At 40.2% G+C, this 576716-nt stretch overlaps 2 protein-coding genes, 2 long non-coding RNA genes and 1 other non-coding gene across 16 annotated transcripts; 3 read left to right on the top strand and 2 right to left on the bottom strand.

Annotated features, from left to right (window-relative positions):
- The first annotated feature begins 95087 nt into the window (after positions 1-95087).
- On the top strand, positions 95088-95191 carry LOC115935101 (U6 spliceosomal RNA). Its single transcript, XR_004070811.2, has one exon. It is a non-coding gene; the product is annotated as a U6 spliceosomal RNA (small nuclear RNA).
- Positions 95192-151501: 56310 nt separating this feature from the next.
- Positions 151502-484026, top strand: PDE10A (phosphodiesterase 10A). 5 transcript variants are annotated; one of them, XM_055391784.2, is made up of 23 exons: positions 152691-152800; positions 238004-238131; positions 275323-275451; positions 336416-336444; positions 368541-368661; positions 369931-369980; positions 383525-383665; positions 385455-385610; positions 387101-387151; positions 388228-388286; positions 389871-389922; positions 399784-399926; positions 402279-402371; positions 404891-405077; positions 420178-420320; positions 421377-421460; positions 423838-423988; positions 428168-428323; positions 437235-437407; positions 473091-473202; positions 477067-477147; positions 479884-479972; positions 482879-484026. In XM_055391784.2, exons 2-23 carry the CDS (start codon positions 238095-238097, stop codon positions 482979-482981), a joined length of 2340 nt encoding a protein of 779 aa, XP_055247759.1. In that variant the 5' UTR covers positions 152691-152800; positions 238004-238094; the 3' UTR covers positions 482982-484026. The 5 variants fall into 5 exon arrangements, with proteins under 5 accessions (XP_030868377.2, XP_055247759.1, XP_055247758.1 ...); XM_031012518.3 differs by lacking the exon at positions 152691-152800 and adding an exon at positions 211503-214788; XM_031012517.3 differs by lacking the exon at positions 238004-238131 and having other exon boundaries at positions 151502-152800.
- On the bottom strand, positions 216003-230878 carry LOC134758793 (uncharacterized). The gene is made up of 3 exons (XR_010134416.1): positions 230772-230878; positions 226352-226390; positions 216003-216213 (listed from the first exon to the last, which is right to left on the bottom strand). It is a non-coding gene; the product is annotated as an uncharacterized lncRNA (long non-coding RNA).
- A 15289-nt stretch (positions 484027-499315) lies between the features above and the next one.
- Positions 499316-502937, bottom strand: LOC109027284 (uncharacterized). Its single transcript, XR_002006405.4, has 3 exons — positions 502730-502937; positions 501747-501881; positions 499316-499750 (listed from the first exon to the last, which is right to left on the bottom strand). It is a non-coding gene; the product is annotated as an uncharacterized lncRNA (long non-coding RNA).
- Positions 502851-557117, top strand: C5H6orf118 (chromosome 5 C6orf118 homolog). 8 transcript variants are annotated; one of them, XM_055390768.2, is made up of 11 exons: positions 502876-502919; positions 506908-506940; positions 506983-507635; positions 508610-508732; positions 509595-509654; positions 510995-511119; positions 515605-515663; positions 519003-519184; positions 527381-527434; positions 527538-527593; positions 528971-529132. In XM_055390768.2, the coding sequence occupies exons 1-11, from the start codon at positions 502895-502897 to the stop codon at positions 529062-529064; spliced, it is 1464 nt and encodes a 487-aa protein (XP_055246743.1). In that variant the 5' UTR covers positions 502876-502894; the 3' UTR covers positions 529065-529132. The 8 variants fall into 8 exon arrangements, with proteins under 8 accessions (XP_055246742.1, XP_018884473.3, XP_055246743.1 ...); XM_055390765.2 differs by lacking the exon at positions 502876-502919 and adding exons at positions 503681-503914; positions 556936-557117 and having other exon boundaries at positions 506908-507635; positions 528971-529071; XM_055390767.2 differs by having other exon boundaries at positions 502851-502919; positions 506908-507635.
- The last annotated feature ends 19599 nt before the right edge of the window (positions 557118-576716 follow it).

Here is a 576716-nt window from a genome sequence, read left to right as displayed (position 1 = left end):
CATTTGGTGCCTACTGCAGATGTAATACAATATCTGAGTGGATAGACAGTAAGAAGATGGCAGGAGTGTGACATACGTCTACCTTCCTACTTTCTGAAAGAACATGAGGTGGTTTATTATAAAGACACTGGCTTGGCTAGGTGGGTGGCTCACGCCTGTAATCCCAACATTTTGGGAGGCCGAGGTGGGCAGATCATGAGGTCAGGAGATCAAGACCATCCTGGCCAATATGGTGAAACCCCATCTCTATTAAAAATACAAATAATTAACCGGGCGTGGTGGCGTGTGCCTGTAATCCCAGCTACTCGGGAGGCTAGGTGGGAGAACTGCTTGAATCCGGGAAGCGGAGGTTGCAGTGAGCTGAGATCGCACCACTGCACTCCAGCCTTGGGGACAGGGCAAGACTCCGTCTCAAAAAAATAAAAAAATAAAAAATAAAAGACACTGGCTTGTGGAGAGCAAACACACCGTCAGCATAAGACAAAATTAAAATAAATGAGTCAACGGAAGTGGTGAGGGAGTGATACACCAGATCATTTCAACTCAGGACAAACTTAGCAGCTAAGACAGGACAGAGCCCCCCTCCTGGCCTCAGGAGCAGGAGCTAAGCAGAGCCGGTTGGTGAGCCGCTACCTCACTGCTCAGCTGCACACTCTCTCACAGGGAGGCCGGAGTCTGTCTTATCCTCCTGGAGTCCAACAGGACCCAGACGGGAAATAGAAACCGCCAGGGAGCAGGAGAGCAGCAGAAATGAGTGGCCCAGGGAAGGGACAGAAAGGACATAAGAAGCAGAATGGGCTTTCTAGAATAATGCTGTTTATTCAGGGGAAAGGGAGAAGGGTGGGGAGCATAGCTCAGGCGAGGGCCTAGGGACAGAACCCATATTTCCTGAGGCTCTGCAGAGGCTAGCTTGGCCTGCATGAAGACTGATGAAGAAAGGTGGAAGGGAGAGCTGCAGAGATGATGTAACTATCAGTATCTTCAATGCCAGGCTAAGCTGTTCAGATGCTAGCTTCTAGGAAGTGCTTTTTTTGTGTGTTTATTTTTGTGTTTGTTTTTTTTTGAGACGGAGTCTTGCTTTGTCACCCAGGCTGGAGTGCCGTGGTGCAATCTTGGCTCACTGCATCCTCTGCCTCCTGGGTTCAAGCAATTCTCCTGCCTCAGCCTCCCAAGTAGCAGGGACTACAGGCACGTGGACCACGCCCAGCTAATTTTTGTATTTTTAGTAGAGATGGGGTTTCACCATGTTGGCCAGGCTGGTCTTGAACTCCTAACCTTGTGATCCACCAGCCTTGGCCTCCCAAAGTGCTGGGATTACAGGTGTGAGCCACCACGTCCAGCCTGTTTTCTTTTTTTAACTAGAAAAATGGAAAATACTAAATGAAGAAAACACCTTAGAAAGATTAACCTAGTAGCAGTTCCCAAAGTGGCGTTAGGAAAGACAGACTTGAGCAGAAAGACCAACAGCCATCCCACAGTAATTAGAGTCCACAAGGTAAAGCCCAACGAAAACAGGGAAGGGGTGGGGGTTTACAGTAAGAGAACTTCCAGAGGGAAGAGACTGAGCGAGCAGAACACCAGGGCCTCATCCTGGGGAGAGGAAGGTAGGGGAAGAGGAGGCTTGTAGGGTAGGCTGAACCTCTGCCAAGTGACTGAAAGGAAGAAGGGAGTTTGCTGCCAGAGATGTTCAACCGTCCAGCAGAATCCTGCAGAGAGCATAAGTCGCTGGGGACATGGCACATGGCATAAGTCTATGTTAGGAATTATGGACAGGGATGTTACAGTTGGCCCATGAAGCTGAGTGCTCTGAGGATGTGATGGTGAAGTGAATTAAGCAGGGTGAATGCCAGGCTTCCAGAGCATGGCTAACCCAGGAGGAGGAAGAACCAGTGAGGAGGGGAGCCTAGTTCTGTTTTCCTCCTGCAGAAGAGAGGCCACATTTGTGGAATACTCAGAAAGTTACCACACCCCACCATTCAACAGATCGGATTCTACTTTGGACATTTTCTTCAAAGATGAAAGCAGCCCAGTCGGGATGATGACTCCAGACAGCGAGGGCAGACCGAGGGTGGTGCTCTCTCCTCCCTGGCCAGAATGCAGTTTTCTTGAAACACAGAGCTCACGGGGGATCAACACCAGTTCACCTCTCCTGAACCACCTGGCTTGCCAAGTCTTAGTCTCAGAAATGTTGATGTGGAAATCCTCATCTTTGGGGCGGTGGTGGTGATGGATACCCCTGGGTCCCAGAGAGAGGATCCTCCTGAGAGCTGGGAGGAAGGCCTGCCTGCCAAGCACTCTGCATATTCTGCCAGCATATTCCATCACATTGCACAGAGCAAATTTATCATACAAGGAAAGATAGTCAGGTCTGGGCTTTGGGGTTTTCTGTGTTTTGGAAGTGTTTGTGAGCTTTCAGCTAACATGGGAAATTCATTGCATAGGCTGTGCATTGTGTTGCGATCCCTGATGCCGCCTGTTCCAGGGCTGATGCTAATATGCCTTCCATGTGCCTTTCACCCACTAGGAGGGCTGGGAAGGGACCAGGCAGTGTGACTTTCTTTTCCTACAAATGTTAACAAGTGGACCTGAAGCATCATTTTTTACTGATTAGGTTTGCTCACTAAGCACTCACTAGGCTTTTTGGAGCCAGAAGTGGAGTGAGGCTCTGCACTGGCCAGTCAGAAAACTCATGGCACCCACCTCCAGGAGTTGGCAGGCTAGAGGCAAATGGGCAATCAAGCCATCCTTGCAGTGTGGGTATGGGGGTCACCAAGAAGCAGATGTGCACAGGCCACTAGGGGTGCCTCAGAGGACACAGCACAGGGCTCCAAAGCATGCTGAGTGGAGGGAAAACAAAGGAGAAGTGTGAGGAGGATGCAAAGCCCAGCAAGGAAGAGCCTTGCTTCCAAATCTTGGGGATTTGAACTTGACCCTGAAGGAGAGTGACATGGTCAAGTTGCAGCAGGGAGGAGGACTGACTGTAGAGGGCAGGGACAGGGAACTACCAGAGCCAGGGCAGCCAGGGCTGCACCCAGCTTAGTCTGGGACTGCAGAGGATGAAGGGGGGCACCAGTGTTTCTGCCTCTTAGGGAAGAACAAGCTTAATTTTCTCACTAGCATCGCAGGTCCTAGGGCCTCAGAGAACGTGGTTCTCTGCTACCTGAGCTGTGTACACTTACATTTTAGTCCTGGAGGAAATAATTCATAGGCTGAAACAATGTGTTTCAAAAGTCTGTATGTGTTCAAACTCAGGACAATCTACAGACAGGGGTTATTTACCTCCTTAATGGTGCCCAACAGGAGCAAAATGTTTGATGTAGAATGCTCTGATTATATTTACTGTCCACATTGTCAGTAACATGTCAAAAAATAATTAGCAAGGAAAGATCTCTTTTACTTCACATGAGAGAAAAATTCCACCCTGCTATTTTAATACACAGCCTTCATCATTTTAAATTGAGAAGAGCATTTTCAGAGGGATTCAAGGTTATGTTCCATTTTGACCCATGCATATGCCATAGAATAAGTCAACTGACTTAAATGATGGCTTCATGTTTGGATTGCCTTTGACAAGTAAACATTAAACACTCTCTGCTCTGCCAGGGAGTTTGAGTTGTGCAGAATAGCAAGTACCAAAAAATGTAAGCTATGAGATGTGACACGGATAATTCCTCTCCCGCCACAGAGCATAATTCCAGCAAGAGAGAAAACAGGATAGAATCACAAGCTGGAAATGAGAGATCATCTCATCTAACTTTTTGCATTTTCCAGAGAAGACAGCTGGGGCTTAGGACATGGAAAAGACCTCTCTAGAGCTGCCCAGTTAGGGCAGAATTAGGGCTGGTTCCAGGTCACCACGCTCCCTGGCCACCACTCCTCCTGCGACATCACCAGCTGTCTGTGTGAATCGCTTCACTCCTTGACTTGTTGAACCAGGGGAGCAGAGAGCCAGTTCAGCAGATGGATGTGACTTCTGGGAGGAGGACCAGAGGGACTGGCAACTATTAAAGACATAACTCATCACATTAAAGATCACATGCTCGCAAGCTGTGTCCTCGCTCAGGACTGACCCTCAGCAAATTGTCCAGGGTGATCTAAGATGAATACTTTCTGAAGGTTTTCCCAGAAAGCATGACTAGAAAGGGAGTCTGGAACAGTCCCATGATGCAACTCCAAAGGAAGGAGGAGAAAGAGAAAACAGAAGCAGAGCACGTGAGGCCATAGAAATTCGGCTGCACACTGCAAGACCCCCGTGCCTTCACTGAAAGGCTTCCCAAAGGGATTCTGAAATAGGAATCCTTTTCTTTTCATACTGTGTGCTTCTTCCTCTCTATCTAATTGCAGAAAGTCTCAGTTGTCCACACACTAGCACACTGGATTTCGTAGTAGAAGAAAACAGATTGTAGCTTTATAGACACATATGGAAACAGGCACAAGGCGTACCTAACTCCAAAAACAATCAAACTCAGGCCAAACTGAAAAAGTTATCGTTGCTGACTTCCAGAGCCCAAGGGTGGTGACCTTTCCGTTAGGTGAACCACTGCCGCCGGCAAGCCAATTTCTTTGGCGTCTTCAGCTTGAATTTGAATTTCTAAGAGGACTTGTGGGAGTTAAAGCATGTTCTTTTCAAATGTTTCTAAAGCTCTAGATAAACAGGAGGTTGACGTTGAACTTGTCCTTTTCTTCTTTCCAATTTATGGTCAACATTTCCATTAGCCACAATTCTCACTTAACCCCACGCCATCCTGGCCCCCAGGCTCTCAACCTTCCCTTTCTACTGCAGGACAAACCTGCTGTCCTCACTGCTTTCCTGTGGGAGCTCGGGTTGTAATCCTGGTGTGCTGTGCTGTGGGCGGGGCAGAAAGGCTGAACTCAGAGTGATGCCTGGAGCCCTGCATCTGTTTATTGAGGAGTTGACATCTTAGCTTCATGGAAACAAAAGTGATTGCCTTCTACTTAATGTAGTGAAGATCCCAACAGAGGAATCATCTCCTGATACCATCAACGAGCATTCTACTAGTATCTAAAAAGGAAAACATGCAGGCGTGTCCACATCTGCGTATCTGACTTATGAATACTGTGGAGTATTTTTCTCTTTGAGAAAGAGAATCAAAAGCACAAGTTAAAAAATTAGTAGTCCACTGAAGGAATGTCCACTCAGCTCTCCATCTCAGGTTTTCTCTCACGTGTAGAGAGAGAAATGACTTAAGAAGCAAAATCATACGCTGGTCCAAAAGAACTCCATGTGATGAAGATTGAGAACTTGCACAATATGACATTACCCCCGTTTCTGGCCATTTGAGAATGGGCCCCACAACAGCCTATGGCACCACACAGATGTACTCACTGAGTGAAAAAACATAACATGGTAAGGGTATAAGTTAAGCACTTCAATGTTAAAGATTCCTGCTACTTTATGACCAACCTCCCTTTCAAATTGACTAAATGAACCCCAATACCTGAAGTGGCTGATTCTGGTTCTCCAGATGATTTCTCCTCAGTGTGTGAGGTCCTTGACATCTGTGTTCACACTATTTAAAGAAAGGTCCCTGGTTCCCTTGAGAGATTAGGGGAGCAACTCACATTGGCTGCACTGAAGGGGACCTCATCAAAGTCTAAAGAAGAGCCTGGCGGGGGCGCTCAGCAGAGCCATGTAGCATGTCCAGGAAGTAGCTGAAGAGGCGCAATAGGAGAGTCCGTGCACAGGAAGCTCCCAGAATAGCACATCCCATGAGTGAGGCCAGTTCACCAAAGGCAAAAGGAGCCAGAAGCTCAGAAACTGTGGAGACAGGGCACAGGCTGCGCAGCACAGCGTGAAATAGTTGAGGATGGGGAGCTTCAAACAGGGGCCACCAAGGCTAGGAGAGGGCCAGGTCCCATTCCTATCTGGTGGCAAAACTAGGGTGAGTCACCTACCCCGATGGAGCAGCCAGCCCTACATGATGGAGGACGCGGAGCCTTGGACAAACGTGTCACATGAATAGACAGTGACAGGCGGGTCCCATGTGGAAGTCATTCTCTGTCGGGGGTTTCCATATTTACACACCCAAGATGAAGAGTTTGCCTTACACAAAAGAGCACAGCCACGCTGACTGACTCCTGTAGACGTGTGGCTGTGTCTCTGAGGTGGTTTAGAAAACTGCCTGAGTACCCTCTGGTCCGGAATGTATAGATAGAGGATGAGGCCCAGAAAAAGATGTTCTTAGCTGTTTGATCTTTTTTTTTTTTTTATTTAAATAATCAAGCAACTACAAATCATTTTGCCAGGACTTTGCCTACAAAGCAGGGACTGAGGAAGCAGGCGCTTTCTCATTCGCCTCTTTAAGGAGGCTGAGATACACAAGAGGATTCTTCCTTACAGGTTGGAACTGGCTCGGGGAGATGGCGTCGTGTGCACTCTGTGGGGTTCCCAGGAACGGGGCCAGAGCAACCACCCAGATCCATCAGCCCGGCTCCTCCTAGAGCATGTCCTCATCCACCAGCTTTCTGGCCCCGAACTCGGTATGAATCATAGAAAGGCAGCAGTTCTTTTACCTCTGAGAGTTCATCTTGATGAACTAAAGACCAGCCAGTGAATTGGGGAGATCCAGAGGGGTCCCTGACTCAGCGTCTATCTCCGGCCACTGAGGGCCCATTCTCTCCCCTCTCGCCTTGCAAAACGTTTTAAATATACCTGTACATAGAGTTGAAGGAGGCCGAGGGTCGGGGAAGTGGCTGGGGTAAATAATGTCGAAGATGGGGTGGGTCTGGAAACGGGGGCTCTTGGTGGAGAAAGGGACATCTGGCCCGTGGCGCGGCTGGGAGAGGCCCCTTTGTCCTCCACTGGGGGCTTTCCCACTTTCAAACATCACTGACTTTCATTTGGATTTGGTTTTGGTTTTTTATCCTTCGCACCTGCGCCTTCTTCCGCCTCCCTCCGGAGCCCTGGGAGAGAAGTGACGCCCCGGATCTGCCAGCCCGCAGGTGCAGGCGGGGACCCTGAGGAAAGCGGCCGTTCCTTCCGGCGTCCCTCGGAGCCGCTGCCTCCAGGGTAGGCTTCGTCCGGGTCGCACAGTGGGTGCCCTGCGACCCGAGGCCTCTCCAACTTCGCGAGGAAGAACCGCGCGTCCCACGCCCCGCCGCCCCTCCGCGCGCCCCACGTCCCTCCATGCTCCCCTCCATGCGCCCCTCTGCTCGACCCCAGGCCCCGCTGCCCCTCCGTGCGCCCCATGTCCCTCCATGCTCCTCTCCGTGCGCCCCTGTGCTCGCCCCACGCCCAGCTGCCCCTCTGTGCGCCCCTATGCTCGCTCCAGGCCCTGCCGTCCCTCCGTGCGCCCCCACGTCTCTCCATGCTCCCCACGTCCCTCCATGCTCCCCTCCGTGCGCCCCTCTGCTTGCCCCACGCCCCACTCCCCTCCGCGCGCTGGCGCGTGACTCCACGCTGGGAGCTTCGGAGCTGCAGCTGTCGCCGCCCACGCCTGTCAGTCTCCGCCCGCGGCCCGGCCCCGGGGCCGTCGCCCAGTCCCCCGCCGCCGCTCCCCGACCCCGCGCTCACCCCTCACCCGGACACCCTCCCACCTGCAGCCGAGCCAGTGCCTCTGCTCTTCCCCTTCGCGACCACGCGCTCTGATCCCACCAGCCCCGCCTGCAGGCCAAGGCCCCCGGGTTTCCAGGGCCCCAGGTTTCCAAACTCCGGCGCTCCTTGGCTGCTCGGAGGAAACTAACCTGCAGCCACTTCACCACGACCTCTTCTTCCTGGCCTCCTTTCTGTGGTTCGCGCCAAACATTTGATTCCCCTTCTAATTGGTCTCTCTCCCCACCGCCCAATACAAGGACGTGAACATTCTTGTTTTCTCAGCCAGCATAGGGCCAAAAACAAAACAAAACAAAACAAACGAAGCAAACGAATGCTCGAAAGTGGAAAAATTATAATATCGCAATGGAATTTGAAGCACATTCCTGTAGCAGCTGTCAACATTTTAACGTGGATTTGGAAGAAAATACTACAATTTGAGGATCTTTGAATATAAGATGAGTCATTGTTTTGATAAAATATTTTTCCTTGAATCTTCCCTATCAATCTGCCCATCAGCCCACCCCCCAAATACACCTATTTCCATGATGTCTTAGTATTTAACATTTTAAACCGATGTGTTGTTCACTTATAAAGTGAAATTAAATTGACTAGATCTTGGTTAAGGACGGGTTCCTTCCCCTCTTTCATTCATTAGTTCCTTCTTCAAAAGCATCCAGCTTGCAATTTGTGCTGTCAAAAACGATGGCTCGCTCATTAAGAAAAATAGAGGCCACCAGACTGGTTCCATGGCAGGCAGATTCAGATACCCTGAGAAGGCCCAGATGAGCTGGGGTGGGGGAGATGGGGAGGGAGGCAGATGATGAGACCAACTTAAAGCACACCTTGTCCCTCCTACACAAAGTAGTTTCCAGGTGGGAAGATGGAAGATTCTGTGAGTTCACTAACTGTGCCTGCATGTATGGAAAAGTATACAAGGAGGGTTGGGTACACATCTCCTCCACAGACATCTTGTGAATGAAACATGGCAAAGTGTATGGCCAAAGAAGACTTTATGTGATTGTCCTAAATACCATATTTATTTTTAGCAATTCACTATAGGAACTATCTCAGAGACATCACTTGTTCACCCAGTCACTCAGATTTACTAAATTCCCACCTTGTTCCAGGCTAGGTTACAAGCTGGGCACAGAAAGATGAACAGGACTCATTTCTACCTGCAAGGAGCCTATCATTTAATACTGGAACATAGACGCGAACATGGTTTGCATTTGTCTCTTAAGTTTTTTCTTTCCCACCAGTGCCCTCCTGTATTTAGTCGTGGGTGCATTTTAAGTACAGGCTCCTTGGGGACATGGAGACACAAAAGCATAGCTAAATATGTAAGCTAGGAGCTCAGGGGAAAGTTCTGGGCCAGAAATATACATTTGAGGGTCCTCGACACAGATAAACAAGTTGAAAACATGAGAGGAATGGAAACCATTCAGGGAGCATATCTAGAATGAAAGGAGCAAGGACGTAATTCCAGAGAATCCAAATGGTGAATTTGGGAAGGGTACAAGTTTATATTCAGAGATGACTTATCTGGTAAGACCAGAGGCACAATAAAAATTATGCCCCTTGGTGTTACCAAGCATTGGTTTCAAAGGATGGAATTGTCAAGTTAAATCATTCCTTCCATCTATGACTCAAGCAAGATTTAATTATCGGCAATGTATCAATATTATGTCAGACACCACGGTATCTGGATCATAAAACAAAGCCCTGACATCTGGGAACTCGTAATTTATTTGCCAAAATAAATCTAACCGGAAACAACTGAAAAAGTGTGCAAGTTGCTGTATGTGGTATGTGATCACTAACAGTGCTACAGCAAGGCACTTAAGAGGGGCCTAAGTGAAAACCATGCGATCAGGAATGAATTTGTGAAGAAATTGAGGCAAATAGGTCCAGTTGGTAGAATTTGGAAAGGGAGAGGGGATTCAAGGTACAACATATCGAACCAAATGCTTTTGACTGAAAGTAAGGAGACAGAGGTAGATATCAAAGACATCCACCTTGCAGACCCCATATGTGTGGAACGGACCAGGTTGTCCAGGAAGCTGATAAAGTCTGAGCTTTAGGGCTGCACATTTACCTTCATAATTTGGTAACATTTTTCTTCAGGAGGGCCCCCGTGGTTGCATAAGCTTCAGGCCACACGCAGCCTGGCTCTGCTCCACCACTTTGCGGTAGCTCTTCCCAAGGCAAATTGTAGTTCCTGTGTTTCCTTGCTTGCATCTCCCTGGAGGCAGAGTGTTTCACTTCATCATCTTCATAGCCACATGAAGACATGGTATGGGAGTTCAGCTAGTGGTTATTTCAGTCCAGTGACTACAGAGGTGTGACAAACTTGGGAAGTGTTGAAGAATGCCAGGGGATATTCGTGCAGCCTTGGGTTGGGATCAGGTCTGATGGATGAAGCATGGGAGGGCCATTCCCAGCTGCTGAGTGTAGAGCGGAAGTCATGTGGGAAGAAAGTGAACCTCACTGGAGTGTGCAAATGGATAAAAGGAAGAGAGACCAAAGGCAGGGAACTGGCTGGATGGCTGTTTATCAAAGCCAGGGAGAGAGGAGAGGACACTCAACCCAAGCCTCATCATCCTGTAGCCCTTGTCACTGTTTGTGACTTTTGGACTCAGGTCACACAAATCTTTCTGCTCAGTTATGGGTGGCTATGAAAATCAGCTGCATCCATCTCTCCTCACTTTACGACAGAAGTTCCAGGCCTTTACATTTTTCCTCTTAAAAACACGTGGCTGCCTGTTGTCTGTGTGCCCATCTCCATTGCTGGTCCCTGAGCATCCACCTTTGGCATATAATGAGTCTCCTGTGGGAGCAGTGGTCTTATTTCATGCAGTCATTGGTAGGCTGCTGGAACCAACAACCTCTTTCTCTCCTGTACCACTCTCTCAATCCTGATAGGCTTTCATTTTGATGTTTAATAAGGAAAACATGAAAAGCTCAAAGCCTCAATCTTAGAACCAATTGTCCATATAGCTCTACAGAAAAACACATACGGAGAATTAACTAGAAACATGGTGTTGATTTAGCTTGAAAAGGGTTTAAATGTGGTGTTGCTTGGATCTTTGACTTGAGACAATTAACATGTCCTAATAATTTAGCAAGTCCGTTATGGCAAGATAAAATGTTGATCTGTGGATAATTTTTTTTTCTTGACACACAGTCTCATGCTGTCACCCAGGCTGGAGTGCAGTGGCACAATCTTGGCTCACCACAACCTCTGCCTCCTGAGTTCAAATGATTCTCGTGCCTCAGCCTCCCAAGTAGCTGGAATTACAGGCATGTACCACCATGCCTTGCTAATTTTTGTGTTTTTAGCAGAGATGGGGTTTAGCCATGTTGGGCAGGCTGGTCTCAAACTCCTGTCCTCAAATGATCCACCCGCCTCAGCCTCCCAAAGTGTTGGGTTTACAGGCGTGAGCCACCACCCCTGGCCTGATCTGTGAATTCTTAAGCCAAGGCAAAGTGAACTAGTGCATGGGAAGAGAGGGTGATGCCTTTGCAATGCTGTTCATGACAATGATGTGGATGTAGATGGGTCTCTATTATGGACACTGACATGGACAAGCTCGCTGCAGATGGAAACATCTGGTTACAGGATTTCAGAGAACAATTCAGGAAGCACTGATGATCCCAAGTAGTTTATAAGATCTAAGCAGACCAGCTGACTACTAAGAATGAACGCCTTCATAATCAGCCTTTTATCTGGGGTGGGATCTCTAGCTCCAGACCAGGAGCCAGGTGATGGAGATCCTAGTCCAAGCTCTGTTTCGAGAGGAATTTCAACTCTCAGAGTGCAGTGGCCTCCTTATTACCATAAGAGCAATAGTGTCTCCTCCGTGCCCTCTCTGGCTGGACGCTGCCCTCTAAATGGATTTTAAATGGTAATACAGTCTTCAGACGTGGAGAATCATTATTACTAACCATTTCCATGCTCTAGCGGCACCAAATGGGCTCTGCGTTGTAGTCGTACCTTGCCCATCAATTGATGGTTTGTCCATGGACGAGGTGCTTCACTTCGCTGAATTATGTTACGCTAGACACCATGTGTCCAGATCATAAATCACAACCGTAAAGTCGGGGGGTGGGACTTTGGGTTTCCAAGGGCCCTCAGGCTCTGTAGGTCTATCATCACTGTAACCAGATTCTGGAAAGGCACTGAGCCTCGCTGACCGCACTGGATGGCATTTCCTGTGGCACTCGGCCTGATGTACTGGGGCCAGAGGGACGCTCACACCTCTGCAAAGCTGGCCGCAGTTCCAGCCGATGCTCCCTGACCCTCCAGCTGCCCTTCCTGTCTGTGTGCACATCTCACATGGAGGCCTTTCTAACACAGTATAAAAATTCCCAATTTCCTTACACCTTTACAGGCGGACAGTCCCAGGGTCCTGAGACATAACATGGCCCATTAGTAGAATGAGACTTTCTCAGCCTCCAACAATCATCATGAGAAGAACACCTAAGCTCTCTTTTTTCCTGCTGTTGTTCAGGGCTCAGCAGAATGACACCTCCTTGCTTGGGGAATTGCATGAGTATCTTCGCTTTTAGAAAATGTTCCTTAACCTAGTTTTATGAAACTGTAAATCCTCTGTTCTGAGAACTTCAGCTCAGAAAGAAGGTGCCACGGGTCTCACTGTCAAACAAGGAGAGACTGAAATGTACTTCTGGGGAAATGTAAAATTCCAGGGCTTCCACTATTTATCTTTAATATGTGCTCATAAGAAAGAAAACAGGAATTGCCTGACAGACGTCCCAGGGGAGCTGCAGGCCCACGCTATCCAGATGACCTGGTTAACTGCAGAAAGCGAGGGCCAAGCAGAGCAGTAGGAAAAGCATGCTGATTTTAGGGTTTCACACACAAAGAATTTCAGTGTGTATGTTCCCCAGAGTTACGATGGTCCACTTGGTAAGAATGATAATATCTGCAAAAGAGGGAGGAAGGTGATCCGGCCCAGGAGAGTTCACTGAACTTATTTGTTATAAGTCTAAAAAATTTCTGAAGACGGTTAAAGTTTAAGTAGACAGTGTCTACTTAAGAAGACGATTGGAAACTGTGAAAATCTGGTGTGATACTGTGCACGTAGAAGCTTGATGCCTATTCATTAAATGGCTGAACTAATTCACAGTGGATGAAACAGTGCCTTATGGCCTGAGATACAATCGATTCCATACAGTAGCCAATCCAAAACAGAAAATGCATTTGCAAGCTCTTCTAGGGAAAATCCCTCCGTAGTGAAAGAACTTTATTGTTACTTGCTTTTTAGGTGAGGGGCAAATAATAAGATGAAGTAAGCTGTTACCAAGAAGCAGGACAAAAAAAATGCCCTTCAAAATTGATTTTAAAAATTGTAAAAAAGAAAAATGACCTCTAATCTCTGCTCCTCTAGCAAAAGAAGAGGTAAAAACCAGTGGGGTACATAGACCTGCCCTCTTCCTCCATCTGTTTTTCTCATTCGCTGGTTTTTCTTTCACTGGTTTTCATTCACTCCGGAAGCCAGATGTGAGCTCCACATCAGGGGTGGGCTTTGCTGGCCACCATGAGAATCCCGGCTTTGGAGTGTTGTTGCTGTTGCTGCTTAGCCAGAATTTAAATTGGAGTGGCTGATGTTTCCATGGAGCCTGTTGTCTTCAATTTTTATCATTAATAATCGCATCTTCATTTGGATTAAATACCTCTTAGTATTTGACTGGGGCCGGGTACAGTGACTCACGCCTATAATCCCAGCACTTTGGGAGGCCAAAGCAGGCGGATCACTTGAGGTCAGGAGTTCCAGACCAGCCTGGCCAACATGGTGAAACTCCATTTCTACAAAAAAACACCAAAATTAGCCTGGCGTGGTGGCACGTGCCTGTAATCCCAGCTACTCAGGAAGCTGAGGCACGAGAATCGCCTGAACCTGGGATGTTGCAGTGAGCCGAGATCATGCCACTGCACTCCAGTCTGGGTAACAGAGTGAGACTGTCTAAATGTGTGTGTGTGTGTGTGTGTGTGTGTGTGTGTGTGTGTGATTGGTTTAAATTTAACCTCGATGATTAATATCATTAAAACATTATCTTTTCATGTGAAGATTTCCAGATTTTTCTATTAAATATGAGGCAGTTTCCCTCTTGGTGGGACATTCAAGATTCTTCTCTCCCCAACCATACTCCTGCCTTTAGGTACCGTTTTCGGAGTTAAATGCTATTTTAAAACTTTGGACAATGGTGGAAGGTTCTGTGGACCTAAAAATGTTTGAATTCTGTCTTTCTGTGAGGTCTGGGATGAGCACAGTGGCCACATACTGACAGAAGGACAGAATGACTTAGCACTGGGACCCAGTGGGTCTTGCAACGGGAGCACAGCAAACCTTCAGAAGGCCCTGCTGAGTTCCTATCCTTTTTCCCCGTAATGCCTCTGTTACACTTTTCATCTCAATTTTCTCTCAGAAGGGCCAAATTTTACAAAATTTACCTTTATTCATTTCTCATTAAAGCAAATAGGCAGAATACAATTAGGACCTTTCATGTGTATTTACAATTGGTCTTGATGGTGATATTATTTTTGAGAAATGTGGTGTTAGTAAGATCTTAAGCATTAAAAGCTAATATGATTTGCCAACCAAGTATCCTGATTTATTAAATATATTCAAGTATGTTTTAAAGAGTAGCACATTGCAGCCCTTCAATAAACATTTCTTTAATTGAATGAAAACAAACGGCAAAATTACTAACTTTATAAACCTTTAACTTAGAAAGTGACCTGAATTGGCCAACTCTGTTGTTCTGTCTAATCTGTTATATTCTCAGAATAATTATGTTCTATCAAAGTAGAGGAAAAAAACAACAAAAAAACTCATAATGAATGAATCTAGCCATGGTCCTTTTAGGACATTTCTGTTCTCTGCTTAGAAACAAGAGACATTTGCTGTGTACGTGTAAGGTTTGCCTTCCGTCATTTCAAGACAAAGATTAGGAATATATTATAAATATAACTACTTTCATTTTAAAACTGATTATAATGCTTTCATCATTTCCTAAATTTTCAGGCTATAGTATACCTAAACTTATGACCATATTAAAAATTTGCTTGCCATCAAAAATAATAATGACTAGAAATAATTGTAAAATATTGAACAAATACTCTTGAGACAATAGTATTATAATACTAAGAGGAGATAAACCTCTTTGCTCCACTATTTGAAATGACGATTATTTCAAGTCCTAGTTCTGAATATTGTGAATTAAAGAGAAGAATTGATTCTGTCTTTTAGGAGGAACTGAAGTTTACCTTGGATAATAAGGGAAAGCTTTTTATTATGAAAAAATCCACACTTATATATGTAGAATAAATGATAGCTTTAGAAAAATAATCATTTTTTAGCCTCCAAGTAAATAATAGATTTTACAAGGATTACCAGTGGATTCTAAACCTCTTGTTGATTGCAAATGACAAAACCATACCTATACAATAGAGAGATTGAAGGATCGCCAGTAGCCAGTTAATCAAACTTAGCATCACAGTAGTATGTCTGGTTGGAGACACTGTGGGCCACACAGAAACACTGTGGAGTGTCCTTGCTCAACACGTCATCTGAACTCCATCACCTGAATGTGACTAAGCCATTAAACCAAGGGTCACTTGCACCCATTTGCTAGGATAGTCCTTCTTTTTACCTGTTATTTGGGTACAATTATTGGTAAGACTCCATTCACTCTCAAAGTATTCCAGTGCGGATCAAGTATAGGGTTATTCTATTTATACCTAACTTCCAGGATACACGAAATACAGGAGATAGAAGAATAAGTTAAGTGGTACCATGAGGAAAGAAATAATCAGTAAATCCAGAAAGTGGAACATCCCACAGAATTGCCCTGCTGTCTTCCCATTGTCAATGTCTTGAAAATGAGGGGGAAAGTGGGGCTGGGGCTGGTGTGAGGCTTTATAGACCATTTGAAACCCAAGGCACATAGCAGCTAAAATGCAGTGCATGCACCTGGATTGGGTCTTGGTTTGAAATAACAAAAAATAAAAGCTTGAATAATAGATACATGGGAATCATTGAGGAGAGTTGATTGTAGATGTCATTGTAGAATTATTATTATTTTGTGAAATGGATGTGAAAGGAAGAAAATATTATTTATTATTGACCTCTGTAGTGGTAATTCCCTAACTGATGCTTACACATAACCATATTGATTTATATACATCCCCCAAATGTTACTCTGGGCAGGACAGCTGTCTCTGTCTTGGCTCTGCCATTTTGGGGAAACCAAAATAAGATCAAGATAAGAAACAAATGACTGAGAAGATGTAAGGAAATGTCTTTTCCCAGTGACTGATTGAGAAAAGATGTGCAGGCCGGGTGCGGTGGCTCACGCCTATAACCCCAGCACTTTAGGAGGCTGAGGCGGGTGGATCATGAGGTCAGGAGATAGAGACCATCCTGGCTAACACGGTGAAACCCCGTCTCTACTAAAATATACAAAAAATTAGCTGGGCGTGGTGGCAGGCGCCTGTAGTCCCGGCTACTCGGGAGGCTGAGGCAGGAGAATGGCGTGAACCCAGGAGGCAGAGCTGGCAGTGAGCCCAGATTGCGCCACTGCACTCAGGCCTGGGTGACAGAGCGAGACTCTGTCTCAAAAAAAAAAAAGAAAAAAGAAAAAAGAAAAAAAGAAAAAAAAGGAAAGATGTGCAAATGCATTCTAGCTACAAAATCTTCCTGTGTTGAATTCAGAGACTTTTCATGAGCAAAGACTTCAGATGAGCATTGAGAAAAGAAAAGCTTTTAAAAAACCCAACCATAGTGCATATTATAACTGCAGTTCTAATCCACAGAACAGTCTGAGGAGGTATGGAGGGTGGAGAGGACTGTAAGGTGGTATTCTTTTTGACCTCATCTGTATACCAAGGTCACTGCCAGTAAGAATGTCTTCAGGGGTAGGAGAGTGATGAACAAATTAGACTCAGGCCACTACATTAAGTTGAGAGCCTTGACTTTTTTTTTGAGATGGAGTTTTTCTCTTGTTGCCCAGGCTGGATCTTGCAGTAGCGCGATCTTGGCTCACTGCAGCCTCCACCTCCCGAGTTCAAGCGATTCTTCTGCCTCAGCCTCCCGAGTAGCTGGAATTACAGCACCCACCACCACGTCTGCTGGTTTGTTTGTTTGTTTGTTTGTTTTTGTATTTTTAGTAGAGACCGGGTTTCACCATGTTGGCCAGGCTGATCTTGAGTTCCTGACCTCAGGTGATCTGCCCACCTCAGCCTCCCAAATTGCTGGGACTACAGGTGTGAGCCACCGCGCCCAGCCCTTGACCCATTTTTATGCCAGTCACAGGTGATGTGCTATAAAGACCTGCGTGTAGCTCCCGTCACTCAGGCTGGGCACCACGATGGTGGGTGAGGGTCTCAGCCGCAAAGTCATTGCTAGAAAGGAAAACCCTTGCAGACAGCTTGATGGCCAACTGACTAAACAGAGCAGGAAATGTTAGGGAATTTCCAGGAGGAAGAACACAGAAAAGTAGAGAAGAGAGAAAGGGAAGGAAAAAGATATGTGCAAGTTTCCCTCCAGAGGTGATGCTTGTTCTAGTCTCTTCAGAGCCACCTCCAGAAAAGTCAGTTCAGGTCCCTGAAGATGACAGGAGCCATTGCCGGGAAGAGTGGGGTAGGTAGATGCAGAAAATTCACTCCCTTTTTTGACATTAAAGTGACAGCTCTGTTTTGACAGAGCCCTAAAATAAGCCCATGTCATATAAGGTTTTCTTTTATAATAGAGTATCTATATAATTTGAATATTTTTCTATAATAGGATTGTGTGCAGCACAAAACAATAGGCACATTCATGTTTATTCATGAACAGTCCTGTGGATCTTTCTCATCAGTACTGTAAGTTCCTATTCAAGAAAGTTTTACTTACGCCCAACTATTTATAAAATTAAACGATAAAGTCATCCCTTCACGTAAGACCTGCCTTTTAAAGTACGATTGTGTCAAGGAGACATCAATTCTCAGGGAATCTCATTGTTTCAAAACTATTGGTTTTTTTGTGTGGGAGAAATGAGAAAATATTCCTGTGAGTGTGTGAGTTATTGAGTGTGTGAATGTGAGTGTGGGTCGTGTGAGATACATGTGTATGTGAGTGTATGAGTGTGTGAGTGAATATGTGTGTTTGATGAGTGTGTGAAGGAATGTGTGAGTGTGTAAGTAGCCTTGTGGGTGTGTAATGAGTGTGTGTGAGGGTGTGCGAGTGTATGAGTGAGCGTGTGAGTGTGTAGTGAGTGTGTGTAATGAGTGTGTGTGTGCATGCATGCATGGGTATGTGAGTGTGTGAGTATAAGTGAGAGTGTGTGAGTGTATGAGTGTGTGATGAGTGTGAGCGTGTGTGAGTGTGGGGGAGTGTATGAGTGTGTGTGAGCATCTGTGAGTGAGTGTGTGAGTCTGGGAGTTTATGAGTGTGTGATGAGTATGTGTGAGCGTGTGTGAGTGTGGGAGGGAGTAAATGAGTGTGTGATGAGTGTGTATGTGAGTGTGAGCATGTGTGAGTGTGGGAGGGAGTGTATGATTGTGTGATAAGTGTGTGTGAGCGTGACTGCGTGAGTGTGGGAGGGAGTGTATGAGTGTGCAGTGAGTGTGTGTGAGTGTGAGTGTGTGTGTGTGTATGCCTGCATAGAACCATGTTGCATCACAATAAACAGGAGGCTGGAGCATTCAGTCAAACGGCTCGACTTTTGAATCCTGTCTCTCTCTGCTTGCTACTAGCTTTGAGACTGGACTGGCATTAATTTTTGTGAGGCTGGTTTTAGGGCTGTAAAAGAAACATACCTATTTTACAGAATTTTTGTGAAGATTAAACCAGATAATTTGGGTGAAGTGCCAATCCCAGTACCTGGCCCATTATAAGCATCTAACAAATGCAAGTTACTGTCACTGTGTGCACATTTCCTTGTCCTCAGATGAATTTTGATGCAGAAATCTTTGTAAGATGGTCTATATTCATTTTGAATATCAGAGAACTACAAGCCGAAGGCAAAGTGGCAATGCCAGCCCCTGTGTGTTTATCTAAATGCCACCACTTGGCCGAGGCACTCCATAAGGTCACAGCGACAGGGCTTTGTGGGGAGACCCCCAGCGGTGCAGCAGAGGCCAGTGTGAGCCCCGATCGCTTGCTCTGCTGTGAGTCTTGTCATGGAAAGCTGGGGGTGTGGAGAGCACGGGTTGTGTCAGGTGGGATTGCAGGGAGGTTTCAGGGAGCGCACTGTCAGGTGTGCAGTTGCGCCCCACCCCACCCCCCCCCCCCAGCCCCAGGTCTCAGGCGGCTGGGAGAGGACTCGCAGGCTCTCCCACTGTCCAGAATGCCCTCTGCTTGGCAAAACAACTTCTGCTAATAAGAGCTTGCATTATGTATTTTTTTTCTGATGACAGGATTTTGGAATCTGTAAATCGAATTTTATCTTCATCATATTGAATTATTTCTTTTCTTATAAGGCCGAGGACTTCTTACAATTAAGATACAAAAAAGAAAAATAAAAAGAATGGGAGCAGATAGAGAGAAGGCTTGTGGTAGTTTGGCTCATGCATTTGGTAATAATTCTCAGCCCGAACCTCAGTGCCTTTGGTGATTAACTTCCACATAAAGCCCAGTTTCAATGCTTGGCCTGAGACAGTCTTCAGAGTCTGTTGTATGAAACAGTGTGAAGGCTTCATTTCTGTCTTTTCATACACATTGTGTTATTTTTGAGCATTTGAATCTGCATTATGAAATGGAGAGCTAATTCTTAAGGGGACTGAAGGGAACTGAGAACAGCCACCCCCCACCCCAGCACCACTGTGCCTGCCGGCTTTGACCCCACCAGACAGGAAAGGCTGGGAGACATTTCACTCCATGAGAGTCCCAGCAGAGAAAATAGAAGAAACACTTAAAACCTCTAAGTATGTATTTGTCAGTAAAATCTATTGAATACTGGATGACACAACAATCACCTACAAACCTTTTAACCGTGTTAGGTCGGATAGGGGTGTTGGACATCCCATTGGAAATGGGGTGAGTCTTTGGGTACTGGAGTCTGGACTTGAAGAGAGGACTGGGCTGGAGACATAACCTGGGTGTGGTCAGCATCGGGACCGCATTCAAGGCACAGCACTGGAGGAGTCACCCAGGACTGAACCCGGCGGAATCTGGGGCAAGGAGAGGAATCCTACAGCGGAGACTGGGGAGACTGGAAAGAAAAAAGGTGCCAGCCAAACAGAGTGGCATCCTGGAGACAAACAAAAGCATTAGAAGGAGAGAGTGAGCTAGGGAACCAAGTGCCCTGAGAAGAGAAGCCCGGTGAGACCCGAGGTGACTAGCAGCTTTGGCTACCCCGGGCCCTCTGGCGGCGACAGAGCACCTGCCCGGGGCGGCAGCGGTGAGGCTGATCAACTTTGTTCCTTCCCGCTCCCTTACAGGAGATGCTCTGGCCCTCTGCAGCCTGCGTCCTGCTCCATCCAGAGGACATCGTTAGCGATGGCCTTCTGCTCGACGGTGACTCATCTTAGGGATGAAAACCCGGCCTGGTTGGTAGTTGTTTGCTCAAGTTTCACATTTGCCTTTGGTGGATGAGGGCAAGTGGGTCAGGGGAGAACATTGCAGGCCCGAGAAGCAGCAGGTGCGGAAATGCGGGTGCATGACTGAGTGTGCCTCCTTCCAGACACTGAAGAACCACGACGTCGGGCAGGAGCCATGACCGGCAGGCAGGCTGGGCTGCGTGCGGGGGCCTGATGCAGGACCAGCAGATCGATTCCATCTGCCACAGCAGTACATCATCGTGGTTTCACAGCCGATGCTGAGAGTCTTGTATGTGTGTTGCACAGAGCTGACTTCAGACCCCAAGGCAAGTAGACAGTCAGGATTATGTGGGTTTCAAGGAAGTCCCTAAAAATGTGTATCATTGGAGTGTGATTGCAGAGATTCTTCTCACGTTAGGAAGTTGCTAACTTCCCTACAAGTTAGCAAAGCCCAAGAAACGCTTTTCCTAAATAGTAAGTTTGAACTGGGAATGGAACCTCAAGCTGACCTGGCCGGAGACTCTTGGTAAGGCAGCACGAACCACTGCAGAGCTGGGAGGGTGAAGGCCACGGAGCTGTGAGACTGCGCTGATCTTCGTCCTTCCCTAGAAACGAGCAGTGTCTCCTAAGCCAGGGGGCAGCTTGTGACATCAAAAGACCCAGCAGTGTCACTTCAGGTGTCTCAGAAAGTGTGGACAGAAATCGGGGAGGTTGGAAAACACAGGGGCATTTACCATGGAAAATAAACATTAAAATAAGTCGGAGGACCGTGGCAGCGCCGTTCACAATAGCCAAGATGCAGAGACAACCCAAATATCCATCAACAGGTAGATAAAGAAATTGTGGCATATTTACATGCCACGGTCTGTGGTTCAGCCTTAAGAAGAAGGACATTCTGCAATATGTGGCAGCGTAGGTGAACCTGGAGGACACAGAAAGACAAATTCTGTGTGGTCTCACTGGTGTGATAAATCTAAAACAGTCAGATTCATAGAATCAAAAAACCTCAAGCTGTCCTCCCACCTTGCCCTTCCAATGCTTCAGGAGGCCAAGGTGGGAGGATAGCTTGAGAAGAGGAGTTTGAGACCAGCCTGGACAACATAGTGAGACCCCCATCTCTGCAAAAAATTTTAAAAAAATTAGCTGGGCATGGTGGTATGCACCTGTAGTTTCAGCTACTTAGGAAGCTGAGGCGGGAGGATTGCTTGAGCCCAGGAGTTGGCTGCTGGGGTTAAGGGGTGGGAGAAATAAGGAGTTACTGATCAGTGGGCATAAAATTTCAGTTATGCAAGAGTAAGCTCCGCAGGCCTGCTGTACAACTGTGCAGGTATAGTCAACGGTAATGCATTGTATTCTTAAAATGTTAAGAGGGTAGATCGCACATTAAGTACTCCCGTCAATCAAATAAAAACGTTAGGAAAAGTTGTAAATGCTAGTAGGGTGCAAGACACATAACAGGACACAGTGTGCTCAATCCACACACTTTCCAGCCAAGAATGACCCCACGTGACCTTCTTGGGACGTGAGAAAAGCAGGCCTCCACAGTGAATGACAGCAAGAACTCCCACGGGCTGAGACGGCTGACGGGGTCTCAACACAGCCCATTAGGAAACATCCCCAGAGCCATCTGATAAACCGTCCAGTGTCAGAATGAGCCATGTCTCTGGGCAACTTACCCCTGCCCACTGCCGAGAAGATAAGAATTCACCCCTGCCGCACATAGAATTTATTGCTTTTAATGACAAAATGCTATGGGTGCTGCTTATTGGCTTATTACAATTTTATATTTATCCAAACTTTCTTAGATTAACTCAGGAACAATCTAAAAAGAGACTTCCTCCCCCAGAGAAGTGTGCAAACAGAGCACCGCTGTTTTCAGGGCATATTCCATGTAGTAGTCAGAAATCTTTTCTGACGTGTATTTCCTTTCTACCTCCTCTCTTTCTCCTGAATCTTATTGAGCATGAAACTAGAGAAAACACCTATAAATATAATTATGAAAATCAATATTGTGCTTCCAACACTGGATGAATACGATGCCTTCCTTACTTCTTCCCATTAAAGAAAGACATGTTTAGCCACAAAGTATTTTACTAGAAGTTAGAAAAGTCTCTGAATATTTATAGAAATATGCAAGAATTACATTTTAACAATGTGGTAATAAAAGTACTGACATAGCGACCCTGGAAATTAGTTTGCATATCTTCAGAGCGTGCCTTCCTCTTTGCCAGTAGATTATACAGTTTGAAAATCGACAGTTCCCCAAATGTGGCCTTTCTCTTTCTCTCCCTCTCCCTCCCTCTCCACACCATCACGTCTCTTTCTTATCCACAAACATTAACAATTTGATTATCAGTTTAAATTACCAGGGTCAAATTATCAAAATTATAGTGACCATGAGTAAACCATATATATTTTTTCCATATATGCAAAAAAAGTGCCTGAGAACCTAAAGGAGAAAAGTAAGATAAAGCATGTCTTTGGCAAGTAATAAAAGAACTGAGAGTTAACATTTTCAACGACTGAAAGCAAAGGCAAACTCTAGTGACCGCACGGCATATGTTATCACGGGAATTCATTCTGGTGTGGGAAAACCCATTCTTCTGGATGTTGCTGGATTAACATATTCCAGAGAACAATCCATGCAATTAGTATTTGCTGTTTTCTTATGTAATTATTATTTTAACCAAAGTAATATATCTTGATTAAAATCACTAGTGGCCAGGAATAAAATAATATATAAAATAATATAAACTTTTTCATTGTACATTCAGGCCCCCAGGAACAATTAACAAATTTATTCATGTATAGGCTTCACAGATGGTTTTAAGGCTAAATGTGAGTTAAAATTATGCTTGATGAATTGATCAAAAGTGCTCCCATATTAAAATAGTTGCTAAGTTTGGCCATCTCTGGCAAAGTTTAAGACTTGTGAAGTTCTAATATGTTTGTACAAATCTGACTACATTTTTATTTACTGGAGGATTATTATGAAACAGAATGTGTTGAACAAATTCTATATTTTAAATTTAAATGTAAAAAAATTATTAACTTCTGCCTGTAGTGGTCCACCAGCATTTGTCTGTGATGTGGTACTTGGCACTACCTCAACCCTGAACTCCAGACCCTACAGTCTCAGCCTCTGTGTCAGGGTCATTTCCACATGGCCATCTTCACCTCCAGCCCCCGCAGAGGATGCTCTGCCCCTCCCTCGGCCTCCTTCCACTCAGCCAGAAGAGCAGCCTTGTGGCCACCACCAGGAGCTGTCCCATCATTGCCTTTTCCACCACCTCCCTCCCTCTTCCAGCCTCCTCTCCTGGGGATGGTGCACACACTGGGGGTGGTGCACGCACTTGGCTTCCATTTGTCCTGCTTGTCTCCACTGAATACCTAAGGCATCTACCTTAGGTTTTCTCCCTCATTCAAACCTGCAAAAATGGCTGCATACAAAGTAACAGTCTAAATGATAGATTATGGAATAAAAAATAAAACTTTTAAATAACCATCCTGCTTTAATTTGGAAAAACTGACTTATTTCTTCTAGAATTAGCAATAGTTCTGAATTCTTTCTTCAAGGGTGAGGACAGGATAATGAGATGAATTTCAGGATTGTTAGATTAAATATCCCCTGAAAGCTAACAGAAGCTGAGGAAATAGAATACCTACTTAGGAAAGAAGTATACTTTTTTTTTTCTTTTTCTTTCTTTCTTTTTTTTTTTTTTTTGAGACAGAGTTTCCTTCTTGTTGCTCAGGCTGGAGTGCAATGGTGTGATCTCGGCTCATAGCAAACCTCCGCCTCCTGGGTTCAAGCGATTATCCTGCCTCAGCCTCCCAAGTAGCTGGGATTACAGGTGCTCACCACCATGCCCAGCTAATTTTGTATTTTTAGTAGAGATGAGGTTTCTCCACGTTGGTCAGGGTGGCCTCCAACTCCCGACCTCAGGTGATCCGCCCGCCTCGGCCTCCCAAAGTGCTGGGATTATAGGTGTGAGCCACCGTACCTGGCCAGAAGTATACTCTTGAAAGGGTTACGTAACCTCACCACACAAAGGTTACATTTTATTCTACACATAATATATGTAGATATATGCTATACATGTTGCATGTGGCTACCAAAACATGGAATAATCCATAGCTATAACCTGCATTTTCAGTTAATATGGCAAGGATGGCTTTCCATCTTAGTAAAGACAGATTGTGTAATATTAATAAATACAGATTTAAATGAATGTCTATACATCACACTCTCATTGAGGAACATGAAGGTGGTCTCTTATTTATGCTAGATTGTGCTATAATATAGCAAACAAGTTATAGAACTTCTGGGTCAAGAAGCGTTGAAAGAGCTTTCAAAATATTTATTCCTATGGTTTCAGATCAGAAAACTGATTCTCAGATGATTTTACTCCTGATCTCCAATGTTCCAGATTGACTTTGCAGTGGAGTGGATGGTAAACTGTTAGCCGCTCTTCTGATTAATAAACCTTCTCTCCAAATAGGATACCTGAAGGTTGCCTGGCACACAGGATAAGTTCAATGAGTTTTACTGAATGGATGAATTACTGAATAAGAAAAAAATGATGGTTAAAGGTAGTTAGATAACTAACTTTGCTGAGTAATCACTCCTACGAAGTAGCATTCTGTAAAACTCTAATTCTGTATGTCTCCTAATACTGTTACAGACAGCTATGCTTGTCTCTTATTTGGGGGACTTTTTATGGCTTCTGGCATAAAGGAGAGATGGTGAAAATGATGCTCTGTCCCCATCCAATTGCTTATCCATCCCTTCCATCATTTATTCATGCCTTCAGTAATTTGGGTGCATTTTCTACATGCTCACCAGGCCAGAGCATCAGGACGGGCCCTCACCCGGGCTGGAACACCATCATCACTAGTATCCAATCCCTAGTTCTTCATGCTGGAAAACATTATCATTTCATTTCTTGTAAAGCATTCACTATTCATTAACACTCAGGAACTTGTGGGTCTTTTCTCTCTAGAAATTCTCTTGTTTTTATATAGGTTTTTTTAATGGCTGTTTATCAGTAACTTAATGATCATTTTAACCTATAGTACTTCTACTTGGGGGATTTATTAAATTTTATCTCGCTTCTTTAAGAGAGAGCTTACATTTTATTCACGTTTGTAATTTTTATGCCATCAACTGTGAGGTCTTATTCATTAAATCGAATTTGAAAATACCCACTGAGAATAATTTGCCGCTAAAGAATATATTTAATTACTCACTTATACTTTCTAGAATGAAGCAAAGAAATGTTAATAAACACTAATTTAAACTATAGAATAATTACTAATATAGTTGCCATTATTGTTATATGTGAAGATTTGAAATTAGCAACCTAATTTTAAATAAGAAAATCATTAGTATATATCAAAAAATATTCAAAAAGGAAAGATATCTATAAATGTCCAGTTTTATAATCAAGTTTTTATGACTCACAAGTTCATCCATTTAGAGTTGCTCTAGTATTCTCATTTCGGGAATAGAGAAGTTCCTGCATCTCTTTTTTTCTGATAACAGGAACTCTGATATCAGTTTCATAGGACATCGTGGAAATCAGGGAACACCAAGTTGCAGTGCCATGTGGTGAGATTCATCAGCCTCATTAATGCAAAACAGCCCATGTGTCATCTTTGTATTATAAAAGCTGCAGGAAGATGACCTCCCAGTTTTCCCATAAACAGTCATGTGGAAAGTAAGTCTTCTTTCTGTGAAGGAGAAATGCTTCTTTACCCCTCACAGGTACATTTAAATTATTTTGATACTAACCCAAGTTAAGTTTACTTTATCTTCAAAATGAGTTAGTGATGTTTTGGAAAAGAATGTTGGTGTGTCCACAAACTGAATTTGCATTTGCTAATTACTCTTTTCGTACAGCGCTTAGTGGGTTTAAAAGCACAGCCAACCGTGTGCTATGCCAGGTCTCCCTCCACCTGGGGTCACCCCTCCTTTGAACTTCTGGGACACTCCCAGTGTACACTGTCTGATTTAGACTGTATCAGGGGCTTTTCTCTATGTGTGAAATTGTCAGTCCCATCAGATGTGCACTCTGTTAAATGCTGAGATTAGGTCTTAAATAATCTGTTTCCTCCATGCAACAGACTCAATAAATCGATTATGTAGCTAAAACGTTATTCTGGAATACATCGTTCAGGTCTGTATTTTAGGAAGTCGCAACTCATTGTGAATATTGTTGAATGACATTAATGAGGAATATGGTGACCACTAATTTGAGTTACTAAAGCAGTTTCAAAACAAATTACGGAAGTATAAACATTTGAATGAGAAACCCATTATTTTAAAGATACTTGTTCTGAACTCTATCACAGGCCTTCAAACCTCTTTGCACATTGGAATCACCTTGTTGAAATACAGAATCTGGGTTGAGGTGTGTGAAAATATGATTAAGAATCCGTTTCTGAAAGTTCCCAGGCGATGCTAACATGCAGCTCCATTTGGGAACCACTGACTAGAAGTCTCACTTCATCTTTAATTCTCTTTTATCCCCCTAATAAAAAGAACTGTTTTTGGAAGACATCTGAATTTCTTTGATTTAGCATCAAGACTATTTTACAAGGTGCAGAAATTTGATAAAAGGCTATTATTTTTTCATAGGACAATGGATTTAGAGGCTGTTAAATTTTGATAATGCCAAGTGGATAAGAATTTGGTTTAACACATAAAAGCATAACAATAACAACAACAATAATAGTATTTTCTTAGCACTGAGACTTTTTCAGTTAAGTCTAATTGTCTTTCTGAGGATATCTATGATGCTAATCAAGCACCCTCTTGAGTTAAAATCTAAGCTTTATTTTACCAGCCAGATAAAACTATTGACTCAAAGAGCATTCAGATATTAGTCCCTGCTTTTTCAGAAATTCTGTCCATAGTCTAGAAAAGGAGTATATGGGGAAAAATGAGAATAACTACTAGTATTTACTGAGTAGCTAGGACATGTCAAGCATTAGGTTAGGCACTTCATGTGAATAATCTGTCCCCAGTGATCACAGAAACACCAGGAGGCAAGGACCCTAAGTCCGTTTTCTAGATCAGGAGACTGAGGCTCTTCGAGGTGCACACCTTGTCCAGTGCCCTGTGACTTGTAAAAGGCAAAGCAGTGATGAAAGAATTCATGTCTTTGAAACTCCCAAGAAATTCTCCCACAGAGTTTTAATTCTCCAATCCATGATGATCTATCCTTCTTTTAGCTCTAGGACCTTACGATAGAAGAGAACCTTTGACACTTTGCAGGATAAAGGACAGCATTGGTTCCTGGTCTTCTCTGTGAAAACCAGTTCCCCAGGAGCTCTCTCAGTACTGAAAAGTCTCAGCTCCAACTCCCCCTTACCAGTCTGATCCTGTCTTAATGGAACTGGACCAACTAAGTGATTCCATCCCCACAGTAGCCTCCACCTGTCTTCATCCCAGCTTGAATATACAGTTTCCCATGCAAACCCTATTACGGATGCCACTGAATTCCATCTAGCTTGTCTCAGTGTCTCTGGCTGTGCCAATACCCATAGTTTTCCCACACTCTGACCAGCGAATGTGACCTGCATGGAAATGGAGAAAATAAAAGCAAAAGTGATCAGAGACGCCGGCTGTCCATCAGAAGGGTGCTGTTCGGATGATAATTTTTGAGTGTGCATTTAAATAAGCAATTTGGCATTACTTGCTATTGTTTACATTTAACTGCTCTTAAAATAGAAACAATATGAGTAGTCTGTTATTCTACCTTCTACCATATTCAAGTTTTGAAATGTAACATTCAAATTTCTTCAATTGTCCTAAGGTCCCTTAGTAGAAAGAGGGCTAAGCTGAGCAAACAAGCAGGAAGTTAGTCAGAAACGTGGAAAAGACCAGGTAAATACCAAGGAGGTGCTCATGGGAGGCGATGGTTGAGGTTAGGATGGCTGAAGTGGGTGGATGCTACACGTCCAGTGAGTTAAAGGCAGACACCTTTTCTTTTTCTTTCTTTCTTTTTTTTTTTTTGAGATGGAGTCTCACATTGTTGTTGCCTGGGCTGGTGTGTGGTGGTGTCATCTTGGCTCACTGCAACCTCCCCGCCTCCCAGGTTCAAGTGATTCTCCTGCCTCAGCCTCCCGAGTAGCTGGGACTACAGGTGCATGCAACAACGCCCAGCTAATTTTTTTTATTTTTAGTAGAGACAGGGTTTCACCATGATGGCCAGGCTGGTCTTGAACTCCTGATCTTGTGATCCACCTGCCTTGGCCTCCCAAAGTGCTGAGATTACAGGCATGAGCCACCGCGCCCAGCCAAGGCAGACAACTTTTCATAGCCACTTCTCACTTTCTTCTTGAACACCAGTCCATTTATTTCTCAAACCTAGGTTTCTCCTGGCTTTCAAGCTACCTTGCACTAGGAACATGGCAAGCCACGTAACCTCACTTGTTCTAGTCTCCTCTTCTCTGGAATGAATGGTGTTGACATAGATGGGCTCTATCGCTTGCTCCTAGATCTCAGTCTTTGTCACAGTTCTTACACAGCGCTAGTAATGGCTGGTAAGGGTTTGTAAAGGACTCATTCTGTGACACCTTAGCTCTGAATGTGAGATTTCTCTAAACCGATGATACTACAGGTGTTGATGTTTTCATTCTGTGTTTGTGACTCGTTTCCTTTCATAAGAAAACATCCTCTCTTCTGTGAACAATGTCCACCACTACTTTAATAAAAACGGAATCATCAAATAGATAAAAGTTCCCAATCTCAAGAAGTGGCCTCTTTTTGAGTGTACTCATTTCTGTTTCTTAATTTTATTCATTCCTTCTATAGAAATGATATGAATGGGTAAATGCCACCTTACATGCTACGGTGGGGGATAAAAATCTAAAAGACCTGGTCCTAACCTTTAAAAGACTGTATCTTAGTAGAACTGATAAGACACATATGCCAAAACTATGACTAAAATGGTGATGGTGACTGTAATCGTCATTCGTATTCTGTAACAGCTAGCTGGCTGTGCAACTTGACAAGTGTGATGAGGTACCCCCTGTTATTACTTTAGCAGCCCCTAGTAAGGGGCTTCAGGCATAGCATCTACTCAATAAACACTTAGGAACTGAGTAAAATATTTTCAACACTATTTTAGATGGCTAAGTAGCCAAAAAATGTTACTGCCTTCACAGACCACATAATTCTACAGAGTATGTGAGTCACATACTCATGAATTTATAAGCGAGGAAGTGTATGTAGAGCATCAGAACGGACCACAAAGCAAGTGTTAGGAAGCCGTGGTCATGTGAAAACACCACACAAACATCTGTATTTGTGCATAGGTGGCTTTTCTTCTTTCCTTCATACGCAGCAGCATTTAAAAAATCACACACGGTTCCCATACAGAAATGGAACTGGAGTTTTGAAATCTGATTGTACAATTTCCTGCTCCCCACATCCCGTACCCATTAAGTCACCATGCATCTGCAAGGGCTTGTCTGCTGGATGGGTAAGTACGTCCCTGGGTAAACGATAAGACGTAGTTCTTGATGTTCTTTGGAATAGGCATCTTAGTTTTAGAATTAGTTTATGATGAATACTACGTTATACATGGACCCAGGGGAAATACAACAGATTGTGTTAACAGAGTTCGAAGTTCCAGAGGAAATGTCAGGGGAGGGTTGGATAATTGAGTCCAATGTTCATTTCTGAAGGTCAAATGAAAAATAGTGAAACCACACTGATCTCTAACTCTGGATGTAGCCCTCATACACATCAGAACTGCCATGCACTCAGCCGATTTTGTAGGCAGTTGGTGATGCAGGTAAACAGGTTTCCCATGCCTTGGCCCTGCTGTGGACTCTGACCAGGTTTGAGAGTGATTTACGGTGAAGATGGCCCAATAAATGCCTGTAAACTGAAGTAAGGGAGGAGACTCGTCTACAGCAACGCCTGTGAGCAGACTTAAATCAGCAATTCTATTTCTCTGAAGCAATAAATCAAATTCCTGAGGAGGATGACAGTAAAATCCCAGAGGACAATTAACTTGTCAGCAGTTCACATGACTTCGTCCTTTTACTGAGCTGCACGCTAACTTTGTGATTAGATTTTGAACTATTAAGAAACTTTTGATTTAAGGAATTCAAGGTGAACATACTTTAATTAGAACTTCCAGATTACACTTAGGCAGTAAATCAACTACATTCATTCTCATATTCTTGGGTACTTTTCCCTTCTTTGGACTTTTTTACCTTACTATCTGGGTCATTGTCTTACTTTGCTGTGGCTGATGTCACAACCAAAAATGTTGTAACCTAAAACAATGTAAATTCATTATTTTACAGTTCTCTAAGTTAGAAGAACAACACAAGTCTCACTGGGCTAACCTCGAGGTATCGGCAGGGCTGGCTCCTTCTGGAGGCTTCAGGGAAGCATCCATCTCCCCACTTCTCCAGCTTCTTGAGGCCATCCGCACTCCTGGGCTTGTGGTCCTGCTCCATCTTCCAAGCCAGCAACAGCAGATTGAGTTCCTCTCACTTAGCATCACCCTGAACTTCCTCTACTGTAGACAAGTCTTCCTCTTCCTCCCTCTGCTGTCTCCACCTTTGTGATTACCTTGGGCCCCCAAGATCATCCAGGGTAGCCTCCCATCTCTAGATCCCTAAGTGAATCAATCACATCTGCAAAGTCTCTTCTGCCACGTGAGGTAACCTAGTCATAGGTTCCAGAGATTTGGATGTGAACATTTTTGTTGGGGCATCATTCTGCCCAACCACAAGCATGTACCCGGCACTCACCACGTGTGGCAGTTAGTTGGTGTGTACTTTCTCTACCTGTAAAACCCTGGATGGAGAACATGACTTTTTCTCTCTACATCTCTTTGCATTTCATCTGGTTCACTTAACCTGATCCCCAGTGTCTTAGTCTGTACAGTGTGGCCGTAACAGAATACCTGAGACGGGGTATTTATTTAAAAAAAAAAATAGGTGGGTTTAAGTCACAGTTCTGCAGTCTGGGCAGCTCAAGGCTGTGGCCCTTGGTTCTGGCAAGGCAAGGGCTTTTGTGGTGCTGCGTCATAACATGGCAGAGAAGGTCAAAGCGTAAGTGGACACGAGCAAAGAGAAGACCAGAGGGGCCTCCTGGCTTTGTAACAAACCACTCTCATGGGACTATTCCATTCCCTGGAGAACTAATTCGGTCTTTCCAGAGTGAGACCTCACTACCATGAGAACAGCACCAGGCCGTTCATGAGGGATCTGCATCAGTGATTCCAACACCTCCCACTAGGCCCCACCACCCAACACTACCACACTGGGGACCAAATTTCATCATGGGCTTGGTGGGGAAAAGCCAACCATACCCACACCATAGCACCAGCCTGGGACCGAAATGCACCAAAGAAGGGAATGAGAAAGCCTAGAACTGAACCATCCAGCAGTCAGATACCAAAGAGATCCAAAAAGTTAAACAATCATGAAGAAAAAGCGTTGAGAGGGTCAGACCTCAGGCAAGTTCAAGGCCAACAGCTGGCACCAATGTGGGAAGATGAAGCCTTGCATAAACATAAGGCCAATCGTTATTTCTCGTGTAAGGACTTGGTAATTAGAAAAAGTACAAAGATGGCCCAAACCTCCTAGATGATGCTTTCTAGCAGGGTGAACTTTGGTAAACACTGGGGGATGGAGGAGAGAGGAATCTGCCTTCCAGGCTTGTCAGGTTTGCTCTTAATCATCCTGAGAACACAGGGTCTAATGGAGCATCTGTTGGTCGTCTGCATGGCTGTGATATTTTACTTTATCATTTCCACCTACCACTTTTATAAGTATCTTTATTCTCCATAAAACAGGGTTTTAAGAGCATTTACAAATTAATCACATTAAAGACTTATTATCTGTTCTCTTATGATACACCTATTTTGATATGGTGTGAAGATAATTGTTATAATCTCTATTAATTACATACTGGCATTCATTAAATATGAAAATGTTCAATTTGAAAGAAAATGGCCTTTTTGAACATTAAAGAGTATTCTGTTTTATTGCATTTTTACACTAAATGATTAGGCAAAAAGTTTTTACTAGACATTAGTATTTTTATTTATTAAATTTCAGTCCCCTTAGAAGAACTCAAGGTATTAGCCAATTGAATTCAAACTTGTACCACTTAAAGATACAAATGTAAATAATCTGAGAAGGGAAAAACTAAGTATAGAGGGGGAGAGTAGAGAAAAGGCAGTAACACATTTAGACTTGAGGCAAGAACAGGTGTTTTTGTCTTAAGACACCAGCAGGGCTAGGCACTCAATAGATGCTCTCCAACCATTCATGGCCCAGCGGAGTGAATTGAAGAGTGGGTTGGCAGTGTCGGGCGGGAGAGCAGCAAAGGTTCCTTCCCTGGCAAACCTGAGGAGGAGGAAGAGGAGAAGCAGCTGCCATGGCCACGTGGGAAGAAGAGTCAGGGACAGGCAGAGGGAGGTGCAGGGAGCCCCTGGGAGACAGGAGCTGCATCACAGCAGTCAAACACGAATTCAGCTCTGCCAGGGGCCCAGAACCCTGTCTGCTAGTTTGCCTGAGATCAAGAATGTGTGCAGAAAATTCCAGAAAATGCAAGCAAAAAATTAAACAGAATCAACTTTGTAGCCACCACCCCAAATAATTAAACAATATTTTAAAAGCAAGTAACATTTTATGACTTTTAAAAGGCATTAAATTACATTTGTTGGAAGGGGGATTAATTGCAGCAGAGTAGGGCCGCTTTGCAATGACAAATGAAAACCCCACGTAGGGCTTGATGCAGAGTAGATCTAATAGGAAGCTGCTGAAGTGATGTGACTTTGGGGATGCGGGGAAATCCCCTTTACTTAGAAAAAAGTGACCTTTATTTATACACACATGTGCAAGTGTGAACACACAATCATTCACTACACAATGATTTTCCATTATTTTAAACTAAACAATGGCTTATTTTTCTGTTGAAGTGAAAAGGCCCCTTGCATGTCACCTGGAAAAGAAGGAGGGCATTCAAGGAAGGTTTGGGGAACTTTGTTACGCGTAGGGAAAAAAACAAAAATTTGTATCACTACCTCACACCATCAATTCCTAATAGTTTGTGTGGAAGGCAATATATTAAAACTCCAAAACGATAAGTGAATACCTTTATGATTCTGGGAATGAAATAACATCTTAAGGACTAAAAGCATTACCCACAAAAGAAATTATCGTTAAACTTGACCCTATTACAATTAAGAACTTCTGCTCATTAAATAATAGCATTAAAAAGGTGAAATTGCAAGACAAATATTGGGAAAAGACACTTGCAACACCAATAACCAACAAGGGATTTGGACCTAGAATACATAAAGGACTCTTAAAATCAATTTCTAAAAAAGACAATCTAATTTAAAAAAAATTTAATAAAAAAAAATTGAGCAACAAATACAAGCAAGAATTTCATAGAGGAAAAAACTCCAGTGGTCAGTGGAAATATGAAAAGATGCTTAACCTCCTTAAAAACATAAGTTTAAACTACAGTGATACAATTTAAAAGTTGGTGAGGATATAGATAATGGAAATCCTTACCCGTTATTGATGGCAAAGTAAATTGCCTCAACAGCTTTGGAGAACAATCAGGCACTGTGTATTCAGTAAAGCAAAACACTTGTATAGCCCAGGGGCAGCAACTCCACTCTTAGGCGTGTTCATTATAGAAACTTGCATGCATCTGGGAACCAGGAACTGTGCTCCGGGAAGTCCAGAGCAGCTTTGGAGACAGCCCAGAAGTCATTATAGAGAAAAATGGAATATTATACAGAAGTGAAGATGGCTGTGCCTACATGCTATAGAGCATGGATGAATTTTAGAAACAAAATACTGAATGAAAATAAACATGTAGGCCAGGCGCGGTGGCTCACGCCTGTAATCCCAGCACTTTGGGAGGCTGAGACGGGTGGATCACGAGGTCAGGAGATCGAGACCATCCTGGCTAACATGGTGAAACCCCGTCTCTACTAAAAATACAAAAAATTAGCCAGGCGTGATGGTGGGCACCTGTAGTCCCAGCTACTCGGGAGAGGCAGGAGAACAGCGTGAACCTGGGAGGCAGAGATTGTAGTAAACTGAGATTGTGCCACTGCACTCCAGCCTGGGTGACAGAGTGAGACTCCGTCTCAAAAAATAATAATAAAAATTAAAAATTGAAAATAAACATGTAGCAAAAATGAAAAAAAAAGTAGCCTTTTTAATTTAAACCCCAAACCAAGCAAAGCTAAGTAATGTATCATTCTTGAGATAGACACATATATATGTGCTAAAACTATTTTTTTAAAGGAGGTAATGATTAACCCAAAATTTCAGTGATGGAGGCCCTCTAGGGGGCAGAGGCAGGAGGCAGTGTTGGGAAGAGCAGGCCAGCAGACACCATGGTGTCGGTAGGTAACCTTCCAATTCCGGACTTGATGACTGGCTCACGAGTGATCCGTTATGATGCTTTATGATGTACCTCTGTGTGTTAGATGTAGATTGTTTTGTATGTTTTAAATATTCCATAATTAACAATTAAATGTAAATACCCTGGGGGAGATCAGCCGCCGATCTTATCTGTCCATTTGGCTTCAGAGTGGTTTTGCTCAGCCGGCATTTTCCCCCCAAGAGGGTTTGAAGCCACAGGAGAGACGTTCATATATTTAACAGGGTTCACCATTTGACCATCTTGCTTAGGATAACTCAGAGTCTGTCTGTCCGTCCTAGAGATGGGCCACTACTGACTGCAAAGACGAGATTCCCTCTGTTTTCACATGTGTGGAATCATCAGGGTTTTTGTTGAGTGCCCTTGTTAGGGCCAGTTCCTTGGAAAAGGGTCCTATAGGAAAACCTAACCACGACCAAAGCGGAGAAGAATCATTCACCTCGCCCCTCAGAGCGCTCAGCCCACTGCACCCCGATGCTCCCGTGATCTTTGTCTGTTCTCCCTCAAAGCCACCTCAAATAAACATTCTAGAAAAGAAGCATTCTTGCCACCCAAATGCAACTTCAAATCCACTTTCCATCCAGGTGACTGCCCCATCTCCTCTTCCCAGCTACTCTGCCCCGCCCCTGTCAATGCCAGCCCCGCAGAGCAAAGCTGAGATTCGTCCGGGATGCTGTTCTCAGTAGACAAGCATGGAGTGCCAGGTATTAATACTGGCTTTGCAGATCACAGGGAAGCAGGGCCAGATTCTCCTCGCCCTCACTTTACAATTCCCTCCTCCTCAGTTTTAAAGTGAAGAGAAAGAGGGACATGACACAACAAACATGCATGTGTAATTTTGTTGCACGTGTCTGTGCAATTTCCAGGAAGAGAAAAGCTTCCTGGAAAGCAGGCAGGCGATTTCAGTCCTGAGGCTGATGTGGTCTCACTTAGGCAACGGTTTCACCCTCCCTGGCCTCAGTTGCACCATCTCTAAAACAGAATGGCATTTGCCTTGCCACCCTCCTCTCTGCTCTGTGGCCCTCACTGAGCTTCTCAAGGGTCAAGGACCAGACCTCCTTGATTTCTGTCAGGGCTGAATGCAGTGCCCAGGAGGGATGGAAAGAGAAAAGAGGAACGAAGAGAAGGAGAGAGGAGAGGGTGGGAGGCGGTTCAGTTGCAGCACTGTGTTGAAGAGCATAATACACGAGAAACTTTTGTGAACTTTGGAGAGTGTTCTACAAATTTAAGTGATGAATACCATTATTAAGGTCATTTACTGTTAATGATCGGCATATGCATATCAAAAACAGCTCCCAGCTCTGTAAGGCATTAGAGTGAAAGCAAGCAATTTTTTAATGAAACATTTGCCTTCTTTTACTGCAGTGCTTTGATTTAATCGAAATAAGCAAAAATGGCCAATGATTGTATCAACTTCTGAACTTGTTGAATCTACTTGGATGTTACTGTAACCCCCTAGGAGAAAAGGGAAGCAGAAATACTATGTATTAATGTTCTTAAATTTTCTTACACTTGTAACCCTTTTTTACTTTAGAAAAGTTTAAATGTGTGTTATACATATGCATAATTAATAAGGAAAAGCTGCTTGATTTATATAATTAACCACAGTCAATCTAAAAATAAGTTTATTTAAATTAGTGTGAACTTCATAGCTAAAAATATTTGTGAAGAAACAGTTTGGCTATTTTTTTTTCTCATCAAATGGGATGTTTGAAAATAATAAATAAAAGCAGCTCAATACTATTGGTTACTTTCTCCTATTTCTTCTTGAACATACCAATCGAATAAAATCACTTGAAAACTCTGGCAATGTTGAAGCTGATTAAATTTATTATTCAAGTTGAATTCCATAAGAATACGAAACAATCTGTTTCTGGAAGTAATTCAGTTACTGGCCATTTTTTCTCACTGAAAATTAAGTATAAGTTTTGAGCTCTAATACAAGTTCCAAATTTAATATCAATTAATTGTGTATTTTTGCTACCTATGAGCTTTATAGGTGTACTTTAATAACTGGCTTTAAAAGATAAACCAAAAAAGATTAATTGCTTAAGCAAAATGGTTTGTTTTCAATTAGTGTCATCCTTTCTGTTCATTGGAGACAGGTTAATAAAACATGGGTCAGTAACACTACGACTTTTTTCCCCCAACATCCCCGAAATAAAATTTATTGTTCCATTAGGAAAATGTAAGCGGTGCATTATCTTTTCCTCAAGTGCTTAAGCATTATGTCCTGTGATGGATGGGTACGACAGGCGGTGGCGGGGTGGGCAAAGGAAGTGGGCAGGATTGTTTCCAGCTGATGACCTTTGAAAAGTTCACGACCAGCAAATGTTCATCCTGCTGCCAAAATAGCGGATGATTTCAAAGTCACGGTGTTAAGCGGGTTGCTAAGGAAGTGTTACGGTGGAGGCTATTGTGTAGCTGAAGTGGTTGTTATGGCCACTCTGCATGTTAGAAAAATGTCGATTATTCTGAAGAGGTTGGCAATGCTACCTGGCATCCGCTCCACAGTGGTGATTATGATATCACCGTTCTTATTGTAGCAACAAGCCAGTCTCTGAAATGTTTTCCAGAGGTTTGCATTTGTTGACTCCATTGACTATTTTCTTGATAATGTAGCTGGGATAAACTAGAAAACAAGTTTCCCCATGGTCAGCTGGAAACACTCATATTGCACTTGGACGGAGCAGATTGTTTCTGAAGAGGGCCAGTGATGAGCACCAGTTCCCTCCTTGCCCAGGACAACAGCGTTTCACAGGACCCCTGGGCTCGTCCTGATGGTTCTCGTCCAAACGATGATCTAGAAAGATGCCCTGTGTCAAGTTGCTTGCCTTTCGAAGGTCTTCAAATCATTGTTCCTCCATATCATATTCAGAGCTAGTGCTTTCATGCTGGTGAGCTCTTGGGGGATTTTTTTAGGACTATGAAAGAAACAAAAAACTAAAAAAAAAAAAAGAAAAAAAGTAATAAAAATTAGAGCTATATTCCAGCCACCCAGAATGAGGAACTATAATTTTGTCACATTAGCTGCCACTCTGAGTAAAGAAAATAATCTTGGTAACACCAGAGATCTGATTCAGCATCCCAGCCCTTCCTCCCTCTCCAGAAGCAGTAACTATCAGCTAGCAAATTTGGTAGTTCTTTTCCAGGTCATTTATTTTATATATATTATATACTTTTATATACTATATACATATAGTATATAAAATAATATGCATATGTTATGTTTTATATATTTGTATATAAATTATATATAATATGTAATATATAAATATATAGGTAATAAATATCTATACATATTTTTATATATTATATATACATGTTTATTTTATATTTTTATTATATATACATATATTCAAGAGCAATATTCAGTACTTTCATGCATTTTTAAAATACACATAAAATACATATTTATTTCTACATGTCCCTGCAATTTGTTTTCTCCTGTCAAAATTATCTTGAAAAGTAATTTCTATTATTGCAAATCTATTCCTAGCAGTCTTGTTATTTAATAGTCATTTTCAGAATGGAATTAAAATGAAAAGAAGGCACAAATGTTAAGATAATCACTTTCAAGTCGCATTCATTTTATCTTCCCATTTTTAGAAGTTCTTTCACTTTACATTGACTTTTTATTTTACTTTTTTTCCTATTTGGCTTTCAGAGGGAGCTAGTGTTTTAATGTGAAAGGCTTGTAATCACTGGGGCTTCTTAAAGAGGGTAGTGTCACACGTAAGTGAATTTTCCAGACAATTGAAATGTCAGATCTTTTTTAAATTGAAAAGTTTTGATGTAAGTCTTTCTGAAATAATGTTTTAAAAGCATCTCAGCTTTAGAAAAAAAAAGTTGAAATACTTGTTTGAATCATATGATAGTTGTAATACACGTTACTTTTACGATTTTCAGGGTTCAGGGCTATTTTTCACTATTGTAAATGATACCCTAAGGTTTTGAGTTCTTATGTCTAGATTTTACAGTTTTTCTGTCTGTTTACTTTTCATCACACTGACAGTCATTTTTTTCCCCTTTCATCAGTGGTAGAGACTCAGGAAACTCTCTCTTTCCTAATTCTTAATAGACTGTTATCTGGAAATTTTGACAATAAACTAATTAGCCCAAACTAATATTTTATCAATAGTGAATTCGTTTATTGCATGCGCTTGAGTCAGGGGCCTTGTTTCTCTTTATTTTTTGTTCTTGGCCATATCTTGGTCAAAATAACTGAACTCAAAGATCTGGACTTTTCTGAAATTTGTTTTGTGGAAAGAAAAATTAAGTATTTGTAAATTATATATTTTTAAGCTTATACTTTTATTGGAGAATATGGAAAAATATGAAGAAATAGGGTTCAAGTTGTTAACATGAGATATAGAGCAACATTTCAAATATAGCCTGTATAGCAAATTCATTGTTTAAGCGAGTTCCGTTAAGAATACAAAACAAGCCCTTTCTGGAAGTAAAATAGTTATTGGCCATATTTTCAGGAAAACTTTCTGTTGAACATTATTTCAGATGTGGAAACATCTAAGAGGACTCATAATGTCAACATGCATTTCCCCAATAAGTAAACAAGAGAAATGACACTGACAAGAACAAGAAATGATTATTTCTTCTGCCAAAGTTGGAAGCGACCAGATACGGATGTGCGTATTTTAAGATCATGGTTTGTGCTGTTGGAGTAGGAATAAGTAAAAGCTCTTTAATTTGAATCTGAATAGAAAATGAAAATTCAAAGGGATCCTTGCTTCACAGATCATTTCGGCAATCTATTTTTTAAAAATAATTCAGCATAAGGAAATGGTAAAAATGAGTTTGTTGAAAGAATCAATTATCTACGGATTATATTTTAAACACTCACTGGTAACTGATTTCTACGAAAAGGATGCCCAGCCAGGAGTCTCTGCATTTTGCAGGGAGTGGAGGCTGTTAGTCCATTTCCTAATGTGTACTTCCAAATGCTACATTGTTGCTGCTTCTACACTATTCTGTCTTTCAGATTTTTCACTCTCTCTCTTCCTTGCTCCCCCACCCCGCCCCCAAATCAACGGGCATAAACTTTCCTCACTTCCGCCCCAAAATTTGTTTTCTCAGCTAGATTTATTTGGAAAATAAAGTACTAATTAAAATATACAATGACAATAATCATCATCGTGGGACCATAGAGTTCGGAAGGGCCCCGGAGGTCACGCAGGCCTCATTTTTACAGATGAAGAGATAGCCCAGGTTGGGCAACTGGCCCTGGGAGCTGATAATGACCCCATGGCAACGCGGGCCCTGGACACAGGAGAGGAGAGAAGGCCACAGCGCGGAGGCCCTAGGACGCCGCATAGAGAACATTGGAGGTGATGTCTACAACAGGCACTAGGAAACAATGGGGCTTGGAAGGAGGGAAAGTGTCAGGATTTCTCCTTCAATGTTTTAGGACTTTATAAGCCCTAAGAATTTAGGGCTTTACTCTCTCATATAGTAAAAATCTAGCATTTAGCCTGTTGCATTTAATAACTGACATGCATCCCATTTCAACACTGAAAATAATCCCCATAATGTTCAGTTTTTGTCAATACTGTAGTTTCCTTGTCAGGCTTTCTTCAAAAACACAATGCTTTATTCTTTGTACTTGCCGGTGGGGCTAAAAACACTTTGTATTGTTTAAATAAGGTATTATCAGAGTTAAACACTATTTTAGTTTCACGGAAATACGAATTTTTTAAGGTGAATCTTTTAAAGAAGCATTTCAAACACAGCAAAAGACAGGGCTGTGAAAAGATTGACCTTCAGGTAGGGCAGCAAGGAGGTTAAGTGCTGATGAGCCTGCCAAGGGAAGACCAACCCCCACCCCAGCCAGAGCCTTCTGGTGCCCCGGTCTCTCTGGCCTGTCTTCCCCTCATGCAGCCAGCTGTGCATCATACCACGTAGGCCAGGGTGGCTCATCCGCCCCACAGGCCACTTAGCATTCATCCAAAATGTCGCTGTGGTTAGTTCTTGTGTAGGCAGAGGTGAGATAGTCCCCAAACTTCCCAATCCTGCCATCCAGCTTCCAACCTAAAGCCTGAATGACTTGAAGACATAGCAGGGCTTTTCATTTTTGCTTTTTGTTTTGCATGCTTTTTTTTTTTTTTTTTAAATCTTGTTAAACTGGAGATTTGACAGAGGTGAAATAAGGATTTTGGAGTGGATTTTTCTGGCCATTTTTGCAAATGTGTTATTTATTTTACTTAGAGAATTGTTGAGGAATGTGCGCTTTGAGGAAAGAAGTTTGATTTTCTGTGTCCTTCCCAGGTGTCTTCTCTTTGGGTCTTGCCTCCAAATCAGAACCCGGTTGTTGGCCATGTGAGCTCTGGGTGACTCTGGTTATACTGGAACAATGCAAATGTCTGTAGGGCTCATGTGAGCAGGAGCCCCGAGCTGGAAGGACATTTCACAGGGCAGTGTCTCTGTGTGGTTGAGAGGTTGATACCCTGTGTCATTAGGTACAGTCCAACCAGATGTTGTTTCTGGGCCCCCAGGGTTCTACATAAGGAAACAAAATGAAGTCAGTCCAGATTTCACTTTTTAAAAAACTATATAATTCCATAGCGCCCACGGTAGGCTCTCTGCATCTCTTTATGATTTAATAAACAGAGGCAGAGACTATTTGGTGCCCTTTCAGCCATTGGTTGCTCAAGGCACAACACATAAAAATATGAACAAAACATGGGCTCTGCCCTGAAAGCCTCATTCTCTAAATCCAGTCCTGCAATGGCAGTAACTGTCACTGTGGGCAAAGAGGGATGGAGCTCCGTCCCACCAGGGAATGGTGGCTGGGAGCCAGAGGGACAGGAGGGGTCGCAGAAAAGATACCGTTTACAGGATGAATGGGGGGACGATGGCCGGGTGGAGGCGCAGTGTGCTCACGTGCAAGGTGGCCCCGGGAGCACCTGGGGACAGGCCAGCGAGGCCTCCAAGTGCTCTTTTCTCTTGTAGGTGAAGTCTTGACCTCAAATGGTTCGAGAGTGAAATGACACACCTGTGTTTTAGAGACCTCACTGGGTTTAGAGACCAGCTTGAAGGTTAATGCCCATTTTTAGAGCAGAGATGATGAGGCTTGAGCCTGGCAGATGACTCTCCCGGGAGGAGGGAGGCGTTCTTGAGTCGCTCCCCAGGCAGAATGGAGGGCTGCGGGCTGATGCAAAGGAAGGCAAGTAGCAGTCCAGGCTGGCTCCAGTGTTTCTGGGATGGAATTTCAGGGCATGTCTCCAAGATCTTACAATTTACATCACTTCTTGAATAAAAGATTACCTCCTATACATAAAAGACTGTATATAGGGAACATCCTGGAAGGATCTAAAGAAAAATGTTTTATTTATGAAGTGGATATGGAGGTTGGAAGTCAGGAGGGAGATTTTTAGTTTCCATTTAACACCTTTCTGCTTATCTGATTTCTCTTTCCTTCTTTCCTTCTTTCTTTCTTTCTTTCTCTTTCTTTTTCTTTTTTTTAAAAAAGATGTTATTCTACAATTCCTAAGTTGCAGAGTACTGGGAAATGTGACATCATTTGATTTGATGCTTTTTGATTCACTGTAAGAGAAACTTCATGGAACTCATATGTAGTCCTGAGAAGACCTAACTCCTTTTTTTTTTTTTTTTTGCCCTTTTGCATTAGATTTACTTTCGTTTGTTTGTTTTCATTTGGTAATATTTGCACTTCTGCACTTAGGACTAGAGACGGAAGCTAGATCTTGCCAGGACTTTTCTTAGAGCAGAGCATCTGTTTTCTTGAGATGTTAGTACATCTATCTTAAGACGTTAATACTTTCTTTTTCAGGAATTACATTATAAAAGAAAATGAAAATTACTTAATGGATTAAGGGTGGTATTTATAGCTGTAAGGTACTTATATCTAAGAGTATCTTCCAAGTCTTTAGATATTATATTGTATAATTTATTTTATTTGTATTGTACACAGAAAGTCACTAAGGCTAACTTGCCAGGTAAGTGGGCAGCTTAGTTCTCAAAACGGAGCACCAATGCCCTCTCTCTGCTCTATTCCATGTTGTAAAATGCCTAATAACTTTGGTTTAGATGTCAGACGCTGTGCCTTTGTTCGCGGGCAATTTTGCTAATGTTTTCCATTTCTATCTGCATGTCATTTCCATGATTTTGTGCTTTCCAAGATTTTCACAGGGTAGAAAAAAACTATTAGCAATTAAACTTTTGTTGAATTTTAGTTCCGTGCTTGGCAGAGTGTAGGATGTGTGCAGCCAGAAGTCTGCATACATTCTTTTCTTTGGCAGACAAAAAGGAAGTGATTCTAGCCATATGCATCACTGTTTAAATTCACCAATACAAATTGCCCCAAGAGCTGTACCCCAACTTTTCACTATTTTTCAAAATAGGTTATAATTTCAATAGACTACCTACTCTATAGTTCCTGTTGTTATTGTCATTGTTTTAAGCAAATTACTGGCTACCAGATAACACAGAGTCACTATAAAGCTGTGCTGTCCACCACAGCAGCCACCAGCTACATGTGGTTATTTAACTTAATTAAAATTAGACGACATGAAAAATTTAGTTCCTCAGCTGTTCCAGCCACGCAGCAAGTACTCAATGGCTCTGTGTGGCTAATGACCACTGTTCTGGACAGCACCATACTAGAACATTCCATCCCCACAGGAAATTCTAATGGACAGTGTTGGTCTAGAATATGCATATTTCATAAGCAGAGTTGAAATGGAAAAGCTTCTGATACACTTTGTAAAGTGTAATAAGAGCAAAGATGCAGTTTCATGGATGTTCTCTGTAGAATAGAATATAGACTCGTCATAAAAACTTCACATTTTGAAAGTAGGCACGTTTTACCATTTTCACTTTAAAGTGTAAATAATTGACTTTGCGGAGCTCGATGCTCTGGTCCATTTTGCTTGGCTTTCTTTTAGACAAAGAGAGGAAAGTTAGATAATAACAAAGATGATTACGATCACCAAGTTCCTCTTATTTAATACTGCAAGATTTGACTCAAATTTAGGGGCAGTGCTGCTTTGGGTGGAGTTACAAAGTTAAATGCCCTTAAATGACATTCAGGGAAAAGTGATTTAAGAGGCCAATCTTGATTTCCTGCCTTTCTTCCTAGTATTCTTTGAATTTCCAACCCTAGATTATCCTAATTTTTTAAAAAATATATGATACATTAAACTTCAAAAGTGCTTAGAAATACCATATGATAGGATTCTTCCTGTAGGTGTTCAAACGTTATTAAAAATATTGGATAATCTTTGATTTCCCTATAAATGCGAAAAATTCTAAGGAGCATTTATTTTAAGTGAAGGACACTTAAAATAAATTACTACCTTACGTTTTACACAAAAGTTACTCAAAATAGATCAAAGGCCTAAATGTAAAATCTAAAAGTAAAACTCTTAGAAGAAAACCTATGTGTGTATCTTCAGGACCTCAGATTGCCCAGTGGTTTCTTAGATATGACACTTAAAGCACAAGGAACAACAGAAAAGAAAAAATAGACAAACTGGACTTCATCAAAATTAAAAGCCAAGGATGCTATCAAGAAAGTGAAAAAGCAACCCACGGGATGGGAGAAAATACTTGCAAATCATCTATCTGATATGGGTCTAGTGTACAAAATATATAAAGAGCTTTTACAACTCAACAATAAAAAGGCAAATAACGCAATTTACAAAAAAATGTGCAAAGGATCTGAATAGACATTTCTCTAAAGAAGACGTACAAATGGCCAATAGGCACATGAAAAAATGCTCCACATCATCAGTCTTTAGGGAAATACAAATCAAAACCACAATTAGGTCCCACTCTACCACCACTAGGATGGTTTTTAAAAAAACACAAAAAACGCAGACAACAAGGTGTGCTGGCAACGATGTGGAGAAATTAGAACCCTCATGCATTGTAGTGAGAATGTAAAAATGGTGCAGCCACTTTGGAAAACAGTTTTGCAATTCCTCAAAAAATTAAACAGATAGAGAGTGAATGACCCAGCAATTCCACTACTAGATATATCCAGAAAGATACATTCACACAGACACGAGAAGATATATTCACACAGACACGAGGATTTGAATGTTCGTAGCGGCATTACTAATAATAGTCCAAAGTGGAAAAAAATCCAAATGTCTATCAAATAATGAGTAGATAAACAAAATATATCCATAGAATGGAATACTATTCCAACATAAAAAGGAATGCAATTCTGACACATGCCACAGCATCGATGACTCTTGAGAACATTATGCTAAGAGAGAGAAGCCAGTCAAAGAGGTCCACATATTGCTTGATTCTACTTATATGAAGTGCATGGAATATGAAGGCAAACTATAGAGACAGAAAGGAGGCTAGTGGTTGCCAGGGACAGGGTGCAGGAGGAATGGAGAGTGGCTGCTAACGGATGTGGAGTTCCCCTTGGGGGTTATGAAAATGTTCTTGAATTACAGAGTGGTGACGATTGCACAACCTTGTGAAGATATACTAAAAACCCCTGAACTGTGTAATTTTAAAGGATGAATTTTTTATGGTATATGTATTAAATCTCAATGAAATATTTTTAAAACAAGTATACACTTACATAAACAACTCTTGGTTGCTCTCTTTAGTCCCCTAGTCTAACAATAAGTACTTTTTTTCAGTGCCACCTGACCCCGTCTTTTAGGGAACTTAAGGTAAAGCAAAAAACAAAAATCTGATAGAACAAGTGTCCAAGTGAAAGGACAGTAGCAAAATCCAAAAGCCCGTTTTTTAATATAGAAGCACAAGAAAGCATCTCTGTTCATTTTAGCTAAAGGTATAAATGAGAAGTCAAGCCTGTTATTTGTGGGCCAGAAAATTCAATTATAAAACAATGGAAAGTTTGAAAGACTCAAGTAGTTAGCATCTCTTTTTGTCAAAATCTTCTGTTATATAATCTTCAAATGGCTATTGATATAAAAAAGCTCTGTGCCACCTAGGATTTTCATGCCTCCAAAGTTTTACATAAATGGAATGGTTCTAAGTACATGGCAAACTACTAAACACATTTATTACAATTTCTTTGTCACTGTCTTTGCATTTTTCTTTAAATACCTCCGAAGTGCCTGCTTCTCTCAGGAAGGAGAGGTTGAATCACTGCTGAGCCTGCAGGTCTGCTGACTTCATTTCCTGACTTATACAAAATCCAAGCCTGCAGACACCGCCTGAACGTGTGTTTTCCACATAACTAATAAACAATAAAAGCGAGGGCATTAAAAACAAAGGAACTTGACCAGTTTGCAAAAGCAAAACAATCCCATGGAAGATTGACCTTAATTTGTAAAAGGCTTCAGATTCTCTGATAGGGTTTCCAGTTCATTGTCTAAACTTTGTAGGGAGGTTTTCACTTAGGCACTAAACCTTGGCTTCTGTGCCAAATTAACAGTGAGGATAAGACATATCAAACTTTAAAATGAATAGAATTACTGCTAGCGCCTTATAAGCAATATGTAACTACATGAGATAATCATATAAAAGGCTGAATCTTTTGTGATCGAAAGCTTCCTCTTTCTAGCCTAAACGCTTAATTTCAAGTAAATGTGACAAATGCCCTACAATACACAGGATGTGCAAAAGCAGCTAGAAATAACCCTATTCTCATGGTTCTGATCATCCTACCCTGTGGGTTACGTCTTTCTCACACCGACAGTCACTTGACACTTGCCCAGAGCATTCTCATGAAGCAGGGGCTGAGGGGCGGCGGGGCTAACAAGCTGAGAAGAGTTAGGAACTAAGAGGCCTTCGCTGTGCTGTTCTCTACCTGTTTGTATTTTACTGACTCTGTCCTTAAAAATATATTCTCAGGGTTTTAGAGGACGTGTTTTAGGGGGGAAAAAAGCACTAGATTTTTTAGAAGCTAGAAATGGAAAGTTTTCAACCAGTTGCTTCACTGTTTAAAAGTAATTGCAATGGAATATGACAAAGCCTACATCTAAACTTTTGTAGATCTTACCAGTGAGAGGTGACAGCGGGCTGGCAGTCCTCACAGCCCTCGCTCACTCTCGGCGCCTCCTCTGCCTGGGCTCCCACTTTGGCGGCACTTGAGGAGCCCTTCAGCCCACCGCTGCACTGTGGGAGCCCCTTTCTGGGCTGGGCAAGGCGGGAGCCCACTCCCTCGGCTTGCAGGGAGGTGGGGAGGGAGAGGCGCAAGCAGGAACCGGGGCTGCCTGCGGCGCTTTCGGGCCAGCTGGAGTTCCGGGTGGCCGTGGGCTTGGCGGGCCCCGCACTCGGAGCAGCCAGCCGGCCCTGCCGGCCCCAGGCAATGAAGGACTTAGCACCCGGGCCAGCGGCTGCGGAGGGTGTACTGGGTCCCCCAGCAGTGCCAGCCCACCGGCGCTGCGCTCGATTTCTCGCCGGGCCTTAGCTGCCTTCCCGCGGGGCAGGCCTCGGGACTGCAGCCCGCCATGCCTGAGCCTTCCCCCGCCTCCGAGGGCTCCTGTGCAGCCCGAGCCTCCCCGAGGAGCGCCGCCCCCTGCTCTACAGGGCCCAGTCCCATCCATCACCCAAGGGCTGAGGAGTGAGAGCGCATGGCGCAGGACTGGCAGGCAGCTCCACCTGCAGCCCCCGTGCGGGATCCACTGGGTGAAGCCAGCTGGGCTCCTGAGTCTGGTGGGGACTTGGAGAACCTTTATGTCTAGCTCAGGGATTGTAAATACACCAGTCGTCACTCTGTATCTAGCTCAAGGTTTGTAAACACACCAATCAGCACTCTGTGTCTAGCTCAGGGTTTGTGAGTGCACCAGTGGACACTCTGTATCTAGCTACTCTGGTGGGGCCTTGGAGAACCTTTATGTCTAGCTCAGGGATTGTAAATACACCAATCGTCACTCTGTATCTAGCTCAAGGTTTGTAAACACACCAATCAGCACCCTGTGTCTAGCTCAGGGTTTGTGAATGCACCAATCCACACTCTGTATCTAGCTGAGTCTGGTGGGGCCTTGGAGAACCTTTATGTCTAGCTCAGGGATTGTAAATACACCAATCGTCACTCTGTATCTAGCTCAAGGTTTGTAAACACACCAATCAGCACTCTGTGTCTAGCTCAGGGTTTGTGAGTGCACCAGTCCACACTCTGTATCTAGCTGCTCTGGTGGGGCCTTGGAGAACCTTTGTGTCCACACTCTGTATCTAACTAATCTGATGGGGATGTGGAGAACCTTTGTATCTAGCTCAGGGATTGTAAACGCACCAATCAGCACCCTGTCAAAACAGAGCACTCGGCTCTACCAATCAGCAGGACGTGGGTGGGGCCAGATAAGAGAATAAAAGCAGGCTGCCCGAGCCAGCAGTGGCAACCTGCTCGGGTCCCTTTCCACACTCTGTGGAAGTTTTGTTCTTTCATGCTTTGCAATAAATCTTGCTACTGCTCACTCTTTGGGTCCACACTGCCTTTATGAGCTGTAACACTCACCGGGAAGGTCTGCAGCTTCACTCCTGAGCCGGCGGGACCATAAGACTGCCAGGAGGAAGGAACAACTCCAGACGCGTCGCCTTAAGAGCTGTAACACTCACTGGGAAGGTCTGCAGCTTCACTCCTGAGCCAGCGAGACCACAAACCCACCAGAAGGAAGAAACTCCGAACATATCCGAGCATCAGAAGGAACAAACTTCAGGCGCACCACCTTAAGAGTTGTAACACTCACTGCGAGGGTCCACGGCTTCATTCTTGAAGTCAGTGAGACCAAGAACCCACGAATTCCAGACACACCAATAGGGAGAATAATCACGGAGTATTGCTCTATCTATGCTGTTTGATTTTTTGCAAACAGATTTTTAACAATAGGATATATTAAAAACCAGTGTCATTTTCTAAATAGGTTTATAATAATAGCTCTCATTTCTGGAGTGCATATGAGGAAAGCACTAATATTATCCTTACTGTCCAGATGGTAAAACTGAGATTCAAGGTGATGAGTAACACACCCAAGAGCAATAGCCAAGTGTCAGAGCGTGGACTCAGGCCCCAGGTCTGTCCAGGCAGAGCCAAGAGCCTCATCCGTCTACTGCATTGCTGTTACCAGGAGTGGAGCTTGGGATTCTCCTGGTGCTCACCCTGCCATCTCTACTGAATTGAATTTTGTGATGTAAAGGCAGTGTTTTGTGTCAAGCCTGCTACTCATTCCACCACTTCCCAGCTCAGGGATCTCAAACCCGTTTCTTCATGTGTAAAGTGAGAAATAACAAAATGGGGATAATAATAACTTATGCCATATGATTGTTGTCAAGATTAAATGAATTACTCTAAGTGCATTGCTGAGAACACACCTGGAACCCAGTAAGCATTCAATATGAGGTAGCAATTACTCTGTACAAAAAGCTTCCTATGCTGGTTGCTCACAGGCTAAATAAGAATGCACAAACATTTAAATACTTGTGCTGTTCAATATGTTGTATCTAATACAAAGCTGCATCAGCATGACCAGATGCTGCTGTCTAAAACCTCATGATCAGATTAGACATACATGATGGAAACATATGAAAGGACAAGTGAAATAAAATATTTAAACAGAATCTCAAGGCTGGGCACAGTGGCTCGCACCTGTAATCCTAGCACTTTGGGAGGCCAAGGCAGGCGGATCACCTGAGGTCAGGAGTTCGAGATCAGCCTGGCCAACATGACGAAAGTGTGTCTCTACTAAAAATACAAAAATTAGCTGGGTATGGTGGTGGGCGCCTGTAATCCCAGCTACTGGGGGTGCTGAGGCACGAGAATCGCTTGAACCCGGGAGGCAGAGGTTGCAGTGAGCCGAGATCATGCCACTGCGTTCCAGCCTGGGTGACAGAGCAAAACTCCATCTCAAAAACAAACAAACAAACATAGAATCTCAAACATAAAAGGAACATCATGGAAGGGATGTCAGTCAAAACACCAGGGTGATGTCCTTAAGGAAAGGAGAAAACGAGGCGAGCAGGGGCACCACAGAGGGTTGATGAAAAAGTTACATGATACAAATGAGGGCAGCCATACATACGCAGACACAGACACCAGACACGGGATGTGAGCTCCGTCTACCTCCATTAGATGTGGTGGAAACGCTCCAGCTGCAGTCTTATAAGTCCTACTCACATGGGTCAGTGAATCACACAATTCTGCCCCAAGACATGTATTAGTCTGTGGCCAATTTCCAGCATAAATAATTTCCTTTTTCCTTGTTGCAGGGCTTTTGAAAGTTGTTAAGAGGGTTTTTGTCTTTTCTTTTTTCTTTTTTTTCTTCCTCCTATTCTCTATCTATATGTATGTGTGTGCATGTGTGTTTGGAGAATTTAAGTCCTTGAATGTGTGAAGCAGAAGGGACAGGCACCTGGTGTTTGGGTAGAACTGCATGGAACACCATTCCAGAGATGGGCTAGAGAAAGCCAAATATATGTCGCAGAGAAAAGTGAACAATTGTTTGTTAGCAATAAAGATTTTACCAGTCTGTGGTAACATTAGAAAAGAGAAGTAGACGAAATTTTTATAGAGCTATATTTATTTGATTGGCTTCATTACATATCTGTGTTATAATTCACTTCATTTGTAGTGATCTATTCTATCTATAATTGTATAATGTGATTGTAAAATATAATTACAGAATAGGTCTACCACATTAAATATTGGCAACCTTGTCTCCTCCTTTGCCCACTACCATCTGGCTTTTTTTTTTTTTAATATTCCTGAAATCTAAAGACCACTGATGTACAGTAAGTTGTAATGAGGCTTTTAAAAAGTGCTACTTAGAAAGACCATTCTGGGTGTTACTGAAATGCTAGGGGTTTGGTCTAGGTACTGCTGCTTGCTGCACAGAAAGCCAATCACTCAGACAACACGTATTGCCAGGGAAGAAGGTTTTAATAAGGTGCTGAAGGCAAAGAGATGGGAGATCAGTCTCAAATACATCTCCCTGACCAACTAAAATTGGGTTTACACGGCAGGGAAGAAATGCAGGAAATCCAGAATTAGGGAGAAGTAGGGAAGAGAAGTTTGTCAATAGGAAGCAGATAGCTGGATAGGCAATCATGACTGATAAGTGGTCTGGCATCTTATTGTTCAGACGTAGCAATCTGGTGAGTTTCAGCTTATTTATACTCTCTGGGAGGACTGATGGTTGGTTTTCTGAGAAAGGAACTCATATAAGACAAAGGTAACTTTGTTGAGTTTTAAGACTGGGAGAGTAAATATCTGATGTTTATTCAAAAGAAACCATAAACATCAGTTCTATGGGACAATAGGGCCAGTTTCACAGGCATTTCCATTAATGATAATTACAGAGAATATCATTTGCTAGTTACATAGTTACTTCTTACAGAAGGTAGTTCCAGCTGTACATAGGGATGTATTTTCTAAATATTAATATGATTATTTTACATCATTGTTTTTTGAAAAGTGATATTTCTTTTAACATAATATTAATTAAAGCATATATAATAAATTTTCATTTAAAATATAATTTGTAATTTGTATTATTTGCATAAAAACACTAAGCTTTTTGTATTTTATGAGTTTAACTAGAACTGTAATTATAATAATTGAGCCTCCTTTGTCAATTTATTTTTACAATATTTATTTGTGATATGATGTCTTAACTTCACGCTGATCATTCTAAATTTAAAGAAAAAGCCAGGCTTCTATATCAAGCAAAAATGAAGGAAAATTGAAAAATGTCCCTGCAAAAATTTGATGGGCCCAGCAGACATCTTGTGGGTGACCCGCATGGAAGGGCTGCTGGACTGATGTTCAGGAAGGAAAGAAAAATCTGTGTCAACTGAGCATGGACTTAGTTACTTTCAATATTCCCAATGTCACGCCAATTTATTTTGTGTGCCTGAATTTCTTTAGCATTTTAATTCTCTATCAACAGTAGGATAGTAGGATATTTAGCCTCATTTTGTTGTAGAACTTTCTCCTTAGGGTTCTTGTCACACGGCCAGGAAAGATTAGGCTCACAGACACTTTGAAGGGTTAGAAAAATGGAGTTTATTGAAAGAAAAGGAAAGGAAAGAGAAACAGTGACTCCCAACAAAGTTGAGAGTCCTGCTAGCGGGTTTCCCGCCTCAGATTGAACCCCATGTTACCACCCAGGAACGGGAGAGGCCAGGCCCCTCCGGGCTGCAAATGGTGGGAACTTCGCAAGGCTCTGCCCCGTTCTCCCAGTGTGTAAGCTGGTCAGAGGTTCTCGGGGCCTCTTCATACTTGGCTGTCAGTTTCATATTACCTTCTTCCACTTTCAGTCCTCTCTCCTAGCTTGAACGTAGCTCTTTTTAAGGGAAGACCAGGAAGAGGCTTTTAAGCAGTTGGAGCTGCTACAAATTTCAAGCCCACAACTCAAATCCCTTCCCTGACACCACCAGCTGTGGGGCCTGGGACGAGTCACTTAATTTCTATGAACTCGATTTTCTCATCTTTAAAATGAAAATAATAGTGCCCACATCAAAGGATCAACTGAGATGACCTCAGTAGAACACCAGGAACAATATAGGAGTTCAGCCAGCATTAGCCCTTAATTTTCCTCTGCTCTAGCAAGCAGGATCTCTATATTTCATTCTTTTGAATGCATCCAGCAAAATGCTGAGCACACACAAGTTATTCATTCACCCATTCAACAAATATTTGTTGAAAACCTCTTACCTGGTGTTATGATAAAAGCACACAGAAGGAAATAAGAAAATCTGTTCCAATCTGCTAAACATCTATGTAAACTAAGCGTATTAGCTTGGTCAGACCTTGATTTTCTCTTCTTAAAGTATGGCAGCTGAACTGAGTAATAACTGCCTGTAGAAAGAAGGGAGGGAGGCAGGAAGAGAAGAAAGAGGGGACAGAGGTAGATGGAGGAAGGAAGCAAACAATCCCAAGGTCAGAGCAGATACTTGGTGCCAAGGTCAAGGTCAGAGCGGGTGCTTTATGCCAAGGTCAGAGGGGAAGCCTTCTGTTAGCATGAATGCTGGAAAGACATAACCACTTCTAATCTAGGATGTGACCAAGGGGTTGAAAAAGAGTTAATTTGTACAAAACTGCATGTTTTCAAGTTAAATCTTACAATTCGAAATTAAGGAAAAAAATTAAAATTCATTGTCCTAAAGAAAGTATCTACCAGAATATAAATAAATTCCTTTTGGAAATTCAGGGCAGGATCCAGGACAAGAACAAAGTGATGCCTGTGATGGAACCTGCTTAGGGTGGGCCTGCACTAAGGGCGGCACCTGGCACGTGGCAATGCCCACAGAATGTCGGCTACGGTCATCATCATCATCATATGGAGTTACTTTAGTGTCATTAGCATCACTGCACTGCCTGGGATACACATGCTATCATTTTGCTGTTTAATATTCAAAAATAGATGGAAAAGACACTGCATTGTAGGTGGCCCATTTGTATGTAATAAGCCTCTTCCCAGAAATAAAGCTTGATTTAGAAAAAAATATTCCTAAGAAACTTGGAACCTGACAGTGAAAAGTGAGTGAGAAATGACTACCAAAAAGCAAAGAAGCTGGCATGGCTGCTCACACCTGCAATCCCAGTGCTTTGGGAGGCCAAGGCAGGAAGATTGCTTGAGGCCAGGAATTTTTGACCAGCCTGGGCAACATAGTGAGACTGTCTGTACAAAAGAAAAATTTAAAAATTAGCCAGGCATGGTGTTGCTCCCCTGGTGGTGGTGCATAGTCCCAGCTACTCAGGAGGCTGAGGTGGGAGGATTGCTTCAGTCCAGGAGTTTGAGGTTAGAATGAGCGATGATTGCACCACCGGCCTCCAGCCTGGCCAATAGACTGAGACTCTTTCTCTAAAAATAAATTAAAATTAAACAACTTAAAAAGCAAAGAAATAGATTAAAATCCTGTATGGTCAGTAGCAGATCTAGCAGAGGAATCAGAAGTTGAACGATGCTGATAAACATCTGAGAGGGCAGAAATGTCACAACCATACATTTAGTCGTCAATGTTGGCATTGGTTGAGCTGCTAATTCCATCTTTGGGAAAAATTAGCTTGGAGAGGAGTTTTAAGTGGCCTCCACTGTGTGAGGAGTCACATGTCTGGTTTTTCAGTGGCTGCAGTAAATGACCCAGGAGCCGGCGGGAGAGGTTGGCCAGGCTTCAAATCACTTTCAATTCTAGGCTGCCAGATAGTGTAGGAATAATCCATTAAATCTCAACTTCACTGTAATTAAGATGAAAAACCTTCGTGGTAGTGTACTTTTGCCGTATCAACTCTACAGGGTAAGAGGAGAACATGAAATAATTCCAAAGGTGTCTTTGCTCTCTTTTGCAAAGAAAACAATTATTTCTGGAGAAGAGTCCTGGCATTAAATTCTATCCATTTTATTGTAGAACCAGATTTGACTTTATGTGCAAAGTTTTAAAAGCGATACTAACACTGGTTCAGTACATTGATTTTAACCAATTCATGCAACTGAGTTCAAAATAATTGTATGTGGAATGGAGTGGAAAAGAAACATAAAATAATACCACTTACTAGACAAGTTTTAGAGCTCACTCTTCAGCCCATTCAAACATGATTTATTAAAAGTAAAGAGAAAAGTATGACAGTAGGAAAAAAATCCACCATGTAGGCCAGGAGCCCAAATGCCTGGGCCTCCCTGTAAACTACTTTGGGTGGGGTTTTCCACGTTTTCACTTAGGAGGTTGGATTAGCTCACCTTTAGGGAAAGTCCTTTCAGATGCTGTTATGTCATAATCTATCCTATGGATGAAAATATATCATTGGTTAGAAGTTGTCCTCAGAAATCTACCAATGAGGTTATTCACTGCAGTGTGTTAAGCCTTAATATTCCTTTCTTCACATGGAGAGTGGACTTGTGCCTTGGAGCCATAGTTCAGTGTAGAAAGAGACAAACTGTGGGCTCTGTAGGGTCTCAGAGAGCCTGTTCCTTCTCTCCATCAGAGAAAAGCAAAGCAAATCAGGCGGCCCGCCCTGATGGATGCCAGACTGATGACCTGGCCCCGTGAAAGTGGGCAGGTCCTCGCCTGGACTGGTTCCACCTCAAAGCGATGAGAGCTCCACTGAGAGATTCAGAATGTTCTCTCAACGCTGTCCCTGGCCTTGTACTTTCCCTGTGTCACTAAGCTCATCTCTCTGTTAGGATGTGGCTCAGGAAACTTATAAAACCCATCTGAGGTTATTAAAAATACCTTCCCAAGAGTAGAGAAAACACTTCATCCTGTGTACCATCTTTTTCAAATGTAGTTTTGGACCTCTCCCAGAAAAGAGTCCCTCATATTATCTCAAAAAAACTGTTTAAAGTAGCGGATCTCATAGCTCTTGGGACCCCTGCTATGGGCACGGAGCAGGACTGCTTCCCGGCTGTGGGATGTGGACACTGGACCCACGGACATCACTATCATTTGGCTGACAGTGTGGCCTCAAATCGCCTTGTCTCCTCAGATGCCTACATTTACAAATAATTAAGCATATCTGATATGTTTTCATTTTTCGGTAAGCAAATGCATGCTTTTCAACACTTCACAATGTGATAAGGAGAAGAACTGCAATTTCAAAGCAAAAATGAGCATGCATCTCTGTAAGCCATTTAAGTGGAGACGGTGCACACCAGATTTTGCAACAACATTGAGAATGGAAGAATCTTTTTAGAGTTAGCCTCATTAAATCCTGGGTTTTTTCCTCTCCTTCTTCTCCTCCTCCTCCTCATCCTCCTCCCCCTCCTCCTTCTCCTTCCTTCTCCTTCTTTCTTCCTCTTCCTCCTCTTCCTCCTCCTCCTCTTCCTCTTCTTCCTCTTCTTCTTCCTCTTCTTCTGCTGCTTCTTCTGCTGCTGCCTCTTCCTCTTCTTCCTCTTCCTCTTCTTCTTCTTCTTCTTCTTCTTCCTTCCTTCTCCTTTCTTCTTTCTTCTTCTTTTTTCAAGACTGACTCTTACTTTGTCACCCCGGCTGGAGTGCAGTGGCACAATCTCGGCTCACTGCAACTTCTGCCTTCTGGGCTCCAGCAATTCTCCTGCCTCAGCCTCCCAAGTACCTGGGATTACAGGCATGCGCCAGAACGCCTGGCTAATTTTTGTATTTTTAATAGAGATGGGGCTTCACCATGTTGGCCAGGCTGGTCTGTAACTCCTGACCTGGTGATCCACCTCAGCCTCCCAAAGTGCTGGGATTATAGGCGTGAGCCACTGCACCCAGCCTGGTATTTTTTAATTGAAAAATCAAGTCAGGAAAACCTAAAGCCTAATTTTAAGTTTTTAATCTCATGAAAAAGTTAAGATAATTTAGCATCAATCATAACCTTCAACTTATTTTCACTAATGACAGTTCTGGTGAAGAATATATGTTCATCAAAGAAATAATACATATGGATACTTCAATTTCCTGTCATTTATATAGATTTCTGTCTCTGGAGACCTCAAATAAGCTTGGAATTTTGTTAGTGTATACTTTAAAAAATTAGAAATCAAACACAATATCATATTTTCAGAAAAAAGTCAACTTTGTAAAGTTGTCAATTCTCTCTAAATTATGTCATCATTCTAATAAACATAAAAATTATTTTTAATTGGACAGGGTGACTCCAAAGGTCATATGGCAAAATAAATAAGTTGAAAATTGCCCTACTAGACATTAAAACATCTTATAAAACCTCAGTAATTAAAACAGAATCACAAAGACATACTATAGACGTATAAATCAATGCAACAGATTAGAAAGTCCAGAAATAGATTTAAATACACAAAAGAAGTTTGTATATTTGAGTGGACTAGTTAATAAATGCATATTAGTGTCATCTAGAAAAGTGGATCAATACCTTATGCCGCACCCCAGGACACATTTTAAATGAATAAAACATTTAAATGGAAAAAAGGAAACCATAAAGATACTAGAAAAAAAAGTGAGAATTATTTTATAAAGTCGGCATAGAAATGGTCTTTCTAAGTATATTTCAAAATTCAGAAGACATAAAATGTATGATTAATACATATTTGACTAAAAAAAAACCAGTGTTCATAGCCAGCACATGATAAACAAAAGTAAAAGGCAATGGCTGAAATGAAAAAAAAATTGCAGCTTGCACCACACCTCCCAGAAACCAACAAGAAAAAGACTAGCATCCTAGGCTGGGCACGGTGCTCACCTGGAATCCCAGCACTTTGGGAGTCCGAGGCAGGCAGATCATGAGGTCAGGAGTTTGAGACCAGCCTGGCCAACATGGTGAAACCCCGTCTCTACTAAAAATGCAAAAATTAGCCGGGTGTGGTGGTGGGTGCCTGTAATCCCAGCTACTGGGAGGGTGAGGCAGGAGAATCGCTTGAAGCCAGGAGGCGGATGTTGCAGTGAACTGAGATCTTGCCACTGCACTGCAGCCTGGGCAACAGAGCGAGACTCCGCCTCAAAAAAAAAAAAAAATAGCATCCTAATGGAAAAAGCGGGGTCAGGGAGAACAAAAGACATGGACATTCAGTTCACAAAAAAAGAAATAATAGTGATCCTGAAACATATGGAATATACTCGTTCTCCCTCACTGAGATGCCGTTTTTCACATAAGACTGGAAAAAATTCAAATATCTGATGACACATTCTGCTTGTGGGATATTAAGAAACCAGGCCTATTTTATACATTGCTGATGGAGGACAGTTTGGCAATACCCGTGAAAACTGGAAAGATTTGAATATCTTTAAACAACCTGCCGCATGTGCACATTCAGTGTGATACTGTCTGCAATAGCAAAGACTGATTGTCCATCAACATGGAACCAGTTACGTGAAATTGGCCATCCGTGCAGTTACAAAAAGAATGAAGTCTATAAATGGAATGGAAAAGATCTCAAAGACACAATATTAAAAGAAAAATACAATGATTCAAAACAGCGATATAATAGTGTGAGGTATATATTCATATGTGTTTGTACATTCATAAAAATCTGGAACGATCTAGAAAGAAAATAGTAACAGTGGTTAGCTATTTTAGGGGTGGTGGGTAATAATGCTGAATGGGAAACGTAAATGGGGAGACTGTTCATATATGAGTTTTTATAATTTTTAAAAAATTTTTGAACAATGTGAATGCCTACCCTTCTCAAAAACTAAGTATTTTTTAAAATAGGAAATTAATAGGAGAAAAGTCTTTCTGGAAGCCTCCATCTTCTCAGAAGGACTTTGCCAATCTTTTTCTTAATACAATTTAAAAATAATTTGTCTAATATTTGTAGCATTACCTTTTTGTCAAATAATTTTTATCAAATGATTTTTGTCAAATAATTCTGCAAATTAATTTTTGGTGTTTCCCAGAGCCTCATTTGCTGGTATTGTCTGAATTGTTTGGGCTGCATTCAGTGCAGGATTTCTTTAGGACGCTGAGCCAGGCTCTAAGAGTCCTGAAGGAGTCCATGTGTCTTCCTGGGAACCTGCCACCAGACAGGAGCTCATGCATTGGAAAATCGGCCTTCCAGGAGGGAGGAAGAGGCAGAGGGAGAATTGCGGGGAAATATACGCCAGACACCTCAATACACATTTCCTGCTACTTCTCTTGTGCTTTCTTCAGAACTATCCCCCAAGTCCTATCAGGAGCTGTGCGACTCCGGGAGTGGGGACTGGATTCTCTGCTGTGACCTGCAGGGGCTGTACCTGATCATGCAGCAGCCTCTGCCTCCTCTGCTTTTCCAAATCAGCTGCCCCCTCTTTCCCTGTTCCATTTCCTACAAACATCCCTCAGTGTAATTCTTTCCCTTTGCAGTCTTGCAACAATTCCAACCCTACTGTTCCTTAGTTTAAATCACTGTTGATCAGCCATTCCTCCAAGTTACTAGGTACAGAACAGCTTTGACGCTTATTTGATATTAAAGACTAGAATTTTGTGCCGTATTTTAAGGAAAAGAGTGATTCTAATAGTAATATGTTTGAGTGAAGACAGAACGACAGGGACAGGGAGAAATTCGCCCAAGAGGTGCCCCTCTGCGGGATCATTTCAAAGACATTTCCCCAGGGCAACTGTTTATTTTACAAATCTTACAAGCAGCTTTAATTTAGCTCTTTAACACTGAAAACATGCAAGTGCTATTTTACAATATGGTGAGAGTTGGGAAACTATTAGCATGAAATAATAATTGCCACAAGGTGATTTCATTAAAAGTTCTGCTTTTTCATGACAATTCAGGCCACTTTCAGCAAAGCACAGTCAGGACTTTGATGCTCCTCTGGTCGCAGGCCATCCTGGGGCTGCTAGGTGCCAATTCCACCCTGTTTTCTATGAGTAGATGACACAAGTCCATCTTCAGAGAAGGTGTGTCGGAGAAGCTTAAGAGTGTGTCCCTCTCCATAAAACTATTTTAATACTTGAGGCTTTTTTCAGTCTTAAATGTAAACTTTTGTTATTGAAACAAAAACCTATTTTTATAATATCTCATAATAAAATTAAAGATACAGGCTACTGAGAGAAGTTTATTTACTGAGTCCCAAAAGTCCTAATTCTGGATTGATTAAATGATCTGATATAAGATAAATGTTCAGATGGAAGTGAAACATCTCTATTTTTGACCCCGAAAGGATCATCAGCTGAGTGCATTAGATGCTTTATCTAATTAATTCTTGGAACAACATAATCAATAAGGGACTATTACTATTATCATTTTATAGATGAGAGGACTGAAGCTTTAGGAGGTTAAGTGACTTTCCCAAATTCACATGGTAAATGGAATACAGTTGTAGCTCTCTGAATCCAAAATCCATGTTCTTAACCAATTAAGTAATATAACTGTTTTATATTCATAAATATGTATACACACACACACACATACACACACATATATATATATAGAGAGAGAAACTTTTGGTTGCCTATATCTCTAGAACTATTATACTAAAATGTAAATCTATTTTTTTCAAAAACTACTTCTAAAGCAATATTTGTCTCCAACAGCACTTTGCTGAAATGCTATAATGAGTATCTATAGTGTTAGTAATTGTAGTTAGCAGTAATAGTATCAGTTTAGCAATACTGACCTTCATTCCTTCATACCAGGGAAATGATTTGTTGTAGTCTGTTTTCTGGGAAGATGTTTCCAAATCCGTGTTTCAAAAATATTAGAAGTTCTGTTCCACAGTCACTTAGTAAGCACCTACTGTGTGCTCCAGGGTACAAATGGGAGCAAGCCCCAGTGCCTTCAGGAGCTCAGTATGCAGTAGAAGGAAAGACAGGTTAGTAAATACTCAAAAAAGGGCAATTTTTCAGGTATTGAATGAAAAAACCTGCTGCAGGTGATCGTATGCACATCAGGTAACTACACAGCAAATGCTATTTGTGGCTTGTTTTCTCTTTGAGCAGTACTGCATTGGCTCATAAATCACATGCCCTGTGAAAACTCCTGGGCTTTTCATGGTGTTTCATGAGCAGAGAGAGGCCTAATGATGAATACCTTGCCTACATGTTTGGCAAAGAGACCGCCAATTAAAACTATGTCTCTTACTAGTTTGACATGTTTGAGTTTTACTAATTTAAGAAAATGAAGTAAATGGTTGTAGAAGAATTATTGTCTGTTTTCTTATTCCTAGCTAGTTGTTACTATGCTCATTCCAATATGGAAAAAAAATGTGTGTAACCATTAGCATTTCTAAGTATAACAACATTGTAGACTCCCAGGAATTCTTTACTTCTGTGAATTAAATGAAGTTGTGTCACTTAAAGGATGTTATCCAAAATTTCCAGCCTATAATAAATTATTGAAAGTCATTTAGTTTAAATTTAAGCAAGTTAGCATCTGTGGTGGGAAAAAAAACCCTAAAAACTAAAATTAAAATGATGTCTATTTTTAAAGTAAAACCTGAACGTTCTTACATTTCTATTTAAAATAAAATTAAAATTCTGACTTAGGGAAAAAAGGGAAGGCTAGTCACATAAAGCTTCTGTAACATGAAATGAAATTCTTCCCTTAGGGCCACTGTGATAACACTGCCCCCTTGTCTGGCCCTCTTGTTGGAGCCTGGTCCTGGGTTCTGCAGTGGCTCAGCTGGCTGAATGGAGTCTGAAAGTGGACCCCACCCACGTACATACGGGGACCATTGTGAAGAGTGCTTGGCCTGCCGTGGACTCCCTGGGCACTGCTCTTGAGAGCACATTATTTAATTTGCTAAAAATTCAAAACTAGATGACATCAACTTATAAGTTGCATTTCTAATGGCTAAACTGTTTTGGTTACCTACAATCTGAGTAGTTTCAGGTATCATTAAAAATATTTGATTGATAATAAATTAAACCGCTATTAACATTTCCCTCACGTGCTAACAACAGGACTCTCAGTAAAGTATGAATTTCATCTTAAAGACAGTTGACAGCTATGCATAGATACATGCATACCTCGTAAAATGTGTATGCATAGACGCAGCATAAATGGGCGTGGAATTCTCTAATGTGATAGAATTTTGGTAATGAGTTTCCCACCAGAAGAAAAGAAAAGCATCGAAGGACAAGTTTCTGCAGGTAAATGTAATTCATACATCGAGCAGCATCTGTTAGCAGGTGACTTCCTTACCTCCATGTTGACATTGAATAACCCTAATGTGTCAGCCTCTGCATAGCGTTTCCTTCTTCGCAGCCTCCCTTAGGGGTTCTAATCTAAGAAACCAATACATGAGCATTTTGTAAACTTCTGCAATATGACATTATTCTGGGTTTTTCATGGTGTTTCATGAACAGAGAGAGACCTAACGATGAATACCTCATGTGGAATGTTTGGCAAAGGGACTGCCAATTAAAACTATGTCTCTTCCCAGTTTGACATGTTTGGGTTTTACTGATTTAAGAAAATGAAGTAAATGATTGTAGAAGAATTACTGTATAATTCATAACATAACATATGTTATGACATATAACAAATTATCCCAAACATAACAAATTATCTCAAAATCTTGTGCTTTAAAGTGGGGCCCAATTCATATCTTGCAGTGTCTAGGCCAGGAGCCCAGGTTCAGTGCAGCTGGACACATGGTCTGGGGATCCTCAGGAGGCCAGCTCGCTCACTTTGATGCAGAATGGGCAAGCCCCAAAACTGGGGCTTAGCCTGAGAGGGTCCTTGGCTTCACCAAGGAAAGAACTCAAGCCAGTGGTGTTAGACAGCAGTCTTTTATTGGATGTTACTCTTCCTTGCAGAGCAGGGCTAACTGATAGACAGTGTGCACCCACATTCAGCAGTGTATAGGCTGTAGGCAACTGTCTTTATACCTACTTTTACCCACTTTTTTTTTTTTTTTTTGCTCTGTTGCCCAGGCTGGAGTGCAGTGGTATGATCTTGGCTCACTGCAAGCTCCGGCTCACGGGTTCACATCATTCTCCTGCCTCAGCCTCCTGAGTAGCTGGGACTACAGGTGCCTGCCACCATGCCTGGCTAGTTTTTTCACTTTTTTTTTAGTAGACATAGGGTTTCACCGTGTCAACCAGGATGGTCTCCATCTCCTGATCTCGTGATCCACCCGCCTTGGCCTCCCAAAGTGCTGGGATTACAGGCATGAGCCACTGTGCCTGGCCCATTTACTCACTTTCAATTACATGTAAATTAAGGGGCAGGTGCATGCAAATTGAGGGGTGGGTTATTTATAACTTTCTAGGAAAGGGATGGTAACTTCCGAGTCATTGCCATGGCATTTGTACATTGTCATAGCACTGCTGGGACTGTCTTATGCTGATGAGCAATCAGGGCAGCGAGGGATCGCTTTTATTGTCATCTGCTGGTTTTGGCCGGTTTCTTCACTTCATCCTGTCTGGATCAGATCCTGTTTTGGTCAGCAGGGTTGTGACCAGAAAAGAAGTCCTGCCAGTCTCCTACCTCCACCTGGTTGCCTTGGCCTCTCTACAGGGCAGCTCCCAATCAGGTGCCTGCTTCATCAAGGGCACCCCAAGGGGAGGGGAGGCATGTGAGCAGCACAGAGCCACAGTCCTTCATGGCCTCATCTCAAAGGGGTGCTCCTTCACTTTTGCTGCCCTCAGTTCCAGCTCACACCTACAGAGAGAGATCACACAGATACGCTCTCCTGGAGGCAGGGGCCAGGGAAGCCACTGTAGACACTCCCTGCCACACTGACTCTGGAGGTGCAAAAGCAGAAAAGATGAAGGTTTTATGAAGATGTAGGGGTGCCTCATAGAATCCAAGGGCCAAAGTATAACTGGGCCTGCAGAAAACACCGAAGGCCAGTGGGAAAGGTGCTTGGTATGTGGTGACTCTGGGTTGCCTGTGAAATGTGACGTCAGTGAGCGTCTAATGCACCTGCAGGTGAAGACAGCACCCACTGAGGCCATGGCTCCCTTCTTCTCTCCCCCAGGAGACAGCACAGCTCATGCCTGCCCCTGAGCTCCTGCTGTGTTCTTCTTTGAACCCCTACAAGGCTTGGTGAAGGCACACTAGGGGTCATATTTTCCTGCTGTTACACCTGAAGGTGGGTCATCTCAGCATCCCGCTCCTGCCAACAACAACTTAGGACACAGTAACAGACATGCTGTGTGTCCTGAGCACAGGCACTGCAGGAGGCCCTGCATGCCACTGCCTCTGTTTCTCCATGCTCCTCACACCACGATCTGTGCAGGTCAGACTTAGGGGAACTGTGGGAAAATTTGAATCTCAGAGGTGAGTCAAAAGATTGAGTCTGAAATGGAACTGGCCAACAGAAACAGAGACAAAAAGTACCTGCATCAGAAAAGGAAAACTCCTCATGACAGTCAAAGACCTCCACTCAGAAGTTGAAGAAAATGTGCAGGCTGTGCTTTGTACTTCCTGTGGGCCCCATTAAAAACTCCTGTGGTCTCTGTGGAACTCACGAGGCGATTGAAATCACCTTACTCTCCGGGTGGGGAAACAAATTTGCCCTTGACAAGTCTGAGGTCCAGGCTTAGTGTCAACGTGCTTGTCTCAGGTGGGAGATCCTGGGGGTGCTGGGCAGCCCAGCTGGCCTAGCCTTACCAGCAGCCAGGGGGCCAGGTACCCAGGAACTGAAGCCCAGCCTCCTGCTCCCTGAGCTGGCACTTTTGAGAGAGCCCATGGAGATTCCCAGGACTGGATCCTTTTCCACGTTTCGGTTGTCAATGTCTGACCCCTTTGTTTGGAATCCCTTTGATTTTCCTATGAAACTCAGCTAATTCTTCCTAAATAGTTCAAGTCCATTCACTGGTCTCTGGGTGAACTAGGACTCCCACCCTTCACTCCTTTCTCTGTCTGCATTTTGCACTCCAGTCAAACAAAGCCTTGCTCGCTTCTCCACTTCTGCCCTGTCCCCATCTCCTCACCGCTCTCCACACCTTCCTGAGTCTTCAATACCCACCTCATATCAGCAGGCCTCACATGCCCCCTGTTCAACTGCCCCCAGAGAAGCTTAAATAGGTGAGTGAGGACCAGGAAGTATCAAAACAGTAACTCCACATCTGAGATTCTTCACCTAACACAATCCATGAGGTGCATTGTCTATTTCCTTGTCACAAAAGTTATGTGAGAGAAAAGTTACTCCATGTAACCTCAAGAACTGTGAGTGGCTAATAAATGCTAAGGAAAGAATAAGACAGAATTTGATTTGGAAACTCGAGGCATTTCAGAATCAGTAGCTGGTATTTTGATTTGCCTATTTAGTATCAGAAATGATAAATATTAAAAAGCAGGAATTTAGAAGATGAAATAGTTTTTCGTATACCAATAAAAGTTTAAAAAATTAGATTTGGGGGTAGCCAGAATTAATCTGTAAGTGTGTCAATATGGAGGTGCATTAAAAGGTGCATCCAACGAAAATATCTGAGGCCTCACCAATATTTTAGGAGCATTTAGAGTTACCTACTTTGGATTTATTGTTCATTACTAACTTTACTGTAGAAATAGCTCATAGATGATGGTAGTAATGGTGATGATGGTGGTGATGGTGATGATGGTGTTGATGGTGTTGTTGATGATGGTGATGTGATGGTGGTGATGGTGATGGTGGTGATGGTGATGATGGTGGTGGTGATGATGATAATGGTGATGATGGTGGTAATGGTGATGATGGTGATGTGATGGTGGTGATGGTGATGTTGGTGATGGTGATGTGATGGTGATGATGGTGATGGTGATGACAGTGATGGTAATAATGGTGGTGGTGATGATGGTGGTGATGGTGATGGTGTTGATGGTGTTGTTGATGGTGATGTGATGGTGGTGATGGTGGTGATGGTGTTGATGATGGTGATGTGATGGTGGTGATGGTGATGGTGTTGATGGTGTTGTTGATGATGGTGATGTGATGGTGGTGATGGTGTTGATGATGGTGATGTGATGGTGATGATGGTGATGATGGTGTTGATGGTGTTGTTGATGATGGTGATGTGATGGTGGTGATGGGGTTGGTGGTGATGGTGATGATGGTGATGATAATAATGGTGGTGGTGATGATGGTGGTAATGGTGATGATGGTGATGATGGTGGTCACGGTGTTGATGGTGTTGATGATGGTGTTGTTGATGGTGGTGATGGTGGTGATGGTGATGATGGTGATGGTGATAATGGTGGTGGTGATGGTGATGGTAGTGATGGTAGTGATGGTGGTATTGGTGATGGTGATGATGGTGATGGTGATGGTGGTGATTGTGATAGTGTTAATGGTGGTGATGATGGTGATAGCTATGTCTTTATTTAAGTACTTTGTATGTGCCAAAATCTCTCCTTATGTGATTAACTGATTAACATGCATTAATTCTATGTAATCCTTCTCTAAAAGAGATGACAGATTAGAATATTAAATTAGTAGCAATTTGACAAGGTTGATATCATTATTATCCTCATTTTACATATAAGGAACCTGAAACGGGTTAACTTGCTCAAATTGCACAGCGGCAGTGGCAAACATTAGAAATTCAACCCTGTGGTCTCCAGATGGTCCCACAGGTTCATATAATTCTAGTTGCTGTTTATGGTGCCTCTTCACTGGAGAGTGAAATCACACACACACACACACAAACTTCTTTCTAAAATTTGGCACTGATTTGAACACTAAGTGCCTTGAAACTTCACGCACTGTGTGCATTTCTGTTTGCCTGATTTTATGCTGTGAGGCTTGTGCTCACCTTTCCAGATGACCGCCCCTCATCCTTGCCTTTGTGGAACTGCTGGGAGCTGTGTTACTGTGAACAGTTTGCTTCTGCAGCCCACATATTTAACTACTTCCTTTGGCACAGAGAATAAAACATAAATATTTCTACCATGTCCTTGACATTAAAATAACAGTAGTGTTAGCAGAACCAGGGATTCTGAAGTACGTTGGCAGGAAAATATTTGAAAGGGGGAAAATGCAACCTTTACAATTCCAAGCTACGGAGAGTGCGCTTGTGCATTTATGTGATGCTGCTAGAAACCACACAACGAAGTAAAAGCACAGTACCCAGACTGAAACTCTTCTTCCTTCCTAAAGCCTTAGGTAAATTGGCACTTCATACTTTCTACAGGTTGTTTGTATTTATATTCAGGGAAAGAGCCATCTCTTAACACTTCTTCTGCACTCCAAGTACCTAACCAACATAAATAATCAAAAAGGAATTGACAATGAAATGCTAATGGATTTTGGGGACCAAAACATTCGTATTTAAGAAAGAAGACTCAGCATTTTTTTTCTGGGCTGTCTGACATGGGTTCTCTACCCTGGTTTGTAAGTCTGTTTCTCTGCCAGGTCTCTCCTGTGAGCAGGCATGTTCCCTAGAAGGTGGTGGATCGTGTAGGACTTCCCCAACAAGCTCTTACCCCGAGGGTCAGTGAGCACCAATTGGGGCTACTGGCTGCGGGAATAATAGTCTGGAAGGTCCCTGCCACAGTTTAACTTCTTTAGAGAAATGTCCTCCACCTTTCTGCCACGGAAAATGCTGAGCCCCATGAGCTCTGTTCTTATTGGGATGGAGAGATCAGAAGAGAAACAAGCAAGGAGCCAACCTAGGCAGCAGTTGCTAAACTTTGAATCAAACCTCCTCCTCCTTCCCTCGATCTGCCTGTGGGCTTCTGCCTGGACCTTCACCAGGTCCTGCCCAGCTGCCCAGCATGCTGCAGAACACTCTCCCATGCCAGGCGGCCACATCCTCTGGGGTTCTACCCACCTACTGGCTCATTTTCTTTCTGCCTTCAGGTGCGGATGGCTCCCTTTTCTTTCTCTTTGATGCTGTGGATTTATTCACACATTCCATTAAAAAAAAAAAACTTGATCATTTTCAGCACAGACTTCAGCCAAATTGCCTGAGTCCTGAGTTCAAATATCAGCTCCTCCACTAACGAACTAGCAATGTGATGTTATCTCATTTTCTTCATCTATAAAATGGGGATAATAACAGTGTCTAATTCACAGTGTCATTGTGAAGATTGAGTCAATGTGAGCAAGGCATTTTGAACACTACTTAACATGGAGTGTGCCCCATACCAGTGTTTACAAACCTTGTGAGCCGGTGGAGGCTAATCTCTGTGTGTAGCCTGACATCTTCACTTGGAAGCCTATGTTTCTCTACAACTTAAAAATCATATTCATTTAAAACGTTTTAATTTTTGAGATTGATTTAATTACATAAAAATAATTCAAATTTTAAAAAAAAATTTATTTTAAAACAAAAGATGATAAGGAAATATGTAAAAGTGTCAACCACTTTCTCTGGTTGTACTTTTGGACTTTTCTTTTTCTTCTTTAAACTTTTGTTATAAATCTTCCAAGTTTTATTGAACTAAGATATAGCATAGTCTCATCAGAAAAAAAGAATATAAAACATCTAAAGCAAGATGTATAATCAGGTAATAAAACTTTTTGCATTTAACGTTTATTTAAAACCACTGTATTTTTTAAGAAGCACTTTGAAAGGAAAATTATCACCAGTGATATATTAATATCCCAAAATCATGTGGGTTTTCCAAGAGTTCATTGTGTTACAGGTATGTCAAAAACTTGCAATTTTCTATAACTCATTAGTTCTATATATATATCCGTATTTTGAAAGATGGCAATCAAATATATGGATAATTTGCCGAGCTCCTAAATCTTCTTCCATCTGCCATAGGCAAAATGGAAGTGTTCCACTGACCCAGGAGTCAGCCTGGTGACTTGCCTGCCCTTGGCATCCATGGCTACTCTGAGGCCCTCTGCTCTTCTTGCCTGTTCTGCTCTTCCCTGCGCGTGCACAGAAGCACCCAGGGACCATGAATGGAACGCCTGTGTTCACCGCTGTGTCTCGGGGTCTGGCACTCGGGACACACCCTCACTACTGAATGGGTATTTGTTTCTCTGGGAAAAGCCCTCCTGCCGCGTTGTTTGCGGGAGAAAGCTGCTTCATGGCTGGCCTGTGTGAATTGTTGTTGATGTAAGAATGTGAACCGTGGTGGCAGAGACTTTGACCAGCTTGTTCAATGCTATTCCCAGGATTCTGTGCAATACGTGGCACAAAATAATCTTTGATAGAATCTTGAAAGAGTCAATAAATGTACCCCACGTAAGTGTCAACACCAGCTCCAAGCTTGACCCACATCCAGTGGGTCAGTATGGTAGTACTTATAAAAATGAACGAATTGTTTTTGGTATTTTTTCAGTGCTATTTATATCTCTTTGGTCATCATAAATGTTTTCTCATTTACTGAGCTAGAAAAGCTTCAAGGACACAGCTGTGTTTGTACCTTTCGGGTCATTCCTTTCTCTAGCTCCTGGGATGCTTGTGGCAGGGCCCAACAAAATGCACACATATGTGTATCCATTCACGTATGTCAGCATCATAAGTGCATGGCTAATGATTTCAGACATACAGAAATATACAAAGAATAGTATAACAAATGTCCTTGTAGCTGCCATCCAGCTTAAGATATAAAAAAGGAGCAAAACATTCAAGAATGACACACGCCCCAATCGTGTATTCCTGCCTCATCTTACCACTATCCTTCTGCACCAGGAGTAACCCTGCCTCTCTTTTGGTGTTTATCATTCTCTCGCATGTTTTAACATTTTTACAACATACGAACATATATCAAAACAAAACTTGGTAATATTTTGCAAATCTAGAAGTACATGTCCTTATGAGGATTGCATGTCATAAGACAAAACCTCAGAGTTGTGAAAACCTTTAAAAAAGGAACAGAGAAAGGTACCATCAAGATCACTTGTAGTTAATAAGCCAAGTTTGAGTTTTGACATTATCTGACTAAGTTTTATATTATAAATAAAACATTTAATGATAAACCAGTGGTTTACTGAAAATGAAATGAGTTTTCTAATCAAACTGGGTCATGAATTTATTTAGCTTTTTTCAGTCAAGTCGATGGTAAAGATATTATTTTTAATTCATTCTGAAAGGATATTAGTTAAGTATCAGAACTGATAGTTTTCTAATAATCAGAGCTGTTTAAGGGCTTATTAAGTAAAAGCTAAAAGACCTGACTTTTGTACCATGAAAACCAATACAACTAAAATACAACTAAAGGCTAGAAAACATCCTGGACAAATATTTGTGATAAGTGTGAGGGGCAAGGGGCAATATATATATGGCGGATAATACAAGTAGCTAACAATAACTAAAGATGGTGGGTACATGAGTGAAGAAATTCCAGACACATCACGTAAAGCAGCTGTGATGTGAGGTTTCCACAGCTCTGAGCCCCAGATGTCAGGAAATTATTTTCTTGAAGCCATAATTTGTAAAAATGCTTGAATTTGCTAGTATCTAAGTAAAAGCAAACTAAAATACCAACTGCTATTATTTTAATCCTGTTAAAACGAACAGACATTATTTTGAAAATGAAACTGAGCGCTGGAGAGGTTGCAAGGAAATACACATCCTGAAAAATTACTAATGGTATTGTAAATCAAATGAATACTTTTAAATAAAAACATGTGTGCCCTTTAGGCCAGGAATCTCACTACTGGAAGCTTATCCAACATAAGTAACTCAGATTTTTTTTTTTTTTTAAGCAGTACTGGTTCATAATCCCATATTCAAAACCCTGGGCTGGCTATGTTTCAGAGTTCAGGATTAAAAAATAAAATGTTTTAAAGGAGATATGGTATGTCTACTCTACGTCACATAACACCCCAGGGGACTGAGTCAGCGCTTTGCAGTCAAACACGTCAAAACAGTACTTCTGTGGAATACATGAGTGTTCACCATAAACAAGATAATGACTCCCCAGTGAATTTTCAGTTCAAACTTAAGAAGAAAAATTAAATTTTCCTTCAAATTTATGAAAAAAAATTAGTTCTCTGGGCTTTTTATAAATGTGTGTAAGCCACTTATCTCAAAGAGATATTAATATCAGTATTATTTGTATCACCAATAATACAAACTTCAAAACAATTTAGAATTAAACATGAAAGGTATAATGCAAATAATGATGTGTCAACTCAGTGAAATACTAGCAAGACTAAAATTAAAATAAGGAAATTATGCACACATATACAAAAATGTGTAAACTGACACAGTCTTTACTATGTGTTCTTATTTATTATAGAGTTGAAAATGCAAGTTTTTATGCCTTATCTGTTTTAAGCTGTTGGCTCCATAAAAAGTAGACAAATTTAGAATTTCTTTTTTCTGTAGACAATTGTCCTTATAAAAATGAATAAATTGTTTCAGAAATATGTAATTAATCTAGCATCTTAAGTTATTTCTGCCATTTTCGCAGAAAAATTTTTAAATGGTTGTAAAAAATATTCCTTTTAAATCGTTGACCTGTAACTCCCAATTTTACAAAAGAGGCATTGGGGGAAGTGATCAATCATTCTCTGAAGTCACAGTCACTCTCCGCTTAAGTACCTACCCCTCACACATCCGCTGGCCTGTGTGCGGATAAACACAGGCAGTCTAGCTTGTTCCATCTGTCCGTGTCCTATATGGGATATTCATTTAAGTAAAAATAAAGGTGGTGTGATCACATGGAGTCTCTGTCTTTTAATCTACAAAACGAAGATAGTACCACTTACTAACATTCTCATTGTAGAATAGATAGGGAGTCGGAACATGTCGCTTTGACTCCTGACTTCACTTCATTAGCTTTGTGGTTGATGCTAATGCAGTACATGAATCTATGTCAGGATGTGAATCACTCACTGTGTTATCTGTCAGAGGAAGAGGGGGAAACTGATAGACAATCTAGGGTCTGCTGTGTGTATGTCTTTGTGCTACATATATAACTATGTTGATCCATTTTATGGATTGAGAAACTGAGGCCCAAACACCAAGTAAGATGATGACTCAGATTTCTTCTAAGTGCTATCATTCAGTGATTCTACAGACGGAGATGCAAATGAAGGCAGCCTTTGTGTGATGAAGGCATGCCTAAGAACTGCTTTCAACAAAGTTTTTCAACATTAAAAAACAGTGACGTCCAAATAAAGACTAGCTCAGTTATTAGTACTGTACAAATGTTAATTTCTGAATTATGATAAATGTACCACGGTTACGTAAGATGTTAACAGTAGAGGAAAGAAGGTGATGGGCATATGGGAACACTAAGCATGATTTTTGCAACTCTTCTGTACATCTAAAATTTTTCCCAAATAGAAAGGTTTTAAAAAGTGGCATATCTGGGAACATTTATGTAATAATTCCACTGGAATACGAGGGACTTCCTCCCTAAGGCCTAGGATAGTAGTTAGCACGTAGTAGGTACACGATCAATACTTATGAAATGAATGAGTGATTCCACTAGCGACCAATGCCAGCTAAGACACAGGGCAGGGTAGGGGTGCTACAGGCCACTCTTGCCTGGGAAGAGCCAGCCACCAGGCTCTGAGACAATCTGTAGGCGCCAATGCTTTTTATTTTTCCTATGAAAAGACCAGGCTCATCAGGAGGAGCATCAGTTGAGCAAGTGCTGCAAGTGCTGGGTGCTCAGAGCAAATCACTTAATTCACCCATGGACAATGCAAGCGGGCAGTGTTGCGTGCAGTCTCTGTTTTCTGTGTGGATCTGGGAAAATGAACCCTCCCTCAGCAGTGGGACGTAGGGGGTGGAAGAGCACAGCTGGGAGGCTCAGGCAGTGATGGATGGATGGATGCAGGGTAGCTGGGACCACTTATCTACAGGACAGGACCTTCCCTGAGAACTGTCGTGCTCACCTGATTGCAAGCCAGTGACCAGAGATTTAAGTCGCATCTGCTGAAGTCATCCTCATTAGATACACACTCGATTCCATTTCTCATGAGGTTGTTTAAAAATATAGTCAGTGACCCGAGCCCACCTGCCATGCTGCTGTCTCTGTGTGAGGTCTCTTCTTGCTGAGTTAGAGCCTTCAATAATGGGGCAGTGGGGGTTTGGCATCAGATGTCCTGGGTGGGACTCGGGATGACTCCTCCACTCATGGATACCTTGCTCAGCTTTGTGCTTCATTCTTCAGTCATGAAATGGGGTACATAGCAGTGCCCCATTTGTACGATTGCCTATGTAATGATTAAGAAACATTACATGTGCAAAGGATGGGAAACAGCGAGAGCACTTGATAGATGTTAACTATTGCATTAGGGCTGCAAGGGGGCCGATTTCAAGTCTGACTTAGGAGGAGGCACAGTGGCACTTAGAAGTCAGCACAGATTTTGAAGGCGCACAGACTAGTTTAATTTAGGCTTTGTCACATAATTCTCTGAGCCTCAGTTTTACCTTCCCTAAAGCTGAAATAAATGACACCCGTAAGGTAGGTGTGATAATTAAATGAGATGATGCATATAGAGTACTTACGCATTTCATAAACAGCAGTGACTGTGATGATTGTCATGACCTGTACCAAAACACATGTGGCTTAATTTAAATCCTGCTGTTCTTTCACACCTAGCTGCCAACATCTAATTGCATTATGCATTTTACTGTCTCAATATGTCATCTTTGCAAATGAGATTTCAGAAAAATTGAAATACAATTTTTAGGGAAAATTCCTTTGCCTGTTGTTTGTGATCTTGTAAATTTAGGTCATGCTTTGCAGATTTTTTTCATAAAGTAAATCATTAAAGACATGGATAAACCTTGCTATTTGCCCACAATCAATCTCATTTCTTTCTCTCCCTCTCAATAAGAGCCACTAGTCTGAATTTAGTAGTTTTCATTGGCATGCATATTTTAAAATTTACTATATATGTATATATCCCTGTATAATATATAGTATGCTGTGCATATTTTTAAATGCTGTAAAATGACATGCTTTTTAAAAAACATCATTCATGGAGTAGAACGTCGGACAGATGGGTATGCTTATATGCAACTTTATTACTAATAGTCAAATCACTCTTGAGATTAATTGTATAATTTAAACTTCTGCCAACAGTTTTGGATGATCCAGATCTTTGTCAACATTTGACTTGTCGGACTTTAAAATTCTGATCCATCTAATAAATGTGGAATGCTACCATATTTTTATTTTAACCAAGGAAACATAATTGTAATAATAATAAGACCAATAAAAGTGGATTAATAAATTCTTTTTTCAGGCAATTATTTTTCAAACATACATATATCCAGTTTCTTTATTTTCTGTCAATTATGAGGCATAATTAATAAAGTTTGTATATATTTAAGATGTACAAAATAATGTTTTGGTATACGTACATACTGTGAAATTATTACCGCAGTCAAGCTTATCAACAAACATATCCAGTGCCTCATATAGTTACCTTTTTGTAGGTATGTGGTGAGAACATTTAAGATCTACTTAATCTCTTAGCAAATTTCAAGTATACAAGACAGTATTATTAACTATAATCACCACACTGTACATTAGATCTCCAGAAATTTCCATTAATAGTAATACCAATAATTATTGGTATTATTGATATTATTATAATTATTGTAATTATTACTACAATTATTGTTGGTTCATTAAAACAAAAATTCAGCCAACGTGACTGAAACTTTGTGTGCTTTGACCAACATCTCCCCATCTTCTTTTCCTCCAGCCCCTAGCAATCCCCATTCTACTCTCTACTTCCATGAGACTGACTTTTTAAGATTCTACAATCTCTGCTTCTATGAGGTTGACTTTTTAAGATTCTACGTGTAAGTGAGGTCATGCAGTATTTGTCCTTCGATGCCCAGCTTATTTCACGTTCATAATATCCTCCAGGTTCACCATGTTGTCACAAATGACAGGATTTCCTTCTTTTTTAAGGCTGAATAGTATTCCATCACACAGGCCAGGAGCGGTGGCTCACACTTGCAATCCCAGCACTTTGGGAGGGCGAGGCAGGTGGATCACGAGGTCAGGAGATGGAGATTATCCTGGCTAACACAGTGAAAACCCGTCTGTACTAAAAATACAAAAAAATTAGCCGAGCACGTGGTGGCACACACCTGTAGTCCCAGCTACTCAGGAGGCTGAGGCAGGAGAATTGCTTGAACCCGGGGGACGGAGGTTGCAGTAAGCTGAGATCGCACCACTGCACTCCAGCCTGGGCGACAGAGTGAAACTCCATCTCTCTCTCTCTCTCTCTCTCTGTCTCTCTCTGTATATATATATGTATTCCATTGTGTATGTGTATGTACGTACATATATGTGAATATATGTCACATTTTCTTTACCCATTCATCTGTCTGTTGACACTTAGGTTCATTTCATATGAGAGCTAGTGTGACTCCTGCTACAGTGGGCAATAGGAGTGCAGATATCTCTTCAAGGTGCTGATTTTATGTCCTTCGGATTTGTATACCCAACAGTAGAATTGCCAGGTCATATGGTAATTCTATTTTTAGTCCTTTGAGTAACTTCCGTATTGTTTTTCATTGTACCAATATACATTCCCACCAGTAGCAGATAGGGGTTCCCTTTTCCCACATCCTTGCCAATACTTGCTAATTTTTGTCTTTTATAAATAACTATTAATGGGTGGGATGATGTCTCATTGTGGTTTAGCTTTGCATTTCCCTGATGATTAGAGATGTTGAGCATTATTTCATACACTGCTGGCCACTGTATGTCTTCTGAGAAATGACTATTCAGATTCTTTGCCTATTTTTAAGCAGGTTATGTGTTTTCTTGCCATTTAGCTGAGTTCCTTACCTATTGTGGATATTAACCCCTTATAGGATGTATGGTTTGCAATTATTTTCACCCATTCCATAGGTTGCTTCCTTTGCTACACAGAGGCTTTTTTGTTTGATGTAATCCCATTTGTTTACTTTTTTTTGTTTTGTTGCCTGTGATTTTGGGGTCATATGAAAAAAAAAATCATAGCCCAGACCAATTTCAAAAGCTTTTTCTCTGTTTTCTTCTAGCATTTTCACAGCTTCAGATCTTACATTTAAGTCTTTCCTCTAGCTTGAGTTGATTTTTGTATATGGTGTGAGGCAATGATCCAATTTCATTCTTTTGGCTGTGAATATCCAGCTTTCCTGACACCATTTATTGAAGACACTGTCCGTTCTCCCATTGTATGTTCTTGGCACCTTTGCGGAAGACCAACTAATTTTAAAAGGTTGGATTTATTTCTGGGCTCTCTACTCTGTTCCATTGGTTTATATGCCTGTTTTTATGCCAGTACCATACTTTTGTTGATTATTATAGTTTTGTAGAATACTTTGAAATTAGGTAGCATGGTGCCTCCAGCTTTGTTCTTCTTGATCAAGTTGCTTTGACTATCCAGGGTCCTGTGATTCCATATGAATTTTAGGATATTTTGTGCTATTTCTGTGGAAAATGCCATTGGAATTTTCATAAGATTTCATTGAATCTGTAGATAGCTTTGAGTAATATGGATATTTTAACATTAATTCTTCCAGTCTATGAAGACAGGATATCTTTCCATTTATTTGTATCCTCTCCCATTTCTTTTATCAATATTCTGTAGTTTTCATTGCACAGATTTTCACCTCCCTGGTTAAATATATTTCTGAATATTTTTATGCAATTGTAAATGAAATTGTTTTTTAAATTTCTCTTTTGGATGGTTTGTTGTTAGTGTGTAGAAGTGGGACTGATTTTTTTAGGTGATTTTGTATCTGCAACTTTACTGAAGCTGTTTATTAGCTCTAAATGTGTTATTTGTATAATCTTTAGGGTTTTCTTTATAAAAAATCAAATCATCTGTAGAAAGAGACAATTTTACTTCTTCCTGTTCAATTTGCATGCCTTGTATTCCTTTTTCTTTCCTAATTGCTCTGGCTAGGACTTCTAGTACTGTATTGAATAGAAGTGGCAAGAGTGGGCATCCTTGTCTTGTTCGTGATCTTAGAGGAAAATCTTTCTGCTTTTCACCACTAAGTGTGATGTTAGCTGTGGGTTTATTTTGTTGAGGTACATTTCTACTATACCAACTTGTTGAGAGCTTTTATCATGAAGATTGTTTTCATGTTGAATTTGCTGATGTTGGATTTTGTCAAATGCTTTTTTGCATCTATTGAGATGACCATATATTTTTTTCTTTCATTCTGTTAATGTAGTATATCACCTTTATGGATTTGCACATGTTGAATTCCTTGGAAATTCATTGCATTCCTGGAGTGAATCCCACTTGATCATGGTGAATAATCCTCTCAATGTGCTACTAATTTTGGTTTCCTAGTATCTTGTCAAGGATTTTTGCACATATGTTCATCGGGGATATTGGCCTGAAATTTTCTTTTCTTGTAGTATCCTTGTCTGACTTTGGTATTAAAGTAATGTTGGCTTCATAAAATGAGTTTGGAAGTGTTCCTTCATCTTTGCTTCTTCCGAAAAGTTTGAGAAGGCTTGGCATTAATTCTTTAAATGTTTGATAGAATTCTACCATGAAGCCATGAGGTCCTGGGCTTTTCTTGGTTGGGAGACTTTTGATTACTGATTGTATCTCCTTACTCACTGATCTTTTCAGATTTTCTATTTCTTCGTGATTCAGCCTTGACAAGTGGTATGTTTCTAGAAACTTATCTATTGTTTCAGGTTATGCCATTTATTGACATATAATTTTAATAGTAGTTTTTTATGATCCTTTGTAGTTCTGTAGTATCGGATGTAGTGTCTCCTCTTTCATTTATAATTTTGCTTATTTGAGTGTGCTCTTTTTTGTTAGTCAACTAAACGTTTGTCAATTTTGCTTAACTTTTCAAAAGCTAACTCTTAGATCCATTGATCTTTTCTATTGCTTTTCTAGTCTCAGTGTCATTTATTTCTGCTCTGATCTTTATTATTTCCTTCCATCTGCTAACTTTGGGCTTAGTTGGTTCTTTTTTAGTTCCTTGAAGTGTGAAGTGAGGTTGAGGTTGTTTATCTGAAGTATTTCTTTTTCCTTAACATAGGCATTTATCATAGTAACTTCCCTCTTAGGAATGCTCTTGCTGCGTCCCATAAGTTAGGTATGTTGTGTTGCCATTTTTGTCTTAAGATTATAAAAATTTTCCTTTTGATTTCTTCTTTGATCCATTGGTCAAAGAGCCTGGGGCTGGAGCTTGGGAGGCCAGCCTTGCACCACGGTTCAGTGGCATGAGCCTGGCGCTGGGGTCCACAGTGAAGTTGGTGCTCACTTCACTCTCCTTCCCCCAGGAGGAGTATCTTTCTTGACACTGAGCTTGGGAGACATCATGTGAAACTGTCCTTCCTACCCTCTTTAATGCATCTCTACTTCTGTGCTCTACAGAAGCACATATTTCTCACCTGGATTCCTTAGCAATTATGAAGCCATTTTTGCATGTGGATGGTTGTTCAAATGGATGTATCTATGAGGGGACTAGAGACTCCTATTCTGCCATCATACTGATGTCATAATATTCCCTTTTTGCAGTTTCTTTAGATTTACTCATGTGTTTGCAGCCGTTACTTTTGCCACCTACTTCTTTCTGAGAGTGCCTTTTATGTAACTAAAGAACCTCCTGCAACTATGATTTAGGAACTGTAAACTCTCTTAGCCCTTGTCCTTACTGTAATATTCATTATTTTGCCATTACTCCTGAATAATAGCTTAAAAAAGTCTATGTTAATGCTTATTTTTCCTCACAACTTTGAAGATATTATTCTGATTGGTGAAGACTCTCTGTAGGCCCAGATTCAAATAATCTTTCTTCTCTGGTGATTTTTAAATTTTCTCTTTGTCTTTGATGATTCATAATTTCACAAATAAGGAATCTGTGACAGTTAATTTTATGTGTCAAATTGACTGGGCTAGGGCAAGAGATGCCCAGATATTTGGTTCCACATAAGTCTGCATGTTTCTGTGAGGGTGATTTTGGAAGATATTTAAATAGAATGAGTACGGCAGATTGCCCTCCATGTGCGTGGGCCTCATCCAATCAGATGAAGGCCTGAACAGAACAAAAAACTGACCATCCCCCAGGTGAGAGAGAGTTCCCCCACCTGATGGCCTTTGAACTTGGACGTTGGCTTTTCCTGGTTCTACAGCAGCTCTCAGCCCTCAGACTCAAACAGGGACATCATTTCTATAGATCTTGAACTTGCCACCCTCCATAATCAGATGAGCCAATTCCTCATACTAAATACCTTCATCTACCTATCTTCCTACTTACCTACCCACCTACCTATCTACCTACCTATATATCTACCAACCTACCTACCTATCTACCTATGTACCTACCAACTGACCTATCTTCCTACCTACCTATCTACCCACCCACCTATCTACCTACCCATCTATCTACCAACCTACCTACCTACCAACCTACCTACCTACCAACCTACCTATCTATCTACCAACCTACCTATCTACCAACCTACCTATCTATCTACCAACCTACCTATCTACTTACCTACCAACTGACCTACTATCTACCTATCTTCCTACCTACCTACCCACCCACCTGTCTATCTACCCATCTACCAACCTAACTACCTGTCTACCTACCTACCAACTGATCTATCATCTCCCTATTGATCCACGTACCTACCTACCTAGTTATCTACCAACCTACCTACCTACCAACCTGCCTACCTATCTACCTACCTACAAACCTACCTATCTACCTACCTATCTGTCTACCTCCCTATTATCTATCTACCTACCTAACTACCTACCTATCTACCTACCTACCTACCTACCTACTATCTATCTATCTATCTACTTTCTTATTGGTTCTGTTTCTGTGGATAATCCTAACACAGAATCCGAGTGAACACATTAATACTGTTTACACCTTTTATGTTTTACCAATTTAAGCGTTCTTATCTTTCAACAATATTTAAAATTATCTGTTACTGGCTCTGTGAAAACATCATCTCTGTCATTCTCCTTATTTTCTCCTTCTGGTGTTCCCATTAAGAATATGATGGAAGTTCTCCTTCTGTACCCATGTCTCTTAACTTTGGTATTTTCTAGCTCCTTACCCTAAGGCCACACTCTGGGGACGCCTCAGTCCCACCTTCCCATTCACTAATTCTCTCTCATTAATTTTATCCAATATGTTGTTTATTTCATTCTTCATTTTTAGTAACTGTATTTTTATTTCTAGAAACTGTTATTTGGTTCTTTTTCACATCTGCCTGTTCTTTTCTTCAAAAGTTTTTTTTAATTATGGTTTTGGATCCTTTTCTAAGAATTTCAAAAATACCTATAGATGTTTTGCTTGTTCTAGCTTCTGGAATTCTGGGAGTGCTAACCTTCATTTTGTTGTAGGTTCTCTCCTGTGTATCTTCCCCTTCTGGCTCATCATTTTTACTCTGACGTCTTTTTCTGTGTGAAGCATGTGTGTGGCTCGGGTGGTGGCAATGTTCTTCTCTGTTCCTGGAGGTGGCCCGGGCGTGTCACCTCCCCGAAGCCCACCCAGTGTGGGTTCTCACACTATGAAAATACTGTATGAGTTTGGGATTCAGATCCATGTTAGGTGTGAGGATTGTGTTTTTATCAACACTTTTTCTTTAACCAAGACACCAGGAGGAGAGATGGTCCTTTGCAGTCTCTCTCTTCCAGCAGATGGGTCCTTCTACTTTCATTTTTCCTGGGGAATGGAGCCCTTCTGGAGTCCTGGTTCCAGGCAGCTGCTCAGTTCCCTGTCCCCATCGTGCACACACATGAAGCAAAATGCCATTTCTATAAGCAAAAATTTTAAATTGTCTGAGTGTAGGGATGTTGCATTTTGGATCCTAGGTGTAACCATAACTAGAGGTGCTGATATTGACCAAAAGGCCCAGTGTTTTTTTCTTCCTAGACCAGATTGTCACTTTACAGTGTCCCTATACAATAACTTTATAGATAGAGCTTTCCTGACTTCAGTGGAAGCTTGGTGCAGGAAGAAGAGATTGTGGGGTGCATTAAGTAATGAGAAAGTGGCATTATGTCTTTGAGACAAGAGAACAGTTTAATTTTCTCCTGTCAAACAACTGGGTGTTTTAATAATCCCAGCCTTTTAAAGTCTCAGACTTTTAAGTTCCCTTACATCTTTGACATGATTTCTCTTTGCAATTCCACCCACCCTTTATGAGAATAATAACGTGCTAATGCTCTATTCTTCTACTGTGCTTTTTATTCAGAGAACTCCAAGCACTTTATAGACATTGCCATTTATCCTTACAACACCTTTGCATACTGTGGTAGCTACTTTGTTAGTAGAAAAGTCTGTTTCATGGAAAATGAAGACCGGGCAGCTCAAGCGTGGCAGCACTGAAAACAGTATCGGATCACACCACAAATTACTGGTTTACACAAGGGCAGCAGGAAATAGGAAGGGGCTTTCCCCCTTGCCCCAGCACAAGTAGGCTGTTTCTAATCTAAAATGATATATAAGAAAAGTAAATCCCGCTGCAGATATTCTTCAGGGAATACCTTTAATACAATAGGTCCATGTTGGATTATTTGTTGTATCTCAGGTCTGGGTGGAACATGGCTAGGGAGGTTCTCCGCAGGCTGAGGACAGGGTTACTAGGATCACTGAGCCAGAAAGCTGTTGGGAAGCGAATGGATTCACAGTGCCGACTGGAAATGCATTGGGTATGTAAACACACGCCGTTTCTGGAACAATGCAGGCTCCGCTGGCAATGAGAACCTTTGGAATTCGGGGCAGGTGGTAGTTATTCATCCAGACAGGCAACTGGCATCCCAGAGAACTGTCACTAGGAACCAGGGACCTGAGAGCCAGGCCACAGTCCAGGTGCTGGGAAAGAAACCAGCACGCGAAGGAGAGCCCTGGCTCTGCGGAGGCCAGCTGTGCTTGGTGGCCAGCGGACAGTTGCCACTCACCAGGATGGGGCTGAGAAGCCCTGGGGAGATCCTAACGGGGAAGAGCTGGAGTCAGAACTGAGACAGCACTCATCTGCCAGGTGGAGACTCCAGAGCTACTGTTGGGAGACTTTGGATGTGACGCTGGGACCAGATAGGGAATAACATTTTCTGCTTTCCCAGTTCCATCCAAGTTGCCTTATCTGGAAATTTGCGAAGTGTGAGGAGTGTAACTTCAGCAATGAGCCCACTCATGTTAATGACATGGGTAGAGATGGACTGGCCTGCTCAGTCAATAGGGTGGATGTGATGAGCTGGATTTTGTGTGGTGACTGGTAAAGCTCCAGTCTAGCCTGTGTCTCTCCCGTGGAGTCGCCCAGCTGCGACTGTGTGCCGCCACAGCTCTTGGACAGCTTGGGTGAAGGAAAAGATTTGTGACCACGCGGTGCTCACTGATGATTCTAGAAGTCAGCACATCTGTGTGGCTGGGCCACCTGCCCCCAGGGTCTGCCCCACCTCTAGGGCAGGTCAGCTTCCAGCCCTGACTTCTCCCTACACCATCAGAATCCCGAAAGAGAGGTGGTAAAATAGGTGAAAGACAGCCAGGTTATCATTTTGAGTTAGCTTAAATCATAAAAATCCTGTGTGGAAAAGCATTGAAACAAAGCATGAAACAATAAAAGGGAGAGGCAGGTAGTTCTCGTAAGAAAGCCAGCTTTAAATGCATTCGCTTCAGCTGAGCAAAGGATTCTCTCTTCAGCTTCCTGATGGTCATGGCAAAAAAGAAAACAGTACGCGTTAATTCATTCTGAGTGAAAGGGCGCATCCAGTGACAGGGCTGGGTACACTCGTAATTTTCTTATAAAAGAACACTAATATTCTCTGCCAAAAGTAAATTTAGAAAAGTTAATTTTGTGAGTTTCACAAAAAGGGAACTGAACAACATGGGCATATCCTTATTAGCAGTTTTACCAAAAATGTAGAGGCCATTTTATTGCCTGCTTCTTACCTTGATTCTTGTTGGCAATTGAAAATGTAATATAAAATCTTGAATTTTCTGCTGACCTAACTTCATATGAGGACAGTCACTAACTCTTCTGGAGCACTCACTAAGTCCTAGGCATCAGTCTAAGTGTTTTAATACCTCAACTCATAGGCCTCATGGCAACCCTATGGAATGTCTCCCTTCTGCAAATAAGAACCCAGAAGTACAGAAAGTGTCAAGAATCTAGCCCGTGGCCACTCAGAAGTTGAATGTGTAACGGCTCTGCAGTATTTTCTGGATCAATCAAGCTTGGAAAGCTGCCCCTTCCTCACTCTTCTCTTTCTATTCTGCTCCAGCCGCAAATGCACCTCTCGTTCCTCCAACGTGCCGGCAGCTCGGGCCTTTCTCCTGGGCTCTTCTGCCTGGAACTCTCTCTGCAGACTTTCACAGGACCTCCTCCTCGTTCCCTTCAGGTTCAATTGTTGTCTTCTCCACCCAGGCCGCCCTGAACCTGCCTCTGGAGCTCCGACTTCCCTCCCCTACACGCATTTTTCCATAGCACTTTCCCCATACAGGGCACTTTTCCCCCGTACAGGGCTCAGTGTGTTTGACTCATGAGTTTCCTGATTCCTTGTCTCTCATTTTTGCCCATCATGTTCTCTATCGAGTCTCCAGGAGCCACAAGACGGTGCTTCCCTCCGGGGGCCACGAGGCCGCAGGGACAGGGAGCTCCGGCAGCTCTGGGATGCGGCAGGGTTCCGCGGCGCGGCATGGGACGTGGGTTCTGTACAATTGTCATTTTTTTAATCGTTGCTTTTTGTTTTTGAGACGGAGTCTCACTGTCGCCCAGGCTGGAGTGCAGTGGCACAATCTCGGCTCACTGCAACCTCCGCCTCCCTGGTTCAAGCGATTCTCCTGCCTCAGCCTCCGGAGTAGCTGGGATTACAGGGGCCCACCACCACGCCAGGCTAATTTTTTTGTATTTTTAGTCGAGACGGGGTTTCACTATGTTGGCCAGGCTGGTGTTCAACTCCTGACCTTGTGATCCACCCACCTCGGCCTCCCAAAGTGCTGGGATTACAGGCGTGAGCCACCGGGCCCGGATTTTTTTTTTTTTTTTTTTTTTTTGGTGGAATCTCACTCTGTCGCCCAGGCTGGAGTGTAGTGGCATGATCTCGGCTCACTGGAATCTCCACCTCCCAGGTTCAAGCGATTCCCCTGCCTCAGCCTTCTGAGTAGCTGGGATTAGAGGCATGCGCTACCATGCCCAGTTAATTTTTTATATTTTTAGTGGAGACCGGGTTTCACCATGTTGGCCAGGCTGGTCTCGAACTCCTGACCTCAAGTGATCCACCTACCTCCAACTCCCAAAGTGCTGGGATTACAGGTGTGAATCACCTCTTCCGGGCTTGTCATCTTTTAAAATTGGACATATGCTTGCATTTGTGTATGCATGCTATGATTCAGGATAATAGAGAAAATGCTCTGGGATGGGGGAAGTGATTTATTTGACACGGGAACTGAGGATAAGGAATGATTTCAGAGAACACATGGCTTTTACATTCAGCCTGGTAGAATAAGTTGAACTCTCAGTAGAAACGACAGAGGAAATACTGTGAAGGAAATATTTTCACTTAGCTCTGTCGTCACTTAGTCTCAGAACTCCCTACCATGTTTTTATACCCAGTCCTTTGTTTTCAGTGGCTTTTTTTTTGAAGGGGGGATCATCTTTTCATATATTCATATACATATATATCTCCAAGAAATATGTCACTTGTATATCTTTTTCAAGATAGATGTACAAGATAGATACACATATGTATTCATAAACGTATATATCTCCAAGATATCTCTTGTATATCTTTTTCAAGATTGATATACAGGTGACGTATTTCTTGGCGATATATATGTATATAAATATATGGAAGTCTTTCCGTTGCAGTCAAAAGATAGCTTGGCTGGCTGCATAGATAATTTTTCAATCAAAAACAACAGAAATTGCTCCATTCTCTTCCAGCTTGCAATGTTATCTGAAAGTCTGAAGCTAGTCTGGTTCTTCCCTTTAAAATAATCTGGGTTGGATTTTTTTTTTTCTGCCTAGTAATCCACAGCCACTGTAGGAAATATTTGATAGCAAATAGATACAAGGACTTTCAAAGCTTGCTCTTTTGTAATTGTTTAAAAGGCTGACCTGCAAATTAATTCGTATTGTGGGCCTCCCCAAGCATATGTCTTTATAATATCTATAAAGAAGATTTAGGAATACAATGTTTCCTATTAATGCAATAATCCACCAGAACTGTGGATCCCTATGGTCGGGGCCCAGGGTCACCCATCCAAGTGCCCAAATTGGGTGAGTTTTGGGTTGCTGCCCCCCTGTGGTAGGAGCAGGTAGTGCTTATTTATTATTTCATTGCTGTCCTTATTATCTCCCAATATAATCCTTTTAAAAATAGATTTCCAACTCTCCATGTCTAAGAAGATTGCTTCAAGTAATTTATCCAAATATTTTTATTCAAAAAATGTTTAATCTTTTTATATATTTAAGTTAGAGGATAGAATTGGGCAGAAAAAAATTAAATCTCTACCATATTTTGGGGATTTTTCCATTTGAAAAAGGTTGATATTCGGTTTCACTGAAAACAATCAAATTTTCCTGGAAATCTTTTTTTTTGAGATGGAGTCTCCCTCTGTCACCCAGGCTGGAGTGCAGTAGCATGATCATGGCTCATTACAGCCTCAACATCCTGAGCTCAAGAGATCCTCCTGCCTCAGCCTCCCAAGTAGCTGGGACCACAGGAATATGTCACCACTCCAGGCTAATGTTTTTTGTTGCATTTTGTAGAGATAGGGTCTCACCATGTTGTCCAGGCTAGTCTTGAGCTCCTGGGCTCAAGCAATCCTCCCACCATGGCCTCCTATTTCTTCTTAATTTCATTCTAAGCGACAACTTTTCCTCTTTTTAATTAAGTGTATATATAACTCTTACATAATATAAATTAGGCAGTAAAGCAAAGTCTCAAAAACTGAGAAGTCAGAGGTCATCTCAAGCCCCAAAGACAAGTCTTGTTTTTGGCCCCGAAAGTGGTTTAAATTGTATTTGCAGGTGCCTGTGTCTTTGGGTATGGTCATAATCTCCCTGAAGCTGAGGCCACCTTTCCTGGTGTCTTATATCAGAATATTCTACACTTTTGTGTACCTTATCTACATTTTGAATGGCTTAAAAATGCATTTTTGCCTAAAACATGTCATTATTCTGACATCCTTCTTTTTCACTCTCCCAATTCTTCTGATGATTTTGCAGTCATTCTCATATTGCCATCTTGCGTGGTAGTTTTTTGCATGGTGATAATTGGGAAGTTGGAATTGCAAACAGATTCTTTTTCTTCAAACCATCACATTTTTCAAAATGTGTATTATTTCTGGCAAGCTCCAAATGGAAGCAGGAAAGCCAGTCTTTGAATTGGATCAGTGCCATGCACCAGCATGTCCCTACTGAAGGGAGAGGAGAATCGAGTGTTATGAATCCATTGAAATGTGTGCCCTCACTCCAGCACGATGATGAAGATTTGCACGTTTCTGGTTTTGCATCAGAAGCTGCTCTGAAGGTGCACAGAAAAGCAGCTGTATGAGTTAGAGTCCCGATGTTTACCCAAGGGCAGCATGACTAGGGGCCCTACCTGCTCTGGCAGGGCTGTCAGAGACACATTTCACTTCTGGGAGGAGGACAGCAGAAAATATTGTGCTCAAGTAGAATTCCTGCCTGCTGCCCAATGTCATCACTCTAACATTGTCTGAAAAGGGCGTGTATGTTGGGGGTGGGTGGCTATTGCTCGGACTGTTGGATTTTTTCCTAGTTTTCTACTAAAGACCAAGACCCACTTGTCTTTCTTAACACAAAAACAAACAAACAAAAAAAAACACAACACAACCAACTATTTAAACTCCTTTCTCTTTTTCCTTTCCTCCTGATGCTCACTTTTGCAAACTTACAAAGCAGCCTTAGATTTGTATCTATTTCAGCAGCATAAGATGAAAAGCAGCTAGACAAAGTAAAATGTCTTCATTGTTCTTTGGAAACATGATTATTCAAGTTATGTTTCTTTAGGTAAACAAATATACCAGGATTTTTTTCTTGCAATGAATCAAGTGATTGGACAAGAAAGCCAATGACTTATTCATTTTTAAATTACTTTTGATCTCCTGGCTGTCTTCCTCCTATCTACTCCCTGCAAATTTCCATAGGCATCTTGAATTCTGGAGAGCACTGGTGGCTTCAGCCTTAGGGAAGGAACTGGTGAGCTGGTGCACTCCCTGAGGCCTCTCCTGGGCTCTATGTCATTTGGGGGTAGATTTTCTTTTAGTGATTCCCTCCTGGCCTCAGAACACTGTTTGGAGAGAGGAAGGAGGAGGAACAGGCATCTAGCCTTGTCTTTTGAAAAGCCCCAGGCTCCTGGAAAGCCTCCTCTCTCTCCCTCAGCCAGCAGCTTCCACACCGTGCAGGGGATGGTGGCTGGATTTGTCTCACAAACTCTGCACACTGGACTCTCACATAAGCCTGTGAGCCAGAAGCGTGACCCCAAGCGAAGGGAAATCTGGCGCCCGTCTTTATACGCGTGATTCTAAGGAGGAAAACGGTGTGGCTTCTCAAGGAGTCGCCTCCGTGCTGAGTCACTAAGCACGTGTGGTCGCTGCTGCTGTCTGAAGCCAGCCCTCAGCGGGCCCGTGGCAGGGTCTCCTGTGTGGTCATCACAGCTGAGTAAAGGCACAGTGGGGAACCAGCCCACGCGCAGATTCTGGGCGGAGGAAGCAGCCTGGGTGCAGGGCAGGAGAATCCCCACGTGCTCGGTCCCAGGGGAACCCCCCCACGCGAGGAGGGTGGACACGGGGGCGTTTCTGTGGTGGCCTGGCTCGGCCCATCCATCTCCCTTTATGCTGTTTTCTGTTTGCTGGTTTGGGACACATTCGAGCTTCTCTGTCATCTTTAGTTTGGTCACGAGTGAAGTGGAGACTTTTCCCAAAGGGAGATCTGTGCTTGTTTTCCTGTGGTCGGCAACTGGGCTGGTAAGACGCTGAACTGCGGGTTCGATCCCGCGAGGGAGAACCGCAGAGGATGGCCTGTCTTCCCGGTGCCCGCAGATGGCCGGGGAGGGCCGGGTTGGCCCCAGGAAGCTGGTTCTCAGTGCTGGGTGGGGTCTAACCATGGGACACTCTCCCTGCTCAACAAAGGAACAGACAAGGATGCGGGCCCGGGCCCAGGCCCATCGGAAGGCGGTGCCTGTCAGGAGGTGTGGACCACTGGAGGGAGCGGGCACCGTGGCTCTCCTCTCCCCCGGTGCTCGGCACCCGTGCTCTTCTCATTGGGTTTTGCTGACACAGCTTGAATTCTGTCATCTGGGCAGTCGTTTATTTTGCTTGCTTGTAAAACCAGCTATACTTATTAACGTAAAATTTTAAACCTATTTATATAAATGTTGAGGATAATTCTTTTCCTCAGGAAAATATTTTTTAATGTTTCCTGGGTATATTTTTTCCCATCATTAATACTTTCCAATTTCTGTAAAATGTTTCTAATTCATTTATTTGCTTGCTTTAGAGAATAGACAACTGCTGGATCCTCCCTTGGTTCCTCCAAGAGCTGGGACGTTGTTGCACAAAACAACGTTCTGGTGGGATCAGCTCTTGCTCCCGGAAACCCCTTAACTCTCTCCAACACAACTACACAGCCCCTTGACTCTCTGCCTTTCCCTGCCTTGCCTGTGCACAGGAAAACAACATACTATGTTCTTGCCTATATTAAATCAAGTGGAAGTAGAGCTTTTATTTCTAAGACCATATTCTCTTAGTAATGATCATAGGCCTCTGGAGAACATGGGAAGTGCCAGTTGAACTCCGTTCCTGTCCCGCACTGCGCCAAATGGACAGACTCCTTCAAAGCCCCAGAGCTCACAGCAGGCTCCTTCACCTGGTACATAAAGAAACTGCCACATTGAAAGTTTGCCGAGGACGGCATGGAGCTGGGAGGACAAGTTGGATACGTCTTGTGCTTGCTAGGGGCAGAAAGAATGTGTCTTTACAGGTAGAAACAGGAGCATGGGGGATAATGGAAAGGGAGGCAAATGTGACTTCCAGGTCAAGATTGCTAGGGAGGAATAAGTAGAAATGGTTGATTTTTTTCGTAAGTACATAAGGCAAAACAACTTTATGAAGAATGAGCATCAGGAGACAGTCAGGTTCAGTACATCCAGTTCCTCACCTCTGACTCCACGGGACTCCTCTATTCTGAGAAGTGCTGACTGGCAGGAACCAATGGCAAAAGCATGACCCACTGAAACGGGAAAAGTTCCCTTATCCCTCTTGCAGGGTGTGTGATGGGGTTGTGGCTTGCTTCTACGGTGCCCCACTGCTCATACCCCTAGGGGGAGCATGCAGATGGGCAGCTTGTTGGGGGTGTGTTTGGGCTCTGGCCCCATGGCACCCTCTAGGGTTGAGTGTGTACAGCTTCCAAAGCCCCAGTGGGTGTGTGTTACAGGGCGCTCTTTTTGTTTTGCCATCTGCAGTGGCTTGTGATAGCTCAGTTAGACCCTCTGCCTTATTGCAGGGACAGAGGGCTTTCTGTATTCCGGGTTTCTGCCTTAGTGTACCAGAAAAATCAGACCGCACATGGGCTTGGAGAATGAGTGCAAGGTTTTATTGAGTGGTGGAAGTGGCTCTCAGCAGATGAATGGGAACCAGAAGGGGGCTGGAGTGGGAAGGTGGTCTTCCCCTGGAGTCAGGCTGCTCAGCAGCCGGACTCTCCTCTGACCACCCTCAGCCAAATTTCCCGCGGCGTCCACATCGTTCTGAAAACAGAAATGCCTGTTCTCACCTAGGTCCGTGGGCACAGGCCGGAGGGTGGAGCCTTTGCCAGGGACCCTGCCTTTCTCTACCCAGCACTTGCGAGCCCCCTTCCCATATCACCACTATGACTCTGTCCTCATCCCTGACCAGGGAACCTGCCTCTGCTGTAGTGAGAAAGATGCGCTGGAAGCCGATGCTGCTGCCATAAATGGTCAGGAGTCTCTCGACTCCCAAACGTTTCACCTCTTGACTGCTTCCTGCGATGTTCAGGCTGTATTTCCTTCTACCTTATTACTGATCATATAAGTAAACCTCATTGGATTATAGTCATTTCTGGGAAAATGAGAAACTTTGGGTAAACTTCCATTAGTTATTCTTGTAAGCCTATCTTAGAAGAATTATAAGGGCCTGGTAGGCCTGATAAAAGAAACTTCAAAATTACACTTGGTGTATTCAAAGTCTAAGTGACGGGACGAAGCCCACGAGGATATCAAAAGGGAGCTCTAATAATTTGGAGGTGGTGAAGCCATGGGGGCGAGCCTGATTCAGCTAGCCTTTTCCAGAGAATCCAGCTATCCACCTGTATGAAGGCCTATCATAATGATGAAAATAGAAGCGATAATTTAATTTTGCACTTGCATAGCTCTCCTAATTTTCTCAACACACGTTCACATCTGTGATCCTCTTCTTAGTCTCAAAAGGGCCCTAAACAGAGCAGGAAGCATTTGATGACCTCATGTTATAGGTAAAAAATCTGAGCCCCTAGGGGTTAGACTAGTTGACTTCTACTGTCCTTTCCAAATCTATCATCTGTGATTCTATGAGTTTAAATAAACTTTCCAATTTTTCCTAGTAAGTAAAGGGCAACGACGTCAAGCATAAAACATGCCCAGTGTGTGCCCTGTCTGTGCACACAAATGGGGTAATTTATATGTGGTGGTTCACTGACTAATATTCCGTCCTCTTGTCTTAATTTTGATGGATTGCATGCTACTAACTGGAAGCCTCTAGTGCACACTGGAAATCTGGAGTAGCCCTGATTGTGGAATCGCTTACATAACCTGTGACGCACACTTCTCAGTGAAATCAGCTTTTTATTTTTTCAGCATCTCTCAGGAATTTTTATTATCTGAATAAAATTTTAGACTGACCCCCAAGGGAAAATAAAAAAAAAAACACCTTTATCTTATTTCTTGTTTGTTCCCATACCTCCCAAATGGCTTTAAAATGTTTAGGTATCCAATTGGAGGCAACTAGTCAGAAACAGAATTCATGTCATAAACAGAGCTAAAAATGAGATAGTTAAAATTCATGTCCTACCTTACTTCTCTGGAAAAGGCTGGGGGTTATTCATTTCCCTGCTATTTCTAAAGTACAGAACTAAAGTATAGGATCGGTAGCAGCTATGGCAAAACATGCTCTATTTTGAGCATGGTGAAATCCAGAATTCACACGGCCCAGCAGAAGCTGGGGAGCATGGCAGACACAAGTTGGAATTCCAGCTCGGCCTGCCTGTGCCGTCAGGAGCAAATCCCACTACCGGGTGTCACACACAGGGTTTCATGTGAACAAGGACAAGGAAACCGCACTATTTTTTGCAGCACAGTCACATTGTAAATATAAAGGACTCGGAGATCTTTCTATATTTATGGCAAACACTCTTCCCAGTCAACAGAGAAAATAAAGGGCTGAGGAAGCATAGACGGAACTGGCCAAGGGAGAGACAGCAAATCACCAGGGATTGTCGAGAGCAAAGCTCAGAAATTTGATTTGCTCCAGGTGAGAGTTCCATGGCTTTGCCTGTCTGGGAGACTCCCCACCTCGTGCCTCCAAGTGCATGTGGCTGTGTGGCTGTGACCACGGTTCTCAGTGAAATGATCAGCGGTGTGTTTGTCTCAGGCCACAACTAGATTGTGAGTCAGTGGAGATCAGCAAGCGAGGCGTAGGCATTCCCTGTGTTCTGGGAGGCTCAGGATGCTGGCATGGTGTGTTCACATTTTGGTTACACTGAATGGAGTGGGACTTCTATTATATTCAATCCAAACAAAAACGTAGTTCTAATTAAGATTCTGGGTGATATATATATATATATAACTTAAAATATATATACACACATATGTATGTGTGTGTGTGTATATATATATATATATATATGAACAAATTTTATTTAAGGATTTATAAGATCAGTAGGATCTCATGTTGCTTTACCTGAAAAGGTAAAATGTTCACTCTGATGTTTTAGCAGGCTCAGTAGAAGTAACTACTCCAGACTTCATATAACTTACGTACATGTCTTTACCGGACTCCACAAGTACAGTAGCCTAGCTGCCATCTCCCACCTTATCCAAGGTTTCACTTTCCATGGTTTCAGTTACCCCCGGGCACCTATGATCTGAAAATATTAAGGAATTTTGAGAGAGATAGAGAGCACACTCACATAACTTTTATGACAGTATGTTGTTATAATTGTTCTATTTTATTATGAATTATTGTTGTTAATCTCCTATTGTGCCTTATTTATAAATTAAGCTAGATCATAGACAGATGTGTATAAGAAGAAACATAGCATACACAGGATTTGTTGCTATCCATGGTTTCAGGCATCCGTTGGATGTCTTGGCATGTATCCCATGTGGATAAGTGGGGACTACTGTATCTTTTCTTACGTGGTATTGTTCTAGCATGAATATGAGTAGAAATTAACCTTCTAAAACTTGGGCTGTCATTATAAACACACGGAGCAGTGCTGGGTTAAAGGAGGCTGCCTTCTGTGCTCCACAGATAATGGTGAAGGCAGCCAAGAAACTGCATCGTATTTGGTTTATATCACAGCACTGGACATGCTTTGCACATAGATTTCCGTGAAGTTTATCTATCAGTAAGATGAGATTAATCAGGTAGAAGTACCTGACATCATCACGTAAATAATTCTGTGCCACTTGAAAATTTTTGCAAAAATACATTTTTGAATAAATATACAAATTTGTTTTTATGTGGCTAAGTGCATATTTAAGAAATCACCTTGGAATCCTTAGCTTTTGAAAATAGTGTAACTCCATGAAATGTTTCATTTCTGCACCAATGATTTGTAGCTAGATGTGGCAAGACTGTAATAAGTAGTTCTGAGAGGAAAGATTTAGGAGCTTTAGGAACCTTATCCGTCTTAGCGTCTCTTCATTTATATATCAGTATACTTTTTATTAGACTATATATTTTTATGTCATTTAAAACATCATAATCAATTAAGTAATTAAAAGATGGTATGAGACAGGTAATATTTGCACAGATAGTGAATCTACAAATGGAGACTGAGCAATTACTGGGTGCAGAGGCATAAAGATCTCTCTCGAATGGGAATGAGTGTCTAAGGGGAAATCAGTGAATATCCTTCTTGTTCTGTTGATTTTTCCTACAAAGGAACTGTTTACCAGAAAAAGCATCTGGATTCAATTGCCTTTTCATTCATCATAGACCACTGATGGAATCTGGAACCACTTATGGCCTCACGGTCTGTAAGTGGCACTTAGAGTATGGGCAGGAAATAAGAATGACAAAAAGTGTCTCCTGCACAGTTCTCAGGAAATTCTCTTGGGTCTTTATTCATACCTCAAAATATCCACTTACCTTGAAGCAAATAAGAAGCAATATAGACTTGCAAGTTAAGAAGTAATGAATTGGATTGACAATGAAATCGTTCGTTACCAAACACCAAAATCCAGGATTTTTTGAAATGTAATTTCACAGCTCTAGGTTCAGGGGAAGGGATAAACGCATTAAATCGTAAACACTTCACACTGGAAGTTGCGCTCAGCCAGGTCAAGAAAACCCTGTGCCACACCCCGTGGCCTGGTTTTACTCCCCACACTGCAAGACAACACATTTTATCTTTGAATAGCACAACTGGAATTCGTAAATCCTTCTTTATCCTGATTTGATCTTTTTCTCCACCTAACTCCTTAACCCTGAAAAAGGTCCAATATGTTACTGTTCCGTGTAACGTTCTTAATGCCTAACACTATTTACACATAACTTTCCATACGTCCTCAACATTCTTTCTTATTTAAAGTGACTTCCAAACCCATGAACATTGCAGACTCCCTCTTGGGCACGGTCAATGGACCTCCTGAGGCCCTCAGGACCTCTGAGTTGAGAACAAAACCCCGTATATGGCCTGGCCAGAGCCACATAGAGTGGAGACCACCTTCCATTTCTGGAGACTGGTCTTTGTCTGATCATCCTAAACTTGTTTGAGAGAACCCTCCTCCTAGCAATCACATTACATTGGTTCATACCAGACTGAAACACCTAAAATGCCTGGCCAGCCTTCTCTCATAAGGATACGTGCTTATCCGGGTATTATTCAAAGATGCTTCTCAGGGCGGTAGATGGATGGGTGCTAATTTCAGCCAACAGGTGTTCACATCCAAACCAGAAGTTCAAAAATACCTACCTCAAGGGACATTTGATGATATAAGACTTGATCTTAGGAGAATTTCAGACAGGTTTTTCTTTCTGATTTTTTTCTTTCTGATTTTTTATTCTTTAGGTTTGGGAGCAGGGCAGCTGTAGCTGTGCACGGTTGCCAGTTGAACGCTGTGTAAGAGGCAAGCAGGACTGAAGTGCAGCCCATTCCGCTCTCAGCAAACCCTCTGCTGGCCTGGGGTTGCTTCTGCCTTTCCCTAATTTGTACATCGGGGCTTTTATAAACTATCAGTGACTCTGATAGCAGGGCATGCTGCAATTCAGAAAAGTATAGATAAACCTCAAAAAATACCTCAAAGTAAGATATGATCATCAAAAAAATAAATAGTACTGAAATGCATAAAACAAAATACAGGAACACCCTCTCTCCCCCTCTCCCCATCCCTCTGATTTCCACACGGAGCAGCCACTTCCAAGCCAATTATTTCTGCTGTTTCAGAAATTTATTTTCTTTTTCCTAGATAATACATCACTATTTTGTGAATAATTACTTTGTTTCTTTAGACGTTGTCTACTGAGCGCCTGTTATGGAACAGGGAACCAAATTCTCACAGCAGTTCCTCCCCGATCCTCATGTTTTGCACACCCTTGTGGACTCTGTGTGATGAGATCATGATTATTGGCTAAAGCTGTGGTGTTAGTTATTTGGTCCCTGTAATTATCTCTCAAGCCTGAGCCAAATAGAGTACTTGGATTCCATTTTTCTCTCTTGTACAACTTGTCTTTTCCCTGCAATTAATATTAGTCTTGTTTCTTCATGTGCTTAGTTTTTTAGTTATACCTATTTTTTTCCAAATGCTGTCACAGATCTGTCCCAGAACTGACAGTAGAGTTTCCAACTGTATTCCAAACATGTTTTAAAGCATGCCATCAGCTCCATGAGCTTTCACCTGCAGCGTCTGCCCTACCACCCACCCGGGTTACACCTGTTGCACACCTGTCACACACTTATTGTGCTGGAACCTCCTGTCACCCTCCTTCTGGGAAGCTCCTTTGCTGCTCCCAGTATCTCATGCTTTCCCTTTGTTAAGACTAGATTGAAAAATGCATCCTACCACAACATTTTCAACCAGTACAGAATTCCAGGTGAAAATCATGTTTCATTTGAATTCTTGTCATTTTGTTACACTGTATCCTACTGTCCAACAATGCTGTTAAGAAATAGAACACCATTATTCTTCCCTTTTCTTCCTGCTGGCTGCTTTCCCTCTCTGGGCACTCTTGGGTTCTGTTTTGGATCCCTGCCGATAATGAGCTTCACAGGAACGTTCCTTGGGCCAGTCTCCTTCCATCCATTGCCCCAGTGTGTGCTGTGCCATTGAACATGAGGCTCCTGGACTTCAGCCCTAGGTGATTTTCCTGTGTGACTTCTTTAATAATTTCTTTTCCTCAGTTGCTTTTTTTTCTGTGCTGAATTAATCCTCAAAGTTTCTTATTTTTTCTGTCCTTTTGCTGGTTTTGTTCTATTTTCTGGGGAATTTCTTCAATTTTATACTTCCAACTATTGGTTTTTAAAATTTGTAATATTCCATTTTCAATTTCCAAAACCCCTATATTGTTCTTCACTTGCTTCTTTTATAACATCCTTTTACTTTAACATGAATGCAATATCTTTTCTTTTTTCCTCTGAGAATATTATAGTTTTAACAACTTTTTTTTCCTCCCTGTATGGTCTCTTTCCAAGTTTCCTTTTACTGTTTATTATTTTAGCCTCAGTCATTCTTGTTGGAAGCTTTCCTTGGTTATCCTGTTATCCTTAGCCATTCTTTCCTATGTAAGAGCAAGGCACTAAAATGCAGATTGGAAACTATGGTGAGGGGTGGAGGGATGACTCCCTAAACTTCAATAACTGCAGGTCTTTTCTTTTGTACAGTTCAGCTTCTCCAGGAAACACTCTCCTGTGTCTCGTCCGGGGGGAAAAGGTGGGGGTTCGGGTATATACACACAAGCCTGCATTCTAGGAACAGGAAGAGAGCGGGGAGGTTGGGGCAATCAGTGGGGGAGAGGAGTGCTTCACAGTCAGGTATGTTGATTCTCATTGCATCCTGTTCTATCTAGACCCTCGTCTGTTCACTACACACAGTGTGTCTGAGTCCAGAGTCCCTCTGATTTAGTTTCTCCAAAGCATAAACCCTTTGTTTCTTCTGGGGATTTGGGACAGTGTGTTATAAACAAAATTTATTTTCATCTATTTATGATAATGTATTTTTTCAAGAATTTTCTTTTAGTGCTCGCTCTAGCAGCACATTTACTAAAATTGGAACTACACAGAGATTAACCAGGTCCCTGCACAAGGATGACATGCAAATTCATGAAGTGTGACACACTTTTAAAAATAACTTGAAATGGACCACTATGCAACTCTTAGAAGAAAACATAGGAAAAAAGCATCAAGACTTTGAATTTGGGAATTTGACATGATATCAAAAGCACAGGCAACAAAAGAAAACAATAAGGTAGATTTTATCAAAATTAAAAACTTTTGTGCATCAAAGGACACAATCAACAGAGTGAGAAGGTAACCCACGGAACGGGAGAAAATATTTATGAGTCATATAACTGATAAGGGATTGTTATGCAGCTTATGTAAAGAATTCCTGCAACTCAACAACCACAAAAAAAAACTCCAAACATCCTGATTCAGAATGGGCAAAGGACTTGAGTAGATGTTTCTCCAAAGAAGATATACAGATGGCCAGCAAGCACATGAATAGGAGCTCGACATCCCCAGACTCCCCACCCATGAGGATGGCTGTGATTGAAACAAAACAATAAATAAAAGACAGACAAACTGGAACCCTTGTGCATTGCTGGTGGGAATGTAAAACAGTGCAACCATCGCAGGAAACAGTTGCCAGTTCCTCAAGAGATTAAACATAGAATTACCGAATAATCCAGCAATTCCATTTCTGGATATATACTCAAAAGAAATGAAGGCAGGATTTCAAAATGACATTTATACACTTTTTTTTTTTTTTTTGAGACGGAGTCTCTCTCTGTAGCCCAGGCTGGAGTGCAGTGGCATGATCTAGGCTCACTACAACCTCCGCCTCCCAGGTTCAAGCAATTCTCCTATCTCCGCTTCCCGAGTAGCTTGGATTACAGGCACAAGCCACCACGCCCAGCTAATTTTTGTAGTAGAAACAGGGTTTTGTCATATTGGTCAGGCTGGTCTCAAACTCCTGACTTCAGGTGATCCACCCACTTTGCCTCCCAAAATGCTGGGATTAGAGGCGTGAGCCACTGTGCCTGGCCTGTACACATTTTTATAGCAGCATTATGACAAAAGCCCAGAGGTAGAAACAAGTCAAGTGTCCCTCAGTGGAGGAGTGGATACGCAGATTGTAGTGTGCCCATCCAGTGAAATATTACTAAGCCTTAAAAAGGAAGACAATTCTGACACAGGCTACAACATGGATGAATCTTGAGAACATTGTGCTAAGTGAAATAAGTCAGTCACATAAAAAACAAATACTGTGGATTCCACTTCCATGAGTTACCTAGAGAAGTCAATTGCATAGAAACAGAAGGCAGAATAGTGGTTTTCAGAAAATGAGGGGAGAGGAATGGGAAATTAGTGTTTAATAGGGACACAGTTTCCATTTTGCAAGACGAAAAGTGTTCTGGAGATGGACGGTGGTGACGGCTGATCAGTGTGAAGGTACTTAATGCCACAGTCTAAAATGCTTACAGTGATGAATTTTATGTATGTTCTTACCATGATTTTAAAAGTAATTTTCTTTAAAAATCAAGAATAGCCATTGCAAATAAAAGATTTTGGTTCTTAGACATCTCATTTTGTTTAGACACTCAGAGCCATCCTTAGTTCCTCCTCTCCCTTGCTTTTCTTCATAACAGAATTCTCTTGATCCACACCCATGACCCCTTTTTCCTAAATATGGGGGGAAAATAAAGGTCTTCCATTCTTCTTCAGGGCTTTACACCCTTAATCCTTCATCCAAATGTTGTCATCACTCTGCTCTTCCCAAACAGGCTCGTTTCTCCAGTATTCCATTGAAACTGCTCCCAAGTCACTGATGGTGCTAATCATCAACTCCAATATCTTTTTCTTAGAACAAATCCTTTAAAGCATGCTTACAACAAATGATACCACTGCCTCTGCCTTCCTATTAGAAGATAAGGTGTGCAGTCAGTTTCAGATCCTTCACATTGGATCCCACTTCCTTGGGAGGCCCAGGCAGCTTGCATTTAATCCTGAAGTGTCCTCTCTGCATGGCCCTGCAGTATGCATGGGCGAGTTAGAGAAGAAAAGAGAGGAAGATGCTGTAAAGCAATCATACTGTGCGTTCATCAGCAAATCAATTATGAGTCAATAATTGGTGAATTTTGTGGAGACTCGGAACCCAGAGCTCCTTGTCCTCTCACTCCAAGAGCAGAGACCTCTGCAGCTGGGGCCGGGGTTTGAGCCTTGGCACCTGGGCTTCATCCAGTCTGCAAGGCAGAACACACTCTGAGGCAGTCTTTCTGTCAGAACAGCTCCGTTCTAATTGTTTATCCTCAACGTGTAAGGGGCACTTTAGTGCAGGAGCCGGAAGGGAGGCTTCCGTGGGCAAAAAGCCTGCATTCACTATTACATAAAGCTCCCAGGCAGGGTATCAGTAAGAAGAGGAGACCTGACTGTCTGGTAGGACAGAATAAAGCTGAGGAGAAAGTAATGTGCAGCAGTAACTTTCGTGATGCCACAGGAGAGGACACACAGACGGGAAATTAGGGTCTAACCCCTGCCTTCTGACCACGGTGCCCGGAAGAGGGACGTCCCCCCACTGTCGAGTGATTGAGGGTCCTTTGCTTTCTGTGCAGCAGGTAACATGCTGTCTTCTTTCCTGGACAAACCACCTGATCCATTATCCATGCACTAGCCCCTCACACACTGAGAGAGTCTGTGTGTGTGCGCACGTGTGTTCACGTGTGTGCATGTGTGCATGCGTGTGCATGTGTGCATGCATGTGCATGGGTGTGTGTCTCCCTTCGCCTCTCCCTCCTCCTTCTCCCCTTCATTCCCTTGGAATCTATTACTTCCCTACAGGTTCCTTTGGGGAAATGTGGTCTTTTCGCTGACCCAAAACACAGCATTCCTGGAAGCTGCTGGATGGTCAATTTGGGGAAAATAAAAAATCTAAATACAACATTGGCTCGAATTTATACAATGCTCAGCTGACGCACACACCACTTCTGTTGGCTGATTTTTGAGTGCGTGGGCAGCATATGGTTCTAGGACTAATGTTTTTTATCTTACTATTAAACCTTTTTAAATCCTGATTTTCATCTGTATAAAAATATGATTGTTTATCCCAGACCTGTGTGTCACCTGTATGTCCCTAAGCCTCGCCACCTGCTGCGAGTGAATGAGGGCACAGGCCCATCTGGGTGCACAGCCCACGTGAGTGTGAGCAGCGCCAGCCACACCTGGTCACTGAGCCCTGCTGCACTGCAGCGTCCCTCGGGGGTTCTCGGGAGGCCGTCCCTGCAGGCTGAGCCAATACTCTACCCTCGTGGCCCGTGGGTTCCTGCCCAGGCACTCCTGCCCTGCTCTGTGCACCCAGAGCTCTCAATTCACACCGGGTCTTTGTGCTTCTCAGGGCTTTGCGGAGAGCAAGGGGAACAACCCACTTAGGGGGGTTCTACTTGCCCTGGGCTGGGGAAGGGGGTGTTCCCCAGTGGAGGATCCCCAGACCATTGTCCCCAGGTTCAACACGTTCTTCTGTCACTGTGGGTTGGGACTGGGCCACAATCCGCCACCACTTTGTCCACTGAACCGTCACTCTCCTCCTGCCTGAGACTCTGGGGGTGCATCCACTGGCTGCACAGACTCCTGTTTCTTTAGGGCAGGGATTCATGGATTTTTATCTTCTTTGCAATTTGGTTCCTGTTTCCCTGACTGAAACTCACTCCTTGGCACCCTCCAGGCTCTAACCCTGGGACACCCCTGTGGATGGGCTGCGAATGGGGTTGCTGTGCCTGGATTCGAGTAGGGGGATCCCCTCCCCTGGCTGCCCCAGCCCAGTCCCTGGGGTTGCCACATCACCTACCAGCCTTGAATTTATTTTGATCTGCAGCTGAGTGTCGATCTCTGTCTATTCCTCTTATTTTGCAAAGAAAGCTTGGCTTCCGTGTTTAGATTCAGAAATCATTCTAATGTACGGAAATGTGACAGAGTGTACATGATCAGACTCACAGGACTGGCGGCCTGGAGGTTCACAAACGGCAAACCTGTGACTCCTGTTCCCCGCTTTCCCCACAGAGGGCAGGACTGGCTACGGCACGCCACCCCCTCTGCAGGCTCCCATCGGGTCAGGGGTGGGCGTCAGTAGGAAATCCTGACTGCCCACGCAGAGCTTGGTTCTGTGTATGAGGCATGAACACTGAGCTGCCCAGTGGTACCCAGGAGTTTCCAAATGCAGATACGCATTAGGGGACCCCTGCCATTTGGTTGGTTTTGGTTTTTGTTTCCACACAACTCTAATTACTCAGAATGTTGTGGTGGTCATGGTTTCCTGGGCACATTCATGTATTAGAGCTCACACAGGTGCCCTCCCTATACATGGGCAGTGTATGCATCAACCACACCTCAGTAAGGCAGGCTTAAAGTATTTTGTAATGTATGACATGTGTTTCAATCCAAAATACTTATGATATATCAAAAATCTTCCTCAGCAATAAAGCGCTCTAATTGCTATACATAGGACTTAGAAATTATTTATAATTGATTGTCGTATAATCTTTCATTTCAAACTTCTGTGACCTCAGTTTTCTTCTGTTAATAATGTACCAAGTGTAAGAACAGAGATACAGAGATCTGCAAACACCAGTTGATAATTACACTCCGACACACTACACACAGAAGTCCTGTTTCTCTCCTGATAGAGAGGACTGGATCGAACATTTTTTAGAAAGCATCGGTGTTTGCGGTAGGTCTGGTCTTCTTTCCTCCAATGATCTTCTTTGTCGTCAAACCTTATCTGTCAGCCACCCTCCCTCCTCTCCTGGTCCCAAGCCCTTGCTGCCACCCACACAAGCCAGCTCTTCTGAGCATCTCGTGGGGTAGTTCCCAATCTAATAATCCTCTGTAGTGCAAGCAAGCTTCCCGACACACTTGTGAAAACGGACAATGCTGAGCCCCACATGCCACTGTCTAACTGGGAATTAAACCTTACGTCACTTCTGAAGGTAGTTGCTTTATTTCTCCTAGTCACTGGTCACTCCCTATGGAAACAAGCATACTCTTAATGCACGGTAACTGGGAAAATTCCCCCAGTCATTCCTTCATTTACTTGTGTAAATTCACACTGCAGGTGCCCTGGAGGTGTGAGTTCTGCTAGAGGGGAGGGATTCCCCGGAGTCTGAACACCACGGGCACTCGTGATCTGCTCCTTTGTGGTCTTACTGCAAGGCTGGGACCCTGAGGGTGTGGGTCTGGAAAGCGGTCCTCAAGCCTGGCTGACTTTGAGTTCACGTGTGCGGCACTCTCTCTTTGTGATGACCAAGGCCGTGGCAATTCGCACTGGATGACTGAAACAGGGCCTGAGCCCATCCTTGCCTCACTAGAAAGCATTTCAGATTGCAAGGAGGAGATAAAAATCTACAATGTATTTTTAAAGGAAGTTAAAGCGGGCCGGGTGCGGTGGCTCATGCCTGTAATCCCAGCACTCTGGGAGGCCAAGGCAGGCAGACCACGAGGTCAGGAGATGGAGACCATCCTGGCTAACACGGTGAAACTCCGTCTCTACTAAAAAATACAAAAAATTAGCCGGGCGTGGTGGCGGGCGTCTGTAGTCCCAGATGCTCCGGAGGCTGAGGCAGCAGAATGGCGTGAACCCAGGAGGCGGAACTTGCAGTAAGCCGAGATCGCGCCGCTGCGCTCCAGCCTGGGCGACAGAGCGACACTCCATCTCAAAAAAAAAAAAAAAAAAAAAGAAAGAAAGAAAGTTGAAACGTTCCTCATGCTTTGGCATTTTAATTCATGTTTATTGTAACAAATTACTTTCAACAGCAGAAAAGCTGAATTTGCAAACTGACCCAGGCCGCTTTGGTGTTTCACAACCAACAAGTTCTTAATGGAAGATGCCAGGGGCCAGCAGTTAGAGCTGAGCAAACAGCACAGAGCCCTGTTCCTGTAACCTGGCTCCCAGGGGTACCTTATAGTTGAAGGAAGTCTCAGACGAGCCCCACAGCCCATGCACATATCAGGAGGGGAGCAGGCAGCAAGCCGCACATCACGTGTTGTAGATTTGATGAGTAGCCTACTCTTCGGGCATTCGGCTAATCACTTTTCACGAAACGGTCCTTCAAGGCAAGTCAGGATCATCCTGGTAGCAGTGTCCAGTTAACCTCTGGGTCCCACTGATGTCACACCCCTCCATGCACAGCTCCCAGTGCTGGAAAGCATCGTAGAACCCTTTTCCTCCTCCACACCACCACGGTGGAGCCCAGAACCCTCCAGCCCGTGCCCCTTCCTTGATGTCCACTCACTTCAACACTGAAAAACCACACGGACATCCATTCTGCTTGTTACAAACCAGGGCCCATCAGCAGTAAAGACCAGTGAGGAGTTCACAGTGGCCACCTGTGGGGTCCAAGAGTTGGATGTTTCTTTCAAATATTAAACACTTGTGAAGTATGTCACTGATCAGGTTGCCCCAGGTAGTCACCAATCACCCCAGGATGCAGAATAAAACCAACCAACACACTCCTACATCCCGCTGTTTATGCTAAAGCATTTTACACTAAGGTACAGACAATATAACACAGGCATGACTGTCACAAAAATGCATTTGAGGTTCGCTGGTCTGACGAGTGAATTAGCACAGTTCTTGGGTTGTTCTGAACAGGCTTGTGCCTGAGCTGAATGTAGATCAGCAGGTATTAAAGGGGCTTCCTGAGTCTCACTTTTCATCTTCGTTTCTTCTCTTACCTTCATCTCATTGACCCTACCAAGACACACACTCACGTTCCTCACCGTCTGGGCCTGGCTGGAGGCTCTAGAAAGCGCAGTCTGAACTAACTGAACTAAAATCCCCTCAAGAAAACCTCCAAATGGAGAGTGACTTAAGGCCCTCTCCAGACAGCTAACTCGCAGAGTCCACCAGACAAGACCAGAAGCACGGTGTTCTAGCTAACACGAATTTCTGGTCTCCGTGGCTCTGAATCAAGCATTAGGACCTGTGTTTGCACGTGCAGCACGGCATCCAGACCACAGCTGCCTTTAGCACGCTGAATCATACCATCTGTAATGGTGCCAGAGTGCCCAACTTGAAGGGCCAATGGGAGCCCCAGGCACTTACCTCTGTAAATTACCCATCCAAGATGAGGTTTTCAGAAGAGCCCTGCTCCCAACTCTAACGGTGTATTTAGTAGAACTTACTGCTAACGTCTTATCCCTGTTGTTCTCTCCAGCCAGCCGCCTCCCCTTCATGCTTAAAGGTGGGAGCAAAGGACCCGCTTTGTTGGCTTTGAGGAGCGGGACAGACCCCCGGGCGCAGATGAGCGATGACCCAGCAGAAGGCACCCTGGACCCCTGCAGTGCGCCAGGTAAAAAGGAAACCCGCTCTGCCGTTCCGCCTCCCGCAGGGATGGTCTGCCCTTCCTGGCATTCTCTCACGGCTCTTAGCTGGGACCTCCTCATGGGCAAAGCAGTTGAGAAAATTGCCTATGATTAGGAAAGACATGGGTATTTTTGATCAGGGCCCAGGAAGGCAGACATGGTTTTAAGTGATTTTTCTAAGCACTTTGTATGTCTTTCCCCTTCCATTTTTTGAAGTTAAGTTGGGTGCTTTCTTGATTAATACAGCAGCCAAATGAGTAATTTAACATTACAATGACGGTAACACCCTTACTCGCAAGCAAGGCCACATTCAATGAGAGAATAATTTACATTATTTTTATCTGATGACTTTTATTGCTAAACTAAGAACCCAGCCAAAAGTTCCTGATTTATTCAAAAACGTTATGAAATGGGATTATTGGAACTTTGGAAGCAAATTTTCTAAAATACAAAACGAAAACTGCTTTTCTCTGTTTCTAAGGTAGAGAAAGTGACGACCCTCTTTAAAAGGGATCAGTTTGCGTATTTAGGCGTGTCTATAACAGGAAAACATCGTAACATCTTAGTTGTCTGTTTTTATATATTCACAAAAACTAAAAGGACTTTGCACTTGGCCAGCGGAGGGCTCCGTTTAGGTGAGAGCGCTACGCAAGGGGTGAAGTGGGTTCATTCTTCTACAAATATGTTTTTGCCCCTGCTATGTGTAGCTTTGTCCTAGTAATGCAATTAGGACCAAGATACAGTCCTTGTGTCCAGGGGTTCATATTCTACTTGAGGAAGAAGCACTCAGGAAGCAAACATGCGCTGTAGCTTCAGAGAGTGGTCAGTGCTGCGTGGGCTTAGAGCATAAGTGGCATCTCTCAGAGTGGCGGCGCTGTTAGAAATAGGAGCCTGAATGTGAAGATTCGAGTGAGCGTCCAGTGGAGAGAAGAGCAGGCGTCAAGGCACTGAGGCAGGTCTGAGCTGGTATGTTCAGGGCTGAGCAAAACTGTGAGATGGCCTAAATGCAGCCAGCAAGGAGAAAGCAGAGGTGAGGCGGTCACAGGGATTGGAAGGGGCAAGTTCTCACAGTCCTTAGAGGTGATAGGTCTTGATCTTCAAGTACTGGGAAAGCTTTGGAAAATTTGAAGCAAAAGAGTGAAGCAATGCAACGGGTAGTTTTCAAAGACCGCTCAGTCTTCTGTGAAAGGGACCGCAGGACAGCGAGGCTGGAAGCAGAGATGCCAGGAAGGAAAGAGCCATGGTTGCGGCTCGCAGAGGGAGAGCCTGGCAGCATGGGGGTGGAGAGTGGGGGGACAGTGCGGGAGCATGGGGGTGGAGAGTGGAGGCGGGGGAGAGCCGCAGCATGGGGGTGGAGAGTGGCGGGGGAGAGCCTGGCAGCATGGGGGTGGAGAGTGGGGGGACAGTGCGGGAGCATGGGGGTGGAGAGTGGAGGCGGGGGAGAGCCTGGCAGCATGGGGGTGGAGAGTGGCGGGGGAGAGCCTGGCAGCATGGGGGTGGAGAGTGGGGGGACAGTGCGGGAGCATGGGGGTGGAGAGTGGAGGCGGGGGAGAGCCTGGCAGCATGGGGGTGGAGAGTGGCGGGGGAGAGCCTGGCAGCATGGGGGTGGAGAGTGGGGTGGTGAGCGTGGCAGCATAGGGGTGGAGAGTGGGGGCAGAGCGCCGCAGCATGGGGGTAGAGAGTGGTGAGGAGAGCGCAGGAGCATGGGGGTGGAGAGTTGGGGGGAGCGCGGGAGCATGGGGGTGGAGAGTGGAGGGAGCCCAAAAGCATGGGAGTGGGGAGTGGGAGGGAGCATGACAGCATGGGGCTGGAGAGTGGAGGGAGCGCGGCAGCATGGTGGTGGAGGGTACGGGGAGAGCGCGGCAGCATTGGGGGTTGGGGAGAGAGCACCGGAGCATAGCGGTGGAGTGGGGGGAGAGCGCCGCAGCATGGTGGGGAGAGTGAGGGGAGAGCACGGCAGCATGGAGGGGAGAGTGGGAGGACAGCGTGGCAGCATGGGGATGGAGAGTGGGGAGAGAGCGCAGGAGCATGGGGTAGAGGGTGGGGGCAGAGCAGGGCAGCATGGGGCAGGAGAGTGGTGGGGAGAGTGCAGGAGCATGGAGGTGGAGAGTGGGGACAGAGCGTGGGAGCATGGAGGCGGAAAGTGTGGGGAGAGCGCGACAGCATGTGGGTGGAGAGTGGGAGGAAGAGCGCGGCAGCATGGCGGTGGAGAGTGGGGCGTGAGCGTGGCAGCATGGCAGTGGAGAGTGGGGCGTGAGCGTGGCAGCATGGGGGTGGAGAGTGGGGCGTGAGCGTGGCAGCATGGCAGTGGAGAGTGGGGCGTGAGCGTGGCAGCATGGGGGTGGAGAGTGGGGGTGAGCGTGGCAGCATGGTGGTGGAGTGTGGGGGGAGAGCAGGGCAGCATAAGGGTGGATAGTGGGGGTAGAGCACCTCAGCATAGTGGGGAGAGTGAGGGGAGAGCACGGCAGCATGAGGGGGAGAGTGGGAGGAGAGCGTGGCAGCATGGGGATGGAGAGTGGGGGGAGAACGCAGGAGCATGGGGTGGAGGGTGGGGGCAGAGCAGGGCAGTATGGGGCAGGAGAGTGGTGGGGAGAGTGCGGGAGCATGGAGGTGGAGAGTGGGGGCAGAGCAGGGGATCATGGAGGGGGAGAGTGTGGGGAGAGCGCGGCAGCATGTGGGTGGAGAGTGGGGTGGTGAGCGTGGCAGCATAGGGGTGGAGAGTGGGGGCAGAGCGCCGCAGCATGGGGGTAGAGAGTGGTGAGGAGAGCGCAGGAGCATGGAGAGGGAGAGTGGGTCGGCCAGGTAGATCGGATGCAAGGAGGCATTCCTGGGTTTGTTTCATTTTGCTTTGTGTTTTTGCCCTGGGCCTATTTGTTCTGATGGGGAGGAGCAGGACGATGCAGGCGTGGGGGTGGAGGCACTGAGAACCGTGTTTGGGATGTGCTGAGAGTGCGGAGCCTGATAAATATCCGTCCAGAAGTCCCTGAGCGGACATGAAATGCAGGGTTCTGGTGCAGGGGGCACTGACAGGAGCTGAAGATGCAAATGTGGGTCCTGGGAAGATGCATGAACGGGTCCTCCTGGAGGAGATCACCTTGTGAGGGCAGCCTCAGCAAACAGGGCACGGTGAGGCTGAGAGGGGTGGGGGAGGCCCGGTGTGACGGCCAGAAACCAAGCCAGGAAGCCTCTCCAGGAGTCAATGAGCAGCTGTGAGAAATGCTGGACGGACGGCATGGGTTAAGCAGGTGGAGTCCTTGGTGTCCTGACCCGCATGAGTTAAGCAGGTGGAGTCCGCGGTGACCTGACCGGGGCTCTGCAGTGTGGCCGCCGGAGGTGCCTGACAGCCCAGCTCCCGGGGCTTCCAATGCGAGGGCAGGAGTGGAGCCAGCACTTGCAAACAGTTCTTCCAGAAAGTTCTGTTTTAAAGAACAGAGAAATGGAAGGATAGCTGGCAAGGAGGGAGAAGTCAAGAGGGTTGGTTTGTGTTGAGTTTTTAAAAATCTGGGGCGGGGCAGATGGGTTGAGTCCTATGAGACGCACATGGTGATAGTCTAAGCACAGGGGGATCTTCTCTTATCTGCAGGAGGTTAAAGAGCAAACTCTGCCCCTTTGTGTTCAGCCTTGATCATAGGGAAGCGCTGCTGAGCTGTGTATTCAAGATCCCCTAAAGGAAAAGAGCACCCAGGAAGCTGCAGACACACACACATAAACACAATCTCACACACACTCACACTTTCACACACTCAGTCTCCCACACACACTCACACATACACTCATACACACATGCACAGTCTCACACACTCACACACATGCTCACATACGCTTACACACACACGCTCACATATACACAAACATGCACACACACACAACACATGCTCACACATGCACACACACTGTCACACACTCACACACACACAGTGCAAGCATGTCCAGTTCCAGGGTGAAAAGCAATGAAAACATCCTTACACAATTGGTAGCCACCTGACACGTGTGGCTGCCGTAGTTAAGTTAACCAAAATTCAGTGAAATTAAAAACGCGGTTTCTCAACACCTTGAGGTGAGGCCTCTGAGGGATAGAGACGCTGGACTCTCAGGAGGTGGAAGAGGGAAGCAGGCCTTCTGAGCGCCCCTGAGTGAGCTGCAAACCCTGCTCTGTGCAGGGCCCCGAACTAGAGTCTGAGCAGCCTCAGCCCTTGGTTCTGAGCAGAGGAGAGGACCAAGCTGCCCGCCACCCATCCCCTGGGGACCAGGGCGGGACTGGGGGAGCCGCAGCAGCTGGACTCTGGCTCAAGGACCAGGTACCAAAACTTGGAGTCTGATCAGCATCACTGTTAGCACCATTCCAACTACTTCGAGGGTCAAATAGGGTTTTCTGGGCTTTCCCCAGGAATTTCCATAATTTTGAGACTGTTTCTATGGGAAAATAGTCCCTGTGTTTTAAGCAATTGACTTAAAAACAAACTTTTGGATTATAGTTTTTGTATGCTAGCATTCTTAGACAGGCTTACTGGGTGAACATTGTCTAAAAGCTTAAGTAAATTCAAAATCACTTATTGTTTCTTTCATAATACAAGACTGTGCCTGCTTTTGTTAATGGAATGCTGATAGGGATGGGCTTGGGATTAAGGCTAAGGATAGTGTTCCTTTTTTAAAAATCTTTTGAAAAATCCGCTTTTCTTTGAATGAAACCATGTAAATCTGTTATTCATAAGCCTTTTTCTCCCTGAAGTCTGAATGGTAAATTAAAATAGAATTTAGTATCTCCTAATATTAGTTCACAAAGGATCCTTTTATCAAGAAATGAAAATTACTCTCCAAGTTTCCTTTTTTGTCTTGGCTACTTGGAAGCTCCCAGCAAAATGTGCTGATTTAGTCACAGACTGTGAAGATTTATTGAGGAGAAAATGTTAACACTGAAGCCCTGGGGTGTCAATAAGATAGTATTGGCAGGCTAGGGAGGAAGGGACAGTGACTGACTTTGGTTCAATTCTTATCCTTAGCTATGAAGGATCAGAAATGGACTTTATTGATTAACCTCAATAATATGTATTCATCAGAACACAAATGGATTGACTTACAGTGGCAATAATCTCATTCTAGCAACCCGAATGTTTCTGTCCATGACCCATGGAAACCTGTGTCCTGATACTGAGATATTTAGGAAGCCAAAACCGTCATCATCAGAAGCTGGCTTAGTGAGCATAGGATTAAGGCGAAGGGAAATCATTATCTTGAAGGACATTTTATCTACACCAAAGTAACATCACTGAAATATTCATGTCGCCCCATTGAGAACATTTTTCTGGTGACTTGCTTTTGCCTCTCAGATCATCTTTTTCCCGCACTGCAAAGCCAAGCACTCCTGGAATGTGCATTTCTGGAACTGGCTTCCCCATGTCAGCACTCCCTCTGCATGTTCCTGGGATGTGCTACTGTCACTGGTGCTGTGAGAGCTATGCATTAGGAGTGTGGCCGCCCTTCGCAGAGAACACACATTTTCTTTGCCCCCAAGCTGTTGGATGTGCATGTCACTGTCCCCACTGACCACTCACAACAGGAACTGTGGCTGCTTAGATTTTGGGCAAATCCATTTTTCCTTCTCTTACACTTCTGCTATTATTAAAAGCAATCTTAGCTCTTTTTGGAGGAGAGAAAGTTACGTTTTGAATGCAAATTTAAAAATTCCCATTGCTTGCTTTATTTAATAGCACACAGATGATGGTAATATTTTTAAAGTCATGGCATCTTTTTTTAAAAATAGATTCATATTCTGCCTTTTATCAAAATTATCTTTTATCTAATTATCATAGCCATAAAAATCAAAAGAATTATAACCAAAAGCTATGTAGTATGAATAATTTTCCAGCTGAAGCTTGATTTATTGTCAATTATATTTGACATAGCACAATTCTGTTACCACAAATTATTTGAATAACATTTTGAATTCATGAAATTTGCCTTCCCACTGCAGTATTTTGTGAAGACCTGCTCTGCATCAGGCACCGAGCTAGGTGCTACGGGGAGCTTACTGAAGTCTAAACCACTAACGTTAGCTTTAAAGGCTGTATCTTAGAAAACCGTACAAGAACTCCTGAGCCCCACGTCCTTTGGGTACTGTCTCAGAAGTCACCAGTGGGACCCTGGCATCTGGGTGGCATTTGTAGGCAGCTGGAGCAGTCTGCAGTGGCATGAAGGCCACGCTGCAAGGCTGTGCTCCTTTTGGAGGGATTTAAGCAATCTAGCCAGCTGTTCCAGCTGAGATGATCTCTACCTGGTCTTAACCTCACCCGTCTCAGGAGTAGAGACAACCCAGTAAACAGGTACAGTGAGCCATGCCCATCCAGGCTTCACCCATTCCATGCTGGTCCCCAGGTGTCCCCTGGGTGTGTGTGCCGTGCTGGGGGCGGGTGGCACCACAAGAAGCACCCTGTGTGGGAACAGGGCTCGTGCTTTGAGACATGGCAAACAGGGACAGCAGGGTCTGCAGTGAAGAGTGGATGACTCCTGGGAGGACACAACAGGGGAAGATGTGGAAGGCAGTGTGGTACGAATTATCCTGTGAATGAGGGGAGCCCTGGTAGACACCGTAATGGTCCATCATGGACTCTCAATGGAGTCAGTTTGCTATTTGTCTAAGTACGCCTTTTCCCACCTTGGTCAAAAGGCACAAAATGATCAAGTCTGAAACAGGGAAGATGGTTTTGCTTGCCTGTTTGTTTTTGCATCTCTTTTTGTGTTTGATTTCTCAATCTTCTCATACATCCACAAAAAGAGATAGTTCCTGTGAAGTGAAACCTGTTCACAAAACTTAATTGACAGATTTTATTTTATTTATTTATTTTTTGCTGTTGGTGACTCTGATTTTTCTTTTCATTTTAATGGTCAACACATTGGTGTATTTGCAAGTGTGATGAGAAGAACTGAAACATCACTACAGAGTTTCAGTGGTGACAGATGGGATCATGTGTGTGAACTTTGTGTAAACTCTTCTTGGAAGAGCCTCCATACCAAAAAAATAAAAATAAAAACAAGGCTGCAGCAACATCTAGGTCCCTATTATTCCTGCTGCGCATTTTTGCTGACGTTATCTCAGCTGAGTATATCCTACCGTGTACTGGGTTGGGCACCAGTGTTGCCGGTTGGGTTTGTAATTTGCATGGGTGTCCCACGTGCTCCTCCTTCGTTTCCTTCCTGATCCCCAGGCTCCTCTCTCTTTGAAGGAGCACCAGCAGATCCCTCCAGAGCTGCTGCCATTGTGTGAGCCTGATCATCTGGCTGTGGGTATTGTTCAAGGACCGCAGCCAACAACACCCACAGTTTTTGCTGGCCCGGAGCCTGAGAACTTGAGCCAGTTCCCAAACGTATACAGAGTTTCTCTGTTAGGATACAACATACTGTTGTACGTGGCACGGCTGCAGTTGAGTTTACTCCCTCCTTGGTGAACGAGTGTGAATATGTTTGGGCGTGTGTACGGCAGCCTTGAAAAACGTGTGGGAAAAGAAAATGCTGGAAGCTGCACTTTCCATGACTTGGCTACTCCTGCAGCTCATCCTTCCATCCATTCATCTTTGTGACCTGAGAAGCTGCACCCTCTCTACCATGGTACCAGCCCCCGGTGGAGACTCGCAAAGGATTTGAGAACAAGGGGAGGCGGCTGTCGGCCCTGGCTGTCCCATAGCTGATTACTGGGGGGACAGACGGGATGGAAGCAGGGAGATAGGAGGACCCATGGAGGGCCAGGTCACAGCTTAGTGCTTTTGGCCTAAGGCCAAGATTTCCAGAGCAAAGAGCAAGGCACAGTGCAATCTTTGGAATAAATCTGCAAATTGGACAGTTCCTGAACATTCAAATGTGTAGGTTCTTACCTGTGTTCTTAAAAGGGGGCATCAGATCCCTCTCCATGTTCGTTTAGCTGCACTGCTAAAACAATTTTTTGAACTCAGCTATGAGGATTTGAGCTGCTCTACCGTCTCTCCTGTGCATAACTTTTGTTCAGAATGAGTGAAAGAGGAAAGTACATTAGCAGCAAGTGTGAGTGACAAAAGGAGCCTAGTGGTGTGTTATCTCCATGTTCTTTTTATGGCTTTACTCACAAAACCCTTTTACAACTCTAAAACGTGGTGAAATGACATGCATGTTTATTCCCACTCCCTATATGAAAGGGACAGGCAGAATCTAAAGCTACGATTGCAGGGCCTGAGATGGTCCTTCTCAAGAAGGGAACAGGACCACTGTCCTGGACACCACTCCAGGTGTAGCACAGGTGACTGCAAAGTCTGAGGTACACTAATAGACAAACAAAGTTGTTACCACTTTGTGTCATTAAAATAATTATTTACAAGGCTGCAAACAAACCTGAAAACCTGGCCTTTGCAACACAGCGCAGCCTCCACGTCTCCAAAGCCAGTTTGTTCTTTGAGTGAAATGTGCATACTTTACCTCTAAGAGATGCCGAATCGTTTTTATGAAAATGGAATTGCACGGGCAAGTGGAAGAACGGGGGACTCCCACCACATCTGGGTCACTGGAGCTCACTGTGGTGGGTCACCACCCATCTGCTCTGGGGGCAGTGTTCAGCCTTTCCCACGGCAGGTCCTGGCTTCCAGAGTCATCTCATGTGTTAGGAACGTCAGAGCCTCACATTCATGTGGTTCTAGTGCAGATTAGATCATGAGAGAGCATCCTTGCCGTGCACCATGGGAACTGCAGGATCCCTTCTTCGGAAGAGGTGAAGACTCTGGTCACCTGGAGGGGCGACAGATGGGCTGGCAGCCAGGCACATGGAGTGAGTGGGGTCTTTGTCTTTTTCTGCTCCTCCCTCCTCTGAATCTCTTGGTGCTTCTCAGTTTAGTACATTCACAGGTGGGCCACCCGCTGCCACTGTTCCTGGAGAATTAGTTGATCTTAATTGTACACTTCTTGTCACTCAGATAGATTTCTGAAATGCTGCTGAACCGTTCCTTCTTCTTTGTGGGGCTTGACTGCCCACATGCCCTCGGAAGGATGAGATTGTCACAGTTAAGGCTGTTCCTTCTCCAGGTTGTGAGGGACACTGCCTGGCTCATGTGTGGGAGATTAGAATTAAGCCCTTAGGATCAGCTGTGAGGGCCTGGCTTAGGTGAGAAGCCCATTGATGTCAGCACCTGGGGAACAAGGTCTGGCTCGTTGTAAGTTACAGAGGTCAGTATCAGAAGGAAATGGAGAAGAGGCAGGGCGTTTTCAGAAAATTAATGTTTTACAAATGTACTTGTTCTCTGCTTTCTGTGGTTTTCTTTTGTAGTTCTTTGCAGCTGGGGCTGGTCCTTCTTGAGGCAGACCCTCTGCCGTCCCAGGGCATGTTCTGAATTCCCCCACGATGAGGTGGCACCACCCTTCGGAGGTTCAAACATGGTTTTGCCACTTACAGGAAAATGTAATTATAGCGTAACATAGCTGACCTGGCCCTGCCTGCCTCCTGGCCACATCTTCCTGCCTTCCCCACTTGTCCTGTAGTTCCAGGGCCCAGGACCAGACTGCGTGTTGTTCCCCAACCCATCATCTCCTCCATATCACTGGAGTGTTCCTCTGCCTGTCGACTGTCTCTTCCCTTTGCTTCAGTAACCATCGTTCTTCAAGACTCATCTCAAGTCTATGAAGCCTTCCCTAACACCCACTCCAGACACACTCACCACATACACACACAAATGCAAACACACACACACATGCACACACACATATGCAAACATACACACACACAAACATACACACATGCACACACACAAACACACACACACATGCATGCACACATGCAAACATACATACATGCACACACATACAAACATACTCACATGCACACACACATACACACATGCACACACACATGCAAACATACACACACGCAAACATACACACATGCACACACACAAACATACACACACATGCATGCACACATGCAAACATACATACATGCACACACATGCAAACATACTCACATGCACACACAAACATACACACACGCACACACACATGCAAACATACTCACATGCACACACATACACACATGCACACACATACATGCATGCACACACATGCAAACATACTCACATGCACACACACACACATGCACACACACACACACATGCACACACACACACACATGCACACATACATGAAGAGTAGACCATCCCCTACTTTATGACACCAAGCTATCTGGTTCTCTCTTCTCTTGCTGTTCTGCAACTGCTTGTCTCCTTCCTCTTCCAGATTGTGGCTTTTTTGATGGCAGAAACCATATTATTCACTTCTGTATCCTTAGCACCTAGTGCAATGTCAGAACATATTAGAAATTCAATAAAACAGTTGTTGTTAAATCAAAGAAAATGGCCCGGTCCAAGCATGTGCTACTGAGTGGCTAGCATGTGCAGCATTCTCTTGAAAAATCATAAAGGACAGTGACAGTGGCAAATTGTGTCATTGGGTTTTTGTCCTGCACACAGTCAGAAGACAAACATATACGCTTGTGTAATGCACATAGCCACCCAAGACCGTCAGATGGTTTCTATCAATTGTCGCCTGGACAGGTCACTCTTCTGCAGGCTTTCCTATTTACCCAGGAATTTGCTGCCAGGCATTTGAAGTCAGAGTCTTGTTTTAGCAAAATAACTTTTGTCTATTTATAGAACAGTCAGACACCGCATAGCTGATCTGCTTGTTCTATATTTGCTAGGCATTTAACTAAGTTGCTGTAACCTACTAGGCACAAGAAAGTTCAACATTATAAATAGGATCTCTGTCTTTTTCCTTTTATTGCAGCACTGATGGAATCCAGGTATCACAGGTATGCACGTATCAGACATAGCTAGTTGAATATGCAACAATTTCCCAACCACTGCTGCCAACCAATCTGCATCAGTAAACACTTCAAATGGCTTACTTTTGCTCGTTGGTACCTATAAAATCACCCGCATGATAACTTCATCCCAGATCTGAGACAAAAAGTCACATAAATGTTAAGTGTCAACTTCTTCTCTGGAGGACCGCCTAGTGATACAAAGAATCTAGTAAATTGCATAAATGCTATTCAGAAATGGAAGGTAGCCTTGTGGTGCAATACTTCTGTAACAAATCTTTAGTTCAAATGTGACTACCTCTCTCCAATCCCCAAATTACACAATGTGTTGGGTGATAAATGGCATTTCAATTTCCTTTCCCCCAAACTCTCTTATTTTATATAACACTACCTGCAAAACAGTAAAAAGAAATGCGTGAACGACATAGGTGCTACTGTCAGAAGCCTCCAAGTGACAAGATCATTTTTGAAAAAAAGATTTATTGAGATATCATTCACATACCATGTAATTCGCCTATGTGAAATGTGCAATTTAATAGTTTTTGACATATTCATGGATATATGCAACGATCACCACAATCAATTTAGAACTGTTTCATTACTTTGAAAAGACACCCCATGCTCTTTACCTCTCATTCCTTGTATCCCTACCCTGCCCCCTACCCCATCCCCTTCCTCTCATCCCTACACAACCATCTTCTGTCTTTATAGATTTTCCTCTTCTGGACTTTCACATGAATGGGCTCATCCAGTATGTGGTCTCTTGTGACTGGTTTCTTTCACTGAGCATAATGTTTTCAAGGTTTATCCACATTGTAGTGTGTATCAGTACTTCATTTTGTCTCTCCATTCATCCATTGATGGACATCTGGGTTACTTCTACCTTTAGCTATTATAAATATGCTGCTATAAACATTTGTGTACCAGTGTTTTGTTTCATTATTTTTTCTCTAACTTTTAATTTTCTCTATTTCATTAATTTCCACTCTAACCTATAATTTCCTTCTTTTTGCTTGATTTAGGTTTTGTTTGCTCTTCTTCTTCCTGTGTCTTAAGGTGAAAAGTTAGGTTATTGATTTGAGATCTTTCTTCTTTACTAATATAAGTATTTACAGCTGTAAATTTCCCTTTAAGCACTGTTTTAGCTGCGTCCCATAAGTTTTGGTATGCTATGTCTTCATTTTTATGTATCTCAATGTATTTTCTGATTTTCTTTTTGATTTTTGACCCATTGGTTGTTTACGAATGTGTTTAATTTCCACATATTTGTGGATTTCCCAAATTTTTCCATTAGTAATTTCCAATTTTATTCCATTGTTGCTGGAGAAAATATTTTGTACTATTTTGATCCTTTTAAATTTATTGGGATTATTTTTATGGCCTAGCATATAGTCTATCCTGGAGAATGTCCCCAGTGCTCTTGAGGATGTATACTCTGTTATTAGTTGGAGGGTTCTATTGCAATCTGTTAGGTCCAGTTTGTTTACAGTGTTATCCAAGTCTTCTATTTCCCTGTTGATCTGATCTTCTGTCTCATTTTTCTACTCATTATTAAAATTGGGGTATTGAAGCCTGCATATTTTTGTTGAATTTTCTATTTCTCCTTTTATGTTCATTAGGTTTTGTTTCCTATATTTTGGTGCTCTGTTGTTAAATGCATATCTTTATAAATGTCAAATATTTCTGTTGGATTAACCACTTATCATTATAAAATGCCCCCTCTTTATCCCTACTAACATTTTTTGTATTAAAGTTTATTTTGTCTGATATTAATCCAGCCACTTCACCTTTCCTGTGGTTAATATTTACTATGATATATCCTTTTCATCCTTTAACCTTAAATCTATTTGTATCTTTAAATCTAAAGTGTATCTCTTGTATGCAACACATAGTTAGACCATGTTTTTTATTCAGTCTGACAATCTCTGCCTTTTGATGAATTGTTAACCCATTTACTTTTAATGTTATTATTAACATAGTTGAATTTATGTTTGCCATTTTACATTTTGCTTTCTATATATCTCATGTCTCTTTTATCCTTCTACTTCTCCTTTACTACTTTCTTTAGAATTGAGTGAATATTTTATTTATTTATTTATTTTTGTTTTTTTGTTTGGTTGGATTTTTTGAGACAAAGTCTCACTCTGTCACCCCTGCTGGAGTGCGGTGGGGTGATCTCAGCTCACTGCAACCTCCGCCTCCTGGGTTCAAACAATTCAGCCTCTTGAGTAGCTGGGACTACAAGCAAATGCCGCCACGTCTGGCTAATTTTTGTATTTTTAGTAAAGATGGGGTTTCGACATGTTGGCCAGGCTGGTCTTGAACTGCTGACCTCAGGTGACCCACCCACCTCAGCCTCCCAAAGTCCTGGGATTACAGGCATGATCTACCACATCTGGCCAAGAATTGAGTGGTTATTTTCTAATGTAGCATTTTAATTTCATTAATTATTTTTTCGCTCTATTTTTTTATTTGTCTGATTTCAAACCCTTGCTCTTTCCACTATACTAGGCCACATCTCACATTTACTATTGCAAGTAGTGTTCCCTATGTAAGACTCCAGCTTGCGTTGCCTGTTCTCTTCTTATGTGTTAGCCTTTATTAGGGTTATTTATTCCAGTTTTCATATTTTATAACTAGGAAAAGGATTAGAATATAAGGCTTACCATAGTATTTCTGTAGAGACAGAGGAGACTGCTAACCTGAGTCAAGGAGGTCCTGCTTTTCCTGTAACTGCCTCAACTCAAGCAGCCTTGAGCAGTATTCAGTGTAATTCAGTATTATTACTGAATAATCTCCCTAGGGTTTATGGGAGATGTTTATAGCATTTAAAATTCAGGAAACATGGCTTGTTTATTTGTTTTAATAATAGGAAGATGAGAAGTTGAGGAGAAAGGAGGGATTCACTTCATGGTATTGATTTCATAAATCCAAAGCCTGAGGAATAAAATAACATTCTGAGGTGCTCATTCTAGGGGTTGGCAGGAATTCATACTCACTACTGTCAGAGGGACAGTGACTGAGTAACATGAATAAACCGGGGATGCTCTTTCTTCTTTTCTCCTGTAGTTGCAACTGATATTTAAAATTGTAGTTAAATATATGTAGTATAAAATTTTCCATTTTACCTATATTTAACTGCACAGTTCTGTGGCATTAAGTACTTCATATTGTTGTGCAACCATCACCATCATCCATCTCCAGAGCTTTTTCATTTTCCCAAACTGAAACTCACCCATTAAGTACTTCCAATCGCCCCATCCACCCAGTCTCTGAAAGCCTCCATTCTACTTTCTATCTTGATGAATTTGACTACTCTAGGAACCTCATATAAATGAACTTGTATAGTACTTTTCTATTTATAACTGGCTTGTTTCATTTAACACAAGGTCTTCAAGTTTCATATATGTTGTGGTCTGTGTTTGTTTATATGAACTCAAATTGCAGTCTTGCCTTTCCTTTCAGCTTGGAAAACTTCCTTTAGTATTTCTCATAAGGCAGGTCAGATAGCACCAAATGGAATGTTTTTCTTTGTCTGAAAAGGTATTTATTTTGCCTTTAGTTTTTTATTACAGCTTTGCTAGATGTTAACAGCTTTCCTTTTCTTTCAACACTTTGAATATGTCATCCCACTTGGCTTTCTGGCCTCCATTGTTTCTGCTGGGAAGTCAGCTGTTCCTTTTCTTGATGCATCATTTTTCTCCTCTCCTTTTAAAATGTTCCCTTGTCTTTGACTTTCAGCATTTTTCTACGGCATGTCTTTCCCTGATTCTCTTTCAGTTTATTCTACTTGGGGTTCATTAAGCTTCCTGGATGGTTACCATTTTTCAGTAAATTTGGGAAGTTTCAGCCATTATTTATTTGAATACTTTTTTCCTCATTTCTGGTACTTCCATGATACGTATTTGGGTATGTTTAATGGCACCTCTCTTTCCTCTGAGGCTCTGTTTATTTTTCTTTTTTCTATTCTTCTCTCTGTTCTTCAGCTAGCATCATCTCTATCAATCAGGTTTGAGCATTCTTTCCTCTGCCAGTTCATATTTACTGATGAGTCCTTCTGCTGAATTTTTTATTTTAGTTATTGTGCTTTGTACTTGAACAATTTCCTCTTGGCTCTTTTTCATAGTTTATCTTTCTTTATTGATATTCTCTACTTGATGCAACATTACCTTTTTTACTTCTTTAATCATGGTTTCATTTAGTTGTGTGAACATATTTACAACAACTAGTTTGAAATATGTTAAATCTGACATTTGGTCATTCTCACATGCAATTTTCTGTTGCCGTTTTGTTTTTTGCCTTTTTCTCCCCAGTATATGGGTCGTACTTTCCTGTTTCCTTACATATCTCATAGTTGTTCACTTGAAACTGAACATTTCAGATAGAGTAGTCCCCCATTTCTTGTAGGGGACACATTCCAAGACCCCCCCCAGTGGATCCCTAAAACTACAGATTGTACCAAACCCTACATATACTATGTTTTTAAAATCTGACAACAGAGAGGGGCTACTAAGCAACTAATGGGCAGGTAGTGTCCATCGATATGCTGGACAAAGGGGTGATTCGCATCCTGGGCAGGACAGAGCAGGATGGTTCAAGATTTCATCACACTACTCAGAATGGTGTGAGATTTAAAATTTACGATTCATTTATTCCTGGGATTTTTCATTCAGTATTTTCAGAATGAGGTTGACCATAAGTAAACAAAACTGTGAAAAGTAAAACCTGGGATAAAAAAGGACCACTGTAATATATTGTAGCGGCTCTGGATACTGGTCTTCTTCTCCCCGGGGCTTCTTATTGCTTTGTTTATTCACTTAGTTACGGGCTGGGTTATTTTAGTGACATCCATCTTCCTTCCCCCTCCCCAACCCTGACACACAGTGTCATGTCTCTGATGTTGCTGCTTGAGAGGCATAGCTTTGGGTGTGGCCAGTTACCCTGGGGTGACATTAGTACTGGTGGGACTCTCTTCCTCTCTTTTCTTGACTTCACACAGAGGTTCAACCCCACTAACTGCCTTGCTGGCTGATTGCCCTGGGTGTTTTCAACAGTGCCCTGGAGTATAAATTGCATTACAAACATCAAATTCTGGCTCCTTGGAAGGAACAGTTTCTAAGGTCAACGTTCGATATTTTTTCTGACCTCAAGAGGACTCCTGCCAGCTGTCTCATTCCCGGATTCTCCCTTGTGCACTAGCGAGCCTACCATCTAGGCTGTCTTTACAGTAGATGCACAAATCTCTGCCCAGTTGTCTTTCACCACAACTCCACCGTTCTTGAGAGTGCCCTCAAGTTTAACCTCCTCCAGGCTGTGTTGCACATCAAGTCAGTTCCTCTGCGAAGATACAGGAGCTATCTGTTTTACAGCCTGCACCTCTCCCCCACTCCCAACTTTTTCACCACACTCATCTGGTACTTAGCCTCAGCAACAGGCGGCAGGGCATGAGGGGTTAGGGGACAAGATGAGAAGCCCTGAAGTCCTGCCCCTCCCAAGGAGGAAAGTCCTCCAGCTGGGTGCTGGGGAGGTCCCTGTGTTCTTGGCTGCAGTCTTTGGCATGGACTCCCCACCTCCCTGAGCTGGGAGAAGGGAACAGAGGTGCATTCTTAGCTCAAATACCGCAGACTCTCACCATTCCTACCAGATTTTGATAGATTGTCTTGAAAAGAGATTTTGTCATTTGCTGTTTGCTCCTTCTACCATTTCCAGAGGCTATATGTTTTTTTGTTTTTGGTTTTTGCTTTTCTTTCTTTCTTTCTTTCTTTCTTTCTTTTTGGTAGTTTTCACCAGGCTTACTGGGGAGCAACTTCAAGGAGCTCCTTACACTGTCATGCTGGAAGTTGGTCTCTAATTTACTCACTGTTAATATTATGCATATTGTTTGTCTTAGGGAAAATAAGTCTTATGTCTCTATATAGAAAATTGTTTACTTCAGGGGGAAATGTGTTAGAGAAATGTGGCTATAAAATAAAGGTAATTTTCCATTGACTTCATTTTCACGTAAGAAATTTATTCCTGGGGTGACAGAGAGGAGAAATCCCGTAATGGCCTGAATTGAAGGCTACGGCAGACATGAGGAACGTGACAACTTGTTACTATCCTGTTTTTAGGGAGTTAACGCTCTTGATCAGTTGCTTTTGTTTTTTGTTTCTGTTGTTTGTTTCTGTTTGGGAGCCTGATTTTGTTCTAATTTTGCATTTTCTCTTTACCATCAACATTCCCTTCTCACCTATCCTCTGTCCCAGATAATTTAAAAATAAAACAAAAGCTACTGGGTGAATTTTTTTGACACATAGGAGCTTACAGCTGGACAGAAATTTAAGGGAGCATGGCATTGTGATCATTGCCTTCTTTATAAACGAGGCAGCAGCGTCCACTGTGGTAAGCAGCTCAGCTCAGGTAGCAGAGAGACAGAGGGAGTCCCAGTCTCCCGACCCCGCCCGCTGCTCTCCTGCCCCACCTGTGGCTGTGATAAGACACTTTGGGACTCAGAGTTGAGGAGCAGTGAATGCTAAATGCTAGCCCTGCAGGATTCCACGCCGTGCTTGTGCATCTGACCGCTGCTCTGCCCCATGCCAAATGGTCCGTCCTTGTCTCACTGTTGCTGGCTGTGCCCGCAGCCCACTTCAACTACAGCAGTGCTGAGGCAGGCTGCCCTCTCTCATGGCCCCGTGTCTGTGGCCACTGCAGTTAAACGTGATGCATGATGGCCTGAGAATTGTTTAATTATAAGGCCGAGGGTGATGTTAAACAAAATAAAAGGATTCTCTGTCTTTGATTTTGTAAATTTGTCTCTGCATCTAATTAACTTATGATGAGATATACGTGTGCACTGCCCCCAAAGAAAGGAAGCTTGGTATAGAACCAATGCCAAATTATGTTACACTTACAGTCCCTTGAATTATGTATTAGCTAACATTTTTGCACATAAGTGTTGAGTGGTTTTGTGAGATGTTTCAACTTGTACCCATTAAAAGTAAAATATTTACTTCAAAGTAGACATGATGAAATCCAGAATAAATTTTATAAAAAGAAAATAAGTTGATTTCCTATCGTTGCTTATTAACTGGAAAAAAAAACTTCTAAAACTGTGTATGAGCATTTATGGGAACACCAGGTACTATTTGAAGCCTGAGAACTGTTTCAGGAAGGCCCCGTGAATGAGTTAGCTTATGACCTTTTTGCCTGAAATGAATTGGCCCCAGAAAACAAATGAACCCTGAGATGAATGTAACTGGTGCCAAGATATGGGAAGCACAGTACTGTCCTTTCAGATTGGGGAACATCGTTCAAGCAAATCAGGTTCTCAACACCAATTACTGAACAGCTCTTAAACAATAGTTGTAGGTTTTAAAATAATAGTGTAGAAAGCATCATGATGATAACACGGAGAATTATGCTTGTCTGCTATTTATATTTTTTAAAATTCAGTGCACTTGGTTTTTTTTTTTTTTTTTGATGGAGCCTCCCGCTGCCGCCCAAGATGGAGTGCAGTGGTGCCATCTCAGCTCACCGCAACCTCTGCCTCCCGGGTTCAAGCCATTCTCCTGCCTTAGCCTCCCAAGTAGCTGGGACTACAGGCATCCACCACCATGCCCAGCAAATTTTTGTATTTTTAGTAGAGACAGAGTTTCGCCATGTTGGCCAGGCTGATCTTGAACTCCTGACCTCAGGTGATCCACCCACCTAGGCCTCCCAAAGTGCTGGGATTACAGGTGTGACCCACCGTGCCCGGCCTCAGTGCACTTTAAATGTTTCACTCACCTAATGATTTCACATCCTATTCATCTGAAACAATGCAGATGAGTATCTGATATAAACATTGTACAGCATCCAGAGTGAAACCCAAATCACTAAATCCAGTAAATGGATTCATAGATTCAATGTTTCAAACAAATTGGAGGATATCATGATTTTTTTTAATTAAAATGTGACACCTAGCACTGATATATCTTTTAAGCTGTTAATGGTTATCCAGACTGATTCTATCCTCTCTTTGATGTTAAAAAATAAGGGAGGGACAGTTTCCTGCAAAATCTAAAAATGATGTAGGATTATCTCTGCAGTACAGCCACTGCGGATTTAGTCAGAATTTGGAAATAAAGCGCAGTATTCCGCTTCTCCTGGTTGTATTAGACAATACTTTCCCTAATGTATTCCCTAGTGTAAGAGTGTTTATTCCATTAGGAAAGAAGGGAAAGGTGGATACAATATGATTTAAAATGCATAAGTAATTTCTAAATACACATTTTCTCCCTGCACATAAAACCTGCTGTCTAAGCTTAGCAGGGCATGTCTGTGTACAGCGTGCGTTACTGCCGAGAAAATGCTTTCTGACTGAGGGTTTGAGGAGAAACTCTTCTCTTGATACATTTAACCAGTAGGCTTTAGCCACAGGACAGGCACGAAGACCAGCAGGAGGGAGGGGGCCTGGAATTCCGTGACTGTGGGAGTAAAATGGGCCCAATGTGGACAGACAGGCTTCCTGGGCCAGAGTCCCAGAGGCTGAGAGCCCAGCGCTGCCAGAACAAGCAAGTCCCGGTAGTGACCAAATGATGACGATGGTAGGGCAGAGGCTGGAGGGCCCGATGTGTGATGCTGAAGACGTGGGAAACCCTGCAGCTCCTCCTGCTTCACCCACCCCTCTCATCTGATCTGCTGATCTGAACACAGTGAGAATTTAGCATGCATGATCCCAGCCTCAGGCTCCTTTATAATCTCACCATGGAGGATAGGACTTATCAGCGCTCCCCTTAGGGGTGGATAGAGCAGAGAGGCTGAGCAAGGTATAAGCCCAAGCCTTCCTGTGGCGTCCCCACCCTCCCTGTCACGCTGCATGGCCTCCCTGCACTCACCGGCCCAGGAACCAGGTCTGTATTTGAGGATTAACCCTGTGACTAATTAGGTACTTTTAAAAATCAAATATTTTAACTTAAAATGACAAAGAGATAGGGGCCTACTCAAGAGATGATTCATGGTAAGGAATTCAAGGGGTGACATAAGCTGCCTGCTTATCAATTCATTCAGTGCACATCCAGAAAGTGTCAAGGGTCTAACGCAGTTCACCAATTCCACAAGGATGTACTGAGTGCTTGGGTCAAAAGCATAAGATGAAATGGTTAACAGGACCAGCACTTCCACCCACTCCGAGTTTATTATCTGATGGGGACACAGGACATGCGGCCAGGCTGCCTCGGGGCTGAGTGGTGCCTGCTGAGCTGAGAGGCGAAGGCATGGCCACCTGGGAGGAACAGGCTTGGAGGCTCCAAGAAGGTCTCCTGAGGACATCTGCACTGAGGCACTAGCAGGAGCTGGCCAGTGAATTAGTCAGGACTCTCCAGAGAAACAGAACCGATGCTCTGTGTGTGTGTGTGTGTGTGTGTGTGTGTGTGCACGCGCACACGCATGGGCACATGTACAGTCACACATCACTTAATGATGAAGACGCATTCTGAGAAATGTGTTATCAGGCGATTTTGTTGTCTAAGAACATCACAGAGTGTGCTTACACACAGCTGGATGGCACAGCCCACTACACACACAGGCTTTATGGTATGGCCTGTTGCTCTTAGGTTACAAACTTGCACAGCATGTGACTTTACTGAATCTGTAGGCAACTAGGATATGGAAATACAGAAAATGTACAGTAAAAATACGGTATCATAAACTTATGAGGTCACTGTTGTATATGTGGCTCATCAGTGACTCAAATGTGGTTATGTGATGCCTGACTCTGTGTGTGTGTGGGGGGTGGGGGGAGAGAGAGAGAGGGAGAGAGAGAGAGAGAAAGAAAGAGAGAGTATTACTGTAAGGAATTGGCTTATGTGACCACAGGCACTGATGGGGGGGAGGAGGAGAGAGAAAGAGAGAGAGGGAGAGAGAGAGAGAGAAAGAAAGAGAGAGAGAGTATTACTGTAAGGAATTGGCTTTACGTGACCACAGTCACTGATGAGTCCCAAGATCTGCAGTCAGCGAGCTGGAAAGCCAGGAAAGCTGGTGTTGTAGGTTCCAGTCCAAGTCTGGAGGCTTGAGAAGCAGGAGAACAGTGGCCCCCACCAGGGAGGCCAACCACTTTACTCAATCTACAGAGTCAAATATTAGTCTCTCCTAATATTCTGGGTAGAAGCACCCTCATGTACCTACCCAGAATAAAGTTTGACGAAATATCTGGGCATCCCGTGGCTCAGTCAAGTTAACACATGAAATTAACCTTCATGCCAGATAGAAATGGGGTGTGGGTGGTACAGAAGCACGTGGTAAGAGCTTGTGTGAATGTCTTGGAGGCAAGAAGTACCAGCACATTCAAGGGACTGAGAGCATTCTGTGCACTGGGGAGTCTGCAGGTGTGGGAGAGGAGGCTGGAAGCCCCATGAACATCCTATCACCATCCTACCAACACATCATCAAGTTTGGACCTGCCTCCAAGAGCAGAGAGAGTCATTGCAGGGTTTTGAGCAAGGGAGGGGCATGACCAGAGTTGCCATTTCCAGAGGCCAGTCTGCTTTATAAAGGAAAAGGAACTGGAGGAGAGCCAGGCTGAAGGCAGGGAGACCAGATGTTAGGCAGGGAGAGTAATAGAATCCATCAAAACATTTGCCGTAAGAATTTGAGAGAAATGTACCAGAAGAAAGGTGATGAGCAGCCCAAAGCTGAAGGCTATTTCTTTTTCATTGAAAGAAAACCACGGAGAGGACTGGAGTGGAGACCGTGGGATGAGTTCCAAACTTACGGGGAAATTAATAACAGTCCCCGCAGAGTTGACTGAGCGGAGTTTGGGCTGAAACTATTTCATGCTGAAGTGGATGGAGGTGGCACATGGAAGAAGAATCATAAACTATGGCATGAGACAGCCCTGGATTCAAATCCTACTTCTTCCTATTCTCTGTGTGACCAAAGAGAATGACAGAGCCTTACCTGATAAGACACTCGATGTTCTATAGTTAACTAGCCCAGCAAGTAAATCATAAATTGCATTAAAAATGTCTGGTTTAAAAAAATGGTGAAATTAAAGTATCTTACTTATTTGGGAAAGCTATGAGTGACTCACGGATACATGCTGAGTGCTTACATTGTACTCACCCGGTGGCAGAACTGGACATTGCATCAGGGCATGAACATTCTCTGAGTCTGTATCTTCATGTATTAAGCTCGTACCATGGGCTGGACACTTTAGCGATTGTCTTAGTCCATTTTGTGTTGCTATGAAAGGAATACCCAAGACTGGGTAAGAGGTTTATTTGGCTCATGGTTCTGGAGGCTGTACAAGAAGCCTGGCACCAGCATCTGCTTCTGGTGAGGCCTCAGGAAGCTTCCGCTCACGGCGGAAGAGGAAGGGGAACTGGTGCGTCGCATAGTGAGAGAGGGAGAAAGAGGGAAGGGGAGGAAGGTGCCAGGCTCCTTTTAACAATCAGATCTCACGTGAACTAACAGAACGAGAACTCACTTGTCACCACAGGGACAGCACCAAGCTGTTCATGCGGGATCTGTCCCCATGACCCAAACACTTCCCATTAGGCCCCACCTTCAACACTGGTGATCACATTTCCTCATGAGATCTGGGGGAACAGACATCCAAACTGTATCAGGGACATTTCTCCATTTAACCTCATTTAACCCTGGGAACCAAATGACTGACGTATTTTGCACTCTCTAGGGGATTCATAAAAAGCACTCACACAAAAATGTTGGAAACAAAAGAACATTTAACCCTTGAAACAACACTGGGAGTTAGTGTCGTTTTATCCACTTTAAAGATACTGAAGCTGAACTATCACTTAACCCCACAAGGGTTATGTGACTTGACCAAAGTCACACAGCTAACAAGAGGCAAAGCCTATATTGTAACTGGACCTATATTGAACTTAGGGAAAGCCTAGGTCTGAGACATTTTAATGCCAAGGTTAATTCTACATGAATTCCATTTATATCCTGCATAAGCCATGCCAATGAGGGTGTTGCTTTCCTTTTTGCTTCTGTTTTTCACTGAACACATCACTTAAAATATTTGAAGAAAAATTTTAATTTATATGACTTGAAATAAAAACAATATAACAAGGCATGCTTTGAGAGGACTCATTCCTCCCCTGCCACCTTTCACCACAGTTCCATCTGTACACACTCACACACTCACACAGATACACACACTCATACAGTCACAGACACAGTCACCAAGGGAGGAGGAGGAGAGAGGCCTACTTTTTGGATGGCTTTTTAGAGTTTCTTTATACAATGCCTATAAACATTGGCTATATATTGTTCTTCTCTTTGCTCACCTGAAAGGTAGCATAACATAGTCACTGTTCTTCCCCTTGCTTTCTTCCACTGATGATGTGTCCTGGAGATCTTTCTAGATCCATTCCACTACATGTCCAATAGGTGTCCATTCCACTGCCCACCACACCAACTCTTGCGAATCAGAACATGATCCCTGAGCGCCATGTCATGAAGCCCCACTGGGCCCATGGAGATTGCTCCTAGCTGGAACTTCCTACTCTGGCTTCAAGTCCAGGGAAGCCCCCTGAGTTGCCCACTACATACCCTGAGGCTTCGTCAATTATACCACGAAACCATTCCAGTACCGGTCCAATATTAGAAGGGGTGGAGATGAACCTTCGGATTTGAAATTAGGTTCAAGTGAATTCCTCAGTTTGCGTTTTTGCTCTCTTGACTTGGTCTCAAAGGCATGTAAACCAATCATCTCTTGACCTGGTCTCAAAGGCATGTAAACCAATCATCTCTTGACTTGGTCTCAAAGGCATGTAAACCAATCATCTCTTGACTTGGTCTCAAAGGCATGTAAACCAATCATCTCTTGACTTGGTCTCAAAGGCATGTAAACCAATTCTCTTTAGATTTTTTAAACTGTATCATTATAGGAGGAGGAAGAGATAGAGGGTGGACATAACTCCTTGAATTCTCCCTTTTACCATAGGAAAATGTGTATCTCTACGTGGCACCTGTGGCATGTTTTCCATGTCTCAGGTGAGAAAACACCATGTGGTCCCTCCATTTGGGGTGTGTGTGTGCTGGCCTCGGGTAGGGGTTCTGAGTGTGAGCCGTGGAGTCACACAGTTGAGCCGTCCTGGTTCACATCTGACTTTGCCACTGACCACTGTGACCACAGCACGTCAACCTCTGCGTGCTCAAGCTTCCAGGCCCCACATTTCAAGCTTCCAGGCCCCACCTCACCAGGCTGTTTGAAGATTAAATGTGCGAAAGTTTGGGAAGGGCTTAAAATAATGTCTGGCAAAGAGTAAACACCATGTAGTGTTTGTTTAAAAAGTAAAAGCCTCTCTAGGAGCCTCTGCATCTACGGCTGTGCACTGGGGATGTGCAGCCAGTAGCAGTATTCCATAGGACTGGGTGAGAGGAAGTGCATAAAAACAGCGTAGAACAGGTAAGGCTTGGCACGTTATACAAATGTTAGTTGGTCTTCGTATTGTGTGCTTGTAGAAAGAATCGTTTTTCAGTTGCTTCTTTGGTAACACTATCCAAATACTGAGAGTCAGCATTGAAAGTCACCTTGCTAATGGAACTAGTGGAAGAGTCCAGTCGATTAAACAATAGTTAAAGTCTGTCTCTGTAGATGGGGTGATAGTTCAGAGTTGAAACTTTTTTCTCACGGTGTTCTCAATGTTGCGACTCTGCAGTTCTTACCCGACTGGCATACAGTGTAGTGACCCTTTACCTTCATGTTAAGGAACCGTCTGTAGCTTCCTTCCCTTTGATAACATTGATTCCCTAGTTAAGAAACCTTCCCAAGCAATGTGGATATGAAACTTTCTCACGTGGATATGAAACTCCCAGTGCCTCTGGGTGCTGTGCTGCCAGCGGCTGTGGTGGTGACGTGGCTGGCATGACGCAGGCAGAGGGGCCCTTCCTGCCAGAGCGCAGTGGGGGTGTAGGCGGCCGCGTGGGCGGATGGAAACGAAGGCGAGGGAGATGGGAAGCAGCCATGCTCTCAGTTGTTTTCCATGTGCTGAAACTTATCACACTTTACCAGGTCTCTCCCCAGCTCTTCTGCAGAGCAATCTGAACAGAACACATTTGAAAAGTAATTTAAAAGAACTATTGTTTTAGCTAGTATAATTCATGTCACTCTCCTTAACATCAAGCTATTGTACATCTTCCCAGACATTACCGAAGCGTACATAATAGCATTTAATGGAGAAGGTGGCTCTGCAGCTCACACATTTAGGTAAGAGCCAGGGTCCCAAATGAGCCGCAGAGGTGCTGGCACGTGATGCCGCTCATGCCCGTAAGGACCGACCAGCTAATGAGGCGGTCACGCAGCTGCTCGTGTTTCTGCTCTCAACCAAATGGCTCATGGCTGTTGCACTCTCTGAGGGTTTTATAAAATGCACTTACCAAAAAATGTTGGAAGCAAAAGAACCCATACAAACATAATTCATGATTTGATTGAAAACACTGCTTATGACCTTGTGGTTCTTTGTTTTAGAAAGTGTGCTCTGCTTTTCTTCTATGTGATTTTAAACATTGCCCCTGCAAGACTTCTGTGCTCACCGTGGTGTTCAAATCAAAACCCATGAACTAGTCTCTGGGAGTGCAGCCACAGCTCCTGCCAGAGCAACAGCAACAGGATGTTACACCTGAAGGCGGAAAGTAAAAGAGACATCCAACAACAACAAGCGCTGCAAAGAGGAGAACGGGGAAGCCTAAGCAGAAGGTGTGTAGGGAGAGTCCGATGCCCAGGGAAATCCAACCAGGAAAGACTTCCTGGGCACCCACAATTCCCCAGCACAAAAGACTCGAGAGTCTGAAGGTTGAGACTCTGAATGCATCACATCTCAGGACCCACACTTTGGAGTGTAGCGAGTGCTGTCATGGATGCACTTCATTGCATGCTAAAGACACAGCCTGTGTGTGTGTGTGTGTGTGTGTGTCCATGCACATTTAAGATTGGGAAGAATGGTTAAGAGGCAGCTAGCTCTGACTTCTACTGCAGTGATTTTCAACCCATCTCCCAGTGAGCCAATATTCACACTGAAGAGTGGCCATCTCTTTCCCCATTCACAAACACAATTAGACTCATGGACATAATTTCTTTATTATTAATTTTTTTCTTAATGGCTTCTGTTACCACTTGTCCATACAAATCTTGTATAACACTGAATCAGTCATGTCATCTTATAAATTCTACTTTTAAATTTTATATATCAAAATGTAAGAGTGTTCACAGAGAACACTGTGACCTTTGGTGCTTTGCCCATATAATGCATCTGAAAACATTCCTCCCTCCAGCATCCTCCAAGGACATGGATATATTTTGCCAGCATCTGGCTGGGCTCACCCCAGGTCAGGCATTGTGGATGGTCCTCTGTGGAGTTTCTTTTCTCATAGTGAGGAAGTGCACCTTCAATGGTTGGGTACACAGGTAAAAGAGGAGTGTGGGCTGTGATGGAGAAGCTGCCAGGAACATACACAATACATTTCCTCCAAAGAAAAGGCAGGGATTCCTGGCTCTAAGCCAATGCAGAAGAACAGGCAGACTTTCCTGATTTAATTTCAATCACAGTTAACAGTGTGTCCGATTTTCTCTTGGTTTGCTTTGCAATCATAATCTGAAGCATACAGAAGAAGCATTTAGAAGAAGGCTGACCACCAAACACACACACACAGAATAAAGCCCCAAGCAGAAGGATGCATTTAATAGCCTTTCCATTTGACTCATCTGCACAAGCCACCATTTTGATCTGTTTTATGCTGCTGATGAAATTGTTCTCTTTTGGTGAATTTTCTGAAGTCTATGTTAATAGGCACCCATGAGTCAGTTGCTACAAGATTTAAACAGAAGCAGGATTGTTTACTATATTCTTACCTGTGTTGATGAGTCAGGTATTCATAAAATTAAACCCTTGATGAAGAGGAAAATTGACTCTCCTAGAATTCTTAAAGGTATCTAAGGATTCTAAACAGCAAGGTAGTTTATATCACATAGCGATTTTTTTAGTCTGTTTCTTAAACTAGCAGATACATTTAATAAAAAATAATTTCAGAAATGACAGATGTATTACTTGGGGCTAACAAAGGCATTCTATTTCTAGATGGCCATTGATATAACTTCAAGGAAGTCAAGTCGACATCTCACTGTCCACTTCCTGGTTTTCACAATTATTTTATTGGTTCAGTTGATCACAGTGTTATTCAAAATCTTGAGACCATGCATGACAGAGGAGATTTTGAAAGAAGTTTAAAATTATCAAACACTATACGGAACTTTCATTGTAATTTTCATAAGAAAATATGTTTTGTTAAAAGTCAAACTGCATGCATTCATTATATGCATGTAACCTTTGAATGTGGCCTGTGGGGAAATATCACAAAAATACCCAAATAGAGGTTCTTGAAGTTTCTCCTTCTCACACCACTGGAAGACCTAGTACAAGCAGCACAGTAAGGCGAGAGGCAGCTCAGCGCCTCGGCCACCGTGTGGTGACTCATAAATAATGGGTCGTGTTGCCCATGCATCCAATGAAATGCCAGTGCAACTCACATAGCAGTGATGGCAGCCGCGACCATAGCTTGCCAAACAGGAAAGGAGCCACCCAGGAGATGGCGGCTTCATTGTGAGACCTGAGGCGTTATTTTGGAGACATCAATTCATTCACTTATTCGATGAACAAATATTTATTGATCTCCAGGTGCATGGCTGGAATGGTGCCCATCCACAGTAGACGTAAACATTTTTGGAACAATTATTGATTGTGTGTCCATATGGACCAGGCGGTCCTATGTTCTGGGGTATAGCAGTGAGCAAAATACAAATATCCCTGCCCTCTGGGATCTTAGCGAGAGGAGACCAAGGAAGTAAATAATTACACATACAGCACGCCAGGTGCTGATAAGCATTACAGACAAGAAGGAGGCAGGGGAGGAAATAGGAAGAGTAGAGAGGAGAGAGCCTTGTACTTTTAAATAGTGTGGTCTGGGAAGGCCTCACTGCAAACATGAGTTTTGAGAAAAATCTGAAGGAGGAGGAGAATTTGGGACTCTAGGCAGAAAGCCTTCCAGACAGAGGGAACAGCAGGTGTTCAGGCCTCAAGGCTTCCATCTCAGTACCTGGTATATCTGAGGAATAGCCAGGAGGTGGTGTGGCCAGAACTGAGAGGGCTAGGATGATGCCTGGGGGTTCCTAGGACACCGGTCATGGAAGTCGTGGAGAGGTGTGGGAAAGAGTAAGCAACAGAAACATAATGAAAAGCTTGATGAGTGACATTTTCAATCGGTGACGTACAAAGGTACCATCTTTGGTTCACTGCCCTGCACTGCCGCACTCTCCAGCCCTCCTGTGTGAGGCTCAGCCTGGCAGCTCAGGGGCCTCCAGGAGACTGTGGCTTGTATTGCAAGCCTACCTCACACGGTCAGGGAGGTTTATGATATGCTTTGGAAGGCATGCCATTTAGAAAGCTGTGATAAAACACGGCACTTAATATTCAGTTATTTGGAACAAAAATGACCTCACCAAGATCTCAAATGAAACACATCCCAGATGAACCCGTCTCTCCCACACCCACAGCATATGTAGAGAAACGTGACTGCAAAGATAGCTTGGTGATGTCTTAGTCGTGTGTGAGCGTGTGTGTGTGTGTGCTTGAGCATCTGTGTATGTGTCTGCACACACACTTTTTGTTGTTGTTTAAATAAGTCCTTTCTGATTTCTTCTCCTGGGATTCTCATTGGCTGGGCAGTTTCCTAGAAGCCCATGTCTCTGATGCCCACCCGAAGGCCTTTGGTATATTCTGAATAGTGTTCTTTTTGCCCATGCTGTTATTCAATGCATCCTTCCACTCCTCACTGGAGAGCGCTGCACAGGCCTCTGTAAGGTAATCCCTTTCAGAGAACTCAGCCTTTGAATTATTCTCTCCCTCTTCAGTCTTCTTTCCTTCCTGCTGTTCATTCATTCAACAAATAATCTTGTGAGTATGCACCATGTGCTAGGAGCTGTGCGGAATGTTGAAGGTGCAACAGTCTATGCAGGCCTGGCCTCTGCCCACATGCACTTTTACATTCCGGTGGGGGAACGACACAATGAACAGACAATTTTAACACAAGTTGAATGACATGATGGAGAGAAGTTTAGGTGTCTGTGGGGGCAAATGAAAGGGGTACCTAACCCAGACCTGAAGGTGCAGGTACAGTGTGCTGGAAGTGGGGATGTACGAACCGATGACCAGCAGATTCTAGATCTTTGTCAGTGGTGATCTTCACGTTCCCTGTTGATGGTAAATATGGTCTATAGATGGCTTAGTCCATTCAGGCTGCTACAACAAAGTGCCATAAACTTGGCGAGTTATAAACAACAGACATTCATTTTTCACGGTTCTGGATGCTGGGAAGTCTGAGATCAAGGGACTGGCAGATTTGGTGTCTGGTGAGGGCTGGCTTTCTGGTTCGTAGATAGCCGTCTTTTTACGGTATCCTCACATGGCAGAGAGGCAAAGGGGGCCTCTGGCGTCTCTTTATGAAGGCACTAATCCCATTCATGAGGGCTCCACCTTCACAACCTTATCACTTCCCAAAAGCCCTACCTCCTAATACCATCATGTATAGGGTTAGTATTTTAAGATATAAATTTGGGGCTGGGCACAACGGCTCACACCTGTAATCTCAGCACTTTGGGAAGCCAAGGCAGGTGGATTGCTTGAACTCAGGAGTTTGAGACCAACCAGGGCAACATGGCAAGACCCCAGCCCTACCAAAAAATATAAAAAATTAGATGTGTGTGGTGGTGCATGTCTGTGGTCCCAACTACCCAGGAGGCTGAGGCAGGAGGATCACCTGAACCCTGTGGTTGAGGCTGCAGTGAGCCGTGATCGCAGCCACTGCACTCCAGCCTGGGTGACAGAGTGAGACCGTAACTTAAAAAAACAACAAGATACAAATTTGGGGTTGGGGAATAAAAACCTTCAGTCTCTAGTAAGAGATACAGTTGTCTACTTTTATAGATTGGTGGGAAATCAACATGTTAAAACCAGAACAAGGACAACTTAGAGGGCGTTCACGATAGCTATATGAAATATAGTCAACAAAATTTCACCTACTGTTCTGTGAGGCATCCTACCCTCCTTTGATGAAGACACATAATTTCAGAAAAATTAAACTCATTTATCATTAATACAAATGGCCCTACCACCATCAGGTTGGCTTAGAATCTCAGTGAGCCTCTCTAAGCTTCTCACTTCCTCTAGCAGCCAGCTCACTTATTAGAAGGACTAGGAGCAGTTTGTAAAACGAACCCATTCAGGGTACAGTGCCTGTGACCTACAGACAAGAGGTGATTTTGAGTAAACAGCCAGTGTATTTCAAAACACTTCATTACAAATGCAGGCTTGGTTCACAATTTGCTTTTTTTTAGAAAAAGGAAAAAACTATATAAAATTGTAGATTCCTTTATGGCTTCAAAGAAGTGGTAGCCTTGTGCTAGACCAGCAGCATCGGTATCCCCTGGGAGGTTGTTAGAAATGCAGGTTTTCAGCACTACTCCAGATCTACTGAATCAGAAACTCGGAGGAGGGGGAGGTCTGTTTTTAAGAAGTTCTCCAGATGGTTCTGCACCATTGCTTTAAGGGAAAATGCACACAGACCCACACACACACACAGACACACACAAACAAAACACATTTTCCCAAGACAATTATTGAGGTTAGGGTTGATGCCTAAAAAGAGTAATTTTGAAATTTTCTTTTCAACTTGTCTGTTTTTCTATAGCCATATGAAACTAAGTATTAGGAAACAGGCTTCTTAAATTCCTTTTTGTACAGCAAATATATTTGTTGACCGTCTGGAAAAGTGATTTAATCAGATGGATGCTGATATGTACCACACAGGCATCTTGGATGAGGTGAACTACCCCCTGCAGCGCTCTGTAAACACAGGCATTGCCATCAAACAGGGAGATTGAAAAGTTGGTCTATACTGTGATAAGATGGACAGTCTCCTATACATACTTTCTAGGACGTCTTCATATGCAATTTACAAAGTAACTTGAGAGTCTTTGGAGTTATGGGCTCTTCAGCAATGTAAAGATATTAGCACATAAAAGCATTTTCTTCAAGCTGGCCACCCTAAAACATATAAGGGAAGTAGATGAATGCAGGCAGAAGGTAATGAGTATTTTTTGTTTGTTTGTTTAGATGGAGTCTCGCTCTGTCACCCAGGCTGGAGTGCAATGTCACAACCTCGGCTCCCTGCAACCTCCGCCTTCAGGGTTCAAGCGATAGTAGCTGGGATTACAGGCGCCCACCACCACACCCGGCTAATTTTTGTATTTTTAGTAGAGATGGGGTTTCACCATGTTGGCCAGGCTGGTCTCAAACTCTTGACCTCAAGTGATCTGCCCGCCTCGGCCTCCCAAAGCGCTGGGATTACAGACGTGAGCCCCTGCTCCTGGCCGGTAATGAGTATTTTTAAAAGGATGCATTTTTGTGTATATGTGTTACACAGTGGTAGAAATTGTCCAGGATTCCTCTGTCTTTACTTAAAAATTGTCTGTGGATTATGACTCAAGTTCAAGGTCAATTTATGTAAACAAGACTCCATTTATCTTTTGTTCTCATTGCACTGGAGAGGTGCCTACCTGCAGAGAAAGTACCTCCGATTGTAGCTGGAAGTTTGCCTTCCGGCAGAATGGAGAACATGTCATTTCCTCTCTTGTTTCCTCCGTGGAGGTTGCTACAGCTGAATGGTGATCCTTCTTGCTTTTGTGGCAGCAACTCCCTTGAATTATAGAACCTACAACATATTGAATTCCGCCTTAAATCTCTTTTTGTGATATTACTCCCAAAATATTACAGAGGAATTTTCATGGTGATTTATTTTTTCACAACCTCCCAATTAGATGTTAAGTTCCTTAAGAGACAAACGAGAGCTCACGATCCATGGCTGTTTTCTTTTTCCATCTCAATTGCAATGGTGTACCTAAAAATACCCAGTAGCACCCACATGGGTACCCCACAGTACCCAACAGTTCCCACCATGGGTACCCCATAGCACCCAACAGCACCTACCATGGGTGCCTCATAATAACCAGCAGCACCCACCATAGGTACCCCAAATACTCAACAATATCCACCATGGGAGTCCCAGAGTACTCAACAGCACCCACCCCAGGCACCCCACAGTAGCCAGCAGTGCCCACCATGGGGACCCACAGTATCCATGGTGACCATAAGATAAAGACTATTCCAGAAATGCCACTTTTCACACTCTTCTCCTCACATTCCTAAATTGGACCCAGGAAATCTTGTGGCCCTTTGTCTTACAAGGAGAGAAAAAGACATCACAGCGATGGATGAGGCTTGAACCGTTTCTGTAGGTCGCAAACACTTAAAAATCAGCAACTTCATAGGCTCAACTGTATCTATTTTTCCAAAGTGTAAGAGATCAGCCTTTGACCTGAAGGGGACTGTGAAGTGCTTCCCGGCGTTCCTGTGCTGTGACAGTGTGGGGCCAGGCACGCCTGACCGCAGCCTCTCCAGGAGGCCTGTCAGGAGGAGGGGGCGGTGCCACACCTCCTCAAGGGCTGGGAGGTAGGGGCCAGTGAGAATCCAGATTTCCCCTCTCCAGGCAGTCTTTCCAGTCCAGAATCCTTCTCTGGGCTTGGCAGGAAGTTTAGAAGAAGGTTCTTTCCAACTTCTTGGTATCCACTTTGAGAACCTACTGCTTTTCTGCCAGTATCCATTGTAGCATACAGCACATGAAGGAAATGATCTGGTTATCTGGGTTTAAACCAGCATTTATCTGCTGACATTAGTTCTTAAATAGAGCTATATTTTCTCACTCTTTTCTAATCGGTTTACCTGATATGCAGATGAGCCCTGTCCTACCTACCTGATGAGGCTGTCCTGAAGATAAACTGAGATGATCCATGGGGCACCCCTTATCCTGAACACCCAATGCCACAATTACCTAAACTGACCACCTGTTGAGTACTTTAAATGTCTCTCGTGTGTGGTATGTTTTCAAAATATCCTTAGGAGAATCCAGAACCTCCACATGAATTAAATCAATGGGATGATTTTTCTAGACAGCCTCCCATCTCCTTTCATCTAATAATGCATTCCTTAACATACACGAATCGGAAGAGTCTGCCTGTTTCTAGTCTCTTTCCAGAAGCAAACAGAGCAGAGATCCTTGCTGGATGACAGTTGATTTGGTGGCTGTTGCTAGGATAGAATTTCTGCCACATGTTAAAAAGAATGTGCATGCTCATTTATCATTCAAAAAGACATTTTTTTCTTTTTGGTAAGAGCGAATGCACAAAACTTGTTAGTACAAAGAGAGAAAGAGAGGGAGATGCTGAGTGTGGGCGGAAGCGGGTTGTGATCCAGCGCGGGGAGAGGCTTGAGATGAATGCTGCCAGCGACACGGGCTGGGGACCGGGTGGCATGGGAAGTGGAAGGAGGGAAAACTGTTTCCAAGCGGCGGGCAGAATAGAGGCAGGGAGCGGGGTTAACAACTTTATTTTAAAATCCAATGAAGGGGTTATGAGGATTTGAGCCTTCACACTTCCAGTTTGAAATTTAAAAAGAAATGCCAAAATGTTATCGCTTCTTAAAAGGATTTTTTTTTTTTTTCAAGAATACAGAAAAGAAGGTCTGAGTACAAAGGTGGTGGCTTCATAACAGGGGAAGAATCATAGGGAAGTATAGTAGCCAGGGTTATCCTGAGAAACAACCAGAAGGAAAGATACACACATGCACACACAACTGCACACACACAGAGACACACACACATACACAGACACACCCATACACATGCACAGATACACACATACACACAGACACACACACATATATACACACATACACACATATACATACACAGATATAGACACAGACAAACACACAGACCTACACACACATACACACATACATAAACACACAGACACACACAGACATACACATACACACAGAGACACACATACACACACAGACACACAGACATACACACACGTACACAGACACACACACACAGACACAGGCAAACACACATACACACATGGACATATACACACACACAAACACACAGACATACACATATACACACAGAGAGACACATACACACACAGAGAGACACATGCAAACACACACACAGGGATATACAAACACATACACACAAAGATGTACAGAGACACACACATACACAGACACACACACAGACATACACCCACTCATACACAGACACATATGGATAATAAACACACACAAAGAGAGACACACAGACACACAGACACATATACACACAGAGACACACACACACATACACAGATACACATATATACACATCGAGACAGACACGGATATACAAACACACACACAGACACACAAACATAAACATATACACAGACACACATGGACACACACATACATACACACAGAGAGACACACACATACACACGTACACAAACACAAACACACCCACAGAAATACAAACACATATTAATACACACACATAGCTATACAAACACACATACACACACACACATATACAAACAGCTACACATACACAAACACACATAAACACACATGGGTATACAAATACACACAAAACACATAGATATACAAACACACACACGGATATACAAATACACATGTACAAAAACACATACACAAATACACATATATACCCATGCATATACACTCAAACACATACACATACAAACACACACATACACAAACACGCACACATCACACATATATACAAACACATGCATATACAAATATACCCGCATTTACACACACACACAAACACATTACGCATATGAACACAAATGCACATATATACAGTGTCCCTCGTGGGGTAGAGCTCTGTAGGACCTCTCATGGATACCAGAGTCCACCGACGTTCAAGTCCCTGATATAAAATGATGTGGTATTTTCATATAACCTATGCACATCCTCCTGTATACTTTAAATTGTCATTATAATTACTTATAATACCTAATACAATGTAAACGCTATGTAAATACTGCATTTTTTAGGAAATAATGACAAGAAGAAGGTCTTGAGGTGTTCAGTGCAGACATTTTATTTCTAAATATTTTAATCCAACAAGGCTGGTTGAATCCAGGGATGTGGAGTCCATCGATATGGAGGGCTGACTGTATGTGACTATATATATCTAGAGAGACAGCTTTTAAGGAACCGGCTCACACAACTGTGCTGGCGTGTGGAAAAGCTGCAGGGCAGGCAGGGCAGGCTGGAGGCCCAGGGAAGAGCTGGTGTTGCAGCTTGAGTCTGAAGGCTGTTGGGAAGCAGATTTCTTCCTCCTTAGAGGACCTCAGCCTTTTTCTCTTGAAGTCGTCCACTGATCGGACGAGGCCCACCCACACCGTGGACAGGGTCTCTGCTTTCCTGAAAGTTGACGGATCTAACGTTAATCCTCATCTACAAAATGCCTTCACAACAACATCGAGACTGGGATTTGGCCAAGCAACAGGCCATGTGGCCCAGCCAAGTTAACATAAAATTAACTATCACAGGAACAAAGGAAGTGAATCATTCAAGCAAGATTTTGCACTTTTTCTTGGAAAGTCGTTATCAGAATAGTTTCATTTCTTGGGAATGAGTGAGGACCCGTCCTGCTGGAGGAGTTGGCCCTGGAGGCCCCAGCCATGCTGTGAGTCTGTGCGGTCCTTCAGTCCATGCACTCCTGCAGTTGCAAGTCCATGCCGACAGGCAGGAAGGGAGGCGCTTGCCAGTCCCACGGCACTCCGCCCTCCCAGGGCACATCAGGGAAAATAGCCGTGAAATGTGGGTGAGCTTTAAAAAAAATGTCAGTTCATGTTGAGTCACTGATGTTTCCCATTTTGTGAAGACTGGAAGCCAAGTCAGTGGCCTAAACAGCCTGTGAGCTGGCCGGGTCACCCCCCACCTCCTAGTCCACTCCAGGCACACGGGCCTGCGTGCAAGTCCTTGGACCCCTCTCACGGCTATCCCCTCCTCCTGGAACCCCTTCCCTCACCACCTTCCAGCTGGGCTCACACATCAGCTTCTCAATGAGGCCCCAGCCGACCACGCCCTTTCCAACCTGCCCAGCACCCTGACCCACCTCTTCCTCTGCGGCACCTGTCCTGTTTCCCACATGACCAGGTTAACTGATGCATGATATTTCTTACTGTTGAAAATGTTTACTTTTATAAATTGAAGGGCTACAAGTGCAGTTATGTTATATGAAAATGGTGCATAGTGGTGAAGTCTGGACTTTAGTATGGCCATTGCCCAAATAGTGTATATTGTACTCAATCGGCAATTTTCTTATCCCCCACCTCCCTCCCACTTTCCCACCCCTCTGTGTCTCCAAAGTCTGTGATTCCACTCTGTACATCCATGTGTACACATTTTTCAGCTCACACTTCTGAGTGAGAATATGCAGTGCTTGACTTCTTGGTTTTGAGTTGTTTCAATTAAGATAATGGTCTCCAGTTTCACCCCTGTTGCTGCAAAAAACTTGATTTCCTTCTTTTTATGGCTAAGGAGTCTTCCATGTATACGACACTTTCCTTATCCAATCATTAGTTGACGGACACTTGGGGTGATTCCATATCTTTGCTATTGTGAATAGTCCTGCAATAAACATACAAGTTTAGGCATCTTCCTGATATAATGATGTTCTTTGGGTAGATACCCAGTAACTAGATCAAATATTAGTTATACTTTGGTTCTTTGAGAAACCTATTACCTTTTATTTTCCATTCTAGAATATATGTTTCATAGGAGTGGGAGTTTTTGTCTTTTTTGGTTGACTTACATATCCCAAGCACCCAGAATCCTGGTGCATAGTAGACACTAAATATTTGTTAAATAAATGAATAATTTTCCAGTATGGCATGAGGCTTGGCATTGAGGTCACCCCAAAATCCCTCAGCAACAACAATTCTGTTTTGTTTCTCTAGCCTGATGTGATTTGGGAAGACTAGGAGTCCTTTTCCATTTTCAGATTTTCTCCGGAGGCCTCCACACACAAATACCATGACAGTATTTGTACGTCTATTTTAAATGATCTTACTTTAAATATAGAACACAAGTCTTCTATGAAAAATTTGAATTTAATATTTTAAAAGCTTTTTTCTCTTTCTCAATACCAAGAATATACTTAGAGAAAAATATACTTCATTTTTATCAAATAAAAATAAACCCTTGTATATAGACTCATGCATGTATAAACACCGTGGAGTCTTCCAGCATGCAGTCCAACGTTATTTACATTTTCCAAGGATGAAATGTAAAATTTTATGGTTTGGTCTTTCTGCTTAGCATATGTTCAACAAAAACAAACAAAGCAGATACTTAAATCTCAGGCTGGGAAAAAGTAGATAAGATTTACCTATTTTCAGAATAACAATTTTACATTGTAAATGTAGCCAGACTTTTGGGACAGGCATAGGCATAGACAAAACTATTGATTTTCTAGTATTAAATTATCGCGATGTCTTCACCTCCTTCTCAGCACTAAGATGACTTACTCTGAAAACTCAAGCTTGAAAATGTTGAGGCTTTCTCCCAGGAGAAAAGGTCTTGTTTGCAGTGGGTTGGTGTGTGCTGTGGGCACCTGGATGGACAAGGCAATGACTCAGAGAGAAGTGTGGAGTCTAAGAGTGAACGAGAAAGAGGCACTCAGAAAACAACAACAACAACAAAAACTTCCAGCTTTAAGAACTGGGGAAGTGATGAACCATAAAGCAGGAAAACTTCCTAACTGGAAGTTTATGCCGGAAGTGAGTGTTACAACTTTCAGAGGCAACTGACTATGTACACATTCTGCCTCCGTGCCCTTGTTTGGGAAAGTAATCCAAATTCAGGCATTTTGAGCTGCTAGCAGCTTCTCTCCTTCTGTGATAAGCCCACTGGCTTTCCTTTGTCCTGGCCAGTCCCTTAGGAATAGTGAGTTAGGCGAAAAGATCATTAGCGAGCCATTTTACGTTTTCCCATTTTATAGTCCTCATAAAAACACCAGGAGCCAGTCGTTGGCGGGCATTTGCTCTAAGCCAGGCAGTGGTCTCATGGTTCCCACGCACGCACGTCAATCTGAATCCCCACAGCCACTTCCGCTTTCTCCCCACTGCGCATCAGCAGGGAGCTCAGAATAGAAAGTAACTTCCAAGGGCAGCTGGGATGTGGCGGATCTAGAATTTAAGGCCAGGTCTGTTCTGACTGACAGAACCACACCTTTTTTTTTTTCTTTTCCTGCTGAGTGCCTGCTGCACGCCAGGGACCACTGGAGGCATTTCCATACACATAATCTTAGTCATCCTCACGGCAACACTAAGAGGAGACACGGCTATTGTTTCCATGCTTCCATTTTAAAGATGGAAAATGAAGTTCGGCAAAAGTCTATATTTTGTCCAGGGGAACTGTGGAATGGGAAAGGGGTAAAGGCAAGATTTGAACCTGGGCAATGAGTCTCTAGAACAAAGGCTGCAGTCTTTGTTTCTGTGTGCTTCTGACCAGCTCAGGTTTTTCTTTCCTGGGAAACATTTATAAAATATGATCGATCATATCTATGGACACGGGAACACTTTTAAAAAATTTTAAATTAGAGATCTTTCAAGTCACATTATTTTATCGTAATTCAAAACTCAACTAAACTAATAATGTGGCTGATAATATTCTTTATTATTTGGAAATTCATAAACATGCTTCTATATAACCCGTGGATCAAAGAGAATATTAAAACTGAAATTTAAAACCATTTAGAAACATATAAGAAAGGAATATTTTATTTTAAAACCTATGGAATCCCCAAAAGCTCAACTCAGGGAAAAACTCTGTATTGGCAGAAATGCCTTCACTATTAAAGAAGAAAGACTAAAAATAAAGGAGCTGAATACACATGATAAAAATTACAAAACAAAACATGAAAGTGTGAAGAGAGAATGTATCGCTAAAACTAACATGTAAAATAAGGGAAAGTACAAATAAGTACACAAACTGATATTCTGAAACCAGATGTGGCTGAAGAGGCCTGAATTATGGGGCTGCAAGAAGGTCTGCGGAGATCATCTCGCCTAGGTACAGGGGTCAGCAGCTCCGGCGAGGTTTTAACCCTCGCCTTTCCAAATCCAATAGAGAAGCTACAATAAATCCAAATCTGCCGTGACACAAAATAAAACAATTAAAATGTTGCATGGCTATGCTTTTCTCACTTTGGAATAGTATACGTCAGAGTGGGGCTATGGACTCCTGGAAGAACCTGTATACTAAATACCATGTTGGCTTTTGTAAACAGAATTCTATATACACGCACTAGGGGTTAACCATTTATGGGAATCTGTGCCATACCTAGTTCTAAAGTGCACATCCCTTTCTCCTTCTTCCATCTAGTTTATCTGTTGAAAAGTTGAAATTTTCACTGATTTTATTTTCTTCAGAGTTATACCATATTTAGTGACTACTTTCTGGGTCAGTTCACCTAGATATGACAGGTCTGAGACTTAAGTGGTTAGTTAGGTTGAACTGCTAGGAGTGGTGTGGGCTCTGCTGTTACCTTATTTAATTCATGGCAAAGGTGTGGAGGGGAGTATTCATTTACAACCAAAAAGGACTGGCAACTGCAGTCAGTCACAGTGAATTGCTGGAATTACAAATGGTTCCCAACTTATGATGGTTCAATTTAAAGATTTTTTGACTTTATGATGGTGTGAAAATGATAGGTATTCAGGAGAAACCGTTCTTCGAGTACCCATCTGTATTAGTCCGTTTTCACGATGTGGATAAAGATATACCTGAGACTGGGCAATTTACAAAAGAAGAGGTTTAATGGACTCATGGTTCCATGTGGCTGGGGAGGCCTCACAATCATGGCAGAAGGTGAAAGGAACATCTCACATAGCGGCAGACAAGTGAAGTGTGACAGCCAAGCAAAGGGGTTTCCCCTTAGCACTACCATGAGAACAGTATGGGGGAAACTGCCTTCATGATTCAATTATCTCCCACTGGGTGGCTCCCACAACATGAGGGAATTATGGGAGCTATAATTCCAGATGAGATTTGGGTGGGGACACAGCCAAACCATACCACCATCCAACCATTGTTTTTCACTTTCAGGACAGTATTCAATAAGTTACATGAGATAATAAACACTTTATTATAAAATAGGCTTTGTAGTTTTGCCCAACTGTAATGTTCTCAGCACATTTAAGGCAGGCTAGGCTAAGCCCTGATGTTTGTTAAGTTAGGTGTATTAAGTGCATTTTGACTTAGGTTATTTTCAGCTTATGATGTGTTTGTCCTAAATTGAGGAGTGTCTGTATTCTTAAAGGTTTTTGCCAGGCTTAAAGAGCTTGCCTTATACCATTGACCAGTAAGGTATACATGAGAAACACATACCTTTACGTAATTAATGAGTTTCTGATAAACTGTGGAAATCTTTACTGTCAATGAAATCAAGTTGTAAATAAAGGAACAATTTTTAGTGTTCATGGGAGTATCTGTATTGATCTGTCTTCTGAAAACTTGTTTATATGAGATTTGCTTAAATCAGATTTCAAAAACATAAGATAAGACTTCACCAGTATTTTACGGTTACGGAAGTAATATAGTTTGAATGAAAACAGATGGGATAGAGTTTCATGGCATATATTAATAACTTCGCTACAAAATAGAGATATTTAATGTGTAAACTTGCTTTTATATGGGGAGACCATTTTAACTGATGCCCCTATAAAATGATCTCCCTTTAAGAAATACAGAAATCTGTGAATACTGAATATAAACGTCCTGCCTTAGAGAATAAAGCACACACACACTGTATATATGTAAACACACACATATATATGATATAAAGCACACTATATATGTGTGTGTGTGTGTGATATCTAGCTGCTTTTCATCCGTTTTATAATCCATGTGTGCGAAATCTATAAAACGAGCCTAAATCCTAGCTATTAAAGCTGCCTCTAAGGGCTTCTACGAGTAGTGATGGAAGTGAATTAATTGGGTCCTTTGAGTGCAGTCATGCTGAACACAGTCATGGAGAGATATACACAGCAGCCAACGGGAAGGTGGCAGCATGAGCAGCTGGCTTCCTCTTCCTGGGTGGACCCCAATCCTAAGTGGCCCTGTGAATGGGCTCATGTTTAGTTCTGGGCAGTAAATGGGCAGATGCACCTGGGCTGAATTCGGGCTCTTCAGGGGTTATGCTCACTCTGTGATCACTCATGGGTCGTTGTGCTTACTATATTCCCAAAATAATAAAATTACCAAGTTTACCTGTTTCAGAGAGAGGGTTAGAAAAGCTTAATCAAGGTAGTTAATAAAACAGAAGAGGGTTTCACTCTAGCCTATCACCAGATGACATTTACAAAAACAAGTAGACTTTGGGAATTTGTAGCAAGCATCATTTGTTGTTGATTCTTAAAAAAAAAAAATTAGTGAACATTTTACCCAAAAAGGGTGATTCTAACATTGATATGTTGAAAACCTAGGAAATCAGACTCTTTACCAGTACAATCTGATCGGAAAGATGGGTCAGATAACCCTAGTCTGTAGACGTATAAAGTGCCATTTGTTAGACTCCAAAAATTAGAAGGCAATGAAATGTGATCAATAGGGACAACTTGCAGCTCTAAGATAATATGATCAGCACTCCCTGCACACTGTGAGACTCTACCGTAGTAACCCATCTAAGGGGTCCTTTTGCCACTTAAGTTCTAAATTTGTTTGAATACATTTACATCCATTTCATTCTTCACTGAAAGTATGGATAATGCTAACAGGTTGGGATATTTTAAGACCCCAGGAATCTTAAACCCTGTTTACCACTCCTAACTAGACCAGTTTCCCCAGACACAATGCCACTTCTTCTAGGTAACTCCAGAAACAAGAAAAAGGCATTTATAGGAAGTATTCATATTTAAATTAAGGTGATTATATCATGATTTGTTTGTCAATTACATAAGATTATCAGATAAAAATTACAGTAATTTTTAGCTTGGTTTTAGTTGTTCAATTCCAAGTTTTTAATCAAGCAAGAGAATTGCTCAGAATGCACACGTTAATCTTGCCTAAACTTTTAGGATCAAATGGGTTGAATCCAAGTTAATGATGTTCCTTTATATTTCTCAGTGTACCTGTGGGAAGGCCTTTATGTTTCAGATGGAAAAAAGCAGCAGCAGCTCAATGGTAACTATGATATAATTGTCTTAAAGCCACCCTTTGTTTCCTGTATTTTGCTGAAATGCGTTTCTTTGTGACTCGTGTTAAGAGGTGGATTAGGACTATGTCAGTTACATGCAATAAAACAAGCTGCATCCTTGCATCAAGATGCTCACACAAGGACCAGAGATCTGCTGTCAGTCGTTTTGGGAAGGAAGGGATATACAAAATCGACATGGAATGTGCAAATTATTTACCCACTGGAAGCTTTCTCTCTTTGATTCCCCAGGAGCCGTCCACCATCGGTGTGTGGCTGGATTATTGCTTCTGCTCCCTGCCAGGTGGTGCAGCTTCTTGCAAATGCAACCTTCCAGGTGTCCCTTCTGGCCAGTTCACCACTAGTGCACATACTTGGGCTGGGGCCAATTGGGTCCTTTACAAAATGACCAGTATGACATGGAAAGCAAAACCCACAAATACTTTAATGCCACTTAGCCTTGGTGTATTCATTTTTAAATTTGAATTTTGCCTTGTTACATTAGTGGTGTCTTTCAGCCTGAGGTTCTCTGGGCTCAGCAGATGAATTTCTTATAATAAGTAGAAAGTAAAATTGAGATTTATTATGGATGTTTCAAATCAGGAAAGTATAGGGCAGGACAAGCACAATATTCCCGGGTAGAGATCTCTGGAAATTTCCAGTGGAAATCTCTATACAAATAGGAGTGTTGGAGGGAGGAGAAAAGTAAGCTTTCATGCCACCAGTAAGTCATAATAATCTAACTGGATACCCGAAGTCAAGTGAGGAGACAGTGATTTGAATTCAGGAGACTTGCAAGGGTTAGCTCCCAGGCTGTACTCATTGACTGTACTTGGAAACAATAAAACCCTTATCAATTACTATTTAAATGTATCTTTCACCATCAGGAAAATCATGCCAGTGCCAAGGAGCTCTGGAGTGGGGGAGGAGATCCTCCTTTGTTGACGTTTCCTTTGTTGATGATGGCAGTATTAGTGCAGCATGTAAGCATAAAGTAATTAAACCCCAATTTCTGAGCCAAATAAAATGAATGTGGCCACGGGATTATGGAAGATATGCTGCTCGTCTGAACTGCCCCTTCCTTTAACTCCCAGTCTGAGAGTTAGTGCCGGGTGTCTCTGGCTCACTAATCAGTCCTATGGATAACCAACACAGCTGAAAAAACAAGGTCGCTCATCTTTTGGCTTCTGTGAGTTATTTTCCTCATAAGGGTTCATTTCAAAAGATTTAATATACCAAGTTCTACTTACGTCTCCCAATTGGCTGCTCTTGCAGACACTGGGTAGACTGTGTGTGTGCCAGCCACCAGGCCTGACTCAGTCTAGACGGGAGCCTTCTGTAACCTACAGTCCTTGAGAAGCTACGGTGCTTCTATCATGAGGCATCAGGGGCTGAGGAGGCCTGATCCCTGCATCAAGCTTTCTCTCTCCTTTTTCTGTTCAGCACTTGAACAAGAGAAGCTCAGGGACAAAAAGCATTGTCTCCCTGTGCAAAAGTCAAGATCTGATGTCAGAACACTTCACCCATGTGAATGAACCCTCCCTCCCTCCCTCCCTCCTTTCCTTCCCCTTCCTCCCTCCCTCCCTCCCTCCCTTCCTTCCTTCCTTTCTCTTTCTGTCTTTTCTTTCTTTCTCTCTCTTTCTTTCTTTTCTTTCTTCCTTCCTTTCCTTTCTTTTTCTTTTATTTTCTTTCTTTCTCTGTAAAGAGAAAGGAATCAGTTCTCCAAGTCTCTGGATTAAATGAGCCATTTTAATCCTTCTGAGATAAATCTGGAAGAGCCAACAACATTTCTTTCTCCTGTAACGGCATCAAACCCCTTGTATACATGCCAAGGCCTATTATAAAAATTGGGTTATCAAAATTTAAAATGTTTGCAAGAAAAAGATTCCAGAGTAACAGATGAAGAGCTACTTATTTCAAGCGACATGAACAATACACATTTCACACATCACATAGTAATTCGTGTAGGCACTGAGGTAGTATCATGGTGAGATAAACTCAGTGGCAATTTTGGCAGCCCTTGCGAGACTTGTATACCCATTTGTACAAAAGGTGTCCATAGAAATCAGGGTATACCATCTTTTATAATTTCAGCCCCCAGTCAACCCTTTTTATCCAGAATGTTCCTCTATGACCTCTTTCTATTTAAAAGCTTTAAACCAGACTTTAGTTCTCTTAAAGAAGTATTTTCTGTCTTTTAGGCTTATTATTCTTATTGAGATATAATTATCTCACACTGCTTTTATTTAATTCTTAAAACACAGTCTCAAACACAATTGATATATTTGACTTGTAAAAGTTTGGTGAAAGTGTTGATTATTTAAACAGAACTCATTGTTGTGTTCTAACTTGCATCTGTTTTTAAGAACTGAAAACTGTTTCAGCACTCTACAAATGCCAATGGATTTCTACAGTGACTTGATATTTTTTAATGGCAACATCTTTGAAATATACTTCTGTGTCATAACACAGCAGTGTTATATAATAGAGTTAATATTCACATGGTTATCCTAGGAACTTAGTATTGATTATATAATCTCAGCAATACTTTTTAACACCAGTATCTTCATGGCTACATACGGCCATTATGCAGAGCTTATTTTCAGGAGATAATTAATGTTTTTCTTTTTATTAGTGAAAATCTCCGCTTGGGTTTTACTTTAATCAAGAAACACACGTTTCTCCCATTGAAAAGAAGCCTTTAAAAAAAAAAAAAGAAACACACATAACGCCTTTCTCAGATAGAATGGATTCTCACACCTATTCGAAATATTGTTTTAACCATTTGCATCTCATCGAAAATATTCTAATTAAAAACTAATTTTAATTACAATTTAAAAATTAGAATGAATTCTAATTTAAAAATTAAAAACTATTCTGATGTTTATTAAATAAATAATGATATAACCTATACTGGTTTTTACTTGCTTTAAAACATAATGTGATAATACAACTGCAATTTGTTTTACAATTAATTGGTTGGAATTAATAAAAATAATTTAAGGGAGTGAAGGATAAAAGACTACAAATTGGGTTCAGGGTATGCTGCTTGGGTAATGCGTGCACCAAAATCTCACAAATCACCACCATAGAACTTACTCATGCAACCCCCACCTGTTTCCCAAAAACCAATGGAAATAAAAAATAAATAAAAACAATTTAATTGAAACTGAAGATCTAGGAATATTAGTGGCAGCTAAAGTTGTTTTTATCATCTTGGTCTGTTTTCAAGGCTGTCCTCTATGAAGTATTGACTTTCATAATATTTTTAAAACCAGAATTATAATGGCCTTTTATTTTAGGTTTGACTATAACAACACTGTAAGAAGCTATCCCTTACTTTGGTCAAGATGTCTTAACATCAATAGTAATGGAAATTTGTAATCAGCTGGCATTCAGGTGACAGGAAGGCCAGCAATTATTGAGTGCCTATTGTGTGCTGGCCTTCATTAAAGGCTATGAATAGTTGGAGAGGCAGTCTCCCTGATGTCAAGCTGTTTAAAATGGAGCTGTCAATGCAAATTACATGCGCATTAACTTTCTTAACAAGAGACTTACCCCAACATGTGGATATGTGCAGATAAAGTACATAAGTTCCAGGAGTCTAGACAACAAAGCTATGATGAATTGGGGATGAGAAAAATTGAATGAGGTTTCCTGGAAATACAAACTAAAGACTTGCAGGGAGGGACTGCGGGGATGGGGGGCCGGGAGGATGTGAATAAATGCCTGGAAGCTGAACTCCATTTTAATGACACCAGGTAGTAAATAAAGTATCCTATTAGAATGGAGAGAGTTTGTGTGATATGACACATCACACCTGAATGACATTTACATTAATTTGCTAGCTATTAAATGGAAAAAGTCTGACATGTAAAACGCACATAATTTTATTGAACTTGGGAACAATAGACACTTGCTTATGATTTATTTTGCTATGCATTTTAAATAAGTTACAAAAATTAAAATCACGGTAAAGGGAACGTGCATTTTGGTAGACATCTGTATAAGTAGATGAGTTTAACATTTAGTTTTCTTTGCTTTTATATATTCATAAAGAAAGGTTATTATTTAAAAAAGGAAACAGGGTTTTCAAGAATCAATGATGTGAAATTTACAACTGTAAGCACTAATATCCACAGTTGTAAACTAAAATCAGTTAAGACACAGATTTGCATATTTACCAAAAAGTTCATAAAATATTAACCATGTTAGTTACAAACCTAGCTCTTAGGTTATTAAAATGGGTGCATGGTTAAATTATCATGAAGAAATTTCATACTTTTTAAAGGAAAATCCTCATTTAAAAATTTCTTAGGCTGTACCTAGATGCATGTTTTTAAGAACATAAAATCCAAATTAACAATCAGGCAGGTATTATTTCCCCTATAAATAAATGTGAGGCATAAATACTAAAAGCAATATAGAATTAACTTGATTTAAAAATAACAACATATAGAAGAATGTTTGGAGAATTTAAATGTACTTATGGTTGTATAAGTCCACTAATGTAAAGTTTCATTAGCAATACAAAACTCTTGATTATTTTCCTTGGTAAAAGGCACAGACAAGTGTTTTATATTCTTTTAAAATGATGATCATCATTATTTTGGCACCTGGTGTTAACTACCCTCTTAATATTCTTTTAGTTTTTTTTTTTCTTTGCAACGTGGGCTTGGAATTTCCTCAGCTGAAAGTAAGGAAAATTGTTTATTTTACCAAGAGCACTGCAACATTGTGAATTTCTGCCATCGCTCTTCCTCTTCTCCTAATGACAGTATGCTTAAATTGAGCTATAGTATAATAACCTTTTGTCATGTAACTATATTGCAGTCTTTATGGGAACTATCAGAATGCAGTGTTCCCTCCGTTATGGGCCGGTGCGTTTATTCACAAAAGGTTTGGAGTAACAAAAGTGTAGTGTCACAGCCCTCTCCTCCTTCTGATATATCAGTAAAGAAACTCAAAGGGAAGGAAAGGAATCCGCAAGCAGCGCGTTCTCCAGGCGCAGCAGCACCTGAGCACGGGTGAGTGACAGACCCTGTATGTCTGCGCCTTTGTCATTAAAGTCTTCACCTAAGCAAAGTTCATGAAGAAAAGAAAGTGGCTGAATGCCTCTGAGACTTACAGTAACAAACGTGCACACCAGTATGAAGGAGGGAGATCATGTATGAAAATTTCAGAGCTAATCAGTAAACTCCATCCTCAAGTTGTTTTCTTTTCCGTTGTTATGCTTTGTGATTTTTAATTTGTCCAGGAAAACGTCCCTTCCAGCAAGCACTTGGAGAAAAGGACGAAAGGTAAACAGGAGGTTGATTCTGGGAAAGGGTTAATGAAAATTTTAAAGTTTGCCTCCTGATTTAATAAGGACTCCCAGGACAAATATTTGGGGTTTCCCACCCTGTCTCCTGCGCCCGCAAGGGGGCTTATGGGCAAGTTAAATGTATATTTTCTTGGAACTGAAAAATAGATTTAGTAACTCCAAAATGCAAATAAAGAAACTTAAATGACAAGGAGAAACAATTTTGCGTGTAAAGGAATAAACAATAAACACTTGAGGAGAAACTCGACTTCCCTAAATGTGTGGGCAGCCCTCAGACCCTTGCTGCCTGGTCCAGTCGCGAAAGCACAAACTCCGGACTCGCAGTAAAGTAACCGGACTGGACTCTGCACGGCCGGAGAAGCGTCAAGCCGGGAGGCTGCCGGCAGCCTGGCTCAACCACTGTAGTTTTTTCTTTGCCGAAAAAAATCAGAAACAAGGGCAGCGCCCCTAAGGTAAGAGTCACAGGAATCATTTTCTTCTTCCACAAATGTAGGGATTCTGACCTAGTGAGTGCCAAGTCTGATGCCCGTTACACGCGACACTCAGAATCCGCCCGGCAATCGCGGAGACGTCTGCGGACTTTACTGGGGGAGGGGAGCCCCAGCATGTCCTTCGCATCCCAACTGCTCAGCTTGGTGCAAATACAAAAGTGTTATTTTCCATTGTGGGGAGTTTGGATGGGAGTTGGGGAAAGCATTGACTAGTGAGGAATCTGGAGCACGCTTCAAAATAAACATGTGAAACTGGATAGAAAGGAGAAAACGTGGAGGGCGAGAAATGGCCCCGGGACCTGGCGCACACCGGGAGCCCAGGGCCCTGGGTCAGCCTAGTTGCTGCACTGTAGCGCACACCTGGCGCTTGGGTGACCGTTTTGCCCTTCGTGAAAGCTGAGCTTTGGCGCGTGTGCTCCACTCCGGGGAAGGTGACCTCGTCCAGGCAGTCCGGACAGCCCGTGCCACCGTGGAACAGCACAGCCACCGCCCCTCCTCGGACCCAGCGCGCCATGGTGGCCCCGCCGCGCGTGCCTGCCCAAACGCGGACACCTGTGCATCTGTGTGCGCTCTTGCGCTCCAACTTCCCCAAACTTCTGGCGGCTCCTAGTTCTGAGCGCCCATTGGGCGGCTCATTTCCCTTCAGTGGCAACTGCCTGGATTCATGGCTACGGAAGGGGGTGGGGGTGTCCAAGAGAGCCGCATATGGCAAGGCGGTCTCAGGGTTTGGGGCAATGATCGCACAGTCTTGCTCATTTTTGGCCACAGTTTGCCCTTTCCGTTCTCTAACCCCAACCAAGGCAAACCGGGCTTGTGCACACGAAGTTCGTTTTAAAGCGAGTATCCGAAAGGGAGTCCTGGGGAGGAACCGTATTTCAAACCCTAGTTTATGGGAAACACTGCGAGTTGATTTAAACTCCAACCAAAGGTCCGAGTTGGAACTCTCTCCCGGGAACTCTGACTGAGCACAGCTGGGTCGGAGCTGCTGGCCCGCTACCAGGAGGATTCCCTGGCTCGGGCAACGGGCAGGCCGACGTGGCTCGCCCAGCAGCGCACAGCTGGAGCAGCTGCAGGACTCAGGATTTAGAATCCGAAACACCGGACCCAGATGTGACAAGGCAGGGCAGAGACGCAGCGGTTGCTCTGTCCGCCCGCCCCGGCCCCGGGTGCAGGCGGCGCACAGAGGATCACTCGGGTGCGGGAGCCTGGCGCAGGGGCCGAGTCCCGCGGGGCGCGCTACGTGGGCGCGGAAGGCGGCGGCGGCGTGGGGAGCGCCTGCTCCGCCAGTGGGCGTCTTCTGCCGCCGCCGCCACCACCGCCTCCACGGGCAGCGGCACTGCGGCGCTTTTCTGCGCTGCTTTCGAGCAGCCGCGGAGGCTCAACCGCCGGAGCGCGCACACACCACGCCACGCCTGCAGGGAGGGTCTCCGCCGTCCCTCGCCCCGGCCCGGGAGGACGCCGATTGTGCGCGCCTGAGGGTAGCCAGGCGCCGTCGCCGGGGCCTGGCCCCCAGGCCCGGGTCCTCCCGCTACCCAAGCCGAGCACAATGTGAAGACTAGACTGGGAGGGAAGCCGAAGACCGGAGAGGAGGACCAGGCAGCGGTTCGGGCGGCCGGCAGGGGTGGGCAGGTCCTGCGGGGGCGGAGCCCACCGAGCCCCGGCCCGCCGCGCCCCTCCCGCCCGCGGCCTGCCCCCTCCGCGGCCCGGGGAGGAACCATGGCCAGCCTCGAGGAGCCTCTTGCTCCCCGCCCCCAGGGTCCCCTGCCAGCGGCCGGGGACGAGCCGGGCTGCGGCCCCGGCAAACTCCGCCCGGAACCCCGGCTCAGCGCGGCCGGCGGGGGGAGCGCGGCGGGCCCGGGCCCGGCCCCCGAGTGGCCTGGCCGTGGCCGGGCGGAGCGCGCCGCGCCCCCGCGCCCGCCCCCCTCCTCCGCAGGCCGCCCCAGCACCGCTGGGGGCCCCGGCGCCCTCTCTGCGCGCGGCGGCGGCTGCGGCTGGGTCGCGGCCCGCGCTCCCTTGGCGCTCGCCTTCTCCTCCCGGGTCCCCTCCTCCTCTCCATCTTTCTTTTACTTCTGGCCGCCGCCCCCCCCGCCCCCTCCCTCTTTTCTCCCCTCCTCATCTGCCTTTCACCTCCCCGTGCGTCTCCCAGGAAGGGAGGGCGCAGCGGCGGCGGCGGCGGCGGGAGGAGGCGGCGATGCTGGCGGAGGAGGAGGAGGAGGAGGACAAGAGGCAGCTCCCTTGAGCGTCCCCACCAGCAGTAGTCACCGCGGCGGCGGTGGCAGCGGCGGCGGGCGGCGGCGGCTCTTCCTCTCGCCTGCGCTCCAGGGCTTGCTGCTTCCAGCCCGTGCCGGTCCCCGGCCGCCGCCGCCGCCCCGGCTCCCCCTTGGCCAGGCCGCCCGCCGCGCGGGCTCCCCCGGCTTCCCCGGCGCCGGCCCAGGCGGCGGCGGCCAAACTCCGCGGCGTCCCCAGGGCGCCAGCTTCGCCCTCGCCGCCGCGGCCGCGCTGCTCTTCGGCTCCGACATGGAAGATGGACCTTCTAATAATGCGAGCTGCTTCCGAAGGCTGACCGAGTGCTTCCTGAGCCCCAGTAAGTGGCCTGCTCCCCGTTCCCCGGAGGTGGGGCGGCTCCTCATCCCCTGGGGGCAGGTGGGGGGCTTGGACTGCTGGGTGGGAAGCGGGTGTCGAGCGAGGTGCCCGTGTCCGGGCGTGGAGCGCCCAGGGGGCTTCTCTGGAGGGGCAGGAGCCGGTGCCCCTGGCGGAGCGCGGGAGCGTTCGGCCGCGCAGGGACGCCGGGGTTTCGCAGGCTCCGCGAGCGCTCGGGGGAAGGGCGGCTCGGGAGGGCGGCGGGAGCTTGGACATTGCGAGCGGGACCTGCCGCCTGCTTCTCCGCCCCTCGTGCCGTTTCTGGCCACACTTCGTCCGGCGCGTATTTATACTCAACTTTGTGACCACTTAGGTTCCTCCCTCTTGAGCCTGTGGCCACTTGGCTGGAGCAGATGCGCTTCCTTCCACTTGGGGGTCCAGCCCACTGGGTCCCTGTAGCCGGGGTGAGGGAGGCCAGGGCCTCAGAACCCCGCGCTTCCAACTGTGATGGCACCGCCGTTCTCCAGGACTCGGAGTGGGCGCCCGGCCTCCCACCCCGCGCAATGACCGGCATCCAGAGCATGGACTGGCGGGGTGGAAACGGTTGCACCTCCACCCAGGGGACGCACCCCCACCCCGGGCCGCGTCCTGTTGGTCCCGGGCTTCTCTGGGGTCCGGGCTGGTAGAGAAAAGGGAAGGACAATAGGTCGCTAGGGTGGAAGAGAAAGGCGCCGCCGCCTCCGACTCGCAGGATGCGCCCCCGGGCCCACTGTGGCGTGGCCACTCCTCCTCGCCACCCGCGGGCGCGGGGCTGAGAGCGCGCTGAGGCAGAGGTGGCAGAAAGGCATGTCACGGGGGTGGGGGACAAGATTGAGCAGAAAAGTCAAGGCAGGGGTTCGCTAGAAGGAACCAGGCAGGCGGGAGACAGTGAGGAAAGAGGAGGCGCCCGGTGCGCAGAGGAGGGGGGCGTCGCGGTCGCGGATGGAGGGGGAGCAGGGTGAGGACGGGAAGACCGCGGCGGGGCCGGGTAGGAGCACCTCCGGGTCCGGGAGGTCGCGCCCATGGGCCCCCGGCCGACTCCGGCGCCAGTCGGGGCGGGTGCGGCTTCCCGCGGCCCAGAGCGCGGCTCCGGAGCCACCGTCCACCGCGTGTGCACCCGAGCCTTTGTCTGCGCCTCGCTCCGGAGCCGCGTTTCCGCGGCGCCTTCTCTGGGCCGACGCTCTTCCAGGATTGCTGTTTCGGTTTCCCGCTCCCAACTGCGGCTCATTCCCAGGCTTTGGCCGACCCGGGTCTCCAGGGCACCCGAGGTTGAGCCCCTCCCTGCGGCCAAAGCTGCTCCGGGCTCACCGCCCGCTCAGGCACCTCTGGGGTGCAGCCCCCGGGCTGGCGAGCTTATTCGCGCCGGGATCGGCCGCTCCTTGCAACCCCGCTTCCCGGGCACAGGCAAGTCCACGGCGGCCGCGTGGTCAGCGGCCTCTGGTACACCCGTGCGGGCTCCGGCTAGCGAGTCGCTGCTTGCACTTGATTGGCTAGCGGGGCGCGGGCCCAATGCTCCCGAAGTCCTCTGACCCCTAAGTCCTCCCCCAGGTGTCTGCCTCCCACCCCTGCTGCAGTCTAGGTGGGGAAGGGGTGTGGAGATGGGTGTGCATGGACAGAGCATGTGGCCTTTTCTGTTGGCCAGAGATGTGGTCAGTAGAAGCACTTTTCCCTACTGAAGTGCCCTTTGGCCACGCATTGAAGGTGGTAGAGGATGGGGCCCCACCAGTTCTCCCGGGGTGTTGGCATCAGCCATAGGCCTGGTCTAGGACTGGGGTTCCTCCTGGTCCCCTATCTGGTGGGCTTGTGAATTCTTTCTTAAAAAAATAAACATTTATTTTTCTCAGTTGACCTTTGATTTGGGGTAGGGGTTGAAGAACGCTCTATCTTGCAGTGACAAGCTGCTCTGGGGGAAAGGTGGTGCTACTGAGGCACGGGATTGTAGGCTTTTGGAAAAAGCCCGCGGTCCTGAAATGATGGGGCTTCTGTTGGTGCTGCTGAAACTGCTGTTGGTTCGTGTGTTCAGGGCCCTTCTGGATGTTGTGAAGGGGAAGAAAGATCGCAGCTCTGGATAGAGGGTGGAGTCCTCTCGGGATTCCTAGCAGGCTCTCCCTTTAGGAACACAATACCTGGAGAGGAGAAGGGTCTACTCTGCAGAAAGGCCCAGCTAGGAGAAGCTGGTGCATCAGAGAAACCAGACTCATCAGGGAACACTCAAGAAAGGCCCCCTCGCCCCACACCCTGCCCTGAGCAGTAGCTTTGGCCTTGAACAGGAGCAAAAGGTTAGGACAGTCTTATTTGGGACATGACTGAGGTAGTAAACAAGAAGATACTTTTAAACAAAATTATCAGACCCACTTCACTCAAGCTTGGGAAGGGGATAGATTATTAAAAGAGAGTAGCCAATTTCTGCTCTGACACTCTTATCTCTACCTTTTGGGTCTTTGTTTCTGTCTGTTGCTGCATGACGAGCCACTGGTCTGAATTGCTAAAGTACCGAAGTTTGACAGATTTTTCTGATATGTATCATTTAAAAAATCAGTCTTTTGAAAAAGAATTTCTAGATTCTGTAAAAATTTAAAAATGGCCAAATGCATACAAATGTGTCTAATTGTTGAGTGTCATTCCTTTTTTTTCTTTCAGTTTGATCTTCTGTTGGTCTGATATGCAAGTTGTCACGTAAAGGCTGTTTTGTCCAATTACTGTTTGTATGAATGCTGGTTTTATTTTTATTACCATCGAAAGCAAATCATGTGTAGAGGGTATGATATGCCAGCTCCGCTTCTGTCCATTTTAGCTCTGCGTTTTGGCTCTTCACACTGACCGGCTGGTTCCCTCACTCATGCACCGAACAACACTTAGTAAGAGCTACCGCCAGGACCCAGGCCCCAGAGACAGAAAGAAAGAAAGAAGCCTAGTAGAAGCTACGAAGCTGCTGTGGGAGCTTCCCACTCTGCCATCCAGTAATAGAGACAGAGTCCACTAGAAGCAGGTTTGACGTTAATGCCCAGGGGTCAGTGGCCACCATGCCCAGTGCCCTTACTCTGCCCTTATCAGGCCATTGCTGACTTCACCTCATCACCTGCCATCTGCCTCTAGTTGCTGATCTCTGGCCTCCTCCTCAAGCACCCAGCTTCATACTTTCTTGTGAGCAAAGTTGCCATCGGAGTAGGAAAAACTCTTGTGCCTAGAGAGCCCAGTGTTTGCTTGTGCAATGGAGAGCGGAGAAGTCACGTGGGACAGACCAGTGTGAGTGGCATTTGGTCTTCCAGAAAAGATAACATAGGTTGTCTGCGCTGGTGATCAGTGTGGCTGCCCTGATGTAACACGGCTGCAGGGCGTGCAGAGATCAGGAACTCTGAGGCACGCCTGTGGATAAGGAGAACAGTCAGAAGCCACAAATACGCCCGCACCTCTCTCTGTTTGTGTTTCCCTGGTTAGCTACTCTGATGACATAAAGAGATACAGACAAAGGAAAACCCCGGCTGGTCAAGGAGGATACTGAGAAAGTTAGCAAAATAAGATGGGAAAAAAATGGTGAATGCAGACTGCGGCTAGCTTCAGACTACAGTTGATTGCCAAATATTCAAAACAGGAGATGTGTATGCTCCCAGGAATTGTGGAGTTTAAATGTGCTCCACACTCATCAGTAACCACTCTTACTGTTTCTTGAGACATAAGATACTGTGTGGCCGACACTTGAACAAACTGAGATAAATATGATCTCTTTTAAGAGCAAATGTGTTTAACACGTACAAACTACACTAGACTCGCCATTAACTTCTGTTTGTGGGCTCAGGGAGACTGAGGTTGCAGAATGCGAGAACAACACTCAGCAGTGGAAATGGGTCTAAATCAGCCAACAGCTAACTCACAGATACTTGTTGAGTATCTACTGAGTGTAAATTGTTTGAGGGAGATTAAAATAATGATAACAGGTCCCCCAAAGGACTTGAAATATAGCTATGGACACCTACAAAAATGACCAGCAAAGCAAGGCATGACTTCTTCCGGCAGAGCCAGGGTGTGGACGTGAGTGTCACAGTCCTCCGTGGAAGGGTGACCTATTTTTTGGTAAGGAAATCAGAATGGACTTAAGGCCAAAGGGCAGAGCTGTTTAAACTGGTGGGATTCTTTAGGTTATTAATACTTACTTTCAAGAAATTGCACTTTTAATTTTGAGAAACCTGCATGAGAAAATTCAAATGAGAAGCAGAAGAAACATTAGAAGATGGTGTCATCTGCTATCTCAATCAGTATATTAGTCTTAGATCATTTCTGCACGTAAAACTTTTTCCACTCCAATAGGGAAAAAACTCAGTGCAATAGTCAGTCAAGCAAATATTAGGATTTTGTTTACTATACAGCAGGTTAAACATAGTGTGGTGCACATTTCACCAACGAATACATTGTTAATTTTTGTTTGTTTCGAAACAGCTGATGCAATCTGAGAGAAAAAATAATTTTCATGTAAAATGAATATTTTCCCTTAAAAGGAAAACTCTTAGTTGTAATTCAAAACATTTTAATTTCCTTTTAAAATGTAAATTAGGCTCCTCCAGCTGATCATTTCTCTAAGTCTGTCTAAAGGAAAACTCCACAGTGACAGAGGAACTCAAAATCTTGCAAGGAAATCAGAAGGTATCCAGTACTCTTGTGTTCTTTGTAGCACTCACCACTTGCTGAAATTATCTTGCTCACTTACTGGCTTATCAGTTTATTGCCTGCTTTCCCTCTCTGGAAAGGAAGCTCCATGAGAGCCTGAGGGCAGTGTCATTTTTGGTTGTTTCCCTGAGACTGTTCACAGTGGCTGACACACATAGAGAAGGTACTCAAATACTTCTGTTGGAAATTCAAAGATGAAAGCCAAAATAAATCTAAACAGAACAAAACATGGTGCCTGTCTTCAAGAAACCTAGACATCGATGAGCACTCTTTGAAAGCTTCCTTTGTATGAGCCTCTGTTCTATGGACTCAGGATTCCGAGGTGTATGAGACAAAATCAGTTATTTCGAGGAGCACACAGATCACAGAAGAGACGGACAAGAGTTCACAGACACGCTCACCCACAGACAGGCTGTAGGGCACTCTGCAGACAGTGAGAACCAGACGGCCTCTGACTGGGAGGTCCTGGAAAGGTTTCACAAGGTGTGAAGAGGCAGTGCCTTAGCTTTGCGAGAAGCCTGGGAAGGACCTTCTGAGGCCAAGGGAAAGGGATCTTCTGAGGTTGCAGGGTGGAAAACAGCCTGGACAGGTGGTAGGTTGGGGACCCGGGTGATAAGACAGGAGAGAGGATTATTTAGGCTAAGCTAAGGATACTTTACAATGACCCCTCAGATGAGTGTATAGAAACAGCTATGGAAGACAGGTAGAAAGAATCCCCTCTGTGCTGGAGCTGGGATTCTGTGTGACTGGAGGGAGAGGGCTGATCTTGGTGGCAGAGTCCTCGGCACATGAGAAGAGGTAGGAGCTGGACCAGAGATGGGGCCATGCACATGAATGGTCGGGAGAGATACAAGCAGGAGGTAGCAGTTAATAGTCACACATCCGGGTGGCTGGTTGGATAAGGCAGGAGACATCTGACTCCTTAGTTTCTGGATTGGAAAGGTGTGTGTGTGTGTGTGTGTGTGTGTGTGAGAGAGAGAGAGAGAGAGAGAGAGAGAGTTGGGGTTGGAATGGGAGTAGTTCCATGCCCAGAGAAAAGAGATAACAGAATGGGAAGTATGAGAATTGAGCCCCTACTATGTGTTAAGCAGCCTCCTTGGTAGTAGGGATCATCTCTGCTTGTATGGTGCCCGCACTCTGGTGGTGCAGACAAGAACCAGCCAGGGAAACAAAAAATACCAAGAGAGCTGCACAGCGAATGCACACGGAGAGTGGCCTGTGCAGCTGTGTGGCTCCTTGCCTTGTTCCGTGCAGGTCTCTCTTCACAGGGGCAGTAGAAATGCCCTCTGAGTGACAAGGTATCGTCAGCCATGCAGTTATCGGGGGAAAAGCACCCTAGGCAGAGGGGGCTCACAAGGCAGAGGAGTGGGGTGACGGCCATGCTGCTGGAGCTGAGCCCACCAGGCAGTGGCACGTGAGGTGGCAAATGGGCCGGATGAAGGCTTTGTCAGTCAGAGGAAAAAACTGCAGTTTACTCCGCATGAAAGCAGAGGCTTTGGGGAGGTTTTGAGCAGTGGGTGATCCATGGTTTATGATCTCAGAAGCTCATTCTGGCTGCAGTTTGGTGAATGAATCAAGGGAGATGTCGTGGATACAGGGAGTCCATGGAGGCTACTGTCATAGTCAAGACAAGAGCAATGGTAACTTGGATCACGGCGATGATGGTAGAAGCGAAATGCCGCGGTGGTTCAGGAGGTGTTTGGAGGTGGCGTGTATAAGACCTGCAGGTGGGTTGGATATGGGGAAGTCTAGGGAGAGAGAGGAATCAAGAATCCATGCCTGGGTTTTTGGCTGGAAAGATTGGGTAAATGGTGAGGCTGTTCACTGGGATTGGGATGGGAAGCCTGGAGGAGGAACACGTGGGGTGCGCAAGGAATCAGGCGTGGCGTTTGGTGGTGTTCAGTCTGAGATGCATGTGCTAGGAAGGCAGTTGGATAAACAAAGCCTGGGAGGATTTGATCCAAAGGATCGTTCAAGACTGCAGCATAGAAACTGCAGTCACGGCATCTAAAATCATGGGATTGGATGCCCCCAAGGACAGTATATAGATGCCTCAGTGACATTTTGACTCTGAGGGAAATACAGACGGAGTTGGTTAATCAACCATAGCTGGGTGCAGTGTAAGTGCCTGGCTGAAGTTTGACACGCGAACGGACGGCCCTCTGGAATTCTGTGCTATGAGCCGGAGTAGAAAGAGAGATTTGGACTCTGCAACACCAAGGTAGTCGTTGAAGCCACAGTCGTGAATGGAGACCAGGAGTGAATAGTGGGAGTGAGCAGAAGTCGGAGGATAGGACAGAAGAAGGCAGAGCCATGGAGCACCCTGGAGAGGTGTGACCCGGCGAGATCCTGACATGGAAGGTAGCACGGCCTGGAGTTCAGAAGCGGAGCCTCAACAGGGAAGAAGCCAGATGCTCCAGAGAGCAGGTGAGTTCCAGCAGCCAGGAGGTCGTCCGTGGCCTCGGTCGGGAGATTGCGGTGGAGTGGCATGGATAATACCTGATGCCAGTGTGGTGAGGATGGCAGACGGGGCCTTTTGAATCTCAGCTGTGGGCAGGTAGATGCTGCCTTTTTCTGCATGGAGAATTGACTTGGGAATGTTGATTTGCTGAAGAAAATGAGCTTGATGAAATAGGAAGTCGGGTGGAAACAAACCTGAAAGAGGACAGGGCGAGTAGAATGTGGGGACTTGAGATGGCTTTGGACACTGGAAGGAAACCTTTTCCTCAGAGAGGGAACCTTGGAAGGAACCAGTATGGGGGCTGCTGTGGAGATGGAATTCACAGTGCTTTCCCCAGCTTCTGACCGCCATTTCTCTCAATTGGACAGCACTGTGGCCACCTGAGAGTGAGCCGAGGAGGAGAGCGGGGCCTGGGGAAGCAGGGTTGGGATTGGGGAGAGCGGGAGGCCGGCTGCCAGGGGGTGGCCCAGCCTTGCTGAGACTGGAACTGGGAGGCTAGGAACAGGACAATGAGGAGGATGACGGGAGTGACTGGGAATGTTTTAGAAGGAAAGTGATGCCATTAAATTAATAGTTTAGGAAGACATGCAGTACCGGTGTACAGGGGGGATCGGAGAAAGGGCTGGCAGAGTAAATGTTCATACACTCTGCATTTTAAAAATATACTAAACACAAAGGTATGCACAATTCAGATACTCATCTTGATGCAAGTTGACCAGTAGAGTCCAATTGGGGTGGTATCTTGAGGGCGGAAGAGTATTTGATATGTGGAGCTGAGTGAGGGCAAAGTTCCAGAGAGGAGAGAGAGCCTGGACAGAGGCGCCAGGCTCAAGATGCGCAGCCGGAAGTCAGGGCTCGTGGAGTAGGAGGATCTCATGGCTGGGGGGCTTTGTGCAGAGGAGAAGGGATGGAGAAAGCTGGCACGGTGGATCAGGTCTTCCTTATGCACTGAGTCCAGCTTTGCATTGGGGGAAGGAGTGGGGAGGTGCCAGAGGGCACGGTGTGGGGAGATACCATGACATGCAGATATTTAGTGCATGTTTCCTGCTCATTGGTTTCTATCTGCATCAGAGCTGTGCCTTGCTTACCTGGAGTTGCTGGCTCATGAGGGATCCAGACCTGATGAGGGGCGTTCTGGAGAGCCGCTGGTAGAGGCACGCGTGGTGGGGAAAGCTGTGCCCTGGGATGGAGATGGAGGTCCCTCTGCGCTCCTGTGGAGCTCTCAGGCCCTGCAGCTCTCTTGCCTTTCCGCTCTCTCTCCACTTCCTCATTGTGATTCAGCGCATGGCTGGTGCTTCTGCCTTGTGTCATGGTATCCTCCTGACTGGGAGTCTTTCCTCTTGGTTGCCACCAGTGCCCTGGAACCCTTTTTCCCTGCATCTTCCTAGGCTTCGTCATGGTCCGCTCATCCGTGCTTCCATCGTTGCTGGTGCTTACAGTTGTCTGCTTTCGTGTTTGTCTCCCATTAGCCAAAGTGTTCCTTGCGGGTGGGAAGCATGTTTCATTCATTTTCCTAACCTCAGTGCCTAGCATGTTGCCAAGCAAAATAAGTTGAATGAATGAATAAATAGTGAAGGTGCTAAAGTGAAGGAATATGATTGAAATCGTCCTTTAAAATATTAATTTTCCTAAAGGGAAAGAAATAATGAAATAAATAATGTGATTGTAAAATTTCACTGGCATGACTTGAAGCTTCATTTTTGCTTTATTTATAATATTTTCACGTAATCCAAATACACTAGTTGGCACCAGTGACCCAGGGCTTCTTAGCTACTGTGAACACAGCATGTTCATATGCTCGAGCTGGTGGGGCATGGCTTGGCGTGGAGCAGCCACCCTGAGTTGATGGGAAGGAGGGAGATAAGTGTTTAGAGCGTTCTGGATGCCTCATCTTCATTTCCTGGGGCAGTGATAAAAAGCTTTTTACTTTGATGAAAACATTTCCACACAGCAAAGTGAAAGTGTTGCTTATGAAGGGCTGACATGTTTGAATATGATGAATTATTTATAAAAATACAAGCGTATTTGGCCTTTTAAAAGTTGGTAAGTACTGTGTAAGAAGCGGCTTTGCATAAAGAGCAATTTACTCTGTTGGAAAAAAAGAGACTAACAGGTAACTGCAGAGTTGCAGTCCAGGGACGGGTGGAGGCTGGTGCAGAAAGGGAAAAAACAGCATGGTAATATAGAATTCAAGTTGTAGTTATTGTATAGGATGTAATTTGTGTTTCTGTGTTATAGTTTTAGTAGCTTCTGAAATAAACATCTAAAGTGATATCCAAAAGGGCTTGAAGGCTGCCGGTAATCCTAGCACTTTGGGAGGCTTAGGTGGGAGCATAGCTTGAGCCCGGGAGTTCTAGATCAGCCTGGGCAACATAGTGAGACCTTGTTTCTAAAAAAAAAAAAATAGCCCGGGAGGTTGAGGCTGCAGTGAGCCATGATCACACCATTGCACTCTAGCCTGGGCAACAGAGGGAGACCCTGCCTCAAAAGACAAAATGAACAACAACAAAAAAGAGCTTAGTTACTATGGCTTCCTGGATGTGCTAATTACATATTGTATTGGTGTCTCAGGGTTATATACATTTCAAATTTTCTTGGTGTCCCAGGACCAGAAGTTGTCTAATCAGTTATCATGACTTTTTAGGACTATACTCTGCTTCTCAGGGTTAAATATATCTAATTTTTAAAGGCAGATTAAAGATCTACTTATAAAACCTCAGTAATGAAGACAAGTGGTACTGGCATGTGGATAGGTAGACAAATTAATGCAACAGAACAGAAAAGTGTTAACAAACCCAGACACGTGGCAGAATCTAAAGGATGATATAAGTGTCATTTCATATACGAGAAGCAAAGATAGACTACCGAATACATGATTTGAGGACACTAGGTAGTCATCTAGAAAAAAATAAAAATAGATTATTCCATGCAGAGCACCTCCAGGATAAATTCCAAATGGATTACATATGTACATATATAGGTATATTTATGTGTATATTTAAATGCAAAAAGGAAATCATAAAAAGAAAAAAATGAGGAAATTCCTTTCTAGCCTTGGAGTGAGGAGACCCTTTAAATGGGACTCAAAAACCAGAAGTAAAGAAAAGATTGATAAGTTAATCCACATTCAAAAAACACAATGAAACACCTTGGTATTGCCCCAAATCCTGTAAGCCAGGTCTTAGCATGTTCCTGTTGAGGCCCTGGTGCCTCTCCTGCCTCTCCATCTATCTTTCTCCATGTCCCATAGCATGCCAGAAGCTCCAACACCATGTTAACAACTCCCTGTAGTTCTTGAATTGTGGCCCTAGAGAAAACACTTAAAGCTCCCATCACAGCATAGTGCTAACCTTCTTAATATATAAAGAGTTCCTAGAAATGATTAAGCAAAGAGCTCTTGGACATGACTAAAAAAAAGAACAGCCTGATAAAAAATAGTGAAAGGATATGAACAAAGACAAATCACAATGAAAGGGAAGTAAGTGGCTCTTTGAAAACATGAAAAGATGCTCAGCATTATTCACGGTAAGAGACATGCAGTTGAAAATAACACCTGTGAAAATGGCACCTGTGACATTTGCAAATATTCATAAACTTCATAACACACTGTTGGCAAGTCCACGAGGAGGCAGGTGCTTCTGTACTTTCCTGGTGGGAGTATCAAGTGGTGTAGCTACCGAGGAAGGCAATTTGGCAGTATCCATCAATATTAAAAATGCATGTTGGCTGGGCGTGGTGGCTCACACCTATAATCCCAGCACTTTGGGAGGCCGAGGTGGGTGGATCACGAGGTCAAAAGATCAAGACCATCCTGGCCAACATGGTGAAAACCCATTTCTACTAAAAATACAAAAAGTAGCTGGGCGCAGTGGCACGCACCTGTAGTCCCAGCTACTGGGGAGGCTGAGGCAGGAGAATCACTTGAACCCAGGAGGCGGAGGTTGCAGTGAGCTGAGATCACACCACTGCACTCCAACCTGGCGACAAGAGAGAGACTCTGTCTCAAAAAAAAAAAAAAAAAGTGCATGTAACGATTGAGTCAATAATTCTGCTTCTAGATATTTATTATTCAGACATACTCACACATAGGCAAAGTGACTTAACAAGATATGAATATGGTGTAGTATTGTTTGAAATAGGACATTGGAAACCATCTAATGGCCTATCTGCGAGTGGGCGCCTGGTTAAATAACATTTGCAGCAGTGAAAACGAACGTCCAGAAGATCTTCGAGATACACCGTTATGTGAAAAAAGCAAGGTGTAAACAACATACACACACACACTCAGATACATACATTTTTGTGTTAGAAAGGACAATAAAAGCATATACTTGTATTTGTGATTGCGTAAAGAAACTGGGAAGAAACACAAGAAACTGTTCATGTAACACTTGCTGGGCAGTAACGGGAGGTGGAGGGGAGAAGGGGTCCTGGGGGATGGAAAACCAGAGTTGTGGGGAGACTTTTCAGTGTTACCCCGTTTTATACATTTTGATTTTTGAATAATATAACTTATTTCCCATTCAAAAATTAAATTTCAGAATTAGCAAGAAGGTACCGAAGTGGCATTGAATTAACGGTGAATTGCCTTGCTTTGTTGTTCACGTGTTCATTAGGGGGTCATGTTTTTAGGGTCTTCCCCCTGGGATCGTGGTTTCATTTGTCAGCCCCTAAAATTTGATCGATTTCTGTCTTCCTCTGGCCTCCTACTTACTTCTCCTACACAAGATCCCAAAATGTCAAACGATGAATATTAAAAAAATTGCACGCATCACTACCCCTTGTGGTTATCTTATCAGCTCTTTTCTGACGTCATGCACAGATTTGAACGTGGAAAGCAACACTTCTATTTTAATACAGTTTTTGACTGATGCAATTGATGGTTTCATGCTTAAGATGTGAACTATTGTTTAAACCATTGGAGAGCTGCCCAGCCAGTTTCATCTGGTAGAAATCACTACTTTTTAGAAAGAAACCAGATGCCTTGTTGTAGAAACATGAGCTTTAGATACTAGCGCTTCTCCAGTGAGTGCAAATGTAGCCTCAAGTGACATTGACATTTAATGACACCACTAAAGGGGGGCCCAGCAATTTATTACAAGTTATTCTGTTGTGACAGGGATTTGATTAGTTGACTGGACAGCAGGGGCAGTGGGCACTCCTGCACCTGTTCCTCAGCAGCTTTGCAGGGCAGAGTGGGAGCTGCTGTATACCGGGGCTAGGGGTCTAGGCTGACCAGAACTCTGCCCTGGGAGAGCTTTCTGCCCAGGGCCAGAGGGACAAAGCCTTCCCTCTGGCTGGGCCTTCATGGGGACACTTGAATTATTTAGATCCCCGTGTTTGCCCTCCGCCCTGGTTTTCCTTGGGGTTTAGAGCTCATGCTGTCTCTGGGAGTGTCTCAGCCGGCCTCTTTGCTGTCCCCTCACTGACTCTTCCCCCTTGGTTTGGATATCATCCTGCTTATTTTCCTGTGCTCTGCTTCTAGTGGTGACAGCTTTCTTTGTCTTATCACTTAATATTATTTCCTTCTAGTCCACTGCTTGGTTTTATTTTAGCTGCTACTTCCTTCCAAGTTACTGGATTTTATGAGAACCCTTTCCTGACCTTTAAACCTCCATCTTCACTCCCCTTGAAGCTTCTCCTTGGAGCTGCAAGCTCCTCGTGAGATCTCTTCAGGTAACCCGTGGAGCACACCCAAGTCTCTGAAAGGCACGGGCCTGTCAGTATGCACTCACCTAGTTCTCTTTCTGCAGGGCACCCCTTTCTCACAGGAGACTGTTCTGGGGAAAACCCTGGTGGCGATTGCTCTCTTTTTCTGGGAGTGGCTCCTGGGATGGGGACAAGGATGGGGATGGGTGAGGAGAAGGTGGCTGCACGGTCCTTTCACTCTATGGAGCACTTAAATCCTTCAGGGGCTTTGCAAGCCACCCGGAATGCCTTTGTGTGAAAGGTTATTCTTTGTGAATAATATTACTGCCCTAGTTTAATTTCATTTCTCAGGCGATCTGACTGTGCGTGCAGAGTTTTGGCACTCTATGTGTTGTGTAACTGTTCTGTTCCTTTTGTGAGGGCCATCGTTAGGAAATCTGTCCATTTTTTTCCTGTATGATTTTTGAATTTTCTTTGTTTTGTGTTGGTCCATTTTTGAATGTATTTCAGCAAAAATGTTTGTGATTCAAAATTGTTGTGACTTCTTGTATCCGGGTTGCAGTCTGGTGGAAAGTACCGTGTATGGCTGATAGAATAAGGCATTCAGTAGTAGGTTTGGGGGTGACCTAAACGTTTTCCAAATGCCATTACGTTTTCCAAATGCCATTATTATTAGGTGGAGATCAGCTTCAGAGAGGGCACGTGTGTAGAAAGAGATGTAATTCACTCTTGCTCTTTTTTTTTCTTTTTTTAATCGATATCCTGCTGGCCTGTGTCAGTAGTTTTCTTGTGCTTTGTGACTTCTCAGTAGGAAACAGTGGATGGTCTGATGTGTTAAGAAATGCATATGTAAGGCCGGGCGTGGTGGGTCATGCCTGTAATCCCAGCACTTTGGGAGGCCGAGGTGGGTGGATCACGAGGTCAGGAGATCGAGACCATCCTGGCTAATATGGTGAAATCCCGTCTCTACTAAAAATACAAAAAATTAGCTGGGCGTGGTGGTGGGCGTGTATAGTCCCAGCTACTCGGGAGGCTGAGGCAGGATAGTGGCGTGAACCCGAGAGGCGGAACTTGCAGTGAGCCAAGATTGCACACTGCACTCCAGCCTGGGCAACAGAGCGAGACTCCGTCTCAAAAAAAAGAAAAAAGAAAAAGAAATGTGTGTGTGCCTGTATTTGTTAAACAAACACCAAGGAGGCACGGTAACCTAGAGTGCTTAATTACCAGCCCCTGCGTTGTAGTTGTTTCTTTTGCTACAGTCGTTAAGATTGTGGTGAAGATTAAATGAGATAATATATAGCAAGTGTTTGCAATAGTGCCTTCAGGAGAGCAAGTGCTGAGACACGTAGCCATTGTTTCCTTGGGTTCTGAGACAGTCTTTTCCGAAAAGGCAGCCTCTGCAAGTGACGTCCAAGGGGGCTTCAGTCGGGAAAGGAAGAGAAAGGCTGCTGAGAGCATCCATTTGGCTGGGAAAGGTGTTTCTTTGTAGTTGCAGGAAGTTCAGCTTCTGGAAACGCTGATATCAGGAAATGGCTGGAGTTCGCAAGCAATTCCACTTTCTTGGCAAGAAATTAAAGGAAAATGTGTTGCAAATAAAAGGGAAGAATTTTTGGAAAAAGAACTAAAAAAAAAAAAAAGGGATTGTCATTAGAAAGCTTCTTCCATTTAGGGGAAGCTATTTTTTGAAAGGCTATTGTAGTCCCATTCCCCATTTATGGGACTTCTGCACCTCCAAGAGAATTCACCTCTGCCCTCTCCTGTCTCTGAGCGTTTCGCCTTCACTCGGTCCTGTCTAAAAGCAGAATGATGCTGTTGGGTCTCCTGCTGCTGGGGTTGAGTGGGAAGGCCCTGCTGCTGGCAGCTCCAGGGGCAGAGTGGCCTTAGGTGAGCCTGGAGCCTGTCCAGGACACCATCCCTCTCTGCCATGGACACTGTAGCTTATATTTGCTTTGTATGGTTTCCCTCTGTGACTGGTTATTTGTTTACTCTAGACTTTTGTAGATTGTTGGTCTGTATTCTTAACTCTGTATGTGGCCTTAGTCCTGTACATGCATTACAGTTTTCTTTTGTAATTTAATTTACTCTTAACTTGAAGAAAGGTGAGAATGTGCCCATCATGAGCAATGATCTCCTTATGGGTACATTTTGAGAGTGCTGTGTGTCAAATGCCTTTACACAGCCTCTACGTCTGGTTTGCCTTTATCTGAAACAAAGCTATCAAGGCTTTATCTAATTTTAATTAAAAATTCTGCAAATAATTTGAGGAATTACACTTTTATATGTTACGATATCTCTGGAATTGTTTAATACTGTCGGATGGGCATGTGTACTTCTCAAAAATGGTCGGCTTCTGTCTCTCAGTAGGTCATATTTCATAAACATTCAAAGACCTTCCAGGCAGGCGTCCATTGTGCAGCTGTGGCCAGGTGCTCCTTCTCATCCCGGAACTGTGTTTGGAGCAGCAGGGGAGCAGGTGGGTGGTGATGCCGCTGTTGATGCCTGCTCGCCTGTCTTTCCTCGACATCATAAGCTTGAGGTCTGCTGTCCATCTCAGATGACTAGCAGTGCCCTGCAGGAATCACTGAGTGCGTGCTGAACGAGGGGGTCAGGAGAAGCAGTGTGGGACGCTAGGAGACGTGTATTTTGGAGCAAGACTTGGTCTCAAATCTCAGCTCTGTGTAATTTCTCAGCACTCTAATTTTCTTACCTGTAAAATGGATGTTCAACAAATGTCAGTTTATTGAATAGTTCATTAAATACTTTTTCCTGCACAGAAGAAATTGCAGGCTTGTTTTAGGTCATAATACTTTGGAATTTTCTTGAATTGCCCAACTTACATATTTATAATCAGTTTTGATTTCAAGTATGATAGGCTGCACCTAGGTTTTCAACATAAAAAGAGACAAGAAAATGGAGAGCCGTTTCCAGAAATCCTTCAAATGTTGCTTTTGATTTTTAAAAGAGGCTGTGACTTCATGACAAGGTCTATAAATGAACGTCCTTGCACTCCGGGGTGGGGACAGAGCTGCAGTGAGGCCTTTGCCCTCGCGTTCCTGATGCTGCCGTGGAACTGTTCCCTGGTCTGTGCCAGGCTGGCCCATTTTCCTGAGAAGGCTCAAGCATGCTCCTATTTTAGGATTTGACCTGCTGTTTGTCTTGCTGGGTTATTTTGCCTCCCTTTATACTTGTTTCCTACCTTATATAAGGGCATTGTCCTCAAGTGGAGGAATATGTGAAACTATTTGTAGTCATGTTTAGCAGTTGTTTTGGTGGATATTAGTAGTTGGCTAAAGGAAGTAAACTTTTTTTTTTTTTTGAGATGGAGTCTTGCTCTGCTGCCCAGGCTAGAGTACAGTGGCATGATCTTAGCTCACTGCAACCTCTGCCTCCCAGGTTCAAGCAATTCTCCTGTCTCAGCCTCCCTAGTAGCTGGGATTACAGGTGCACACCACCAAACCCAGCTAATTTTTGTATTTTTAGTAGAGATATGGTTTCACCATATTGGTCAGGCTGGTCTCGAACTCCTTACCTCAGGTAATCTGCCCACCTCAGCCTCCCAAAGTGCTGGGATTACAGGCGTGAGACACCGCGCCCAGCCAGGAAGTAAACTTTTCAGGAGATCTCAGTCAACAACTGTGTAGGTTTTGCCAGATTTAATGTGCTTGCGTGTCTGTAAACTCACCCTAAGGACTTACTTCTGATTCCATTGGTTTTCTGAAGTAAGTACTCAGTTTCCCTTGAAGAAAGACGTCTGTGAACTCCAGTTTTCTATTTGGGTTTCCTTGCCCACAGAGCCTGAGATAAGGACAGGTGGTTCATTTGAGAGGTGACTGCAGCAGGCAGGAGTAGGGAGTGAAGCAAGGGGTCAGGGGCAAGAAGGGAGAGCCAGTAAAAGGCGAGTTATTGGTTCCAGCAGGCCCCCCGCTCAGGAGGACAGAAGGCAGCTGCACCCTCGCTGTGCACTCCCAGATGCTTCTTTTGGAAATCGAGTGGGCTCTCCTGGCCCTGGCAGGGGTGCTGGATGAAAGCAGCAAGGCTCAGATGTGCGCCTGAAGTAGGATCCACCACTTCAGGAGAGACTGACCTCACTAGGCACAGGCCACCACTGCTGTGGCAGAAACCAGAAGCAGGCTGAGAGGATGTGGTACCAAGCGCCAGAGGCTTCTGCTACTAACACAATTAGGGTGACGTTTATGTTCTTTATTCTACTTTCCAAGTCTGAGGTGTATGATTTTTTGAAAAGCACTCATTAATTTTTAAAGTTCCCAGATTTCCTGGAGATCAACGTAAATCCAGACAATCACGCTTGACCTGGCCTTGCTCATGACCATCCATGCTTCTGAGCTGCAGTGGCAGAAGTGTGCAAGTGCCAGGGAGACAGTAGGGGTGACAAAGTCTGAAACACATGCCATCTGGCCTTCCACAGGGGAAGGCTACCCCTGTCCTAAGACAGTCATTTCATACGGGGGTTTTCATAGAATACGCTGTGGTTAGGTGCCTGTGTTGATGAAGTACATGCAGTGTGATGTTTCAATATACGTATATGTTGTGAGTGCCAGTTAGAAGATGGGTGATCAAGAATTGGAATTTCAAGAGATCCTACACATTTGGCGTCTCCCTTCACCTTCCCTGGGTGACAGGTACTTCCACAATTCCTGCCTGTTGCCCTTACCTCTGGGCATCGTACATGTGAAGAAAGGTGCTGGTGGTTTCTCCCAGGCTGCTTCCTATGGGCACACCCACTTCCAAGAGGATGCATGGGCAAAGATCACTTAAAGAAATCTTCACGGAGACTCTTAAAAATGAACTTTTCTGGCCGGGCACGGTGGCTCATGCCTGTAATCCCAGCACGTTGGGAGGCCGAGGCCGGCAGATCACGAGGTCAGGAGATCAAGATCATCCTGGCTAACACATGGTGAAACCCCGTTCTCTACTAAAAATACAAAAAAAAATTAGCAGGGCGTGGTGGCAGGCTCCTGTAGTCCCAGCTACCCAGGAGGCTGAGGCAGGACAATGGCGTGAACCCAGGAGGCGGAGCTTGCAGTGAGCCAAGATCGCGCCACTGCACTCCAGCCTGGGCGACAGAGCGAGACTCTGTCTCAAAAAACAGAAAAAAAATGAATTTTTCTGAGGATGTCTACCTGACAACAGGTCTGCCAGTCGTACTTTTCAGCTTTCTTTTAAAAATATATTTTTTAATTGACTAGTAATGGCATATGTTTATGAAGTACAGTGTGATTCTTTGATGTATGCATACATTGTGGAATTATTAAATCAGGTGAATTAACATATCTGTCACTTAACCTACTTATCATTGTTTTCTGAACATGTAAAAATCTATTCTTCTAACAGTTTCTAAATGTATAAGATGTCATTATTAACCATGGTAACCATGCTGTGCAATGGATAGCTAAAGCTTATTCCTCCTGTCTGACGGAAACTGTATGCTTTGACCAAGATCTTTCTTTTCCCCATCCCTGCCTGTCCCAGCCTCTGGTGGCCACCGTTCTGTTCTCTACTTCAATGAATTCTTTTAAAAGTTCCAAATATAAGCGAGGTCATTCAGTATTTGTCTTTCTGTGCCTGGCTTATTTCACTTATCTGTTTTCACGACTGACTTTCTCCGATTTCCAAAAGAAGAAAGGGATAGCCCTTTCTTCTTCAGAGTCTTACTATGGCTCATTGCCCCGGCATGTAAAAATCTCTGGGGTACTAAACGATGGGACAATCTGAGAAGGCTCTGTTCCTAGGGCAGAGTTCGGGGAGAACAAACTAAGGAAAGCATCTGTGAATGTGGGAGACTCTTTATTTCACCAAGTCAGCAAACCCATTGCAAGGCTCCATCCACATACTCATCTGTCCATACATCCATACACCCATCCATTCATCTGTCTGTCTGCTCATCTCTCCATCCATCTCTCCATCCATCCATCCATCCATCCATCCATCCATCCATCCATCCATCCACTCACTCACCTATCTATCCATCCACCCACCTACCTATGCATCCACCCATACATCTACCCACCATCTGTCCTCCCATGTATCTTAGAACTATAATTCAGAAATGAGAAATTGTCACAGGGATGCAAGTTAGATGATGTATTTAAATTATAAAATAACCTTTTCAGACAGAAATTAGGTCTGATTGAGCTATTTGACTTGCCACTGGAGAATGGCTTTCCAGGAAGGTTGTTTGGTGGACAGGGTCCGTGGACTGAATGAACTATTCCTCAGCTCCAGGTTTTGACAAAAATATGTATGCCGTAAAAAAAAATATGTGAGAACTTACATCATTCACAACTATTTAAACTTGTGATACAATTTTTATATGGCAACTTAAAAATGTGTGATGGGACGCACGTTCTTTGGCAGGTATGCCGCAAGAGAGTGAGTGAATGCAAAGGGCTCTTTAGAGCTGAATTAACAGGCTGGATGTGAGCGAATTACCTGGGCTGTATGGTGTTCACCCACCGGAGAGTGTCTGAAAGCATAAAGGCCAGACTGGTACAGCCAACAGGTATAAGGACTACAAATGGTTTTACTTGAGATCTGTCTTATAAGTCTCCTCAGCAAGATCAGAGAGGATTCCAGGGGCTAGTCTTTCAACTTCCAACCAGTCCGTACCGCTGCTGTAACCAGAATGATTATGTGGGGCTATATACACCTCAGTGCTTTGCAGAGCACTACTCCTCTAAAATCTCTGCAGTTGATTATTTTCCTTATTTTAATTCCACGTTAATGTGGCTGTGTCCCTCCTAAATACAGCCTGAGTCCTTTGTTGAGTGCCTCCTATGTGTCGATAGGGTGGTGCTCAGATGGACGTCCACGACCTCAGGGAGCCTGTGCCTCGTGGCCAAGGCCGACCTGAACAAACGTATCATGCTAGACACATATTCACGGGAAGCCACATTCATCCGCGGCATCTAGGGACATCTCCCCAAGGAAGAGACAGAGGAGAAGGAAAAGACTGTGTTAGCCCCTGTGGATGTGGGGCTGTGGGAGAGCAGGTGTTTCTGGTGGAGGGGCAGCTTGTGCAGAGACCTGAAGGGTAGGAGACATCTTTAACTCCAGGCGTGGCTTTCCAGAATCATGGTATTCCACCTTCCCAGAGTCAAAGCAGTAAGTTACACCCCTGATGAAATGAGCACATCACACACACACACGTTCATGATTCCACACCCCGAATGGGCGTCAAAGGAAACCAGATTCCTACCAGCCACGCCTCTGCCACTCCAGCTGGTGGCCTGCAGGACAGAGGCTGCGGGGCTGCCGTGGGAGGTACAGGGTGGCTGGAGAGTTGAGATGAACCGAAACACCGCTTCCCAGAGACAGGACCGTGTTCTGTTTCAAAGATTGCTTTCTATTCCTCATCTTCCTTGGTTCTCCTAACAGTCCGAAGAGGAATCCTAAGCAAAGTGAGGCTCAGGAACATCTAGGGCATCTAGGAACAGACTTGAATCACCACACGGTGGGTGCAGCGAGGGAGGAGCCAGGCTGCTTTGCCTTAGCTGTGCTCAGGGTCTCAGTGGAGGGCCTGCCCCCAAGGCGCTCTAAATAATATTTGCCAATATTTGCTGAGTGGCCAGCGCCCGCTCTGACTGTGGGTTATCATGGGTGAGGCACCACCTCTGCCTCTGAGAGCCAGCATTGCTGGGGAAGCATTTGCCAGATTACTGAAGTGTAACTTTTAAAGCACCTGTTTTTAGTGATTTCAGTTAGTTCAGACATCAACCTTTAAAACGTGTGATGCCTTCTCTTCTTATAGTATTGTGCATCTGATATTTTACCTTTTTATGAGCATCAGTTATTATTGTTTTATAATAGAGAAATGTATTTTGAAGGACTCTTGAGGTTTACAGTTCTGTTTGCTGCTATAATTAGTTAACTACCTCATATTTCTAGGTGTTTTTGTTTATCTTTCTAAAGATAAATAAAAGATTTAAAAAAACCTTTCTTATGACTTTTAACATTTTTTTTTTCTTTGTTGACCTCTGGGCGTCAGTCACCCCTTACTGGCCCCCACGTGTCTGCTCAGAAAGCCTGGCCATCCTCCTCTATTCAGTCTCTTGGGTCCATCCCTCTTCTGTGGTCAGGTGAAGCAGACAGCCATGTTGCTGTGATCAGCTTGCCTTGAAGATGGGAAGGAGCTGAAGGGCTGGCCACGGCCGAGTGCTGAGGTCACCGATTTAAGACACCTCTTCTGACTGCATGGACACTATATAGTGACATCAGACAAGTGATATTAGTTCTGTGTGCAACTATTCTGAATATTTCCTGGTAGGTGCTGGCTGAGGACAAAGTAACAGCCAATGCAAAGTTATCATACTTCTTATTAATAGATGAGTTATATTATTCTTGGCCAATTATATAAACCATTTTCATAAGTAATTTTATAAACAAATTTATAAACTACTGTTTACATAATCTGTGTTTTATTTAAATTTGTGTCTTCTAGCAACAACATCGCTTAGTTTATCAGACTTCATTTGAAATCACTTGACATCCAGATAGGAATATGTTGTGGTTTCCGCATTTCTGAACAGGAAGGTTTAGAAGGGAAGAGGTAGAGGAACACTGCAGCACTTATTAATGGCTAATGGTCTGTAACAGTGTGTGAATAACAGGTTATTACATAAGAGCTCTTCTTAATTTTTATGTTCATTTTCTTTGAGCCAAAATGTTAACTGTTTTCTTTCCCATTTTGGAGTTACCTGAGTAAGCTTATTTAAATTTTGTAATCTTGCTGATAAAGTAACATGAAATTTTTACTTTTAAACTTTACAGACCAAGAATATACTTGTTTAATATACCTGTTTGCTGAATAAATAATGTATTGTGATAGGTGATTTGAAAATGGTAAAAAAATTTTAATATGTATCTAATAAGTAAACAGAAACAGAAAGGCAGGCAATGTTTAAAAAATTTTTAAAACACTGGTAAATAGAAACCATTAGAATCTTTATGTTTTGAAAGCCTTTCAGCAGTTAAAAATTTCACATTAATTAAGTCTGCATTTCCTATACCCTAATGGGAAAGAGTTACATGCATGCAACTTAAAGACCTTTAGTCGATTTGAGGTTGTATAGATTTTTTTCTTTTTTTTTTTCTGGTGGCAGAATCTTGCTCCGTGGCCCAGGCTTGAGTGCAGTGGTGCGATCACAGCTCACTGCAGCCTCAACCTCCTGGGCTCAGGTGATCATCCTGCCTGAGCTTCCTGAGTAGTCAGGACCACAGGTGTGCACCACCACACCTGGCTCATTTTTAAAATTCTCTATAGAAGACAAGGTCTCCCTATGTTGCCCAGACCGGTCAAGAACTCCTGGGCTCAAGCAGTCCTCCCTCCTTGGCCTCCCAAAGTGTTGGGATTACAGGCGTGAGCCACTCCACCTGGCCATAGATTGATTTTTATGTCTCTCTCTCTCTTTTTTTTTTTTTTTTTGTGGGACAGAGTCTTGCTCTTTTGCCTAGGCTGGAGTGCAATGGTGCAACCTCGGCTCCTTGTAACCTCTACCACCCATGTTCAAGGAATTCTCTTGCTTCAGCCTCCCAAGTAGCTGGGATTACAGGCATCCATCACCATGCCTGGCTGGTTTTTGGTATTTTTAGTAGAGATGGGAATTTGCCATGTTGGCCAGGCTGGTCTTGAACTCCTGACCTCAGGTGATCCACATGCCTCAGCCTCCCGAAGTGCTGGGATTACAGGTGTGAGCCACTGCGCCCTGCCCTCTCTTCATTTTTTATCTTGATTCTTTTGCAGTTGAGAATTATAATAGGTATGGCTTTCTTTAAAAATAAAACTAATCTCTGAGTTTTAAATTGTGCAAATGAAGGGAAGGATGAAAAGTCTTAACAGAAAGCTGAAAAACAAGGTTTCTGAGTGTGATGTAATGAATGTGACACTTGCAGTCAATTGACTGGAGTTTGAATATTGAATAGTTTGAATTTGATTCCTCCATACATTGGTTGTGGACTCCTAGGCAAATTGTTTAACTTTTGAATGTCTCCCTAATCTGTAAAATGGTGGTAATTTTACTATCACACAGCCAGCTAGCTTCCTTCCTTCCTGCCGCCTGCCTGCCTTCCTTCCTTCCTGCCTTCCTCTCTCTCTTTCTCTGTCTCCCTCCCTCCCTCCCTCCTTCCTTCCCTCTCTTCCTTCTTCCCTCCCATTTGGTCAGGATAAAGATGAAATAATGAATGTGAAGGTACTTTGTAGACTATAAAAATCAGCATTGTTAGGGTGTCATTACAAAATCTGGAGGACACAGAATATAAATGTTAATAAGCCTTATTGTTATATAATGTTTGAGTGGTAATTGTGTGTTCTAGGTTCTTAAAGACTCTAGTTTTCCCTTAGTATAGTAGTTAACTTTCTATTGTTGTTTGAATAATCTATTTTAGATTGCTAGGTAGGCAACTAAATACATACCTTATTATGCAATGTGGGTGTTGTGTGGGCGACTTAACCTTGGGATGACGAACTTAACTTTTACCAGTTTTGGTTAGTATATATTTTAATGATGAAGTTTAATATTTCATAGTATATCCTTTTTTAAAATTTTATTTTCTTTGCATTTATCTGTGTAGTGATGTGGCAATATAAAATATAAAGTTTGAATGTTCTAGCTCAAACATAAGTGCAAATTAGATGGTCTGAAGACAGGAATGTGTATTACATGCATCCTTTCAGAACACAACACAATGGCAAGAATTGGTAAAAGAAAATTAAATCATTTTTATTTTAAAGCTATATTTGCTTTGATATAAAACGACTCCTTCCACCCTCTCTCTCTGTCTCTTGCCTTCCTTCTCGTCCTTCCTCTTTGTTAACTCCATTTGTAGTTGGCTTTTATTTGCGTTTAGTTTTGACCCTTACTGTGCTTTAAAAGTTATCTGAAGTATAAAGTGAAAATAAAAAGGAAGGTGAATGTGTTGCATAGTAGAATCATCGCCAAACAAAAAGGGTTAAAATACTTTTTCTTTTCTTTTTTGGTGGGGGGAGGGTGGTGGGAAGTAAGAGGCTTTCCAATGAGGCATTTCACAAAGGCATAATCTTTGAATCTGATTAGATACCATGTTGAGTTGGCCTCTTTCACCCAGCACAGAGAATTTCTGACCCATTTAAAAAGAGATGTTACTGACAGCATCTGCTAACGGCAGGCGAGGGCTGGCTGGAGGAAAGGAGGAGATGGGAAATGGAATAAAAACCTATGGGAGATGGGATTGTGGTGAATGAAGGCTACAAAGCGTTTTCTCATTTCAAGAGATAAAGACAAGGCATATTTTGAGAAATTATCTTTTGGCTCTGGGGAAAATCAAGCCAGATTTTGCCTTCTGCTTTGGCGTTCTGCCCTTATTGTAAATATCATTCCACAGAGAATTCCGTGATAGCTCCGTAAAGTCTTGAGTACAAATCTGGGAGGACTCGCCCCGCCTGTGCCGGGGAAACTTGGGTCCTGGGTCGATGACCCCTGTCCTTGCCTTTCTTTTTCCGATCCTTGGATGAGAAGAAGCTTCCACTATTGACGCAGAACCTTTTGCCACTTAACATGATGCCTGGAAACAAAGTGGGGTTTTGTTTTTGTGACCCTGTTATGCTGCCCGACACACAGGACGTTCTCCAGAATGTATGGAATGAATTTTGACTGCATGTGTAGTCTTTCTCTTTTCCCATGCCAAATGTGAAAAATTTTCCACAGTCTTGTGTATGTTACCCGTCCGCCATAAAGCTGGACACCGTCATTCAGTCAGGTACAAACCTTGCACGTTAAGGACACCTAGGCAGGGCCTGGGTGGTGCAGCGGCTTTTCTGGCAGGACATGTGTGCGGTGACAGAATCAGGGCCACATTCTGGAAGCCACATCCTAGTATGGTATAGGTGGTGGTGGTGGTTTTGATTGTTTTTTATTGCTTCAGCCTTGATCTGTGATTCTTTGCCATTCCACTGAACAAGCTGGTTAAGTGCATCGGTCCTGGGGTCACCCTAGCTAGCTTCAAATCCTGGTCCCATCTCTTATAGTCTGTGAGAAGTTTATTGCATAACTATCCTTTTTGCCTCAGTTCATTTATAACATGGGATGAAAATAATAGTACCCTTGTTCATCAAGCGGTCCAAAGGGTTAAATTAATTAAATAATAGGTGTGTAGGACAGTGGGCTGAATACATATGAGCTGCTCTTTCATTTCCATGATGATTTCATTTACAGTCTGATAATTTTCACATGAATCGTCTCAGGTGTGGTCATGGCAGTCTTGTTAGAGAGGCAGGCTATTGATATCCCTTTATTTTACAGATACTAAAAGTGGCTTTGAGGTATTAAGTGACTTGCCCTTCCGAGGTGAGGGGTGGCTGGACCTAGGCAGAGCATTTCTACAGCAGATGGAAAGATGCCTGACACAAGCAAACACAGGGCATCAAAAGGAGCCTCATTTCTGCACCTCCAATTAGTACTTCACAAATGTGTTCGGGCAGATGCATAAACAGTCTACCCAGTTTATGCAAAATAATAGCTTGCATGGCAAATGTCCTTTTGTGAACCGTAAGTATTGCATTTAGGGTGGGAAGCTGGAGGGGAATAGACAGCAGCTGTTCTTGGGGATACAGTTGGGGCCTCAGCCTGTGGAACGTCTGGAATGTGAGGTTTCCTGTAAGGGCTGGTTTTGCCTGCATTTTTCCTTGTGAAGGTTTTTTGAAAAGCTGTAAATTGTAATAAAATTAGAGTGCTTCTTTTAAATGATTGATTCTCAAAATTCTACATGAGTAGAAAGACTATACATTTCATAAATGTAACTTGGCAAGTCATATTTCTATATTTCTACTTCAATTTTGCTCCTAGGAAAATTATTGTAACTTTATTTTGAAGAGTGTGTGTGTGTGTGTGTGTGTGTGTGTGTGTGTGTGTGTGTATGGAGGGATTTCCTTTTCACATAGCCAGTGAACTAGCTGTGTGTTTGCTAATGGGATAAAGTGTGTTGAGGTGAGCACGTGAGGTCTACTTCCCAGGGTTTATCCTAACCCAGGAATAGGAAGTAGGGGATTCCTTTGATAATATGCATCATATGTCCTAGGCAAACAAGAGGGGAACCATGTAAATGTAAATGTCTGTTTACAGATAGAATTATGCATTTGAAATTGGTATAAAAATAAAGAACAAGAGCTAAGGGATTTCCCAGAGGTCATGGGAATGGCTCCTATTACAGTAAAATGCTTACATAATGATAACACTTAGCTTGTGATATTTGCAGTTATTTTAAATGTTATTCTTTGAAACACTGCATAGAGGCAGCTTACTGTAATGGTGCAGTATATAATATTTTTCTGTGAAGAGAATGGAATCTTCTGTTTCTATCAAACAAGATATGTCTACCTCTATTTTTTATTAATAATTTTTCTTTAATCGTTATTAAAGGTACCTTTATTCTTGTATGCCCCAAATGGTGTATGTTACTAAAACCAAAGTTCACGCTGTGTCCACGATAGTCTTTTGATTTGTATGGGCCTGTTCATTGATTTGTATGTGCATGAAACTGTCTTAAGTACTTATTTGAAACCTCTGAATAAATTTTACAGAATTCATAGCTAAGAAAATGTTTAGATTTGCCACAAATCTCTTTGGAATAAGTTAAAAGTACATATACTCTAAAGTACCCACTTGTTTGCTTGGATAGCGTAATTCCAAATCCGCTGTGATGGTCGTGCACGCGCGCATGCACACACACCCACACACACACACTCACACCCCACTTGACTTGCACCATGACCATGAAGACAAACCCCATCTCTGACATTTTGCCTGTGCCAAGACTAAACTGGTGCTGGTATTCAGTCTTATAAAATGAAAAATGATAACCACTACCCCCACCAATGAAATAACAAATAATATTCCTTTGGGAGATATTAACCTTTTCTGATGCCTTTTATCAATCCAATCTCTATGTTAGGCACGTACCTTTTAATGCTATTTTATTTTGGGATCATACTTGCCTGATCATCTCTCAGAGTGATTCCAAACATTTTTCCACGGAAAATACTGCGCCTACCTAAAGGAAGCCCTTAGGCTGCCTCTCAGTCTTAGTGAAGTGACTGCTACTAGGAGTGTGAGTTGCCCACTCAATTTACTAAAGGAATGTCCCCTCTACCTCCCCTCTTAATTATTGATTAAGGCAAATGGATCTTTATTTCATTGGCAACCTGGAGGAGTAGTAGTCCAACCACTTGCCAGGCAAAATAGAGCGATGGTTGCTATATAAATGCTTAAATGAACACAGGCCAGGGACCCGTGGAGCCCCCTGGACCATGCCACATGGAACTAGCCAGTGTGAAGCATGGGTTCTGGGGACATCAGAATGAGATTGTGTCTACAGAAAGTTTGTTAGGAAAGACTGACACTTGGGGCACGTGCACATTGTCTTAGTACCAGGAGTACCGTTCTGTTTTTCCAGAACAAGTGGTTACTTTCTTTCTGTGGGCATTGAGTTTTGTAAACTACGAGTTCGAATTTTCACCTTGATTGTCAGTTTACAGTAAAATTTATGGCTTTTCCGTAGCCTGTGTGTCACTTTTGTGGCGTGTGTTTTGTTTATCTCCTTTCCTGCTTCTATTTTACTTTCCTACCTTTTGTTTGCTTTCTTCTTTTTCATTTCAGTTTAATGCATGCTATCTTTGTCTCGCTGTAGTTTGTGTATATTTGAAAACTTTCTTAAATGTTCTCTGGAACAAGGCGAGGTAAGTAATCTTCATTTATTTGGTATTGAATACAATCCTGAGTGTGTTACCTTTGTTTTACATAAGGGGAACCAGCCACACAGCTAATAAAGTTGCAGGACTCAGGTTCAGCTTGAGGTTTCTCCTAGAAAGCCCAGGCTCACTCTCCCAGCTGTGCCCTGTTCTCTCAAGAAACCAACAGATACACTCCGCACACTCCTCAACAACCCATGACGCTCCACACACACACACACACACACACGATCTTCAGTGGGCACCGCTGCAGACACATGCATTCCATAAACCCTGCAGATCCGCTGATCGGAGGCATTGATTCTCAAAGCGCATGGCCTGAAATTATACTAAAAACGCAAATTCCTGGGGCCTTCCCCAGACGCACTGAAACAGAAGCCGTGAGGGAGGGGCCCGCAGCTTGTCAGTCATCGCGAGGTGATTCTGTTGCACTCTTGACTTTCAGAACCACTCAGGAGATTACACACTTTGGAAAAAAAAGAATTGTTTTTCTGATAGGACTTTCTTAAATAGCAGACCCTGTGAGTCTGTTTACATTTGAATTTAATTTATAAGGATTCAGGTTATATATATCACTTCAAAAATATCTATTATGGAAAAATAGGAATTTTTTAAAAATAAAATTATTCTCAAGACCAGCCTGGCCAACATGGTGAAACCTCATCTCTATAAAAATACGAAAAAAAAAAAATTAGCCGGGCGTGGTGGTGCACACCTGTAGTCCCAGCTGCTCGGGAGGCTGAGGCATGAGAATTGCTTGAACCTGGGAGGTAGAGGTTGCAGTGAGCTGAGATCGTGCCACCGCACTCCAGCCTGGGTGACTGGAGTGAGACTCTGTCTCAAAAACATAATAAAATGAAATAAAAATGTATTATAGACTATTCCTGTTCTCTAATACTCCTCCAGACGACCTTTCCCTGTTTCCTTTGAAGACATAAATGTTGGGTTTTGAAATGTTTGCTATTTGATTTCATTTTTCCCCTCAATTATTCCATCTTCTTTCTCCCTTCCAAGGGGGTTTTTCAGTTTTTTTCTACTCTGTAATTTCTGTAGCTATAAAGAAAAGTTAATGTACAGGTAAAGAAAAGTTAATGTATAGGATATCTTTACTAGAGATCACTTAAAGTGGCCGCTTCTGAGCCACATTTCAGGGACATGAACTGAACGGGTGTGCCAACCTGTGCCCCTTTATTATTGATTTTCGAATCTCTCCTTGATGCCTTAAGCCTCTCCTTGAAGATTTAAAAATGTAAAGCTGCGTAGTGTCTTGGTTTTGATGTAGAGAAGTCAGTCTACATCTTACAGATGTCTAAACCAAAGGCATTTGCTCTATTCTGCAGTTACAGTCAGATCAAGATCAAAAGCTGTTTCTTTTTTTTCTTTTTTCTTTTCTTTTTTTTTCTTTTTTTTGACACAGTGACTTTTCTTTCTTCTCAGATGTATGGTATGCTATTTCCAGGAGTTGTGAAGGAATCTCTTCCAGCATATTGAGTTGCTGAAAAATACACAGGTGATGGTGATGCTTTAATCATGCCCCCTCCACTGGGAGGGACGCCTTGTGAATTTCAGCTAGAACTGGGATCCCATCTTGGCAAATCTGCGTAATTCTTGGGTATACAGCTCTAATAGGAAAAATGATCTCCCACAGATGTCAGTAGGAAATGTCCTGTAGCTGGTGTTCCCTGAGAAGTTCATGTGCCCAAAGGAACACTCATTCCCATACTTGTGATGAAAGGTATTAGATTCGACCGGTCTGTTGTGATCTGGATTCTCTACCACCGCTTCACCCCTCATGGTTGTATCATTTGGGCAGAAATTCGCTGACCAAGATTTACCAATTTGTGGATCAAAGTCATAGTCTCTTTTTTTGTTAGATTATTTTGAACTGCAGGGATTGCAGTAAGTCCTGTTCTCCCAGCTGCTTCTTGCCTGGTAGGATTCAGAACATAGCTCTGCTTTTTCAGGCATCTCATGCTCAAAACAGTGCATTTCACAATGATTCCCTGAAGTCTAAGATGTTGGTAGAGATTACAGCCTAAAGAAACTTCTCAGTGGAGAGAGAAGGTCTCACTGTTTGTCCTCAGGGGTTTTCTGTGTGGCTGTTATTTGATGTTCGCTGTCACAGTCTCATACCTGAGCTTTCTTAACAGCTTGAAGCTCAAACTAGAATTTAATTTCCTGTGATTCAAGACCAAGACGGCTTCTGTGGCTTCCTCCTGGTGAAGGGTGGTGTTCATTCCCTGTTTCCTGTAATCTCAGACTCAGTATCTTTTTTTTTTTTTTTTTTTTTTTTTTGAGATGGACTCTCCCTCTATCACTCAGGCTGGAGTGCAGTGGCGCAATCTTGGCTCACTGCAACCTCCGCCTCCGGGGTCCAAGTGATTCTCCTGCCTCAGCCTCCCAAGTAGCTGAAATTACAGGCATGTGCCACCATGCCTGGCTAATTTTTTGTATTTAGTAAAGACAGAGTTTCACCATGTTGGTCAGGCTGGTCTCAAACTCCTGACCTCAGGTGATCCACCCACCTTGGCCTCCCAAAGTGCTGGGATTACAGGCGTGAGCCACCATGCCTGGCCTAGACTCAGTATCTTTAAAACAATATTTTTCAGTTATGTCACTGTCACCTTGAGGAATAGGCACTATCTTTGGGTGGTCGTTTATTTTCCATTTTTGTGTGTTTAAGAGTATTTCTGTTAAACTTACGTTTTATATGAGATAGAATATCTGATGGGCATCTGTAGCATACTGCACAGGTTTGGCAACCTTGTTTCTCTACCCTTTACTCTTGGTAATTACTGAGAGTTCTGATTTATTTGTATAATGATGTTATTTATCCATTCATTCTGCAGTGACAAATTTAACCATGTAATAAAAATGTTGAAACTCTTTAATTCAGACATACAAATAATGACACACTAATTTTACTGAATCTGTAGTAATGTAGATAACTTAGCATTTCATTTTTGGAGGAAGTCACTGATTACAGTTTACTTTTGTCCAAATTGTCTCCCTTAGAAAATGCTAAGGGGATGGATATCTTGATGCCCCCATCTCTACTCTCAGGATAGATGCTGAGGATGATGTGAATGTTTATTTGGACCTAGCAACTTTAGTTACTTTTCTTTAAAAATGGTTTATTTTATATGCATATAACAATTATGTATAACAATTGTTGTATACATACATGTGTGTGTATAACAATTCTCACTGAGACAGGTTAAAATTAATATCATGTCATTTGCAATTGTTATCAGTTCTGTTCTTTAAAGATTGTGGATTGAATCCTAGACCGAAGTGATAATCTTAATAACATATGAAATTGAATAAGATTAACCTATTTCTTCAATATTGTTCTGAACAGAGAGCAATGCAAAATGCCACATGGTTAAGTTGAAATTAGACATTTCTTCATTTTATGAAAAGAAAATAGCTGGCTATATACACAACTGCACAGGAAAACAATAATTCTGGTTGTTTTTGGCACCTGACATTTAGTTGATTGTTAAAATAAAATTCACTACACTGGGCTGATTTGCAGGAAAGCCAGGCAGAGCTTTGGCCTTAGAGCAAGCGAGCATTCCATCCAGCCGATTCTTGAGTAGCTGCCCGTTTTGTTCAGTCTCTCTAATATTTCCTTTATTCTCCATGTTTCCTACTCAGAGGCTCTGAGTAAGTCAAAAGGGCTTAGACCTTTGATCTTTTTCCAGGCTGCCATCATCATGTTTTTTTTGTGAGGTTACTTCACTTTTCCCCCATTTATATCTAAACAACAGAATGCCAAATATATGTATCTCCAAGAATTTACAGTACAAATATTTTTCTTTTCCAAATATGCCGTGTCCTACCAGCATAAGCCATGGTGGTCAGAATAAAGGTACTAAGTAAACAATGCTGAGTAAGTCTGAGATGAGCCTTGTCTCTACCCCGGAGACAAGTTTGCATGAGTCCATCAAGTCTCTCTACTTTTAAATGGTATGGGATTTCTAAAATCTTTTTTTGACATAATTGCAGTTTTTAAATGCATGCAGATCAGTGTTGAAATAACCATGCTTGAATTCTCTGCTTTTATATTGAAGTTATGAAGCTTTCAGGGAATTTGAAGTGTGGATGATAAGTGTTTCCATATACAGTTTTTTGTTTGTTTAAATTGAGACAGGGTCTCACTCTGTCACCCAGGCTGGAGTGCAGTGGTGCAGTCTTGGCTTACTTCAGTCTCTGCTTCCCTGGCTCAAGTGATTGTCCAGCCTGAGCCTCCTGGGTAGCTGGGATTAGAGGTGCATGCTACCATGGCTGGCTAATTTTTGTATTTTTATAGAGACAGGGTTTCATCATGTTGCACAGGCTGGTCTTAAACTCCTGAGCTCAGTGCAGTTCACCTGTCTCGGCCTCCCAAAGTGCTGGGATTACAGGCGAGAGCCACTGTGCCTGGCCCCTATATGATTTTTTCTAATTGTGGATGAGATTTTTCTGTTGACAATGGTGTTTAATTGAAACTGCAACAAAACTAGTACAGTAAAAATAATTTAATATGGTATCAATTTATTCTTGTTTTTAATTGAAAGCGATTGCTACTCCTCAGCTGACTAAAATTCTCTACTGTTCTTTAATTAAAAAAAAACAAAAATTCATAACTCAAACTAGGCTAATTGAAAGTAGTTTTTAAGGCTGCGTGTGGTGGCTGATGCCTGTAATCCCAGCACTGTGGGAGGCTGAGGCAGGCAGATCACCTGAGCCCACGAGTTGAGGACCAGCCTGGGCAATATGGTGAAAACTTGTCTCTACAAAAAATACAAAAATTAGCCGGGTGTGGTGGCGTGCACTTGTAATCCTAACTACTCGGGAGGCTGGGGTGGGAAGATGGCTTGAGCCTGGCAGGTGGAGGTTTCAGTGAGCCGAGACGGCACCATTGCACTCCTGCACTCCAGCCTGGGTGACAAAGTGAGACCCTGTTTTAAAAAAAAAAAAAAAGTTGTTAATATTCCTTCATTCTCTACTTGGACAGTTTATAAACTAATTTATATCTAATTAACAAAACAAAAGAGTTTACATTTGAAAATGTCATTCAAACGGCTTCTTTTCTGGCTGTATAAATGCAGTATGATGATATTAAGAAGCTGCAGTTAGGTGAAAAAGTGTTTTCTGTAGAACCTTAGCTGTATGCTGTTAAAGTCATACCTTGGATTGGTACACTATTTTCTGGAATTCTAATTCTGTCCCACTGGGATATCTAAGAAGAACAAAGAATGCGTAATGAATGTTACTTGATTTGGTCCTATCCCTCTGAGCTCGCTGCTGCTGAACTTCATGTAGGGATTTTCTCCTCATACACGGCACAGCTAAACTTTTCCAACACTTAGGAACTCTTCAAAAGTTTTTCTTCAACTCTTAGTCATTATTTCCTCCCACATCATCTACCCACTCGCACATCAAAAATCCTGAAATAGTGTGAAGTCATTTATCTCTGTATTAAAAAAAAACCATAAAAATCATGATATTAAGGATTCTGACAACTGTAACAAAAGTCTTAGCTTTTAAGTGCATGGATCTGTTGCCCTCTGATAATTAAAGGGTCTTTTCAATATCTAAATTTTAAAAAACCCCAGCATTTTGAATATTCAGGCATTATAATTCATTTTTTATATAAAAAATGCTATCACAAAATCTCAATTATCTATAAATCTGGAGGTTTAGATTAGTGTATAGTGAATTTCACTTGAAGCACTACACTTTAAAAATTAACCATTTTGGGTTGAAATTAAAATTTTGTTTAAGAATTACGTGTGCCTCTCTGACTTCCAAATCAGAACAAGTTAATATCAGGTATTCTTTTTCTGATGGAAATAACAGGGCCGTGTGCAGTGGCTCAAGCCTGTAATGCCAGCGCTTTGGGAGGTTGAGACAAGAGAATCACTTGAGGCGAGCCTGGATATCGAGACCCTATCTCTACAAAAATATTAAAAAATAAAAATAATTGCTGGGTGTGGTGGCATGTGCCTGTAGTCCCAGCTACTTAGGAGGCTCAGGCTGGAGGATATCTTGAGACCAGGAGTTTGAGGCTACATTGAGCTATGTGATCGTGTCACTGCCCTCTAGCCTAGGCAGCAGAGCAAGACTCTACCTCTGAAAAAAAAAAAAAAAAGAAAAGAAAAGAACTATCACATTAGTGCATGCTCGCTCTATTTTAGGCACTGTGATAAGCCTTTTGCCTGGATTATTTTATTTAAGCCTCAGTACATCCTTGTGAGGTGGTAATAACTATTATCTCCATTGAATAATTAAGAAAATACATGTCAGAGAAATTAAGTAGATTGGCCTGAGTGCACACCGAATTTCAAAACCCAGGCAAGCCGATCCTGGAGTTGTACTGTGCATTATTCTGTTAATTTCTCATGGTTTAAGTTTATGATATCTTTTAAATTCTCATCATTTAAGGTTATTATAATTCACAGGCATTTTTGTTTGTCATCCTGATGTACCCTGGCATTGGTTTATATTCCAGGTAAGCCCCAAGGTGTCACAATTATGTGTAAAGTAAGAATAAATTGCTTTCAAATGCAAGACAGAGGCAACTTTGCCAGTAAGTGGCTTCAGCTTTATGGGTTGGACTTGGTGATAGGTAATGCGGCTTCTCAGATTTCATTCAGATGAATTCTAGGTTCAGAGTCTTGCTCTGATAGGTACAGTTGCCTGTTGCAGAGTTTTAGAAACAGTGGGTGTGCTGGGAAATAAAGATATTTAGTGATATGCCATTTAACACCTTAAAGTATGGACAGGTCTCTGGCTAGAAAATGAAAATGAAAATCCCTGCCGTTTGTAAACTTGAGTGTTTTGTGTGGTGTTTGATTACTCTGCTCTGCCAGCAGCTGGAGGTGACACTCCCACTTCCCAGGCTGTTTGTCCCTCTTCCCCCAAGTCACGGCAGCTTGGGTGCAGCAGGGCATCCACAGAGCTTGGTGTCTGTGTCGTGCTCCCTCTGATAGTGTGGAATTACGTTTTCTGTGATTTCTGTGATAGCCCTAGGCAGCTTTTGGATATTTAGGCCCATCTGGCGTCATCTTTATTTAGTTCCCATTTGCTTTCTAAGAATTAATCATATGGCGTGGTGATTGTTGAACAGTATACTTGCGGGAAATTATGTATTAATAGAAACAAAATAGAAACAAAATATATCATTAATAGACTATGCATTTAAAATACATCAGGCATTGGTTTTCTGATGGAAATAACAGGGCCACGTGTGGTGGCTTATGCCTGTATGTTACATACAGATTATGTTACATTGTGAGACCTTCAACAAATAGTTAATGTTTTGTATAAAAGCAATAAAGCATCCCTATAACTTGAATTTTAAATAAAGCCGCAAATAAAACTTCTTTGTGCACCTAAGGCAATTGGGTAGTTTTCGAACCAATGGGAAGTGACCTGGACTTCCAATCCTGCCTGTCAGAAAGGACAGATTTAGAGATGTGAAAGAGGTCTGTGAATATCATTTTCTCCTGCCTCTGAACTGTGGCTTTTCCAGGGGCAAGTCTGGGTCACCATCTGAAGTGTTGGCTTCTCTTCTAAAATTATAGACGTCTAAACTAAGCCCGTGTCATAAATCCTCAGGTCCAGAAGGACCCAGAAGGGCTACTGAGCCCGTCCCTGATGCTCCAGATAGGACCCTCTGGAATGACCCTTTGTGTTTGTTAACTGTCCCTGTCCACCCCACCCCCAGCTCCTTCAACTTCCCCCCGCCACCCCACCTCGCTTTCCCCTTCTCACCACTGTGGGTAGGAGTGAAAGTGAACCCCACCAGGGAGGGAAATCGCAAAGTGCCTTTTACCTTCTCTCTTAATCCTGAATGGTAAGAAAGTCTTCTTTCCTAACACATTAACAGTTTCAGTCGTGGTATTTTAGGTAAGCTATGAAAGATTGGAAAGTGTTTTCTGTCGAGAAGAAATAATTATCCCTTTCAAAAAATTGTATATTCCAGACATCTTCTCTCTTTGTTAGGTTATTGAAAGTCTGCTATTTAAATAGTTATTTCCTGTTACTTATTAACTCAGAAAATTTTCTATATGGTTATATTTGGGAAGATTTATTTAAAAGTTTTCTTTTAGAGTTAACATCAATAATCTGCATGTTTTCTACAGTGGAGGTGTTCATGTTGAAACATAAGAGAATGAACATACTCAGCGAATGGAAATCTTAACATCTAATCCAAAAAAGAAAACATCTGGAATAAACACCTTCATGAAAACTTTCATTTTCGACTTTTGTGTGGTTTCCTGAGCATGATTCCCTGATCTAAGACACTTTCTTACGCGAGGGAGAGAACTAAGAATTTCCTCTTGGCAGCATGTGATGAAGCTGGCTGCACCCTCCTTCCTGGGTAACTGTGTCTTTGATGCCCAGGACCCTTCTTGAGTTGGTTTTTGTCCTTCGCTGCCCCGCTTCATCTTCCCAATCTCTAAATGTTGGGAGGCTGCAAGGCTCAGGCCTCCAACCTCTCTCTTCGCCCACTTAGTCCCACAGCTTTGTCTATAAACTGATAACTCACAAGTTGATCTGCAAACTTTACTTTCCCCCGAACACAACGAATCATATATTAAACTGTGTATTCAGTGTTTTCATGGAAAGTTAGTGTGTGAGTCCGTTTCCACGCTGTTGATAAAGACATACCTGAGACTGGGTAATTTATAAAGAAAAAGATGTTTACTGGACTCACAGTTCCACGTGGCTGCGGAGGCCTCACAATCATGGCAGAAGGTGAAAGGCACTTCTTACATGGCAGCACTTCTTACATGGCAGCACTTCTTACATGGCAGCAAGAGAGAATTTGTGCAGAGAAACTTCCCCTTATAAAACCATAAGATCTCGTGAGACTTATTCACTATCATGAGAACAGCACAGGAAAGACCCACCCTCATGATTCAATTACCTCTCACCAGGTCCCTCCCATGACAGGTGGGAATTCTGGAAGCTACAATTCAAGATGAGATTTGGGTGGGGACACAGCCAAACCGTATCGGTCAGGTATCTTAGACTTGTTCAAAACCAAACCTTAAGTTTCTACCCTCAATGTGTTTCTTCCCTTATCTCTGAAAGTGACATCACTATTCTTCCATTTGCTCAGGTCCAAGTCTTTGAGGTCATTCTTGACTCCACTCTTAGTATCACACCCCACCAGACAGCAAGTCCTGTGGACTCCAGCTTCACCCACTTTTTGCCACCTGCACTGTTCTGCCTGCAGCCCATTCCTGGACCAGTGAGACAGCCTCTCCTTAGCCTCCCGGCCTTGGCCTGGCTCCTTGTTGGTCTCCTTCCACACAGCAGCAGGAGTGAGCCTTGCGCAGGGCCAGTCAGCTGTCTCACTTCTGTGGCCCTGTGGTCTCGTCACAGACTGGGTCAAATCCAGAGTCCTCCCCATTGCCCTGAAGAAGGCTGGCTTCCTCTGCCACTCGGCCGTCTCTCCGGCACTCTCTCTCTCACTGGGTGAAGTGCATTGTTCTCTGTGCACTTTGAGCTCACCAAACACACTTCCCCTTGGTGCCTTTGTACTAACTGAACACACTGCATAGCAAACTCTTCCTCCAGATACCTGAGGCTCAGGCCCTCCCGCGTTCAGGACTGCTGGAGTGTGTCCCTACCAACGGGTCTCCCCAGACTAACTCATGTGAAGTGGCATCCACTGCCTGTGACACCTGCTCTGTACCTTTATTTTACTGACCTTTATTTTTCTTCAAAACACTTACGATCATGTCATATTTATGATATTACTTTCTTGACTGCCTGTCTATAAGCATGTTGAAGGCAAGAACCTGGTTTGCTTTGTTCACTGATGTGCTTCCAGGGCCTGCAGCAGTGTCTGGTACAGAGCTGCTGCTCAGTGAAGTTTTTCCAATGGGTGAATGAAGAGTTTGCTGCAATTCATTTATACAAGATTAGGACTTAAAACTCCTAATGTGGGAATCAGCCTCAGTGACTTAGGGGCTGGAATTTTGAACTGGAATTAGTTTATGTTAGAATGTTAAGTTGTAGGAGGGCTTAGGAGAAAGGAAAATAAAAAACAGAGAAATGCTGCAAGAGACAATCAGAGCTGACGAATTACATTCAAAGTTTTGTCTCTTGAAGTTTAAAGTCTTAAATGTCTAACAGTGCTAGCATGATTGACACTTGAATGTTCAAATCAACCTGGAAAATAAAGAGTGTACCGAGATAAAAGTGTTTTGAATCAGGAAATGACATGAAGCAAGAAGTGTTTTAGGAAGATTTATGTGCATGGGTTGGGTGGGGAGCGAGAGAGACCAGATGCTGGAGAGTGTGCCAGGGCCAGCCTAGGAGAGCCATCCTGAGGCCACGAGGCCTGGGCCAGAGGAGGGACAGTTCTTGTGGGAACTCTTGTGAGAGGTGGATGGATATGACTCAAAGCTTGATCTGATATGGTGGCAAGGAAGAAGGGGACGTTAAGGAAGATCCAAGACTTTGAACCAGACTGAATGAGTGAGAGAAGCAGAGTTTGATGAGGAGGCCTTGGCCTTGTGGAGAGAGTACTTCATTCACTTTCCCATTGTCAACTTTGGGTTTGTGGAGGGAGCAGGAAATCCTCTTGGAGATGTCTGGCAGGCAACCAGAGAAGCATGCAGCCACTGAGGAGGAGGAGGCCAGGCTAGAAAGGAGGACGTTCAGAGTTATTGGAACAGACAGGTATTTCAGAGGTGTTAAAGAATATAAATTAGAGAGAAAAACCTGGGGACATATTCATGATTGGGGTCAGGAAGAGAGAGTGTTTCTGAAAGGACTGTATTGGTCAGGGGGTGAATGCCCACTCATGAGGGAGGAGGGGAGGGAAAGCCCACCATTGGATTCCGCAACTGAGAGGCCACTGGTGACCCCACAGTGTGAGCATTGAAGTCTGCAGAGTCTAAGCTACAAGCCTGCTTTCCTGAAGTAAGTTTAAAATATAGGAATAATTTTGTATTATATTTTAAGTTTATGTTTTAGATGTGCTTCCCTTGATAGCATTTTCAGAATGTTTAGGTTTCTCTGTTTTTTTTTTTCTCTCTCTCTCCCTCTGTCATCAATTCCTATGTCATAGGTTAAAAGGCTGTATTAGGCTGTTCTTGCATTGCTATAAAGAAACACCTGAGGCTGGGTGTGGTGGCTCACTCCTGTAATCCCAGCACTTTGGGAGGCCATGGCAGGCAGATCACTTGAGGCCAGGGGCTCAAGACCAGGCTGGACGACATGGTGAAACCCTGTCTCTACTAAAAATTAGCTGGGCATGGTGGCTGGTGCCTGTAATCCCAGCTACTCGGGAGGCCGAGGCAGGAGAATCACTTGAACCCAGGAGGTGGAGGTTGCAGTGAGCTGAGATCGTGCCACTCCAGCCTGGGTGACCCTGTCTCAAAAAATAAATAAACACCTGAGACTGGGTGATTTATAAATAAAAGAGGTTTAATTGGCTCATGGGTCTGCAGACTGTACAGGACACATGATGCTGGCATCTGCTCAGCTTCTGGGTGGGCCTCAGGAAGTTTACACTCATGGCAGAAGGTGAAGCGGGAGCAGGTGCGTCACCTGCAAGAGCAGGAGTAAGGGTAGGGGGAGGAGCCACACACTTTTAAATGACCAGATCTCACTAGAACTCACTATCATGAAGACAGCACAAAGTCATGAGGGATCCTCTCCCATGGTCCAAACACCTCCCACGGGGCCCCACCTCCAGCATTGGGGATTACAATTCAGCATGAGATTTCCAAACTCTGTCAAAGGCAGAGCACAAGACAGTGTCCCTTGGCATCTAAATTGATTATAAAAGAAGTTTCTTTCTTTACAGGGTTTCTTTCTAGCATGAACTTTTACACAGAACATGTTTTCTGATGGCCCCACTTTGTGTGTGTGTGTGCGTGTCTACATACACAATCACCCGCTATATAAGGATGTTTTGGTCAACAACAGACCCACATATATGATGGTGGTCACATAAGATTATAATATCATATTTTTACTGTAGCTTTCCTATGTTTAGATACATAAATCCTTAGCATTGTGTTACAGTTCTCTACAGTATTCCGTACAGTACCGTGCTGTACAGTCTGTGGCCTGGAAGCAGTAGGCTATAGCATAAAGCCTTGGTGTGTAGTAGGCTGGACCATATAGGTTTGTGTAAGTCCACTCTGTGATGTTCACACAACAGTGAAACCAACTAGCAACACGTTTCTCACGTGTTTCCATTAAGTGACACACACGCGTGCACATACACACACACTCAAAACACACATATACAGAGACAGAGAGAGGTTGCCTGATTGACTTTAAGGCACTGGCTCACGTGGTTGAGGAGGCCAGCAAGTCTGGAAAGAGGCTAAGAGCTGTGCTGCAGCCGTGAGTGTGAATTTCTGCAGAGCAGCAGGCTGGAACCTCAGCCAGTGTTTCAGTGTTTCAGTCTTGAGGAGAATTTCTTCGTCTTGGGAAAATCTCTGTGTTTTAGAGATTTTACATTATAGAGGGTAATCTGCTTTACTCAGAGTCCACTGATTTAAATGTTAATCACATTTTAAAAATACCTTTACAGCACCATCTAGACTGGTGTTTGACCAAACAACTGGGCCTCATGGTCCAGCCTAGCTGTCTCATAGAGTTAACCATCACAGTGAGAAGGCAGTGGCTGTGATACCATGTGAGGGAGAAACTTTTGATCCAAGGATTTGGTACTTTATGTCAATCCTGTGTTTCTTCTTCTTCTTCTTTTTTTTCAGATAAGAGTCTCACTCTGTCACCCAGGGCTGGAGTTAGTGGCGCAATCTCGGCTCACTGCAACCTCTGCCTCCCAGGTTCAAGCGATTCTGGTGCCTCAGCCTCCCAAGTAGCTGGGACTGCAGGCACCCGCCACCATGCCTGGCTAATTTTTGTATTCTTAGCAGAGATGGGGTTTCACCATATTGGCCAGGCTCATCTTGAACTCCTGACCTTGTGATCCACCTGCCTCAGCCTTCCAAAGTGCTGGGATTACAGGCGTGAGCCACTGTGCCTGGCCAATCCTGTGTTTCTTTACTGACAGTTTCGATCATATGCAGCCTGCCGGAGATCCTGTTTTGAAGGGGAAAGGGGTTTTTCAATTCCAGAAAGAATAGGTTTGACTTTCTAAATTTTGTATCATAAGCATTATAGGCAATGCTTTAAATAGTTTACAAAGCTTAGTTTTTTTTTTTTTGAAAGCTTAAATTTGCTACGTGAGGATTCATTGAACATAATTCCATTTTTTTTAGTTCTATAAATGTTTTCAATGTATCTTTAAAATATACTGAACTTAATGTATCATTTTACAGTGTAATTTTCATTAGTAACATAAAATTTGATTAGGGTCATTTAAATTTTTTTTCTTCAAATACTCAGGACAATACATGTAGAATTAGAACTGGAGTAAAGACTAATAGCGTGAGCAGCCATCCCTTTCTCTACCCTTTTTCTTTCTTTCTTTCTTTTTTTTTTTTTTTTTGAGACGGAGTCTTGCTCCATTGCCAGGCTGGAGTGCAGTGGCAGGATCTCGGCTCACCGCAACCTCTGCCTCCCAGGTTCAAGCGATTCCCCTGTCTCCGCCTCCCTAGTAGCTGGGACTGCAGGTGCGCACTATCACGCCCAGCTAACTTTAGTATTTTTAGTAGAGACGGGGTTTCACCATGTTGGCCAGGATGGTCTTGATCTCCTGACCTCATGATCCACCCGCCTCGACCTCCCAAAGGGTCGGGATTACAGGTGTGAGCCCCTGCACCCAGCCTTCTCTACCCTTTTTGTCTGGAGAGACAGACACAATTTCTGTGCTATTTTAATCTGCTCTAGAACCAAAGGTAGAGTCCAGAAGAGTTCTGGGCTCTTCCATGATCCTTGCCACCATGTGAAGCAGTGGCCTGCCTTCCTCTTCCTCTGCCTTCGGCCACCCCACAGTGCACCCCATCCATTTCCTTATTGATCCTTTTCTCTCTTCCCTTAGCCTTCAGTGGCTCTGCACAATGTTTCACCATTTCCTCAGCTGTTTCTAAAGAAGGGAACAGCTAGGTTTTCCACAGTGACCTGACTGCAGATTCCCTGGTATGCTTTGTAGCCTCTCTAAGTGCAAGGCTGGTGGGAAATTGCTCAGGTTCGACATGTCTCAAGATATTTTACTCAGATACTTATGAGAAGCATCTCTTTGGCCATTTCTACCCCCGCAACATCACCTTCTCATGCACAGTGCAGATACTGCCTGGGCAGGGTGGGGGTGGGAGAGAGACACAAAAGAAAACAAAAAATTGCTTTATTTGATGTTATCCTCCTGTGAGCATATAGACTGGTTCTGGGTATTGCAAAATGTATCGTGGCCCGGAAGTGGAGTGGCTTGTCAAGTTTTTCTTTATTAGCAAAAGGACAGGAATTGACAGGGAAATAATACAATTAATGGAGAAGAGTGAAGCATGTAAGTAGGGAAAGACAGAAATGTGGTCTCAGCTTCTTGAAACACAGTCTTCCCTGCAGAAATCTAGATTACTGTAGGTTGAGACTTTTAAGTTTACTACAGGGTCTCTAAGAGTCAGTTATTAGAAGTTAACATTGACTGGGTGCCGTTAAATATCTCATCTCATCTAATGTTTGTAGCTGCCCAATCATGTAGCCATTATAAATGGCAGTGAGTGGAAGCCGCTTGTCCCCGGTGCTCTATGTGAGTGAGGGTCCGGGGTTGTCTGATTCCTGAGATGACACACCAATCACTACACTAGACTATGCTACACTAGACTACACTATGCTAGACTACACTGCACTAGACTACACTGCACTAGACTACACTACACTACACTGGACTACACTACACTAGACTACACTACACTAGACTACAGTACACTAGACTATACTACACTAGACTATACTACACTACAGTACACTAGACTACAGTACACTACACTAGACTACAGTACACTACACTAGACTACAGTACACTACACTACACTACACTAGACTACACTACACTATACTACACTACTACACTAGACTACACTACACTAGACTACACTACACTACACTAGACTACACTACACTAGTCTACACTGCACTACACTACACTAGACTACACTACACTACACTACACTAGTCTACACTGCACTACACTACACTAGACTACACTAGACTACACTACACTAGTCTACACTACACTAGTCTACACTGCACTACACTACACTGCATTACACTACACTACACTAGACTACACGCTTCTCTCATATGAAGGAGAGACTAGCCCGCAGCCAGCCCATGCTCCTAGGGCTCTTTTAGTACCTATGTAACATTCATTTAACGCGCTCTCTCAACACATTTCATCGCTCACATTTCATTGGTAAGTTCACAGTTTTAGTTGTGACTCTCTTGTGAACAAGGTTTCTCACAAGAGGAGGGGAAGCTGTACAAATCACCCCTTTCTGGACACAGGGAGGGGACAGGAGTGAGGACGAGAGACAGAGCTGACTTCATTGCATGTCAGTACCAACTACCCCCTTGTTGGAGGCCTAAAACATTTTTTTCTGGGGGGCCCTGAACCCCTTCTTTGAGGCCCTGCATATGGTAAAGGGCTGTGTTAAGTCCCGCTCCTGGCTGGTGACCATTGTTTCCTTAATGTCTTGGTTTCTCCTGAAGGTGGGCGGGCCATGTCTGTGTGGACTGCAGCCTGGAGAAGAGGAAGGCTGATGGAGATGGTGGACACGTGGCCACCTCTGGAAATTCCCAAATGCCTCTTTCATGATTATTGAATGTGCCGGTTTGGGGTGTGATACAGCGTCAGGCTGTTAGATTTTAGACCTAGGAATTGTTATCAGAGAGTGAATTTTCCCCATTTCTTTATTACCCTTGTAGCCTGCAAGTTAAATTCTTGTTACATTAACACAGAGTAAGAAAAGAAAAAAAATCCCATTACTACACAATTATGTTGGATTGAGGGTTTCTAATGCGTCAGCTTTTAGCAGTGTAGCAAATATACATTTAAACAACACACATAAAATGCATACGTATATTAAATACATATAGATTTAGTTTAATGACCTATTTTTGCTGTCAGAGAAGCAGTGTCACTAGATTGTTCTCTGCCTCTTTGACTGGACAATTTTTCTAACTTTTAGAGATGGAGTCTTGCTATGTTGCCCAGGCTGGTTTTGAACTCCTGGCCTTAAGCTGGGATTACAGGAGTGAACCACTGCGCCTGACTTCTCTACCATTTAATTCATATGTATAATCTGCTTGGGGGAAAAGAAGCCTTAATTTTTGTGTGATCATTTCACTGTTGACACTTGACTTTACCACTGAGAGCCGTTAGAATAAATGTGTGTCCTCAAAGCTGAAGGTCAGTTGGGTTTACCCTGCTCTTATGATTGATGTTGTGTGTGATAACCTTTATCTTTGCTCAGTCCCAGTGATTTAGTTACATCTGCGTGCTGGGACTGACCAACTGGGACTTTCCTAGTCTTGGCACCACAAGTCCCACGTCCTGGCAAACTCCTTAGTCCCGAGTGGGCAGACTGGGATCAGTGTTCACCCTAATAGCAGTCTTTCCAACAAGCACCTCCCCAGCAAGGTCTCCATTACTCCCACCTCCCCTACTTTAACACTCACTGATAATTTAATATTAATGGCCGATCAGATGTAAAGGCTTATTTTAATTGTTCATATTGCCCAGCTACTTGAGAGGCCGAAGCGGGAGAATCGCTTGAACCTGGGAGGTGAGGTTGCCGTGAGCCGAGATCCCGCCACTGCACTCCAGCCTGGGTGACAGAGTGAGACTCCAACTCAATTTTAAATTTTTTAAAATTCATATTGAACTTAAGAGTGTGGCACTTCGGTAGATGCAATGTGTAAAGTGGTCCCTCTTCCTGATTTTTAGGCATTGCTTACTTGGGTATGTGGCCTTTGCAAGGGTCACTTGTCTAATGGGTCAGGTGACAGGAAGTAACTCTTCCTTCACTAAGAATGAATGGACACGGGCTTTTTTGTACTTACTGTTGTCCCAGAGCTTCTCCTGGCATTTCCATTTAAGGATGTTAAAGGTAACTACACAGGAGAAAGCACTGTGCATTTGAGGATATGCCAGTCTTTTCTTTCATTATTGAGGATATCTCTAGTATTAAGATATATTTTCTCGAAGGTTTTTCCCATAGCTTTGATTCTGGAACATCCAGTAAATAGCATTGACTCATTTTGCATGGATTCAAGAGAAGTTTGCCAGTGTAATTAAACAATATATATTTAGTTTTAGTAAAATACACCAAGAAGTTCTCTGTTCTCAAATTTTGGTTCAGAGGTTTAAATGTTTTGTGAAAACTGGTGGTGCACAGTGTCATGTGTGCCTTTGTCTTTGTTGAACAGAGATCAGCTCTAATTTTCATCTATTTGAGTACGAAACTCTAGTGCATTTTGAGTTGTTGGGCTCAGGAAAAACTGATTATAATAAGTTGTCTATGAATATGATAATTCATTTGTGCTAGAAGAAGCTAGTCTTTGAAACTCAGCGGCTATATAATAATTTCCTTGTAGGATATTAATTTTGCATCCAAGCCAAGAGCGTTAACATGATATCGGCTTCTCCATATGCATAACCTGTACATTGTTTAATCTGACTAACATAAACTTTAGAAAAATCCACAAAAGATCACCCTTCCTTTAGGCTGTAGGCCTAAAAAGAACGTTTTTCTAAAGGAGTGACAGCTACTTGAAGGAAAACATGGAATTTTTTTAAAAAAGTGTTTTCGTACTGCCTGCCAAGGAGCAGCTACTTCATGAAATCATGCAATGGCTGCTGAAGACTGTTCCCTGGGGACTTACACTGTTTCTTGGCTAAATATGGTTAGGGAAGTTTCCTCCCTTTCTCACACAGGGAGCTCTTATTTTCAGAATCGTTTTATCAGTTGGTTCCTGGTAGGATTCTGGGTACGAAAGGAGATACACCAGGAGCTACTGCTCACGTTTAATTCTGTGGCCTTGCACCCTGTGTCATGCGGATAGGGCCAAGTAGGAGACGGAAACACAACCGACTTGGAAAATGCCTTCTGTGAACTTGAAAAGGAAAAAGAGGAATTAGGTTGAAACAACTTACTAGGAAGTCAGTACTTGCAAACTGTAAATTGGGCATAAAACTGAAAGAAGAAAATTCAAATTTGTGGGTAAAAAATCAGGGTGTTAAAATATTGAACGTGACTCAATAAAAATAGATTTAGCTTTATTTCCTTCCGTTTTGGCCTTCAGGGTGTGGATTCATGCATTCCCCTGCAATGCTGCAAACCCAATCAGAACATGAGGTTAGATCATAGGAACCAGAAAATGAAAGTGACCACAGGCAGGGCTGACATGGTGCAGACTCACAGTGGATGCTGTGTGACGGCTGAGAGAAGCAGCGGGGGAGTGTGAAAAGACGTGCGAATTTCAGTAAAATAAACTAGGTAGTAACTAAGTAAAATTAATTATCTAAACTGACCAAATAACTTATTATTATGGATAAATTATTACTTTATAGAAAGGACTTTTGAAATAAAACTTTCTTTAAATATTTCAATATGTCATTTTTAAAAGAACCTCAGACTCACAAATCTAATGATTTATCATTTAAAAAGTTTCTTCTTTTAAAAAACCCAATAAAGTGAAAATATCCCATTGCTTCCATCATCAACTGATCATCTTTGCCTTTTGCTTCTGTTTGTCACACGTAGAAAAATGCAGACTTATTTTCATCACTTTGGTATTAGAAATATTTTTCAGAGTTTGTTGAGAGTATCTGAATAAAATGTGTTTCTAGAAAACTGACATTTAAATTGATAGGATGTACATAATTGTTATGATTCAGTAAACTTATCAAATGTGATTTATCTAAAAATAATGAATGGAATTGAATTAGTTATTTTACATGTATTTCTTTTCTTTTCTTTCTTTCTTTTTTTTTTTTCTGAGATGGAGTCTTGCTCTGTCACCCAGGCTGGAGTGCAGTGGTGTGATCTCGGTTCACTGCAACCTCCGCCTCCTGGGTTCAAGCAATTCTCCTGCCTCAGCCTCCCGAGTAGCTAGAATTACAGCTGCCCGCCACTGTACTCGGCTAATTTTTGTATTTTTAGTAGAGACGGGGTTTCACCATGTTGGCCAGGCTGGTCTCAAACTCCTGACGTCGTGGTCTGCCCACCTTGGCCTCACAGAGTGCTAGTATTACAGGCGTGAGCCACTGCGCCTGGCCTATTTTACATGTATTTCTATAAATTCTGCCCAATGGGTTTAACACTTCACTTGGATTCTTATTACTTTTTCTTTTTCTTTTTTTTTATTGAATGCCTCCTACACTCAGCATTCCTTACTTCTATTTGATCAGGAGAGTCAGTGAGACTGTCTGAGGATTTTAAAATGTTCTCTCCATTTTGTGCCATTTAATCAGCCATTCTGATTTTTTCTGAGTGTCTGTGTGCCAAGAACTCTGCTAGATGCTGGAAATACAACAGTGAACAAAATAAAGATAGTCCTGGTGTCCTGAGAGGATACAATGAGAACACTTAATGCAGGCTTGCTGTGTTGGGGAAAATTTTTGCTGAAATTAATCATATTAAAGTGAGGCTTAAATGGCAAGTAAGAGTTAACCAGGCCTGGAGCTGGACATCAATACCTGTGTGCTTGGAGTTATCCTAGGAAGGTGAGTGGTTGGATGTGAAGCTGAAGAGGTGACTTAGGGGTCAGATTTTTGGAGGTTTTATGAGCCATATTAACAGTTTTGACTTTATCCAAAAATGGTGAGGATTGACTAAAGTTTTTTAAGGATGAGTATGGGGAATAACATTAAATTTGCGGTTTACAAGGATTACTTTGGCCGTTACAAATAGTGGTTTTGAGGAACAAAACTGAAGAAGGCAGAGAATAGTCAGTAGAGTGGTGGACGAAACCAGCAAAGTGTTTAGGAGCTAGTGACGGACAAAAGAGGTCAAAGTAAGTGGAAATGTTTGCGAGATGTCTGAGCCGCATAATTAGCACAACTTGGTGCTTAATGGTTGCACAGGGCAGAAGTGGGAGCAGGGCAGCGTCCCAGGCTGGCCTCCAGTTTTGGGTGTGGGCAGGTGGGTGAATGATGCGCGACTGTCAGCGAGAAGGGGAATGGAGAAGGAAGGAAGGGCTGGTTTCGGGAGGGAGATGTTCAGTTTTGAGTCAGTAGATTTTGAAGTATTTGTTGGACAGATAAGATACAGCAAGTTGGTATTAGCAGTTAATGTTGGAGTCTGAAGGTGGAGAGGGAAATAAGGGCTGGAGTATAGTTGTTAATTAAAGTATTACTCTATCTTTAACTTTTATATTGCTATTCAGAAGAGGAATTCAGTGCTACATATTGACAATCACTTAGGTGATTTCACACTTAGTTTTGAAAAGTAGTGTTTTATTATTATTGTTTTTTGAGACAGGGTCTTGCTCTGTCAGCCGGGGTGGAATGCACTGGTGCAATCTTGGCTCACTGCACCCTCGACCTCCTGGGCTCAAGGAATCCCCCCACACCTTAGCTTCCTGAATAGCTGGGACTATAGGTGCGTACCACCACGCCTGGCTAATTTTTTTATTTTTGTAGAGACGGAGTTTTGCCATGTAGCCCAGGCTGGTCTCGAACTTCTGAGCTCAAGCAATCTGCCCACCTTGGCCTCCCAAAGTGCTGGGATTACAGGGTGAGCCACCACACCTGGCCAAATAATAGTGTTTTATAACCTCTGAAATTCTATGGCTTCCTCCGTGTCCCCAAACAGGCAATTTCTTGATTATAATCAAGTATTTGGTCAATTGAATACTGGATTATGGAATATAATACATTAAAAAAACATGAACACATGGAAAAAAGTATAGAATTACTCTTTTAAAGGCAGTTTCTATTGGAAAACTAACATAACCTTTTGTTTTATCATATAATTCAAGGGATAGAATCAAAATAAGGGATTTGGTTTCTAGTTTAAAGTATGCCTATGTGAAGGAAAATTGGTTAAAATAAAAAATAAACTATCCTCTAAATAAAGAGAACTTATCCTTTTCTGTTCAAGGTTTTAAATATTTGATGTGTCAAATTTGAATGTATTTTCATCTATAAACATTGTTTCTGACTGCAAATTTAATAAAGGACTCACTAATAGTTCTTATGTTATTTATGAATCACATTTTTGAATTTATGCCCTATTAGTTAAAACAGTAAGATTTTGGTTTTTGGTGTGTTGATAGTTATGTTTATAGTTAAGAAAGATATGTGGTGAGACGAGACTGTCTTGCTGGAAAAGATACGTGGTGAGGTGAGACAGTCTTGCTGGAAGAGATATGTTTTGCATTATTTTGGTATTGTTTCTTGAAGTATACTTTAATTTGCATTCATCTCAACATGAGACAAAAATATGGCTGGGCACAGTGGCTCACGCTGGTAATCCCAGCAGTTTGGGAAGCAAAGCAAGTAGATCACCGGAGGTCAGGCTTTTGGGATCAGCCTGGCCAACATGGCAAAAACCCATCTCTACTGGAAAATACAAAAATTAGCCGGGCATGGTGGCGGGCGCCTGTAATCCCAGCTAATAGGGAGGCTGAGGCAGGAGAATCGCTTGAACCTGAGGTTGTGGTGAGCCGAGATTGTGCCACTGTGCTCCAGCCTAGGTGACAGAGTGAGACTCCGTCTCAGTAGAAAAAAAAAAAAATCTGTGTTTATTTCTCACATCATTTTCTAATGTGAGGACTGTTTTAAAAGTGTGTGGGATTAAGGAGCAGAGCATTCCTGATGTTTGCTTATATTTTGTTGGGTTGGGGAAGGGAATGAAAGAAAAGATCCTCCCCTAGGGTTGCCATAGTTTGGAGTAATAGGAGAATAACAAATGTTTTCCATCAAAAACAGACTTTCTCTTATTCTCTGAGCAATATATATCTCATTTGGTCTAGATAACATTTATGAAAGTCAATTTAGCATGGATGGGCTTCTGTAGATATTTGTCGTTAATAATGATTGTTCACTATACAGTGATGTTTTTTAAACCCTAAGTGAAATTTGAGTTGTCTTTTGCATGTGGGTAACATATGTGTTTCAGCACAAGGGAGATGAGGATGTATGAAGTGTGTAAAAGAAGCAGGGAAAGGTAGTGTCCAATACTGGCAACCAATGAAGTTGTTTGAGGTTGTTACTGATGACAGTATACTTTTCAAATTGAATTTGGTAAATTGCTTCACTGGCTGAATAAGAGAGTTGATTCTGAACGAAGGAGATCAAACCTAAACAGTACATTATCTTCATTATACTTATGGTTGTGTGCAATAAACATAACTTTTCTAATCCAAACATTGTGGCAGACTTTCTTACAGAAAATTGTATTTGTGTATATGAAGGATTTTCCTATGTGTTTTGAAGGAAATGAAAATGTGTAATGGCTACAGCAGTGATACTGATAGGCTAGCAGGCAATTGATTGCTCAGAGGTTAAGTTGAGAGAGAGAGAATTCTCTGGACCATAGTCATTATTCCTTATTCACACTCCATTCAGCTTTCCCCGCCCCTTCTGGGCACAGCCTCAGATCTTGTGCCGTTTTGGAAGGCACACGGTGTGGCCCTGGTACATGCTTGTATCCACTCATTGAGGTCTGGGATTCCACCATGGTAAGGCTCATCAGAGCCCTTTCTCAGGACTGGCAGGAGGACACCCAGAGAAGCAGTTCTAACATTTCACTGTGGTTGGTAAGCAGGGGAGGACATGTTTTCAGTCCTGGTTGGAAGTCAGCTTATCAGTCAGGACAGGTGAGGTTCTAATTCAGTAACAAGTGCTATGAAATTCTCAATGGCTTAGTACAACAATTATGTATTTCCTTTTCATACACAGTTTGCCACAGGTCCAGGTGACTCCTTCATGGGTCAATAAATTACTTTTTGTTTTTTTGCTTGTTAGTATGAATTGGGCTTTTGTTTCTTGCAGTCAAAAGGATCTTTTGAAAAACAAACATATTGGAATTTTATTCACTGGAAAGAAACACTATTTTGAGAGAGACAAGCAGAAGCAAGGGCTAGGAATAGCATTAGGATTTGCTTTAAAGCTGACGTAGGCTCGCAACTCTCCGGATTGGAAGGCTTTTAAGGTAGACTAGTAGTGCTCCTTATTTTATAGAGAAGAGAGCTGAGGTGAGGTAATTTGCAGAGAACTTAGGCTGCTTGCTAAAGATCACATGGGAATTTAAGGACAGGGACTTAAACCAGAAAAAGATTTCTGATTCTTTGTGCAGTGTGATCTTTCTATTGTTTTATGGTTTCTCGTACAGTGGAACTTCTACAGAAAAGTTTTGAAGGCCACTTTTTCTTAAGGCATTTAAAGGAGACGAGAGATGTCCATGAGGTTGGCCATCACAGTGGGCTCATTGCCTACAAGCTGGGCATTGTGTTAAAAAGTTCCGCAAGTTATCATTTATGGGAGCAAAAGCAATATTTGCTAGCCAGTTTTCCCAGTGCCATTTGTTAAATAGGGAATCCTTTCCCCATTTCTTTTTTTTTTTTTTGAGACGGAGTCTCGCTCTGTCACCCAGGCTGGAGTGCAGTGGCGCGATCTCAGCTAACGGCAAGCTCCGCCTCCTGGGTTCACACCATTCTTCTGCCTCAGCCTCCCAAGTAGCTGGGACTACAGGCGCCTGCCACCACGCCCAGCTAGTTTTTTTGTATTTTTAGTAGAGACGGGGTTTCGCCATGGTCTCGATCTCCTGACCTCGTGATCCGCTCACCTTGGCCTCCCAAAGTGCTGGGATTACAGGTGTGAGCCACCGTGCCTGGCCGTTTCCCCATTTCTTGTTTTTGTCAGGTTTGTCAAAGATCAGATAGTTGTAGATGTGTGGTATTATTTCTGAGGGCTCTGTTCTGTTCCATTGGTCTATGTCTCTGTTTTGGTACCAGTACCATGCTGTTTTGGTTACTGTAGCCTTGTAGTATAGTTTGAAGTCAGGTGGCATGATGCCTCCAGCTTTGTACTTTTGGCTTAGGATTGACTTGGCAATGCGGGCTCTTTTTTGGTTCCATATGAACTTTAAAGCAGTTTTTTCCAATTCTGTGAAGAAAGTCATTGGTAGCTTGATGGGGATGGCATTGAATCTATAAATTACCTTGGGCAGTATGGCCATTTTCACGATATTGATTCTTCCTATCCATGAGCATGGAATGTTCTTCCATTTGTTTGTATCCTCTTTTATTTCATTGAGCAGTGGTTTGTAGTTCTCCTTGAAGAGGTCCTTCACATCCCTTGTAAGTTGGATTCCTAGGTATTTTATTCTCTTTGAAGCAATTGTGAATGGGAGTTCACTCATGATTTGGCTCTCTGTTTGTCTGTTATTGGTGTATAAGAATGCTTGTGATTTTTGCACATCGATTTTGTGTTCTGAGACTTTGCTGAAGTTGCCTATCAGCTTAAGGAGATTTTGCGCTGAGACAGTGGGGTTTTCTAGATATACAATCATGTCATCTGCAAACAGGGACAATTTGACTTCCTCTTTTCCTGATTGAATACCCTTTATTTCTTTCTCCTGCCTGATTGCCCTGGCCAGAACTTCCAACACTATGTTGAATAGGAATGGTGAGAGAGGGCATCCCTGTTTTGTGCCAGTTTTCAAAGGGAATGCTTCCAGTTTTTGCCCATTCAGTATGATATTGGCTGTGGTTTGTCATAAATAGCTGTTATTATTTTGAGAGATGTCCCATCAGTACCTAATTTATTGAGAGTTTTTAGCATGAAGGGCTGTTGAATTTTGTCAAAGGCCTTTTCTGCATCTACTGAGATAATCATGTGGTTTTTGTCTTTGGTTCTGTTTATATGCTGGATTGCGTTTAGAACCTAGGCAATACCATTCAGGACATAGGCATGGGCAAGGACTTCATGTATAAAACACCAAAAGCAATGGCAACAAAAGCCAAAATTGACAAATGGGATCTAATTAAACTAAAGAGCTTCTGCACAGCAAAAGAAACTACCATCAGAGTGAACAGGCAACCTACAGAATGGGAGAAAATTTTGCAATCTACTCATCTGACAAAGGGCTAATATCCAGAATCTACAAAGAACTCAAACAAATTTACAAGAAAAAAACAACCCCATCACAAAGTGGGCAAAGGATATGAACAGACACTTCTCAAAAGAAGACATTTATGCAGCCAATAGTCACATGAAAAAATGCTCATCATCACTGGCTATCAGAGAAATGCAAATCAAAACCACAATGAGATATCATCTCACACCAATTAGAATGGCAATCATTAAAAAGTCAGGAAATAACAGGTGCTGGAGAGGATGTGGAGAAATAGGAACACTTTTACACTGTTGGTGGGACTTTAAACTAGTTCAACCATTGTGGAAGACTGGTGATTCCTCAGGGATCTAGAACTAGAAGTAACATTTGACCCAGCCATCCCATTACTGGGTATATACCCAAAGGATGATAAATCATACTGCTATAAAGACACAATCACATGTATGTTTATTGTGGCACTATTCACAATAGCAAAGACTTGGAACCAACCCAAATGTCCAACAATGATAGACTGGATTAAGAAAATGTGGCACATATACACCATGGAATACTATGCAGCCATAAAAAAGGATGAGTTCATGTCCTCTGTAGGGACATAGATGAAGCTGGAAACCATCATTCTCAGCAAACTATCTCAAGGACAAAAAACCAAACACCACATATTCTCACTCATAGGTGGGAATTGAACAGTGAGAACCCTTGGACACAGGAAGGGGTATATCACACACTGGCGCCTGTTGTGGGGTGGGGGAGGGGGGAGGGATAGCATTAGGAGATATACCTAATGTAAATGACGAGTTAATGGGTACAGCACACCAACATGGCACATGTATACATATGTAACAAACCTGCACGTTGTGCACATGTACCCTAGAACTTAAAGTATAATAAAATATATATATACATGTATATATATACACATATATTTACATGTATATATATACACATATATTTACATGTATATATATATACACATATATACATGTATATATATACACATATACATACACATATATATACGTATATATATACACATATATATACGTATATATATACACACATATATATCTATACAAGAAAAGCAATACTTGCATTAGAATAACTGTTCATAGAATAATATGAGTCCTGGGAGAGACATTGTGACATCATCTCATCATGCAGCTCAGAGTCATGTGGGTCATTCCCCTTCTGTGCTCTGCAAACTCAGCGGAGGACCGGAGACTTAGGTGTGATAGGGTGACATTGACATTGTCGGGGATTTCAGGGCCCACTTGAACATCAGATCTGGATTCTGGATTGTAGCAGATACACAGGTGATGTAGAGCTATCTAAAGTTGATGCTGTTAAACATGTGCTGCATTTCATCCTTATAAACTGAATGAATCTCCAAAATGTTATCCAACTCATTTGGAGACACATTTCACATACATGAAACTCTATTCACGGTGCAGCTGCCCAGCGTCAGTCTCTGAAACTTGTAGCCTTGGTATTTAAATACAGTTATGTGTCGCTTAATGATAGGGATACCTTCTGAGACAGGCATCACTAGGTGACGTCCTGATTGTGTGAGTATCACTGAGTGCACTTTACAAACCTAGATGGTGCAGCCTGCCACACACCTAGGCTCTGTGTGTGGCCTACTGCTCCTAGGCTACAATCCCTATGCAGCATGTCACTGTACTGAATACTGCAGGCAGCTGTAACCAAATATATCTGAACATAAAAAAGGTAATGTGTTGTGCTATACCATTAGGAAGGCTACTGCGTCATCAGTCAATAAATATTTTTAAGCTTCGTTATAATATTATGGGACCGTCTCATATATCTTTGGTCCCTTGTTGACCAAAACATCATTACGCTGTGCATGGCTGTAATTGCAGCTAAAGCATTGCTGTCCAAATTAACTCAAGGCGTTGGGTGTGTAGTACATGCTCATTGTGCAGACGAGACCTGTGCACCATTAGCACCAGCAGGTCCTGCAGTCAGTGGATTTCTTAAAGTTCAATACGTTCTTTTTAAAAGTGAAATAAGTGTTCTGAAAGCATTTTTAATGAAACTACTTCCAAGTTGGGAAGCAAGAAAATAGATAAAACATGACAATAATTATGACAAGGTAACAACAGAATAAGTATATGAGGATAAATGTATATATTATATTGGAATATGAAGAGCCCTAAGTTGTTGCCAGAGTGATCCTATTCAATTATCATATTGATCATCTGGGCTCCCACCCCTCTTATGATTAGTAATAGAGCAGAAAAGTCCTCGACAACCTGACTCAGCCTGTTCTTCCACCTAAGCTCCTGCACGCACTGCACGCACTCCATGGTCCAGTCACACCAAGCCGCAGATGCTTTTCCTCATACTTGACTTACTGTTTTATCTGTTGACCTTTTTTACAATTTTTGTGCCTACCTAAGCCTTTCTCCTACTTGCTGTACCTGGTACACTTACCTACTCTTAAGAAATGTTTCTCTGTTCCCACTATAGTCATTAGTGATGTGGTATTTCTGGTTTTTCTCCTGGGTATGAGGTAAGATTGCAAGTTTATGATGTGAGTTGCTTTGATCAATAGCAGGTGGAAGGAAGTGAGGTGTGTTACTGACTTGTGGAAGTTTTTAATAGGCGATGCTCACTTTCCCACGCTCCCATCCCCTGCCGTGGTAGCCAGTGCTGTTCTGCATGGTGTTTGGTCTTGCATTCCTGAGTGAGAACAAGGTAGAGGAAGGAGACTCCTCAGAACTTTATGGATGTGGACAGTGGGTGAAAAACAAATCCTGTGTGTTTTCAGTTACTAAGATCCTGGGATAGTTTATTATTTCAGCAACACTTTGCCCTGACGGACTGACACATGCCCCTCTTATGAGCTTCTCTTTCCTCAGTGTTATTGTAATTGTTGGTAGCATTTTTGAGAACTTACTGTGCCCTAGACTGTGTGCCTGGTGCTTTATTTCTGTTTTTTTTCTTTCTTTCTTTCTTTTTTTTTTTTTTTTGCTTGTTCGTAATGTTAATAATTTGCTCAAGGTCAGACTGTGTGACTCCTAATGACTGCGCTTTCCCCAGCTCCCTTGCCTGCGTTACTCAACAAACATCCCCACACACCTGCTGCATGCCGAGCTCTATACTAGGTCTGAGGATCAAAAGATGAATCAGAAATAATCCCTGTCCATGAGAAAATAAGGATATTATAGGGAGAAACAGAAATTCAAGCCAGTGCGTATAATGACATATTAATAAAGGTTGTACAGCACAGTGGGTGCTAGAAAGATTTAGAATCAAAACCCGTCTCTTTCATTATGTGGTCTTGGACAAGTGTCTCTCTGCCCACTCTCCAACCTTTCTGACTTCCATTCCAAAAATGGGGACATTTGTAACTTTTATAAGATGTCGATGGCCACCTACCTGAAAACGGTAGTAGCATTGCATGCGCCGAAGCATTTGAAGCCGTAGGCACTCAACAGCCTGCCACAAATGACAGTTTGTGTGTGGTTTTCGTGTTGCTTCAGTGGAAGATTCACCGAGAGCACAAAGGAAGGAGCCAGAAACTTGATTGAGGGAAAAGGAGCAGAAAAGTTATATGGAGGAGGAGGTGGTGTTTGATTTGAGTTCTTAAACAGAAGTAATTTTAACTCTGATTGGAGGACAAGGGCAGTACATTCCAGGATAAGGGAAATAGCATGAACAAACTGTGAAACATTGGGAACTACAGGAAACTTATTTTTAGAACAGTGCGGAGCACAGTTGGAGAAATGGTGGGAGAAGTGCTGTGCAGGTGCCACGGGCAGTCCCAGCTGCCTGAACGCGACTGCACAGGCCATTCGGAACGAGTGGAAGGGCTCATTCTGAGCTGTGACTTGTTGGGTTTTTTTGTTTGTTTGTTTTTTGTTTTGTTTTTTAATATGGGTTCTGGAAACACGGAAGCAATGTCAAGGATTGCCAGGAGTCACAGATGAAAGGAAGGAAGCCAACTGGTGGACCGCTGTAGAGAGAGATGATGAAGGCTTAAATTCAGACAGAGGAGATGGAAAGAGAACAGGTATGAGCAAAATGAAGCAATGAAATTTGATAAAGACATATTCCGGTGGTAAAATGTAAAGAGTGAGGCAAAGAAGGGGGTTCAGGAGAGCTACCACACTTCTAATGTGGTGACTGGCGGGTTGTTTTTAATAGAGCTTGAGAATAGAGAAAGTTTATTTTTTTATTTTTTTGTTTTTTAACTGTCAAGTTTTCTGTGTAGGAATTATTCACTTTAAAAACTCAAACGATGTGGAAAATCTTCAAAGTAAGCTAAGAAATTCCACTACCCACATATGACCCTGTTAGCTTTTTTCTTCTACACGGAAAGCCACATGTATGTGTAATGATCATCTTAAACAGAATGGTACCTTTAGCAGCTTCCTTTTGTATTTAGTAACATAGCGCAAGCAGCCCTCCAGCTTTCCACTGAAGTACCTAAGAGATCTGCTTTACGCCTTAGTGTAAAAGGATAAGTAGTATCCCATTCCATGTAGGATGTTTCCGGTTATTTCTTTATATCTACTTTTACAAGTAATGTCATCCAGGACACTCTTGTGTAGCTATCTCTGCATGCTTTTGACAGTATAGTAACACGTTTTTTTTTTTTTTTTTTTTTTTTTACAAAGAGAGTAAGTGCAGTCTTGTGCATGTAGCTTCTCAGGTAGCTTGTGGACACTCACGTGGGCATGTCACCTACTCAGCTGGACCAGAAGGGGCTGATGTCAGCTAGTCAGCTGGACCAGAAGGATGAACTGGAGCTGAGTATTTGTAGGGTATCAAAATATGAATGGTACTCGAAACTATCGTCAATGATTCACTTATTGAAAGTATTTATTGGTGGGGGTCTGCTGTTTGCCAGGCGCCGTATTATCCTTGGGGATACAATGGTCCGTAACCTCCCAGCGCTTTACTACAGACCCATGAAGACAAATGAATAGTCATAAACAAATTTACTGTTAAGAGTTTACTGATAAAATACATTTGCTGATAAAGATTACAAATGAGAAGAAATGGGTGTTAGGATGGAACCTAATTTTTAGACTTGGTGGCAGAGGAAGGCCTCCCTATTTCTTTGTTATATATTTTTCTTGGCTAATCCTAAATATTTTCTTTATGTACATATCTTGATTGTTACACTTTCTATGTGTCCTAGAAAGAGCATGATTTGTAAGCATTGACTTAAACAAGTGGAAATAGCTCCAGTTTGCATGATCAGTCCCATGGTTTTAGTCCCTGCTTCAGCAAATTGAGGGTGGGTATTCAATTGTTGCATATACCACCTTTTATTCATCCATTCCCTAGTGGATAAATATTTAAGTTAGTGCCAATTTTTTGTTGTTGTAAAAAATACCAACTTCAGAAATAACACATACGTCATTGAACTTGCCCCCTTTCTCTCCATTTTCAATACCATTAGGGGTCATTGTGCCCATGACTGTGGTGAAGTCGCTCTGCGCATAGGACACAGAGCATGGGCCCTCCCCAGAGTCCTCACTGGGACACTGCTCCCCTCCCAGATTCTCTGCCAGGGCCTTTCATCTGAGCCACTTAGGAGAGACTTAAAGGGTACCTCAGGAAATAACAATGTATCTTAAGAACCGAATGCTTTCGGGAGGACTTCCCTCTGTTACTCAGAAGCCTTTTATATAGCTATTTCCTATGTTTTCACTGCAGTGCCTTTCAGCTACAAAATGAGTTGTTAGAAGTGTCATTTTTGCTGTTAAATATTATTTCTGTGATTCCATGTTTTCACTGATTCCTGCTTACTAACATGTGTGTTACAGTGGCCTTGACCTTATATCGCTAAAGGACAGTGCTAAAATATGATAAAGCACCAGTGAGTTTTTAAGGAGTTGCTAGGGGATACAACTGCAGACGTCTCTTGCAGGGGTTCCTCAACATGGCTGGATGGCAGAATCGTATGGAGGAGCTTCATGGCCCCTATTGTACGTTGACTCGTGCAAAGTCTTTGGACAATATATTTTCTAAGATGCCCATGGCTTGCCAAAGTTGGTTTCAGATATATTTGAAAAGGAGGTGCATCATTAGTAACTACTTTTTCTATTTTTTTAAAAATAAAATTTATTTTTACTTCTTATTTTCCCTCTTCTAAAATTTAACCTAATTTTGCTTTCGTATTGTGGGGAAAAGAACTCTGATGTTACATGAAGAAAATGTAATACAAACTAGGTTAGATTTTATGTAGTCTGTCTAGCATAGAACAATAATTATTGCCAACAGGACAGAATGGGATGAAATGTTGTGGTGGTAGATGAGGCTCTTCAGTGATAGGACTCTTTGGTTTTAAGGACTTTGAGAGGAGGCCGTCTACTTATAAACTATCATCAAGTAGGTAGGCATGAGGTGTGAGACCCTCCTGAACCTCACATGTGTACAAGATATGATTTAGGACCACTGGATTTTTGTGGGACTTGATCTTTTTATCATATGGGTGCCCTGTTTATGGAAAATAATACAAAAGTACCTTTTTCAAATTTCACAAAAATGTGATAATGTGAACTCATCACCGAGGTCATTCCCAGGACCTTGGAAGGGGCCTGTACACATGCTGGGCCCTGAAACTTAGCTTCATGGTATATCTGCTTATTCTCCTGCCCAGAAATGTTGTTCCCGCTCAGTTTCTTCGGTGACTGAAATTGCACATGTGGAAGGGCACTCTGGTGCTACATTTCTTTCTCTAGAATCGAAGTTCCCCGAGAGAGACCGAAGGGAGACATGTGGATTATTCCCCAGAGTCCACTCACATGGGCTGGTAGCTGCCTCCTAGGGCTCTTGGTTGAGAAAGAGGCATGAGAAAGATTGGGGTGGGCCAAGGCAGAATTAGAACTAGGAAGACAGGAGGGAGACAGTGGGGATCGGGGGGGCTTGTTTCCTGTTGCTGCCATTTGTTACCTGTGCCTGAGGTTGCAGCGTGCCTTACTTGATTGATTTATGGCCTCACTTTCTGCTGTCACTGTCCAAGCCCATGGAGAATGCTGAGTCTGGGGACTAGTGAAAACAGAAATGGACAGTGGGACAGGGAAGAAAAGGGCTGAATGAAAAGACTCTGACCCAAGGACAGACTTATCTTATTAATCTGTTTTGCTTAGTATATCCTGATCTTAGTCTCTGTTTTAAAATATATTGGTTACAAAAAGGATTTTTCCCATGGCTCTTTGTCATCTCGCATAGAACAATAATTACGGCCAACAGGGCAGGGTGGGATGAGATGTTGCGGTGGTAGATGAGGCTCTTCTGTTATGCGACTCTTTATATTTTTAGGGACTTTGAGAGGAGGCTATGTAATTATAAACTATAATTAATTAATTAGATAGGTATGAGGGACCCTAATGATTCTTTAATGTACCTAAGAGCAAATAAATGAAAACTTCAGAAAGCAGAAGAGAACCTCCCTGACTAATCTATGTGAATTTCGAGAAACACTAAGTAGTTACCTGTTAGCAAGTTCTTAACACGAAAACTTCAGGGGGCTGTGGCATCTAAAGATTAGGAAATCTTGAAAATAATTGCTCTTGTGAAAGGAATTTAAAGGACAGGGCAATTGGATCTTAAAAGTATGGGAGTCTACCAATTCTTTCATTTCTCTACCTCATAGGGCTGGTATAAGTATTTCATATTACAATGCCGCTAAGTCACATAAAACACTGCATAGTACACAGCAGGCACTGAATAGATGTTAGCAAATTATGTGTAATATAAAACTGTAAAAAATGTAATTGTTATATTTGGGTAGCTAGAGAAAAAAATACTTCAGTCATATCATATTAGTCCATTTTCACACTGCTGATAAAGACATACCCGAGACTGGGAAGAAAAAGAGGTTTAATTGGACTTTTAGTTCCACGTGGCTGGGGAGGCCTCGGAATCATGGCAGGAGGTGAAAGACACTTCTTACATGGTGGCAGCAAAAGGAAAAATGAGGAAGAAGCAAAAGTGGAAACCCCTGGTAACCCATCAGATTTCATGAGACTTATTCTCTATCACGAGAGTAGCACGGGAAAGACCAACTCCCATGATTCAATTACCACCCCCCTGGGTCCCACCCACAACACTTGGGAATTCTGGGAGATACAATTCAAGTTGAGATTTGGGTAGGGACCTAGCCAAACCATGTAACATATTTAAACCTTTGACCACTGGACTTAGCTAATCTTGCTTCCAACATCAGATATGTTTAAAGAATTTGGTGCTTATTTGTGAGTCAGGAATGGAGGGAAGAGAGCAGGAGCAATTTTTGAAAATACCACTGTCTGACTTGACTTGATGCAATCATGTCAGAGTAGTTAAAAGGAGTTTAGCAGGTCCTTCGGGTCCTGCTGAGGGCAATTACTTTGTGTCCTTGATAAAGCAGTCTCAAGGCCGTTATACAACACATACTGTGGGAGTGAGAGGCTGATGAGGAAAGCTGCAGATGTAAATCTGCTGGTGGGGAAGATCACTGAGACACAGAGAGAAACATCAAGTGAGGAAGTCAATGCCGGAAAGGTGACTAGATGCTGCTGGGGTTAAAGGGAGAGAGGAAGAGGCTTGGCTGTGCAACAGTGAACCTGGAAGAAATATATGCTACCCTGGACACGAAAGGACACGTCAGAACATTTACATGTGTGTGTATGTGCGTGCGCAGTCACACACACACAGTTTGGTTTCTTGAACAGAAAGAAGCAAGCGTCCTCAAAAGACAACCCACTTTCTCATTGGGTTCAGTTGGAACTCTGAGCTTCAAACCTGACTTTACAGAGAACTCATTCACTCCGTTTTCCTGGATAATCGTCCTTCAGAGCCCTGCCCTGGCTGGCCACTCTCCCTCTCCCGGGTGGTAAGCGTCTTGGAAGGGCTGCAGGCTGTTTTGGCAGTGTGTCCCCAGCATGCAGCCCTGAAAAACGAGTGCGTCTTCTGTGGTTTGTGGGATCCTCGGAGGAGGAGTGAAGGTGATTATAATGTGTCAGATTCTCATTTGGGGTGGGAAGTGTTGATTTGACAGAGATGAAAGCCTTTGGCTGGGGAGGGGTGTGTGAGGTGCAGTGTAGCGAGGATTCCCGGGTCGGACTGTGATGTCAGTGGCCCCGGAGGGAACAGCTTGCACTCAGCCTTGAGCAGTTGGAATCTGTTGGGAGGGCAGTTGGCCAATCCTAGGCCTGAGAGTTGGGCAATGGGAGACCCCATCAGTGTGTCACCTTTGCCTCCGGGTAGAAAGAAAGTAATCTAAGGATGTGTGCAAGACTGCGTTCCTAGGCGAGTCTGTGTAACTGATGCCAAACCGGGGAGGAAGGCTGTGGAGGAGGCTGTGGAGGCCCGCTCACCAGCTCTGTACTGTTGGTCAGAGACGCACTCCTGCTCCTGCCTGTGACCCAGCAGTTGGCGGTTAACTGGTATGGCAACATTATATGGTGAGGAAGGTGCTTGCTTGCTCACATGATAATAACAAAAATATTTATTAAATTCTTACTGTTATGAGATATTCTGTTAAGCCTGTTTAAAGACCCTGAGGCTGTCTAAGAAGTTTTATGATACTAAAATGTAATTGAGGCATACCTTATGTTTTCCTAATTGTCCTGGGTTAAGTGATGGCAACAGTGACTCTAGGGGTTCCTTTGACTTTTCATTACTCCAAGAAGTCAGAAGAGAGACTGGTGAGAAAATGAAAACTAACACTGAAATGTATCAGAAGGAAGCTTGGAAAGGGTAGTACTGAAGAAGAGAAAACTATACGGGCACTCTGCCTTTGTGCAACAGAGAAAGAGTCATACCTATTGCGAGGGAGTGAGTTGAATTGAGCAAGGACTGTGCATAAAGATTTGTTTGCCTTATAAAGGTGAAGGCTTACGTTTTGTGTCTGCTTCTTTGTGTTCTTCGTGTTTGCTTGTTTTAGTATGCTTTTGTTTTCAGCAAAGCATTTACTATTTGCCAGAAATGCTGGCAGTCACATTAGTGGAGGAGTTGGCATGCAATTCATTAGGATTATTTCCTTTAAAATTCCTTCACAACCGTCTTATGGCAATTCTGAAATTACCTTTGGGAGATAGATTAGAATATATGAGAATGTCTAGCTTACAGTTAAGGCTGACCTGGAAGTACTAATAGTAGGACAGCTTCTCACCTCTTCTGAAGGACTGGAGAGGCAGTCTGCGTAGGGTAGAAAAGAGAAAAGAGAGCATTCCATAGAGAGAACTGGACATGTACAGGGAGCTGGAAGTCCTGACCCCGTCCCCTCATCTTACAGAAGGCAGGTCCATAGCCAGCCTCCCAGCGGCTGGCAAGAGCAGGCCCTCTAGGTCCCAGTGCTGGGCTATTAGTTTAAAATTTTCCTAATTTATTTGAAAATTTGTAAGAGTAATGGAGTTTTTTCTTTGAAAATTAGTTTGTGATTCTACCTATTGTATGAGCTTAATAGAAGAACCCAAGGAACCATTTATTAATTGCCGTGTTCCAGATGGCATATTAAGAATTTGATGTGCATTATCTTTATTAGTCTTCATGATAATCCTTATAAGACTGATACTATTATTATCACCATTTTACAGATCTGAGCCTTAGAATAAGTCCATTGCCCAAGGTCACACAGTAGGGGCCACACCATTTGTACCCTGATTATAAAGGAAGGTATGAACTCCCATTTTCATGATATGGAGCAACTTCTGTACAAGTGTTTTAAGTTTGGAAAATTTTAAAGACAGTTTTGCTAAAAATGCCTTTCCTTTCTTCTCTTTTTGAAAGAAATCTTGACAATAAATTGCTTGTGTGTTGCATGTGACTCTTAAACATTCTGTTTTTAAGATCTCTTTGATATTGTTGGTGCTCTCTCTCTCTAAGATCTGTTAATAAGAAGAAAAATTAAATACTATTAGTAAAGTATACTTCCAAACTTTGTAACAATAATTTCCACCATTCTCAGATATACTTAAATAACTGCTAAAATGTATGTTGGTATTGTAAAACCTAATCGGCAAACTGACAGGTTTGGGGTTTTTTTCCCTCAACACAAAAGTAAGTGGAAAAAGACTCTCTTAAAATTAGAATTGTGAGTGGTTTGTTGGCTTGACTCGTGGCATTGAGTGCCTCAGGTGAGCAGAGACCAAAGCGTGACCTGTGCTAGTGGAGCTCTTGTTGCCCTGTTTCGTTCACAAGGAGGCAAGTTCTACTTCAGTCTTACACGTGGGTCACACACAGCTGACCTCGGGTTGCCATTTCTTTTCTTTTCCATTTTACCAGCCTTACAGTCTTTTTTCTGTTACCTTCCATTTACAATCCGTTATATATAAGTGGGACTTAAGGGCCTATGAAGGACACAACAAAAACTGTGAGTAAACCTGGTATCATCCGGCTTTTCTCCTGTCCGCTGCAGTTTGATGTTGCTGAGATCTTGTCCACAGCTGTTAAGCTATCTGGAAAAGAATTAACTGGAACGCGTAAAGTAGTCATTCCGTTTCTAAAGTGGGTTTGTTTTTTTCTGTCCTATAAAATGCACATAAGTCTTTGTTTGTGTGCTACGTTTGGACATATTTGAGGGAGTATTTCCTTCTATTTATTGGTCGCATTAATATCATACATATGTCACTTTAACCGTCAACCCAGATAGCCTAAGGGAGAAAACATTTTTGTGGCCAAAACCTGAGTTTTACATAGGAAAATGCTTGGGTGTAAATACAGCCAAAGACTCATTGGCTTACTTTTCTACATACGATTTGAGAATTGAGATATCTTTGTGACTAATTCTCCATTAAAACCTGATTTGGCTTTTAGTACTCTATATTAGAAGAAAGTGACTATTAAGAAACTTAATCCACAGGATAATTTTCTTAATCCATGGTCTGTATGTGTGGGTTTATCATGTATTTATTTATGTAACAGATATCAGGTATCTACTATGTGCCAAGAACTTTTTTAGGAATTGGGAATACAGCAGTGAATGAATAGATTAAAATAAAATCACTTTCCTCCAGGATACCTGCATTAAAGGAGAGGAGGGGTAAGACAGAAATAAATCAGGAAAATGTGTGGTGTGTCAGATTGTTGATAAGCACTATGGAGAAAAAGGAGTGAAGGGCAGTTACCATTTTAATTAACATGGGCAGGGAAGGCTGCACCAAGTAGGTAAAATTTCAGCAAAAATTTAGAGCAGGCAGACAGCTGGTAACAAGTTTCAAGCAGAAGGAAGAAAGAGCAATTGCAAAAATTCAGTCTCAGAATATGGCTGGCATATTTGGAGGCACTGCAAGGCGGCCATGTCAGTAGAGGAAGAGAGCAAAGTTCTCCCAGGATATTCAGGACCCCATGAAGGATTTTGTCTGCTCTCTGAGTAAGACAGGAAGAAACTGAAGAGTTTGTTTATTTATTCACTTACATATTTTTTGTGTGTGTGTGACATGGTCTCACTCTGTTGCCTAGGCTGAGTGCAGTGGTGCAATCATGGCTCCCCGCAGCCTTGACCTCGTGGGCTCAAGCAGTCCTCCCACCTCAGCCTCTCAAGTAGTTGGGACTACAGGTGTGTGCCACCACACCCAGCTAATTTTTAAAATTTTTTGTAGAGAAGGGGTCTTGCTATGTTGCCCAGCATGGTCTGGAACTGCTGGACTCAGGTGATCCTCTCACCTCAGCCACCAGAGGTGCTGGGATTACAGGTATAAACTGCTGCACCTGGTTCATTGAAGAGTTTTAAGTAGAGAAGTGACCTGATCTGACTTCCTAAGCTCACTGAGGCTACTGTATTGAGAACTGACTGTAGGAGAAAAAGGGCAGATGCAGGGAGACGATTGAGGAGGCCAGTGGCCAAACCAGGCAAGGGCTGGTGGTGGCTGGGGCCATGGTGGACACAGTAGACTGGGTGAGAAATGAAAGGATTGCGGATACTTTTTCAGGGTACAGCCAACAGTATTTCCTGATGGATTAGCTATAAGGTGGGAGAGAAAGATGCCAATGATGGCTTCAGGGTTTCAGCCTTGATGGAATAATGGAGGATCAGGTTTAGGAAGAAAATCTGGAGTCTGCCAGATGTTTCCACCATAAAGGTATCATTTCTCCTTTGTGATGAGTAATCCATGGAATGATACTTTGAGATCTTGTGAATATAATATTTCTCAACACTGTATTAGGTGTTTGGTTTTGGCCATTTCTATGGTCTGAATATTTGTCCTGCCCAGCCCCAAAATTCATATGTTGAACATAATCACCAAGGTAGGTGGTATTAGAATGTAGGGCCTTTGGGAGGTGGTCAGGTCATGAGGGCTCTACCCCTGAGAATGGGATTAATTAATGCTCTGATAAGAGGCCCCAAAGAGCTGCTTTCCCCTTCAGCCATGTGCAGACACACAGGAGGGCTCATCTATGAAGAAGGGGCCTTCACCAGACGCTGAGTCTACTGGTTATTTGATCTTGGACTTCCAGCCTTCAGAACTGTGAAAAATAAGCTTCTGTTGTTCCTAGATTATCCAGTCTAAGGTGTTTTGTTACAGCCCGAATGGACCAAGACAGACCTATTAGTTGGAGATATGGAGTAGGTTTTTGGCTATATTATGACAGAAGTCTGGGTGTAAGTTGATTAAAATAAGGACTGATTTTCATTTGAGGCCCCGATAATGGAACATGGGCAAACATTTCATGGGTATGTCACATGTTCAATTTCATTCATTTGAATGGACTAGAACAATGAAAGATAATAATTTAATTTTGATTGTTCTACAGGCCTGTCTTTATTAACTTTGCAGATGTCCATCTGTGTGATAATTGAGCCAGTTTTCTTAACTCTATAATATAGCCAAAGGCTTCGAGCCATCTTTTCTGTAACAATGATGTTGCCCAGCTTTGGTGGGGAGGCAGGTTAGTTTGACTCCCATGAGAGGACTAATCCAGAGACAAGTAGGCTAGCAAAGGACGGACTGAGGCTACGGCAGGTGAGCTGCAGGGCTTAAGGGAGCCATTTCCACATGGCTGGACCTGGGCCTTAAACCCAGTGATGGCTGGGATTGCCAGGCTCCTGCAGTCCAAAGAATCTGGGTTTCAGAATCGACTCACTTTGTTCAAATTCCAGCTTTGCCAATCACTAGATACATGACTTTGACAAAGTTACTTCTCTGAACTTCAGTTTCTTCACCTGTAGATTGCGGATAATCATAATTCATGATCTGATCTTGTTCACCACACCAGACTTACCTCTTGCCATCCTTTTAAGTGTACTTTTTAACATGCACGTGAGTATATGGTTCTTTGGCTTGGCACAAATTACCATTGCTTTGCATGTCCTTTCTATTTTTGGTGATGCTAAATTTGCTCACTAGGTTCAGATGGAGTCTGCCAGATGTCTCCACCATAAAGGTATCATTTCTCCTTTGTGATGAGTAATCCATGGAATGATACTTTGAGATCTTGTGAATATAATATTTCTCAACACCGTATCATTCAGCGGTTTTACTATTCATTGATGATCTTTGCCTGAATTATTGCTTTGGGGCTTATAAAATGATGATTTTTGAATGAATTCTACTATTCCATCTATATTTATAGCTTGAATTCTTCTGAAAGAAAAGAACTTCCCTCACTCTGCTCCCACTTTTTTGTTCTGCTTCACTTTGGGTATCATTAAGGACTCGTGGATTCCTTCTCTATTCAGTATTATAATATATTACCATTTCTATTCTTTTTTATACTTAATGTGTTATAATCTATTGCTGTATTTATTATTTCCGATCTTCAAACTACCCAGATTTGGCCAGTATGCGTTCTTTCAAACATTTTCTTACTATATTTCATATGTCTTTATTAGCCTCAGAAACACTTGCTGTCTTGGCACAACATTTCCCTTATTTACTTTGTATGTTCCTATTTCAGACCTGGAATCAGCCACTTCTCCAAGGAACTCTGGTTCTGTTCAGTGGGAAATGGTATTTAGTAGCCAAGACCTGAGCACTAGATGTGCTCATTGCAACTTGGATGTTATTCCTTCTAGGCCCTTACAGTGGATGCAGCTAGGAAATGTATATTTAAATGATGAGTTATAATGCTATCTCCAATTCAAATCCAGTACCGTAGGATTCTTCCTGATTTTTGTAAAACAATATTATACAAAGTAATTGGCATAGAAAGTAATTATTAGAAAGCTTATACATTATAGGTTAGTATGATTAAGAATGTTGTCATATGGTGCAGGTTTTAATATTGGTTATTTAGCTCACTTACAATAATTTATCTTGTGTACTATGCCTGAACAAGGAATCTGAGCATAGTTTTCAGTCTTTGGAATTTTGACTGGATTTGGCATCCTTAACGTACTCAGAATGACCTACATACTTCATAATATTAGTAAGTGTCCTTACAAGATGGATAGTTTAGAACATCATCATTTAAAAATATCTCAGCAAGTTATAATAAAATGTTTTTATTATAAAACATAAAGGTTTACTAGAAAGGCTTTAAATAAATTGAAATGTAACTAATGTAATGTCTCAGTATTAGGTGTAGATTTTGCTGATGGAATGGTCAGTATATGCAATTTTCATCGATGGCTCCTTTTTTAGGTTTATTGTAGTACCCCATATTTGTGCTGCTTTTGGTCGTATCAGAATACTGACTCATGCCATCAACTTTGTTAGCCAGGACATTTTGAACTTTTTTTTCCCCATTATACTTTTAAGTTCTGGGATACATGTGCAGAACATGCAGGTTTGTTACATAGGTATACATGTATCATGGTGGTTTGCAGCACCCATCAACCGGTCATCTACATTAGGTATTTCTCCTAATGCTATCTCCTTTAACCCCCACACCATGACAGGTCCCGGTGTGTGATGTTCCCCTCCCTGTGTCCATGCATTCTCATTGTTCAATTCCCACTTATGAGTGAGAACATGCAGTGTTTGGTTTTCTGTGCCTGTGTTAGTTTGCTGAGAATGATGGTTTCCAGCTTCATCCGTGTCCCTGCCAAGGACATGAACTCACCCTTTTTTATGGCTGCCTAGTATTCCGTGGTGTGTATGTGCCACATTTTCTTTATCCAGTCTATCATTGATGGACATTTGGTTTGGTTCCAAGTCTTTGCTATTGTGAACAGTGCCACAATAAACATACGTGTGCATGTGTCTTTATAGCAGCATGATTTATAATCCTTTGGGTATATACCCAGTAATGGGATGGCTGGGTCACATGGTATTTCTAATTCTAGATCCCTGAGGAATCGCCACACTGACTTCCACAATGGTTGAACTAGTTTACAGTCCCACCAACAGTGTAAAAGTTTTCCTATTTCTCCACATCCTCTCCAGCACCTGTTGTTTCCTGACTTTTTAATGATGGCCATTTTAACTGGTGTGAGATGGTATCTCATTGTGGTTTTGATTTGCATTTCTCTAATGATGAGTGATGATGGGCTTTTTTTTCATATGTTTGTTGGCTGCATAAATGTTTTGTTTTGAGAATTGTCTGTTTATATCCTTTGCCCACTTTTTGATGGTGGTGTTTTTTTCTCATAAATTTGTTTAAATTCCTTGTAGATTCTGGATATTAGCCCTTTGTCAGATGGACAGATTGCAAAACTTTTCTCCCACTCTGTAGGTTGCCTCTTAACTCCGATGATAGTTTCTTTTGCTGAGCAGAAGCTCTTTAGTTTAATTAGATTGCATTTGTCAATTTTGGCTTTTATTGCCATTGCTTTTGGTGTTTTAGTCATGAAGTCTTAGCTCATGCCTATGTCCTGAATGGTATTGCCTAGGTTTTCTTCTAGGGTTTGTATGGTTTTAGGTCTTCCTTTTAAGTCCTTAATCCATCTTGAGTTAATTTTTGTATAAAGTGTAAGGAAAGTCTCAGTTTTCTGCTTATGGCTAGCCAGTTTTCCCTACACCATTTATTAAATAAGGAATCCTTTCCCCATTGCTTGTTTTTGTCAGGTTTGTCGAAGATCAGATGGTTGTAGATGTGTGGCATTATTTCTGAGGCCTCTGTTCTGTTCCATTGGTCTATATATATCTGTTTTGGTATCAGTACCATGCTGTTTTGGTTACTATAGCCTTGTAGTATAGTTGGAAGTCAGGGAGCGTGATGCCTCCAGCTTAGAACATTTTAAACTTTTAAGTTTATCATATATATGTAAGGATTTGAATTAAAACCAATGCTGCAGGGAGTGTTTTTTGTATGCTACTGTAGCATTTTTGTCTATTTGTGTTTTAAAATGGATATTTGGTTTTCTGGGATGGACATATAATAGAGCCTTTTAAACAAAAAGCATTGATGAATGAATAGGTCAGCTTTATGGAGTTTTAAGTTTCTTTCTTCTTGTAAACAGCATAGAACCCCATTCAAGGCAGTGTCAGGTAGATTATATCCTTAATGTATATTGGGCTAAAATACATTCAATAGCTAATTTAACTTAAAAAAACAAAAAAGCAAAAAACAACACACATGTATTGAAGAGTTGTTTAAGCTCTTCATTTTGGGTGTGCCGAGTAGGAGGTGAACTTGACATTGCCTTTTGGCGAAGACTGGAGAGCAGGGCAGGACCAGTGAGTAATGCTTGTGGAGGTTCAAATCTCTGGTGACCCATTCCATACAGCTGTGGTTCTTTTAATTGGGAGACTTGGGTTTTGAAGGGAAGATGGCAGCCGGGACTGACAGATTTTACAATAGTAGAGCAGAGTAACAGCAAAGCCAACAACAGTCAACAAATAATTTATTTATTGACACCAACTATACAGTCATGCTAATTTCATTCCAAGTGCAAAACTTATACCTCATTCCAGTTTCTGTTTTCAAAGAATAACAGAACAACAATGAAAATACTTGTCAGAGAAAATGCTTAAAATCCATTTGGCTACTTTTCTTTGCTGTGAAAGAAAAAGCCCCCTTTGTGCCGGCCATTAGGACTTATAGATATGGCTGCAACACAAGTCACTTTTTTCCGTGTTACCAAATTTACAATGAATTACACGTGATCTTTTGATTTCCTATCTTTCATGCCATCCTATGCTCCTTTTTTCCCCAATAAAAATACCTCTTCTCTTGCTTTGCTGTTCTTATGATCCAAATGACTAATACAATGAGAAAGTATGTGGGCAAAGCAACTCCATCTCATTTTCTCATTTATTTTGATTTAAATACTTTGTTAGCTGAGGGGAAATTACATACATATCTATGATGTCATCATGGTTGTTGTACTTGAGTTAAATGTCTAATTTTTTTTTTTCTGTTTTTGAGACAGAGTCTCGCTCTATCGCCCAGGCTGGACTGCAGTGGCATGATCTCGGCTAACTGCAAGCTCCGCCTCCCGGGTTCATGCCATTCTCCTGCCTCAGCCTCCTGAGTAGCTGGGACTACAGGCGCCTGCCACCATGCCCGGCTTATTTTTTGTATTTTTACTAGAGACGGGGTTTCGCCGTGTTAGCCAGGATGGTCTCGATCTGCTGATCTCGTGATCCACCCGCCTCAGCTTCGCAAACGGCTGAGATTACAGGCGTGAGCCACTGTGCCCGACCATCTTAAGTTGTTTTTTAGTGTCTACCCAAAACAGATTGTAAATTTAGAATTACATGAAGTACAAAGGAGGCTACAGTTTTGCACATGGCACATAATAAGCACTCAAAAGGTGTTTGTTGGGTCAAAATGAAAAGTACATACTCTTTATGTTTGCTGTGATTTGCATTATGGTTCAACTTGATTCAGTATGTATTTCTACTCTTGTGACTGCAAGCAGGACTCTGGAAGCAGACGCCTGGGTTTTAATTGAGCTTTGCCACAGACTAGCTGTGTGGCCAGCTATTTAACCTCCCTCTGCGTCAGTTTCATCCTCTAAAGTGGAGGGAATAATACTAATTCTTACCATGTAGAATTTTTGTGAAAAACACATGTGAATACCCAATGAGTTTTAGCTCTTATTTATGACTACTTTGTTGTAAATCAGTATAACCTGCCCTCTAGATTCTATCCCGGAACCTTTTCTAGTCTTCATAAAACACTCCTGAAATGTTTTTGCCAATAACTTTCCTCAACCTCAGATGTGTACAACTGAAAATCCAAATTTTTCAAGTGACATTCAGAAGTATCTGCTGTCCTTTGTACTTTTTATCTCAATTTGTGATAAAAACTGAAATAATATAGTATGCATATTTAAACTTAACAGTTTGCCTTTTGAAGTATTTTTCTTAATGATTTACATTTTCTTTAAATGAAGTTTATATTTAAAGGTAGAGTTTTAAATGTATCTGAATTTTTTTTGTTTTTTAGTGGCTGATTGGTTAGACTTGTTTAAAATCTGTTCCCTTGCTTTCTAACTTGTTACTTAACCTGTAGTTCATACCATATGCAGATAAGTTATTTAGCCTGGAATACAGGCAATTTCAGTCTGTGACATTTTTTTCAAATTTATAATTTTTCCCATACATCCATTTGTCTTTCTTCCCTTCCTCCAGGAAGGCCTCCTTTCCTTCCTTCTTTCCATCCATTCAAAAATAATCTCTATGCCAGGGACTGTTATGTGTCTGAAGACACATGTAATTAATTTAAAACATGTGAATCAATGAATACCCATGTACTCCCAAACCAGCCTGAGAAAATATTAACTTGATTTTCAAAGTTTAAAAAAAGGTTCTAGTGTTCATTTTCATTTTTGATTGTCTTTATTTTACTTAAAGCTAAATGAAATAATAAAGAAATAAAACATTTTTTTAAGTTTTAACCAATGCATTTTAAATATAAAGTAATAAATCTTTAAGAGAACAACTAAAATTGGGGAAATTTCATGTTCTGTATTCCACAAGCATGTGGAGGCCATCCATGCTGAGTAGTGCTGTGGTGAACACAGCAGGCTGCATGGGACCTTATACAGCTGATACTCATTGTCATTTCAAGTCATTTTACCCAATTAACTTTTCCCCTGTACCTTGCTTGTAAACAGAATTGGAAACTATCTAAAGGCCTATAGTATTTTGCATGCTCTGTATGTTTGCAATTGATGAAATTTTATTTTTTGGACTTCAGCAGTTTGTACAGACATGTACAAGTGAGCTTGTATATGTTGGCAATATATTAATCTGTGTTAAATATGTTAGTTTTGTGGCCATGGCTGATTTGAAAAGAACTGGTTTCTTAATGCTTTCATTGGGTGGTAGAATATTTGGAAAATAAAGATACTTACAGAGACTTTGATGAATATTTATTTTAAATATTGTTGAGTACTTCCTGTGTGTTAGGGCTATGCTAGAGTCTTAACATTAATTACCTCATTTAACATTCACAAAAACTGCATAGTGTAGGTAGGGAAATTGTCCAGAGAGAGGTTACATTAATAAGTGGTGGATTAGAGATTCAAGCTCACATCTGTCTTCTCCCAGAACCCATGTTTTCTTCACTGTACTAGTATTTCAGATGTGGATTTCATGAACTATGACATCATATTTTCTTAAAATGGCAGAATAATGTAGGTTTTCCCTCTTTTTATGGAATATATCTGAAAGTACTGACTTGATAGCAGGGGACAAAGTAAAATCATAAAGTTCACTTTAGGCTGGGAGTGGTGGCTCACTGTAATCCCAGCACTTTGTTAGGCCAAGGCAGGCAGATCACCTGAGGTCGGGAGTTTGAGACCAGCCTGACCAACATGGTGAAACCCCATCTCCACTAAAAATACAAAAATTAGCCGGGCATGGTGGCACATGACTGTAATCCCAGCTACTCTGGAGGCTGAGGCAGGAGAATTGCTTGAACCCAGGAGGTGGAGGTTGCAGTGAGCCGAGATCATGCCATTGCACTCCAGCTTGGGCAAAAAGAGCAAAACTCCGTCTTAAAAAAAAAAAAAAAAAAAAAAAGAAAGAAGAAAAACAAATCTCACTTTATTTCCCTCACTCTCCAACAGTTTACTACCACCCCCAAGATAATTTTTTTCTAATATTCAGATGGGAAAGGAGAGTATTTTCACCTAGTGTCAGTTTTAAGAATAACTTAGTTTGAAAGGTATAGACATATAGTTATACATACCATTTTTTTAGGGCGGTGTTTACCAGCATTATAAATTACCTTAAGAACAAAAGATACATTTGTTATTGATGATAAAGAAAATATAAAGGCTAATACTAGTTAAAATAGAATAAAGTCATCTAGTTTCATTGGAGTGGTAACAAAAACAAAATTTAAAGCAAGCATCGTAATGAATCTTGGTTTTCGTTGCTAGATCTCTAAGCCCTCCATACCAATGACAGTCATCTGTCAGCAGAGTTTTCTGAATGGTTCTGTGTGCAGGGACCTTTATGAGGTGTTTAACATCATTTAACCTCTGTGGTTTGCAGCTTGAATTTTAAAAGGCCAAAAATAATGGTTGTTCTTTCCTGGAAGATGTATGAAAATTATGTGTTGCATTTTTTTAACAGTAATTTCCCAAAGTCCTTATACCTTAGTTCTTCTAGCTTATCAGTCAGGTAAATAGGAAAAAAAAATTCATATCTGACATTTAGAGAAATCCCCCAAATGTTGGGTGGGTCTGGAATTTGCTAATCCCTAGGTTTCTTCTGCTTCTAACTTAATGAAACATGCAGTGATTAGATTTTCTATGAGTACTTCTAATGTTAATAAGATGAAACAGTGAATTAAATGAGAAATTCCTTTGTCTGTTCAGGGAATACATGCTAAAATTTTACAGCAAAAAATAACTTACCCCCATCTAGGACCCGAGAACCTAAGGAAATTACTCATTTTGTTTTCCGTAAATTGCTGCTGTGCATGAGACACATATTAAATTTCAATTCAAGAGCTGGGTTTTGGTACGTAACTTTCTCCTTGTATCGTTCTAATTGCTTTCTCCCTGTATATACTTTCAAAAAGTTTGTTCCTTCCGTCTTTACTTCTTTCATTCTTCCACCCACATCTTCTATGCATTGACCTGTTCCATGGATATTTACTGTCTTCTTTGTTCCACATGCAGGTGATATGATGAGAACAAACAGGACAAAATCTCTGCCCTTCAGAAACTCACATTCCACGTGCCATTCTACTCTCTCCTTTTCCACTTCCCCTGCTCTCATCCTTTAGAGTTGGTCACCCTCTGTGATGGCTGGTGACATCCCCGAGAGCATGAATGGATGCCCCACAGTTTGCTAGGTGCTGATTCCAAAGGTGCTGCCACCTGAAGTTTTGCTTGCATGCTGATTCTCCACCCTCAGCTTTTAAGACAAAGTCCCCCAAGATTGTCTTTTGTCATTAGCTCAGCATTTTTTTTCAAGGCAAATATAAAAGAGCTATATAAGAAAGACTGCTGTAGATAACATTACCGAGTTCTAGATGTTGGCTTCCAACCAAATTTCAAATCAAGGAAGCGAGCTGGTATTTCAACCTCTGAAGCCAACTAACATTCTTATGAAAAGTCACTTAAAGTATTAAGAATCATGGATTTTGGTGGCTTCTAGACCTTACTTGTGGTTTTCTTAGTAAACTACAATATGGTAGTATGATTTAGAATATTATTTCTATATAACTTCAGGGGTTTAAACTATCATTTGGCCCTTGTGGATATTATTAACATTTTTAATTAGAGGTTTGCTTTTCTTCTTTTAGGCCTTTTAATATATAGTATCAGTTCTCTTCTGGGACATGACTATTTGCCCCACCTGGTCAGATCTCTAAGAAAATGGCAAAATGGGAAAGGAAATATTGAAGAGTCATGGGTTTCATATTTTGTGGCATAGTGGGAGGGAGGGCATCTTAACTATTGGTGTCTGAATAAGAATTCAATTTTAAAAACTAGTTTTACTTGTGCAGTAACTTAATGGAAACATGTACTATCTCATTCTTTCTCTATAATATTATTTGATTCTCATTATATTGTTGACCTGAAGGAGGAAGTTGAGGCACAAAATATAATTTTAAAAAGTTTACTTGAGCCAAGGTGAGAGGACAGCCATCTGGAAGACTGAGACCCAGGTAACCTTGGATATGAGCTCTGTTCGGCCTTTGTTAGAAGCAGGTTTTCCAAAGCAAAAGGGGGGCAGGGAGTGAGCTGATACTGCTGTTTGTCAAGAATTCCCGTTGGTTAGACAAATAAGATTGATTAGTGATTGACTGTACGTTGGTGAACTGTGGGGTATGGGGTATGGTGTCCAGTGAGTGGCCTTGCTTGGTTAGTTGATAGCTGCTTGCGGCAGCAGCTGGTCAAGAGTCCACATAGCAAGCAGCTTCAAGAGCTGATTACTTAGCACAAGGGGGGAAGTTGGATGCGACTGCTGCCTCACTCTCATGCCTCTGTGGGTCTGATAATTTACAACAGGCTCGCATTCCTCAGATAAAATTTCTTTTCTTACTATGTTTTATTGTTAAGCACCGATATTAGTTTCCTGTGGCTGCTCTAACAAATGCCACAAACGTTGTGGCTTAAAACAACAGAAGTGCATTCTCTCATCATTCTGGAAAAGAGAAGTCTGGAATCAGGGTATTGGCAGGGCTGCACACCCTCCAGAGGCTCGAAGGGAGAGTCCTTTCCTGCCTATTCCAGCTTCTGGTGGCTCCAGGCATTCCTTGGCTTGTGGCAGCATCATTCTATTCTCTGCTTCTATTTTCACATCCTCTTTTCCTCTGTGCACTTCTCTCTCAAAAATTCCTCTGCCTCCCTCTTTTAAGGATACATGTGATTGCACGTAGGTCCCCCTAAGATTATCAAGGATAATCTCCTTAAAGTCAATGGACTGTGACTGCTAATCATGTCTAGAAAATACCTTCACAGCAACACCTTGTTTGTATTTGAATGAGTTGCTGGGAATATTAGACTAGTCAAGTTCCCACATAAAACTGGCCATCACCCCCTGTAAACTTGGCACTCATATACTTCTTCTTAAACTATGACTAATCTCCAAATAAAGACACCCATAAAGTCATACTTCCACAGGACATGATGCAGCTATCTTACTTACGACCAAAAATGTGTTAACCCTTTCCCCAGAAGAGGATGCAAAAGTTCCTGGTTGGTTTTCACTGTTTTCCTTAACTTCCTGGAACTTAAATACCATGATGTAAAGTTCAATGTTATTCATGCATCTTATGTTAGATGATAAGGGATAAGAGCAGGAAGAATGCAAAGATTCTTGCTTAAAAATGTATATACCCACGTACTCATAACAAAATAAGAAATACTCATAAACATCGCAGCCCTTGTTTCTGAAACTGACTGCCTGGTCCTAGATAGTGTTTATAGCTACTTTCTTCCGTTACTCATTCCATATTCCCTTTGCCCTCTGGGAGCACCACAGCCTGTTGCTCAGGGTTCTTTGCCTGTAGGGTGACCCAGACCCTCATTCCTGAGGGGCCTGGGTCATTAACAGTCCTGCCTGAAAGGGGTTGTTGGTTTTCCATTGACTTCAGTCACCGGGCATGGTGGCAGATGCAGATGCCCTAAGGGGTATTCTGCATTCCAGACATGTTCTTCCTAACCTCCTTTTTGTAGCCGAAAAGCAACCAGGTGTCCAGGTGGTTGATTAGGACAAGGGGCCAAACAAAAAGGAATAACGAAGGCTTTGTTATCTCTTGCTGGGATAAGCAAGAGACACAAAATGGTGCTGGCTCCCCAGAGGTGCTGGCTGTCACCTGCAGAATGGCACTGGGTGAGAGTCAGGTGGATCAGCTCAGATGAGGGGTGCATTTCACTGCTGGGAAGTCTCAAACAAAAGGCTCCTGCCTCTTTATGGGCCTGTTGGCTGGGGGAAGGGCTAGGTATGGGAAAGTACCAAATCAAAGGGAAGAAAAGTACCTCCTCCAGGCCCCCAGTAAGAAGGCGGCTGAATGGAGGTGCCTGGACAAGGAAGGAAGATATGTGTATGAGCATGACTGGCCCAGAGGTCAGGGAAGCCTGAGTCCTCAACTGCAACTCCTTCCAGAAAACTGCAGTGCACTGACTGTGCACCAAGCATGTTGTGTGGTGGGGTCAGCTTTTCTCCATGAGGGCTGCCAGGCACAACTTTGTAACTGCCTCTATTGGACCTGAAAGATCACACAGACAATTTGGGCCTGGAGCCATACTACCCGATAGTAGCAGCTCCGTTTCCTCTTGGCAATCAGGATCAATCACCCCAGCCAGTACTTTGCCTATTGATTCAGAGGCCTGAGGAGCCCAAAGTGACTGGGTGGCAGTCTCAACTTCCAGTTCATTGGAGCCATTGTGTCTTCTGGTAGAAACATTCCTCCCTTTGAAGCTAAGGACCAGCAGAGCATAAGGTTGTGGGAACAGGAAGTGAACATTTTAGTAGTAAATCACCAGGAGCAATATTAAGGGGTGTCATTCCTATTCCTCCCCACCCTTGATTCCTGGACCCATGAATCCTGGCTATGGGAGAAACGGTATCATACATTAGACACTAGTTTAGGACATATACAATCTCCCACAGAACATTGCCCCAGCCCTGCAAGATATCCCACCTACCTGCTTCTGAGACTTCAAATACCACTTTTCTTTTCTGTCAAGCCAGCTGCTTCAGGATATGGGGACATGGTTTGAACAGTGAATTCCATGATCGTGGGTCCACTGTCATACCTCATTTGCTGTGAAGTAAGTTCCTTGATTAGAAGGAATGCTGTGTGGAATACCTTGAAGTGATATCATTTAGGGCCCACTTGGATAATACAGGGTAAACTCCTCCTCTCAAGATCTTTAACTATAATCTCATCTTTTGCCATAAGGCAACATTCTACAGGTTCCAGGGATTGGATGTGGGTATCTTTTGGGAAGTGATTTTTGGCCTCCTGGAGTATCTGACTGTTTTACTTGTAAACTTTGGAGAAGCAGTAAGACTGAAGAGGTAGAGAATATACGTTAAAGAGGATCTTTAGGCACACTAATTTGTTATTTGTTTTGAAACATAGCTCAGGTTTCATAGCAAATCATAGCAAAATCATAGCTCAATCATAGCAAAAATGTATGTATTTGCTATGTAACCTTTGGCAAGTGACCTAACTTCTTAATCCTCTTTCCTCTTCTGTAAAATGAGGATAGTAAGAATAATTTATCTGGATTATTTTGAAGATTAAATGATTTAGTAAATGGAAAATGATTAGTGTACTGCCCCCGCACATAGTAGGCATTCAACAAATTCAGACTAATGCTATCATAAGCAGCTGGCTCAGAAAAGCTTTGCATCGATCAAGCAGCTGTGGAGGCCGGTACTTGGTGGTTGACACATATGGATGTGTTTTGTTTGTATTTATAAAGATTTTGAGTTATTTGCCGCACGAAGAAATACTGGTAAGACACACAGGAAAACATACTTGTGTGTTTTCTTGGGGAGAAATCTGGTGAGAATGAGACTTCTCAATATATATATTTTATATTGTTTTAATTTTTGAATGTGTAACAATTTGAAAAGGACAACTAAATAAAGAACTTCAAGAGATAAAAGTTCGTAAATAGAGAGTCATCTATACTTGTCTTGATTAAAAAACAAGACAAGCTAATAAAAATCCCCAAAGAGTAAAACCTGTTTTTTTTTTGTTTGTTCTCATGACCCTTGAATCCATGGTGTTTCTTTTGGTGTATAGTTATTTTTTTTCCTTTGAGTTGAGTCAAATTTTTATATTCAGTTTTTTTTTTCTTAGCAGTCTTCCACTTTAAATTTCAGTGGTTTTTTCATTGTGCATTTAAACGTAGGTAGATTTATTTTGTTTAGACTTGACAATTAGATCATTTGATGTGAACAACTGTACCTTAGAAAAATGTACTTAATTTGAAATACAGTCCTGTTATTAAATTGACATAGAAATCATATGCTCGTAACGATTTGCTTCTGCATACTTAAGAAGCTCTCACTGTACAGTTTTTATTTTTCCATTGGTTGTTACTTTTGATTTTTGGGCCCTGTATTTCCACTTACCTCATTAAGCTCCATAGTGACTACTCAAAACAGCCTACATAGAGAAATATGCTGTTATGGTGAATATCTGCCTTCAAATATTAGCACTGTACTTCTGTATAGAGCTGTATATTTTTGAAAAAATTCAGTTTGTTTAAGCTTCATAAAAGCCCTGGGAAATAGGTGGGTCAGGCATAACTAATGTTATTTATCTTCATCTGTTCTTATTGTCTACCTGCTTAAGTAAAAGCGGGGACCATGCTCTTGTCATCCTTAGATTTCTAGTATCTAGCATGTTGTTGGTGTTCAAAAATAGTTACTGAATATACAAATAAGCATATAGTTGGATAAAGAGATAAGGAAAATCACTGAAACCACATTTGGTGGCAAGTAAATGAAATAATCAAAACTAGAAACCCTGTTGTTAGACTTCTAGTCCAAATGTTCCTCTCAGAACAACTGACTGATTCATAGTCTCTGCTTTAAATATGAGATCAGTTTAGGGCTACTCAAATCCTTTGTGCCAAAGAGAATATATTAATCCCCAGTCCAAGTAGGATCTAGCACTTTTGTCCACCAGAATAATCAAAGCAAAATTCTCAAATTGTAAAGGCCTCAGAAACACATGATGAGAAATTGTTTTGTTCTGTTTATCATACTTTTAAGCAAAATGCTTATGCATCTGCCTTAGTGAATTTGGGCTGCTCCAACAAGTACCACAGACTGGGTGACTTTTAAACATTTATTTCTCACAGTTCTGGGGGCTGGGAAGTCAGAGACCATGGTGCTGGCTGATGCAGTTCCTGGGGAGGGCCCTCTCCCTGGTTGACAGATGGCTGCCTTCTTACAAGAGAAATGTTTTGAGAGACAAGTCATCTCTTTCTCATTTCTTATAAGGGCACGAATCTCTCTCTCAGCTCTTGTGAGGGCACTAATCCTGTCAGTGAGGGCTCTACTCTCATGACCTAATTACCTCCCAAGGACCCCGCCTCCAAATGCCACTGCACTGAGGATCAAGGCTTCAGCATATGAATTTTGGGGGGACACATTCTGTCCATAGCACTGTTCTTCTGTCAAAGCATGGTGAGGTTCTAATTAGTATTAAATGGTCTAAAGTATTCTTTTGGAAAGGAAAGATTTAAATTAACACCTGAATATTTTTATGAGTGGTAAAGTTAGAATTGAAACTGTTGACAGGTTTTCTTACCTCTTATTTTCTCCATGGTGTCACCATAATGGATCTAAAAAGGAAATTAATATTTATTTTTATCACCAATTTTTCTAACTTAATGTGCTAAAAATTATATAATTTAACAAGTCAAAAATTGAACTTACCATCTTCTTTCTCATTGGGTAGGAGACTTACCATCTTCTTTCTCTTCTCATTGGGTAGGAGACTTACCATCTTCTTTCTCGTTGGGTAGGAGACTTACCATCTTCTTTCTCTTCTCATTGGGTAGGAGACTTACCATCTTCTTTCTTGTTGGGTAGGAGACTTACCATCTTCTTTCTCTTCTCATTGGGTAGGAGACTTACCATCTTCTTTCTCATTGGGTAGGAGACTTACCATCTTCTTTCTCATTGGGTAGGAGACTTACTATCTTCTTTGTCTTCTCATTGGGTAGGACACTTACCATCTTCTTTCTCATTACACCATATATATGTGAGTTTGAAAGCTGGTACTTACCTTTATTCTCATTCACCACTCTCTCCACATTCAGTCCATTAAATAAGTCCTGCTGGTTATGTTTTTAAAATATCTCTCAACTACATCACCATTACCCTATGTATGCACATTACTTTTTCCTTAAAACTAATTGTCCTCACTAAAGGCTGATCAATGTTTTAGAAACTCACAGTAAACTTACTTGAGCTGGAATACAATCAGGACCTTTCACTAATTGAAAAGAACCAGCCTCATTTCTATCTCTTTGCCTCTTATTTAAGCTCTGGCAACATCAAACTGTTTGTAGTCCCATGCCCTTCTTGCATCACTACCTTCTCATGCTGTCATCTCTGGAAATTCCAGACCACTTACTTGCTCACTTAATTTCTTCTCATTAAGGCTCAGCTCAGGTTTCATTTCCAGAAGACATACCTGACCCATTCCTCCTCATGGCTCTCTCCTGACCCCAAGTATTGGGTTCATTTATTCAAACATTCGTTAATTTAAATATGTATTGAGCACCTACTATTGACCAGGTGCTGTTCTAAGTGCTTGTGATATATCAGTGAACAAAACGGAAGAGCCCTGTCCTTGTGAATTCATATATTCTAGTGAAATAAATGGACAGCAAATAAAAGTAAATTATGTAGGATATTCGAAAGTTTAGAGTGTCACAGGAAAAATGATGTAGAACAGAGTGAGGAGGGTCAGGAGTTGGGCTAGTAGGGGCTGGGAGACAACAATATTAAATACCATGTAGCTCTCATTTGAGATGGTGACATTTTGAACAATAGCTTGCAGGAGGTGTGATGTAGACACCTGAGGAAAGAACAGTATTCCAGGCAGAGGCACAAGCCAGGGAAAAGGCCAGGATGTGGATGTATGCCTAGTTTGTGCAAGGTCAGAGATGTCATGAGGAATAGGCCATGTAAGGACTTTGGCCTTCGCTGTGTGAGGTGAGGGGATGTTGGAGGGTTTTTAGTAGAGCAGCAACATGATCTAGTTTATGTTTTGACAGGGTGCTATATTGAGACCAGACTATAGATGCATGCAGGTTAACCAGTTAGAAAGCTATTGGAGTAGCCAGGTGAAGGATGATAGTGGCTTGAATTGATGGTGTTGACTGTTGGGAAGGTGAAACATGATTAGGTTTTGGATGAATTTTGAAGTTTGCAACAACAGGACTGCTTAATGGTATGGATGTGAGGTGTGAGAGACAATGAAGAGTCAGGGAGGACTTGTATCATCCCAGTCATTCTCCCCAATCTTGCGCATGTAACTGGTCATCTAGTCTTGTCAGTCTGCCATTTAATTATCAGTTTTATTTTGCTACTGTTTCTCAACTGCACTGCTGCAGTGGGACTGACTAATGGGCATTCCTGGCTTCAATCAATTCTTTCTATGGGAGTAAAGAGCATTCTAAAATCCACATCTGCTTATATCATTCTCAAGGTTAAATCTTGCATGTTTCCATCCACCTACAAATAAAATTCTGAAGTCCTTAGCATGGCATACAGTATCCTTAAACTGCGTTTGCTTACTCTGAGCAGCTATCCTTCACTTCTTCCACACGCCTTTCATCATATATAATTTTTGACTTCCCTAAAAGGTTGATCCTTCATGCCTTCTTGGGAGGGTATGTGCTGTTCCTTCTGTCTGAGATGCCCTTTCCGTCTTGTCTGTTCGTGGATTACAAGGCTAAATTTGGGTGTCCATTTGTCTGTGAGAAGCTTCTCTGACCTTAGTATCTCACCTAGTCTGTTGCTTTTCTTCCTTTTCCTATAGACCTCATGTACAGTTATGACACTTCTTATCCCACTGATGTGTAGCTGTTTGTGGTCGGTCTTCCCTTAAGGGGAGCAGCAGTGGTTTCATTTTACCATTATTTAGCAGAGGCGCAAGACATGCATGATTGACTTTTGGGCAGTTGGGACACTAAGGCAGAAATGGGTAGAAATAAATTGGAGAGATTGACTTTATATTATGCCATGTAAGAAAAAAACAGAAAAAGAGTTTGGCGGCCAAAAAGGGTAAATGCATTTAGTAGGAAAGAGTTGAGGTATAGGTGTGGGTTTTATGGAAGTCTTGAGGACAATAGGAATGGGGAGAGTAGCGGGAGATGAAGGTTGTTTGGGGCCAGATGGTGGAGGTGCTTCCTTACTCTGTTTTTCATCTTTATTCTGGAACAGTGAGGAACTAATCAAATTTTTTAAATAAAAATCTGAAACAGAATGTTGTTCTTTTGGTTAAATTGGACTTTGCCCCTACCATGTTGTTTCATTGCACTGTGGCATTTACAAAAGGGAATCTAACAGTCAACAATACTTCTGGATTCTTGCAGGGAGGGTAGGGACCATGGGGAGGAGTAAGAAGTTTCCCCTTACAAAATCTTGACTTAATTTGTCATGGGGAAAAAAAAAAAATTCAAACAAAACTCTTGACAGTGCAGCCATCCAAAGAAGAAGAAAAGCTGCTGTCTGTTGAACTAAAAAAGATGCTGGGCTTCCCTTAGGCTGAGGCTGGCCGCCCTGAGCATCTGGATGATTTGGCCTACAGTTGGGACCCCTGTATTTACCTGAAGTCAGTCCGGATTGAATGAAGCAGGAACTTCCTGCTTGTACTGAGCTCAAGGTTGTGGCTCACCCAGCAGGCACTCCTGGTTCCTGTCTCTAGTCAGGGCGAGCAGACGCCTGTGGAGATGGCACAGAGGTGACCCGGTGCAAGGAGTGGCAGGGCCCATGTTTAGAGAGTTTCCTGGGTTTCTCTTGTTTTGTGTATTTTCTATTGTGTCCTCTAGCTGCTGGACTCGGGTCTCGGGCCCTCCCCAGCTGTAGGAAGTTTCCCGCCCGTCCTAGGAAGCCCAGGCCGGAAGCGGGCGGGCGGCGTTTCTAGGGTGGGCATGATGTCATCAGAAGTGCCTGTGCCCACCCGTCATGTGCCACCTTCGCTGTGGCTGCTGATTGCGTGAGGGCTGCTCTAGTCCAGTCTTGAAGTGGATGGTGGCCGGGAGGCAGGGACTCATAGCAGGGGGCCCACGTGTGGGGAGCTCCAAGAGTGAGGGGACCTGGGGTGAACGAGTGCCTCAGGTGGACTCCGGAACCATGGGTGTAAAGCCCATTGGCAGCTCCTTGGCTTGGCACCCAGAGATGGGGGTCTCCTGTGCCCTTGGGGGTGTGGGGCCTTTACAGCCCATTCAGTAGCTTTGTGGTCCCAGTTTCCTGCTTTGCTGAAGCCCTAGAAGACTTCCCAGAGTTTCTTGAGCATGGAGTGTTGCGTGCTGCCCTGGAAGGTCTTGGAATGCCAGCCGGGCATGGGCTGGTCACGGATTTTTGGGCCCAAGGATCACTCCGCGTCCCCCAGGAGAGTACTTCTGAGAGTAGAGTAGGTGAAGAAAGATTGATCAGGAGACCTGAAACCAGAAAGGCAAGTTGAGGGAGAAGGCTGTACACTGGCATGGGGCTGTTCAGTTAGAGCACCTTTTGGCTGCAAGTAAGAGAAACCTGCTTCAGATTACTTAAACAATAGGGAAAACTGGCATCATAAAACATGAGCCTTTGAGGAAGGGCAACTCCAGGATCAATGGATTCAGTTACTCACACCCTTCGGATCTGCTTCTTTACCCTTCCCACTTTGCTAATGGACTTTGTTTTGATGGTGGCAAGATCAGCTCTTTGGCTGTAGGCCTGGTATGCACATTGGAAGAAGAGTGGACTTTTCTGTGTGAGAGCTAAACTAATGACTTTCAGGGAAGGAGAGCATTACCATGACTGATGTAGCAAATTGGGATTTATTCTGAGCTGGAGATGGTGACCGTCCCTGAGAGGGGAAAATGATGACTAACTGTCTGAAGAAAGGCAATAGCAGTGGAAATGAAGAAGGTTTAAAGGAGGCAGAAACACTGTGAAGGTACTGTTGACAGAAATCAGTGATTTGCATTTAGGGATTGAAGAAGAGGGTGGATTGGAGGATGACTGGGATATTTAGTTTAGATGATTAAGAGGAGGATGATTTCACTTAAAGAGATGGGATATGAAAGAGGGAGGTGAAGGAGGAGAAGAGGGAGAAGATTCAAGTAGGTTAAGGTGTAGCCATGCTGAGAATTATCTGTTAGTTATTTGATTTTTTTGTTTTGTTTTTGTTTAGAAGCTAATGGTATAGATATAGAAGTCATCCACAGAGATGTTACAGTTGAAGAGATGGGGGTAGAGAAGACTTTGAAGGAAAAGAATGTAGAATGAGGATAGAAGAGAGGAAATCCCAGCATTTAACAGGTGAGTAGAGGACACTAAGCCAGCAAAAGAAATTTAGAAGGGACATTCAGATAGACAGGAAGCAAACTAGTACTCTATAGCTCTGTTTTGATCTGCCAATTCATTAAAATTATCAATTGATGAAAACTTTGTTTTGTGCACACCTTGACTCTTTTTGGTGCCAACCTTCAGTCAAGCCCCCTACAGTATCATTGACAGGGTTTCATTGCACCGAAAAGTTTACAGTGTTTCATACTGGATGGGTTAGTTTTAATGGCTTTTGAGGATTTCTGTGATGTTCTAGTTGGGTGATTTTTCCCTTTATTTTTCATAGGGTGGTTACATATTTGCTTTAGGCAAATTTATTATTGGCTAAATGACCTGCTTTACCATGTTATGTAGGAGAAATTTCCAAGAAACTAACGGATTAGTTAACAATATCTGATACTACTGAGACCAAGGGAGATGAAGACTGAGATAATGATATTTAGCAATTTGGAAAGTTGGTTTAACCAAAAAATGATTTTAACCAAAAAATGATATCCAGTCTCCAGTAACAATACCTGATACTACTGAGACCAAGGGAGATGAAGACTGAGATAATGATATTTAGCGATTTGGAAAGTTGGTTTAACCAAAAAATGATTTTAACCAAAAAATGATATCCAGTCTCCAGTAACAATACCTGATACTACTGAGACCAAGGGAGATGAAGACTGAGATAATGATATTTAGTGATTTGGAAAGTTGGTTTAACCAAAAAATGATTTTAGTGCGGTTATGGGGAATGAAATCATTGGGTGATTATTAACACATGAATTAGAATTAAGGACATTAAAATAAGCACTGGACTACTCTTTTGACTTTGATGGTGAAAGAAAAATAGAAGGTGTGATGGGTTTACCAGGTGTGAAGGATGTTTTGTTGTTGTTGATCATGTTTCAGGATTGGTGGAAGTGTTAGTGTCTTAGAAATCTTTACATTAAAAGGGGCAAGGAGAGTTTGAAGACATGAGACATAAAGGGGAAATACCTGAGTGAGCAAGGAAAAGAGGGAATCAAGAACCAAAAAAGAGAGCCAGCTGAGTTAGGAGAGAAGCTAGAAAGTGGGTAGAGGTTCAGAGAAACATTGAAGAGGAAAAATAAAGGATCCTCTGAGTAACAAAAGGCTAGGTCACGTGTCAGGGTGATCGGGCTGTGTCCGGATGCTTAGTAGTAATGGAACAGTCTTGGTCTGGCTGCTGTGGGATCAGTATAGGGAGCCATCTAAGAGGCAGAAAAGAATTGACATGACTGCATTTTTCTCTAACCAGTTAGAAATGCAGGTCACAAAACTCGAATGATTGGGTTTACCTAGTGTGGGGTGGGACTAAGCAAAGAATTCTGTGGTGCTTGCTGAGGTGTTGTTGCAGTAATCGGCAGTGGTCTTTAAACTCAATAGTGAGGTGAGGCAAAGTTAATTCAAATGGGAGAGAAACTAGATGAACAGTGACCACAGTGTACAGTTGAGGGCAAATACCTGACTCAAAAGTCATGAAAGGAAGAATGAGGTGTAAGGATAGGATGGTGTCATCAGAGAGGGGAATTTTGTCACAGGAGGGAGTAAATAATTTTTCTACTTATTCATGGTTTATAATGGCATGACCTCTAACCCACATAGAGGAGTAGCAGGGAGCAAATGAATCATATCCTGTTTTAACAGGTAAGCTTGAGGGAATAATAAACAGTTATAATGTAATATCAGAAATCTATTGTTTTATTAGCTGTATAACCAGTATGACAGTTTATGAGGTGTATCAGTTTGAGATAGTTGTAAATCATGGTATAAATGCACTCTCACTTTTAACAAAGAGCTTTTTAATGTGCAGTCTGAGCCGAGACTAGTAAGTAAAACTCTTATTTTTGTTATTCAGAATGTACGTGTTGATTACATTGACAAGATTAGTTTTCAAGTAACAAGTGTGACGTTTCTCTGAATATTTTAAAGTTGTTTTAAAATGATTTTTAAGTCAAGGATAGGTTTTTTGAAAATTAATTTTGAGGTGAAATAGTTTTTATGAGACAGTTTCTGTCTTTAGCAAATTCTCTTTGAATCCCTCAATCCTGGCTCCAGTGGTGTGACTGAGCTCCACTCACCTGAGTGGGTGGAACTCTGTCCCCTGCGTTGGTTAGAGGTGCAAATATTGGTCAACCTTTGAAAGCAGTTAACCTATTCCCAATCCCCAAGCACCATTTTTAGTAGAGCTAATATAAGAGGCACACGTACATTTTCTAACAAATTGCTTTTTTTTTTTTTTTTAAAGAATGTAATGGAGTCACTGTTCTGGAACTACAACTTTGACATTGATTTGCATAAGTAGGAGTGGAAGTGGTTCTCATATGCAGCTAGAACACCCCTTTAAAAAAACTCACTTTCTCTTAAGTTTGAGTTTGAAGGCAGGGGCTTTTATTATTATTAATGCCATATGTTGAACAGTTTGTTTTGTTAATAAGTTGCTAAAACCTGCTTCGCTCCTAACTTTAACCTACACTCTCACAATTACAAACACCTTCCTTCCTCCAGGGTTCACACAGTAATGGCTGAAGTGCCAGGCACTATAAGCTGATAAGATAAGAAGCACATGGTGCATTGTCATAAGCCAGGGGTCCCTACTGGGCCGGCTGACGCACGCAGTCTTCCCCTGATGTCAGAGGGCCGAGAAGTAGCACCTTGGCTCTTTTCCCAAATTTTGTGCCAGAGCAGGGGAAAAGACTCTTTGTTTGAAAAAGCAGCTATTGAGGTAGTTTTTTTTTTTTTTTATTGCTTTTCTTGACTGTAGGCCAGATTCCTGTCTGTTTAAATGGTTTGGTATTATTTCTGAATTGTTTGGCAGAAATAATGTTTGCTAGCCAAAATACATTCAATTCATTATACATAATGTTTTATGATCAGTTTGTTGCCATTTATAAGGCTTTGAATTTGTCATTTTTTGGTGAAAAAGTAAGTGTGGCAAATTTGATGAAAGGCATAGTTCAATATGTCTCATATAAGCTCTTAAACTCTGTCACCAGTATTTGGACAATGAACCCTGTCTTAGTAAATCTATGAGGAGGGGGAAAGCTAAATGTAGACTAGGGTCATTTCAGTAACATTTAATGCCTGACAAGCTGTTTATCTCAATTACTTATTGGCATTTGTACTCAAATATGAAAAATGTTAGATTCATGAGATGGAACTGTTCAAGACTAGTAGTAATCTACTAATGCATAGGCCGAACACACTCTCTACTGATAAAAAAAAAAAAAAAACCCAGACATCAGAACATGCTCTGCGGCCAAATTGTCATCATAGTGAAAAGTCTGCGCAGTACATTATTCTATAAAATGTCGTTTAACTATGTTAATGGCTCCTTATGAAGTCCTAAAGAATGAAGATAATTACAAACCTGTAATTTTATGGCTGCCTTGTTGAAAAGGGCAGACCAAGGTGCCTATATCAGGATGAAAGACCTGAAAATCTAAATAGCCTAGCATATTATATATAAAACTTTTAGTCATTAATTATGAGATTAGCTCAGATTAGTGAAATATAGCAAGTTTTGCATTGTCATCTAAACTTGAAATTTTAACATGAACGCTAGTTGAACAAAGTTGGCAGTGAGAATTGTGGATTACAATTAGCACTCTACAGAATGGTGAGACATTCTGGAAGTAAAGCTGAGGATGACTGCTTTTTTGTTTGTTTGTTTGAGACAGGGTCTCATTCTGTCGCCCACGCTGGAGTGCAGTGGCACGATCATGGCTCACTGCAGCTTCAACCTCCCTGAGGTCAGGTGATCCTCCCACCTCAGCCTCTGGGGTTTCACCATGTTGCTCAGGCTGGTCTCAAACTCCTAAGGCTCAAACAGGCCTCCAGCCTTGGCTTCCCAAAGTGCTGGGATTACAGGAGTGAGCCATGGCACCCAGCCGAGTGACTATTTAATGTTTACATTTTTGTCACCAAGGAAGCAAAAGAGTTTTAGGAATTTAGAAATGCCACTGAATTGTTAAAATGACATTTTTGAATTAAGGTATTTTACAGAAACCACTTTATAACAATGTCATATTGTATCTTTTGATGAATGTTTTGTTGACTAGGTATAAACTAATTTTTTTATACTTAGGTGGTAATAAGAGCTGATATTTTCCGAGTTTTTTAAAGCAACTTTCATATATGAAGTGTAGAGATTATTATTATCTCCATTTTCCAAATGAGGAAATTGAGGCATAGAAATGTTAAGTGACATATTTCAGTAATTCTGTAAATGGTAGAGCTAAGAGTACCTTGGTAGTCGTCTTTGATGATTAGAATTTTATGTTTTAAATTAAATGTTGCCGTAGAGACCAGAATAATAATTCCACGTTTCTTCAAGCACTAAACTTGCTCTCATGAAAGGATTAAGTATTAGGGAAGGAAATCAGAGTTTTAGAGGTAATAGGTTACATACATGAAACTTTCAAGAAAGCGGAAGTGCCATATTTAAATCTTTCTCTGATGTAAAGATAAGCGGACACAATTCTTCTGTGCTTCACTGCTCTGTGCAGTAAGTTCATGTTAGTAGGGTGCACAGCTTAGATGCCTGTGTTTCTACTCATAGCATTTCTTAGTCACTAGGGACAATTTGGCTCCTAAATGTTAAGAAAGAATTAGCAGCTGTTAGAGTGGAGGGACGAGATGTTTGACAGCAGCATAGCAAGTTGGGGGCTGTGTAATGAATGATCTGAAGTGGAACAGCTATAGTGTAAGCAAGTGAATAGAAACTTTTGAAGTATTTGCAGCACAGCTTCAAACAGTGTAGCGTGACTGTGGATTATGAGAAAATAAATACAGGCAGGTCAACTGGTACTAAACACTTATGAATGGGGATTTCTTTTTAAAAGCAAACTCAGTTTGCCTAAGAGGTGAAGTGTAATGCTTCCAAAGGGCATCACAATGTGTGAAAGTGGCTAAGGTCACAAATGAGAGAACTATCTCTTTAAGAACAAAATGTGAAGAGAACTGTCTTAGGAACTCTGGCCTGTCTCACTCAGATAACATTATCCATAGCAGTGATACTGACTACTCAGATAACATTTTCCATAGCAGTGATACTGACTCTCAAGCATAGGAATGTTTAGAGTATCTCATTGATGATGCCTAAGTGGTGTGTAATTTCTTGTTCCAGTCTATTGGCAGGACTTGAATTCCTAGGTTTCCCAACAGAATTTCATGGTGTTTGCTTCTCCGGTATTTTCATATTTATCAGCAAAGATGTAGTAAAATAAATAATGAAATCAATTTTCGCAAGGTAAGCAAGGCAGAGGACAGATGTGGTTCCCAAAGACTCAGGTTGCTGTTCTGCTAGCAAACAGCTGGCGGATTCAGTGTCATGTCAGTGTCATAGATGGGATCAAAATAATGAAATTACTAGAAGTAATGAAAGCACTTCAGTAAGATAATGGCTTTATCCATCTGTTCATTTGATTCTGAAACATTTGTTTAATGCTTAGTGTGTGAAAGTATAGTTGATTCTCATTATTTTTGAATTTTATATTTGCTCATTTGCTTACTCACTAAAATTGATTTGTAACCCCAGTCCTCACAGTGCTTTCACTGTCATTTGTGGACATGTGCATGTACAGAGTAGGGTTATGTATTGATTGGTTGATGAAAATGTCACTAAAGGCTTGTAGGAACCTAACCTTGTATTTCCACTAGGAGCAAGCATTGGTCAAGTATTTGCTGATTCAGTGTTTGGACTTTATAGAACATAATGCTACTAGTAATAATCGACTGTAATTACTAGCACTGAGGATAAGATGATTAAGATGTAGTTTCTACTTCAAAGACCAGAGAAAGACTTTATATCAATGCTTAAGAAAGTGATGTATGTCTTATATAGCATTGATTTTCTGGCAGACCCTTTTGTGTTGAGATGCCAGCTTATCATTAAAGAAAATCGAGTTATTTCCTCTTTTAAAATTAAGTAGTGTTTGAGAAGATTGGTTTTGATTTTGAAAATATACAGCTTAAAAGAAATACGCTGTTTTCTTGATATTAACAAAGCAAAATCATGTAAATTGTAAAATTCAAGTGTGTATGTTTTGAAAGTATATGCGAAAATATCACTGTCGGCCTGGTATTAATTCTTACTCAAGGACTGTCCATTTATTATAATTGTTTCTCCTAGTGGCTTGAGCTAAATTTAAGCATTAGGAACATGGTAATGCTACATTTGCTTGTTTTAGATATCAGATCAGATTGATGGTTTTTGTTTTTGTATGCTTATTATTTTTGACACAATATTTGTCCAGTTATTAAAAGATTCATTCTGCCTTTTAAACAATTTTAAGTATACTTTTTTTCAGAAAGGAGAGCATTAGTTTGCTAGGGCTGCCATTAGGGTACTAGTCATATTGGATTAAGGACTCACCCTATGGGCCTCATTTTACTTAATCATCTTCTTAAAGGTCCCTTCTCCACACAGAGTCACATTCTGAGGTACTGGGGGTTAGGACTTCAACACATGAATTTTGGAGGAACACAATTTAGTCCATAACAGAGAAGAATGTACATTGTAGTTTATGTCCTAACTTTTCTTGGCTCTCCATTGGTTAAAACAGGTAAATTTTGTGTAGTTTACATTGGAAAGTTTTTCCTGCTTAATTTTTTCCTCTCCAGAAAACAAACACTTTTGGTACTTTCAATTTTTTTCTTTTTCTCTTAACAGCAAAGAACATATGTGGGTTTATGCAGCTTTATGCAGTTCTGCATTTCCTTCAACATTTATTGATAGTGCCTACACAGGGAACAGCAAACCGGAATGAGAGTAGGGAGTAACATTTCCTGTGAAGCATTCTTCCTTGGTTAAAAAACAAATTTTTGGAGTAGATTTAAGAGGAGGGTGGGTATGAGTTTAACAAGACAAGAGGAACATTTCCTATAAAGAGACATGAAACAAGCAGTTTGAACGGAGGGAAGACTGTCACAGGCTGTGAAGGTAAACAGAGATAATTATATTATACTACAAATTTGAACATAAGAATTTTGGGAAGACACAAACATTCAGACCCACAGCAGTCACTTAAACAATGGTGATATCAAGGTTAATTTTTAAGCACATTGGAAAGGTTGGAATATGTTCTTTGAATATTGACACAGTCTTACAACACTCGTGCAAAAGAAGAACGAATAATAAATTCATTTCTTCATGTGGAACCCAGGACGAACGATGGCAGTTACATGGGCTGTTTCCACTGTGCTTTTAATAGTCTCAATTAGGGACAATTTAGATTATGTCCTTGAGTAAGGAGAAAAAAAGGCCCCTACAACAATGCTGTTCAACAGAAATATAACGTGAAGTAAAGATGACACACATAAGTTAAAGTATTCTAGTAGCCACTTTAAAAAAGTAAGTGAAATTAACTTAATAATAAAATGGACTTAATTTATTCCAGAATATTAGAATTTTAGCTTCTGATTATTAAAGAATTATTTGATGAAATATTTTACATTCTTACATTTGTACTGTTGCCTATGAAATCCAGTATGTGCTTTACACTCACAGCACATCCCACTTCAGAGTAGCAACTTTTCAAGTCTCCAATAGCTACTTGTCACTAATGGTTGTTCTGTTGAACAAGCGTAGCTGTATAAACTTTGTGATTTTCCAGAACAGTGTCTTTTTAATTTTCTCACCAATAACATTTTCAACAGCAAAACTAGCATAAATTTCTCTTTCCTTCTTCACAATTTCTTGGATAGATTTATTCTTACAGCAGATCTTAGCAAGCTCAGCATACCTTTGTTTTTTCTTTCCTTATTAAATCAAGAACTTGCACCCTTTAACTTAAAGGAACTACTTTATGGCTTCTCTGTGGCGTATCTGAATTGCCAGCATCACTATTCTTGCACTTTTGGGTTGTTATTAAGTAAAATAAGGGTGACTTGAACACAGACACTGGGATACCATGACAGTTGATCTGATAAGCAAGATGGCTACAAAGTGACTGAGGGATGGGAAGTGTCTACAGCATGGAGACGCTGGACAAAGGGAGAATTCATGTCCTGGTTGGGACTGAGCTGTACCATGTGAGATTTTATCATGCTACTCAGGGCAGTGCACAATTTAAAATTATGAGTTGTTTACTTCTGGAATTTTCCATTTAATATTTTTGACTGTGGTTGACTGTGTGATTAACTGAAACTGCAGAAAGTGAAACCGTGGATAAGGAGGGGGGGTATGCTATACTTAGTTCTTTAAAAAAAATGTTGGTTGGACGTGGTGGCTCACGCCTGTAATCCCAGCACTTTGGGAGGCCGAGGCGAGCGGATCACGAGGTCAGGAGATCGAGACCATCCTGGCTAACATGGTGAAACCCCGTCTCTACTAAAAATACAAAAAATTAGCCAGGCGCGGTGGCGGGCGCTTGTAGTCCCAGCTACTCGGGAGGCTGAGGCAGGAGAATGGCGTGAACCCGGGAGGAGGAGCTTGCAGTGAGCCAAGATTGTGCCACTGCACTGCAGCCTGGGCGACAGAGTGAGACTCTGTCTCAAAAAAAAAAAAAAAAAATGCCTTGTTGCGTACCTATTGTGTGCTGGGCACTTGGCTTAGGGCAGATGTTACAAAGGTAAGTAGAGACTCTTGGCTTCCAAAGAAATAAGAATCTTGAGGTTAAAGCAGATAAATAGATTATCAGCAATAAGATAAGGTGAAAGATGGACACATAATATAATAGAGCTTTAGATTTGCATTCAGAAAGTTTTGATTTCGATTCTAGTTTTAATACATTTTAGACATGTGACCTTGAATTATTTATATCTTCAAACCCCGTTATCCTTATTGGGAAAAGACCAATAAAATGCCTGGTACCTAATAAGTACTCGATAAATTATATATATATATATTTTAAAAAGTATTGAGAGAGACGAAATACCTGGTTACTGAGCCTGTTAAGTATATGGGGAGAGATTGGGAATGGGTTTCATAGTAGAAGTAATAAGCAGGTGTTTACAGGGAAGTTATCAGTGAAGAAAAGGCACTATTAGCAGTGGAGTCAGTGTGCATAAAGGCATAGGACAATAAGCATTAGTTGAAGAACACTTTGACAGTTTCTCTAGGTCATTTTTAGCCCATGGCTTTGTATTTTTAAAAATCAGGCATAGATTTGAATGCCATTTCCACAACTTACTAGTTGTAAGTAATTTTACCTGTGAATCTTAGCTTCCTTGACTGAAAAATAGAGATAATACTGAAAGCCCCTCTTGTGTCCCCTTCCAGTTGCTAACCCCTTAAGGTAACACTTTTCTGACTTCTTACAGATAGTGACATTTTTCCAACTTTAAATAAATAGACTCATGCAGTATTTATCTTTTGTGTCTGGTTTCTTTTGTTCAACATTATGATTGTGTACTTCACTCATATTATTCCATGCAGTTCTGAATAGTCTGTTCTCATTATTGTATGATATTCCATTGTGTGAATATACTAAGTGATTTATCTGTTCTAATGTTGACGGATATTTGGTAGTTTCCATGTTTTGGCTATCATAAATAGTGCTTTCTTGAATATTGTAATAATATATATGGCTTTTGATGGACTTAAGTATGCACTTTTAAGGGTGTAATTTCTGGGTCATAGAATATGCCTGTGTTCAGATTTTTCGGTAGATTGCTGCCAAACAATTTTTCAATGTGATTGTATCAATATAGACTCTTACTAATAGTGTATGACAGTAAGGATTGGGATTTGGACTTGCTCATTTTTTCATATTTCACTTACTAGAGTTGAGTTTGCTTTTTAAAAATATGATTATGATCATGTCACTGTCATGCCTAAGCAAAGCCCTTTAGCAGCTGTTGGTTGCCTTTAGAACAGAGCAACTCATGACTTATCAGGCACTTTGTGATTTGTCCTGGCTTTGCTCTATCTACACCTTTATCTCCAGAATCTTCTCCTTGGTATCATGTTCTGCGGTGTAATTGAGTTACTTGGAGATTTCCTGTCCTATGTTTTCTGGCGTTCATTTCCAGACATTGACCCACACTGTTACCTTTGCCAGAGCTGCCGAACTGTCTTCCAGAGTACCATTTCACATTTGCACAAACAGTGAATGAGATCCTGTTGTTCCACATTCTTGCTGGCATTTGGTATTGTCAGTGTTCTGGATTTTGGCCATTTAAATAGGTATGTAATGGTATCTCACTGTTGTTTGAATTTGCATTTCCCTCATGATATATAATATAGAGCATCTTTTCATTTGCTCATCTGTATGTCTTTTTTGATGACGTATGTGTTAATGTTTTGGACTTTTAATAATCAGGTTGTTTGTTTTCTTATTAATGAGCTTTAGAGTTCTTTGTCTATTCTGGGTTAAGTCTTTATCTGATATGTGTTTTGCACATATTTTCTCCCAGTCTGTGGCTTGTCTTTTTATTCTCTTGGCAGTTTCTTTTGCAGAGCAGAAAATCTTAATTTTACTGAAGTACAACTTATCAATTCTTTCCTTCATGGATCTTGTCTTTGTGTTGCTTCTAAAAAGTAAATGACATGCCCAGGGTCATCTATATTTTCTCCTATGTTATTTTCTAGGGGTTTTATCATTTTGTGTTTTACATTTAAGTTTATGATCCATTTTTATTTAATTTCTGCGGCTGGTTTGAGGTGTGTGTCTATATTCATTTTCTATCATGAGGCTGTCTGGCTGTTCCTGCACTATTTGTTGAAAAGATTATCTTTTCTCTACTGTATTGCATTTGCTCCTTTGTCAAAGATCAGTTTTATGTATTTACTTGGGTCTGTTTATAGGCTTTCTGTTTTATTCCATTGATCCATGTATCCATTATTTCCCTAATAACCATGCTGTTTTGATTATTGTAGCTTTATTGTATGTCTTGAAGTCGGGTATTGTCAGTCCTTGAACTTTGTTGTTCTCTTACAATATTGTGTTGGCTATTGTGAGACTTTTGTCTCTCAATATAAACTTTTATCAGTTTTCCAGTAACCACAAAATAACTTCCTGGGATTTCTATTTTGATTGCACTGAGTGTAGAACTGACATCTTGACAGTATTGAGTCTTCCTATCCATTAACACGGAATATGTATCCACTTATTTAGTTGTTTGAGTTTTTTTCATCAGAGTTTTGTAGCTTTTCTCATATAGAGTTTGTATCTATTTTGTTAGATTTATACCCAAGTATTTCATTTTTTGGGTGCTAGTGCAAATGATATTGTGCTTTTAATTTCAAAATCTACTTGTTCATTCCTGGAATATAGGAAAGATACTGATTTTTGTGTTTTAACCTCATATTCTGAAAATCTCGTATAATCACTTATTAGTTCCAAGAAGCTTTTGTTGATTTTTTAAAAAAATTTTCTATATAGACAATCATGTCATCTGTGAACAGTTTTATTTCTTCCTTCCCAAACTGTAAACCTTTAGTTCTCTATTCTTGTCTTATTGCATTAGCTAAGACCTGTAGCTCTCTTTTGGCTACTTTATGAATGGAATATCTTTCCCATCCTCTCACTTTCAGCCTATTACCTATTTTTGCCTTTGTATCTAAGTTGGATCTTTTATAGACAACATATAGTTGAGTTATTTTTTAAAAATCCATTCTGCCAACTTTTTTTCTTTAATTGGAGATTTTAATCTATTTACATTTGAAATAATCAGTTAGTATGGAGTTACCCCTGCCATTTTGTTTTGTTTTAAATGTTTATGTCTTTTTGTTCTTCACTTCCTCTGTATGCCTTCTTTTGTGTGTGTGTGTGTGTGTGTGTGTGTGTGTGTGTGTGTGTGTGTGTGTGTGTGTGTTTGAGCATATTGTTTTTGTTAGTTTCTCATTTCCTTTTAGGTTTTTTTAAAATGATTACTCTGGAAATTACAATTGACCCATTAAACTTTCAAGAAATTATTTTGAATTAATATTGACAGCATTAAATATTGACTCACTGTCCCTGAGTCACAGTGGTTTTACTGATTATGTTTATTCTTTATAGCAGTGCAAAAGTGATACACATTCAGAATGCTTCTTGACTTATGATGGGCCTATGTTTGGATAAACCCACTGTAAATTGAACATTTTATAAATAGAAAACATACTTCCAATTTATGATATTTTCAACTGCAGATGTTTTTATTGGCATGTAACCCCACTATAAGTGAAGGAACATCTGTATACAGAAACTTTGTTTCTATACAACTTTGTTCCTCCTCTTTTATTTTGTGGATAAATTATATTTTTACATCTGTGCTCAGTAACAGAGACTTATGATTTTTGTTTTATGCATTTTGTTTGTAAATCACATAGGGTTAAAAACAGTTACAAACAAAATACAGTAATACTGGCTTTTGTATCTGCCTGTGTAGTTGTCTATCAGTGTTCTTTATTTCTTAATATTACTCTGAGTTACTATGGTCCTTTTCTACATGAAGGACTCACTTTAGCATTTCTTGTAGGACAGGTCAATTGGTGACAAACTCCCTCACCGTTTGTTTATCTGCAAATTTCTTAATTTCTACCTATATTTTAAAGGGTAGTTTTGTTGTATATAGAATTCTTGGTTGGCATTTATGTTTGCTTTGAACACTTTAAATATGTCATTTTGTTGCCTTTGGCCTGCATAATTTCTTCTGAGAAACCAGCTGTTAAATGTAATTTCACTGAGGCTCCCTCTTATGTGGCGAGTTGCTTCTCTCTTGCTGCCTTCAAGGTTCTGTTTTTGTCCTTGTATTTCAGCAGTTTGATTATAACATGTTTTGTTGGTGATCTCTTTGCATTTATCCTCCTTGGAGCTCATCGAGCTTCTAGGATGTATAGGTTAATGTCCTTTATCAAAGTTAGCACTCTTTGGCCATTATTTTTTTCCAATAATCTCTCTACCCTTTTCTCTTTTTCCTGTCCTTCTAGGAATTCCTGTTATGCATATGCTTGATGGTATCCCACAGTTCTTTTGCATTAGTTAAGACATGTAGCTCTTTTTTAGTTATTATATGTCTGGAGTATCTTTTGTCATCCTCTCAATTTCAACCTATTACCTGTTTTTGTCTTAGTATCTAAATTGGATCTTCTATGGAAACTTATAATTTACATGCAATAGTTCTTTTAGGCCCTGTTTATTTTTCTTCCTTCTTTTTTTCTTTCTGCTTGTCCATCTGTATAGATTCACAGTATTTACTTTCTGCTCATCCATTTGGATAGTTTCAGTGTACTTACCTTCAAGATCAAAGGTGAAGGACTTGTTACCAGTAGACCTGTCTTAAAATAAATGCTGAAGTGAGTCCTCTGCCTGCTCATATCTGCTGCTGAAACTATCTAGTGAGGTTTTTAGATCAATTATTGTTCTGTTCAGCACCAGAATTTGTTTGATTACTTTTATAATTTCTGTATCTTTATTGATATTCCCAATTTTTGAGACAATAATCTCTTGGTTTCCTTTAACTCCTTGTCCATGGTTTCCTTTAACTCTATTTAGTATATTTAAGACAACTGATTGAAGTCTTTAGTATGTCCATATGTGCTTCTTCCAGGACACTTTCTGTTCATTTTGTGTGTGTGGGTGAATTGCCTATACCATCTTCTTTGCATGCTTCATAGATTTCTGTTGCAAACTTGACATTTTGAATATTATAGCTCTGTAAAACAAATTTTCCTCCTCTTTATTGTTTTTGTTTCTTATCGTGGGTTGTAGTTGTTTAGTTGTTTAGTGACTTTTTCTAATCTGTTTTTATTGACTGTTATAAACTACTTAATTGCATTCTTTGTTCTGTGTGGTGTCTGAACTCTGTTATTTTAAATTTGTTTAGTTGGTGTGTTGATAGAGATTTTATTGAATATTTAGAGTTGTAAAAGGAAGGAATAAAAATAAAAGGTAAAATAATCTGTCCATCTCTGCATATTGGCTCTGGGCTGGGGAATTCCTTCAGTGCTTAGCTAAGCTTTTCACAGCTCTGCCTTAGCCTCCACTTCCTGCTGTCTCACTGAGGCTAAACATCAGCCAGAGGTAAGAATTTGAGGGTTTAGTATTTTCTCAGGTCTTTCTTGAGCATGTATCCTTCCCTGGGCATGCGTGTGGCTTTCTGAATTCTCTGGTATATGCCAGAGCTTTCAATGCCTTACTTCCCCTAAAAGAATATCTCTCCCGAGCTTTTCTTTCCAGTGTTTCAGTATGTTTGTTGTTAGCTTCAGCTGCAGTCTTTTGCTCTCAGAAGTGTTATTGGGATCTCTTTCCATGTAGCCACCTTTCTTCCTGAGAGACTTCTGAGTTAGGTGAAGCAAAGTCATATACTTAATGTCAGATAGATCAAAATAGAAAACAAGACTCTTTGAGAACAAGATCTGCTCTGTTCCCTCTGAAATTCGAGACCAAGTTCCCATGCCAGGAATGTGGACTGCCATCTTCAAGACTGCTGCTGAACCAGAGAGTTGGAGTGGGGCAAATGGAGATTTAAATGCTGCAAAGGTCTTCTACTGTTTTTTAAGTTGCCTGTTTTCTGGATTCAATATTTGCCTGGGTGCTGGAAACATTGGACTGTTTTCTGGAGTTCTCACAAAGTTGATTTTGACAGGTTTAGCTTGGTTTTTGGTGTTTTTGTGGAAGGGTAGGCCCTTTGAACTCTCTGCATTGTCATTTTTTTTTTTTTTTTTTTTTGGTTATTCTAAATGCTTTTCGAAAGTGACCTGAGTTGATTTCTACTTATTCTCTAAAGCTTGAATATATTACAGTGAGAATTACTATAATCCTCCCACACAAGCATTCCATAGATTATTCAAGAGGTGCAAACATTTCATTATTTAAGAAACATTTTTAGTTCTGTCCAAAATATTTCCTCTGTGCAATCTTTTGTACCAGAGAGTTTATACTAACCTATCAGTGTATTGTAGCATTAGATTCAAGACATGTCTTGATCATCAGTAACACTATGGGACTCAGCATTCCGTTTGAAAGCCACAAATGGACTTAAGACGGGCCAGGAGGAATTTGTTTTTTTTTTTTTTTAGACGTAGTTTCAGTCTGTTGCCCAGGCTGGAGTGCAGTGACATGATCTCGGTTCACTGCAACCTCTGCCTCCCGAGTTTAGGTGATTCTCCTGCCTCAGCCTCCTTAGTAACTGGGTTTACAGGTACGTGGCACCACACCTGGCTAATTTTTGTATTTTTAGTAGAGATGGGGTTTCACCATGTTGATCAGGCTGATCTCGAACACCTGACCTCGTGATCTGCCCACCTCAGCCTCCCAAAATTCTGAGATTACAGGCCTGAGCCACTGTGCCTGGCCAGAATTTTTTTTTTGATGGAAAAATAAAGACTTAGAATTCTTTTGGAAAAATGATGTTACAGTAAGAGGTGGGGCATCTTGTTTACTCTCTAGCTTTTTTGGACTCATTGCTTGGCCTTGGGTTCCTCATTTATAAAATGAAGTATTTAGTGATTTCCAGATTTTCTTCTTTTTCTAAGACTTTGGCATCATATTCCATATTGGTTCTTAGCTATAATAATTTTATATGTGTCATTGAGTAATGAAATTACACAGATAAAGTATTCTCAGAATTTCTATACATATTGATTTTTACAATCTGGAATTTGGGTTGATTCAATAAAATTATTCTTATTGGTAGATCTTATCTGTAGTCTTGCAAGACCTTAGTATACATTTTTGTATGTTTCTCCTGCAATATTGTTATCAGTTTCATTTTGTTAAGGGAATTCCTAACTTCTCAATGTATGCCATGCTATATATTCCCCTTTTGACACTACAGTGGTAATGTCAGAAGAGTTTTTGACACATTTTGGGCAGATTTTTATTATAAGCACAATTCTAGCTATTTATACTTACTCTCTTGCTCCACTTCTTTAGTTAAGAATATTGGAGAGGAATAGTTAACTTCTCACTTTCAGGAAGAAACCTTGATTCATCCTATTGTTATTTCTATTTTATAAGCAGAAAATAAAATGTTTAAAGTAAGATGTATTTGGTGCCAGACAAGCTCCAAATCAGTTACTTAGCATTAACTAATATAGAAATTTACTCTCAGAAAATGGGAGAGGCATTGTATAAAATGTAAACAAACAGAAGTATAAAATGTGCTATGGGAATTCTTCACTGGGGTGCTTGACTAGACAAGGAAGTAACATGTCTACAGTGTTATAACTATGTCCTGTAGTCTTAGAATATACTGGGGCAGGTGGCCATAGGTGATATTTTCATTTATTAAGTTTGAATTGGCTTAATGCAAGATTGAAAACAACCATTTCTTAGTAATCTCTGTATTAAGAAGATGTTTTCAACAACATTTCGTTGTTGTCTAACCAAGATTGTCAAAACGGGTCTTATCAGTCCTTGTTCTCCCTCTTGCATTTGTGTAGGCTTAAGGATGGGCAGCAGGACTAGGGAGCCTTAGGTGCCTCTCTACCTTCAACCCCCAATCTTTTCTTAATAAGGAGCAAGCACCAGCTCTCATGTTTCTTGGCTCTCTAAACAGCTCTGCTTTGAGGAACAGTGTTGGACTCCTCAGGAAACCTGTCCTTGGAAATCCACCAGTTAATAATCTTGACTCTAAATATTTATTTTAAAGGATATGTATTTGAATTGAGGATTTTAGGGGACGAGAAATTCCAGCCAAGGGTTTTGTGGCTCAGCAATTTTTTATTAACTTAATTCTTATGTTGAAATCACAAATAATAGTTTATTCTCTTTGAATACTATGATCAGTGGGAGAGGGTGGAGGGGGTGACTGACTGAGGAGGGTGGGTTTGTGTTTATATCTGTAGGTACATGTATGTTTTCATTTGTATCGTCATTATAGCGACCTTTTTTTTTTTTTTTTTTTGAGACAGTCTCCCTCTGTCGCCCAGACTGGAGTGCAGTGGCGCGATCTTGGCTCACTGCAGCCTCCGCCTCCTGGGTTCAAGCAACTCTTGTGCCCCAGCCTCCCAAGTAGCTGTGATCACAGGTACACACCACCATGTCTGGCTAATTTTTGTATTTTTAGTAGAGACAGGGTTTCACTATGTTGGCCAGTCTGGTCGTAAACTTCTGACCTCAAGTGATCGGGTCTGCCTCAGCCTCCCAAAGTGCTGGGATTACAGATGTGAGCCACTGCACCCAGCTGTATCTACCATTTTCGAGCCATGGTTTATGTCTTTTGCATATATTATGTTTAATTCTCATGAAAGCCATGAGTTAGAGGTATAATTTTTATTTTATATGTTAGATAAATAGGTGAGAAAGGCTGCATCACTCAAGAAACATTCAGCTGTGAGGGGCAGTACCAAGAAATGATGTCCATACTTAGTTTTCTTTGTCAGTGCTAAACATCGATACTTTCTTGTGCCCGTGGTTTCCGTATAATTGGGAATTAGAAGCAAATTGCTTAAGTTTATTTATCTGCAATGCAATAGCGTAGTAACTTCTTGATCTCATTACTAAATCCATCCTTCCTTCCTTCCTTCCTTCCTTCCTTCCTTCCTTCCTTCCTTCCTTCCTTCCTTCCTTTCTTCCTCCCTCCCTCCCTTCCTCCCTCCCTCCCTCCCTCCCTCCCTCTCTCCCTTCCTCTCTTTCTTTTTTTCTTTTCCCCCCGCTCTCTTGCCTCTCCCCTGCCCCTCCCCTTCCCTCTTCTTTTTTTTCCTGTATTCGGTTGTGGGATATTTAACTTATATGCCATACTTTTATAATAAGTACTGAAATTATTCTGATTGCAGTATTTTATGCAGTTTTGTTGTCTTCATAAAGTCCACATTATTTGAGCAAACACTTGTTGAAAACAGGATTTCTCAACGTGAGCACTGTTGATGCGTTCTGTGGATAATTCTTTGCTGTTAGGAGGCTTTCCTGTGCACCATAGGATGTGGGGCAACCTCGCTGGCTTCTACGCACTAGATGTCACTAGATGTCACTAGATGTCAGTGGTACCCCCTTCCTCTTATGACAACCAAAACCCATAATGTCAGCAGACATTGCCAGATGTCTCTTGGGGGACTAAAGATTCTCCCAGCTGAGAACTTATGATTTAAACTTTACTGCGTGCCAGGCCAGGTGGGCTCTGACTGTGACAATTCTCCTGTTCCTCGAGGATCTTTAGGCCTACTAAATAAGAGAACCATCTCCCTGCTAACCTACTATAACATGGTCAGTACAGGGCAGTAGTGGAGCAGTGCAGTGTCACGGAAACTTGGAAAACAGAATTGTGACTCAGATTGTGGCATAGTTGAGAAGAAAGTGGTAGGACTAGGGAATGTAGATGCTAAACAAAAAAAATAAACATGTCCTAAGAATTGTTAGTTGCTGTTTTTAATGGTTAGGACTTTCTTTTGATATTCTCTAGATTTTTTCGTCTTTGTCTTAAGTTGTAGTTTAAATAATATTTATCTGAAAATTATCTTGAGAGGAGCTAATACTAGTGTCTTTGTTTTCATGTAAAATAGTTGGAAAATTGAGACCTTTTGTGTCTACTTAAGTCTAATTCATTACTTTTCTTCAGGTATGTAGATTTAATAACAGGCTGCATTCTATTTTATACATAATATGAATTATACCCTTTAAATATAAATTTGGTTTATATCTTTCAAACTATCTTAACGTTGTAATTGTCTTAATTATTAAAATAATACATAGATATAGTATATCTAGTAAACTAATGATGGTCATGCTGGTGTAGTCATTTAGTTCTGCTCCCAAGGAAGATGCTTTCATTTCTTGCTGTGTTGCACAGATGGGTCTTGAACTCCTGTGCTGAAGTGATCCTCCTGCCTCGGCCTCCTTAAGTATTGGGATTATAGGCATGAGCTACCACACCTGGCCAGCATTTATTTTCCGAAATTCAAATTTAATGATTTAAAAAAACTTTCTCTTATTTCTCTACCAGAATTTGATAAATAATGGCTACAATTTGGCAACTATTAAAAATAATAATGCTAAAATTTGATAGCTCTGTAGTTCTGTAGATTTTTTAAAAATCTGATGTATTCATGTCTTCATTTTCAAGCCAAAAATGAGTCTTCAAATCTTTCTTGTGCTTTCAATCATGAACTTCTGGCACCAACGGGAGAAAACGATCTGCTCTTAAAGGACTCATTTGGTTAGGCCAGACCCAGTTAGATAATCTTCCTATTTTAGGACCAATAACTGGTTATTGGTTATTTCAGTTTACAATTAAGACGTACATCTTAAAACACTCAAAACACATTAATTTGTTAGGCCAGAAGAAAATGTAGTGCAACCCTTTTACAGCAACAGCAACAAATGTTATGTTTTTGTTATTATTTCCCTTTTCTCATGGTGTATTTGTGATTCTTTTGGCTTACATGATTTTACAGTTCGGTTTTGCATTGAACTGTATGCTTATTGTGTTAGTCTGTTCCCACACTGCTGTAAAGAACTACCTGAGACTGGGTAATTTATGAAGAAGAGGTTTAATTGATTCAATTCTGGAGGCTGCATAGGAAGCATGGCTGGTCAGCCTCAGGAAATTTACAATCATGGTGGAAGGTAAAGGGGAAGCAAACGTGTCTTCACATGGCAGCAGGAGAAAGAGCAAAGGAGGTACTGCTGCACACTTTTTTTTTTTTTTTTTTTTGGAGATGGAGTCTTGCCTTGTCACCCAGGCTGGAGTGCAGTGGCGTGATCTTGGCTAACTGCAACCTCCGCCTCCTGGGTTCAAGCAGTTCTTCTGCCTCAGCCTCCCAAGTGGCTGGGACTACAGGTGCCTGCCACCACGCCTGGCTAATTTTTTGTATTTTTAGTAGAGACAGGGTTTCACCGTGTTAGCTAGGATGGTCTCGATCTCCTGACCTCGTGATCCGCCTGCCTCGGCCTCCCAAAGTGCTGGGATTACAGGTGTGAGCCACTGTGCCCAGCCCGTGCTACACACTTTTAAACAACCAGATCTCATGAGAACTCTATCACGAGACAGTGCTAGGGGGATGGTGCTAAATGATTAGACACCACCCCCATAATCCAGTCACCTCTCACCAGCCCCCACCTCTAACACCTGGGGCCACAATTCAGCATGAGATTTACAAAAGCATAGACGTTCTCCCCTGGGCTTGTGCTTACACTAAACAAAGCATTGTTTACAACTTGACAACTGTCAGCAGTTACAGTTTTTGCTTAACTGGTTAAGGGTGACATAGTTTGGAAAATATGTTTCTTTTTACTTAACTGGATTAATAATAAAAGTAATTCAATTTTTAGAATCTACTTTAGAAAAGTAAAGGTTTATTAGTTTTCTGTTGTCTCATAACAAATTACCACAAATTTAGTGACTTAAACCAACACCCGTTTATTGGCTCACAGTTCTGTAGACCCTGTGTAACTATTTTATTTGCTCAGAATATCGCAAGACTGAAATAAAGGTGTTGGCGTTACTTAGTTCTCTTCTGGAGGCTCTGGGGAAAGCTCCACTCCCAAACTGATTCTTGCCATTGGCAGAATTTAGTTTCTTGTAGTTGTAGGACTGAAGGTCCCCTTTTCTTACTGGCTGTGAGCTTGAGGTCTCTTTAGCTCCTAGGTGTTGGCTACATTTCTTAGCATATGGCTCTCCATCTTCAAGCCAGCAATGAGTCTTCAAATCTTTCTTGTGCTTTGAATCATGAACTCTGCCACCAACAGAAAAAAAAATTTGCTCTTAAAGGACTCATTTGGTTAGGCCAGGCCCAATTGGATAATCTTCCTATTTTAGGACCAACCTGTCGCATAACATGTCCTATTGTGGAAGTAAAATACATCCTCACAGTGCCGGAGATCATGCAGAGTGTGCATATCAGGGAAAAGTCTTGGGGACTGTATTAATTCGTTTTCACACTGCTGATAAAGACATACCTGAGACTGGGAAGAAAAAGAGGCTTAATGGACTCACAGTTTCACATGTCTGGGGAGGCCTCACAGTCAGAGCAGAAGGTGAAAGGCACTTTTTACATGGCGGCGGCAAGAGAGAATGAAAGAGAAGCGAAAGCAGAAATCCCTTATAAAACCATCACATCTTGTAAGACATAGTCACTACCATGAGAACAGTACTAGGGAAACTGGCCCCAAGATTCAGTTATCTCCCACCAGGTCCCTCCCGCAACATGTGGGAGTTATGGGAGCTACAATTCAAGATGAGATGTGGGTGGGGACACAGAGCCAAGCCATATCAGGGACTGTCTTCAAATTCTGCCTACCACAAAAGGTTATCCTGTAAGATACCATATTGGTGGTTTTGAATCTTGATGATTTGAATAAAGAAGGGATTTATTAATGGGCTTACTGTATAATCTTGTTGAAAAAAATATTCTCATGTTTCAAATTGTTCTAGAATGAATTAAAAATATTTCTAATGAGACAGTATGAAATTTTCTTTTATGATTTAAACCAATAATATAGGACAAAGATGAGAATTCACTTTTTCTTTGCCACATAGGATATGATTCAATATTCCTGGGAAATCTAATCCATTTGTAAATCTTCAGCTATTATCAAAATGGATGACTTCCACGTATATCCCTTTTAGCACCTATTTTTCTTCTTTTTAGCTGCACATTTTTATTTCCTACTTCGTATTAGAAATAACCATATAGCCGTCCTATGGGCAACTACATTTAAGCAGATCCCAAACCAAAACAATTTTCTTTTCCATGAATCCTTCACGACCTTTTATATTTTTAATCATGTTCTAGCATCACTGCCTGGTCAATTACCTAAGCTAGAAACTTTGGAGTCACCTTTGACGTATCCCACTGTTTCATTATCTATATTTTGTCACCAGTTTCTGTTGGCTAGGCTTAGCTAGTATTAAAGAGAATTTTAAATTTTTTTTACTTGAATAGCTGTTATAGTGCTTCCATTATTTATTTTTATTTTTTTTATTATACTTTAAGTTTTAGGGTACATGTGCACAATGTGCGCGTTTGCTACATATGTATACATGCGCCATATTGGTGTGCTGCACCCATTAACTCGTCATTTATATTAGGTATATATACGTGTTCATTGTACCCTTGTCGACTTTGCAGCATGCTTATCCGTCTAACTATTCATCTTTATTTGTCTTCGTTTTTTGAGTTCCCTTATTCATCCTAAAACAAAATATAATGCCTGACTCATAGTCAGACTTCACAGTATTTTTAAATGAATTACATTGCATTGGGGAAATATAAATAGTAATATCCTTTTATAGAGGAAGTCTAAAAGAAATTCTTGGGTGAATTGATAATCAAACATTTTTAAGAAGGTATATTTGCTAGCAAAGAAAGAAAAAATATGACAGCTTATTTATATAGAAAACCTGTGTATTCTGTGATTTTTCTTTGTTTCAAGTCTGTATATGAATATCATGCTATCCCTCCCCCATCCCCCCACCCCACGACAGGCCCCGGTGTGTGATGTTCCCCTTCCTGTGTCCAGGTGTTCTCATTGTTCAATTCCCACCTATGAGTGAGAACATACGGTGTTTGGTTTTTTGTCCTTGTAATAGTTTGCTGAGAATGATGGTTTCCAGCTTCATCCATGTCCCTACAAAGGACATGAACTCATCCTCTTTTATGGCTGCATAGTATTCCATGGTGTATATGTGCCACATTTTCTTTATCCAGTCTGTCATTGATGGACATTTGGGTTGGTTCCAAGTCTTTGCTATTGTGAATAGTGCCACAGTATACATACATGTGCATGTGTCTTTATAGCAGCATGATTTATAATCCTTTGGGTATATACCCAGTAATGGGATGGCTGGGTCAAATGGTATTTCTAGTTCTAGATCCTTGAGGCATTGCCACGCCCCATAGGTTAGGCATATTGTTTGTTATATATTGCATATCAAGATATGTCTGATTCATAGTAGGCACTCAGTAAACACGTACTGAGTAAAAAGAATCTCAACACTTAGAATTAATCACGTCAGCTATACTTCATGTTTCTGTTCATTGTACCCTTATCGACCTTGCAGCATGCTTATCCGTCTAACTATTCGTCTTTATTTGTCTTCGTTTTTTGAGTTCCCTTATTCATCCTAAAACAAAATACAATGCCTGACTCATAGTCAGACTTCACAGTATTTTTAAATGAATTACATTGCATTGGGGAAATATAAATAGTAATATCCTTTTATAGAGGAAGTCTAAAAGAAATTCTTGGGTGAATTGATAATCAAACATTTTTAAAAAGGTATATTTGCTAGCAAAGAAAGAAAAAATATGACAGCTTATTTATATAGAAAACCTATGTATTCTGTGATTTTTCTTTGTTTCAATTCTGCATATGAATATCATGATTTTTAAAAAACGTATTTTGATAAGTGGAAAGGAATAGTTTATAGAATGCCTAACATATGTCATTCACTTTTAGGGTATAATTTTTAAAGTCTTTAAATAAATGATAATGTTCATTTTAAATAATATTTTACTAAATGGGCATAAGAAATTATGGTTGTTATTCTTCTTGCTTTCTTTAAATCCCAGTTGAAACTGTGATCATGAAGGTTATTAATTATGAATCGGTATATAAGTCTCTTTCTTTGGTCTCTCTTTTCTCCATTTTTTGTTTCTTTTCCCACCAGATTAAATTATACTACCAGAAACCTATTTTCTTATCTTTCTTCTTTAACATATTTTAATCTCTCTTAAAACAGTGGATACTATAAGGTTTATTTCTATGGGAGTATTTATCAGAATTTTTTTTGTTTTTCGACATGGAGTTTTGCTCTGTCACCCAGGCTGGAGTGCAGTGGCACGGTCTCGACTCACTGCAACCTCCGTCTCCTGGGTTCAAGCGATTCTTCTGCCTCAGCCTCCCGAGTAGCTGGAATGACAGGCACATGCCACCATGCCCGGCTAATTTTTGTATTTTTAGTAGAGACAGGGTTTACCATTTTGGCCAGGCTGGTGTCGAACTCCTGACCTCAGGTGATCCACCTGCCTCAGCCTCCCAAAGTGCTGAGATAACAGGCATGAGCCACTGCACCCGGCTCAGAATTTTTTTTTTTTTAAGATTTATCAAGGCTTTACTGAAAACCTCAGTAGACAGTCATAGATTTTAAATTCTTATTTTAAATGTGGAAAGTGATTCTAGACTCCCAGGCAAGGCTGTACTTGCCCTTTCATAGCCGATATGCTTGTCCACAGGCTCATTGTGTGCATTGTGGCTGAGGTACAGAATGTATTTACTTAGCATTAGGCTTACTTTGTATTTCATGGCTATTGTCCAGCACTTGAGAATTCACTTTCACTTTCAGGTGACAGAGAGTTGGGTCTTAGTGATTTGGTTAATGTTATCATATAATGTAATAACATATCTGTTACCTTCAAAGTTAGTGACTATTGTCCCCTTTAATCCAAATTAGCTAGCACATCTCAAGAACCATTTGAACTATGTCACAATACAAAGAAGGGAACTGTGTCCATCACAGCTGTCTTCAAGGCAGAAGCCTTGGACTTCCTTGTATTACTTTGACCAAACCCTTGGCCCCTTATTCTTTTCCTGTTTTTACCCATTTTGATTCATTGACTGTTTTGTGTAAGCTCAGCTCTCAAGGTTGAATATTTGCCTTAAGCTGGTCTTAACCGCCAGCACTCTGTGGAGTGTTGTTTTATGCAGTTGACCCTTGAACAATGCAGGGATTAGAGGTACTGACCCCCCAGCTCAGTCCTGCATATAACTTTTCCCTCCCTAAAAACTTAAGTACAAATAGCTGAATGTTGACAGAAAAGCCTTATCAATAACATGTTTATTAACACTTATAGTTTCTACATACATTTTACGCATTTATGACATACCTGATTTTTTTCTTAAAAATTTTCAGTATTTCTAGGCTATGCAGTTCGTCTGCAAGTTTTTTCAAATTGTTGAAAATCTCCAAAATTTTTTCCAGTATAATTATTGAAAAAATCGGCACATAGGAGCAGTGCAATTCAAACCTCTGTTGTTCTAGTGTCAACTGTACTTGTCTTTGACTTCACATTCCTCTGGCTTGTTCCTTGTAGCAAATTGGCTGGATCCAGCCTTGGGCACCCATCTCTGTGGGTTCTGCCTGGAAGCTCTCACATTAGACTGTCTTGGTATCTTTGAGGTTAGTGTGTGGGTACACATTCCAGTTAATATGATGGCTAGCTAGACAATTTCTGGATTTGATACTTCTCAATATAAGCATCATGGATGTATCTAAACCATTAATTATTCTGAGACACACCTAGATGAAATATTCTTAAATATAGGTAAATAGAGATTTTATTATCAATATATCTAAAACAGTAGCATGGTCTTTTCTAACAGAAAGGCATTTCTCTCACAATCTTAATTTCATAATATTTCTTAATATAATGGTGCTACTGTTTTGATGAAGATAGATGTTACTGAATTAACTGTCACAAGTCACTTAGTATGTGCTCAGATGTTTGCATGGATTATAACCCTATGGAGTAGGTACTGTTTTGGGGCCCATCTTTTGTTTATGGGGACAGTGAGGCTTACAGGGTTAAGTGACTTTCTTTTTTTAAAATTATTTTTTTAAAATGTTGTGGGTACATACTACATGTATATGTGTATGGCGTACATGAGAGATTTTGATACAGGCATGCAATGTGAAAGAAGCACATCATGGAGAATGGGGTATCCATCCCCACAAGCTTTTATCCTTTGAGTTACAAACACTCCAATTACATTCTTTATTTTAAAACGTACAGGTAGGTTATTATTGACTATAGTCACCCTAATGTGGTATCAAACAGTAGGTCTTATTCACTTGTTCATTTTTTTGGTGCCCATTAATGATTCCTACCTCCTCCAAGCCCCCTAATACCCTTCCTAGCCTCTCTGGTAATCATCCTTTTACTCACTGTGTCCATGAGTTCAATTATTTTAATTTTTAGATCCCACAAATAAATGAGAACATGCGATGTTTGTCTCTCTGTGCCTGGCTTATTTTACTTAACATAATGATCTCCAGTTCCATCCATGTTGTTGCAAAAGACAGGATCTCCTTCCTTTTTATGGCTGAATAGTACTGCATTGTGTATATATACCACATTTTCTTTATCCATTCATCTGTTGATGGATACTTAGGTTGCTTCCAAATCTTAGCTATTATTGTAAACAATGCTGCAACAAACAGAGGAGTTCAGGTATCTCATCGATATACTGATTTCCTTTCTTTTGGGTATATACCCAGCAGTGGGATTGCTGGATCATATGGTAGCTCAATTTTTAGTTTTTTGAGGGACCTCCAAAGTGTTCTCCATAGGGGTTGTACTAATTTATATTCATACCACAGTGTACAAAGGTTCCCTTTTCTCCACATCCTCGCCAGTTTTTGCTATTGCTTGTCTTTTGAATATATGTCATTTTAACTGGGGTGAGATGATATCTCATTGTAGCTTTGATTTGCATTTCTCTGATGATCAGTAATTTTGAGCATCTTTTCATATTCCTGTTTGCATTTGTATGTCTTCTTTTGAGAAATGTCTATTTAAATCTTTTGGCCATTGTTTGATTGGATTATTAGGTTTTTTTCCTGTAGAGTTGTTTGAGCTCTTTATATATTCTGGTTATTCATCCCTTGTCAGAGTGATAGTTTGCAAATATTTTCTCCCAGTCCATGGATTGTCTCTTCACTTTGTTGATTGTATCCTTGACTGGGCAGAAGCTTTTTAACTTGATGTGATTCCATTTGTCCATGTTTACTTTGGTTGCCTATGCTTATGAGGTATTGCTCAAGACACTTAAGTGACTTTCTTAAGGAAAATAGCCTATATTTGAGCATCTCATGCCTCAGAACCCCCAGTCCCCCACCGAGTTACTGTAGATCTGGAATTATATTTATGCTAAAGAGATGGGAGCATTAAATCCTTTATATAACATAACCTGTGCCTGCATGTCTTGTCTCCATTTGAGACTTCACTTTGGAGATTGGTTTTCTGAGTCACAGAAAGGGTAAATTTTGGTGGGTTTAAGCTTACTCTTAATAGTGCTATCAAAAAATGTTTTTCATCTTTATGTTATCATTTTGAGCAGCTCAAGTTTGTAGTTGACTTTCTCAGTTAAAAGAAACTTTCATTTATGTTCTTAGGAGAGAAAGCAAGTAATTAATTTCACTTTGGTTTAGAAATACAGCAGTATGGAATTTATCTTCTGATAAATGCAAATTGTGAATGTGGGAAACAATATCTTCTCTGCAGCTAAGGCACCCCTTAGGCTGTTAATTCACGTGAAATAAGTAATCAATTATGTAGGTCAGAATACTGGCAGTATATTAAACCAAGGCTCATTAAATGACTGCTTTCTAGGTCATAGACCAATTCTCTTTCAGTGGAATGTACTTGGATGGAAAGACATTATTTTAGGTGATATGTTTGGGGACAAGGATAGTTATTATAAGGCATTTGTTTTTAGTTTGCTTCCTGTTTTTCCTTCTTGGTTAAAAATGGTATCAGTACTAGTCAATCGAGTTAACCAAAATCTAAAGAAACATCTCTTTGTTTCTACCAAAACTTTCAAGTTATTTTAATGATAGTGAAAACTGTTTACGTCTGTCACCTGGATAACCTCCATTCATTTCCATATAAATGACTTTGCCTTTAAAAAAAAGACACCCCCCCCCAAAAAAAGAAATTTAGAGCCTATCTATCTCTTAATCAGTAAGTGGTTAGAAAGAACTGTTATATAAATTGTTATGTTAATGAAGTTTTATGTAAAGGGTGACATATTACATATTTAAACTCTTTAGATGAAAAAAGGAAAGTGAAGATAGAAGTAAGAGAAAGAAAAGAATCTCATCTAGGCTTGGGCAGGAATGGGAATTTAAGTAGGTACAGCAGGCTATGAGAGGAGGGGTCTTTTGCTCAGGTACTTGCTGTAGGATTTGGGATTCCTGGTGGGTCCGTCTGTGATCTTGTGAACTGGGCCGTTTTCAGCAAACAAACCTATACCACTCCCTATTAGTCTTCTGTGAAATCATACAAGACAAGGGATTACTAAGTAACTAATTCAATTGATGATAGTCTCTGTGTTTAGGGTCCTCAGAATTACCCCTCAGTTTGGTGATTTGCTGGAAGTACTCACAGGACTGGGCATGTAGTACTCAAGGCTATGCTTGATGAGAGCCGAAGGATACAAAGCACAATCCACAAAGGGAAGAGGTGCACTGGGTGAAATCCAGGAGAGACTTGGCACAGGCTTCCGAGGATACCTTCATTCCTCCAGCAGTGACGTCTAACAGTGTCTGTCTAGTGTTACCTACCAGGGAAGCATGTTAGAGACTCAATTCCCAGTTTTCTTATTGGGGGTTGGTCAGGTACACACCCTCTGCCTGGCATGTTCTAAACTTTCAGACTCCCAGAAGGAACGCAGGTGTTCAGCATGAACCCATATTGTTTGCACAAATGCACAAACAGTCTAGGCACAGTGGCCTGGTCTTTAGTTAACTGTTGACTGGGAACACCCCCAGAGCCAAAGTCCTTGATGCCAGCCAAGGGCTGACCTTGGAAGCAGCCTTTCTAAGTAGAAGAGCACTGTCAGGTCTGCTGTGTTAACCCCTTTTCTGCCCAGAGCCAGGCACTGTGCTATGTAGAGAATGAGACAGATCATGGAGTTTATAGTCTAGCTGAAGAGGCTGAAGTCTAATAAATTCCTACTAATAAGTAAGAAATTTCAGCTTTTGATGACTGTCTTGAAGTGTAGGAGGAGGAGGGTACAATGAGAGTATAGTGCAGTGAGTGGAGAGTGTGTGGCTAGTGAAGGTAGCTCCAGTGAAACTGCCTTTAAATTGGCTAAATGTCTCACTGAGCCGTAAGAGAGGAGGGGATTGAGGGCAGATAGCAGCGAAGACCGTGGATGAGGAGAGGAAAGGAAGGGCTTGGCATGCTGGAGGACTGAAATGGGGGAAGCATGGGGCTAAGCGGCATCATTGCTACTGACTGCTCCCTTTCCATCCTCCAGTTAGACTTATTTTCAGACTAGTCTTGGGTCTCCAGGGGGCTTCTGCTACAAAGATTTCTTTCCACCTCTTTATCAAAGCCTGAGATTAGCAGTCAGATTTTTCAATTGATAATTTGAGGTAAAAACATGTAAATTGTAATTCCAAATTGGAGCTAGCCCTGACCAATAACACTCCTGTTAAAGTGTAATAACCTCAGACGGGAGGAAGTGTAAAGAAACACAAGGCAGTTTGGCCTTAAGAGCTGACATCCTGGGCTTATATCTTCATTCCAACCCTAATTATTGCTTCTGTGGCCAATAGAAAACTGCTACAATTATTTAACTTCTCTTTGCTTCATTTTCCTGTTATATATTTTGGGGATTATAACTCATTTATTAAGTAAATATTTTGAACATTTTCTGTGTGCCACATACTTAGTTCTCTGAGGCTTACCTGGGCTAGTATGTGTAACGTGTATAACATAGTATCTTATATGCAGAGAGCATTCAAAGTAGGCCAACAGTTATTAACAAATGCTATTAGCTGTTTTATCTTTTTGGTGGGGAAGGAGGTGAAACAGTTGTAGTATAAATGCATGAGCGGTAAATACAGAGAAGGAGGTGTATGAAGTTGAATTTTGGGATTCTGAAAGCAAACTTACCTGATTTTAAAGTTATACATCTGCTGACCTTCATTTGCTTTTGGACAAATAAAGGAAGGTTTTACATGATGCATATGTGTACAGCCTAGAACAATCGTATGCAGTTGGGGAGAACACACACACAGGTTAACAAGAACATTGCTGATGAGCAGTGTGGTGGTATAACACTGCTTAGTATGACACAAGATACGTTTTCTTTTAACTTGACAGATTTTGTTATTAAGTTGCTACAATTATTTATACAGAAATATAAAGAAAATTTACTACTTCTGGTATATGTTTTGGAATTGTCTTTTGAAACTAATAAGATTTTTTAACGTAAATGTGTATATATACTTATCTCTTGGTGCCTGGAAAATATGAAACCATCTCATGCTGTGAAAGGTCTGTAAAGTTATTGGATTTTCCTTTCATTGAACATTTCAATTGTGGGAGGATGCACTGTCTGCTCATGTAGCCCATTCCAGTTACAGAAGCCTTGTTTCCTAAACATTCTGCCTGAAGTTGAATTGTTATCTGACTTCCTCAATTATTAATTCTAGTTTTGCCCCCTGGGTTTATGGATGGAAAAAACAAAACAAGATATGAATAAACCAAAAATATCTTAACCTGTTTTACTTAATAACATTCAGATTAAACAGCAATGCCCATCAATAATCTTGTGTTCTTCAAACTAAACATTTGTACTCATTCACCCATTCCTCATATGACATGCATTACAGCCCCCTCACAGTTCAAGCTGTTCTTTGATAACTGGACTATTATAGTTCAGTAATTAATAGCATGAAATGGTGGTATTCTCCCCCAAATTTATCTTACAGTTGGACTGACACTGTAAGAAGCTGAAAATGATTTTACTTATTGTTTGTATCTGGGCTAAACACAGAAGAAATTACAAAATTGAGATAATTATTACAATAAATAAAAGATTATTGGTTACATATACCTTAGAATTTTTTTAAAGGTTTTTCCTAAACTAGCTGAGTTTAGTTACTGTGAGATAATGGAAATTTAGTGTATTTTCCCTTTTCTGTGATTGAGGAAGGACAGAGGGCTTGAGATAAGATACCTAATGTGGCAGAAAATAATTCTTTTAAGGTCAGGAAGACGTGTTTTAGGGCATGTAAAAGCACTGTGATGTGGGATTGTGGGAACCAGAACTCAGGTGTCATGGGCGAGAGGCATAATGGGAGAGGAGGAAGGATATACTGGATACTTGCCATATGCTTTTGACTGGTTTTTAAAATTAATACAGACACAAAATTGGGATCTTTCTCCACAATTAAAATGGTAGAATTAATACTGAAAAATGCTATTTCCTAATTCTTACAATAGATCCTTTAGTACCTATGATTACTAATTTAACATTATTTCTTAGAATGAGTAAAACAATAATTCTTTAGCCTCCGATTTGAAACTGACTTTTAAAATAAATAATTTTTATAGATATTAAGGTGATGAGACTTCAGAAATAATAAAGGCTTTGGCTTATTAGGATAATATATTGTCATAAAGACACATTTAAAGACATATCAGAAATGAACCTAATTTGCATTCAGTTGGTGACATAGCCACAGAGAGTTGAATATTTCAAGTGACTTTAAAACATAATAATGCAGCCGCGCGTGGTGGCTCACGTCTGTAATCCCAGCACTTCGGGAGGCCAAGGTGGGTGAATCATGAGGTCAGGAGATCGAGACCATCCCGGCTAAGACTGTGAAACCCCGTCTCTACTAAAAATACAAAAAATTGGCCAGGCGTGGTGGCAGGTGCCTGTAGTCCCAGCTAATCGGGAGGCTGAGGCAGGAGACTCCCTTAAACCCAGGAGGCGGAGCTTGCAGTGAGCTGAGATCACGCCACTGCACTCCAGCCTGGGTGACACAGAGAGACTCTGTCTCAAACAAAAACAAAAAACAGAAAAAACCGTAATAACTTGTATATTTGTCGTGGTTATATATCTTAAAGGATAAAGAAACCCACCTTATATGTTTGTTGTGTGATAGAACAATGAATGATTATGTAATCTAGTTCCATTTTCCTGAAATTGAAATACTTCTATTTACTGAAAGGAACTAGAGATCCTGAGAGAAAAAGTACGACTCTATGTCTGGGGCAGAAAATGAACAAGAGGAACCTAAGATATCTCATACTAGCAGAGGATGGAAGCTGTTGAGATCTACTAGGTTCTTGTCAGAATGACTGAACCTGCTTGAAGAGGCTCCTCCACCTGTCTGCAAGATGGGACAGTTTGAGCACCAGTTAAGGATAATAGTTACAATGGAAGAAACAGATCAAATTTATTCAAATATATGGTTTCGTAGTAATACTGTTATTTTTTAGTTGTTTACCCATGGGAGAATGTTACTGCATCCACTCATTATTTTCAAAACTGGTGAACAAAGGGGAACAAATTAAGCATTTGTCTTGTTTGATCTAGATGAACTGTCCCACCGGACAACCACGTCGTAGATGAAGCTAAGTTTCTCTTCATATTATTTCAGCTAATAAATGAAGAAGGCATGATAGAATGAGGAAAATCACCATTGTCAAGCCCTACTGAATTAGTCACTCAAGAGCCACTAATGATGCTGACATCACAAAAAACTTCTGACAGAAGTGTGCAGTAACACTGACCAAATTGTACCCCAAATGGAACCTACATCTCTTCAGGCCTTGAGGTCTAATGTCAATTTTCAAGAAATGCAGAGAGCGGAGGAACATGCTAAACCCCACAGGGATAAAGTCAGAACAATCCAGATTGAAGTAAACCATAGGACTAAAAACCTATTTTATTCAGAAATAAGTTATAATGGGGGGAAAGTAAGAGATGGAGGGGAATATTATTGGACCAAAGAGACCTAAATATAATTTAAAAAATGAAATTCCGAGCTACTGCAACATGTTGAATTTACTTGTGTCCTAGTTCAGACCAACAAGCTGTAAAAAAAAAAAAAAAAAAAAAAAAGAGATTTAAAGCCTGGATATTTTTGATGGAATTAAAAATAATAATTTCTCTTTAGGTGTGATAGTAGTATTTATGGTTAGAATAGTTTTATCTTTTGGAGATACATATTGAAATGTATTAATATGTTAAAATTTCTTGGATTTGCTTTGAAATTATATGAGAGGAGAGTAGGTGGTAGAGATGGAAAATATTGGCTATGAATTGTGATGGTTGAAGCTGGCTGTTGAGTACATAGGGCCATTATTTTTTTTGTGTGATTTGATAAAAGTTTTAAATGTATATTTATACATATGCATGAATAGGCAAAATCTTCATCTGAAAAAGAAAGTTGAATTTGTGGCTTGCAGAAAGCAAAAACCAAAAGGGTAGCATAGGAATGTGTTACGTTATGAGAAGCTTGTAAGATTTCTGTGAAGACAGAAGAAAAGTAGCCTCAATGCTACTGTATTTAAAAACAAAGATATAAAAATGTATCATTGTTGATGTTATTTATTTTTACTGATGTTTTGCATTATTATGCATGGAAACTCAAAGGTGCCATTCCTTTTCATCACTGCTCTATGGCTCAATATCAAAATGTTGATCTAGAGATATTGATGTGGTGTTTATCCATTTCTTTAAAAGAGTTACTCAGAAAGAAAATAAAGTTAATTCTTATCTACCCCTCAGGTTGCTGGCTGAATTATTAGCCATAGAAGCAATTATCTTTACTAAAATATTCATCAGTCTTTATTATGCCTTTTGTTATGTATCTTCAGGTCAGTGTTAAATCTAACCACTACATGTACCACTCTGCTTTTCAGTTTGGTTTTGTTTAGCTTGTAATCCTCCATGACAGTTTCCATGGGCATTTGCAAATTGCACCGCGAAAATTAATGAAATTCATCAGCTCTTCATAACTTACCCTGATCATTCAGTCTATCAATACCCGTGTGCTTCTCTTCTATCATTTATTACTTTTAACCTGCCCCTGCTCATGAGTACTCCTGCCAGATGTTGAAAAATGAAATGAAAATGAAAGTCAGTTTAATTAGTTTTATCTGTTTCCACTCTGGCAAAATGTTATGTAGATGAAAGGATGTAGTTTATTAGCAGGAATGATATATTTTAAAATATACTCGTTCAAATATACACAATTGCTTTGGAATAGTTGTCTGTATTTGTCTGTCTGTGCGATTTACTGGTAGCAAATTTTAAATCATCAGCTACTCCAAGCTTATGTATTTTCTGTTCTTATCCTAAATTTAGCTGTTTCTTCATGGAGTCTTGGTTCCTTTTATTGTACACTGATACTAGCAACCAAGCTCTAGGTGCTGTATGTATGCAATTATACCGGGATATTGTTGCTTCTAGGCCCTCTCAGCTAACATAGCAAAGTGAGACTTGTGTGTATTTATGAGATATACGTTATCTACCAATATTCCTATATGTAACCATTTTTATTTGTATTGTCATACATGAGTTCACTGATATCTCCAACTTTAATTCATTACCACATGGATCATTCTGAACTCTTCCTTTTGTTTATGTGTAACATCTCACTCTACCATTGAGAAATCTTGTCCCCACCATCTACCACTCATTTGTTTAATTGACCAGTGTCAAACTGTACCCTCTTGGGACAACAACTTTATCAACTAGAGTGTGGTGCTTATGTACAGTTTATTTTGCATTTACTCTCACAGATCCCACTTATTTTCAGAGTTCTATAGGTTAGCACCTTATCCTCTGCCACCCGCTTCAGGGAGGTTGTTTTATATGTTTTATATTACATGTGTAATACATTTAGATTCTTTTGTTGCATTATGCTTTCCATCCTGAGATCCCCTGACCTTGTAATTGAGTTTTTAAAAATTTACATACATGATAGTTTATTCTTAGTGCTATAAAGTTCTGCAGATTTTTGGCAAATGCATAGTGTCATGTATTCATCATTATAGTGTCTTACAGAAGAGTTTCATCATCCTAAAAGATCCCCTGTACTTTGCCTATTCGTAATTTGCCCTTTCCCCTTGAACTCCTGGTAGTTACTGATCTTTTTACTACCTCTGCAGCTTATGCCTTTTCTCCAGTGTTGTATAGTTGGAATTGTATAATATGTATCCTTTTTAGACTGGCTTTTCTTCTCATAGCAATATGCATTTAAGACTCATCCATGTTACTTCATGGCTTGTTAGCCCGTTTCTTTTTAGTGTGAAATATTTAGTCGTATGGATGTATCACAGTTTGTTTTTCCATTTGTGTATTGAAGGACATCTTGATTGCTTCCAGATTTGGGTGATTATGAGTAAAGCTGCCAAAAACACTCACATGGAGGTTTTTGTGTGGACATAAGTCTTCATATCCATTGGGTAAATGCTTACTAGTGAGATTTTTGGGTCATACAGAAAGACTCTATTTAGCTTTGTAAGAAACTGCCAAACAGTCTTTCAAAGTCACTGTAGCATTTTGCATCCTTATCACGATTAAATGATAATTTTTGTTGCTTTGCATCCATGCCAACAATTGGTACTGTCAGTTTTTTTTTTAATTTTAGCCATTCTAATAGGTGTGTAATAGAATCTCATTTTTGTTTTAACTTCAATTCATGATTAACAAATGAGCGTCTTTTAAAATATTTATTGCCATATCTATATCTTCTTTACTGAAGTGGCCTTTGGCCCATTTTTCAGTTGGGTTGATTGTTTTCTTATTGTTGAGTTTAACGAGTGTTTTTTTGTTTATTTTGGATGCATATCTTTTATCTCATGTAATTTGGCAAATATGACTTGTATGGTAATGCACTAAGATGAAATGAGATGACAAGTCGGAATGAGTCAGTTATTACTATATTTTTCAGCCTCAGTTTCTGGGAAAATGTAGAGTAATAGTAACACAAAAAGGAAAACCAAGAGTTAAAATCTCTTTGGGAAGAAGTGAGAAGGAGATAACTCATATAGTTTTGACTTAAGATGGAGCTTGAGGTGATGGTAAAATAGCTAGACTGGAGATTAAAAATATGTGAAGATTCCTGATTTAGATTTTGGTGTCATCATTATGGATTGTTGAAGAGAAAGCAGAATTCAAGAGCAATTAGAAAGTTAGGATAAGAATTGTATAGCCTTGTGTCATGGGAGTGGCAGAAAGAAATTTTAAGAAGGAATCAATATTGAATATGGAGGACCTAAAGAGAGCATGAAATTTGCATTATCTATCTTCTCAAAGGTCAAGTGTGCTATCAGCTTACTGTAGTATCCTGCATCTTTTGTTTTTAGGGACTATAATTTGCTGTGCCAGGAGAGCACTTACTTACTTTATTGAGCCAATTATCTTTAGCATTTTATAGAATTTCTCACACTGAATTTTACACCACTGGGGCTCTTTTGCAGGGTGAATATAGCCAGAGATCTTATTTTCATTTGTCTTATACAACTCTATTTGTGTGTTCGTATATGTGTGTGTGTGTGTGTGTGTGTTTAAATTGACTATTTAACTACCAATTTCATTGAAAGAAGTCATTTTCCTTTTCAGTTATACCATTCTGTTGTAGAATCCCAACAGTTGTGACTTTAGTTCCCAGCAGAATTAATTAACACATATGAATTCTCTGCTTTGTCTGTTTGGGAAAACATACAGCCTACTCTCTGGAGTCATAAAGATATGCTTCCTTTCCTTCTTTTTTTTCTCAGAGTGCAGTTTTTCATTGCCTTTTTTTTTTTTAACGTAACCATCCCTAAAAAGGGTAATTTATTCAAATAATTCACAGAAAAGATACAGTAGTAAAAATAATTCCCGTCACTGAAGGATAATTATTCAAAGCCTGTTTGTGTTTGGGGTTGTTTAATGAAATGGCATACCAACACAAAGCACCAAATTGAAAACATATACTTTATATGTGAGATATGAAAACATGAAAATACTTTGTTTGGAAATCTTATGTATATTCAGTACTTATCATTGGACTATGAAAAGTATTTCAGTGAAACTGACTGCATACACAGACTATTAATGAATAAATGTCAAGATTATTCTGAACTGAACATTAGTTATACCACTGGGTTTAATGACTTTGAGAAAAAGGAAGGATTTGTGTTGTAAGGCAATAAAAGATAATTTATTCATTTATTTATTAAACAGTTTGTAGCACCTATAATGTTTCAGCGCTACATTTTCCTGTTTACTACTCTTGCTAGAGTTTCACTTGCTTTGACCACTAAATCTATGGTAACTATATACCGAAAAAATAAGTACTCTGTAAGCCTTAATGTACAGCATTGGATCTTGGCATTGGTTCATATGTAACTCTAAAATTTATTGCTAGAAACAGCTATGTAACATGATGTAATATCTGTAGTTTAAAATTGCTGAACTAACTGCATTCTTTTTTATTGTGGTCATACACACACACACACACACACACACGTATATATGAAAAATGGTGTTTTTACCATTTTAAATGCTGTTTTAAGCATACAATTTAGTGGCATTACGTATATTCCCAATGTTGGGCAGTATTCACCTGTCTAGTTCCAAAACTTTGCTGTCACTCCCAGTAGAAACTCTGTACCCACTAAGCAATAACTTCCCCTTCCTGCTCTTTCCAGCCCTCTCTCCGTTAGATGAGAGGTTGCTGGATCTTAGCATAATGTGTTGTGATACTATACCTTTCATTGATATGAGGATGTTGTATAGGTGAATTTTATTCTTTTCAATTCTTTTACAGGTTTGACAGATGAAAAAGTGAAGGCATATCTTTCTCTTCACCCCCAGGTATTAGATGAATTTGTATCTGAAAGTGTTAGTGCAGAGACAGTAGAGAAATGGCTGAAGAGGAAGAACAACAAATCAGAAGGTAAGGTCTCATGTGGATCTCATTTTAAACCAGCTTTTTCTATCTTACGGCAAAAGATTAAGCATTTAATATATTCTAGAGAGCAAAATATAAAGTAGACAAATATTAACACTGTAATTCTATCAGAGTTATTCCATTTAAAAAGATAAAGTAAGTTAGAGAAGAAATAAATACAAAAGAAAGATCCTTGACTAATTAAAAATAAAAATTTGGCAAATCTTGAGAATTCAGTTGATTAAGATACAACCATATTGAAAAATGCAGAAGTCAGTATTATAATTGATTTTATTTAAGGATTATTTTTAGTGATTAGATAAACATTATTCATAGTATGTATTTCAAAGATACTATATTTTACAAAGATAAGTCTTTTACAAAAAGAAATCCTTTACAAAAACAAGCCAATATAAAAACAATTTTTGTATTGGGAAAGCACTGTAGACTTGGCATTTGACTTTCATTCACACTCAGACTCTAGAAGATTTGTTGTCAGTAAACTTTCAGTAAAAAACAAGTATATCGGCCGGGTGCAGTGGCTCACACCTGTAATCCCAGCACTTTGGGAGGCCGAGGCGGGCGGATCACGAGGTCAGGAGATCGAGATCATCCTGGCTAATACAGTGAAACCCCATCTCTACTAAAAATACAAAAAATTAGCCGGGCGTAGTGGCGGGCACCTGTAGTCCCAGCTACTCAGGAGGCTGAGGCAGGAGAATGGCATGAACCCGGGAGGCGGAGCTTGCAGTGAGCTGAGATCGCGCCACTGCACTCCAGCCTGGGCAACAGAGCAAGACTGTCTCAAAAAAAAAAAAAAAAAAAAAAAAAAAGAACAAGGACATCTTTTTGACCTAAACTCTCATGAAATGAGAAAAGGAGTGCAGAACCACTGTTTCAACTTTTGAGATCCTGGCATTTTAAGCACATCGTGGTTTAAATTTTCTGCAAAGTAGCTTTCTACAGTAGGAGTCTCTTTGCATGTTGTTCTCTTAGTCTCTGAAACACGTGTATTTTTAATGGAGACTGTTTAAGAAGCAGTTATATTCACGAATAAAGAACTAGAAGCTCAAAGGGGATGGGAAGCAAAATAATTTTTTCCTCAAATTGAATGTATATTAATATATTGGATTGTTTGATTTGAATATTGTAATATAATTTTTATTTTGTTTCAAATGGATTTATATTTGGCTAAACTTATTTCTGTGAATATTGTTTTTATTGTGACAATTTTATATGTGTTTTTGACTGTTCAACTTTTTTTAAGTTATACTTTAAGTTCTGGGATACATGTACAGAACTAGGAGGTTTGTTGTATAACTTTTATATTAAAAACACAAAAATACTATTTGGGGGAAACTTTATTAGTGTAAAAAGATGTTATCTTAAAGTTCTAAAATGTCTAATAACAATGAATAAAAATGTATAATTGTTATTAAAATGTTATGGTGTTAGAAGTATAGGTAATTTTTCTCACTAATTTTTAAAGTTTCTGAAATTTTGTTTTGCATTTTTTATAGTGGTAATTTTTTTTAAATGATGGCTTTTGTGCTGAAATATGAAGTAGTTTTTAAAGTAAGTGTATATGAATGTGTTTGTATGTGTATGCCTGTAAGTGTGGATTGAGAGGGAGGGGAGAAGAGAAATAATAAATCAGAAACAGGCATTGTCTTCTCAATCTTGGCATTTAATATCAAGACTAACCTTAAAGAAAGCTTGACATAGCATAATTTAGTTTTTATAAGCCTCAAACATTTGAGAACAGTTTAAATGTTTGACACTTTGGAAAGTGTGGCTGAGCTTTGCTTAAGCACTTGATAAAAAATGCAAATTTCAGCTTGCTATATAATGAGGGATAATAGTATAGTGTAAGAATATATGGTCTTTGTGGGATATGAAATTGAGTACAGGTCCTAGAACCTATTGTAGTGCTACCATAAAAACTAACTCTTGAATTTTTATAAACATTGTCAGTGTGTCATTTCCTACCTCCCAAATCTTTGTTTTCTATATTAATCAAATAATACTTTATTGAACACATGTACAGAAGAGTTAAATAATTGTTAAGACCAGCAGTGTGTAACTGAAACTCTACTCAGTTATTCTCCTCCTCACTTAACTTTTTTTTTTCTTGTAAGGAGATGTTTTTTACTTGACCTTGCAGAGGGCTAGGGACAGTGGAAAGCGGCTGAGTGAGATGTGACTTGGAGTTTACCATCTAGTTGTGGGAATAGACATAGAACCACATAGCAGAATGCATCAGTAGCAAACAGGGATACAAGCACTGGAAGTATATAAAAAGGAACCTTACATTCTACTGTGCAGCCTAGTAAGACCCCCTTCAGCCTGTCTTCTGAGAGTGTTTATCAAAAGAATGTATCTCATCATATATCGCTTCATGTTCAGTGAAATTCTGTAGCATGGCCCTTGAGGCCTATATAAAAACCAGGCTTCCTCCCTTCATTCTTTCCTCCCTTCTTTCCTTTCTTCCTGTTACTTTAGAAAATGTCCTGTTCTCTGGGCGTGGTGGCTTATGCCTATAATCCCAACACTTTGGGAGGCCGAGGTGGGAAGATCCCTTGAGGTCAGGAGTTTGAGACCAGCCTGGCTAACATGGTGAAACCCTGACTCTACTAAAAATACAAAAATTAGCTAGGCATGGTGGCGCATGCCTGTAATCCCAGCTACTTGGGAGGCTGAGGCACAATAATCGCTTGAACCTGGGAGGTGTGGGTTATAGTGAGCAGAGATCGCACCACTGCACTCCAGCCTGGGCAACAGAGCAAACAAACAAACAAACAAAAAAAGAAAGTCCCATTCTCAAGTATGCCTTATTCTCCTTCCACGTTGCTTCACTGAAAACTTTTTGAGGAAGAAAATTTTTGTGGAGAGGATTTTCAGGGAGTGTTTTCATTTCCATGAGTGGAACCAGGAACAGAAACTGTGGCAGATAGAAGATATTGGAGAATAGCTTGTTGAAAATGAGACAAGCCTATCTAAATTATTTCATTTTTTGTCATTTAGAAAAAAGAAAATGAAATAAAAGCGTGTAACACACTGTACCCCATAAATATGTACAATTATTATAAGTCAAAAATAATAATAAAAGAAAAAAACACCTGTAAGCAGTGTGAACGCTGACCATATTTGATTTGAGTATTGCAGCAGAATTTTTATTTTGTTTCAAAAGGATTTATATTTGGCTAAACTTTCAAAGGGAAGCTAAAGGGTCACCAAGGGTCAAGCATCTGAATCTCAATAGAATCATGAGACGCTCGCTATGAGATCAATTTGAAGGCATGAACTGCGTGCATCATAGCAATTTTTGTATTCCTCACATTTTCGAATGAATGAATAACTTAGGGAGGGTTAAATACTAAACCTCCAAGTGAAATAGCCTGAGGGTCGCTGCATTTGCTTCTCATACTATGGGGACACAGAGCTATTTTTATGCTTCTGTCCCTCATACTCATTTAATAGCCTCTTGCTTGAGGGAAGATATTATATAATTGATTGATTGATTGATTGATTTTTGAGCAAAGTGTTGCTCTGTTGCCCAGACTGGAGTGCAGTGGTGTGCTCTCGGCTCACTGCAACCTCCGCCTCAAGGTTCAAGTGATTCTCCTGCCTCAGCCTCCAGAGTAGCTGGGATTACAGGTGCGCACCACCACGCCCGGCTACTATTTGTAATTTTTTTTTTTATTAGAGACAGAGTTTCAACGTGTCGGCCAGCTTGGTCTCCCAATCCTGACCTCAAGTGATCCCCCCCAGAGTGCTGGGCTTACCGCCATGCGGCACTGCTCCCGGCCAATACATATTTTAATTCCGACAGGTTCCTTGTTTTCATTCATTCATTCAGCAAACTGTGTGTCAAGTTCTGTTTAGGTGCTGGGATTATTAAATTGTTAAAGGGTTCTCAGTCTACAAATAGAAGGAAGGAGTTGTAATTTATTCCTTTCTTCTAGTTAGTCTGGCAGTGGGTTTAAGCAAAGTCCAAGCTTATAGTTTCCTTGTCAGGGAAAGTCTTACAGAGAAAGAGGCGCGATTACGACGAGATTTTGTTTTGACAGGTAGAAGGAGGTTTTGGGAAATGTATAACATGACAACTCCTCAAAGATCTAAATTCCAGAGTCTTTTTTTCTAACTCTTATTTTAAGTTTAATTTTATTGCTTTCATAGCATTTTCATTTCAGATACACAAAATTCTATCTACAGTTGAGAGGAAAATTGCTTTTTAAAAGTTGATCTCTGAACCTAAATTCCAAACCACCATTTTTTCAGTGATATATGGAAATTAGAGATTGCATTTATTTATTTTATAACCTGTTGTACTTATTTAGGGAATATATAAAAACTTCCTCAGAAAGCGTTAAAGCCGATACATCCTCAGAAGAAAATATAGCTTCGAAGCAGAGTTTTAAACAGGTTTCATCAAACGACTATACATTCATTTTGAAAAAATGTAGGAAAATAAAGAAAATTATCTAGGCATATGTTGCCCACTAAATGTTATATTTTTATGCAAAGTAAATTTGACAGTAAATTTCCTCCAGCTGGTACCCTTCAAGACTCAGATTACTAAATGATTTAACATTTACACGTCTGTATTTGTACAAAGTATATATTATTAAATAAACATTAGGATATAATGAAGGTCCATTGTTTTGCATTTCTTATAAGAATATTCTAAAATGGAAAACAATTTCCCACCACTAATGCCGTTCCAGTATTTCAGTTATAAGTAGGAAGAATCACGACTTACCTTGACAATCAGCAGTGTCTCCTTTTGGCCCCTAGTGTAAAAAATTGTGAGTTGACAGTGGTGATGGTAGTAGAAAGGGTGCATGAAGAAGTGAATGGTAGCATGACTATATTTGGCATCTTTTTGTACTAGAATAATATTTAAAATAAGTGGCTTAATTTCTTAAAAACCTCAAATGTAATTGTAACGTTAATTTCTTAAAGGCGAGTTACTTAGTATTCCAGAGGGTGATTGATGAACCCACAATCATTTGAAAATTGTAAGTAGAATGCCACCTTTTGTGGGCAGTAATTTTATTTCCATGATCGTGTCTAAAATATTCAATAGCCGACCGTATCACTATCATTGTACCTATAAATTCAAATAATTAGTAATGAAAATATTTGTGCTGCCTGATACCTTAAATTTTTTTCAACAAATAATTGAAGTTTTCTTTTTTCTCAAATAATGTAGTTAGTATATGTTTTTCTCCTTTCAGTGATTCTAGAAGTGGGATTTAATTTTCATACGAATAAAGCAGTTAGATATTTTATTCTTAGAATAAGTAGGATTTAAATTATGCCCCCTAAACCTACTATTTGATAACCTAAAATTCAGATTAAATTGCATTTCTTTGGTTTAATATGTAACAGATGGTTTCTGTGCTAGTATATATAAGGAAGAAGGATATTAAATTAATGGGGCATAAATTACTTTGCCAAAACATTTGGTGTTGGAAGGTTTAGTAAGTGGGATACCGATAAATAATATATTAACTATTAGTATATTTTCATGATAAGAAAAAAACACGTTTTTGAAATGGTTTGCATGAAACCTAATTTTGGACACTCTTCTCTTTTTCCTTCAATTATTTTGTCTCAAATGTTGAAATTACATTCTTACACAGAATTTTCATATATTTTATTTATATTTTTTGGTAATGGAAACCAGAAAATGTGTTGAATGTCTTGATCTGAATTATAAATAAACATGAGTCCACCATCTGGTGACTAGAAAGGAGATAAAGTTGATATGAATTCATCTATAAAGAGTTATTTGGCATATTCCATTATTTCTGTTAATTGTGTGTTCACATTATCATAAAGATGGATCTTTGGTATTTACATATTTTAAATTTTAAAATTATGACTATATTATTATGAATACCTAGTAATTATACATATTTATGAGGTTCAGGTGATATTTGATACAAGCATACAATGTAATAATCAAATCTGGGTAATTGAGATATCCACTACTGCGAACATTTATCATTTCTTTGTGTTGAGAATATCCCAAATCTACTATTCAGGTTTAATGATTGGTCCCCCTATTGTGCTACCAAATACTAGATCTTATTCCTTCTATATAACTGTAATTTTGTACCTGTTAACCAACCACTCAAAACCATTTCTTCTCACTGGTGTTCCCGGCCTCTGGTAACTACCAGTCTACTCTCTTCCTTCGTGAGATCCCTTTTCTAGCCTCTCACATATGAGTAAGAACATGCAATTTTTGTCTTTCTGTGCTTGGCTTATTTCACTTAATGAATTCTAGTTCCATCCATGTTGCTGCAAATGATAGGGTTGTATTTTTCATGGCTGAATAATATTTCGTTTTGTATATATCACATTTTCTTTATCCATTCACCCATTAATGGGTGCTTAGGTTGATTACATATTTCAGCTACTATGAATAGTGCTGCAATAAACACGGGAGGACAGATATATCTTTGATATGCTGATTTCCTTTCTTTGAGATATATAGTTAGCAGTACCACTGCATTTTATGGTAGCTCCGTTTTTAGTTTTTTGAGGAGCCTCCATACTGTTTTCCATAATGGCTGTAGTAATTTACATTCCTACCAATAGTGTACGAGCATTCCCCTTTCTTCGCCAGCATTTGTTGTTTTCTGTCTTTTTTGACAACAGTCATTTTAACTGAGGTAAGATGATATCTCACTGTGGTTTTGATTTGCATTTTCCTGATGATTAGTGATATTGAGCATTTTTTCATATACCTGTTGGGTATTTGTATGTCTTTCTCCTCTTGAGAAATACCTATTCAGATCTTTTGCTAATATTTTGCTCAGATTTTTTTTTTACTATTGATCTGTTTGAGTTCCTTATATGTTCAGGTTATTAATTTTTTGTCAGTTGAATAGTTAGCAGATATTTTCTCCTATTCTGTAGGTTGTCTCTTCACTTTGTTTGCTTGCAGAAGTTTTTAAGCTTGAGGTGATCACATGTCAGTTTTTGCTTTGGTTGCCTGTGCTTTTGAGGTCTTACTCAAAAAAATCTTTGTCCAGACCAATGCCCTGTTGCATTTCCCCAATGTTTTTTCTAGTAGCTTCTTAGTTTTAGGTCTTACATTTAAGTATTTAATCCGTTTTGATTTATGTATAAGGTGAGAGATAGGGGTGTACTTTATCATTCTTCTGCATATGGATATCCAGTTTTCCCAGCACCAGAAGACTTGACTGTCCTTTCCTCATTGTATGTTCTTGGCGTCCTTGTCAAAAATGAGTTGACTAAAAAATACAGATTTATTTCTGCCATCTGTGTTCTGTTCTCTTGGTCTATATGTCTGTTTATATGCTAGTACCATGCTGTTTTGGTTACTATAGGTTTATATTGTAATTTGAAGTCAGGTAATGTGATGTCACCAGCTTTGTTCCTTTTGCTCAGAATTGCTTTGACTTTTATGGGTCTTTTGTTGTTTCTATATGAATTTTAAGGTTGTTTTGTCTATTTCTGTGAACAATGTTATTTTGAGAGAGATTGCATTGAATCTGTAGATTGCTTTGGGTAGTATGGACATTTTAATAGTACATGATTATTCTTCCAATCCATGAACATAATTCCATGTTTTTTTGCTTTCAGTTTTTTTCATCAATGTTTTATAGTTTTAATTGTAGGTATCTTTCACTTCTTTGCTTAAGTTTATTCCTAGGAAAATAAATCATTATATAAAAAAGATACCTGTGCTTGTATGTTTATTGCAGCACTATTCACAATAGCAAAAATATGGAACCAATCTAAGTGCTTATCAACAGATGATTGGACAAAGAAAATGTGTGTGTACACACACACACGCACACACGCACACCCCATAGAATACTACTCAGCCATGGAAAATAATGAAATCATGTCTTTTGCAGCAACATGGATGGAACTAGAAGCCATTATCTTGAATGAAATAACTCAGAAATGGAAATCACATATTGTATGTTCTCACTTATAAGTAGGAGTTAAATAATATGTACACATGGACATAGAGAGTGGAATAATAAATCTTGGATATGTGGAAGGGTGGAAGATTGGGAGGAGAGTAAGGAATTAGAATTTACTTAATGGGTACAGGTTACAGTATTTAGGCGATGGCTACACTAAAATCCCAGACCTCACCACTGTGCAGTGTATCTGTGTAACAAAACTACACATGTATCATATATATATATATATATTTTTAAAAGGCAGATTCCCGGGGTTTTTTTTTGTAGGTATTGTAAATGGGATTGCTTTCTCGATTTCATTTTTAGATTGTTTGCTTTCGACATATAGAAATGCTACAGATTATCATATGTTGATTTTGTATCCTGCAACTTTACTGAATTCGTGTATCAGTTCAAATAGTTTGTTTGCTAAAGTCTTTATGTTTTTTGAAATACAAGATCGTGTCATCTGAAAACCAGGACAGCTTGACTTCTCCCTTTCCAATTAGATACTCTTTATTTCTTTCTCTTGTGTAATTGCTCTGGCTGGGACTTCCAGTACTATATTGAAAAAGTTGTGAAAGCAGGCATCTTTGTCTTGTTAGATCTTACAGGAAAGGCTTCAGTTTTTCCCTGTTCAGTGTCATGCTAGCTATAGGTTTGTTGTATATGGCCTTTATTGTTTCGAGGTATGTTTCTTCTATAGCCAGTTTGCTGAGCGTTTTTATCATAAAGGAATGTTGAATTTTATTGAATGCTTTTTCAGCATCTATTCAAATGATCATATGCTTTCTGTCTCATTCTATTAATGTGATATATCATGTTTATTGATTTGCATATGTTGAAACCATCTTTACATGTTTAGATATGAATCCCGCTTAATTATGATGAATGGATTTTTAATGTATTACGGAATTTAGTTTTGTAGTATTTTGTTGAAGATTTTTTTATCATGTTCATTAGTGATACTGGCCTGTAATTTTCTTTTTGCTGTTGTGTTTTTGTCTGGTTTTGGAATCAGGATAATGCTGGCCTCATAGAATGAGTTTGAAAGTATTTTCTCCTCCTCAGGGTTTTGAAATACTTTGAATAGAATTGGGGTTGGTTCTTCTTTAAGTATTTTGTGAAATTCATCAATGAAACTGTCAGGTCCTGGACTTTTTTCTTTTTGATGGAAGACTTTTTATTATTGCATCTATCTTGTTACTTGTTATTGGTCTCTTCAGGTTTTCTATTTCTTCCTGGTACAGTCGTGTCAGGTTATGTGTGTCTAGGAATTTTTCTGTTTCTTTTCGACTTTCCAACTTATTGGTGTATCTTTGTTCATAGCAGTCTCTAATGATCCTTTAAATTTCTGTGGTATCTGTTAAAATGTCTCCTTTGTCGTATCTGGTTTTGTTTGAGTCTTCTTTCTTTTTTCTTAGTTAGTCTATGAGCATACCACCATAAAATTGCCTATTCTCATCTGATATATTCTTTCCGAGAGTATTTGGACTGGTTAGGGAAATCACTTATGCCTTTTGACCAAGGATCCACAGCAGTCCAACCAAATTTATTTGGATTTTGATAATTTTATAGATTAAGTCATTATCATGAATAATGTTAGAGATTATGAAACTAATTCAAATAAATATAATAGCTTTGTTGCAAACTATATTGATTTCTGAAGTGATTTTTAAAAGCAAATTAAAAACCTGTGAAATATAAGTGGCAAAACCATTTCCCAGTTAAAAAGAATCTGCTTCTTAAAAGCTTCCTGAAGATTTAACAATCATCTAAATTATTTGACCTAAGGTTGAATAATTATTTCTAGAAACATCCACTTGAGAGGGTTGTACCTGGAATGTGCCAGTACTATTCATTTTCTGGCTAGTCATTTAGTATGCCAATGAGCAAGTATTTATTGAGTATCCACTATGAATGTATAATTGGAGAACAAGAAATATAGTCCTCCTCTACGAAGGAAGGTGGTCCCATAAGACTGTAATGCCATATCTTTTCTGTGCCTTTTTTATGTTTAGACACACAGATACTTACCATTGTATTATAGCTACCTACAGTATTCAGTACAGTCACATGCTGTACAGGTTCGGAGCCTGGGAGAGATAGACTATACCACCTTATAGCCTAGGTGAAGTAGGCTATACCATCTAGGTTTGTGCAAGTCACTCTATGATGTTCTCACAACAGTGAATTACAACAATGCGTTTCTCAGACTGTATCTCACCGTTAAGTGACATATTACTGTATAAACTTGCTTCTCTCGAGAACATCACTTTCATTTAGGGGAAGTCAGATAAACACACCATCAAAGAATAAGGTTATTTTAATATATTTTGTGACTATATATTTGAAAAAATCCAGTATAATGTACTTGCTAAGCAAGTATGAATTTTAAAATAAATTAAATTTGCTTGAGATTGAAGAATCCACATGGTTTAGTTTTAGCCATTCTGACTGGGCTGAGATACTGAGTCCATGCTCTCTATCTGCTGTGTCCTGAGTAATTTGTGTCACCAGAGTAGTATTTCTTATGCTACTGACCTTGAGAAACTTCTTATTTTGTGGTGAAAGAACATATGAAACCTTTAGAGAGCAGTGACTCAGGTGTGTAATCAAGTGTTAAATGGGATGGTGTAGATTTATAAAGACAAGACTGTGAGACTTGAAGTCATGAAGAGGCATGAAAACTGGGAAGTGTTTTCTTGGAGTTGTTGAACTAGGCCACTGATACTAGCGTGATCCCCAGACCAGTAACATGAACATCACCTGGGAACTAGTTAGAAATGTCATGGGTCGGGTCTCACCCCAGACTTGCTAAATCAGAACCTCTGGTGGAGGAGCCTGGAAGTCTGTGTTTTGGCCAGCTCACCAGGTAATTCTGATGCTTGCTAGTTTGGGAACTACTGCTCCAGGCACAGCTTAAATTCTAGTGTCTCAGGGAACCCTTTCCAAACCCCCAGAGGAGATCACATACTCTAACTACGTGCACTTATTGTACATTGCCCTTTCCTTTTACCACTTGTATAACTGATTTCAATAATTATGGTCTAATTAGTTGCTTACTATTTTTGGCCCATTTAGATTCAAAGCTCCATTATAGCTGAATCTGTGTCTAATGCTTAGCAAGCGTTAAGCACATACTAGATATGTGCTTATCTAGCAATAGATAAGGAGAATCTATCTATTCTCCTTATGGAGAATAAACACGGGAGAATAAATGTGGTGCTGTCATGGGCTGAGGAGCAACATGAGCAAAGGCAGGAAAGCAGAGCTCCTGTGATTGACTTTCTCCCAGAGCCCCGAGACGGGAGGAGCTGGCACAAACAATTCCAATTAGAAGCCAGTTTCACGGAAAGCAGAGGTTAGTGTAAAGCCAGTTGGCTAGCATGACAGTTCAATTCAAACAACAGTTTGGATATAATGAATATGCTTGTTACTCCTTTTTTTAAAAAAGTTTTTGGGTTTTTAAATTGTTGTTGTTCATTTTTGTACCAGTAATTTTGATGTGGTATGCTATGAGGTAGTTTTGCTACAGATTATAAATCTTGAAATTATTTTTCTTATTTTAAGAATGCAAGAAGATGGTTTAAAGGTTTTGTCTTTTAATTCCCATTTCATATGTTAGCCTGTTGGTGTTCTACATTGATTGTAATAGGAAAAGTAGAAACGGCATAAATATTCAAAATTAGGCGTTTAATTGACAGCTTAAATAAAGTATGGTGAGTTGCAGAACTATATATAATTCTTTTCTGTGAGATAATAATCAACACATAAATGCTAATAAAATATGTGATTGTGGTTGTTTTGGATGTGGGATTTATAGGTACATTAATATTGTTCTTGTAAATACTGGTGTTTAATAGGAAAGAAATAGAAAAATATTTTAAAGGCATCTGGAAATTTTTTGTTGTTGAAGGTTTTGCCCCAACTTCTGTTTTTGTTCAAAGGATAACGAACATTTAGTCTACATTTATGAATGCTCCATTATTGGTGATTTCCTTTTTTCCCCTCAATAATAAATTATCATTAGTCATTTAGATTGTCACATAAGAAGCTGATGGCTGAACTGGAATGTAGAAAAGCACACAGCTCAGTTTTGGTCTCATTGGGTTTATAAATTAATTTATTTTCCTCAGTTTTACCAAATATCTAGTATGTGTGTAACACTTGCTAATCATTAGACACAGATTCAGCTATAATAGAGCTGTGAATCTAAATGGGGCAAAAATAGTAAGTAACTAATTAGACCATAATTATTGAAATCAGTTATACAAGTGCTAAAAGGAAAGGGCAACGTACAATGAGTGCATGTAGTTAGAGTATGTGATCTCCTCTGGGGGTTTGGAAAGGGTTCCCTGAGGCACTAGAATTTAAGCAGAGGCACAAAGAATGACTAGAGTTGACTAAATAGAAGGGAGAGGAAGGAAGTGATGGAAAGGCTCCCATGTAGAGGAGGAGGATGGAGAAGTGGTCAAGGACCTGTCATGCAAGGCCTTTTGGGACATGTATAAAGATTGAGGATTTCATGCTGCAAGCAATGTCAAGTTATTGAAAGGTTTGAAGGAGATTTGATAATATATATTTTGAATGAATTTTCATAGTATTGTTTGGTTTGAAAATATCAGTGAAGTTTCAGTCTCCCTGGTTGATTGATGCCTCTCCAAAACATCAGCACACTTATTTGATGGTTTGTCATGTCAGTATCAACTGATGACTTAAACATATCTTGATGCAGTGGCTCTAATTTTTAAAATTGAAGCAAAAACTTTTTATATCTCTATTACGTTTGTGGAGCATCAAAGAATAAAGTTTTGCTGGAAACTTTTTTTAAATTTTAACTTTATTTTAGATTCGGGGGGTACATGTGCAGGTGTTTTACATGGGTCTGTAGCATGATGCTGAAGTTTGACAATTGATCCCATCACCCAGGTAGAGAGCATAGTACTCAGTAGGAAGTTAGCATAGTACTCAATAGGTAGTTTTTCTGTTCATGTCATTTGCCCACTTCTAATGTGGTTGTTTGTTTTTCGCTTGTTGATTTGTTTAAGTTCTTTATAGATTCTGGTTATTAGACCTTTTTTGGATGCATAGTTTGCAAATATTGTCTCCCACTTTCTTGGTGGTTGTTTCAGGGGTCTCTAGAGGGACAGAACTAATAGGGTGTGTGTGTACACACACACACACATATATAAAGAGGATTTTACTTAAAGTATTAACTTACACAATCACAAGTTCCCACAGTAGGCTGTCTGCAAGCTGAGGAGAAAGAAGAGCCAGTCTGAGTCCCAAAACTGAAGAACCTGGAGTCCCATGTTCCAGGGCAGGAAGCATCCAGCATGGGAGAAAGATGTAGGCTGGGAGGCTAGGCCAGTCTCACCTTTTCATGTTTTTCTGCCTGTATTATATTTGCTGGAAGCTGATTAGATGGTGCCCAGCAGCTTAAGAGTGGGTCTGCCTTCCCCAGCCCACTAACTCAAATGTTAATTTCCTTTGGCAGCACCCTCACAGACGCACCCAGGATTAATACTTTGCACCCTCCAATCCAATCAAGTTGACACTCAGTATAAACCATCACAAGTCCACCCCTTGTCAACTTGAACCCATACACGTCTCCTGCGATCATAGGCAATGTTCAAATAAAGACAATAATAAAGTCATAATTACGCCTAACATAATACAGCTATCCTTCATACAACAGGAGGTGCACCGATCTCCAACCCAAATACTATTCCATAAAGTGAACAATACTTCAATGCCGATATGAAGTCAGTAAATCTTATGTAACATGATAAAAGAAAAGGAAATAAAGATATTAGTACAAGTGTATACATGCACAATCATGTTTTTAACAAAAGGAGGAGGAAATACTCATGACAGTTGCAGTCCTCATTTCTGCCTCTGGTCATGTGGTCGTAGCTGGTATGATGACTACCTTCTTCTACTACCCATTCTGTATTTCCTTGGCCTTCAGCAAGCACCTCAGCAGGTCATGGTTTTTTCCCTGGTGGAGTGACCCAAACCTTCATTCCTGAAGGGTCTGGACCATTTGTAGTCCTGCCCGGATTGGGCTATTTTAGTTTCTCATTGACTTTAATCACAGGGCTTGTAGTTTCCCATTGACTTTAATCACAGGGCATGGTAATACTAAGAGACGCCCTAACGAATCTCCTGTAATCCATGCATACTCTTCCTTACCTTCGTTGTGGAGTAATAGACTGATTTCATCTTGATAGTCTGGGTCAGTCACCCCAGTCAACACTGTAACTCCATTCTTAGCTTGTTGACTTAAAGGTAGGAGGAGCCCAAAGTGTCCATGTGGCAGTCTTCCAGTTTAATGGAATCGTTGTTGTGAGTCCTGGTGGCAGTGTTTCTTCCTCTGGAAGTAAGACCTCTAGGAGAGCAGAATGTAATGTCTCAGGAACAGGAAGCAAAAATTTTGCTAATGGATCACTAGGGGTGATGGTGAGTGGTGCCACTTCCACTTCCACCCCTTGATTCCTGGATCCATTAATCCTGAATATGGGAGAAACAGTACCATATACTGGACACTTATTCAGAGCATACACAGCCTTCTGGAGAACTTTGCCCCAGCCCTGCAAAATATTGTCACCTAGTTGGTGTTGTAATTGTGACTTCAAAAGGCCATTCCACTGTTCTGTCAATCCAGCTGCTTCAGAATGATTGGGAACATGATAAGACCAGTGAATTCCATGAACATCAGCCCACTGCTGCACTACTTTAGCCATAAAGTGAGTGCCTGGGTCAGAGGCACTGCTGTGTGGATTACCATGATGGTGGATAAAGCATTCTGTGAATCCACGGACAGTAGTCTTGGCAGAAGCATTGCATGCAGGATAGGCAAACCTATATCCAGAGTAAGTGTCTATTCCATTGAGAACAAACCTCTGCCCTTTCCATGATGGACGAGGCCCAATATAATCAACCTGCCACCAGGTAGCTAGCTGATCACCCTGAGAAATGGTGCCATATCGAGGGCTTAGTGTTGGTGTCTGCTGCTGGCAAATTGGACACTCAGTCCAATGTTGCTGAGCCCATGCATAACCTCCATCCCTGCCACCATGGCCACTTTGTTCATTGGCCCACTGGGCGATGACAGGGGTGGCTGGGGAAAGAGGCTGAGTGGTGTCCACAGAACGGTTCATCCTATCCACTTGATTACTAAACTCCTCCTCTGCTGAGGTCACCCATTGGTGAGCACTCACGTGGCATACAAATATCTTCACAGTTTTTGACCACTCAGAGAGATCCATCCACATACCTCTTCCCCAAATTTCTTTGTCACCAATTTTCCAATCATGCTTCTTCCAAGTCCCTGACCACCCACCCAAACCATTGGTTACAGTCCATGAATCCGTGTATAATCACACATCTGGCCATTTCTCCTTCCATTCAAAGTGCACAACCAGGTGCAGTGCTCGAAGTTTTGCCCACTGGGAAGATTACCCTTCACCGCTGTCCTTCAGGGATGTCCTAGAAAAGGGCCGTAGTGCTTCAGCTATCCACTTTTGGGTGGTGCCTGCATATCGTGCAGAACCATCTGTGAACCAGGTCCTAGCCTTCTCTTCTTCTGTCAACTGATCATAGGGAACTCCCCATGAGGCCATCGGTACAGACTGACAGACTGGGGAAGAGAAGGCAGATGGCAGGAGTGGAGATCATGGACATTTTAGCCACTTCCTCATGTAACTTACTTGTGCCTTCGGGACCTGCTGGAGCCTGATCATGTATATACCACTTCCATTTGATGATAGAATGCTGCTGTGCATGACCCACTTTATGGCTAGATGGGTCAGAAAGCACCCAGTTCATGATGGGCAGTTCGGGTCGCATGATGACTTGATGACCCATAGTCAAAACATTCAGTTTCCACCAAAGCCCAGTACCAGGCCAATAGCTGTCTCTCAAAAGGAGAGTAGTTATCTGGTGGAGATGGCAGGGCCTTGCTCCAAAATCCTAGAGGCCTCCGCTGTGGTTCACCTATGGGGACCTGCCAAAGGCTCCAAACAGCATCCCTGTCTACTACTGACACCTCAAGCACCATTGGATCTGCTGGGTCATATAGTCCAAGTGGCAGAGCAGCTTGCATGTTAGCCTGGACCTGTTGCAAAGCCTTTTCCTGTTCTGGACTCCACTCAGAACTGGCAGCCTTTTGAGTCACTCAATAAATGGGCTAGAGTAACACAACCAAATGAGAAATGTGTGGCCTCCAAAATCCAAATAGGCCCAGTAGGCATTGTGCCTCCTTCTTGGTTGTAGGAGGGGCCAAATGCAGCAACTTATTCTTCACCTTAGAGGGAATATCTTGATAGGCCCCAGACCACTGGACCCCTAGAAATTTTACTGAGGTTAGGAGATCCCTGAATTTTAGTCGGATTTATTTCCCATCCTCTGGCACACAAATGTCTTACCAATAAGTCTAGTGGGTTTGCTACTTCTTGCTCACTGGATGTAATCGGCATAAGGTCATCAGTGTAGTGGACCAGTGTGATATCTTGCAGAAGCAAGAAGTGATCAAGGTCTCTCCGAATAAGATTGCGACACAAAGCCGGAGAGGTGATATACTCCTGAGGTAACACAGTAAAGGTATATTGCTGGCTTTGCCAGCTGAAGTCAGATTGCTCCTGCTGGGTCTTATGGACAGGAATGGAGAAAAAGGCATTTGCTAAGTCAATGGCTGCATACCAGGTACCAGGAGATGTGTTAATTTGCTCAAGCAATGCAACCACATCTGGTACAGCAGCTGCAATTGGACTCACCACTTGGTTAAGCTTACGATAATCCACTGTCATTCTCCAAGATCTGTCTAACTTCTGCACAGGCCAAATGGGAGAGTTGAACGGGGATGTGGTGGGAATCACCACCCCTAGTCTTTCAAGTCCTTGATGGTGGCACTAATCTCTGCAGTCCCTCCAGAGATGTGATGTTATTTTTGATTTACTATTTTTCTAGCTAGAAGCAGCTCTAATGGCTTCCATTGGACCTTTCTCACCATAATAGCCCTCACTCTCCCAGTCAAGGAGCCAATGTGGGGGTTCTGCCAGCTGCTAAGTACATCTATGCCAATTGTGCATTCTGACACTGGGGAAATGACCACAGGATGAGTCCAGGGACCCACTAGACCCAATGTAAGTTAGACCTGAGCTGAAACTCCATTAATTACCTGACCTCCATAAGCCCCTACTTTAACTGGAGAGCCACAATGTTGTTTGAGTCCCCTGGAATCAACATCAGCTCAGACCCAGTGCCCACTAGTACCCAAAATGTCTGATCATTTCCTTTCCCCGGTACACAGTTACCTTGGTAAAAGGCCGGAGGTCTCCTTGGGGAAGGATGAGAGAAAGATTCACCACATAAACTGTCGGTAATATAGTGGGGTCCTTCTTCAAGGGGACCCATCCTCCCCTTCATTCAAGGGGTTCTGGTTCTGTAAACTGGCTAAAGTCTGGAAATTAATTGAGGGGCCATAATTGTCTGTTTTTATAATTTAAATTACTCTTTTGTCCATTTGACCTAGAAGTTTTCTCCTGAGAAAAATTAAGTAGGAATACAGTAGACTTCCTATCAGTTTCACTTCTAGGAACACCATGATTAGTTAGCCAATGCCAGAGCCCTACACGAGTAAGAATATTCTGATTGCTGTTTTGTCTCTGCTGTTCATTATAGTATCTACACCCACTTTGCCTTTGACCGTTGAGTACCGCCACTTGGCCCCTGCCACCTTGGGATCCAGTTATTTCCATTGTATTTAAATTTGGTATTTGAGTGACTGTGGTTCCCACTGTTAGATTTGATGTACAGAGAAGAGCAATTACAAGGCTCTTCAAAGATGCAGGTGCTGCCCTCACAAATCTATTTCGCAAGGATTTGGTCAAGGGTATATCTTCTGGGCCCTCCAAGGCTGGGATGAGTAGGTCTAAAGTGTCTAATCCACTCCACCATCCTAATTTCCCTAAGCCTTTGGATCCCTTCCTCTACGTTAACCCAAGGGAGATCAGGCATTTCCATCTTTCTCGTAGTAGGCCATTTTTAGTGCATATTTCAACTAGCCAAACATGTAAACTGTTAGGACCTTTTTTAACTCCCCGAGCTGCAACATTAAAAATAGACTCCCTACTTAGTGGGCCCAAATCAGTAAATTCAGCCTGATCCAATTTTATGTTTCTTCCACTGTTATCCCACACCCTTAATATCCATTCCCATGCCTCTTCTCCAGATTTATGTTTATATAAAGTAGATAACTCAAAGAGTTCAAGTGTAGTGCACCTCCTCATGGGTCACACTCTCAACTTTACCTCTAGGGGCTCGCCGGGACTTTAGACTATTATAGGTCTAGAAGCAAACGAGTATTGGGGGTGGCTCCTGAGGAGAATCAACATCATTTTACCTGGCAGCTGCCTCGGGAGGCCATCATTGTTGCCTCAGGCAGTGCAGGGTTTATCTCCTGAGACAAAGGTGGAAAGGCTGATGGCAGCATGGGTCAGGGAGGGGATGTTGCCACCACTGGGGATGGGGAAGCTGTTTCTTCTGGCAAAAAAGGTTCATCAGAGTTTACAAACTTGGTGTCCCCAGCTTCATCAGGGTCCTCCTCTATGTCCCCATTCCAAGTATCAGGGTCCCATTCTTTTCCAATCAGTGCCCTCACTTTAACAGCAGACACCTGGCGAGGCTGTGCATGCATCTTTCATTGCAGGTTAGCCACTCGCATGGTAAGAGCTTGTGTCTGTTTTTCCACAATTTCAGCCCTTCCTCTGCAGGAGATAAGACTCTGACTCACGGCAATCTTAGCAGATTTGAGGCTTTGTATCTGCTTCTGAAGCCAGGAGACAGAATCCCTGGGTTCATCAATTTTTTTCATCACTTCGTTCAATGAACTTAGGAACAACCAACCAACTTCATTATGTTCCTTGGTTCTCCACATATGGTCAAAGGTATTATGTATAGAGTCACTAAACTCCTTGCCTCTTACAAGCGGTGAATCAGGAGTGTCAAATGCATTTATTTTGCATAATTTTCTAAACAGTTTATGCGAAGGACTATTGGTATTCTCCATATTGTTAGAAGTAGAATCCTTAGCGTTTTGGGGTCTAATCATATTAAGCAGCCAACTCCAGGAACCCCAAAACCAACAAAAGAACTTCATTTTGAATATTCTGTTCCTCTGGAACCACTCCTGGTACAGAAATCTGTATTAGTCAGAGTTCTCTAGAGGGACAGAACTAATAGGAGATATATATCCATAGTGAGGAGTTTATTAAGTATTAATTCACACGATCACAAGGTCCAACAATAGGCCCTCTGCCGGCTGAGGAGCAAGGAGAGTCAGTCTGAGTCCCCAAACTGAATAACTTGGAGTCTGATGTTCCAGGGCAGGAAGCATCCAGCATGGGAGAAAGATGCAGGCTGGAAAGCTGGGCCAGTCTCACCTTTTCATGTCTTTCTGCCTGCTTTATATTCGCTGGAAGCTGATTAGATGGTGCCCACCTTATTAAGAGTGGGCCTGTCTTCCCCAGCCCACTGACTCAAATGGTAATCTCCTTTGACAGCACCCTCACAGACACACCCAGGATTAATATTTTGTACCTTCAATCAAGTTGACACTTAGTATTAACCATCACAATGGTCTGTTTGTTAATAGTTTATTTTTCAGTGCAGAGCTCTTTAGTTAGGTTTTTTGTCAATTTTTGTTTTTATTGCAATTACTTTTGAAAACTGAGTCATAAATTATTTGCCAAGTCTGATGTTCAGAAGGGTATTTCCTAGGGTTCTTATAAGATTTTTATAGTTTTAGGTCCTATATTTAAGTCTTTAATCTCTCTTGGGTTAATTTTTAAAATTTGGTGATAGGTTGGGGTCTAGGTTCTTTCTTCTGCGTATAGCTAGCCAGTTAATACAGCCTCATTTATTGAATAGGGAGTCCTTTCTCCATTGCTTACTTTTGTCAACTTTGTTGAAGATCAGATTACTATAGGTTTGTGGCTTTATTTAAGGGTTCTCTATTCTATTCATTGCTCTATGTGTCTGTTTTTGTACCAGTACTGTGCTGTTTGGGTTACTGTAGCCTTGTTGCATAGTTTGAAATTGGATAGTGTGATGCCTGCAGCCATGTTCTTTTTGCTTAGGATTGTTTTGGCAATTTGGGCTTTTATGTGGTTCCATATGAATTTTAGAATAGTTTTTTCTAATTCTGTGAAAAATGACGTTGATAGTTTGATGGGAATGGCATTGAATCTGTAGATTACTTTGGGTGATAAGGCCATTTTAATTATATTGTTTCTTTCAATTCATAAGCATAGAATTTTCAATTTCTCTGTGTTATGTAATCATTTCTTTCAGTGTTTCATAGTTCTCTTGGTAGCTATGTTTCACTTCCTTAGTTAGATGCATTCCTAGGTATTTTTTTTTATTTTTGTGGCTATTGTAAATGGGATTGCATTCTTGATTTGGCGCTTGGTTTGAATACTGTTGGTATATAGAAACACTATTGATTTTTGTACATTTATTTTGTATCTTGAAATTTTATTGATGCCGTTTATCAGTTCTAGGAGCCTTTGGTAGATTGTTTAGGGTTTTCTACATATAGAATTATATCATCAGTGATGAGCGATAATTTGACTTCTTTTCCTATTTTGGTGCCTTTTATAATTCTTTGTCATGCCCAATTGCTCTGGTTACATCATCCAGTACTATGCTAAATAAGAGTGATAAGAGTGGACATTCTTGTCTTGTTTCAGTTATTAAACTAGAAGCAAAAGCTTCTAGCTTTTGCCTGCTAGTATGATGTTGGCTGTGGATTTGTTATAGATGGCTCTTAACTACTTTGAGGTATGTTCTTCCAGTGCCTAGTTTGTTGAGGGCTTTTACGATGAAGGGATGTTGGATTTTATTGAAACTTTTCTGTCTGTTTATTGAGATGAACATTTAAAAAGACCTTTTTTTATGTGGTCTTTTATGTGGATTTATCCCAAGAATAAAGCCTACTTGATTGTGGCGAATTAACTTTGTGATATGATGCTGGATTTGGGTTGCTAGTATTTTGTTGAGGATTTTTCCATCTATGTTCATCAGGGATATTGGACTATAGTTTTCTTTTTGCATTGTATCTTTGCCAGATTTTGCTATCAGGGAGATGTAGTCTTTGTAGAATGAGTTACAGAGCAGTCCTTCCTCCTTGAATTTTTTTTGGAGTTGTTTCACTAGGATTGGTACCAGCTCTTATTTGTACATCTGTTAGAATTTGGCTTTGTATTCACATACACAGGACCTTTTCTGTGGTTGGTAGGCTTTTTGTTATTACTGATTCAATTGCGGAACTCATTGTTGGTCTGTTCATGGCCAAATGTGGAAGCAACAAAAGTGTCCATGAACAGAAGAATGGATAAACAAAATGGGGTCTAGTCATAGAATAAAATATTATTCAGCCTTACAAAAGAAGAAAGTTCTGACACGTGCTACAACGTGGTTGAACCTTGAGGAAATTATGCTCAGTGAAATAAGCTAGTTACAAACGGATAAATATTATATGATCCCACTTATATGAGTAGTCAAATTTATAGCGCCAGAAAGCACCAGGTGTAGCCACCTTCGTGAATCATCTTCGCTAGATCATCTGGATAACTTCCTGCAGCTTTTATATCAGCTCTTCCTGCTTCACATTGAGCTTTTATGTTGTGGAGATGGCGTCTTTCCTTAAACTTCATGAACAAACCTCTACTAGCTTCAGACTTTTCTTTTGCAGCTTCCTCACGACCTCTCTCAGCCTTCACAGAATTGAAGAGAATTAGAGCCTTGTTCTGGATAGGCTTTGACGTGAGGGACCATTGTGGCTGATTTAATCTTCTATCTTAGATCACTAAAGCTTTCTCCTATCAGCAATAAAGCTGTTTCTGTTTTGTATCACTCATGTGTTCACTGGAGTAGAACTTTTAATTTCCTTGAAGAGCTTTTGCTTTGCATTAACAACGTGGCTAACTAGTGCAAGAGGCCTAGCTTCAGTCCTGTCCCAGCTTTTGACATGCCTTCCTCACTAAGCTTAATTATATTCCTTGCTTTTGATTTAAAGTTAGAGGTATGTGACTCTTCCTTTTGCTTGAACAAAAGGAAGGCCATTGAGGCCATTGTAGGGTTGTTAGTTGGTCTAATTTAAATTCTGTTGTGTCTCAGGGAATAAGGAGGCTCAAGGAGAGGGAGAGAGATGGGGGAACGGCCAGTTGGTGGAGGAGTCAAAACACACACAATGTTTATCAGTTAAGTTCACCATCTCATGGTTTGTAGCTCTCCAAACAATGACAATAATATCATTAAAGATCATTGATTACAGATCACTATAACAGATATAATGATGAAAAAGTATTTTGAATATCGTGAAAATTTGACACACAGACACCAAGTGAGCACATGCTGTTGGAAAAATGGTGCTGATAGACTTGCTTGCTGCCGGGGTGCCACAAACCTTCAATTTCTAAAAAAAAAACCATAGTATCTGTGAAGCACAATAAAGCAAAGCACAATGAAATGCAGTATGCCTGTCCTAGGGCTCTTCCCAGAGCCTGAAGGGGGCTCCTACAGCGGGAGGTTTTAGAGAAAGCTTCCTTTTCTCACTGGTCTGTTTCTGGGGATGTAATTGTCCAGTCCACCCAATACACTGATGGCTCTTAGAGTACAAAGGGTGTGTCATATTCCAATCTTCTTTCTTAATTCCTGGCCAACTAGTAACTCAGTTAATATTGAATATATGAATTCAGTAATTGACTGACAGACTCATTTTAAGTGATTAAAGGGCCATTGAGGACTTCAAAAGAAACATTTCTCTTGTTTCACTATTTGGCCTATACGTAGCTCTGGGCCTGGAAGTTAGGAAATTCTTAGTGCTTGATCTGAAAAATCTGTGGGCTCTACTCTCCTAGATGCTCTGTCAAATCACTAGGTGCCCAGGGTAGTAGCTGTCCTCATGCCCATCCCTCTCCTTCATCACACTCCCCTTGGAATTTGTTCAAACTGTCAAGCACGAAGTAGTTCCAAGTCTCCTCCTCAGATGTTATACATATTACTAATGTCAAGAGTGTTCTCTATGGTTTATAAAATGACTTATTTGGTAGGCTTGAGATTATTTTTAAAAGTAGAGGTGGTACATGAAATTTCTTGTTACATCTTGGAAGTTAAAACAATTTTCAGATCACATTGGGGCTGTTTATTAGGAATTTTGTGATAGAACATGCTTCAAACTATTCTTCCTTTCCCATGAGAAACAAAAGGAACTCTATATAAGTCAAGAAGTACTTAATTACTTTCGAGAAGGAACTTGATGGTATTATCATTTAGCATTGATACTGGTTCTGGGGATATCGTGATTGTCACTTCAAACAGAATTTTAAAACTTGAAAAGGCAGCTTGGTGCTCATATGTTTTAGGTCTGGATTCAAGAGAAATAAAAGCAAAGTGAAGGCCACTGAGTTCCTTTCCACTTACTTGATTTTCTGAAGTAAACTTTCAAAACTGTAGAGCCTCAATACAAAAAGGAGGTGAGCATTTTGAAAAAGATAACTGTCAGATAGGACTTAGGCATTTCTTCCCTACCCTGTTCATCACCAGGTAGTGGTGAGAATATTAAAAAGAAAACCAGAAAAAGTCGAGCCACATAATTTTCTACACTTCAACTTAAAAATATATAAATATGTGTATTAAACAACAGTCACACGTGTTATCACAGGCACCTCAGGAGTTTTCAGAAATCACTTTCATAGCTTGAAAGAAAGCTAAGGGGTGAGTTTGTTCTGTTTTCTTCATATATCTGGGAATACTTTTAGCATGAAGCCAAACATGTGTTCTATGAAGCAAGGCAAGGCAAATAGTTAAACGAATTGAGCAGCAGGGAGTATTTTGCTACTAGCCACAGGTTGAAATGGACGACGGTACGCAGGAGGACTTCAATCTTTCCTCTGCTCAGCCTTCTCATTTTTCTTCTGATGTGGTTTTTTTTTTTTTCCTCTCCTCATCTCAGTCTCCATGAGATTTCTCAATTATTACCCTGGATGAGATAGACATTTTGGTATTTGTTTGTTTGTTTAAACAAAGTGATGCCATTGGTTTTAGAAGCTGTGATTTCTGTAACTCCTAAGATTCTAACTCTTTTAGATTTTTGTTTAATGATATCTCAATTTATTCAAAACCCATAGACCATGGGTCTGTTTATTCTTCCTCTTGGGGGTAGTCGGTCAGCCGTATATCATAAGTTTGAACTGAATACCTTCATTGAAGTTGAGGATCCAGTTTCTTCTGTCAAATGCAAAACTACTTGTTCCCTATTCTAGCTTATTCTTAAATGCCACTGATGTCAACGTGAAAATGTTCTTTTTATAAATCCAACTAAAATGATAGTTCCATGACAGATTACAGAAATGTACTAACATTGTCTCACCCTCATCTTTCTTTTTATTCAAAACCCTTTCCATTCCAGTAAGCACAGTAGTTTCCCTGTATGCACTGATATGCATTTCATGAACCCCAGTGGATGCCTGAAACCACAGATAATACCAAACCCTGTTGCCATCAGTTGGAACTGGTTTCTGTACATGTCTGCCACCCTCACATGTTAATGCCTTTCTCATCTTAGAGAAGCACTTATCTTGTGCTGCGGCTGTAACTTGTGTAGTTTGAGGTCGGACGGCAAACTAGCACAGATTTATTTTTCCTTCTTCACGGTTTCATGGACAGAAGATTTGTTCTTACTGCTGATCTTAGCAACCTCAGCAGACAATTGTTTTTTCTTTCCTTATCAAGTTGAGAACTTTCACCATTTCACTTAAAGGAAGTGCTTTACGGCCTCTTGGTGTATCTGAATTGCCAGCATCACTACTGTTGTGCGTTACAGTCATTATTAAGTAAAGTGAGGGCGACTTGAACACAAACACTGGGATACCAGGACGGTTGATCCCATAAGCCAGACAGCTACTGACTAAAGGGTCAGGAGCATCTGCAGCGTGGAGACTCTGGACAAAGGGAAAATTCATGTCCTGGGCAGAATGGAGCTGGCCAGTGTGAGATTTCATCATACTACTCAGAATGGTGGAGAATTTAAAATTATGAATTATTTATTTCTGGAATTTTCCATTTAATATTGTGGTTGACTGTGGGTAACTGCAATTGCAGAAAGTAAAACTGCAGATGAAGGGTTCTACTGTAAAGATTGCTCTTCATTTGACCCTACCTACTCATTTTTGGTCATTTTAATTTGTGCCCTCTATTTAATGTCCTTAATTAATTTGTTCTGCTCTCATAATTTATGGATTTGAACGAAGCTGTGATTTTTAGAAGTCATTGTTTTCTAGCAACATTAGAGTGTTTAGCAAAATATTTTGTTCAGGCTTTGGAATCAGACAACTTTAAAATTGAATTTGGGATCTGCCACTTAATATTTAGCTGAATAACCTCATTTAATTACTTAACCTTAACTTCCTTGAGTTTGCTTCTCATACCTAAAATGGGAATAAAACCCACTTCATAGAAATGATGTAAGGATTAGCACCGGACACATGGAATCACTCACAAAATGATAGCTGTATATATTAAAAACTCAACCTTAATATATTAAAAATAATTGACTTTGTATTTTTCTCGTGTATAGTTCTATGAATTTTAACACATGTGTAGATTCCCGTAACCGCCACTGACCTCAGCATGAAGAATGGCACTTTTTTGTGCCGTCCTTTATAATCCTGCCCTCCATTCACCCAGTCCTTGGCAATGACTTCTGTGTTAGTGATCACTATAGTTTTGTGTTTTCCCAAATGTCGTGTAAATGACATCATGCAGTGTCGAGCCTTTTTGAGATTCATCCGAGTTGCTGTCTGTACCAATTGTGTGTTCCTTGTTATTGCTGAGTAGTATTTTGTTGTATGGATGTACCACAATTTATCGGATTACTTTCTAAAGCCTGTTTGGATTATTTCCAATTTGGGGGAAATTATGGATAATATTAATGCTATTTTAAATAATACTTTGGAATGAGATATTTCTCTTCATGGGAAATGCTGGGTCCTTGCTTTAACTGGTGTTTGTGTTGAACTATCTTGTCTTATGTTTTTGTCTCTGATGAAATTTGAATGATAAACTAAATCTTATTTTTGATAGAGACTGTGAGTCTTTTGAGTCTATTTAAAACTTACAAGATGTATTTGTGAAAAATGTCATCTATTTCATATTTATTTTACTAGTTTCAATTTCATAGACATGTAGTTTATTTACTAGTTTTCTAATTAAATTAAAAGGAAGAATCAGTTGGTGGCATAACTTGCCAGGCATTCACTAAGCTTCTAATATCTTATGTAATGTTGGACACAAGAGGTGTGTATTAAATACCCATTTAACGAATCAAGATAGACTGATTGAATAATTCAGAAGCACTGTAATGTGTTTAATGAGATTTTTTTTGATTCATGGTAATGTGATGAATATAAGGTTGTACTTTTTAGCACATTATGTTAAAAATATAGTTCTTTATAGTAATTGGAAGCTGTATTCTTTAGAGTAATTATATATTTCTTATCACAGTGAATCATTTTTAGTATTTGAGGATAGATTGTCTAAAAGTAGGTTTTATTTTACTCTAATATGGCCCTGTTGCCGTTTGTAAGAACATGGTTAAAGGGAGTAATTATGTATGTAATTTAAAGTAAAACATGATATTTATGATTATTTGTTAAAAATTTTTCCCTAGTGATTTTGTTTGGATAAATAATGAGGAAAAACAAGTGACCTATTCGTAAGCCCCAGAAGCTTTCACGTTAACCTCACTCTATTATCCATTTATGAAAATTACTTTTTAGAAATAAGAAGACTGCTTATAATTTGTCCTTGTATGCTTAAGATGTGAGGTGGTGTCAGATCATTAAGGGCTTTTGTTCTGTTAGGCAAATACCGCTATCAAATAAGGTTTTATGTACAATGGTAGTAGAAAGTTCTATGATGTGGGTCCATAAAAACAGGGGCAGGAGAGCCTCTTTTTGATGTGCGCGTATCTTTGAGAATACTATGACTCATATATTAAGAATACTATGACTCATAAATTAAGGAGGGCACTTAGAGAAGAAGCATGTACATTATCTTTTAAAATGTGTTTTGAAGGAGAGGAGATAGGGAATGGCATATGGAAGGTGACATTTTTGTTATTTTTAACATGGGAGTATTAAGAGACTGTATGCTTATGGGAAGTGCTTCAATAGAGAGGGAAAAATTGTTGATGGAAGACGGAGAAGAGATTGCTGGAGCTATGGCCTTGACCAGGTGAGAGAACAAGATACAGCACTAAGTGAAGGGGCTGGCCTTAGATAGGAGGAAACTATTTGGAATATTATTTGAAAATGTTCTGTTGCCTGAGGCAGGATGAGATAAATTCTTAAAGCCAAGGAAATGATATTTTAGCAGATTTTTTATTTCTTATTTACAGTTTCACCGAGTTCCTTTGGAGTAGATTGCTCCCTTCTGTAAATCAGAGAATCTTCTGATAGGTCAGTTTTATCTTGTTCAGTATTTTAAAATATAAATAGAACAGCAGTGGGTTAAGAAAATAAATTTACTAAGCTCCCCCTTTTAAAGCCAATGATACAGTCTTAAATATAAGAAAATAGGCCGGGCGCGTTGGCTCACTCCTGTAATCCCAGCACTTTGGGAAGCCGAGGTGGGCGGATCATGAGGTCAGGAGTTCGAGAGCAGCCTGATCAACATGGTGAATCCCCGTCTCTACTAAAAATACAAAAATTAGCCAAGCATGATGGCGCATGCCCGTAGTCCCAGCAACTTGGGAGGCTGAGGCAGGAGAATCGTTTGAACCCTGGAGACGGAGGTTACAGTGAGCTGAGATTGTCCCACTGCATTTCACCCTGTGTGACAGAGTGAGACTCCATCTCAAAAAAAAAAAAGAACAAAAGCATATATATGTGTGTGTGTGTGTGTATACTATAAATTTTATTTTATGATAAAATGATTATAATATTAAACCAATAATTTTATATAAAAGTATACATTTTATGTTTTTATGTAAGTACAAGAAAATTTAGAATTTCATGTAATTATTTATTGGATGTTATGACATTGCAGAGATTACAATAGGTATAACTAAATATAGCAAATAAAAGCACTATAGAAGTATTGAGAACATAGTTAACCTCTGAAGACTAACATATTTATATCCTAAACTGTGAACTTATGACCTTAAAAACATTTTAGAAACATTAGAATGCAAAGTACAAATGTCATGGGCTGTCAAAGCATTAAGTAGCTTCTGAAAAATATAGTGTTCACTCCTGAGAGAATATAAGTAAGACAGATAACATCTTAGTGTTATTCTGAAAATAGTTTTGATCTGCATGCCCTCTGAAAGGGTGTCTAGGAGCCCCAGAGGTCAGTGAACTACACATTGAAAATTGCTGCTCTGTAGTAAAAATGAATAGTTTGGATAAAAGGATTTCTAGCTAAAGCTAAGAGGATACAACAGGAAATCCTCTCCCCAAAAGGCAATTATGAAGTGGAAAATATGGACAAAAACAGCCATTTTAGTGCTCTGGACATCATTCAAAGGCATACACAATCCAAGAATCATTCATACCTTAAAAACTGCTGACCTGCAGTAAAAACCGTGGGCATCATGGTGTTATAGCCTGGAGCTACTTCCGGTACCCCCTGACTCTAGTAGTTGGTACAGAGGTTCTGACAGCTTCTCTTCTGCAGATGCAGGGACTCACTCAACTTGGAGTCATGAGCAATAACCTCATCCCCCATCAATGGCATTTCGGGGGCCAGCACCTAGCGGAGGGCCGGCCAGGCTCTACTAGCCTGTGATTTCATTCAAGATTGGGGTAAACCTGTTTCTGGCTGAAGATATGCACATGTGCGGTGGAAACTGGAGAAGGTCCCCACCTCTTCACAGCTCCCAGTGGTCACTCCTTGGAAAGGGACCTAGTGGAATGTAAAACCAAGCAGGTTTACACACTGAAACAGGCTTATAGTAATTAAACATCTTCCCACAGCAAACACTGCCTTCCAGATCACTGTACTGGTGAATTTTATTAAATACTTAAAAAGAATAATGCCAATCCATGACAAACTGTTTCAGAAAATAGAGAAGGAAGAAAAGCATTTCAACTTCTTCTGTGAGTCTTGTATTAACCTCATATCAAAGCCAACTAAGGTATCACAAGAAAAGTACCGATAAATGTTGTTCATGAACATAAATGCAATAATCCTTTTAAAAAATTAGCAAACCAATGTAATATGTAAAAAAAATGATACAGTATGGACAAGTGGGATTTATATCAGAAATACAAAGTTGGTTTAATATTACTAAATCAGTTAATGTAATAGAACATACTAGTAAAAGTTCAAAATAAAATTTCATGAGAAAAATTCTCAGCAGAGTAGAAGGACGCTTGTTAACTTGAGCAATAAGGCAAAAGAAAAAGGGATCCAGATTTGATAGGAAGAACTAAAACTGTCTTATATTTTTTACAAATGACAACATCTTTTATGGAGAACATTCAAAACACTTCACAAAAAACTACAAAACTAATGAATAAATTAGCAAGGTCTCAGGCTACATGGTCAATGTACAAAAATAAGTAGTATTTCTACATAAAAATGAACAATCTGAAAGAAATTAAAATTCACAGTAATATCAAAAAATAAAATACTTAAGAAGACATTTAGCAGAAGTGCAAAATTTGTAAACTGAAAACTATGAAACATTGCTGAAAGAAATTAAAGAAAATCGAAATGAATGAAGACAGATTTACTCTTTATGAATTGTCTGGATAACAATTCTCCCCAAATTGATCCATAATTTCAAAGAAGTCCTTATGAAAATCCCTGCAGGTCTTTTTATAGAAATTGATTAACTGATTTTAAAATGCATATGGAAATGCAAAGGACCTAGGAGAGTCATAATAATATTTTAAAATGAAGTTCAATATGAAGGATTTGCATTACATGATTCAAAAATTACTGTACAAACACTGTATGTTTGTTTTGTACTGCTGCAGAGATAGGCATACAAATCGATGAAACAGAATTGAGAGTCCAGAAATAAATCTGTACACGGTCAACTCACTTTCAACAAAGATGCCAAAACAACTGATTTTTGGAAAGGACAGTTGGTAGGGAACAATTATATATTCATACATTATATAAACAATAATAACTATAAAGACTGTATACTTTTCTGTCATATCATAAGCTACATTAATTTAATATGAATCATATGCCTTACCGTAAGAGCTAAATTCTAAAATTTCTTAGAAAAAAGTATGGTCTTTGGTGGGGTAAAGTTCTTATATGTGCCACCAAAAGCACAGTCCATAAAATTTAAAAAAAACAGTAAATTGTAGTTCACTAAGAACTTGTATCCGGAATATATAAAGGATTCTTAAACAAAATAATAAGACAACCCATTTTTTTAAAAGTCAACAGATCTGAGTATGAATGATCCCAAAGAGAATATATAAATGGCCAATAAAGGATGCTTAATCTCATTAGTTACTATGGAAATGCAATGAGATACTACTCTGTACTCATTAAAATAAGTATAAGAAAACAGACAATAACAGATGTTGGTGAGCATGTGGTGAAATGGTAATCATTATACATTACTTTTGGGAAAATAAAATGGTACACATATTTCAGAAAACAGTTGGTCAGTTTCTTAAAAGGTTATACTTAACATACAACTGATCAGTTTTCCTCTTGAGAATCTGCTAAAGGGAGAGGAATACATGCCTGCATCAAGAAATGTGTATGAATCTTCATAGCAGCATTATTCAGTATAGCTCCAAACTGGAAACAATTCAAATGTCTCTCAACTGGTGAATAAATAAGTTTGATACGTTCATATAATGGCATACTATTTGCAACCCCTGTCAGACTAATAATGGATTTCTCAGCAGAAGACCAAGGTAACAGGCAAGGAGAGAGTAGAATGATATATTCAAAGTGCTGAATTTTTTTTTAAAACTTGTCAACCTAGGCTACTATTATTTTATTACTATTAATAAATAATAATTTATTACTATAATTACTATTGGCAGCAAAATTATCTTTCACAAATGAAGGAGAAATAACATCTTTCAAAGACAAGCAAAAGCTGAGGGAATTCATCATTCCTAGGCCAGTCCTACAAGAAATGTTCAAGGAAGTCCTAAACTGGAAGCACAGATGACATTTACTATCATAAAAACATATAAAAGTATAAAACTCACTGGTAAAGCAAACACAGAAATCAGAAAGAGAAATGACTCAAATGGAACCCCTACAGAAAACCACCAAACTACAATGACAAACAATAAGAGAAAAGAAAGGAACAAAGAATATACAAACAACCAGAAAACAGCAATGTGACAATAACAACTTCCCATGCAATAATAACTTTGAATGTGAATAGATTAAAATCTCTACTGAAAAAGATATAGACTGGCTGAATGGAAAACAAAACAAAACAAAATGATCCAACTATATGCTGCCTGTAAGAAATGCACTTCACCTGTAAAGACACACATAGAGTGAAACTAAAGTGATGGAAAAAGATATTCAATTCAAATAGAAACCAAAAGCTAGCAGGAGTAGCTGTACTTACATCAGATAAAACAGACTTTAAGTAAAAAACCATAAAGAAATACAAATGAGATCATATAGAATGATAAAGAGATCAGTTCTTCAAGAGGATATAATAACTCTAAATATTTGTGCATGCAACACTGGAGCACCCAGATTCATAAAGCTAATATTACTAGATCTAAAAAGAGAGAGACACTCCAATACAATAAGAGTGGGGAATTTCAACATCCGCCTGTCAGAAGTCAGCATTAGATCCTCTAGGAAGAAAATCACCAAATAAACATTGTGTTTAAACTGGTCTTTGGATCAGCTGGACCTAAGGTTTACAGAGCATTTTATCTGATAATTGTGGAATACACATTCTTCTCATCAGCACATGGAACAGTCTTCAGGATATACCACATGTTAGGCCACAAAACAATTCTCAAGAAATTTTAAAAATTTTGAAATCACGTATCTTCTCAGACTACAATAAAACTTGAAATCAATAAAAGAAAGAAACTTTAGAAACTAGACAAATGCATGGAAATTAAACAAGATACTCCCAAATAACCATTGGGTCAATGAAGAAATTAATATGAAAAACAAAACATTTCTTGAAACAAATGAAAACGGAAATACAACATAGCAAAACCTGTGGTATACAGCAAAAGCAGTACTAACAGGGAAGAAAATAGCAACAAACACCTACATCAGAAAAGTAGAAGGAGTTCAAATAAACAATCTAATGATACACTGCAAGGAACTAGAAAAGCAAGAGTAAACTAAATCTAGAATTAGTAGAACAAAAGAAATAAATATTACCACAGACCTAAGTGAAATACTAAAAAACTATAAGACTAAAAATAACTAAAAGGATCAATGAAACAAAATGTTGGCTTTTGGAAAAGTTAAAAAAAATGATAAACCATTAGTTAGACTAAGAGAGAAGACCCAGAGAAACAAAATCATAAATGAAAATGGAGACATTACAACCAACTGATACCACAGAAATACAAAAGATCATCATAAACTGTTAAGCACAACTATACACTAACAAACTGCAAAACCTAGAGGAAATGGATAAATTCCGGGCCGCATGCATTCTACCAAGATTGAATCAGGAAGAAATAGAAAACCTGAACAGACCAATAACTAGTAGCAAGATTGAATCAGAAATAAAATGTCTCCCAATAAAGAAAAGCTCAGGACCCAGTAGATTCGCTGTTGAATTCTGCCAAACATAGTGAACTAATACCAGTCCTCACACTATTCCAAGAAATTGAAGAGGAGGGAGTTCTCCCCAACTCATTCTACAAGGCCAGCATTACCCTCATACCTAAGCCAGACAAGGACACAGCAAAACAAGAAAACTACAGGCCAGTATATCTATCTCTGATAAACATAGATGCAAAAATCCTCAACAAAATACTAGCAAACTAAATTTGACAGCACATCAAAAAGGTAATACACTACAATCAAGTGGAATTTATACTAGGGATGCAAGGATGGTTTAAGATATGCAAACCAATATACATGATACATCAGTTGAATGAAGGGCGAAAACCGTATGATCATCTCATTTAATAAAATTCAGCAAACTAGGCCTAGAAGGAACATATTTCAAAATAATAAAAACCATATATGCCAGACCCACAGCTAACATCATACTGAATGTGGGAAAGCTGAAAGCATTTCATGTAAGACCTGGAACAAGACAAGGCTGCCCACTTTCACCACTCCTATTCAACATACTACTGAATGTCTTAGCCAGAGAGCATCAAGCAAGGGAAGGAAATAAAAGGCATCCAAGTTGGAAAAGAGAAAGTCAGGTTTTCCCTCTTTGCAGATGACATGCTCTTTATATTTAGAAAAACCAAGACACCGTCAGAAAACTTGTAGAGCTAATAAGCAAATACAGTATAGTTGCAGGGTACAAAATCAAAAAGTCAGCAGTGTTTTTATATACCAATAATGAAATAGCTGAAAAAGAAATCCAAGAAGCCAATCCCATTTACAATAGCTATAAAAAATTAAATATAATACCTAAGAATAAATTTAACCAGGAGGTGAAAGATCTCTGTATAAGGAAAACTACGAAACACTGAAAGAAATTGAAAAGGATAGAGGATACAAACAAATGGAAAGATATTCCATGCTCATAGATCAAAATAATTAATAAAATGAGCATGTTGTCCAAAGCAATATACAGATTCAATGCAATCCTTATCAAAGTACCAATGTCATTTTTCACAAAAATAAAAAAAAAATCCTGAAATTTGTATGGAACCAAAAAATAGCCAAAGCAATCCCGAGCAAAAGGAACAACACTGGAGGCATCACACTCCCTGCCTTTATATTATATTGCAAGGCGATTGCAATCCAGACAGCATGGTATTGGTATAAAAATAGACAAATTGTACAATGGAACAGAATAAAGAACTCAGAAATAATTTCACATGTTTATAGCCAACTGATTTTCGACACAGGTTCCAAGAACATACGTTGGGGAAAGGACAACCGTCTTCAATAAATGGTGCTGGGAAAATTGGATATCCATATGCAGAAGAATAAAGTAGCCAGAAGAAAGGACTTGAAATATTACAAACACATAGAAATGATAAGTACTCGTGTACCCTGACTCGATCATGACACATTCTATGCGTGTAAAAAATACTTACATATACCTCATAAATATTGAAAATAATACATATCAATAAAAGACAACAATAAAAAATAAAGAGTGAAGTATGAATATACGCTTTGACATGGATGAACCTGAGTAAATTTGTGCTAAGTGGAAGAAACCAGATGTAATTGACTATATATTATGTGATTCTGTTTATATGAAATGCCCAGAAAAAAATCAATCTGTGAAGATGGGAAGCACATCGCTGATCGCTGAGCTCTCTGTAGGTGCAGGGGTTTGATTTAAATGGTTATGAGGAACTTTCTTTGATGAGGATGGAAGTGTTTTAAGACTGGACTATTATGATAGCTTCACAACTGTATAAACATACTGACACTAAATTTTGTATACTTACAGTTGGTGAACTTTATGGTATGTAAATGAATCCTCAGTAAAACTGTTGATGACAAAATGCAGTGAGGTATCACTGCATACCTCTTGCAGTGGCTAAAATTAAACCCAGTTTCTATAGCAAGGGTTGTCAAGGATGTGGAGGCCCTGGACTTTTCAAACGTTGATTGAGGGAGTGTAAAATGCTCTCACCAGTGTGGAGAATAGCTTGGCAGTTTCTTAAAAGTTATGTAGACACTGAGCATATGAGCCCCATTCATTCCTCTCTAAGGTATTTACTGAAGATAAATGAAAGCCTGTGTTGTTGCAAAAAACTCATACAGGAATAAAACTGGAAATAACTCAGGTCCACCAAGAAGTGAATGGATAAACTGTGGTATATTCATGCAAAGGAATGCTACTCTTCAATAAAAAGAATAAATTATTGATACAGGCAACAGTGTGGATGAATCTCAAAACAGTTACACTGAGTGAAGGAGACCAGACAGAAAAGAGGGCTGTACTATGCTACTCTGTTTATACAACACTCTAGGCAATGCAATGTAATATACAGTGACAGAAAACAGATCAATGGTTGCTTGGGATGGCAGTTGGCAGGGATTATAATGGATCTGCGGAAACTTTTGGGGTGATTTATGTGTTATTTCAGTTGTGTCAGTGGTTTCACATGTGTATGTGAACTTTGCAACCTTTTAACTTTAAATATGTATGTGTCGTTTTGTCAAGTATACATTCATAAAATCCTTTTTGAAAATACAAGTAATGGCCTTTTAAAATACTACTTTTCAGTTTCGGAACAGTCTCTTTCTTCTGGGCTTTGGGTAGAAATATTCCTTGAAATATATCTACAGAAGTTGAAATTCAAGTGGTTTGTTTTAATATATGTACTTTTGTTTTTTGAGGTGGTTTATTTGAAGTCTTAAGAAAACATTGTTTCATTTTAGGTGACATTTTGTATGTAGCCTCAGAATTTCTTGATAAGACTTTAAAATATGTGTAGGATTTTCAAAGCCTTTTTGAGACTAAAACCGTAAAATATTTGTATCACCCTGAAAGCCCCCAAAACAATAGGGCCCATCAGTAGAACTCGATAATTCCCAAGAAATGTGTAGTTAAGTGTTTAGTTGGAAAATGAAGTGGAAAGGAAGAGAAAAAGGGGAGCTAAAAATCATTCAGCTGTGATTATGTGATTTTTGAGCCATTCAAGTTAGTAATAGGGATCTGGACAAATCTGGCGGGAGATAGGCTGAAACTCGGATGATTGTAGAACTTCTTGAAGACACTTACTGGACTTGGGCTTGGTGTAGTTGGACACTGGGGTGTCTGTCTTCCAGGTGGATCATGATAGTAGGAGTCTCATGAAGAGTGCATATAAGGGGAAAAGGAGCATTAATTTACAAGTACTGTGTTAGCTTATTTAATCCTCACAACAGAACTAAGGAGTAGGAAGTCAGGCAAGTTTGTCCTTTGGTTTCTAAAGCGCTTCCTCCTTGTACTGGGCTGCTGTATAGTCAGTCTACTCCGAACGGAACTCTAGCTAGCCTTGACTGCAGGAACAAAGTGAGTAGGACCTCTTCCTCCTCAGAATAACTTCTACCCAAACCGAGAGCCTTGTAAGTGTTACCACCCAGCATGTCTGAGCCCTAACCAAACATGTTGAGATATAGGACAAAATTTCAGCTCCAGCATGAAACACAAGTACAGGGTAGGGAAACAGAGATAAAAACCTAGTTGTAAGGCAGCAGGGTGGCAGGTAGTTTCAGCCAACCAAACTCTTTCCAGGATCACCAAATGGTGCTTTTCAAAAACATAAATTCCAAACATCAATTACTAAAGGGGTGAAGACTGCTCAATACCTCCTGAGCTGATGATTACTGATTAGAAGAAAAACAGAGAGGCTGTGCTTCCGGGACAAAGACATCAGAGAATGCAATGCAAAGTAGGGCTAAGAGATAAGTCTTTGATTGTTATGGCAGTATTTCAAGTGTACTAGAATGAACCAGAGAAACCAATGTGTTATTTATAGCTGGTGCCAGTAGAAATACTCTACAAATAAAAAGCTGTGAATATGTTGAATCATTTTATAACTTTTTTGAATGACAGATAAGGCACCTGTCCTTACTTTAGCTTAAAATCCTTGAAACCAAGTGTCAAGGCAAAGCCTATGAGTGCCGGAAGTTTTAGTGAGATTGCGTACCTTCTAATCAAAGATACATTTTCAAGAACAATTTTTCTTTTCACCATATCAGACGTGGCACTGTTACTTGGAAATGTGTTGAACGTGCCCACAATTGCTTATTTAGCCAATATGACTGTTCATCTGTACTTATTTTCTATTATACATGATGTAAAATCTCCTCTATAGAAAAGTAACCTCTATTGGTAACATTTTTCTTTTAGGAGAATGTTCAACATTTTTAAAGTGGGGAGAATATTGAATATATACATGCCAAAATATTTATCACAACATTGCTTACAGAGATAGAATACTGAAATCAACCGGAATGCCTATCTAAAGGGAAATACTGAATAAATTGTGATATATTTATTGTATGAAATGTTATACGTGTATTCAAAAAATTGATTTGGAACTCTATGGTCTAGAAAGGAATGTCTGTGAAATTCTAAGTGACAAAATTAATCTGCAATATAACATTATAGTACAGTGCCATTTTAGTGGGGAAAAAAACCAACAAAAGTACTTATATAGTTATGTTATTATGGGAATGGAAAAAAGCGGGAAAAGACATTTTCCTGACAGGAATACTGGCTGCCAGTGGTTACCATGAGTGGAGGCAGTGTAGAATTAGAAAATAAAATTGAAAAATGAGACAAGTAATATTATTTTTTTCACTATATATTTGGTATTGTTTTATTGTTTATATTTTTATGCATGTTACTTTTAGAATATTTGAAGAATTTTATTTTATTTTTTCTTGGAATTCAGAATTTAAAATGCTTTGTGTACCAACCAGCTTTTGAATGCAACCAATTGTAGCCTGATCATGGTGAAATCAGACTGGAGTTCATGTGATCCTTCTGAGATTATGTATAAGATTTTTAAATGTGTATTGTTTTCTCTGAGAGACGCTCTATGGCTTTACCTCAAAAGAATTTAGGCGCCCCCAAAATAGTTTTGGGCAGTTTTTAGCTATAATAAGACAACAGACATATTTCAATGTACCGAGTTTTAATATGTTGGAGACCACCAACCGATTAACTTTGCACTATCAGTTCAACTCATTTTTATGCAGAACTCAGGCAAAGCTTATAGTGACCTAGCTGCATATTTATTTGAACTTCTTTTAAAAGTATCATATTCGTAATATTTTGGTTCTCATCATCATTTTATTTGAAAGTTGGATCAGTGTATATTTAATCACAAAATGGTATACAGTGATTGGCTTATTATATGTTTGTTATGTTTCTTGTTATAAGAAATGTGAGTAGTTATATATTTATTGATTTAACTTTTAAAGGAAACAATTTGTAAATATATTTGAGCCATTTTAAACTGGAGTCTTTTGAATTTGTAAGGCAATGTGTTTTTTATTATTTGTTGGCTTTATCATGAGATATTTCATAATTTATAACATTTAAAGTAAATTGTTACTAATAAAACACTTATATTTGGGTTTGGTTTATAGGTAATAGAAAACAATGGAAGGTAGAAAGAAACATATTAGGTGACTTACAAAATCATTAGAAGGACTCGAGGGATCATCTCTAGGCAGAGCTACAAAGAGAAGCTTTTAGGCCCCAGAATTTCACATCATTGGCTGTGACTACTGAAGTTGCTCCTTGTCTATAGGAAGCTCAGGCGACAGCTGTCTGGTGGCTGTGGATTGATACTCCTCAGGAAAGTGGGAACCGCAGGCCCTGCCTTTCTTCTCACTTAACTCAGTTCTGAATTCAGTCTCACCTTAGTAATAGTGCATGATAAGATGCTAGGAAATCTGAAAATGTAGTTTTTAGCTTTCCAGCCTAAGTGGAACAAAAGGGAGCTCCCAGAGGAGGCTGGAATTTATGTTAAGCCAATTATGATATCTGCCACCATATTTCTTTTAATCTATTTAATATATTAGGTTACCACATAAAATCTTACTTGGAAATAAAAACCAGTCTTATTGAGAAACATTTGAAAAATCAGCTGCAAAATTCAAATCACAGTGTTCAGTACCAAAAGCTTTAGATTTTCTGATAATAAATGAATGACTGTCTCTAAGCACATTGACTTGAAGCCCCAAGAAGCTGTTGGTGTGGCTACAGCTGTGCTGGAGAACCATAGTGAGTCTTAGAGACCTCAGCATATTGGGCCAGGATCATACTAGAGATGAAGAATATTCAATCATTTATCTAAGTTAATGATGCTGTCATTTATTTTTAAACAATTCTGGATATTTAATGCTATCATGGTTTAATTTTTTTATAGTTTTAATAAAAGACATCATAGTATTTTTTATAGTTTTAATAAAGAGACATCATAATACTGAGCTCTAATTTATTTCACTTTAACCACATGACCTTTTTTCTCTCTTTAGTGGTTATCTTCTCAAATTTTCCAAAATGATATTCTAAAAAAATTCTTCCTCCTTAGGCTATAACTGTTTTACCTATCTCTACTTGGTAGGATTCTAGAATTATTCCCTGTCATCAGTTTTATGGATTTTCAGAGAGCCATAAGTAGCAGTGCTTTTGAATTGTACAGCCTTTTCTGCAAATAGATGTTTAATTCACTTTTGTAATTGATTATAATTAACAGGTGCTAAAAAAAGAATTTTATGACAATAATTTTGGCTTTCTTTGTGGAAATACAGTAGCAAGATTGACTTGGATATGCAAAATAACATAATTTATTACCTAATCTTATTCTGCTTTTGGGTTGTATTTCCCACTGTTAGGGGAAAACCATCTTATCCATAAAGATCTTTCAGTTACTTCTTTTTTTTTGCATTAATTTCATTTCTTTTGGATACTTGGTCTTTTAGATACTTAGTCTTAGGTAAATATCTAAAACTAGGATTTCAGAAAACGCCAAACTATTTTCCAGAGTTGGTTGATCTAAGAGTTCCTGTCTTTAATGGCTTCTTTCTAACTTTTCTTCATTCCAGTGAACAGGTGGATATATTGGGAAACTTAGGGAACATCATGGTAGTGAAGAAAAGGAGGTTTTGGCTTTTCAATGTTGATCCTCTGGGTTTTTATTGAATCTAGTGCCACGTTTCCAAGGCCTGTTATTTCTTGATGGGCAGAGACCTGTGGCTGTCCTTGCCCAACAGGCCTCTGCATGGACTCTTGTTGTTCCTGCTGGCCCCTTAAGTTTTGGTTAAAACTCCCTATTGCCAGAATAACTCCCATCATTCCCTGTGCAGATTGCTTTGGTTTGCTTGCCATCCAGCCCGCTGCATTCTTCCATGTGGATGTTGATACTGTGCAGAATGACTTGAGGTGGTTTTAAGGGAAAGGAATAATATGAGTCACGTTGAGAAGTTCTTAGTAAATGTGGAGGAATAACCTTGAAGTTGTTTGTGGCTGTGAAAAGAATGGAGGGGATGAGGGACACGTGAACATCTCCCCTGCTGCTGCCCTCAGCTGGTGTTGAAGCGTGGATCCAGGAGTACACCCTAGACAAGATGGGATCTTGAATGGAAACTCAAGCCAAGAATGGAAGAAAGAAATGGGGCTTGCTTCACATCAAGTTCAAGCCTAAGGAGAAGACACACTTTTCTTGTTTCTTTGTTTAATCAGCTTTATTGAGGTATAATTTACATACAATAAATCTGATCAAGTTTACCTATATAGTTTAATGAGTTTTCATGAATGTATATTATCCTGTAACTACCACCCCAATCAACGTTTCTGTCATCTCAGAAAGTCCCTATATACCTCTCTGCAGGTAATGTTCCCTCCTACACCCTCCACCCTCCTCTAGTTCCTGGCAACCTCTGATCTGCCTTTTGTCATTATAGTTCGTAGAATTTCATGTAAAGACACTCATGTAGTGTGAAGTCATTTGCGTCTGCTTTCTCTCACCTAGCATGATGTTTGTGGGATTTGCATAGGTGGTTGTGTGTACCAGTACTTTGTTCATTTTCTTGACTCAGTAGTATCCCATTATTCAGATACACCACATGTTTAGCAACGTACTATAAAATCCCATTGCTTCACATTCTTTTAATTTTCTCCATTCTAATGGGTACTTGGTGATATCTCTTTTTATTATAATTTGGATTTTCCTAATGACTAAAAATGTTAAACATTTTAATAGGTTTTTCATTTCTGTATCATCATTTGTGAAGAATCTATTCAAATCTTTTGCTGCTTTGTAAATTTGAGTGTTCATCCTCTTAGTATCGAGTTGTAAGAGAATTTTATGTGGTTTAGTTATAGGTCTTTTGCCAGATACATATTTTGAAAATACTTTCTCCCAGTCTGTGGCTTTTATTTTCTTAACAGTGTCTCTTGAAGAGCCAAAGCATTTAAATTTGATAAAGTCTGTTCTATCAATTTTTTTCTTTGATGATTTGTGTCTTTTATGTCTACTGTAGGAAATCATTGCCTAACTCAATATATTCTCCTATTTTCTTATACACATTTTACAATTTTCACCCTTATATGTGCATCTGTTTATTTCACATTAATCTTTATATATTGTGTGAGGTAAGGGTTAATTTGTTTATGAATATCCATTTCTTCCAGCACCATTTGTTGAAAAAGATTATCCTTTCTTCATTGAATCACTTTGGTATCTTTGCCTAAATTCACATATATGCATATGTCTATTTCTAGATTCTGTTTTGGTTCGTTGATTTACATGTCTCTCATTATGTCAGTACCACACTGTTTTGATGAATGTAGCTGTGTAGGAAGTCTTGGAATGTAGCATAACTTCTACAACTTATTTATTTTCAAAAACTGACATTGCTCATCTGGGTCATTTGCATTACCATATATATTTTACAGATACCTTGTCAAGTTCGACAGAAGGCCGTTGAGATTTTGAATTGCCTGTATTTACTCTACAGATCAATTTGGGGAAAATTGATAACAATTCTGATCCTTCAACAGGGTATCCTTAACTATTTATTTAGGATTTGAAGTTTTCTTACCTTGCATTTTGTGACGTTACTGAACTCACATATTCATTCTAGTAGTTTCTTACAGATTCCTCAGGACTTTTTTTTTTTTTTTTGAGACGGAGTCTCACTCTTTCACCCAGGCTGGAGTGCAGTGGCGCGATCTCTGCTCACTGCAAGCTCCACCTCCTGGGTTCATGCCATTCTCCTGCCTCAGCCTCCCGAGTAGCCTCCCGAGTAGCTGGGACTACAGGTGCGTGCCACCACGCCTGGCTAATTTTTTGTATTTTTAGTAGAGACGGGGTTTCACCGTGTTAGCCAGGATGGTCTCGATCTCCTGACCTCATGATCTGCCTGCCTGGGCCTCCCAAAGTGCTGGTATTACAGGTGTGAGCCACTGCGCCTGGCCTCCTCAGAACTTTTTACCTAGGTGTTCATGCCATGAAGGGGTGGCCTGCCCCTCCACACCTGTGGGTGTTTCTTGTCAGGTGGGACGAGAGACTGAGAAAAGAAAGAGACACAGACACAAAGTATAGAGAAAGACAAATTGGCCCAGGGGACCGGCACTCAGCATGTGGAGGACCCGAGCGGGCAATGGTCTCTGAGTTCCCTCATTATTTGTTGGTCATTATCTCTACCATCTCGGAGAGGGGGATGTGGCAGGACAATAGGGTAATAGTTGGGAGAGGGTCAGCAGGAAGACATGTGAACAAAGGTCTCTGTGTCATAAATAAGTTAAAGAAAAGGTGCTGTGCCTTGATGTGCACGTACACAAACATGCAAACATCTCGGTGCAGTAAAGAGCAGTATTGCCTTCAGCATGTCTCACCTCCAGCCCTAAGGCGGTTTTCTCGTATCTCAGTAAATAGAACATACAGTCGGGTTTTACACCGAGACATTCTATTGCCCAGGGTCCAGCAGGAGACAAATGCCTTCCTCTTATCTCAACTGCAAAGAGGCCTTCCTCTTTCGTTTATCTTCCTCAGCACAGACCCTTTATGGGTGTGGGCTGGGGGATGGTCAGTTATTTCCCTTCCCATGAGGCCATATCTGAGGCTATCACCTGGGGAGAAACCTTGGACAATACCTGGCTTTCCTAGGCGGAGGTCCCTGCTGCCTTCCGCAGTGTATTGTGTCCCTGGGTACTTGAGGTTAGAGAATGGTGATGACTTTTAACAAGCATACTGCCTTCAAGCCCTTTTTTAACAAAGCACATCCTGCATAGCCCTAAATCCATTAAACCTTGAGTCAACACAGCACAGGTCTCTGCGAGCACAGGGTTGGGGCTAGGGTTACAGATTAACAGCATCTCAAGGCAGAAGAATTTTTCTAGTACAGAACAAAATGGAGTCTCTTATGTCTACTTTCTGCGTAGACACAGTAACAGTCTGATCTCTCGCTCTTTTCTGCACAATGCCATCTGTGAGTAGTCATTTTTTTTTTCCTTTTCAATCTATATTGGATACAGAATAATATCTATTATATATAATGTAAACTATGTTATTTGTATGTATGTGTGTGTATGTATATACAGTTTTTAAAAGTTTACTGAAAAGGAGTGGTGAGAATATTGAATAATGTTGAATATAATTCGCATATTCAGCATTGTAGAATTACATATTGTTGAATAGGAGTGGGGCGATCAGATGCTCTTGCCTTGTTCTCCATCTTAGTAGGAAAGCATTTAATCTTCCACCATTAGGTGTGATGCTGCCTGTAGACTTTTTACAGATTCTCTTTATCATGTTAAGGAAATCCCCTTAAATTTTAGTTTGCTGTGAGCTTTTATCCTGAATGAACATTGACTTTTTTTCCCTACGTGTTTAATCACTGGGATCACTGTCTTGCATTGCCTTGTGTTCAGTGTCTAAAAACTTTCATTTCACATATTTTCTTCTGATTTTCTAAAGTTGTTTATTATTAAAAGGCAATTTCTGTAGCAGTTAATCATTCATGAGCAAAAATGGAACATTATTTTTAATACTATATATAGTTTTCTTTCAACATGTGGATAAAATTGCCTTTTATAAAAGTATGAAGTTTTGTCACTTCGAACTGTAGACAAAGGGAAATGAATATTCATTGATCATTGCCATAAGCTGCTAATAGTTTTAAATTAGGTAAAAAGTCTTAATTCAGAATAGTCCATGAGCTATAATTTCCTAACTGATACAACAGAAATGTTGAAGAAGTAGGACTGTGTTAACAAGAGCTGCATTGCTGAACATTGTGGACTATTCATTTTTTTCCATTCCTAGTCTTTATTAGTTAGTATTTGTCTCAAGGGCTCTAAGCATTTGCCTGGCTTCTTATTTCTTTGAGTGGTATTGATAATAAATAAAACGTATGTCCAGTGTACATTTATGTATTTTGTAGTGAGGCTGCATTCCTTCTGGAGATGTAAGTGTACTTGAGGCAGGATCCTGCTTCACTGCCATGGAGTAAACAACCTCCTCCTCTGCTGCTGGTCCCCTGGTCCCCTGATCAGACTCTTCCCCGGCTACTGTTGGCCTGATCAGACTCTTCCCCCTGGCTTTTTTCCTCTGCCTGCCTTGTTAGATGGTCTGAAGGAGAAAGAGAACCACTCATTATCTTTACCTATCTGTGGACATTAAGAATTTTTTTTAATGAAAAGTACTCTGGTCTTGTAATTTTCAGTGTTCACAGAATCCAAGAAGAGACTTAGTATTATAAATTTCCTCTATCTAGTGCACATTTGATCTAATGTCAGATAAGTGGAATGAATGTGAAACTACTACATGCAGACATAATAGACCTGCTATTTTAATTTTTCCTTTGAACAGTTTTAGAAGAGAAGTTCTAAGATGTACCAATGAAGTTAGTAGTAATTAGAGCAATCATGTACTCTAATAATAACAAAAACATTTTCAAAAGTAAGGTGATAGATTTGCAGACAGCTAGGAACTTTTACAGCACATGACCCAGCTTATTCAAAATGAGACAATTTAGTCAGCAACTTTAAACTTCATTCTAAGTTCTTAATGTTTATATTCCATTTAGTGCCAAGATCTTCTACTATTAACACTTTCCAGTTAAGATCTCTGCTGATAGAGTAATGTGTGATAGCCAGATTTCATGGAATCTTGTATACCTCAGAGAATTGCTAGAATCTGGAGGTGAACAATGCATTCTGGGATTTTTTTTCCAACTTCAGAAAAGTACCAGGTCACACTTTCATGCTAAACTGTTACTCTGTTACTGATTTTTTTTTTTTTTTTTTTTTTGGAGACAGGGTCTTGCTCTGTCATCCTGGCTGGAGTACAGTGACAGGATCACTACTCCCTGCAGCCTTGAACTCCTGGGCTCAAGTGATCCTCCTGCCACAGTCTACTGCCTCAGCCTCTTGAATAGCCAGGACTATAGGTGCATGCCACTGCGCCTGGCTATTTTTTAATTTTTTGTAGACACGGGGTCTCATTATGTTGCCCCACCTGGTTTCGAACTCCTGGCCTCAAGCTATCCTCCCACCCTAGCTCCCAAAGTGCTGGGATTACAGCTGTGAGCCATGGTGCCTGGCCTAAATTGTTATAAATATAGTAAGAAAGCTTTGGACTTCTCATTTCCCCACATCCTAAATACTAAAGCAACATAATAAAAATGTTTCTAAAGAGTCACAAAACATTGTAAGAGTTTTAGGAAGGCTTAGTAAATTTTTATTCATAATTCTAAAGTTTCTTAGATGTTTATAAATAGCCATTTTAAACTATGAATTTTGAGGTATTATTGAATATCCAAGTTAAGACAGTGAATACTGCCTCAAATGTCGACAGAGTTTACATTTATTTGTTTCTTCTGTCATGATCATAGATACGTTTATATGTTTCAACAGCTCTTAAAGCATCAGTAGATAAATTCAGATAAATATAACAAAAAATTCCATGTCTTCGCCTCTTTGGGGTAGATTTTCTCAGGTTTCTGACGGTGAATCTTAAGGTTGGTTGCATTTGCTCCTGGGTCTGGTAGCATCTAGATTCAAGTTACAGAATCAACACAGTTATAGATCATTCAGAGATGACTAAGTTCTATGAAGTAAACTATGGAAAAGAAGAGTCATATATACGTGGTTGTGTCATGATGACTTTCTTGAACTTTGCTTTTATGTCCTTGGTAAGTCAAATCCAATTTATATATGATATTTTCTTTTAGACATGAGAGAAAGGGATATCATCATATGTAAATATTAGTTATACTAGTATATATATTCATATTTCTCATGTCTATAAAATAAAATATAAGGAGGGCACTTTACAAGTTGTTACATTTTCTATAGGAGAAGAACACATGCAGTTCACACTATGGCTTTTTAAGTCATCACTTTTCATTTATGGAATTGGAAAGCTTCGTGTTACTCTCAGTGATGGTGATGGGATGGGATGGTGTCATTCTGTTTATATATAATTAAGTACAAAAGATTATACTACAACATTGTCAGAAAATGTGATTACAACAAGTTATTAAAAATCATTATAATCTCTCAGAGAAGAAAGTGATTGATTTTCCTTTTTTTTGATATGGCTTGTGAACTTATATGTAACCCCTATTTTTTATTTCTGATGAAAAGTATCACAAGTATGTAGTTATTTATATTTTCCAACCATCCAGTGATTTGTAGTTTATTTCACGTGTTGTCATTAGTAACTCTGCAAAGTAGTGGGTTTATTAGCACAGATCAGTTAACATGGTACTCTGGTTCTTGATTACATGACTCATGTTCTTCCACAAACGCTTAGCTTTTGATGCTTAAAACATATATAGTAAGAATGAAAATAAAAACAAACTGATTTTGGAAACTGTATTTAATAGTTAGACAAAGAGATTTTAAACCTCTGGTTAAAAGTAGCGATTTCTAGCATTTTAGCACTCTTTTCGTGACCAAATAAAAATGTTCTGTATGCAAAATATTATTATCTGTGTCTTAATAATCACAGAATCATTTGGGAATGATTTTATTTTTCAGTAATGTAAAAGAAATACTAGAGGTGGTCTCTTATTGTCAAGAAATTTATATTTAGTTAAGAAGTTAAGTCCTTCACGTGTGTCCAGCTATCAGTGGAAGGCAGAAGAGAGTTAATGTTAAGTTGAATGGACAGGAACAAAACAATTTATTGAGCATTCTCTCTGTGTAAGAATTATCCATATCTCATTTAATCCTAACATTATCCTAAATCATCTCATTTTAAAAACATAAGGGAGGCAAGTTTGAAAAGGTCAAGAAACCCACGTATGGTTGGTAAGTAAAGCTGAGATTTGAAGAAAGATCTGTTGACTCCAAACCTGTCTTCCTTATTTCTGTCATATTCTGATTTCCTAACAGGAAAAGAGCATAGAAAAGTTCTGAGAAAAGAGAGATCAGTGGGCTTATTGCTCTTGAGAGGACCTCTCAGACAGATTAGAAGTTGAGCTGAGTCTTGAAGGACTTAGTATTTGGAAATAAGGGGGTCATCTTCGGTGGCAGGAGTATGGCAGGCACACTTGCGTCTCAACGTCTTTATGCAGGCTGATCCCTCTGCTTGGAGTTTTCTTCCTGGATGGCTGCTTTGCTTATTTTTGCTTACCTTCTCCAGGAGACTGCCGCAACCACCCTTTTTTATACTGCGTCCTGCTCCCTATCCTCTTCCCACATTGCCTTCCAATTCCCCTTTTCCTGGTCTGCATTCTCCCAACCAAACATTTCCAGCTTGCTGTATGATATAGTTATTTATCAAGTTTATTGACAGTCACCAGCGTTTAGAATACAGCTTCATGAAGACAAGGATTATTGTATCTTTTTTATTCTCCAAGATATTGTAAGCATAAAGAACTCTGACAGGCACTTAGTAGGTGCTCAGTAAATATTTGAAGATAAAAGGATTTTGAGTTAATAGTGAGCAAAACATATTTGAGAGTCTAGTGAAACCAGCCTTATTTGAGTGAAAAGAGTCTTATATATTGTAGATTCCAGTTGGATAAATAGAGTCAAACCAGATTAGAGCAAAGGAATTTATTATTTTGTAAGAATGAGAGTTTTCTACAAGATTTTATTTTAAATAACAATGTATTAATTTAATGATGTAAAAGTAATATCATTGTAACACTTTGTTGCATTTAAAAAAATACTCTCTTGAGTGTTTTTAGTTTTACCTGGTAAAATTGACTTAATAGGGAAATTAGCTATCTTGCATATTAAAAAAGTCCCTAAGTAAGGTAGGTTTCAAGGTTGGCTGATTAATTTGGCTAGAAATGTCTCTGAAGACTCAATTTCTCATTTCGTTCCCTTCCTCTTTTTCTCCTTCCTGTCCCTTTCTCTCTCCCTTTCCCCTCCACCCCCTCTCCTTCTCTCTCTTTCCCCTCCTGTCTCCCCTCTGTCTTCCTTGCTGGGTTGTTGTTGATTTCAGGTTGATGCCCCTTATTATTACAGGGTGGCTGCCACCACTGGCTAGGTCTGAAAAGCTTTCTTGTTTGTGGTTCTCTCAAACCCACGACATTTAAGTCATTTTCTTCAGTCTGATTGGAGACATTTATTCGGTGTCTGGCATGAAGCAGACTTTTGGTAAATACTTGTGGATGAATTGTTAAACTTGCATAATTGTTAGAGATGCTAGAAATGGCTGGTGGGAGGCTGAATGCGCTGCTTCAACTCCTAAGATACGGATATATATTAAAAAGATGAGTGGTTTATGAATGTTCATGGAAATACTTATCTCCCATAAAGAGAAGATACGTGTGCTTCACTTAGAAATATTAAAATAACTACAGCCTGAAAGGCAAATTGAGATGGGTAGTGTTGAAGGATAGAGGTACAGTGAAGTCAGTCACAAAGGTCTCCATAGTACCAGTGTGTGACTTAGATTTCTTTTCCCATGCTGTGGAATGAGCACAGAAAGCAGGCTACTTATTCATGGAAGATTTAGTAAAAATGACCGTATGTTAAACCTCAAGGAAATTATCAGTCAATTAAAGTAGAAATTGTTCAAAATGCATTCTCAGTAACTTTGTAGCTAGTTCATATGAAAATCACAATTTAGAATTTGGAATGCAAAATGTGGTTTTCAATATTAATTTTTAATATAGGCATTAAATGATCACCTTTCTTTATTCTGGATTTCTTCTTTGTTAAATATATATATATATATATATATATATGCACACACCATGGAATACTACTGTGTTTGTTGTGTGTATTACACACACACACACACACACACACACACACCCCCACATTTTCTTTATCCACTCATTGATTGATGGACATTTGGGCTGGTTCCATATTTTTGCAACTGTAAATTGTGCTGCTATAAACATGCATGTGCAAGTATCTTTTTTCTATAATGACTTCTTTTCTTCTGGGTAAATACCCAGGAATGGGATTGCTGGATCAAATGGTAGATCTACTTTTAGTTCTTTAAGGAATCGCCACACTGTTTTCCATAGAGGTCATACTAGTTTAAATTGCCACCAACAGTGTAAGAGTATTCCCTTTCCACCACATCCACTCCAACATCAGTGATTTTTAAATTTTTTTTGTTATGGCCATTCTTGCAGGAGTAAGGTGGCATCTCATTGTGGTTTTGATTTGCAGTTCCTTGGCAATTAGTGATGTTGAGTATTTTTTCATACGTTTTTTGGCCATTTGTATATCTTCTTTTGAGAATTGTCTATTCGTGTCCTTAGCCCACTTTCTGATGGGATTGTTTTTTTTTTCTTGCTTATTTGAGTTCCTTGTAGATTCTGGATATTAGTCCTTTCTCAGATGTATAGATTGCAAAGATTTTCTCTCACTCTGTGTGTTGTCTGTTTATTCTGCTAATTATTTCTTTTGCTATGCAGAAGCTTATTAGTTTAAGGAAGTCCCATCTATCTTTGCTTTTGTGGCATTTTTGCTTTTGGGTTCTTGGTCAGGAAGTCTTTGCCCAAGCCAGTGTCTAGTAGGGTTTTTCCAATGTTATCTTCTAGAATTTTATGGTTTCAGGTCTTAGATTTAAGTCTTTGATCCACCTTGAGTTGATTTTTGTATAAGATGAGAGATGAGGATCCAGTTTCATTCTTCTACAATTATCCCAGCACTGTTTGTTGAATAGGGTGTTCTTTCCCCACTTTATGTTTTTGTTTCTGTGTCAAAAATCACTTGACAGTAAGTATTTGGCCTTATTTCTTGGTTCTCTATTCTGTTTGCATTGGTCTATATGCCTATTTTTATACCAGTACCATGCTGTTTTGAGGACTTTGGCCTTATAGTATAGTTTGAAGTTGGATAATGTGATGCCTCCAGATTTGTTCTTTTTGCTTAGCCTTTCTTTGGCTATGCGGGCTCTTTTTTGGTTCCATAGGAATTTTAGGATTATTTTTTTCTAGTTCTGTGAAGAATGATGGCAGTATTTTGATGGGAAGTGCATTGAATTTGTAGATTACTTTTGGCAGTCTGGTCATTTTCACAGTATTGATTCTACCCATCCATGAGCATGGGATGTGTTTCCATTTGTTTATATTGTCTGTGATTTCTTTCAGCAGTGTTTTCTAGTTTTCTGTGTAGCAGTCTTTCACCTCCATGGTTAAGTGTATTCCTAAGTATTTTATTTTTTTGCAGCTATTATAAAAGGGGCTGAGTTCTTGATTCGAGTCTCAGCTTGGTCGCTGTTGGTGTATAGCAGGGCTACTTATTTGTGTACATTATTTTTGTATCCTGAAACTTTGCTGAATTCGTTTACCAGTTTTAGGAGCTTTTTGGATGAGTCTTTAGGGTTTTCTAGGTGTATGATCATGTCATCACCAAACAGTGACAGTTTGACTTCTTCTTTACCAGTTTGGATGCCCCTTCTTTCTCTTGTTTGATTGCTGTGGCTAGGACTTCCAGTACTATGTTGAATAGAACTGGTGAAAGTGGGCATCCTTGTCTTGTTCCAGTTCTCAGAAGGAATGCTTTCAGTTTTTCACATTCAATATAATATTGGCTGTGGGTTTGTCATAGATGGCTTTTATTACCTTAAGATATGTCCCTTTTATGCCAGTTTTGCTGAGGGTTTTCATCATAATGGGATGCTGGATTTTGTCAAATGCTTTTTCTGCATCTATTGAGTTGATCATGTGATTTTTGTTTTTGATTCTGTTTATGTGGTGTATCACATTTATTGACTTGTGAATGTTAAACCATCCCTGCTATGAAACTCACTTGATCATGGAGGATTATCTTTTTAACATGCTGTTGGATTTGGTTAGCTAGGACTTTTGCATCTATGTTCACCAGGGATATTTGTCTATAGTTTTATTTTTTGGTTGTTATGTTTTTTCCTGGGTTTGCTATCAGGGTGATACTGGCTTCATAGAATGATTTAGGGAGAATTCCCTCTTTCTCTATCTTGTGGAATAGCGTCAACAGGATTGGTACCAATTCTTCTTTGAACGTCTGATAGAATTCAGCCATGAATCCATTTGGTCCTGGACTTTTTTCTTGGTAACTTTTTAATTACCATTTCAGTCTTGCTGCTTGTTATTAGTCTGTTCAGAGTTTCTGTTTATTCCTGGTTTTATCTTAGAGGGTTGTATGTTTCCAGGAATTTATCCATCTCCTCCTCTAGGTTTCCCAGTTTATGTGCATAAGGGTGTTCATAGGAGCCTTGAATCATCCTTTGTATTTGTGTGGTGTTGTTTGTAATAGCTCCTGTTTTGTTTTTATTGAGCTTATTTGGATCTTCTCTCTTCTTTTCTTGGTTAATCTTGCTAATGGTCTCTCAATTTTATGTATCTTTTCAAAGAACCACCTTTTTGTTTCATTTATCTTTATATTTGTTTTTTTGTTTCAATTTCATTTAGTTCTGCTCTGATCTTGATTATTTTTTTTCTTCTGCTGGGTTTGGGTTTGTTTTGTTCTTGTTTCTTTAGCTCCTTGAGGTGTGACCTTAGATTGTCTCCCTGTACTCTTTCAGACTTTTGATGTAGGCACTTAATGCTGTGGACTTTTCTCTTAGTACCACTTTTGCTGTATCCTAGAGGTTCTGATAGATTATGTCACTATTATAGTGTAGTTCAAACCCAATGATCATTCATTAGCAGGTAATTTAACTTCTCTGTATTTGTCTGATTTTGAGGGTCCCTTTTGGAGTTGATTTCCAATTTTATTCCATTATGGTCTGAGAGAGTCCTTGCTATGATTTTGATTTTCTTAAATTTGTTGAGATTTGTTTGGTGGCCTATCTTATGGTCTGTCTTGGAGAATTTTCCATGTGCTGATGAATAGAATGTATATTCTGCAATTGTTGGCTAGGATGTTGTGTAAATATCTGTTAAATCCATTTGTTGTAGGGTGTAGTTTAAGTCCATTGTTTCTTTGTTGACTTTCTGTCTTGATGACCTGTTTAGTGCTGTCGGTGGAGTATTGAAGTCCCCCACTATTATTGTGTTGCTGTCTATCTCATTTCTTAGGTCTTTTATAAATTTGGGCACTCCAGTGTTAGGTGCATATATATTTAGGATTGTGATATTTTTCTTTTGGACTAGTTCTTTTATCATTATATAATGTCCCTCTTTGTCTTTCTTAACTGCTGTTGCTTTAAAGTTTGTCCTGTCTGATGTAAAAATAGCTACTCCTGCCACTTGCTTTTAGTGTCCATTTGCACATAATATCTTTTTCCATCCCTTTACTTTAAGTTTATGTGAGTCCTTATGAGTCAGGTGACTCTCTTGAAGAGAGCAGATACTTGGTTGGTGAATTTATTTTTTAATTTTTTGGAGACTGGGTCTTGCTCTGTCCCCCAGGCTGGAGTTCAGTGGTGTGATCTTGGCTCACTGCGGCCTCTACTTCCCAGGTTCAAGGAATTCTTATGCCTCAGCCTCTCGAGTAGCTGAGATTACAGGTATATGTCACCACACTCAGCTAATATGTGTATTTTTAGTAGACATGGGGTTTCCCCATGTTGGCCAGGCTAGTCTTGAACTCCTGTCCTCAAATGATCCACCTGCCTTGGTGTCCCAAACTGGCATGAACCACCACGTCCAGCCTTGGTTGGTGAATTCTTACCTATTCTGCCATTCTGTATCTTTTAAGTGGAGCATTTAGGCCATTTACATTCAATGTTAGTATTGAGATATGAGGTACTATTGTATTCGCCCTGCTATTTATTTAATACCTTGGGTTTTTTTCATTGTGTTGTTGTTTTATAGGTCCTGTGAGGATTAATCTTTAGAGAGGTTCTATTTTGGTGTATTTTGAGGATTTGTTTCAAGATTTAGAGTTTCTTTTATTAACAGCAGTTCTCATAGTGCTGGCTTGGTAGTGGCGAATTCTCTTGGCATTTGTTTGTCTGAAAAAGTCTCTATCTTTCCTTTGTTTTTGAAGCTTAGTTTCACTGGATACAAAATTCTTGGCTGATGATTTTTTGTTTAAGGAGGATAAAGATAGAATCACAATCCCTTCTGGCCTGTAGGGTTTCTGCTGAGAAGACTGCTGTTAGTCTGACAAGTTTTTCTTTATAGGTTACCTGCTGCTTTTGCCTCACAGCTCTTACGATTCTTTCCTTCATCTTGACTGTAGATAATCTGATGACTCTGTGCCTAGGCAATGATCTTTTTGCAATGAATGTCTCAGGTGTTCTTTGACCTTCTTGTATTTGGATGTCTAGATCTCTAGCAAGGCTAGGTAAGTTTTCCTCAATTGTTCCCTCAAATATGTTTTCCAAACTTTTAGATTTATTTTCTTCCTCAGGAACACCAATTATTCTTAGGTTTGGTTGTTTAACGTAATTTTAAACTTCTTGGAGGCTTTGTTCGTTTATTAAATTCTTTTTTCTTTGCATTTGTTAGATTGGGTTAATTTGAAAGCCTTCTCTTTGAGCTCTGGAGTTCTTCTATTTGTTTGATTCTATTGCTGAGACTTTCCAGTGCATTTTGCAATTCTCTAAGTGTCTCCTTCATTTCCGGAAGTTGTGATTGTTTTTTATTTATGCTGTCTATTTCACTAGAGATTTTTCCATTGATATCTTTAATAGTCGACCTGAATTCTTTTTCTGGCAATTCAGAGATTTCATCTTGGTTTAGATCCATTGCTGGTGAGCTAGTATGATCTTTTGGGGTGTTAAAGAACCTTGTTTTGTCATATTACCAGAATTGTTTCTCTGGTTCCTTCTCATTTGGGTAGACTGTGTCAGAGGGAAGGTCTGGGACTCAAGGGCTGCTGTTCAGATTCTTTTATCCCGTGGGGTGCTCCCTTGATGTGATTTTCTTGCCCTTCCCCTAGGAATAGGGCTTCCTGAGAGTCGAACTGCAACAATTATTATTTATCTTCTGGATGTAGCCACACAGCAGAACTACTAGGTTCCAACTTGTCTCTGGGGATTGTCTGCAGAGAGTCCCGTGATGTGATCCATCTTTAGGTCTTTCAGCTGTGGATACCAGCACCTGCTCCAGTGGAGGTAGCAGGGAGTGAGATGGACTCTGTGAGGGTCCTTGGTTGTGTTTTTGTTTAGTGCACTGGTTTTGTGTTGGTTGTCCTCCAGCCAGGAGGTGGCACTGTCAAGAGTGCATCAGCTGAGGTTGTACAGTGAGAAGACAAGCTTGCCCTAGGGTCGCCTTTGGGTAAATATTCAGGTTTCTCCAGCGGTGGGCAGGGTGGGCTTTGTCTTTGGCTACCAGGGCAGGTAGAGAAAGACCATCAGGTGGAGGCAGGGTTAGGCATGTCTGATCTCAGACTCTCCTTGGGCAGGGGTTGCTGTGACTGCTGTGGGGGATGGGGGTGTGGTTCCTAGACCAATGGAGTTACGTTCCCAGGGGGCCTCTGCTGTGACATATAGGTCACCAGAAAAGTGGGGTAAAGCCGGCAGCCACAGGCCTCACCCAGCTCCCATGGAGCCTGCAGCTCACACCCACCATGCCCCGCAACACACTGAGTTTATTTCCAGACAGCTGGTGAGCAGGTCTGAGAACTTGCCCCAGGGTACAAGCCTCCATCTGAGAAAGCAAGTGAACCCACAGTTCCTCGGCTGTCTCGTGGAGCCTGCAGCTGCAATCCACCTCCTACAAAGGGTCTGTAGATTCTCTAGGCTTACCTGGGATGTTCCTTTGGTAGTTCTTGGAGCAAAAGTTCACGATGTGGGTTTACACAGGCTGCTCTGTCCACCGAGTGGGAGCTGCAAGTTAGGCCTGTCTCCTATCCACCATTTTCCCAGATTTTGATTTATAAAGTATTTAAAATTAATTTCTTCCCTTGAAGGCTACCCTGTTAAGTACTTGCTGTGAACGGTGTGCTTACTATAAAATCCCCTTAGTGCATTTATTTTTCCCATAAACTATTCTTGCTAAGGCTTTTAAAAGGTATTAAAATGAGGTTTGGATCAAAGATGCTTTATCTTTTTCTAAAAATTAAATTTCTCTTTAACAAGCATAGACATTTATTTTCTGAAATTATTTCATCTATTTGTTTCCTAATTTATTCATCCCACTGGTATGCAAGTTTATTGAGGTCAGAGATAAGTTCCTGGCACACAGTGGTTCCTCAGTAAATATTTGTTGAATAAAAACACATGTTTATAAAAATCGTATGCTGCATAAAAATTAGTGTCCTCTGGAACTTTTTTTTTTTTTTTTTTTGCCAATTTGTTCCTCATCAGTGCCTCAAAATTTGGTATTCGTGGCAATTTTCTTCTTTTCCATGTTCCTCTCACCTTTTATTTCAAAGAGAGCTTCATTGCTGATCTGAGTGAAATGCTGTTCTGGTACTTCACCACTGAGTGTGTGCTGCAAGTGTGCAGGGAAAAGGGAACATTATTCTACACCATGGGTTCTTAACCTGAAATTCCTGTAAGATCTGCAAGGAATGATGAACTGCATCCGTGGGAGGGGGCAGTATTCTCTCTGTGTTACCTTGAAAATGGTCTTTGTGCTGGGGGAGGGACCCTCTTTTTCAGTAACAATTTATATTGTTAACTTATTTCACTTTGAACTTGTAAGGTGGCAGAAGTTAGGCACCTTGTCCAATGTAATATCGCTAGTGACTGCAGGTTTGGGCTTCAAACCTTAGTCCATGCTCTAAACCAGTGGTTCCCAACCTTTTGGCACCAGGGACCAGTTTTGTGGAAGACAGATGTTTCACAGACTGGTCGGAGGGGTAGTTTCAGGATGATTCAAGCATGTTACATTTATTGTGTTATTTATATTATTATTACGTTGTAATATATAATGAAATAATGGTACAACTCACCATGATGTAGAATTAGTGGAAGCCCTGAGCTTTTTTCCCTGCAACTAGACAGTCCCGTCTGGGGTGACGGGAGACAGTGACACCTGAAGTGTGTCACTTATGTCCAGGCTACTCTGCAATCTCATTTTAGTTGCTGTCACTGCAGAAAACCCTGCTTCACAAAGACAGGTTGTTGGACATGGAAGCAAGCTTTTCAGTGCTTTTGTGGCAGCCTCAGGATATTCTACCTGGACTTTCATCCAGAACATATGGAGATTTGAAGTTGTCTCAAACATTTTTAAAGCCATTGTCATTTGCCATCTCAAGCAGTTGATCCTCTTCTAGCACAGACAGTCAGTTTACCGGGCTTATTCACAAATGGGTCTCGGATCCATTCCTTCCCAGTTGGGGGTTCTTTTGTGGTTGGTAGTATTGGGTAGGTGATCACGTGTCAGCCGCGGGAAAGAAGGCCCTGGCTCCGTTTCTTTCACAATCTCTGCTAATGTTTGAAACATGTCAGAAATCCCAGTGTTCACTCATCACCCTCGTAATTCCACTTTGTCTTTGAATGCAGCTGCTTTATCTGCCGACTTGAACACAGCTGTCATTCTCCTCTGAAGTGACAGATTGATTTCATTGAATAGGTTAAATAGGTCACACAAGTAAGCAAGTTTTGCAACCCATTTTGTGTCACTGAAATGTGCTGCCAATGGTGACTTTTTTTCTAAAAGACATATCTGGAGTGGTTTCCAAAACTCTGGCCAGCAATCTACCTTTAGAAAGCATCTCACTTCCGTGTATGAGATGTGTGTGCTCTGCGTCCATCTTCTCACAGAGCTGCGTGAACAGACGTGAGTTAAGGGCATGTACTTTAATGTGGTTGATGCTTTTAATCACATTCTGCTGAACGTTGTTCACGTGACATTTTTCAGCTAGCCAGCCTTTCTCTATGGATGACACAGTGCATAGACTCACATTCAGAAGCCACCTAAGGAGCTCCAGCCACACAATTGTTTAGTATGTAGTACTTACATACAGAGGCGGCCTGTTTGACCTGAGTAGTGAAACCAGAAAGCCATCCAGTCGTGGCAGCTGCTCTGTCCATGTGTATACCAACACAAAATGACCAATTTAGTTTTTCTGATATGTAATCATTCACAGACTAGAATAGTTCTGCAGCTGTGGTGTTGGTTGGCAACAAAAATGCACATAACATATCCTCATGCACATCCCCCCGAAAAATATATCACACATTAACAAACATTGTTGCCTTGCTGTCAACATTGATAGACTCGTCAACCTGGATTGTGTGCCATGGTGATTCATTAATCCCCTTTTACAGTTGTGTCTCAGTATCCTCTGCTATTTCATTAATTCCTCTAGTTACGATGCTAGCTGAAAGAGGAACACCTGCCACCTTTTGAACCGCAGGCTCTCCTAAAAGTTGACAACAAATGTCCTTAGCAGCAGGCAGGATCAACTCTTCACCAACAGTAAAGGGCCTGTTAGCTTCAGCAACGCGGTTAGCCACTAAGAGTGATGCTCTCGGCCGGGCGCTAGCTCACGCCTGTAATCCCTGCACTTTGGGAGGCTGAGGAGGGTGGATCATCTGAAGTCAGGAGTTCGAGACCAGCCTGGCCAACATGATGAAACCCTGTCTCTACTAAAAATACAAAAAATTAGTCAGGCATGGTGGAGGGCACCTGCAGTCCCAGCTACTCAGGAGGCTAAGGCAGGAGAATTGCTTGAACCCGGGAGGCAGAGGTTGCAGTGAGCTGAGATCACGCCATTGCACTCCAGCCTGGGCAACAAGAGTGAAAATCCATCTCAAAAAAAAAAAAAAAAAAAAAAAAAAAAAAAAAAAAAAAAAAAAAAAAAAAAAAGGATGCTCTCAGTGTAGACACATTTGATGAAGTTGGTGGCGTTCAATAATTGCCTGTGTTCTTGGTGTACACATTTTTTAAATTTTTTTGAAAACTCCAAAGGCTTGTCTTTTTTTTTTTTTTTTTTTTTTGGAGACAGAGTCTCAGTCTGTTGCCCAGGCTGGAGTGCAGTCACGCGATCTTGGCTCACTGCAACCTCTGCCTCCTGGGTTCAAGTGATTCTCCTGCCTCAGCCTCCAGAGTAGCTGGGATTACAGGCATGTGCCACCATGCCCGGCTAATTTTTTGTGTTTTTAGTAGAGTCGGGGCTTCACTGTGTTAGCCGGGATGGTCTCGATCTGACCTCGTGATCCGTCTGCCTCGGCCTCTCAAGGTGCTAGGATTACAGGCGTGAGCCACCGCGTCCAGCCAGGCTTGTCTTTTAAAGCAGGGTGCTTGGTCTCCATGTGGTAATGCAGTTTTGAAGGTTTCATGGCTTCCTTGGATAGCTGGTCGCCACATATACAAAGTGGACTTGAAGAATGTGCTTCACCTGTTGCAATGAACCCATAATTTAAGTAGGACTTGTTATTTTCTATTAAATGCAGCTTTCTTTTCATTGGCAGTCTTGGAGTCTTCTGCTTTCTCATGATTAGGTCTTCCCCCTTTTCAAAGAAGCTCTACAGTGATGTTTGTCTTTTACTCATCTTGGCTAGGGTTGGCTTGTGGGCTTACCGAAACTGTGACTGAGACAAGTGCATAGTGTGGGAAAGAGGTGCAGATGGAAGTGGTAAATAAAATAATAGGCAAGTCACACGTGGACTAAATAAGTGTCAGATTCTGAGTTAAAGCTGCCACCAGATGCAGCTGTGCAATTGAAGCACATCAGCTCACTTGCCACTGTAAAGCCTGCCACCAGCCAGAGGCAGCTTGTCACTTGCCCCTCACTGATAGAGTTTTGATATGAGTGTGCAAGCAGTTAATTTCCTGTGGTCTCTGTGCTGTCAAACCTCTCTGCTAATGTTAATCTGTATTTGCAGCCACTCCCCAGCGCTAGCATCACCACCTCAGCTCCATCTCAGATCATCGGGCACTAGATTCTCATAAGGAGCACAGCCTAGATCCCAAGCAAGCAAGTGCAGTTCGCAATAGGGTTTGCACTCTATGAGAATCTAATGCCACTGCTGACCTGACAGGAGGCGGAGCTCAGGCAGTAACGCAGTGATAGAGAGCAGTTGTGAATATGGATGAAGCTTCGCCCACTTGCCGCCGCTCATCTCCTGCTGTGTGGCTCAGTTCCGGACCCCTGCTCTAAGCCACTGTCTATCATATGTGTTCCCACAGTGCAACTCTACTCTAGAAGAGAAAGTGAAGTTTCTGTCTTCAACATGCTTAAATTTTTCTTGGGCAAGAGAGTTCAACTAAATGAAAGTTCCAACTATAAGAAATAGGAGGCAGTGTTCCCTTACACAGGAAATCACACTGTGTTCATTAATTTTCTCAGTTAAGTAGAATACTATAGTTCTTAAATATACTAGACTTAACATTGATTTAACTAAAATTGAGTGTTAAGTTGGAGACACTGATTTTCTAAATCAGCTCCTAAGGTGAAAAGCCAGAAATCAGCCATAGGTAAATTTTTTTTCTTTCAAATACTTTAAATTGCCCATAAAGCAAAAAATTGTTGATTTTGTAAACACATGTCACAGGCTATCTTATGCACACTCAAGTTTGAGAAGTACTAACTAAGCAAGACTAAGAGAAAAAGCCAAAGGAACATTTATTTACAGATGTCTGGACATTCACACTGTCCTTGAACTAATTTTCTGATCTGTAGTGGTGACTAGCAGAGGGTAGAAAATTCCATAATGTCATAGCTAGGTGACTCCATGCGGTCTTGATATTAAACCTGTTCACACATTGCTCCTTTTAATTATATACCTTTTAGTTGTTTGACTTTTTCAAACATTCTCATTAAATATTTTAGATCAAAACTTTAAAAAATTAAAAGCACATATGCCTCTATAACTTTAGAATCTGTTAATAAATTTGTTGTAATGATTAAATAGTCTCATCTTCAGAGAGGCTTAGGAGAGGATTAGGAGTTGAAGAGTAAATGAAATATTTCTATGGTGCCACTTCAATGTAGAAGATAAGATATTTTTCCTATGACAGTTGTTACATGTGTTACATTCTTAGGGAAGTCAGAGGCCGTACTCTAACCATTATGCAACAATGATAAGAAAATATATGAGCAAGTGTGTATTAATACAGTAATACAAAAACTAGGTACTGTTGATTTGAATAGCTGCTGTCCTATAGCATTGAGCTACGTTCCATTTCTCGTATGTTAAGTTCGTTCTGATGGTGAACAGACGCAGGGTTTGATGGCTCAAGAAGACACAGGAACTAAATGATAGTGCTTGCAGATCTGAAGTTTATTACAGGAAAAAGACAGCAAGGAGCCTGTTGATGCCGGGCTGGGCTCCAGTGGCCCCTCCTCTTAGGGACACACACTTTCTCACAGGTCAGAATCAATGACCTGTGTGTGCAACACTCAGAACCAGTGGATGGAGAGGAGGTATCTGCCAGCTTGTTTTACACCCCGTTGGTCACACAGGCATTTTCTTGCCAGTAGCCAGCCCCAGTGGGAGAGCCTTCCCGGGATTCTCACCTAGACCCTGTGCAAACCACCCCAGTCTCACTTTACCAATCAGCAATGCTGACAAGCTGGTATAAACAACCCCACAACTCCTCAGACACACAGAACAAAGCAGCACTATTATTAATGGCTATGTTTCATGCCTTGACCAGAGTGCCATGCAGGTACATTTCTTATTTCAACAGAACAGCTCACACCAGCTCCAGGTCTGCTGGAATTAACCTTCGAAGCACGAGTGTTAAAGGTCATTTGGGATATTCATGTGGGTTGTATTGTGTAGAATATTGAAGTGTTATAAACCCCACTTTAGGTATGTGTGGTTGAATATACCCCACTATAGCTATTCTTGCAGGCATATCATATCCATTTTAGAACCTCTAGAAAGGTAATGCAGTGGTGATATTTCATTTTCCCTGTGAAATTAATGTATACTTCTTAACTCATAATTTGTTATGTTCAACCTTTACAGTTTAAAAAATCAAATTCATAGATTTCATAAGAGGAAGCATTGCAAAAAACCCTTCAAGTTTATTGAAAGCAAATGACATGTTTTGTATTTTAAAACCTACTCAGTCTCTAATTGTGTTTTTCCCTCTTCCTTCTCTATCCCCAGATGAATCGGCTCCTAAGGAAGTCAGCAGGGTAAGTGATGTGAATATTATTTCTACTATTACAATATAGGAAATGAATCTGTTTTGTTTATCTTTCAATACTCTAACACATTAAAGTATTAGAAAGATTATGGCAAAAACTGAGTTTCCTCTCCAAAGTATCACTCATTAATATGGAATAAAGTCAGCAGAGAGGGTGCATATTGGAGGCCTCAAGACTGAGCATGGCACACAGATGCATTTTGTTCGGCTGCGCGTGCCTATTGGGGTTTTCTGAATCAGTTGCCAACATGTAGAAATTGAGACACTGTATGTAAAGATTGGATTTCTGGCTTCCCTTGAACCAGAAGGTAAGGTAACTCTCACAGGGCAGCAGTCTTCCCAGGGTGGGAAGCGGAAGCCGTCTTCAGCTGCATGTTGCTCTCCAGGCAGCCCCAGTCCTCCACGTAGCTGGCTTTACTCATGTCCGCTACCTGCCCAACCTCTGCCTTTGAGTTCATGCACTTTCTTTTTGGGAGAACAAAAGATGACAACTCATGTCTTGAAAGCATGATATTGCTTAGAAATTTTATAAATATTAAAGGTACTGTTTTCATGGCCTAGTTAACTTTAAGAGTCTTAGCAAGCTTAAAAACTATGGCAGGTGAGTACTGAAAGCATTTAGCATACTGTTTATGCTATAAAATTATAAGTGATTACATTTGGAAAAAAGTGTCTTAGTTTTTCCTGTATTACACAGATAAAGATCTTAAGTGTGGATGAAATATTGAAAATAATCAGTTTGAATGGAACTTAATGCAACCTTAGAGATCAGTTTTTATTGTAAGACATAAATTGAAAAACTTAATAGAATCACATATGCAGATATATTCCTTTATTTTTGATCATCTGAAGAAAGAAATCTCTAAAATGACCTGGGCCAGCACTGGGGGTTGGGGGTGTGGAGATAGGGGAGGGAAGAATTCCTTGTGTCCGTAGCAATGTAGGATTCTCTTGAGGTCTCTGTGAGTCTCAGGGTTTCACTGCGTGCCTTCGCTATTAATTTCACATTTGTGGAACTCACAATTGAAGAGTTCCTTGGTCTGGATGCTTAAAAGGTACCAGGAAGTGACAGAGGGGAGGACGTAGAATTTTGGCAGCTGCTAGGAGCAGCAGAAAATGCTGAAAAGTGATGCTTGAGGATAAGATGGGGACTCTGAAAAGTGAACTTTGGCAGAGTCATAAAATATTACAGTGTTGATATTGGCAAAGCTGCCATGTGTTCAGACAGTGTCATTGACAATACCACATACTGTTTTATAAAGCCATTAGAAAAAATGATGAAACTTTATGTAGTGATGTTTCTTTGTATTATTTATAAGATTCTCTTACATTATGCCAAATTTGGAGAAGAGCACATCTCTAACTGAGAAATACTAAAGGTGTGAGCTGATAACCTAGAAATGGTATCAGTTGCCAAGATCTCTATAACGTTTTCTTGAAAAAAACATACCCCGTATCTTGATCAATGCTTATTTGACTAATACTCAGAGTTTCCTTATGAAATAGTATGCCACTATTTTCAATAAAGATTCAGATTTAGAAATTCCTCAGGCAACCTTTTGGTAGGTGGTGACTGGCCAGAGGGCTTCTGTTCTAACACATCCCTGACAGAAAGCATGCTCTTTAGTTCCACTAAAGGTGCCGGTTACACTCTCAGGCAGTTCTGTTTTGTTTTTGTTTTGTTTTTTCTTTCCCCTTTCTCTTTCTCATATCCTTTTTTTTTTTTAATTGAGGCAAAGCCTCAGTTCATCACCCAGGCTGAAGTACAGTGGTACAGTCAGCTCACTTCAGCCTTGACTGCCCGAGTTCAGATGATCCTCCCACCTCAGCCTCCTAAATAGCTGGGACTACAGGCCTGTGCCACCATGCCCAGCTAATTTTTTTTTTTAAATAGAGATGGGATTTCTCCATGTTGCCCAAGCTAGTGTCGAACTCCTGGGCTCAAGTGATCTTCCTACCTCAGCCTCCCAAGGTGCTGGGATTACAGGTTTGAGCCACTGAGCCCAGCCTAGGCAGTTCTAATTATGATGAAGTACTTTCTCATTTAGAACCAAGCAGCCTCCCAAAATGGCCATTCTCCAGTATTTGTTTTGACTTTTATTTCGTATCCAAACCCTTTGAGTATAGGGATTATGTTATTTATTTTCTAGTAAAACATCTTAGTTTCTAAACTTTATTTTCCATATGCCTCCTTAAGATGTCGGTTGACAGTCTTTGGACAAACTATATATTATTAATGTATCTTTAAAACATTGCAGCCTTAACACTACAGACTAATTGCATCTTGACCCTGGTAAAATGAGGTGGGACAGATACCTGTCTTAGTTTGAAACCTATGTATCTGTCAATACGGTTTTAATGGAGAATTAGTTTTTTAAAGAAACTACATTCCATTTCTGGTTATTGAGCTTTGAGTAAACTATCATTATTTTTTCATGAAGTCAGACCTGTAGGTCTTATGTCTCTTCCCCTTCCCTTTTCTCTATTTTCCTTTCCTCTCTTTGTCTCCCTGTCTTCTTACCTATCATTCAATGACCAATATTTTTTTAGCATTTCTGTTTTAGGCATTGTTCTAAGGTGCTGTGGATTCAATGGTGAGCAAAATTGACAGTATTCAGGTTCTCATAGTATAGAGGGGAGTTGTGGAAACAGTTCAGAAAATTTATGGATGTGTATATGTGTGTTTGTGTACATCTATCAGGCAGTGATAAATACTATGATGAATACATGGAAGAATAAAGCAGAATAAGGGGCTTGAGAGTGATGGTGGTTCAGAGGGCGCTTATTGCACATATGCAGTGGTCAGGAGAGGTTAATTTCATAAGTGAAATTTGAGCGGGAATCTGAAGGGAATGAGAGAATCAGCAGAAGGAGGAGACAGCAACTGCAGAGGCCCTGAGGTAGGCCATTGTGACAGGTGCAGAGTGAGTCATGCGGAGACCAGTAAGAAATAAGGTTGGAATGGAATTGGGGGTATTTAGGTCTTCTAGCTGTCGAATTGAGAGTATACACAGTAAGAGTGGAAACAGGTAGACCCAGTGGTAGTCTAGGAGTGTAGGCAGGGGAGGATGATGTCTAGGATTAGGGTTGTAATGGTGAACTAGGATCAGAGGTTGGGTGTAGAAGAAGAAAGAGCAGACAGGCTTTGTTTATGGGAGGGTAAACCAAAAAGTATCCAAGACCTGTTACAGTCTGCTTAGAAGCTGATTTTGACAAGGTTAAGGACATGCCTATGGCACAACCTCAGAAGGTTCTGAGATGTGTCCAGAATAGTTGGGCTACAGCTTGGTTTTATACATTTTAGGGAGACATAAGATATCATTCAGTATATGTCCCTTGGTTTGGTCTGGAAAGGTGGGACAGCTGGAAGCATGGGGGCCAGGTGGCATCCAGGTCATAGTCGGATTCAAAAATTTTCTGATGGGCAATTGGTTGAAAGAGTTATTATCAAAGACCTGGAATCAATAGAAAGGAATGTCTGGCTTAAGGTAAGGGTTTTGGAGACCAAGCTTTTATCATGCAAATGAAGCCTCCAAGTAGCAGGTTTCAGAGCTCTTATCAGACCTAAACAGCTACCAGAATCTTAGACTCTCCTGGATCAGAGAAAAGACCTGGAAAGGGAAAGGGTTTCTCTACAGAATGTAGATTTTCCCCACAGGAGACAGCTTTGCAGGGCCGTTTCAACATATGTCAAAGAAATATATTTGGGGTAAAATACTTCAATTTCTTTCAGGGCCTGCTGTCATGTGATGCTGCTATACTAGAGTCAGGCTGGAGTTTGATGTCTTATAGCTACAAAAAGTCTGTTTCATCAGTCTTAAAACCTTTTTTAGTGTTAATGCTGGTCAGCTGTGCCTGAATTTCAAAGGGAGAAGGTTGTAATGAGACATGTCCAACCCCCTCCCCCCATCATTGCCTGAACTAGATTTTCAGGTCTACTTTGGAATGCCCTTGGCTGAGAGGACAGTCTTTCAGTCAGTTGGGGAATGTACTGTTTTATTTTTGGTTTGTAGTTGTATATGGTGGGTGAGAAGAGAGGAATCAGTAATGACTCCCAACTTTTTTGATCTGAGCACTTGATAGAATAAAATTTCTCCTTACTGTTATGGAGAAAACTATAGGAGGAATGGGGTTGATTGAGATTGGAAAATTAGTAAGTTTAAGGAATCAGATACGGAATTGGAGATTTTTAGAAAGCAAGTGCATATATGGTCAAATTAAAAGAAAAGTTCATAGGTAGAGATATGCATTTGGGAGTTCGTGGTGTATAAATGATGTTTAAGGCCGTGGGAGTGGGTGACACTTCTTAGAGAGCTTGTCTGTGGAGAAGAGTCAAGACCCAAGCACTAAACTGGACACTCCACTTGTTGAGTGGTGGAGAAGATGTGGAAAAGTCAGCAGAGGAGAGAAGGAAGGAGAAATCAGTGAAGTCAGAGGAGACCAAAAAGTTTGTCAGCAGATTTTGTTTTAGAATTTTAGCTGCAGGACTGTACCTTTATTTCACCTTCATTCCATCTTTTGATCCATCTCAGCTTATTGAGATGAGTCTCAGTTTTATTTCTGTTATCTAACATATTATTTATTTCTCTATGTTTCGAAGCCTCAAATTTGATGTTTTTTCCAAGCTGTTTTCCTGTGCCCCCTTTACAATAATTATCATCTAGGAAATGCTGAGTGTGGAAATGTCACCTATGAGAATAATGTGAGATTGTGTCAAATGCACTTTTGAAACTACTGTATCTTAACCTACTGTATTTTTCTAATCAGTCATTGTCATTCAGTCAACAAATATTAGGTGAGTCCCAATTCATCTAGGCTCTTGAGATATCTCGAGGACAAACTAGACAGAAATCCCTGCGCTCATGGCATTTACATAGTGTGTGGTAGAGTCAGTAAAAATAAATAACACAGGCACCGTGCTCAGTGGTAATGAGTGCTGTGGAGACAGAAAAGCGAGAGGCAGGGTAAATGATGTGGGGCCAGGCAAGGCTCACTGGGAACACATTTGAGGAAAAACCTAAGGGAAGTAAAGGAGTGAACCATGCTGAGAACCGGGTAGGAGCTTTCCATGCAGATGGTACAGGAAGTGCAAAGGCCCCGAGACAGGAATATGCTTGGCACATCCCTGGAGGCATAGCAAGGCAGCCATCTTGGCTAGATCTGAGTGAGTGAAGGAAGGAGCCTTGGTCGGAGATGATGCCACTGGGGGGGATTTGAGGGATACTCTGTCAGTCAGATCTCTGTTGGTCATTTGTTCCCATCTAATCCACAATATTAATCCTTTATTTTATTATTACTATTACTCTTTTTAAGTGGTTTCAGCTCCTAAGTCAAAAAGATTTCTGACAAGAACAGGGAGATAAAAATGTCAGAATAGGAAGAGTATTTGGATGCTGAGTTGCTAGAAAATGCCAAATTCCAGCCAGGTCTAGAATTTGTGGGTATAGACTTTACCCCTAAAATGCTCCAGTATTTTTCATCACACTCTTGTATTTAATGTTTTCAAGGAGAAATCTGAGACCATTCTGATTCTTTTTCTTAGTAAGTGTTGCCTTTTTCATTTCTGAATGTATTTATAAGTGTCTCATTTGCTCTTTGAATTTGTTACTTTCACTAGGTCATGTAGATGCTTTAATTTTGAGTAATTTAACCTAGTATGTGGTGAGCTTTCTCAATTGTTTTAAAAATCCTTTTTAGTTCAGGGTATTATGCCACTTGTTTCTTGGTGCATGGGTTCTTTCACATTTATTTCATTCTCTTTAAGGTCACTAGAAGTACCCATGTATTTCTCCTTTCCTGGTTCTTTTACTACACATTCTAGAACCTCTCAGATTTATTCTCTTTGTCATTGACTTGAACTTCTCTACTGTTTCTCGTTCTGCTTAAATTCATAATGACTCTTTTAAAATTAAAGGTTACTTCTGTATTTTGGGTGTTTCTTCTTCATTTCAATCTGTCTTATTATACTATTGATAATCTCTCATTGTTAATTCTTTAATTATCTTGAGAGTGCAAAACAGATGCTTTCTTTATATTCATTTTGCATATCTTCCGTCTCACACGACATCCCAAATTCGCTTCTATCCTCTGTATTCTAGTATAATACTAACGCTTTGGATATTTTTGGTTTTTTTTTTTCCTTCTTTTTGTCTTATGTGTTGAGGAGTCATTTGCTGATTTTTTTTTAAATGTATTTATCTTTGAGTGATGTTAGGTCTGCTCTTCTTTAATAGATTATCCTTATCTCTGTTTACTATTCATGTAAATGTCCTTAGCATCCTCCTGTTTAGTGTGTTGGAGGGCTGGATAATGAGCGTCGGTGGCACCAGTTCAGTCTGGAGTGACCGAGGGGAACCCCGAGGAAACTGGAGTTGTGGACATTCTCACAGGTGGAGTTGATCACAGTGATTTTTCTCTAGGTTGGTTGAAACAAATTGATGCGCTGGAATCCAGATTTCATTATCTTGTCTTCCTTTTAACCCAGCATGGTAAACAGTATGACTGTATCCATTTTATTTAGTGTTTCTGTATGCCAAGTTTCAAAAGAAATGCTCAATTCAGTTAGTGAATCATGAAGTTTCTCTGGATTTCTATTCCCTGTGTTTCTAAATACAGGGCCCTGTTGCAGACATGAGCATGAACTCACATCCAACTCTCAGCATATTAAATGGGATCTTGTGTCATTACTTCCCGCAGAATATTTTTTATGGACTTGATGCAACAGTGTAATTTTCTTGGGAAGGAGATGTTTTCATTAAGTTCTTAGTGAATGTTTTCAAGTTGGCTTCACTGGTATGTCCAGCCAAATTGTCTTGAATTTTATGGCATGCAGCAGCCATAGTCGCCTAGTTTCTTCACTAATTCAGCTTTTCTCCTTGTTTTTCACTTTTCTTTGTTTATTTCGTATGAGAATGGGGAGATTTTCAAAGGATGTCAACTTTAAAATACTTATTTTTCCTGGTGTAGCCAGTGTTTTCTTCATATTTATAAAATTTCTGTTAATGCATTTAAGAAATTTCTGAATTATCTATTAATACTTATGACCATATATTCTACAGATTAATTTTATATTATGTTATAATCAGTTTTGTTATAGGAAACAATATTATCAAGAGGGCAAGAAGGTTTCGGTTAGGGCAAAAATGTGAAAAATGGTTTCTTTCAGAGGAGTTTGAGAATGGAAGGGGTTTGCACATGCTAGTGAGTTCCAGGGCATGGTGGAAGGAATTGGTCAGCAGCAGGGGAGTGGGCAGGTGGGCCAGCCTGGCAGATGTGTGGAGTAGCAGGGGATGAGGTCCAGGGACGCGGGTGCATGTGTAGAGCTTAATTTTCCTGTTGTTTGATGGAAGCTCGAAAAAGCAGTAGCCCAAAAACACTTAGAAACTCACTCGCTCTATTTCTCTCTCTCGCTTTTTTCTCTTTTTCTCGATCTCAGTGTCAGGCATTTATTTAAAATTTTTCCTTATGAAGTCTAGTTTTATTTGGTTGAAGCCATACTTCTCTGTAATAGTAATGTCATTAAAAATTTAGAATGTTAGATGTATGTCTGAATACTTACAAATACTAACAGTGGAATTAGAACCTCATTTAGCCTAACGAGAAGTTGCGTAAAATGGATTTTTTTTTTCTTGTTTCTGACTTTTATTTTAGGACCGAGGGTACATGTGCAGGTTTGTTACATGGGTAAATTCCATGTCACAATTTACCCATGTAAATGGTGGGGGTCATTGTACGGATTATTTCATCACCCAGTAATAAGCATAATACTCGATGGTAGTTATTCAAATTTTTCCTTCGAAATGTTTTTACTACAAATTCGAACTGGAAGAGCAATGCTAAGTTTACACAGAAGGAAAAAAGTTTATATGAAGGTGAACATTACTTCTTAAAGAATGTTTTGGTGATTTCACACAGGAGTGTCTCCCTGCTGTTCAGATCTCTTATTAATTTGTATCTTGTATGTTATTTCTTCTTTGCAATTTAACTTTGGTTTTTTTGTTTGTTTTGCTTAAAATATTTTATAGTGTTGGGCCATGAGGGACTGGATGGTAGAAGTTCCTTAACTGGCATCTGTTCTTACAGTACTGCTTAAGAACCTCCTGGCTGCAGAAGACCTAGGGTGGGATGCTTTGTTGCCTCAGCTCTTTCAAATGTATCACCTCTCAGAAAGTAAGAGAGAACTCTATAAAAGGCATTCCCCCAAAAAGGAGGATTAACATAATCAACTGTATCCTGTGACTTCAAATGAAACTTTGGCAACGTCTGACTAGTTGTGATCATAATTATGCTCTACAACTAATCAGTCACTGAATATAGAATTTAGAATTTTCAGAGTTTCTGTATGAATCTGTTCATTACCTTAATTGAGTGAATGACTTGAAAATTAAGAGTACCTGAGCCTTGTGGAAATTGTTAAACGACTGACCAGATAATTATTATACAAGCACATATTATTCTGTGAATAGAATTTTCTTAAAGTAGATTGCAGTAATGTTAGAGAAGACACTCCCAGTATATGGTTGTAAAAGCCATCATTTCTTTAGTGATTATTTATGTTATTTTATTTTTTTCTATTAAATATGAGCTTTCTTGGCTGTTTGGCCACAGTGTTTTCCTTTGCTTCAAAATACAGGCTTGATGAGATTTCTTTACATGGCAGGTGTTCTACATTTTTTTCTCTCCACTTAATTGTCAGCTCTAAGCTTGCCTCCATCATTCTTAATTATAGTGGCCTCTATATTTTTGAGAAGACGGAGGTTATGTGATATAAGCCCTTGTTGTTATTCTGTATATCAAAATGTCTTCCCATGGACTCTCTTCTTATTTCTGTATTTGGGGTTGAGTATCACACTGGAATTTACCTTCTGAAGACGACTTCCAACACCTGGGCTTGGATCCTGTTCCTATCAGCTTTGTCTAGAGCTACATTTATTCAGTTAAAATAATTTCTACTTGCATTTTCAAGAGATCAGGACTATGTCTCTGAGAAGTATTGAAACCAGTCTAATCCAGTCAATTATATCAGTTGGGAATGTTTATTTCTAATGTCTTCTTCACATGCATATATTTACTTGGTAATAATTACAATGCACATATTATTTTGATTTCTGTTTTTTACTATGCTATAAGCATTTCATGATTTTATGCAGTCTAAAATTATCTTTAGTGACTAAAAATGCCCCATTGAGTTTCTGTGTGATAATTTTTTACTTTTTCATTCTATTGGTAGATATTTAGATTGTTTTAAAATTTTCATAGACTGGTTATATTTATGTATATAGCAGTTTTATTCTTGTGAAATATTTCCTAAGGAACAATGCTAGGATCCAGGGTTACTGGGTCAAAGGACATGACTTATTTATGACACTTAACACACACTGTTAAGTTGGTTTAACTAAATTACTGTTACAGTTGAAGGTTTCATTGTAGTCCCATTAAAATAACAATTATATATCTTTTCACGTGTAAATGGTATGACACTCTTTTAATGTTTTTATTTAAAGCAAATACACATACTTCTATATGTTAACTAATTGTATTTCCTTTTACCAGAATGCATCTCTATTTCTTCTATGTGTTACACATTCAGAAGAACTTCTCTGGTATAATGTAAATGACACTTAGATTTGAATTCCTAATTTGACATTCTAATCTGAAAGACCTTTTGAAAAATGGCTTTTTAAACCCGAATGTAAAATGGGGATAAAGTCTACCAAACCTGAGAGATATAGCCAGAATCAGATTAAAATTTATGTCCTTACAATTATTTATTAGAAAACCCAAAACAAATTTAAAAAGCACAGGGGATGAATTAATGAAATATGAGAAGAAATTAATGGAGCAAAATTTAAAATATAGACTTGATTAATAATAAAAAAGATAGCTCTTTAAATAGATCAATTCCATAAAATAGATTGTCTTTGGCAATCTATTTCAGAAAAAAGAAAATATAGGCATTAGGAATGAGAAAGGGAATATTAATATGGACACCAGGGAGATTATTAATAATTAAAGAGAGAATAGCAAATACTATATACTAATATAATTGCAAATTTATGTGAAATGGCCAATTTTGAGGAAATTACAAATTATCAAAATTGAAGAAGAGTTAAGAAACCTGAATATACTGCTATAGTGAAAAAACTGAAAAAATTAGGAAAAGACCACCGAAAATGACCTGAGGCCCAAAAGCTTTTGCTGAGTAATTCCACCAAACATTAGAGGAGAAAATTTCTACATTATATGAAGTGTGACAGAAAAATAACTCATCTCAAGTTATTTAAAGCTAGGAAAATAACTCATCTCAAAAGGGAGTATTATTTTTGACACAAAAATTAGTGTATTAAACAAAAGAGAAAAAAGCATTAAATTAAGAGACTGTTAACTAGTTTTATTAGCACAAACAAAAGTTCAGAAATCCTAAGTAAATGATTTCAGCAGCGCTTTAAAATAATTTTTCCATTGCCAAGGGTGATTGGCAAGTAGAAGGCTAGTGTAGTAAGTCTAATAAGAGATTGGACCGGGCTGGTGGTAATGGAGGTAGGGGAAAATGCTTGGGTTTGATAGAATTCTGTATTTATTTTGAAGGGAGGGCTAACAAGAATTATTGATTAATCCAGATGTGTGATATTAAAACAGAGGGAAGAAAGGAAAGGAGGCATCAGGGTTTTGCCTGAGCCAATGGAAGGCTGGGAGGCCCTCCATGGGAGGGCCTGCAGGATGGACAGGTCAGGGTGTGTGTTCAGGGGGTGGTTCCTAACAGACAATCAGTTTTGAATGTGCTAAGTTGGAGATGCCTAATAGATTTCCAAATGGGAGATGTTAATTAGTAAGTTGTATATATGAGACTGGAGTTTAGGTAAATGTTCTGGGTTAGAGATATAAATTTGAGATCATTAGTAATATGATGATTTAAGAACCATCGACATACAGATAGTAGCTAAAGTCATGAACCCAGATGAGATCACTTGACAGGTGAGTGTGGCTCAACCCTGGAACATAACATTTAGAAGCCTGAGACTTCTAAGGGAGGAAGAAGTAGAAAGGAAGACTGAACACAAGAGGTGGAAAGAGAATCGGGGCATATGTTTCTTTTAAATAAAAAATTATTTAAAATAAAATAGAGCAATCAACTATGTCAAATGGTGCTGGAATTCTAAGGGAAAGGAAGACTGAGAGCTGACCTTTGGGTTTGGCAGTGTGGGGTCATTGGTGACCTCAGTGAGAGCTGTTTTCTTGGAGCAATTGGAATTTGTGAGAGAAGAGAAATTGTAGGCAACAATAGATACAATTGTTTTATGGAGTTTTACTTGAAAAGAGAGGAGAGAAATGGGTGGTAAATATATAGGAAAGCTATAAAGAGGCAACAAAAAGCCCCAGTTTTGTTTTAGTTTTTTTCTCTTAAAATATGGGATAAATGACAGCATGTTTATATATTTGTGGAAGTGATTCAGTAGAGAGAGAAAGTTTGATGCAATGGGACAGATAGGGGATGATGGCCTAAACAGAGTCTTTAAGGGCTTAGAGAGGCCCTATCAGCCTCCCAGGTCCTCCCTATTGCAGCTTTACCTGTTCCTTCACAGCTAATTACCATTTACTCACTTTCCATTTCTTTTCTTTCTATGTCATTTAAAAAGAGGTTTTCTAATTGATTACCAGAAAAACAAGCATAACCAAATACAACAGAGGAAGAACTAGAAAGAAAACAATTTATAAGAGGTAATACTTTTCTATGAATGAGTAGAAAATCTGGCTTTTAATTTTTAATCAGGTGAAGTATAAACCAAAGTTGATTTACTTATCCTCTAAGGGAAAGGCACCAATCAGTGTTTTTCAGGACAAAGTTTTTAATACTGGATTTTATGAAAATGCAAATAAGTTTATATATCTGATTTACAGCAATTTTCAATAAGTTTCAAAGGCATAATATTATAATGTGGTTCAGTGTTCAAAAAGTGCAGTTGACCGTACAGAAGGCTGGATTAGATTAGACATAAGTTAGAATTACGTGGAGTCAGTTCTCGTTCGTTACCTATTGCTATGGTTTGTGTATGGTTTGTTTGGCCCTAACAAGTCTCCTGTTGAAACTCCACTGCCTCCCTTGCTTCCTCTCTGGTCATGTGATATCTGCACACACTGGTTCCCCTTTGCTTCCTCCAGGAGTGGAAGCAGCCTGAAGCCCTCACCAGCAGATCCGTGAGCCAAATAAGCCTTTTGTATTTATAATTACATAGCCTCAGGTATTCCTTTGTAGCAGCAAACATGGATTCAACACCAATGCCCTCACTCACTCCAGCTGAAAACCACAGGGTTAAAGTGATGGGACCCAAGGGTGGAAGGGAAAGCACGAGGAGGAGGGGATAGAAAGCCTATCTCTTTACAGCACCCTAAATAGAATTTTCTTAAAGTCAGGCTTTGGCTAAGTGGTGTTCTTTGAATGGTCCAAAATGATACTTATAAACAAATACCTGGAGTGCAGGCAGGTATCCTATCTTGTTGATTATCAACACAGGATTTAGAAGCCAGAGGAACCAGTTGACAGATACAGTGTTCCAGTAAGGTAAAGTGAAATTCTGACATCTTGGATTTTGAAAATCGAAGAGCCCAATAAGAATTTCTCACCCAGATGGAAAACCACTCATTCTGGATAATAATTTCTCACCCAGATGGAAAATCAGTCATTCTTCATGAAGAAGAACCCCACAGGAAGACTGCAAGAAAAGTCCGTATTTATCTTATTACACAAGTTGAAATATCTTCTTCAGGCATTCAAATTTATGTTTTGTGAAAACCGGAGAGAAAAATTCTTTGCATAAATTACGGATCGGTTGTTTTAAGCTAAATTTCTTTTCAGGAACTTCGCTGCTCCTTATGAGCTACAGCTATAGCAACCTCAGAAACCCTTGTGGAGCGTCACTCCTAAGCAGGTTGGCTTCCTGAGCATATTAGTGTAAAACACTTCTCTACCTAACTGAATACAACACCCTGCTATATGGAAATAGTTCCTATTGACCCCTTAAATACTAGGAAATGCTTGCTAAAGACAGTGATCTGTTTGTACTTAAGGCAAAACCCATAATCTTAACAATAGATTACAGACGTGAACCATTTGTCTTTTAAAGTCTGTTCCCGATTCCATAATAATAAAGTGATGCAGATGATACATAGAAGATGCATATCTTATTACTCACTATGCTAGTAGGCAAGGAGTCATTTTATCTAAAAAATGATATCAAGTGATTATGATAAAAATGTTAAAAGTGGGAACTAAACACATTCCTCTTTCGCAAGACTTTAAATTACCACCTGTTTTGCCACACCATTCTTGGCAGCAACAAGTCTATGCTAGACTGTAGATTTTGCAAACTGGTACAACAGAGGAGCTGTTTTAGGCCCATAAAGATGGGTGGTCCCAGTCCATAAATTCAAGGGCCGTTTAAAGGTTGTTTGGGGAGCATTTCTTCATTGTGTAAAAAAGAATATGATAACGATCCAGTAATGGAGTAGCTGTGCATAAAATCCAATCACACCTAGATTGTGGTTTGTTAAAGATGGCAACAAAGGCATCAGATACTTTTTTGGTCATAAGTGTTTTTACAAGTTGATAATTTCTTGTTTATCTGTTCCCCTCCCCCAATAGGATTTAAACTCCATGAGAATAGTAGCCTCATCTGATAATGCTTGACACACTGCTAAATAAATATTTGTTAAAAACCTTACATATAGTCATACCTAGAAGGTATTGTGGGTTCAGTTTCAGACTGTTCCAGTAAAGCAAATATCACCATAAAGTGAGTCACAAGAATTTTTTGGTTTCTCAGCGCATATAAAGTTATGTTTATACTATACTGTAGCCTGTAAATTGTGTAATAGCATTATGTCTAAAAATGCAATGTGCATTCACTAATTAAAAATAATGCCCAGGTGCTGTGGCTCACGCCTGTAATCCCAGCGCTTTTGGAGGCTGAGGCAGGCGGATCACGAGGTCAGGAGTTTAAGACCAGCCTGACTAACATGGTGAAACCCCATCTCTACTAAAAAAAAAAAAAAAAAATTAGCCTAGCATGGTGGTAGGCACCTGCAATCCCTGCTACGCAGGAGGCTGAGGCAGGAGAATCGCTTGAACCTGGGAGGCAGAGGTTGCAGTGAGCCGAGACCGTGCCACTGCACTCCAGCTTAGGCAACAGAGTGAGACTCTGTCTCAAAAAACAAAATAAATACAATTATGTATGGCTTTATTGCTAAAAAATGCTAAAGATTATCTGAGCTGTCGGCAAGTTGTAATCTTTTTGCTGGGGGAGATTCTTGCCTAGATGTAGATGGCTTCTGATGTATCAACATTGTGGTTGCTGAAGGTTGGGGTGGCTGTGGCAATTTTTAAAAATAAGGCAACAATAAAGTTTGCCACATCAGCAGACTCTTCCTTTCATAGAAGATTTCTCTGCAGCATGCAACACTGTTTGAAAGCATTTTGCCCACAGTAGAACATTGGGGTTCATCAAACCCTGTCTCTGCCTTATCAACTAAGTTTATAGAATATTCTAAATCCTTTGTCATCATGTCAACAAATGTTCGTAGTATCTTCACTAGGCATAGAAAGTGGGATTGCAGGCATGAGCCACCACACCTGGCCAAGGACTAATATTTTGAAAGGAATGTTTTTTGGAGCAGTAGCTTTCAACAATGGGCTTAAAATGTTCAGCAAACTATGCCAAAAACAGATGTGATGTCCTTGTGCCTTTGTTCTTGCATTTCTAGAACACAGGCAGAGTCAATTTAGCATAGTTCTTATGGGCCCTAGAATTTTTGCAGTGGTCACTGAGCCTTAGATTCAACTTAAAGTCATCAGCAGCATTTGTCACTAATAAGGGAGTCACCTGTTCTTTGAAACTTTGAAGCCAGACGTTGATTTCTCCTCCAGTTATAAGGGTCCTATATGACACCTCAATGTTGTAAGAATGTTTTGTCTGCTTTGAAAATCCACTGTCTAGGATAGCCACTTTCATCCATTATCTTAGCTAGATATTTTGGATAACTTGCTGCAGCTTCTCCATCAGTACTTGCTGCTTCACATTGCACTTCTCTGTTATGAAGATGGCTTCTTTCTTTAAACCTCATGAAGTAACCTCTAGTAGCTTCAAAGTTTTCTTCTGCAGCTTTCCCACATCTCTCAGTCTTCTAATTGAAGGGAGCTAGGGCTCTGGATTACACTTTGCTGTAAGGGAATATTGTAGTTGGTTTGATCTTCTATCCAGACAACCAAATCTTTCTCCATATTAGCAATAAGGCTGTTTCTTCTTATTATTCATGTGTTCTTTAGATTAGCACTTTTAATTTCCTTCGAGAACTTTTTCTTTGCGTTCACAGCTTCACTAACTGGAGCAAGAGACCCAGTTCTCAGCCTGTCTTGGCTTTTGACGTGTCTTCCTCACTAGGTTTACTTATTTCTAGTTTTTGATTTAAAGCGAGAGACATGTGACTCTTTCTTTCACTTGAACACTTGGAGATCATTGTAGAGTTATTAATTGGTTTGTCTAATTTCAACATTGTTTTGTCTCAGGATTAGGGAGGTTCAAGGAGAGGAGGGGAGATGGGAGAATACTTACAGATGATTAAATATCACTGACTGTAGATCACCTTAACAGGTACAATAATAATGAAAAAGTTTTGAAATACAGTGAGAATTACAAAATGTGACATAGAGACATGAAGTGAACACAGGCTGTTGGAAAAGTGGTGCTGATGGGCTTTTTTGATGCAGGGTTGCCACTCACCTTCCGTTTGTAAAACATGCAGTATCTACAAAGAGCAGTAAAGCAAAGCACAATCAAAATGAGGTATGCCTGTGCTGACATTCAGAAATACATCTGTTGGGTAAAGTACTTAAACTACATCTTTTCTTTCCCTTAATTTTCTCATTATTCAGTTGCCCTTGAATGCTTAATCCTTTTCTACTAGCAATCTTAAACTTAAAAAATGTTTGCTGTATCAGTCAGTGATTTAATACTATTTTATCTCAAGGATCCCTTTTCGCTAAACTTGTTAGTGTGAAAAGCCCTTTTCATCTTGTGAACCTTTTTGTCCTAAATGAGATTCATTAATTTATAAAAAGCCCTTTGAAAATTATAATGTTCTTTTGGAATATTAGTTTTTATTATTTCTGTTTTATTGAACTGAGCTAATGATGTGTTTTCAAATTACTGCCTTGTTGATTTGCAGAATCCCTGCCTGTGTGCTTTCTACTTTGACATGAATTCATTGTCCAGGGACAGTCCTGATAATCAGCCATGATCGTTCTGTCCTCATGCCCTGCTTGTTCCTCTGCTACCCTCTCTTTTAGTACTTCCTCCTGCAGTTTCTGTCATCTGTGCTAGCGTTCTTTAAGATGCATTCTCTAAACTTCGGAACTATGCTACTCCTAAATCATACCTGATATGGTTTGGCTTTGTGTCCCCACCCAAATCTCACCTTGAATTGTAATAATCCCCATGTGTCAAGGACTTGACCAGATGGAGATAATTGAATCATGGGGGCGATTTCCCCCTGTTCTCATGATAGTGAGTGAGTTTTCACAAGATTTGATGGTTTTATAAGGGGCTTCCCCCTTTGCTCAGCACTCATTCTCTCTCCTGCCGCTCTGTGATGTGGTACCTTCCACTGTGATTGTAAGTTTCCTGAGGCCTCTCTAGTCATGTGGAACTATAAGTCAACTAAACCTCTTTTCTTTATAAATTACCCAGTCTTGGGTATGTCTTCATAGCAGCGTGAGAAGAAACTAATACAGTGCCTTGTTTACTCTCCTGTAATCCTTTGAAACAGCTCTGTGTAGCATTTCTTCTGTGCTCAGTTACACTGTAGAACAAGTGAAGGTGGCTGCTTTTTCTCTTTTCCCCATAGTGCTAGGATAGACTCAGGGTGAATATCTAATGGCCCTTTATATGCTGTTTAGGATTTTAACATTTTTTAAAGTAAGCATTTGCAAAGAATCAGTGGCCTCCTCTGTGTTACCGCCAAGCTTTTCCACCCATACCTGTGTAGCTCGCAGATTTCCTTCGTGGGTCATTATAGTTGCTCATTACAGAAGGGTTAGATTTTTAGCCTGTGCCATTTGTGTGATATAGATCACCTTTATTTTTAACAATTTTTCTTTAAAATGCCTATATCATTTTGATAACTCAATTCTTAAGAATATAAAGCACTGAAAAAAGGGGGGTACCTTCTTGTAAAGTTAAATATACATTTATCTTGCAATCCAGGAATTTTACTCTGAATTTGCTAAAGATCATTGAAAACCTGTGTTCACAAAAAGACTTCCATAAGAATGTTCATAGCAGGCTTTATTCATAATAGCTCAAAACTGGAAACAAACATCCCAAATGTCCAGCAATAGTATGGCAGATAAACAAGTTGTAGTACATTAATACAATGGAATGTTACCAGTAATGGAAAGGAACACACTACTGAAACACATAGTACCATGGCTGGTTTGCCCTGACATCCTGTTGAGCCAAGGTAGTAGGTTCAAAAGAGTACGTATTGTATGATTCCATTTACAAATAATTCCAAAAGCTGGCAAAACTAATCTATGGTGGGAAAAGTCAAAAAGAGCGGCTGTCTTGAGGACAGGGATTGATTAGAAAGGACTATGGAAGGGAGTTTATGAAGAGATGAAATGTTCTTTCTTGGTAGGATGTATGTTACAAGGATTTATGCACTAGTACCATTAAGATTTGTATATTTCAGTGTCTGTAAATTTTACCTAAAAAACTAAAAAATATTAACATCTAGTTAATACATTTACTATTTGAAGTGGTATGGCTTAGCAATTCTAAAACTACCTCTGTGTATTCTAGACTTGAGAAAATATATAAGTATATTAAGGATATTGACAGCCAGATTTCACATGTTGGGTGAGGTAATTACAAATATGGAAATAGGAAATAGTGGAATGTATACTGTAGTGTTTGGTTGGAACCGGAGGTGTCAGAATGAGTCATGGTTTTTCCTCTCTCCTAATATATGTATATGTAAGTAGACAAATACATGCAGAATGACAATTATCAGCTTGCACATACCTATGTGTGTGTTTGTGTGTGTGTGTGTGTGTATATATATGCCGAGACCAGCTCGGTCGGGGAGACCCTAACCCAGTGGCGCTAGAGGAATTAAAGACACACACACACAGAAATACAGAGGTGTGAAGTGGGAAATCAGGGGTTTCACAGCCTTCAGAGCTGAGATCCCCAAACAGAGATGTACCCACATATTTATTAACAGCAAGCCAGTCATTAGCATTGTTTCTATAGATATTAAATTAACTAGAAGTATCCCTTATGGGAAACGAAGGGATGGACTGAATTAAAGGAATAGGTTGGGCTAATTTTCTGCAGCAGGAGCATATCCTTAAGGCACAGATCGCTCATGCTATTGTTTGTGGCTTAAGAATGCCTTTAAGTGGTTTTCCGCCCTGGGTGGGCCAGGTGTTCCTTGCCCTCATTCCGGTAAACCCACAACCTTCCAGTGTGGGCTTTATGGCCAGGAACATGTCACAGTGCTGCTACAGAGATTTTGTTTATGGCCAGTTTTGGGGCCAGTATATGGCCAGATTTTTGGGGGGGCTTATTCCCAACATGTCCCCCTTATTTGATCTGCAAATCGATAAAAGCAAAGGCAGCTTTGTGACGGTGAGCTACTTCTCGCAGGAGTCAGGATCCACATCTGCAGACTATACAAAGACAAACAACACAGATTTATGAAAGCACAATCATCATTGAAATTACAAAGCTTCCAAGTGTTTTTATCCATATTAATGGGTTACTAGCTGCTAATTTGTCTGCAGCTCCTTTAAGCACTCCAGTTCCTTGCATTAAGCTCAGGTATGCCTGGGATGCTTTAAATATTTGTTCTTTTAATTTTGCTGTATCCAAAAACAAGTTTGTAGATTGTCCTTCTAGATGCTTTTTTATTCTTTCCCAAATTTTGATCTTACTAAGAGCTATTAATAGTTTCCACAAATCCTTATGTTTAACTCCTACAACGAGCCATATCATTTGAGGTTGAGGTGCCACTATACCACCATGGTTCCAGATAATAGGAACTTTTGCTGTATTTTTTGCCATTTCTACCATCTGACCGTTTTGTTCAGATCAGCTGAACATAGTGTGGCTGTGGCATGCAGACTGAGAGGTGCAATTCAAGCTAAACATCCCCTTAGGGGACCAATTAATAATGATTCCATAGGAATCGTTGTGCAGCACCTCTGCCTGTTCTGCAATGCAATCTTACTAAACAAGTATGTTCACTTTTTCTAACTGGGTCCAACCCTGTTTACAAAAAGGTTTTTGAGGGTGGTATGCCTCAATTATAGTAGCAGATTTATTATGGTAAATACTGAGATCAGAAAGCATGTGTAACTGTGTTATAGAGTGATTGCATCTAGGCATTATTGCCAGCCAAGATTGATAAATATGCCCAATAAGTATAATCATTCTCTGTGTCAGCCCTTGTTGAAGGAATACTCATGGCAGTGGTGATCACTGCTATCATAGCTGCCATTAAATTACTCGTTGTGACTGGTTGTACCGCTTTCCTCAGGTTTTCTTCTGCCATCTGTGACAGCTTCTTGATCTGTCCCCAGGTGGGTGGCTGTGTTTGACGGGTGTTGCTCGTGACAGTTGGGGTCCTCCTCAGCATCAGTCTCGACATGGCTGCAACTGGGGGGTCCTCGGGATCCTCCCAGAATCTCTTCCTCGGCATCTGGCTCATGATAAGGTTTTAGGTGTCTTGATGGCATCCAAATCGGCTGTTGATTTGGTCCTGGAGAAACACAAGCATAACCTCTACCCCAAGTTATTTTACCTATTTCCCAACGTTTTGTTATTGGATCTCTCCACCAAATCAGTTGTTCTGCTTCTGTCTTTGCATCTGGTTTCTGTAGATACTGTTCAGCTGCTGATAACATCTGGCCTTTGGACAGGCTCAAAAAATTTGAAGTTAATAATGCTAGATTCAATTGCATCTGTGGGGTTCCATATTCTCTATTTCCCCCTTTTGCAACTGCTGTTTTAGGGAAAGATTCATTCTTTCCATTATGGCTTGTCCTTGAGAATTGTATGGGATACCAGTAATGTGTTTAATATTCCACATAGAGAAAAATGTAACTAGAGCTTGGCTAGTATAGCCTGGGGCATTATCTGTTTTAATAGAAGCTGGAATGCCCATCACCGCAAAACACTGCAAAAGATGACGTTTAACACAGGCAGAAGACTCCTGTTTGGCATGTAGCCCAAAGTGAGAAAAGGTGTCCACACATACATGTACATAAGCTAGTCTCCCAAACGAGGGAACATGTGTGACATCCATTTGCTAAAGAAGAGTTAGGTTCCAGTCCTTGAGGATTAACTCCTCCTGTAAAAGATGAGGAATATAACATTTGGCAAGTTGGGCATTGTTGGATAATATTTTTAGCTTCTTTCTAGGTAATGCTGTATCTGCGTTTGAGGTCAGAGGCATTAACATGGGTTAAATTGTGAAAGTGTCTAGCATTAGATATTGCATTAGCAACTAGGTGATCGGCCATTTGATTCCCTTCAGTCAAAGGTCCTGGAAGAGGTACATGAGCCCTAATGTGAGTGATGTAAAAAGGGTGCATTCTACTTCTAACTGCTGTTTGCAATTGGGTAAACAAAGTCATCAGTTGTTCATCTGTATGAAATCGTAACTGAGCATTTTCAGTTAACTGTGTGGAATGAACCATGTATGAAGAATCAGAAATCACATTAATAGGCATATCAAAAGCAGTCAATACCTCAATTACAGCTACAAGCTCTGCTTTTTGAGCTGAAGTATAGAGCGTCTGGAAAACTTTACTTTTTGAGCCAGAATAAGAAGCTTTTCCATTACTAGATCCATCTGTAAAACAATGAAAATGCTAAGCAGGCTGCAGGTTGTTTACTGCAGGAATTGTAAATGCAAGCCATTTACAGTCTTGCTCAGCTAAAGGGATAGCAAACAAACAGTCTTTTAAATCTATGACTAATTATTAAAGGCCAATTTTTTGGAATTGTAGCAGGAGAAGGCAGTCCTGGCTGTAATGCTCCCATAGGTTGTGTAACTGAATTGATAGCTCTTAAGTCAGTTAACATTCTCCATTTACCTGATTTTTTCTTAATTATGAAAACTAGAGAATTCCAAGGGGAAAATGTTAGAGCTCTGTGCCCATTTTCTAATTGTTCAGTAACTAATTTCTCTAAAGCCTCCAGTTTCTCTTTAGTTAGTGGCAATTGTTCTATGCAAATTGGCTTATCTGTGAACCATTTTAAAGGTATAGGTTCTGGAGGCTTAACAATGGCCGCCATCAAAAATTATTTCCTGATCTTTGGCAGGAACTTTGTTTTTCCACTTGAAGCGGTTTTTTCAAACCTTGCAAATTTTTTTTTAGTCCCATACCAGGGACATACCTCATTTCATGCATTGTATGTTGATTCTGAGGGCTATATAATTGTTCTGGAATTAGAACTTGCGCTCCCCATTGTTGTAATAAATCTCTTCCCCGTAAATTTATAGGTGCAGAAGTTATAATTGGTTGAATAGTCCCAGGTTGTCCATCGGGCCCTTCACAATGCAAAATATAGCTACTTTTATATATTTCAGGGGCTTTACCAACTCCAACTATGTTAAATTGAGCGGGTTGAATTGGCCAATCGGACGGCCAGTGCTGTAGAGAAATGATGGAAATGTCTGCTTCTGTATCTACCAAACCTTTAAATTTCTTTCCCTGAATAGTTATTTCACAAGTAGGACGTTTATCAGTAATTTGATTTACCCAATAAGCTGCTTTGCCTTGTTTGTGCTTCCAAATCCTCCTGTTCGTTTAATTTCACTTTTTCCCATTCCCACATATGGCACAATCAGGAGCTGTGCTATGTGCTCTCCTGGCTCTGCTTTCCAGGGAACAAAAGTAGATACGACAACTTGAATTTCCCCATTGTAATCTGAATCAATGACTCCTGTATGTATTTGTACCCGTTTTAAACTTAAACTAGACTTTCCTAAAAGTAATCCTATTGTACCCACTGGCAAGGGTCCACAGGCTCCTGTTGGGACCTTTTGTGGGGGTTCCCCAGGCAGAAGGCTCGCAGCTTTTGTGCAGCATAAATCTACTGCGGCACTACCGGCTGTGGCAGGAGACAGACATTGTACAGGGGTGAGGGAATGGCCTGAGCTGGAAATGGCCCGGTTTAGAATAAGGCCCGGGACGGGTCCCTCATGGCATTTCCCAAAATCGGGTTCCCATTTTTATCAAACTTAGAGTGACACTGAGTAGCCCATTGTTTTCCTTTTTTACATTTTGGACATATTCAGGCTCAGCAGTTTTCTTTTTTCCCCTATCTGGCGGCCTGACTCGCTGATTTTTTTCTACATTCTTTTTTAGTATGACCATGCTTCCCACAGTTAAAACAAGCTCCAGGAAACGGAGTATTTCCTTTATCCACTCTCAGTCCTGCCATTGCCTGTGCTAGCAGAGTAGCTTTATGCAGGGTACCTCCGATACCATCACAGGCCTTGATATAATCAACTAAATGTGCTTTCCCTCTGATAGGTCACAGAGCAGCCTGGCAATCAGGATTAGCATTGTTGAAAGCTGATAACTGCAATACTATATCCTGAGCAGCCGAATCTGCAATCATTACCTATATTATATATATATCTATCATTATCTATCTGTCTATCTATCTATCTAATGCATTAGAAGCATTGACAGCAGTGTGATATAGCTTCAACTCTTGGATTTTAAATGCCATTTTCTACTAAAGGGAACTGGGATTTCTTTGAATTAGAAATGGCTGATTCAAGGGCTGGCAAAGTATGTGACAAAAAGCTAAGGAAGTGTTGAAGGAATCATTAGGACATGTCAAAAGCATATAGGAGCTATCTTGAAGGGGTTTCTGCTTGCCAAATCTGGGCCAATTTGAGCATCAAATTAAATGACAGTAATAGTGGATCATGCCCTGTTGTGTAAGATAAGTCTTTGATCCCATGTTCACATGGAGGAAGTCAGGGAGGCAGCCAGGCAGGCTCACTCTTCTTCGGATTATGGCTTTCTAGCTTCATCACTTCATTGTTTCGCTGAGAAAAATTCAGAACCTCAATCTGATATTTAGAAAACATCAGACAAACCAAAATTGGCCTATATTCTTCAAAAGTATCAAGTTCAAGAAACACAAGACGGGCTGAGGAACTGTTGTACGTTGAAAGATGCTAAAGAAATGTGATGCCTAAATAGCATATGTGATCTGGGATTTGAACTTAGACGGGTGGGGGGTCATAATCCTTTATAGGACATTTTTGGGACAACGGGTGAACTGTGAATGTGGGTTTTTATTTAGCTAATATTGTTGCAGAAATGTTAAATTTTCTGATCATGGTAACTGTATTTAACTTGTAAGGGAATGTTCTTTTACTTGGGAAATGCACACTGAAGTGTCTAGGAATAAAGGGGCACACCAACTTGCTCTTAAAATATTAAAACATATTTATAAAATGTGTGTGTGTGTGTGTGTGTGTGTGTGCATGCATGCACATGTCCATGTGTGGACAGAAAGATTGATAGATACAATTTACTGATAGAATGCTAAGGCAAATAAGACAAATGGAATTACTGGTAAACCTTAGTGTCCTGGTTTAGCTGCTGTCACAAAGTCCCATAGACTGGTGGCGTAATAAACATCAGAAATTACAACTCTGGAAGCTGTGAAGTTCAAGATCAAGGTGATGGCAGATTCGGGGTCTGCTGAGGACTCTCTTCCTGATAAGAGGCAGCTGTCTTCTTGCCGTGTCCTCACAGGGTGGAAGTGTCCTGTCCCTAATCCCATTCATGAGGGCTCTATTCTCCTGACCTAATCACTCCCCTGAAGCTCCCACCTCGTGATTGCATCACAGTAGGGGTTAAGATTTCAGCATAGGAATTTTAGGGGGAGACAGAGATACAGTCTATAGCTCTGGGTAAAAGGTATACAAGGTGTTTCTTGTACTATTCTTGTAATATCGAAATTTTTCTGTAAGATCGAAATTATGTCAAAATAAAACATTATGAACAATATAAAAAGAAACAAAGGAATAATATAAAAATGATGAGAAGATATTTTTCCAATATTGAAGTTTATATTAGAAACTGAGGAGCTCCTTTTTATGCTGTTAAATATTTATCCAATTTAACATTTGTCTCATTATGGCTTCTTGTTTATTGTTGGCCTTCAAGATATGTTGGTGCCACCTCATAGAATCACAGACTCTCGGGACTAACAGGGGTCACAGTTTCCATGTGATTACTGAATTGCCTCTAAACTTTTTTGGCTAAGTAGCTGTCTAATGCATGTTTACATAAGTAATTCATTTTAGCAGTCATGGGAACATTCGTCCTCCCGGTTAAACTAGCTTTTACTTTCTTTCTGAACCAACAACTAACACTGATTTGTTCATTACCATTTTATTTTTTAAAATATTATTTCCCCTTAGGCAAGAGAGTGGCTTTCCCCTGGTTCCCAAACTGTGTTCCAAATGCCCTGAGGCACCACAGCAAATGTACAAGGGTAACTCAGGATATATTAAAATGTCATGGGAAACACAGTGGCATATGTTGGACAGAACCTGATGTAGCTTGTCATATGTTATATATATACATATATATACATATAGCTTGACAATGTTAGCTTGACATAGTTCAGTTTTAATATTAGATCACTGCAGTTCTATCGTTCAGGTCTTATCTTTGTGAAGCTGTGTTTTTGGTGGTTGCTCAAATAAAACACAAGTACTGCATGAAATCAGCATGGAACAGAATATGAAGATGGTGGTGTCCAATTTTATTTGGGAAAATATGTAGCTCCCAGCTTACTCTACTTTGGAATTTTAACTCATCTCGAATTACGAATGCTGCAGTGACGCCCAGTATAAACTTGTTGTAGGTTCTCTTAGGAATGGCATGAAGGGACTTTATGGAGTTAAAAATGCTGTAAAAATACAAGTTCTTAACATCTTTATTAGTATGCTTATTGTAATTGTTATTAGTCAAGCCATAGAATTCATGTTTATTCAGTCGAATAGAAATTGATTCCTTTATCATGGAGTTTCCATAGAAGTGTCTTACAAGTATGTGATTTGACATTCACGTAATTTGTCTCCTCAGCTTTGCCTTTCATAACAGTCCTGATAAACAACAGAATGACCACAAGGCTAACAACCAAATAACAATTTTGCTTATTCTTGTACATTTGCATGTAATTTTACATTTTACAGTATATTATGGTTTGAGTGATTTGTTAACTATGTAGATAGACCTTTAATATTTGAGTTAATATGTCAATATAGAATAGTAATTATAGTAAAAACATTTTGCTGTCATAATACTTTTGCAGTTATAATGAGCAACAAAAGGAAACAGGATGTGCTAACATTCTATTAGATGAAATATTAGAATTTGAAGCTTAATATAAACAAGAAAAAATTTTAAAACCTAGGTCATAGCTTATCTTAGAAATTGAGTGTTGGAAAGGGAAAGCGTTTTACAGACAGTATAATTCAGCCTTCTTCTTATACAAATGAGAAAACTAAAGCCCAGAGACGTGAAATGAAACCTCATGATAAACTGTCCACATCCCAGCATGTCTTCTTGTTCACACTTGTTTGTAACAACCCATTTCCTGTCCAAAAGAGATGGAGAACAGCTGGTTATTGATCTCAGCACTGCACACAGGTCATTATTAAAGAGCCTGTTCTCAGAATTATATGCTAAGAGGAAGGAGTCAGCCGTGTATCATTTGTGTGGAGCCTGAATGACTGAAAACTCCCCTTAAGCTGGCTAATGCTTCTTTCTTCCACGTGGAAAATGAAGAATTCAGAGAATGTATTGGTTTATTTAAAAGAAATATCTAGTGATTTTTAAACATGAAGCTTTTGCTTGGCTGGATCTAGGTGTTCAGAGTCTATCATTATGACTTAGGTCTCTCACTATCGTTTGGCTCAGCTTTCTTTTAGGCTAGCTTCATTCTCATAGAAGCTCCTTTTAAAGACTGTGGGGTAAAGAAAATACAGAACTAGTGGTTGGAATAAGTGGAATAAGTAAGGAAGAGAGAGGGTATGATAGAGTAGAATATTTTATCTGAAGTTATTCAGAACTTGAAATAGCTCGAATAGGATCTGGTTACAGATGATAAAGAAAATATCCTAAGTTTTGGTGACCTCATACAATGCTGTCATATTTTAGAGTCATTAGAATTTCAAGTGTTCATGATTTTTATGTAAATTCTGTAATTATGTAAATACCTATCAACAGGTACCTGGGTAAGAACAAGACTTGGACAAAAATCTGGAGCTAGAAAATAACTGAGAAGTTTTGGCTGTTAAGATTACATTTTAGCAATAAAAAGTCACAAAACTGAGTTGGAGAACAATGACTTACCATGGTCAAGTGTGCAACAAAGCAAGTAGGGCCCACAAGGCTAATGGGAGGGGGAATCAGCCCTCAGAAATGTTAGGCACCGCCCAGGAAGGCAGCAGACATGAGAAGGGAATACACACACCTAAGAGAACCTCTTTTACAGCCGAGGCTCTCAGTGCTTGGGAAGAGAGCAGGGAGTGGCTACCACAGGTAAAAGCCTAATAGTAGCAGTTAGTAGTTTTTGAAGTTTGAAATGCAGCCTAAGAATTGCTTGGCAGGTTTCTATTTTGCTGCTTTTGGTCATAGTAATTAATTGATTTATCCTGTTCTCTTTACTTGGGAAGCTCTTCCCTCAGATTTCTCCAAGTCTCACTTCTTCTGTCCCTTCCTACATGGGGATCCTTCAGTGCGGAGTTCTGTCTGCTGCTGAGTATGTCTGTTCCGGAAGTGTATTCCCAAACTGCAGTCACCAGAGGGTGTGTTGGAGACCCCATTGTGGCTCATTTTTGAGACAAACCTTGAGCTAAAACTTCATTGATCACCTGATCTCCATGAGCCCCTTTTGATTGGTACTCCTCAGTGGAGTTTGGATCTCTTAATAATTAGTGCTGCATTCCAGCCTGGGCAACAGAGCTAGACCCTGTCTCAAAATATAATAATAATAAAAAATTAATGTCAGGGTAGAGCTGATGTCCAGTAGTCCCCCAAATCTAGTAATTCTGCCTGCCCCCATAATATTGAGTCACCCAGGTAAATGGCTGCAGAACTCTTTGGGAAAGGCAGGTGGAAGATCTATGCTATAAATTTTTGGCAGCATAGTAGGATTCTTCTCCAAGGGGACCTTGCTTTCTCTTTCCTTATTTAAGGAGTTCTGGGCCTGTGAATTGGCTCATGTCTGGGAATTCAATGAAGTATTCTGACTTTCTCTTGTGGTCATCAAGTCAGATTTTTGTTCATTTAAGCCACAACTTTTCTGTTTAGACAAATGAAAAAAATATGTCAATAGGCTGCACTGTTCAGTTCCAGGGACACTGTTATCTTTGTTTTGTGTTGCTATACTGGAATACTACAGACTAGGAAATTTATAAATAAAATAAATTTATTTCTTACAGTTCTGGAGACAGAGAAGCCCAAGGTCAAGGTGCCTGCATCTGGCAAGGACCTTCCTGCTGCATCATCCCATGGCAGAAGGTGGAAGGGCAAGAGATCACGCTTTAGAGAGAGAGGAAGGTGGCCAAACTCATCCTTTTATTCAGAAACCCACTGCTGAGATAACTAATTCACTCCCCCAGTAATGGTATTAATCTATTTATGAAGACAGGGCCATCATGACCTAATCATCTCTTAAGGTCCCACCTCTCCGTACTGTTGCGTTGGGGATTAAGTTTTTAACACAAACTTTGGGAGGTACATTTAAACCATAGCATTCCACCCCTGGCCACCAAAATTCATGTCCTTTTAACATGCAGTGTACATTAATTACATTTCAGTGGCCTCAAAGTTCTTAAGTTGTACAGCATCAGTCCAGGGTCTCATCTAAATCAGGTATGAGTGAGACTCAAGGGACAATTCGTCCTGAAACAGACCTTCAGCTTTGAGCCTGTGAAATCAAAACAAGTCATCTACTTTCAAAATTCAATGGTAGAAGAGGCATAGGATTGATATTCCCATTCCAAAATAGGAGAAATAGACAAGAAAGGGGGTAACTGGTCCCAAAAGTCCAAAACTCAACAGAGGAAACAACATTAAGTTTTAAAGCTGGAGAATAATCTTCTTTGACTCAATCTGTCCCATTCTGGGCACACTGGAGTTGGGGTTAGGCTCCCTAGGCCTTGAATATCCTTGCCCTTATGATTTTGCTGGGGCCAGCCCACACTTCAGCTCTCAAAGGTTGGTGTCTCATGCCTGAGCTTCTCCAGAGTTGTGGAGTTGTAACTCTACATTTTGGAGTCTCTGAGATGGCATTGCTCCCAGGGCTTCTCTAGGTATTGGCCTACTGGGGGCTGTCTGTGCGGGCTCCACTGCTGTAACAAGTTTGTCCGTGGGCCCCAGGCTGTCTACTACATCCTTTGAAATCTAGGTAGAGGCTGCTGTGGCACCACAGCTCATGCAGCTTGCAAGTTTGCAGTTAGTATTATGTGGATACCACTATGACTTATTGTTTGTGCCCTCTGGAGGTATGGCAGGAGCTGCACTTGAACTCACTTGAACCGTGGCTGGGGCTCACATTGTGAAGGAATGCAGGGAGTAGAGTCCTGAAGTTGCCTGGGCAGCAAAAGCTGAGGTTCCATGGACACCTGGAAACCTTGCCCTCAAGGCCCTGCTCTGAGCCTGTGGTGGGAGGGATGGCCTCCAAGATCTCTGAAGCAGCTTTATGGTCTTTCTCCCATTGTCTTGATGAATAGCACCCTGCTACTTTCTGTCTCTACTTAGGTTTTTAGAAAATGGTCAGTTGCCCATAAACCCTTGGTTTGTTCTGCTAAACATGTCTTTTCACACTTAACGTATCTAGGCTGCAAATTTTCCAAATCTTTCCATTCTGCTTCCCTTTTAATTATAAATTCCACCTTTAATTTCTCTCTACTCACATCTTACTATGTGCAGTTAAGAGTAGTCATGAAGATCCTTCATTATTTTGCTTAGAAATTTCTGCCACCAGATACTTGAGTTCATTGCCCTTAAGTTCTGCTTTCTATATAGCCCTGGGACATGGCTACAGATCAGTCAAGTTCTTTGTGACTTCATAAGGATGGCTTTTACTCCAGTTGCGAGTATCTTGTTCATTTCCATGTCCATGTTTCTATCAGCATTCTGATTGTGACCACTTAAGTAATTCCTAAGAAAGGTAAAGCCCTTCCTACAGCTTTTTTTTTTTTTTTTTTTTTTTTTTGGCTAAACCCTCACCAGAATTTCCCTTGATGCTTCCTTTATTGCAGTCTAGGTTCTTTACAGCCATTTCCTCCAAGTTCTTTTGTCCTCTACCCATTTCCCAGTTCCAAAGCTGCTTCCACATTTTTAGATATTTGTTATTGCCAGAGCCCCACTTCCTGGTACCAGTTTTCTGTTTTAGTCCATTTTGTGCTGCTGTAATAGAGTATCTGAGACTAGGTAATTTATAAAGAACAGAAATTTATTTCTTACAATTTTGGAGGCTGGGAAGTCCTGGGATGAGGGGCCTTCATTTGGTGAGGGCCTTACTGCTGTGTCATCCCATGGCAGAAAGGAGAAGAGCAAGAGAGAATGTACAAGAGAGAGAAGGGAAGGGGACCAAAGACATCTTTTATCAGGACCCCACTCCCGTGATAACTAATTCACTCCCCCAGTAACATCATTATTCCATTCACAAGGGCTCTGCCTTTTAAGGGTCCCACCACTCAACACTTGCATTCAGGGTTAAGTTTCCAAAACATGAACTTTGGAGGAAATGTTCAAACCATAGCAGTTGTGGTCAAGCAGCCATGCTGAATATTTCTGTGACCAAATTCCTCTGCAGCTTTGCTTCTGTTGGTTGTGCTGACAATACCCACCTTGTCTCTGGATGTTAAGTGCTCCCACTTGTCCTCTGCCACATCAATATCCCATCTTCTGGGTGAATTCAAGGAACCCAGCCATATGGCAGCAGTTCCCTCATTAATTCCTGGCCTGCAGCAGAGCCAGGTATATATTCACATATGCCAGGGCTCCCCCTGTAAATGTGTTTCTCATGGCCTTGGTGAAGGGGGGCATCCCTAGGACATAGCCAGGGGATTGCGAAACTAGTCTCCCATCGTCAGCCAAATCTAGCATTGCAATCTTGCTAAGCCTTTGAATATATACCAGGGAAGTTCTGAGGTTTCAACTTCATTGAGCATCGGCCACTTTTGGGAACAGATTTCAGCCAACCTAGCACTAGCATACTGAGCCTTGGTGAAGGGGGCATCCCTAGGACATAGCCAGGGGATTGCGAAACTAGTCTCCCATCATCAGCCAAATCTAGCATTCCAATCTTGCTAAGCCTTTGAATATATACCAGGGAGGTTCTGAGGTTTCAACTTCATTGAGCATCGGCCACTTTTGGCAACAGATTTCAGCCAACCTAGCACTAGCATACTGAACCCAAGTTGGTGCTCTCATATAAAAACCTGCCTTATTTACATATTGGTTCTCTTCCAACTAGAATGTGAGCTCATTGAAGATAATATCTTTAATGGTTTGTTCCACTGTTCTAGGGTCTCTGATGACTAGAAGAGAGCCTCCTCTAGTGCATTGTCAGGATGGTCAGTGGTATTTGTCCAATCATTGGTTGGTTACTTACTTGTTCATTCAACAGATATTTATTGAGTATAGTGCTCAAGAAAACAGCAAGTAATAGACCTTTAGAAGTGGAGGTTATCTGAATGATCAAGAAGCAGAAAGATGGCCAGGGTTGTGACAGTGAGGGTAGACAGAGTGGGGTGTGAGACGCAGTTTTGAGCTGGATAGTAACCATGCTTTGCAGCATGGTTTGCTGCAAAGCAAACCATGTGGTGTGTTACTGTGCGAGGCGTTTTTGTCTATTATTCCAAGTGCAGTAGGAAGCCCCAGGAGTGTTTTAAGCCATGGAGAGACAGAATTTTATATTTCAAGTTTACAGTGCCTGTTGTTTTGAGACTAGGTTTAGTAAGACAAGTTTGGGAGCAGGGAGATTAGTTGGACGACTGTTTTTTATTCCTTTGGAGAAGACACATTATAGCTTGAACTGGAGCAGGGTGGGGGTTGACATCTCCCTGTCCACCTGCTGTTGTCACTGGTGCCATGGTGAAGCCTTGTGCTGTGGACATGCTGTGGGGCTGCTGCTGTGGGGACAGTGGCTGCAGTGCAAGCACCTAACTCTTGCTATGGTGGCAGGGATGAGAGCAGACCAAGGTGGAGCCATACAGATGGAAAGGAATGGAAAGTTAGAGTGGCACACAGGGCACTTGTTTCACCCAGTGCAGCGACTGCAGCAGACTTTCCTAGCATCTTACAGAGGTGCACTCAGCAAGCTCTTGTATGATATTATTTTTACTAATCAAGTTACCTAATATATGTAAAACTTCAGAAACAAAGTTAAAATTTGTAACACCTACTATTTAATATATATAGGCTGCATAGATGCAGTCTATGGATAATTCTAAATAAGAAGTTGGCCGGGCACAGTGGCTCATGCCTTCAATCCCAGCACTTTGAGAGTCTGAGGCAGAGGGATCACTTGAGCTCAGGAGATTTCGAGACCAGCCTGGGCAACATGGTGAAAGCCTGTCACTACAAAAAATACAAAAGTTAGCCAGGCATGGTGTGGTGGTGTGTGCCTGTAGTCCCAGCTGCTTGGGAGGCTGAGGTGGGAGGATGGCTTGAGCCCAGGAGGTAGAGGTTGCAGTGAGCTGAGATAGTGCCACTGCATTCCAGCCTGGGTAACAGAGACAGACCCTGTCTCAAAATAAATAAATAAATAAATAGTCATAGCAATTTTAATTTTCAATCTACTTGTTTTATAAAATAGATTATAATATTTAAATCATGTGCTATAAAAGCATAATGAATAACTTAGTATATTAAGTCATATATTAATAGTATGTTTTACAGACTAAGGAATTTTTGTTATATTTTATTTAAACTCTGTTTTTATTTTTGTTATTTTTAATCCAAAGTACCAAGATACGAATATGCAGGGAGTTGTATATGAACTAAACAGCTATATAGAACAACGGTTGGACACAGGAGGAGACAACCAGCTACTCCTCTATGAACTGAGCAGCATCATTAAAATAGGTAAGAAGCATTTTGTGTTCCTCTTAGAAAAATTGGGCAAAGATTCTTTTACAAAAAGCAGCAAAAAATACTTACTAAGAGGCAGATGAAAGTCATTTATGTTTACTTCTATTTCTGGACTAAATTTGAAGTGAAAATATTTTATTATGAAACTACCAGAGGTGAGTCAAACCTAAAACTTTCTAAATTATCTAATCCCAAATAAGTATCTGCCTGATATATACAGGTAATATACTATGCCTTCTAATTAACACCTAGTTTCCTTTGGAAAGCATAGTTTTATTGAATTAAATCACATCTTTATAAAATGTATTAATTTTAAAGAGAGACTAAGCATTTTAAATGTATTTGGGTAAATGACAATTTTATATACCATTTAAGAAATGGTTTATGTTGTGAATAGAATGGGGAAAGTTATATCAGAAAAGTACTATTTTAGAAGGATACACTTGTTTTTAGGACATGATTTTTCAGAAGGATACCCACTGTGACAATTGTATCTTTTGTTTTTTAATTTGAAAATAAAAATATAAATGATACCAACCATAATAACATTTATTTTGTATTTAACCATATGCTAAGCACCTGTCTATGCATATTATATGCATTATCTGACTTATTTTTATTACGGTCTCATGAGGTTGTTTTTATTATTACTACCATTTTACTGATGAGGAAGCTATAGAACAGAGAGGTTAAACATCTTACCCAAAGTCACACAGGTAAAAAGGAGTTAAGTAGGGGTTTAATTGAGGCAGTCCCTCCAAGATTTATGCTATTAACTATTATAGTTGCCTTCAGATGACCCTGAGGCAATTTTAGGTAAGTTAAATTATGTTTGCTTCAGTGACAATTATAGATGAATACATCAGCTTTTTGGGTTGATACTTATTTTGGTTATTTAATATTATAAATATCACTTGTGGTATTTTAAAGACTTAAAAAGTTAAACACAATTCTCAAATTTAAAAAATATTCAATAATTCTGAATAAAGTTCAATGAATACGTTACTATGTAGTACGTTGACTGCTATATGCATTTGGGCATATCATCTTAAATTTTATACTCACTGATGAAAAATGTAGAGGATATTTTAATTATACTATTAAGTAAAGCCATAAATGATTTTGTTCCATTTACTGCATGACCATTGATTCTGTTAACAAATCAATTTGAAAGACTCACATCTGCCTCTCACCCTAGAGAATGCATACATGTTAGATTCTCCCACTGAGCTCAGTTTCTTCCTTTTCTTATTACTTTGGCAGCCACAAAAGCCGATGGATTTGCACTGTATTTCCTTGGAGAGTGCAATAATGTAAGTATCTAAATTTAGATTTTGGTGCTCTAGATAAGAAAATATCATAAGCTCCTTTAAAAAAGTTATAAACAACCGACATTTCGTGATTAAGTACTTTTCATTTAAATCATTTTGTGTTTTGTTTCTATATTTGGTTATTACCAGTCAAGAATTTTACTGACATGGCAACATTTAGGCATAAAATCTTGTGTGTGTGTGTGTGTGTGTGTGTGTGTGTGTGTCTTTTCCTTTGGCTTTGGTTTGTGGTACCCTACGTTATAAATGGCATTTCTAGATTTAGTGTTTTGTACAAAAGGTATTTGGCACTGTGAGCTGGGATGTTGTAGAGGAATGCCTGTACCCTCTCTACACATGATCTACAGTAGAATTAAGTGAGAACAGAAAGTTGAACATTTTCTGGATGATTTTTAAAGTTTTTTACAGATGACTCTAAAAGTCCTAGGGCTCTGTGTCTAGATCCCTAAGCTGCCTTACTGCGGTAGGCTCAGGCCGGTCAAGGAATGGGGATTCTCAGCTGTGGCTGTTCCAGTCTTCTGCCAGCAGGCCGGATCCTGCGTTTCTGGTCTAACTTACCTGGAGCACAGCCCACTGGAAAATGCAACATAGAAAGGCACTTTCAAAAGTATTTCAAGATGTTCAATTACTGGCATTTGATTTTTGATACAGTATTAAAAAGTATACATATTTTAGCATAATCTGAGCCAATAATGCTAATATTCATAAGTTTAATGTATAAATTCCCTCATAAGTTTATTTCACACATTTTTGCTTCACATTTCTTATGTGTTAGGCATTGCTATCTTAGATTTGGAATGTATTTTTGCAATATGCTACCTGTATTCTTGAGTAATCAAAATATGTATTATGTACATTATATACAATGTTACTAGGAATTGAGACAAAAGCATTCTGAGATTTTTAATAGGACTCTTAAATATAACAGTTTTGCAAAGTCTGAAAATAGTTGCACAAAAATATTTATTGGCTGATTTAATTAACTTACAGCTTATCTTATTCATTTCCATAGCCATTGTTTTCCCTTGTATTGTAACAAATTACGCTTGTTACCTCAAAAATGAAAGGCTTATTTAGGGCAAAGACATTTTCTTGTTCATTCTTGTATTTCCAAGCCCCTCTCCTAGTGCCTTTCATATAAACAGTCAGATAAGAATGTTTATTAATTTGCATTATTCAGATATTACTACCACTTCTAAATAAACTATATTTCAGACACTGGTAGTATTCTAAAATGGTTAAGCTACTAAAATAACAAATGGATATTACTTTTTTTTGGTGCATTAAAAATTATTTTTAAAATGTCAAAGTTTTTATTATAAGTTAGTAATTTCTTTTAGAAAAATATTCTACAGTTTGCCATTATTTTTTAATTGGCTGATACGTGTGGAATGCAGTCTGTTGTGGTCCACGTCACGTTACTTCTTCTGAGCCGCCTCCAGCGGCCCCCAGTTGGCCACGCAGCTGTGCTCACCTCCAGCCCCTTATCCTCGGGTCTCTAGTTCAGATCGGGGTGGACATGTGACCCATGAGGGCCCCAGCAGATTCTTTGCTAAAACCTGTATCTTGGACTCAGCAATTCTAGCCGTTCACCTGAACAAAAGTGGTAACAATCCTGAAGTTGAGGCTGCCTCTACAGGCTGGTCTCTCCTGCCCTGTGGAAAGAGAATAGAGACAGCTGCGGGCAGAGACTGAGAGGTGCAGGCAGCAGGTACCCTATGGCTACAGTGGATGGGAGCCCAAAATGCTGACTTTGCGGGCTTGGATTTAGGTTACAAAACCCACATTCTTAATCACTTGGCTTAAAAAAATTTAATTTTTTTTTGCTTTATTTGCAGACTTCTTTATACATTGGCCTCAATGAAGTAGTTCCTCTTAGGATTCAGCAAAACGCTTTTCTATCTACAATATCTAAATTGTAATTTTATGTATCAATTTGAATTATTTAATCTTTACTTATCTTTTACTTTAGTAACTTGAAGGACTGGTACAATATCCTCTTAGTTTTATTCTGGCTCCTTATTCTAAACTCCTAAGGTCAGTCCATTTACTGGGCATGCTTCTCTCTAGGGGCACTGATTCCCTGTTCCTTCTTTCTTTCCCGCATCTCAGGGACTGAGTCTGTCTTCTTCAACTTAATATCCCTATGAACAGCGGGTACATAGCAAAATTGTAGCTGTCTCTGAGCTTCCCAAGTCAGATCCCACTGTACACTGTATTTTGCTTTCTCAACGTTATGTAAGTCTCCTTCATGGAACATAGCTGAGTCTGTGATTACATGTTTTTCTGTGATTTGAGTGGTTATTTGTTTATCTGGCTTTCTTGCTAGAATGTCAGCTTTATGAAGACAGATGCCTTGTCTGCCTGGGAGGATAATTCTTGGGGATAATTACTGTGTTTTGCTCACTCTATTTTGCCATTTATGCATTCCACCTAGATAGCTAAGGCCTTGTTATTTCCTTGACCCAGGGATTTCTGTGGGTAGGAAGAAGACTTTGGCTGAGAAATCTTAAGTTCACTCAAGTGTTTTTTTAGATGTATCTACATGATTACTACTTTCTTTGTTCTTCATTTCTTCTTGTATCTCAAGTCGTCCATCTGGGATCATTTTTCTTCCATCTGAGATACATTCTCTAGAATTTCCCTTAGTGAGAGTCTGCTGATGGAAAGCACTCTCAGTTTGTGTTTGTGTGAATTTGTCTTCATTTCACCCACTCCTTGGAATATATCTTTGGTAGATAAAGAGTTCAGGTTGATAAATTATCTCTCTGAATATTGACTAAAATAAAGATACTGTTTTTAAATTTATTTTGGTTTTCATTACGGTTTTTTATTTCCTGTACATATTTTCAAACTTGTGTTTTATTTCTTGAAATACATTGACTATACTTCTTCTATGTTCCTTTGAATTTATAGTTTCTTGGGCTTTGTTTCGTCCAACTCTGACAGATGGTGACTTTTTTGCTTATGTGTTTTATGGTTTTCTTTTTATTTTTCCTTTCTCTCTCTCTCTCTCTAACTGTGAATTCTATTCTTCCATGGGCCCCTTAAATGGATACTCTCAAGGCTTGTTAGAAGTGCCTTTCTAGTTCCTTTCTTGGAGATAGACATGCATTTGTTTCTGCTAGTCACTTAAGGTACTACCAATCCAAAACCATTTTAAACTAAATTATCTGGTTGAGATGAATTTTCAGGCTATAAAGCAGTATGGCTTCAAGAGTCCAATCCACATGATGCACAATTATGACTTCTCAGAGGAGATTGTTATTTTCCCTCCAGTACTAATTTCAAAATGATCTGGTTTCCTTGCAGCCTCTTTGCTGGGGTAAGTGTATTTGTCCTTCAACCTAAGATGAATGTTTGGCCTGTTGCCTGTCCTGGCCCTCTAAAGGGGTCTCTATTTAGACTTCCTCACAGAAAGGCCCCAGCTTTTCTCTCCTGTCTCTCACTCTCCGTGTGGCTTTCCTGGGAGAAGATCAGTCTATTCAGTCATTAGTAATTCCCTCAAGAGAAAGACAGCTTTGGGATCTGGTTACCTCCCACAGTTCCTTTATTTACTTCCTTTTAGATTTCTGTGGATTCCTTCCATTCTTCTCAGCCCAGCAAAGCAATATAAAAGATGGGTAAAATATACTTTAAGCAGCCTTTAAATAAATTTGAAATTGTTTTTTCAAAAGTGTCAGCCAAATGATCTAATCTGCTGTATCGCTGGCAATAGAAGATACACTTCTAAAATATAACCATATTAAATTAAATAAAACATCTTTTGCATAGGTAAGCAGATACATGTATATATTTTTGTATTTTGCCTTTTGCATATGAAAGGCAGCATAGTCTACATAATTGTCAATCTTTAAAAAATTGTCTTGATTTGGAATCATAGCAAGAAAGTCTTTCTTAAATAACTCAATTTCACAACAAAAATTATATACTATAGTGACAAAATTATAATAAATAATTATAGACTGAGAAAATTTTCTGTCCATATCAACAAATACTAAGGGTTAAAAAAAGAAAGAATTATACAGTTTTTACACTTATTAAAGTATGAATTTCTTCTCAGTAGAAATAATTAAATTTCTGAAATTGATGTAATGAGAAATATAACAAATAACATTTAAATATGTCAGAAGTTCTAATAGAATTTAAAAACGTACATTCATATAAGCAAGGAGGAAAAAAGTTCTATGTGTTTTTTTCACATAGAACATTTAGCAGAAGATAAAAACAAAACTAAATACTAAAAAGCACTAAAATTAAAACAAAATATTATTATGGAAATCATTATGTGATTATAACAAAATTACTTGTAAAGAAGATCCAACTGTTAAAAGAAAAAAAAATTAGATCAGGTTAAAAAACCAAACTGTCTTTTATTCTGGTACATTGAAGTTTCTGAAGCAAAATGGAGAAAATGGACAGAAAAATAGTAGTATTTTTAATTATTGAGAGATCAAGAAAACAACTTAGAAGAGGTTATCAATACATTATTATTTATCCAAATAATACACATATTAAACTCAGTATATTAGGTTAGGATTTACCAACTTGTGATTCCTTTTCTTTTCTGGGCTAGACCCTAACTTTAATGTATTTAATTTCTGTCTAAGAATTCTTCATGGGATTCCTATAATGACTAAAAACAAAGAAAACTGGAGGGCTCAGAAGACAGGAAGATGAAGGAAAGTTTGAAACTTCCAAGAGACTTGTTGAATGGTTGTGACCAAAATGCTAACAGTGATACGGATAGTGAAGTCCAGGCTGAGGTGGTCTCAGATGGAGATGAGGCCTGCCTGCTTCTAGCCATGCACAGTCATATGTGTTCACAAAGAGAAGGTTTTGTGTTTAAAAGGGAAGCAGAACGTAAAAGTTTAGAATATTTGTAGTCTGACCGTGTTGTAGAAAGGAAAAACCCATTTTCTGTGAAGAAATTCAAGCCACTGGCTGCATAAATTTGCATAAGAGGAGCTGAATATTAATCACCAACACAATAGGGAAAATGTCTCCAGCACATTTCAGAGATCTTCACAGCAGCCCCTCCCATCACAGGTCCAGAGGCCTAGGAAAAATGGTTTCATGGACCAAGTCCAAGGCCTTGCTGCTCCAAACATGGTGTCCTGTGTCCCAGTCACTTCAGCTCTAGCCGTGGTACACAGAAGGCAAGAGTTTGGGAGCCTCCACCCAGATTTCAGAGGATGATGGAAATGCCTGGATATCCAGGCAGAAGTCTGCTGCAGGGGCAGAGCCCTCATGGAGAACCTCTGCTAGTGCAGTGCAGAGGAGAAATGTGGGATTAGGTCCCCCACACAGAGTCCCCACTGGGCTACTGTCTAGTGGAGCTGTGAGAAGAGGGCCACTGTCCTGCAGACCTTAGAATGGTAGATCCACCAACAGCTTCCACCATGTGCCTGGATTAGTAGCAGGCATTGAACACCAGCCCATGAAAGCAGCCACAGGGGCCATACCCTGCAGAACCACAGGGGCAGAGCTGTGGCTGTGGACTTGGGAGCCCACCCCTTGCATCAGCATGCACTGGATGTGAGACATGGAGTCAAAGGAGATTATTTTGGGGCCTTAATATTTAATGGCTGTCATACTGGGTTCTGGACTTGTACAGGGCCTGTACCCCATTTGTTTGGGCCAGTTTCTTCCTTTCGGAATGGGAGCATTTACCCAATGCCTGTACCCCAAACAAGTAACTAACTTGTTTGTGATTTTAGAGGCTCACAGGTGGAAGGGCCTTGCATTGTCTCAGATGAGACTTTAGACTTGGACATTTTTTTTTTTTTGAGACAGAGCCTTGCTCTGTCACCCAGGCTGGAGCACAGTGGTATGGTCTCGGCTCACTGCAACCCCCACCTCCTGGGTTCAAGCAGTTCTCCTGTCTCAGCCTCCTGAGTAGCTGGGACTACAGGTACATATCACCATGTTCGACTAGTTTTTTTTCTGTATTTTTAGTAGATATGGGGTATTGGCATGTTGGCCAGGCTGGTCTCAAACCCCTGACCTCAGTTGATCCACCCGCCTTAGCCTCCCCATTGCAAGCGTGAGCCACCATGCCTGGCCTAGACTTGGACTTTCAAGTTAATGCTGGAGTGAATTAAGACTTTGAAGGACTGTGGGGAAGACCTGATTGGTCTTGAAATATGAGAAGGACATGATATTTGGGAGAGGCCAGAGGTACAATGATATGGTTTGACCCTGTTGCCCCACCAAAATCTCATGTCAAATTGTAATCACCACATATCAAGGGAAGGACCTGGTGGGAGGTGATTGGATCATGAGGGCGGATTTCCCCATTGCTTTTCTCATGATAGTAAATGTGTTCTCACGAGGTCTGATGGTAGGTAAAAAGTGTGTGGCACTTCCCACCTTGCACTCCCTCTTCTGCCACCATGGGAAGAAGTTCCTTGCTTCCCCTTTCCCTTCTGCCGAGATTATAAGTTTCCTGAGGCCTCACAGTCATGCTTCCTGTTAAGCCTGTGGAACTGTGAGTCAATTAAACCAAACACTGCATGTTCTCACTCATAGGTGGGAACTGAACAGTGAGGACACATGGACACAGGAAGGGTAACATCACACACTGGAGCCTGTTGTGGGGTGGGGGGAGGGGGGAGGGATAGCATTAGGAGATATACCTAATGTTAAATGACGAGTTGATGGGTGCAGCACACCAACATGGCACATGTATACATATGTAACTAACCTGCACGTTGTGCACATGTACCCTAAAACTTAAAATATAATAATAAAAAAAATTAAACCTCTTGTATTCATAAATGACCCAGTCTCAGGTAGTTCTTTCTAGCAGGGTGAAAACAGACTAATACACAAACCATTTACTAAACTGACAAAAAAAGAGAAATATATATGTTTAATAATTTAAAAACAAATAAAACAATAGATATAATGAAAATTAGAAATTATGAGGGATTATTTTTACTAACAAATGTGAAAACCTAGATAAAAATGAACAGTTTTCAAGGAAAGTATAAATTATCCTATTAAATACAAATGATAATAGAAAACTTGTTAGTCCAGTAGCCAAGGAGGAAATTGAAGACACTGTTGAAATAGTACCTTTCTGCAAACCAGTAGGGCATTGATTCATCTGACTGTTTTTGAGCACCAGTCATCACCAGGCACCATGTTAAACCCGGGGAGACAGTGATGAGCCCGACAGCCTGGGCTCCTGTACCCACATTGTTCATTTGCTACTGAGGCAGCCCTTTAAGAAGGAGAATTCCCGTGATTGTTATACTTTTTCAGAACTTGGGAAAAAAGGAAAACTTCCTAGTAAGTAGTTTAGCATTGAAATAATTTTGGTTCTGGAGTTAGATTGTGTGAGTTCTGTTTCACCACTTAATAATTGTGTAATTAATAATTGTGTGACTTGGCAAGATTCTTAAACTTTCTAAACCTTAATTTACCATTTACCCTCCATTAGTTAAATGTTACACCATAAATGCTGTTTGTTTAACAAACCGTTTAAAACATCTGCTAAGTACCAAAAAACTGTGCTAAATTGCTGAGCATACAAAAACAAAATTATTTCTCACATCAAAGAATGTACAAGCAGTAGGGGAGATAGAAAAATCAGCAGCTAGTTACAGCACGTGATTTTTATGTGCTAACAGAGAGGAGCTCAAGGGCTCTGTGACCATGAATTTGATGGGTCTGCAGCACATAAAAACAGATTGGATAATGAGAAGACAATATTTCACTGGGGATTTAAGACCTCTCAGTAGATGAGAGGGGAAAATAAAGGATGTCTTTTGGGCAGAAGAAGCAATTTCTGAGAAATCTTGGGTTAGTGAAGAAAACAACTTATGTTGTATCCTGGCCCATAGCAATGTCTGCTATAGACAAAGTGCTCTTGAGATGTTTTTTTGGAAAAAATAATTTTTTCATGACTGAATTTTTGCTTAATTCAACTTTTATTGTTTGTATGGCTATGCTTAGTTACATGTATAACATACCTGATGATAGTGTCTTTATAGTTTTTCCACTGTTATCTGTCAGAGTTGTTTGTGAAAGCTGAAAACCTTATGTACTTTATACTTTAAAATTTTTAATTCAAAAGTAAATTTATTGTTATATATATATGTATATATATAGGTTATTTTAAAAACAACCTTTCCATAATTTACAGGTTTGATAGTTAAGCAGTTGTTTGTTATTTTTATTTATAAACATGAGCAACTAGATGACTCTAGAGTCCTAGATTGATAGAGTGTTAAAGCTAAAAGAGACACTTCCAAATTATTTAATCTAATCTTTTCATTTTAGTGATGAGGTAGCCAAGGTCTCTTATGGGTAATGACTGTCCGAGTTCACACAGCTAGTCAAAAACTAAAGGCTAGGCTCCCATTCCAAAGTTACTGTGCTTTCTACAAAGAACAGCTATGCTCTTTCCACCGTAATACAATACCTCTTTTAAGAACATAGCTTCCCCCTGCCCCTTTGTTACTTGATTTTTATTACCCACACACTGGGAAGAACACATTTCAGTTTTGTTACTTGGGATACAATTGGGAAAAATGGAAGAGCAGAAGAATCTTAAGTTTTACCTTCAGTATGTATACGTTAAACATTCACCAGAAATACTGCATTCTTCGTATCCAGAGCTGGTAGTTTATAGTAATTGTTTGCCTTTTTCAAGTGCACAGTGAACTTCAGCAGATTTATTTTTAAGAATTATGCAAACAAAGTTAGTCATCCATATATCAAGTTCCAGGTAAACGTGGGAGCTATTTCCTTACGGCCATCTACATAGATGTAAATTTGTTTACTATCCAGTGCCATCTAGTGTCTGAAAGGATAATAGCTTATTGGTAAACCTAAATACTTTTTTTTTCTTTTTAAGAAGTGTTTCCAAAATTTAACTGGTTGTAAGTTGAAGTCTTAACATTGAAATGAAGTCTCATGAATAAAGTGCTGTTTGAATTGTGCATGGAAAGAAAGATGAAAGCAAATGTTAACCAAGTGAAGTCAACATCTATTTGGCTGATATCAATGAATTGGATTTTTCTATTTCATTAAAAGATGGTGTTTTTATAAATTGTACTAGTCTATTCTCTTGTTCATTTTCCACCAAATCTATTTATTTCCCCAAATTTACATTTTTGTAATTTGAATGCTTTTTAAGTCCTTTACTGAACCAACCTATTGATTATGACTTGTGTGCCCCATCTTTTCTAGTTTAAATTATCTCACTTTAGAAATAGATATAAAAATCTGCTGTTACCACAAAAATATTAGCTACTTCATAATGAGTTTCTTAGAAAAATTTAAAAGCTGATTCCTCCCCTAGGACTTCCTGGCCTCTGATAGGATTGATTTTCTGCTCTTTGGGCAATCTCATCGATGCTAGTTGAGAGGTTGGAGGGACTGGTCGTCACCATCACCTCTGGAACTCTCAAGTACTAAAGAACTGCAGCGGCCTTTGGTCAACTAGATACCCTGAAGGCAGTTACTTTCTTCTTTGGAAATGATAGAGGTGGCTAATGTTTGAAACTTTAAAGTTTTTCCTTGTTTTTTAGTTGTGGTTTTTATCTCTAGCCTCTAAAAGATGCTTGTCCTAATTAAAGTTTTTATATATTTATACAATAGTAGAGCAGGAATTAATCTTAGAGACTCAGTTCAACACTGGATATTATAGATAAATTTGATATTGTAAACATATATATAAGAGCCTTAATACTTCTTAAAATAATGTCTGGTGTTTCCATTCATCCTTCTATGAAAATAGCATAAGGTTTTTTATCTTATTAATCTGAATATCCCAGTTAAATCTTTAAGTCAACAGTTACATTGATTTTGAAAAATGAAGTCCCTATTTCCTGTGTAAATGTCTTTAGAACTTATTTACGTTAATCATTTATTAATGATTAATGCCTTCATGTAGATACTTCACCAATGAGAAATGCAAAGTATATATCTTTTTTTTTTTTTAAGCTCTGTCACCCAAGCTGGAGTACAGTGGCACAATATTAGCTCACTGTAACCTCAAACTCCTGGCTTCAAGTGATCCTCCCACCTCGGCCTCCTGAGTAGCTAGTGCTATAGGCATGCACCACCTCACCCAGCTAATTTTTTTATTTTTTTGTAGAGGTCGGGTCTCGCTATGTTGCCCAGGCTGATCTTGAACTCCTGGTTTCAAGCTGTCCTCCTGCCACAGCCTCCAAAAGCCCTGGGATTATAAGCATGAGTTACTGCGCCCAGGCCAAAGTGTATAGCTTATAAAATAAATCATGATTATTTTGAAATACTAAGAACTAAGTCAGGATTTGCCTTGCCAAGTCACAAAATGTACTGTAAACCTTTTATAATAATTAAAACAGTGTGGTGTACAAGTAAACCTAAAGATACGGAATTGGGAATTCGGAAACAGACCCAAGTATATTTAAGGATAGGCCAGGCACAGTGGCTCACGCCTGTAATCCCAGCACTTTGGGAGGCTGAGGCGGGTGGATCACCTGAGGTCGGGAGTCCAAAACCAGCCTGACCAACATGGAGAAATCCCATCTCTACTAAAAATACAGAATTAGCTGGGCGTGGTGGCACATGCCTGTAATCCCAGCTACTCGGGAGGCTGAGGCAGGAGAATCGCTTGAACCTGGGAGGCGGAGGTTGCAGTGAGCCAAGATTGCACCATTGCACTCCAGCCTGGGCAACAAGAGTGAAACTCCGTCTCAAAAAAAAATTAAAAATTAAAAATTAAAAAAAGCGTATTTGAGGATGAAGTGTATGATGAAGGTGGCAGTTCAATGAGTGGAAAAGTGATAATGATTCAGCCCATGACGTCCTACTTGACAGTATCTGTGGAATAAATGGAATTTAAATTAACGTTTCCCTAGCGCTGAGTATGTGTAAAATTCAACCTCTATTTTAGACTTTTTATATTTATAACAGGTAGCTACCTATCAATGCATTCAACTGCCAAAATCATTTAAAAATATGCTTCTGCAAAACATGTGATTCCAACCAATGACTGATCCTCAATTAGAAATGGATATTAAAAAGGAGCTTTTGCAGGTAAATTGTTTGGAGGCAAACAAAACAAAAACAACACAGAAGGGAACCACTAATATAAAGGAGGGAAAGTGTAGCCATGAAAACATGTCAGAAACAAGAAACAAGTGTGTATTGTGAGGTTAGGCTTCATTTTCCCTTCTGCTGGAGTTTTGGGCCTTCATATCGCAATGTATTCAATGTTTGGTTAGCATTTATCCTCAGCTCTCATTGGAAACATTTCTGTTAGATTAATGTGAACAAAAATCATGAGCTAATTAGGAAAATAAGTATAAAGTTTCCACTATAAAGTATTACTCAATTTTTGATAATTTTTTTTAACTACATAGAGAAGTTTTTCATATTCTAGCAAGTAGTTGAAAGACTTCTAAACCTTTTATTTTCAGCAAGCGTAATAAATAGAAGAGCTTTCCATACACTCTTGGGTACAGTATTTGCTTATCTGTTACTTATGTATCTTATGAAACCTACACAGAAGCAATACATATTTTATAATACTGACTATATGATCATCTAATAATGTCGGAATGTATAAGATAGTCTGTTATTATTGGATTATGAAGCTATGTATAACTTAAACATGTGATTAAATTCAGCCTTGAAGGGCCTATGGCTAAGTCATAAAAAAAAAGATGTGCGTTTTACATTTTCAAACAAACAAATGTAGCCAAAAACTATGACTCCCTCCACACCCCCAACAAAGATACAGAGTTACTGTTGGAAGCTTGCTCCAGAGTTCACCTTCTGTTTTTTATTATGACATGTTCTTCTTTAAGAGTTATCTAAACCACTCAGTTCAATTTATGTTCACTTCCTGCAGTTCCGTCTTTGGTACAGAAAAGGGACAGTTGCTTTCTTGTAGTTTGAGAAAATCGTTGTCAATTCTAATTTTTCTTCATTCTAAATATACCACATTTTAAATTTTTTTTCTTGCATTTATCTATTCTTTTTGTTCTTGAATTACCTTTCTACTCTTTCTGTCTTAAGAAAGGGTGACGAACTGAATCGTATTTGGACAATGATAGATACTGAATCTAACGATAGTCTTACTCTATGCCGTGTGTATGTTGGTGCCTAATGTAATTATAGTAACTAGAAAATGGTTTTTCTAGCCTTTTAAGGAATGACTAAATTGAAACTGTCTTTCATCATATATGTAATTTTTTAATCCATAAGTGTATACTTTCTATTTAAACATATTAACTAGCTTAGTTCTTTTTAAAATAATTACTTAAATTTTTCACATGCATTGTACTTAGCAAATACAACTTAAGCACAGCCCTATGTAGATATACTTGGAAATACAAGTATTTTGAACTTAGCTTCTAATCATTTGTAATTGTTATTAAATTAAAGTACCCAAGGTTAAAGCAAAGCTTTGCTTTTCTCTCCCTTCCTCCTTGTTCATTAAACCAAGTTTATGGGGTTTATTAAGTCAAGTTAATGGGGTTCATTCTCTTTTGATTTTAAGATGTTTAAAGAAAGAGTTCTGTAATTTTACAAAGCTTAAAAACCACATACCTGATAAGTTAATAAATATACCTGTCTCATCCTTAGAAGTACCTTAGTAATAACAAGTATTGTAGAAAGTGCTTAGGTTAAGAGGGCTGTCTAATACTTATTGCTTCAAGTGGTCTTCATTCTTTGTTAGAGTAATCCAACATAAGATAAAAATAAAGTGAAGTCTGTGGGAAATTTATATTTTCAAATTTTGTAGATAATCATGATACAATTATGTCAAAATATTGCCCCCAATTTCTACATGATTAAAGTAGCAATTCTTATTTAGTAGAAAGTAATTTTAAAATATGTTTGGATTTCGTCAAAATAACTGATTCTATTTTTAAAAAAACAATTTATTTTAAAATAGTTTCAGGACATTACCTTCCCACCCAGTCATTTGAAAGGGAAAGATCACTCAGATTTTTCAAGATTTTTGCTCAGAGAACAGCAAATTTTTCATCTAGAGTATTCTGAATCTGCAATTTTATAAATTAGCCAGTCGAAGTAATGTGAGTGAGTCTTAGAAGGTTCTCAGAAGGGAAGATTTCTAATGAAAATGAAAAATATAACCAAATCGCTTGACTTGCAGCTGCTGATTCTATCTTCAGGTAACATGTGTCAAGTCTGTAGGGAGGCTGGACCCTGTGTGTGTTTGTGGTCTGATAGAATCTTGATCCCAATGGCAGGATGCATTTTTTCTCATTTCATTATTTTCTATGTATCAAAATAGGAGGCTATTTGAAGAGTGTTTCTGTGCCTGTACATTCATTTAACTTTTAAATTTGAGTGTGTATTTTTTGTGAATTGGAAATGTGAGATAGTTTCACTTTAGATAATCTGGTTTGATCATGGCAAAGCACCTTTCCTCATTTTATGACTCTTCTTTTAATTGGCTCACAGATTTATTATGACTGTTAAGATTCACGTGTGTCTTTTTGTACTATGCACATGTACAGGAAAGTCTGTAAAACATCTTTTCTTCTCCCTAGAGCCTGTGCATATTCACACCACCTGGGATAAAGGAAGGAAAACCCCGCCTCATCCCTGCTGGGCCCATCACTCAGGGCACCACCGTCTCTGCTTATGTGGCCAAGTCCAGGAAGACACTGCTAGTAGAAGACATCCTTGGAGTAAGTGGCTTTTTGACTCTTTGTGATACTTTTGACCTAAAGTATTTAATTAAGAAAGATGGCATATCATTTTGATGTTATAATTTAAATAGTTTCATTTTAAAAAGCATTAAAGCTAGTTACAGATCAATATATTAATGTGTAAGTTAATTTTTTGTACTCAGAAAATTCCCTTTACCCACTAAGAGCTAAAAGTGCACAGTTCTTATTTCAACACATGCCAGTACAGTTAAACACAAATATACCGTGTATATTCATATGAATGTAAACTAAATAATTACTGTTTTATGATTCATATTTTGCTAGGATGCATATGAATGAGTTAGCTATTGCTGTATGACAAACTACCTCAAGTTTTACTGGTATCATACAGTAGCCATGTGTGATTTCTTATGAATCTAAGGACTGGGTTATTCTGCTGGTCTGGACTGCTGTCAGTTGGACTTGCCTATGCGTCTGAGGTCAGCTGGCCATCAGTTAGGTGCTGGCTGGCCTCTTATACCCTCCGCTTTCCCTGTGTGTCTCACCCCCTTCCGGTGAGGCTATCCTGGCGTGTTTTTGTGAGGTAACAGGAGTCTGAGAGAAGTAGTGGGAAACATACAAGTGAGTTTTCAAGCCACTGCTTACATCAAATTTACTACCCTCCCATTAGCCAGAGCAAATCACGTAGACAGGCCCAGACTCAGTATAGATCACTAACCATGCACATAGATACAGAGAAACTAGAAAAAGTGGAGCCCTCAGTCTAGTCCTCCACAGTACATGTGGACATTTTAATGAAATTTTATGACATGGAATATAGACTTCAAAGGTAACAAGTACACAGGTGTAAAAAAATTGCTCTAAGTGCTAATAGGAGCCATGAAACCTGGGTTTTAATTTTGTTTTTTCCACCATTATTTGTATAACCTTGAATAAATTTGGTAGCTAGAGGAAGGAAGGAAGAGACAGAAGGAGAGAAGGGAAGGAAGGGAGGAAGGGAGGGAAGGAGAGAAGGAGGGCCCATGCTGTATAAGTTCTCATTTGAAAATGTTCTGTTGTGTATGTAAGCTTTCAAAAGATCTGTACATTACAAGTACAGAGTTACACTATTTCATGAAGTCCTAATTCATCCTGATAGCTTCTTACAGACAGTAGAAATTGAATAAATAGAATTGATGCTTTTGATATTAATTCATTCAATTTCCCTGTACTTCTTTTGAGTAAATTTGCTAAGCTAGAAAATTATTAAAATCAAAGAACCAATTTCATTTCTTATGATAAGTAATTGATCATTATTAGATGATTCGAATACTTAATATGGGCCTTTGAGATTCAGTTAGAATGACTGTTATTAACATACACTTTTGTGTTACTCTAGGCTTAAAAATAGAAAAAAGTTTATATATAATTTTCTTCACGTAGTGTTTACATTTTGAGTAATTTTCCCTGCGGCGTTGTACCTGTAAACACCCTGAGACTGTTCCGGCACATAGAAGATGATGAATAAGTGCCAGCATTTATGATTACTTTTTTTATTATCATATGAAATTAACATTTGTCATTCATTCATTAAATTTATGCTGCGTAAGGATAAAGAAATATTAAAGCAGTATTTGGGTATAAGTTCTATGAAAAAGTAAGCATTTTCTTACCTAAGATTTATGGTGGCTATCATCATTTAGTTTTCCTTTGAAAAGTACTGCTTATTATTGATTACAAGTATCATGGCAATTTCTGATAGAAATAAGAATCATCACTTAATGATCATTTCACTGAATTTATGTCTTTTTATCTTTTTGTTTTTCAGGATGAACGATTTCCAAGAGGTACTGGACTGGAATCAGGGACTCGTATCCAGTCTGTTCTTTGCTTGCCAATTGTCACTGCAATTGGTGACTTGATTGGTATTCTCGAGCTGTATCGGCACTGGGGCAAAGAAGCCTTCTGTCTTAGTCACCAGGAGGTAAGGCCTTTAAATGCTGCAAGTTAGAATTTTTAGTTGTACCTAGCTCATTGAAGGTGCTTGTTAGTATTGCTAAGTAATACTAAACTGAAAATACATGAATTAATATTTAAAATCACAATTTGCTTAACAGTGTTTTGATACTAATAATAATGATTTTAAAACCTGTTTCTGTTTAGAGAGGAAACAGGTTACGTAAGAAATATGGTCCTTTTGTTAAGTAAAATCCAGTATAACATTAAAAGGTATGCCGTACTCTGAGTCATAGAAAGTAGTAGAAGGACTTTGGAGACTTTTCACACTCTGGTTGTCTTTATATGTCTTCTTTAAAATGTCTTTTTCTTAGCTTGTGTCCTGAATAAAAGACTCTAGTGTCAAATGCATTTGAATTCCATTCACTATTCACTCAATAGGCTCATTAATACTAAAGGCAAATATTAAAATGACACATTTATCACATCCAGTATAAACCAGTTTCCTTCAGTGGCCTAACTCCTGTCCACTTGCCTGAATGAACCCATCTCCTGCTACCCCACCTGTCCCTCACTCACTCCAGCCACGCTGGATCCTCAGGCAAGGCTGACAGGCTGCTTAACTCAGGCCTTTGCATTTTTTCTTCTCTCCACTTATCCCCCTCACGGCCACATCCTTCGGAATTTCCTTAAATGTTGCCTTCTCTATAAGGCCCTCCCTGAACACTTCATGTACATTTGAATGGCTCCTATCCAATGTTTCTTTCTCTCTTCTTCTGCTTTTTCTCTGTAGCACATGTCACTATCTAATATATTATATGCTACACTTATTTCATTTCTTGTCCTTCTCCCTGAAGTACACTGAAGGCTACTTCATTTCTGTTATTTACTACAGTATCTCCAGCACCTAGAATAGTGCCTGGTACATAATAGACACTCATGAATATTTGTTGAATGAGTGAATAATAAAAGAAGTAGAATAGCTAGTAATTTTGAGGAACTTGTTAGCTTGTGTATAAATATATGTGTATGATTTTTACATTTTAGAAATATTTCGTTATTTAAAGTGGTCATTAGATTGCTTTTCAATAGTATTTTTGTTAAACTGAAAGGTAGTAATTTTGTGAAAATCATTGGGCTACAGCTCTCTTAACAATCAGTTTGTTTTCCATTTTATCCAAAATTAAGATGAACAAGAGAACATTAAAGTCAGTTAAATAGATGGGGAAAATATAAAAGAAAAACCTTGTAAATATTTGGTGCTTTGTGTTTGGAAAATGTTCAAAAGCTCAGTGATGTCAGAAAATTCTTCATATACATGTATCCCCCAGTCCTTTGTTGAGATGACTACATGTAGTGTGTATATATATATATGTTATGTATGATATATATATTATATATAGTATATTATATATAGTATATATGTTATGTATTATACATATATAGTATATTATATATAGTATATATATATACATTATGTATTATTACTTATAGGTATGTATTTCTCGTTTTTATTAGGTTGCAACAGCAAATCTTGCCTGGGCTTCAGTAGCAATACATCAGGTGCAGGTGAGTCTTTGGGGTGTTTTTGCAGGGGCTTCCTAAGGGAGAAGAGGTTTTTGGAGTGAGGCATTGAAGACCAGAATGGAGGTTAAGTCACCCAATGCCTTATTTTGGGATATTACAATTTTCTGTTATTTCTAGAAATTTTAACTTAATCAGTTATATTTACTTACTCCCTGCCTTAAATATTTTGCAATATATGTGTGTCCATTCACATTCATATATATCTATCTATAAAATAAATACATATATAATTAATGCAATAAATGGCATATGTCCTGCTGTAGTATTTGTTTTCCACTGAAAACCTAGGAACAATCTCCTACTGGAGTTGCATTGATATTTTTATGATTCCATTTCTTAATTAAATTTTCCTCTAAGTGATCTATGAAACATTCTAACTTTAAGATATCTGGTTCTTTTGAAGATATCTAATTTAAAAATCACCAACTACTTATAGTTTTACTGGTGGTTAGACTTTAAAGTTCAAGAACATGGTAGCAATATAGCGTTCTTTGTATCTTCTCCTTCTCTCTTTTTATTTTTTTTTGGTGGTGGTTTTATTTTTCTACTTCTGTTTCAGCAAATTGAGGTTGATGAGGGAGGAACTGTATGCTAGGAAGAAAAATCGAGCTGTAGGATGATAGAAGGAGTAGAAAGGACTCGAATTATCAGGTGTAGGTGGAATATGTGCTCAACTACAGTTTTTAGAAATAGAGTGTAAAGTAGTTCTAAAGAGAGACTTGGGTAGACTATCCAGACCTGAATGCTGCTTCTATCACTTATTAATTCTGAAGCCTCAGTAAGGTTCTTAACATCTTTATAAGTCCATTATGAAATGTAAATTCCAAACCTATAATGTTTTGTGGTGCTTGAGACAATAAATAGAAAGTGCTTAAAACAATGTTTAGCACATTTAAGTATTCAGTAAATATTAATGGTTATTGATATTATTATTACATTATAATCCAAGTGATTGTGTTAGGCCCTCTTTCAATAAATAAGGTAATTAGTATTCTGGAAGTTTTATTTTGAAATAAGCAGAAATCTCTTGTAATTGTAGCTATTATTTTATATGGTAGGTATGCAGAGGCCTTGCCAAACAGACAGAATTGAATGACTTCCTACTCGACGTATCAAAGTAAGTGTTCATTTCTAGGGATGTAGTAGCTCTTATTAATCAATGGTTTAAATTAAGGGCAGCCTGTGGCAGAAATAGACTAATGTCTATTGCAGCTGATAACTGAAGATCCGTCTTTACAAGTAGTCTGGGAAGAACGGTTAATCATATTATGGATTGTAGAGTTATATACTCATTCACGTTCACTCTAAAGTGAAGGATTGCAGATACATATGTGATGATGTTAATTTTCCATTTGATGTATGTTTTCTAAATAGACTCTCTGAGAATATGTTAAAGACACTAAATATCTCTATTTATGCAGGAGAATACTGGCTACAGTAGGAGGGAAAATATTCTGGTTTATTTTCTTCCAAAAAGTCGTATTTGGTTTTTCTAACAATGTCAGTAAATTAAGCATCATTATTATTATTATTTAAATTTTCCTATGTATAGTATCTCAGTTATCATTTCTGAGAAAATGTTTTATTTCCCTGGTTTGGCCTAGAAAAAATCCGTTTGGCTAGCAGTGGAAGCAATTATATAATAGATATTTATTAAATCACATATTTTTATTGGTTTTATTTACTACAGGAGTCTGCATCTATATATCTGACCCATGTAATTAATCACTGAAATGTAAAATATGCCCCGGGATGTGGCAACTTTAGGGTCATGTCCTCCTACAAGTTCACTAAAGGAATAATGTAGTTTTTCCTCTGTGGCCTCCAGCAACAACGATGACATGTTATGTTTCACATGTCACTGTATATGCACCTAACAGTTTACCCATCAGTAATTATTACTGATGCTCATTAATTAGTTTGAAGTTACTAGTTTATGTTACATTTAGTTTTTGAAATAATAAAATTAAAGAAGTATGGGACTGAAAAAGCTCCCCTTGGATACCTAAGCCAACTAGGTTAAACACTACCTAGCCAGTGCAGTCTATCTTAAGAGTCCTTCTTTACATTTTCCATACATTACATGCATATCGATTTATCTTTTTTCAGATTGACATTTTAGTATATGCATTATTTGCCTCTGAAACATTTACTCGCTGTTCATAACAATGAATATATACTCATATAAAGTCATTAGATCCATAGCATTACTTGTATTCTGACATTTCTTCTCAAATTAATTACATTACTTTCTCAGTACACTTTAAATACTAACTTTCTCCAGTTTTCAGTGATAATTTATATTTAACTATTGATGAGATTTAGCACATTTAAATATTTGTATTTTAGATCAGAGTTATTAATGAAAATATTAAATATGGTGGATGCAATTTTATTTCTGCATACTTTGTTAAATGCAACAGACTTTCTCTCTACACTGATACTTATCAATAAAATAAATACTGATTGCATTCTCTGGAATTATAGAGCCCTCATGCTGAGGTCGATCATAAAGTTTCATTTATCTCTTTAAAATAATACTACAGTACTGATTTTTTTTTACCAAAGCAGAAAAATCAAAAGACATTTATCTTTATGTTTTTTTATTTAAATGTAGACAAAACCAGGAAATGAATTCAAAGTGTAATGTGTACTGTGAACTAATGAAGTTACTTACAGGATTTATGTTTCTTTTTTTCAGAACGTATTTTGATAACATAGTTGCAATAGATTCTCTACTTGAACACATAATGGTAGGTTGTCTTTGTTCTGAGTGTGATTTTGTTTAACCCTTAGACCCGTGGTGCTAATATATGGCATAACATTTAAACTTACTCATCCACAGGCACTTTCAATATTATGAAAATGTGGTGGCCTAGGAATTCACCTTGATCTGTTTGTCACTTCCGTTAATTTTGGGGGAGTAAGTTTGAATACCATTTTTAAAAATCTCAGAGCTTTTCTTTATTAATGGAGAGCTATACTTAGAAAAGACATTTGGTTTCTTTTTATGTTCTTCAAAACACCTCTTACATATGGGATATGTGGGGAATTCTCGATTGATTTTTTCCTGATCTTCAAGTTCATTCTACTTAGTTCTAGTCTTAATTATTCCTCTCTCCTAGATGGCTATCAGGCACTTTTGAGCCTAAAGCTGTATGACGTAGAGTTATAGGCATATTTCCCTATGCTACTGAGTACTTTTAGGTCTCTAGTGAGACTTCTTTCAGAAGTGGCTTCTAGTTGTCAGAATGTATGGGTGGATGCCATGCATGCCCAGGCCTTCTTGTTACCATTTGTGCCCTGTTATGTGCTTTAATAAATGTTCTTTCTACAGTACTCTTCTGCAATAAAGAGTTTTCTCATCTAGAGATTTTATGATGCATACTGATAAGTTTTTTTTATTTGACATAGTAAAAGACAAATATGAAGTGTGCTTTGTGCAATGTCTTGTAGAGACAGGAAGTTTACTAAAGATAATTAGAGAATAACATAGGTTATTAACTTCAGCACATTCTTTATGTGATAAGTTATTTCTACGGTTTTATCTAGACAAAAATAAAATAATTGTACATTAAAATAACTTCTCTTATTATGAAACAACTGAAGGAATTTGTAAATCAGTGAGTAACTTTAAGAAAAATATAAAGTTATAATGTAGACTGACACTGAGCTTATACTAGGGGTACAAGGAGCACTTACTGCTCGTTCTTTGTATTATTAATATTTTCTTTTAAAAACAGCTTTATTGAAGTGTAATTTACATACTATACAGTTCATCCATTTAAAGTGTTTGATTCAGTGGTTTTTACTATATTCACGGATATGTGCAACTATCATCAATCAATTTTAGAACATTTTCATTACCTCATAAAGCAACTTGATACCCTTTTAGCTATCGTCTCCTTAGCTTATCACTTCCTTATGCCCCTATTTCCCCTTGCCTCACCAGCCCTAAGCAATCATTGTCTACGTTCTTTCTCCATGGGTTTACCAATTCTGGGCATTTTATCTGAAAAGAATCACATAATATGTAGCGTTTTGTGCCTGGCTTCTTTCACCTAGCATATTGTTTTCAAAATCATACATATTATGCATGGGTCAGTACCTCATTCATTTTTATGACCAAATAATATTCCATTTTATGGATATACATACCAGATTTAAAAAAAATCCATTCATCAGTTGATAAACATTTGGGTTGTTTCCATATCTTAGCTCTTGTAAATAGTGCTGCTGTGGACATGCCTGTACACGTTTTTGTTTGAATGCCTGTTTTCCATTGTTTGGGGTATATATCTAGGAGTGGAATTGCTGGGTCATGTAGTAGTTCTATGTTTCACTTTTTGAGGAACTGCCAAACTTTCCATGGCAGTTGCACCACTTTTCATTCCCAGCAGCTGTGCACAAGGGTTCTGATTTCTCCACATCCTCACCAACACTTACTATTATCCGACTTTTTCATTATAGTGGGTGTAAAGTGCTGTCTCAGTGTGGTTTTGATTAGTATTTCTCTAGTGACTAATGATGTTGAGTATCTTTTCATGTGCTTGTTGGCTGCGTGTATATTGTCTTAGGGGAGATGTCTATTCAGAGCCATAGACCACTTTTTAATTGAATTCTTCGTATTTTTATTATTGACTTGTTAAGAGTTCTTCATATATTCTAGCTGTAACTCCCTTGTCTCATAATTGCTTTGCTAATATTTTCTCCCTTTTTGGTAGGTTGCCTTTTCACTTTCTTGATAGTGTCATTTGAGGCACAAAAGATTTTAATTTTGATGAAATCCAATTTAGCTATTTTTTTCTTTTGCTGTGTATGCTTTTGGTTTTATATCTAAGCCAAATTAGAGATCATGAGAATTTACTCAGATATTTTCTTCTAAGAGTTGTAGGGTTTTTTAACTCTTATATTTAGGTCTTTGATCTGTTTTGAGTTAACTTTTGTATATGATGTTTGGTAAAGGTCCAGTTTCATTCTTTTCCATGTAGCTATCAAGTTTTCCCCAGCACATCAGTTGAACATAAAATGCCATTTTCTTTCTGGACTCTGGATGCTGTTCTGTTGCTCTGTATGTCTGTGGTAATGCCAGTACACTTCCTTGATTACTGTGGTTTTGTAGTAAGTTTTGAAATTAAGAAATGTGAGTTCCCCAACTTTTGAAGATTCTTTTAGTTCTTCTGGGTACCTAACAAATACATTTAAATTTTAGAAGTAGCAGGTCAATTTCTACAAAGAAATCAGGTGGAATGCTGATAGGAATTATGTTGAATCTGTAGAGCAATTTGAAGTATTGCCATCTTAACAACTGTAACACAATTAAGACTTCTAATACACGAACGTGAGGTATTTTTCCATTTATCTAGATCTTAATTTTTTTCAACAGTGTTTTGTGTTTTTTGAGAATAAGTATTGCTTTTGTTTTGGCCAATTTATTCCTATTTTTTTAATGCTATTATAAATGGAATTGTTTTCTTTATTTTTTGATTTTATACTGCAAATGTGTAGAAACAACATTGGTTTTTATACATTGATTATGTATCCTGCAAGCTTGATGAACTCATATATTAGTTCCAATAGTTTCTTAGTGGATTACATACACACACACACACACACACACACACACACACATACATATGATCATGCCTTCTATAATTAGAGACAGTTTTACTCCCTACTTTCTAATCCAGATGTGTTTTCTTTCTTTTTCTGGCATGATTACCCTGGCTAGAACCTACAGCACAATACTGAAAAGAAGTGGCAAAGTGTGGACTTTCTTATCTCATTCCTGATCTCAAGGAAGGAGCATTTACTTTTTTGGCATTAAATATGATTTTTTTTGTGGGTTTTTCATAGATGGCCTTTATCAGGTTGAGGAAATTCCCTTTTTTCCTACTTTATTGCGTGTTTTTTATCATGCAGGTATGTTACAGTTTGTCAATTTTTGTGCATCAGTGTAGATGATCATATGGTTTTTATTTTGAATTCTATTGATAGTGTATATTACATCGATTGATTCTTGGATGTTAAAGTAACCTTGCACTCCTGTGATGAATCTCAGTTCATTATGGTGTGTAATTTATATTGGAATTGTCTTAAATTTATAGAAAACTTGAATTGATATCTTCAGCATATGGCGTCTTCCTAGCCAAAGACATTTTCTTATTTTCAGTTTTTTTTAAAAAAACGGTTGACTGAATGTATTGATTATGGTCCCCCATAGTTAACTTATTTTTCCAGTTTATAGTCTTTAGTTTTCAAGGTAGTGATTTATAATGCACAATAGTAGAGATTCTAGTGGTTCTTCTTTTCCAGTTTTTACAGTACTTATTTCTTTGTGTTTGTTAATGTATTAGCTGGAACCTAATGAACACTGTTAAATGGAAACAACAGATATCAACAGGAGAATATATTTCTTTTCCTTGATGTGTGTACTTCTCACATTTCATTGCTGTGTATATTTGTTGTGGGTCCACAGCAGATATAATTTATCAATTTTAAAACATTTCCTTCTATTCCTAATTTTCTGTGAGTTTGCATCTGATTTGGTGTTGGGTATTATCAAATTTTTATAAGCTATTTCAAAATGATTGGAGTAGACTATTGTATTATTACTCAATGTTGAACCACTCTTACATTCCTGGTATAAAGGCTATTTAATTGTAATATTTTCTTTATTCCTGGATTGGTTGTTAATATTTATTTCCAAGTTTGCATCTGTATTCATACATTGGATTGCTCAATGGTTCTTTTTTTCTATCTTTGGATAATACTGGTATTGGGTTATGCTACACTTATAAAATGAGCTAAGAAATGTTCCGTTCTTTTCTATGGACTAAAGTGGTTTAAATAATATACATATTATTTGTTCACCTGATGTTTGATATAAATCAGCTAAGACCCCCATTAGAGTCTTATTAGGGGTAGATCTCTGATTCTCTTTTCAGTTTCTTCTATGACATTGGATCCTTCAAGTTTTCATTCACCCTTTTCTTTTATAATGTTTCTTGGGAATCTGTTATATTCCTATAATACATAGTAACTGGAGTTATCAAATGGTGAGCAAAACCCTTCACAGCCTCTGTCCTCATTGAGGTTCTAGTCTGTGGGGAGACAGACATGAGCCAAATATCAACATAACTATGAAACTAGTCAGAGTCAGGCCTATTAAGGAGCATAACAGTGCCCTGAAAGCTTGTGATGGGATCTAACGTAGCTGGGGAGGCTGTGGCAAGCTTTCCTGATACTGTGACTTTGGTCTGCTGGATGTGTGGAAGTTAAACAGGCAAAGAGGAAAGAGGGTTCTACTTTGGGGGATGGGGGAACAGTGTGCTCCTGTGTAGAAAGGTCCTGGAAGGGCCAAGTCACCCAGGCCTGGGAGGGAGTTTTTAATTAAGGCTTGTAAGCTAGAGGTGCAAGATCAGATATGTGTTTTGAAAAGATAACCCTGGATTAGAGGAAACAAGTGGGGAATGAGGTTAGACTTTTTTGAGGAACTTTTTGATAATACAGAAGATTTATTATTTTCAGACAAGCAAATCTGGGTAATTTTTTTTTTTTCTCCTGAGACATAGTCTCGCTCTGTCAGGAGGCTGGAGTACAGTGGCATGATCTCGGCTGACTGCTACCTCTGCCTCCCAGGTTCAAGCAATTCTCCTGCCTCAAGCCTCCCGAGTAGCTGGGACTACAGGCATGCGCCACCACACCTGCTTAATTTTTGTCTTTTAGTAGAAACGGGGTTTCACCATGTTGGCCAGGATGGTCTCAATCTCTTGACCTCGTGATCCACCCACCTCAGCCTCCCAAAGTGTTGGGATTACAGGTGTCAGCCACCACGCCTGGCCTAATCTGGGTAATTCTTAAATTCCTAGGTGATCAGTTCGTCTAGGTCAGTGCTTCTCAATAGGTTGATGCTGACATTTGGGCAGAGCAGTTCCCTCTGGCACAGTGTTATCCTGGGCACCGCAGACCTGCAGCATCTTTAGCTTGTGAGAACTCGTAACCAACAAACATACCCGCACTCATTTCCAGATGCCCTGCAGCCAGGTGGCTCAGCTGCTGGTTGGGAATCAATGAATTAGATTTTCAAATCAATTTTTATAAATTTATAGGTACTTTATATTTCCTTTCTTATCTGAAAACATCAACTACTTAAATTAGTGTGAGATAATAAAAGAGAGGATTTACTGGCTCAGACTGCTGAAAAGCCATTGAATGTTCAGGCTTATATAATTAGTGGACATGGGGGCTCAAATAATCTTTTCATGAATATGTCTTTCTCTGTTTCTCAGTTCAACTTACTTTTGTGTAGTCCTTAGTCTCAAGCAATTTCTCTTTACATGATGCCAGCAATAGCCCTGACAGCTGTTGTCTTATGTTTAAAATGAAGTTTTATATCAAAATCAATAAATAATCAGTGTTTATATCATATCACTCACTTCACCAACAAGATAATAAATGAAGCACATTTGTTTCCTAATTTTTTTTACTCTTCTTACCTACTACCCTTACATAGTTTTAGATATATAAATATTTTTATATATTTCATGTTTCTTAAATTAATTTTTCATGATGATGCCTGTAATTTCTTAGATATCATTTACTAACAAGTGTTACAGTTTCAGTATAGTTTTAATGATTTCTTTGCTCCTCATGTTTTCTTGAACCCCGAGTCTTCCCATGTGTCCTTGAATTTATTTATCTATTTCTTCATTTTTGCTTGAGCCCATCTCCTTTTCTAAAATAGTTCAAAGATAGTACACTTCTGAGTACTGTACCCTTCTTAAATATCTTTATTTTCCTTTATGCTAGTTTGACTTGGTAAATACGTTTAGGCTTAAAGTAAGTTTTCCTTAGAAATTTGAAGATATATTTTAACTGAATTTAAAATCTACTGTTGCTATAAAGAGGGTTGTTTCACTTATAGGTAAACGCATGCATATGTGTGTATGCGTATGTGTGTATGCCTGTGTGTGTCTATGCGTATGTGTGTATGCGTATGTGTGTATGCGTATGTGTGTATGCGTATGTGTGTATGCCTGTGTGTGTATATGCATGTGTGTATGCGTATGTGTGTATGCGTATGTGTGTATGCATATGTGTGTATGCGTATGTGTGTGTATAAGGGAGTAGGGGTGGCTTTTAGATTGACCTGATGCTTGGACTTTATAAATATTACCAAAATTTTAGATATTTTTAACTCCTTTTCAGCATCTGAGGGTCATTTCAAAGTTAAAAATTAATATTTGGGGAGAGTGAAAAGGTGAACATATGTTTAGAAATGCTCATCTTAAAACAGAAGCCTCTTTTTCTTTCTTTAGACAGGGTCTGGCACTGTCACCCTGGCTGGAGTGCAGTGGCACAATCTCTGCTCACTGCAACCTCTGCCTCCCTGGCTCAAGCCACCCTCCTACCTCAGCCTTCCAAAAGTAGCTGGGACAACAGACGCATGCCACCATGCGCAGCTAATTTTTGTATTTTTAGTAGAGACAGGGTTTTGCCATGTTGCCCAAGCTGGTCTCAAACTCCTGAGCTCAAGCAGTCCGAGGAGCTTGGCCTCCCAAAGTGCTGGAAGTACAGCGTGAGCCCCTGCACCCAGCCACAGAAGCCCTCTTACTGCCTATAATTGTTTGTCAGTTGATTTTTTTGACATATGAAATAACATTATCCTCAAACAAGAAAAATTTTATCTCTTCAAATATGTATACCTCACATGTTCTTCTTGCCTACTAGCATGCTAATGATTGTGATAACATACCTTTGTCTTGTTCTTAACTTTAATATCTTAAGGCAGCGATTTTGTTATTTTACCGTTTGGTATAATATGGACTGTTGTTTTGAGGAAAACATTATTATGTTTTCTATATATTCTTTTATTCCATTTTACTAAAGTTTTTATCATTAATGATTGCTGAATGGCATCACATGTTTTTGTTTATGAGACGGGGTCTTGCTCTGTCGCCCAGGCTGGAATACAGTGGCGCAGTCATGGCTCACTGCAGCCTTTGCCTCCTGGGCTTATGAAATCCTCCCACCTCAGCCTCCTGAGTGTTTGGGACTTCAGATGCATGCCGCCATGCCTGACTAATTTTTATATTTTTTTGTAGAGAAGGGGTCTCGCCATGTTGCCTAGGCTGGTCTCAAACTCCTGGGCTCAAGAGATCTGCCCACCTCAGTCTCCCAAAGTGCTGGGATTACAGGCATGAGCCACCACACCCAGGCTCATCATATGCTTTTTGACAACCATGACGATAATCTTGCAGATTTTTCTCCTTTGTCTTATTGCTATTATGAATTATGATAATAGACTTTATGCTACTGGACAGTTCAGAATAAACTCTGTTTTTAATATTGTCATATTTGTTTAATTATTGCTAAATTTGATTTGGTTGAATTTTTATTTATCACTTTTCTTCTGTTTCAAAAGTAAATCTGTCTGTGATTTTCTTTTTTATAGTTTCTTTGTCAGTTTTCAGTATCAGTGACGCAGCATACATTGTAAAAACAACTGGAAAAAATTGTTCTTTTCTGAATGTAGATCAGTATAAATTGTACGGGAATTTGTTGAAGATTTTTAAAGAATTCATATTTGAAGCCATTTGAGGCTGGTGCCTTTTTTGCTAATATTTTTTGATAGTTTTTGAATTATCTTTATGATTCTGGTTGGATTTATATTTTTCAACACTTTCTAAGCTTATTTTATTTTCTGAAACATTGTCCATTTGATCCAGATTTTAAACAAATATTAACATATTTATGCCAAAATATTAAGCAACTGACATTACCTCAAACACTACAGATACAGATTTCACTGAATATAATTTAATGTTTAATAATGCAGGATCATTCTTGTTACTTAATAATTTAAAATCTCCTGGGTTTGTGAATTAGATGAGTGATTCTTCTGTATTTGCCAATGACTCATCCCCATCACTCTCGCTGTGCCTTTATGTCATTCATTTTTCCTCAAATATTTATTGAGAGTTTTGGGTTATGGAGATCCCATATGTTCTAAGCCAGGAGTGTGTTGGCAAACTTTTTTTTTTGTAAAGGGCCAGATAGTAAATTGTTATGCTTTGTGGGCCATACTCTCTTGCAGCTACTCAACTCTGTTGTTGTAGCATCCATAAAAAGTACAGAAACAAATGAACACGGCTATGTCCCAATAAAAATGTTATTTACATTAACAAGCAGGGAGCAGGGTTTGGACCACAAAATTTAGCTGGCCCTAACTCAGCCTTGTTCTGAGCATTTGGAATACTGTGGGAAAAGAGAAGTGGTTTCTGCTGTTTCTATAGCTCACAGGCTAAGGGAGGTGAGAAGTAACCTAGAGGTCCTGATACTAGGCAGTATACTCAGTCCCTGCGTAGTGGGCACAGCCAGTATTTGTTGGGTGTATAGTAGCAGTGAGTACAAACATGTAATAGTGTAATAGTTCTATAGTAGTGAGCACAAACGTGTAATAGTGTAATAGGATGAAGACAGTTACCTAACTTAGACTTATTTTTATTAAATCTATACATTTTATATGAGATGCTATATTTTGCCCTGGCTGCAAGGTTCCTCTTGCAGAGACTTTGTGATGGCTGTTTTACTGTAAGGATGAATTCTTTTTCTCCGAGGAATAATTTCATGGCTATGATCTGGATAGTTGAAGTTACCAGAATTCTCAATAGAGGTAATACTGTATTAATGGTGCAGCTGTAGCCCCAACCCACTCAGGACAGTAGGATATGTTAGGCATTGAAGAAATATTTGTTGAAGGAAATGGAAGAACAAATGAGTAATGAAATGAATACATGGTTTCCATTTAGAAATGGAAAAGCATATTTGTTATAAAAGCATGGGCCATGGGAACAGCTAGTATCAGTTCAAATACTGCTACCATTTACTATTCATGTAATAATGGGGCAAGTTACTTCTCAGTGCCTCAATTTTCCTAATATGTACAATGGGAAAAGATTTTCCTGAGTTAATATTGTTATCGTGAGGAGCAGGCAAATCAATTCATATAAATTGTATAAATGTGCCTGGCACATAGTAAACACTTAATAATCTGTACAAATTTTTATTAGACAGTACATCAAATAAAACTCAGCTAATGCAAATATGAAAGCCATGTATCTCCTTAGAGGTTATATTTCATAGCTTTTACACCTGCTGCATCACAGACATCAACTAATCAGAATGAGTGGTGGTCGTAGTGCTGACAGAGGCTCAGATCTAGGCACCAGGGAAGGCCTGAGAGATTCTGGAAGAGGGCCTTGGATGGCAGAAGGGCACTGGGAAGTTAGGCCAGCAGCTGCTTACCAACTAAAACAGAAGTGTCAGTTGGTGTCAGAATACACAACTGATATGCTTCCCTCCAGCACAGCAGTATGGATGCATATCCGCTGTGTATTCTGTTGGGATCTGTTAGTATTAGCATGTAACAGTGACTTTTATATCATATATATGTAATATTTATATACTTGTATATTTATTTACTTATAATGCTAATACCAACCAATTAGAGTATAGGACAGCTGAAATTAATACTTATTTTATGATAAAGTTTACCTGCAAGTTCTTTGAATGTCTCATTGTCTTCCTCTTATTTTATCATTTGTCTTTAGATATATGCAAAAAACCTGGTGAATGCCGATCGTTGTGCACTTTTCCAGGTAGACCATAAGAACAAGGAGTTGTATTCAGACCTTTTTGATATTGGAGAGGAAAAGGAAGGAAAACCTGTCTTCAAGAAGACCAAAGAGATAAGGTACAGCTAGAAGTAGAATGTCCTATCCTCTTACAGTAGATGTGCAGGCGTTCTGTTACCCATTTTTCTGTGCCTATTCACAGGTATGCTGACAATACTTGTCATACTGTGATATCATTCCCACCAGGACCCGCCTCCTGAAGGTAGTACTTCTGGGAATGACATTGCAGGCAGTGCCAGAGAAACCGCGCCTAGGAAGCTTTAGCGTCACTCCTGGAAATGCCGTCTTCCGGAGGCGGTCCTTTTGGAAATCATGTTGGAAAAACTTTCTAGTGCTCCCAGGTAGGTAAAGGTACACTCCACCTGGAACCTGCAGGTTTTCCCATGTCCAAGAGAAAAGGTGTGCTTATCCAATTCGGCCCCTACTTCTTCCCAACCTGTGGCCTGTCTCACAGTCCAGACAGTAGTAGAAATTGATCTAGTATATTTGATGACTTAAATACACTCTGTGACTGACCAGCTGTTTTAATCAATCACATAGCACACTTGTGTTGCATCTTGAAACTAAAGTCTTTGTTTTTTTAAGTGGCAACCATTGTCACTTAAATGAACAGAATGGAGTTTATTTTGTTGATGGAGGCATGGGGGCTTGCTCATATCGCACCTGGAAACCTACAGAAGGAGCACTCTGACAAAACGTTTAAGAATCGAGCTTAACATTCAGAAGCTGAGAAAATAATTTTAGACATTTGCATTTCTTTTGCTTTATGTGTCTTGTTTAACTCATCTTCTGTATAGCACCATAAAGTTCTCTGGTAATAACAGCGTTCTGGTAAAACACTGTGTCTTCTTAATTAAGGATTGCTGTTTATTTGGGCGTTCTATCATAAAAGGAGACTGATGTCAAGGAAACTCAAGGTGTGCCTCACCATGGGGCCCCACCACTGTCTGCCTCTCAGCGCTTCCTGTATATTCCGTGTTCATTGACTCTGATTTATAGGCACTATATTGGTACTTGGGTTTTAAAATGTTTTTGTCTGTTTGTTGTTGGTTTTTTTGTTGTTGCTGTTGGATCTCAGTATAGCATCTGGATATAGTCATTTAGATAAGTCATTTCTCTTGCTGAAGATTTGAGTGTTTCCTAACACTATTGGCATTGATTTAATTTTGAAAATAACAACTTTAAAGCCTGTGTTTATAAGCATAAGAAAAACAGAGTGTGATTTACTGTAACTCTCAGATGACTGGTTAATGGCAGCCATTTATGTAAGAGCGGCTTCTTAATTATGGCTTTCATTGACCATAGATAGCAGACCACAGAGAGCATGAACAAAAGTTATAGTTCAGACTGCTCTCAGACCAACGCAAACAAGCATAAATCATCAAATGGATTCTGATACCCTTTGCTCATGGCAATCTAATTCATTGTGTTTATGTTGTTCAAAGCACAAGAAAACCAGGAAAAAGACAACCATGAGTTTTATGCAGTGTTTGGTTCACTCTTTGGTGTTTTAAGTAGATTCTCTTTTGTGTGAACTATCTTTTGAGTTTTTCTGATAGTCCTCTAGCTTTATTTCAATAATGGTGATTTCCTATAATGTTGACAATGTAATAATATGGACATTATTTTTGAACTATGTAAAATGTAGATATTGTGACTTGTAGACATCTTTGTTAATTAAGGAAGTTTTGAAATGAGTGCATGTGTGATGATGGTATGGTAATGAGAAAAATATAAGTATGAAAATATTTTTACAAAGAAAAAATACTGATATTAGATATAAAAAATAGACAATCCTTGTATTTTGATTATTTTAAAATTTAACAAATTAGGTAAAAATACTAGAAGTTGTACATTGTGTTATTTCTGTATAGTGCTTGAATTGCAAACACCATAAAATTCAGTTCTGTATAATATCTCAAGCTCACGTGTAACCTGTGAGTTTGGTTATATGTGTGGTAGAAAGCACGATGGTAGAGACCAGCATTCTAGTGTTCCTTGTGCCGCTGATATTTTATGAATGTTGGCAAATTACTGAACCCATGTAGGCCTTCGTTCACACCTCATTGAGAATCCACTAAAAAAATTTATCTTGAAGCATCTTGTAAATTATAAGGTGCTTCGCAAATAGAAGGGATTATTATTGTTCAGAGCAGGAGGATACTAGTTGATTGTTTGATCTCAGTTTGTGAGTTAATATTTTAAGGTTCTCAGGTGATTACTGTGTAATGTTTTTCTGCTTTATTTTTACATACTTTATAAGGTGATTTAGAATATGTAAACGTAAAAGTAATACAGGCATTTAAGTAAAACAGTGCTTTTAATTCAATATTATTAACAATGGAATATTTTTGAATTATTCTACAGCATCCATATTTTAATTAGCATGTCCTTCTCTTTTACATATGCAGATTTTCAATTGAGAAAGGAATTGCTGGCCAAGTAGCAAGAACAGGGGAAGTCCTGAACATTCCAGATGCCTATGCAGACCCACGCTTTAACAGGTAAGAAATAGCTGATGTCGACACTCCATTGATTTCTTCTGTGATGTCCCACTCAGCTGAAACCTCTTCCATGGAGCCTGAGTTCTCCATGTCCCAATTCAGTTCTTTCTTCCTTAGTTTTCTTCTTTGAACCAACTCTGCTATCAATAGTCAGTATATTCAGATATCTATAAAATGATGGATTCTAATCCACTAATGTATCATGATATCTAGATACAGGAGTTTAGAATGTTATAAAAACAACTGATAGGCGGTAGTTTTAATCTATAGAGCTACTGTGGGATTTTTTTTCCATTATAGTGTCATGATTTTGTAACAAACATGTTCTCCGTCAAATCATATGCTCAAAGGCTGCAACACATAGTAAGAAATTTGCATGCTTTTGAGATGAGTAGGTCTAGCTTTGAAGCACGGTTCTGTCATTTCTTAGCTCTCAACTGACCTAGCATAAGTTACTTAATCTCTCTGAGCCTCAGTTTCCTCATCTTTAAGATGAGTATGATAATGCCAATTTTGTTGCTGTTGTTTTAAGATCACAGATAATATTCATGAAAGGTCTGGAAAATTTACCTGACCCAAAGTAACTAAATAAGTTGCATCTTTTGCTGGATATTATTAAAGATGGATATTAGGAAGGCTTATAAAGATTTTTTGTTTTGTTTTGACTTTCTTTGGAGAGTTGCAAACCCAATTATGTAATTTGATTTTAATAAATCGCTAGAAATGGAAAGTCTCAGGATTGATGCTGTGACTGTTAGATAATAATATTTACAGTAGTTTGACAGCAGTGTTTAGTTAATTCCAACTCGTGGTTTACTTTAAGAGACAAATAACATAAGCAATAGGAAGTTTACTCAGTTATTTGATCAATTGATGTCAAATATACACAACTCCTATAAAAACATAGGAATATTCTAGTAATATATACTGTCAATAAATTAAGGGTACATTGAAAGTTTATTTTTTTCCAAAAGTCCAAACTCATCATTTAGTACTTAAAAATTAAATATATTTGCTCATCCTTATGTCCAATCTTTATGTAAAAATGTATGAGTCAGACTATTAAGAAAATGAAAACGCAAGCACCAGATTAGGAGAAAATATTTGTAAAACACATATCTGACAAAATACTTATATCTAGTATATAAAAACTCTTCCAACATAACAATGAGAAGATAACCCAATTTAATACAAAAGGCAGATGATTTTAACAGACAGTCCACAAAAGGAGATATACAACTGATCACCAAACACATTAAAAATGCTCGAAGTGAGGGGAATATAGATGTGGTTGACATGAGACCTCACTGTACACCAGCTTGAATGACTGTGACTTTAAAACATTGGCATTAGCAAACATTGGCCAGGATGTGGAGAAACGAGTACCCTCGTACATTGTTGGTGGGAATATGAAGTGGTACAACCGCTTGGGAAAACAGGTTTGCAGTTTCTTGAAAAGTTAAACATACACTTACTGTGCAGTCCACTAATCAGCTCCGCTTCTAGATAGTACTACAAGCAAAATGAAAACATATGGTGCTACAAGGACTTGTATGCAAATCTTCAAAGCAGAATTATTTATAATTGCCCAAACTGGCTATTAAAAATAATATTGTCTATTAACTGGGAATGAATGAACAAAATATGATATGTCCATTCAATAGAGGTATAACTCAGCAATAAAAAGGACTTAACCACTAAGACATGCAACAACATGGATGAATCTCAAAAACCTTTATGCTAAATGAGAGAAGCCAGGCGCTGAAGACTCCCATGTAACTACCTACCGTTAGCTATATCACTGTTTCTATGCACCTTAGTCCTGTTTTCCAAAAACATTTCCTCACAATAGGAGTCAGCAAGCCTTTTCTATTAAGGATCATATGGTCAGTATATTTGCATTTATAAGCACTAATGTCCTTGTCACAAGTCCACAGCTCAGCCTTGTGGGGTGATGGCACAATCAGACAATATGTGAATGAGTGGTGTGGCTGTGTTCCAATACAACTTTACTTATAAACAGGAGAGGGCTGATTTGGCCCCTGGGTGCGGTTTGCTGACCACTGCTCTAAGTTTTTAAAGTGGAAACTCTATAAGTTGGTTTAGCAAGTTATATCTCTCATAAACACGATCAACTTCAAAGGATTATGTTATTTTACCAAATTTAATTGTATTTCTCCTCTGAATCTACGTTTTTTTTTTTTTTGGTCTGCTTACTTAGTAATGCTGGATACTTCAAATGATAAGCTGAAAGCCTCTTAGAGACTATCCTAGAAAACTCACTTGGAGACAAAAGAACCAACAGATTAGAATATTTTTGGAAAGGTGTTAATAAAACTCTGTGGAATGTTACTGTCCCTGAATGTAGAAGCTAAAAGTGCCATTAGTCATATGCAATAGAAGCATATGTAAATTGCAAAGATTGAGGGGAGATTTATGATTGACTGTGTCCTTTATTTCTTCTGCCGTTTGTTGTTGTTGTTGTTGTTGTTGTTATTTTCGGTTCTGTCACCCCACAGAGAAGTAGACTTGTACACAGGCTACACCACGCGGAACATCCTGTGCATGCCCATCGTCAGCCGAGGCAGCGTGATAGGTGTGGTGCAGATGGTCAACAAAATCAGTGGCAGTGCCTTCTCTAAAACAGATGAAAACAACTTCAAAATGTTTGCCGTCTTTTGTGCTTTAGCCTTACACTGTGCTAATGTAAGTACTATTTATTAAATACCATTTTTACTACTCAGTATTAATTTGGAATCTTTTTCATAAAGCAGCTTAAGGGCTTTTTTTTTTTTCATTTATATTTCCTTTACAAACCAGGAAAAGTAAGTGATTCCTGATTGTACATGTTTTAGAAAATGTCATGAAATGCCCTGGAAGGAAAAATAAGTCTCCTAATAGTTTGCGTTTATTTCAAGGTGGGAATTTGTTAAGAAGAAAAATGAAGTTACTGTAAAGGTAAAATGTCCAGGCATCAGTCTTACATTTAATGGTATCTACTGAAATGAAGAAAGAAAATGCTACCTAAACCTTGACTGTCAAATGCATTCATTTGAGATCCTTACACAAAAGTATAGTCATAGCTCATGTTTGGACACCCACCAGGAAAGTTCTGTTTGTGACAAAATGTGAGGCACCAGGTTGTCCATGTCAGATGCATTCTAGGTGTTAACTCAGTCCTCGTGAAAGTTGTACTGTGTTCACTGAAGGGTAAAATGAAGTTCAATGTGCATTCTCAAGTCTCACTTTAAAAATAGTGGAATTTATTGTCTGTCTTTTACATTGTTACATTTTAGATGAATGGAACATTTAGTATTCTGTAAACTCTAGTAATCCTTTAATGATATTACTAGAATTCTGAGGTTAGGGAAAATTTTAGTATGGTGATCTTTTCATAGAGCTAAATCAACATACATTCAGTTGCCCCCTTAAAATTAGAGAAACTGCTTTTTTGGGAGTAGGACTGGATTCCATAGGAGTAACCGTGTAACTCATAGGAACAGCGGAGACATACCTAGGGACAAGCATTGGTAAAACTTAACTTCTGGTGACTGAGGGTAACCGTTTTTAATTCAGTTTGTGCTATTTAGTGAGAGTACCCGTCCTCTCTCCTCACGCATTCCTGGTGCCCTTTTGGGGGACAGTTTCTGTTACATAGCTCCTCAGAAATAAACTAGGAATGCTGTCAAACACTTTTGCTTCAAACATTTTTAGTATCTATGTGTCTCTCATAAATAATGTTGACAGCTTATGCTTGTCTCATTTAGTTTGAAAGTCACAAAGATTGTAATTTCTAGTTTATTCTGAATATTGACTGTTTTATCATTTTTAAATGTAGCCAATGGAATTTAAGTATCATAGAAGCTTGATACATATTATAATATATTAAAAAACACAATAGCAAGATCTTAGGATGGGAAAATTTGGCATTATGTTTACTCTCTGAATATGTATTTGTTATCCAACAAAAGTTGAATATATTTTATGCTTTATTTTATTAATTACCCTAAGCATCTCGGCTTGTTGCAAGCTCCTCCTCCCAGGTTCACGCCATTCTCCTGCCTCAGCCTCCCGAGTAGCTGGGACTACAGGCACCCGCCACTACACCCAGCTAATTTTTTGTATTTTTAGTAGAGATGGGGTTTCGCCGTGTTAGCCAGGGTGGTCTCAATCTCCTGACCTCGTGATCCGCCCGCCTCGGCCTCCCAAAGTGCTGGGATTATAGGTGTGAGCCACCGCGCCCTGCCCCATTTTTTAACTGCAGTATATTTTTCTCCTTACTAAAGCTCATAAAAATTATATTATTTCTGAAGTTTTTCCAACTCAAAAGGAATAAGAGATTTGAGTCCACAGCTTCATAATGATTCCTTCTTCCCTCTTCTCCCTGGCCTTCCAGTCTGATGAAGACTGGTGGCTGGGTTTATTTCAAAACTTTGTTCCAATTCAGAAAGACCAGTTCACATGTCTTCTTTACAATGATATTTTTTGCGTTGTTGAAGAAAGCATCCATGTAAATAAAAAAATAAAAGAAAATAGCTCCAAGTGTATGCTAGTTTCAATAAGATAGCATCTCGTTTCTTTATAGTGGGATCCCTAGAACCTTACCCACTTGAAAAGGTTGATGCCACGAACTACTGCTAATGACCAAGACCCAAATTCTGGTCATCACTGTGGCACCGAGATGCTTGCAGTTGTTCTTTAGCAATTTTGCTTTGCTGTTTTGAGCATTTTTTTCCCAAGCATCATATGAAAATTAGGAAAAACACCTTGTATTATGCATTGTCCCAAACAGTCACATCTGCGGGTTCCCTACCTTTTCCTGAATGTTCTACTTTCTAGAGAACATACATTAGTAATGATCAAGATCATAAATATGAAAAATCTTTGTGCAGCATGAAGTGCTTTTTAATTGTTGACCGTTATTGTCATTTTAATTGTGTTGATCTTGGGGAATTCAGAGTATTTCTGCTGTTGAACAAATTATTGTGTCCCTAATAGAAGCACGTTTTGTACATGAAAATTCTTGTTTCTAATACTGAACATGATAATGTAATGGTATATTTTATTGTGGTCTTGTTTGATTAAGAGCCTATCTAAGAAGCAGGGCACATAGGCCATGTTAACGCTTATTATGTCTTTATTTTTCTTTATTTCATCTTTAGAAATACTTGAATACATTCCTTTTATTGAATTAAAGGGGAATGTCTCTGATTGGCAACATCTCTCTTTCATTTATTGAGCTAACATACTTGGAAGTACTATCAACAGAAAACATCTTTTAAATCCAAGTCAATTAATTTACTCATTTATACTGTGATTTTAAAGAAACCATTTAATATGCCTTAGAAAAGCTAATAGGACAGTAGTATCAGTTACATCTTTTGCTTAAAAAAATAAATCTTTTAAAACAGATTAGCTCTGTACATTTTGGATAGAAAGACATTTAACATGAAAGGGGCATGAACAAAATTTGCTATTAAAATGAAATTAATTGGTTAGGGACAAATTGAATAAGTGGTTGAACCTTTATTCATTCCAGAATTCAACCAAGTATTGCATATCTTTTTTATACCAGATGGTGGATATAAAGATGACTATGATAAGAACAACTCTTATTTGATATAAGGCTTTATTGTGTGACAGGCATTGTTCTAGACACTTTACATACGAAATCTCTTTTTGTTTGTTCTCCCAACAATCCCATGAATGTGGTTATTATTATCTCCACGTTTTATAAGAAAAAAAATGGATGTATAGAATTTAAATAATTTCCCTAAGGGCACATAGCAAGTATGTGATAGAGCCAGGGTTTGAATGCATGCAGACTGGTCCCCGTGCTCGCTAAGTGTGCTGCCTTCTCTCTGACATCGTTCTTCCCTAAGGTCCTAAGGTTGCCTGCAGGGAAGACAATTACTACGAAGTGTTTTTACATTTTATATATAAAATATGGATTAGGGTGCATTAGGGTTCTCCAGAGAAACAGAACCAACAGGATACATATATAGATGAATAGATACACGAGCGAGGACATAGGAGGGAAATTGGTTCATATGATTATGGAAGCTAAAAAGTCCCCCAATAGGCCATCTGCAAGCTGGAGAACCAGGAAAGCCAGTAGCATAGCTCAGTCCAAGTCTGAAAGCCTCACAACCAGGGAAGCTGATGGTGTAACCCTGAGTCAGAGGCCAAAGGCTTGAGAAGCTGGGGTGCAGCTGGTGCAAGTTAAACTCCAAAGGCCAGAGATCCTGGAGATCTGATGTTCCAGGACAGGGTAGGTGTCCCAGCTTTAGAACAGAGAGACACTTTGCCTTCCCTTTGCCTTTCTGTTCCGTCTGGGTCCTCAGCCAGTTGCATGGTGCCCCACTGCATTGGATAAGGGCAGGTCTTCCCTACTCAGTGCACTGATTCCAGTGCCAGTCTCCCAGAAATACCCTCACTGAAACACCCAGAAATCATGCTCTACCTGCTATCCGAGCATCCTCTAACCCAGTCAAGTTGACACTTAGAATTAACCATCACAGACTGTAAGGTTAATTTTGTCAGAAATGAAGGGGGAAAGTTTAGGAAAAAAACCCAAAACTTCATCGATAAAGTAATATAGATGGTAGAGCAAAGATAGGGTTCATGAAAGAGTTTGGAATCGATTAACAGAAAGTTTAACACTTGGGACATACTTCCAAGAAGAATTATGTAAATTAAATTTGTAATTATAGATGGTGAACTATTGCCTTAAGAGTATTGTATATTCCCAAGAAAAGTTTTCTAAGAAATATCAAAAATACATCTTATACCAGTGCATTGAGTCAAAAAGTTATCTCCTAAAAGTCAACTATCTCCTGTTAGTGGTGACATGATCACACACAGAAACACACACACACACACACACACACACACACACACACACACATCCTTTTCCTTCGTCTTGAATTTGAATACTCTTAGATACTAATGAATAACAATTCTTTTTTTTTTTTTTTTTTTTTTGAGCCGGAGTCTCGCTCTGTTGCCCAGGCTGGAGTGCGGTGGCGCAATCTCGGCTCACTGCAAGCTCCGCCTCCCGGGTTCACGCCATTCTCCTGCCTCAGCCTCCCAAGTAGCTGGGACTACAGGCGCCCGCCACCGCGCCCGGCTAATTTTTTGTATTTTTAGTAGAGACGGGGTTTCATCGTGTTAGCCAGGATGGTCTCGATCTCCTGACCTCATGATCCGCCCTCCTCGGCCTCCCAACGTGCTGGGATTACAGGCGTGAGCCACCGCGCCTGGCCATGAATAACAATTCTTAAACAGAATTTTTGGGGTTACATGAAAATAAAAGTTTAATACTTCTCCAAGTCTACAAGTTTATAGATAACTAATTTCAGCCGAGTTCAGTCTTTTTTTTTTCTTCTTTTGGTTATAAGGTTATAAAATTTATAACTGACATGGACATTTGTTCGTTCCACACATAAGCATTAATCACTCCTAGATGCTAGGTACAGATTAAGAATTAATGGACCCTACATCCTAGGTGGTTTCATGTCCTATGTTTATATGTTTGAAATATTCCTTGGCACAGACTACAGGACAATTTTCCAGTTTTATTTGACCTTAAAGGTATTATTTCCAAAAGCGCCTGCTCTGCAGTAGATGCAGCTCTCCTTCAGCTATGACACTAGGCCCTCCACCCTTCCAAATCATTCTTTCCCTGCTTTTTGAGTTCTCAGTGTGTGTGTAGTAGGATTCAAAGCTTAAAATCAAGCAGACATGCATTTTACAACCTGATCTATTACTTTCCAACATTCTGACCTTGGGGAAGTCAGCTTATGTTCTTGAGCCTTAGTTCCCTCAACAGATAAACGGAAACAATACTTATTCCCCAGGATTATTGTTAGGACAAAATGAGATATGTGAATAAATTCTTAGAACAGTGCATAGTCCATATGAATAAACTCTTAGAACAGTGCATAGTCCATGTGAATAAACTCTTAGAACAGTGCGTAGTCCATGTGAATAGACTCTTAGAACAGTGCTTAGTCCATGTGAATAGACTCTTAGAACAGTGCGTAGTCCATGTGAATAGACTCTTAGAACAGTGCATAGTCCATGTGAATAGACTCTTAGAACAGTGCGTAGTCCATGTGAATAGACTCTTAGAACAGTGCGTAGTCCATGTGAATAGACTCTTAGAACAGTGCGTAGTCCATGTGAATAGACTCTTAGAACAGTGCGTAGTCCATGTGAATAGACTCTTAGAACAGTGCGTAGTCCATGTGAATAGACTCTTAGAACAGTGCGTAGTCCATGTGAATAGACTCTTAGAACAGTGCGTAGTCCATGTGAATAGACTCTTAGAACAGTGCGTAGTCCATGTGAATAGACTCTTAGAACAGTGCGTAGTCCATGTGAATAGACTCTTAGAACAGTGCGTAGTCCATGTGAATAGACTCTTAGAACAGTGCGTAGTCCATGTGAATAGACTCTTAGAACAGTGCGTAGTCCATGTGAATAGACTCTTAGAACAGTGCGTAGTCCATGTGAATAGACTCTTAGAACAGTGCGTAGTCCATGTGAATAGACTCTTAGAACAGTGCGTAGTCCATGTGAATAGACTCTTAGAACAGTGCGTAGTCCATGTGAATAGACTCTTAGAACAGTGCGTAGTCCATGTGAATAGACTCTTAGAACAGTGCGTAGTCCATGTGAATAGACTCTTAGAACAGTGCGTAGTCCATGTGAATAGACTCTTAGAACAGTGCGTAGTCCATGTGAATAAACTCTTAGAACAGTGCATAGTCCATAGTAGACATTCAGTGTTGCATGCTTTGTTTTCACATTAGTCATTATATTTTATGAATTATCATTGCAGCCAATTTTATAAAATTTCAGTTCATTGTTAAATATATAGCTAGTTTGTTGTTTCCACAGGCTAAGTTGCTTTTCATTAAAATTTGATTTGCTTCATTTATTTACTGGAAAATAGCAAGGAAGAGCCTATAGAGGTACCTTTTATGTCTGCCCTAAGATGGAACTTCTGAGCTTACAGAGGAAGAGAGAAGTCAGTATTCCTACCTTAGGACACCAGTTGTCTTCTATACGCTGAGGTGCATTTGGGGCACACAGCTGGAGAGTCATTTTTCCAATGCCCCTACTTTCTCCTGAGTTCAGCTGTCTCTTATTTCACAGGAACATAATACACAGTTTTTTTTTAAATTTGTTCCCAGTGCTTTCAAATCCACTGAAACACATTAGAGAAAACTGTTGTCACCTTTGCAATCCTCAGCATGAAAGAACTCTCTATGGTGCCATAGACAGTAGGTGCTTGGGCCTGTCTTTAAGAAAGTGTTTTAAATACTTCCACCCATGATTAGGTCAAAGATACAACTCTACCGAGAAAGAAACAGAAAGAAATCCTTGTGGTTTTTGTTTTGTTTTGTTTTGTTTTTGCATTTTGGTACTGTGGTTTCCATAAACTAGAATAGTTGTGCAAGCATGGTAAGTCACATACCAAATGCTGTATTTTTGCAACAGTGTATTTTAAATCTCTCAATAACTGTTTTTCATTAGCTCAATTTGTAGAGGGTACTAATATCTATTGATCTTTCCATTCTTAGATTTTTTTTCGTGTCATCGTTTACTTGTTTACCTACTCAAATTTGTCTCAAATTATCTCCCTTGTGAGAGACCCTCATGCTCAGATATATGTAATGTTTTCCATGTGCCCCAGGCTTTCAGTGATCTGGGTCCAGGTTTTTGTTTCTGTTAAGTTTTTAGCTTGAAATTCCTGCAATATGTTAGGATAAATTTGGAAACTACAACTACATATGGTTCGGGCTCGATTTCCATATTCTCAATGGATGGAGACTATTTATTTTCTACCCATAGCCCCAAGTAGAGACAAGGCTTCTTTTTTGCTTATGGAGTTCTCAGTTCAGCTCCTCTCCTCATGCAGCCACAGGGAAGTCTCGTCCTGCATGGACCTTCCCTTCACATCCAGGAGCCTCAAGCCACACCCTGTGATGGGTCTGTTATTTCTTTAGTCTGCTGCAGCACTGCTCTGTGCTATGAAATAAACAGCACAGCATTTCCTTTTTATTGATTTATAATAGTTGTACATATTTTGGGAGTATGTAGAATTGTTTGATACTCGTGACTGTGTTAATCATATCAGTGTGACTGAGGTATCTGTCACCTCAGATATTTATATTTTCTTTGTTTTGAGACCATTATGAATCTTCTAGCTATTTTGAAATACACAATAAATTATTAAGTGTAATTTTCCTAGTGTACTATCAAACAATAGAACATATTCCTTTTATCCAACTGTATTTTTGTACCCCTTAACCAAAATTATACACAATGGAACATTATTCAGCCGTAAAAAGGAATGAAATCGTGTAACTTGCAGCAGCATGGATGAAACTGAAGGTCATTAGGTTAAATAAAATTATCCAGGCACAAAAAGGCAAATATCACATGTCTGACTCACTTATGGGAGCTAAAAACTAGATCTCATGGCAGTGTAGAGTAGAAGGGTGGTTACAGGTATCTTATTCAGTGTTCCCCATATGTATGTGGAGTATGTATTTGATTTTAGGACTTGCTTAGAGAATCAATTTAATTTGACTAATGATATTATTTAATGCTATTGACAAACATATAGAAAATATGTAGTTTAATAAGTATTTTGTCAATTCGGTTTTAAATGTAAATTAAATAGGAGAAAAGAGTGCACAATTTATAATAGTAGAACAATTATTATATCTCAAGCGTTCCCAAAGTTAAACTACTTGTATCTGAAAGAATAGCAGTTGGTGTGCAGTAAATGTTTAACAGCAACCTCTCTAAACACAGAAGGGTCCTGATTTGTGTGTTTCCCTGTTTCTCTGGTGTACATTCCCTCAATATGGACAATTTCAAGCTACCCATGCGCCATAATGAATGCAGAGTTGGGAAGAAATGTGCATAATTGGCTCTTGCAAACCAGTTCAGTGCACCACTGCCACAACAGAAAAGTAGACTCTCTTGTTGATTATCACCAAAATCAAACAAAAGAGCCAAATGATGTGGCAACACAGTGCTGATACCCATCTAAGATAAGGTTGCTGATGGCACTGAGAGCTTCACAGTCACTGGCCAGTGCTTTTCCTTAGCCTTTCCCCGTGTTATTCCATTGAACGTTGCATTCTTGGCTAAGTACTACAGTGTCCTTAGTCTACAGATGAGATCCTGGGGAACAGAGAATTAAGTGATTTGCCTAAATGTATACAATTAGTAAATGATGGACAAGAGATTTGTTCCAAGTAGATGATTCCAGAGTTTAGATTTCTAAGAGTTGCCCGACCCTAAAGTGACTCTAGGTTTACTATGAACATTGATTACAAATATTAGGGTGTCTCATAGACACAGTCATTTCTAAGTGTAATGAGGGTTATTGTGTAAATAGGCCCCAATAACAACATTCTAAATAATCACTAATTAAATATTTTTGTATGCCAGTTGAGTAGGAATGCCATTTTATAAAATGTGAATGGATGTATTTTTAATGTATGGTAGACATGCTCTTACAGTCCTGTTTCCAGGTTGTCTTTATCGTTTTGTTTTTTGAGCACATATACCTTTTCAATATCCTCGTGCCTAAGACTGATAGGCCATCAAAATATATTTCAGTTTTAGAGAAACAGCAGTTTTTTCTGCTAGAATTCTCTTCTACTTGGACAGTGACTCCAAGATTATTTACGCAGTGTTATAGGCAAATAATTTATACAAAATGCACCTAAAAAGACAACATAGTTTTCTACCTTCATCAGTAATTTGCATGAATATGATAAAATCATCTACTAATAATCCTAGATTATATTATTTTCTACTATTCATATTAAAGGTCATTTAGAAAATGGGAAGTAATATACATTTTCTAAAACTAATTATTTTGTGCTGTGATTTTAATTAATTTTATCTTGTGATTAGTGTTATTTACCTACACTGATTACAAACATAAAAATAAATGACTAAAAATTTTAATTTAAATTTTTACGTATTTTCAATGTATTGATATCAAAAATTGTAAAAATAATAGAAATAAAATTTATTCTAATTTTAGGTCATTAACATAAAATGACAATAAAAGGAATAACTATCTTATAGAAGTTTTGTGAGACATGAAGTAGTGCATACAAAACACTTAGCATACTGCCTGGCACAAGTGCTCAACAGAATTAATGACTATAGTAGCAGTTAGTTTACTGCCTAGTATAGTTACTCTTACTAACATCTTTACCATAGAATTGCACTGAATTACAGGTAATACCAATTTACAGTAAATACTGAGTAAATCCTGTGGATTGTTCACTTTCCTAGCAGAATCTACGCTATCATCTCTAAAGTGGAAAGCAAGTGACATTCCATTAAGGTATATGAGGACAATGTGAAAACTTGGGTCTCGATATGTTTTTGGGTAAATGAGATTAAATAATTTTTTATTGATTGTTAATACATGGATGGAGCTTTCAGAAAGTTTATGCACTAGAAGGTCATGTCTTGTCCAGGAAGCAGTCTCCTCTCACAGAGTGGGCCTTGCACAGCTAGGAAAAGGTGACAGCAGTGTCCAGCCTACGCTTCTAAACCTATCTATGCTCTTTCTCAACTTTCCTAAGGAAGATTATTTTATCAGTTAGAAAAAAAATCACGGTTATGAAGATGATTTCAAAATGTTCATGTGTTTTCGTTTGTGCTACCCACAGATTTGCCGTTTGCAGCAAAATACTTGGTACAGTTGTTCAGTTAATGAATTAGGTATACATGCTTCTTTCACAAAAAGACAAAGATTCCAAATTTGCTAACTTCTTCTAATGACAAATGAAAGTATTTAGAAGATATATTCAGAGAAATAACATTTAATCTGAACCCTCAAGTTGCCAGTGACATTAACACTGAATGAAAAAATAATTGCTTTCCAAAGAAATTCATGCTGTGAAGAGAGCACTTTGAAAACAGATCTTTGCCAGTATTTTCATTGTCATGTGACTTTTTTGCTGAAATTTATATGTCATGTATACAAATTATGACATCTATACCCTTAAAAAGACAGAGCAGAAACTTTTAAAATAGTTTCACTGAGGTTTATTGATACACAATAACGTACAACTGTTTAAAGTGTACAACATAGTATACACACATACCCATGAAACCATCAACATAATCAATATAATAAATACAGCTTTAGTAATCCCTTTCTTTTGACCCTTCTCATCTTCAGGTGACCATTGATTTGCTTTCTGTCACTATAAATTGCAGTTTCTAAAATTCTTTTGTATAAAGGGAATTATATAATCTGTATTATTTGGCTTTTTTCACTTAACATAATTTTGTGATTCATTACTGGTGTTGTGTATGTAAACAGTTAATTCCTCTTTATTACTTAGTAGTAGTTTATTGTATGGATATACCATAACTAATTTATTTACTTGTTGATAGATATTTGAGTGATTTCCAGTTTTTGGCTATTACACTAAAGCTACAAACAAACAGTTGGTCTGTGTACAAGCCTTTAAGTGGCCATAGACTTTCACCTCGCTTGGGTAAAGATTTATGTGTGCAGTGGTGGGTAACATGGGAGGGGTCTATAACTGTTTAAGAGACTGCCAAACTGTTTACCAAAGTGACTGTACTCTTTTACATTCCATAAATCACGGTATGTGTTCCAGTTCTTCTACATTTGTCATCTGTACACCATCTTTGGTGAAGTGTCTTCTCAAATGTTTTGTCCATCTTTTGTTTGTGGTGGTTTGTTTTCTTATTGATTTTTAGTAGCTCTTTATATATTCTGGACACAAGTCATTTTCATTTATCAGATAGATTATTTGTAAATATTTGCTCACAGTCTTTGGCTTGTCTTTTCAGTCTCTTAATGGTTTCTTTCTAAGAGCAAAAGTTTTAAACTCTGAAGAAGTCCAGTTGATCAATTTATCCTTTTATTATGATGTTTAACATTGTATTGAAGAAATACTTGCCTAACCTAAGGTCATTAAGACATTTCTCCTCTGTTTTTTTTTTTCTAGAAGTTTTATAGTTTTAGGTTCTGTAGTTAAGTCTATAGAGTACATATTTGTATATGGTACAAGGTAAGGGTCAAAGTTTTTATTTATTTGTTTATGTATTGCTCTTGGATATTTGGTTGTTGCAGCACCACTTGCTGAATCGACTATCTTTTCCATATGGCCTCGCCTTTGCAGCCTTGCTGAAAATCAGCTGACCATTTGTGTGGTCCTATTTCTGTATTTAGTTCCACTGATCTGTTTGTGCCCCTTGATGCCACTACCACACTGCTTTAACAATCCCATTACTGGGTATATACCCAAAGGATTATAAATCATGCTGCTATAAAGACACATGCACATGTATGTTTATTGCGGCACTATTCACAATAGCAGAGACTTGGAACCAAGCCACATGTCCAACAGTGATAGACTAGATTAAGAAAATGTGGCACATATACACCATGGAATACTATGCAGCCATAAAAAATGATGAGTTCATGTCCTTTGTAGGGACATGGATGAAGCTGGAAACCATCATTCTCAGCAAACTATCGCAAGGACAGAAAACCAAACACCACATGTTCTCACTCATAGGTGGGAATTGAACAATGAGAACACATGGACACAGGAAGGGGAACATCACACACTGGGGCATGTTGTGGGGAGGGGGGAGGGATAGCATTAGGAGATATACCTAATGTTAAATGACGGGTTGATGGGTGCAGCACACCAACATGGCACATGTATACATATGTAACAAACCTGCACGTTGTGCACATGTACCCTAAAACTTAAAGTATAATTAAAAAAACCTTTATAATAAGTATTGGATTTAGGCAGTATAATTTCTTTACCTTTATTCTTTGTTTTCAGAGTTATTTTGGCTATTCTAGGTCCTTTGAATTTCCATCTAAATTATAGAATCAGCTTTTAATTTCCTATAGAAAAGCCTACTGGGATTTTGATTGGGTTGATGTATGAGTAGTTCAGTTCAAAGGGTGGTGTGAAATCTCTAACTATAATTGTGGATTTTTCTATTTGTCTGTTTTATTTGCAGTTCTGTCATTGTTTGCTTCATGTATACCAAAACTGTCTTATTAGGTAGTGTAATACTTAGGGTTGTTATATCCTTGTGATGACCTGACCCTTTTGTTATTTGAAATGATTTTCTTTATTCCTAGTAATAATCTTTGTTCTGAAATCAACCTAGCCTGTTATTATTAATAAAGTCATAACTTTCTTTTGACTGGTATTAAATAGTATATCTTTTCCATCATTTTAATTTTACTCTATGTCTTTATAGTTCAAGTAGAATTCTTGTAAGCAGTATATAGTTGGCTGATACTTTTTTATTCAATCTGACAGTCTTTGACTTCTAATCATGATGTTTAGACCATTCACATTTTATGTTTAGGTGTAAATCCACCATCTTGCCATTTGTTTTCTATGTGTTAAATCTGTTCTTTATTCCCCCTTTTTTTCTCTCTACCTTTAAAATTGAATTTTAATGATTTTATTATATGAAGCAGGTTTTAACTGATACAGATCTTCTCCACAAAGAGTTTTCATTGATTTTGAACCCATATTGGTAATATATAAAAATGTGGCTGATTAGTTTGCAGGGTCAACTGACTGACATAAAGAAAAAAGGAAATGCATTTGAATTTCAACCAAACATATTAGTAGTTAGGAAACAAAAATATAAGTGTAATGTTTAAGAACAGCCAATACAACCTATTTTTTTTTTTTTTGAGAGAGAGAGAGAGAGAGAGAGTCTTGCTCTATCGCCCAGGCTGAAGTGTAGTAGTGCAATCTTAGCTCACTGAAACCTCTACCTCTTGCCTCCCTGGTTCAAATGATTCTCATGCCTCAGCCTCCCCAGTAGCTGGGATTACAGGTGTGTGCCACCGTGCCTGGCTAATTTTTCTGTGTTTTTAGTAGAGGCAGGGTTTCGCCATGTTGGCCAGCCTAGTCTTGCTGCCTGCCTCTGCCTCCTAAAGTGCTGGGATTACAGGCATTAGCCACAGCCAATACAACCTTTATTCCATTTGGATCGACATACTTCTTAAGGAATACGTTTCTCAAACAGTATAACTGAAAATCTAAATACTGAAATAAATGAAAGTGAACCATCCCTTAGATCATTATCTCCAAAAGTATTAAATAAAGCATTTGATGATTAATAACATTTAAATATAGTACTTTCATTTAAAAATATGTAACTTTTTAGTAAGAACAAAGACTTATTTAGCAAGTAAAATATTTAAAAATATACCCACTTAATTTTAGTGTTTTTGATTTCTATGTATATAAATAATACATGAACACAGTTTGTGTGCACATAATTACTGTGTATTCATTCATTGGGTTTGCATTGCCACAATTTGTTTACTGATAAGGTTTTCACAATCAAACATTTTAGTAACTTCTAGACCAAGAGGACTTTGAGATCACCAAGAAGGAAGCTAAATATTTTTAAATTATGAAATAAAGTATCTTTACTCTTGACCCATTTAGCGTCATTCTTTTTTTTTTTTTTTTTTTTTTTTGAGATGGAGTTTCACCGTTGTCACCCAGGCTAGAGTGCAATGGCGCCATCTTGGCTCACTGCAATCACCACCTCCCAGGTTCAAGCGATTCTCCTGTCTCAGCCTCCCAAGTAGCTTAGATACAGGCGTGCACCCAGCTGATTTTTCTATTTTTTAGTAGAGACAGGGTTTTGCCATGTTGGCCAGGCTGGTCTTGAACTCCTGACCTCAGATGATCCACCTACCTGGGTGTCCAGAAATGCTGGGATTACAAGGGTGAGTGACCTTGCCCAGCCTTCATTTATATTTTTATGTAGACTGGATAGTCTTGCCTATAGATGATGAACTATCCTTTAGAAAATGTTATTTTAAAAATGCAAAATGTTACAAAAGCTACTCTAGCTTGTCACCATGTTTTCAGTATTTATTTACTTTAGACAGTTCCTAATTAATCTCACCTATTTAATAATTCACAAGTATAAATATTGACCCATTCCTTTGGCTCCACTGCATGTTTTTGTTTTATCTCACATATTAATTTATAATTATTTGTAAAACATTTGCACACAGATACAGATACACAAGATTTCAACTTAACAGGATGGCAAAATGTACCTATCCATTTTCGATTAATGTAATTACCAATTTATATACTTACTCTGTAGACACAGTCTATGACTGACGAATGCAAACCTGTGTTACTCATTTGAGTTCATTGCTGGAACACCAATAACACCCCAAATTCAGTCCTGTTAAGAATAGTAAAAATATACAGTCAAGACTAAAAACCAGAGAAGGTAATGATGATAAAACCTTCCCAAGGAAGTTGAATTTGATGTGCAGGTGAAATGCAGTAATTAAAGGTTTGGTTGTAACAGATTGAGAAATACCTTAGATCTTACGATGATCTTTAAAAGTACTAATATTCATTTTCTGATAATAAAATGTGTTTCATTTTTATTTAAAAATGCAGAAATACAGAGCATTTTAAAGAAAACAAATGCCGAGTAATCTCATTACCCAGAGATAATGTCTGATAAAAACTTTTAAAGCAGAGATACCATTTTTAAAAAAAATCATTTCTTTTGAATCTGCAAAGTCATGCGTGCACATCCCAGTGCATAATGGAAATACGGATAATAATAAATCCACTTTGGTTTTAATTCTAGTTCTGATTCTTTAATACCAAATTCTGAACTTCCATGACAAAACAGTTTAAATATTCTTTTAATTTTGGGGTTTTTTTTTGGATTTGCCTTCTAGATGTATCATAGAATTCGCCACTCAGAGTGCATTTACCGGGTAACGATGGAAAAGCTGTCCTACCATAGCATTTGTACTTCAGAAGAGTGGCAAGGCCTCATGCAATTCACCCTTCCCGTGCGTCTCTGCAAAGAAATTGAATTGTAAGTATGTTGCTCTGTCAGTTTCTTCAGGAACCATTTTTAATTGAATTGAACTTAAAGTGAGACAGATTATAGAATTAGAGTCACAATTATTATACACATATTACATGTGGAGTTTCATGTGTTGCCATTGTCTGCTTCTGAAGTGATTCCAGATATTATGATAGGATTTGGAAATAAAGGCCAGATCTCATTACCTTAAAAAAGAAAATCTGAACTCAGTTTTGAAATCAGTTAACCTAAATGTTAGCATTTCTCATTAGTCTGTTGCATACTTTATACCGTTTAATATTTAACACTCAAAATGGCATTTAACATAAGATATCAAACAGTTCTCATTTCCATATAAATTTAAACTTCCAAATTAAATTCAAGAATTTTGTCATAGTTTGACTCTCATACTGTATTTTTTAATCCTATGTTAATATATTTAAGTTACTAGAGGGTAGGGCCTATGATAATTTGTATGTTTATTGTAAGTGTAAGCCAACACTATCTACATAGGAAACCTTCAGAAGTGACTTAGAGCTAATATTTGCCTTACAATTGCAATTATAGTATATATTAGACCATACTGTTTATTCAAGTCTAATGTTGGTAACTAAATTAGCAAATGAAAAATAGGTAATAACTTTGGTGTTTATATTAGTGAAATTGTTATCTCAGTTAAAATAGGAGATAGAACAGTTTCAACTCCAAAAATACTTCTGAAAAGGCTTTTCCCCCCTTTTCTATGATTGTATATTTATCTAATATTTGTAATATACCTTTTTGTACTTTTTATTTCTCTGACAACAAATGAAGCATCATTTTTAAACAGATTAATAGAAAATGAATCAATAACTCAAATATTGGACTAGATTTCTAAGGCAATATGTTGAGTTTCTTCCTGGAAATCTTTCAGTAACAGCTATGTGGCTAAGAAGGCAGGAAAAGGGATGGCTGAGCTCCCAGTGTCTTTTTAGCTCCTTGGTACAAACAAGTTAAATGCTTTTCTTTACTTACTGTGTTTATTCTAATTACATTTAGTGATAAACTGCCCTTTTAAAATTTCAGATTCCACTTTGACATTGGTCCTTTTGAAAACATGTGGCCTGGAATTTTTGTCTACATGGTTCATCGGTCCTGTGGGACATCCTGGTATGAATGACTTTAAAATTTACTTTTTGAAATATTGGGTGACATAACCTCTTCCTTCTTCTACATATATGCCTCACCACCATCTTTGTTTGTAATTATTTTTAAATGTTGCATGTATAAATTACTTTTTTCCCTAAATATTCCAATAAAAAAGGGCTGAAATTATTATACAGATATGCAGCCTTTTCAGATTCTCTGTAGGGGCTCTAGCAACATGGTTGTAGCCTGGTTAAAAAATCTAAAAAGCTTTCATAAAAACAGAGGCTAGAGTTTCTTTTGGCTGTGTAACTGAAAGAGACAGGGGTTACTACTGACAAGAATTTTATACAGCTAATAAACATATGAAAAAAATCTCATCATCACTGGTCATTAGAGAAATGCAAATCAAAACCGCAATGAGACACCATCTCACGCCAGTTAGAATGGCGATCATTGAAGAGTCAGGAAACAACAGATGCTGGAGAGGATGTGGAGAAATAGGAATGCTTTTACACTGTTGGTGGGAATGTAAATTAGTTCAACCATTGTAGAAAACGGTATGGTGATTCCTCAAGGATCTAGAACTAGAAATACCATTTGACCTAGCAATCCCATTACTAGGTATATACCCAAAAGATTATAAATCACTCTACTATAAAGACATGTGCACACATATGTTTATTGTGGCACTGTTCATAATAGCAAAGACTTGGAACCAACCCAAATGCCCATCAATGATAGACTGGATAAAGAAAACGTGGCACATACACACCATGGAATACTATGCAGCCATAAAAAAGGATGAGTTCATGTCCTTTGCAGGGACATGGATGAAGCTGGAAACCATCATTCTCAGCATATTAACACAAGAACAGAAAACCAAATACAACATGTTGTCTCTCATAAGTGGGAGTTGAACAATGAGAACATGTGGACACAGGGAGGGGAACATCACACACTGGGGCCTGTTGGGGGATGGGAGGCTAAGGGAGGGATAGCATTAGGAGAAATAGCAAATGTAGATGAAGGGTTGATGGGTGCAGCAAGCCATCATGGCACGTGTATACCTATGTAACAAACCTGCACGTTCTGCACATGGACCCCAGAACTTAAAGTATAATAATAATAATAATAATAATAAATGTTTAGAACACCACGTGTAAATTTAGCATCAACTTTCAACCTAACGTCATATATCTATTAGAATAGATCGAAAAGGAACATGTCTTCTTATTCAAAGTGTGATACTTTGTCAGTAATTTGATTATGGCACCATTTCATTGCAGATCTTTTCCCCACCCACTTTGGCCTGTCCTAGAGGCCTTTCCTGACTTTATATCTGATCCTTTTCGGTGTAAACACACAATATTTAAATGCAAAGAATAGTTTTCTTTTGCTCTTTTTTACTCATTTAGGAATTAAATGTCTTATAGAGCCTCTTAGTTTCTCTAGAACTAAATTGTCATTCTTCTTGAAGCCTGTGTCTTTTCTATCTGTGGCTTTTTGTAAATTAGTGTTTCAAAAGGATGAGCATAGGATACCTAACTCCAGTTAATTCTCAGAATGCAGTTGAGAGTTTGACCAGTTGGAATTCTTAAAATGCCATACCTTATACTTCAAAGACATTTGAAAATTTTCAGTGGAGAAAAACACAGGTTACATTTTTTTTAAAGTTTTTATGAATTCTTGACCTCCCTGGTATTTTAGAAAGCCCTGTTTTATATATGCTTTTGTTTTAAGCTGTCTCAAGTCTATTTTGAGAGTTTGTAGGGTCTTAAGTACATAATATAAAAAATATAAAAACATAGTATAACTATATGTAATAAAATATACATATTATTTTATATACTATGTCAGTATTTGGATATGTTCATTTGTGACTTAATAATTTGAGTGTATAATAAACCTTAATACTTTGGAATTACTTTGAAAGTATAGTAACTCTAGAAAAGTCTCATGATACACGTATTTGCAGTTTGCAAGTCTGAATATTCTTTTTGGAAAATATTAGCTCAAAATACCCTTTAGCAAGATGGTGCTGTGTTGTTGTCTTTTGAGCACTGTGGGGTTTAGGAAATGAACGTAAAACTAAAGAAGATCATGAAGGCTGGTGACGGGTGACTGTGTACTAATACTGATATTTTTTCGCTGGTGGGACAGTTACTATATCACAACAGATACCATAAAAGAGTCTTTATCCTCTTACTTCTTTTTGGCTAGAGAACTGGAAAGGAACTGGTGAATGAGTTTCCAGTGCTCATGGATTCAGTCAGGGTGGAAATCTTTAGAGTTGCAAATGTATAAGGGTACAGACATATGTGTACCTAAACTAGGGAGTTCTCCTACAACATAGTGATTCTCTACTGGTTTCAGTCATAACAATTTCTTTTCCATGCAGCTTTGAGCTTGAAAAGTTGTGTCGTTTTATTATGTCTGTGAAGAAGAACTATCGGCGGGTTCCTTATCACAACTGGAAGCATGCGGTCACTGTAGCACACTGCATGTATGCCATACTTCAGAACAATCACACGCTTTTCACAGACCTTGAGGTGGGTGTGCACTCTTTACCGCTGTTTCTCGTAACCTCAGTGGATTTAATACTGTGTGTCAGGAGCACATTGATGACATGGATTTGTGACATGTTATTCCAAGACAAATTTTGGCTTAATAAATCAATAGTAGCCCATTTTTAGACTCCTGTACCCAAACATTTAGCATATTATTTTGTATAAGAAATGTAGATAAAAGAAATTTTAACTTCATCAAAATATCCCCCAAGGAAATACTAATTTTGTAGTCTGTCTTACCTGTTAAAGCTTAAATGTTCTGAAGGGATATAAACAGTGAATTTTATTCATTGCTTATATGCCCTGGATAATGTAGACATATCCTGCCTATTTGAGAACCTAGAGCATTCAATACTGTGAAGACATAAGTGTTTTTGACCTCCTCTAGTATAAGGAAACTAAAGGATCTGAAATGTTTAATTAATTTGCCTGACTTTAAATACCCAGAGTTAGTGACATATCCAAAGCTTTCGTAATCTCACAGTTAGAATTGGACATGGCCACTTCCATTCATCAACCACAGTCAAAGTCCCTTACTTGAAAGCCAGGCTAAATGCTTAGTGACTCCTGGCCACAAAGGATGCTGATTCTACATCTGGACAATCCCGACTTTGAAGGATATCCCTCCCTCTGACCACATTGATCCTGGTAGTGTCTACTCACACCTTAGAGGGAGTCCTCCTTTCTCTCCTCTGTAAAAACTGGTATCATCTTTTAGGGGACCTATGACTGTCCAGAGAAAGGAGCTGTCATCTTTGTGATAAATAAATTGTGCTTTTCTCAAATTCACATTTAAACTAGAATCTAGTACTCGTGAAGGTCCATCCTATCCTTTTCCATCCTATTGGACCAAATTCACAATCTGAGTGGAAAACTCGAAAGATGCATTCTAGGAAAAAAATAGTAGCATTTTAAGAAGGAATAAAAAATTATCCTCTAGTTTTTGTTGCTTTTTTTAAAAACAATCTTTAGTTCAAGTGGAGTTTAGCCTGATCAGTAATTTATTATTTGTCACCTCCCCGCGAAAGATCCAGATGAAATCTCTCCTTTTTTCATTTGTTTGTCTTAACAAAGTCCTTTTCTATTGAACCCCATATTGTTGAGACTTTCAGCATTTTCTCCATTCTGTTCCTTTTAAGAAAGCAATTTCATTGTCTTGTTTTGCCATTTTGCCATACCTTGTGAGTTTAAGAACTATAGAAATTGTACTTTCAAGTTGCATTGTAATTTATATTCAAAAAAATTGAAAATTTAACAATAAGTGAGAAAAACTTTGTTGATACATATTGACTCTCATTTAAGTTCCTAATTCATTTCTGGAATTATATCATTACATTTTCCCAAAACATCAGATCGTTTTGGCTGAAAAATAATCCCCAAAATGACATATGTAAATATTTAAAACATATTTTATAAAGAAGAAATTTAATCTCTAAAAGAACTATTAGAAGTTATCATTTGATCTTGTTAAAGGGAAATGCTTAACAAGGGTGATTCTTTATACATTATTTTCAGATGTATGATTCTGGCACACCTTTAATAAAACTACTGAAAGTCACATGAATTTTAAAAATGAGTTTAAAAACTGGAAAGATGATAACTTTTACGTATTGTGCAAGATTGTAAAACTCTTGAGATTTCTTATCAGGTACATCATGATGACACAGCAGCATATAACATGGAAACCACCCCAAAACAAAATGATACTAACAACATAATTAATTCAGTTATCTTAAGAATGCCAGGCAAGTATGATTGTTAACATGATACTTCATGGGGTTAGGGGTTACTGGCGAGATTTCCCTTCCAATTATGTGGCGGGAAAAACCAGTTCAGCATTATCAGGATAAAGAAGCAGGCATATCGCTAAAAATGTACCTGTGAGAACTTCTGCTGACTCCCATCGCAGCACCCCCATCTGTCTGCATCTGCCCTCAGCAGGCTCTGCCTTGCACACTTCCTTAAACCTTCACACTCCTCTCCAGAGCTGACCCTTCTGCTTTATCGTATCTGTCGCCTCCACCTCTTTGAGAACACTGCTTACCAGTGCTTCCCACCCTTCTCTCTCCTCCATTATCATGCTTTCACCCCTCTTTTCTGGATCATTGCCATCTGCATGTACACATGCAGTTTTTTACTTCCATCTTAGAATATGCTCCGATCTGCCGCTCTTCTCAGCTCCCTCCCTGTTGCTTTGCTCTTCTTTGCAGTAAACCCCATGTAAGCATTACCCTATTGACTCTTTCAAAATCCTCTCGCATTCTTTCTGAAAACAACTCTGATCAAGCTTCTGACCTTAACACCCCAGAAAATGCCCTGCTCCAGGTCACCAGTGACCCACACCTTGCGAGATCCGAGGGTTAGTGCTCAGTGTCTTCAATTGAATCCCGGGACATTCGGCACTCTTGGTTTTCCTGCGAATGCACCAGCTGTTCCTCCCTTTGGGTTTTTTGTTTGTTTGTTTTTGTTTTGTTGTTGTTGTTTTTTTCTTAATCCTTCTCTTTCCTCAGACTTAGACCATGCAGTCTGTTTCCCCTTTTCAGGTATAATTTGTCTTTCAAAATAAAAATTGTGATTGTTACTAACACATTGAGTCAATATTCTTTAAACACTTCAATCTTTTCAAGCAATGTTTGGCATAACCTGAATTCCACTCCAAATCCCTTCATGAGAGAATAGAAACTGTCATATGAAATGTGTTGTAATAGGATTTAACCTATAGAGTTCTTTCTTGCCTTCAATTTTTATCAAGTATTTAATTGCCCCCTGGATGATTTATTTTAGAATTGGGAGTACTTGAGAACTTAGACCTTGACCCTCCTCCGACCTCAAACTACAACCTTGGTGAGCTCAGCCAGTCATGTGGCCTTAAACGCCACATGGGCACTGACAGTTTCATTTCTCTAGCAAAGGCCTGTCTCCAGGCCTTGAGGCTTCAGTAGCTGCTACCTGTCAAAACAAAATCTCCACTTGTCAAATCTCCACTTGACTATCAAGTAGACTCCTTCGCCTCAGTCTAAATATGAACTCTGACCTCTCTCCTCAAACCCATTCCACCTGCAGTTCTTCCATATCAGTTGATGGTAATCATTACAGCTTCTAAGGCCAGAACATTTGAGGTCATACTTGACCCCTCCTCATGTCCTTTCTTTTCACACTCTGACAGTCAAAAAATCCTGTTGGTTCTGCCTGCAAAACGCATCCAGACTTTAATCACCCCATAGAAGCTTTCATTGTTATTATCCTGGTCTAAAGCTCTATTACATTTTGCCTCAATTACTTTAGAAACCTCCTCACTGATCTCTCATCCTCCTGGAGTCTGTTTTCCACACAGTTGCCAGAATAATCTTGTAAATACATAAGCAAGATCGTAACACTGCTCTGCTAAAAACCGTGTAATAATAGTTCCCCAGATCACTGAGAATATAAGCCTTTTATGATGACTGCTTCCCCTGCCCTCGACCCCACTGGCCACCGTCCTGATCCTCCGAGTCTCAGGGCACACTCGCCTTCAAGTTTATGTTGTTACTGCTCCCCTGCCCTGCGTGCTTTTCTCCCACACTGCGCTTGCCTCTCGCCTTACCCTGTTTCAGGTCTTTGCTCACACCTGACCTTTTCATGAGGTGTGCCTGCCTAGTTTATTTCATTCTCAGCCTGACTTTCTCTAATTTCCTTTAGCCTGCTCTGCCTTTTTTTCTATATATTTGCCATTTTTACATGCGATATGATTTACCTGTTATATTTATTGTTTATAATAGCAATAGCATTGTTAGAATTTAACATTGAATAGATTTTGCTGAAACTGACCTTTCTTTCCTTGTGCAGATTTGCTTTATCTGTAATTTTTTGGAACATTTGCTTTATACCTTTAAGTTGATACCTCCTGCACCTTTTCCTAGAGTTGAGAGAGAAACTCAAAAATAATTTGACTATCAGATTCCTAAGCAGAGAAACAAAGAAAGGGGCTACAAATGAGTTAGATTATCTGGAATTTCAAAGATTCCTAAGGGTTTGCTCTATTTGTATAGGATTCTTTATGCCAGAATGCTGTATTTGTGCTATATTAATGCCAGAAAGTAATGTGACATGAATGTAAGCGGTGAGTCTGCTCATGTGTGTTTCTGTGTTTTGAACATCTCTGCATCATATTATTTTTTAAAGCGCAAAGGACTGCTGATTGCGTGTCTGTGTCATGACCTGGACCACAGGGGCTTCAGTAACAGCTACCTGCAGAAGTTCGACCACCCTCTGGCTGCTCTCTACTCCACTTCCACCATGGAGCAGCACCACTTCTCCCAGACCGTGTCCATCCTCCAGGTGAGTCACTGCACGCCGTCTCCCGCTTAGTCTGAAGGGCTGTCTGGGAGATAGGGATACTTCATAGGTGGAAAAGGAAGATCATTATGGCTTCCTTAAAAGCAACAGCTACTTTTTATTGTAGAACCTTATATTTATAGTCATCATTAAATAATAGTGTTTTTTGCATAAAGAATCCTTTACAAATAATTTGAATGTATGTATTTTGCAATCACATTTGTTTTTTAAATATTATATCAGGAAGTACATGTAACCCTAAAGCAATACTTATTTTACATAGTTTAAATCAATTAATTATATAGATTATCATATTCTTGAACAAGAAGATATTGAACAGCAAATCTTAAAAGTTAGCTAAATATAAGGTTTTAAGTGCATTGTAGCCTTTCTTTTTTTACACTGTACGTTTTGTTTATTTATTTTATTGCCTTTAAGATGTTCTTGGTAATTGATGTAGACAATCACAGACATCACTTCAACATGGGATATATACGCTCCTTCTTTCTTAAATGATTTTTCTCAAACTCATCTTATCAAGGTAGCTATTACATCATAGTGACTTGATTCCTATCACAAAGAATGTTTAAAAATATAATCTGGGTTCGGCTTAAGTATAGTGGGCCCTATATTTTCCTGTCACTGTCAGCACCTCTAAGTAGGAAGAGAAATCCTCGTTAGGTCTTCCAACGATGTGTCTAAGGGAAAGGGTTTTGAGTTGTTAGGATGTCACAGCAAAATGCCAGCAGTGACTCTGCCAGTAACTGGCCATAGGCAAGTTGCGAAGCAGAAAAGCTTTTGCTACTTGGTGCAGTTTTTCTCTGTTGAATAGGCCAGGCCTCCTCTAAATGCCAGGATTTTTTTTTCTCCCCTCAGTTTCCCAAAGGCTTCTCTTAGTGCCTCCTCGTTTGACTTAACTGTCCACGTGATTGGTAGTGCTGCATGCTCAGTCCTTTTTAAAACCCAGCAAAACTGACCTGTCCAGGTCTCATGTCCTCAGGCCTACGAAGGTAAATGATGACCTTACTCTATTGTGGGTGCTCTTCGAATTACCTGCTGGGTAGAAGTGAAAAGTATTTCAGATGTGGAGCTATTTGAGTCGTTTTCAAGCCATCCCCAGTAGGTAGCTGATGTTGAGCTTGCCTCATGGTTCAGTTTAGTCCTGAAAGCAACATGTAGTCATCATTCCTATCATTTGCTTGACACCAGCTCTTTCCTTTTTAAATGACATATGTTTACATAGATACATACATACCGGCATAAAACAAGCATACATAGAAATTTTTTTTTTGAGACAGAGTCTCGCTGTGTCGCCCAGGCTGGAGTGCAGTGGCGCGATCTGGGCTCACTGCACGCCCCGCCTCCTGGATTCACACCATTCTCCTGCCTCAGCTTCCCGAGTAGCTGGAACTACAGGAGCCCACCACCACGCCCGGCTAATTTTTTTTTTTGTATTTTTTTTTTTAGTAGAGATGGGGTTTCATTGTGTTAGCCAGGATGGTCTCAATCTCCTGACCTTGTGATCCGCCCGCCTCAGCCTCCCAAAGTGCTGGGATTACAGGCGTGAGCCACCGCGCCTGGCTGCATACATAGAAATTTAAGCAGGATAAAAGGCGTGTGTGTATATGTATGTGTACATATATTTACACATATATATAAAACATGCTTTTTTGTAAATGGATGAACGTTCTAAAACTTCATGACAGCTAATGTCTACTTTGACCTCACTCATCATTGGAGGCTATTTATTTGTTTAAGAAGAATAAACGCCAGAAACAACATCAGGATGACTTCACTTAAAAATAATTAGGAGTCACTGAATTAGCATCCCATGTCCTAAATGAATTCATGCATTTGACAGTACAGCATTGCTAGCAGTTTAATCACAGCTGAATTTTAATAGCCAATATAGAGTTTCTTTAGAAAGGCTGTATTAAATATAATAGGATTAGTTTTGAAGGAGGCCAGATTGCAAAGTTTATTGCCCCTGAGCAGAATAATAAATAAACCTTGTAATACAGCAGTCACATCAAGGCAGGTGGGGATGGTGAAGCTCCAGGTCCACCTAAGCCCTAGGAAGACTTGGCCCAGTTGCTGCCATCAAAAATGGAGGTTTAGGGTGGTTTGCCTCCATTTTGGCAAACCCTCAGCGATGTGGGGCTTGCAGATTACTTAAGGCGGTGTTCCTAAAAACAGATCAGAACTAGTAACAGGAGCTCATGGCAGTAAGTTAAGTTCAGACAGGTGAGCTGTTGGCATTTAAAAAGGCATGGGAGAATAGGTTCAGATATTAGAGCTGGAATTTCAGTCATTGGTGAATTAATAATAATGACAAATTTGTTCTACTTAGAGAAGATAAGGTACTAGGTACATTGCAAAAACAGAAGCTGGGAATAAGAATTAGGGATTGCTGCAAATTCAGATGAAAAGCACTGCCAGTTTGAAAACAAATTTATATGTTCGATTGACCACATCCCTTCAATTTGAGCTACGCCGAGAGAGAAATAATATTGGGGCCATAAACAGACAACCCAATCTACATGGGCAGGAACATTCAGGAAAGAGTGTCTTCCTCTTCGGAAAATTTCTGTACACTTGGCTGATCTTGCAGTAATCCTCATGATACTTCTCTGAGTGTTTTTTTGGATTCATCTAACTGGTCCCTGAAATTCAATTTAATAACAAACATACTTACTGAGCACCTTCTATTTGCCAACACCTGTTTTAGGCACGGGGGATATAGTGATAAACAGAACAACCACAAATCCCTGTCCTCTGGAACTCACCGTCAGAGTGAGGAAGGCCTGAGTCCCCTGACTTCTGCCTTTACGTTGTTCTTCTCATTGGCCCACCACCTGGCACACCTGTGGCTCTAACTGACAGTGGTGCCCTGAGGACTCTCATACCCATGTAATTCTGCCTAGGGCTCAATAGGACTTCTGCCCAAGCAGTTGAACCCTGTATTCAGTATGGCCCGAATTGTGCTTGGTATTATACTTATTTAGGTGCCTTTTGTATTTTATATCTCTGTGGTGGCAATCTCATTGACCCAGGAATGCAGGCTGATGACCTTAGAGTAGTCATTTTTCCCTTCTTTAGCTTTGTCTTCCCATCCCTCCATCCTGTTACCACCAAGTCCTGCTGATTTTATGTTTCATCAAAAGACACCTACAAGCTTGACTAATTAAGATGCTATCCTTGGGTAACAGTTAAAAATTCCAACTTCCAGTCATTAAAATAAGAACAATATATAGTTTCATAATATGAATACCTGTGATACTTCTGTTTATCCACAAAAGACTTTTCCCATTGCTTTCTTGATCTGCATTGCCACACAGATGATTATGAGCAGGGCACTGCCCATCCTCTGGCCACACAGACAGATAGGACATAAGCAATTTTGTGTATGATGGTTGGAAATAGTTCCTCATCAGGCATCTTCACAGGTGTGTGTTGCATATGTGGCTGCTTATTATAGTTTTGCCAACCTGAGTGCCAGCTTTCACTATGGCTGCCAGTGGTATCTACTGGATAAGCAGGGCATTCAGAAGAGTACTGCTGGCTAACACAGTGACAACAGCAAGCAAGGAGAATAATACAGTAGACTTGAAAAGCTAACCTTCAGTCGCCCCCTCTCTCTCTCCCTACACAAACACACACACACACACACTCACTCGCACATACACACACACGTTACTCATGGTAGGGAAAAGCAGGAAGTGTGTATTTGCTCACAGCTTGCCTTGACCTTGGTCACAGTGATAGGGATGCAGTAGATAATCCCGTGTTGAGTGGGCAATGGGAAGAGATTAAGTCATGAAGTAAGGGTAAATACAAGAGCATCTGCAGAGAAGGTCAGTCTGCGTTCTCATTTTTCCCTGAGCTTCCCATCGTGCCTTAATGCTGGCCATCAGGATTGTTTTCATGGTGTTTGGGGCCCGTCGCTGTGTAGAGCTCATGGTGGACATTTAGCAGACAGGAAACTCACTTGAGTCTCTAGTAAATGGTAATCTGCCCCTCTGACCCCTACAGCTCCCACGTGGCAAGCACCATCCCTACTTGACATCCCAGTTTCAGCCTTCATCGTATTTTGTCTGTTTTTCCGCCTTTTCCTCCTTATCCATCACTGTTTCTCCAAGTGTTTGTATCCCAAATCCGTCCTCCAAGTATATGTCTGTTTTCTCCTGTTTAAAAGTCATTAGTGACTCTCTGGGGCCTCTGGAATAATTTCCTGTTTTCTTAGTGGATATACAAGTCTTTCATGAGTGGCCCCTGTCTGTTCCAGGACTACAGATCTGCTCTGCTTCTGTAGTTTCAGACCGTATCTTAACTCTGTGCCGTTGGCCGGGTTCTCTCTACATGTAATTACCCCACACCCTTTCTGTGGCCCCCCACTCAGGCATGACCTCATCCTGTAAAATTCTTTGAATGTATCCCCACATCACTGGGGTACAGCACTGCCCCCCTTTTACATAGCGCCTGAGCACCTCAAGCATACATACATGTTAGTGTTTTGTTTGTTTTTTTGTTTGTTTTTAACATTGCATTGAAATTTTCTGTTTGTGAGTTTAGCTTCCCACTTCTTCTGAATTAGAAGCTGATGAGGAGAGTCACTGCCCCTTCTTCACCTCTGGACTCACAGGCCCACCTCTGGGGCTGTTGATATGGGCACAAGTGGAAGTGTGAAGGTAGAGCATGGGGAGGGGAAGATACAGAGTGGGCAGAACCAGCACTCAGAGACTGAAACTGAAGCTTTACGTGAGGAAAGTGAGTAGCTGTGTCCAGTGGGGCAGAGAGCTGAGACACTGAGCAGGGGAAGAAGGCAAGCAGAATGCCTTCATGTGAGCAGACTGTTTTGTGTGGACAGTTACATCCAAGAACATAGGTGAGCTTTGTTTTCTTGCCTAAAACTTACTAGCTTACAATTAGTAATGGTAATTGAATCATTATTGCTGGAATATTAAATGAATTTATTCTGTTTACTCATAAGATATTAATGATTATTTTGAACATTGAAACTATACTTTTTCTTTGCCTTTTTTAATACCCCATTTTGACTTTGAAAATAGTCAAAATTTTAGAAAACAGACCAATTAGGAATGATTATTCTCATTATTGAGAACATTTTCTTAATGTTCCACTAATCTTAAATTATCTGTTGCTTTTGAAATGTGATCATATTTCAGAAAGTTATCTATTTATACCAACATTTTGGGATCCCGTGACTTCTTACTACTCTTTATAGAAGCACTATTTCTGTTACTTAGCTAGAGAGTTCTTCCAATTCGTCTGCACTAGGTACAATTTGCTGTTGTATATTACAATTATAGCAAAATTATTGTACTTATATTCAACACTACCTGTACTGGTAATCTAAAATATATGACAAAGTGGCTAGTTTAAATCCGTCCTCTTCTACAGCTATGTTCTGAATAGAAAAGGTATTTGGCTATCAAATTCATTTTTAGGCATATATTTGTTTTTTCATCTCTCTTTCCTTTAACTCTGACTGTGGAAGTTGTACTGGTAGATTTTATCATCATCATCATCATCATCGTCATCATCAATCATCACTATTATAATAGTAATCGTTTTATCATGTATTGGGTACTTAGAATGAACCAGAAACTTAAATATTTTGTACATATTTTAATACAGTTTATTTTTATTATATCCCCATGAGATAGGTATTATTAATTTATTTTCATTTTACAGATGAGAATAATATGCATCAAAGAGGTTAAGTAATCTATTTGTCACGTAACTAGTAAGTGGCAGAATGACATTAAAAGATAGAATTATTTGGCTCCAAAATCGGCGCTCTTAATTATGGTACTATAATGCTTCCTAATATGTGGTTTGATGTACTAGGTAATTAACTTTCAAAATCAGTATTATATGTATTGTAAAGGCATTGCCATCATGAATGTTTGATGCGCTTAGTTGCATCGTTGACGTTTTTTTCCAAAAGCAGTGGTTCCCTAATACCCCAGCAGTGGACAGAATACTAACAGCCTTTAGGATCCTTATGATTAAGGGCTGGAAGGAGTGTTGGCAGTCGTCTATTCAAGGCGGTCCCTGGGTCATCTTTCAGCGTCAGCACCAATTTCAACATTGTTTCCATTCTCTAATATCAGATCTCAGCCACAGCATTTACATACAACCAGAGCCTCCCTGTGTGCTTCCATAGAGTTAAGAATTATATGCTGTTCACCCACGTTAAGTTTTAGAAACATTCGTGGGTATAAAAAGTCTACTATTTCATGCTTGATTTATGCAAAATGGAATCAACTAGCTTGAATTAACATAGACTTCAAACTACGTAACTATAGTAAAATTATCAATTGGTGTATAAAAGTATTATAATGCATTATAAGGATTTATTATGTGTTAACAAATGTGAGGTTGGAGGTTTAAAGAAGATACTGTTTGTCTGCTATGCTTCATTGTTTGTGTCTCCCTTCCTTATTTTCTTTAGTTTGGGTAGCAGCAAAATGCTAGATTCTCTTAAAGTAAAGGGAGACATGGCCTGGCGCGGTGGCTCACGTCTGTAATCCCAGCACTTTGGGAGGCCGGTGCAGGCGGATCACGAGGTCAGGAGATGAAGAGCATCCTGGCCAACATGGTGAAACTCCGTCTCTACTAAAAATACAAAAAAAAAAAAAAAAAATTAGCCAGGTGTGGTGGTGCATCCCTATAATCCCAGCTACTCTAGAGGCTGAGGCAGGAGAATCGCTTGAATCCAGGAAGCAGAGATTGTGGTGAGCAGAGATCCACTCCAGCCTGGTGACAGAGCGAGACTCTGTCTCAAAGAAAGAAAAGGGAGACATTTATTTTTTGTTTGTTCATTCATTCCCTTTACTCTTGTAAATTATTGAAGGGGACAGTAAATGAGTTAGACCTTTTCATTATAAAAGCCCTCTATGGAGCTTTTTCACCTAGTTTCCTTTAATACTGAAAAGTAATGACTCCGAAGTAGTCAGTAGAATATATACATTCTTTAAAATAAATCTTAATTTGCTTTGGGACAGTCGACACTTTTGGGACTCTGATAAAAACATGAGCTTACAGATGACATATCCAGTGTGTAGAATTGCAGTGAGTTTATAACTCTACAGAATTTATAGAGCCTAGGCTAAGGAGACCCTATTTTAGAGATATTTCTTTTTAAATGTCAACAGCAGACTAGAATATTTTATATACTATAATTTAACAGGTTATGGTGATAATTATTGGTGATAAAGAGAGTAAAGCATACAAATACAAAGCATAAAATTGTATCAGCTGTGATTCCCTTCACATGACCTGCTGAAAGCAGATGTGTGCATGAGCACCAGCCAGACATGCTGAAACATGTTCATGAAGTGGGAAATAGAGGTGAGAGGCATTCAGTGTTGATGCAGAGGCTACCTGCTTCACTTGAGTTACGGTCACTTCAAAGGAAAGCAGATACCACAGCATGAATCAATATTTCCTTCTTAAAACTTTCTACAACAAAATTGAAGAGAGTTGAGCTTGGATGATTATTGAGTTCAGCCACCAGCCCAAAGCCTGAGTCCCCTCCCGTTGTCCCCATCAGTCACTAACCAGCCTGTGCTCAAACGGCTCATCTCATAGCATCTCATGTACAATCCATGTGGGAACTCTGAACTAATACAAGTTTTATAATTTGAAAATGAAGTCATGTGTTTGAAAGTGCTTTGTAAGCTGTAGAACTTTCTACAAATGTAAGGTCTTACTACTATTATTGTCAGGAAAATAAATAACTAGACCTGAGTCCATTTGCTGCATTTATCATACAGTAATTCAAATACTTCCAAGACTTTAAGAGCAAATAATATGAAACTATTCTGATAATTGAAAACAAATGGTGCATGTATAATTTCATTTAAGAATATGAAGAAACAGTGTCTTAGTGAGATGTCTAATTTTTTAAAGAAATATGCTTCAATCATTGTAAGTTTTTACTGTATTTTAACTCAATAAATGTATATTAAGAAAAGTGAAATTAATTGAAAATCAACTTAGAGTAGTACTATATTGACCAATAATGAAATAATATCAAAATAATTGATGAATCTGCAAATTGACTGCGTCTTAATTATCTCAAACTTTTTAGTTTCAACAAAGGCTTTTTTTTCTCAATTACAAATAAAAACCTTAAAATTTTCACAGGTATAAATTATTATAAAGTTTTTAAAAGATTAATACACGAAGGATATTCTGAGCCAATAGAATCCAGATTACCAGTGGTCTGGTGTCGTGTAGGGTGATGATCTGCCATTCCCACCTCCCTTGGGAATAGAAGATGGTCCTAGAATTGTCGTAGCTTCAGTGATTTGTGTTGTAGGGAAAGGTACTCTTCCCTTAGAGTTTTTAATGTGTTTGAATAAACATTTTATTGAGGTTGTAGGACATTTTCTTCTAGGATACAGAGAAATATATTACTATCTATTAAGCATGTTTTGGTATGTTACAACCTGAAGTGGACAAGGATATACATGCCTTTTTAAGCCCATTAAGGTTCTAGTATAATACAAAAATTACTGAAGTTTTTAATTGGCTTAAGAGGAAAAGTCTTTAACTTAAATATTTTACATTTTCAAGTTTTTTTAACTATTAGAAATATCCAAGAACTAGATATATTTAAATCACTGGGGTTTTGTGGTAGTAAATGATGTTATTATAGTTGCAATAGTTTATTTAAGTGGTAGTTTCATTGTTTCTGTAGCTTAAAGAGAAACCAAAACGCTGTTTTCATTCGTCATTTCTAACTATTCTTTTGTTTCCCCAAAACCTTTCATTAGTGTGCCAGATGTCATTGACTGACTATATAGTTTCAAATAACTGAAAATGTCATAAGATTAGAGCTTGTGCTTGTTATTGGTGGTTTTTATTTGTATTTTTTCCATAGTTGGAAGGGCACAATATCTTCTCCACTCTGAGCTCCAGTGAATATGAGCAGGTGCTTGAGATCATCCGCAAAGCCATCATTGCCACAGACCTTGCTTTATACTTTGGAAACAGGAAGCAGTTGGAAGAGATGTACCAGACCGGATCACTAAACCTTAATAATCAATCACATAGGTAAAAATAATTTTTAAAAGCTTAGAAGCCCAGAAAGTGTTATCTGGAATAAACTGATACTTAAGAAATGTAATGTGGCGTAAGCTTGTATTTGAAAGAAGGAATGTAAAAAATTTACATGTTTTTCATTTTATGTACATCTTGTTTATATGTACTTTAGATGCTTTATTGTTTGACAAGATTGCTGGCAATGTCTAGTGAGGATAATTAAAATACAGATTGGAAGTTACACTAATCACACAGGGATTGGCAACTTTCAAAGGAAAGGCTGGAATGATGTTTCTCCAAGAGGTCCCTTCTTGCATTGATCAGCATTCAGGGTCTGGCCATTGGCCTCAGACACTCAAGAGCAAATGAAAATGGATTCCATTTTCAGAATCCAGTCCTATTAAGCAAGCTAATGTGATTGGTGTAGAAACTGGACTTCCGTTTTATTGATCTGTAATTGTATTAGGCAGTCACAAGGGTCAGAATATTGGCATCCCATGGGGTAGAAAGCCAAGCAGCAATGAAAAGTTTATTTGGTGAACATGGAATTACAACAAGGAGGATTAGATAAATTAGATATCCTAATGGAATCAGGCTAAATTAGTCTGATGCCCTTTTGTTTTTGAGGATGGGTGTCTTGCCTAGTGGATTCAGAAATAGGTCAGGTATGTTCTTTATGAACCTGTTCACCCATCTGTATATTAGATCGAAGTTCATTGGCTGACCTGCCATCTACCCTTGACAGTTTGTAGTGGTAACAGTAGCTTTTATTTCTGTGGCTTTCCTGTTCCTGTTTGCATGTCTGACCAACTTCTGCTTAAGTGAGGACATCTTTGTCCCTAGGCTGGTGAGCACTCACTTACTGCTTCTTTGCCAGTCTTGCTGAATTTGGATTTATACTTTTTGTTCAGGTGTTCTGTATATCTCCTCTGTGATTCATTAAGTACTGATCCTACATTTTGTTCTTTGGGACAGACTGTTTTAAAGTTCTTAGAAACAATTCACTATTCTCTCAGGTACACCAAATACAAAATGTTGGTTTTACAAATGACTATAGATATCTAATAAAGTTTACCTCTTCAAGAATAAGTACCATTTGTATAATGATATTGATGCTTTTGGATAAGCAGCAGTTATTTGTGATTCAACTTACCTTCAAACTGGACAGATCCAGATTTTGTAGAGCTTGAAACTGATACAATTTAGGGAACCTTATTTAAGAAAAACAATACAAAGATATCTTATTTTCACACATGGCAGTCTGAGGACATTGCCAGGGCCTCTTCCTGGACCATACAGAGGGATGGTATCAGGGAAAAGCCCCTAAACATCAATTAGGGTGTTCTAGCATGTCTTTCTTTTCCTTCAGCCCACATGAGAAGTGTGGTCTACAGTCTTTATGTCTCCAACAGGTTGTGTGTAGTCCTTGTTCCAAGACATGTAGAAACAGGTGTTTGTTCAGTATTTTTTTATGGCAATCAGAAGATCAGGGAAATAGAGCCTTCATGAAATACCCCTTGGTTTCCTGAAACCCATACGCTTTCTTTTTTTTCTTTTGGGGTTGTAAATAAGAATCATGTAACTAGTATCCAGTTTCTTGAATATAATCTTTTCAGCAGAATGATTACAATGATTATTATAATATAGGAGATTTAAACATTTACCTAAAAATAACAACACTTTTGGTACCCATGTACATATGTGTTAGTGGTGCATGTTTAAATAATTTTTGACATATAACTTGAAAAGCAATTAAAACAAATATGCATTGAAACATGCATTGAAAGGCAATGCATGTTTGTTTTAATGATTCAAATAATATAGAGGTATAAAAAAGAGTAATATTCTATTTTTCTGCATTCCAGTATCAACTGTCTATTTCATGTAATGTCACCTTAGGCATTTTTCTGTGATTTTTCAAAGGTAGGGGTGTGTGTGTGCGTGTGTGCATACAGTATGTTCAAGCATAACTCAGATGTATTGTAAGAGAAATTTCATAATAAAGCAAGTCACACAAACTTTTTGGTTTCCCAGTGCATATAAAATTTGTATTTACACCATGTGTTCTACTAAGTATGCAATAACATCATGCCTAAAAAATGCACACCTTAATTTAAAAATGCTTTGTTGCTTGAAAATGCTAATGATCATCTAAGACGTCAGCAAATCATAATCTTTTTACTGGTGAAGGGTCTTGCCTCAGTATTGGTGGCTTCTGACCAGGGTGGTGGTTGCAAATCATGGGACGGTAGGGATGCATGTGGCAATTTGTTTTCTTCTCCTTCTTTTTTAAAGATGGGGTCTTGTTCAGCCTGTCAACGTGCAGTGGCATCATCATAGCTCACTGCAGCCTTGAACTCCTGGGCGCCAGGGATCCTCCTACCTCAACCTCCTGAGTAGCTGGGACTACAGGCACACACCACCATGCCCAGCTAATTTTTTTCATTTCTTATTTTAGAGATAGGGTATTGCTGTGTTGCCCAGGCTGGTCTCAAACTCCTGGCCTCAAGCAGTCCTCCCACCTCAGCCTCCTGAGTAACTGGGATTACAGGCCAGAGCCACTGTGCCCAGCCCGGATGTGGCAGTTTCTTAAAATATGACAAGAGTGAAGTCTGTCACATCAATGGACTCTTCCTTTCACAGAAAATTTCTCTGCAGCTTGTGATGCTGTTTGATGGCATTTCACCTGCAGTAGAACTTCCTTCAACATTAGAGTCAGTCCTCTCAGACCCTGCCCCTGCTTTGTCAAACAAGTTTATGGAATATTCTAAATCCTTTGCTGACATTTCAACCATGTTCACAGCATCTTCACCAGAAGTAGATGTCATCTCAAGAAACTTTCTTGGCTCATTCATAAGAAGCACCTCATCCGTTCAAGTTTGATCATGATTGCATCAGTCATCATTTTCAGGCTCCACTAGTTTCCACCACGTCTGCAGTTTCTTCCTCCACTGAAGTCTTGAAGCTTTGACTACCTCCTATGAATCATGAATGTTCTCAATGGCATCTAGAATGGTGAATCTTTTCCAAAAGGTTTTCAATTCACCTTTCCCACATTCATTGGAGGAATCACTGTCTATAACAGCTATATTCTTACAAGACGTATTTCTTAGATAATAGGACTTGAAGGACAAAGTTACACTTTGATCCATTAGCTACAGAATAGATGTTGTGTGAACAGGCTTGAAAACACATTAATCCTGTGCATGTCCATCGGAGCTCTTGAGTGACTTTGTTCATTGTCAATGAGCAGTAACATTTTGAAAGGAACCTTTCTTTCTGAGCAGTAAGTTTTGATAGGAGGCTTAGAATGTTCAGTATATCATGCTCTAAACAAATGTGCTGTCATCGAGGCTTTGTTGTTCCATTTATAGAGCACAGACAGAATCGACTTAGCATAATTCTTAAGGACCCTAGAATTTTTGAAATGGTAAATGATCATTGGCTTTACCCTGATGTCACCAGCTACATTAGCCCCTGACAGGAGTCAGCTCATCCTTTGAAGCTTTGGAGCTAGACATTGACTTCTCCTCTCTAGATATCAAAGTCCTAGACGTCTCTAATAGATGTTTTGTCTATACTGAAAATCTGTTATTTAGTTGAGCCACCTTCATCCGTTATCTTAGTTAGATCTGAATAACCTGCAACTTTTACATCAGCACTTGCTGCTTCAGCTTGCACTTTTTACCTTGCTTTAAACCTCTCAAACCAATCTCTGCTACTTTCATACTTTCCTTCTGCAGCATTTTCACATCTCTCAGGCGTCACAGAATTGGAGACAGTTAAGGCCTTGCTCTGGATTAGCTTTTGGCTTAAGGGAATGTTGTGGCTGGTTTGATCTTCTATCCAGATGACTAAAACTTTCTTCATATCATCAAGAACACTTGTAGCCCTTTTAATTTCCTTGAAGAATTTTTTTCTTTGCATTCACAACTTGGCTGTTTGGCCCAAGAGTCCTTGCTTTCAGCCTATCTCAGCTTTAGATGTGCCTTCCTAAGTTTAGTCATTTCTAGCTTTTGATTTAAAGTGAGAGACATATGACTTTTTTTCACTTGAACAGTTAGAGGTCATTGTAGAGTTAATAATTGGCCTAATTTTAATATTATTGCTTTTAGGGAACAAGGATGTTCAAGGACAGGGAGGGAGATGGGGGAACAGCCAGTTGGTGGAGCAGTCTGAATACACACAACATTTATCAATTAAGTTCACCATCATATATGGGTGTAATTCATGGCACCCACAAATAGTTACAATGGTAACATCAAAGATCACTGATCATAGATCACCATGACTGATACAATAAAATAATGAGAATATTTGAAATATTTTGAAAATTACCAAAATGTAACACAGAGAATCAAAGTAAGCACTTGCTGTTGGAAAAATGGTGCTGATATTGCTGTACTTAAGGTTGCCACAAAACTTCAATTTGTAAAAAAAAAACCCAAAAACATGGTGTTTATGAAGCACAATCAGGCAAAATGCAATAAAACAATGTATGCCTGGAACATATATTGCCGTCAGTTTATACATATACTACATTCTCAGAAAAGGCTATAGAAATTCACACTCCTTCTAACATAAAGGTGAAAACCCCTTCTCAGTAAATACGCCAGTCTCTGACCACTTACTGTATTGAAGATTTTTTATGTTTATTACTTACTATTCTTACTTCTGTGTATTTATTCATAAATTTTGCTTATACTTTGTTGCATTGTTTACTTTTTTATATATCAGCTTTTATTCTATATTTTTGTTAAGGATATTAAAATTTTCTGTTATATATTACAGATATTTCTTTACATTAGATTTTCAAAAAACTTATTCAGATTTTTTTTGAAAACAGATTTAGTTTCAGGAGGACAAATTTTTGATCTTTTAAAGAAATCAAGTCTCATAGTAACAAATAATAAAGTTTTCTTTATGTATTTTTATAGATTTAATTTTTTAATTATTATTATTATACTTTAAGTTTTAGGGTACATGTGCACAATGTGCAGGTTAGTTACATATGTATACATGTGCCATGCTGGTGTGCTGCACCCATTAACTCGTCATTTAGCATTAGGTATATCTCCTAATGCTATCCCTCCCCCCTCCCCCCACCCCACAACAGTCCCCAGAGTGTGATGTTCCCCTTCCTGTGTCCGTGTGTTCTCATTGTTCAATTCCCATCTATGAGTGAGAACATGCGGTGTTTGGTTTTTTGTCCTTGCGATAGTTTACTGAGAATGATGATTTCCAATTTCATCCATGTCCCTACAGAGGACATGAACTCGTCATTTTTTATGGCTGCATAGTATTCCATAGTGTATATGTGCCACATTTTCTTAATCCAGTCTATCATTGTTGGACATTTGGGTTGGTTCCTAGTCTTTGCTATAGTGAATAGTGCCGCAATAAACATACATGTGCATGTGTCTTTATAGCAGCATGATTTATAGTCCTTTGTGTATATACTCAGTAATGGAATGGCTGGGTCACATGGTATTTCTAGTTCTAGATCCCTGAGGAATCGCCACACTGACTTCCACAATGGTTGAACTAGTTTACAGTCCCACCAACAGTGTAAAAGTGTTCCTATTTCTCCATATCCTCTCCAGCACCTGTTGTTTCCTGACTTTTTGATGATTGCCATTCTAACTGGTGTGAGATGGTATCTCATTGTGGTTTTGATTTGCATTTCTCTGATGGCCAGTGATGATGAGCATTTTTTCATGTGTCTTTTGGCTGCATAAATGTCTTCTTTGGAGAAGTGTCTGTTCATATCCTTTGCCCACTTTTTGATGGGGTTGTTTGTTTTTGTCTTGTAACTTTGTTTGAGTTCACTGTAGATTCTGGATATTAGCCCTTTGTCAGATGAGTAGGTTGCGAAAGTTTTCTCCCATTTTGTAGGTTGCCTGTTCACTCTGATGGTAGTTTCTTTTGCTGTGCAGAAGCTCTTTAGTTTAATTAGATCCCATTTGTCAATTTTGGCTTTTGTTGCCATTGCTTTTGGTGTTTTAGACATGAAGTCCTTGCCCATGCCTATGTCCTGAATGGTAATGCCTAGGTTTTCTTCTAGGGTTTTTATGGTTTTAGGTCTAACATTTAAGTCTTTAATCCATCTTGAATTAATTTTTGTATAAGGTGTAAGGAAGGGATCCAGTTTCAGCTTTCTCCATATGGCTAGCCAGTTTTCCCAGCACCATTTATTAAATAGGGAATCCTTTCCCCATTGCTTGTTTTTCTCAGGTTTGTCAAAGATCAGATGGTTGTAGATACGCGGCGTTATTTCTGAGGGCTCTCTTCTGTTCCACTGATCTATATCTCTGTTTTGGTACCAGTACCATGCTGTTTTGGTTACTGTAGCCTTGTAGTATAGTTTGAAGTCAGGTAGCGTGATGCCTCCAGCTTTGTTCTTTTGGCTTAGGATTGACTTGGCAATGCGGGCTCTTTTTTGGTTCCATATGAACTTTAAAGTATTTTTTTCCAATTCTGTGAAGAAAGTCATTGGTAGCTTGATGGGGATGGCATTGAATCTATAAATTACCTTGGGCAGTATGGCCATTTTCACAATATTGATTCTTCCTATCCATGAGCATGGAATGTTCTTCCATTTGTGTGTATCCTCTTTTATTTCATTGAGCAGTGGTTTGTCGTTCTCCTTGAAGAGGTCCTTCACATCCCTTGTAAGTTGGATTCCTAGGTATTTTATTCTCTTTGAAGCAATTGTGAATGGGAGTTCACTCATGATTTGGCTCTCTGTTTGTCTGTTATTGGTGTATAAGAATGCTTGTGATATTTGTACATTGATTTTGTATCCTGAGATTTTGCTGAAGTTGCTTATCAGCTTAAGGAGATTTTGGGCTGAGACAATGGGGTTTTCTAGATATACAATCATGTCATCTGCAAACAGGGACAATTTGACTTCCTCTTTTCCTGATTGAGTACCCTTTATTTCCTTCTCCTGCCTAATTGCCCTGGCCAGAACTTCCAACACTATGTTGAATAGGAGTGGTGAGAGAGGGCATCCCTGTCTTGTGCCAGTTTTCAAAGGGAATGCTTCCAGTTTTTGCCCATTCAGTATGATATTGGCTGTGGGTTTGTCATAGATAGCTCTTATTATTTTGAGATACGTCCCATCAATACCTAATTTATTGAGAGTTTTTAGCATGAAGGGTTGTTGAATTTTGTCAAAGGTCTTTTCTGCATCTATTGAGATAATCATGTGGTTTTTGTCTTTGGTTCTGTTTATATGCTGGATTACATTTATTGATTTGCATATATTGAACCAGCTTTGCATCCCAGGGATGAAGCTCACTTGCTCATGGTGGATAAGCTTTTTTATGTGCTGCTGGATTCGGTTTGCCAGTATTTTATTGAGGATTTTTGCTTCAATGTTCATCAAGGATATTGGTCTAAAATTCTCTTTTTTGGTTGTGTCTCTGCCCAGCTTTGATATCAGGATGATGCTGGCCTCATAAAATGAGTTAGGGAGGATTCCCTCTTTTTCTATTGATTGGAGTATTTTCAGAAGGAATGGTACCAGTTCCTCCTTATACCTCTGGTAGAATTTGGCTGTGAATCCATCTGGTCCTGGACTCTTTTTGGTTGGTAAGCTATTGATTATTGCCACAATTTCAGCTCCTGTTATTGGTCTATTCAGAGATTCAACTTCTTCCTGGTTTAGTCTTGGGAGAGTGTATGTGTCGAGGAATTTATCCATTTCTTCTAGATTTTCTAGTTTATTTGCATAGAGGTGTTTGTAGTATTCTCTGATGGTAGTTTGTATTTCTGTGGGATCGGTGGCGATATGCCCTTTATAATTTTTTATTGTGTCTATTTGATTTTTCTCTTTTTTTCTTTATTAGTCTTGCTGGCAGTCTATCAATTTTGTTGATCCTTTCAAAAAACCAGCTCCTGGATTCATTAATTTTTTGAAGGGTTTTTTGTGTCTCTATTTCCTTCAGTTCTGCTCTGATTTTAGTTATTTCTTGCCTTCTGCTACCTTTTGAATGTGTTTGCTCTTGCTTTTCTAGTTCTTTTAATTGTGATGTTAGGGTGTCAATTTTGGATCTTTCCTGCTTTCTCTTGTGGGCATTTAGTGCTATAAATTTCCCTCTACGCACTGCTTTGAATGTGTCCCAGAGATTCTGGTATGTTGTGTCTTTGTTCTCATTGGTTTCAAAGAACATCTTTATTTCTGCCTTCATTTTGTTATGTACCCAGTAGCCATTCAGGAGCAGGTTGTTCAGTTTCCAAGTACTTCAGCGGTTTTGAGTGAGTTTCTTAACCCTGAGTTCTAGTTTGATTGCACTGTGGTCTGAGAGACAGTTTGTTATAATTTCTGTTCTTTTACATTTGCTGAGGAGAGCTTTACTTCCAACTATGTGGTCAATTTTGGAATAGGTGAGGTGTGGTGCTGCAAAAAATGTATATTCTGTTGATTTGGGGTGGAGAGTTCTGTAGATGTCTATTAGGTCCACTTGGTGCAGAGCTGAGTTCAATTCCTGGGTATCCTTGTTAACTTTCTGTCTCGTTGATCTGTCTAATGTTGACAGTGAGGTGTTAAAGTCTCCCATTATTATTGTGTGGTAGTCTAAGTCTCTTTGTAGGTCACTCAGGACTTGCTTTATGAATCTGGGTGCTCCTGTATTGGGTGCATATATATTTAGGATAGTTAGCTCTTCTTGTTGAATTGATCCCTTTACCATTATGTAATGGCCTTCTTTGTCTCTTTTGATCTTTGTTGGTTTAAAGTCTGTTTTATCAGAGACTAGCATTGCAACCCCTGCCTTTTTTTGTTTTCCATTTGCTTGGTAGATCTTCCTCCATCCTTTTATTTTGAGCCTATGTGTGTCTCTGCACATGAGATGGGTTTCCTGAATACAGCACACTGATGGGTCTTGACTCTTTATCCAATTTGCCAGTCTGTGTCTTTTAATTGGAGCATTTAGTCCATTTACATTTAAAGGTAATATTGTTATGTGTGAATTTGATCCTGTCATTATGATGTTAGCTGGTGATTTTGCTCATTAGTTGATGCAGTTTCTTCCTAGTCTCGATGGTCTTTACATTTTGGCATGATTTTGCAGCGGCTGGTACCAGTTGTTCCTTTCCATGTTTAGCGCTTCCTTCAGGAGCTCTTATAAGGCAGGCCTGGTGGTGACAAAATCTCTCAGCATTTGCTTGTCTGTAAAGTATTTTATTTCTCCTTCACTTATGAAGCTTAGTTTGGCTGGATATGAAATTCTGGGTTGAAAATTCTTTTCTTTAAGAATGTTGAATATTGGCCCCCACTCTCTTCTGGCTTGTAGGGTTTCTGCCGAGAAATCCGCTGTTAGTCTGATGGGCTTCCCTTTGAGGGTAACCCGACCTTTCTCTCTGGCTGCCCTTAACATTTTTTCCTTCATTTCAACTTTGGTGAATCTGACAATTATGTGTCTTGGAGTTGCTCTTCTCGAGGAGTATCTTTGTGGCGTTCTCTGTATTTCCTGAATCTGAACATTGGCCTGCCTTGCTAGATGGGGGAAGTTCTCTTGGATAATATCCTGCAGAGTGTTTTCCAACTTGGTTCCATTCTCCCCATCACTTTCAGGTACACCAATCAGACGTAGATTTGGTCTTTTCACATAGTCCCATATTTCTTGGAGGCTTTGCTCATTTCTTTTTATTCTTTTTTCTCTAAACTTCCCTTCTCGCTTCATTTCATTCATTTCATCTTCCATCGCTGATAACCGTTTCTTCCAGTTGATCGCATCGGCTTCTGAGGCTTCTGCATTCTTCACGTAGTTCTCGAGCCTTGGTTTTCAGCTCCATCAGCTCCTTTAATCACTTCTCTGTATTGGTTATTCTAGTTAAACATTCTTCTAAATTCTTTTCAAAGTTTTCAACTTCTTTGCCTTTGGTTTGAATGTCCTCCCGTAGCTCAGAGTAGTTTGATCATCTGAAGCCTTCTTCTCTCAGCTCGTCAAAGTCATTCTCCATCCAGCTTTGTTCCGTTGCTGGTGAGGAACTGTGTTCCTTTGGAGGAGCAGAGGCGCTCTGCTTTTTAGAGTTTCCAGTTTTTCTGCTCTGTTTTTTCCCCATCTTTGTGGTTTTATGTACTTTTGGTCTTTGATGATGGTGATGTACAGATGGGTTTTTGGTGTGATGTCCTTTCTGTTTGTTAGTTTTCATTCTAACAGACAGGACCCTCAGCTGCAGGTCTGTTGGAGTTTGCTAGAGGTCCACTCCAGACCCTGTTTGCCTGGGTATCAGCAGCGGTGTCTGCAGAACAGTGGATTTTCATGAACCGCGAATGCTGCTGTCTGATCGTTCCTCTGGAAGTTTTGTCTCAGAGGAGTATCGGGCCGTGTGAGGTGTCGGTCTGCCCCTACTGGGGGGTGCCTCCCAGTTAGGCTGCTCAGGGGTCAGTGGTCAGGGACCCACTTGAGGAGTCAGTCTGCCTGTTCTCAGATCTCCAGCTACGTGCTGGGAGAACCACTGCTCTCTTCAGAGCTGTCAGACAGGGACATTTAAGTCTGAAATCACTGCTTTTTAATGTACTGTTTAGTCTATTTGCATTTATAAGTTGTCTAATTATCCATTTTCTATTTTGAGCTATTTGTGTTGGGGGAGTGATATTTCATTCTGTATTTGCTTTTGGTTTTTCTTGTTATACCCTTTTTAAATTTTCAAGTGGTTGTTCCTGAGTTTACAGTATGTATTTTTATTAGTCCGCTTTGAATTGATATTATTTCCATTTTGTTCAAGGAAGGACTTTAAAATAATTCAATTTATACCTCTTTTTGTCTTTTCTGCTATAGTTATATATGTAGCTATTATTGCTACATATGTTATACACCCCACATAGGTTGCTAATATTTAAAATTAAATAATGAATCAATTATTAAAGAATTTAAGAAATATGGGCTTGGTGTGGTGACTCACACCTTTAATCGCAGCACTTTGGGATGCCAAGCCAGGCTGATCACTTGAGGCCGGGAGTTCAAGGCCAGCCTAGCCAACATGGGGAAACCCCATCTGTAGTAAAAATACAAAAATTAGCCAGGTGTGGTGGTGCATGCCTGTAATCCCAGGTACTCGGGAGGCTGAGGCAGGAAAATCGCTTGAACCCGGGAGGTAGAGGTAACAGTGAGCCAAGATCATGCCACTGCGCTCCAGTCTGGGCAACAGAGCAAGACTTCATCTCAAAAAAACAAGAAAAGAATTTAGGAAAAATAACTTTTTATATTTTTCAAGTGTATACCATTTCCTCTGTTTTTAATTCATTAATGTAAATCCAAATTTCCAACTTCTGTCATTTCATTTGAGCCCAAATAACCTCCTTTAACATCTCTCAGTATGTTGACAGCAGATCCTTTGAGGTGTTTTTTTGTTTTTGTTTGTCGTTTTTGTTTTTTTTTTTAAATCTAAGAATGGCTTTAATTGTGGCTTCACTTTTTAAAGATATTTTCACTGGACTTAGAGTTCTTAGTAGACAGATTATTTTTTCAGCATTTCATAAAAGTCAGTAAATGGTCTTCTGGCCTCTGTCTTTTTTTTCCCCCCCTCCTGAGGGGAAAAGTCTGCAGTTGTTGTTCTCCTCAGTATACTGTGATCTTTTACCCCGACCGCTTTTACAGTCATTCTTCTTGGTGCCTTCTGAGGTTTCTGGGTCTGTGGGTTGCTGATTTCAGTGAAGTCTGGAGAAGTTTCAAGCATTACATTTCTTCAGATGTTTTTTCTGCCCCATTATGTATCTTTTCTTCTGAGACTCTGACACTTCTGTTAGACCCCTTTATACTGTGTTACAGGTTATTAAGGCTCTGTATGGTTTTTCACTGGTAATGGTTTGTGTATTTTGTTGTGATCTGTCTAATCTCACTGTTTTTTTCCCTAATATTCTGTCCAATCTGTAGTTAACCTCATGTAGTGATTTTTAGAAAATGCACACACAGACACACACACACACGTGTGTGTGTGTATATATATGTAATATTTTCAAGTTCTGGGATTTCCTTTTGGTTCATTTTTATAGCTGCTATGTTTCTCCTGAAATTCCCCATCTCTTCACCTATCTTTTCTAAATATATATTTTCCTGAAGATTCTTTAGTGTATCTGTACATTATTTAGAGATTGTTGTGTGAATTTTCACTATCTGGGTTTTCTATGAGTTTTGTCTTGTTGACTGATTTTACTCTAGATGGTGTAATACATTTTTCAGTTTCTTTACATGGCTAGTAATTTTTTTATATTTGTATACTACATTATGGGCAACAAGCTCCATTATCTTTCTGGATGCTGTTGTCTTTCTCTGAAGGTAATTAACTTTTATCCTAGTGGCCAGTTACATTTCTCATCAATCATCCTAAATATATGAGTATGTTCCTTTAAGCTTTAGTTGGGTGGTTCCATTTCTGTTTTGGCCTTGGTGTCCTCTGTCAAGGATTTGTATGAATTCAAATTTGGGGACTTCCACTTCTGTGGTTCTCCCTGCTTTCTAGGATTTCCCTCCTCAACTTGTGTGTGCTCTAACATCCCCGGACTCTCCCTTCTCAGTGAGCCCTGACTTTCTTTTGGGCTGTATTTATGACATGCCCTTAGGAGAAGAGCTGTGTAAATAAGGATGTCACCCAACGTGGTCTTGCCTTTCAACGTTTAAATCTTCTTCCACTTACGCCAGTTTTTAGGTACTAGACAGCATCTTCAAGATTTGTTTTTAGTTCTATCTAGAATTTATTATTATTATTCTATGATTACCAGAATCTTAAAACTTTGTTTAGTATCTAGCTATTTCATTATATACTCTTTATCAGCTGAAAAGTTTTATTTTAGTCTCTTGGCTTTTTAAGGTATATAGTAATGTCATCTACAAATGAATAAAATTTGTTCTACTTTTCTGATGTTTGTATGTATTTTGCTTTCTGATCTGACTGCATAGCTAGAATTCACAACACAATATTAGATTATTGTGAAGAAAGCAAGCACATCTAATATGTGCATGACTTTAATAGACATGAGTTTAGAGTTTTAATTTTTAAGGTAGTATTTGATGTATCTTGATAAATCGTGTTTATCATGTATAAGGTTTATCTGTATCCATGTTCCATGGATAGAAGGTTTTTCTCTAATTTCTTAGTATTACTGATTTCTTATTTGATGAATAGGTTTTTAAATTTTCTAATTTTGTGCCACTCCTTAATTTCCTGAACTGTACTTTTCCTTGGAATTAATTCTTTAATAGGCTGAGGAAATAAAATTTCCTTTTTTAGCATATTTGCATGTAATCTATTAATTTTGACATATAGTTGTCTTTTTTGTACATTATAATTTGCTATAAACTATTGATCTTTATTTCTGATCTGGAAGACTTTAAATAACTAATGTTAACCATTTTGGGAAGGTTCATTTAACCATTTTGGGAATTACTCATTTGTGAAACTATCCAGTCACCTTTTAAATTTTAATTTAATTTAATTCACTTTTTTGAGACCGGGTTTTCTCTGTCCCCCAGGCTTAAGTACAGTGGCACAACCACAGCTCACTGCAGCCTTGACCTCCCAGGCTCAAGGGTTCCTCCTACCTCAGTCTTTCAAGTAGCTGAATAGCTGAGACCATAGGCAAACACCATCATGCCTGGCTACATTTTTTGTCATTATTTGTTGAGATAATTTGTTGAGACAGAGTCTTGCTATGTTGCCAGTGCTGGTCTTGAACTCCAGGGCTCAAATGATCTTCCCACCCCAGCCTCCCAAAGTGCTGGGATTACAGGTATGAGCCATCATGTCCAGCCTGTCACCTTTTTAAATGAAAAATCTTTAACAAACTTTCAGTGTCTTTTATGGTTTGGGGATTTGTTTTGTTTTTGCCACTTTATTCCATCTCTTGGTCAATGTATTATGCTACAAAATTATCTTTTGCCTTGAGATTTAAAACTTCATAAAAAATATATGCACAGATTATTTTCACTTAAAATTTAATTGATATTACTAAATTTGTATTTATATCTAATTTTCAGTGTTTTTTTATTTCTTCCTTTCTTATATAATCCAACTTGCCTGGGAATTTTTAATTACTCCTTTTTAATAAAACTAACTTTTATAAAATTTTTCATTTATTTGTTGTCTGTTCTTTCATTAATTTTAACTTTTATTTTTATGCTTTCACTATACTTTTGGATTTTCTTCTTGTTTCTCTGATTGAATAGTAATGAAATAATCAGATTATATGTATTATAATCTGGTCAGTGACTGAACTATACCTTGCAAGTTTTGATGAAGTACTTTTCCTTAGTTTTTAGATTATTTATTTCTGCTTTTGTTTCCTTGTTGATGTAGAGGTTATTTCAAAGTAATTTTCTAATTTCGAAATACTTTGGATGTTTGCTTGTTTTTTATTTTTTATTTTGTTCCTAGAGACTTCTTTGGATTGTTGTAAAAATAATATAACTATTAAGTTAAAATTTTATAGTTGATCAATATTTTCTTCCTGGCCAAGACAGAAAAGATGATTGTTAAAGCAACTTTATTTAGGTGTAATTACACTAATTTTAAGTTTTGGCAAATGCAACTACTAGCAGAGTCACAGTAAACGTATAAAAAAGTCTGCCACCACTCTACCTTTTCCCAATCAAATTTCCCTACCCCAGGCATAGAAATCAATGTGTTCTTTCTTTATAGATTATATGTGTGTCTTAGTCCCTTCAGGCTATTATAACGAAATACCATACACTGGGTGGCTTATAAAAGGTTACTTCTCACATATTTGGGGTATGAATATTCCAGAATCAAGCTACTGGCAGTTTGAGTGTCTCAATTTGAGTGAGCGCCTGTTTTCTGGTTCCTAGAGAGCCATCTTCTAGCTGCCACCTCACTTGATGGAAGAAGGGAGGGAGCTCTCCGAGGTTTCTATTATGTAGGAACTAATCCCATTCATGAGGGCTCTACCCTCATGACATAATCACCTTCCAAAAGTCCCACCTCCAAATACTAACATGTTGGACATTAGGATTTAACATATTAATTTTAGGGGAAAGAAACATTCAGTCTATAGAAACTTGTATTATCTAGAGTTACAAATATGTAGAATAACAGTAAGTGCTTTTCTGTTACTGATCCCTCCTTCCTCTCTTCTTTCCCGATATTGTTTTCACTATTCTGGGTCTCTAGCAATTCCATGTGAATCACCTTGTCAGTTTCTACAGAAAAGCTAGCTAGGATTCTGATGCAGAAAATGTTGAATCTGTAAATCAATTTTGGAAGTATTGCCATCTTAACAATATTAAGTCTGTGAATATGAGATGCTTTTCCATCTAATTACTTGTTCTTTAATATTTTTCAACCATGTTTTCTAGTTTTCAAGTCCATATTTTGTACTTCTATTGTTAAATTTATTACTAAGGATTTTATTGTTTTGATAATATTGTAAGTGGAATTTTGTTAATTTTATTTTCACATTTTTTATTGTTAGTATGTAGAAATAATTGATTTCTGTACTACCGATCTTATATCTTGACACCTTAATGAACTCATTTCTTCTAATAATTTTTTGGTGCATTGCTTAGGTTTCTCTTTATGCACACAAGGTCATGTCGTCTTCAAATAGAGATAGTTGTACAAACAATTGTATTCAGAATCCGTCATTTCTTTCTTTCTTTTCTTTTCTGTTTTTTTTTTTGTTTGTTTTTTGAGACAGAGTCTCACTCAGTCGCCCAGGCTGGGAGTGCAGTGGCACGATCTCAGCTCACTGCACCCTCCTTCCCCCGGGTTCAAGCAATTCTCCTGCCTCAGCCTCCCGAGTAGCTGGGATTACAGGCACCTGCCACCATGCCTGGCTATCTTTTGTATTTTTAGTAGAGACGGGGTTTCACCATCTTGACCAGGCTGGTCTTGAACTCCTGACCTCATGGTTTACCTGCCTCAGCCTCCCAAAGTGCTGGGATTACAGGCGTGAGTCATGGCACCTGGCCCATTTCTTTCTTTTTATTTAATCATTGGTTTGGCTTATGCTGAATATCAGTGACAAGAGAAGACATCCTTTTCTTGTTTCTGATTTCAGGGGGAAAGCATCTAGTCTTTCACCATTAAGTGTGGTATTAGATATGGGTATTTTATAGATGAACTTTATCAGGTTGAGGAAGTTTCCTTCTAATTCTGATTTGTTGAGTGTTTATTTTTTTATTGTGAATGGGTGTTGGATTTTGTCATATGCTTTATCTGCATCTATCGAGATTATCAAGCAGTTTTTGTTATTTATTCTATTAGTAAGGTGCATTAGATTAATTGATATTTAGATGTTAAACCAACCTTGCATTCCTATGATAGATATCAGGTAATAATGGTGTATAGTTGTTCTGTATATTGCTGGATTTGGCTTTGATGATATTTCGTTGAGGACATTAGTGCCTGTATTCATAAATTATACTGGTCTGTACTTTTCTTTTTTGTGGTATTTGTCTTATTTTGGTGTCAGGGTAACACTGGCCTCATGGAATTAGCTGGGAAGTATTCCCTCCTCTACTATTTTTTTGGAAGAGTTTATGAAGAATTTGTATTAATTCATCTTCACATGTTTTATAGAATTTACCAGTGAAGTCACGTGGGTATAGATGTTTCTTTGTGGTTGTTATTTTTCCCTTTGACTACTAATTCAGTCTTTGTACTTTTTATAGGTCTATTCACATTGACTATTTCTTCTTATGTCATATTTAGTCACTCGTGTCTTTCTAGAAATTTGTCCATTTTCAACTAACTTGTCTACTTTATTGGCATACAGTTGTTCATTGTAGTTCTTTATGATCCTTTTTATTTCTGTAAGATTGGTAGTAAAGTTCCCTTTTTCGTTTCTGTTCCTTATTAAGTTGAATCGTCTTTCTTTTTCTCCCTCTCCCTCTCTGTCTTTTCTTGGTCAGTCTAGCTTAAAAGTTTATCAGTTTTGTTGATCTTTTCAAATAACCAGCTTTTGGTATCATTGATATTTTTCTAATGTTTTTTCTCATCCAAATTTCATTTATTTCTTTTGTAATCTTTATTTGCTTACTTCTGTTTGCTTTAGTTTTAGTTAGCTCCTCCTTTTTCAGTCTAAAGGCAGTTTAGGTTATTAATTTGAATTATTTCTTCTTTCTTAATATAGACATTCATAGCTCTAAATTTTCCTCTAACTACTGTTTAACTGCATCCTATGAGCTTTGATATATTGTGTCTTTATTTTCATACATCTCAAGGGATTTTCACATTTCCTTTTTAATTTCTTAACTTTGATACATTTATTATTGTAATCATATTCTAGGACTGCTGTAACAAAGTATACCACAAACCAGATGGCTTAAAACAATAGAAATTTATTTTCTCACAGTTCTTAAGGCCAGAAGTCTGAAATCAAGGTACCGGCAATGTTGCTTCCTTCTGGAGGGTTCAGAAGGACAGTAAGTTCAATGTTTCTCTCCTACTTTTTAACAGATACTGGCAACTTTAGGCATTTGTAGTCTATGAGAGTATCACTCCAATCTCTGCCTCCATCATCACATGCCAGTGATGAGATACCTGTGTGTCTCTGTATTCCCCTGGTGTCCTTCCTTCTTTGTATCACTTTTCTCTTCCTATAAGGACACCACTCATATTGTATTAAGGGCCCACACTTTTCCAATATTTCCTTATCTTAACGAATTATGTCTGGAAGAATACTATTTCTATATAAGGTCACGTTCTGAGGAACTGTCAGGACTTCAGCGTATCTCTTTGAGGGACACAATTTTGCGCATAATAGTCATATGAGAATATGTTTTTAAATTTCCATAAATTTTTGAAGATTCCAAGTTTCTTTTTGTTATTGATTTCATTGTGGTCAAAGAACATACTTTATATTATTTTTATTCTTTTAAATCTAATGAGGCTTGTTTTATTTCCTGACATTTGATTTAGCCTAGGGGATGTTCCATCTGTACTCAAAGAGAATATATATTCTGTGGTGTTTGGTGGAGTGCTCTGTACCTGTCTTTTAGGCCTGTTTATTGATTTCTGTACTGCTTATCTTGTATCTTGAAACCTTGATGAACGCATTTATTACTTCTAATGCTTAGGCATCTCTGTACACACATAAGATTATGTCATCTTCAAATAGAGATAGTTATACAATTCTCTTTTAATCTGTTTGCCTTTTCTTTCTATTTGATAAATGTCTGGCTTGTGCTGAGTTTAAGTGGCAAGAGCAGGAATTCTTCTTGTTCCTATTCTTTGGGGGAAAGCAAATTGTCTTTTTCCCTTAAGTAATGAACCCCCCAGTATTAAGCCTTTGATGTTGATCCTCAAAGGGGACAGCATTGGTGTACCCACAGTCACCTGGAAGGACAGTGGTTTTGGCATGTCTCTTTGACTGTCTCTTTTCCTGACCCACACCCTACTCTTAAGTTCCAACAGCCATCAGCTGGTGGCTTTATTGTTTACAACAACAGTATTTGGGGGAGACATTGCTTTACAGACAGAGTCAGTCAAATATGGGCCCTTTCAAGGCCCGTTTCCAGCACTCGGTTATTTGAGATTTGTCTCACCATAGGATGGCTCCTCCCAGCCACCTCTTCCCCAGTTTCTCCTCAGCAGTTTTTCCAAACTACAGTTGAGCCTGTATCTCCAATAAATCCATCCATGTCCTCCCAGTTGCCTCCTCCTACAACATCCACTCTTTATGGGAGTACCTCTAGGCAACTGACATTGGATGGTAGGTGATAAAGCACTGTAATCCTTGAGAGAAGTGAAACATATGAACTCCTACATTTATCCAGTTGGGGACAATTTCCTGACTCTGGGACAGGGCAGTGGAACGAAAGCAGAGCCTTATAGCAGCACTGGGTAGAATTCGGGAGATGTGGGAATTGTGCTGAGATGCCAAGAATCTGCAGAAGCTCCTCACGGGTCAGTGGCTGGGCCTGAGTTTCTCATACCTGGGGTGGAATTTCACAGGCCCTAGCAGAGCAGTTGAGAGTGCCACAGTGTGCAGAGTTAAGCATCCCACGGAGATTGTAGGGATCACACAGTATTTGGAAACAGACTTTCAGCTCATCTAGAGTAGAGAGAGCTTGTCCACACCACAGGATGGAGTATCAGCAAAGCCATATAGTGGGTATGGACCACACTGTGGAACAAAGACAATACTTGATTCTCCTAACCAAGGCTTAAACTCAAACTTCCACAGGATTGGGGAGATCCACTAGTGAAGTAACAGCCTGGCAGAAATAAACTCAAAAGGGAGACATCATGACCCAGATTTCTCACAGTGGACTGTCAGAAGTAGGGGTTGGCACTCTAAAGCCTCAGACCACATCTGGTGTGCCCTGTCTGTGTGCACAGCCCACAAACTGGGATGAGTTTACATTTGTAATGCACTGGTAAACAAAAAAGAACAGAAAACAAAGATAATGTGACAGATGTTACATATAGCCCACCAAAATTGAAGTATTTACTATCTGGCCCTTTACTACAAATATAAAGAAGCAGGAAAATAGGACCTACAATCAAGAAGACATAAGCAGTCAGGAGAAACAGAGCCCAAGATGACTTAGATTGTGGAATTAGCAGGGAAGGACTGGAAATCAATGACTCTAAATATGTTCAAGGTGTTAAACAAAAATTGATTTTAAGGAGTGAAAAAATGCAGAATTTTAGCAGAGAAGTGAAAATTATAAAATTGAGCCCAAAAGAAATTTGAGAATAATAAAGTACCAGGGAGAAACAACACGTAACAAACAGGGTAAAATACTACACATGATGCGTGTTTCTTGCCAGAAATCATGGAGAGCAAAAACATGGACATATTCAAAGCACTGTCTGTTCCAAATTCTATGTCCATTAGAAACATTCTTCAAAAAAGGAGGCTGAAATAAGGACATTTTTGTGATAAATAAAAGCTGGGAGAATATGTTGTCAGCAGACAGGAATAACATGACATACTAAAGGAGAAACCTCAGAGTGATGAATTACCAGATGAAAACTCAGTCTGTAGGAAGGTAAAGTAGCAAATATGTAGATAAATGGAACATATTAACAGAATACTTTTTCTTCTATTTTTCTAAGAAATGAATGAGTGATTCAAGCAAAAATAATACTAGGGTAAGATAGGGTTTGTATCATATGTAGTGATTAAATATGAAAACGGCACAAAGGATGATACTATGTAGAATTATAGTTCTATATATTCTATAGTTATAAGTTTCTTACATTTGTGAAGGGTAGAGTGAAGTGTTAAGTGGAAGAACATTAATTTTCAGTAGATAAGTATGCATATTATAATCCCCAGGGAAACTGTAAAAAGAGTAAAAAAAAAGATTTGCTCTTTTTACAGTTTCCCTAGAGATTATAATATGCATATTTATCTACCGAAACTGTATAGCTTTTAAAAGTAGATAAAAATATTGAATAGTAAAAGTACATTTGATAAAACCACAGGGAAGCAGGACAAGAGGAGCAAAAACAGATTCAACAAATAGAAAACAAATTCCAAGATGGTACATTTGAACCTAATAAAACCAACAATTAAATTAAATATACATAGACTGAATATCTGAATTAGCCAGAAATGATCAGACCCAGCTAAATAGCAAGACCGAGTTCCATGTTGTCTATGACGTATGCACTTTAAGTAGAAAGATTTGTTGAAAGCAAATGATAAAGATATACCATGGCAACAGCATTAAAAAAAAACTGGTGTACCTATATTAAAATTGTACAAAATAATCTTTAAGATAGGAAACATTGCCAGATATAAAGAGGTCAAGTTTACTCTGAAATGGTCAATGTACAAAAGACATAATAAATGCAGAATGTACATGCACCTAATAACAAAGCTTCAAAAACAAACGAACAAAAAAACACAGAACTAAAAAGTAAACAAATCCAAAATCCTAGTTGGAGAGTTTTATATCCCTCCTTAAGTAACTTACAGAAGAACTATGTAAAAGTTCGCTAAGGCTAACAGATCTAAACGACACTATTGTGACCTAATTTGTCAATAAATTTCAAAAGATTGAAGTCGTAGGAGTATTATTTTACCACAGAGGAATCAAATTTAAAATAATGATAAGCTATCTGGAAAACCCCAACCATTTGGAAAGTAAACAGTATACTTCTAAATAACCCATGAGTCAAAAGAGACACTCCACGGGAAGTCTGAGAATACCTCAATCAGAATGACAGTGAAAACAAACTATATCAAAATCTGTAGGATGCAGCTAAAACAGTGCTGAGAGGGAAATGTATAACTTTAAATGTGTATGTTCATCAGTGATTTAAATCCTTAAGCAGCTAGAAAAAAAGGAGAGTAAATTAAAGCCTAACTTGTGGGAAGTAAATAATCTGGATAAGAGAGCAATAAAACATAAAGCAAGCAACAGAAGGAAGATTCGAAATGCCAGTAGTTCTTTGAAAAGACTATTAAAATGGATACAATTCTGACTAATTAAGGAAAAAAAAGAAAATATTAACACCAATTGCCAATGTTGACAGTGAAAGAGGGGATAGCACTTAGATTACATTAAAGGGATAATAAGAGAGTATTATAAATAATATGCTAATAAATTTGAAACTTAGATGAACCGGATAAATTTTTTGAGAAATACAGCTTACGATACTTGAACCAAAAAGAACTCTGAATATTTCATTGAAGAAATCTAATCTTAAAACAAACAAACAAACAAACCACCCATCCCTCAGGACCAGGCCTCAACAGCTTCATGTGGGGTTGCTATCAAACAGTCTTACACAAAAGCTTTCCAAAAGAAGGACAAGAACCATTTCCTACCTTATTTTATGAAGGCTAAATAATCCTGATTTCCAAAGTCTGTCAAAAACATCACAAAAACAGTAAATTCAAGTTCAGTATTCCCTTTGGATCTAACTATAAAACTCATGACCATATATAACTGTAAAAGTATAACCGTAAAATTCATAACAAAGTATAACATGTTCAATCACATATAACAAGATCATATGTCATAACAAGAATTTTATTGCAGGATTAGGAAACTGGCTTAACATTTGCAAAATTCACCACAACAGAATAAAGAAGAGACATCATATGTTTATTACAATAGATGTAGAAAAATCATCTGACAAAATTACACCTCCATTTATGAAGGCCAAAAATCTCAGAAAACTAGGAATACAGTGGAACTTCTTTAATATCATAAAAAGTGTATGAACACATCATAGCCCCTGTGATGATAGTTCATATATTAAGTAATACCCCCTCTGTCTAGTTCTGTAGTACTCTGAATTGGAGGTCCTAGCCAGTGAATTATAGAAAGAAATAGAAATGAAAGGCATAAAGATTTGAAAGAAAAAAGTAAATCTGACTTTATTTTTAAATTACATGCCATCTACTGAAAAACACCTAAGTCATCTCCAAAAAATGTACTGAAATTAATAAGCGAATTCAGCAAGTTTACAGGCTATGTGGTCAACATTTTTTAAAAAATCAATTATTTTTTTTTGTATATGAACAACTAGTTTTTTCTGCAAATGGTTCTTTACCAGTTTTAGTTGGATGAGAGACCTAAATATAAGAATTAAAATTATAAAATTTCTAAAACAAAACATGGGAGAAAATCTTCATGACCTTAGGGTAGGCACAAAAATGGATGAACCTTTAAACAAATAAATGACAGATGAGACTTCATCATGCTAAAAAACAAGATCCTTAAAAGGTACCTTTAAGGAAATGAAAAGACAAGCCACATAATGTGAGAAAATATTCTCAGTATTTATGTTTGACAAAGGTATTATATAACTTTGTAAAGTCAATAATAAAACAACCCAAGAAAAAAATTATATGAAAGATTTTTACAGAATTTAAAGCCAATAAACACATGGAATTTTCTCAACATCTCTAAACATAAGGTAAAACCAGGGTGGTGTATGTACCATTATGCACCCACTAGAATGGCCAAAATTACAAAGAGTTGGCAAGTGATATTGTTTGGCTGTGTCCCCACCTAAATCTCATCTCGGATTGTAATCTGCATGTGTCAAGGGAGGGGCCTGGTGAGAGGTGATTGAGTCATGGGGGCAGATTTTCTCTTTGCCATTCTCATGATAGTGAATGAATTCTCACCCAGATCTGGTTGTTTGAAAGTGTGTGGCACCTCCCACTTTGCTTGCTCTCTCTCTCCTGCAGCCATATAATACTTGCTTCCCTTTCACCTTCGCCATGATTGTAAGTTTGCTGAGGCCTCCCCAGCCATGTGGAACTGTGAGTCAATTAAACCTCTTTTCTTTATAAATTACACAGTCTCAGGTAATTCTTTATAGCGGTGTGAAAATGGACTAATACAGCAAGGATGTCAAGCAGCTGAAATACTCATATTGCTGGTAGGAGTATAGAATTTGTACAGCTGCTTTAGAAAACACCTTAGTTGTTTTGTTTTTGTTTTGCTTTGTTTTAATAAAGCTGAACATGTTCTTATACTGTGTTCTAGCAGTTCACTCTCAGGTATTTTTATCCAAGAGGAATGAAAGTGTACTTTTCACACACAGACTAGGACACACGTTCATAGCAACATTATTCTCAGTATATCCCACCTGGTGGCAACCTAAATGTCCAGCAACAGGGGCTAGATACACAACTTTGGACATTTAAACAATGGAATACTGTACTATTCAGCAATTTTTAAAGTTATGAACTCTGAATCATGAGACAACATGGTTGGATCACACAAATGTTAGTTTGAGCAAAATGGTTACATACTACTATATGATACCATTGTAATGTAGTTCTACAACAGGCAAAACAATAATGTTAGTGATTGTGCTGGAATTTAAACTGGCAGTTGCTGGGGTTCAATGAGGGACATTGACTGGAAAACGAGGTTTCTGGGTGATAAAAACATTATTTGTCATCATTGGTGTGGTCATTACAGACTGCATATATTTTCATACTCACTAATATCCTTCAAATTTATGCATTTCATTCTATATAACATAACCTAAAGTATAAAAAATAACGTATGATCTATAAATCTGCATTTTGTAAAATACAAAGCATTTTGTTTGAAGTATTTTGTTCTTAAGATGTTGATTACCTCAGTATCACTTTAAAGGAAATCATTAAAAGATTAATATGGAATGATCCTTAATTCACCAAGTGAGATCTTATCTCACTGTGAGGTGATTAGGAATTGATAAGCTCATAGAAGCGATCCACAGAATTCTACATTATAATGAGTAAAGTTATAATCTACTTAAGAATTAATAATGAGTTCAAAATTCACACATTTACATTGCTGTGATGGCTAATTATGTAAGGAATTGCCTAACACAAGCCATTCTTCGCTGTCATATGAGATGGACTGTGTAGAATTTGGTCACTGGAAGGCTTTTACCACCGGCGTAGAAATGCCCTCATGGCTATTGGAAACCTTTCTCTTCTCCTCACCATTTTCTAGAGTTCCTTATAACACTCGAGTTAACACAGACATCATTTCCCCTGTAACGAGGATGTGGACTCCTCCACCTGTCCTTTTCAAAGATTTGGGTTTGCTTCCCATGTTCCCTAGGTGGCACCATCTGTATCTTTACAGTTGTTTCTCCCATCTGAAGTCTGCAGATGGGCACTTTACCTCAGTTGTAGAAATAACTCAATTGGAATTCAGTAACTCAGTTGAACAACTGATTTGAATTATTCAAATAACTGAATTCCCATCTGTGCCGATGTGAAGATACCATCTCCAGCTCGGAGTGGCTTTTATATCTTAACTCCTTATTTTCTTGTTTGGACAATTCATGTTCAAAAGAAACAAGATTAAGTATGCTCTTAGCTGATGTCGTTGGCCTTAGGACTAATGTGGTTATCCAATGGACATTTGCCTCCACTGCTGGTTGTTCTTTATTCAGGATGGCTGATGAGTTTTCTCCATACTATTCAAAAAGGATACTTCTCCAAAATTATTTTTTTCTCTGTTAAGTTATGGTCTTAAGTCAGAAATACACTTCCAGACTGCTTTTCTTTACTATACAATTTACCTTTCCTTATCAATGTGGCATCATGCCTTTAGTACCAATTCATCTTTTCTTTTGGAACTTAGCTGTTATTTCTGATGTGGGCATTTACCTTAGCCTACCAATTTTCCATCTTATTTGAAACTATAATTCTTTTTTAAATTAACCAGTTTTATTTCTTAAAGCAATTTTAGATTCACAGAAAGATTGGGTAGAAAGTACAGAGTTCCTCTATATCCTGGTCCCCACACATGGACAACTTCCCCCGCTGTTGGTATCCTGCACCGGAATAGTACATTTATTACAATTAATGAACCAACATTAAATCATCATTATCACCTAAAGTCTGTAGTTTACGTTAGGATGCAGGCTTAATGATGTACCTTCTATGGGTTTGGACAAATGTATCCACCATTTTAGTATCATATGGAGGAATTCCACTGCCCTAAAAATCCCTCATGCTCAGCCTATTCATTCCTCCCTCTCCGCAACTCCTGGCAATCCCTGATCCTTTTACAGTCCTCATACCATTGCCTTTTCCAGAATGTCATATAGTTGGAATCATAGAGTAGTTGACTTTCACATTGGCTTTTTCCACAAAGTAATATGCATTTAAGTTTCTTCCATGTCTTTTCATGGCTTGATAGCTCATTTCTTTTCAGCATTGAATAATATTGCATTGTGTGGATGTACCATCATTTATTTACTCATTCATCTACTGAAGGACACCACTGTTGTTTCCAAGTTTTGACAACCATTCGTAAAGCTGCCTATACATCCATGTGCAGGTTTTTGTGTAAACATAAATTTCCAACTCCTCTGGGTAAATATTAAGGAGCATAATTACTGGGTCATATGATAAGAGTATGTCTTATGACATACTGTATGAAATAATTATGAATAATTGTGAATTATTTCATAATTCTGTATGAAATATACCAGACTCTTTTCCACAATGGCTGTACCTTTTTGCATTCCCACCAGCAATGAATGAGAATTCCTCTTGCTCCATATCCAGCATCGGGCATTGTCAGTTTTCTGGATCTTGGCCTTTCTAATAGATGTGCAGTGTTATCTCATTGTCTTAATCTGCATATTTATGATGACATATGATGTGGACCATCTTTTCACATGCTTATTTGCCATCCTTATATATATTTTTAGTGAGGTGTCAGTTCATGTCTTTAGCCCTATTTTTATATTTGGGTGTTTTCTTATTGTTGAATTTTGAGGGTTCTTTGTATATTTGCGGTAACAGTCTTTGATCAGATATGCCTTTTGCCAATGTTTTCTCTCAGTCTGTGGCTTGCCTTTTTACTCTTTTGGCAGTATCTTTTGCAGGGCATAAATTTTTAATTTTTAATGAAGGCTAGCTTATTCTTTCATGAATCATTCCTTTGTGTTGTATTTAAAAGTCATCACCAAATTCTGGATGAACTAGATTTTTCTTCTATGTTATATATATATGTTACAGTTTTGTGTTTTATATTTAAGGTTGTGATCCATTTTGAATTAAGTTTTCTAAAGGTTCTAAGGTCTCTGTCTAGATGCATTGTGTTTTTTTTTTCATGCAGATGTCCAGTTGTTCTGGCACCATTTGTTAAAAATGGAACTATAACTTTTAAAATGCTTGTTGTTTGTGAGCTTGGTAAATATCCAACTTAGTTTCATTGGTTTTCTACTTTTAGTGGATCAATTTATCTGATATTGTTTGAAACTTTATAGCTAATATATGGTAATATTTCTTAGGTGATCTTTTTTGGAGATGTCAATTATAATTACTATCTTGGGTAGTTGATGGATGACAGTCAGTGGCCTCTTTCTATCCAGAATTAATACTAAAACACAGAAGGAGTGTTTATTTCATTTGAAGAAATAAATGGCAGACTTGGCCTGAGAACTCAAGTTGCCCAATGTATAAAGCCAGGCATCCTTATTTGTATTAAGAATCAATGTATTTCTGTACCATAAGTAGATAGAAAGGTGCAACTTATAAATGCATTTTCGTTTAGTGGAAAAATTAATACTTAAAGTTAATATTTTTAGAATAATTCTCAAATTGTCTGGGTGCAGTGGCTCATGCCTGTAATCCCAGCACTTTGGGAGGCCAAGGTGGGTGGATGACTTGAGGTCAGGAGTTCGAGACCAGCCTGGCTAACATGGTGAAACCCCATCTCTACTAAAAATACAAAAATTAACTGGGAGTGGTGGCAGGCACCTATAATCCCAGCTACTTGGGAGGCTGAGGCAGGAGAATTGCTTGAACCTGGGAGGCAGAGGTTGCAGTAAGCTGAGATTGCACCACTGCACTCAAGTCTGGGCATCAGAGTGAGACTCAGTCTCAGAAAAAATTCTCAAATGTTATATTTTCATTATTTATTTTATGGATATTTTGTGTTAAAATTAGAGTGACCATGCTTCACAGTTTGCCTCGATCAATCTCAGCTAACACATGTTGAGCTAAAATAATTCATAGCAGTGCTGGCTTTTACTCTCAAAACTATTGGCTTGAACATAAATTATGTGGCATACCATCCTTGTTGCAATGATGGAATGTCATGTAATGGAAGGAGTCACATTCTGGGCTTTTGTGTAGTGGTAAGGCCCAGAGGTATGGATAACTATGACAGTGTCTAGCACATAGTAGGTGTTCAGCAAATATTTCTCAAGTAAACAAATAATCCAAAATAGCAAGTAATTTAAATTATAGGTTGTATCATGTGGTCATATACTCATGTATATCTTTGATTGTTGGCATTTTTTGTCCTGGTAGTTTTTTAAAAAAAATTTCATTCTTTGGTTCATTCATTCTGGAGTTACATTATCTTGATTTTTGCTGGAAGTCCTAATCTTCTGACACTTGCTTCCCACCTTTTGTCCTTACCAGTGGCCCTTACCACCTACCCCTCACATTTACTATGATGTCATTAGCTATTATGTCATTTACTCATATTGACATTGTGACCACAACTGTGATTAAAGACACTAGGTATTTTTTATGATATTTCATTTTAAAAATGAAACAACCAAAGCCCAATTGTGTATGGAAGTCATTGTCATGTGTGTTTCAAATGCAGATGAATAATTTGTTTACATAAGACATACAGTGCAGACTTCACAAATACCTTACACTTAATAATACATTTTTTTTAACTTTATAAATGGCAAAGACTGACAAGTGAATTTGGGGTCCTAGAAATCGATTATTAGACAGTGTATTAGTCCGTTCTCATGCTGCTAATAAAGACATAGCTGAGACTGAGTAATTTATAAAGAAAAGAGGTTTAATTTACTCACAGTTTAGCATGGCTAGGGAGGCCTCAGAAAACTTACAATGATGATGGAAGGGGAAGCAAACACATCCTTCTTCACATGGCAGTAGGAGGGAGATGAATGAGTGCCCAACGAAGAGGGAAGCCCCTTACAAAACCATCAGCTCTTGTGAGAACTAACTCACTATCATGAGAAGAGGATTGGGGAAACTGCCCCCATGTTTCAGTTATCTCCACCTGGTCCCTCCCATGACAAGTGAGGGTTAGGGGAACTGCAATTCAAGATGGGATTTGGGTGGGGACACAGCCAAACCATATCATTCTGCCCCTGGCCCCTTCCAGATCTCATGTCCTCACAGTTCAAAACACAATCCTCTACTTCCAACAGTCCCTCAAATTCTTAACTAATTCCAGTGTTAACTCAAAAGTTCAAGTCCAAAGTCTCATCTGATACAAGTCCCTTCCACCTATGAGCCTATAAAATCAGAAGCAAGTTAGTTACTTCCTAGATACAATGGAGGTACAGGCATTGGGTAAATATAGCCATTCCAAATGGGAGAAATTGGCCAAAACAAAGGGGTTACATGCCCCATACAAATCCAAAATCCAGTAGGACAGCCATTAAACCTTAAAGTTCCAAAATGATATACTTCAACTCCATGTCTCACATCCAGGTCATGCCGATGCAAGAGGTGGGCTCCCACGGCCTTCGGAAGCTCTGCCCCTGTGGCTCTACAGGATACAGTTACCCTCCCGGCTGCTTGCATGGGCTGGCATTGAGTGTCTGCAGCTTTTCCAGGTGCACGATGCAAGCTGTAGGTGGATCTACCATTCTGGAATCTGGAGGATAATGGCCCTCTTCTCACAGCTCCACAAGGCACTGCCCCAATGGGAACTCTGTGTGGGTGCTCTGACTCCACATTTCCCTTTCACACTGCCCTAGCAGGGTTCTCCATGAGGGCTCTGGCCCTGCAGCAAACTTCTGCCTGGACATCCAGGCTTTTCCATACATCCTCTGAAATCTAGGTGGAGGTTTCCAAACCTCAATTCTTGACTTCTCTGTACCCTCACGCCCAACACCACATGTAAGCCACCAAGGCTTGGGGCTTGCACCCAGTAAAACAACAGCCTGAGCCATACATTGGCCCCTTTTAGTCACCACTGGAGTTGAAGCAGCTGGTACACAGCGCACCATGTCCCAAGGCTGCATAGAGCAGGGGGGCCCACGAAACCATTTCTCCCCCTTGGGCCTCTGGGCTTTTGATGGGAGGAGCTGCCATGAAGGTCTTTTACATGCCCTGGAGACATCCCCATTGTCTTGGTGATTAACACTCAGTTCTTTGTTACTTAAGCAAATTTCTGCAGCTGGCTTGAATTTCTCCCCAGAAAATTGGTTTTTCTTTTCTACCACATCATCAGGCTGCACATTTTTCAAACTTTTATGCTCTGCTTTCCCTTGAATGCTTTGCCACTTAGAAATTTCTTCCACCAGATACCCTCAATCATCTCTCTCAAGTTCAAAGTTCCGCAGTTCCCTAGGGCAGGGGCAACATGCCACCAGTCTCTTTGCATAGCAAGAGTGACCTTTATTCCAGTTCCCAACAAGTTCCTCATCTACATCTGAGACCACCTGGACCAGCCTGGACTTCATTGTCCTTATCACTGTCAGCATTTTGGTCAAAGCCATTCAACAAGTCTCTAGGAAGTTTCAAACCTTCCCACTTCTTCCTGTCTTCTGAGTTGTCCAAGTCTCTAGGAAATTCCAAACTTTCACATATTTTCCTGCCTTCTGAGTCATCCAAACTCTTCTTACGTCTGCCTGTTACTCAGTTCCAAAGTCGCTTCCACAGTTTCATGTATCTTTGTAGCAGCACCCAACTCTCTGCAGTATCAATTTACTGTATTAGTCTATTCTCATGCTGCTATGAAGAAATACCCAAGACTGGGTAATTTATAAAGGAAAGAGGTTTAATTGACTGACAGTTCTTCATGTCTGGGGAGGCCTCAGGAGACTTACAGTTATGACAGAAGGGGAAGCTAACACATCCTTCTTCACGTGGCAGCAGGAGAGAGAAAAATGAGTGCCCCGCAAAGGGGGAAGCCCCTTATAAAACCATCAGCTCCTGTGAAAACTAAATCCCTATCACAAAACAGGAAGGGGGAAACTGCCCGCGTGATTCAGTTATCTCCACCTCATGTCTCCCATAACATATGGAGATTATGGGAACTACAGTTCAAGAGGAGATTTGGGTGGGGGACAACTATATCAGACAGTTTAATTCTAGCTTATGAAAGGATTTGCTAGGAACAGAAAAGAGAGAGAGAGAGGAAACGTAATGCAGAGCCACCAATCATCTGTGAACTGCTTGATTTCTGCACTGAAATTTCCCTTCAAAGCACTTTTCCTGACTACAACTAAAAACAAATGTCATGTCTGGAAACCAGCTCTGAACTCAAGCCAAGGGTAGGCAAAAGTAGAATTATTGTTTTTTGTTGAAATTAGCAAGCATGGTCTCATTATGGCTAAATAGAACCACGTATAGTCTTGACTAAGAACCATTTCAGCAAATTCAGAAAAGACCATGGTGCGTTTTAAGCTATGATATCAGATAAAAGTATCCTTTTAAGTATTAAGATGACAAATATGGAAGTTGTTGGTAGTTTTTAAAATTTTTACTTTCATGTATTTCATGCAGGAACTGCCTTTCTTAAACACAAATTGTAAAGATAAACTAATTTCATAATTTGAAATGGCAGCTTAAAAATCATAATTTCTCTTATTTTTGTTATCTTTCTAAAATGAAAATGTTTATTCTCTTAGTCCCAGATAATATTTGTACCCTTCAAAAGCAATCCCTTTGCTCCGCTTCCCTTGAAGTCTTTTCTTAATTTAGATGTACGTGTATGTCAAAGAAAGGGTACAGGTACGTGCACGTCAAAGAAAGGGTACAGTATTAAACACTTAAACAATTCTTTGTTAATTCTTCAAATAATTCAGAAATAGAACTTGAAAAGTTCTATATTTTTACATAGCTATTGCTGTGTGCTTTGAAGAACAACAAATGTGTCTATGTGATGTGTGATCTGTTTTATATATATATATATATATATATATATATATATATATATATATATACCATAATGTAGTTTCTTTAGCATTTCCCAAATGTGGCAGCAGCCTCCAGCCTTTACCTGCTGTAGGACTGTAAGTGCATAAAGGCCTCCCTCTGCCAGGAATGTTTGATGTCTCAACTGAAGAACCGGAAATGTGGGGAACTGAAATTATAAAGCAAGATCACTAATGTTCCCATTTGGTTTAAAGTTATGTATGGTACTCTGTGAGACCGTGTAAAGGTTGTTAACTCTAGGAATAATACTCTGGTATTAACTTTAATAACAGCAGTTCCCTCTGTGGTAGTCATTTACCTAAGATTCATTTTCCATTCGTTTATAATTTCTTTTTCTCTCTGTAATGGAGAAAAATGTATTTTTCAAAGAAGCAACATATTTCTGTAATGGAAAAAATGTATTTTTAAAAGAAGCAACATTTAGGGTTTTATTAACTTAAGATTTCAGAACTTAAATTTAAAGTATATTTTAGTGAGATAACTACTATATCATGTTTATACTTATATGAAAGTTATTTATGTTATTGGAAACAGTAAGATTTTAAAATATTTTCTATGATTTTGAGTTTGCAACTGTTCAAATAATACTTTTAGGAAAACTGTATTATCCTTAGGCTAGTTTAATGTTTACTAAATTAGTCAAAATAGGTCACATTTTGAGGAAAGTATAGTAGTTATTACAGACATGATTTAAATTACTCAACCCAATGATTTAAAACCCCTTGAAAATGAGTTTTAAAGCAAGATTTAAAAAAAAGCATTAAGGTGATAGAGAAAAAAAGAATTGAACCTAGTTTCTTTTCAAATTCTATGTGTTACTTTATTTTAAAGTAAAATAATTAAAATGAGGCTAGAAGACAGCTTCTAAACAAAACATCCACTGTACATCCCCCACATGTTTGCTTTTTAGTTAACCGCTTGATAACACTTAACCACTCTCACAGTTATAATTAAGACTACCTCACAACAGAATTCTGGTCTCTGCTTATACATCAGTATACTTTTGAATACAGAAATTCAAAAGAAATTTCAAATAATCATTATAAAATTAGAGAATGGGTGTTTCTTCTTTTCCAACAAAATAGTGTATCCTTGGCTGGCCAGGTTTACAGAGTGTGTGGCGTGGGATTGTGGGCAGTGTGGGAGGGCTGGGCTTCCTTCTTGCCCATCAGTAACTCATCTGAAGTACTGCAGGCAGTGTGGTCTATTTTGCCTTCCTTTGGTAAAGTTCTGTGATTCCAGGATCTTCTGATGTGGGAAGAAAATCTTGAAATAGGATGGCACTTAGCAGGCAAACATGCACGCTGGGGAGAGGTGCCCGCCTCTTTGAGGTTGGAATATCTGCACCCCTGTGATAGAGCCTGTGCTCTTTATCTGCTCCACTTGATCTGGGATAATTAATACATGGCAGTCGGGGAGAAAGGAGGCAAAAGGAAACAAAGATGGGAGAGAGAGATGCCTTGTCTTTATAACTCTTATGGGTGTTAATAATTTGCATTTGGCTCTACCTCTAATGTCTGGAATCCTCCTACTCCCCCTGTCCCACTACTGTCACCATACTTCAAGCTGCCCTCACCTCTCATCTGAACTACTGTAGTGTTCTCCTAAGTGATCACTCCGAACCTGCCCTTGCCCCTTCACAGGTCTATGAGTCATCTCCACCCAGCAGATCTGAGTGATCCTCTTTAATACCTGTATCAGGCCACCCCTCTGGGAAAAGACACCAAGATTTTACCATCAAACTTGGAATAAAAGTTAAACTCCTATCTTGTCTCCAGCCTGTTTCTCCAAACTTAACTACGTTCCGTGTTTCACTTCATTCACTGTGTCGCAGCCATAATGGCATTTCTTTTTGTTCCTCAAACCTGCCTTGCTTGTTTCCACATTAGGACTTCACGTGCACTTCTCTCTGCTGGACCTTCCTCCCAGATCTTCACGTGGTAGCCTCTCTTTATTGATTTATTGATTTATTGATTTTTACCCAGCACTTGCTTCATGAAAGTTTTGACCTGTTGACTGTCTGCCTTGCCCTATTAGAGCATTATTACTCTGAGGAAAGGGTCTATTTGGTTCTTTGCTGTAACTGCCTGATACATGCAGGCATTCACAACTTTTGAGGATAAATGAATGTAGTTAAACCTTCTGAAATTATGTGACTAAGAATCGTTTTATCATAGGCATTGTGTTGGGCTCCTCCTTGATTGTTTTTAGTGACTAGGTTATATGATCTCAAACCAAGAGTAGGCTTAGCATGAACATGATCCTTTCACAATTGGTTATTAAAGCACATTTGGAGTTAAGGATCTACCTCAGTTAGCAGTCAGTTCTACATTCCATTCATGGATAGAAATAAAATGTTGATCCCAATGAGTATTTCTGTATAGTCATGGACATCTAACTGGTTTGGAATTGGGAGTAAAAAAATGAGTAATTACATTTATTAAAGACATTTGATGTCAAATTTCTAATCTGTTTTATTTTTTGTGCTTTGTCTAAGTAATTTTGACAGTGAAATCTAAATAACTGTTTTATAATCCTTTCAGTCCTTATATTGGCAACTTTATATTGGGAATAATTTCCAGCAAGAAAATTGCTTCCATGGTGTTTTATAATGCCCAATTCTATTGACATTTCTTTTGTTTTACAGATTTATGAAAGTTTTTTGAGATAAACCTTATTAGATTATTTCACCACGATATACGTTATTTTGGTGAATATAAATTAATAAGATTGAATTATTTTAAACATATGAAATATTTGTAAATGGTAGTTTTTCACATTCTATTTGTGTTTAAATGAATTTACCTGTTTTAAAAAAAGGTCATATATTCATTGCTTTAGAAGTTCAAATCCAAAAATAAATATTCTTCAAGACACAAAGTTCTTAGAAACGACCTCATTAAGAAAATCTTATAGTTTCCCTGACCGCTTGTAAGGGATTTGGATCTTCACATAGCATCTGTTTGGGGTTACAGGAAGGGTATGCATAAATCTGACCAATGTTTGTAAAGTGATTTAGTCTAACCTGTAAGAGACCTGATACCCTCTTGAAATGTGCCCTTACAAAAAGTAAGGTAGTAAAACTGATGATTCCTTAAATGGGCTAAAGGAAGCGAGCTGACGGGAAATAAAGAACTCTGTGATTGATGGTATCATAAGAATCAGGGTATTCCAGGTATCCAAACATCTTAGCTTGAGCTAAGATGTGCTAAGAGCACTACTAGAGCAGAGTCTCTGCCAAATTGACAGATGGATGCTCCTAATGTGCCGTCTGCCTGGGTCAAGACAGGCTCGGGAGCTAGGGCAGGACTGTGCCCACAGTTGGAGAATGTGGACCTAGAAGAGGTAAGGCGGTGGTTCACAGCAGGGGATTGCTTAAACTCATTCGAATTGAGATAGGAGCTAGAAGTAAGAGCATCGTCTCACTCATTACACACTTTTATATCCTTGTTGATAATTTGTCTTTTAAAATTATATAATTTGCTTTACAAAAGCTAAAGTTGTACATTAAACTTTCTTAATTACTACCACTTAATTATTCTGTTAAGTAGAGACTTCACTTAGGGTAGCCACATATCACAAGACCAAATCTATTCAAATTGTAGCGGATATGTCTTTGATTTTTTTTAAAGTTATTATTTTTCTTCAAGAGGAAAGATTAAACCAAGCCATATTTAGAAAATAAAGTCAGACATGGAGCACATAGTTATGAAAGCAAGCAGCTGAAAAGGGAAAAGTCATTTTGGTTGAAAGGCTGGTGTTGAAAAGAAATATCTGCTAATGAGAAGCACAGTGTTTGGAGGCTGCATCCAGCTCACACACTTGCACGGGGAGAGAGAGGAACCAGGTTGCACAGCTACCTCCTCCTCTGGCCTTGCCACAAATTCCTGTCCCTTTAGAAAAGTCATTTCATTTCTGTGTACCTCAGACTTTGCTAATATAAAATGAAAGGATCGGGATAGATTTTCTCTTAAGACGTCTTCCCACTCTAAATTTCCAAAATTCGGTGAAAATGAAAGCCTGGTCCATAGCCATAAAAGTGTACCAGCAGATTTAGATGGCAGCCTAGTCAAAGCCTACATTATATTTGATTTCTTCAGTAGCACTGAGGCAACAGGAACATATGATGCACTCCTCACGGGACTTGTGATAGAAGTGACTCTTGTTCTTATGATGAAAATGACACTAATTTTTAATTCCATTTTACTGTCCTGGCTGTCACTTCTGTGTGCTCTTTAATGAAGTAATACATACTTAAACTTCACTCCTGAAATACAGAAGTCTTTCTAGTCCTTACTATAAATGTGCAAATGCTATGCTGATCAGTCTTATATTGTTGTGTTCTAGAGACCGTGTAATTGGTTTGATGATGACTGCCTGTGACCTTTGTTCTGTGACAAAACTGTGGCCCGTTACAAAATTGACGGCAAATGATATATATGCAGAATTCTGGGCTGAGGTATGTCCTTGATTCTTATATTGACATAGATAGGAGAAATAAAATGTATGGATCAATTGCTAAGAATACTTTAGTTGTTCATGTTGATAGTTATTTCAGAGAACTGTGGTGAGTCACATACTGAAGGATTTAGCACTTATGCAGATACAAAGAGAGAATGATCATTCTTTTACATATTACTTACATGTGTGTCTCATTCTCTGAGCTCAACTGAAAGAGTGTAGGAACTTACTCACTGAACAGTAGTATAACAGTTATCTTACTTAACAGCTGATCTTTTGTTCATTCATTCAATAAACATTACTGGCCATCTACTTTAGACAGGCACTGGACAAAGTACTCAGAGGGTCCCATGATACAGGATATATCCGCCTGCAGTTAAAAATTCAGGAGAATAATTGTTTTGCACCGTAGACATTGAGAATATGTAAATATAACCAATAGCTCACCTGCAAATTACGTGTTCTGCAGAATGTGTGGAATATTCATTCATAATACTCCTGAAACAACACGTAAATGACTTTTATTAACGCCTTTTCTTGACTGACTTATCTAATTTATCAGTGATGTGCATTGTACTGCTCAATTTGCTGATGGAATTGTATGTAAGTAAGTAGAATATCATTCTCCCATCCAAATGAGTCACGAATACCTAGGCCTTTGCATATTCAAAAATTACTCTATGAAGAAAGCTGTAAATCTTTTGAGTACCTCTTCTGGTTTGAATAAATAAAAGTAAATTTGGAGGACAAAGCAGCTGATAATTCAATCGTATATCCCATTCATACAGAAGAATGTATGTAAAACATAAACAGCAAATCATTCAGCCACAAGTTTAGTGGGAAAGGTTTATCATGTTGAATTATTTCATAATAATAAAGCCAAAGTATGTTTACTGTATGAGGATCACAGACCTTGAGTTGATTATACTCCCGGCATGATTTCTCCAGAATGCTTTACACATCGCATATGCGTGGTCTCGCATGAGCTTTTTCTTTATTTTATGGTGTATGTGTCAGAACCTAGTTACCATCAGACTCAAGTAGGAAGATTGATTTCAATGCACAGTTGACCCTTGAACAACACGGGTTTGAACTGTGTGGATCCACTTATATGTAGATATTTTTCAATACATATATTGAAAGATTTTTTTGGAGATTTATGACAAAAATACAGAACAACATATCCTAGAAATGTAAAAAAATTTATGCCATAAGTGCATAAAATATATGTAGATACTAGTCAATTTTATCATTTACTACCATAAAATACACAAAAATCTATGATAAGTTAAAATTTATCAAAACTTATGTACACACTTATAGACTGGAGAGAAATGTAAACAAACAGATGCCGTGTTAAATTGTAACTGCGTAAAGTTAACCGTAGTACATACGGCAGTACTGTAATAATTTTGCAGCAACCTTCTTTTGCTGTTACGGTGAGCTCAGGTGTTACAAGTATCCACTTAAAATGCTGTGTTTAAAACACTCTGTGATGCTAATTGTCTCTGAGCTATTCGTCTCTCCAGTCAATTGTGTATCACAGTAAAAAGTGATCTCTTGTGGTTCTTGCATAGTTTTCATTGTGTTTAGTGCAATACCGTAAGTCCTCCGTCACACCATAGCACCTATACAGAGTTACACTAGGATGCTGGAAGTGCTCCCAAGAAGCAGAGAAAAGTCATGACATGACAAGAAAAAGTTGAGTTGCTTGATACGTTCCCTAGACTGAAGTCTGCAGCTGTGGTTGCTGCCATTTTAACATAAATGAATCCCGTGTAAGGATCGTTGCAAAAAAAGAAAAGGAAATTCATGAAGCCATCACTGCAGCTATGACAGCAGGAGCAAAAACCTTGCACTGTTTGTGAAATATCTTTTTATCTCATACTAAAAATGCATGTTTTGTGTAGGTACAGGATTGCTATGAGAAAGGCATAACTATAGACTGTAATATGATTTCTATATTCTAGACGAATGTAGAAAATGTGCAGTCATTAAATGACAACTTAAAGTAAAAGGAAGGTGCAGGATTAAAAGCTGGAGAATTTAATGCCAAAATGTGACCAATATGTAATGGAGATGTTTTTCCTTTATATTATTCACTGGTTATTGAATCCACAGATAATGATTCAGCTCTCTGCACGCTCTTAGGTGCAGCCTTCACCAACCTCAATAGTCCACAGGAAGAAGCAGGAATATATTCACCAAGTCCTGACAGTTGGTCCCAGTATCTATAAAGTCCTGTCTCTTCTCTCCATCCTCACGATCTTTCCCCTCTTCAGATCATCACCAACTCATGCCTTGAGTACTGCAACTTTCTAACTGAATTCCTTGCCATTACCTTTTAGAATTTGTGCAAAAATAATTAATAATGTGGTCTTTGGTGCCAGGTTGCTTGAAATTAAAATTCCGCTTTGGCACTTGGTATTTAACCTCAGGCCAGTTTATGAGATAGGGATGATAATAATTCGGATTCCATCCGTACCCCGCTTCTGATCCTCTTGTTGTAATACAGACCAAAATCATGACCTCCGTGTGGAGAGCCCCACGTGGCTGGCCCCCTGTCCACTGTCTGTGCAGGTATATTCCCCGTCTCAGCCCCTAGCTGCCATTTAGGTCTTTGTTCCCTGCAGTCTCTGCCTGGAGCATGCTCCTGCCCTCTGCATTCTGTGAAAGCCTCAGATTGGCTCAGCCCTCTGTTAGAGCCATGGTCTGTAGCACTGGGTTCTTTTCCTTTTTAGCATTTTTGTTTCGAGTACATATTCAAATCATCGTTTGTTTAAAAAGCTGTTTCCCTGTTGGACTTGTCAAGTCTTTGAGAGCAGGGGACTTAGTATGTCTCACTCACTTTGGATAGAGAAGCAAAAAGTTTGACACCACTGATTTTAAATTTAAAGTGGTAACAATGGAACAGCAGCCATGCTTGAAGTGGCTTTGCTTTGTCAGGACGAGTGCTTTGGTCCTGTACATAAAAATACCTAATTATGGTGATAGTAGTTTGTTTGTAGACCCTATTTTAGCAAGTCTGGGAAGTTTCTAGGCTGTACTTCTGATTTCTAAAAACATGACTAACGTTCCTAAAATAATAAAGACTATGAGGGAAGACTGGGAAGTTAGGAAAAATATTAGGAAATCTTAAGAAGATTGTACAAGTTTTACCTTTAACAAATAAATAAAAAGCAAGATAATTTCTAAAATCTTTAAAATGGGAACAGCATATCCTAGAATATTTCATAAGGATTAAATGAAATAATATTTACAAATTACTTAGCTCAGGGCCTGCATCGTAGTGAATCTTTAGTAACTATTACCTGTAACTGTAAGTGAATCTTTAGTAACTAACATAGTGAATCTTTACTAACTATTACCTATAATTGTAAATTAGATGATATGTGTAGTTTGTTGTACTGCGTCTTTACTAGCACATTTTAGCCGACTGGTGTTGTTTATCTTCCTCTGTAAATATTCCTCTGGAAAGCCAAACTTCACTGAGTTCCATGCACTTGGAAGATCATTTGGAAGAGAGAAGGGCCTGGAGGTTATTCCATATCTTGTTATTGTTATTTCTCCTCACTGTTTACTGTATTTCCTCTTATTATAACATTTATTTACTAACTTCTGCAAAATGAAACCAGTAATGATGGCTGGGTTTCTGGTAATTCAGTAGTGGAGAAAATCAGGATAAAGTACAAAATAATGATACATTAAGTTTTTCTTTATTTTGATGTACTTTTCTTGGGTTAACCACAAACATTATTTGTTTTGAAGAAAATTAATGAATAAAGGGAATAATTCAATAATATCAAAATAGTATAGCAATTTGAAATTTGAGAAAGCATGATTTTCTCCCCATTCATCTTAGGGTGATGAAATGAAGAAATTGGGAATACAGCCTATTCCTATGATGGACAGAGACAAGAAGGATGAAGTCCCCCAAGGCCAGGTATGAATTATTAAAGTAAATTGTCATTGCTAAAGCCAAATAGTTTAAGGTGGGCATAAAATCATACATAAATGGAAAGCATGTCATCATATATTCTGGTAAGGGAATGGGTTATTCCGGGCAGATCTGGTGATTAATATAGAAACTTCAGAAATTTATCTTACAAGATTGAGAACTAGAAAAAGAAAAACTGTTTACCCTGAATAATCATCTACTCAAATGAACCTTCACTTGCTAAGACACTCAGAAAAGTAGACTCTAAAAGAGTTTATACTCTTAATCTGCGTTTGATGGCCAACTGCAACCACTGATTTTGTTCCCAAGGCTAAAAGCCACAGTGAGGAATCCTGAGGGTCTGGCTGCCTTGTGGACTGGAAGGACTTAGTGCTCAGAGGACAGAAGCTAGAACCACTTGAAACCTTCTCCATTTAGATGGAGTAAGACCAAGGTTAGGAAATCTCTGTGGACTGAAAGAATTCATACTACCTTGGCCATGACTCCTTTCTACAGCTGCCGTTGCAGTAAATAGGCTTTCTTTTCTGACTTGAAATAGAGGGGGTGGATGAATTTGAATTGTTTTACTTTTAATAAGCAGAAAATATTTTGTCGTTGGCTAAACAAAGATATTTTTGGAGAGTTACGTTATAGATTTTAATTCAGGTTCCTTTTTTCTGACAAATAATGCTTAGTATTTTAGTACATTTTATGTTTTGTCTCAACATAAATTGACATTAATTATCCTCTTTTCAGGTCATACTACATAATTTATTTTGCTTTCGAATGTTTCGAGAGGTCTTGTGCCTCGCTAGTTTTGCATGTGTGTATGTGTGGTGTCATGTATTTCTGAGAGTATGGCTTTCGTTAACTGTCTCATCTTCTAATGGCATAACAAGGAAGTTAGTTGTGGGCAAATAATTATGATACAGATAAGTTTAGCAAATGTTTAAAAAAAATCCACAGGACGGTGGTTTTTGATAAATTCTCAAATTTCCCTACTTTATTTAAAATTGATTTATACAAAATTTAGGCAAGTCCACAGCTCACAGAGGGTACCAGCACAACAAAGAGGCTGAATGAATGGCCATCACCTCCACTTATGTCCCTGGCTAGGTTTTCTGATGGCATGGTCACTTTTCCCTCTTGATTAGAAACGGATCCTGAATACCCATCGTGTTTACTGCAGGTGTATTTTGAAGTTTTTGTCGCATTTTACCACTGTTCATGGAATTTTCCCATATATGGAGTCACAGCTGTTAGTCATTCCTGTTTGGTGTCTGCTTTTCATATTGTATTTGAGAAGTTCTTTCCCATCTTGAGAGTAAATATATTTGCCTGTATTTTCTTTAGTTTCTTCTTGATTACTTTCCATTAGATTTATTGACTTTTTTGGAATGTATCGTGTTATATTATTTAAGATAGGGATCTACAATTTCTTTCCTTCCCAGTAGTTAACAGTCATCCCAAGAATGCATGGTATAGCTGGAAATTTCTCATTGATGCTGTCAGCATATGGGTTTTGCTCTAGTGTTTTTAACTAAGATAATCGTTTGTTTTGGAATAGTTTGATTTTCATTTACAGCCTAATAAAGGTTTAAAGAAAAATTTCTATGATCAGTTCATATTTTACCAACCATATTGCTTCTAAATAGTTGATGACTGTGAAATTATTTGCCATAATAATGAAATACTCTAATTTCGAATATTAATATCTTTTCTGGGATCTTCTGCCCCATGACATCTGTTAAATATTAGAATAAGAAAGTCTCTGCATGAGCCATAAAGTTAAAAATGGAAATAACACAGGCGCTATTCTAGTAAGAGTGCTATGACGATAGACTTTATAACAGGAGAAAGCAAAAAGGAATAAATTTGATCCTTCTGTATGCTTCGATGCATATCACTGAAGTTCAGTACTTTCGAGAAATTGGTAAGCTGTGATTTGGGGTCACCTCATCTAGAGAGCTATTTGTCTCGTACATGATGCAGCCACTTGGCCAGTGACTTATGACTAGACAAGCTGTGTTATCTGGCTGATAGTCACATATCTTTTACATCTGGACTTTACTAAGCCAGTCTTATTTGCACAGTGACCCAGAATTCCTAATAAAATATTCTTTATGTATTATTTAAAATACTACAGATTTTTAAACTTTGAAATGTGATATATTGAAAAAAACAGTAAATGGGAAGAGCTGTGATAAAACCAATGACATTTATTTTAGTTCAAATAAGAGGGCTGGGAGGATGAGTAAATATTGGGACACCACACAAGGCACCAAAGCCAAGAGTAGCAGACAAGCAGAAAGCACTGCTGTAAACCTGAGCACGAGGGCAGAAAGAGCCATATGTATGAAAGAATAGCAGGCTTTTACGTTGAAGTGTCTGCAAGAAAGCACTAAAGGTGACTGGAGATAACACAGGACTTGAATGATCAACTGACTGATCTATTAGCGAAATGTCATTTAATGTACTTGGGTCTTAGATTTCAGTAGGTATTAACCTTTGTAATATGTTTTGAATCTTCATGTGTTTTATTTCTAGAATCCATTTTAATGCATTTTAAAATACAGTCTATAATAGTATTCATGGAACCCAAATATCACATACAGCAAAACTAGAACATGCAATTTTATAATTAGGCCTCAGAAACAGAACAGTCACTTAAGAAATATAAATATCACTAGAATTGCTAATGTGCACTTTTGTTTCTTGTCCGTGGTTTTTGCACGGAGGCAGCTTGGGTTCTACAATGCCGTGGCCATTCCCTGCTATACAACCCTTACCCAGATCCTCCCTCCCACGGAGCCTCTTCTGAAAGCATGCAGGTATGTACTATGGTTCAAGCCGTAAAAATATTGTTTCTAACAACACTGAGATCTGTATAGGATTTTTGTACCCCACTAGTGTGTTGTGGTCTGTGTGTTTGTCTAGATGTCGAGTTGTTGTGCTCAGGGGCTCGGGGCCTCCTTACCTGGCTTCCCCAGGGCCACGACTTCTCCCCTTTGGTTCAATTCTCCTCAAAGACGAGCCTCAGGCACCTTGGGTGGTTGGGTAGCTTCTTCTGGCCACACTCTGAAGAGAGGGACAGTGGGAACAGGCTGGGGGCTGGGGCCAGGCACAGTCAGGGCCCAGATGTCCGAGTGACTGGGAGGGCCTCTGTCTTGGTGTGGGAGACCCTTCTCGCTTTCTTATGCCCACGTTCAGTCTGGGTGGGGTGCCAGGTCTTTCTTTGAGAAAGGGCATGTGTGTGGTTCTCGCAAGGCAGCTTGGTTTCAAGCCTAATGAGAGCTGCATCTGTGCCGAAGGGACCTTGTCCCTGGAGGTCCTCAGGCCTGGGATAGAAGCCCTTGGCCAGGCTGCCTCATTCTGCTAAGTGAGACATGGAGTCAGTCCTGCAAGAGGGGCCCCTGGCTCTCATGACTCGTGCAGTCACAGTATGTCCCTATACTTAGGGACACTATGTATATGTGAAGAGTGTCTATTCATATCAAGTCCTTCATACATCAAAAAGGAGGAAGAAGTTTTTATTATTATTGTTATTTTGCAGAGGACCTGCCCAATGCTGTTTTTAAAAAGACAAGGTAAGGGCGTCTATTGAGGATGCCTGTGCAGGAAGAGGCTGACTAGATCACACAGTTTGTTGTTTAAATGGAAGAAGGGGACCTTAAATTTTGGATAACCGCTTCCTCTTTAAGTCTTTTTCTCATTCGAAAAAGACATTTAAGCATCGTTATCTCTTCTAGATTCATATTTCTCCCTATTCCATTCTTATCCTTTTTAAAGAGTGAACTCGGTTAAGAACCTTGGATATTTTTAAAGATTTTCATTTTACTGTATAAATTCCCTCTGAGGAAGTCAAAGGGTTATAGCCAGCAGCTGTGCGTGTGAGTCTTTTCTAGGTGAATTGGCTCCGGGCCATGTTTTACCTACTTAGCCATAGCTCTGCCTGGGGTGGGTTGGAGTGGATGCCCTGTGGGAGGACGGAGGACAGACACTGGCCAGAGAGTTTTACACAAAACCAGAAACTTAATATACTCTTATCTTCTGCTGTTGAAATTTTTTTTCTGCTTTTTTCAAGGAAAGACCAATAAGCAATATTAAAAATTTTATATATATAATATTTAAGAAACGGTTTCTCCTTCCTTCCTGCTCCTGTGGATATAAACGTAGCATCCTACCTTGTTCTGTTGAGCCTTAATTGACCTTAATCCCTGGTTAGTTTACTAAAATCTTACCTTATTGGAAAGGCCTAAGTCATAATGGGCAATATGGAATGTGAGGCCAGATCATTCTTGAAGGAATTAGGTTATAAAAGTGCATGCAAAATTAAAGAGAAAGTGGGATATCAATGTAAATTCAAAGATGTTGTTTAAACCAATACTAAGCAATCTTCAAAAGTCCTTTCCTGTCCAGAAATCGTGTGTGTTTTATGCCAGGTACTTGGAAGCCAGGTCATGAGTGCTGACTGTGCGTGCCCGGCGCTGTAGGGAGCTATGGAGGCGCGTGCCCGGCGCTGTAGGGCGCTATGGAGGCGCGTGCCCGGCGCTGTAGGGCGCTATGGAGGCGCGTGCCCGGCGCTGTAGGGCGCTATGGAGGTGCCTTCCTTGTGGAGCTCTGAGAACACGGTATCCACTGTGTGGGCGGCTCTGCCTCATTCCTGCTTCAGTATACTTGGCTGGACCGCATAACTTCTTAAAGGCCATTTTAATCTTATTAACGCTTAAAAAGTGTATGATGTATCATCGGTGTCCAAGGAAACATACCAAAATTAGTGTATGGCTTTTTCCAATATATCAGAAGTCTCTAGGGTCTGGAAAAATAATACTTGATGATATGTTACAAAAGTTAAAAGGGCTACACTTTTCAGTTATATTTTAGGGTTTTGTCTATCTGAATGTGTCTTAGCACGTTTGCTAAAAGAAATTTGAGAGAATTTTAAAACTCTGTCTCATAGGAGTTTTGTATTTCCCAATGCCAAGATTCCCATGTGACTTCACACAGGAATGTGGCTAAAAGCTCTGCCAGGATAGCCATGTAGAGTAAGATGGTTGTGCAGTGGTTGTGATCACGCAGTTAGAGAAGATGACGATGCCTGTGAAGCTTGAACCACAGACACTGAGAAAGATTAGAGGACTCGAGAAACGAGACTGCCTCGGGTGAGGACTTACCAGAGCACAAACACGGTTTTACTGTAACAAGAAAATTTCAGAAGTTTGTGCCAGGTGTAACTTAGGATGACTTTGTACGTACGACACACTGTTCAGAATAAGAACAAGTGTAAGATGATGAGGTTTAGGCCTCCTGGGAGACGCAGTGTCGACATTTCTCAGTAGGAAGGTCCGTGTTGTCACCAAGTGTTCCTACTGCTCTGGGACCTCCTCCTTTGCACGATCCCGCGTATTCCTCAGTAGTAAACCCTAGGGCTCTTTCCCTATTCAAGTTAATCCTTCTTTCTAAGAAAGGAAGTATGCTGAGCCCTAGCATTTCTGCTGCTTTCGCGGTCCAGAGCGGATGGACCAAGGTGCCCCTGACCCTCTGGCACCTCTGAATCTCTTTCCTGAACAGCCATCACAGGAACCTGCCTGGCCACGTCGTGCTGGTAACCATGTCGGAGGGCCCCACACAATGCCGTTGTGCAGAGCTGTGCCACAGGACTGTTTGGTTAGTTTTCAAGACAAAGTCCAGAAATCCTTTATTCAGCTTCTCCTGAAACTGCATCTTTTATCCCTAGGGATAATCTCAGTCAGTGGGAGAAGGTGATTCGAGGGGAGGAGACTGCAACCTGGATTTCATCCCCATCCGTGGCTCAGAAGGCAGCTGCATCTGAAGATTGAGCACTGGTCACCCTGACACGCTGTCCCACCTACAGTTCCTCATCTTGCTTCTTTGACATTCTTTTCCTTTTTTTGGGGGGGGGGGTTGGGGGGAACCTACACCTGGTAACTGGGGTGCAGACCTCTTCAAGAAGGTAACATCAAGTAAATAAGTCAAGCAGAGGACTTCCTGCCAATCTCTTCTGTGAGGCATCATAGACACTGAGCAACCAGGACCACCCCCATGTTCAGAAATCAGCTGGCCAAGTGACTCCATTTGACTTGCAAACCAGCCTTTTCTAATAGGCTAATATTGCTGAGGCCTTAAAGGAAATGGACAAAAATTATTCAGAAGGGGTACTTTTCCATTGTATCTTTCTAATAAGGGTTTAAAATGGTACTATTATGGTATTGTACTTGGGCTTTAACATCAATGTTGCTTTGATGTTGTTGGATATAAATAGGAATTTTTACACATTACTATTGTGAATGGTGAATGTTCATGTACGACCTACTTGTAATTAACTTGAGTTGTAGTCCACAGCCTCAGGACAAATGTCGTTGAGGTTACAGAGTAAGAAATGATGGCAAAACGTCAAACTCTTATTTAAGAGCTTCATGAATTTAGTTAGACTAAACATAATTCTTTAAGTTCAACCTAAAGGGCTGAGATCAATAAATTTAACACTAAAAGAAGTAGACTTCCTGTCTTTTTGAGAGGATACGAGGTATATGTTACAATAAATCTCAGAACTTCAAGTAGCAGTTCAAAAGATGTCAGTTTTTAAAATTGTTTTTGTTGTTGTCTTGGCAGTTTTACTGAACCCTTTGCATAAAGAACAAAATAAAAGCAAGGCATTGTAATTTTTTTAATGGACAAGTCTAATGGATACGAAGGGTACATTTTTCATAATGATTCCTTTATATTTTCACTTTGTGTCATTGCAGAGTTTTAGACTCTCATTCACAATGAAAAGTTTATTTTAAACATTGTTTAATTAAAATGCCATACAGTTCTCTTTTAAACATCCAACCATAAAAAGTGTATTTTGTGATTTTACTCTGACCTGCCGCAGTCACCTCTCATTTATCTCTTCCACGTACTGCACGGTCGTATTTCATGAGCGTTCTGTCCATAGCACAGAAACAGAGCAGAAAGTAGTACAATCATGTTGGACCTTCTTTCTGTTCTCTTTACTCTTCTCACAGTTCGGATCACTCCATAGAAGCCTGTGGGTTTCGATGGTTTCTTCTATACCCCTTTTTGGTTGACCAGTATTACTATACAATGTAAGTGTTTTAAAAAAGACAAAAGTAATACTCTGCACCCCTTCCTACAAAGATTATAAAGCAGTCACTTCTGGCGCATTTTAATAATTTAAAGATTTTTAGTGCAATGGCGCACTAACCTCCAAACCTGAATTAGACAGAGACTCACTCGGGAAGTGACAGGCCCACCATAACAAATAACTTATTCACTTTTCATGTGGCAGGAAACTGGAATATCACTTTTAATAAAATGGAAAAATATGCTTCTACATATTTACTACCATAGGCGTTTTGTTCATATGAGCCTGGTTTGTGCAAAATTAAATCAGAGGCTTCTACAACATGGTTTATTTATGTTGTAGCAGAGTTGGCTCTACATAAACATTGTTGTTATTTTAAAATTAACACTATGTGTTCAGTTTTCTTGTGGGCTTCTGAAAGTTGCCATCTTCCCTCCGTGGAGCTCCATTTGCTATTTTCATTATACACTGTGAGGTAAAATGTAATAACAAAAGAGAGAGAAATACCACTGTGGCTAGATACATACACACACATATATATATGGATGGATGTAATATATGTAGAACACACACATAGATGTATATAGGATACACACTCATGTATGTAAACGTATACATATGTGTATATATGATACATACACATACACACACACGAGAGACAGAAGGAAAGAGAGGAAGAGAGAAGCAAACATGTAGGAAAAAATATAAATCAGCCCCATTCTCCCATTCTTTAAGAACAATGATTTTTCTTGATGGAAAATGCATTATCACTTGACAGTTGACAAGAAAGTGTCATTTTTGTGTTAGTGTATCATATAATTGAATTTGAACAAGATACATATTTTTCTGCATACAAATTTATGAAGCTGGAGTCTACCAAATACAGCTTTAGTCACAAAAGTTAGTTTAGTTATCTAATTTCACTTGGAGACGGAATTTCAGGAAGGGATATATTATTTAAGATTATTGTTTAATTACAAGAATTTTAAAAGAATGTATGAATTCTGTTTTTTAATATAGAAAATAATTATGGAGGTAGGTACATTTTTAGGTTATCACAGAAAATTCTCTTAATTTATTATAGTCAAGTGTATTATGTAATCTCCATTTAGAACAGTTTCCCAAAGGAATGTGATTGGATTTGCTGGTTGGTTAATTTCTTGTGAAATATTGTCATAATAGAAGCACAGCTTGAACAAAAGACTGAATTCTGATATAAACTGTCAATATTGCTTTTACCATGTGTAAGATTTACTTAGTAATCACAGATTTACCTAAAATAAAAGGACCCGGGATGCAGTGATATTTAGTTAATGATTTGTTTTGGAAAACATGCAGTTAGGAGTATTTTTGTATTTTGTCAGATGTTTAGGAGACAGACTTTTGGGTCGTGTTTCTTGTCTTTTTCCCAGATCTTTTCTTAAAAGAACAGTGTGACACCAGAAGCCAAGAGATGGTTTTTACTAACAACAGCTTTGATGAGTTCCTATTAAGGTCGTATTGTGTATTGTGCCAAATTTTCCACCCAGTATGAATTTAGTAACCCGCTATGAGCATATGTAGGATATTCAATTTGCAGACACTTTTGTTGGTTATGTTGGTTTATAATAGACAAGTTTTATGGTCATATGCAATTATTCCATTGTCTTTTTGGACACAGTGAATATGTTTTTTAGCTAAAAATGTCCTTGGAAACATAAATGCCTGCCAATAACATGAAATATTGAATTCGGGCAATGTGAATTAATTAATTAGAAAAGGATCAAAAGAAATGCAATGGATGTGGAAACTAATTCTAAAAAATAGCCCTATTAATAGGGCAGAGACTCTGGTCCATTTCCCAGCTGTACTTCTCTCTAAGAGGTGTATGAAAAACCCATCTTGCAAAAGAGACCAAAATATTAGACACAATCGTTCCCATTCCTGACTCTTCAATGGAAAAGGAAGGTACAGATGTTTACAGTGGTGCCCCAGGTGACTCGTTCTCACCACAACAAAAGCAACTAATTGGAAACTAGATGTGTTCAATAATAGATTTCCTCTTTTTTGGCATGCTTTTTAGATTTTTGTTCATTTTGTAAAATCTCAGTTAATTTTTCTTTATTGGTATATTTGTGTATACGAGACATGTTTGTACAGGATATAAATAGATGCATAAATCCTTAGATACCTGGATTTTTAATAGGTTTAGGTTTGGGTATTGTGTTTCTGGTCTTTTAACTCAAAATTAAGGTTTGAGCTTTAATAGGACTAAATTATTCACCTGCCTTGGCCTGTGCCTTTATTTTAAATACTGCAATTTTACTTCTTCATTCATGTATTTATTATTTTGCTTTTCTTGCTTAAGTATAATTGAAAATATTTGCAGGAACGCACAATTCATTTTATCAAGTTGAATGAATAGGACCATTCTCTCCTCATCCGATTTCTGTTCTTTATTTGACTTCATTGACATATACCCTGGTGACTGTAACCAGTGAACTGTTCAGAGTCAGTCTTTTCGGCAAGAACTTCAGAGAACTGTGACATTGGTTATGATGTGATTTTGGGGGGTTTCAGGTACCTAAGCATGATTTTTAAAATCACTTCTCTCTTTACGTATTTCAAACATATGTTTGCTTTTTACACTTTGCAGATTTTATTTAGGATTTAATTCTTTAAAGACTATATTCATTTAGTCACTATAGTGGATCTCTTCTATTGCAAGTATTGATCTGATTTTTAAATTATGTAAAATGTAAATCAGCCAAGTATGTCATCCGTTATAGTTTCCCCATGCTTTCAGCGCATGGCCATGAGATTTTTACATGTGCATAAGTATTTAGCCAATACACATTTTGCTGACTTCTTTAACCATTTATATTGTTTAAATTAGTAATATCCAATGCAGTGCACACTTTTTTGTCTTTTTTCCAACGGAATATTTTGGTTGTCTGTAGCATTGGATGCATTTTATATGATAAAAATAGCAAGAAAAAATTAAAAAGTGTCAACAGTGTGCTGGTTCTAAATTAAGAAGATAGAACAAAGAGAAAAGGCATTAATGTTACCCAAGAAACACATTTAACATCCGAAGAAGCAATGCTGTCCTCACTTGATGTTTCTCTTCTCAACCCAGCAATGGAGAGCAGGGCTTGCAAAGCCGTACAGAGCCTACATGCTCTTTCCTGCAAGTGGGAGAAAACTAATCAATGGCACACAGGGCCAGGTGTGGCCCTGTGAGGCAAAGGATAATGTCACCTCAGGACCAAGGCGGAAACTTACAGCTGAATCCAGGGCTTACTAAGTAGGGAAGTCAGTTTACACATTTCAGTTTTCCTCTGATGTTTTTGAGGTACTGTGTATTTGCAGAAGTTTAAGCAGAAGGGTTTTGTTTCTATTGTAAGTTAGGTTCTAAAAGTGTATAATCTAATACTCTAGACCAACTGAAATATGATATCTTGGGCGTTACAGCCTTTGTCTTTTTCTTTAGTCACCTTAATACCCAGTCCTATGCTGTATCTCTAATAGCCTATATAAATGACATATAGGAATATTATTTTCCGTATGATATGTTGTATGGTGTATATGCTATGTGTTCATTTCGTGTGCAAGTTCAGAGTGTAATAGATTTACCCAGAGAAGGTGTTTCTATACAATGCCCCTACCTATTTGAAATTACATGCTTGCCCAACACACTGTGAAATAGTTACCAAAATTTGTACAAATGCAGCATCTTCATTCTTTCTGAGAAGACAAGATGGTTTTCTTTACATGAACAAATGAACAGAAGAGATCCTAGATCCATAACGTAGCTAAGGCATCTAAGAGTTTGCTGTTGATAATCTTGCTGACCAAAAACTACTGGAGAGTAACACAGGTTATATGCCATCACAAATACAATGCTCATAAAGAACTGATTTGTAGAGTCAATGAACCTGTGTCCAGAATTTTAATAGGCTCTCTATTGGAAGGAGAAAGAATTTCAAGTTAACAGTATCTAACTTTATCATAGTTGATGTTAGTAAATTTTAAAAAATGATTTTATATGTATGACAAAAATCTTTGTAAAATGCGCAAGTGCAATAATTTAAAGAGGTCTTAACTTTGCATTTATAAATTATAAATATTGTACATGTGTGTAATTTTTTCATGTATTCATTTGCAGTCTTTGTATTTAAAAAACATTTACTGTTATGTTTGTATAATAGAACAGTAATCATTTATTATAATCTAGGCAAGTTGTAAATAAATTCATAATTCAAACAGCCAGTATATATGCATATATGAGTGTTATATTGCAAAATCTTTGTTTTACTTACATGGTTAAAGCAGCAAGAATTCTTTTGTTGATATGTAATTATACACATAAAATATATATATGTATGATACATGAAATATATTTAGAAATGTTCATAATTTTAATGGATATCCTTTGGTGTGAATAATTGAATACAGAGTTTTTAAAATATCTTTCACGTATATCACTTGCTCTCATTTGTGGGGAAGATAATAGACATTTCACAAAAGGTCATTTGAAAACACTCCAGGCCTCGTTTGCCTAGAAAACACCAAGTTTACATTGAATTAACATGTTGTGTTTGCTTCACCCATATTCTAGCAGACAGCACAAGACAACATAAAATGTTAAATGTTATGATTGACTAAGTCCATTCTGTAGTTTTAAAGATTCAGATACTGTGTAGGGAACCCGTGGTGCTGCAGTGATGGCTTCAGGTTACTGAGCCAGCATCCCTGAGTGCCAACCCGCAGCTTCCCCGGGAGCTTCCCTGGCCCTCGGAGTCTTTGCGGCAACAACGCGAATGCACACTCACTAAAAGCACCCTCCTGAAAAGAGAAGTTCTGGGCGAAACACAGTGGTGCATGTGTGTTTATGTGTACGTGTTGGGATTCTTTCTGCTATAGGAAAGAACACATTCAGGGCTAAAACCTCACATACTGTGTACACAGTGATAAGTATACTCATGGTCTTATCTTTAAAACTCTGGGTAAAGAAATTATGTTTTTATTTTGACCATCTCTGTTTGCCATCAAATGAGTAGGCAAATGATAAATATGTAAGACCAAAAAGTTAAATTTTATCCCTGATCCTCTCTAACCTTAAACATATTAGAGCTTAATGTGAGAGGCTTAAACATATGAGTGTCCACAGCCTTGTGAATTAGAAGGAAAAGGAATTCTTCTCCAATGTCAAACTCTTACTAATGGAATGCCCTCCAGATGCGTAGCACTATACATAATGGTAGACAGGATTTTTGTTAAATATTCATTTCCTGTGAAATATTCATTTCCTGTGCTAAAAATAAATTTCATGAGCTAATATATCCATAAAGTTATTTAGTTATTCAAGTTGCAGATTGGCACTCTGTAAAGCTGATCTGAATTTGAATCCTCATCTTAACTGTGCATGCCTTTGATTTTTCCATCAACTGTAATGCAACAGTGTTGAGAGTAAAACTTCTCCATCACATATATTTCCTAACGCAGGAAGAATCCTCAAAAACAACACTTACCAAACAAACATTTATTCAACCAGCATTTATTAGGCACTTAGTGTGTGGAAGGAAAGAATGGAAGGAGAAGAGATTAGAAGCAGAGGACAGGATGTCATGTTTCTGTAGGGTTGACCCTCACACCTTCATCTTGCCAAAGACAAAGTCACTTAGCCATGGATTCCTGTGCACTTGTGCCTTTCTGTAAGTACTACTTTCATGATCGTAGTTACTGCAGTGTGGAAGAGAAAGCACACATTTAAAGACCTGAAGATCTCAGATATTTAATTACAATTTTTAATTTCAAAAACCCGCAATTGATTCCATTCTTATAAGAGGAAACGAAGCTTGATGAGACAGAAACCAAACAGAAGCATGCCCCTGCATGTCTACAGCTTTTTTCTCTCCACACCCTTCGCCCACTATCAGAAATAAAAAGATGCCTCCCACGGCAGATCTAGACGTTTCCTCGACAGTGAAGAGCAAAGGATAGTGATTAGAAAATAAAATCAGGAATTTATTTGAAATATCAACTTCCAAATTCTTAGCTGGTAGTTGTATATATTCAGATAATGTCTAGCTTTTTTGATGTCTATGTCACTAATTAGAACTCCTGCTCAAAAGGATGACCTTACAGCATGGTAAGTGGTCATTAAAAAGAAAACAGATTCAAACATTTTAACATACAGAATGACTAAGGTACACAAACATATTCATATACGTTAAGAAAATGTTTACCTGCTTTACTTTGCATTATCAAAAAAAGCAAAATATCAGACCACCCTGTTTCCTAAGTCTCCTGCATAACTGGATTATGCCTGTGAAATCAGGAATGTTAGGGATTGGACTCAGAGGTCATGGGTACAATCTCCCATCAGCCAATGCAAAATCCCTTACTTGCCATTTCTGGTAGATGCTCCTTCAACAAACCACTCCTGAGTTGGAAAACATTCTACCGTGAGGCAAACCAGACCACTGGTTGACAGCTGTAGTTGCCAGGAAGTTCTATCCAAAGTTGAGCTGAAACCTGTTGCTTTATGATTTTTATTCCAACATGCTAGTTCTGAGCTTGTAGTCACACAGAGAAGTCCACTTCCTTTGCACCTGACAATCTTCCAGTTAATTGAAGAAGGCTATCATGCCTCCTCATGCTGAACCTCATCTTTTTTAATTGCTTTAAAATATAAGTTGGCTAAGGCACCTGCAGTATTCTTGACATTCTCCCCTGAGAAAAGTGCCAGCAGCCTGCTACTGGGCCCTTCCTTACTACAGAATAACATGTTGCTGAAGTGCCTCAGCTGGCACTCAGGTGACCTCCTACCTCCCATGGCCTGTGGCTCAGTCCTGGGTAAGTCACACCATTCCTTGAGCATCCCATGTCCTTTAGAGAATGTCACATACAATTCTCTCTACTGGAGTGACTTCACTCTGATTTCTGTTTGGTCAATTCATTCTTGAAAACATAAATTTGAGAATCTCCTCTACTGGAGAGCCTGTTTCTGCCGGTCAGTGATGTGCCCCCTGAATGTGCTCCCTTGACCCCCCTGCATGATGAAATGGGGCTGTGATGTGCACCCCGCCCAGGCGGAAATAATAGAGGTTAACATCTATTGAGCACTTAACTATTTGCAGGCACTCTTGAGTCCTACTCATTCGAACTCAATCTCACAACAATTCTATGACTTATGTGTAATAGGGCCCCTCTTTTAAAAATCAGAAAAATGAAACGCAGAGTGGTTCAGTAGCTGGTAAATGAGGATGTAGGGGTATGTACCTGAGCCCACCGAGGCTCTGAGACTCCATCTGTAAGCTCTATGATGTCCTGAAATGCTCCTTGCTTCAGTGCCTGTTTGTAAAGGTTGCATCTGGCTAAAGTAAGGCACATAAAACTTTCAAGTTATCCATCAGGATCCTCGTCCCAAAGCATCGAGTTCCTCATGAACAATGCTCCTCTTCACTCCTTGCCTGGATGAGTGCAAGAGTAGGAAGTCTAAGAGAAAGAAACAAATAGCATTCCGCTTTTCCTTCTCAAAATATAAATTGGAAATTCACAGTAGATGAAGTATTGGGAGAAGTTTTCGTGTTTACAGGCTAACAATCTGGCTTAAACAAGATGTTTTCAGGAGCCCCCAGGACTGAGGGTTGCCTGAACTGAGGAAGGAAGGAATGTGAGAAAGAAGGCAATTCACAACAGGCTGTCTCCAAAAACAGGCCCAGCCCTGCTCTCAACCAAGGTGGGAACCTTGGGGATAGAAAGGCAGGGCAGAAAACCCCCAGAGCAGGTGCACAGACTAACGCAGAGGGTCCTTGTGCCTGCTTTTGTCCTAGAGCTCAGAGCCTGTGGTACATCCCAAACATCATGAACAGTCCAACATGGCAGGGGACAGAAATGACCAAGAGCAGAGTTGACCAGGTGCACCAAGTCTGACAGCTCTGTGCAGGCAGTGACCCCAAAGGGAACCAACTCATGGTTATGACATGGGGTCCAGTTCTTCATGGCCCCAATGCCATGGGTTTGAGGTCCAACGGGGTCACACTGCCTCAGTGAACACTGGCTCAGATAAGCATAGGCTGACGCAGAGTACATCAGTGAGGACAGATGGCAGAGGCCAGAGCCAGCGAGGGCCTTACAATGGCAGTCATGTGGGCAGCACAGCAGAGCAAGGGTCCTTACTTACTCCTGCTTCAGAGTCCACATTCAACCTCCAACCTCCTCGAACTCACACCCAAAACTCAGGTGGGAGAAGAATGTGGGAAAAGGCTTTTAAATGATTTAAAAACCTAAATGAATTCAAGAAGCAGTGAGTTTAGAGAATTTACCTGAACATGGTGGCTGAATTAAGTTTCTTGCATTAGATAAATTAGGAATTCAAAGCAAATTAGAGAAATTAGGAATTCAAGGCAAATTAAATACAGTTCTAGGAAAGTAATTTTTTTTTTACACTTGCATTCGAGACCAGTGAATTCTATATTTGCTATACAGGTGTAGCCAATTCTGCCTCTCCCATTCTTGGTTCTAGTAGCTTAGTGATTTTTTTAACGTGAAGCTGGTGACTGGTGACTATGCAATGGGAATGACACAGAATTTACTGTGGAGTTAATATGTAAGTACATGCATTACAGTATTGAGTCACAACAAGGTGCTATTATTCATGTATTATCAGTGGCTAATTTTTCCTCGGTAAAGGAATTGCTCATTTTTTTTTGTAAGAGTTGCTTTTCCTTCAGAAGAAAAGTGCTACACTTATCCAATGATTCAACAGCCTATTAACTTTGCATTAGTCTGTTTTCACGTTGCTAATAAAGACATACCCAAGACTGAGTAATTTATACAGGAAAAGGTTTAATGGACTCACAGTTCCACATGCCTGAGGAGGCCTCACAATCATGGCAGAATGCAAGGAGGAGCAAGTCACGTCTTACATGGAAGGCAGCAGGCAAAGAGAGAGCTTTTCCAGGGAACTCCTGTTTTTAAAACCATCAGATCTTGTGAGACTCATTCACTATCACAAGAACAGCACAGGAAAGACCTGCCCCCATAATTCAATCACCTCCCACGGGTTCCTCCCACAATGTGTGGGAACTGTGGGAGTTACAATTCAAGATGAGATTTGGCTGGGGACACAGCCAAACCATATCAACCTTCGTGGTCCATTTGGATCTAACCAGGTGTATTAGCTTTCTCTTATTCTCTCTCCCTCTCTATATATATTGTCTGTGATCTCTGGAGAGAGAGAGAGAGTGAGATTTGTTATAAAGAATTGGCTCACACAGTCACAGAGGCTGAGGAGTCTCATGATCTGCCATCTATAACTGGAGCCCCAGGAAAACTGCTGGGAGAAGTTCTAATCCGAGTCCAAAGACCTAAGAGTCAGAGAGCCAATGGTTGATGGGTGCAGCAAACCATCATGGCACATGTATACCTATGTCACAAACTTGCACGTTCTGCACATGTACCCCAGAACTTAAAGTATAATAAAAAAAATAAAAATAAATAAAGGGGGTAATAACCAAATATATGGATTCTTATTTGAAAACCCAGCTATAGAAGAAATTTTGTGGAAAGTGGGAACTGTGAATATTTGCTAGGTGTCTGCAGACAGAAGTCATGACTTGGTTTCTTCAGTAACCATGGTCTGTGGTTTAGAAAGAGAATGTCTTTACTTTAGCAGACCTGCTGAGTGCTGAATTATCTAGGGGTAAAGACTCATAACTTTACGACCAACTCAAAGATTTCAGCACAAAATGTGGACGGAGAGACAGATAAGGAAGTCGGAGTATTAATTTTGTCACCTAGGTGGCAGGCATACGGTCGCTCACTCTGCCGCTCTTATCTGGAAGAAGAGTACATGTGGCTTGTACTGGGCATCTGCCATACTCTACAGTCCAGGCGGAGGAAAAATGTTCAATTCATTTGCAGATCTCAAGTCTGATGGCTCCGTTTTTGCTATAGGTGGTGGGAATGTTTATCCCACTCATCTCCAAGGACGTCCAAGGAGACCCTCAGGTTTGTTCCAAGCGTTCAAGGAAGGCCTCTCTGCATTCCTGAGAAGCTGCTCCTGGCCTGGGTCCTGATGACAGATTCCCCCGTGGAGGGCAGGCCAGCGCAGCACCATCGCTGGGGCAGGAGTCCCTGTCCACCGTCCACGCTGGTGTCCTCTTTCCAGGCTGGACTCCCCTCCCCTCCTCCCCTTCTCAAAGGCCGCTGTGTCTCCTTTTCCCTCCGAGAAAATCCTTCAATATAGTCGATGACATTCGGCTCCCAAAACAAACACCAAGAACAAGAAAGGAGAATCGTTCCGAATGCCTGCTTTCTGCCTGTGTCATAAACCCCTCTGGGATTCGGGAATGACAAGGGAAGCCCAGAGTGGACAAAGCGAAAATTACAATGGCTTTAAATTATCCTGTGCCGCCCCCTCCCCCAAAACACCCAATGTCGGTGCCATTGTATTTAGGGGAAGAGGGTGGAGAGAATAAAGGTTAGCGTGTCTCCAGGCATGCTTGCGATCAGTTCTGTGCCTCTGAGGAGCGGGGGTGGGGTGGGGAGGAGGCTTGTGTAGACAAATGTGGGGAATTCTAGAAGGAAAGAATTGACGCGAACCCTCCAGGTGCTGAGTGGCACTCTTCTCAGCACAGTGCAGGGCGGCCAGTGGAGGCTACTCTGGGTTGCGGTGCTGCATAGAGAAGGGAGCAAAGGGCACAGACACATCAAGGAAGCGCCCAAAGTCTCCCAGAGGCCATCCCTCCCCCGCCAGCCCAGAGGGTGGCCAGTAACCAGGACTTCAGGTCTTCCCCCTGACAGCTCACATTTCCTAACCTTAAGAATTTAAAAAGTCTACCATGTTTGTTCTTATTTGGACTACTTCAGGCTTTTTTTTAACTAAGTAGCGATGTTCCCCCACTCTGGGTTCTACACACAGAAAATCCTTCTGTCTGCCGTACTGCTGGGAAAATCCCTGGGGGAAAGACAAGCCTTGGCCACCCATCTACCCTGGAAGGGGAAGGTCTCCACTCTCAAGGGCGGGGAACAACCCTCAGCCTCCATGGAAACGCTTGTGGAAGTGGGAAGGAGCGGACAGCTCCCGGGGAGGCGCCATTCATCCATTTCTAGCCCTTGTATTCAGGAACCACTAGGCCTCCCATTATTTCATTTTTAGAAATGTGAGCAACCATTTGTTACCAATGAATATATCAGCAATATGAAACAAGGACCAGAAACAGTAAATAATCAGCAACTCCAAATATTTTGAAAAACAGTTGGTAGGAATCATGTCTTGTTTCCCCACAGATGCGGGTTTGATTGGAAAATCAGACAGACTCTGCGGCCAGACCATGCTGGGGTTCCCGCGTTTGCGCTGCAAGCTCGCAGAGGTCACCCTGCGTTTGCACTCGGTCAATTCCACTCCCTGCGGAAATTCAAAGGGCATAATATTAGGGCCTCTGGTTTCTGCAAAGCCAGGCTGGAGAGGGCCATGTGCCCCACATGCAGTGCCTGGACATCATCCCCCGGGAGCCACACGGGCCTCGCTTTTAGGTGTGCTTTCCTAAGAACTACATTAACATCAGGATGACAGAAAGCATCTGGGGAATTGGACTACTCCACCTCTGGTTTGCTTTTGCCTTCCCCAGCAACAGTGAATTTCTTTCCCCCTTGTCTATGGCAAGATTCCCTTGGAGCAGGTCACACACACCTTTTATCTATTTCTTCAGTTTTAAATTTACTTGTATATGTATGTATTTATGTATGTATATATGTATTTATTTATTTATTTATTGAGACAAGGTCTTGCTCTGTCACCCAGGCTGGAGTGAAGTGGTGTGATCTCGGCTCACTGCAATCTCCACCTACCAGGCTCAAGCAATCTTCCTGCCTTAGCCTCCCAAGTAGTTTGGAACCACAAGCACACACCACCACACCTGGCTAATTTTTTTGTACTTTTGGTAGGGGTTTTGCCATGTTGCCCTGACTGGTTTTGAACTCCTGAGTTCAAGTGATCCGCCTGCCTTGGCCTCCCAAAATACTGGGATTACAGGCGTGAGCCAACGCACCGAGCCCAGACACACCTTTTAGACACATACCAAGTCATGAAATCAAATGTCGCCTATTTCCCAGACTTTCAACATTTTTCACTCCACTGGCCCCATTCCCTCAACATGGGATCCCTCAAATCTCTCTAATCATAAACAAATCAGACCAATGAAACACAAACAACAAAAGACAGACAACGATTTGAACCATCTCCCCCATCCCTAGCCAATGCTCTACCTCCAGTGTCAGGCCACACAGGAGTTTTGGAAAAGGGGGGTCAGGTCTGCACCACATTCTCTAGCTTGATGCCAAGAATTCTCTTCCTCTGGCTCTTTGTCACCTCCTCTGGAAGGCTGCAGTCAAAGGGCGCCACACTCTAATCCCCAGAACTGGTGAAGATGTGAGGTCACTGGGCAGAGAAGATATGGGGCTGCAGGGGGGATCAGGGCTGCTGATCAGCTGGGCTTAAAATAGGAAGACAAGCCTGCACTATCTGGGCTGGAGCAGTGCCATCACAGGGCTCCTTTTATAGAGAACAGGCCAAGTACGGTGGTTCACGCCTGTAATCCCAGCACTTTGGGAGGCTGAGGTGGGCGGATCCCCCAAGGTCAGGAGTTCGAGACCAGCCTGGCCAACATGGCGAAACCCTGTCTCTATTAAAAATACAAAAATTAGCCAGGTATGCTGGTGGGTGCCTGTAATCCCAGCTACTTGGGAGCCTGAGGCAGGAGAACTGCTTGAACCTGGGAGGCGGAGGTTGCAGCAAGCCAAGATGGTGCCACTGTACTCCAGCCTGGGCGACAGAGTGAGACTCCATCGCAAAAAAAAAGGGGAGAACAGAGAGGCAGGAGGGTGTCTGGGATGTGAGAAAGACTCTCCCAGCCTCGCCGGCTTTGCAGATGGAGGAAGGGCCCAGAAGCCAGGAACCAGGTGGCCTCTAGATGCCGAAAAAGGCAAGGAAGGGGACTCTCCCCAGTAGCCTCCAGGAGGAAGCAGCCCTGCCCACTGCCCACACCTGGATTTTAGCCAGTGAGAGCCATTTCAGACTTTGGACTTCCAGCAATGTGAGAAAGTAAATTCATGTTCCTTTCAAGCTGCTAAGTCTATGGTTATTTATAATGGCAGCCACAAGAAACAAATAGAGGCCTTCCTTGGTCATCTTATGTAAAATAGTTTAAGACTCACCACTGCAGTTACAATGTACTTTTATAACACCTTAGGGTTTTTTTTTTTCCTTCACAGTTTCATTGTAGATTTTCCTTCTCTCTTGACATCTTGTTGGCAACCTTGTATTGACAAAGATCAGACAGTGTGGTGACATTGTGTTTGAAAATGCCATCTGGTAATGAAGAGGTGGAGAAGCAGGCACTCTCATTACTGCTGGGACTGAGCAAACTGTAATAACCCTTCTGAGAACAATTTGATGCTCTTTCTCAACATCCCATGGGCACAAACTTGGCGACTCCACCCCAGGTGCTCAAGTTCTGTGTTTACCTACAGATTCACACACACAGGAAGTGACTGGAGGACCAGCAGTGGGATTTAATAGCAGAAGAATGGAAAGAGCCTATATGTCCATCAGTGGTCTGTGGCTGGAATAAATCACAGTAGAGCCATACAATGGAACACTGCCCAGCCACGTAAAAAGTCAGGTGCTCTTTATGCACTAGTACGGAATGATTTCCAAGAGAAAAAAGCAAGGTGGAGGAAGTGGGAGTGGCCCACTGTCATGGTGGAAGAGAGAGGACGGAGAGATGGTGTGAGTGAATTTTCTTGTCTACACAGGCTGCCTGTGGGAAGTCGTATAAGCAGCTGGTCAGATGGGCGGTCTCTGAAGGGAGTGGCCAGAGGGTATGGGGTGTGCTGGGGGGATTTTCATGACCCACATACCTCTCACTTAATGGGGGAATCATGATGTCTCCTGTCTTGACCCAAGATGCCCAAATCATTTTCACAGTTGAAAAAATAATGGAGCTTTTGGAAACAGGTGTAGATGAGTGATAAACAACAGTTTGAAGATAAAGAAATGCAGTTTTTATGCACAAATGTCATTGAATGAAGTTTGTTTTACTTTCCAAAGGAGGAAAGAGACTTGCTGGGGAGGTGGGGAGTGGGGAAGGGATGTTAGGGAGCCCTTCAAGAGGTGCGTTCTGACTGCACCATTTCTTCATCGATTTTTCAAACTTCCAGAGTCTTATAGTTATTTTGCCCTCAAATACCACCCAAAAATGAAGCTATATTGCAGAAAATTACTTTTAGGGCAAAATCCAGGCTCCACAGGAGAAGCTTTGGGATAAGTGGAAATAGCCCACCTGTGCCACAGATAACAGTGCCATAGGAGGCTCCCTCACAGAGAATGCAGGTGGACCGAGAGCTTCGTGTTTCCTCCTCCTTGTCAGGCTGGCCAACAGCTTCCCTGTGACAGACTCTGACCTGGATCTGTTGTATGGAATACCTACCTTAGAGAGGTGTAGAGTCAATGCAAAGGTCTTGTTTATATGTGTTTTTGAGATGAGAAAAATGAACATGTTAGTTTTCTGATAGAAATGTTCCTATAGAAAAGCAAAGATGAATGATGCAAGAGAGATGGCGAGAGTGAGAGAGAGGAGAGGAGAGGAGAGGAAAAGAGAGACAGATGGAAAAACAGACCAATGAACCGGGGCCCTTGAAAAAGCAAGAGGGCAAGAGAACCCACGAGCAAAGCACTTTGGCCTTGGATGGGTGAGAGGCTTTTCCCTGACACATCAAGAGGAGGGTGGAGAATTTGGAGTGTCACTGCCAGCCACCATTGCTTAATGTGCCTAGAACTGGAGATGTCATTCTTGGCTCTTAGCCCTGTTCCCTTCATTCTCTATGAAGTATAGCAACAGTCATTTCTCTAGAAAGAAGTGATGATACCCCACTCTGTAAAACATTTTTCAGTGACTCTTGATGACTCTTCAGCCATCTTCAGGACCAAACTGAAACTCCCTCCGGACTCTGCCCCTGCCCCATCCAAGAATTCTCATCCCACCCCCAACCCCACATCCTCCTGCCAGGCCAGCATTTGCTTTGCATTCTACCTAAAATTTCTTAAAAGCATTATTCAGTTTCTCCAGAGCTTAGGAAGCACAAAGATGTTTTAAGTTATTGCAAGTCGGTTCGTTTTTGCACAGCAGATTCTAATAGCTGAAAAGCAGTAACTGGAATCACTTATTTGTGACCTCTTCCCTTTTGGAACCCATCAGTTCTTCTGACTGATGCTCCCCGACCCTCCCCCATGATTGACAAGGAACTCCCGCTCGCCCATCCTGCACAACTGGAACAGGTGGTATTTCTGGAAGCCTCCGCAGCCCATGAGATGAGAATCCTTCACTCCTTCCTCTGCCGGTCCACGCCCATCTCCACTGCTGCTCACATCACACTGCATTTTACTCCCCAGTGGTCTCCTCTTCACCGAGCATTTTTAAAGTAGGGGATTCATTGTGCATTTCTGCAGTCCTAGCAAAGAAACAATAGTAGACAAAGATTTTTAATTTTTAATTTTTTTCTGGAATGAGGGGTAGGATGAAAGGACGGGTGGATGCGTGGATTAGTTGGGATGGTAGAATGGCCTCACCCTTGGGTTGCATTCAGTGGCCAAGTGTCTTAGGATGTGTTCAAGCGCTATCTGGAGTGGATAAGCAAAACAGCAGCCACAGTCACTGAAATATGTGCAGTCGCAATTTGCCTGCTGAGTAGTTCTTGGCCATTTCTACACAGAAGTCTGGCCTCAAGGAAGATCCAGTGTGTTTCTGGCACATCAATTCATTACGCTGATAATGTTGTCGTTAAGTATGTTTCTGCCTCAAATGCTTTGATGAAATATTTAGCAATAGGAGAGCCACAAGTGGGCTTTTAAGGCCTGATATTGATTTGATCATTGACTTTCTGATCTTGATAGCATATAAGTAAGGGGTGGATGAATTAATTTAACTGCATTTGTGTTCTGCCATAAGGGATGACTCGGGAGAAACTGAGGCCCTAAAAACAAAGTATTTTCTTTTGATCAAAACCAATACTCTGCGTGAACCCAGGAGGCGGAGCTTGCAGTGAGCCGAGATCGCGCCACTGCACTCCAGCCTGGGCGACAGAGTGAGACTCCGTCTCAAAAAAAAAAAAAAAAAAAAAAAAAAAACCAATACTCTGCAATCCACATAATGTCTGCGCTAGGGAGCAGGAGTGAGGGTAGCACAGGCTGAACCCCAGAACTGAGCAGCTCTCGTGGTGGAATGCACCCCTCGTCACGATCCCTCCCAAGGCCGGCAGAGGGGCCCTTTGTCCCTCCTGCCCATCTGTGAAAGAAAAGTGGAGAACACCTCTTGTCACCTCTCTGCCTGACTGCGCAGTGTGGAAGCGATGGACTATTTTAGAAGTTATGAGATTGACTAGTTTACTAAGGATTTCTGAGCATAGCGGCTCATCTCCTCGTCTCTAATTGTTGATTATCTAAAAACCTGGCCTGCTGCCCATGTGAGCCTATTTCATAACGAGCTGCAGGTGAGGGGCACACAGTGTTTCCTCTCCGCTGCCCATGTGAGCCTACTTGATAACGAACTGCAGGCCAGGGGCACACAGCATTTCCTCTCCGGTGCCCATACCTAGACATCCTTACGCAGCTTGGGCATCTTCATGTCGACCTTTCTGTCATAGTTAAGATGCCTAACTACCATGCACATTCCAGAGAGACAAGCAGTAAACACTCCGGTAACTTTTTCACAGGTGGAATTCCAATGCACCTGGTGATGAAGCCACCTGAGCAGGTGAGGGTCCTGGCAGCTTCTTGGTTTCCAGAATGTTCACGTTTCAAGTTATCTGTCCAGTGTTATGTTTGGAAGGGAAGGCAAGGGTTAAAGAGAGAGAATTGGCAGCTCTCCAGCGATTCGGGTTCTATGTCCAGCCTAAGACCTGCAGAGATGGGGGACCAGGTTAATGCCAGTGCTGACCGCCACTTACAGGCTGGGGCAATTATAGGCCTGGGCGGGAGGGGACTAGGGGGTATAGCCTGCTTCCCAGAAGATGTTGATAAGATGTTCCATGACAAGGTGGTTTGGCCCTGTTTTTGGGGGGATGTGATAGAATGTTCCTGTTTTGGGGGGCATGTGATAGAACGCTCCTGTTTTGGGGGGATGTGATAGAATGTTCGTGTTTTGGGAGGCATGTGATAGAATGTTCCTGTTTTGGGGGGCATGTGATAGAATGTTCCTTGGATCTTTGCCCAGCAGAGGATATGACGAGGATGTTCCTTCAGCTGGGGCTTTGCCGGGCAGGGGATAATAAGAAAGTCAGGTGGTTGGGCAGGACATTTCTCGTGGTCCGACCCCCGTGGAATATTTCACTTTGACCAGGGTCTGCAAAATGGGGCTGGGATTACAAAATGGTGCAGTTTGAAGTAATAGGCAGCATCAACAGAAACAAAGAAACAAAAAACACTCTGTGCCCCCCTCATTCACAGTACCGTGTAATTCCATCCTCACAACCAGTAATGCCTACATCACCGTCTCTCTAATTTCAGAGCTGTAAGTAGTGAGGGTTGGTGTCAAAGTTACTTCTAAGAACCAGCAGAATCGCCCTTCCAGTACTCTCTTTCTGGCTGCAAGACATATAAACTGAATTACAGTTTTCAAAGATAGAGGTTTTAGCTTTTCCCTCCCTTGGCACATGGGATCGCCTGAGGAGAGAGGATGGACTTTGCAGTCATATAGGTGCGCACTTACACATCTGTAAACTCCACTGTCTGCTAACTGACCTTGGGCAAATTACCCCACAGCATCTCAATTCCCCACTAGAAAATACATAGATAATAATAAAAAGTGACTAAATGATCACTTCGTGACTGGCACCTACTCTGTGCTGGATCTCCAGGTGCAGTTGGGTGGGTTACGCACTGTCCAACCTGCACATTTCTATAGCAGATGCCTGAAGACCAGTTATCTTTTGCCCCCTGGGCTTTGGAGAGGAATTAGGGAATGCGAGGATACTTTGATATTTTTCAGATCACGGAAAGCGTTTCACTTATTTCATAATGCTGATGTACCTTTAAAACAAATGTTTTATTTACAGTATTGTATGGGGGATGGGACTGGTTCCAGGACCACCACGGATGCTCAGACCCAAAGATGCTATAGTCCCTTATATAAAATGATGTAGTATTTCCATATAACCTATACGCATCCTTCCATATGCCTTACATCATCTCTAGATTACTTGTAATACTTAAGACAACGTAAATGCTATCTAAGTAATTCTTATACTATAGTTTTATTTGTATTTTTATTGCTGTATTGTTATTTTTAATTTAAAACTTTTTTCCAAATATTTTAAATCTGTGCTTGGTTGAATCTGTGGATGTGGAACCCAGACAAAGAGCACCGGCTGTATTAAAATTAAAAAAATTATTAACCAAAAAAAAAAAAAAAAGTAAAACAAGCAAGCAATCACCAATACTCTGTTTCAGAAGGCACAGAAGAGGGGAGGAGTTGGGGGGAGGTTCCGCAGCAGGGGCTGTGCCTGGTTGCTCAGCAGTGAAGGAAGCCAAGGAGGGCTTAGAATGTTTGTGGTTTCCACGGCGACAGCCCAGCCCAGGCAGCTGGAGGGAAGGAAGCGATGGCGGAGGAGCGGGAGCCTGAATGTAAGTGGCCTGGAGCGGCTCTTGCTGGCTTGTGAGATTTGCTTGATGTTCAGTTGTGGAGGGATGGGCTTCTGAAGACTGATTTGAAATGTGAAAATCTTTTTCTGGTGGCTGCACGCCGGCTCCAGGGTCACTAGGGCTGAGGACTGGATTGGGGTTGTGCTGCCTCCTCCGAGAATCTGAAACCAGCGCGCAAAGCACAGAGGTGGGGGGTGCGCGCCATGTGGGCGTGGGTGCCAGCGAGTGTGGACCTGCGCGGACGGACGCGCCGTGTGTTGGAGTCTCTGGAAGCCTGAAGAGGAGGAGGAGGAGGGACGAAGCGGCAGGTTGCAGGCTGTTCAGAGCGTGATTTTAAAAAGCCGCACTTCAGAGCATTCCCTGGCACGCTGCCTTTCCGCGCTCCTATAAATGACCACAAAGCTCAGCGCGTCCACATTCATCAAGTCAGAAGTCCTTTATTTTGTCTCCGTGGCCCTGAAGGCTGGTGCTATTAATGTGATTTTACGCATGGGAGTCTGTGGGGAGGTAAGCTCAGGTCTTTTGACTTCGAAGCCTTCGCTTTTTCCCACCACCCGCCATGGGCTGGGACTGAAACAGGACTACCGACTGATTCAGACGAAGTTTGGGCAGAGAGAAAACTTCTTAGACTGAGCAAAGCAGTCTCAACAAGAAAATGATTTAAAAGAAATTTTATTGTGTGATGTCAGAATGCATTTAGTGCTCTTCATGTACAGGTGAGTGGGCAGGTTGAGAGCGTGGTCTTGGAGGCAGCTGACCATCTGACCACCTGAACCTCAGTTTCCCCTCCTGTAAAGGAGGATGGGACGGCGCCTACCTCCTGGGCTGTTGTGGGGATTGAATCAGCATGCCGCACACCCGCTGTGGAATAGACAGTGGGAGTCATTTTAAAAAGGGGTCTTTCAGTCCTTGGGGAGTTGTCTTTTCTCTTCTTTGTATACAAAGAGCTTCAGGCTGTCACCAGGCTGGACTCGAGGGTAAGGTCAGTTTTGCTGCTTTCTAGGGGATCTGGGGAAGAACCCCTTCCCGGCCCAGTGGACTTGTTGGCATGACCCTGTCGCTTGTGGTGGGGGAATTGTGGGTTGTCAGCAGGGGCCCTGGCCCTAGGAAGTCGCCTTCTGTCTGGCCTGTGGCTTCCACCTGGGATCCAGCGAGTCTGGAAGCTTCCTTTCCTTGCAACTTCCCTGACCCCCTTTCTTCCACCTCTCCCTTCTGACTCTTGCCAGAGAAACTTCTCTGCTTTTAGGGGCTCACGTGATTAGATTAGAGCCCTGACCATCCAGACTAATCACTTTATTTTAAGGCCCATCACCTGAATTAAGCTGGTAAAGTCCCCTTTCCCTGACCTGGCGTCAGGGTGGCCAGCTCTGGGTCCCATCATTCTGCTTCCACATTTCACCCTGAGACAGAGTCCATGTGAGGCATGTGCTTCTCCCTTGGGCTCGGGTCCCCTCTGGCCCTGGGTCTGCATCTCACTCCCTGTGGGATTTCCAGGTTCCTGGGGGCTCACATTCATCCCACCCCTGAAGCACACAGTGCAGCGTGGGGCAACAGATGTTTATCCGTGGGTTCAGGAAAGGCCAGATTGCAATCTCAGTGGAGTCTGAAAAGATTCTCCGGCTGGGAGGATGGACACACGGGAGTGATGGACGCTCTTTGTGAGTTCTGCAACAAGTTCTGTGAGGGGAGCCCAGGACTCGAGGACAGACCCCCACTGGCCAGGCCTGTCCTGAGGCTCCCGCTCTCCTCCAGCAGAGAGCCTGTGGGTCTGGGCCTGCTGCTCTGTTCTTGGAAGTCTTTCCAGAAGTACATTTCTTAGGATGTGCACTGACTTTAGGGTAGGAGCAGAGAAGGCAGAGGGCAGAAATGCAGAGGGAATATGAATGTTCTAGAACGAGACCAAGGAGAATTTCCATGGGATTCTCAGTTTCCCAGAGATCTGACAACATGGGACAGTGATTAAAAAAATTTTTTTGTTTTTTTTTGAGGCAGAGTCTCACTCTGTCGTCCAGGCTGGAGTGCAATGGTGCTATCTCGACTCACTGCAACCTCCACCTCCCAGGTTCAAGCGATTCTGGTGCCTCAGCCTCTGAGTATCTGTAATTACAGGTACCCGCCACCATGCCTGTCTAATTTCTGTATTTTTTGTAGAGACGAGGTTTCGCCAGGTTGGCCAGACTGGTCTCAAACTCCTGATCGCAAGTGATCCACCCACCTCGGCCTCCCAAAGTGCTGAGATTACAGGCGTGAGTCACTGCACCCAGCCTGAGTTGTAATAATTTTGACATTAAAGACCTATTGTTCTATTCTGGGGTTGGTGGGGTGGGGGGGTGGGGGGGATGGATACATTTCCAAAGAAACAAACAAATAAAAAACCTCTGTTTAAAAATGTTTAATACTAAATTTTGGCAATATGTATTAATCCAAATGTAGCCTAAGACCTATTACTACATGTTCCTATTCAATACACATTCAAAACTTGGTTTGGTTTTACTGACAGCAAATTTGTTTTCAAATCATTTGTAAAAGAGTCATAATTTCCAATAAATTCTTAAAACTTTTTTTTTGTTTGTTTGTTTTCTCTCTCAGGCAGAGAGGCAGGATACACACACACACACACACACACACACAATGTTTTCAGATGGGAAAATGATTAAAATATTTATTGCCACGATGGGGATTCATGGCATATATTACAAGAACGTGGCAGACAGAAGTGGAAACTTCTGTCTGGAGCAGCTCTTACTACAATCAAAAGAAAAAGCATTTGAAGTGGGAAAATGATTGTGTTGATTGACTTGCTGGTGGCTTCAAATCCTTCTTGGAAATAAAATAAACAAAGGATAACACAACAGCAATGAAGTCGCCTCCTTCTTCCATCTCCCATAGAGTTGGTACAAGGTGCCTTTTAGAGCTTTAAGTGTTCATGCCTTTGACGAATTACAATGATTGTTGTCTTGGAGAATTTGTTCTGTTAATCATTTCTTAAGTGGTTGCTCTGAAGGACTAAGCTGATCAACAGCGGCAATTCTCTAGCATCCCTCTGCTGAAAATATTGGCTCCAGTATTCAGCCGCCTCGGTTGACTCAGGGAAGGATGGTTTGCTTCTCAACGGACAGAGGAAGTTTCTCTGAGGAGGGTATGGATGGGCCTGCTGCCCTTTGGCCATCACAGTACACAGTGTCCCAGAAAGAAACTCTCCTTCTTAGGTTAGAAAACAGCAAATGAAGGGGGCAAATCTGGGCTGCTCTTCTTCTATCTGAAGTGTTCAGTGACATCTTACCTGTACTATAGACCTGCAGCAAAAATGGGTAGAATTTATGAAGTGTCTCTTCTAGACCATGTGCCTCTTTGCCAAAAGTGGTTCCATCTGGGTGTCAATCAACAATTTTGATTGAGATGATGACTCTGATGTTGCAGAGGAGGCAACTGCGGTTCAAAAGCCCTGGGGGTTGGCTCTGTGGGGATGCTGCAGGAAGAGGTGAGTGTGCCATTGGTCATTGAGGGGTTTAGTCAGGGACTGCTGAGACAGTTTAGCATTAAGTGAGAATACCCCCCAAACCCTTTCTGAATTCCCCGGCATGTGAAATGAGTTAAAGAAGACATCTTTAAGCATCATCATTAAGAATTATAATTGAGATTGTACACTTTTCTTTCAGAGCCTTTGCTAATATTGTAAGAAATACTCTGCCACATCAAGATATTCTGTCTTTTTCTTATTGGCTTTGAGGGTCCTGAGCTTTCGGGTTGACTTGCACATCCTGGGGGCCTGGGGGCCTCTCATCTGCAGCAGCACACTAGACCGGGCACGGGTGTCTTTGACTTTTAAGGGCTGGGCCATGTACTCTGTTCGTCTGTTTCTCTGTAGACCCTCTTTTGGGCAGGGGCTATGCCTCTCAGCCAGTGCACCAGCTGACTTGCTGTGGAACTAAAAGCGATCCCTAAGAACCTCCTTTTCTTTTCTGACCAGTGTACCTGAAGTGGAAGCACTGCGAGACGCCAGGCGTGAAGACCCTGTGTAATCTGAAGCACTGCGAGACGCCAGGCGTGAAGACCCTGTGTAATCTGAAGAAACTTCTGAACCGGCTTCAGAAAGACCACCGGGACGACGTCTACCTCTACATCTCTGGACACCTGAACCCCAACAAGCTCTACCGGCCTCCGGAGACGATCTTACAGCACTGGCCCAATGCCCACCGGCCCAAGGGGGAGCGCGCCTCTGAGGTGGGAGAGCCGCCCGCAGGGAAGGTGGCGAGGATGAAGGAGGCCCTGGCCCACTTCACCATCCACACGGCGCTGGTCCCCAGTGAGGCCCAGGACACCCCGCTGTTCAGGTACCTGAACCCCCAGGCCTCTCTTTCCCACACTTCAGAGGAGGATTTCCTTCCAGTGGAGGCTGTCAGAGAGGGGAAGGAAGAAAAGAAAGGAGGCCCTCCTGGACGGGGCCCTCCTGGATGGCGCAGGAGGGAAGAACTCCGGCTGCCCGACTTGAAGGTGCTGTCCTACCAGGAGGCCGGGTCCAGAGGCACCAGGGACCGGCACCACTATGTCAGCTCCTACCTGGCCGGAGCCACCAGCGCAGACAGGTACAGGATGTTCCTGCGTTTCCAGAAGGAAGTGCTCGCCAAGCAAGATCTCCTGAAGAATGACTTCACCGGGAGCAAGGCGGCCGCGGGCCACGAGAGAAAGCTGCAGCAGGTGAGGAGGGCAGCCCTGCGGTGGTCTCAGGGAAGAGCTCTCAGGGCATAGCTCTCGGTGCAGTGCTCTCAGGGCACAGCTCTGGGGCAAAGCTCTCGGGTCAGAGCTCCGGGGCATAGCTCTCGGGGCAGTGTTCTCGGTGCAGTGCTCTTGGTGCAGCGCTCTGGGCGCAGTGCTCTGGGTCAGGGACAGCCACGACGGTGAGCTGAGAGGCTCGTCCTCTGAGGCTTCCCGGATACGTCCAGGCGGGATGCAGCACTGTACCAGGTGCCGAGAGCATTAGCACCTTCAATGGGGACAGTTTGGGTGAAATGAAGGAGGGCGCCTTCTGGGAACTGGTCAGCTGGGGGAGGCCCATAGCGGACGCATTGGAGGCCATGTGGCTGCAACAGTAAATCAGATGTTCGTAGGTCAGCAGAGGGGTCTGAGAGAGGGCTTGCCTGGCTGACGGTGGAAGAACCGTGAGGGCAGAGGGAGAGCTGATGGGCACTGTCACGCCCTGAGGTATGCCCAGGCAGCACATGTGTACAGAAAGTGCTGGTGTGAGGGGAAGATCTACGGTGGGCTGCCGACTCAGAGGAGAACAGCTGACTGGAGGCGTCACCTCCAAATGGGGACGATGCACGAAAGAGAAGAAAATAGGCCCCCAGGAAGCAGCCAGGCCTTGGGGTTGGAAGAGAGAAAGGGCCTTTGGGGACTGTGGAGGCGGAGAGTGAATGCTTGAGCACGGGGAGCAAGGGAGTCAATAAAGAAGAAAAGATTTTTAAAAAAAAATCCCGCATCTTGGGTGACCAGGGAAACAAAGAAGCTCAGCAACTGGTGGGAGGAATCAGAACCCCCGAGACTGGCCCCCTGTGCTGCCCCGCCCACTCGCCAGGGTGATGGCAGCTGTGTCCTCACTGACTCCTGAGAAATTCGGTTCTGGAAGAAAGATGAAGCCACCCTGAAATGGGCTGACTCTGTTTTTCCTCCAGGAGCTCCAGAAAATTTGCACGTGCAGCCCCCAGCAGTTCAACAGACTGCACGTCTTTGGAAAAGTCTTTGAAGATATTTGTAACAGTTCTTTGATATTTGGTGATCTCTTGAAAAAAGTTAAGGTAAGAAACATACATCTTCAGCATAACAGTTGAGAAGCTTGCGTGAGGTTCTGTGTACAAGAATGATCTCAAGCCGCACTGAAATTCTGCTAGGTATCACAGGCCCCCTTCTACAGACAGGGACCATCACTCCCAGAGACTCGAGGTCATCTGCCTGCAGGCACGTAAATTGTAAGGGGCCATGTGGAATCAACACCCAGTTAACTCATTCCTCAAACCCATATTTTCCCACTAAAGCTTCCTAATTATGCATAACCTTTTATAAATTTTGTATAACTTAATTATAATTCTAATAAATTAATAATTTAACTTTACATGTGTAATGTTATTTGAATCCTTATGGAATTATAGGTTTGTTGCAATTTCATGATGAAAGTGATTTTTGGGTGCTGTGGCTCATGCCTGTAATCCTAGCACTTTGAGAGGCTGATGCAGGCAGATCACTTTAGGTCAGGAGTTCAAGACCAGCCTGGCCAACATGGTGAAACCCCATCTCTTCTAAAAATACAAAAATTAGCTGGGCATGGTGGCACATGCCTATAATCCCAGCTACTCAGAGGCTGAGGCAGGAGAATCGCTTGAACTGGGAGGCAGAGATTGCCTCAATATTTTATATTTTATTGTATGGTATTTTATGATGTTCTGAGGTAATCAATACTTAATGCTCAAATATGCTTCAAAGATGGTGTGATTTTATCAATGTGAGCATGTATACCGTTTAATGCATTGTGGGAACATTTTATATTTTTCTGAAATGATCTAAATGAACATTCTTGACTTCCATATTATTTATACACGTGAAACACCTGCACTGTGGCCTCCTCATACATGGCCAGTGGACTTTTTGTTTGTTTCTGCACAGGATGAATATGAACTCTACATGGCAACGCTCCTGGAGTCCCAGCCTGCAGCACAGTACGAGGTGATGATCGATCACAAAGAGGCTGAATAGAGCCTGCTTATCCATAGCTTCATATTTCATGAGCAGTGGAAACCTTTCTGAATCCAAGAAACCCCATGCGTGCCCCATAATTTAGAATAGCTGATATGTTCTTTGTTATAGATGAGTTTTATACTGCCTTAATAACATTATTGATAAAGAACTTTCCTTTTGATTGGCATAGCATTATTTATACTCCCAAACAAGTGACATAACTATCTATGTATAAATTGGGAATATAAATGGTTCTCTGCCAGTAATTTCCAAAAACCGCTGTCCAGCCATTATCCTGGTGAAATCACTGAGAATGCATTGTGATGGCTAGTGTGCCGTAAGCTGACTCAAACCCCATGATCTCTTTGTTTAACGGGTGACAGCGTTCCAGGTGTTCCCTTCCAGGGTTGGGTTAAACATGTGATTGGTCAAATAAGAAAATATACTGCAGGAATAACTTTATCACTTATAAAACCTAAGAAAATCTAACACTGTAGCTAAGATAGCTAAGATAACTTTGGTATTTTGAATTCAATACACTTTAAAGATTAATTTTACTTCATAAATTAGGAAAGATAGTTGCTTCTTTTATACATGAGCAAACGATCACGGCATTGCAAGGAGATCAGTTCTAGTTTGCTTCTTCATGTAAAATAAGATGTGAGTACCATTTTCTTTGTACTGAGCCTTTTCATAACACAGAAGCAGCCTGTCTTCACAAGAATGAGCAACGCCTCCAGTGGGGAATTTACCTTGTTCCTTACGTTTTGAGATTGAGTCAAAAAGTGTCATACGTCCCTATCTCGGTCAAATGTGAGCATGAAAAAATTCCCAGGCCAGCAGGGCCCTGGATGCCTCTTTCTGTGTCTGTAACCCTGGCAACCCATCCCCTAAGAAGCAGAGATCTCTGTTGCTCCCCATTTGAGCACAGCACTGCTTTACATCTGCGGATGGCAAGCACATTCACATGGCTTCTCATTCACGTAGAGGAAACGATTGCGGTGCCACTGACAATGTGCCTCCAGGACTTTATCCAGTATGTCCTTCCCCCCACACGGGCCAACAGGGAAATTCCCTACCATCTTTCCATTTCTTAGAAAAATAAACTTGTAACATACTGAAAAAGGTATTTTACCGGGAACTTCACTGATGGGCCATCCCTCCCCCAACGGCCCTCCCTCCCTTAAATCCTCCCAATTTACCTATTTTAACTACAATGTATATGTTAACCCAGGGCACCTTGAAAACGCATTAGTGACAAATAAGAAAGGGAGTCCTCCCGCCCTCCCTGTGTGCTTGTCTCACCTCGTGCACCTGGTCCTGCCTAGGCTCTTCTGGCTCAACTCAAGGCGCTGGGGCAGAGGCCGGTGAAGACGGCGGACATGGATCTCGCCAGGGAAGAGCTGAGGATGCTCGTGACAGCCACAAAAGCAGCCCTGGAGCAGAATGATAGGTGAGGCATGAGGGATGGATCTGATCCATGTTTAGATTCTTCCGTAACAAGGTCTGAAACCAATGTGACAAGCCTACGGTTACACTGATTTCTGCGTTGCTGAAAACATGCTACTTTTGCTAATATCATGCCTGTCATCTGGCTATTTCTACAGGCCATCACCTATGTGACTAAGACATTCTGCTAAGTATGGTGTGTCCATGGGGGGAGTTTGGGCAGGTTTCTGAAGGAATTGCCTGTCTTTTTTGGTGGTCCCCTGAAGACTGACTGATAGGCGAGAGGGCTGCAGATCTAAGACACCTTATATGAATGCCCCTATTGTTTTTTAACTTACAAAGCTCTTCTAATATTACCTCTCTGTATCATTTTCCAGGGTCAAATAACAATTGGATAGGGCATACTCTTTGTATGATTTGAAAAAAGATTAAAGGAAATCCGCAACATCCAAAATATCTTCAAGAGCACGAAACAAGAAACAAAACCAAAAAACAAAATTTGGCTTCTAGTGTAACCAGAAGACAGAGAACTGTTGTATTTGTTGCTCCAATTTGTTCTTTTTTTTTTTTAATGGAGACTTGCTCTGTCGCCCAGGCTGGCGTGCAGTGGGGTGATCTCAGTTCATTGCAACTTCCATCTCCCGGGTTCAAGCCTCCTGAGTAGCTGGGATTACAAGTGTGTACCACCACACCCGGCTAATTTTTGTATTTTTAGTAGAGACAGGGTTTCACTGTATTGGCCAGTCTGGTCTTGAACTCCTGACCTCAAGTGATCCACCCATCTCGGCCTCCCAAAGTGCTGGGATTACAGGCATGAGCTACCACACCTGGCCTCCAATTTGGTCTTAAGGTCTCTCTCACAAGGGTGGCTATGAACTCTAGCCCTCCCCTGATGGAGCTTTGGGGGCTGGTGGAGGATATTCTCAGGGTACCCTTCATGGGATGTGTCTTCATCCTGGCCTTCAGGCTTAATGTCCAAGTGTCTGACCTGTGACCAGATATTCCTCTCACAAGAAACCCGACTATACTGGCAGAAGCCCTCGTGGTTGTTGTCTGGTGTGTATCTAGTTTATTCCTACCAAGATAGCCAGTCTCTAGGGGAGCCCTGGCTGGTAAAAGGTGACATTCAAGTGTGTCCATCAGGTGAGGCACAGAGAAGGCCACAGAACAAAGCACATTAAATAGCAGATTTGTTACTTACAGATCCCAGAGAAAAGAAGGCAGCATACCTCTCAGGGGTGGTAGGAAGTGGGGAGCTGCCTGAAACACACTCGCTCCACCAGCAGGTAGGGGAGCAAGAGAGAGAGTGAGGACCGATGGACCAAGTCTTTTGTTTGGGTCCAGAGCGGGACCCAAGCAGGTTTTCCATGGGGAATTCTGATCAGTGGGTTTAGGGCAAGAAGGCACGAGTTCTATGGGGTCACACTGTGATGGAGAGTGCTTTCTGGGTCACTGCAGCCTATTCTCATGGCCCATACAGGGTGCGGGTGTCAGTGGGCTGAGGAAAGTAGGTTGTATTTAGCTGTCTCATAGTGGGTGATCCCTGGGAGGTGGTTGTTTAAGGCAGATATCTGAACTGACCATTTTGAAGCACTGGGAGGAGGAGAAGCACGAGAAACTGTGTCAAGCAATGGTGACTGAGCCCTGCTTCTGGAGTGAGAAAATTAAACTTCTGTTCAAAGTGAATGCCAAGGCAAAAACAAACAAACAAAAAAAAACAAACAACAACAACAACAACAAAAAACTGAATTCATTGCAAATGCATCCAAAGTTTAAAAATGACTGAAAATAGGAAAGAAAACATTCAGTGCAGTGAACCAGTTGCCATGTTCCTGCTGCAAAGCTTTGTTTGTGAGAGCAAGTGAGGTTTTGGGAAAAGTTCATGGAAGAGAGAACAGTGGAGATAGATGGAGGCCTAAAATGGTTCCAAAACCACTTCCAGAGAGAGAATCCACATAAGTGAGAAAGACACACAACTGTCCTGCTGGGCTGATGGCAGCATTGACTATGATGGCAGGGGTGTGGTGGTGGGGGTGTGGTGGGGTAGGGTGGGGTGGGGTTACTTGGGAGAGGGTAGAAGTGAGAAAACAACTTTGAAATGGTAATAATACATGTGAGAAGGGGGTTAAGGGAAAGGGAGCAGCATCCTTTAGAAATGTCCAGTGAAGGCAATAGGGAGCAAGAAAGGAAAATTTAGAAACCTATAAAAAGAGGAAAATCAGGGTGCACACAACCCTTCCACATACTGTCCTTTTCCCCTCTAAACAAGCAAGGTATCCAGGACTATAGAAGGAAATCAAAACAACACCAAAAAAAAAAACAATAAATTAATAATAAAATAGTATAAATTGCTACACTGATGGAAAAGTATCCATTTGAATTAGCAATCTCACATACTACTCCAAATCACTAGTCCAGCCCGCAAAAATGCAGAAGTGTAAACAATCTTTGTCTATACAAACTACTATGAGAAAAGAACAGAAAATGAGAATCCAAATGATTTACCTGATGAAAGTCCCTGCCTTACCAAGGAATAATAATAAAGTTGAACAAGAAGAAAACTGTAGCACAGCACTCCAAGCTAAATTACATGTTCCCAAAGAGCATTTCAGGACATGAAAACAATCTTGAGTCATAAATTTAAAAACTAAGGAGAGAAATCAACAACAATAAAGAAGAAATAAAACAAGATAAAAACCGAGGAGAAAATAGTTGAAAAAGTCAAAATTATATCATAGGTCAAGACTAAATTCTGAAATACCCAAGAAAGAATAGTTTTGAATGGAAACATAATAAGAGGCATTGGGAAAAAGTAGAAAAATATTTAAAAGAATGTAAATGAGATACAGAAATCAAAAGTCAGAAAAAGTAGATGAAATAGAACATAAGCAAATAATGTCCAATTCACGTATAATTAAAGTCCCTGAAGAAGAAAAACAAAGCAATAGAACAAAAACCTAAGTAATATTTAAAACTATAATATGTAAAAATTTTCTGGAAATAAAACTTTCTTACTATATATATTGAAAAGACTTTCATCATTATTATTAATCCATTGAATCCCCAGTTTCTTAAATTTTTTTTGTTTGAGAGAGGGTCTTGCTCTGTTGCCCAGGCTGGAGTGTAGTGGCATGATCATGGCTCACTGCAGCTTCAACCTCTCAGGTGCAAGAGATCCTCCTACTTCAGCCTCCCAAGTAGCTGGGACCACAGGCACCACACCTGACTAATTTTTGTATGATTTTTAAGTAGAGCTGGGGTTTCACCATGTTGCCCAAGCTGGTCTCCAACTCCTAGGTTCAAGTGATCCACCTGCTTTGGCCATTCAAAGTGCTGGGATTACAGGCATGAGTCACCACGCCTGGCTCCAGTTTCTTAAAATTGAGGGTCATAATAACCACCCTATTTCTCTCTTAATCTGTGATGAAAAGAACTAATATGTGTAAAACTCTTAAACTGTTAGGCCCTTTGTAGACATTTGGCTTTAAATTATTTGCATGTTGATATTTTAAATCAAATCACAGTGTTGTCCTCAAAATATGTAATACCTGTTAGACTCCTTTTTGTTTTCTCTTTAAATCTATAAAACATAAGATAGTTGATGTAGGTTACTCTGAACCAAGCAGAGGAAACAAGGAGGTTTTTTTCTGTTTTTTAAAGTTTCTTGTATTATTTACTTATTTATTTACTTTTTTTTTTTTTTTTTTTTTCTTTTTTAGAGACGGAGTCTGGCTCTGTCTCCCAGGCTGGAGTGCAGTGGCATGATCTCGGCTCACTGCAGCCTCTGCCTCCCGGGTTCATGCCATTCTCCTGCCTCAGCCTCCCAAGTAGCTGGGACTACAGGCACCCACCACCACACCCAGCTAATTTTTGTATTTTCAGTGGAGATGGGGTTTCACCGTGTTAGCCAGGTTGGTCTCCATTTCCTGACCTCGTGATCCGTCCGCCTCTGCCTCCCAAAGTGCTGGGATTACAGGCATGAGCCACCACGCCCGGCCTCTTGTATTTTATTTTTAATTTAAACATAGTGAAATTTGTAAATCGTATCTGTTGCACAGAATAATAATATACAGGAAAGATGCAGTGTATTTCAGCATCAGGAAAGTCTTTCCATAGCCCTTAACATGTTGTTTGCCTCTGAGTGTAAAATGCTACATTTTTAAAAAATTTTTTTTAAATTTTTTTTGCCTTCTTCCTTCTTAGCAATTGCATTAACAAAAAATACCAATAAATTCTACAGGAAATCATTTATTTTAAATTAACTAACTCTTTAAAGGCTTATGCAATCTTGGTAAGAAAGTATTATTTTGTTTAACTTGACTGATTTAGGCTGTCATTTAATAAATATCTTCAGAGTATCTGTTGTGTTAAAAGTAAGCAGATCTATTTTAATTTCTCAACTGTAAGAGACTTGTGGTGTAACACAGACAAAAGAAAAAAGATATAATGGGGATCTAATATTTCCCTATTGTTTATCCTCACATTGTAGACTCAGAAGTGAACTGGAGATGGAGCTGGCATTGCTGCAGTCTGCAAAGGAACGATCAGGCAGGTGTCTGTGTGGTGTCCTTCCTTATGGGTGCTTTGCTGTGACCTTCATTATTTCAGCTGCTGCAGTCTGGCTGCCTGTCTGTCAACTTGGAAGATGCTGATGCTCCCTCTGAGTTTTGTTGCGAGAATTCAACATATTCACCCATATCACCCAAGATCACAGGGCCTGGCACGTGGTGGTCACTGCCTGTTTGTTCTTCATCTTTTTATTATTACTTGTGAGGAAAAATACGCATTTCATGAGGAATTAATTGCATTTTATGAATATTTTATGAAATAGATATTAACATCTTACAAAATAGATATTAAAATTATTTTGAATGTATACAATTTAGAATGCAATTATATGATAAAAATAAGTTTAAGTATCTTGCTCATTAACCTTGACTGTTTTCCAGCGTTAAATGAAATGCCATTTTCCCTCCGAGTTTGTTAAACACTCACTCATACTCTGTTTTTAGATATTTTTTCTCAGCGTCTGGTAGGATATGCTCACAGGACTATCCTGTTTTAAATTCTTAGTAGAGCTTGGCCTCGAAGATCCTTGCCAGAGTGCTTTTACCGCCTTTTCCTCCCTGCTGCCTGTTTCCTCTTTTCTACCTATGAGCAGCACGGGTGCTGTTAATACTGCTGGATCTTGCACAGGTTTCTTGTCGCCTGATTTGCATCCCCTTGTCCCGCCTGTTCTCTGTCCCAGGCTGACTCTGCTTCTCCTTCCATCCCTTCTCAGGGCTCAGAGGTCACCTGCTTCCCTCCTTCTTCCACCACGTTGTTCGTTCTTTGTAGAGTTCCTCTCACAGACGTGAAATAGGACCCATGCTTGGTGTTTTCTGTTTCCTTGCTTTCTCTTAAAACAGGCCCACGATTTAAAAACAAAACAAAAAAACAAAAAAGCAGAAACTTAAGGGCTTTACTGCTAGCCACTAATAAAAAAAATGGCAAAGAGTAATAAAAATAAGATGCAGTGACTAACTTTCCAGAACTCTAGTAATCTTTCTTCGTGTTTGATCCTAGCCCACTGTTCCCATCACTCTTTCATTGCGATGGAACAAACCTGGTGCCCCTGGCTCTTCCTGCTTTATTGTTTTCCCAAAGCTTTCTATCTCAGGAGCCTGCTCCTCCAATCATACACATTTGCTGTGGAATGTCCCCATTTTCATACCTCAGTCTTTCCCTATAGTTATGTCTTGAGGGTAGAAAAGGGTGAGGTGGAGGTCATTCCCTGGGCTTGACACTCCTTTTTGCCTCTTTGAGCTCAGCTGATGGTTTTGGGCTGAAACCTTCAGCTTAGGTTAAGGTGGAGAACAAATACTTTATTTTGTAGTTTCTTTCAGTTTGTGTAGAAGCTTAACGATGACCATTTCTATCCCCTCAGCTAGCTCATCATGTGTCTACTTAATTTCCCCGAATTTCAAAATTTAATGTCAAAGTTTCTCCTCTTCCAAATTTGGCAAAGTTGAATGATGGCTGTTGCTTCCATCTTGTTTACTATCTACAAGGAAGAGTTATTAATATTTCTAACTCTTTTGTTCCCATCGAAAAGTAGTAATTGTTTTTTTCTCAAAAAATTAAGTCTCACCACTCTAATTAGTATATAACTGTGCTGACTGATGACAAATTGGCCTTAGCAGTGGATCACTTGATGTCTCCATTTCCTTTCTGTACTCCTTAAATGTTGATATTCTTTGGAGTCCAGCATCTTTTTGGAAGAGTTAACATTTTTTTAAATTCCAAATCTATTTTACCTGCTAAAAACCCTTCTTTTTTGCTTGAGATCTGTATATCCAAGTGCCTATTAGACGTGGCCTCTTGAGTGTCCCATAGGTATTTCAACATGTCCGAGATTAAACTTATCACCTCCTTCTCTAAATTGGCATCCCCCTGGCTATTTCAATGGATGGTATCACCAAACACATGGAGATGAAAGCCATAGAACATGTGCCAGGCAACTTTCACTCTCCTACCCCTCAACCTCTTCCAACACAGCTTGAAATAAGTGGCCAAGGTGGGATTGAAACCAAGTTCTTTCTTACCTCCATGCTTCATTGAACTCATTGTTTTCTTTCTAGCTACAACTGAGCTAAAACCTAGGGCTTATTTTTGACATTGCCTTCTCTACATTGCCAGATCTAGTCAATTACTAAGGTCTATTTTCTTTTTCTATTTCCTAAATCGTTTTTTTTGTTGTTGTTGTTCACTTCTCTTCATGCTGGGAGTACTATTCTGATATGGTTTGGCTCTGTGTCCCCACCCAAATCTCATCTTGAATTGTAGCTCCCATAATTCCTATGTGTTGTGGGAGGGACCTGGTGGGAGACAACTGAATCATGAGGACAGTTTCCCCCATACTATTCTCATGGTAGTGAATAAGTTTCACCAGATCTGATGGTTTTATCAGCGGTTTCCCCTTTTGCGTATTTCTCATTCTCTCTTTGGCTGCTGCCATCCATGTAAGATGGAACTTCCTCCTCCTTGCCTTCTGCCATGATTGTGAGGCTTCCCCAGCCACATGGAACTGTAAGCCCAATTAAATCTCTTTTGTTTGTAATTGCCCAGTCTCAGGTATGTCTTTATCAGCAGCGTGAAACAGACTAATACATACCCTGGCCCGATCAACCTGTGTGAATGATTGCCATAGCTTCCCAACAGGTCTTTCTGATTCTAGTCTTGTGCTGTCTGATCCACTTTCAGGACACAATTTCACTGGAGACAGTGATCATTGTCTGATTGTGTCTCTGCCCATATTAAAAGCCCTCAACATCTTTGACCGATTTCTTAACATAGGTCACAAATCTTCTCAGATCTGCCCCCCGTTTCCCTCCTAGGATTGTCCCTCAATATCTAAATTCTGTCTTCTGCTCCCTTCCAAAACCCTTCTGCTTGTCTAACTTCTCTTTATCCTTTGTATTTCAACCTAGCCACACTACTCTGGCAAAGTCATCCCTGAGCCTTCCTCCTGCTGTGTCTGATGTTCTTGCTTTGTCTTACCGTTGCACCTTCTGCTCTGCCACTGTCACTTTCTTGTTGTTTCTTGTTGGTCTGCACTGCTAAATCACACACTCTGGAAAGGGCTAATTCACCATTGAACCTTTCTACCTAGCGCAGTGTCTGTACAAAAATGTGTTCAACAAATATGTATTGATTAGAGGAATGAATTAAAGGAGGAATACCCTCATTCTTGGGTCAGATTATTTTTATTGACATGCTTCGAGTTTGAATTATATTTTGTAGTTATATATACTATAGCATACATAATATTGTTAATAATACATAATGCTATTAATAATAACTGAGATATTAAACATGGTAATACTTTGTTTTAAAAAATATTTCCAGAATCATCTGAGAAACATATAATTGATGAAAACCGACTTACTCTTATTGAGAAGGTTGAAAAGAAGAGGTGTGAAATACTCAGTAAGTGGGATGAGATACAAGCTCTGGAAAAAGAAATTAAAACAACTTTGGTTCATACTGGAATTTCAGATATCACTGAGAATAGGATTAAAAGCATAGAGGTACGCAACTTATTTATTTAAGTATTTACATTATTCTTTTGCTTGAAGACCTTGGCAAACACATGAAGTAATGTGATTTGGTAATAGGATAAAAAAATCATAAAATTTGGCCCAAATATACTTTTTATTTCAAAATGTTTGTAGCAAATAATCATAATAATTAAAAGATCTATCAAAATAAGAAAAAAGGAAAGTGATAAAAAAATTCTATAGATTTCTGTTAATAGCCAAAACCTAATTTTTTGAGTAACATGGACATACAGAGTGGAATAATAGCCATTGAAGACTCCAGAATGCGGGAGTGTGGAAGGGGGATGAGGGATGAAATACTACCTACTGGGTACACCGTACACTATTTGGGTGGTGGTACACTAAAGCCCGCCATTACACATATATCCATGTAATACAACTGCACTCATACCCCTAAATCCATAAAAGTTAAAAAATTTAAAAACAGAATTTTAAATTGTGTAGAATATAACTCAATGTAACCTCCAGTTGTAGAGTATATAAGAAATACATGATTTTTTTTATTGTGGTTCTATAGTTAAATATATTTTTCCAGCACTACTTTTATTCTCTTTAGCAGAATTATACAGCATATAGAAAGGTGTTGGTGGTCCAACCTTTTTTATGAAAAAATTATCTCTTTCTCTTTTACAATCATATGTTCGGATGTTCTTTTTTCTTTTTCTTTTTCTTTTTTTTTTGGAGGGGGGACATGGCTGTGTGCCAATAAAACTTTATTTACAGAAACAGGTGCAGACTGGATTAGTTTTTTGACCCCTGTTTTAGAAGAAAATTATTTAAATATAGAGGAAACGCTATGGTTTACTGTTGTAAGAATGAAATATTACTGGATGAAATAATTGTACTGATTCTAGCCTTATTTTAACAGGCTAAGTTTTTACATTTATTTGTTTTATTTTATTTTATTTTTTTTCTATTTTAAGTTCCAGGGTACATGTGCAGGATGTGGAGGTTTGTTACACAGGTAAATGTATGCGATGGTGATTTGCTGCATCTATCATCCTATCACCTAGGGATTAAACCCAGCATGCATTAGCTATTTTTCCTGATGTTTTACCTCCCTTCACCCTCCTGACAGCCCCCAGTGTGTGTTGTTCCCCTTCCTGTGTCCATGTATTCTCATTGTTCAGCTCCCACTTATAAGTGAGAACACGTGGTGTTTGGTTTTCTGTTCCTGCATTAGTTAGCTGAGGATAATGGCTTCCATTTCCATCCATGCCCCTGCAAAGGACATGCTCTCATTCCTTTTTATGGCTGCATAGTATTCCATGGTGTATATATACCACATTTAAAAAATCTAGCCTATCGTTGATGGGCATTTGGGTTCATTCCATGTCTTTGCTATTGTGAATAGTTCTGCAATGGACATATATGTGCATGTATCCTTATAATAGAATGATTTATATTCCTTTGGGTATATACAAAAGGGATTTGGGTTTGCTGGGTCAAATGGTATTTTGAGTTCTAAATCTTTGAGGAATTGCCACACTGTCTTCCACAATGGTTGAATTAATTTACATTCCTACCAACAGTGTAAAAGCATTCCTATTTCTCCACAACTTTGCCAGCATCTGTTGTATCTTGACTTTTTAATAATTGCCATTCTGACTGGTGTGAGATGGTATCTCATTGTGGTTTTGATTTGCATTTCTCTGATGACCAGTGATGTTGAGCTTTCTTTCATATGCTTGTTGGCCACATGTATGTCTTCTTTTGAGAAGTGTCTGTTCATGTCCTTTGCCCATTTTTTAATGGGGTTGTTTGTTTTTTCTTGTAAATTTGTTCAAGTTCCTTGTAGATTGTGAACATTAGACATTTGCCAGATAAATAGATTGCAGAAATTTTCCCCCATTCTGTATGTTGTCTGTTTGCTCTGATGATAGTTTCTTTTGCTGTGCAGAACTCTTTAGTTTAATTAGATCCCATTGTCGATTTTTGCTTTTGTTGCAATTGCTTTTCATGTTTTCATCATGAAATCTTTGCCTATGCCTATATCCTGAATGGTATTGCTTAGATTTTCTTCTAGGGTTTTATAGTTTTGGGTTTTACATTTAACTATTTAACCTATTTTGAGTTATTTTTTGTATAAGGTGTAAGGGAGGGGTCCAGTTTCATTTTTCTGCATATGGCTAGCCAGTTATCCCAACACCATTTATTAAATAGGGAATCCTTTCCCCATTGCTTGTTTTTGTCAGGCTTGTCAAAGATCAGAGGGTTGTAGGCGTGCAGTCTTATTTCTGAGTTCTCTATTCTGTTCCATTTGTCTATATGTCTGTTTTTTGTACCAGTACCATGCTGTTTAGGTCACTGTAGCCTTGTAGTATAGTTTGAAGTCAGGCAGCATGATGCCTCCAGCTTTCTTCTTTTGGCTTAGTGTTGTGTTGGCTATAGGGGATCTTTTTTGTTTCCATATGAAATTTAAAATAGTTTTTTTTCTAGTAATGTGGAGAATGTCAATGGTAGTTTAATGGGAATAGCATTGAATGTATAAGCTACTTTGGAAAGTATTGCCATTTTCATGATATTGATTCTTCCTATCCATGAGCATGGAATGTTTTTCCATTTATTTGTGTCCTCTCTGATTTCCTTGAGTAGTGGTTTGTAGTTTTCCTTGAAGAGGTATTTCACTTCTCTTGTTGGCTATATTCCTAGATATTTTGTTCTCTTTATGGCAATTGTGAATGGGAGTTCATTCATAATTGGGCTCTCTGCTTGTCTGTTGTTGGTTTACAGGAATGCTTGCAATTTTTGCATATTGATTTTGTATCCTGAGACTTTGCTGAAGTTGCTTATCAGCTTAAGAAGCTTTGGGGCTGAGATGATGGGATTTTCTAGAGGTAGAATCATGTCATATGCAAACAGAGACAATTCGACTTCCTCTCTTCCTATTTCAATACCCTTTATTTCTTTCTCTTGCCTGATTGCTCTGGCTAGAACTCCCAATATTATGTTGAATAGGAGTGGTGAGCAAGGGCATTCTTATCTTGTGCATGCCAGTTTTAAAGAGGAATGCTTCCAGCTTTTGCCCAGTCAGTATAATATTGGATGTGGGTTTGTCATAAATGGCTCTTACTATTTTGAGATGTGTTCATCAATACCTAGTTTTTTTGAGAGTTTTAAACATGCAGGGATGTTGAATTTTATAGAAGGCCTTTTCTGTGTCTATTCAGACAATCATGTGGTTTTTGTCTTTAGTTCTGTTTATGTGATAAATTTTACCGATTTGTGTATGTCAAACCAGTCTTGCATCTTGGGGGTGAAGCCAACTTGATTGTGGTGAATAAGCTTTTAGATGTGCTGCTGGATTCGGTTTGCCAGTATTTTATTGACGATTTTTGCATCAATGTTCATCAGAGGTATTGGCCTGAAGTTTTCCTTTTTTGTTGTATCTTTTCCAGGTTTGGGTACCAGGATGATGCGGGCCTCATAAAATGAGTTAAGGAGTCCCTCCTTTTCAATTGTTTGGAAGCGTTTCAGAAGAAATGGTGCCAGTTCCTGTTTGTACCTCTGGTAGAATTCAGCTGTAAATCCATTTGGTGCTGGGCTTTTTTTTTTTTAAATTTGTGGACTATTTATTACTGCTTCAATTTCAGAACTCATTATTGGTCTATTCAGGGATTCAACTTCTTCCTGGTTCAGTCTTGGGAGGGTGCATGTGTCCAGAAATTTATCCATTTATTCTAGATTTTCTAGTTTATTTGCATAGAGGTGTTTTAGCATTCTTTGATGGTTGTTTGTATTTCTGTGGGGTCAGTGGTGATATTCCCTTTATCATTTTTTATTTTGTCTATTTGATTCTTCTCTCTTTTCTTCTTTATTAATCTAGCTAGTGGTCTATTTATTTTATTAATTTTTTTTCAAAAAACCATCTCCTAGATTCACTGATTTTTTGAAGGTTTTTTTGTGTCTCTATTTCCTTCAGTTCTGCCATGATCTTGATTATTTCCTGTCTTCTCCTTGCTCTGAAGTTTGTTTGCACTTGGTTCTCTAGTTCTTTTAGTTGTGATGTTATATATTGATTTGAGATCTTTCTAGCTTTCTGATGTGGGCATTTAGCGCTATAAATTTCCCTCTAACACTGCTTTAGCTGCATCCCAGAGATTCTGGTATGTTGTCTGTTCTTATTAGTTTCAAAGAGCTTCTTGATTTCTGCCTTAATTTTATTATTTACTCAGGAGTCATTCAGGAGCAGGTTGATCAATTTCCATGTAGTTGTGTGGTTTTGAGTGAGTTTCTTAATCTTGAGTTCTAATTTGATTGCACGTGGTCTGGGAGACTGTTATTGCTGAGGAGTGTTTTACTTCCAATTATGTGATTGATTTTAGAGTAAGTGCCATGTGGTACTGAGAAGAATGCATATTCTGTTGTTTTGGGATGGAGAGCTCTGTACATATCTATCAGGTCCACTTGATCTGAGCTGATTTCAAATCGTGAATATCTTTGTTAATTTTCTGTCACTATGATCTGTTTAATATTGACAGTGGGGTGTTAAAGTCTCCCACTATTATTAGAGACTTTGTAGGTCTCTAAGAACTTGTTTTATGAATCTGGGTGCTCCTATATTGGGTGCATATATATTTAGGATAGTTAGTTCTTCTTGTTCAATTGAACCCTTTACCATTATGTAATGCCATTCTTTGTATTTTTTTTATCTTTGTTGGTTTAAAGTGTGTTTTGTCAGAAAGTAGGATTGCAACCCCTGCTTTTTATGATTTCCATTTGCTTGGTAAGTTATCCTCCACTCCTTTATTTTGAGCCTATGTGTGTCTTTGCATGTGATATGGGTCTATTGAATACAGCACACTGATGGCTCTTGACTCTTTATCTAGCTTGCCATTCTGTATCTTTTAATTGGGGCATTTAGCCCATTTACATTTAAGGTTAATATTGTTATATGTGAATTTGATCCTGTCATCATGATGCTAGCTGGTTATTTTGCACACCTGCTAATGTAGTTCCTTCATAGTGTCATTGGTCTGTGTGTTTTTGTAGTGGCTGGTAATGGTTTTTCCTTTCCATGATTAGTGCTTCCTTCAGGAGCTCTTGCAAGGCAGGCCTGGTGGTGACAAATTCCCTCAGCATTTTCTTGTCTGAAAAGGATTTTATTTATCCTTTGCTTATGAAGCTTAGTTTGGTTGGTTATGAAATTCTGGGTTGCAAATTATTTTCCTTAAGAATGTTAAGTATTGACCCCCAATCTCTTCTGGCTTGTAAGGTTTCCACTGGGAGGCATGCTGTTAGTCTGATGGATTTCCCTTTGTAGGTGACCTGGGCTTTCTCTCTGGCTACCCTTAACAATTTTTTCCTTCATTTCAACCTTGGAGAATCTGATGATTATGTATATTGGGGTTAATCTTCTCATGGAGTATTTGACTGCAGTTCTCTGGATTTCCTGTATTTGAATGTTGGCCTGTCTTGCTAGGTTGGGGAAGTTCTCCTGGATGAAATACTGAAGTATGTTTTCAAACTTGGTTTCATTCTCCCCATCTCTTTCAAGTACCCCACTCAGTGGTAGTTTCAATATTTTTACGTAATCCCATAGTTCTCAGAGGCTTTTTTTATTCCTTTCATTCTTTTTTCTTTAATCTTGTCTCTGCCTTTTTTCAGCAAGATATTCTTCAAGCTCTGAGATTATTTCCTCCACTTGGTCTATTTGGCTATTGATACTGGTGGTTGCATTGTGAAGTTCTTGAGTTGTGTTTTTCGACTCCATCAGGTCATTTATATTTCTCTCTAAACTGATTATTCTGGATAACAGCTCCTATAATGTTTTATCATGGTTCTTAGTTTCTCTGCATTGGATTAGAACATACTCCTTTAGCTCAGTGAAGTTCGTTATTACCCACCTTCTGAAGTCTAATTCTGTCAGTTCATCCATCTCAGCCTCAGCCCAGTTCTATGCCCTTGCTGGAGAGGTGTTGAGATCATTTGGAGGAGAAGAGGCACTCTGGTTTTTTGAGTTTTCAGTTATTTTGCATTAATTCTTTCTCATCTTCATGCACTTATCTATCTTTGATCTTTGAGAGTGCTGACCTTTGGATGGGGTTTTGGTGAGGTCTCATTTGTTGATGTTTTTGTTGTTGTTGCTTTCTGTTTGTTTGCTTTTTTAACAGGCCCCTCTTCCATAGGGCTGCTGCAGTTTGCTGGGGGTCCACTTCGGACTCTATGCACCTTGGTCCCTCTAGCACCTGGAGGTGTCAGAAATGGAGGCTGCAGAACAGCAAAGATTGCTGCCGACTCCTTCCTCTGGGAGCTTTGTCCCAGAGGAGCACCAACCTGTTTACAACAGAAACGCTTTTGTATAAGGTGTCTGGCGATCCCTGTTGGGAGGTCTCACCCAGTCAGGAGTGCTTAACGAAGCACTCTGACTGCCCCTTGGTGGAGCAGGTGCACTGCGCTTGGGGGAATCCCCCTTGTGCAGACTGACTAGACTCTTCAGAGCCAGCAGACATTCTGTCCGTAAACCCCTGCTTGGGACCCAAGACCCTGATGGTGTGGGCTCACGAGGGGATCTTCAGATCTGCAGTTTGCACAGATCTGTGGAAAAAGCATGGTTTCCTGGGCAGGGTAACACAATCACTCAGTGCCTCCCTTGGCTGGGAGTGGAAGGTCCCACTGGGAGAGATGGCTCCCAGGTGGGCCATCTCTTCACCCTGCTTTTTCTTGCTCTCTGTGGGTCGTGCCAACCCCCTAGTCAGTCCCAGTGAGAGAACCTGGATACTTCAGTTGAAGGTGTAGGATTCACTTGCCATTTTCATTCTTCTCTGTGGGAGCTGCTGACAGCAGCTGCTTCTAGTCGGCCATCTCGGCCCCTCCCTGCAGATTTTCTTCACGTTTTTTGTTTAGGGTTTGATCTCCTTTATTTCTTTCAGAAAATAAATGTCCTCAGGACAAGCATCAATTTATAATTGCATTTTAAAACAGTAATGGGTTCTAAATTTAAATATTGAAGCATGATATAATGTCAGGACAAAGTAAACTATTCTTTCATAATTAAAACCTCTTTAGAGAAAACAAGTCTAAGAAATAGAAAACTCCCTATGAAGATTCCATATCACTAATTTGTATTACTTTAACTACTTCTTATTTATATTTGGCTGCTTAATTCAAATACTGGAAAATACAATAGAATTGCCATTGTTATTCTATTATGTAATTGGTATCTGGTTCTAGATTTCAAATAGACTATTTCCAACCAGGAAAAAAAAAAGAGCTGAATGTATTGAGGATTTACAATGTATCAGACACTTTTATGAACATTTAAAAAATATAATTTCATTTAATTTGCAGCAACCCTAACAGGTAGCTGCTATTATTAATCCTCTTTTTGAAGTACAGAAATGAAGCACAAATATGCTAAGTAACTTGATTGAGGTCACAGTTAGCAAGCAGTAGACTTAGTATTGAAACTCAGGCTTGGTTCTTAATGATACCCCATGCAGCCTAACTACTAAAATTGCTAATACTTTTCAACATATGTAATATCTGAAAGAGCAAGTCTTTATACCCTCTGCCCATCATTATTTTGTTCACAATTATCCTGAATACTTTCATTAACACTATTGACTAATTTTTGAAGTTCTAATAATAATACTTTTGGTATTTTGAATTTATAAATGCATTTGGGAGAAAGTGACAGCTTTACAATATTAATACTCCTATCTGGGATTATTTTATACTTACTTTATTTTTATAACTTGATGAAAGATAATTATGTTTGTTCTTATGAGTTTATGTGATGTATTACTATTATAACTGGTAATTAAAAAAATTTCCCTTACAGTTTATAATCAGTTATTGCTGATATATATGTGATTTATTGATATTTGTATTTTTATATTTTTCCAGCCCCCTTAACAAATTCTATCATTAGTTCTGAAAAGTGAAGAACTCTTCACTTCTGGAATTTCCCTAAAATTTTCTGATATTTTGAAACATCAATTTTCTCCTCTCCTAGTTTTTTACCGGGAGGACCAGGATCTTTCCTTCTCATTAATTGTCCTTCATTTTATGCTTTGTTTCTTCATCTGTTTTTAAGTAATGTGCTATTGAGTACTCTTGAAATTAAAATTATAATATCATTCGCATAATCTTGTTAAATAGAGAAAAATAGTAAACAAATATTTTTAACCAAGTATATTGTGTTTAAAACAACTTCTCTTCCAGCATGAAGCTATACAATTGGAAACAGAAAATATGATTTTAAAGAAGAAAATAAAAGTAAGTTTTTTGTGTGAATCAATGTTTATCAATAAAAGTATTTCCTCTGGTGCCTGCTTGTCCTGTGTAATAAGCATGACCAACTGATCGTAATTCTTTGTAGGTTACTGAAAACCATGTGAAGCAGATCATAGGAAAGATCAGTGAAGAGAGGCAGGAGTAAGTATTGACATCATGATAAAAGAACTAGAGCAGTATCATGCTGTTCTCAAGATCAGTTATTTAAAACTAGATTAGACTAGACAGACCTTTGAAGGGTTCACACTCATGAATGCTTACATTAAATACACATGTTGCATTCTTTTCTGTGCTTTGGAATGCTCAGTCTAAGATTTAGACCTCAATCTGTACACTTTATTTAGTCATATATAAATGAATTTATTGGGTAAGGCTGGAGGTGAGGGTGAATTCACATGGGCAGGAATCAGGAACGTGGGAAGGCATGGCTTTATTTTCTCCTATTATATGGCTTTTAGTGATGTTAAATCTTTGAAAACTCCTATGCATATATTACTCTGAAAATTCTAGTTTAAAAAGTAAGTAGCTGATTTATATCATTTGTATATAACTAAACTTATAATATTGGTATAAACATTATTATTTACATTATAAGCTTATACTTCGCACAGTTACTTTTCTTTGAGTTGGTACTATAGTTTGAATCTCAGAATTTGGTATTATTAAAAGAGCAATGGAAAACCATATGATGATTTAAATAGGGAAAGGCTTATTTGTATCAACAGGAAAAAGATTTTTAGGTGTAGGTGGCTTGGGCTCAATGACATCATTAAGGAACTAGGGCTCCTCACCTTTCTTCCCTGCTTTCCTTTGAGTGTGGCTGCTGCCTCCTCGGGGTCTCAATATGGCTGCCTTCAGGCATTAACTGGGTCTGCATTCCATGGATTAAGAAAGGGAAAGGTGAATGACAGATGGCAAAGAGCTTCTCATTTTGAGGCTTTCCATTTTATTCAGGAAGGACAGTTCTTTCTAGGTGCTCCCACCCACATCTCATTGGCCAGCACCATGGGCCAAGGTCACTCTCAGCCGTAAGAGAGCCCAGAACATAGAGCACCCCACTCTCCAGCTTATGGGGCAGAAAAAGCCATGGGAGAAAGGGATTGGATAGAGTGCTGAGCGAGCCATACAGGTGGATCTAGGTTTTGTGGTTCCTTATATCATGATGGGTGTTCTTAAAAAGAGGGAATAGAGTTACAAATACAAAACTGGGGAAGCACCTCCCATGGCCTTGGCAATGAAAGTGAATGGACTCAAGTATATCATTATGTTCATGGTACACCTACTTCCCATGCCACACTATATGCTACAGGGGAATCCATCTATCTATTTAGAGAATCTGTTACATTCAAGGCCAAAACTCCCTCAAAATATCTGTTTTAAAAAAGTAAATGATTACAAAGTCTCATCTTGTCTGTTTTTGGGTAAATGTGTCTAAAATAGATGCTTATTTTGAAATTTTATTTCATGCTTAATGTATTTTTTTCTAACCTATGGTATTCATTTCTTATGTATTTTAAGGGGCCTTTGGAAATTTATCAAGGAATTTGTAAAATCAGAGGAAACAGAAGATAACGCTCAAGTGGCTGAACAAATTGCCAGTGAAAATTCTTAACTTCCATGTATGTAGCATGGATATTTGCAGATGCATATACATTCATAAAGATACATTTCATTTCATCAGCTTTAATCTCTAGTAAAATTAATGTGGTATATGTATCCTACTCAGGATACTGAAATACACACATGCGTACACATGATTAGTTTCTACTGTTGCATACATATTTACAACAATACTAGTTCTTAACGTATGTTTTACTTTCATTTAATAATGTTCAACTGTGGAAAATACTTTTGATTATTTGCTAAGAATAAGGAATTCAGCGCTGCTTGAATACAGCTCAAATTTGTTTATTTGCCAACACAAGTTTACATATATGCATTTAATAAAATTTGATAGTGATTTAATAATTCCATTTAATTAAATAATCTTTACTGATTGAAGATGATACAGTGCTCCGGAAACGTTACGCTAGCATTATGTTTTGTACTGCATCTATCTTGGCTGATTGTGATCCTGATGACAACGTTGTGACTTAGGATTTTTATTTATTCCCACTTTGCCTATGAACTAGTCTAAACATCTAGAGTAAACGCAAGCTTGATTCCTTTGGACAATCCTATATAGGGCGATTTATTTTTTCTTTGAGACAGTCTGGCTCTGTCACCCAGGCTGGAGTGCAATGGCATGATCTTGGCTCATTGCAACCTCTGCTTCCTCGGTTCAAGAAATTCCCCTGCCTCATTCAGCCCCCCGAGTAGCTAGGATCACAGGTGTGTGCCACCACACCCAGCTAATTTTGTATTTTTAGTAGAGACAGGGTTTCACCATGTTGGCCAGGCTGGTCTTGAACTCCTGACTTCAAGTGATCCTCCCACCTTAGCTTCCCAAAGTGTTGGGATTACAGGGGTGAGCCACCACGCCCAGTCTACAGGGTGATTTTGAAGATCAAATGTAACTGGTAAAGTACACATATGAGGGATTCGATCCTAATTTGTAATCGTAGAGTTTGAGGTGAGAGAGATAGAGAAAGAGAAAGAGAGAGAAAGAGAGAGAGAGAGATTGGCTTTCTACAGATCAGGAGGTCATTGTCAGGGAGGTGTGCTTCTCAGATTCTGTTTAAGATCCATTAGTTCTTCCTGAGGAATGACTTGCTCTGCTTTTAGAGGTAAAATTGTGGCAGCTACTGAAAATGTTTCCCATATATAGAAATCAACTGGACTTTGTTAGCGTACATTGAGTTTTCTGTGTTCCAGTTGCTTTCTATTGGTTATTCATGTCCACTGGGTACCATCTCTCTCATACAGGAGAGAGAACTGATATATGGAGTGCTGAATTGATTTGCTTCAACTACCTTGTAAACGATGGAGCTGGGATCTGAACCCAGGTTTGGCTGACCCAGTTACTAAACTTTTATCACCAAATCATGCTGCATCATTTACCTATATGACCAGGAGAGACACAGGAAAATGAATGTATGCGTTGCCAAGCAGTGGCATAAAGACCACTAGAACTAAAATCAAACAAATAGTGCTGAATTTATTAGCTTGCCAAACAGGAGAGAGCTGTATACTCAAGAGGTTCAGGGAGTCTCCAGTTTGAAAGAAAAGAGCTGGATATAGAGGGAAAGGGGGTGCATTATTCCATATTAACAGGGCTTTAGGCAAAAGGGGTGCATTATTCCATATTAACAGGACTTTGGACAAAAAGGATGTGTTATTCCGTATTAACACGGCTTTAGGCAAAAGGGGTGTATTATTCCATATTAACAGGACTTTGGGCAACAAGGGTGCATTATTCCATATTAACAGGGCTTTAGGCAAAAGGGGTGCATTATTCTATATTAACAGGACTTTAGGCAAAGGGAGTACATTATTCCATATTAACAGGGCTTTGGGCAAAAGGGGTGTGTTATTCCATATTAACGGAGCTTTAGACATTAAATTTGGAATGGATTTGTAGTGGAGGTCAGGGGGCTGGAAATTACGTTTTTTGGATTGGCTGTTATTCTGGCTAAAGTCCCAAAAGCAGAGTTTTCCAAGAGATCTGAGGAGGGTTATAGTAAAGCTTTGTCAAGATCGAAGTCCTGTGGCAGGTGCTTTGATATGTGCATTCTGGGAACTCATAAGTTTTTCCTCTAAAAACAGATGTGTAATCCTACCATCTATTCATTTATTTATATACATTCATTATATTAACATTCAAGTATATTTCAGATTACCAGTAGTGAGATGTACAGAAATTAAGAAGACATGGTTCCAATCTTTAGGAAGCTTAAATTTTGTTGTACAGACATGTGAGAATAACAACAGCAAAAAAGCATGAAGAATGCAGATAGGCAAACTCTTACCTACTGCTGGAAGGAATGTGAATTGATAAGGAAATTTAGCAAAGTAATTTGACAACAAGCTGCGTGGATCACTGAGTATGTGTGTGGGTTCCCAATATAGCCCAGCCCTCCTTGCACTTAAGCAGGACGATGTAGCTTGTTTGGGTCAATATTGGTTCGTTGTGATAATGCATTATAAGAAAGAGGGTGAGCTTATACAGACAGATCAGCTTATTTGTAAAAGGAAATAAAAAATACAGAGTCAGAAATCTGGATCTCTCAGTGTGAAAAACACTGACTACTTTTAGCCCACAGATTTAAGGGTTGAGATTTTTAAATACCTGTAATCTGATTAAATGTCTGAAAGAGTAGATTACAGGTGGGGCCTTTCCATCAAAGCTCTGCAGCCTAGGGAGGGTATCTTTGACTTAAAAGTGAGAGATGAGGGCCCGATGCAGTGGTTCATGCCTGTAATCCGAGCACTTTGGGAGGCTGAGGCAGGCGGATCACAAGGTCAGGAGTTTGAGACCAGCCTGTCCAACATGGTGAAACCCCCGTCTCCACTAAAAATAAAAAATAAATAAAAGAAAAATCAGCTGGGTGTGGTGGCAGGTGCCTGTAATCCCAGCTCCTTAAGAGGCTGACGCAAGGAGAATTGTTTGAACCTGGGAGGTGGAGGTTGCAGTGAGCCAAGATTGCACCACTGCACTCCAGCCCAGGAGACAGTGCGAGACTCTGTCTCAAACAAATAAACAAAAAAAGAGTGAGAGATGAGAAATGGGAATGAGAAAGCAAACAAAAAGATCTGAGAGCTTCGCTAAGTGACCTGTGGACACATGGAACTGACAGAGAGCAAAGAGACTGGAAGGCTACTGAGTTTTCGCAGGAGTTCTACTGCCGAGGAAATCAAGGTAAGAAAAGCTCATTACTGTTCAAAACCTAAAGCAGTCCTTGGTCCCCGACCTTCCATGAGGATGAGGAGGAAGTTGAAGAATCTGTATGTCTCCGCGGCGCATTCCCCAAGGCCCATTTCCATTTCAGATGTGTCCCGGGGGGGACAAAGAAGCCCAGCCCAGGGACAAGGACAATGGAGAGGGGGCTTCGTCCAGAGCCACATCAGGGCTTAATAACCAAGGAGCACTGACTGCTTCTTGCTGGGGGACCCCGACAGTGTCTTCTTGATAGGGCTTTAGAAATTTTACAGGCCAAGAACTGCTGTGTGGTGGGGGGTGGGGTTAGTGGTGGTGGAGATAGAGGTCATGGTGATGGTGCTGGTGTGTGTTTCTGTGTGTGTGTGTGTTTGTGTGTGTGTGTGTGTGTGTGTCTTGTGCTGGTGGAGATTACAGGTAGGGAGAGCAGGAGTTGAAGGTAGAGATATCAGGTGGAGGCGAGAAGGAGTTGGTGGTACTGATTGTAAGTGGAGAGGAACAGAAATGAAAGATAGAGATAGAAGCTAGAAGGGGTCTGGGCATGGCAGCTCACGCCTGTAATCTCAGCACTTTTGGAGGCCGAGGTGGGCAGATGACTTGAGCCCAGGAGTTTGAGACCAGCCTGGTCAACATGGTGAAACCCTGTCTTTACTAAAAATACAAAAATTAGCTGGGCGTGGTGGCAGACTCCTGTCATCCCAGCTATTTGGGAGGCTGAGGCAGGAGAATTGTTTGAACCTGAGAGGCAGAGGTTGCAGTGAGCCAAGATTGCACCATTACACCCCAGCCTGGATGACAGAGTGACTCTGTCTCAAAAAAAAAAAAAAAAAAAAAAAGAAGCAGGAAGGGAAAAGTTGATGGGCGAGATGGTAGTTGTTGGGCGCAGGAGTTGAAGGTGGAGAAGGAGTAGAAGGCAGAAAGAGCAGGACTCAGTGCTGGCTAGGGTCTGGAGTTTGAGTGAGAGCACCAAATCAAAGGTGCCTTGGAGCTTTGTGTCTGAGCACTGAATTGGAGCTGACTTTGGGAGGTGCTGATTTTAGGAGATGGTGGAGAGCATGGAGCAGGAGGGAATCATGAGCTTTTAGTTAATTTGTGAAGACGCTTAATGGTGCTTTAAAATGAAATTTTATCTCACCATTTTAATTCAATATCTCTGCTTATTACCAATACTGATTGTCTTAAAATATTGTCTTAAAATATGAAGCCAAGCCCAATTAACTCAAATCACACTTTAAATGTAAATGTACTCTACCAGGGACATAATCCATAACTCACTTAAAAATGACATACTAGTAATGTTAACACTCGCATTTTTGGGTTGATCTCTTTGAAGTTCATAGTTTAAAATAATGTTCTGTCTGTTTATGTGTGCAATGGGACGCAGCATCTAATGCCTTTCATATTCTCATAAAAGGATCAGTTTGTTAAAACTACAGATGAACTTCTCTCAAACTACTGAAAGTGTTTTGGTGTCATAGAAATGCAAATACTATGTTCAATGGATTTAATTTTTTCTTCAAAACTGAGCAACTTAAAATATGTTAGCTATTTTTTCTTTCTTCGATGAATTTTCTGGCACATCGCAGATACAGTACTCAATAACTATTTTTAATGGACTGACCGCCCGTATGTGTCATACCATTTGTTTTATGGGTTTTCCATTTTAATTCTATGTAGCTTGGCACATTTACATTGTGTAGCATTCAGCAAATACAAATAATTGAATTCTATGTGGAATAAGAGCAATTTAGACAATTGGATTTAAGTTTCTTAAGTAATCATAAATCTGTTTACCTGTGAGTAATATATCAGATGTGAAGTATTAGTTGCTATTTTATTTCTTTAAAACAACAAGAAAGATGAAATTTGTTCTGTTTATGATTTTGAAAGAAAGCTCAATTTTTTTCTAAGGTGTGTACCTGCTTAGTGGGGCTGTGATGTACTTATGGATATGAGGGTTTTCACTTTGCTAGATCAGGCTAGTTGCCCAGCTTAGCTGGCTGGTGTACAACTGATTATATGTGTAATTCTGACCAGCCATCTGGTGAGTGGGTGTCAGCATTCATCAGGAGGAATAGGAGAGCTGTAATATATTCCTAGGTCTCAGAACTTTTAGAACCTCTTGGATGCATCTGGCTGGCCCTTCCCTCAGAAGAATCATGTCCTCATTTTACAGAGAACGTTTTGGCCCAGCCATGGGGGGCTGAAGCCTCAGGGATCAAAGGTGGCCCAGCAAGGTGGACTCAAGTCCTTACTACTACTGAACATAAATCACATGTGTCCCCCGTGAGGGTCATGGATGAAGGGGGTCATGGACAAAGGATGTCAGAGGAGGCCAGTGATGCAAACGAGAGATCTTTTCACTTGTCCTTCGCTGAAGGGACACCTCCATGGCCCCACCTCTACCCTGCAGCCTCACTCTCCCCTACTGACCTTGATTCTTACTTTGCAGAAAGTGAGCACTGAGGCCATCTGAGAGGAGTGCTCTTCCTTATGTGCCTTCTCTTCCACTCTCAGTAATCCATCCCCATATTCACAGGGGCCCCCTGCCTTGCACTTTCCAAGTAACATGATCATAATCGCGCAGTGCCATGCTCACCGCTCTAAAGACACTGACGAGGTGCTATTATTATTCCAGTTTCACACACAAGGAAACCGAGGCCCAGGGAGGTGAAGAACTTGCCTGAGGTTGTGGAACTTTGAGAGGCTGAGTCCAGCGCTCTGGTTCCAGGCAGCTGCTCTTAAGGGCATCCTGTGTGGCCTCTGGAGCCTCAAGCCTCCTACCAAGGCAAATCTCTTCCCTAAATTCCTCATCCCTAAATTCCTGTCTCCTGTTCAGAATCCTCCACTCGGCAGGTTAATATTTCCCTAGATCATGAGATTCTGCTTTTTCATTCATTCCTTCACATTAGAGTAACAATATCTAAATTTCTCCTATTAAAAATAAAAAGAGGAACAGAACATCTTTACCGTATCTTACCCTCTAGGGACAGATCTTCCTTTCAGAGATAACCTTCTTTTCTGAGCCTTCGCTTTGGCAGTCTGTCAACAGAGAGCCGTGCACTCTAGGCTGAGACTGAGAGGAGACTGCAGGCACAGTGAGGGGGCGAAACAGTGTGGGGTCCCCGGTTGGAGCTCATGCAGCTCGAGAGTCTACTGTGGAAGAGAAGCATGAAAAATGTCGTTAGTATTATTTGCCCCACGAAACACAAGAAATGCCACGTTGCTCTGTTTTTAAATCAAATTAAATTTGGTTCTGAGCCCCACTCATATCCATCTGGTGGAAGGATAGCTCAGTTATTACTAGAGTTCCTCTCAGCTCCTCTCATAGATATGCAAATCTTGGAGGTGACTTTTTTTTCTAGAAATTGACAAAATAATTTTAAAATTCATTTGGAAAGGCAAAAAAAAAAAAAAAAACAAGAATCAAGTATATACCCTACCCAACTTCAAAATGTATCATGATGTTAATCAATAGAGTGTGTTATTGGCAAAATGATAGATCCTTGAAACAGTAGAAAGTCCAGACATAGATTCGCCCACATGTGACTAGCCATTTTTTGAAAACAGTGCTAAAGAATTTCATGGGGAAAGAAAAATATTTTCTTCAACAAATGGTCCTATAACTACTACTTATATGTAGGAAAAGAGCCCCACTTCAAGCCCTCCCCTTGTTCTCCCTCCTCCCCTGACCCTTCAGGCCTTCTCTGTCTTCTTCTTTTCCTCTCTCCTTCCCAGTTTTAATACCTGTTTGTGCAAAGCACGCTCTTGGCTTTCCTCTGGTTATTTTTATTTGTATCTTTTCCTAGTCTTCTCCTTTCTGAAAGAGAGAGAGAGAGAGGAGAGACAGAAACAGAGAGGTGAGAAAGAGACAGAGAGAGTGATGAGAGAAAAAGAGAGAGAGAGCACCCTTATTTGCACCCTCGAGGCCATGATCAATGGACCATGGTCTCTTCCTTCAAGAAGTCCAGCATCCAGTGAGGAACAGATGCATATGGAAATTAGCAGAGTGGGCATGGCAAGTGCTCCAGTGGAGTAAGTGCGAGAGTGCAGCATCATCTGGAAGGTTCAGCTCTACTGGACGAGACAAGAGAGGCTCCCAGAGAGACTGAAGCTCCTTCTGATGCCTTCTCCACCACCTTCATAGATCCTCAAGAATATTCTCCAGGATTCTCCTCTGTCTCCATATGATTCCTTGCACGAAAACCAATGATTTAAAATCCCCACAGTCAGGGATAGTTTACCTATATTTGTAAATATAGTTATTTACTTTTAAAAGTAAACAATTTTTTTAGAGGAGTTTTGGGTTCACAGAAAAATTTAGTGGAAAGTACAGGGAATTCCCATATATTCTCTACCCCCAGGTAAGCACAGCTTCCCTATCAATGTCCTCCACCAGATTGGAGTGTTTGTTACAACTGATTAACCTGCTGACATTGACACATTATCATCAGCCAAACTCCATAGTTTACATTGAGGTTCACTCTTGGTGTTGTATATTCTGTGGGTTTGAACAAATGTATAATGTCGTGTATCCTTCATGTTAGCATCAAACGGAAGAGTTTCATTGCCCTAGAAATCCTCTGTGCTGCACCTACTCACCTCTTCCTTTCTGCTAACCGCTAGTAACCACTGCTCTTTTCGCTGTTTTACCTCTTCCAGAATGTCATAGTTGGAATCATACAATATGTGGCCTTTTCAGATTGTTTTTTTTTTTTTTTGCTTAATTGCATTCACTTACTTTTCCTCCACTTGTTTTTATAGTATAATAGCTCATTTCTTTTCTATCGCTGAATAATATTCCATTGTCTGGATTTGCCACTGTTAGTTTATCCATCCATCCACGTATTGAAGGACATTTTGGTTGCTTCCAAGGTTTGACAATAATGAATAAAGTTGATGTAAACATTTTATGCAGGTTTTTGTGTGAACACAAGCTTTTAATTCCTTTGGGTAAGTGCCAAGAACTATGATTGCCGCATCATATGGTAAGAGTGTGTTTGTAAGAAATTGCCAGTCTTACAAAGTGGGTGTGCCATTTCTCATTACCATCAGCAATGAATGAGGGTTCCTGTTGCCTCACTTCCTCATTAGCATTTGATGTTGTCTTTTTTTTTTCTTTTTTTACATTTTGGCCATTCTAATAGGTGTGCAGTAGTATTTCATTGTTCTTTTAATTTTAATTTGCAATCCCCTAAGAACATGTAATGTTGAGCATCATTTCATATGCTTGTTTGCCATCTGTGTCTTCTTTGGTGAAACTTCTGTTCAGATAATTGACCATTTTAAAATTGGGTTGTTCATTCCTTATTGTTGAATTTTAAGAGTTCTTTGTATATTTTTGGTTACAGTCCTTTATCAGATATATCTTTTGCAAATATTTTCTCTCCATCTGTGGCTTAGCTCTTCATCCTCTCAATAGTTATTCACTTGTAACATAAAATTAAGTCATTTGAAAAATCTTTGAAAATGGATTAAGCAACTAACACAGTTTCCACCTAGTCCCACACTGCTCTAGTTTAGAAACAAGGAAGTTGAGTTTTCCTGGATGGAGAAAAGTAAAACTTCAGAATATATACATTATTTTCTGAGAGTGTGTGTTTTAACACTACAAAAGTAACACCAACTCCTCTGAGAAATTTTGGAAAACACTCGACGATTTAAAAAAGTAGAAAAATGTTCATAATTCTGTCTACCCAGAAGCTGTCTGTATTCATATTTTGGCATGTTTACTTATTCCTGCCAGTCTTTTCCTTTCTAGTATGTTAATACAGTATTTTAGAAAATATAAATATCTGGCCTTATTATCTGGCCATATTGAACAGTAGTTTAATATGTTCCCATGTCAACTTTTCTCAATAATAAGCAATTGCTTAGCTCCACTTCTTGGATGCTCCTTTCATCAGAATGAAAACATAGCTACTTGTAACATTATGTATTTATTTATTATATTTTAGAATATATGCATACATTATATATATGTATAGTACATATATATGTGTGTTTATAGAAAAAAGTGTTTGATCAGACCACATTTTAAACTTCTCTTCCAATTCTATACATTTGTGGATTCTAAATCAAAGCCCTAATTTTACAGATTAAGAACAGAAAAGCAATTAGATTAAAGGATTTGTCCAAGGCTCCATAGCAAGTCAAGGGAATAATTAGAAATGAAATTGAGATGATCTAACATCTCAGACCATTTGTTTAGCAGATTTCCTATCTCTAAGAAGTAGCATCCAATATTAACTCATCTTCCTTCCTTCCTTCCTTCCTTCCTTCCTTCCTTCCTTCCTTCCTTCCTTCCTTCCTTCCTTCCTTCTTTCCTTGCCTCTCTCCCTTCCTCCCTTCCTTCTCTCCTCCTTCTCCATCTCCTTCTCAAGACAGGGTCTCACTCCACTGCCCAGGCTAGAATGCAATGACACCATCATAGCTTACTGCAGCCTCAAACTCTTCTGCTCAAGTGATTGTCCCACCTCAGTAAGTCCTTCTCTTTCAGAGCATCTACTGGGATGTGTGCATAGATAGACACAGGGAAACCTTGACCTGAATACTGTAGGTCCCTCTCCTGTCACTGCGCTGTGGGAAAGAGAATACGAACAAAAGAAATGAGCAGTTGGAGTTTAGTAAATGTTCATACTATCACACTGGTCTTTAAGTAGATGGAAAAAAAAAATGTTCAAGGATAAAGCATTACTAGCAGAATAGAAGCATAATTACATCAAAAGGTTTTAGTTGATGTTTAAAATTGCATAGAATCTAAAAATATTCCTGAGCATTTAATATTTCATCTCAAAGGATAATTTATCAAGTCAAACATACCCAATATGTATTTCTTTCAGAGAACTGGGAACACAATATATAAAAATATTCTCATTCGAAATGGTAATAAAAAACATAAAATCATCAGAAGGAGTGAAATAACGATAACTTTAATCAAACACCGTGATATTTTTTGTGAAATATTTTTATAAACCCAGTTTGAACTTAGAGTTAGTGAGAATAAGTTAAACTTACTTTCAAATATAACTTTATGTTTCGTATCCTAAATAAATACGATCTTAACTTGGATTTGGTCCCATTATCTAGTTGGCTCTTGGGTCCACTTACAAATGTACAACTAAATTCTAAGGAAGAGAAATTATTTTTTGAGAGTAAGCTGTAAGACCTCACAGTCTCCATTTATTACTGTTGTGGAGACCTGACCCAAAATTAATACATTATCATCAAAGTTTGCTCAGCTGTGGCTCTCAGTCCAGCCTTTTCATTGTTGTGTTTAAATAAAATATGTTTTATATTCAAATGTGTATAAATCTCTTCCATCTGAGTCATTCAAAGTATATATTATTCAAAGGTGTGTTCATGGGTGAAACCTCAAAAACCATTTGATTTGGTCTATGGACATGCCATTTAACCCGGATTTTCTTCTTGCAAAGTTTAACAGGAGAACTTTAGTTCCAAGGTCTTTTCCAGATTGCGCTGCTAGTGTGTGTTGTAGATTAGTGCTTGCATCTTTCTTACCAGGAACAGTGAGAGGCAGGCCGCCCTGAATAGCTTTCCCATGTTCTGATGATGCAGGACTGTGTATGCCTAGGAAGAACCATCCGGCGGAAAAGCGCCACCCGCAGACAGGGGGAATGACAACCCTTGCTGTTGGAGAAACCCTCGTAGATCTGCTCTCCAAGGCCCACCACCAAACAAACACACTGCCTGATGCCTTCCTGTTGCTAAGCAGCAGCTCCTCCCTGATCTCAGGGTCTGTCCCTTATTTGCAAACGACTCCAAACACACATTAATCAGGCTTCTAAGCCCATTTACGTTGATGTGAAGTCCACATCTCCCTTGCCCCACTGATTGTACTCTATCTTTTCCTTCCTTCTCCTCAAGGTCTTTTGCCTTAAGTTAGTAAGTTACAGGCATGCCCAAGTTTTCATCTTACAAACAGAGGAAGGAAAACCACAAGCTTGCCTGGCTTTATCCTTCTAGAGTACTGGCTGCCTACCCAGCATGCGTTACTCACTTCTGCCTGCCTAAAGGAATCTGTGTTGTTAACTTATTTTATATTTATTTATTTTAGCAAATACCCACCTCTCCTGTATCATAGCCTCATAACATAGCGGACCTGACCTTCCCTCTAGCTTTAAGAGTAGAGCCCACATTAGCCCTATTCAGTGGTTCTCTATTTTACCTGCACATTAGACTGACATGGGGGAAATTTCTAAAAAAATATGGATGCCTGGGCCTCAACTCAGACCAATTAAATCAAGAGTTTGGTGGAGCCTGGATACTAGCAATTTTTTTTGAGACAAAGTCTCACTCTGTTGCCCAGGCTGGAGTGCAGTGGCACAATCTTGGCTCACTGCAACCTCTGCCTCCCGGGTTCAAGCAATTCTCCTGCCTCGGCCTCCCAAGCAGCTGTGACCAAAGGTGTACCCCACCATGTCTGGCTCATTTTTTTGTATTTTTTAATGGAGATGGGGTTTCACCGTGTTGGCCAGGCTGGTCTCAAACTCCTGACCTCAGGTGATCTGCCTGCCTCGGCATCCCAAAGTGCTGGGATTACAGGTGTGAGCCACCATGGCTGGCCAAGTTTCCCTAGTTATTCTAATGTACTAAGCTGGCTGTATTGACCTCATCCTTCCCAGCATTTGGTCAGGATCGCAGGTTTAAGCTGGGCGTGGGTATTCCCCCAGCACCTCTTATTGGTCTAGGAATGAGAATAGGAACTAAATTGGCCAAATCAGACAAAGAGAAGGCTTTCACTGCACAGCTGGGAGTGGGGTGCTCTAGAATGACAGGGAGTCCTCCAGATGACAGGGAGGCAGGCTGCCCTAGTGGCTGCTCACCACTATCAGGCAACTGATATGAGGAAGGATGTCTAGAAGCTGATGTAGACATGCCCAACTGGGCATAAGTAGGGCACTAGCCCATAGACTGAGTCAAGACCCTCGTCATGTTCTCCCCAAGCCACCTACCTCTGGTCCTTTACCATACGAGATGTTTTCTCATCCCTTAAGCTCTGTTGAGTTGGGGCATTCACTGCCTGGAGCCTAAAGCATCCCGAAGCACCTTCTTCCCCTCACTGCTTCCTTCTCACTAGCAAGCTTCCCCTAAGGAGTGTTTTGTGTCATTGTCTTTCCCCTTCCTCACTTCTAACCATGGGTGCTGTCATCGGCCTCATCTGCAGCACTGGACTGACCCACTCTTGGTAAAACTGTTCACCATTTCCTTCTAGTTCCCCTGTGCATCCTGTCTCAATCTTTTTGTCACAGCACCCTGCATCCTGGCCGCACAGACAACCACAGGTGCTGTCATTGACCTGACAGGGGAAGGTTTTTCAGCCTACAAACACCCTTCCCTTTTCCCTTATTTCCTCCTACATTAAATAAGCTTTGTCTTTAAGAGTCAGCTCAGATGTCCACATCCTCTGGGAAACTCCTTTATCCTCCCAGAGCGGCCATGGAGCTCCTCCTGTGTATGCAGCATCACAGATGGCATATATATTTGTGATTTATATCATATATATATGTGTGTGTCTATATATATATATAATTTCTGTGTCACTGACTCCTGGATGGACAGGAGGGGAACCACTTGAGGAAGAGGCCAGAGTAGTCATATCTGTACCTTCAGCATCGTCACTATGTTTGATGCATTGGTGACTGTTATGGTTTGAATTGTGTCCCTTCAAAAGATGAAGTCTTAACTTCCAGTACCTTAGAAAATGACCTCTTTTTTGACATAGGGTCTTTGCAGATGATAGGTTAAAATGAACTCGTTAGGGTGATCCTAATCCAATATGACTGGTGTCCTCATAAAAAAGGACACAGATGCCATGTGATGATGGGTGTGACACTGCCATGCTACAGCTACCTGAAGCTAGGAGCCTGATCCCTTCCAGCACCCTCAGCAGGAGTGGAGCCCTGCCTGCACCTTAATTTTGGACTCCTGGCCTCCAGAACTGTAAGGGCATAAACTTGTAAGTCACTCAGTCTGTGTTATGTTGTTATGGTGAGGAATCCATGTGTCTGTGCTGGATGACTGAGTGGAGGAAAGAAAGGGGATATCAAGTCTTAACCACAGGAATGCCACTCTAACCCCAGCTCCAATTACACCCACAGGGTGGGGCAGGCACATTGAGGGCAGGGGTGTTGTATTAGTTAGGGTTCTCTAGAGAACAAGAGCCAATAAGTAATGATTCCATATATGTCTCTAGAGGCATCTGTATCTATATCTATTTACAAAGAGATTTATTACAAGGAATTGGATCACATAATAATGGACACTGAGAAGTCCCATGATGTGTCACATGTAAGCTTGAGACCCAGGAAAGCCAGGGTGTAGTTCAAAGGCCTGGGAGCCAGAGAGCCCATGGTATAGATTCTAGGCAGAGTCTGAGGCCTGAGATCCAGGAGCACTGAGCACCGGAGAAAACAGATGTCTCAGCTCAAGTTCCCAGGCAGAGAGGAGTCGCCCTGTCAGTGCTATTTTGTCCTGTTCAGGCCGGTGGTGCGTTGCTGAAGGCCCACCCACGCTTGGAGGCCATCTGCTTTCCTCAGTCCACCAATTCAATGTCAGTCTCTCTTGGAGAAACACCCTCCCAGACACACCTGGAAAGATTAAGCCAGGGATCTAGCTGGGCGTACTGCTGCCCACCTAAGTGGACACACACAATTAATCATTACTGGCATGCTCTGAGATTCCCATCTAGCCCATCCTTCCTCAAAAATAAATGTTGGATGTGACTTTTTACACATGACTTCAGATACTTCATTTTTACTTAAGAAAACTATCTCTGAATCCAGCCATTAAGGATAGGGATTCATTCTGAGAAAAGTGTCATTAGGCGATTTCCTGGGTGTGTGAACATCATGGCATGTACTTATACACACCTAGGTGGTACAGCCTGCCACACAGCTAGGCTGGATGGTGTAGCCTTTTGCTCCTAGGCTACAAACCTGTGCATTATGTGACTGTACTGAATACTGTAGGCAATTGTAATGCAATGATAAGTATTTGTGTATCTAAACATATCTCAACATAGAAAAGGTAAAGTAGAAATAGAGCATTATAACCTTATGGGACCATCGTTGACTATGTGGTCTGTCATTGACCAAGGTGTCATTATGTAGTGCATGACTGTATATATTTTACTTGGATTTCTTATTGGCTTCTCTTTTAACAAATCCTAGACTTTTCTGAAATGCTTGCACCCTTATAAGCAATTGCATATTTAAAATCTATTTGAAGGTAATTATTTGCTTCACTGTCTTTTCCATTTCAAATCCTCTTGGGTCACTGAAGGTAATTCAGGTTTTCCCTCTGCTCCTGACAATGCTTTGCTACACATTTTCCTGTGCTTTCAACACATACTGAACTTAGAATTTTTGGCAGAAATGATAAAATTGTGGTAAAAGTTTCTTTTAGTAGCAAAGTAAAACTGATCTCTTATTGATTTCTTCCAATATCAAGGATTTTGCACACATATAAAATTGGTTTATACTCTAGTAAAATGGACGAACATTTATCATCTAATTGCTTCAGAAATGTAAATATTAGCTATTCTTTCTTAGAACACCACTATTCACATTTCTAATAAGCCTGTTTGACCACTGTATTTCCTTTATTGATGTGCGAGGCTATAAATGACTTTTTTAAAAAAACTTTTTATTTTTATTTTTTAAATTTTATTATTATTATACTTTAAGTTTTAGGGTACATGTGCACAACGTGCAGGTTTGTTACATATGTATACATGTGCCATGTTGGTGTGCTGCACCCATTAACTCGTCATTTAGCATTAGGTATATCTCCTAATGCTATCCCTCCCCCCTCCCCCCACCCCACAACAGTCCCCGGTGTGTCTTGTCCTCATTTAACTCACTCACTTTCAAGTGTCTTTGGCGTGTGAATCACATGACTTTTGAGCTAAGGTGTCTCTCACTGGCACAATATCCAGAGTACAAGGAAGAACCCCAGGTGTTTGATGGAAACTTCCCATCAGTGAAGCAAAAGTGGATACATGTGACCTTCCGGCCCCAGCTGTGTGCCTGGCTGGACTGTGGGTCTCGGGAGAAAACTGAGCCGCGTGAGACTTTGCCTCTGTTCTGGTGCCTCAATGCTTCAAGTCTCCCTATTTCAACACTGGAAACGATGGTAAAGACAACTCAAGATAACGAATTGAAGATCAAGTCTGATGAGACTGTTCTTCTGAAGACACCAATAACTGCAGCGATCCCCTGGGGCACCTCGAGAGACTATGTAAGACATCCCCAAATGACCACGTCATGCAGAGCAGAAGTCAAGACAGTTATCCACCAATGCCTGTCTTCCACTGGCTGGGGAGGTAAGGAAGTGCTCCTGGGGGTGCAACATCACTCCCATCCCCCTGCATGAGCCTGCAAGCCTCTGTGGCTGGGAAAGCTCTCAGGCAGAGAGGCACAGGACAGGGGGAGAGTGTGGAAACTGCCCGCCAAGATGCAGATGGCATCCAGGGTTAGGGGAGGGACCTGGGTAGGTGCTGGCCATATCTGCACCTACAGTGAAGAAGGAGAGCCCATGAGAAGCAGGAAAGGAAGGGATGGACATGCCACGTGGCCTCTGAGCGGTGGAAGTTGGTTCCTGACCCCACCAGGCTGAGTTCACATGGCCCCTGCCTTGGATGTCTGAGTTCTGGCCAGCAGAGCCTTCCTTTGTTTGCTTAGGCCAGTTCAGATGGATTTCCGTTCCTCACACCCAAGAATCTGATCAGAAAGAACATTGGTAATATTTCATGCACTCAAGCATTTATTCATAAAACTTGACTGAGTGCTGACTGTGTGCAGGCCAGTGCTGGGGAAACAAACATTGATAAAATACAGGAATTGTCCGGAGTTGCCTACACTGTGTAGAGCTGTTTAAACTCAAGACTGTAATTATTCCTACAAAAAAGAATGAGATTTTAAAATATGAAGAAATTATTTGACATATGTTTGAAATTCAGATTTATATATTAGCTTCCTTGAAAAGGAGCACACCTAGAGCAGAGTGTATTTATTGCTCAACAGAGAGCACAGTGACGCTGACTCCTGCCTGGTTCAGCTTGGTGGCCGCAGGCTCTGCGCTGCCTTCTGTCACCCTATATGGAGGGTTCTCAGAAGCATGTTTTTTCCTGCCTGTTATCAAGCTTGACTTTCTGCATCTGTGTGGATCGGTCCTGAAACTAACCAAGAGGAATATTCTGATTTTGGTATTTGTATCCCTTCTTCCACCACACCCTCAGAAATTCTTAAATTTCACCAAGAAAAGTAATATTTCTTTTGGACATATGTTCACCTCTCTCTAGAAACGTTGTTCTAAATATCTAACCTACAGCATGTTTGCTGCCATTTAAATAAGTTTTACTTTTTTATTAATTTTTAGTTTTTTTCTCTGAGATGGATCTCACCCTATCCCTCAGGCTGGAGTGCAGTGGCACAATCATGGCTCACTGCAGCCTCAACCTCCCAGGCTCAAGTTTTCCTCCTACCTCAGCCTCCTGAGTAGGTGGGACTACAGGGTACACCACCATGCCCAACTAATTTTTTCATTTTTGTAGAGACAGAGTCTTGCTATGTTGCCCAGGATGAGTTTCTATTTTTAATTGTCTTTCTGGATGAGGATCCCTGAGAAGTAGCAATTCTGAAAGGATTCGCATCCCGGAGTCCCTCCCATCTTTACACATTTCACTGAAACTGAAGCCCAGAATTGGAAACCAAATGATATCTGCTTGACTAAGGATGCAGTAATACAAATCCCACACTGCTTTGTGGGTGGATTTCTTCAGTGAGAGGTGCATTGTTGGTTGGGATTTAGAGAATTCTGTTGCAGACTCAGGCTGGGTGCCACAGCTGCTCTCCAGCCTGCCCAGCCACAGTCAGGTGTTTGCCTTATTGATTTATTGTATGTTCCCAGGTCTCTCTACTATGAGAAAATGTTAATACTTTGCAAACTATATGAAATATGTTAATTAAACTTTTAGTGAATATATTTTCCCATATGCATAGGTAATGTCATGGAGCATAGACCTACAGATCATTTACCTCTGCAGGATTCGAGAATGAGCATCCATGCCAGCAAAATGCCTTATGGCTATGGTCAGAAGTAGCCTGGTTGCTAACTCTCTCTGCCCACCACCTCTGCTCATCTTCTGTGACAGGAATTCATCAAGACAGCTATGATGGATACTAATGTTACCTTCCCCTGCTAAACACAGCTCCATTTGCTTTATCTTCAGAGAAGCTTCAGAACTTCACTGCCATTCAAGGCACTACTGCAGGCTGAGCCATCAGTGTATTTTGCCTGGAGTACAGGCCACCTCCTTCAGTCCCCTGCTTCTTTCCTTTGTTCCCCCAAGTTCAACACCCTGTGTGTCTTCCTAGAACTTGAGGCCACCCCATGACACCCACTGCCTCAGAGACCAGCTATATTAGTCCATTTTCATGCTGCTATGAAGAACTGCCCGAGACTGAGTAATTTATAAAAGAAAGAGGTTTAATTGGCTCACAGTTCTGTAGGGCTGGGAAGGCCTCAGGAAACTTACAGTCATGGCAGAAGGGGAAGCAAATGTGTGCTTCTTCACATGGCGGCAGGAGAGAGAGAGAAGTGTGTAGAGCAAAGAGGGGAAAAGCCCCTATAAAACCATCAGATCTCGTGAGAAATCACTCACTATCATGAGAACAGCATGGGGGAACTGACACCATGATCTAATCACTTCCCATGAGGACCTTCCCCCAACATGTGGGGATTACAATTCCAATTACAATTCAAGATGAGATTTTGATGGGAATACAGAGCCAGATGATATCACCATCCAAATTTCTTACAGTGCCTCCAGGCTCCCCAGGGCTCCTACACTGAAGGCTCTGTGGCCCTTTCTCCTGCCACTGTCCCCTGATTGATTTCACTCCAAGGAAAGTGGCCTCTCTAAGGTGCCCAGACATTCTGCCACACTTGGGCCTCAGGACACTGCCCTGCCCCTCCCTAGAATCTGCAGGCCCTCTCTTGAGGACTGAGCTGAGTGTTTGCTCAGAGGTGCCTTCCATGACTACCTTACTCAAAATCACAACCCCACCTTTGCTATCCAACATGCCTGCTTAATTCTTCTCCAAAACATATCTATTATGTAATATTCTATATATTTTACTTATTTATTTAGTTTTTTGCCTGTTTCCCCTTGCTTGAATGTCAGCTCCAAGAGTTCCAGGATTTAACTCTGTTTTGTCCACTCTGTCCACCATGCCTGAAACAGTGATGGGCACCATGAACTTGGGAACACCTATTCTGATGCTCTAAGTGCCTCACGTAAGTTAACCTGCTTAATCCTCATACCTCCCATAAGAGTAGGTACCATTGTCATTCTCATCTTACAGAAAGAACACTAGAGCAAGCACTGTGAGGCCAACAACATGGCTGAATTCATAGTATTCATGAGTGTGAGATGGGTCTGGCTCCAGAGTCTGTGTTCTTCAACATTGCATGACGACGAGAGCCAGGAGATACACTGTTGGCACAACCACTATGGAGAACAGCGTGGAGTTTTCTCAAAAAACTGAAAATAGAACTACCATATGATCCAGCAATTCCACTCCTAGGTATATATCCCAATGAAACAAAATCAGTGTCTTCAAGAGATATCTGTATCTATCAAGTATCTATCAAGAGATGAATGAATAAAGAAAATGTGGTCTATATAAATGATGGAATACATTCAGCCTTGGAAAATAATGAAATCCAGTTATTATAACACAGATGAACATGAAAGACATTATGTTGGATAAAATAAGTCCAACATAGAAACACAAATGTCACATGGTCTCACTTACATATGGAATCTAAGAAAGTCAAACTCATAGATGCACAAAGTAAAATATGGTTGCCAGAGGACAGGGTGGGAGATGGGGAGGTGTTAATAAAAGGGTACAAAGTTTTAGGTACACAGGAGGACTATGTTCTGGAGGTCTATTTTTCAGCATGGTGTCCATTGTTAATAATGTATTGTATACTTAAAAATTGCCAAGAAGGCAGATCTTAAGTGTTCTTACCACAAAAAAGATAAATATATGAGGAGATGGATATATTCAAGTTTAATTTAATCAATTTACAATGTATGAACATATATCAAGACATCACATTGTACACCAAATGCAGTTATGCATTGCTTAGCAATAGGGATACATTCTAAGAAATGCATTGGTAGGCAATTTTGTCATTGTGCAATCATCATAGATTGTACTGACACAAACCTAAATGTCATAGCCTACTACACACCTAGGCTCTATGGTATAGCCTATTGCTGTTAGGCTACAAACCTGTATAGCATGTTACTGCACTGAATACTGTAGGCAGTTGTAACACAAAGTATTTGTGTACGTAGACATATCCAAACACAGAACAGGTAATATGTTGCACTAAAATCTTAGTACAGTACTGGAGGCTAGAAACTTTTCAGTTCTATTATAATCTTATGGTCTGTCTTTGAAGCATCCTTATGTGATGCGTGACTGTGAATACAATTTTAATTTGTCTGTTATATACTTTAATAAAGCTGGGGTAAAAGAACTAGTAGGTGTACTTCATTCTTCCTATGATAAGAGCCACTAGCTTCAGCACTAAGGCCTTGGCTTCAGCTTAGTTCATTGGTGCAGGTTTCTTTGCCATGTTGGTGGACATGAGCCAGTGGTGGGTTTGCTCTAGACTGACATGTTCACAGATATTTAAAATAAGACAATTATGTATTTTTTTACACATTTCTTAGCTTCTTTTGATATGGTGGTCTGTGTCCCTGCCCAAATTGTATATCAAATTGTAATCCCCAATGTTGGAGGTGATGGTTGTTGGGAGATGATTGGCTAATGGGGGCAGATTTCCCCTTTGGTGATGTTCTTGTGATAGTGGGTAAGTTATCATGAGATCTGTTTTTTTAAAAGTGTGTAGCACCTCCCCCTCTCTCTCTTCCTCCTGCTCTGGCAATGTAAGACGTACCTGATTCCCCTTTGTCTTCGGCCATGATTGCATAATAAATTTTCTTAGGCCTTCCCAGCATGTTTCCTGTAGAGCCTGCAGAACCATCAGCCAATTAAAACTCTTTTTTTACAAAACCATCAGCCAATTAAACCTCTTTTTTTTAAGTAAATTACCCATTCTCAGGTTATTTATTTATAGCAATGCAAGAATGGACTATTGTAGAAAATTGGTACCAGGAGAGAGGTATTGCTGTAAAGATACCTGAAAATGTGGAAGCAACTATGGAACAGGGTAATGGGCAGAGGTAGGAAGAGTGTGGAGGGCTCAGAAGGAGATAGGAAGATAAGAAGATGAGGGAAAGTTTGGAACTTTCTAGAGACTTGTTAAATTGTTGTGACCAAAATGCTAATAGTAATTTAGACAATGAAGTCCAAACTGAGGTGGTCTCAGATGGGGATGAGGAACTTACTGGTAACCGGAACAAAAGTAACTTTTGTTATACAATAGCAGAGAAGTAGGAGGCATTGTGTCCCTGCCCAAGGGATCTGTAGAACTTTGAAGTTGAGGGTGATGATTTAGGGTATCTGGTGGAAGAAATGTCTAAGCAGCAAAGTGTTCAAGATGGGGCCTGGCTGCTTCTAGCAGCCTATGTTCATATTTGTGAGCAAAGAAATGACATAAAACTAAAACTTATATTCAAATGGGGAGCAGAGTGTAAAAGTTTGGAAAATTTGTAGCCTGGCCATGTGGTAGAAAAGGAAAACCCACTTTCAGGGGAGGACTTCAAGTAGGCTGCAGAAATCTGCATAACTAGAAGGAAGGCAGGCACTAATAGCCAAGACAATGGGAAAAAGGCCCTGAAGGCGTTTCAGAGACCTTCATGGAAGCCCCTCCCATGAAAGGTCTGGAGGCCTAGGAGGGAAGAATGGTTTCATGAGTAAGACCCAGGGCCCCACTACCCTATGCAGCCTTGGGACACTGCTCCCTGCATCTCAGCCACTCCAGTTCCAGCCATAGCTCAAAGAGACCCAGGTACTAGGGTTGCTCAAAGGATGCAAGCTGTAAGCCTTGGTAGCTTCCACATGGTGTGAAGCCTGTGGGTACACAGAGTGTGAGAGTTGAGGCTTGGAATTCTCTGCCTAGATTTTAGAGGACATATGGAAAAGCCTAGATGTCCAGGCAGAAGCCTGCTGCAGAGGCAGAGCCCTTATAAAGAGCCTCTACTAGGGCAGTGTGGAGGGGAAATATGAGGTTGGAACCCCCACACAGAGTCCCCACTGGGGCACTGCCTAGTGGAGCTGTGAGAGGAGGGCCACCCTCCTCCAGACCCCAGAATAGTAGATACACTGACAGCTTGCACCCTGTGCCTGAAAAAGCCACAGGCACTAAATGCCAGCCCTTGAGAGCAGCTGTGGGGGCTGAGCCCTGCAAAATCACAAGGGTGGGGCTGCCCAAGACATTGGGAGCCCACCCCTTGCATCAGTGTGGTCTGGATGTGAGACATGGAATCATGGGAGACTATTTTGGAGCTTTAAGATTTAATGACAGTCCTGCTGGGTTTCAGACTTGCATGGTGCCTGTAGCCCCTTTCTTTTGGCTGATTTATCCATTTTGGAAAGGGAGTATTTACCCAATACCTATATACCTATATCCCTATTGTGTCTTGCAAGTAACTAACTTGTTTTTGACTTTATAGGCTCATAGATGGGAGAGATTGCCTTGTCTCAGATGAGACATTTGGCTTTGGACTTTTCAGTTAATGCTGGAATAAGTTAAGACTTTGGGGGACTGTTGGGAAGGCATGATAGTATTTTGCAATGTTAGAAAAACATGAGATTTGGGAGGGATCAGGGGTGGAACAAGAATGGTTTAGGTTTGTGTTGTCACCCAAATTTCATGTTAAATTGTAATCCCTAATGTTGGAGGTGGTGCCTGATGGGAGGTGATGGGATTGTGTAGGGAGATTTCCCCTTTGATGCTGTTTGCATGACAGTGAGTGAGTTACCATGAGATCTGGTTGTCTGAAAGTGTGGAGCACCTCCTCAGCTCTGTCTTCCTTGTGCTCCAGCCATGTAAGGCTTGTCTGCTTCCCCTTTGCCTTCTGCTATGATTGAAAGTTTCCTGAGGCTGCAGAAGCCATCTTGCTTCCTGTGTAGCCTGCAGAACCATGAGAAAATTAAATCTCTTTTCTTTATAAATTACCCAGTCTCAGGTATTTCTTTATAGCAGCGTGAGAATGGACTAATACATCCTCCTTCTCAACAGAGCAAGAGGTCTCATCATATGACTTCTTCACCTCATTTTCTCCTCCTAAATCTTTATTGTGAAAACCTTGACTGCTGTTGTGCCATCTGCTTTATGTTCCGTCTCTACACTCAATCCTCAGGTTTCCCTTTTCTAATTATCTGCAGGAAAAGACAATGGAATTCCATACATACTGGAGTTGAAATTCTTGTCACTGTCGTGAAGATATTCATAAATACATTTTTGCATACTAGAATTTTGCCTAACAGCAAATATGTGGTTGTAGATTATTTATTTATTTATAAATCTAATTATTTATGATAACACTTTTTAAGTTGAATATAAAAATTGAAGTGTAAAATAACCATAAATTCTGAACACAGTTAATAATCATTAGAAAAGATCAAAGAGATACAGTAGTCACATATTAACAGATTTCTAAATTTGGATTATTCAATTTAATCTGTTGATTGTTTTTCTCCAACAAATTCCATATATCTCTGCTCTATTCTCCCATTTTCATTCTGCTATGTGACCTTCCTCCTCTCATCTGCTTTCTCTTGCTTTATTTTCTTTCCCCTGAGTATTTATCATCTCCCAACACACTATGTAATTTACCTGCTTATTTTCTACCTTCTTTCTGCTAGAATGTAAGCTTCTTGAGAACATGCTTTGTTTGTTTGTTTGTTTTACTTGCTGATGTATTTCAAATGCCTTGGTGTGTACCTGGCATGTGACAATGTGGTATTTAATAAATATTTGATAAAGGAATGAATTAGTTGTCAAAGTATGGGTGTTCATTATTTATAATAACACTTTTTAAGTTGAAATAATCTTGTAACCTTGATCAAACCAAATTTAAAAAAATTCTGTAACTTATCAACAATTAGTCCTCTAGTGCATGGACTTAAGAGGGTGCCAAAATGCAGACGCTTCAGATAAAATTTTCTGAAATGGTTAGTTAGGTTTTTATTTTCTAGTATAGCTTAATTACAAACTCTTCATGCAAAACCCCATAATTGAACAAAATATATTGAAATGTGCAACTTATTTTTTCCTAGTAAAAAGGTAAACCTCAGCAAATTTGATTGATTAAAAAAATGTAGAATATTTTCTAATTAAACAACATGTTGCAGAACTTTCTTAGATGACTTCAGTAATCTAAGTGAAAATGAACATACATTGAATATGATTAAATACTATGAAAAGATTGACTAAGGAAGGAAAAATATTGGGATGAAATAAAAGTCAATCAATATAAGACAAGAACAATTTCAATTAAACTCCAGACACATTTACTGATGTCTACTATGTGAAAAGCACTGTGTTAGTGCCTGTGGAGAATACACATGTGGAGAACGTGAGGCAGAATGAAATAGTCTGTTGTTTAGGTGTCATGAATCTTAAAAGTTGAAGTGGCATACACATTTTATGTGAAAGGGCCAAGAGAGAAAAACTCTCAATGTTCAATGCATGATGAAATTTATAGATATTTGGGAGACAATCTGAGAGCAAGAACAACGATGATAAATAATTGAAATAAGGATAATATGGCAAAAAAGACATCATATTCTACTATGCATAGTTTCTGATAAGAAATCTTTCATAATTTCTTGTTGTTCTTCTGTAGGTCATGAGTCCTTTTTTCTGGTAGCCTTTAAGATTTATTTCTGATTTTCAGCAGTTTGAAGATGATATGTTAAAGCTTGCATGTGTGTCCTCTAATTTTTGATTAAAAGCTGAACATCATTTGTAGACCACTAAAGACTGAGGTAAATGGTATTGATGCTTGTAAGTGGTCCATCCTTTTCATCTGAAAGGCTTTTAGTGTGGGCCATGGAGTCAATGTAGCCAGTGGCTAATCTGGATTTATGTTTTGTTGTGGTTCTGGTTACATTCACTGCACCACTGGCTTCAAATTCCTCTACGTTACCTTGTGTTTATGGTGGTGGTCGGTATGCTGAAGGGCTTTTCTCAGTGTTTCTTCCCCATCATCAGCTTTCAGTCTTTCCTTTATACTTATGTCTTATATGTGGCAGGGGAAGGGTGTTATTAGTTTCCCATGGCTACTGTAAAAAATTACCACAAAGTGGTGGCTTACAACAACAGAAATTTGTTCTCTCCCAGTTCTGGAGACTAGATGTTTGAAGTCAAGGTGTCAGCACAGCCATGTTTCTTCCACATCTCCAAGGAAGAACCCTCCGTGCCTCCTCTAGCTTCTTATAGCCCCAGGCATTCCTTGGCCTGTGGCAGCATTGTTCCAGTCTCTGTCTCCACCTTCACGTGGCTGTCTTCTATGTCTCTGTGTCCTCACAAGATGTGCTTCACTCTGTGTCTGCATCCAAATTTTTCTCATCTTAGACAGACACCAGTCATTGGATTAGAGCCCATTTGAATGCAGTAACCTCAACTTGATCACATCTCCAAAGATCCTATTTCTGAGTGAGGTCACATTCAAATGTACTGGGGTTAGGGCTTAAATATATCTTTTTGGAATAGACAAATATCTCTCTCCATTCTCTTGTCCCTGTTTCAGGGATAGACTGTGTCATTTGTTTCTCAGTGCTTGCTAGCCTGGTGATAGAGATAGGAGAGGGGCATCCCCTTATTGTCCTGGATTAGCCTCAGCCTTAGGCAGGCCTTATGTTTTGGAGGTCTTTCTCAGTGACTGTGGAAGGTCTTGTATGAAAGGAATTTTCTTTTTCTCCTCCAATGATAGAAGACATCCATTGTATTGGCTTAGGGTATTGGACCCAGGAGTTTTTTCTTCACTTTTCCCATGATACAGGACTTTTTTCTTTTACACTTTCCCCAGCTGCAATGAATCATCATAAATATATTGGATGTGACTCGTTTTTCTCCTCTGCTAATGGCATAAAGCCTTTTTTTCATAGGAAAGAAAAGTCCAGGAGCTACTTTGTGCCTTTTTGCAAGAGTAAACCAACCCCTCCTCAAGGCTGTACCACTGCAGAGGGCCTTCTTTGGCAACCAACCCTACCCGAAGCCTTTCTGTGAGCACCTAGTGGAAATATGTAAAGAAAAGTGTTTGAGTCAGTGTTACCTCATCTTGTGTCCATGGCTTCTGGAGGCTCTGTGATCTCATGCCTGCCCACACACGACTGTTAGGAACATTTACAATTTTTGGCTGAATTTTTCCTGTCTGCTAGTGTGGTTTCCAGCATCACTTCTTCCTGTGCTCTGCTACAGGTGAGTCAGTACTCTATCTCACCTGTCCTTGGAGAGCCATGTGGTTTCTTTGATTTTAGGCTACTTACTTGCTCTGTGAACTAGCTCTCTGATGGGTTAAGAAAAAAGTTACATTTGGAAGTTATCTAGCTTTATTTCTTAGCTAGGATGGCAGGAACACTTTCCAGGTTTCTGCATCCTAGGTAGAAGAGGACCTCCTTCCTTATGTCATATAGCCAGTGTTAAATCTGCACTAATGGCTTCTGATATACTTTGTCAAAAGAGTAAGTAATTTATACAAAGACAATCTTGAAGTGCTGGATAATCTTGACAAGCCATTTGCATCATGCAAAAGTCTAAATATTATCTAGCATTGATTTGGAATTCTGTTTACTTACAGATTTCTGATTTGTTGAGAATTGCTTGTATTCTTGATGAATATGAAGCCTCCAGAACCTCTTCTCAGGCTTTTGTAACAGCCCTTAGGAATTCAGGGGGACACATCAATGAAAAGCTCAGGCAAGTGTGTCCCTTGGGATCCACAGGTTGGGTTGATCTGCTCCTGCGAAACATCACTGCTGAGAACTGTAGGTTGTAGCTGCTTCCGTGGAGGCTCTTTTGGGCTTACTCTTCTGTGCCATTCCCACATACACCAACCATGCTGCCTACCCCCTGCTTCCAGCTTGATGTTTTTATTTTCATATCCAGTCATTTAAAAATAGCTGAAAGTATTTTCCATTTTGCATTCCATTTACACTTACCATTTTTCACTCAAGACTTTCTGTGGAGACACTTCACTTGATAAAAAGAAATCATTATAGTGAAAGGGTGAAATATTCATCTCAGATGAATATTTCTGTTCAATTTGCCTGTGATACATTTGTGGCAATCTACTGAAGTGACAAAAATGGAGATAATGGATAATAAAAGTAACTGCTTGGGGTGGAACAGAACAGAGGATTTAAGAGAAATTGAGTATCCATAGAAGATAATGAGATGTCTGTAAACTACATGACACTTTTGATAAAAGTTTTCCCCTAAGTTATTGTTTACTTTTGACAAATCAATGTATTTTTATTTAAATTGGCTTAAGTCTCATGTGTAAATGTAATGCAGTATATAGATATATAAGTGAGTTGGTATATTTATTGCTATGAATTTTGTCAGGTTAGGAGTTTAGAGAATTCAGCACAAATATTAAATTTCACCCAGCAACTTATTTTAATATTCATGGATTCTTTACATCATTTATTCTGTAATAATAATAATAAAACAGTTTTATTAAAAGCTGAGTCTATTCCAGAAAAACATGTCTATCCCAATAGAGTTGTTCAAATAGTTAAGACCCTTCTATATGCTACACACTGTGATGAATATGGCTTAGTCCACATTACCTTCTTTAGATTCAAATGTAAATGACAAGATTTCAAACCAAATTTTTGTATATTTTTCGTTTTCTTCAATGGATAAAAGAAAGATTTCTTATATCACTCTGCACATTCATCTTTTAATGTTAGTTTTTTTGTGTTTTTATAGTATTTAACCTGTTCAAATAGAAACTTTAGTATTCACTGGGGTTTTCCCTTTAACGGGAGATATGGTTAGGCTTTGTGTCCCCACCTAAATCTCATCTTGATTTGTAATCCACATAATTGCCATGTGTCAAGGGGGACCAGGTGGAGGTAACTGAATCATGGAGGGTGGTTCCCCCACGCTGTTCTCATGATAGTGAGTGAGTTCTCAGAAGATCTGATGGTTTTATAAGCAACTGGCATTTCCTCTGCTTGTTTTCATTCTCTCTCTTGCCACCCTGTGAAGAGGCACCTTCTGCCATGATTGTAAGTTTCCTGAGGCCTCCCCAGCCATGCAGAACTGTGAGTCAATTAAACCTCTTTTCTTTATAAATTACCCATTCTAGGGTATTTCTTCATAGCAGTGTGAGAACAGACTAATACAACAAGTTTGACTTTTGAAAATTCATTTAGATTGATTAAATTGACTGATGGTTTTTGGCTCTGAGGACACACAGGCAAAAATCATTTTCCAGCTGCTCCTTGGCTCAAAATGTCAGTCATTTAAACTTTCACATAGATATTATACTTTAACCATTTTAAACATCATTGCATACCACTTTTCTCCCCCTCCCCCACCCTTGTTTTCTATTGATCTATGGAATACAAAAAAAAAAAAAAGATTTCAAGAAGGACAAGTTACTGAATTAAGAACATTTTATTTGTCTCCTCTTGTACTGTAGATTTTAAAATCGTCTATTTTCCTGATGCCTCAACATCACCACAAGCAAGCTGTAAGCAGCGGGCCCAGGAGACCAGGTGCACCAGTGGGACAAGGCTGGTCACCATCACAGCCTTCCCTTCCTGTCCTCCCCTGGTTGTGACCTAGTGACACTCAAACACACCAGTAAAATCCTTTCAAGCCTTTTGCTTGTGTGCTCCACCCTGCCCCCCATTAAATACCCTTATGCACTGGTCCATACTCTCTCAGTTTCCCACCTGCTTGGTCAAGCTCTCTCCCTGGAGTTCTTCCTAGGTATTGTGCCCTGCCTCTGTCTCTAGGACTATGAGTCTACTACGTTCTCAAATGTCATATGTCTCTCTAGAGTTGATTTCCAAGGCTGCAATGCAATGATCCTTAAAGAGCTCCCAAGAGGATAACTCCCACATTGACAACATTCCTTTTTTTTTTTTTTTTTTTTTTGAGACAGAGTCTCACTCTGTCACCGAGGCTGGAGTGCAATGGTGGCATCTTGGCTCATTGCAAGCCTCATCTTCCGGGTTCACGCCATTCTCCTGCCTCAGCCTCCCGAGTAGCTGGGACTATAGGCGCCTGCCACCAGGCCCGGCTAATTTTTTGTATTATTAGTAGAGACGGGGTTTCACTGTGTTAGCCAGGATGGTCTCGATCTCCTGACCTCGTGATCTGCCCGCCTCAGCCTCCCAAAGTGCTGGGATTACAGGTGTGAGCCACCATGCCTGGCCCCAACTTTCCTCTCTTTAAAGCCATTAGAATATCTGAACATATGCCCTGTGAAGCCCCTGACCAGAATAAGTGTTGGGGACAACTTTATAGTTGTTGTCAGTAGGGAACCTAGGAGTGTGTTGGTATTTCAGAGAACCTCATCAGCCTAAAGATGGCAATTTTCACAAAGAAAGTGCTCACCAGCTTGTAACTAGAGTTTCCTCATTTCTTGGTGAGTTTATAGGTACAAAAGACCCTCAAATATGGGCCAGTGACTTCCCATTTTATCAGCTTGCTGGGGAGTCAAGCTTTAGAGAAGGTGGGGTCCATCTCAGTATGAATTCAAGCAAAAACGCTAGCGATAATGTTGCCAGAGAGGCTAGAATTAAGTATTATAAAAAACATTGTATCATTTCCTGCTCCTGGAATTGAAAAAATGTAGCAAAATCTAGAAGAATTGATAGTGAACTTGCAGGTTTAACAAGCTCTTTACTTGGAGGTTGTATCTTGTTCCTTTGGTTTGTGGACTTGGTTGTTTACCTTGTTTGCTGACCAGGTGAGAGCTCTTTGAATGCTCTTTCTCAGTGTGATTCACTGGCTGCTTGCATCGGGATCTTTTTTGAATTTTGGAAAATTCAGATTCCCCCGTCTTAGTCCAAAGTTACTGAATCAGAGTTTCTGATGGTATGGTCTGGGAATCTGTGCATTTCATCTGCTTTCCAAACGAGAATGTCTACTTCATATTTTTGGGCTTCAATATTCATATTTTTAAATTAGGAGATTAGACTGGAATCTAAGTGGAAAATTCTGGTTTTCAGAACTTTCCCCATGTGAGGCAGGCACAAGTCAAGGAAGGCCAATATGCCCCAGAAGCTCGAAGGGGCAAATAAGAGAATCCCCCTTGAAGCCTCCGCAGGGAATATGGGCTTGCCAGCTCCTTCGTGTCAGACTCTGGCTTCTAGAACCAGTAGGTAGTCAATTTTCATTGTTTTAAACTAAGATTGTGGAAATTCATTGCAGTGCCACAGGAAGCTAATACACAATGATTTTCACTGAATATTAAAAGATAACTTCTGGGGGAAATTCTACTTTTATCAATTGATGGATAATCTGGAGTTAGATTTACACCCTCTGCTATAAAAACTTGGACAAAATTATGAAATAACTGCTTTCAGATATTCAACAACAGTGTGGTATGATGTTCCCTGAGGGAAAGAAACTAGCAAGATAGTCCTTAGAGCAGAGAGGGTGGTCACGAGTCCATAACCTTACAAAGCTGAAGACACAGTGACTGGTAGGTTGCTAAAATTTGCAGGATGCAATACAGAATTGCTGGGAGTTATGCAGAGAACCAGCTCCAGGAACATACCTCAGGGACTCTTTGAGCTTGTGCTGAATACCAATCTGCCCACCTGGGTAGCGTGGGACTCTATGGAGCCACAAGAAGAGCAACAGCTGGGGAGCTGCAAGGCGAGTGGTTCTCATCTCCCACACAGGGCTGGGGCCAGGAGACAGCTAAACCTCACACAGCTGAGTATAAACACTTTTGAATCCATTGGCAACCACTTGATATAGCAGTGCCACCACAGAAGTAGGGCTAAATTGCCCAAAAGTAAAGACTACTCTAGAGCTGACGTTCCTGAATCATAAAACTTAAGAGGCTCAACTGGATTTACAATTGTCCGTTAAAAGAAAACAAAACAAAACAGAGCAAAATATAACAACAAACAAATGAGGAAACAAAACCCATCCAAAAGGGAGGAAACACAATCCAAACACATAATAATGTAACATTCACAATGTCCAGAATCCTGTAGAAAGTTATCAGCATGTAAAGAAACAGCAAACAGTGACCTAAAAGAGAAAAACCAGTTAACACAGGTTCAGAAATGACAAGGACCTTAAAATAGGTATTATAAATATTACAGACGTGTTCATAAAATTAAAGTAAAACATTGAGAGAAATAAAAAGCATAAAAAGGAACCCAATGTTATTTATAAAGATGAAAAAGTGTGCCAGTGGATGAAATGACAGCATAGTAAACAAAATGAAACACCAATAAACTTGATGACGAGCAATAGAAAATATTGAAATAGAAGCAGACACCAAAATAGACTAAGACAAGAAACCTTAACAGAACCTCAGTGTGGGACGATTGTAGCGAGCAGTCTAACATCCATAAAATTGAAGGACCAGAGGAAATGAGGGAAGAAAAGATAGTCAAAGAAATAATGGTGGCCGGGTGTGGTGGCTCAAACCTGTAATCCCAACACTTTGGGAGGCAGAGGTGGGCAAATCACCTGAGGTCAGGAGTTTGAGACCAGCCTGGCCAACATGGTGACACCCTGTCTCTACTCAAAATACAAAAATTAGCCTGGTGTGGTGGTGCATGTCTGTAATCCCAGCTACTCGGGAGGCTGAGGCAGGAGAATCACTTGATCCTGGGAGGCGGAGGTTGCAGTGAGCTGAGATTGTGCCACTACACTCCAGCCCGGGTGACAGAGCAAGATGCCATCTCAAAAAAATAAATAAATAAAATAATACTAATACTAGTGGTAAAAATTTGTTAAAATATGAGGAAAGCTGTAAATTCACAGATTTATGAAGCTAAAAACATTGCCTGACATAAATGAGGAAGAGAAAATCTTATGAGGAGCTGGAGGGAAAAAGACATAGACAACAAAATATATGAACCGTTACAGACTTAGCGACAGAAAGTATGCAAGCCAGAGACAGTTAGCATCTTAAAAATACTGATAATGCTAAGGAAAAAATAACCCTGTCAATCTAGTATTCTATGTAAAGTAAAAATATTTTCAAAAACACAAAAACAAAAGTACTCATTATTGCTCAGCTGCACTATATGAAATGTAGAAGGAAGTTCTTCAGGTCAAGAAAGTGACAGTAGATGGAAATTGCTTCTATATAAAGGAACAAGGAACACTGGAAATAGTGACAGTTTGGCTAAGTAAAAAACATTTCGTTTTCTCTTGTATTTTCCTCTTTAAAAGATAACTGTTTAAAGCAAAAATAGTAGTAATATATTGTGGAATTTATCATATTTGCAGAAGTACAAAAGCACAAGAGCTCAAAGAATAGGAGGGAAGTGGAAGCACATTGTGTTCAGGGCTTTTACGCTGTAAGCGAAGTGGCATCGTATTATCTGAAGGTAGAGTGTGATTATATAAAGGTGTATATTTTATTCCATAGAGACACCACTAAAAATGTAAAACATGAAGGTAAAAAATATAAATCCCATAAAGGCACAGAAAATAGCAAAACAGCAACAAAGAACATGTGGGATAATTATAAAGTCAATAGCAGGATGGTAGATGTAAACCTGACTACATCAAAAAAGAAAATACAATAAATGTATATGGCCCAAACATTCCAATTGAAAGACATAAAATAGAGCAAGACTCAACCAAATGTCATCTACCAGTGACCCCCTTTAAATGCACAGACATGGGAAGACGACATTCCATGCAAACAGTTTAAAAAGAAAGCTGGGATTTGATTTGCATTTCTCTGATGACCAGTGATGATGAGCATTTTTTCATGTGTCTGTTGGCTGCATACATGTCTTCTTTTGAGAAGTGTCTGTTCATATCCTTTGCCCACTTTCTGATGGGGTTGTTTTTTTTTTTCTTGTAAATTTGTTTGAGTTCTTTGTAAATTCTGGATATTAGCCTTTTGTCAGATGGGTAGATTGCAAAGATTTTCTCCCATTCTGTAGGTTGCCTGTTCACGCTGATGGTAGTTTCTTTTGCTCTGCAGAAGCTCTTTAGTTTAATTAGAACCCATTTGTCTATTTTGGCTTTTGTTGCCATTGCTTTTGGTGTTTTAGTCATGAAGTCCTTGCCCATGCCTGTGTCCTGAATGGTATTGCCTAAACTATAATAAGATACCACCTCACGCCAGTTAGAATGGCAATCATTAAAATGTCAGGAAACAACAGATGCTGGAGAGGATGTGGAGAAATAGGAATGCTTGTACACTGTTGGTGGGAGTGTAAATTAGTTCAACCATTGTGGAAGACAGTGTGGAGATTCCTCAAGGATCTAGAACTAGAATTACTATTTGACCCAGCAATCCCATTACTGGGTATATACCCAAAGGCTTATAAATTATGCTACTATAAAGACACATGCACACATATGTTTATTGTGGCACTATTCACAATAGCAAAGACTTGGAACTAACCCAGATGTCCATCAATAATAGACTGGATTAAGAAAATGTGGCACATATACACCATGGAATACTATACAGCCATAAAAAAAGATGAGTTCATGTCTTTTGCAGGGACATGGATGAAGCTGGAAACCATCATTCTCAGCAAACTCACAAGGACAGAAAACCAAACACCGCATGTTCTCACTCATAGCTGGGAACTGAACAATGAAAACACTTGGACACAGGGAGGGGAACATCACACACCGGGGCCTGTCATGGGGTGGGGGGCTAGGGGAGGGATAGCATTAGGAGAAATACCTAATGTAAATGATGAGTTGATGAGTGCAGAAAACCAACATGGCACATGTTTACCTATGTATCAAACCTGCACATTGTGCACATGTATCCTAGAACTTAAAATATTATTAAAAAAATAAAAAGAAAGCTGGGAGTGGCCATGCTAATATAAGATGAAACCTAATTTTAAATAAGGATTGTTGCTGGAATTAATAACAAGCATTTCCTAACAATGAAGGAGTCAGTTCATAGAGATGACATAACAATCCTAAATGTTTAAAATAAAATGACAATCTACAGACTGGGAGAAGATGACTCTCAACACAGATGTCTCACAAAGGACTAATATTCAGAATATGTAAACAAGTCCATGAAATCAATAATAACAAGAAAATTTAGCAAATTAAATAATGGGCAAAGGATTTGAACAAACCTCATAAAAGGTAATATTGCAGGTACATGTATATATAACTTTAATATATATTATATATACATATAGCCAATGCACATATGAAATGGTGCTTCTCATTATTAACCAGGGGAATGCAAATTAAACTGAGAGTGAGACATTAGAGCACACGTACTTATCAGCTAAAATGATATAGACTGATATTACCAAGTGTTGCCATGGATGAGGTGCAACAGGAATAGTTGTACGTTGCTGGGGGAATATAAAATGATATAACCACTTTGAAAAAGATGTGGCAGCTTCGTAAAAAGTTATCATATACAGGTATATATTCAGATGACCGTGTGAATTTCTTCATAGGTATTTGACAACAGAAATGAAGAAAAATAAATGTCCTCACAAAGACTCATACGCAAATATTCAGAATGCCTTTTTCATATTTGCCCCAAATTGTAACAACACAAATGTCCTCGGTCGATGAGGATTGTGATGTATCTATACAAGGAAATATTATAAACGTTTAAGATACAACAACATGGATAAATCTTACAGTCATTATGGTGAGTAAAGGAAGTCAAGAAGCAAAGAGAAAATATTGTATGATTCAACTTATAGAAAATTCTAGAGCAGTCATACAGGAAACAAAATGTGCCAGAAGTTAGGGGTGTTGTCACAGGGAGTGAGAGTTTATGGCCAAAGGCATGAGGGGAATTTTTGAGGTGAAGGAAACTGTTATTTGTAGTGGTGGTCACATTTTTGTTTGCATTTGTCAAAAGCTGTTGAACTATATACACTGGAAATATGTGAATCAGTAAATCTGATGAACAGAATGTGTCTCATGAATTTTTACTGGGAGTTCCAGGTAAGTGTCTGATGAGCACCATGGGGGTGGTTGAACTGGGCCAAGTGGAAGGCCTCTGCCACTCTCTTCTGATTCTTGGGAACATTTCATTTGAAATATGGACACTCAAACTATAAAGATCAGGTTTGTATCCATTTTGAACAGGAAATTCTTCTCTGTGTTAGCCACAAGATGGCAGGGCAGCCTGCTTTATACCACTTAAAAATGTTCCACCCTAGATCCTAACAATATTAGAATATTGTTATGATCCTAACAGCAATTGTTTGACGTTGCGCCTGGCAAACTTCACTGTGTGCTGGTATCTGAAGCAGTGGCCTTCCAATCGACCGGGGCTCCCGGCCATGCCTTGTTCATTAGAAGATCTGTGCACAGAGAGCTTCTGTGAGACTCCTATTTTTTTCACATCAAACACCAAGCAAATTCCCCAGGAAACATCTGTGGAGAGACAGGCAGACCTCAGCAGACACTACTGTTTGTAAAATGAGAATTTTTGAGATGCACGCAATCCTAACTTTATTCAATAGACACTGAGCTTCTGTTGTCCCTAGGACTTCAGTACCTGCCTCAGGAGGCTGCATTCTCATGGAAACTCTGTTTTGGAATGCATCGATCACTGGCTTGCTGTTCCCAAAGTTCTTTCCTTCACACCTGCTGCCACCCCCAAGAAGAGGGGAGGGCAGCGGAAGGGACAGGGTGGAAGATAGTAGGGCCTTATTCCTCCTGCTGGCTCTGGAACAGAGAGCAACTGCAGCCCAGCTCCTCTCTGCCAGCCAATGCTGCCCCCACTCCAGAAACTACTGCGTGGTAATAGGTTATTCATCTCCAGCTCATATGCAAGAGGGAAGGGGATGTTGAAAGAGTAAACAACAACAACACACAACAAAGACAAACAAAAAATAAAGCGATGAGCTGCAATTTTTAACCTCAGCTCCTGCAGCCAGGAAGTGGGTATCTGATAGCACGTGGCTTTAAGAAATACCAGTGAGAAAAACTGCTATTCAACTAAGAAGTTGCTATTCCTGTCACCGCAAGTCAGAGAGGTTACAGACAAAAAGATACCACTTCTTAGAACAGCGCCACAGTGATTCGTAGAAGAAATTCTTCAGGATGTGTTTTCTCTGGAGACCTTTACAGACCTTCTAACGAGGCCATATTTTACGAATTTGGGAGCAACAAATAAGTGAATTATCTAAAACGACAGATAATAGAAACAATTACATTTGCATCTGAAAGACTAAAATTTAATGCTAATGTAGTGGGTTGACTGACCTAAGGGACACCCTTGCAAAGGTTAAATTTGTACTTTTCTTATATTTACAGAGAGAATGCCAGATCCTTGACATGTAGCCTGGACTGAAACCCCCTATTAGAGATGAGAATAGATTTTTCTTAGGAGGGAAGAGAAAGGCAAGTTGTTTCAATTGACTGTGAACAGGTATGCAGCCAAATACTTTAGCTTTTGAGGATTTAAAAGAAAAGATGTTCTACTTCTTGGAGTATGGTCACTAGAGAGGAAAGAGAAGCTCGCATTACCTCTGTGGAGTGAGGGCTTGATGTCTGATGCTGGCCTGTCCTTCCAGGGCTCACTTTTGCTCTGAGAAATGCTCTGCATGGAACCAGAAGGAGCTCCTGCCAGCACCAGGAAATTGGGCTTAACTGTTGAGACCTCAGAGTGAGCATCTCAAGAGATGGGGCTTTCCTCCCTGGAGAGGCCTCATGGACCAGTAGGATCATCCTGGGCTGACAAGTGTGTGGATAACACCAGACCCGACTTCAACAGCAGGAAGCAGTGGCATTAGCAGCACAAACACAGTCTGGTACTGTGCGAGCCTGTGCGAAAAAAACACCTCCCCTCCACGCCCTCCCTACTTCATGACGTCTTTGGACAGAAGCAGTTCCTGGAGTTCTAGGACAATGGAGAAAGGCGTGGCTGAAGCTGAAGCTTCCAAACTTTTTGCAATTAAACTAGAGTCTTGAGGAATTCGTGAAAAGGTTGAGAGAGATGTTACTGTGTAGATACTCAAGGTTGCAGAGTGGCTGGTGCCCATGGCACAAAGATCAAATGCTCTCTAGAGCTATATTCCCACCAACATAAGAAAGTGACCCATCTTGGACTGGCGTGAACCCGCTAGCAGCACTGTCTGGCATGCAAAGCCTCAAGGGATTCACAGCTGATGAGAAGCCAGAGGATGTTGTAGAACTGGAAGCATCTGCTAGAGAGAGGACCTGGGCCATAATCCCTAAGCCCTAGGAGTTGCGTGTTTATTTTTTTTCCTATTTTTACAAGAAAGAACTGCTAGTTAATGCCAGGGTATTCATTACGGATGCTTCATAATTGGGTAATTATGCTTGCATGTGTATAAGTACTTACAAATATGTTGGATGCACTTAGTATGATACACGTAGTATAGTCATATGCCTATTATACCTGTACGTGTGTCTGTCTTGTCTGTCTCAACCAGGAGATGTACCTCAAGCAGGAAGACACAAACAGCCCTTATAGTCAGTTCCAGAGAGGGCAGACCGGATAGACAGCAGTCCTGCAGAGGACGATTCTTAAGTCAGATGAGGGACAGCTTAGGCACTTACTGTATTCACATCTCCCAGACCCACGCAAGCAGCGACTAAACATTACAGAACTGGTAATTAGTTATTATTTCTAGGAGTTCTTGGAATCCTTTCCTAAAACATAAATACATCAGGCCATTCATCCTAGATAATATCTAATGTGAACTGGTAGAGTTAATTTCTATCTAAAAGGTCAAGTGCTGGTAGTGATAGTAACTGAGTCAGGGGAAGTGTTGTCAACTAAACAAATGGAGCTGGGCATGGAGCGCCAGTGAAGGAGGCCAGGTCAGAATGGGCAGCGCAGTGAAAAACCTGAAGTCCCATGTAGCTCTGGGTTTTCAGGTGAAGTAGTGGGGATCTATTGGGAGGAAGTTGTTCAGACAGCGGGTGAACGCAGCTTGATTCATGCTGCATCAGCTCACAGCTTCGTCTCCGAATGGAGTGGGAGCGGCTCACATGAGAAGTACTGAGGACTCAAATACCAGGGATGGTGAATAGTTTCATCCTAGCACCAACTCACACTGATTGGGAGTGGCTGTCTAGAGAATCAGTCACCTTGGGAAGGATTTGGAAGGTGAGCTCCATTTCAACAGCAGATGATTTTGTTTGTGCTTGATTAGAAATCTCTCCTTCTGTGAGGAGTGGGGTGGCATGTGCGATGCATTTGCCATTCCAAGTATAGGTGTAAATATACTTAGTTTGGAACTATAGCAGCAATAAGTATATAAGATATCTTATTAAGCAAACTGGTAAGGTGTTAAAAAGAGCATGTTCAAATGTTGCTGGCGACCATGTAAATTAGTACACATTTTCTGGAGAGCAATTTGCAATATATATTCAAACATGCACAGCTTTGACTGTAAATTCAATTGTAGGAATTTCTTTTATGACAACGATCAGAGATGGGCATACTTACATTGCAAGGATGGTGTTGAAATGCAACAAAACATTTTTAAGCTGTGTATTAAATAAATTCTATCTTTTAATACAATAAAATATTGAGAAGCAACTATAAATCATGGTTTTAAAAAGATGTAATTATTGGAAAGTAAGACTCTCATCTCTGACTCAATGGCTTATAAGTGAATTTTTTTTCTTCTTAATTTTCTATATTTTCCAAATTTGCTGCAATTTTAAAAAAATGACTCTGACAAAAATGTAAGCCAGAATTAGACACAAATTTTATCTGTAACATACATGAACAATAAACCAAGGCTTAAGCTTTCTATATTTCTGAGTTGAATTCAAAAGACAAAAATTTAATGACATTAAAGAGATGTCAAAGAAAATAAGTTTCAGCTATTTAAAAATAAATGCTTATGGACAATGATAGATTTACCTCCCTCATGATCTCATACTCTATTAGTGTTTTAGGGAATTTTGTATTTGTTCTATAAAAACATTAATTATGTCTTTTAATTATTTAACCTGCTGGCAGAAAGTATTTTATTTCTTCAACTAGACCAGGCATAATTGCACACAAAGCAATTTAGTAAGTTTGATAATGCATACTAATGTCACCCGAAGCTTTTATTCTAATATTTTCATGTTTCATTTACATCTAATTAATATTTAGTTTTGGTGTATTCTCTGTGTATTTTATTTTCTTCTGTTTTGGGGAATTGTCTTGCTATCACATGCTTTTGGTAATTTCTACAGAAGAAATCTTTATCATCAGATGCCCCCGAAGAACTTGGCTCTGTGAAGACCAGTAACACGGTGCGAATTGGCTTTCCGTAGCCCTGCATGAAAAATGATGTTAAATAGGCTATGGGCAGGGATTGCCCTTTAACTGAAGAGTTGAGTGATGGAAATTCCCTTTAGTAGTCAGTGTGCCTAATTTTCTAAATATACTTGGACAGTTTTCTTTGTAAGGCTCCCCTCTCATAGGTGTGTTTCCACCTAACTGACCTCTCTTCACTTCCCTTCACCTTATTTGCTTTCAATCATGTTCTCTGACTCTCCTTTCACGCAACCCCTGTTCTATCATAGCCTCAAGGCTTTGCTGTGAAAACTTCTTTATTTTTAAATTTGTGAACAATTCATTTCTCTAGTTTGCCAGAAAATTTTGCATTGCTATAACGAAAGCATTATATTTACTATGGCTATAGTAAATGCACATCTCACACCGTTCTCAATACACACCTTTTAAAGTAGCATGTTTGGATGAGAGAAACGACAGCTGATTGATTGATAATTAGTCAAAAGGCGTATTGCAGAAATGTGATTATTTGTGGCTTGTTAGATTATTGATATAATTGGAATGTCTTACAACTAGGAATGTCTATTTGACTTTATGTATGGCTGGGGAAAACGTATTTATTTTTATGGTGTAATGTAGTGATAGAAAATTCCAAATGTGTAAAGTTGCATTTACTGGATTTATGCATTTGTAATGGTATTTATTGTAAAAGAGAACATACCTTGTTTTGTCTTTCTCCTTCTCTTACATGCCCACATACGTATATACACTATATACATATATATTCAAATGTTTATCCAATGGTATTTGCTTATTTATCCTTTTTACATTCTGATAAAATTGGCCTTTGAAAACACTGCCATTAATAAGAATAATAAGAATGCAGCACCCTTGGGAGGCCGAGGCAGGCAGATCACGAGGTCAGGAGATCAAGACCATCCCGGCTAACATGGTGAAACCCCATCTCTACTAAAAATACAAAAAAAATTAGCCGGGCCTGGTGGCGGGCACCTGTGGTCCCAGCTACTCGGGAGGCTGAGGCAGGAGAATGGCGTGAACCTGAGAGGCGGAGCTTGCAGTGAGCCGAGATCGCGCCACTGCACTCCAGCCTGGGTGACAGAGCAAGACTTCGTCTCAAAAAAAAAAAAAAAAAAAAAAAAAATTCAGACTTAAACACTGTAAAAATGCTAACTTTGGTGAGATAAAGCAAAAATATTGGCAGAAAAGTGTTTAAAAAAATCTGTATTAGAGATTCCTCCAAGAGACTCCTAGACTTGATAAATGACTTCAGTAAAGTTTCAGGGTGTAAAATTAATGTACAAAAGTCAGTTGCAGTTTTATACGTCAACAACGTTCAATCTTGTTCAAGCTGAGAACCAAATCAAGGATTCTATCCCTTTATGATAGCCACACACGTACACAAATACCTAGGAATGCATTTAACCAAGAAGAACTACAAAACACTAATCTAAAAAAAAAATCAAAGATGACACAAACAAATGGGAAAACATCCCATGCTCATGGATTGCAAGAATTAATGTTGTAAAAATGACCATACTGCCCTAAACAATCTACAGATTCAATGCAATTCCTATTAGATTACCAATGTAATTTTTCACAGAATTAGAAAAAACAATTGGAAAATTAATATGGAACCAAAAAAGAGCCCGAATAGCCAAAGCAATCATAAGCAAAAAGAACAAAGCTAAAGGCATCACATTACTTGACTTCAAAGTATACTACAAGGCTACAGTAATCAAAAGAGAATGGTACTGGTACAAAAATGGACTCATAGATCAATGAAACAGAACAGAGAACCCAGAAATAAAGCAACATACCTACAACCAACTGATCTTTGACAAAGTCAGCAAAAATAAGCAATGTGGAAAAGACTCCCTAGTCAATAAATGGTACTGGGATAACTGGCTAACAGAAGAATAAAACTGGACCTCTGTCTCTCACTATATACAAAAATTAAATCAAAATGGATTAAAGACTTAAATGTAGACCTGAAGCTATAAAAATCTTAGAATAAAAGTTAGGAAAACCTCTTCTGGACATCAACCTAGACAAATAATTATGACTAAGACCTCAAAAGCAAATTCAACAAAACAAAAATAGATGAACGGCACTTCATTAAATTAAAGAGCTTCTGCACAGCACAAGAAACAATCCACAGAGTAAACAGACAGCCTACAGAATGGGAGAAAAATATTTGCAAACTATGTATTCCACAAAGGACTAATATCCAGAATCCATAAGGAACTTGAATTAATAAGAAAAAAAATAAGTAACCCTGTTAAAGAGTGGATGAAGAACATGAACAAAAATTTCTCAAAAGAAGATATACAAGTGGCCAACAAACATATGAAAAAATACTTAACATTGCTAATCATTAGGCAAATGCAAATTAAAACCACAGTAAGATGCCATCTTACCACAGTTAGAATGGCTATTATTAAAAAGTCAAAAAATAACAGATGCTGGTGAGCATGTGTAGAAAAAGGAATGTTTACACACTGTTGATGAGAATGTAAATTAGTACATCTCTTATGGATTGAAAAACAATATGGAAAACAATATGGAAAACAGTATGGAGATTTCTCAAAGAACTAAAAATAGAACCACCATTCGATCCACCAATTCCACTACTGGGTATCTACCCAAAGGAAAAAAAATTGTTATATCAAAGACACCTGCAGTTGTATGCTAACTGCAGCACTATTCACAATAGGAAAGTCATGAACTCAACATAAGTGTCCATCAATAGTTCCATCAATGGAATCAACATAAGTGTCCATAAAGAAAATATGGTATATGTACACCATTGAATACTCTTTATCCGTAAAAATATAAAATCATGTCCTTTGTGCAGCATGGATGGAGCTAGAGGCCATTATCTTAAGTGAAATAACTCAGAAACAGAAAACCAAATACCACATGTTCTCATAAGTGTTAACTAAACAACGGGTACACATAGACATACAGAAGAGATCACAGACAGTGGAGACTCCAAAAGGGGAAAAAGTTGGGGGGAAGTGAGGATCGAAATATTATCTATTGGATACAATGGTCACTATTTGGATGATGGGTTCCCTTGAAGCCCAAACCTCACTACTATACAATACATCCATGTAACAAACCTGCACATGTACCCCCTGAATCTAAAATAAAATAAAAATAAATAAAATTTATATTAAACACTTTTTAACAACTTTGAGATTATATTTATGAAAGTAAGTTTTAAAGTAAGGTGCAGTATAGAAGTTGCTCAACTTTTCTACCAAATAATTTTAAAGTAAGTGTTATCAAATTAAACTGACTTTTATAAAAAATAGATTTCTCAAATGAAAGCACTTCTTTTTTGCTGACAAATTAATTGATGTGTGGAAAGTTTTTCTCTCAAATGGATTTGGATATAGAACTCTAAAAATTTGTTTTGGTTAATTTTTACCCAGAAGGGTTGTCTTACAATTGATTTATTATTAATAATTTGCCATGTGTTCCATGCATAAATAATTGAGATTGGGAGAAAATCATACTTTGTGCATGTATTGGTCCATTTTCATGCTGCTGATAAAGACATACCCAAGACTGGGCAATATACAAAAGAAAGAGGATTATTGGACTTACGTGGCTAGGGAGTTCCCCAGATACCCTAAATCATCTCTCTCAAGTTCAAAGTTTCACAAATCCCTAGGCCAGGGGCAAAATGCCACCAGTGTCTTTGCTAAAACATAACAAGAGTCAACTTCCCTCCAGTTCCCAAAAAGTTACTCATTTCCATCTGAGCCAGTTCCACGTGGCTGGGGAGACCTCACAATCATGACGGAAGGTGAAAGGCACGTCTCATATGGCAGCACACAAGAGAAGATAACTTGGGCAGGGAAACTCCCCCTTATATAATCATCAGATCTTGTGAGACTTATACACTATTAGGAAAACAGCACTGGAAAGACTTGTCCCCATGATTTAATTATCTCTCACCGGGTCCCTCACACAACACATGAGAATTCAAGATGAGATTTGGGTGGGGACACAGCCAAACCATATCATTCCTCCCTTTGCCCCTCCCAAATCTCATGTCCTCACATTTCAAAACCAATCATCCCTTCCCAACAGTCCCCCAAAGTCTTAACTCATTTCAGCATTAACACACCAATCCACAATCCAAGGTCTCATCTGAGACAAGGCAAGTCCCTTCTGCCTATAAACCTGTGAAATCGAAAGCAAGTTAGTTACTTCCTAGATACAATGGGGGCATAGATATTGGGTAAATACAGCCATTCCAAATGGGAGAAATTGGCCAAAACAAAGAGGTTACAGGCCCCATGCAAGTCTGAAATCCAGTGGGGCACTCAAATCTTAAAGCTCCAAAATGATCTCCTTTGACTCCATGTCTCACATCCGGGTCACACTGATGCGAGAGGTGGTTTCCCATGGTTTGGGGAAGCTCCACCCTGTGACTTTGCAGGGTACAGCTCCTCTCCTGGCTGCTTTCACGGGCTGGCATTGTCTGCAGCTTTTCCAGATGCACAGTGCAAGCTGTCAGTGGATCTACCATTCTGGGGTCTGGTAGATGGTGGCCCTCTTTTCACAGCTCTACTAGGCAGTGCCCCAGTAGGGACACTGTGTGGGGACTCCAATCCCACATTTCCCTTCTGCACTGCCCTAGTAGAGGTTCTCCATGAGCACCCCACCCCTTCAGCAAACTTCTGCCTGGGCATCCGGGCATTCCATAGATCCTGTGAAATCTAGGTGGAAGTTCCCAAACCTCAATTCTTGACTTCTGTGCACCTGCAGGCTCAACACCACATGGAAGCTGCCAAGGCTTGGGGCTTCCACCTCTGAAGCAAAAGTCTGAGCTGTACCTTGGCCTCTTTTAGCCATGGCTGAGGGGGCTGGAATGCAGGGTACCAAGTCGCTAGACTGCACACAGGAGAGGGACCCTGTGCCCAGCCCATGAAACCATTGTTTCCTCCTAGGCCTCTGGGCCTGTGATGGAAGGAGCTGCTGTAACATGCCCTGGAGACATTTTCTCCATTGTCTTGGGGATTAAAATTCAGCTCCTTGTTATTTATGCAAATTTCTTCAGCTGGCTTAAATTTCTTCTTAGAAAATGGGATTTTTTTTTTCTATCACAATGTCAGGCTGCACATTTTCCAAACTTTTATGTTCTGCTTCCCTTATAAAACTGAATGCCTTTAACAGCACCCAAGTCACCTCTTGAATGCTTTGCTGCTTAGAAATTTCTTCTGCCAGATACCCTAAATCATCTCTCTCAAGTACAAAGTTTCACAAATCCCTAGGCCAGGGGTAAAAGGCCACCAGTCTCTTTGCTAAAACATAACAAGAGTCAACTTACCTCCAGTTCCCAAAAAGTTACTCATTTCCATCTGAGACCACCTCAGCTTGGATTTCATTGTCCAAATCATTATCAGCATTTTGTCAGAGCCATTCAACAAGTCTCTAGGCTGTTCCAAACTTTTCCACATTTTTCTGTCTTCTAAGCTCTCCAAACTGTTCCCACCTCTGTCTGTTACCCAGTTCCAAAGTCACTTCCACATTTTGGGGTATGTTTTTAGCAGTGCCCCACTCTCCTGGTACAAATTTACTGTATTAGTCCATTTTCACACTGCTGATATAGACATACCTGAGACCAGGTAATTTATACAGGGGAAAGGGTTTAATGGACTTAGAGTTCCACATGGCTGGGGAGGCCTCACAATCATGGCAGAAGGCAAACAGGAGCAAGTCACATTTTACATGGATGGCAGTAGGCAAAGAGAAAGAGAACTTGTGCGGGGAAACTCCTTTTTTTAAAACTATCAGATCTCATGAGATTTATTCACTATTGTGAGAACAGCACAGAAAAGACCTGTCCCCCATGATTCAGTTACCTCTTACCGGGTCCCTCCCACAACACGTGAGAATTCAAGATGAGATTTGGGTGGGAACACAGCCAAACTGTATCAGATGAATATGCAAATAAATGACAAAGTGTGATAGCAAAACTAGAAGTGTTACTTATGTGTGATTATGACATTGATCACTGAGAAAAATCAATGAAACCGTGGCAAATAAACACATGAAAAGATGTTCAACACTGCTAGACTTTGGGAAAATACAGATTAAAACCACAGTAAAACACACTATTAGAAAGTGTAACATGAAAAGGAATGGCTGTGCCAACCTTGATCAGGCTGTGGAGACCTGAACACACACATCCTGCTGGTGTGACTGTAAAATGGTATAGTCACTTTGGTAAAGAGTTTGGCAGTTCCTCAAAAACTTTAACATATACTTTCCATATGAGCCAGAAACTCTATTCCTAGGTATTTACTCAAGAGAACCAGAGGCACACATCCATACAAAGATTATACACAAATGGCCACAGCAGCTTTATTTGCAGTCATCCCAAACTGGGAAGATAAGCCAAATATCCATTAATACATGAGTAGATAAACAAAACGTGATATATCCATGTAATGGAATACTACACAGCAATAAAAAGGAATAAACTAGTGATGCATGCCACAGAATGGATTAATCTTAACTACGCAGAGTGAAAGAAGCTGAACAAAAAAGGTATATATACTGCTTGCTTTCATTGATATCAAATTCTAGAAAATGCAAACTTCTCTGTAATGATCGAAAGCAGATTTGCACTTGGCTTGGGACGGGATGAAGTGGAAGGGACGGGAAGGAAGAATTTCAAAGAGGCAGGAGGAAACCTTGTACATGGCAGTATAAAAACTTGTCAAAATTATCAAAGTGTACACTTTAAAAAGATGCAGTATTCTGTATGTTAAATATACCTCAACAAAGCTGTTAAAAGGTACAAATAAAAAAAGAGTAAAAACGGAAATATACTAGAAAATATTGGCTACCTACCCCCAAATGGAAAATAATGCCTTAGAGATTTTATGGGGTAATGCCCCATTTTATCATCCTAGAGTGCCTTGGTTTCATACGGTGAGACCCGTGGTCTGTTCTATCTTATGCATGGCCTGCTCCGTGTCTGTGCACTGAGTTTATCTTGCTTGGTTTCCCTGAGCACAGGCTGCTCATAGCCAGTGGCCCTTGTGTCCTGGATAACTGCATGGATTACATTGTTCCCAGAACCAAGTCAGGAATTCTGAAATCTTTGCTCCTTTCTGTTTGTACTTGAGACTCTCATGGTTCTGAAAAAAAAAAAAAAAAAAAAAAAAAAAAGCCAATATGCACAACTAATTTTTTTATACCTAATTTCAAGGTTTATTTTCTCAAGGCATTTAAGCAAGGCTGGCCATGTGAGGTGAAGTCCTTTCTCTGCCACACTGGGGCCTAGTGATGACCGCAGAGGGTAGACGGAGCAGAGGGATGCTGGCGGTGTTTCTCTCTGGAGCTAAATATGTTGCTTAGATTTTGGTCCCACTGGGCCACAGCCCCATGAGCCCATTAGGAAGCATCTGCTACCTGAATGGGGCGATAGTGACTAAGGAGTGTTGGCATCACACTCTGTCCTGGCCAGGAGGGAAGCAGAGGCAGGAAGGTGTCCCACCGGGGGCCGGTTCACTGCAGTACACCCGCCACTCATGGACCACCCATTGAGACTGCCCGCTGGGGAGTCTGAGTGTTCTCTGAGGAGCCCTGGGACAGGCCAGTGGGTGGCATCTCTCTGTCCCTGGCCACTCCTCCATCCCTCTTGTGGCTGGCATTGCCTGCAGGGCTGTGTGTCCCTGTGGCTTTGAATCACCTGCTGCCTTGCTCTCCCTGCAGATGCCCACGCCAACCCTGAGAAGCCTGCCTGGGTGCCTTTCTGTGGCTGCCTGTAGGGTCAGGGTGAAATGGTGGCGAGGGGAGTCTGTGACCCCTGCGGCTGGGCAGGTCCATGGGAGGCAGATCCAGGGAGCAATCGAAGCCCACAGGAGCTCCTTCCACAGTGCTGGCTTCCAGAAATCTGGGTGAAATGGACAAATTTATTCAATGTTTATGTTACAAACTAAAAAATAAACAATCAGATTAAGTTATTCTTGCTGAGTTTTAATTCAAATTCTTTATTCAGAATATAAGATTTCTTTGCCTCTACCATCAGTCCCCACCCAAGGCTTCTCCATGGTGGCCCCTCTGAGCAGGTGCAGGCTGGGCTGGTTTGAGGGCCTCTCTGGTGCCCTAGACTCACAAGGAAGGATGTACTGGGGTGGGGAGGTCAGAATCTGAGTATCACCCCAAAGCTCCCTGCCCCAGCTGCAGCCCCTGGCTGGGAAACAGTGGGCCCCTTTCCTGTGCCCTGTGTCTGCTGCCCTGTCTGTGGTGCATGTTTCTCTAATACTGGAAGAGTTTCACTAGCAGTCCTTGGGATTATAATCAGAAACAATTCCAATTTTCATGGCAGGAGTGGATGTACTTTGTTTTTTCCAAAACATACCCCATCTCCATTGGGTTAGGTCTGTTCCAGGCGCTCAGTGGGGACTAGTGTGTGTCTAACTGTTCTCTAAAGCATCAGATGTCACACTCACTTCTGTCGAAGGCAGGACATGGTGCCAAGGGGACCCTCATTCTCATTCAGCATTAAATACAGACATGTGTCTGCTTTGCTGCCGTCTGAGAAGAGCTTGCTCTCGGTCATCCTGAAGCCATCAGGTTGGGTAGGTATTTAGTCGTGCTGGGTCACTATTACTGAAGCTTTGACCCTTCCTGTTTCAACACGAATTTGACATCTGTTTTTCAGCATTCTTTGTTTTACTCACAAAGGACTAAGACTCAGCCTTTGATAAATTCTCATTTGCAGAAGGGAAGTGAAAAAAAAAGCATCTGGGTCCTTATAAGAAATACACCGATTTTACCCCGACTCTTCCCGGTGGTGTGATCATTTTGAAGTTTGAAGGGTAACGCACACACACACCACACACACCTTCAAGCATGAAAAGAACTTGAATTAAGTCAGGCACCGTGTGAAGGGACAGGACTGAGAAGAGAGGCTCCGAGCGCGCTGACAAGCCTCTTCTTTATTCTCCAGAGCTAATTGCGTCACTTGACACACAGGCACTGAGAAGAGTGAA

The sequence above is a fragment of the Gorilla gorilla genome, chromosome 5, assembly GCF_029281585.2.
Source record: "Gorilla gorilla gorilla isolate KB3781 chromosome 5, NHGRI_mGorGor1-v2.1_pri, whole genome shotgun sequence".
In the NCBI taxonomy this organism is placed as follows: domain Eukaryota; kingdom Metazoa; phylum Chordata; class Mammalia; order Primates; family Hominidae; genus Gorilla; species Gorilla gorilla.
The sequence above is the reverse complement of the archived record's forward strand: the minus strand, read 5'-3'. Positions and strand labels throughout refer to the sequence as shown.

Coding starts and splice junctions, on each gene's coding strand:
- C5H6orf118 (XM_055390765.2), top strand. CDS start 503,785: ATGCCGCACACCCGCTGTGGAATAGACAGTGGGAGTCATTTTAAAAAG. Junction 508,733..509,594: donor ATCTCTTGAAAAAAGTTAAG/GTAAGAAACATA, acceptor GTTTCTGCACAG/GATGAATATGAACTCTACAT. Junction 519,185..527,380: donor ATAGGATTAAAAGCATAGAG/GTACGCAACTTA, acceptor CTTCTCTTCCAG/CATGAAGCTATACAATTGGA.
- PDE10A (XM_031012517.3), top strand. CDS start 151,933: ATGGCCAGCCTCGAGGAGCCTCTTGCTCCCCGCCCCCAGGGTCCCCTG. Junction 368,662..369,930: donor GAGCAGCATCATTAAAATAG/GTAAGAAGCATT, acceptor TTACTTTGGCAG/CCACAAAAGCCGATGGATTT. Junction 477,148..479,883: donor ATGAAGTCCCCCAAGGCCAG/GTATGAATTATT, acceptor GCACGGAGGCAG/CTTGGGTTCTACAATGCCGT.